We start from the raw sequence: 446,648 nt of genomic DNA, 5'->3' as shown, positions 1-446,648 counted from the left end.
TACTGTTGCAGGCTGCTAAGTACGCCCTTGGATCGATGTTGCCTGGCCCACAAGCTTTGTTTATTCAAAGCCTGGAGGGCTGGGAGAGGGGGCCTTCACCAAACTACTTCCTATGTCCTCTCCCTACCCATCGTCACTCCGTTTCCATGTTTACACTTCAGGTCTGCCACATTAAGCGACATCTAAAACCAACTAGCGGGGAGCGTAAGTGGGTTATGAAACCATGTGCAACGCTGTATTGAGTTCGTCGCGGAAGACACTCCATACAAAAAAGTTCTGTACGACCACCTTAACAAACACAAGCCTCTCAAACTACGATATACACTTAATATTGTCATACAGGAGCTCAGATTTATAGAGGGAGCTCGGAGTAGAGCCGCTGCTCCTTTGCATCCAAAGGGGTCAGTTGAGGTAGTTCGGGCATCTGAGCAGGATCCCTCCTGGGCACCTCCTTTTGGGGGTGTTCCAGGCACGTCCCACTGATAGGAGGCCCCAGGGCAGACCCAGAACACACTGGAGGGATTAGATATCTCATCTGGCCTGGGAACGCCTTGGGGTCGGTCCCCCAATTGTTTGGTCAGGTAGAAGGGGGGTCTGAGGACATGCTTTTCCCCCATTTACAGCAGCTATATACGCTATCTATATTTCAAGCCATTCGAGATAATGGGATGCCTAAACAAGACATCGTCGGCATAAAGTGAGATTTTATGCCGACACTTAAACCACTTACAGTTTAATCCTGCCTTGCAGCCTGAGCTAAAGTTTTCACTGCAAGGGCACAAAGGGCGGGGCTAAGAGGGCAGCCTTGACACATTGAGGGGTGGATGTGGAAACTGTTTGATCTTTAATTATTTGTGATGACTGAAGCCAAGGATTTGTTATTAACATCTAATGAGCTGTCCAATCAGATGAGATGCCAGGAGTTCCACATCATGCCGAGTCTATGGTGGAGGGTGCTTGGCACAAAAGCCTGTGGCTGCCTCACTCCTGTAACCTATTCTATTATGCTTTGAGTCTCCACCAAACAAGTTCTTCTCCTTTTGTTGTCAGGTCTGGCTCACCTGTGAGTCAGCGGAGTCCAGGAGGGCGGGTGGGAAACCCAACCCTGTAACATCACATGCAGGGACATTTTAAGGACATGTTCGGAAGTGTAAACACCTTCTGTTAACTGCAGGGCTTAGTGAGAGCAGCGTCATCGACAGCCAGAGGAATGTCTGTTTTAGGGGACTTTATTTTCTTCCTTTTCTCCAATCCCACCACCTGGTTGGGGGTTGTTGTTCTCCTGCTCGTCCTCTATCTTGTTTCCAGCAGTGTCACCTCCCAGGAGATGCGGAAGGGGCCTCCGGGGCCAAGGCCTCTTCCCCTGCTTGGCAACCTGTTGCAGCTTGATCTCAGCAGACCCTACAAAACCCTCTTTCAGGTAAGTTAAGCACTCCTATGCTAAAATAAGCACATTTTGTAACAGCTACAAGGATTCATTTGAATGTCCGTATACTGTCTCTGACACATTTGACTACTTTTTAATTTTTCTAGCTTTCAAAGAAACATGGGTCGGTGTTTACAGTGTACCTTGGACCCAAAAAAGTGGTGGTCCTGGCAGGTTACAAGACAGTCAAAGAAGCTCTGGTCAGCTACGCAGAAGAGTTTGGAGACAGAGAAATTCTCCCGATTTTTTATGATACAAGTTTTGGTCACGGTAAGACCTACCTTTACTAAATCTTTTGATACACAGTTTGTTTGCATATCAGCACAAAATCATGACCAAGGCACCTGTGTAATATTGTGATTTTTACAAATATTACCAACGAAATAAAATATCTAAACAAGATGTAATCATGCTGAGGGCAACTGGCTCTCAAAAACTTTTTGCAACTATTCGCTCCATTTCTATGGAACCACATGGGTTCTGACTTATAACTGGAAAAGAATCAGTCACATCAGTAGACTTCTATATGTAATTAAATTACTCCAGCAAGTAGGTCTAACCATAGTAACGACCTAGCAACAGACCCTAGTCCCTGTTGAGTCCGCTAACCAACATAAGCTTAAAGGATAACTTTGGCATTTTCAACCTGGACCCTATTTCCCTGTTTAAACTGATCAAAGGGGCAGCTGTGAACAGCAATTTTTTAAACTGATCCAGTATTGAGAGAGCCGGCAGCAACCTGCAGCCACAGAATGAGCTGCAATTGAAGCACACATGGGGCAACTGAACATCGTCACTGTGGTTCTTTTTGACACAGAGTGGCTCAGATTGTTATTATAAGTGCCTGAAGTGTCACTTGATTTGTTACTGCCTCATTAAGTAGAAGTCTTTTTCTGAAACATCAGGAGATGTGTGTGTGAGAGATTTGGAGAGAGTATAATGACCAGAGTAGTTTGTAGAAAATGTATTTCAGTGCTGTCTAAAAGATTTTCAATATCATGAATGTTTATCTGCCTGATTGAAACGTGTCTCCAGCCTTTGAATTCTACCGCTGCCATTATTTGTGATGGAGTACATGCATGAAATGTGGACGAAGAGAGGAAAAAAAGGCAGTGGAGGTTTTTATTTCACTCTTTTTCATATTAAAACTATCCTCTTTACTGCAGTAACACCACAAATGTCCCAACTGTAGGAATATGAGACGATTATCTTATTAGACAAGACCATGTATCGGGGGTCATACAATAACTAACACTACCATTGTCATTCATAGCCAGTATCTCCTTGATGTATGGGAAGAACAAATGTAGGCACAAAATCTAATAAAAATATATTACAGGTTGCGTAGAGTCTTTAAAAAAAAGGTACATTTTAGGCCTCTGAGGGGCAAATGAGGAGAACTTGTTCAGACGCGTCTTCTGGGCAACAACAATAAACCAATGTCCAATTCATCCGGCTGATGAAAATAGGTAATCAGTCTATAGACTTGTTCTAATCAGTGCTGAATCAGTTGATATTGTGCACCTCCTAATGGTTTATTGATTGTTTTTGCTGTTTTCTAGCAATGCTTTCATGCGTAACCCTATGCAATGTGAACATAATAGCATTAGCCTACCTCCTCTCACCTGCAGCAGGTAAATCCACTCTTGGAACCAGTGACAGACTCAGGATGTTTGAAGGGCAGGGGCAAAAAGGAAAAAAGGGTACCTACTGCATGACATGGGGACAAGAGGGCAGCCAAAAGGGCACATCCACTCGTTTTCATTCAATAGGGCACATCGTCTTGTTTTGATCACTCAAGAGGGAAGCCAAAAGGGCACATCCTCTCGTTTATGTTAATCAAGAGGGCAGCCCTGACCTCCCCCTGAGTCCATCAGTGCTCGGAACAGCCCCACTGAGCACCAACTGGAATTTCAACAGTTGATTTCTACTTGAAAACTGGTTGATATTCAGCCTGAACATCTAAGACCTTTTTTCACTTTCTTTTCAACCAGCTAAAATGAGGTCACATCAACAACAAGTCAAAATTACAAGAAAATTTAATTTCAGATCTTTATGTAGAACATGATTTGCGTTTCCTGCTGTAATGCGCATGCACAATTAGTTTGCCGTTACAGCTTGGACAAGTTCAAGTGTACAGACATCTTGCGGCTCACCGGGACTGTCGGACCGAGGAAAAGGAGCTGACGAAATAAAGGCGACTCTTCACGCTACCTTCATACTTTGTAAGTGCCTGTGCTACTGTATTTCAATAAAGCAAAACAGAAATCAGCGTTATTAGTTTTATTTTATGCCTCTCACGATGCGGGCTAGGCTGCTGTTGTGCCAAGCTAGCTTGTTGTTAGCATGCTAGCTAATAGTTGTCATTTTCAATCAATCAATCAATCAATCAATTTTATTTATAAAGCCCAATATCACAAATCACAATTTGCCTCACAGGGCTTTACAGCATACGACATCCCTCTGTCCTTATGACCCTCACAGCGGATAAGGAAAAACTCCCCAAAAAACCCTTTACTGGGGGAAAAAAACGGTAGAAACCTCAGGAAGAGCAACTGAGGAGGGATCCCTCTTCCAGGACGGACAGACGTGCAATAGATGTCGTACAGAACAGATCTACAATTTTGGAGCCTAAGAAATCACATCCATATTTCTCAGTTGAAATGCAAAATTGTAAGTCCTGGTGGTATATGGTCTAAACATAACAGGCCAATTCACGTCTTCAAATAGTCGGTGAAAAAACTTTCACTTTTGCACCATTTCTGAATACCTTCTAAACCTCACAATGCTGACTGTAACGTTAATAAAAAACTGTAAACGTGGTATGTGTATAGCAGCATACAGGTTATATACTTAGTCATATTCACACATTAATAACTTCCACTTAAAAGATAAAGAAGACCATATGACATATACTACAATACATTTGTATTTATTAAGCAACAATTCATGAAAAATGCTTTTTAAATACAATGAAATAGACAAATACATAATTGATGCAGGGTCCCTCTGGTTTGTCCCTCTGGCTGTAGGAAGAAGTTTGATATGGTGGAAACCTGTAATGAAAGAAATGGTATTGTTGTAATAAAGACTGTGTTATAAACAAATATATTTTTACTGAGGCAAGGGCGAATGTCCATCATGGGTTTGATATCTTTGAGCATAACTGTAATTTCTGTAATTGCAGTATGAAATACACGACTAAGGATAAACCATATTACATTTCACAGTACTATTCTCTAAATTGTTTGTATGTTGTATGACAAACATTTGTTTCCACATCACTTTGCTGTAATATTATTTACTCCCTCTCATGTCCAGTCCCCCCTGACAGCTACAGCTACAAGCTAGCATGCTAACACCAAGCTAGCTTGGCACGACGGCAGCATAGCACGCATCGTGAGCGGCATAAAATAAAACAAAATCAAAATAATGCTAATTTCTAATTTGCTTTATTGAAATACAGTAGCACAGGTACTTATTAGTATGTATATGAAGACTCATGTTTATTTTGCCAGCTCCTTCCCTTTGGTCCAAGAGTCCGGTGAGCCCATAGGTGAGCCGCAAAATGTCTGTACATTTGAACTAGTCCAAGCTTGCGCATGTGCATTACAGCAGTAATCACAAATTGTGTTATTTTACATGAATGATGAAGAATTTACAGATCACTGGGAATAACCAGTTTTTAGGTGGCTTTTTGCCAATCAGCTTTTCAGGTCATTTAAATAAAGAAAAAAATATGTTTCAGATATAATAGTTTAAAGAAATGTTGCTTCCAGTATGTGCATATTTACATATAATGCTATCTAGTATTTTCAGGATTGTTTTTTTGTAGATATTAGCCCATATAAATGAATACATATAGAGCATGTGTGTGTCCAGTATGTACGAAAGCAAAAGCAGCAGCAGCCTCATCTTCCTCCAACCATTGAATAAATTCCACCGTATAGACCAAAATTAACAAGAAATCCATCCATTTTCCTTTTGGTTATGTTATGGCATAATTTAACTTAGCAAATCTGAGTACAGTATCAAATATATACAGGACTTGTGCAGGTTAAATTTAACTTGAATGTCACGTTTATTAACAGGAATTCTGTTTGCAAATGGAGAATCATGGAAAGAGATGAGACGCTTTGCCCTCACCACCCTGAGAGACTTTGGGATGGGCAAACGAATGGCTGAACATAAAATCCTGGAGGAATGCCACCATCTGATCCAAATGTTCGAAAAGCATAAAGGTATGTGGTGTTTAAGTGACAACACACGACAGGACATTCTGATTTTTGTAGCCAGCGTACGTCACTTGTTTATTAGTACAAAACTGTATTTGTCATTGTGTACTTTAGTCCTAATGATTTTGTTATTTCTCACTGCCTGTTTACAGGGAAACCATTTAATACAGCATGCCTGGTGAATTATGCAACATCCAATATCATTTGCAATATTGTGTATGGAAGCAGGTTTGAATATGATGATCCTCAATTCACAAACATGGTGACACGAGCCAACGAGAACATACGTGTTGTGGGCTCTGCAGAAATCCAGGTGGGCTTCGTATAAAATTGCTGCTGTTTAAAGATTACACACAATCTGTAGTAACTGACAAATTATCTATGACAAAATTAAGTAGCAGTGTCTAAGATTTTGGGGGATTTAGTGGTATCTAGTGGTGAGGATTGCAGATTGTAACCAGTTGAAACTTCTCCCAGTTAAGCCCCGTTTCCACCAAACACTTTCAATATGGTACCTTTAGAACCAAAGGTAACCCTTCAGACATGGAACCCAGACCCTAGAGTTTCCACCATAAACAGTACTCTTAAATATGGGCGGGGTTGTTGTCACTCACTGCTCTGTCCAGCACTCACTGTATTTCCTCATTACTGGTGACACACATGGAAGTCTGCACCTACTTTCCCACCCACAGAACGAGGCTGCACGCCAACAGAACAAATATGTATAATATAATATATATATATATTAATATATATTTCTAAATGACTGAAAATCCACACATTACTAAAAGTGTATGTCATCCAAGGGAGACAATGAAAACTAGTTGTCATCCTGAAATTTAAGGTGTGTTGATGGATTTACATCGTCAGCTCATGCATTGAGTAACATTACAAGTAGACTTTCCACCTTAAAAGTCTCCGGCAGTCGGGCCAGTGAATTAAGTTATTTTTTCTCAGACTCCAGCTGCTGCGAGAGGCAGCAAAACATCCTTTCATTTTATAGTTACAGTCTAATAAAACTCTCCACGGTATGAACAGTGGTTCCATGAGCCTCAAAACCAGCCACAACTCAGCCCTGAGCAGAGTGACCGTCCTCTATTGACCAATCAACGGACTGCAGTGTTCACAGCTCCACCTTTTAGTACCAGATCTGTGTGCTAGGTACCCCAACAGAGGGGGGACCAAAAATGGGGACGGTAAAGAACGGTTCCATTGGTACCATCCACAACTTTTCACAATGGAAACAGAAAAAAGCATACAGAACTGATTGCACCAAACTGACTGTTTTATTGCAGCTTTACAACATGTTTCCCAGGCTGGTCAGTTGGGTAAAAAGCCGACAGCTGGTATTAAAAAATACTGAGACAACTGTAAGAGAAGTCAACGATTTATTAAAGAGTCTGAAAGAGACACTGAACCCTCACATCTGCAGGGGACTTGTGGACTGTTTTCTGATACGGAAGCAGAAAGAAGAGGTGAGACGACATCCTTTGTGTTTTTCATTTGACAGAAAGAAGAATAAAGTAAAAAATTTTAATGATACATGGGTGTTCTTTCTGTCAGGACTCCTCTGTTACAAACACTCACTACCATGAGAAGAACATGTTGTATACAGTGACTAACCTGTTTGCTGCTGGTACTGATACCACAGCGACGACACTGAGATGGGCTCTGCTGCTTATGGCTAAATATCCACATATACAAGGTAAGGAGGACGGAGATGAGGCTTGTGGATCTTTCCTGTCAGCAATAGCAGTTTAACAAAATATGAAGCTGTGCAGACATTGAGCATGGTGATGGTGGTGATGGTGGTGATGGTGTCTTTTGTAACATTCTAAGTCTTTTTTTACTTTTTATTTCCACAAATTGTTTTTTTTTAGTGACTTTTCATACTCGTTCCAGGATATATAAGACTCAGTTTGTCTGGACTGCAATATATATAGTTTGTTTGAGTTTAAACAAAGCAGAAATGTACAGCTGGTTAATAATCACATAATTTGTCAATTAAAGGGAAACATTTCCAAAAAGACTGAGAGAAAGTCAGTGTAATATAAGGTCCATCCCAATATCCCTCCTCAACTCCTCTATCCTCGATCACTTGACCCAGAATTCAATTGACACCCACCATCTTGAAGGATGTCTCAATTAGTTAAATATACTCGGGGGAGTCAAGAAGTCGTGGAGAGAGGAGGCCTACAGAGGAGAGGGACGTGAGGATACACCAGTGCAGCCTTTGCAGAAGTCTTTTATCAACCGACACACCCCTCTGATTGGATATCAGTTATTGACTGGACAGTGCAGCACTGCAGCTGATCGGACTGATCTGATACATCACAGTATCACCGGAGTTTCAAACCAGAGGGAAGACAGATAAGAGCTTAAACTCAAGTGTATCACTCCCAAGTTTTATATCTCATTTGTTCTCCAATTCACCATCTAGTTAAAAATCCATATTTTGGGTTATTATTTCCTCTACAGCTTCCTTGAGGTTGACATTTGTTTTTTGGAGTGAAATGTCTCAACAACAGTTAGATTGTTATGAATCTTTGTGCACACATTCATTCCCCCCTCAGGATGAATTTTAATTATTTTGATGGTCCCTTAACTTTTGTCCAATACTGTAATTTATAACATTCCCCTCAGCCAAAAGTACAGCTTCACAGAGCTGCTAGCTTGGCTGTACACTCATGTTAAAATGTATCATTTTGTGTCTTCAGACCAGGTCCAGGAGGAGATGGACAGGGTGGTTGGAAGTCGTGTGGTCCAGGTGGACGACCGTAAAAATCTGCCCTACACTGACGCTGTCATCCATGAGACACAGAGACTGGCCAACATCGTCCCCATGTCCCTTCCTCACAAAACCAGCCGAGACGTCACCTTCCAGGGCTACTTTATCAGAGCAGTGAGGCGCTCAGATGTTTCAGCACTTTTCCACAAAGAACAATAATTCATGGAATGTTCATCCATCTCATTAAACTTGAAAAAGTGACTTTATATGATACACCTTGCTCTCCTCTTTTGGCTGCAGGGGACTACTGTGTTTCCTCTTCTTACTTCTGTTCTGTATGATGAGAGCGAATGGGAGACCCCACACACTTTCAACCCTTCTCACTTCCTGGATGCAGAGGGTAAATTTACCAGGAGAGATGCGTTCATGCCCTTTTCTGCAGGTACAACTTTGTCAAGTTCTTGTTGTTCAGGGTATACAGAGATATTTTCACAGCATGATTCACACATACTGCAAATCTCTTCATTCCTGCAGGTCGCAGGGCGTGTCTTGGGGAAAGTCTGGCTAAGATGGAGCTGTTCCTCTTTTTCACCTCCCTCCTTCAGCGCTTTCGTTTCACTCCTGCACCTGGAGTCACAGAGGATGAACTGGATCTGACACCAGCTGTGGGCTTCACCCTCGGCCCTTTACCTCATGAGCTGTGTGCCGTCAGTCGCCAGTGAGGAAGAGAGCTGGAGCATGGCACTATTACTGCCTTTACTCAGCCTCACACGGGGCCTAACATACTGAGCAGCCAGCAGATGTCTCCATCTGTAAGAATACCATGAGGAGACAGTTAACTTCAGTCACCTGAGACAGCACGTTACCTTGAATGACTCTGAGATATGAGATAATGAATGTTGTCATACACGTGGAAACACTGACATGCTTAAATATATGCCCTCTTCTGTGGAGGCTGTCATGTTGTTATCCGGTAGCCTAGAGCAGACAAATCAAACACTGGCTGCAGATCAAGAGACTCTATTTAACTAGAAAATATAGGGCTGGTTTCACAGACAAGGTTTAAGCCTAGTGCCAGACTAAAATGCACACTTTAACGTACAGGGACTTGCACAGATATATCTTAAAATACTTGTAGATTTAGCCGGTTGTGAATTAGACTAAATCGGTTGCAAGAGGGAGGATCAGATCTACTCTAGGACTGAATTTAAGTTTAAATTAATCCTCCAAGGAGACAGGTTCTGCTTAACAATGTTTGTGAGGGAGCATGGACTACTTGGTATATCTAAACAGAGCCAGACAAGCACTTGTTGATAGGACTAATCCACAGAATTACTTTGAGGATGATGCTTTCACATTGCAGCACTTCAGACGGATGAGATGCATATAAATGGAATGTATTTTTGCTTCGATGCTGTTACTTTATGGTGATTAAAATACACTCATGAATATCCAAATAAAACATTTCTTTTTTACACATTGTTCATTGTTGCTGGTATTCACAGTTGTCTCATTACTGTATCTTTTTTGGATCACAACTCTCTCCTCCAACTTCATTTCCAATTTAAGATGTAGAATTCTCATTTTCATTTCATGCTCTTCCTTCACACGTTTCACTTATGCTCATATTAAATCAGTTCTCTAGCTAACTTTTCATGCATGGTCATCTTTGTGGTCCCTGCTGAAAGGTGGTGGCAGCATCTTCATTAATGAATGGTATAACAGATGTGAAGGGGGGTACACACTGACTTGTTCATATTCCTTTTCTCTGGAAAAAAAAAAACACTCTTAAAAGCACAAATAAACTCGTATAGTCCTTAGAATAATAGATACCAAAGGAAATAGCCAATTCAGTTTCTTTAGTGTATTCACTATTTGTGCTTAGGTGTTCATCTGAACTGTCCAGAGGTTGCTGGTACTTTTTCAGAGGCCTACCACCAGTTGTAAATCGCTGTCTTCTCATGTCTGGAACAGCAGGTAGTGGCCTCCATCCATCAGCCCCCTCTCCAGGATCTGGGGGCGACTGAGGAAGGGGAACCCCTGCAATTTCATTTAACTTTTAATTTACTGAACTGAACTTAAAGAGGAAGACACAGTACTCCTGCAGTTTCATTTAACTTTAAATTTACTGAACTGATCTTAAAGAGGAAGACACGATACTCTTTCCTGTATTATTTATCTTGAATATTTTAAATTTTAGTACTACTTATTTTTGTATATATTTTATATTTCTATATACTGTTTGATTACTTGCTGCTATCACAAAAGAATTATTATAGTGTTGTCCCTGCCATGTCTTTTACTTGTTTTGTACCTGCATCACCTAAAAAACAAGTAAAGAAGTGCTACCAAAGACGCTTGGGAGTGTGTGGAATAGGCTATATGATGACAATAACCGATAAATGATCACGCCCAGAGCCGCCAATGTTAACAACATTTTGTAGAGAGGGGTATAAGTGCTGTCCCATTCCTATTTGTAGCATCCGGAGCCCTTTCAGACTCTCACACTCAGTCACTTACAGTTGACGTCAGTTAAGTCAGTGAGGGTTCAGGGCTTGAGTCTTTAGGGACCGGATTGGAATTGGGCCGTAGTTTCACCCATAGACATATGTACATAGACGCCACATCGACTGCCTGAGCGCGTCCTCGCCGGCCGCCATCTTGGATGGGTCTCGCTTCACCTCCACAGTGCATTCACTTCTATTGAGGAAGGAGCTGTATGCACAAGTAAAATAGAATAACTCACTGAATTTTCAACTGATTTTCACGCGGTTTGGTTTGTTACAAACGGCACACATGTAGTTATGATACAGGATGCTTTCGTACATTAAAAATGCGGGATTTCATGCTTTAATACTTTCTGCAGATAGCAACAGCATGTTATTTAGGTCACAACACAGTTATTTTATTCACCTCAACCCCAGAGTGGGATGGATATATATATATATATACTGCTTTAACACAATATACACAATACAAAACATAGTACAGCATATTAATAAATTTATTAATATATTTTAATAAAGAAAAAGCTCTATTGTTGATTGAGTTTATTTCTCACACACACCCACTCTCTTTTATACCCACAGCCATCAGACTTAATAATTCTTTGTTAAATAGATGATCTTACAGACTTCTTTGAAATTTTCTTTTCGGGGATTAGTAAAGTTATTCTTATTACACTGACTGCTGTGATCCATCAAAAGTAGTAAAACATTTTCAGTATTTACATAAACACTGAAATTAATTTTGGTATTGGTATTATAACTATGAAAATAGGACTGTGGTCAAGATAATTTGAAAAAGATACAGAAGGATGAGCAGCAGGGGATATTTGCAGCACAGGTGGAAAAGTGAATATGTGCACAAAGGTGTGCTAGGCAAGGCAAGGCAAGGCAAGGCAAGTTTATTTGTATAGCACAATTCAACACAAGGTAATTCAAAGTGCTTTACAGAGACATTAAAAGCAACAAGACACAATTTAAAACAATAAAAACAGTCGATTGAAAAGGGAAATAGAAATTGAAAATGATAGTGATAATAATAAAATACAGTAACATAAAATAAAAACAGGCTCAATACATTGAACCGTCAGGATAAGAAAAGAAGTAAAATAATAAAAGGCATAAATCAGCAGTGTGTAGTTAAAAAGTATGGGCAATAGAATACAGCAGGTAAGTATTTAATCTAAGAGTACGCTTTAGTAAACAATAGTATTTTTAGCCCTTGTTTTGAGCAAACCTCAGATCTACATATTATGCTATACATAATATGCTATACTGTGTTTTGTATTGTGTATATGGTGTTTATACAGTATGTTTATATAGTATATAAATACTGTATATATATATATATATATATATATATATATATATATACAGTACAGGCCAAAAGTTTGGACACACCTTCTCATTCAATGCGTTTTCTTTATTTTCATGACTATTTACATTGTAGATTCTCACTGAAGGCATCAAAACTATGAATGAACACATGTGGAGTTATGTACTTAACAGAAAAAGGTGAAATAACTGAAAACATGTTTTATATTCTAGTTTCTTCAAAATAGCCACCCTTTGCTCTGATTACTGCTTTGCACACTCTTGGCATTCTCTCCATGAGCTTCAAGAGGTAGTCACCTGAAATGGTTTCCACTTCACAGGTGTGCCTTATCAGGGTTAATTAGTGGAATTTCTTGCTTTATCAATGGGGTTGGGACCATCAGTTGTGTTGTGCAGAAGTCAGGTTAATACACAGCCGACAGCCCTATTGGACAACTGTTAAAATTCATATTATGGCAAGAACCAATCAGCTAACTAAAGAAAAACGAGTGGCCATCATTACTTTAAGAAATGAAGGTCAGTAAGTCCGGAAAATTGCAAAAACTTTAAATGTGTTCCCAAGTGGAGTCGCAAAAACCATCAAGCGCTACAACGAAACTGGCACACATGAGGACCGACCCAGGAAAGGAAGACCAAGAGTCACCTCTGCTTCTGAGGATAAGTTCATCCGAGTCACCAGCCTCAGAAATTGCAAGTTAACAGCAGCTCAGATCAGAGACCAGATGAATGCCACACAGAGTTCTAGCAGCAGACCCATCTCTAGAACAACTGTTAAGAGGAGACTGCGCGAATCAGGCCTTCATGGTCAAATAGCTGCTAGGAAACCACTGCTAAGGAGAGGCAACAAGCAGAAGAGATTTGTTTGGGCCAAGAAACACAAGGAATGGACATTAGACCAGTGAAAATCTGTGCTTTGGTCTGATGAGTCCAAATTCGAGATCTTTGGTTCGAACCGCCGTGTCTTTGTGAGACGCAGAAAAGGTGAACGGATGGATTCCACATGCCTGGTTCCCACTGTGAAGCATGGAGGAGGAGGTGTGATGGTGTGGGGGTGTTTTGCTGGTAACACTGTTGGGGATTTATTCAAAATTGAAGGCACACTGAACCAGCATGGCTACCACAGCATCCTGCAGCGACATGCCATCCCATCCGGTTTGCGTTTAGTTGGACGATCATTTATTTTTCAACAGGACAATGACCCCAAACACACCTCCAGGCTGTGTAAGGGCTATTTGACCAAGAAGGAGAGTGATGGAGTGCTGCAGCAGATGACCTGGCCTCCACAGTCACCGGACCTGAACCCAATCGAGATGGTTTGGGGTGAGCTGCACCGCAGAGTGAAGGCAAAGGGGCCAACAAGTGCTAAACACCTCTGGGAACTCCTTCAAGACTGTTGGAAAACCATTTCAGGTGACTACCTCTTGAAGCTCATGGAGAGAATGCCAAGAGTGTGCAAAGCAGTAATCAGAGCAAAGGGTGGCTATTTTGAAGAAACTAGAATATAAAACATGTTTTCAGTTATTTCACCTTTTTCTGTTAAGTGCATAACTCCACATGTGTTCATTCATAGTTTTGATGCCTTCAGTGAGAATCTACAATGTAAATAGTCATGAAAATAAAGAAAACGCATTGAATGAGAAGGTGTGTCCAAACTTTTGGCCTGTACTGTATATATATATATATATATATATCCCACTCTGAGGTTGAGGTGAATAAAAGCACTGTGTTGTGACCTAAATAACATGCTGTTGCTATCTGCAGAAAGTATTAAAGCATGAAATCCCGCATTTTTAATGTACGAAAGCATCCTGTATCATAACTACATGTGTGCCGTTTGTAACAAACCAAACCGCGTGAAAATCAGTTGAAAATTCAGTGAGTTATTCTATTTTACTTGTGCATACAGCTCCTTCCTCAATAGAAGTGAATGCACTGTGGAGGCGAAGAGAGACCCATCCAAGATGGCGGCCAGCAAGGACGTCGGCTCTGATAGGCGGCGGCAGTCAATGCGGCGTCTATGTATATATGTCTATGGGTTTCACGTTTTCACCACGGTCGACCTACGTCACTGACATCCGCCGTCGCATGATGACGTAGCCCAGCGTAAGTGCGGTCGGATTCTCTCAGCTCCGCGGTTCTCTTTTCCTAAGTCCTTATGGATTCTCCTACTCATCTTTCCTTGACCTCATGACGTTTCCCACCGAGGTCAAGGAATAGTGATTAGGAATAGACAATAGGAGGGACTTTCCGACCGCAGCCTTTGTCCCAAAGCTTGCCACTGTATTTCATTCAGCTGTGATGGTAAGTGGGAGTGGGTCCGGCTTGGGAAAGGACCTCCGACTCTACCCGCGGCTTTTTGTCACCACCTCCTGCTCCCGTCCACTTTCCAGACGAGGCGCTGTTTATCTCCAGCAAACCTGTCTAGTTTGTCTCTGTCTTTGTTTAACCCGTGTTAAAATGTTGGATTAAAATCTGACCAAACAAGTTCTTCTTCTTTTGCTGTCAGGTCAGGTTCATATATGAGGTGCTCTGCCTCATATGTGAGTAAGCAGAGCCTGACAAGGCGGGTGGGAAACCCAACCCTCTAACATCACATGCAGGGACATTTTAAGGACATGTTCGGAAGTGTAAACACCTTCTGTTAACTGCAGGGCTTAGTGAGAGCAGCGTCACCAACAGCCAGAGGAATGTCTGTTTTAGGGGACTTTATTTACTTCCTTTTCTCCAATCCCACCACCTGGTTGGGGGTTGTTGTTCTCCTGCTCGTCCTCTATCTTGTTTCCAGCAGTGTCACCTCCCAGGAGACGCGGAAGGGGCCTCCGGGGCCAAGGCCTCTTCCCCTGCTTGGCAACCTGTTGCAGCTTGATCTCAGCAGACCCTACAAAACCCTCTTTCAGGTAAGTTAAGCACTCCTATGCTAAAATAAGCACATTTTGTAACAGCTGCAAGGATTCATTTGAATGTCCGTATACTGTCTCTGACACATTTGACTACTGTTTACATTTTTCTAGCTGTCAAAGAAACATGGGTCGGTGTTTACAATGTACCTTGGACCCAAAAAAGTGGTGGTCCTGGCAGGTTACAAGACAGTCAAAGAAGCTCTGGTCAACTACGCAGAAGAGTTTGGAGACAGAGAAATCCCCCCGATTTTTTATGATACAAGTTTTGGTCACGGTAAGACCTACCTTTACTAAATCTTTTGATATACAGTTTGTTTGCATATCAGCACAAAACCAAAAAATATAAATGCACAGTTACAGCAAAAGCAAAACAGATACAGGTTAAATTTAACTTGAATGTCACGTTTATTAACAGGAATTCTGTTTGCAAACGGAGAATCATGGAAAGAGATGAGACGCTTTGCCCTCACCACCCTGAGAGACTTTGGGATGGGCAAACGAATGGCTGAACATAAAATCTTGGAGGAATGCCACCATCTGATCCAAATGTTCGAAAAGCATAAAGGTATGTGGTGTGTACGTGACAACACATGACAGGACGTTCTGATATACAAAAAGATAATGTATGCAAAGTGTCATTGTAATGCTGAGTGGCATTTGACCCACATATCAGGACACCTCTCAGTGTGTGTGCGTTGTAATGATTTTATTTCTCACTGCCTGTTTACAGGGAAACCATTTAATACAACATGTCCGGTCAATTACGCAACATCCAATATCATTTGCAATATTGTGTATGGAAGCAGGTTTGAATATGATGATCCCCAATTCACAAACATGGTGACGCGAGCCAACGAGAACATTCGTGTTGTGGGCTCTGCAGAAATCCAGGTGGGCTTCATATTTGCATTTTAAATTGCTGCTGTTTTAAGAGGATTACACACAATTAATAGTAGCTGACACATTTGATCTATGTATGATTTATGACAAAATTCAAGGAGCAGTGTCTAAGGTTTTGGGGGATAGTGGTATCTAGTGGTGAGGATTGCAGATTGCAACTAGTTGAAACTTCTTGTTCAGGAGGTTTTTTCGTTGCAGCTTTACAACATGTTTCCCAGGCTGGTCAGTTGGGTAAAAGGCCGGCACCTGATATTAAATAATATTGAGAAAACCAACAGAGATGTCAAAGATATATTCAAGAGTCTGAAAGAGACACTGAACCCTCACATCTGCAGGGGACTTGTGGACTGTTTTCTGATCGGAAGCAGAAAGAAGAGGTGAGACGACATCCTTTGTGTTTTTCATTTGACATAAAGACCAGTAAAGTTGCATGTCTGTTTTTTAATATGTGGGTGTTCTGTCTGCCAGGACTCCTCTGTTACAAACACTCACTACCATGAGAAGAACATGTTGCATACAGTGACTAACCTGTTTGCTGCTGGTACTGATACCACAGCGACGACACTGAGATGGGCTCTGCTGCTTATGGCTAAATATCCACATATACAAGGTAAGGAGGACGGAGATGAAGCTTGTGGATCTTATGAAAATATGAAGCTGTACAGGCTTTTTTTAACACCTTTTAACTCCTTTTTACTTCTTTATTTTCACAATTTCTTTTGTTATGTCTCAGTTTTCATACTAGTTCCAGTATATATAAGTCTCAGTTTGTCTAGACTGCAGTATAGATTGCTTGTTTGAGTTTAAACAAAGCAGAAATGTATAGCTGGGTAATAATCACACAGACACTGGAGCATCTTGATAGCTGAGTGGTTAAAGTGCATTTCCAGTAACATGAGTTATTGGAAATGCACTTTAACCAATAACATGGGTTCATTGGGACATTTGTTGCGTGCCGTATCCCCTCTCTCTGTCTCAGTTTCTACATTGCCATCTGTCAAAGGCAAAAATTTCAAAAAAAAAAAAAGAAGAAATCAAATAGACTTGATCTAAATATTAAAAATAAATAATTAAACTGTACTTTTTTTTTAGCCATGCTGGCTGTCTGCTCAAATGGTTCACCACCAAATTTTAAGGCTGGTCTCACTGAAAAAACAGCCACATAGGTTGACTTTGTGATCTTATAGTAAACCATTCGTAGGTTTATATTAATGCAGCCCCCTCTAGTGGCCAGAATATATAGTACAGGAGCAGAGGAGGATGTGAGGTGACCTAGTATAAAAAGAAAGAAAATCTGTGTCATAAGAAGTGCCCCAGGGATGACATTTTTCTGTAGGGCGACATTGAAGTTAGCATCTCCCTGGTTTCACTCATAAAAACTTGTAGAATTTTTTCATTGGATTTTGGATTGTTGCAGAAACCAAACTCAGTGGCAAACAAATGTATATGATACTTCAACATTTTGTTCATCTTTGCAAATGAACACCACTTTTATGAATTCTGAAGCCTTACTTTAATCACCAGAAGAACAAAAGAGGAAAAAACTTCAGGCTGTAAACAAACTACACCACAGTTGCAATGTCACCACCGCAAAGAGGCTGTAAAGCCGTGTTTGGCGTGATGACGTTCTGTAGTCTCCTTTAGCAACTTGTTAGCAACCACCTTTATTAAGACACATAAAAGCCTCAAAATTCACTTGTACTGATGTTTTTTTTTTTTTTTTTTCATTGAGCAGAACATGAATGTCTTTTATGCTTGTGTTAACCACAGACCTTATTTCAGGCATCTAATCAAAAATCTCTTCAAAAATCCCATTTACTTCGAGACAAGGGAACTGGGAGTGCAGAAATGCTGTCATTTCCGGGTGTTAGGACTCATTCCAAAAGCAATCTATTGCATGAAGATGGAAGAAGACAGTGTAGGGTGGGCAGCAGGGGTGATGCATGGGTCACACAAGCACAGGACTTTCACACAGGAGACTGGTGTTCGTGGCCTGAAGTCAACAGTGACTTCTTTTAATTACAATGTAGCTTAGTATACTAGTATGTGTAGCATGATACACTATTGATGTACAGTATGTGATGTCTTTGATGTGAAATACATGCAGTTACATTAATAACGAAAGTACTTATCTAAAGCCAAACCACAATGTTTTTGCCGAAACCTAACCACCAAGTTTTATAGCATAATTGCGACTGTTTCATGACGTAAAGAAGGTGTTTAGAACTGCAACCATTAGGGGCCTTACACAAGAAAACGCAAGGTCAGGCATTGGGTGCTACTCTTGTCTTATGGCTTGTGCCAGCTTTCAAGAGTGCAGCAGCAGGTTGCGTCTGAGGTTGCTAAGCAACCTTAACAAGCACCTTATCATTGGCTATTTACCTAAAATCCCAAGTGCATAGTCTTCCTTGCCCAGTTTGTGTAGGCCTATTGTCCATGGAACAGATGGAAAGCTCTGGCAGCCTTGCACTAAAATGAACAACTTTTTCTCCATATATACCACATCATTTATACAGCCCCTCAGGATGGTAATAAATGTAATTTTAGGGAAGGTCTAATGGGCTATGTCAGTTTGGAAGTCAGTGGAAATCGACCTATTTTGTCACTGAGGTATGAGAGAGCTGCTAGCTTGGCTGTACACTCATGTTAATTATTTTGTGTCTTCAGACCAGGTCCAGGAGGAGATGGACAGGGTGGTTGGAAGTCGTGTGGTCCAGGTGGATGACCGTAAAAATCTGCCCTACACCGACGCTGTCATCCATGAGACACAGAGACTGGCCAACATCGTCCCCATGTCCCTTCCTCACAAAACCAGCCGAGACGTCACCTTCCAGGGCTACTTTATCAGAGCGGTGAGGCGCTCAGATGTTTCAGCACTTTTCCACAAAGAACAATAATTCATGGAATGTTCATCCATCTCCTAAAACTTGAAAAAGTGACTTTATATGATACACCTTGCTCTCCTCTTTTGGCTGCAGGGGACTACTGTGTTTCCTCTTCTTACTTCTGTTCTGTATGATGAGAGCGAATGGGAGACCCCACACACTTTCAACCCTTCTCACTTCCTGGATGCAGAGGGTAAATTTACCAGGAGAGACGCCTTCATGCCCTTTTCTGCAGGTACAACTTTGTCAAGTTCTTGTTGTTCAGGGTATACAGAGATATTTTCACAGCATGATCCACACATACTGCAAATCTCTTCATTCCTGCAGGTCGCAGGGTGTGTCTTGGGGAAAGTCTGGCTAAGATGGAGCTGTTCCTCTTCTTCACCTCCCTCCTTCAGCGCTTTCGTTTCACTCCTGCACCTGGAGTCACAGAGGATGAACTGGATCTGACACCAGCTGTGGGTCTCACCCTTGGCCCTTCACCTCATGAGCTGTGTGCCGTCAGTCGCCAGTGAGGAAGAGAGCTGGAGCATGGCACTATTACTGCCTTTACTCAGCCTCACATGGGGCAGCTACACAGTGTGTAGGAATATGAATTTGTACTTAATGACAAAGCTACGTTAGCCTTACTATTCTTGCTCTTAAGCCACTGTTGATTATTCTCACAAAGACATGTACTTTGTAGATTGTAATTTGCATAGAGCAGCAAAGGGCAGAATTTTTTTTGTAATGTATACGTAACCGATACATCATGTACGTCTAAAATTACAATCAGCTACATTTATGTACCAGTATTTTCTTTTGGTAACTGATTTTTTTTCTTCTAGAGAAATACTTAATAAAAACAAAACAAACAAAAAAAAAACCAAATCCTAGACACACCTTTTTTTCAGTGGTTGCTGATGGAAAAGACAAAAAGTTGAGGTACTTCCAAGGATATACTAAAGGGAAATATACATTTTAACTGCTTTTAAATGATATTTTGGTCAGTTGACTGTAACCCTAATTTCTCATCATGCTAAGTTGTATGGATAAGCTGTGTTTTAATACCAACAATCGTAAGGTTGGTGACCCAGTCTATTTAGTCAAGAACTGAAAACAAGGCAATTCTGTTTGCATAAGTAAAATGAGTGTGAGTACTTCCTGTAGAACACATGGGGTAGAATATAGATTGGGTTGGGCAGATGTAAAGAAGCTGACTAACCAGTTTCTTAGATATCTTGGTTGATGGAAACACACCCAGTGGAGATTTAATTTCTTTTCTGCTCTTGAGAAGGTTTTAAAAATCTTAAGAAGGCTTTCCACATGAAAGGTGGATTTGTAACTTAAAACCTGTGAGACTGAGATCAGAATGAAATATTCTCCAAACAAACTACCTTTAAACTTTGGTACAAGCTGATTAACAAATCTTTGCAAGCACACTATCAGTTTAATCCTTTAGGTACAATCCCATATTACTAAATGACAGCACAAAATGCACACTTTGTGGTATCAGAACTGTGTCCTACTTCCCACATGTATTTATGTACGTGCAACTTGGTTTGTCTCCTGAGGACAAAGCAGTCAAACAAGTTTTCAAGTTCTAAGCATTTACTGTATCCCTCAATGGCTCAAAGGCCGTGTCACGAATCGTTTTTCACTGACAGTTTAACTGAGGTGAGATGAGTGTGTTTTATGGCGTCATTGGTGCGACCTTTATAAAAGGCGGTGCAGACGCTTGGTCGATCGCCCCTCCCATTGACTTAGCTGAGGCAACAATCAAATCGGATGAAAGTAGAAGCCCATTCAGCTGTTAAGTGAAATGGTTTCCTAAAAGGAGTTGGATCTAGGTACGATTAGGGGTATGCCATCTTAGGCACCTCACGATTTGATTATTAAACGATTATTACGATTATCACGATTATCAATGCATCTTTTTCCCCATACAGGATTTCTTTTAAACAAGGTATTTTGTCAGTATCCATTAATTGAAGTAAACAACAAAATTTACCTCCATTATCTTTTATTTATATAAGACCAAACGATCCAACACATTTCCCACAACAAAAAGCTGCTCTTATTACATAAAGTGTAATACATAAAGTGCCTTTAGAAATAAGACTTCTTTTAACAAAATCCTCTGCTGTTTTCACAGATTTCTGTACTAGCAAGTTTAATACAAAACAAATAGCTTATTCTGCTTATTCAGAAATAATAAATAAAGACTTCCAAACAAAATCCTTTACAAATAACTTATTTTAACTAAAATCCTCAGCTTTTTGCACAGAGTTCTGTAGGTGTAATACAAAAAACCCCCAAACTATTAGCTTGTTCAGCTTATTCAAAGTCAAAGTCAAAGTTAGCTTTACTGTCAATTTCTCCACATGTACCAGACATGCAGAGGAATCGAGAAGATGTTTCTCTCTATCCCACGGTGACAGGATAAAATGCACAAGCACAACAGTTAAAGACATTTCCTAACACTAAACAGTAAAGTGCACAACAGATAAAGACATTTATTAATACTAAAAGAAACAATGAAAATAAAATATAAAATCTATAAAAACTAAAATCTAAATATGTATAGTAGTGAAGCAGAAGTTTCTGTATAGGCTATGTTAAATAGTGCGAAAACAGTAATAGCAGCAGATGTATTTTACTGTGGTAGTGCAAAAGGACAGTCAATCTGAAGGTCAGGGTTCAGAGTCCAGAGTGTTTTGGGGGGAGGAGCAGAGGGGAGGGAGTGGGAGAGTGGGGAGAGAGCTCAGCATCCTGACAGCCTGGTGTATGAGGCTGTCTGTGAGTCTGGTGGAGCGAGGACGGAGGCTCCGGTACCTTGTCCCTGAGGGCAGGAGGCTGAACAGACTGTGTGCGGGGTGAGGCAGGTGATGTATATGTCTTGTAGGGAGGGGAGTGGGGCACTGATCTAACATAAAGGATACTTTATTCAGTAATAACAGCTACCCTGCATGCTTTCTTCAGTGATTCCAGTACTTCAGAACTGCTTTCCGGGTGAAATATTTAAGGTATTGAAGTTAGCGACGGATGTTGAGATTCGCGGAGAAGTTTTCTCAATCCTTCCTCAATTGTTCGCTGGTTTGTAGCAACAACCGGCGTCTTCTTCTCCTCCTCCTCCTCCTCCTCTGGCTCTAACCCGGCGTGGAAACGCTTGAGGTGCTGTCTCATGTTCGTCGTGTTATCACTGTACTTGATTCTTGTTTTACACGCCGTACACACGGAGTAGCTTTTGTTAATGCTCTTTCTGTCTTAATGTTCATAAAAACCGAAATGCCGCCACACGCTGGATTTTAACCCTGATGAGTGAACCTCGCGCTCAGTGACAGTACCAAAGATACTGGATTACTACAAGATGGTCCACCTACAATATAGCTACCAAAGACGGTGGATAAGTATCTTTGATGTTGGCTAACATGACAGTCTGTTATCTGTCCGGGCGTTGCGAACGAGCCGAGTCTTTGAACCGGCTCTTTGAAGTGAACTAGCCAGTTCCTAATTTCTTTGGCCCTGTCCAAATACCCACACTTGTGCCCTGAGGTCTTCCCTGAAGTGCACTTGCCAAAAGTACAGTTAAGGGCGCAAGTGCGCAAGGGATTGATGCTGTTTAAAAAGGAGAATTGGGACAGTTGCGTACACGTCACTTCCGTTTGGGTCCAGCTGGTCCGTCTCCTAGGAGACGAAACATGGCGTTAGAGGAAATAACATTGTTGCTACTGCAAATGATAAATAGATACAATCAGTGAATGATGAGGAGGATTAGGAGCCGCAGGAGAAGGCGGCATCTACATCAGATCCAAGTATTGATGCTGATGCCCAACCAACAGGTAAATTAAATTAAATTTTACTCTTGAATTTACCTGTTAATAATGTGTATATTAGCTGTAACATCTTTTTTTACTCTACCATTAACGTAGCCTAGATTACCGTTATTACTATTAAAACGTTTTTTGCTTGGATAAATTGTGGTAAATTGTGATATAAAATAAACTATAAAGACATACAGTGATAAAATAATCATAATTAAAGACACAATCAAAACTGTAAAGTGATGTGGACTGTCATACAAACCTCCAGTCAACTGTAAACTGTATATTATTTCATTATTAACGCCCTGTCATGAATTATTAAGTCCACACAGCGTGTTGTTAGACGTTATGTTCCTCTAACGGTTGTTGTCAGTCGGAGTTAACGGCTCGCGGATACGCCAGTTACCGTTTGAAGATGGTGAGTTGTACCGGCCAGCTGTGTAGTGTTACGGCGTCACGACACTACGGAGGATTCTGGGTAAAATCTTTCAGCAAAGTGAGGTCTGATGCGCACTTTCGGAAGGGGTGCATTAAGGGCGCAGGTTTGCACCCCTTGATAACAACAGAAGACAATTGGGACACCCTACGCACTTGCGCCCCTTAGCGGGAGCGCGCAATTAAGGGGCACAAGGGCGCAAGTGCGGGTATTTGGACAGGGCCTTTGTTTGTCTAGTTTGCATGTTACCCAGCATGCAGTTCGGACACGCTGGAACAAGTCTGAATTTAGACTATAAACTTGTTATTGAAAGCATTTTGGGCGTGTTTTGGGATAGGGGGAGGTTGTTGGTTATTCTGGTACAAACGGGACATGTTCTGGACTGTTTTGTGAATGTTTGTGTGCATGACCGTGACACTTTATTCACGTCGTGAATAAAGTGTCACGGTCATGCACACAAACATTCACAAAACAGACCTGACCCTGGTTGTGTTTCTGTGATTTCACCATCATGGAAAATAATCGATTTTTGAACATTTGTTAATCGTTATTGATTGTCACGTGTCGCATCGCAATGCATCTAAGAATCAATGTATTGGCACACCCCTAGGTACGATCATGTTAGAAGATCTCTTCCAGTCCTCCACCTCAGTCTCCCTGTTGGTGGCCATCATGGGCCTGCTGGTCCTCCACCATTTCTACTCCAGCTTCAACTCCCGAGACAATAAGAGAGAGCCTCCAGGACCTAAACCTCTACCGCTGCTTGGTAACTTGCTTCAGTTGGATCTCAAGCGACTCGACAGCTCTCTTGTTGATGTGAGACAAAACAATGTGGTTCTTTCCATTGCTTTGATAGAAGACAAGAAGCTCATTGAACTTGATTTGGTCTAAAAAGGTCTGCTCTCAACTTATTATGCTCCTATTTGTCTAACAGAATCTTTGCTGTTGTTGGATATCTCCCAACTGTTGTTTTCCATTTCATTCATGGCGTCTTTAAGGGTCAGTTTCGGGTCTTTTACTGTTCTCCATCTATATGCTTTACTTGGGTCAAATCATTGGTCAACATAATGTGCAGTACCATTGTTATGCTGATGATGCAAATGCCCAGTTACAATCTACTAATCACAGCAGCCTAACCCAATTTACCATCTGCCTTTGATATCCATTGCTGGACTTCTCAAAACTTTGTCAAGGCGGGGGTGTTGGTGGCTTGGTGGTGGAGCGGGTGCCCCATGTGCGGGGCTGTTGCCGTGGCAGCCCGGGTTTGATTCCGGCCTGTGGCCCTTCGCTGCGTGTCGCTCCCAAGGATTCATTTGAATGTCCGTATACTGTCTCTGACACATTTGACTACTGTTTACATTTTTCTAGCTGTCAAAGAAACATGGGTCGGTGTTTACAGTGTACCTTGGACCCAAAAAAGTGGTGGTCCTGGCAGGTTACAAGACAGTCAAAGAAGCTCTGGTCAACTACGCAGAAGAGTTTGGAGACAGAGAAATCCCCCCGATTTTTTATGATACAAGTTTTGGTCACGGTAAGACCTACCTTTACTAAATCTTTTGATATACAGTTTGTTTGCATATCAGCACAAAACCAAAAAATATAAATGCACAGTTACAGCAAAAGCAAAACAGATACAGGTTAAATTTAACTTGAATGTCACGTTTATTAACAGGAATTCTGTTTGCAAACGGAGAATCATGGAAAGAGATGAGACGCTTTGCCCTCACCACCCTGAGAGACTTTGGGATGGGCAAACGAATGGCTGAACATAAAATCTTGGAGGAATGCCACCATCTGATCCAAATGTTCGAAAAGCATAAAGGTATGTGGTGTGTACGTGACAACACATGACAGGACGTTCTGATATACAAAAAGATAATGTAATGCTGAGTGGCATTTGACCCACATATCAGGACACCTCTCAGTGTGTGTGCGTTGTAATGATTTTATTTCTCACTGCCTGTTTACAGGGAAACCATTTAATACAACATGTCCGGTCAATTACGCAACATCCAATATCATTTGCAATATCGTGTATGGAAGCAGGTTTGAATATGATGATCCCCGATTCACAAACATGGTGACGCGAGCCAACGAGAACATTCGTGTTGTGGGCTCTGCAGAAATCCAGGTGGGCTTCATATTTGCATTTTAAATTGCTGCTGTTTTAAGAGGATTACACACAATTAATAGTAGCTGACACATTTGATCTATGTATGATTTATGACAAAATTCAAGGAGCAGTGTCTAAGGTTTTGGGGGGATTTAGTGGTATCTAGTGGTGAGGATTGCAGATTGCAACTAGTTGAAACTTCTTGTTCAGGAGGTTTTTTCGTTGCAGCTTTACAACATGTTTCCCAGGCTGGTCAGTTGGGTAAAAGGCCGGCACCTGATATTAAATAATATTGAGACAACCAACAGAGATGTCAAAGATATATTCAAGAGTCTGAAAGAGACACTGAACCCTCACATCTGCAGGGGACTTGTGGACTGTTTTCTGATACGGAAGCAGAAAGAAGAGGTGAGACGACATCCTTTGTGTTTTTCATTTGACATAAAGACCAGTAAAGTTGCATGTCTGTTTTTTAATATGTGGGTGTTCTGTCTGCCAGGACTCCTCTGTTACAAACACTCACTACCATGAGAAGAACATGTTGCATACAGTGACTAACCTGTTTGCTGCTGGTACTGATACCACAGCGACGACACTGAGATGGGCTCTGCTGCTTATGGCTAAATATCCACATATACAAGGTAAGGAGGACGGAGATGAAGCTTGTGGATCTTATGAAAATATGAAGCTGTACAGGCTTTTTTTAACACTTAGAGTCCTTTTTACTTCTTTATTTTCACAATTTCTTTTGTTATGTCTCAGTTTTCATACTAGTTCCAGTATATATAAGTCTCAGTTTGTCTAGACTGCAGTATAGATTGCTTGTTTGAGTTTAAACAAAGCAGAAATGTATAGCTGGGTAATAATCACACAGACACTGGAGCATCTTGATAGCTGAGTGGTTAAAGTGCATTTCCAGTAACATGAGTTATTGGAAATGCACTTTAACCAATAACATGGGTTCATTGGGACATTTGTTGCGTCGTATCCCCTCTCTCTGTCTCAGTTTCTACAGTGCCATCTGTCAAATGCAAAAATTTCAAAAAAAAAAAGAAGAAATCAAATAGACTTGATCTAAATATTAAAAATAAATAATTAAACTGTACTTTTTTTTTAGCCATGCTGGCTGTCTGCTCAAATGGTTCACCACCAAATTTTAAGGCTGGTCTCACTGAAAAAACAGCCACATAGGTTGACTTTGTGATCTTATAGTAAACCATTCGTAGGTTTATATTAATGCAGCCCCCTCTAGTGGCCAGAATATATAGTACAGGAGCAGAGGAGGATGTGAGGTGACCTAGTATAAAAAGAAAGAAAATCTGTGTCATAAGAAGTGCCCCAGGGATGACATTTTTCTGTAGGGCGACATTGAAGTTAGCATCTCCCTGGTTTCACTCATAAAAACTTGTAGAATTTTTTCATTGGATTTTGGATTGTTGCAGAAACCAAACTCAGTGGCAAACAAATGTATATGATACTTCAACATTTTGTTCATCTTTGCAAATGAACACCACTTTTATGAATTCTGAAGCCTTACTTTAATCACCAGAAGAACAAAAGAGGAAAAACTTCAGGCTGTAAACAAACTACACCACAGTTGCAATGTCACCACCGCAAAGAGGCTGTAAAGCCGTGTTTGGCGTGATGACGTTCTGTAGTCTCCTTTAGCAACTTGTTAGCAACCACCTTTATTAAGACACATAAAAGCCTCAAAATTCACTTGTACTGATGTTTTGTTGTTTTTTTTTTCATTGAGCAGAACATGAATGTCTTTTATGCTTGTGTTAACCACAGACCTTATTTCAGGCATCTAATCAAAAATCTCTTCAAAAATCCCATTTACTTCGAGACAAGGGAACTGGGAGTGCAGAAATGCTGTCATTTCCGGGTGTTAGGACTCATTCCAAAAGCAATCTATTGCATGAAGATGGAAGAAGACAGTGTAGGGTGGGCAGCAGGGGTGATGCATGGGTCACACAAGCACAGGACTTTCACACAGGAGACTGGTGTTCGTGGCCTGAAGTCAACAGTGACTTCTTTTAATTACAATGTAGCTTAGTATACTAGTATGTGTAGCATGATACACTATTGATGTACAGTATGTGATGTCTTTGATGTGAAATACATGCAGTTACATTAATAACGAAAGTACTTATCTAAAGCCAAACCACAATGTTTTTGCCGAAACCTAACCACCAAGTTTTATAGCATAATTGCGACTGTTTCATGACGTAAAGAAGGTGTTTAGAACTGCAACCATTAGGGTCCTTACACAAGAAAACGCAAGGTCAGGCATTGGGTGCTACTCTTGTCTTATGGCTTGTGCCAGCTTTCAAGAGTGCAGCAGCAGGTTGCGTCTGAGGTTGCTAAGCAACCTTAACAAGCACCTTATCATTGGCTATTTACCTAAAATCCCAAGTGCATAGTCTTCCTTGCCCAGTTTGTGTAGGCCTATTGTCCATGGAACAGATGGAAAGCTCTGGCAGCCTTGCACTAAAATGAACAACTTTTTCTCCATATATACCACATCATTTATACAGCCCTCAGGATGGTAATAAATGTAATTTTAGGGAAGGTCTAATGGGCTATGTCAGTTTGGAAGTCAGTGGAAATCGACCTATTTTGTCACTGAGGTATGAGAGAGCTGCTAGCTTGGCTGTACACTCATGTTAATTATTTTGTGTCTTCAGACCAGGTCCAGGAGGAGATGGACAGGGTGGTTGGAAGTTGTGTGGTCCAGGTGGATGACCGTAAAAATCTGCCCTACACCGACGCTGTCATCCATGAGACACAGAGACTGGCCAACATCGTCCCCATGTCCCTTCCTCACAAAACCAGCCGAGACGTCACCTTCCAGGGCTACTTTATCAGAGCGGTGAGGCGCTCAGATGTTTCAGCACTTTTCCACAAAGAACAATAATTCATGGAATGTTCATCCATCTCCTAAAACTTGAAAAAGTGACTTTATATGATACACCTTGCTCTCCTCTTTTGGCTGCAGGGGACTACTGTGTTTCCTCTTCTTACTTCTGTTCTGTATGATGAGAGCGAATGGGAGACCCCACACACTTTCAACCCTTCTCACTTCCTGGATGCAGAGGGTAAATTTACCAGGAGAGACGCCTTCATGCCCTTTTCTGCAGGTACAACTTTGTCAAGTTCTTGTTGTTCAGGGTATACAGAGATATTTTCACAGCATGATCCACACATACTGCAAATCTCTTCATTCCTGCAGGTCGCAGGGTGTGTCTTGGGGAAAGTCTGGCTAAGATGGAGCTGTTCCTCTTCTTCACCTCCCTCCTTCAGCGCTTTCTTCACTCCTGCACCTGGAGTCACAGAGGATGAACTGGATCTGACACCAGCTGTGGGTCTCACCCTTGGCCCTTCACCTCATGAGCTGTGTGCCGTCAGTCGCCAGTGAGGAAGAGAGCTGGAGCATGGCACTATTACTGCCTTTACTCAGCCTCACATGGGGCAGCTACACAGTGTGTAGGAATATGAATTTGTACTTAATGACAAAGCTACGTTAGCCTTACTATTCTTGCTCTTAAGCCACTGTTGATTATTCTCACAAAGACATGTACTTTGTAGATTGTAATTTGCATAGAGCAGCAAAGGGCAGAATTTTTTTTGTAATGTATACGTAGCCGATACATCATGTATGTCTAAAATTACAATCAGCTACATTTATGTACCAGTATTTTCTTTTGGTAACTGATTTTTTTTCTTCTAGAGAAATACTTAATAAAAACAAAACAAACAAAAAAAACCAAATCCTAGACACACCTTTTTTTCAGTGGTTGCTGATGGAAAAGACAAAAAGTTGAGGTACTTCCAAGGATATACTAAAGGGAAATATACATTTTAACTGCTTTTAAATGATATTTTGGTCAGTTGACTGTAACCCTAATTTCTCATCATGCTAAGTTGTATGGATAAGCTGTGTTTTAATACCAACAATCGTAAGGTTGGTGACCCAGTCTATTTAGTCAAGAACTGAAAACAAGGCAATTCTGTTTGCATAAGTAAAATGAGTGTGAGTACTTCCTGTAGAACACATGGGGGTAGAATATAGATTGGGTTGGGCAGATGTAAAGAAGCTGACTAACCAGTTTCTTAGATATCTTGGTTGATGGAAACACACCCAGTGGAGATTTAATTTCTTTTCTGCTCTTGAGAAGGTTTTAAAAATCTTAAGAAGGCTTTCCACATGAAAGGTGGATTTGTAACTTAAAACCTGTGAGACCTACCTACCTACCTTTAAACTTTGGTACAAGCTGATTAACAAATCTTTGCAAGCACACTATCAGTTTAATCCTTTAGGTACAATCCCATATTACTAAATGACAGCACAAAATGCACACTTTGTGGTATCAGAACTGTGTCCTACTTCCCACATGTATTTATGTACGTGCAACTTGGTTTGTCTCCTGAGGACAAAGCAGTCAAACAAGTTTTCAAGTTCTAAGCATTTACTGTATCCCTCAATGGCTCAAAGGCCATGTCACGAATCGTTTTTCACTGACAGTTTAACTGAGGTGAGATGAGTGTGTTTTATGGCGTCATTGGTGCGGCCTTTATAAAAGGCGGTGCAGACGCTTGGTCGATCGCCCCTCCCATTGACTTAGCTGAGGCAACAATCAAATCGGATGAAAGTAGAAGCCCATTCAGCTGTTAAATGAAATGGTTTCCTAAAAGGAGTTGGATCTAGGTACGATTAGGGGTATGCCATCTTAGGCACCTCACGATTTGATTATTAAACGATTATTACGATTATCACGATTATCGATGCATCTTTTTCCCCATACAGGATTTCTTTTAAACAAGGTATTTTGTCAGTATCCATTAATTGAAGTAAACAACAAAATTTACCTCCATTATCTTTTATTTATATAAGACCAAACGATCCAACACATTTCCCACAACAAAAAGCTGCTCTTATTACATAAAGTGTAATACATAAAGTGCCTTTAGAAATAAGACTTCTTTTAACAAAATCCTCTGCTGTTTTCACAGATTTCTGTACTAGCAAGTTTAATACAAAACAAATAGCTTATTCTGCTTATTCAGAAATAATAAATAAAGACTTCCAAACAAAATCCTTTACAAATAACTTATTTTAACTAAAATCCTCAGCTTTTTGCACAGAGTTCTGTAGGTGTAATACAAAAAACCCCCAAACTATTAGCTTGTTCAGCTTATTCAAAGTCAAAGTCAAAGTTAGCTTTACTGTCAATTTCTCCACATGTACCAGACGACATGCTGAGGAATCGAGAAGATGTTTCTCTCTATCCCACGGTGACAGGATAAAATGCACAAGCACAACAGTTAAAGACATTTCCTAACACTAAACAGTAAAGTGCACAACAGATAAAGACATTTATTAATACTAAAAGAAACAATGAAAATAAAATATAAAATCTATAAAAACTAAAATCTAAATATGTATAGTAGTGAAGCAGAAGTTTCTGTATAGGCTATGTTAAATAGTGCGAAAACAGTAATAGCAGCAGATGTATTTTACTGTAGTAGTGCAAAAGGACAGTCAATCTGAAGGTCAGGGTTCAGAGTCCAGAGTGTTTTGGGGGGAGGAGCAGAGGGGAGGGAGTGGGAGAGTGGGGAGAGAGCTCAGCATCCTGACAGCCTGGTGTATGAGGCTGTCTGTGAGTCTGGTGGAGCGAGGACGGAGGCTCCGGTACTTTGTCCCTGAGGGCAGGAGGCTGAACAGACTGTGTGCGGGGTGAGGCAGGTGATGTATATGTCTTGTAGGGAGGGAGGGCACTGATCTAACATAAAGGATACTTTATTCAGTAATAACAGCTACCCTGCATGCTTTCTTCAGTGATTCCAGTACTTCAGAACTGCTTTCCGGGTGAAATATTTAAGGTATTGAAGTTAGCGACGGATGTTGAGATTCGCGGAGAAGTTTTCTCAATCCTTCCTCAATTGTTCGCTGGTTTGTAGCAACAACCGGCGTCTTCTTCTCCTCCTCCTCCTCCTCCTCCTCCTCTGGCTCTAACCCGGGGTGGAAACGCTTGAGGTGCTGTCTCATGTTCGTCGTGTTATCACTGTACTTGAGTCTTGTTTTACACGCCGTACACACGGAGTAGCTTTTGTTAATGCTCTTTCTGTCTTAATGTTCATAAAAACCGAAATGCCGCCACACGCTGGATTTTAACCCTGATGAGTGAACCTCGCGCTCAGTGACAGTACCAAAGATACTGGATTACTACAAGATGGTCCACCTACAATATAGCTACCAAAGACGGTGGATAAGTATCTTTGATGTTGGCTAACATGACAGTCTGTTATCTGTCCGGGCGTTCGCGAACGAGCCGAGTCTTTGAACCGGCTCTTTAGAGTGAACTAGCCAGTTCCTAATTTCTTTGGCCCTGTCCAAATACCCACACTTGCGCCCTGAGGTCTTCCCTGAAGTGCACTTGCCAAAAGTACAGTTAGGGGCGCAAGTGCGCAAGGGATTGATGCTGTTTAAAAAGGAGAATTGGGACAGTTGCGTACACGTCACTTCCGTTTGGGTCCAGCTGGTCCGTCTCCTAGGAGACGAAACATGGCGTTAGAGGAAATAACGTTGTTTGCAGCACCGCTACTGCAAATGATAAATAGATACAATCAGCGAATGATGAGGAGGATTAGGAGCCGCAGGAGAAGGCGGCATCTACATCAGATCCAAGTATTGATGCTGATGCCCAACCAACAGGTAAATTAAATTAAATTTTACTCTTGAATTTACCTGTTAATAATGTGTATATTAGCTGTAACATCTTTTTTTACTTTACCATTAATGTAGCCTAGATTATCGTTATTACTATTAAAACGTTTTTTGCTTGGATAAATTGTGGTAAATTGTGATATAAAATAAACTATAAAGACATACGGTGATAAAATAATAATTAAATTAATTAATTAATTAAAGACACAATCAAAACTGTAAAGTGATGTGGACTGTCATACAAACCTCCAGTCAACTGTAAACTGTATATTATTTCATTATTAACGCCCTGTCATGAATTATTAAGTCCACACAGCGTGTTGTTAGACGTTATGTTCCTCTAACGGTTGTTGTCAGTCGGAGTTAACGGCTCGCGGATACGCCAGTTACCATTTGAAGATGGTGAGTTGTACCGGCCAGCTGTGTAGTGTTACGGCGTCACGACACTACGGAGGATTCTGGGTAAAATCTTTCAGGAAAGTGAGGTCTGATGCGCACTTTCGGAAGGGGTGCATTAAGGGCGCAGGTTTGCACCCCTTGATAACAACAGAAGACAATTGGGACACCCTACGCACTTGCGCCCCTTAGCGGGAGCGCGCAATTAAGGGGCACAAGGGCGCAAGTGCGGGTATTTGGACAGGGCCTTTGTTTGTCTAGTTTGCATGTTACCCAGCATGCAGTTCGGACACGCTGGAACAAGTCTGAATTTAGACTATAAACTTGTTATTGAAAGCATTTTGGGCGTGTTTTGGGATAGGGGGAGGTTGTTGGTTATTCTGGTACAAACGGGACATGTTCTGGACTGTTTTGTGAATGTTTGGACAGGGCCAAAGAAATTAGGAACTGGCTAGTTCACTCTAAAGAGCCGGTTCACTGACCGTGACACTTTATTCACGTCGTGAATAAAGTGTCACGGTCATGCACACAAACATTCACAAAACAGACCTGACCCTGGTTGTGTTTCTGTGATTTCACCATCATGGAAAATAATCGATTTTTGAACATTTGTTAATCGTTATTGATTGTCACGTGTCGCATCGCAATGCATCTAAGAATCAATGTATTGGCACACCCCTAGGTACGATCATGTTAGAAGATCTCTTCCAGTCCTCCACCTCAGTCTCCCTGTTGGTGGCCATCATGGGCCTGCTGGTCCTCCACCATTTCTACTCCAGCTTCAACTCCCGAGACAATAAGAGAGAGCCTCCAGGACCTAAACCTCTACCGCTGCTTGGTAACTTGCTTCAGTTGGATCTCAAGCGACTCGACAGCTCTCTTGTTGATGTGAGACAAAACAATGTGGTTCTTTCCATTGCTTTGATAGAAGACAAGAAGCTCATTGAACTTGATTTGGTCTAAAAAGGTCTGCTCTCAACTTATTATGCTCCTATTTGTCTAACAGAATCTTTGCTGTTGTTGGATATCTCCCAACTGTTGTTTTCCATTTCATTCATGGCGTCTTTAAGGGTCAGTTTCGGGTCTTTTACTGTTCTCCATCTATATGCTTTACTTGGGTCAAATCATTGGTCAACATAATGTGCAGTACCATTGTTATGCTGATGATGCAAATGCCCAGTTACAATCTACTAATCACAGCAGCCTAACCCAATTTACCATCTGCCTTTGATATCCATTGCTGGACTTCTCAAAACTTTGTCAAGGCGGGGGTGTTGGTGGCTTGGTGGTGGAGCGGGTGCCCCATGTGCGGGGCTGTTGCCGTGGCAGCCCGGGTTTGATTCCGGCCTGTGGCCCTTTGCTGCGTGTCGCTCCCTCTCTCTCTCCCCCTTTCACGCGTGTCTGTCTTGTCCATTAAAGGCTAAAAAATGCCAAAAAAAAATGCCAAAAAAAAAAATATATATATATATATATAAATAAAACTTTGTCAAGCCTAACAATGACAGAACAAAAACGATATTGTTTGCTGAGCTTGGTTTCACTCCTTAGTCATCGAAATCCGACGCCTGGACAGTGACTTGCGGCGTCAGAAACCAATGAAAAAGGACATCCTTTGACGTCAGCATGATATGTGGCTGGTTGCTATAATTTAACTGGGCTTGGCAGCATCAGGGGGGAACACAGCGGGACTAGGACGAAAGTTAATCCAGCGAAAGCCTGATTGGAGCGGTCGGGAGGGGTGGTGGATGGGTTCAACAAACACTGACCTTCACCCAAAAGAATGGTGTTTGCATCCCGTAAGATTCTACAGCCAAACGATGCTCTTATTTCCTAAACCCAACCATGTGTGTTTGTTGTTGAAGGAAACAAATGTCAATTTGCGGTGCTGTACCGATGTAGTGCGTTTATTTTGAAAGAGACTGTATGAAAACGTTAAATTTCCTGTGAAAACTGAAGTGTATTTTGAAAGAAGACAATGCATGCAACAGGCCAGAACGTCAACAACCAACGCAGCCAGGGTACTTTGCACGTTGTATGTGGACGAGGAAAGTCCATGACCAAACGTTGATATGTGATGAGGTCGGAGTGAGAATGTGTTGCTTTGCTACACCCAGTTCTGTCCGTCTACAATCTTGGAGCCCTATCACATAACATAAAGCCAACTTTTGTTTGTCGTGACAACCAACTAAAGAACATTGTTCAGTCATGCTTTTTCCAGCTTAGTTGATTAAAAAAAATTTGATCTCTTTTAACCTTTGACCTTGGCGACCAGGGTGTACTCCACCTCTTGCCCGATGTCAGCTGTAATAGGCTCCAGCCCCCTCGCTACTCTGTACCAGGATAGGTGGTTATGGACACTGAATGAATAAATTAATCATATTATTTATTTATTTTTTTGGTATTTTATCTTGTTGTGAAGGGCTTCATAACATTGTTATAAAGTGTTACATAGATAAATCATTAAGTTTTAAGTTTTTGACTGTCCTCAGTATAAGTCCATCTTTTTAGCTATCCAAAAAATATGGACCAGTGTTCACAGTCTACTTTGGATGGAAGAAGGTGGTGGTCCTGGCAGGATACAGGACTGTCAAAGAGGCTCTGGTCAACCACGCTGAGGAGTTTGGAGACCGAGAGATCACTCCTATATTCTATGATTTCAACAAAGGACATGGTGAGAATGTATTTTGAGAGTGTTTTATTAATAACTTGCTATTGTCCTTGTCCAAACAAGCCCACCTGCTTTTATTCTCCAGGCATACTATTTTCCAATGGTGACTCGTGGAAAGAAATGAGGCGTTTTGCTCTAACCACACTGAGAGATTTTGGGATGGGCAAAAGGATTAGTGAAGGGAAAATCATTGAGGAATGTCGCTACCTGGTTGAAGAATTTGAACAACATGAAGGTAACATTATGTCCTCTAAAACACTGCACAGGTTTTTACAGCACTCCCTAGAATAAGTTACACTTGTCTTATAGTCTTACTCTTCTTCTCCCAGGTAAAGCCTTCAACAACACCCAGGCAGTTAATTATGCAGCTGCAAACATTATCACAGCCATCATGTTTGGAAAGAGGTTTGACTATAGAGATCCTGTCTTGCACATTATCTTTGACAGAGAACACGAGTCTGTCCGTCTGACTGGATCAGCATCCATCCAGGTATGACAGAGTGATTTCAGATTGAGTGATTTTGGATGATTACAAGGACATTTGACAGAGCTGTTGATGTTACCGACTTGTTTGACCTAAGAAGTAAGCGATTAATAATATTGCTGTTGTAGTCCATGAAATATTTGGCAAAACTTAATTTTGCAGCTTCTTAATTTGATTAAACACCTAGTCCCTTTTAATAGCCCGGTGTTGCTACACATTTTGACAAATAAAGGCCCATCTCAATTAGAAGCCTGGTCTGTTTGCCAAGCAGTTCATTTTTATAGAAGTTCTTGTTGGCTACCCACTTGAGCAAATGTTGGTTAGCTGCTATGATCACACATACAAATATAACCAAGCACACCAAAGAAGACCAAAATTTATTATGTCCAAATATGTGTCCATTCCTCCCTTATCCACTAAGTTGTTCATATTCCTTTAGTCCGTAAGGGTCAACCTGGTCTTTAGGCAGTGACCTGTGGCGTCAGACAATGACAAATAAAGGCGTCCTAGCTGTTATAGTATTCAGCGGCATCAGGGGGAAACGCGGTGGGACAAAAGGAAAGTTAAGGCGGCGAAAGTCCGAATAGGGTAGGCAGTAAAGGTGGTGGTGGATGGGTCCAACAAATACTGACTTTCACCCGGGAGAGCGGTGTTTGCGTCCAAAAAAAAAATCATAACTCGTCATAACTCTGTCTATCTGATGCGCTGTCTGTCAGAGTTAGATCAAATTAAAGATCAAATTAATGATTCATATTTAATGTAATTTGAAGCCTAATTTTCATACAAGTAATATTCATACTGGTTTATATTTGATTGTATTTCCCATCTTAGCTGAGCAACAGTCTGTTGAGATCAGTAATTTAAAAGCCCGGGCTATGATCAGTCAAAATAATTTATTTAGAAGGGCACAAACTACCTCCAGTTTATTACATTAAGTTATACCTATACTTACAGTTCGTACCAGTGATGTGTTGTGGAAAATTCTGTTACATTAAAATTTGGAATTTATGATCGCGGAAAATAAAGCATCCCCAAGCATTTATGTCACATTAAATGATAAACAACTGAGTCTAAAACATGGACTGAATGAAACCAGCTGGACTGTAACATCTGTTATTAAATCCTACATAGATAGTTTGTATTGTGCTCCATTACAGATATACAACCTGTTTCCTTGGCTCGGGCCTTGTCTTAAAAACTGGAGGGCTTTGATGAGGAATGGGGAGGACTACAGGAATGACGTAAGACGCTTGATAGCAGAGCTGAAGGAGACTCTGAACCCTGAGATGTGCAGATGCTTTGTTGATGCATTCCTGACCCGTATGATGAATCTGGAGGTGAGGTGTCCGACTCCAGTGAATCCACTGGCTGATATTAGTAACTCAGTAACTCAGTCCCTCTTTTCTGTGTTACAGGAGTCTGAAATCAAGGATTCGTACTATCATGACGACAACCTTCACTACAGTGTGATGAATCTGCTCACAGCTGGGACTGACACTACAGCATATACACTTCAGTGGTGCCTCCTCTTTATGGCGAAGTACCCACATTTTCAAGGTGCTCGTCCCTGGTGAAATTCAGTTAACATTGTTTGCATAAAATTGGGTTAACTTTTCAAATTCATCTCAATTTTATGTGAGTCCAGACCGGGTCCAGGAGGAGCTGGACAGGGTGGTTGGAAGCCGTCAGGTTGGAGTAGAGGACAGGAAGAACCTGCCGTACACTGATGCTGTCATTCATGAGTCACAAAGATTTGCTAACATTGGCCCGTTGGCTATTCCTCACAAAACCAGCCGAGACGTCACCTTCCAGGGCTACTTTATCAAAGAGGTCAGTTGCACTGCACATTTGCTTTTGTTAGATATTTTCTTCTCTGAAAACAATTCTGTGGTTCCAAGATTTTAAACAATACACCTTGGTCTCTGCTTTTGGCTGCAGGGAACTACTGTGTTTCCTTTTCTTACTTCTGTCCTGTATGATGAAAGCGAATGGGAGACCCCACACACTTTCAACCCTTCCCACTTCCTGGATAAGGAGGGTGAATTTATCAGGAGAGACGCCTTCATGCCCTTTTCTGCAGGTACAACAACTGTGCATAGATATATCACAATCCTAAAGACATGATCCAGTTTAACTCGCTGCAACTCTTTGCTCTCACAGGTCGCAGGGTGTGTCTGGGAGAGAGTCTGGCCAGAACGGAGCTGTTCCTCTTCTTCACCTCCCTCCTTCAGCGCTTTCGCTTCACTCCTCCACCTGGAGTCACAGAGGATGAACTGGATCTGACACCAGCTGTTAGCTTCATCCTTAACCCTTTACCTCATGAGCTGTGTGCTGTCAGTCGCCAGTGAGGAAGAGAGCTGGAGCATGTAAAGCATGAGAAGTACCAGCCAATCACAGCAGAGCAGGGTGGGACTAGGTGAAACACTCTCGGGGAAAAATGTGTGGTTATAACTGTTTGTTTCACTGGTGTAAATGTTGTTTTAGTGAGCAAACTGAGCAGCCAGCAGATGTCCCCATGTCCCCATGTTGAACCACCTTGCGTCTTCGAACACAGATAATAGTGGTGGTGGTTTAAGTCTTTCCAGTTGAAATGGGACAACCCTTCAAGACTGATATGTCATCGGTAGTCATCAGAGCTGTCATTTACATAAAAAAAAAAAGTGTCAAGTGTTGCTGGACATTGTAAACATGCTGTGTTCTGCTGTGCTGATTTCTTTTGTAGTACTTGCCAATCTCATGTCTTTATCATCCTGGGAAATACAAATTTGCCTGCCAAACATTTAGCGCTAGCTAGTGATCGCACAATGATTCATGGGTGACAGTTTGCATATCAGTAATATTGTGTGCTGTAAATGAAATGTTTTATTAATAGATAGGCCAAATTATCTTTGCCAATAATATGTTGAAATCTTGTTAAGTATTTTCAGATATATTTAATTAGATATATACATTTAAAAAACAATCATTTTGCAGACATCCTGTAATAACTCTGAAGACTCCCTAGGGGTCACAGCTATACAATATTGGGGGAGACAATCTGATACTTCCTGAGTGTTGAGGGTATCTTGTACCCCCAAAAGTGTATTGTGATTACAGCCCTGCTTCATATTCCTGCTTCTCCGCCACTAATGATTATTTTCATAGATGGATGTACTTGATTTTGTAGATTGTTATTCGTCAGGGCTATAAATCATGTCATATATTACTATAAATAAATTTACATCTGCCTCTTCTTATAGCTGAACTCCATTTCTAAACCAAACTTTTATTCTGGTCCCTGTGTCTTTTTTTCTTCTACATAAATACAACATAATTAAAACCACTGTCTTTTTTTCAGTGTGATCTTAAAAACCAGACAAAAAGTAGAAGTATTTCTATGGATTTAATAAAGGTGAAAATATATTGAAACTACTTTTAACGTATGATTTTGTCTGTTGACCGTTGACCCTCATTCTCCATCTTTCTAACTTGTATTTAGCAAATGGTTCCTTTCAACAGGCTGCAGGCTGCATTACCAACAGCCATTGGAACCCAGCTGATTTTGTCAAAAAACAAAGGAACGACGATTTTTTTACACTAACACAGTCCATGTGTCGGTGCTTGCCAGTGCGTGTGTGGGTATGTGACATTTCAACATGTTGAGCTAATTAACACCCAAGCTGCTGAACCAGTTTCTATAATATTTCTACAGACGCCCGAGGTGGGGATTTAATTTCTGTTATTGTTCTGCTCTTGAGGAGGATGTGAGTATCTAAAAGAAGGCTCTCAGCATAAAAGGTTGATTTGTAACTTAAAACCTGTGAGGTTGAATTCAAAAGAGTGAAAACCACTCAGAGAAAATTTCCTTTTTCTCTGATAACTTCAGATCCAGAGGTTTTTACTGGGAGCTGAATTATCCGCAAAGGTCTGTTCCTCTCAAGAAATAACTAACTAACTAACTAAACTAGTAATTTAAACCTGTAAAAACACTGAATAAGCACTTTCACGTGACAGATCTGTGTTTTTCACTCTTCTCTTGTCGCAGAGGAGCTGCAAAATATGGTAGCAGATGTAAAAATGCAAAAATTTGAAAACATGAATGGCTCTATCTAGAGACAGTTTTTGTTTGTCCATCTTAGGCTACTGTAGAAACATGGCAGTGCAACATGGTGATCTCCGAGGACATGTAGATATCAAGCCCCAACCTCCGGGGGAGACGAGTGAGACCAATGCGGAAGTGCCAAAAACTGCAGTTCACTGACTGTCCACTTGAGGCTGGCTCCGGAAGTGAGTAAATTCCCATAGACCCCCATGTTAAAATGCCCAACTTTACAGCCTGGTACAAAAAATGGTTTTGGGCTCTATAGTTAAGTTCCCCTTTCATGACAACTCTGGGGGGGGAGGGGGGGGTGAATTTTTTTCTAACTCTTCGTTTAAATGTCATTAAGGTTTGAAATTGCGCATAATTAAGGGCGTGGTCACTTTGACTGACAGGTCGCACCATCACGGGTGGCTAACTAGCATGCTAACTAGCCGCTGGCTCTGCTGCAGAGCTGAGCCTCGACTCGGCCGTCTGCTCGGCGTCATCTCAGCCAATTCGTGCCCATGTTCAAGGCATTGAACCTGTACTCTTAGCCGTGCTTGCGCCTTTCGGATAATTTTTCAGGCAGATATTGGAGTAATATGGCTTGCTGTTCGACTAATTATACCAACAGACCGTCCAAGAAGTCTGTGCTCCAGGTTTTTCGGTAAGTGAAATTCTTAAATTCTAGTATTATTTTATTTATGTTTATATGTTAGCACTAATTAGCGGGTATCGGTGTCTGCGGTCACTACGGTCACCACCTAGCTTGTCAGCAGCGTGTATCGGTGTTTGCGGTCACCACCTAGCTTGTCAGCTGATTATTATATTATTAAGTCTTTATTTAATACATGTAAAATCACGTTGATACCGGAGGTCTCATTTTCAAATGCGACCTGTATCACAGCAGCAACATCCACATCAAGTTACAGAGCCACAGACAATACGATACAACACAAGCTTAGCTCGTTAACTAGCTAACCAGCCAGCTAACGGTTAGCCTTCGAGCAAGACGCCAGTCCGGGGATGCATCGAAGTCAGAGCCTGACAGAGAAGTGTTAGGATTTAGGCATTTAGGGAGAGAATATTTTGAACAAAAGGCTGAGGCTGTGTGAGGTTTGAAAATAAAGGTCCACCACGTTAGTTAGCTAACGTGATGCAATGTTAACGTTGTCATATGAGCAGTGTAACATTAACATAACATTAAGGCTATACTTGTGTATGTGAATTAAAAAGTGGCGAACTGTGTGAAATTACAATAAGGTGTGTAACGTAATTGAAAAACCTAATGTGACATTTGACTGTCACATATAAAATATTAAGAAGATTAGTGTATGATATAGGCCTGTGTTTACACAACAATAGATAATGCACAGACAGAATATGAGGACTGTGATGGCCGCCACCTTTTTGTTTTGCTAAAATAAATTGATTATGATCTGTTAAACATTGAAGTAAGTTAAGTTGTATTGTTTGCATGTAATGGAGTCTGTTAAGTAGGTAACCTAACACAAATATTACTTTTAATATCTATTTGTCTGTGTAAAGTTTTCCTCTAGGTGACCCAGACAGACTGGACCAGTGGACACTCAACACGAGGAGACAGAACTGGACTCCAAACAAGACTTCCCATCTGTGCAGTGAACACTTTGAGAGTCATCACTTCAGCACTGACTCCAGGATAAAGATACCTTTTTTCATACAGTACCTCACAAAGAGTCAAGAAACTTATTAGTTTGAAATGATGAATTATTGTCCATAATACATTTAAATGCATTACATAAATTACTAATTGTCATACATTACTAAGTACTCGATTAGGGCACAGCTTGCTCCGTACTATTCCTGATAAGGTGAAAATACTGACACACCAGTGCAGTTTAGTGTTCCCCTGATGCAAAAGGCCAAATGAAGATTTTATTAATCAAGGAACATGACATGTATTTACCAACTCTAACATTTTAGTGCCTTTTATGCAAAGACCCTTTATCAAAGTGAGAATTACTACCTTTTTCCCCACACACAGTCTGTGAAGAACCAATGGAAAAAATATTCTCATAATGAGACAGCCGAACATAGCATGATTCCACAGTGGCAGTGAGCTTTGAGAACAGTTCAGTTTCCTTTTGATAGCAACAATTATTTTAATGTGGATGAATTGCATACTGTACATTCATACTCCAGTTGTCTTGATAGTACAGTTAAATTTAAAATCACATTCAAATATAAAGTTGAATATCTACAGAAAACATAAAACTATTTTATGAATGACAGCCACTTACTCAGCAATAAGATCATTTTGGTGGTGAGTGGGCTGTAGTCAATGTTTTCTACCTGTGTTTTTAACCTATTATCTTTCTCTCATGTAGGACACTTGTGGAAAGTTACAACGCCTCGACCAATGTGATATTTACTCCACAGTAAAGAGGTTGTTTAACAAGAAATTAAGATTTTGCAAATTTTGCAAAATCCATAGGTTTTATAATTACTGTTATAAATCTTTTCATTTATTTCATGTGTACTTTTTGTAACATTTTAAAATGGATGTTTTCATGAATGCAAGCTTTGACTTAATTTTGTTAAACTGTTTGTGAAATGGTTCGAATTTTTGTGATATAAAGTGGATCAGACAAAATTTACTTTAGAGTAAAAGCAATTTTTTTGAAAGCTGTCTTTCATCAGTTTTCTGTGATGATTGGAAATATAGTGGTGATTTAAACCTTTAACAAAATACAATAGTTATTAATGGCATCTTAATGTTTTCATTTATGTCTTAACATTTACCCAAGTTTGCATTTATTTTAGCAGAATGTAAATAAAAAAAAAAATGAAAAGCTGATGTTATGTGCTGGTTTTGTTTGGACATTTCTTTAAGACAAATGAAGAAAATTCACTGAGAAAGTCTCCTCCTTTTGTGAAAAACAAGGAAATATGTGCACACTGAATAGTTAAGTCCCGTAGGAGGTATTATTTATTTGTGACGTTGTGACATATGAGAAGGTTCTGTGGGTATTGCTCGGTATTGAGACTTATATAGTGAGGCTAAAAAAACCAGCAACACATAATTGGCTGATTATCTTTCTGCTTGCCTCACTATAAAAACGTCACAGTACCTTTGCCTGAGGAAGACCCTCTCAGAGTTGGCAACATAGTGAACAAGTGATACCTCCTTGGGGGCTTCAAAACTATTGTGTCCAGCTAATTCTTTGTTTTTCACTTTGAGCCCTTTTATCCAGTCACATTCTTCTGTGTTAAAACTAGACTTCTAACAGAGCAGCAAACAAAGGTTACTCTCCAAAATCTTCTCAGGCTCTGCTGCTGGGTGTAAGGTGCTTAGTTATCTTCAAGTACAAAGTTAAAATAATCAGGCCCACACAGAAATGGACAGCTTAATTTTTTGTCAGTGTCAATGTTAAACATTAATGCTTAATGTTTTGTCTGTAGTATATGATTTGTTTGTCCTTTCAATTGACAGTCAGATTTGATTGTGAAATACAACATTCAGTCAGTAAAAGGAGTGCAAATGTAAATAGAATTTATTGAAATTTTAAACAAGTTATAGATGAATATCAAAAACTCAACATTAGCCATGACAGCCTGGGCTATGATCAGGCCTAACAAAATGTGTCCTAAAGGCCAAATTCAAAAGCAGTAACACTGCCAACTGTAAGCAGTTCACTGCGTTTGGAGGTGGTCTTTAAGACAATTAACTAATTTACTTAAAAACATATAATTTCCCCTAGGTGTGAGATGAATGTGTCTGATGTGAGGGTGCTCAATTATGGCACCATTTAAACTATGAACAAATGTAGCCATAACACACATTTCCTGGCCTTATCAATCTTTGCTGGATTGCCACCAGCCTCCCACCTGCACCTTTGGGCCAATGAAGAAAATATCTTAATGCCAGGATGCTGGAGGTGAAGCTGGTGCAGGTCCTCCTTCATCATGCTGACCAGCTTGACACTGCTGACCTTCCCCATGTCATTGCCGCCACAGCGGATGATGAGGACATCTGGTGCTGCTCTTCCCCGCAGGGAGTGCGAAAAGAAGGAGAGAAGGCCTCCCCACTGCAGTCAGCCAAACCAGCAGACACGGACGCCCGGCATGCTGAGGGTGCTTCCCAAGGTCTCTGCAGCTCTCTGGACACCACGCCGGACATAGCTGTCACCAATGATCCACACTGTGTATATGAAAGTAAAATGAGTGTAATAAATTATTAGCGTTATATATTTAAAAAAAAAGTTGAAGCGTTTTTTTTTAAGATAACAGCTGAATCATTGTTTCAAAGTTTGTTGTATAACGTTAGTTTCAGCTAAACTCAACTTACCTCAAGTTTCGTGAGGGAGCTGGCACCAAGGGAGCAGCCAACACCACAGGGCTAGCCAAAGTAGCGTAGCTTCTTAGCCTCGTAGCTTCTTAGCCTTAGCTAACTTAGCAGCGCCGAGCGAGGTGGGCGTGTTTAGGCAGCCAGGCTTCCTTTGGCCCACCTCTTTGCCCATTTTTGATTGTCCGGGAGTTGGGCGGAGTCAGGCACTGCCAAGATGGCGACGTCCAGAGCGGAGTATTTTGAGCTTCAAATCCACTCTTCAGAAACGGACGGATGACGTCACGGTGACTACGTCCATACAGTCTATGGTATAGACGACTCATTGTAAGGTAACGAAAGCACAGCGATTTTAATTTACAGGTGATTATATGCGACAGAAAATCTCTTAAGGAAGCTCAACTATATTCATAGGAAGGGTAAAACGTATTTCTGTTTATGAACTTTATCATGACGTTCCTGAGTTGGAGAGTTAATTATTTAGTATGACAGCGAATCTAAGAGAAGTTATATCCGGGCCATCGCCTGAATCAATGAATAAAATCTAATGTATTACTTGGAATGTGCATGGTTTACATAATGGGGTAAAAAAACACAAGGTTTTGGCTCATTTAAAGGGTCTTTCCACAGATGTAGCGTTTCTTCAAGAACTTCATTTTAAAAAGGGGGAAATTGAGTATCTAAAGAGAGACTGGGTAGGGGAGGCTTATGATGCCACCTACTGCAGCAACAGCAGGGGGCTGGGCATTCTGATTCACAAAAGGATACCTTTTTCCCTAACAGCAGCCCATAAAGACCAAGAAGGTAGATTTCTGGTGTTGGTTTGTAATTTAAATGGTGAGAGGTTCACATTAATTTCATTATATATACCCCCAGGAGCAAATTTAATTTTTCTGGATAAAATTCAAAATATCCTAGATACCTATGAGACAGGGAGTATAATTGTGGGAGGCAACTTCAATAATACTTTTGATAAGCTTGACCGACAAAGTCATAAAAAGGGGGGCTTCAGAGACCCTCCAAAAAAATTGAAAGACTTTTTATTGACAAATAGATTGGAAGATACATGGAGAATATTATTTCCAACAACAAAGAATTACACATACTATTCCAAGTGTAAAAACAGCTATTCAAGGATTGATTATATTTTTATCTCAAAAGCGGTTTTAGAAAATGTAGTGAGTTCAAAGATTTATAAAATTGTTATCTCAGACCATTCCCCTGTATCCTGTCTAATTGTGCTGACGGAAAATAAAAAGAGTAATCGCATATGGAGAATGAACAGAGCACATTTACTTGATGCAGAGTTTGTGAAATATGTTAATGAAAAAATTGATAGCTTTATCAACACAAATGTAAATAATGGACAACAGGATACACCATCCCCTGATATAATTTGGGATACATTTAAAGCCTACATGAGAGGAATGATAATTTCATTTTCGTCAAAGAAGAAAAATGATTTAGATTCCCAAATTAAAGATAAAGAAAGAGAAATTAAGACATTGGAATCATGTCATAAAAAGGCTTTAGAACTGGGGGACAAATTGGCCAAAGCAAAACAAGAGTATGAACTTTTACTTTCAAAAAGAGCCAATAACTATAGATTTAATTCAAATAAAGCATTTTATTTAATGGCAAATAAATCTGGTAAACATTTAGCATCACTTGTAAAGAGAATACACTCTAGACCAACAATAATTCTCAGAGACAATGAGTCAGATGCACTCATTAGAAACAATAAACTTATCAATAGTACCTTTAAATCGTTCTATGAAATGCTGTACAAATCTGAACAAGGCAATTTAAGCGATCCAAGTTCCTTTTTAGATAGAATCCATTTAAAACAACTCTCAGAGGATAAAAGAGAAATTTTAAGTTCAGAGATTACCGGAGCTGAAATATTACAAACAATTAAAACATTTTCACTAAAAAAAGCACCAGGCATGGATGGTTTTCCAATTGAATTTTATTCTACATTCTGGAGTAAACTGGCTCCAATATTCATTCAAATGACCAGACATATGTCAGAAAACCAGGTACTGCCCAAATCTATGTATCAGGCAATTATCTCAGTTATACTGAAACCAGGAAAATCTGGGGAATCACCCGCTGATTACAGACCTATTAGTTTAATCAACTGTGATAATAAGATATTAACTAAACTCATGAGCAATAGACTTTCAAAGATCCTACCAGACTTGATACATAAAAACCAAACAGGTTTTATTAAAAACAGGCGTCTGCAGACAAATACAAGAACTTGTTTTGGTATCATTCAGCATGTTAAAAAACACAATTTAAATTTGACTGTTATGGCAGTTGACGCTGAAAAAGCGTTTGACCGCCTCGAGTGGCCTTTTCTTTTTAAAGTCTTGGGAAAATTTAATTTCCCAGGGGAATTCCTCAATTTTGTGAGACTTGTGTATAAATTCCCTAAAGCTAGAATTTTTACCAACAGTGTTCTTTCAGAGGAATTTACTTTGGAGAGGGGTACAAGACAAGGTTGTCCTCTGTCCCCACTTCTTTGCTTTAGCAATGGAACCTCTGGCAGAGAGAATTAGACAAGATCAGCAAATCACTGGTATCACTATAGGAGAAGAACAATACAAACTGAATTTATTTGCTGATGATCTTTTGATGTACTTAAATAATTTCGATGAATCTATTCAACCTTTGCTTACAATATTTAATGAATATTCAATGGTTTCAGGCTATAAGATTAATTTAGGAAAAACAGAAGTAATGGCAGTAGGAAAATCCAAAAATACAGTAAATACGCTGCGATAGGCATTTAAATGGACTTCTAAAATTAAGTATTTGGGATGTAATATTAATATTAGTAAGAAACAGATAACTATATTCCATTACTTAACAGCATGCAATCCAAAATGGATAAATGGTCAAATCTTCCGTTAAACATCACTGGAAGAATAAATTTATTTAAAATGATGTGGCTTCCAAAATTTCTTTTTCTTTTTTCTACAGTTCCTGTAGCCCCACCAAAAATTTTCTTTAAAAAAGTATATTCCATTATTTCAGAATTCATCTGGGAAAAGAAAACTCCAAGAATAAAAAGAAAAGTTTTACATATATCAAAAAGTATGGGAGGATTTAATCTTCCAGATTTAGAACTGTATTACCTTGCAAATCAAGCATTATACCGACACCATATTGTTAAACATACAGATGATGAACAATGGATCCAGGTTGAAAATGCTCAGGTCTGTCCTCAAAAGCTGTTTTCCTATTTGTTTTCCAAAACTGAAAAAAATACCTCTGCCAAATTTATGGTTAGAAATTTAGCAGCATCATGGAGAAAGATGAAGAGTCTTTTAAGGGAATCTATAACACTGCCGAAGCAAACTTTATTGTGGAATAACCCTTGGATAACTCTCCAGAATAAAGTGTTAAATTGGTCTACATGGCGGGAAAGAGGTATAGAACCAGTTGAAGATTTAATGAATGGTAACAAATTTATTTCCTGGACTGACTTTAAAAGCAGATATGATCAATCTAATGGGGAATTTTTCAGGTACATGCAGCTGAGGAGCTTATTCCAAAGTTTTGATTTAGAATTTTCAGGACAACATAGTGAACTAGAAAAACTTATATTCAATTCTGAAACATGTCACAGATTGACAGGCAAAGTCTATAAAATTTTGCAGAAGTCATATTTGGTTGATAATTTGTTGAAATCTAGAACTTGTTTATGGAACCAGGATTTAGGAAGGGAGGATATAAATTCCAAGTGGGAACAATGTTGGAATATAACAACAGATATTACAGTCAATGAAAATTTACGTTTGATTCAGTATAAAATAATGTATAGAATATATTGTACCAGGGATAAAATGCATAAGTATGATGGAAAGGTCTCAAATAACTGCTTAAAGTGTGGAACCCCAGACTCTCTGGTTCATGCGTTCTGGGAATGTTATAAAGTTCAGAAGATTTGGATGGAAATAGAGAATTGGCTGAGGCTCTTGGTACGAAGCTTCATTTCCATCCATCGCTTTGTATTTTGCAAGATGTTTCAAATAATAATATGCATTTTCCACAAAAATGGATCATTCTTTTCTCATCTTTGATATTAAAGAAACTTATTCTACAACACTGGAAATTTACATATCCTCCCTCTCTTAGTCACTGGAAAAATGAACTGTCTTTTTATTTGAACATGGAAAAGCTTATAGCCACTGAAAAAAACAAAGTGACTCAATTTGAAAACATATGGGGAAAAGTATTACAAGTGTTGAGTTCATAAAGTTGTATGTTTAACAAATGTGTTTAACTAATATAGTATTCTGGTTCCTCCCACGGTTTGGGTATGAATTATCTGTGCTGATGTTATATTTAATTTATTCAGTAGGACAAATAAATAGCATGGCTTAAAACAAGGGACATCTATTAAACTGTTTAACATGAGTAAATTTAATTCGCTGGATGATAGAGATTAATGTAATGATAAAGGACATGAAATTAGGAGGTTGAGCTTGTTTGTTTTCGCTGTGGGTCTGTTATAAATTTGTGTTGTGTTTTTATTTATTTTTTGTGTAATTGTTTTGTTTGGTTTTGTTTGTGTCTGGGTTTTTGTTTGTTCTTTCATTTGTTTGTTTGTTTTCTCGTTTTGGATGTTTTTATTATAATCGTGTATCGTGTATCAACCGTGAAATTTTTGTTGTTTGAAAAGTGAAAATAAAATAATTATATATACAGTACAGGCCAAAAGTTTGGACACACCTTCTCATTCAATGCGTTTTCTTTATTTTCATGATTATTTACATTGTAGATTCTCACTGAAGGCATCAAAACTATGAATGAACAAATGTGGAGTTATGTCCTTAACAAAAAAAGGTGAAATAACTGAAAACATGTTTTATATTCTAGTTTCTTCAAAATAGCCACCCTTTGCTCTGATTACTGCTTTGCACACTCTTGGCATTCTCTCCATGAGCTTCAAGAGGTAGTCACCTGAAATGGTTTTCCAACAGTCTTGAAGGAGTTCCCAGAGGTGTTTAGCACTTGTTGGCCCCTTTGCCTTCACTCTGCGGTGCAGCTCACCCCAAACCATCTCGATTGGGTTCAGGTCCGGTGACTGTGGAGGCCAGGTCATCTGCCGCAGCACTCCATCACTCTCCTTCTTGGTCAAATAGCCCTTACACAGCCTGGAGGTGTGTTTGGGGTCATTGTCCTGTTGAAAAATAAATGATCGTCCAACTAAACGCAAACCGGATGGGATGGCATGTCGCTGCAGGATGCTGTGGTAGCCATGCTGGTTCAGTGGGCCTTCAATTTTGAATAAATCCCCAACAGTGTCACCAGCAAAACACCCCCACACCATCACACCTCCTCCTCCATGCTTCACAGTGGGAACCAGGCATGTGGAATCCATCCGTTCACCTTTTCTGCGTCTCACAAAGACACGGCAGTTGGAACCAAAGATCTCAAATTTGGACTCATCAGACCAAAGCACAGATTTCCACTGGTCTAATGTCCATTCCTTGTGTTTCTTGGCCCAAACAAATCTCTTCTGCTTGTTGCCTCCTTAGCAGTGGTTTCCTAGCAGCTATTTGACCATGAAGGCCTGATTCGCGCAGTCTCCTCTTAACAGTTGTTCTAGAGATGGGTCTGCTGCTAGAACTCTGTGTGGCATTCATCTGGTCTCTGATCTGAGCTGCTGTTAACTTGCGATTTCTGAGGCTGGTGACTCGGATGAACTTATCCTCAGAAGCAGAGGTGACTCTTGGTCTTCCTTTCCTGGGTCGGTCCTCATGTGTGCCAGTTTCGTTGTAGCACTTGATGGTTTTTGCGACTCCACTTGGGGACACATTTAAAGTTTTTGCAATTTTCCGGACTGACTGACCTTCATTTCTTAAAGTAATGATGGCCACTCGTTTTTCTTTAGTTAGCTGATTGGTTCTTGCCATAATATAAATTTTAACAGTTGTCCAATAGGGCTGTCGGCTGTGTATTAACCTGACTTCTGCACAACACAACTGATGGTCCCAACCCCATTGATAAAGCAAGAAATTCCACTAATTAACCCTGATAAGGCACACCTGTGAAGTGGAAACATTTCAGGTGACTACCTCTTGAAGCTCATGGAGAGAATGCCAAGAGTGTGCAAAGCAGTAATCAGAGCAAAGGGTGGCTATTTTGAAGAAACTAGAATATAAAACATGTTTTCAGTTATTTCACCTTTTTTTGTTATGTACATAACTCCACATGTGTTCATTCATAGTTTTGATGCCTTCAGTGAGAATCTACAATGTAAATAGTCATGAAAATAAAGAAAACGCATTGAATGAGAAGGTGTGTCCAAACTTTTGGCCTGTACTGTATATATAAAAAAAGAAAATCTCTTAAGGCCCATTATATTACGTCTGCCAGTATACCCCCCAAAATCCTACACACTGAGCCTTAAAACAAGGTTTCAGTTTGTGAGCTGTTACATATACTGTGTCCCTCTGTGACAAAAAGTTTTTGTTTCTCACTCTGCTCCTGCCTGTATATTCCACACCTTGCATTTCAGTTGCTTAATCCTGACTGACAGTTTGATTAGAGCTGTGAGTGGCTGGCTGACCTGATCATTCACACCTACTGAAGAGGTGAGATCAGTGTGATTGGTGCAGCCTGTATAAGAGGAGGTGGGGTACTCTTAGCCTACAGCCCCTCCCGGTGAAGTGCCCATGGCAACATAAAAGTTTCAAACAGGTTGAGACTAGAAGTCCCCAACCAGGCATGTTTCTCTTCATTTAAAGGGAGCTGCTCAGTGAAAAGGTTTTCTTAAAGGAGTCAGGTCCAGGTGACAGAGGGATTATGTTTGAAGATCTCTTCCAGTCCTCCACTTCAGTCTCCCTTTTGGTGGCCATCGTGGGCCTGCTGGTCCTCCATCTTTTCTACTCCAGCTTCAGCTCCCAGGACAATAAGAGGGAGCCTCCAGGACCTAAACCTCTTCCCCTGCTCGGCAACTTGCTTCATGTGGATCTCAAGCAACTCGACAGCTCTCTTCTTAATGTGAGAAATGGCTTGTCTTACTATATAATGACGAAAACTCTGTCTGTGGGTGTGTCTGTGTGTCTGTTCCACGTTTTTCTCCTCACTGACTTGGTCAATCCATGTGAAATTTGGCACAGTGGTAGAGGGTCATGGGAGGATGCGAATGAAGCAATATTACATCAATTGGCCAAAGGGGGGCGCTATAGCAACCGATTGAAATTGCAAACTTTGAATGGGCATATTTCATGCCCCGTATGTCGTAGAGACATGAAACTTTTCACACAGATGCCTCTCCTCATGAGGAACACATTTGCCTCAAGAACCCATAACTTCCGGTTATATAGATTTTCCATCATTTTGAATTTTTTTGAAAAACACTTAAAATTGATTTCTTCCTAGGAAGTTTGAGCGATCTGCATGAAACTCAGTGAGCATAATCTAGGGACCAATATCTAACATATAAAAAAATATAAAACTTACTAAAACTGAGCTTCTATAAGGCAATGAATATTGCGGAGGGCGTGGCTCATCACATAAAGGTGTATAACATCTCAAGGGTTTCACCCATCACCACGCAACTTTGTAGGCATATGACCACACATAATCTGAGGGGACCCCTCCATTATTGACCCCATCAAACAAAATGGGGGCGCTAGAGAGCTAATTTCTTATCTAGGCCTAACCGCCATATCGATTTTTACTAAACCTGGTAGATATGTAGAACAGGATGCCTCAAGGTGACTGGAGAAATTTAACTCTAATTGGCAACTGGGTGGCGCTATAACAACAGAAAAATGCCTAAAAATGGCTAAAATGTGACCGATCGCTGTGGCTCCCCCTGTGGACCAATGTTTTGGTTTTTTTTTTTTCCTAATTTTTGGTATGACTAAGTTAGTCTGGGGCCATTTAGTGGCCGTTTTGGTAAGGAACCGGAACCAGGGCGAGAGAGACAGGATCCGGAATTCGATGGATACGCCTTTCTGTCAAAATAAAAGCACCAAGCTAATAAAAATGCAGTGAAACTTTTTAATTTAAAGAATACAATTTACAAGAAAAGCCCCAAGCTGTTAAGTTAACCCTTTTCTTTTATTGTAAATTGATGGTGCGCCAGAATTTAATTCCGGATCTGCTCTCTAGAATCCAGACAAAATTCAGAGTGAATAGATACCAGGCTCTTTGCCTTATGTGAAGAGCCTGGTGACGCGAGGTTATGACTAAGTCATGATTTGGTATGCTGTACATAATCACGGAAACTGTCAATGTGTCATTCTGTCAGTCAGTCAGTCATTCTACCAGTGCGCCCCACTTTTAAGTCAATACAACATGACTTTAACTATCTGCCTTTCAATGTGCTACCTCAACTACTAATGTACAGTTTTAGCCCACTAGCTATCCCACTATTGGCAATGGTACTACTGTACTTTCAATAAAGCAATCGTACTATCCACCTCACAAAAACTCTGTCTGAATACATTGCTCTTCTTGATGGGTTCAGTTGACTATTTAATCTGCAATTTCCTATGACCTGTATCCCAAACACACACCATGTGAAACTGTATGTGGGCAACTGTGCATTCACTGGGTATGGACTAGTTTGTCTTAATTTTACAAATATTTTCAGTAATGTTCAATGAATTCCAGTTGATTACATTTCATTTAAGCTAAAGGACTGTGAGACTCACTTTTACTGGCTCTTTTTAGCTGTCCAAAAAATATGGACCAGTGTTCACAGTCTACTTTGGACGGAAGAAGGTGGTGGTCCTGGCAGGATACAGGACAGTCAAACAGGCTCTGATCAACCACGCTGAGGAGTTTGGAGACCGAGCGGTCACTCCTATATTCTATGATTTCAACAAAGAACATGGTGAGAATGTATTTTGAGAGTGTTTTGCTAATAACTTGCTATTGCCCTTGGCCTAACAAGCCTACCTGCTTTTATTCTCCAGGCATAATATTTTCCAATGGTGACTCGTGGAAAGAAATGAGGCGTTTTGCTCTAACCACAATGAGAGATTTTGGGATGGGCAAAAGGATTAGTGAAGGGAAAATCATTGAGGAATGTCGCTACCTGATTGAAGAATTTGAACAACATGAAGGTAACATTATCGCCTCTAAAGCACTGCACAAGTTTTTAAGTACACCTCTGCTACTCAACTCTTCTTCTCCCAGGTAAAGCCTTCGACAACTCCCACACAATAAACTATGCTGCTTCAAATATTATATCAGCCATCATGTTTGGAAAGAGGTTTGAGTACAAAGATCCTGTCTTCCAAGTTATGTTGAAGAGAGACCACGAGACTATCCGTCTGACTGGATCAGCATCCATCCAGGTAGGCGACTACAGAGTGGCTCTCGCTGACATTTGACAGTGCTGTGCATATCACAGGCTTGTTTGACCTCAGGCTAAAGAGATGAATGAGATTGCTGTTGTGAATACATATCCTCCTGTTGTTCTCGTTCGTGGACATGTTTTTGTGCCATCTAGTGGTAGTAAGAGCACAATACACTGATCTGTGTAAAAACAAGATGGCAGCCATCTCTGCCAGGTTAGTCTGCAGCTGATCCCGAGACAAAAGTGGACAAGGTTCAAAACCTGATCAAATTTAATGGTTGAAACTTGTTTATTTATGATAAATAATGTTTGTAGTTTGATATGACAACAAATTTTTACCAGTTTGAGCAACAGTAACAAGCTAAGATGCTGTAAATTAGGAAGTACTCATTTGAGGACATTGGGACTTTATTATTGTTGACAGTGTTCAGTTTTCATATTTATGAGGTCCTACTGATCCCAAATAGATAGGAGAAATTAAAAATGCATACCTAACAAAAGTTCGAGTCTCAGAAGGATATATGCCTGTAGAAAATGTGTCTTTTTTTTAACATATAAATCAGTTTGAATTATTAATTTAGAGGGTTACCAACTACCTCCATTTTATTACATTAATTATACCTATACTTACAGTTAATATTTGCATGATTGTTTCTGAGAAATGTGGAAAATTATTTGTATTACATCAGTATTTTGAATTTATGAAATTTTTTTTTTATACGTAAATTTAACTGATTAACAACTGAATGCAAAACCAAATTAAAACACAGATTGATTGAAACCACCTGGAACTTAAGATCTGCGGCTGCCATATGTCATAATAAAGATGTATTTTATCTTGACACATAAACATTTGATTACTGTGCTCCATTACAGATATACAATGTGTTTCCTTGGCTTGGCCCTTGTCTTCAAAACTGGAGGGTGTTGATGAAGAATGTGGAAGACAACAAGGAGGAAATAAAAAGCAAAGTAGCTGAGCTGAAGGAGACTCTGAACTCTGAGATGTGCAGATGCTTTGTAGATGCATTTCTCATCCGTAAGATGAATCTGGAGGTGAGGTGTCCGACTCCAGTGAATCCACTACGTGGCTGATATTACTGATCAGTAACTCATTGTGTATAATCCCTCTTTTCTGTGTTACAGGAGTCTGAAATCAAAGATTCGCACTATCATGATGACAACCTTCTCTACAGTGTGATGAATCTGTTTGCAGCTGGGACTGATACGATGGGATATACACTTCAGTGGTGCCTCCTGTTTATGGCAAAGTACCCGCATTTTCAAGGTGCAAAAACATACCTACATGCTTGTGTTATAGTGTATGTGACCCTGACATAAACTTATTATCCTGATGTGACTTCAGCTAAATTATCTGACATCGATTCAGGTCAAATTTGGTTATGCGAGGAGAAGCAGTTGTTCTCAGAGCTGGTCGTCTCAATAACAGGAAATCAATGCTGAAGTGACAGGGAACACCCTTTTAATGAGTAATCTCAATTTTATGTGAGTCCAGACCGGGTCCAGGAGGAGCTGGACAGGGTGGTTGGAAGCCGTCAGGTTGGAGTAGAGGACAGGAAGAACCTGCCGTACACTGATGCTGTCATTCATGAGTCACAAAGACTGGCTAACATCGTCCCGTTGGCTATTCCTCACAAAACCAGCCAAGACATCACCTTCCAGGGCTACTTTATCAAAGAGGTCAGTTGCCTACACACATTTGCCTTTGTTAGATATTTTCTTCTCTGAAAACAATTCTGTGGTTCCAAGATTTTAAACAATACACCTTGGTCTCTGCTTTTGGCTGCAGGGAACTACTGTGTTTCCTCTTCTTACTTCTGTCCTGTATGATGAGAGCGAATGGGAGACCCCACACACTTTCAACCCTTCCCACTTCCTGGATAAGGAGGGTAAATTTATCAGGAGAGACGCCTTCATGCCCTTTTCTGCAGGTACAACAACTGTGCATAGATATATCACAATCCTAAAGACATGATCCAGTTTAACTCGCTGCAACTCTTTGCTCTCTCAGGTCGCAGGGTGTGTCTGGGAGAGAGTCTGGCCAGAATGGAGCTGTTTCTCTTCTTCACCTCTCTCCTTCAGCGCTTTCGCTTCACTCCTCCACCTGGAGTCACAGAGGATGAACTGGATCTCACACCAGTTGTGGGCTTCACCCTCGGCCCTTCACCTCATGAGCTGTGTGCCGTCAGTCGCCAGTGAGGACGAGAGCTGGAACTTGATTATCGTTTCTGTGTATTTATTCCACAAAAGGAGCAGAAACTTTCTCCATGCAACTTGTGGTCACTCCAGCACCCATGATGTGGGATGGGATGTTGTGTAAGAATGTTGTGTCGATATTTCACCAGTTAACAACATGTTGCTATATCGTTTCAAACAGGAGCAGTTTGGAAGTGTTTTGAAATGCATGTCATTTAAATGTGACAAAGGGGTCATAAAAGGTAAGATGAGAAAAACATGAGACCAAAGGAAAAGAGAAATAAATAATAAGACAAAACAGTTGTTGTGGTGTCTGTTACAGAGAGACTACTGTGTATGTTGGTTAGCAATAAAGCCGAATATTAGGGTACAGATCTAAATGTGTTGAGTTGCAGAAATTCAGTCATGCTCCGTTTGCTCTGATGAAGTCCAGTTATGTTGCAGTAAAAGACTGGCCCATTAGAGGGCAGTGTTAGCTCTCTTCTATTACCAGAATATCTACAGCAGTTGTTGTGCAGGCTGTGTTATAGACTTCTAGTATAACCAGGTACTCATTATGCAGTCTGTTTGCTCCTTGGCTTATGTTTATTGTTTGAAGTTATTAATGTCATTTATATATGTAAAGTTTGTAGATTTTTCCTGCCCATATTTGGAGGATTCTGTACACTGCACATCCCTGAGTAAACACCGATGAGGAAATCAATAACTTTTGTCTCTTGGTTTTGTGTCCTGACCAACAAATCGCCTCAGGCTTCTTCCAATATTCACACAACATAAAACGCAACATTTTTGTCCCTGACTTTGTTGAAAGGGTGGCTGTCATGTTGCAGTCCCCCAGTACAGCTACTCTACTGGGCACTGTCATGACCCTACTCATCTTGTATGCATTTTCTTCCCAAACCTTGACCATCAAAGAAGGGAGGCTCCAAAGCCAGACCATATTTGGAGGATTATGTACCCTGAATATACAGTGATATCTAGCAACCACTGTGCTCTAACTTGTCTCGAAGAAAGGAGCCTCCTGGACGCAGGCCGATGCTTGTGTTTGGCAGTTTGCCGCCTCTAAAGTCACCCCACAGTACCCTGTAAGAGGTACATAAAATTATATTTGAAATTTAGCCCGGGTTTCCTCCATTTCTCTTGCTTATCTTTGAGATGTTTCTACACCTTGATTGGATTCCATGTCTTGTAAATTCAATTGACTGGACATAATTTGGAAAGGCACAAACCTGTCTGTGAAAGGTTTCACAGGTGACAATGCATAGCAGAGCAAAAACAAAGCTATTAAGTCGTAGTAACTGCCTACAGGGCTCAGAGAAATGGGTTGTGTTGGGGCACAGATATTGCAAAGGCTACAAAAAAAGTTCTGCTGCACTGAGGGTTCTCAAGAGCACAGTGGCCTCCCTAAGTCTGAAATTAGGAAGTTTGGAGCAACCAGGACGCTTCCCAGAGGGGTGCCACTTTGGCCTGATGATAGACTGTCATACATGATACATACAGTCACAACCACTCGACATCATGGTTTGGCTTAATATTCACACAGAACAAAAGTATAATAATGGAAAAATAAATAAATAAATAAATAAATAAAGGGCCCACACACTGGGTTGGGATAGCTCTGGCTGCCCTTTGTCATGCCACTGCTATAATGTGCTTCTGGCCTCTGCTTTGATGGCTGGGTCTGGTGTTTGCCCTGCTGATTATGTACTTGTCTTCACTCTTTATGTAAATGTCTTATTGCACAATAATAAAAAAATAAATAAAATTCATACAGAAACAAACAGCAGGCTACCGGGTCAAAGTCCAGAGTTTGTTGGACCCATCCACCTCTGTCCTCATCTGCCCCATACAGACTTTACATACATACTGCTGCGGGCTGGTGCATATCCAAACGCTGTGAAGGTACCTCCCTGCGCCGTGTCTGACACCAACGTCCACTGACAAAGCAGGTATTTGATGATTTGGGTTTGTGACATACCTGGTGCCTATCATAACTTGAGAGCTGCCTCTGGTTCCAAAAGAAGAAGAATTAAGTTATTTAAACTTTCATTTTGTCTATGTCCCCCATAGTGTTGCATTACAGGGAAGAATACTGTTGTAACTGTTTTTTTCTCCTAAATAACCTTCATTTTCAATTTTTAACAATTACTGAACCACAACATTATCGCACAGGTTATGCTTACTCTCTGAAATGAATGTACCCGATTCTGAAAGCACAAACCGTTCCTGGCTATTACTCTTGGATTGGGGAGGAGGAGGCATCATATGACTTAAGTAGGGAGACAAAAGCCTCATGTGGCACCTGTGTTTTTTTTTAAACCCCTGCAACCTGTACATCAAAATGAAGCTTAAACCCTGTAGTTTTTAGCTGCATGTGTTTCCTCCACTTAAATGTGTAAGACTGAGGGGAATATATTGGAGGAATTGAAATAGGCAAGGCAAGGCAGCTTTATTTGTATGCACATTTCATACACACAGGTAATTCAAAGTGCTTTATAGAGCAATAAAATCCAAATCACTTTGTTGGTGCAGATATGGAAAATAAAGCCTAAGTACACCTCTGCTATCCAACTCTTCTTCTCCCAGGTAAAGCCTTCGACAACACCCAGACAATTAACTATGCTGCTTCAAATGTTATATCCGCCATCATGTTTGGAAAGAGGTTTGACTAAAGAGATCCTGTCTTCCACGTTATGTTGGAGAGAGACAACGAGTCTATCCGTCTGAGTGGATCAGCATCCATCCAAGTAGGGGAATGGCTCTCACTGCTTACAAGGACATTTGACAGTGCTGTGCATGTTACAGACTTGTTTGACCTCATTACTGTGCTCCATTACAGATATACAATGTGTTTCCTTGGCTTGGTCCTTGTCTTAAAAGCTGGAGGGTTTTGATGAAGAATAAGGAGGACTACAGGAATGACGTGAGACGCTTAATAGCAAAGCTGAAGGAGACTCTGAGCCCTGAGATGTGCAGATGCTTTGTTGATGCATCCCTGACCTGTAAGATGAATCTGGAGGTGAGGTGTCCGACTCCAGTGAATCTACTGCTTGGCTGATATTACTGATCAGTTACTCATTGTGTATAATCCCTCTTTTCTGTGTTACGGGAGTCTGAAATCAAGGATTCGCACTATCATGATGACAACCTTCCCTACAGTGTGATGAATCTGTTTGCAGCTGGGACTGACACTATGGCATATACTCTTAAATGGTGTTTGCTTTTCATTGCTAAGTACCCGCATTTTCAAGGTGCAAAAACATACGCACATGCTCATCTCTGGTGAAATTCTATTTACAGTGTTTGCATAAAATTGGGTTAACTTTTCAAATTCATGTCATTTTTATGTGAGTCCAGACCGGGTCCAGGAGGAGCTGGACAGGGTGGTTGGAAGTCGTCAGGTTGGAGTAGAGGACAGGAAGAACCTGCCGTACACTGATGCTGTCATTCATGAGTCACAAAGATTTGCTAACCTTGTCCCCTTGGCCCTTCCTCACAAAACCAGCCAAGACGTCACCTTCCAGGGCTACTTTATCAAAGAGGTCAGTCGCCCACACACATTTGTATTTATGCCCCAACAACGGCAATAGATGCTTTCTGGAGGCATTTTGTTTTTGAGTACTCCATCCGTCTATCCCATTCTTTTGAACATGACATCTCAAGAACACCTTGAGGAATTTGTTTCAAATTTGGTACAAATGTTCACTGTGACTCAATGATGAAATAATTAGAATTTGGTGGACAAAGGTCACTGTGACCTTGCATCTGTCTCGTTCTCATGAATGCGATATCTCAAGAAGGTCTTGAGGGAGTTTTGAAATTTGGTACAAATATTCACTTGGACTCAAGGACTGGAGGTGCAACTTGACTTGTTTGTGGAGGCATACAGATGCAAAGTGGTAATTCTAGTGTTGTAGTTCAGTCAGGAGGGACTCGTTCTGGGAGACAGAAATAACTATTTATATGTGCACATACAAGTCTTTGGCGATAAAACCCCATTGTGATGTCATGTATAGGAGGGTGGTAAAGATGTAGTAATTTAACAACCCCCCTATGGAGTCTAAACGTGGGTGGTGGTAATGGTGATGAGGAGACGAGACAAGACGAGACAAGATGAGGAGAGGAGCTGGATGACAGCTGACAGGAGCAGAGAGGAGAACAGAGTTAAAATTAGGCGGCAGCAACATGAATGGCTGAAGGAGATTGTGGCAAAGTTTGATTGGCTAACTAGGAGAGGCAACACCCATAGTCAGCTGATCGGTGGAAGTAGTGGAAGTGGGATAGAGAGAGGATTGTGGATGGATATAGCAGAAAGTCCTCCTGATTGAACACTAAGTTTCAATTGGATATTTTCCTCACTGAAAACAATGCTTTTATTCCATGATTAAAAAAAACAACCTGATATTGTCACTTGTGTTATTAATTTTCATCTGGCGCTGTGGCTTAGTTGGTTAAAGCGCCTGTCTAGTAAACAGGAGATCCTGGGTTCAAATCCCAGCAGTGCCTTTTCCACAGAGGCAAATGCAGTGCTTAGTTTGTATATGTGAGATGTTCTCCAGCTACTACAACTATTTAGAATAGTCAATTGCAATAAATGAGAAGTTACCCAGACCTGTGTTAATGGTAGATATCAGTGGGTGGCTGTGGCTCTGAGGTAGAGTGGCGATTCAATCCCCGGCTCCTCCAGTCCCCATGTCGAAGCATTCTTGGGCAAGATACTGGACCCCAATGTGCTCCTGATGGCTGTTCCATCAGTGTGTGAGTGCATATAAATGGTTACTGAGTAGCAGGTGGCATCATGCATGGTAACCTCAGTCACCAGTGTGTTAATGTGTGTGTGAATGGGTGACTGTGTTAAAGCGCTTTAAATGATCAGAGGCCTAGAAAAGCTCTATACAAGTGCAGTCCATTTAGGTCACTGTAGCAAAGCCAACAAGAGCCAAACTAAAAACTGTTCTGTATTATGAAGGTCATCCATTACAATGTCTTTTTAACAGACTCGGATGCTTGCTGAAGGTCTTTTGTTCCAGTGGTCAGATTTTTTAATAAACACTTTAAGATGTGGTCTCAGCTGTTGATTACACCTCAGATGGCTTTTTGTACTGGGAATACACTGGGAATTAATAAAGCTTTCTAATCTAATCTAGCAATACACTTTAGGGGACTACTGTGTTTCCTCTTCTTACTTCTGTCCTGTATGATGAGAGCGAATGTGAGACCCCACACACGTTCAACCCTTGCCACTACCTAGATAAGGAGGGTAAATTTATCAGGAGAGACGCCTTCATGCCCTTTTCTGCAGGTACAACAACTTTGCATAGATACATCACATTTCTAGAGTCGTGATCCAGTTTAACTCGCTGCAACTCTTTGCTCTCACAGGTCGCAGGGCATGTCTTGGGGAAAGTCTGGCCAGAATGGAGCTGTTCCTCTTCTTCACCTCCCTCCTTCAGCGCTTTCGTTTCACTCCTCCACCTGGAGTCACAGAGGATGAACTGGATCTGACACCAGTTGTGGGCTTCACCCTCAGACCTTCACCTCATGAGCTGTGTGCTTTCAGTCGCCAGTGAGGACGAGAGCTGGAACTTGATTATTGTTTTTGTGTATTTACTCCACAACAGGAGCAGGAACTGTCTCCATGCATCCAGTCAACCATGATGTGGGAGGGGATGTTGTGTGAGAATGCTGAATAGATATTTCACCAATTAATAGCATGTATCTTTGTGGCAATTTTGTTTCTTTTTTTTTTTGGTAATTTTGTGTGTCTCTGTGGTTGTTTTACGTCTGCAGTTTGTTTGCATCTTTTTGTGGTCATTATGAGTCTCTTCCTGGTCAATACGTGTTATTTTGAGTGAGATTTTGTCACCTTTGGGCCCCACTTCAGTTATCCATCCATGATTTTATCCATTATAAATAGGCTGTAATGTGTGTATAGCATGACGAACCCCTCTACTAGCAAAAACAACATCACAGTTGGTCTTTGCAAAAATAAATAATGTATGTGTTTATTTGTGCTGAAGCTAATGAGAAAAACTGTAAAGTACTGAAACACCGTCCAATGTATGTTTTCATTGTTGACACATTTAACTGATGTATTAACTACTCTTAATTGTGTCAATCACTTTTTTCATTCAGTTTACAAAACAAACAGGTGTTTGTGGCATAGGAACTCCATTTAAGTAAATAAGTGAAACGCTGACTGAAGCAGAATACACAGAAACCTATAAGACAGATGACAGTTAGGTGAATAAAAAGTCCAAAAATCTAAAACAAAAACAAATACAGGCAGAGGTCAAAATAACCACACAAAGAGCCAGGTCAGGGGCAGGGAGCATCAGGAAGGTAAATGACAAGAATGCTGAAATACTTGGTTCAATGCCAGAGACAATCTGGCATCTTTCAGGTGTACATTATATATTATTTATGTACATGTCATACAATGTCAGCAGACAGAGCAGTACCTGTACCAGTCAGTCAGCTCGATTTGTTTAACATTAATTTTGTTTCACAAGTTCTTATTTTATATTAAGTTTTATACTTACTTGCAAACCTTTGGACTAGGTGTCACAGTGGATTTAATAGTTGTTTATTAACCAAAGGACCAGTATCACAACATATTTTTCACAGAGTCTGACCAAAGTCACGCTCTTCTTCTCCTGCCTTTAGTGCATTTGCTTCACACCTTGATCTGGGATTCAAGAGGATTAAATAGACCTGATGGGGCTTTAATCCAATACTCACACAACATATAACACAAAAATATTGTCTCTGACTTTGTCAAAAGTATGGCTGGTATGGGAAGCTTTTTTCTGGAGTACGCCAGTGCTACCTCTGTACTGGGCACTGTTTTGATTCTACTTGTCTTGTATGTATTTTTCCCCAACTTTGACCATGAAAGAAAGGAGCCTCCAGGACCCAGGCCACTGCCTGTGTTGGGCAATTTGCTGCAGCTGGATCTGAAGTCACCCCACAGTACACTGTTCAAGGTATGTAAATTATACAGGAAACTAAATTGGCAATATACCCTAGTGTTCAAAAGCTGCTTGGAATTCATAGCATGTTAAGTTGACATTCCCTGCTCCAATCCCAAAAAGCTATCGCTAGACTAACCTTCTCTTTCCTTCTGTTAATAGCTTTGCTTAAGCAACACACCTGTTAATTCCAGCTTGTTAAACGCATTAATGTGCATTTGACACTGAAACAGGAACCTGTTCCTTTTAAAAACTGATCAGATAGAAGGGGCCATTTACCTACCATCTGGTGAAAACACTTCCATTGCTTTCAATCTGTGGAATGTGCAGCTGGTCTTTCTTGTGTTATAAAGTTTCAAAAAACTATGGTGTGGTGTATTGAGGAAGAGAAATCATATTGTTTCTTTTGCAAAGGCACTGCCAAGGTGTTGAAACGTGCGCTTGTGTACTACATGCTGAAATAATTGGCCCTCGTCCTGATGAAAACACTGATGGTGTGTGCATAAGCACGTGTAGATAACTTAAGGGACCTGGTTTAAATAATGTCATAATATTCTGTTTTTTTTTTCAAAGTTGCATTGATCAAAACATTATTTCGTGTTTTATAGCTTTCCAAGAAATATGGATCGGTGTTCACGTTGTATTTCGGACCCCAGAAAGTTGTAATCCTGGCGGGATACAAGACACTGAAGGAGGCACTGGTCAACCATGCTGTGGAGTTTGGAGACAGATATGTTGCTCACTCATTCAATGACTTAACTATCACAGAACGTAAGTATACAGATGCAGATTTTAGTCACAATCACTCATAGTATTCATTTATCAAGATGACACATATGCATTTGATTAAGTGATGTTAAATAAGGTTTACAATCTGCAGCCACATTAACTGCCGTGTCAGGCTGTACATAGGCACAGCTGTGCTTTGAGCTAAATACTAACATTAGCATGCTAACAAGCTGATGTTCGTTGTCATCGTCGTATGAAAATGCAAAGCAGCTACAGGCAAACAGGAACCAAGGGCGTGAAAGCAGGTCCTGTGGTCCGGGACAGAAGGCTGAGGTGTTTACTGGGAATCAGATGAAGCAGGCAGGTCAGACACAGGCAGGGTCGGCAACAGGAAATCAGTCCGGAATAATGTGCTTGAGAGCCTTGCATGAGTGGTGAAGAACGATCTGGCAACAAGTGACTGAGAGGCAGAGGTGGGTAGTAACTAGTTACATTTACTCAGTTACATTTACTTGAGTTATATTGTTTTAAAGTAACAATACTCTTACTTGAGTATAATATTTGACTACTCTACCCACCTCTGAGGACATTATATATATATATATATATATATATATATATATATATATATATATATATATATGTATATATATATAGGCCTATAAGAATATATTTGTGTTTCCTGTGCCTTGATTTATGTTATGTTTGTAAAGACTTAGTTAATTTCTGTTTTAGTTAAAGGGGTATTGTTTAAAATACATGAATTTGCAGATTATTACTTTTGATTGATTGATTACATTCATGTTCTTATTTAACAAATAAATCAGACATTACTCAACAGTTACTCAGTATTTGAATAGTTTTTTCACCAAATACTCTTTTACTCTTAAGTAATTATTTGGATGACTACTTTTTACTTTTACTTGAGTAATATTGTTCTAAAGTATCAGTACTCTTACTTGAGTACAATTTTTGGCTACACTACCCACCTCTGCTGAGAGGCTGGGGTATATGTTCTAGCTGGGAGTAATGAGGAACAGGTGAACTGAGTTGACTTCATGAGGTGGGCGTGGTGGAAAGGCAGGAGCGGGAAAAGTATAGACAGGTGATTGGCTGGGAGGTAGGATGAGTGCAGGCTGAGTGACTGGTCATACAGAAAAGAGCAGGTGACTCTATGAAACATTTGTTGTTGTAATATTTCATGCGGCACAAATTATATTTTGACACAATGTACGTATGTACTTGATTTCACTTCAGATAAAGGAATCTTATTTGCCAATGGGGAGTCATGGAAAGAAATGAGGCGTTTTGCTCTGAGCAACCTGAGAGACTATGGGATGGGCAAAAAAACGATAGAGGAGAAAATCATTGAGGAGACTCAGTATCTGTTCAACGTGTTTGAAAAGCATGAAGGTAACTCTTCCTCTCCATTGTATTATGTCTTCAGTAAATACATATTGTTTGTTGTTTTACTCAACTCGTTCAATGTTTCTGTTTTTGTTGCAGGTAAACCCTTCAGTCCCACAGAGCCAATAAATTGTGCAGTTTCCAATATCATCTGTGCAATTGTCTATGGCAACAGATTTGAATACAGTGATACAGAGTTTACACGTATGATAGACCGGGCCAATATGAACCTTCGACTTACAGGCTCTCCGTCAGTGCAGGTACCACTTTGTCTAAACTAACCATAAGATGTACGTTTTGTAGGATGTAACGCAAATTACAAACTCATGGGTCTATTAGCATGGATGTGGACCTTTTATTCTTCTTTCATATTATATACTGAGTTGTTCGTGTATTGAATTTGTCATGGGGACTTTCTAGCTGATTGCCTTTATTTTGCTTGGCCTGGCTCTCTGCCCTTGTCTCCAGCCTCTGCTCAGGCCATATACCATCCTCTTAAGGCTCATTTATACTCCCTTTACGTATGAAAATAGATCCGTCTGTTTAAAATGTTGCAAACTTCATTGCCCTCATACTTCCATTTGTCATTTATATTGGCGTAGATACAACTGATTCAGAGTCAACAGCTTAACACATCAACAAATGAGGTGACGGTTGAGGGGGTTGTAATAATGCGCCTTTTAGTGGAGGCAGCATTGTAGACGGTGGTGGTCTGTGAGGCCAATACATGAGGAAGGAGAATTCTTTTCAGTAGGCCTATGTATTACCGTTTTATTCTGTTCCACCATTATTTAAATTTCTTTGTTGTCTCCTATGGTCATACCTTGCTTGAACTACAGCACACTGCCTCCATGATCTCCAGTGGTACTGCTCTGTTTCGTCCATATCCAGAAGCTTACGGACAGAAACCTCCGTCCGTCACTGTATCTAATGTTGAGTATAAATGAGTTTTAACTTCCCAGACCATCCACTAGTTGCCCTTAGTCACTTAGTCCCTGGTCACCTCACAACCCCTTCAACCAACCCACTTCCTCATCTCATTCCCTCGTCAGCCACCCTCCATATACCAGTCCATTTCCTTTGTTCCATTGTCAGATCATCATAGGCCTATATTTTCTCAGCATTTTGCCCTTTTGTCCACACACAAATTGCATTTTAGGTAACTGATAATGGACCTTCTGTAAAACTTTGTCCAGAGTAAAGATTTTAGAAACTTGGTACTTGGTACTTTGTAGCGTCAAGAGTGCGCTCCGTTACTTTCCTTGTTACGCGTCACTAATGAGGTGGCATTTTCACCACTGCTACAGGTAGCCTTAGGTAATTGCTTTTTTTAAGGCTTCTGAGTGGCCAACATTTTAGTCTTCTTCTTTGCATGCCTTTAGAGTGAGGATTATCTTGCTGCCTGTTAGTTTGGCGTGCTCTTGGCAGCACTTCAATTGTGTTTTGGGGTTTTCATTTAGATTAAGACTTTTTCATAATACTCCTTGTGGGGACTTTTTACAACTGCCCATGTACGTCTGGACAATGCCAAAATGTTGCAACGCTTTGTTTCGTCTGCCTGTTACCTACCCGCCATTTGGACTCTCTGCCTGCAAGCCAATGCCAATTTCACCCTGCTGTCTACAACTGTTTGACCATTGGTCCAGTCCCTGTTGCCATATATTACCAACCATGATGGTATTCTTTGTTCATTCAAATACTTCCAGAAAACAAAACAAACAGGTTGAAAGTGTGTTTAATCCTGCCTTTCTTTTTTTTTTTCAAACAACAGTTGACCAACATGTTCCCCTGGATGACCAAATGGGTGAGCAACAGGGCGCGTCTCAAGAAGAGTGCTGCTGATAATAGAGAACAAATAAGGCGGCTGATCAAACAACTACAAGAAACTTTAAATGTTCAGATGTGCAGAGGATTTGTGGACTCCTACCTGGCCCATAAACAGAAGCTAGAGGTATTTAAATCTAGTGTAATATATTAATACTAGGTTGAAATCTAATAACTTCTATTCACATTTTTATGACTTAATTGATGCTAATATCTGAAAGATGAAAAATGGTCTGAGCTCCTTTACAATTAAAATAAACACATTTAACTTTTTACCTTTTCATAAGGATTCAGGGATTATGGACTCATTCTACAACACAGGCAACCTTGTGTCAAGTACTGCCAACCTTTTTTCGGCTGGTACTGATACTACAGCAACTACACTGAGATGGGCTCTGTTATTCATGACCAAGTATCCTCAAATACAAGGTAAGTAATATGCTTGTATCAGACCTGTTGCACTCAGGTGCAGTCCCCAACAGGGGTGCTTTACATCATAGTTGAAACTGAAATAGTTTTTGCGGTGGAGTGGTAGACCCTAAAAGCAGACAGAAATGGTTTTGAAAAGACTAGGATTTAATATATGGTCTGAAATTTGTTGTGCAGTTGTGCAGACAGGCTTACAGAATAGCTGGGTGGTCACAATGCAGCTTGTTTGCTCCTTGGCTTATATTTATTTTTTTATTGAAGTCATCTAGAAGTTTTATGAGCTGCTGTGACATGTGAAGTTTATCTTATCTTATCTTATCTTATCTTATCTTATCACCTATTTGTTTGACTTAGGTGAGATGCAATCATGCTGGATTTCTATAGTACTTTCCTGCTGCTTTGTTTTTTAGCCATTGTGTCCTCCTGCATTTTCCAGCCAAAGTCCAGGAGGAGCTGAGCAGGGTGATCGGAGGCCGTCAGGTTCGGGCAGAGGACAGGATGAACCTGCCCTACACTGACGCTGTCATCCACGAGATACAGAGACTGGCCAATGTCCTTCCTATCGCTGTCCCTCACCTAACCAGCACAGATGTGACCTTCCAAGGCTATTTTATTAAAAAGGTAAAAAGCGGACTGATTGAAAGAAGTCTTAAAGTTCATGCATGCTGAAACATTATAATTACGAAAGACCTTTTTTTCTCAAGGGGACCATTGTGTTTCCTCTTTTAACGTCTGTTCTGTGGGATGAAAATGAGTGGGAGACCCCTCGCACCTTTAATCCCGCCCATTTCTTGGACAAGAATGGGAGGCTTGTCAAGAGAGATGCCTTCATGCCTTTCTCTGCAGGTTAGCAAGCTCAGCTAAACAAGCCTATCTAACACCTCTAGTTGATGCCAATTGCAGTTTTCAGATCACTCAACTTGTTATCTCACAGGTCGCAGGGCGTGTCTGGGAGAAAGCCTGGCTCGGATGGAGCTCTTCCTCTTCTTCACCTCCCTCCTCCAGCGCTTTCGTTTCACTCCTCCATCTGGAGTCACAGAGGATGAACTGGATCTGACACCAGCTGTGGGCTTCACTCTCAACCCGTTACCTTATGAGCTGTGTGCCGTCAGCAGGGTCAAATAATCCTGTTAAACTGCAGCTCTTCATGAGATGAACTGCACCTTTAGTAAGCTTTAGCTGTACGCATTCGTACAAATAATACGTTAGCCTCTAACACACTGCCTTACACACTGAAATGGGAACTTGCTTTGGATCAATAACATCTGTTTATTGGTTGTTTTTTTTTAATCAGTTAGCATAGAGTTATGAAAACTAACAGTCTGTAATGCCACTCCTAATGATACAAAAATAATAGATACAAAATAACAAACAGGTGTGACAAAAAAATGACAAAGTGCCTGCACATGATCATTTTCTCTAATTTTGTAATGGCCGCCTGTACTAAAGACAAATCATAAACACATTATTACTAAAGCACTGCATCCTATTGCTGTTTGTACTCTGTTAAAATGTAATTAAATTAATTAATTTAAGAAATGTACAGTATATGTTCATTGTAAAAACATGAGTCTCTTAAATAACTACTCTAAAATGACCCTAAAAAAAAGCACATCCGAGCCCTTATGGTCCCAAAACACTGTGTGGCATGTGAAGGCCTTTAAGGTCCTTCCACTTTGATAATATTGATCTGCTGATCCTGTGAAGAATGGTTAGAGTTCATCACCGGCTGTGTGGACACGCTGCAGTCCTGGAGAGTCCTTGCTGAGCAGCTGCTTGGGTAATCTGAAGTTTTACTTTCTGATGCTCTGAAAGTCTGAGAATGTGACTGGCTGTATGTGGGGACATAGGACTGTGTGTAGGGTGGCATGAGTGTTTGACTGTTTTGCTGTGGGTACACCGCTGCATATTGTTGTGTTTGAGGGGGAGTGTGAGTAAGTGTGAGGTTATCAGCGTTGCTACATGGTGGAAACCCGTTCATGCTTGAAGGGCTCAGTCCTGGCAGTTTAAAGGCCTCTACGTTTTCTAAACTCTCTAACGAGTTGTAGCTTGGCTGGGTTTGGCTGCACTGAGTGTATGTGCCTTGACTGAAGTTGAAGGTGTCTTGGCTGAAAGAGGTAGATGCAGACGCCGTTGGCAAACCAGAGGGTGATGGAGTTTTGTTGTGCTGCTGCTGGACAACGCTACAACGTCCCAATTTGGCAGCGAGGCTCTGTAGAGTGCTGAGGATCTGCTTCTGAATGTGTGTCTGCTGCGCCTGCTCCCTCTCAAGGCAGCACTGCTGCTCCACCAGCATCTTCACTGCCTGACCCAAGCTGCGCACTTCAGAGCCCAGGGTCTGAATCTGTTCCTGTAGGCCGCCTCTCCCTCCCGTGTCCTGGACTGCCTGCTGGGGGCTCGGGTTCCCGTCACTACGAGTGGCGCCCTGGCCTCCAGGGGTCTGCAGACGGATGACGGCAACCCCGGGAGCTGAGGATGTTAAAGGTGCCGGTGACCGGTTAGGAAGACGAATGCCGACCCGAGGGGGAGGGTGAAGGGAACGGACAGACAGACCTGGTCTCTGTGTGAGGAAACGCCTGGGGGCACTGCCTCCACCAGACTGGCCTTCCATAACAGTCTGTGCAACAAAACAAAAATATGAAGGAAACAATAAAAAAGTTAGATTACAATCTTAGGGCTCGTACACATGCCACATTTTTTCCACCCTCAAATTAACTGATTTCAATATAGATGCGCAGAAGGCACGAGCAATGCCATCATGGCACGCAAGCGTTCCCAAATGCTTGTTTTTCAGGGCATTTGGACTGCGTCCTGAGATAAAGTTCAACTCCTGGTGCACAGCATTCCATATGAGGAGGAACAACCCTCTTGTTCAAATACGCTCATTCTGGCTCCAAAAAACCAAGATGGCAATGGCCGAAATGCCAAACTTGAGGCCTCAAAACAGGAGTCCATAAACCAATGAGTTTTGTCACAGTAGCTAGGTGCTGGAATACTATCTGGTACCATCAACTGGTGTAAGGGATTCATTATACAAACATAACCTTGGACTCAATCTGCGCGGTGGCCTGATCACCAGAATTAACTGATGTCTGTTATCAAAAAAGGGCTGAGACACAATTTACTCAATGTGAATAAAGGTCAGGATCAGGGTTGCTCTTCTCTCACCTTTTCAGTTGTCAGATCGTAAGTTTCAGGTGGTTGTGGCATCGCACTTCTCACATCAGCACCTTGAACACTAGAGTGATCTCTCCTCAACAATGATGCCACCTGGTGGAACGACTGTTGAAAAACAATGTATGTAAGTTAAGACTGACAGATGATTTGATTCTTATGGTATTCAACATATAACACATTGTTTGCTATTGTAGACGATAATTACAAACCCAAAAATGGGACTGTAACACATGGGACAAATGATTTTACCTTCATCCTGTGTGACAGCGCTTTATCCAAGAGCCTCTTTCGAGCCGCCAGCATTGAATTGATGGCCGGAGAAGGCGTAACTCTCCTCCTCATGGATGCCGCAGAAGCTGTTTGTGTGGAAGACACAGCACTCGCCTCTGCTCTTGTTACAGTGGACTGGGGACCTCTTTGTTGGCTGCTCTGTGCAAGGGAGGTGACACTAACAATCTGGATGTCATTTTCTTCCTTATCTCCCTCCTGCTGCTGTTCCGGCCTGCTGCCTCCACTGCTCTCCCCGGACCCGGATGGCGTTGCCCCAGTATCTGGATTTGTGGACGTCTGTTTGGCAAAATTTGCAGCTGCTGTAAAGCCGGCATGGTGAGATGCCTCCCGCAGAAGATTTTGAAGACGGACGTTACTCCAGCTCTCTTGTATTGGCCCGGCTCGAGGCTGCACCTGTGCAGGTGATGTGCTGCTTCCAGCCTCTATGGGTCTAACCCTCCCTGGCGGCCTCCCTTGAAACTCCCTCAGGAACAGGTAGATGGCCTGGGCAGACACCTTGATGTTCTCCAGCTCCAGCACAGCTTTGATCTTACGGAAACTGAGACCAGCCTTCCGCAGCTCCACCACCTTGTGTTTGGCGGCTTCATCCAGCCGGCCCATGGTCTCTCACTCCACAGGGACTGAGTGAGTTTGGCTGTTAGTCTCTAGAAGAATCATATAATACAAACAGTTAACACTAACACTAACAGCTGGTTCTTTGTGTTTACAACTCTGAAACTTTGTAAGCTTTTCAGTTTTACCCTTGACCTTGGTTTTTATTTTGTCACAGAAAATGCACTGATTTGGAAACAAGAAGGAACACCAAGTCCCTTCAGATTGATTTGACAGAGATTTGAGCCAGCGTAGGGAGTCCTTTATTGATGATGATGATGATGATGATGATGATTCACCAGATATAGAGGCCTTTGACACTTTTAAACCACCCAATTTCCCTGTAAAGCTTTTGTAGCAATTTTGATGATAGCCAGTTTCATGCAAAGACAAGCCCTCTAATGTCAATGGTATCTGGTCACAAATATCCTTCATACGGCATGGCGATGTGGCTGGTTCACAGAGTCTCACATCACGAATACTGTGGTAGATATGATAGCCTCTCGCTGTGCCCTCCCTTGCATAAGTATAGTGAAATGACCATACTCAGCAAGAGTTGGGACATGTAAAATACATGATAGGGATTGAATCTTCCTTTTAGGCACTTCAGCTGTGTTACAGTTTGTGCTTTTTCCCATTGTTAGTAAGTATAGACCTATTCAATCAGCCTGAAAAAAGAGAAAACATTAGCACTAGCTAACTAACTAGCTACCATCACTAGCTAGTCAAGAAAATCCATGCAGACTCCATTTCTGTATGATAAACTGTATAGGAAAATTATATGGAGGCTTGTCCATGACTAAATATCCTAATAAAAGGGTCAAATGCTTACTTTTTTCCAAAAGAGAGAGCAGTGGGAGACAACCATCTTACAGTCGTAAGGTGCAGGCCCACTGTCCCAACCAACGCTAAAGTTGGCAGTTGATGTTCAGTCACCTACAGAATTTGGCCCTTTTCTGTATTTTTCTTTTTGTTTGTCTCTGCCCTCCCTCCCAGAAATAGTCAGTATGGTTTGAAATGTTATTAGTAGGCTAGGCCTACCCATTTTATTGAATTCCTTGAGTCTGAATTGTATAGAAACATGTTTACTTCAAAAGCAAAGCTATTTTCAATTTCTTCAGGTTCAGGATAGTATAAACTGTTAAAAATAACCCCAGGGGACCTTAGCCTATATTTTAGTCTGCTATGTATAATTTTAAAATAGACACTTAAATAGTTAAGGAAAAACAGGTAGTGAAAAAAAATCACTCTATGCGCATGAAAAAAGGAAACTATAGTTGGTAAATGTACATTTTTTGCTGTTTTTGTCCAGAAGTAAAGTTGTCAAATGTCAAAAATAACCATTCCTTGTGTCAGAATTGTATGGGAAAATGTGTCATTTGTCTCTCTGTGTTGTTTACTTCAAAAGCTAAGCTATTTTCAATTTCTTTGGATTCGGTATAGGTGTAATAAACTGTTAAAAATAAACCCCATGGGACATTATTTCAGTCTGCTAGCTAGTATAATCTTAAAATAGACACTTAAATGATTAAAAAAAAAAACAGGTGGTGGATTTTTTTTCACCCTAGGTGCATGAAAAAAGGAAAATAATCATTCCATTGAATTCCTTGGGTCAGAGTTGTATGGAAACGTGTGTTTTTTCGTCTCTGTATGTTGTTAACTTCAAAAGTTACACCCTTTATTGCACCAGGTGCAATAAAGTGTTAAAAATTAGGCTTTGGGAAATTATTTCAGCTTGGTACCTGGCAAAATCCGAAAATAGACACTTGAAGGATTAAGAAAAATCAAGTGCCACAAAAAAATCCGGGGGGTGCGCGTGGACCCCTATTTCCATCTAGGAAACTGGGAGGTTGACCCATTACAAGGTTTATTAGTCAAGACTCTGGTCTTTTAACATGTATTGCCCAGCCTAATTGAAAAATAAAAATAAAAACAACTCTCAAGAATTATTGTTATATCATGTAGCACTCTTGCTATAACACAGTACCGACGTATTTCAGTTAAACAACGAGCTTTTGAGATATTTAGCGTCACTGATCCACGTATCAAAAACTATCGTTACCTAAGATCACAACAGCTGCTTAATTATTCTGTCGTCGAATTTATTTGCTTGATTAATTGCTAACAATGCGAGATGGCTAACGTAACTGGTTGTGACTACATGAATGACACACAAGACCGTGATTAACGTTACGCTTTTCTCCAGATTAAAAAAGTTTTACAGGACTGGTTAAAAATATTTCGCTCAGCGGTGCTAGCTGGGCTAATGTTAGCTAACGGTAACAGCTAGCATAGTAACGGTAACTCATAAAGTGAAACACTCACCTTGTCGACAAGAGGGAAGATTGACTGGTGTTTAAATCATTTCACGTAACATTATTAAATGTTTCAACCTAGCATAGCTATGATGTAGTATTACGACCACACACACGTAAACTCACATTTTTTTTTATCGACAACATAAATAAACAAATGAGTTGGCTCAGGTGAGTACGTCACTTCCGCTTCAGCGTCATCACTAAGCGACGGTTCTTCAGGGCGCAAGTGGTTGAAACGAAATCACCTCGTTTGAAAAACATGTAAGTTTAGCCTTTTATTTGATTGCAGTCAAACTGGTTTTAATTTAACTACATATTTTATCACATACCAAAAACCGTGACTTGTTTTTTTAACCTTATGTGCGCTTAAAAATAGAGCGGTAGTCGATTAAACAGCAGCCCCCGTGGCTACGAGCGCCTTGTTTTGAGGAGTCAGTTGAATGAAAATCAATGGCGGCGAGTTTCTGTCCGCGAGTGCCGTTGTTGGCTGTAAAGTTTAATGGTTTGAGATGGTTCTGTGATAATAGTAACAATGTAAGATCTTTCTCGCATTCATAATACAGTAACATTAAAACCGAGAATTTTAAAATGCAAATACCGGCAGTTCTTGCAACATTGAGGCGGTTTAACCCTGGTTAGGATCTGTGCTTACTCTGAGTGAGACATTTACACTCTTAGTACCTCAGTTTCTTTAGTTACATACTCCCTTTTGGTAGTAAATACTCTGTAATATTTGTTCTCACAGGCACATTGCTTTATCATGTTCATGTGTTGAAGAAGGAGTTACACTTATTTAAATTCTGAGACAATAAACTTTGACAAAAATAATGTGGCCAACAATTTTGATAAGTGATTAATCATCACAGTCATTTATCAGCCAGAAATCTCAATCATTGTTGGTTCCAGCTTCTCAGAAGTTTGTAAAAACTTGTTTTCTGTCATCGTAGTTTAAATACTTGACGGTTTTTGGTCTGTTGATGAGACAAATTTAAATAAAATGAACTGATAAAAATTTGATAAAGTTCAGAGGACAGCTACTAAACTAATTCCAGGTTTGACAGAGATGTTATATGAGGAGATATTAAGATAATTACATCAACTCTAGTCCACAGGAGACACAGAGGGGACATTATGGAGATCAATGAGCTTTTTCACAGAATATATATTTCGTCTAAGCCTGTTACCCAGCCTTGGAATAATATATGTAATTTAAGAGGGAACTTTAGGGAGGGAAAATTATTTCCACTCAGGTGTTTCTCTGAAAAGACACAAACTCTGTCACACTAGTACAGTAAAAGCATGGACCAAGCTTCAAGAGGATGTAGTGCAGGCTCCTTCAGTTAACTTAACAATAGATAGAATACGTTCTGGTCAACAAAGGATATTTTGTATCATTTTAAAGCTGGTTTTATAGCCGTTTGTGTAATTATTGTTATTTTGAACATGTATGTCGTGGTATTATTTTGTTGTATGGTTTGTTTGTTGTGATTGGTGAATCTGGTGTGGAGGATTCATGTCCTGTCTTAGAAAATATTCATTAATTTGAATTAAAATTAATTAAAAAATAGCAATTTCAAGACTAAAATTGGGACTTAAATTGGGCTCTTGGGAGTTCCGTCATGCAGTTTCCATTTTTTTTGTAGTGTACATTAACGTAAATTGTTAGTTACAGCCTCACACTATTCACAACTTTTCTGTTTGCAAAGTAACAGAAGCTTGCCTCTGACTTTAGGGCACCATCACCCACGAAGCGAAAGGAGGAGGAGAAAACAAAAGACAGAGGCAAAGAAAAGACTGGCACCAAGGAAGGAGACAAGGACAGAGGACGGGACAAAGCAAGGAAACGTCGCAGTGCCTCTACTGGCAGTAGCAGCAGCAGGTTTGTTTTCTTAGTTCCCTCTTTATGTGATTATTATTAGTGTTTATATTAGTGACAACACCATTCTTAAAGGGATAGTGCACCCAAAAATGAAAATTCAGCCATTATCTCCTCACCCATATGCCAACGGAGGCCCTGGTGAAGTTTTAGAGTCCTCACATCCCTCGCGGAGATCCAAGGGGGGAGCAGCTAGCACACCTAATGGCAGACGGCGCCCCAGACTAACGTCCAAGAACACAAAATTGAATCCACAAAGTACCTCCATACTGCTCATCCATAGTGATCCAAGTGTGCTGCAGCCGCGACATAAAAAGTTGTTTGGAAAAACATCATATGAACTCTGTTTTTAGCCTCACTGTAGCCTGTAGCTCTGACTGCTTCTCTGAGCTCCGCATTCACATGTGCGTGCCTGCGCGAGACCAGCGAAAGCATGAGCTTTGCTCACCCGTGTTTACATCACGTGACACGTGCACCACACGGGGAGACAACGGTAACCACAGTAGCTAAAAGATAATTTGCACTACGGTCTTTTAGCAAAGGACAGCCCAACATGTCTGAAGACTTTGAAATTGAGGAGGAACAGCATTTCTTTTTTGAGCCCGAGTATACGGATGGAACTCAGGCTCCTGTATGAAGCAGCTGCCACAGCTCATGAGCCTAACCCTCAGCCAGCCGCAGAATACCGGAGTCGAGCACTGGAAACCTGGTGGTGTAGTTGTTTCAAATGCAAAGCAATGTCAACGGATGAGGAAAGTCTTTGCTGCTCAGACTGGGAATTGGCGATGTCTGCACTTGAGAATCTGGACATCAGTACTGAGGAGACTGCTGCTCTTCGGAGATCGCCAATCACCCTGAGTGCGCGCGCACAGAGAAGCAGTCAGAGCTACAGGCTACAGTGAGGCTAAAAACAGAGTTCATATGACGTTTTTTGAAACAACTTTTTATGTCGCGGCTGCAGCACACTTGGATCACTACGGATGAGCAGTTTGGAGATACTTTGTGGATTCAATTCTGTGTTCTTGGACGTTAGTCTGGGGCGCCGTCTACCTTTAGGTGTGCTAGCCACTCCATCCGCCGATCTCCGCAAAGGATGTGAGCACTCCAAAACTTCACCAGGGCCTCTGTCGGCATATGGGTGAGTAGATAATGGCTGAATTTTCATTTTTGGGTGCACTACCCCTTTAAAGGTCCAGTGTGTAGGATTATTAGGATTATATAATAATGTTTCTTTTGTGTATAATTACCCAATATTAAGAACTGTTGTGTTTTCATTTCCTTAGTGCGAGCCATTTTTATCTACAGAGGAGACAGCCATATTTCACAACCATGTTTCTACAGTAGCCCAGAACAGACAAACCAAACACTGGCTCTAGTTGGGACATTCATGTTTTTGTGTCAGCCACCATAGTCAGCAGCCCCTCCACTATAAGGGCGTTGAAAAACACTGTTTTCTTAATGTGAAAAGACTTTATTAAGTGTTTTTATCAGTTTAAAATAAATTATTTTGGAGAGGAGAAGACCTCTGTGGATTTTTTTGGCTCCCAGGAAAAACCTCCTAACAATGAACATCTTGTTGCAATCTGCAATCCTCATCACTAGATGCCACTACATCCCCCTAGAAGTTACACATTGTACCAGTAAATATGTATATTTTGTTACCTAACATGTTTTATTTTGTTTTGTTTTTTTGACCATGACCAGGTCCAGATCGAGCTCTACTTCAAGCAGCAGCTCCGGCTCCAGCTCAGGTTCCTCAAGTGGCTCCAGCTCATCTGGCTCCAGCCGCTCTGGTTCTTCAAGCTCTCGTTCCTCCTCCTCTTCCAGCTCCTCAGGCTCCCCCAGCCCCAGCCGTAGACGCCACGACAACCGCCGCCGTTCCCGCTCAGCGTAAGTCACCAGCTACAAAATTTTTATTCACAGTGATGTCTTGTATTTTTTTCACTTGTTTAAGTCATGATGAAATGAATTGCTGCTTTGTTTGTGATTCTGCAGGTCCAAAACACAGAAGAGAGGAGATGATAAGGAGCGAAGGAAAAGAAGCCCCAGCCCAAAACCAACTAAAGTTCACTTAGGGCGACTGACCAGGAATGTCACCAAGGTCAGCTGAGAAATTGTTGAGCTTTTTATAGGAGAAAACATGATTTAAGGTCATAGCTCTACCTCAGAAACATCACATAAGATAGACAAGGACACCGCATTCATAATCTCTAGGACCAAAACGGAATGGTGGGAAGTGTTCTAATAAGCATACTGTATTTCCTCTTTGCACAGGACCACATCCAGGAGATCTTTTCCACTTATGGAAAAATCAAAATGGTCGAAATGCCGATGGACAGAGTCCACCCACACCTGTCCAGGGGCTACGCTTACGTGGAGTTTGAGAGTCCTGAGGAGGCCCAGAAGGCCCTGAAACACATGGACGGAGGTAGGCCAGCGTGTGTCCTTCACTGCCTCTGTGTCACACCATTACTCTAGGCACACTGGTTGAATAAATCTCTGTGATGACTGTTATTGACAGGTCAGATTGATGGACAAGAAATCACCGCATCTGCCGTGCTAACTCAGCGAGTGCGTCCTCCACCTCGCAGACCTTCTCCCCCTCGCAGAATGCCTCCACCACAACATATGTGGCGTCGCAGTCCACCACGCATGAGGAGAAGGTACGTTGGATGATTTCAATCAGTCCATCTACATTTGACTTTCACACGATCACGTGAACGCATATATATATGTTCTTTGGTACAGAGCATTAAGTCTGCTCATTCCCTCCCCTGTAGGTCCCGCTCTCCAAGAAGGCGATCCCCAGTACGCCGCCGCTCCCGCTCCAGATCTCCTGGTCGCAGGCGTCACCGCTCTCGTTCCAGCTCCAACTCCTCCAGATAGACGAGATTTCCTGCCTCCCGATAAGAAGTGATCTCTTCTCTGACACCAGATCAGCTGGAGATCTAGCTTTCCAGACCTCATGGACTCACCAGAAGTGTAATCATCTGCACTGTAGCCAACGTCAACATCTGCCTGCATGTAGAAAGCGGAAATGTTTTTCTTTTCTCTTTTTTTCTATTTGTGCAAATGTGAGTCTCTTTTCATATTTTGTGTTAGGGTTGATCGTGTTTTGAGCAGAGTTTCTGCTTCACAGAGATCTACAAATATTTCTTTTTAAGTATGACTTCTTTTTACCATGTTTGGAATTTTTAGACATTTTGAAAAATAAAAATGCTGAAACAGGCGTTCCCTGTGTAACAGTCAGTTAATGTTTAATTTGGCTGCCATACTTTCAAATGAATATGAACAAAGAGATATGCAGCAATGTGCTCACAGCTCAGCAGCAACACTGTAATCATACTTGGTCATTAGGTTTCTAATACCTGCTCTGTGGACTAAATTTAATATAAAACTGTGGGATAGAGATATTGAAGTGTTCTGGTTAATAGGCAAAGGAATCAGCTATAGTTTGATATAAGATTTGAAAGTCTGTGTTGAGTGATGGTACCTACTGAACCTAAAGTACAGTAGGAGGCTGCACACTGTTGCCCCACTGCAGCTGTGACAGCACATTCCTCTTCCTAAGCATCATTTACTGGATAAAGAAATGAGATCTAAGGGAAGCGTTTTTTCTAAAGGAAAAATAACTTTTTTTTTTAAATTATTATTGGCAGGTGGCACTACGGGAGCAGTCAGCACATAAACAACAACACCCCTTTAATGTATTCTCAATCAATTATAGAAGGGGAGGCATAAAGCTGGCGGTGTGCATAGAAACAGGAATGTGAAATAGATGCACATAATTTCATACGTCCTTAAATTTCTGTAGCTTCCAGCTTTCTTTTGGCTAATAAGACTATTTTTAAAGGACTGTATGAGCATGTGCAAAGTGTGTATGACTGACATTTCCCTCAGTCTCCTGTGAGTTTCGTTGCACCTGTTAGAGTGGGACAGTTTAACACGTATGGAAGACCAGGGTTGGTGGGCACACTTCTCATTTTCCCCCATACTTTTTGGTATAATTTATTTGAGAATACTCTAACCAGCAGCAAATGAAAGGCTAATGTGTCAGCTATGAATCAATAGGCTTTAATGAAGACACACACACAAAACAAAACAAAAAAAGTCATGTTTTGCATTTGTGCCAACCAGCCCTATCAGGGGGTTTGTGGCACCAATTTTTAAGCAGTCTATCAGTAATCTTTCAAAATAGTTTTAATCTCTTACAGTACACTTACAGTTACAGTTGGTAATTTTACACACTCTAACATAAGTGTGTGAACTAACCCTGCTCACAGTCGACCCAACCTTGTGATGAAATTATGTTAGCCAGCTACCATCACTCATCACACTTTCAAATCTTATATTAAAAATATAGATCCCTAATTACTACTAATTAGAAGTAACACTTCTCCAATATCTCTATCTCAGGGATGGGCAACCTGTGGCTCCGGAGCAACATGCAGCTCTTTTGCCCTTCTCCATTGGCTCCCTGTGTCTCTGGCAATTTTTTTTTTTTTTTTTTTTTTTACAGAAATGAATAATGGCTATTTTTCTTTAACATTTTAATTTTCATTTTTATTGTCACAAGCCTTGAGTGATTCTTACTTTCTTAATTGTGAAAATGTGTAGCCTATACACAGAATTAAAAAAAATGTTTCTTGCATTTCATCAACTAGGGGCAGCTACAGTACCTCTTAAAAGTACAAAGAAAAAGTTTGCAATTCTGAATGCACCCCCTGTGTGCCAACCAACCCAAATATTAGCTCCGCCCACGTTCAATCTGAGCCCAGGTCCAATCAGGTGTGAGTGAAAACACCCGTGTGTCATGTTTTCTTAGATCATTCGTGTGTTTGAGGCAAAAAGAGAGGAATTTAATAACAACTATCTACCTGGCACAAGACCACAAAATACAGAATTTAGTTTTATTTCATTTCTCAGAACATTTTTCTGAATTTGGCTGGTGACATGACAGATTTTGGCTTTTGGATAAATGCCTTTAGTATTTCTAAAATTCTGACAACGTTCATCGTTAAAATATCAGTGACAAAAAAACAAAACAAAACAAAACTTGAGGTACAAGAAAGCATGACTGTGTCTGGGAGTGTCCTGAGCGCGTCTCCAACCATCACAATGACCGCTGGAGGTCTCCCTCCAGAGAAACAGACACAAGACTGAAATGCATTTATTGGTGTATCTAAATGGCTTTTACATCACCTACACTAGACTGACCATGCTCCACTCTTCATCCACCCTCCACCTAAAAATGACAGCCTTCTCATTAGTCGCTTAGGGCGCGCTACTTTTGTTCCAAATCAACCCTGCGCGTCCCGGCGTCAATCTTTACTTTCGATGCGTGAGAGTTTGAGGCGTGCAGCCGCTGAGCAGAGCAGGCATCTGGGCTCCAACATTTACATGATGGCTTCGGATCAAGAGAAGAACAGGCAGCGTTTGAAGCAGCTGCTGGGGAAACCTGGGAATGGAAACTGTGCCGACTGCGGAGCTCCAGGTAGGCTTGGAGAGGAGTCACTGACAGATGGACGGAGGCATTTTAGTGACCCTTTCTTACTTAAATGTGTTTGTATACATTCTGTGACTACTGATTCCCGTGGGACAAGGTCGTTTAGTTTGTCTTGGACAGTCACAATGTAGCCTGGAAATATTTTAAAGCTGATAAAATGATTCTTTCACAGGAACGCAGTGCATTTAAGATCTCTGAAAAAGACTAAATCCGCTTTAATGATCATGTATGTGTGCGCATGCAAGGAATTCACCCACTATAATGTAGACACACAGCTAAAACAAAGTGAACATAACTAAATAATGTTTAATGATATATATATATATATTGTTAACCTAAGTGTCTAAGGCCACAGTGTTGCTTGAAAAGTGCTCTGCAACATATTTATTAACTTCTACTGCTATTTCTATGTGGGCTATCTTTCTCAGATGTGTTTTTGCAGGTTAAAAAAGGTCAAATGTGTGTTCATCTGGTGGTTGATTTCCTTTTGCCTGAGCACATGTAGTCACACACGCTGATGGTCACACCTTGCACTTATCACATCTGCAGTTCAGTACATAGGCATGCAAGAAGGGAGAGAGAAATACAAGCATACGGGTGTGGTTTGTAAGGCTCTACTTTAGCCTGAGAGCAAGAAAGGTCCAGTTTGCTGAGTGAATTATCCCTCACTTGGCATTGCGTCTGGGTCAAAATGTAATATATTCAAGGTGTTGAAACATTGAAGCTCCTCTCTCTCATGTTTAGGATTAGTTTCACAACTGCCTGTCTATGAAATCTTAGAAAATGAGAGAAAAACCCTGCACATAAAATATCCTGGATTCAAACAAAGACATTGTTAGTTTTGACAATGAAAAGCAGCAAATTCTCTTGTAGCTGCAACTGGAGAATATTTGGCTTCCCCCCACCTGAAATTTTCCCTAAAAAAAGACTAAAATGACTTTATTATTATCAAAATAGTTGCAGGATATTTTATCTTTCAATTGATTAATCAGCTATATTGATCTAAAGGTGCTTCATGCATTGATTCATTCTGGACTCTTACATTTTTCTTCCATGCCAAATGTGTTTGTACCCCGTGGCTGCTCGACTGAATATGCATCCTGTTGTCCTGCAGAGTGACTCGGTTGATTGTCTCAACTACAACAGGCCCACATAATGCAGAGACGATGGGGAGTGGCTAGCTACACATGAGCCTCTTGTCTCTTGTGCACAGATGTGTGCAGCTTTGTGATTATGCACAAGGAAGTAATACTTTATTTTTTTGTTCTCATGCTTGTTTGTGCAGCGTGTATTCACTTTCTCTTGATTAGCAATGGTTGAAGGGCTGCAGATAGAGAGCGCTTGACACTGCCCCAGTTCTCAGTTACAACACAACCACCACCACCACGGCAGATGCCATCTCACCTTTCATTGATATGACTAATGATTCTCAAAATTAGATTTTGTAGAGTAGGAGGAGCTGTGTGTGTAGCCATTCACACATTTGCTGCAACTGTTGCCTGTTGTGTGTCTGTCCACAGACCTGATTTTAACTTGATTAGTGTGCTGTGTCTTGCGAAAGCAAAATAATCTGTCTTACTTACTCTTTCGGTTTAAAAATGAAAAAAAAAACAAAAACAAAACACAAACATCCTGTGTTTTTATTGTGAAATTGATAATTGTCATGCTGCACACTCTTTCCGCTCTCGTCACCCTTCAAAGGACTGCGTGAAGTTCTGACCTTCCTTTGAACTTCTTGAGAACATGGCAATATGTCATGAGTGCTGAAACACAAGTATGTCATCTTTTCAGTTTGTTTGCTTTATGTCAGAGGTCTTCCATATTTTGTTTTTTTGGGGCACAGAGGTGTGGGAAGTGGCAGTGACTCATGTAGGCTAAAAAGTGTGAATGGTAGTGTGAATGTGGTGTGAGTGTGAATGGCATGTTGCCCACTGGTAATTATATATGATACACTGTAGACAGGCCTGTGAATTTCCACTATTTATATTAATGTTCAGTAGTTGGAGCTGTAGTTTAAATGCATGCACAGACACATACACCCACCCGCCACCTTATCAGGTACACCTTGCTAGCACCAGGTTGGACCCCTTTTGCCTTCAGAACTGCCTTAATTCTTTGTGGCATAGATTCAACAAGGTGATGGAAACATTCCTCAGAGATTTTGGTCCACATTGACATGATAGCATCACACAGTTGCTGCAGATTTGTCGGCTGCACATCCATGATGAGAATCTCCCGTTCCACCACATCCCAAAGGTGCTCCATTGGACTGAGATCTGGTGACTGTGGAGGCCACTGGAGTACAGTGAACTCATTGTCATGTTGAGATGATTTGAGCTTTGTGACATGGTGCGTTATCCTGCTGGAAGTAGCCATCAGAAGATGGGTACACTGTGGTCATAAAGGGATGGACACGGTCAGCAACAATACTCAGGTAGGCTGTGGTGTTTAAACCATGCTCAGTTGGTACTAAGGGGCCCAAAGTGTGCCAAGAAAATATCCCCCACACCATTACACCACCAGCAGCCTGAACCGTTGATACAAGGCAGGATGGATCCATGCTTTCATGTTGTTTACACCAGATTCTGACCCTGCCATCTGAATGTGGCAACAGAAATCCAGACTCATCAGACCAGGCAACGTTTGTCTAATCTTCTATTGTTCAAGTTTGGTGAGCCTGTATGAACTGTAGCCTCAGTTTCCTGTTCTTAGCTGACAGGAGTGGCACCTGGTGTGGTCTTCTGCTGCTGTAGCCCGTCTGCTTCAAGGTTCAGCGTGTTGTTCGTTTTGGCTATGCATGCAGTATGTATTCCTAAGTATATTCATGTACCAGCCTGTGATAACAGGAAAGAATTTTGAAGATAGTTCATTACCATATCTAATCCAGTGTCTCTGAGTTGCAGTAAAAGTGGGCTGTTTATGTGTAAATACGGCATTAAGGGAGACATTTGGTTGTGTTTGTGTCTGTGGACAGAAATAGCATCTATGAAACACTACCCTGCTGGGTGATTCAAGGTGAGCCATCTACTCTCTCACACACTGACTAAGACAAAGGAAACACCCAGTCTGCCTTCACACGGACCTAAATACAATCCACATCTTGATTGACATACATTTCACCCAAACATTGAACATTTGAGCAACTGGGGGAAGGCTTATAATCACTCTGAGGATGTTGATTGAGTTGTTAAATCTAGATCATTTATACAAGCTCACTGCACTTTGGGTAACCTGCTTTGTGTTTGGGATGAAGTGAACACACTTGGAAAATGTATTATTTTAGATGCAAAGACAAATGGCTCAGTGCTGAGGGATGTTCCTGTAAGTCATCACCCTGTCATACCCTGTGGTCAAATGTAATAAGTACATTTACTCTAGTACTGTACTTAAGTACAGATTTGAGGTACTTGTATTTTGCTTAAGCATTTTCTTTTCATGCAACTTTAAACTTCCACGTCACTACATCCCAGAGGTGAATACTGTACTTTGTGAATACTGTACTTCTCTGCAGGGCCTTGCTTGTAACAACATTTTTACAGTGTGGTATTAATAATTTCTCTCAAGTAAAGACTCTGAGTACTTCCTCAACCACTGGTCCTAACCCTTGTGTCAGATCTCTATCCATAATTCTGTTTTCTTCTTTGGCCAGGCACCAAAACTACATGCAATTATCAGGAATATTAATCCTTGTAAAAAAGACAAATATATATTTAAATAGATACACATGTAAATAGTTAGTTGCTTGTAATGTAGCAACCACTGTTTTGGTTGTATGTTGCTCACTATGCTTAATCTGCTTTAAATGTAGCTGAGTCATCAGTGTCTGTTAGGAGGAAGTTTGGAAATGTTTCAGTGTGTGATCGGTTATTTTGAGGTTAAAGTGGTTTTTGTGCACATCTGTGCTGTGTTGCAGATCCGGAGTGGGCGTCCTATACCCTGGGAGTGTTTGTGTGTCTCAGCTGCTCGGGCCTTCATAGAAACATTGCTCAGATCAGCAAGGTGAAATCCATCCTGTTGGATCCCTGGAGCTCTGCTGAGGTGGAGGTACAGTAAGAACTCTACTTGAAGTGATTTTTTTTTAATTCACACAAATCCTGAACAAATTAGAAAGCCCTGTGTTTTGTAAGAGAAGAGCAACCATTGATTATAGCATGAAACATGGCTTGAGGTAACATCTGCAGCCTGTGGCCTCGCCCTCACCCAGCACATCCTGCTCCACTGTGAGCATGACTCTCCGCCTGCCGCTCTGCCACTGCATCCCTGCTTGGAAGAATAAGACAAGTCATTAGACTCGACTCAGCGTGGCCTGAAAGCCATGAGCCAGCAGCTGGCAGATACAACCACTATCTTTGTGTGGGTGTGTGCTGAATCCTGGGACACTCTAACTCACTGTAAAAACAGGACGATTAATCAAGAATGAGGCGAAAAGAAAAATGTATTTTCATACATGTAGTCCAGTCAGATTATCCGTATCTGCTTTCCACTCTGTGTAAATGTGTGCGTCAAAAGGTTTGTGGTGTGTTTTGTCATTAGCTCTTTCTCTTCATGTCCCCCTTTGTCTGACTTTCTCTTTTGATTTGTGTGTGAATGGATGTGTGATCTGTAGTTTCCTAGCTGTGTGTGCTAATGCATGCTGAGCAGTGTCCTCTCTGTTAAATACAGAGACACACAAGAAGCAGCAGCACAGTCTCCCTCCGGGCATGGAGTCAGCCACACAAACACTGAGCTGCCTGCACCTCATTATATTTGAGTGTGTGTCAGCCAAATACACATACATGCGCTCACGGCCATTATGCCACAGAGCACACACTTATACACACAGATATCACTTACAAGTATCAAATGCTTCTCTTCCTCCCCTCTGCAGTTCATGGACTCTGTGGGTAACAACGCTGCCAAGGCCAAATATGAAAAGATAGTTCCTGCCTTCTTCTACTGTCCTACACACAAAGACTGCATGTAAGTGATGTGTTTTTCTCTGCCCTCTGTAGTGTCTGCTCCAGATGGCACCTTTTAAGATCGCAGTTATTGTTCCATATGCTGTAATACGAGAGTTTGTGAAAAGGAAGTGGGCCCAATAGTGTTTCCTGTATTGTAAAAACAAAAGCCGGCCGAAAAGAAAATTAGGTCGATCCCCAGCTCCTCCAGTCGGCATGCCAAGGTATCCTCTGGCAAGATACTGAACACCAAATTGCTCCATCGGTGTGTACGTGCAAGTGAATGGTTACTGAGTAGCAGGTGGCACCTTGTACTGTAGTGTGAGTCACCAGTGTGTGAATGTGTGTGTGAACGGGTGAATATGACATGTAGTGTTAAAGTGCTTTGAGTGCTCAGAAGAGTAGAAAAAGCTCTATACAAGTTCAGTCCATTTACCATTTATTTTAGGTTGCCAGTTGCAGTTTGAGGTCATTTGTTACCATTGGTCACTATATTGTGTCCTGTGGAAAAAAATGACCAGGCTCGCATTACATCAACCACCAGCGGGAGCGTATATTGGTATGGTGTGGCTCAGTGCATTTTGGTAGTTGTGGGTTTTCTACCTCTTAAAGGGACATTTCGGTTTATTTCAACCTGTCTCCTATCGTCCTAAATTTAATTCAAGTGACTAGTGACATAAAAATAATAGTTAGCATGTTAGCCGTTAGCCTAGATATAGCCGGGGCGCATAGTAGCGTCAGACCTGTTAAAATGTAAGTGAACGGGCAACCTTCATGTGCAAAGTTAGTCCACTAAACAAGCTTTTTTCCCACAAAGACTGCCTCATATCGTTAGGATAAATGTCAGAGAACATATAGAAAACGACACGTAAACGTGTTGTCTTACTTTACTGGTGTGCTGCCATGTTTGTTTACCATCTAGCTCTGCTTTCCAAAGCGCGGCAGAAATACATCTCACCAGCTCTAGATAAAGCCCAGCTGGATACTAACATTACTCCAGGTGGAGGTGTCTTGTCCTCGGTCACATCCAGACCTTGAAAATAAGGCTGCAACCGGTCCCATTCCTTGCAACAGAGGCATTCCTTTCTGTGGGCACTGGGGCACAGCATTCACAGGTACACCACCACTCTCCAGAGCTAAAGCCTTGCAGCAGCCATTCCTCCTCTCTTGTCCTCTACCTGTTGCGCCTCTCTCTCTCCTGCTCCGTTCTTCAATTTCACAAAGCTCTTCGTCAGTGTATTCTGGCTCAAATAAATAAGGGCGGCCATCAAACTCTGCAAAATCAAATTCCTGCTCCACAAAGTCGAAGTCTGGCAAAAAGTCAGTCATTACTCATAAAATAAATGAATGAACTTTTCAGGCTACTGTCCGGTTCTGCCTTCCAGCTGTTGCTGCTTGTTCTCGCAAGAATTCGGGCACGGTATGAGATCGCTGCTTGTTCTCGCGATATTTCAGCCACGCTTTGGAAAGCAGAGCTAAATGGCACCACACCAGTTTACATGTTGTTTTCTATATGTTCTCTGACATTTATCCTAACGATATGAGGCAGTCTTTGTGGGAAAAAAGCTTGTTTAGTGGACTAACTTTGCACTTGAAGGTATGCCCGTTCACTTATGTTTTAACAGGTCTGACGCTATGGCTGTATCTAGGCTAACGGCTAACTATTATTTCTATGTCATTAGACACTTGAAACAAATTTAGGACGATAGGAGACAGGTTGAAATAAACCGAAATTTCCCTTTAAGCAAAAGCAAATGCCACAGCTCCTTTCCTCTGTTTGGTTTTTCTGGTCATTTAGCACCAGTTTCAGAAGTAATTTTTGTCTTCCTACTGCATAGATGGCCCAGTTTTATGAAAAGCCCATCCTTCCTGCGGTGAAATACTTCTCTAATAGGAGCAGCAAGTGGTTTTGGTAGTCAGGTCAACTCCTGAGTGATAAGAGTGCCAAGTTCCTGTAGTTCGAACAGGAAGCAAAAGTTCATTTCAAGAGTTTCTTCTTAACTATCCAGTGATATAAATGACAATAGAACTGTGAAGTTAATTTTCGTATAGACCTGCATTGTGTTTATGAGGGGTTATTGCACAAAGGAATAGATGACTGGATAAAGAAGAGAAGGAGAAAGACAAATCAAAGAGCTGCGCAAGGCTTTTACATTTCATTTTGTGATGCTGATTTGTTGAAGATGACATAGCTGATTAAGCGTGGTGAGTGTGCTGAAATGATGCGGTGTCTTGGTGAGCATACAGCCCATTTGTTTACGCATGATGCTTTGTGAACGTTAAGGTTATTTATTAAGAGGGCAGAAAAACTCCAGCGAAACGAATTTAATCAAGATAGATATGAGATAATAGAAGAGCATGGGCCGTATAATTAGCATCGTGAAAGATCGAGGACGAGGGAGACACAAGTGATATTTACGAGAAGATGAGCTGTGTAATATTCAACTGCTTTTGTTCAGAGTTTGCATGAAATGTGGCTCGGAGTCTCGACACCCATGTAAGTTAATGAGATGATTCCAACAAATCACCTCAAGCATGAAGTAAACATCAACCGGAGGCTGAGCTGAGTGTCTAACACCAACTGTTGTGCAGGCTCCTGCGGGAACAATGGATCCGAGCCAAGTACGAGAGGAAGGAGTTCCAGTGTGTGGAGAGGCAGGAGCCCTACTCAGCAGGTAAGAATGAAATGTGCCTCTGTACAGTTATGCATGCAAACACATTATGCTCCTTGCTTACCCAGGAAAGCAAGTAATTGTGTCTCGCACAGCACCACCTATTCAGCACTAAATGAATACTCAGCAGGGAAACTGCATCATCCATTTATCATTACAAGCATTCTTGGGTGAAAAGTGAAAGCGGAAAGGAAGGGAGGCGGCACCTCATACCCCACTTTGCTGCTGCAGCTTAAAGGAACATTTCAGTATTTTTAGGGAATGAGAAAAATGGTTACAGCATGCATCTACAGCTGAACCTGAAGTAGTTTTTTTTCTGTTTATGTTTAAACAAATGAGTCATACAGGGTTAATAACTAAGCTTTAGAGGGAAACACCACCTCAGGTAAGAGTTCCAATATGGTATCTCCATGGCCCAAGAAAGTTCAATTACCAAGTTGCTGCGCGAAAACTCAACATTTCCTTATTTTGGTGCTTCACAATAAAAGTTTTTACACAACAAAATGACTTTTATTGTGAAGAATCTGCAGGAAATGAAATGTGCTATTACTGAATTAGTGGAACTTTGTCAGCAGTTTCTCTTCAATAATAATGGCAATGATTAAGGCAAGTCTAATAATAACACAGGGAGGAAAGTGAAAGCAGAAACAGTCAGAGTGAGATGTTGATGAAGAGCCGCAAACGACAGGCTTGTACTGTACCTCTGCACGCATCGGTTTAAGTCTATATCTGGAGAACATGACCCTGGGTGCTCTCGGTTTCACCTATGACATCTTTCCCAATTCATCGTCTTTGGAGCAGCCCCAGACTTTATACCCTATGACGTCACATATCTGAGGTTTAGCTGTCTAGTTTTTGGATTTTTGGAGAGTTGTTCATGTTTAATTATATTTTTGGACTGTCTTAGACCAAAGAAATAATATGTATGGATTTTGAAAATAAGCATAGGCAAGCTGTTTCCCTTTACTTCCACTCTTTATGTCATGGTTGGCTAACCATGTCCCAACTCCAGCTTCCTACTTACTAGCACACAAAAAGGAGACTAATATCAGTCTTCTCATCTAAGCCCGCTAGCGAAAATTATTTTATGACCATGTGATGCACTAGTGTACGAATATTTATCTGCAGATAGAGAGACAACATTCTAGGGACAAGGGGTGTTACATTTAAAGCAGTACAAACTGTGGTGATGATCTTGTGAGAAAAGTGTATCGATATCTGTTAGGGGTCAGTGTGTGTGAAGGTGCTATTTAGCCTGCTAATGGCATTACACAGTCAAAGGGTGTAATAATGAATAAGTCATCATGGCCCAGTAGGCACCGTGGCACACCACTCATTTACATGGCCCAGCCCGATTAGCCTGCCAGTCAGACTTAGTGCTCATCGGTAGGTAGACAGATAGATGGCGTGTCAGCATGCCTTATGTTGCAGAGACAACGAGGGCTGGTCATCAAGGGAGGAACGCCGCCCTTTGCTGTCCAACGTCGGCCTCTCCCTTGTTTTTCTTTCCTTATCCACACCCTCCTCTGTTTCTGCCAAGCCACTATTTGTCTCACCCTTTTCTTGTGGTCGTCTGCATCTGATCATTTTGTCATTGGCCTGAGCTTAATTCCTCACTAATGCGTATTGCGTAACCCTTATCTCTGTCTTTTGTGCTGAATCATGTGCCTGGGTGACTGTGTGTGTGTGTGTGTGTGTGTGTGTGTGTCACAGATGACAAATGTCTCTTGGCTAATCGCCTGGCGCAACCTCATTAAAAGAGACGAGGTGGCACCAACCTGACTGCTAATCAGACTCTGCTAATCAATAATGGATGTCCCCTCAAACTGAGTGGCAAAGACTGGGCCATTATGCTCTCATAACATTAGAATCTTATCTGTAGTAATATGTCATAGAAATAAATTACGTTCTATTTCTATGTATTTGCAACAGTGTAGAGGCTGAGATTGGGCCATTATGGTCTTGGCACTGTGTCCATGGTGAAGACAAGGGATTGACCTTTGTCTGCAGTCCATGTAAAGCAAGTTAATGTAGTTGAAATATTACTCAGCTGTAAGAAACAATTGCTATTCTACGTTTTTTTATCTGTCAAGAATAACCTAGGAGATTTGTAAACCATTTACTGAATGTTTTAATACTGCATACAAATGCCAAACACGCAGCTTTAGATCTTTCTCACAGCAAAGTTAAATGGTTAAACACAGATGCAACATTAATCTCATTGAGGGGCCAGTTGCACCAACAGGGCCCAGCCTAGCCTTAAAGGGTCAGTGTGAAGGATTAAAGGGGATATACTGGCAGAAATATTCTATGTTTTAATGAGTGTATAATCACCCGAAATTAGGAATTGTGTTTATACCTTAGGCTGAGCTGTATATCTACATAGGAAGCAGTAGCCCAGAACAGACAAAGCAAACTCTTGACTCTACATAGGGCCTATTGTGTTTTCGTGTTGGCCATTGTAGGGCTCCCACATGCTTTGCATGCGATAGGAGATTCAGTGCTAGATCTTTAAGCTAAGCCGGTCATAACTTAGCGTTCTAAGTCCGACTTGATGGATTTTCTGGTTGCAGCATCTAGGCTCAAGCCTTGTTCTTGCTAAGACCAGGCTGAATTTTAAGCCTTGTTAGGGGCAGGCGTAAAGTCAAAATCTCAGCTGTTGCTATATATCAGCAGCCTGACACACAACATAAGAGCGACAAACTAAACAACAGCCCACATTAGCTTTCCTGCTAAAGTCTCCTTTTTATTTAGCTAATTTACAAACATGAACAAGGTAGCCAAAATGACCTGGCCCAGAATCAGCCCAAACTCGGCATGCTGGATGAAATTAGCCAGACAGCATCTCGTTGCCTGACCAGGCTGAGACTTGGCATGAATGACGCCCCAGAATCAGGCCAAATCAGATGGCCCGAGTCCACCTGCCGACACTGCCACCCCTAGGCCGTTATCAAGAATGACCTGGCCCAGCATCGGCCCAAACTTGGCATGCTGGATGTAATAATCCGGTTGCCTAACACTTGGTATGAATGACGCCCCAGAATCGGGCCAAATGAGCCATCACTGGGATGACTTGTCCTTCAGGGAGCCAGTGAAGCGATTTCAGGATGGGGGTGATGTGATCGTGTTTGCGCACCCTCATCAGGATCCTAGCAGCGCTGTTCTGGATGTACTGCAGTCTCTGTATGCTCTTGCCAGAGATCCCGATGAGGAGTGCATTACAGTAGTCGAGCCTGGAGGAGACAAAGGCGTGGACGAGCTTCTCTGCATCTGCCAGGGTGAGTGTTGGACGGAGTTTGGCGATGTTCCTGAGGTGGTGGAATGAGGTCTTGCAGAGGTGTTTGATGTGGGTGTCAAAGGTGAGTTGAGAGTCCATTTTAACACCCAGGTTGGTGACAGATGTTGTAAGGGGGATGTTTTGGCCAGAGAAAGTGATACTGGTGATGGTGGAAGAACGGAACTGATGTGGTGCGCTGACTAGGATGGCTTCCGTTTTGGGACTGTTTAGCTGTAGAAAGTTGAGCTTCATCCACGCCTCTATCTCCTCCAGGCAGGTGGTCAATGTGGATGTTAGCAGGGGAGCATAGTTACTGGGCATTCACGTTATTGGGCATGGCTAAGCGAGGGCATAGTTAAGACTGGGCTTAAAAGAATACTCCTCCAATACTTGACCAGTTGTTAATCCATTTCACACCATGTGTTACCTTAAATTTGTGAAGGAAATTTTGGTTTTCTCACATGACTCCTCTGTGAACGGAGAATCCAAAAACAGAGAGAATTCCTCATGAATTGAAGTCATAGGGGACCACATTTAAGAACAGCAAAAGTATACTGAAACATTAATTTACAAACTCTCACACAACTCGTGCAGTATAATGCAAGTCTCATTTATCCAGTCGTATGCTCAGTACTTCCTGAACACATGCATTATTGCTAAAACATTACTACTTAAAAACACTTTCACCTACGAGTAGCATGCCTGGACATTCACATGCTTATGACCTGCACTTGAGCAGAGTTCAAATGCATGCACGTGCCCAGGTATGCTGCTTGGCCACGCATGAGGCTGTACTGATGTATTTTAAACTGTTGTGTTACAGCGAATATGCATGTTTGGGAAGTACTGAGCATACGACTGGATAAATGAGACTCTAATCATCTGCAGGAGTTGTGTAAGAGCTTGTAAAAGGATGTTTTGATATAGCTTTGCTGTTATTAAAGGCGGTCTTCTTAGTTAATTTCAAGAAAAATGTTGGCTGTATTTGGATTCTCCATTCACTGTGGAGGCAGGTGAGGAAAATTAAATTTTCTCAACGAATTCAAGATAACCTGGGGTGAGTAAATGTTGTACAAATGGTCATTTTGCAGGTGGAGTGTTCCTTTAAGTCTGGTTGGTGCACCTGATGTTAAGTCCATTCTTAAGACTGGCTTTGCAGTCCAGGCTTTGTAAAGACTAGTCGGTGCTACCTCAGGTGTTAGTTTGAGTAGGTGTCCTGTATTGTGCATGCTTGCTCACCAACATGGCTCACTAAGATGTCCAAATGTAACAGGGCCATCACTAAAGGACAGATCCACTGTTTTTCATTTTATTAAAATGTTATTTTATGTAATGTAATAAATGTAATATCATTTCTAATCATACAGAGTACAACTTCACAGACAGAGTTTTTCTCACTGGCTTTTGCACGGTCTAAGTGGAAAACAGGATGCTGTCAGTAAAGTCAGACATATGTTGCTCCATATGTTCTCCTGATAAAGCTGGTCACCAGCTACGCCTTCTATCAGGTTACATTGCCTGTTTCCCTTTGTGACCTCTGAGCCGGAAACGGGAAGTTGTGCAACATAAAGTCAGTTAACCTGATAGAAGGCATGGTTTGTGGCCATTTTTTGGAAGAGCGTTTGAAACATGTTGCTGTTACTCCACACACACCCCTGCAGAAGTTATGGGTGGGACTTTCCCTTCAGGTTTATAGAGCCACAGTGTCAAGTTAACACACAGATTTAAAGAACACAGCACAGTTCCTTTTAACCAGAGCCACATGCTACGTTCTCACTGGGTTACAGCTGAGCAGCCTCTTGCATTTTCATTAAGTAGTTTTAAGAAGCACCTTCACTGTGAACTGAAAAGCTAAAATATAGCGTTTTAAAAAGGAAAAGGAAAATGTCACTTTAAGGTAGACGAGATAGTACTAGTACTAGTACTAGTACCCAAGTCTCATGACTGTCAAACTCTTCCTCTCTGTGTCTCTCTGTCTCTCCCTCTCTGTCAATGGCCTCTTGTGTTGTGCTGTGCAGAGGTTTAGAAGCATGTGGCTGTGTCTCTGCCACGGAGGAAGAATGGCGTCTTTTGTACACAAGTATTCTATATAACATTGCTGCTAGATTTCAGGCCAGGAGAAACGAGCAGAGATCTGTGGAGGACTTGAAGATAGACAGATGCTGCGGTCGAAAACTTGCTTTGCTCTCCCGAGTGTTTGCAAATCTTTGACACCCCGTTGTAACAGTGAATGAATTCTCTTGTTCTGCTGTGCTGGTGTTATGTTGTGGACAGTCTGACGCTCCTCCTCCTCGCAGCAGTGGAGCAAAACTTTCTTGCTCATGAATAATTGATGAAGCCATTACTTTACCAGAAGTTTACTGCTATGTGCAGCCCACACCAAGACAACTTTATTACTGTACAAAGAAGCAAAGGGAAGGGACGAAGGGATGGTGCAGGCGGACCGGCAGACAAATATTAATTGTTTCAGCTCCATTTCCCCGAGGAAATGGACAATTTTACTGCCGCGTTTTCCTCTCAAAATGTCTCTCGCATGGCACTTTAGCTCATGCAGTACTAGCATTTGAATGACGCACTTTACTTTCAGTCCATATTCTTGTACAGGGGAAGTGGTCTATCAGTTGTTTCTAATGTAGTCTGCTATTTGGAGATTTCCATGTAATCAGAAGAAAACAGTTAAGTGCCATTTATGTGAGCCTGTGAGTTGGCACCACAGGGGATTATTATTAGTACATTTCTCATACTTGTTCTTTTATAAATGCCGCCCTCATTAGTTCTGATCTGTTCTTAATTGTATCCCTGTTTGTCGGTGTCTTTTAAATTGCATCAGTTCACCTGATATTACCTTTTAATTTCTATTTATTGTTGCTGCTTTGGGGTTTTTGTGTATATAAAGCACTTTTCAAACTTTTTTTAAAGATATATAATGATGCTGATCGCCCTGGAAAGCTAACTACAACAAGACTACTATAAAGAAAAGCTGAAACAGTGGCAAATAAAAATAAATATGCAGAACATTGATTACTGCAGTGTCACAGTGCTGTCAGACTGTGAAGAATGTCTAAAAGTAGGATCTGCGGCTGTGAAAACAAGTGCACTCAATTCTGACGACTCTAAATCAAGATCCACTTTATTACTGTATTAGAAATCCAGTTCTGGGATATTTGTAGAGAAATAATTTTCTGTTGCTTATTGCTGATTTGTGCAAGTGTGTGTGTGTGTGTTTGTTTGTGTGTTTTGGCCGGTTGTGCATAAGGCAATGACGATGCATTTCTTCCTGCAGTGCCAGTTCTGTTGGCTCATGCTGAGTATGGGTAGAGAGGCCAGTGTCAGGAACAGACCCAGGAACAGAGCCAGCAAGATGTGGGTGTGTGTGCGCGTGTGTGAAGGGCGTGTTTGATATGGCTTTATATAGAGGAGATTAAAAATGATGGAGCACATATATATTGACTCATTCCCACACTGCTGCCACTGATTAGATAGAAAACTCCAAGTTCTAATAAACTACAAGTTCTGAAGCACAAAGGTGTTTTAGCAGTTGTTAATCAAAAAGTGTGTGTGTGTGTGTTAGAGAGACAGAGTTTATTTCAGTGATGTTCAGGCTTGTAGAGAAAGCCATCAGTTGAAGCTGAATTATTTATGTGTAGTAAAAGCAGAGGTGCTTCCTCTCACCACTGCGAACGCTGCTTAGAACGGTGACCACATAAGCTAAAAGTGCACGCACACACACAGACACACAGACACAGACACACACACACACACACACACACACACACACACACACTCGCCAGTAGTACAGCTCTTCAGTGGTTTCCACCAGCATTGTTTCTGGGTCAGTGTCTTGTGTAACATTACATGCTAAAAGATCTCTCAAGCTCTTGGTGACCACTGTTGCATAGGTAATGAACATAACTCAAAATGTACTCGATGAGTCAGCACGAGGGAAGTTTTATAAAGACCAATATGTAAATGACTATTTGTGTATTTGCAGTTCCCCTCAGCTCTTAAGAACCTTCGAACCTTTCAGTTTGTTGGTGAGCAAGCTCGTCAAACGGCAGACAGACGAAGTTAGCAACTACCTGTTGAACCAACCTGAGCTGCCTCCCAACTCGTCAAATACAGATGCTTGGCCAGTGCCCTTCGGCATCAGTCACTGAGGCACCCTGTAGCAGTAGTATGAGATTCAATGGTCAACTACTGTGGTATAGCTAAAAAGTCTGCAAAGGATGAAGGTGAGGGGAAGTGGATGGGTCAAACAAACTCAAGACTTTGACCGTGGAGACCGCTTTTTGTGTCCTGTGTGACACCAAAAGTTAATGGAGTGTGTTAGCATGTGTAGCATGCTATACTAGTGACATATGTGACGTTATGTCAGGTTAGTAACATATCTATTTTAAGCCAAACCATGATGATTTTTCTAAACCCAACTATGTATTTTGTTGCCCTAATCTAAGGAAGTAAGTTTTTATTTTCTTTATAACCCATGTTCTAAGTTTAAAAGAGACTGTCAGGATTTAACGAGCAGATTTTGCACATTTCCTGTTAAAGACAGGATGCATATGAGGGTAAACTGACAAGCAGTCCTGGAGTGGTCAAAACTGGTGCAGGAGAGGTACCTAGTGCATCCTATTTTGATGTGTAGGACCGCTGACAAAGCTTCTGTATTTGTTGATGGGAGTGAAATTGTCTTGGGTGAACGTAGTGAAATGTTTAGCAACTTATGAGCAAGATATTTTTCTCAGGAGTTTGAGATCAAAACTGAGCTAAAGCACAAGTAATAATTGGACGTACAATCTTTGAGTGGCCAGAAACTTATGGATGTGTATCCGCAACTTGCTGACAGGTTTGCCATCTCAACACAAGGTGATTAAGTGCTCCTTATAATTCTCTTCTGCGTGCATGTTCATCTTAGAGTTTTGAGCTATTGTATATTAAAAGCCTGTTGTCTTCCCTCTGCTCTCTCTCTGTATTCCTGCTCCGTGTCAATGATACTTGACCCATGTGGCTCCCCTCCTGGCAGGCTACAGAGAGGGGTTTCTATGGAAACGAGGCCGAGACAACGGACAGTACCTCAGCCGAAAATTTATTCTGTCCGAACGGGAAGGTGTTTTGAAGTACTTCAACAAACATGATGTGAGTGTTTCCCCCCACTTTCTCTCTTTTTCTTAATCCGTAAATGATGCGATCTCGCTGTTAAAACTGCCTTTGTTTACAAAAAAAAAGGTAAACATCTGCATGTTTTTCTATTATTTATCATCTATCTATCAGCTCTTTCTTTTCCAGGAGAGCTGAGACTATACCTCTCTCCTCTAAAAATGTCTTCCCCTTCTGCAGGCCAGAGAGCCCAAAGCGATAATGAAGATCAATACTGTTAATGCCACTTTCCAGCCGACAAAAATAGGCATCGCCCACGGCCTGCAGGTCACCTATTTGAAGGACAACAGCACTAGGAATATCTTTGTTTACCATGAGGATGGAAAGGTGATGTGCACTGCCTCTACTTGGTGTTGTGGGTGGGGGGACGAGCGCAGGAGTGTGTCTGAGGATGCAGGCAAAGGCACGTGTGTCCCTCTGGTGGAAATGGTTCGCCATTACAAGCTAGTGTGCCACTGAAGTTTACTTGTATAGTCTTTAATAATAGCTAAAGGCTTCACAAGACTTATACAGCATGAGGAATAATATTGTGAGAATATGCTACTTCTTCTAAATGGAGCACATCTCCTGTGGGTTTAGATCTTTTCAAAATGCCATTTAGAAAAGCCATTTAGTCTGGTAATGCGTGCTGTGTGGAGTGCTGGCGCAATTATGGACAATCAGGGCTGATGATGTGTGAGTGTGAGAGGATAATCTTGTAGTAAGAGGCTGTTACTGAACATCCTGATGTCTTGTCCTGAAGGAAATGGTGGACTGGTTCAACGCCATCAGAGCAGCTAGGTTTCATTACCTGCAGGTGGCTTTTCCTGGAGCTTCCAACTCTGATGTGAGTACACACACGCATGCACACACAGTTTATACATACACAGTTTTGCATAATTTCTGTGGGGACACTGCTTCCTACAATTAGTAAAACAAAAAAAGTAGTAGTTATCACACAGGCCTAGTGTATTACTAGCAATATGGAGGCCTTGAAACAGAAACACACACAATCAGTGACAAGTATTTGTCTTTTGTTTGTTTAGTTGATGCCAAAGCTATCGAGGAACTACATAAAGGAGGGTTACATGGAGAAGACTGGTCCAAAGGTAATGTAATTTTCTTTTTTGTTTGTTTTGTTTTTCTGCAACACATTCTCACTCCTAACTCGTAAAGTACCGACGCTTGGTCAGAAAGACAGTGCATCTCAAGCCACCTGGTTCACTGTGTCTCAGCGGTGAGTGAGCCTCAGTCCTCAGGCGTCAGGACTTCACTTGTCTCCCCTCTTTGATGGAGAGGTTGAGGTTAGAGTCCCAGACTGTAGCTGTGCACAGTCTAGGTGACCTCTCACAAGAGTGATCCTGTCGACAATGCCAAGTTGTGGTGGCACTGTCTACTAGACAAAACACAGCGAGTCAGAAACTTGTCTTTCTGTAAGTTTAATTCAGCATCTGCAGATGGACTCGCGACAGTCAAGAATGAGCTGAGTGCAAAGAGTGAGCCCTGAACACAGGAGATGTCAGATACTTACTGAGGTCGGGGATCTTTAGCTAACATTGTCAGAGGGGTGACAAAGCAGTTTGGGTCATCTTATCTAGTTATGTCCTTGGACATCATGTAAAGCACTCACAGCGTGTTACACACTGACAAAGAGTAAATGTTATGTAAGGCACTTGTGCTCATGATATCCTGATAAGACAAAATGCAAGATTACTTCACATTCTTTCTGCTTTGTGGCACACAGTACAGAGGCTGAAAAGTTTCCATTTAGTGTTAAATGTTGCATAGATTTTACATAATTTCTATTAATATTGTTGATTACCTTTTCCATTAGATTCATAATTACCATGATAGACCCTATGCATCAAACTAGGTACCCCACTAGCGTCTTTTTTGGACGCTCAGGGAGGGCATGTCAGTTTCTGCTCATTACATGTGTACAGTCTTTCAAAAATAAACTTCCAATGTAGGCTTACTTCATTTTCAGGTTTAGGCAACAAAAGTACTTGATAAGTTTGAGAATAAAGATCATGGTTTGGGTTAAAATAAGTACATAACGTAATGGATGTCACCTGATATACACCACATATGTCACATGACCTGCTATGTGATCAATCCACCACCCTTCTCTCCCACCCTGCGTGGACTTTTTTGCTCTTTATACTACAGCAGTTGCTCTGATCTAATAATGACGCGACCCAATGCGTCTCATACAGATGCTAAAGGGAGCCTCAGTGCTTCAGTTTCAGACCCCGAAGGCCACTGACCAAACATTGGCATTTGACAAGCTGGGAGTGAGAACCCTGTTTTCTGCAACATTTTTGCTCATAGAATACTTCTACATATTTCCCTAACATATCAATCAGGTTGTGGAAAAGCTGTAACTGCAACCTGCAGAGCACAAACGTTATTTATTTGACATTTGTAGCTCCATGAAATGAGCTGCTGCCACAGTTTCTCTCCTGTTTCTGTCCCACAGCACACAGAGGGCTTCAAGAAGAGATGGTTTACGATGGATGACAGGAGGCTCATGTACTTCAAAGATCCACTGGTATTAAAACTGCACGTTGCGGGGAAGCTGCTGCAGATGTTGCTCTGCCTTTTTCTCTGTTCTGTATTTGTCTCTGGGTCTCAAAAATCGAAAATGTAGATAGTTTGTGTGCATGTTGTTGGGAAATTGGGCTTAGCTCACACTGACAATTTGGTTTATTGTGCTTTACATGCTAAGACAGCAAAAATTGTTTTGAATTACATGATTAGTCACAATCACTTAATTTAGAGGTGTGATTATTAAAATATGTGTTTCTCCCTTTGCCCCCAGGATGCCTATGCACGAGGTGAGGTGTTCATCGGCAGCAGGGAAAACAGCTACACTGTGCTTCCCGGCCTCCCCCCGAACATTCAGGGCTACCACTGGCAGTTTGGCATTACGATAGTGACCCCAGACAGGAAGTTTCTATTTGCGTGCGAGACTGAGGAGGATCAGAAAGACTGGATCGCTGCATTTCAAACAGTAATCAACAGACCAATGCTGCCTCAGGAGTACGCAGGTAAATTTAACACCATATAAGTCAAGTCATGATTTAGCTCTTTCAATTTCTGAGTCTGATTTATATTTGTTTCCATTCTCTCTGCAGTGGAGGCCTATTTTAAGCACAAACCATGACTGTCTTAGTGTTTGAAGGCCTGTTGGTGCAGGATGAGGAGCAGGGGTGGAGCCGGAGAAGAGAAGGACCAGAGATATGTATGTTATCTTATAATGGAAGTCTTTATAAAGACTTAGGCCGGAGGTACACTTGCTTTTAACTATGCATTCATGTGCGTATGATGGCTGCCTCAGGTATCCTGCATCCGTTTGGAGTGTTGGTTGTGCACATCCTCAGAAATTAACGCTACACATCTGCAACATACAATATGCACATGAATGGTAGGGGCAATGTGAGAAACACACCCACCATTGTCCTGACGTGCTTGATTTTAGGGCCTCACATGCCATCTACGAGTTCGCTGCCGTCACTTTTTCTGCCATGTTAATTGTTTACATCATGCAAATCCATTTGTCCTATACAGTACAGTCTGTCTCTGATGTGCCCCCTAGTGGAATCCTCCAGTAACACGCGTAGTATATAGACAGGTACGTCAACAAATCCATCCACGACTCAGCCAGTTGTCTACGCGAACATGTAGTTAAAAAGCAAGTATATCTCCAGCCTCAAGGGTGACAGACAAAAGACCTAAAGGGTGAGACGTTAGCATTCGCACAGTGACTCCTTTACCTGCCATTCTGCTCAACCTCACCTACATTACATGCCAGACCCATTCCTTAAGGAGTCCGAATCACTTCTAAGCTCATGAATGTTAGCCTAACTCACTCATCTGTTACGTGATGTGACTTACATACTTGAAGAGGTCAGTCATCCTGACCCGAATGTGCAGAAGGTGTTTGTATGAATCAGAGTTGTTGCTGCTTAATGTCAGAAATTGTTTTTTTTAATCTGTTATCAGTAGTGTAAGTAGAAATACTTAAATTAACTAGATACAACTGAATTAAACTTGCATTTCAACCAAGTGTAAAAACTGAGCCCCTGGCCAGTTATACGCAGACTAAACATTATGTGACACAGGACTGTAAAAGTCAGTAAGAAGGATGGATACATACATCGTCTGCAGATGCATTTATGTCCATGTATGAGTACAATAATATTTAATTCTCAATGTATTTATTTTTTTAACTGTTTAATTTGCTACAAGCAGCTTGTAACGTTTAAGTGCCGAGCACTGCAGGTGTAAGTTATTTAGTTTTTTTTGTACACATTCAAGCAGCTGAATATAAACTGCTTTGCAATATGTTTATTGTCACATGTAAGGATTGGCTTTCATTCCTTTTCTCTCTTGTTTTTGTGAACTATGGAAATTTAGATCCATATTAGCATTTACTTCTGTGGTATAATGATTTATCCAGCAGAGGGAGACAGAGGAAAGGTTTTAAACTCACTATGACCCCTCCTCCTGACACACACACACACACACACACACACACACTCCAGGGACTCATTAACCTCATCAAACCAGTGACAGGTGTGCACATTGAATAATTTGTGTAAGTGCTGAAGGAAAAGGTGTGAAAAAAGAGCTGCGGTTGAGCAAGCTATGCTTAAGTGTCACTGAATCTCCGCCGCATACTGTTTTGTAACTCGTGCTCTGAACTCACTGTGGAGTCGTGTAAGAGAACCTGCAATATCATCACTATTAAAAGGGTAAAAGCCACATTACCTCCTGCTTTTATTGTTTACTTTAAGTTACAAGAAAGAAGTTGCACATTGAAAAGTAGTAAAAACAAAAACCGATACATTACTCTGAACATCAAGATTGGAAAACGAAAGTGCAGTCAACACTGTACAGAGATAACCAGTTTCTGTGGCTAAGATGAAATCTACCAAAGCAACATATCATATAAAAAGAGGCCTATGCTTCTTCTATAAAGAACAGGTTAAATACTGTCAACTGATTATAAGAAATGTACTAGTCAAATGTTTTTTAAGAAAACATGGCACTATATACCCCATTTATATATTTATGAATGGAAAATAAAAGCATAATAATGTTTGCACGTCTGACTACAAATAAAACATTCAAAACAAAAAGAAATATACACATCTATGTGTCATATACAATACTTTAAGTAACATTGTCGACATACTGTAGGTCTTTACTCCCCCAGTATCCCCCTTAAATCCCACCCATATGCGTATTCGCCATCTAAAGTGCTAATCTCCTCAAAACTTTTTTACATGCAGAAAAAACTCAAGTATATACATTATGCTTTAAATAACAATTTCAAAATCATATATATAATAAGAGGTTGCATTAGAGCTCTCCAAGACTCAACATTGATTCTCTAATATTGGAAAACTCCCCAAAATGTTGAAGTGGTGTGACTCATGCACTGCCATGTTTCTAAAAGTCTGTTTAAACTACTGTATATTTCATGTTTGGATCTAGCATGAATTCTACTAAAACAACTTATTGTGGCTAACGATGCAATTATTTACTTCATATCCTTGTATACAAAATGGCAACATCAATAACTAGAAGTAAGACATATTCCCATATATCCACAGCTGAATCATGGAAATGCTTGGATTGAGTTTATGCTGGTGAGCTAAAGTGGCTCCAGAGAGCCCGCTGATTAAGTGACATGAACACCGAACCCATGGACGAAACACACGCCACTGTACATCTATTATAGGAACATTCATCCACACGGTTGTTAAGAAGAGAACATTCAAATAAAATGGTGACATTTTAAATGGATGTGAGGAATACTGTATATGGCTTTACAAGAAGACCATTAATTCTGCTGTGATAAAATCCTTTCACAATAAAATAACTTGAGGTAATGCAAAGGTAGGTGTCTGATTCAATGCTGGGGTTATGGAAGAAATGTCCATTAATAAGTTACAAGGTAAGTTTAGTATTTTTCACCCTAGACCGTATTGTCTTACGTTTTTGTGTCTAAGTGACTACGGGAACCATTTCTGAAATTGGTCTAGTGTTGAGTGAGAGGGCTGCAGCTGGCAGTGTTGAAACAAGCTGCAGTGTAAACACATGGGGCATGTCCGTACTGTCGATTTACACCCACTCAAAGTGCTGCTTCTGCCACGGACAGGCTCAGATTTTTATTTTAATTGTCTGACAATTTATGGACATAATCCCTACAGAGGTAGACCTTTTTTTTTTAAAAGAGTAAGATCCTTGTTGTTTAATTGGAAACAGCCACGAAATCGCCAGCTGGTGATAGTTTAACAAGTGGAAAGACAAACCAAAGCAGTTTTTGTGAGTTTTATTTTGTTTCAGCTCTGAAAGGAGTGTGTTTGACAATGATAAAATTACTGTTTTTTTAAATGGAGTCTGGTGGGTTTGGTGATCGCCATTTTGGGGCTGTTCCTTATTAAACAAATAGAATGTTTCTCCTTAACACAAAGGTCTGTCTCTGTAGGGATCCTTTATAAGGTGTCAGACACTTAATGGTCCGAACCAGTCAGTGGCAAAAACAAGCATTTTTAGTGAACGTAAATTGACTCAAACATGCCCCAAGTGTTTAAATATCAGCCTATTTAGCCATTGCTGGCTGCAGCAGTCTCGCTTAATACTAGACCAGTGTCATAAATTGCTGTCACTTAAATACAAAAACATCAGAAAAGAGGAGCGAGTTTGAAAAATACCGAACTTACACTTTGATAACTGAGGTGTGTGTAGCATCTAACTTTGTATTCTGCAAACCATATCCTGGGACTACATTAACAGCTGCAGGAGGGGGTGGATGGCGAAAAGCAGGACATACAAAGTAGAGTAGGGCAGTGAGAGTGCAGGACAACAGATGGAGGTCAGGTGGACTGAGACAGAGAGGTGTGAGCGTGAAGAAACAGAAGGACAAAAAGGTTTTATACCTCGCTGGAGCTGACTCCTCATCTCTGATCAGGTTAAATATGAACACATTGGGTATGAATGCGGTACACACACACACACACACACACACACACAAATACACACAAATACACAAACTCTCAGATCCAGGTAACGAGTAGGGCAGGCTTTAAGACCTGCAGCAGCTTGTGCTCTTCATCTCCTTGTTTACATACTCCTGGAGCTTAAACTTCTCGCTGGGATCCTTCATAGACCGGTGCTTCAGCTCCCTGAGACAAAGGAAGAGTATATGATGAGGTTAAATGAAATGGAGCCGCCATTAATTCTACAAATGATCAGTTTACACCTAAAGTTAACTCCTGAACTCATTAACTGATACTGAGATGTTCAAAGTACATGTATTATTTTAGCAAATGAGAATTCACTTAATACTACATGGAAGTTTGACCTCCACTATGTGTGACTGGACACTATGACGTAGGAGACATGCTGGTCCTGTCCTTAAAGTTTTGAAATGAAAAATATTTTTGCATATTGTTAGTAGGGCTGCCCCCCTAATAGTCGACCAGAAAGGGAATTAGTCAGCAAGATTTCATTGGTCGCTTAGTTGCAGAAAACAAACCACAACAAACAAATGTTAAACTCTATTAGGAGCTGCACCTTATCACCTTGCCTTGTACGACTTATTCCACAGGCTAGTTAATAACATGTCGGGCAGGAAATCCAAAGTGTGGGATCATTTTGAGAAGGTGAAGGATGAACCCAAGGTGATATGTAAACTCATCTTCATTGGTCGACTACAAACATGACGTATCATCTGAAACATGGAAGCAGCTACATGCCCATTAGCCCACAGTGTCATTAACAGGCAGCTCGCTCAGTGTGTGACGAGCATACATAATTAAATTAATGTAGTAAACATGGGGGCAACTTGTCGACTAATGGCCTTAAATGACGACTACTGGTTCAACCAGGAAAATTCTTAGACGGGGGCAGCCCTAATTCAAAATTTCTGGATTTTCCAATAAGGGAGAAAGACAAGATGGGGAAAATCAATCTATCAGACACAAATTATTTTTCCTACCTGATTTTTTTTGAGTTTGGATTTGGATGTTTTGTTAAACCATCTCCAAGGTCAAAAACTAACATTTCTTATGTACTTTAATCACAGCAAAGTGTTGTCATACCTTCATCTTAATAGCTGAGTATGTCAGTATTTAGTAGATTAAAAATACATGAGTTATGCTGTGTTCACATGGAATCAGGCAGACAGCAGACAGAAAACACTGTCTGGACAGCACAGGAAAAACAAACAGTCTGACAGAATGGCAGGATAGCCAGTGAAACATACTGTATTGTTTACATAGAATGGTATTAAATAAAATTATTTTGTGTTTATAATTTTGTGTAATCTCCAGATCACCCGGGTTTATTCTTTGTGTGTGGGAGCTACGCAACACCCAGATATAAATTCAATCGTGGAGGATGGCAAAAAGTAAAAATATTCTAAGTTTGATCAGCAATGCCAGCCTCTCCTAATGTTACTGTCCCCCTCTTGTCCACTAAAATAAAATCCAGTGTGCCGTCTCCCTGATTTTACATGAACACAGCATCAATCAGATTGATCCACAACACTTGCAGAGAGGATGATACTCACTTAGCCACAGCGGTGAAAGCCAGCTCTACATTGAGACCTGACCTGGCGCTGGTCTCCATGAAGGGAACTCCAAACTCCTGCAAAGTCAAAGTCAGACGTTCATCATTTTACGCCCAGCAGCCTCAAATAAGTATGATAATTGAACACTTTTCAGACGGCTGCTGCTTCTCTGACAAAGACACACACAAAAAAGTTCACAGCTGAAACTTCCCAGCATAATAGCGAAGTCGTTTGTTTTGGATAAATCCAGTGCAGTTGTGATCAATTTGTCTCCCAGCTTTCCCTCTGCAGGGGAATTTGTCTCAGCCTGCAGTGATGATAACTGATGTGCTTTTTTTCCCTCCCAGACTGAGCCTTAAGTTACTTAGCTGCACTTTATTGCTCCCACTTCTGGGGAGAATCGCTCGGCTGTCTGCTATTTGTTTTGTGTGCCATGCTGTGAGACAACAGTTAGGGAGACTGATCAAAGGAAATGTTTGCTCCTGGTTTCAGTGCTTAGTGGTGCAATTGAAGCAAGCAGGACTGTGAAGCTGATTGTGACTGACGTGGTGAATAAATGTTTTGCAGAAGGTCATAAAACCTTTAGAGATCTGTACAATAAATATTCATTATCAAAGGTCCACAGGAAGGTAATTCATCTGAGGTGTCTGGCCTTTATTTGTCTATCTGTCTATCTTTTTGGTTTGCAGGTGGTACTTTTTCCTCACAGGGCGAAAAAATAAATCTGTGAGCACTGATCTCTAGATAATCCCGCCTTTCTGTAATATTCATAATCTTCTGATCTGCCACAGAAATTCAATCAGCCATACAAATACCTTTGGAAAATTACATGAAAGGAGAAATCTCTCAAGCCCTTGTAAAAGATGTGCTAAGAAAACATTTTGGTTATAGGGTGTAGCATCTGCACAGGGAAAATCATGCCTATATTTTTTGCAAATTCTCAATTATTCACCTTTGCAAGCCTCTCGCCATCTTCTCTCTTCACCACCCGCTCGTGAGTGGCGTCAGCCTGGTGAGACGAGATAAACAAGGTCACACGTGGAACCAGCATCGGTGAGAAAAACCACAACATCCACCCACCGTGCAGATCTGCTCGCTATTTGTCTACAGTTTACATACAAGCCTTTTCCTGGTGTTCAGGTCTGATGGCGGCTAATGAGTCAAGATTGACTCTCAGGATGCTAATTAAGCACCGATATGAAGTGTGGGGGACTGAAACAAGACAGAGCTCCAAGGCAGAGACATCTGTTCTCTGTTCAGAGGAAGGGATGCGAATGGCAGCTCTGGGAAAAAAAAAAAAAAGTGTGACACTGATACTTGCAAATTATCAGGTTGAGTTATTGTCAGATGTTTGTGTGATTGAAATGAACAAGAGTGATTGTACTTTTAGAAATACCATCAGGCGAAGAGTCACCAATGATCGACTGACTGAGCTTTAAGTTGGTTTAAAAAATGTAGTCGTGCTTGAGCATATATAGCTAGCGCTTGATAATCTGCATGTATGTATTAGAGTTGGGTATCATTACTAATGATAATACCTTTAATACCTCACACTGAGGAGCATGAACATTTGCTTTCCCCTTTCTAAATCAATAAAAGGAGCCAAACTTCTTAAACGATAAGCCTGGTTGTTTTCTACATTTCTGTTACTCTGCTAAGTGTTAGTCTATCTCTCAACACTTTCCGACTTCCCTACCATGTATGTGGCACGAAGCCCAAAGACCAAAAGTTCATACTGAAGATGAAAATGTTTTATAAAGTGACAAATAAATACTTTTATTACATTTAAATCAGCTGGGCACTTCAGTTGTTAGATAACGTTCCTCAAACAGGAGTCACCAGTGCATTTGTTGGGGACTTTTTTAGCTGTAGATTAGTAGACATTTGGTGCTCTAGGGCAGTGGTTCCCAACTGGTTGGTCACGGACGTGACCAACCAAACGTGGGTCACTGGCCCATTCTGAATGGACTGAAAGAGTCGTGTCAAGTTCATAAAAAAAACACACTTTGTATGTAAGTACAGTAAATTTCCAGCAGAGTTTTTATTATAAAATGCTTTTTCCTGCTGTACAGTGAGTGACTAACGGACAGCTACTTGACCGAGACAGCAAACTAGCTCAACAAACTGGCCAAGTATGACACTGAATGTATTAAACTGTGTGGACCTTGAACTAATGACTCAGGAGAAATCTGGACCCTGTGGCTAGACCAGTAGGTAACCACTGCTCTCGGGAGTATGTACGGGAGCAGAAGGTGTTCGGCATTGCCTTAAAATAAACTACCACTGTCCACGTTCACTGTAATGAAGGAACCTGTCAATCAGTGTAACAGTGTGGCTCACTATTAGGTTGTCAGCTGTGACTAGCAGCTCTATATCTCATGCTGTCGGTTGGGCGATCCACAAAAATTCCCTGTCCTTTGGCGGCGACAGTACTTGCCATAGGAAGCTGAAATTTGGCATGGTGTGCGTGTGTGTGAGAGAGAGAGAGTGAAGGTGTGTGTTTGTATTCATGCCTATTGGTTAAAAGGGCGTAGTGCCAAAGAGACTGGCCCATTGTAAAAAGGTGCATCACTTCCAAATGGATTCACAGACTTGCCCAAGATTTTGTGGGGAGATGAGTCATGAGCCAAAGGGCGGCTGATTTACAGTTCATGCCAAGTGGCAAAAAGGGGCAAAACATGGATGAATGCACGTACACTGTCGCAGCTATTGTGAATTAGCGCTCGTTAATAATAGACTTGGGACAATGAGGTAGGTCTAAGGCACAAAGTAATAAGCTATATCAGACTTTGAATATACAGACATTGTTGAAATATATAGCCGGACTTATCCCATAAATTCATCACTATTTGACTTTGCCTGAATTTAAAGCTGTAATAAGGAGAACTCTGCCTCATTAAGATATATTTTACAATTAGCAAACTGTTTACTCAAGTCAAGAAATACCTCATCAAAGAATAAGTAAACTGAGAATTAGAAAAAGCATTAAAGGTCCATTGTGTAGGATTTAGTGGGATCTAGCAGTGAGGTTGCAGACAGCAAACAACTGAAACTCCCATGTGTGAAGGGTGTGGGAGAATTCTGGTGGCCGATGCGGAAATGCAAATGGCCCTATTTAGAACCAGTGTTTGGTTTGTTTATTCTAGGCTACTGTAGAGAAACATGCTGGACTCTGTGCAAGAAGACCTTTGAAATATGAAATATGAATTATGAGACTTTTATATACCATTTCCGCCAATGGTTTAATACATAAGCTGGTATCAAAAGTTTTGTAAAGTATTGGAGTTTGATACGCAGCTCTAGTGTGCATACTAGAGTATCTAGAGTACTTTTTTCAGTCTACACACAATGCCTTACCTTGTTTCCAAGCAGCATCAGCACCACATCCTGTTGGGCGTACTCATGGATCTCAGTCAGCCATGCCTGGTAACAATACAGGACAAAGAGACAAGAGAGGGGGGGAAGACAGAGTAGATGTTAGATGAGAGGAAAACCATTATGAGTGTGAAAACCTAAAAAGGAACGACCTGAGATAAGAGACAAGAAATATGTAGTACACATAAAAAAGGGCTCCGGGAAGGGAAAACCTTGTCTGGGACTTGTCAAGGACAAGCCTGAGAATTAAATCTAATAACGTAAATAGAGAGGAAGAGGAGAGTGAAAGCGACTTCGGCATTTAGAGGATGAAAACAGGAAAAAGAAGAAGAAAAACTGAGGCAAGGACAAAGAAATAAAAGGGATCAAAGCAAGAAACTGTGAGAGGGAGTTACTGTAACAAACTCTCATCATCAGTTTAATCAACACTGTCTGCTCCATCCTGCTTTAACTACAGTACGTACACAGGGGAGTGATAAAGCTTTACAGGCGAACAAACAGCACTTCTAACTGTATGGGCTCCGACAGCACCTGCACCATCCATTCACGCTTGGTGAGCATTTAATCAGCTCAGACAGACACCTGCACACCCCTCCTGCTGAAATAATATCCCTCATCTCAGCACAAAGCTTAATTGTACCCATAGTGAATTACTCCACATTGGATTTCTGACTGGCTGGTGATCAATCAGCCTTCCCTATAGTAGTCCTACTCCTGAGCTGTTTCCCCCTCCGGGAGCTCCTCTGTAATTAATTCTGGTGATGACTCGGTGTTTGTAAAGGGATTTCACCGGGGTCACCTCCAGTCAAAGGTCAAGTTAAATAACAGGAGATGAGACAAGCAATGAGTTGACACTGCTGCCTTTGAATAGCGGTGTGATTAAGAAAGACAAATCTCTATTATAAACAATAGATAATGAAACAAAACATTTAAAAAAAATCTAAGAATTTGAACTTCCATTGTCCTGTTTGATGCTCACAAAGCCATCTAGAACTAATCCACACCATCTTTAAAACCGTCTCTCAGGCTATCTAAGTCTTCAGCTGCAGTCAAAACCATCCCACAATCAAACTCTGGTGCTCCAGGCCTTCACCCAGTCAACTCCACATCCAACAGAATGATGCATGGCCCTCTACAGGCTCGTATGATTAGCATTGCATGACCATTGCCCACACACGCAGGTGCTTATAAATAAAAGATCTGCATCTCAGTCAGCTTCTGCCGTGCCATTCTACTGCAAATTGAACCCATGCAGTAAGTCACTCACTTTTGCAGGGGCTGTCAAAAGGCTTATTGCTCATAAGGGACAGGGCTACATTCTAAATCCTTATTTAGCTAAACGGTGTTTAAAGGGAACAAGAAACACGATATAAATGCAGACAGAGGGAGGAAAATGCGTAAATAAAACTTTGCTCTTTCAATCTGGCCTTTAATTTAGGTACTATAAGCTGAACTTTGGTTTACTTTTTTACTAATAACTAATTATACTGTTCTACATACATTGTTCAACTGTACACTTATTTTGTCCTTTAACTAATCCTCTAGCTCAATGGTGTTAAACACACGGCCAATGAGCAAGAACCAGCTGCCAAAGGGTCCAACATGGCCCACTGCACACCTAATACTGATGCACTTGTGAAGGCTAAAGGGTGTCAGGTTTCAGGAGCAAGTCAAACAGCGAGTGGTCTACTTCTGAACATCAATCATCATCATCATTAATCTGTAGGCAAGATTTTGGTATCGGAGGCATTCTGGTGTAGTTGGAAAGGTATTGATCAATCAGGTTTGGGAGGCAGGTTAACTGTACGTGTGGAGAGGCGGAATGCATTGGCCAATAGGCGATCTCGGATCCCATTGGCTATTGTCCAATGTAATTTAGCTTTCTACTGGGGCTAGCGGGATATCAGATTTTAAATACAGGATTATCAAACCCAAAATAATTCACAGTAACAGTATTATCGCGATTTCTATAGGCAGTTTAAAAAAAAAAGCCACTCACAAAAAGTAGCTACCCACTGTGGTAATAAGCTAGCTAGTTAGTTGGAGCTGATGTGGCTTTCTCTGATGCGTACCTGTGTGTGTTGTGTCTCCAAATGTGTGAGTTGTGTACCTGACAATTACATTCATATGTTTTTAGCATTGTATTTCTTTTGTACAGCACTTTGGTCACTTTGAGTTGTTGTTAAATGTGCTTTATAAATAAGTTTGAGTTGAGTTTTTGTAAATGAACATCTTCAGAGTGTACTTATACCTCTTTACACTAAGAGAAAGGTGAAATTTAGAGGTGCTATTTATAGGTTATTATGCAATGGTTTTACTGGTCCAGCCACCTGAGCTCAAATTAGTCTGCATGTGGCCCATGAACTAAAATGAGTTGGACACCTCTGCTCTAGTTTATTGTGTTGCCCTGAAATCAATGCTGAATCTCGTTTGCAACTTGACGTGCTTGCGTTGGATGTAATGAGGTCAAAGAGGTTTGGTGGTTTAAAAGACCAGATGGTGGCCCAGAGGATCTTTAATAAGTCGGTGAGCTCCAACTGTGGGGGGTGGAGGACCCATTGAGAGGAACATTTAGAGACGTTTAGAGAGAGAGTTCCAGCTGAGCCCTGTGCTATTCTGAGATAGCCGAGAGAAGATTGGGTTGACTTGCTTGGAATTTGCATCACCGGTGCTCTTCAACAAAGTGCTGAAGGGGCAAAATGTAACTGAGGAACATTTTCCATATTTATAATTACCTGCTTCATGCATAATTCAACTTCCTGCCAAGGTTTCCCATCATTCACATGTTGCTCAGTAAGGTCGTTGTCTTTAAAAATGGCTCATCTTTAAATTCTGTACAGCCCTTATAAATAATCTGTGTTTATGTGAGGTGACTTGTATCAGTCAAAATAACACATTGCATATTACTGTGCACATTTGACCTTTGTAACAGGAGGTTATTGTTAATCTATCTCCAACCATTGCAAACTTTCATCCTCCTACATACAATCTGACAGCCTGCCTCTGAGTGATTCTCTCCATATGCTGTGATGAACCATAGCTTGTAATTAGATCACTGAGCTGTTTATGGTGCAGGAGATAGATGACATGTGGAATGACTCGACAGCAAAGATGGATCAATGCAGTAAATGTGATTTAGACATTACCATTTGAATAAGAGAGTGGAAATGTTGGTGCAGTTATACTGATTGTGTCGTAGGTGCTGGTGGACCTGGAATGACTTTGGCTCCACCAGTGCAGCCCTCCACAAAATTAATGCAACTGGAAACTAAAAAAATTATCCCAGTTAATAAAGACACTTCCTCAGCAAATGCACATCTACTCGTGAGAAAGAGACTCCAGTTTTGAGAAGGCGATAGCTGACGAGTGAACAAGCTCACATAAATTAGGATACCATGATGAACAGCCTACTATTGAGAGTCATTACATCTCTGTAAAGGCTGAACAAACAGTGACATCCTGTTGTCAGTGTCTCATTCATACAATGCAAACAAGGCTTGAAATATGAGGCTCTGGGGGGCTGTAATGTACAGTGATAAAACCCTGTAGAATCTCTAATATCTAAAGCTGCCTTTATTTTTCCTCGTCTGTCACATTTACTCTTGCACTCTTGTAAATTAGATTCACACATAGCAATGTGGATTAAAGACTGTATGGCACTGAAATCAGTTTATCTCGCAGTGACTTGTTTAAGATGTCAGCTGAGACTCTGCTTTACTTCTGTGTATGTAAATGAATCTGAACAAATGATGATGGCTAGCTTGCTTGCTAACAAAATAAAACATATAAGAAACACTGCTGGTTCTTGTAGTTCTACTAAAATTTCAACTGGAAGTGCAAAAGAAATATTTCACTGCTGGAAAGATGGTCATAAAACTAGGCTGCCTATGACACAGAAAGATGCAAATACTTGTGTAATTGTTGCTAAATGCCCAGAGAAAACAAAGGGAAAGGGCTGCAGAAAAGAAGGGGGGGGGGTCTCTCTCTCAATCCGCTTCTTGATCTGACACTGAGTCGCAATATGCAAAAGTGCACAGACTACCAGTTTTTATTTCACTGTGGAAGGGACAAATGTTAAGCGCACGGATCTGAAGTCTTAAAGGGCTGCTAACTTTGTCATCTTCTTTTTCCATTATACTGTAATAGACAACAAAGTTCCAGCAACATTGTATAATAAAGAGAGACAACCCTATTTTAAGAAATCACCTCTGGGTGTCATTATGCTCCAATTTACAGTTTGTCAGTCCAGGATGAGAAAGGAGGAAAACCACATTAGAAAAAAAAAAGTCATTAGTCAGTTTCCCGAACTAAGATGAGATATGCAGGCTTTCAAGTTTACTGGACATGGCAGGCAAGATGGAGACTTTGTTGTGTCTGAATGGTAACTTGTCGGTGAAGAGTCTCAGTCATCCAGGTCATGGTAATCATAAGTGCTAATATCGTAGACAACTGGACTTGCTTGCATTTCTTGAAGACGTTCGCCTCTCATCCAAGAAGCTTCTTCAGGTCTAAATGACTGGTACAGAGTTGCAGGGCATAAACCCTGTGTGGGTGGGAACCCCTGCAGAGTCGTAGGGGTCACGTGAGCTCTTAGTTTCAGAGTCGTTAAGGTCACAATGTGAGTCGTTGACCCACCTGGCCACCATGTGAGTCGTTAGGTTTCACGTGGGACTAGGGGTGAATGGGTGTGAAGTCGTCTGGGGAGGGATCCTAAGACTCTGCTGTCCACTTACATCTACAGGAGAAGGGACACTCCTTTGAGGACAGCAATGTGCACATCTTGGCCAGTGAGGAAAGATGGTTTGAAAGAGCTTCTACGTCAAGCTGAAACGACAATCATTAAACACAGGGTTCATAGCCTGCAACAGTCATTTAGAACTGAAGAAGCTTCTTGGATGAGAGGCGAAACATCTTCAAGAAACGCACGCAAGTCCAGTTGCCTACAATATTAGCACTTACGATTGTATCTGAATGGTTCTTGATTTTGACTGTGGTGTAGTTGAGGGTACACACAGGTATATGAGATACACTCACCTCTTTTTCTGGCCTTATGCAGTATACCCACCTATCAGCAAAAAAGCCATTGGAAAAAATAGGAGAGTATACCCACTTCCTCCTCAATAACCTGACCATCTACCTAGTAGTTCACTCACCTTGTCAGCTACCTACACCACTGGCTGTGAGTGTTTTCAGCGTTCATCTATCACATCGTCATCATGACAGCTGGTGGTGTGAACTCTGCCATCCACTTGAGTTAGAACATTTTTTAAAACTAGTTATCGTTACAGTCATCGTCTTTGGTGTGGACTGCCCTTTAGTATGGCATCGTGTCTGCCTTTCCGTTAGGTAGCACTGACCGTAAACCTGAATGTATTTAAAACCATAATATTCACGACCCTCCAGTGGCCACAGTGGGAAACTGCAACACTAGATTACATTTGTACAAAGGTTTGAATTACCATAACCATTATTAATATCAAAATGTGCAACCTGTTATTATCATTATTATTACAAAAAACAATGGTAAGTGTCTGGAGCAAGACCAGCTACTGCAGATGTTCATACCGACATCAAGGCAGACACGATAGCATCCTAGCACTTCTAGTAAATACTTCAAAACTATAGACAGAATCAAATAAATGTGTTCATTAGAACAACAGGGCTTCAAGCAGCTAAATACCAGGCTCCAATAAGTCTGATATCTTCAGTGGCTGAAGGAACTAGGCTGGGTTCATCTTTTATTCAAGACTAATATCAGGGTCTCGACCAAAACGCTCAGGGAACCGAATGTCGGTGATGACGTGGCACTTCGGCGGAGGAGGTGATACATTTCTCTGCTCATTGCCCTCAAAATGGCAAGGACCCAAATAGTGTTGCAAATCAGATGCAGCTGGACGTCTGTTTTGTTTGTAGTGGCCAAAAAACCTTTTGTGCACACCACCTATGGTTTCTGTTCTCAGTCGTCTAGAGCTCTGATGAAATGTCAGTGGGAAAGTTTGTACAAAATGTCCAAATGACCCATTCAGTCAATATTAAAATGACAAGCACTGAGTTGCTGTTTGCTTTAAAATATTACATTTCATAAAGTTAAAATGCCAAACGCACGGCTGAAACTCATGCTGCCTGCTCAAGAGTAGAAGTAAGAGATGATAACAAAGCAGAGAGACTGATGTGACGGAGGGAGAGACAAAGGCAGAGATGTGACAGAAAGACAGAGAGGGTGCCAAAAGACAGCGAGACGGACAGAAAGACAGTGACAGTGAAAGGCAAGACAAAGACCAAAGGATCTGTATCAGACAGGAAGGAAGATAAAAGCCCAGGCAGACAGCTGCTGGGGGCTGCATCGTGACATTGGCGAGACAAGTTGTCACTGGCAGAGGTATGTGAGGGTACTTCTGATGTTGCCTGTTTTCCTTTTGTTGTCACTGAGATAAAAAAGCTGAGCTGTGTCCTACTCAAGATACAAGACTAGTCGGGTCGGCTGACGGTGTAGGGATACATTTTTATTTCTTTTTATTTTTTTTCCCAAAGATGCCGTTGTTTTGAGATGTAAAACAGGCAGGGGCGACAGTAACAAGTTACACATTATACTCTTGTGTTGTGACTGTCACAAGACAAGATGTGTCCATAGCACAAAAACTGTCAAGTACTAAAACCATCAGCATTATATCTGCTCAGATCTGTAGTCTTGTTTACTGACTCTTGATCAGAAATCAAAATGTTGCATTTAACCTTAAACATAGAGGAAATCTCGCTTCTCTTTTTACAAGAATAGCTCTGTAGGAAAACATGTCTCTATTTCTCATGACCATAGCCACACGATTGAATTTGCCACATAGCATCAGCTACAGTAGCCGTATACTCAACTCATCTAATGCTAATGATAAGGTAGTGGGTTAACATGACTGACTTGTGGCCGTTTCATTAGAATGAACGGTGAATCAGTGGCCATAAGGTAGTTATGACGGGCCCTAGTGCACACTATCGTGCACATATCGTCTCTTTGCATGATCAGACCTGACACTGGATAACATCAGCACACATATTACCCTGTAATCATCACTGTATATCTGTACATGACAAATAAAACCAAAGAAAATAAGAAATTATTAATTAAACAATTATAATAGTTTCTTTATAGTCATAAAATAAGCATATAATTTTGTTTTAGACGCTAATTACAGTTTGACAAATAAAGTAAAACAAACATGTGAGATGGATTTGCCTTTTTCAAGGGCACCGTTTTTATTTTAATGAGTTTTTAATGAGAGCTCGAAGGTTCCATTCTACACCCAGCGCATTGTTGGAGGGCCCACTAGCACTATGGGCCCCCGGCCTCATGGGTCCCAGTGCAACCACACTGCCTGCACTGTCTATATTTACGCCCTTGATGTGAATAAACATCACTGAACTTCAATACATTCACTTGTCGATAAACATAATTCCTGTTTTAGGTTGTGAGCAAAAACACTTAGTAGATGTTTTGTTAGGAATCCTGCGTCGTATATCTTTCAGATGACTTTTTTTTTTTTAAACTGCAGAAAATTTACAGAGGTGCCATTGCATATTCCATGTGAGCATGGTTATCATGTGCTTATGAAGATGAAATCCAGTAATTACACCATCTTTGTTGCTGTTGCTCCCTCAAAACACCAAAAATATCATTAACATAAATAACATTACCAGGAAAATCTTAATGATTCATCCTTGAATTCATAATGAGTTCTAGTCACTGACAAAAAATGATGCTATCCTCATATATTTTATGCAGAATCTCTTTGCATCCTATTAAAACCCAGGTAATACTTTGCACAGTTCAACACTGAACGTGACTGAAATTTCTCACGGAGCCTCGGAGTGACTTCCCACATGACCCAACTTTCCCTCTGTTGCACTTTTGTCTAAGCAGATTTGCTACGGGTGACAATGCTATTCTTGCCGAGCTTTGATCAGAGTATTACACCAACAGACAGAGTGGAGGAGTCTGCTCCCTACAACAGGGAGAGTCAGGCTGAGTCGACCCAGAGGAGCGCAGTGAAAAAGTAGGACTTCTCCCCTGAGAAGAGGTTTAGGCTGTGCGAGGCAGCTGAGCTAAACGGAGTGGCACAGTGTCACCGTCTGACACACAAGGAAGACACAGAGGAACCCTGTCACACTCGGGGCTGTGTGGATTCACACATTCATTTAGATGCGCAACCAGGCTCGCAGAAATGAATCGATATTTGATTTATTGAAAACCAGGGTTTATGATGCTGGCATTAGCATTTTTTAATCTGCTTGTTGATCTCTGTGGAAGTACTTTAAGCGTGTTTTCTTCAGCAGATTTTATAGGCACACACAGTATCTCTAATAAAAAACACATCAGCGATCAAGTCCCTTCTGTGATATAAAACTTCATCATTAAACAAAAACACTGAAAACAACAGCCTTGTAAGCTAATTTTCGTGGCCTGACAGGGAAGAGACAGGCTTTTATGTTTATTAAAGAGCAGCTGACACGTCTCTCTGCCAACAAACATGGGTGTGAGACACGTCTGGATGACTGATGAGCTCTGAAAAGCTGCAGCCACAGAGTGAGAGGTGCTCGGAGTCTATCCTCGGTCCTCTCCATTCTCTCTGCCAATTTGTTTTTGTGCTGTAGAAGCTGAACAGGAGTGCTGACCCTAAACCTGTGTCTCGCTCAGTCAGAGATAAATTTACACTGTTCAGAGCAAAACACCCGGTAAAGGCTTTACATGTGGATTCAGTGTCTGTTGTTAGAAGTAATAATGTGTGAGTGGGAGTTTGCTTTACATTAAAACAACCCTGTGGTTCAAAGAGCTCCTAACTAAAGGCAAATATTTTACATCTTTTAGTTGTTATTACTAAAAACAACAGTCTGACAAAATAGATGTCAAGTGTGTAAAGTAATTGCTTTGCCTGAAGGAAAACTTTCCCTTGCTCTTCAACTATTTGAGCCCTTTTTAAAAACAGATATTAATGTGATTCAGCTTGGCCCTCTGACCGAACAGCACAAAGACAAAAGAAAAACAAGTACACGTTGCCAGAGGAAGAAATAATACTGATGGGGACATAACAAGGTCAACTCAGAGCATTTGCAGATGAAAGTCTTGTCTTTGGAGAAAAACCAAACCATAAGAAAATGTTACAGCTATGCCTGGGTCTCCAAGTTGCTCTGAAACTATGAGTTGGCATACTCAGTGTGTTCATGTCACTTCAGCCATTTTGTTGCAGCAGTAAAATGTATCTAATGGACTAAAAAGAAATTGATAAAGTTTAATTTGTATTTGTAACATTAATAGTTTATATAATTTAGAAAATTGATACTTGGCGCTGTGTGATAATACGATATTACCACACTAAAATATTGCGATACCATGCTGTAATGATCATTCCAGTATTTCAGTTTTTTGGAGCCCGAAGTGACCATAATTAGACGAGATGGTGGAGCTGTGGAGGAGCAACTGAGGTGACGCCTCTCACTCAAGCGTCCTCGCCCTTCATTATGCGTAACTTTAAGCCTTAAAAAAATGTAAACAGGGGAGTTATATAAAAACTTACTCTCGATATGTTGTTCTAAATGTTGAAATTAGCTATAGAGACCAACACTTTTTTAAATCATGTTTATTTCTCCAGTTAACATGGGCATCTATAGGAATGACTGTCCTCTGGAGCCAGCCTCAAGTGGCCATTAGAGGAACTGCAACTTTCTGCACTTCCGCATTGGCTTCATTTTCGGCCCCAGAGGATGCTGCTTGTTATCTTCATGTACATTCATAAAAATAAATGTCTGCAGTCCTATACTAAACTGTAACAAGCAATAATTTGGTATAGCTCCCCAAGCAAACTCTGAACTTTAAACTCTGATATAATACCTTGAAAAATGTTGATATTCGATACCCGATACTGTTGGGAAACATTGAAGGCATGGAATTTAGATTTTCATTAGAAGACTGACATAAAAAGGCTATAACATGACAACGACAACTTTTCTTATCTTGGTTACTGGCAGATAACTGCAGAATGACTAACATTAACAATGAGAGACAACCAGAAAGCGCAGCTGATGCTGGTGTATCAATACAGCTGAAAATGACTATTGACATGTTTTCCAAATTTATATGTATAAATAAGTCGATATTTTTGACAACAGTACACCCCAGGAAGACACTTTGTGGAGAATACTCTTTATTTAAACATCACTGTGACTCATTCTTTGCACCTTCTGAAGTAATATCTTAGCATATGCCTAATTACCTAAGCCAAGGACGTTATGTTGTCCCTTTGATATGTTTGTTGGTTTGTCTGTTTTTCAGCAGGATTACGGAAAAAAATACTGGCCTGATTTTCATGAAACTTGGTGGACGGTGATCCAAATCACGGACCGGATACACAAATTAGTTTTCACTTTTGTTTACATTGCAAGTAGGACATCTGGCCTTGGCTGCGATTGACACTCTCTGACTGTCCTTCTAGTTGACATGAATATTAAACTTTTGCTGGGAACATAATATTACAGGCTTTTGGAAGTACACAGATAGGGTAAGAATCAGTTATAAAAAATATTGTTTAAGGCATAAATCTTTTTTTCCTTTCCAGTTTCTCATTATTTTAAGACAAAGTATTTCTTGATGATGCATTGATATCAATCAATCAATCAATCAATATATAATTGATGATATAAGCATTTATTATCATGAAGACTGATAAGAATATACTTAGACACATTAAACTTCTGTCTTCTTTTTGTGCCATTTCTTTTCTTTGTGTTACCACTGAGTTGTTTGGGAAGGATACTTTTTCCACTGTGCCTTGTTAGATATTAAAAAATGAGACTTAGATTGTCTACTTCAGTGTACCCTTTGATTTAGTGTGCAAATTCTACCTCCTTTGTGACACATTCGTAGACCTTGTGTGTCAAAACGACACGTATGACAGCGAGAAAAGCTGAGGTGAAAGACCAATTATGTGTTTCATTCGTGGCGAGTCAGGAGGTAAATGAAATCAGTTCACAAACCCTGCAAGGACATCACTCTTATAAATGGATTTCTCCAAATTATGAATGTCTGAATATAAAGGAGGAAATCAATAATTTAAGGCTTTCAATATTCGACTAACTGGAAAGACTGGAGTGGGTAAAATGTCAAATGACAGCAAAATGGAGATTCGGTGTGAGCAGGCTGAAAGGTCTCAAAGCTGCAGACAAAAAGAACAGAAGTCATTAACCTGCAAATGTGTCACTTTGCCACATTTTCATTAAAATAAATTGATCTACACACCACCTCACCTCATGGCAGGAATATAGATGCAGAGCTTCCCCTGTTAGGTGTGTGCCAGGTTTTGAGATTGTGTGCACATACACAGCCCTCATTATCATGATCCTCTGTGGCATGTGTGCCAATTGTTACCAGAGACATGCACTGCGTGTCAGAGGGGGGTGTGGGGCTCGGCGCCTTCCTGTCAGTCAAAGTGATATCTTGTCAGTCCTCGCGTCAATCCTTATAAACACAATTCCTCTCTTTAAAACATGCGTTTCTTGCTCTAAAGGAGCTCCTTTTCCTTGAGTAAGAACTTCATATCGAGTGCATTAATTGTCTTAAAACAAGTGCTATTTTAAATTCCAAAATGACGATAATAAAAAATAAGCCACGATAAAACAAAGGAGAAAACAAGTGTAGGATTGCTCAGAAAACACCTAAAGCCATATATAGACTTTACTGACTTTGAGACATTGATACAGTCACCCTGTGTGGGAAGAGGATGACCTCTGCTGAGATACCTCTACTTTGATCCAGCGTTCGCTTCTTCTTCTGCTTTTATGAACCCAACAACATCTTAGACCCAGCGCTAATGTCTTGACATGCTGCAGGCTTATTAACACTTCTGACACCAAGTGGATTCCACAGCAAGCCGAGCTGTGCAAACACATATTGCAGTGGCAGTAGGCACCAAAATTTTACAGCAGTGATGTACTTAAAATTTCTGGTTCTATCTGGTTATGATTTCTGGCTACTGGCAATTTTCACAGTAAGATTTCAACGAGGTTCCGTCCAAATGACACAGAAAATCTCTCTTTTTTTCATGTCTAGTGTATTTTTTGCCCCTTTTGCTATCTCCCTTCCAACTTATAAGGCATTCATGTTTAGTGAACAAAGTATTAAAGAAGTATTTCACTGCTGGAAAGATGATCTTTCATAAAGCTGGCTATCTATGCAGTAGAAAGACGCAAATACTTTTAAATTGGTGTGACATGACCAGAGAAAAAAGAGAAAAGGGCTGTGGCCTTTGCTGTAGCTCAAGAGGTAGAAAACCTACAGCTGTGAGAATGCATTGCACCTCACCAGACCAATAAATGCTCACACTGGTGGGTGATGTAATGCAAGCTTGTCCGTTTTGACACAGGAAACAATATGGCAGCTGGCTACTAACAACTTATCTATAATTACACTTAAACAGGAAGTCAAAATATAAATATAAATAATTTCTGAAAACATTTTAGGCGAGATAGAAGCAACGCAGTGACAGAATCTTAGTTCATATTTTATCCGCACTGAGTAGTTTTACTGTTTGATCTAACGTTTTTCAGTATGTTTATACAATATAGGAAACAGTATGGCTCCCACTTCTGGTTCACAAATTCTCTTACTACAGCCAAACAGTGCACTAAAATATTTTTTTCTGCAGATATTTTAGGTTGAAAATAGGCAATATGGTAACAGAGTCTTGGTTTATCTTTGATCAGCACTGCCTAGTTTATTCACCGTGACCTCCAGCATGCACTGGGGTGGTTTGCAGCCGAGTATGATGAGAGTCAGCACCTCTAAATCCGAGGCCATGGTTCTCTGCCCAAACCAGTGGTTTGCCCCCTCCCCAGGTTGGGAGTGAGTTACTGCCTCAAGCGAGGGAGTTCAAGTACCTTTGGGTCTTGCTCATGAGTGAGGGTGGAATGGAGCATGAGATGGATCGGTGGTTTGGTGCAGCATCTGCAGTGATGCGGGCGCTGTGCCGGTTCGTCGTGGTGAAGAGGGAGCTGAGCCAAATGGCGAAGCTTTCGATTAACTGGTCCATCTATGTCCCAACCCTCACCTATGATCATGAGCTCTGGGTAGTGACTGAAAGAATGAGGTCACGGACACAAGTCGCTGAAATGAGTTTCCTCCATTGGGTGGCTGGGCTTAGTCTTAGAGATAGGGTAAGGAGGGAGGGGATAGGAGAGGGAGCTCGGAGTAGAGCTGCTGCTCGTTCGTGTCAAAAGGGGTCAGTTGAGTTGGTTTGGGCATCTGATCAGGATGCCTCCTGGGCGCCTCTCATTAGAGGTGTTCAGGGCACATCCCATTGGCAGGAGGCCCAGGGCAGACCCAGAACATGCTGGAGGGATTGCATATCTTATATGACCTAGGAATGGAAGAGAAAATGAAAATGGGGATGGATGCATGCTTGTCTGGTTTTACCATCTGGAGTTTGAGATAAGCTTGAGATGAGCAGATGCCCTAAAAAGCGGTGAGATCCGGGTGCTGGTAAGATGGAGGGAAGTTTACCATATTTCATGCACACACGCTATCCACACTGTTAAGCTGAAAGTCTTGTTGAAGTATGCTTTTAAAAAACGGATTTCATTTGGTAGCTACAAAGTACTCCTGGTGGGGAGCTTGTGAAGGACAGTCTACAGCCATGATAACATTAGATGATTATCACAGAACACAAAGTGCAGCTGAGGCTGATGAGACTGTCATCAGTTCTGCATGTTTTAATTCATAAACAGAAGTACTGGACAATTAAAATTTTGACCTGATGATGTAACCAGATGAAAAGTCAGAGAAAGTGGTTGCAATGTATCATTAGGGCGGCTCTGAAAAACTTAAGAGAGCACCACGCTGTTCCACAAACAACCTCATAATTACTCTGGATAATCCACAGAACATGCTGCGTTAATAGTTTTGGGTTTGCTGTTGTTCACCAAAAATCAATTTGCTGTTGTCATTACACCAAATTAATATAGTTAGCGTTGATGTTCAAATTTGTAAAAGCCACCAACGCTTTTTTAGAGGCCACTTACTATTATGCTCATACATATAATTGAAATCCATTTTCGCACTCTTTCAAACAAGGTCCTTCTGTCTGGATGATAAAAGGATTGCAGAAATGTGATAAAAAGCCAGAGTAACCACAACAACAATGATGACGCCTCTGCATTTACTCATGCCAGTTAGAGATAAAACACTCTGAAAAGACAAAAAAGATAGAGTGTGACAGAAAAACACAGCTTTTGTCTATGCGCTGGATCCTGTGTGAGCGTTTCTGCAAAAGATTAACAATATTTGTCTCTGACCAGCTGTTTAACTTGTGCCAAAGAGCGAAAACAGATCTCTGTGAACACAAAGTACAACTGGGGAGAAAAAGGGAAGCAGTAATATCTGCAAACAGAGGAAAACAAGGAGGTTTACAGAGCCGGGTTATAGAAGGATCACACGTTTTCTCGGAGACTGCAGTGTCAATAGTTGCTGTGACGAACGGGAAAGATGATACAGAAACAGACAAACAGTGTAGACAATGATTGGATGGAGACAGTGCAGGACCCATTGGATCCCAGATTATCTGACAATAAAGCATCACATAAGAAAGGTTGGAGTGGAAATATTGGAGTGACTTAGTGTATAAAGTTATGGGAGAAATTTGTTTAAAAGATTGCAAATGTTTCTCCTGAAGCAGAAGAGACTCTTTATGCAGCATATTTCTTTATAGATCCAGAGCTCTGTACCCAAGGCTATCCTGAAATTCTTTTCTCCTGAGACTGGCGTTATGAATGATTTCTAAACTGCTTAGCCTCGAATATTTCTTCTTTTTAGACACCATCAGTTCATTGAAGTATTTTAGGACAATGGGAGCACAGACATTAAAACTAATACATGCCCATCCATCTTGGATAAATAGACTCGCAGCTCAAAAAGATGCCGGAGCTGTCGAGCACTTTAGTTCATGAAAAAGCTATGTCTGATTTGTCATACTGAAAGAAGAGACAGTTGGCAAATCATATTTCTGCTCTGAGAGCGTCTGAATGACTCTGACCTTCGCCAGCCCCCTCACAGGTACAGAGCTCCCTTCTGCGGAGTTGCAACAAACTCAGAGGAACACAGAAAGCACTTTTCTGTTGAGCAGGCAGAAAAGATGTGTTATGTAACAAAGAACAGTGAGATGATGGAGAGGAGATGGCCGTCCCTATTTTTCAAGCTTGCCACAACAAAGAGAAGCCTTTTTCTTCCCTTAGCTATACAGGTGAAATAAATAACATGCAACAAGGACATTTATTCTGAAGTTATTTCCTGACATGAATCCATCCACTCAGGGTTTCCATTTATATCACTCCTGCTGGGAAATTGAATTGAAACAACAACAACAAAAAGCAGGCATCTTATGGGACATCTTCATTCATCTTGCTGTATTTCAGTGTGTTCTTGTGTGCACATAAATGCCCCATCTGTTTTGTCACTTTGCAGCTGACATCAAAGTAAATGGAAATGTTCACTGAAAGCAGCTGAACACTGACACTTTGCCTCCGCAGGGCTTCGCTCCACTGGCTGCATCATGTGTGACTACGGTCACGGACAGGCAGTAATCTACTGAAGCAACGGAGCTGACACACTATTAATGTTCCACGCAGGAGACCAAATTACAGGTGAAGTATGATTGAGAGGATGAGTGAGGATTACTGCGTGTCACGCCTTCGTTAACTTAAATAGAACCTGTTGGTGCAGAGAAATCCATGTCACGTTTCTTCACACGACTCTTGCTTAAAACGATTCACTTCAAAAACGCCACAGTCTGCGCTGATTATAAATGAATGGTATTTGAATTCATATCACTGCATTATTTACAGACACTTTCTCTCATCACCATCTGGCGCGGTGGTGCCATGACATTTAACTAAACAGCTATGAGGCAGGCAGGCGGCCATTTCATTTGAAGCCAGTCCGTGCCCTGGGGACAGACAGAGAGATGAATGAAAGCACACAGATGAAGGTTTCATCTCTCTCATTGCTTTCACTGGGTTTCTATGACACAGACACGTTAGCATGATCAAGCATTCAGGCATCAGAACGTGCAAAGACGCGCACAGATGTAAGAGCAATTGCGGCTGCAAAGTAATACATCATTTTACAATCAGCATCAAAGGCAGGTTGCTCAATAAGAATGATTGCATTATATTCATACAGAATGTATTCTAATCCAGGTTGGGGTTATTGATCTGCACAGTCAATATGAAACATAGTTTGTGTCTTATGAGACTGCTTGACCTGGATTGCTGCCCGAGCGCTGATCAATTCTATGTTATGAGAACGCTGTGGGGATTTTAAAAGGCTCAGCTACATAACAGCACAACTGGGGATGGTGTCTTGCCCAAGAACACTTCAATAGACCAGCAAGTTCGAGAAAAACTAAATGTTAAAATATGTTGTTGGTCACTGCCTTTAAAAATCATAATGAAATGATTCAGTTTTCTGGTCTGCCAGTGCTATGGTTAAAGCCTCTGTAATCGAATATTTTTACATTTTTACAGTCAATGAATCCAGAAAATCATCATCTGAGACTGTATTCTTCCTTCAGCTCAATGGAGCAATTTAGCATCTTTCAGCTCATTGTTTTGGTTATATGCAACTTTACTGTTCTGATTAAGTCTCACTGTTTTCATCAGTGGTGCTCCAGCTGCAGCGGGCAGACGTTTTCAATAACAAAAAACTCTCAAAAAAACAAAAATAGTGGAGCAGTTAGTAACTTTTGAGCAAGATATTTCCCTCGAGAGAAGGCGATAATATTTGGTTTACAGCTTGTCTTACTGCTCAAAAGTGGCCAAAATATCAGTTAATGCAGGTTAAAAGTTTGGTTAGATTAGGGCACAAATTCTACTTGGTTACAGATATATACACAGCAGGATTTTCCTAAAAAAAAAAACAATGTACAGACTCATACAGAAGTAATCCCTCTCAATCATCACTTTCACCCACTGGAAGTTTGGGGCAGTGTATTTATCTGCAGAGACTCTGCTCTCTGCCTGTATTTTCTTCTTATTCAGGATGAATACACATAGCACACTAGGTAGCAACCAGGTGTAAGACCATGAGCAGCACGTGTCCAAAAAGAAGCTACAAAAATCGCAGACACAGCACCAAAAAACACAAATATGGTGAGGTGAATTGCCAAGCAGACAAATCTGGGGTTGACTTTCACTTTCACTGATGATACGGTTTACAAACAGTAGCTGACGATTCCTGCATAGTGTACATTTAAGGTTAGATAATTGTCACTCAACAAACAGCAGCTCTGCCAACCCATCTGCCATGAGCTAGACCTGTCACGATACCCACTTTTTGTGGGCAATATATTGTTCCAGAAATAACTGCAATAAATGATAATTTTTTTTTACTTTTTAATGATTATATCATAGCCTAATGATGCAAGTACACCTTGCATCATTAGGCTTGGCGATCATAATTCTAAATAAAACAGAAATAAATGTATGTGTGTGGGTGCGTGTGAGTGAAGGAGCTGAGCCCCGCCCAGGGTTAAACTCCAGACACAAAGAGCCAATGTGAAGACAGAAGAAGCATGACCTGAAATGATACCAATAATTTTTTTTAATGTCCATTCGGCTCAGGCGCTATGAAAAAATGCTTAGGAGCTGCGCCCACGTCCTAAAATGGTTGTAAAAACACAGCTGTTTATTGTGGCTTCATGTTGGTTAAAATGTTTGTGACATTCTTACGTAAACAAACGCATATAAACACAGGGGTAATATTGTATGATATATGGACATAACTTTGATTATATCTGCTGACCTCAATAAGTCGCTAATATAATTGTCATGACAGGCCCACCTTGACCTCTTCCCCAAGAGGCAGCATAACAATGTCACGCTACTTTGACCGTTGCTTCTGACAGTTACAATTCTCGCTGCTAAAATATGGTCCTTCTCGTCAGGTCAATGCAAACATAGGTCTTTTCCAGTATCCCTACAAACAACCACTGCTGACGTTTTTCTGGTGAGGACATTTTCTCGCCAACATCGCAGCTCAGCTTCTGATCGTAAAGCGGCCGGACAATCTCTCTCATCAGCAGAGCAGCCTGCTGCCCTTTCTAAATGGTGGGTTTCAGGAACTGCAGGTTAACTGACAGGCGGACGCCACAGAATCGCGCTGGTTTAACAACCTTTCTGATTCCCATCTGCTGCAAATGATCCTAGCTTTGACTGAAAGCAATACAGGAGCCAGGCTGCTTTTTAACAGAGTAACCCAGACAAATGATTTGCAGCAGGGGCCTAAATGGACTCTTATAGTCTCCCTGAAGCACTACTTCTGACAAGAAGACATTCATCATGTTACTAAATGGCTTGTGTATTCCTGCTCCAATGGCTTACACCAACAAATACTTGCCATGGCACATTACATAAACAATAGAGTGATCCATGGCGCTGACCGTAACGGACCACATGAAACACCTGAGTTACTAACAGCCTCTGCTGTGAGCATCAGTGCAAGAAAAAAACCTCACCAGATCTGTTTCATTTAAAAAAATGACACCTTTATCTTCAAACCACTTAAAACACAATTACACTATCCAGATGGCCACACCTAATACTTGAGACCGTTAACCGTTTTGACCGAGTGTCTCTCACCTTAAGTATTAATTCATATGATGGACACCTCGTATGACGTTAATGCTTTGCTTGCCTAAATGTCTCCTAGCTGGGGAGACAATAAACCCCCGCAGAGGGGAGCGGGTCTGAGGGCGGAGGAGGAGAGAATGATTTGCCCCTCTGGTTTCTCTATCTCCTTCAGAGTGGCATTCATCACCATTAGCGTTCATTAACATGAGTTAGTGCTCGTTAGGCTGCGGTGTGCCAGCAGGCATCTGTAGCTCGCCGCCAGCATATCTCCTCGTTGTAATAGACACTGACTGAATGTGGATTTGGAGCTGAGAAGGGAAGCAGTGAAAGCTAAGCAGGGCAGGGAAGGACTTGTCATACAGTGTCTCTGAAGATTATCCCGAATGTATCTCTGGGAGATTAAAAACTGTTTCAAATAACAAACCACAACAGTCTGAGGTGTAACTGTGCCAGTGTAGCAGTGAAAAGTAAGATACAGCAAACAATAAAGATCTTAGGTAAGAAAAGAGACGAGTGTTATGGTAAGTCTTCTGGTATATTAGGGCATGTATAGGAAGAGATCGGCCTGTTCCCCCACCCGGTGTGCCGGTCAGCTGCAGCTGCACCAGAGAGAGTTATGCATAAGAATGGGACTGTGTGCCAACATTGCTCCAGGGTCGAAGGGGATGCAAATGGAAACATCCAACATATACTAACATCATCCATATATGTCGATCATCTGGGTCAAGAAATAACAAACTGGAGGCCAGCTCTTTATCCTCGCTGCTTTTAGGCAGCCTTAGGGCGCAAAAGCAGGATGGGGTACGGTGTGGGTATATGAAAGGAAACACACAGGACATGATAACACACGTGATCAACGGCAGCCTTCTATAAGATAGTGTATCATGACATGACAACACACAACAACCTTCGGAGGATGTTGGCACACTAGTGGAAGTGGAACGGTGTGGATTAGTGTGGATAAATGAAAAATGAAAACACGCTACGACATTGTAAATGTAATAATATCACCCGAAATCCTGTTGGTAACACCTTATATTACCTTGTTACTGCTAAGTAATATATTACTGTAACGTGTGACAAAAGTAACACAAATAGAAATACCTGACTATTCATTCCCTTTTTTCTGTATAGATTTTGAGTGTTTGAGTGGGGTTTGGTGGAATTTTCAAGGTGACAGTGACATTCATGTAATATAGTAAACAAGCCAGGTTAGCCCTCTGTGCTAACTATGCTAATGAAGAATCAGAAACAACATTTCTTGCCGACACTAGCTATCAAACAAATGCCAGAGAATGTATCACACTGAGTTACTGTGAGCTGTAAATTCTGGGCAGAGGGCAGAAGATAATGTTATCTCAGGGCCTGACTGGGCAATGCCTCTCGTCCTCTGGGCAGTAGGGCTGCAACTAATGATTATTTTCATTGTCGACTAATCTGTCGATTATTTCTTCGATTAGTCGACTAATCATTTTATCGAAAAATGTGTTAAAATGCTGAAAAATGTTGGTCTGTCTCTCTGAAACCCCAAAATGATGTCATCTAATGTCTTGTTTCATACTCACGCCAAAGAGTTTTAGTTCACCATCATGAGAGAGTGTGTAAAGCTGCCAATATTTGAACATAAGAAGCTGCAATAAGAGTATTTTGGGGTACTTTTAGAGTACTCTTTTATGAAAAAAGACTCAAACTGATTAGTCGACTACTTAAATAGTCACAGATTATTTTAATAGATGATCAGTCATCGATTGGTCGACTAATCGTTGCAGCCCTACTGGGCAGCTGCCTTTTGTTTGACTTAGACTGAAGTAGTGTAATGATTTTACCCCAGAGAGCAGCGTGAAAGTGATACTATATTAAAGGCATCACAACATGACTTGTTGATTAATCAGTTACTTATTCACCAACCTACTACTTTCATAATTAATCATTTGTAATTAAAACATCTTAAATATATCACTTTTATTTGCAATCTTTGGGTTTTGGATGGTTGGTCTGACAAAACAAGCAGAAGATGCCATCCTCCGCTTTGAGAAACTGCGATGAAGGTTCACCACATTGGGTGACAATATGTAGACAAAAAAAAGAATTAATCATAATATTGTATCGATCTTATGGGTGTAGGTTAATTGATATTAAAATTACTTGCAACCCTACTTGATTGAATATTCCAGGGCACAACAGTGTGAGGGACAGTTTGTGTTAGTCGTCCTTCCTGTTGGCTGAGGCGGAGGATTTTGGACAATAACAGAGCCTGCAGCACTGTGTGTTGGACCATGAAGAGATAAGACAAAGGCTGAGTGTCCTCTGCAGCACCAGCTCACCAGTGCTGGAGACTTTGTTTCAGATGGCTGACAGTTCCTCGTCCTCCCTTTTGTTACTGCCTGCCCACCATATCAGTGTCCTTCCTGTCCACCTTCTGTGTACACACACACACACACACACACACACACACACACACACACACAAAACCCCGGTCTGTCCTTGAGCTGCTGTTCACATCTGGTGTTAAAGAAAAGCCTTTTTCTGTTTTAATGATCTCGCAGGGCAGATGGGCACATCATATTTTTCAGGCAGAGACTGGTGACAAACACTCTCTCCTTCCCTTAACAGCCCCTTTGCTTCTCAGAGAGAAAGAGACATTTTTTTCTGATGGCCAGTGTCAATTAAATTAGTTGAGAACTGCCACCCCTCCTGTTGCAGGATGCGTTTACCACACACAGAGAAACAGCAGGTACGATGACACATAGCCCGTTTCTCTACACATGTGCTGGCCTGGCTTGACTTGTGTGCGTCAGCAAAGAGTGGCAAGGATTTGCATCTCCAATCAACAGGGCTACCTGCTTGAGAGTACTTCCTGAGCTGATGATGTGCTTGTCTTGAGTCGATGACGTCCAAAAGCACCATTTTTAGTGTTGTTTACTACTGCACTGTGCAGCAGTTGCTGGTAGCCTGCTACATACCATCATGGATTTTCAGGCTGTTATGATTTTGATTGGCAACTCTCCGTTATTGCTTGAAAAGCAGAGATGCAATGTCACTGAATTGTCACTGGATGTTGTCAAAGCCCATCTGACATCACTGCCACCTACTTAACGGCAGTCTGGCGTGCTTTAATTTGAATCCAGGGATGGTCCATCGTGGGAGCCCAACTTGGGGCGTTTAAACCATAGGCCGTATAAAAATAATGGACTTAGCCATCGTGATGTCATCCATGGGTATACTGACTTCCATTTTGAAGCCTCAAGTTTGGAATTTTGGCCGTCGCTATCTTAGAATATTTTTGGAGCCAGGGATAACCCAAGGTAAACAGATTTGGATGGGAAGTTGGTGTTGGGGGTGGATCTGACTAAGAGCCTGAGGTGACACCTAGAGGAAAGGCTGTCACTTAAACCAGCCATGCTTTTACTTATGCATAACTTGAAACCTTTATGAATTTTCATACACTTTGTACACTTGTCATAAACTAGGAAATTAGCTATAGTGACCAAAACTGTTTTCTGTAAACATTCCTGCTGTAAAGTTGAGTATTTTAAACATGGGGCTCTGTGTGGACTGACTCATTTCTTGAGCCAGCCTCAAGTGGCCATAAGAGAAACTACAGTTTTGGCACTTCTGCGATGCCTTCAATTTTCAGCCCTGGAGGTCACCGGCTAAACCTGGTGATGGAAACACAGATCAACATGACATGATTTGACTCTACGAAGCTAAAAGTGCCAACGTCAAAGCCCTAACAGTGACACCACAAAGGTAATGGGCAATTAAGATGTTTCTAAAAAGCAGCCATTTTGTGCTCCTAACTGCTGTGAACCTTCACAGGTGTGAGATGTTTTACGGTATACTCATAAAATGGGACAAGTGGTGCGGTTTAGTATTCCTCCCAAAAATGAAAGCTATTTGTTTCCTTGCAATAAAAAAGGACTGAAAAAAGAACACATAATTATTTTCCTTATGTTTGAAATATAAAAATATGTTTGAAATACAAAAGCAACATACACCAAGAATTATAATGCGGTGCTGATCAGTAGACTTGTAGAAAACAAGTGTCGCACACTCTGGCTCCATACACATTTGTCTTATTTTGATGATGTTTCGGCCTTTGGGCCTTCTTCAAGATCAACAAGCATCAGTTCAAACGTTTGTTGATCTTGAAGAAGGCCCAAAGGCCAGAATGTCATCAAAATAAAAGAAATGCACACGGAGCCAGAGTGTGCGACACTTGTTTTCTACAATCGTGAATTATTTGTCTGACTGATTGTAGGGATGTACTCCCAGTTTGACTTCTTCGTATCCTTTGAAAACCTCATCCTGTGTTGCTGTATTTCTTTTTATTTCCTGTCTTCCTTAAAGGCATTATCTGTTTGTTTCTATACTTTCACAACTCGCTTTAGAATTTTTGTGAATAAACAAAACAAAATGAACAAAAACTTTCTACTTGAGGGAGCAATTTCAGTGAACTTACCTTAAAGCAACTTACTTATCTGAATAAAATACAATAATTAAAAGCCATTATAGTGGCCAATGCATACTGCTATGCTCTTTTTTGTCAATATACACATAACTGATATATGACAATGTCAGACTGGCCATCTGTTCACTTTTATTGAATTTTCATTTTCTTGTAACAAGCTGAATCAATAAAGGAATATGTCTGGCTAGCCAATTTGATTTGATTTGTAAACTGCTGTGTTCAGCAGGACAGACTGCAGCAAACAACCTTTTCTTAGTCTTTTTTCTTTTTTTAAAATAACGCTTTATGCTCAGGCACAGGTTTTTATACCAGTGTGTTAACTGCTCAGTTTATAAAGCTGTATATCTATCTGCTCATGTAAAAAATAAAATCATATCCACTGTACTAATGAATGGTTTCTTTTGCATGGGTGCTCAGGTGATTTACCAGTTTCATCCTTCATCATCTAATCTGTTTTCAGTGTTTCTGTTGCCAGAGTGCATACAGCCATAACATTTTGATGTTCGGTGATCTCCGAGGCTTAAAAAATGAAGGCAAAGTAGAAGTGCAAAAAAGTTTCTCAAATGGCCTCTAAAGGCTACCTCCAAAACAGAGTCAGTCTCCATATACCTCCACGTTAAAATGCCTGACTTGAAAGCAGAAATAAATATATTTATAGCATGGTACAAAAAATGGTCTTGGTCTAAGGTAATTTCATGACAACTGTCAGGGTGAATCTTAAATTACCCATTTACATTTTATCAAGGCCTAAAGTTATGCGTAACTAAGGGCGTGGTTTTAAGTGACAGGTAGATGCTGACCGTTGACAAGTCGCTGCCACGACAACAACGCTGCATAGGTAACATTAACCATAGTGTAATCCCCGTTTCACAGGATGTAAGTGTAGCTGTTGCTATTTCAGTATGTTTTCAGATCATCAAAGTTACTTGTAACATTTTGGTCACCTGAGAAAGTCTTGTTTACTGTTGAGTTGTACTAAAAGATCATCTAAGGACTCATTTACATGTATGCTCTATGCTAAATATGGAGACAGAGACAAACGGAGCCTTCCGTCCATACTCTGCTTTCATTTCGTCTGTATCTGCATGTTTTCTGTGAGCTTAAGGATACGGACAAAACAGAGCAGTGCCACCGCAGATCATGGAGACAAGTGTAGTGTAGTTCAAATGAGATAGAAGAAGGTGGAAGAAGAAGAATTCTCCATCCACATGTCAGGATGTATATAATGGCAGCACAGATCTTTGCCATCTATAACGCTGCCTCCATTTAAAGGTACAATATTACAACCTCCTCCACACTGTCTCCTCATTTGTTGGTGTGTGAAACTTTTGACTGTCCTCTAGTGCCCTTTATTGGCTATATCTATGCCATGATAGAGGACGCAGACATATTTATTTCCATGAATAAGGGGAGTATTAATGAGCCTTAAGAAGTCAGATGTTATCATGCACCTAATTTAAAACCGTTCAGAACATTTCGACCAAAGATAAATTGGTTCGGAAACTGAAAGGTTGGTTGCCAATTACAACCAAAAAATAGCAGGTTTTCCTCGATCTGAAGTGCAAACCATGACAACATCAGAGGGCTGAAGAGAGGCAATGGAGTCTTACATGTAACAGTCGTCTATGTCATCAAATGCTATGGACAGAGGTTGCTGTTTGAAGAAATCTGAATGGAGTCGCATCAAGAACCAGAGCTAATCTGTGGAAAAGGTGTCGAAAAGGAGTCGACCTCACCAGGGCCACTTGCATATTCTATCTATGATGGTTTCCTCCCACAATCCAAAGACATACATCTTACTGCTATTGACCATAACACCTGCCTCAGCACTGGAGCCAGTCTCTGGGACTGCTCACTGCTTACTTATGATTGGATAGATCAAATGCAGATGACAAGTGACCCTGCAGGGACTAATAAAATAAAGCTTAACTGAACTAAACTGCTTAATAAAAGCCATTTCTTTTCAGCTTAATATATTTAGAGATAAGGTGCTCTGGGAAAAAGAAAAGCAGAGGAGGTACGGCTTCAGAGAGGGCAGATATAACCCATCATGTATTCTTTGCCTTGCTGTATGCAGTAGAATCCAGTAGAGAGAGAAAGACGGGGAAGGAGACAGATGCTAGAGGACAAACTCGTCCCTGTGGTCCACACAAAGGACAAGTTTTGAATAAAAGCTGACCACGCTGCATCACACTCAGTCTCCCTCTTGTTCCTATTTATTCTGCTGTCTTTCTCTCCCCCTTTTTCTTCAGATTGCTCTCTGCTTGTCCAACCATCTGTCACATGGACTGACTTTGATAAAAACGTGGGTTAAAGATGTTGCCAGAGACGACACAAACAATGCAGCTCAGCATTTCGGCATTACAAAGCCGTAACATCCGATCAGTCAGTGACGTACTAGATGTTACCGAACCCTTTGTGACAATGCTTGTGGCCATGATCTAGCCACTGTCCTTCAATCAATAAAATTAATCTGATGAGAAACTTAATTAATCTAATTACAAATTACCATCTCAGGCGTGACATTTGAAAATGATTATGAAAGAAGAACAATGCAAAAGACTCCAATTGATAGAGGTCTCAGGATATGACACAAAACATTTCTAGGTAGTGCAAAGAGCAACAAAGTGTAACCTACCTGTATGTTGTCAAAGGATGATTTGTTGGTGACATCATACAGCAGAAGCAAAGCTAAAAGAAGCAGAAAAAAAAGTTTAAGTGCGTCGTTTCAAAATTCATTGCCTGCAAATCATTTTCTATTGTAAAATAGTTTGGTAAAAATAATTCTCAGCAAATGTGTAATTCAATCTATCACCTTGATGTCTCAACTCCCTTTCAAATTAAGTCATGAAAGACGTTATTTCCACTCTGAGCCCCCAGACTGATTAATTTCATTTCTCTCTCTTGGCTTGCATCACAATCAAAACAGAGTCAGACAGAGCAGAGTTTAAGACTTTATGTGATGAATTCACTGCACAAAGAATGCTATATGGCAGTGTAAAGACAGGTCACAGTGCAGAACATTGAGGCCAAATGGCTAAGTCGAGGACACTGGTTAAATTTAATAAAACTCAACCTTGAAGACATATTACAAACTGAGCAATGGTTTGCAGATAAAAGAGCTGCTTTCACAGGACTCAAATTTTGACACTCTAAATTACCCTGAGTGGAAGCTGTAACCTGAAAAGCTGATTTATAGTTGTATGTAGGTTCTACACAAAGCCTACGCAGCCTACGCAAGTGGCCTTGGGAGCATTTATACTTGTGTGATCGTGTGCCTGTGTTGCTCTGCAATTACACCTCCAAAACGCTATCTGGCAGTGGAGTTTCTTTGCCAATGAGTTTCTGAGAAGTGCAGTTATGTTTGAGTGATTCAACCAACAGACATGAGACAAATATAAAACATGATGTAACAGCAACATTTGACTACAAGAGAAAGTGACCTATGTAATATGATTCATACACTGTAATGAATTTCATGCATGGTAAAAATATTGTTTTTCCTGGGAACTATTCCTTTTAATGCATGTGTATTGTGTGCATGTATTGCGTGCCGTAGAGTTTGTGGTCTGTGTGTGTGTGTGTCTTTGTGTTTGTTACAGGTGCGTGTTGCAGGCGTGTTCCCTGAATGGTGCCTCGCAGCTGGTGCCAATCAGGTAGAGGATAAAGGGAGAGTGGACCGAGGCAGCCGGCTGTCAGTGGACTGCTAGTGCTCCTGGGAACCGTCTCACCACCACGTGTTTACCTCCTCACATTGTGTTAGTGTAATACCAGTGTGTAGTGATATTCCGTTTAGTGTCTAAGATCCGGTGTTTTCTGAGTTGTATTGATTGTGCATTGTCGTCTCTCCTTTTGAGCACTGCACTACACTAGCTAATGGCGATCCTGCTCAACTCAACTCACAGATAAAACACTTGTCATTTGCTAGACACATTTTCCTCACACATGACATTATTTGCGATATGCTGATGATATTAGCATCAGTCTGTAACATTTTTCATTGCATAAATTAGCTTAGCAGCTAGCAGACTTTTCCTCTACTCATATGAATAGTAAATGGTAAATGGACCTGCATTTGTATAGTGCCTTTCTAATCTTCCAACCACTCAAAGCGCTTTTGGACTGCATGTAAGTTCATCCATTCATGCACACATTTCATACATCGGCCAACACTACCATACAAGGTGCCACCTGCTACTCAGTTTTTAAACATTTATACGCATGAGCAATTTGGGGTTCAGTATTTTGACCATGGGCACCTTACATGCGGACATGAGGAGCCGGGGTTCCAATTAGTGGACGACCCGCTCTACCTCCTGAGCCACAGTTGGCCCCTGTAGGAAGGCAGGGCAAATCTCACACAAAGACTCCCGATGCTATTTTGTTGGGGCTTCATTGTCTTTGCAATTTATTGTTTCTTATCTGTGAAATAAGAGTAACTAAAAAGGTTTGCTTCTACTACTGTGCATCAGGCTACAGCGTACGGTAAGTACGTCCGCAGAGCTGTAGGAATGATGTAGACTCAATCAGAAGTGTAAACCCCGCTTCATTAGCAGAGCAGCAGAGTTCTGACATTCTGTTTGTCCTTCATTTGTACAACTTGTTTACACCACACTGCATTCAGATGTATATATATACATGTACATTCGAAAAGTGCTATAACAAACGGTCCAGCGAGCCACCACAAACAAAGAAATGTGTGGGAAACCCTGGGAGCAGTTCGCCCAGGGAGTGCTGCAGGTATCTAAGAGGTAGCGAGGGACTGTGCAGCTGAGAAAGGAGGCGACCCAGGAGAGATGAGCATGATACAGACTGACAGCTATGTAATAAAGCTGGGTTCTGCAAGATTTGTCCTGGAGGTATTTCTCACGCTTCTTCTCTCAGTTATCACTCAGTTGTTGAAGTCAGAACATAGAAAATCATGAACTGCTGCAACTGTTTCTAATATTGTGTGTGTAGACTCATGCATGTCTTTCTGCCAACTGTATTACAAACTCTTTCTAGAAAGCTGTTTTCTATTAATTACGCTCCAGTATCTGTAAAGGTCAGCCTCAAGTGTTATTTGTGAAAAAATGAGTCAACCAAGTCAGTAGTTTCTGTATGTTTTGGGTATATTTTGTATTAAAGATACAGAAACTGTTTTCTTATGAGCACTAAAAACAATGGACTCAATCAAGAAGTCTCATCATACGCAAGATTTACTGGCAAATGGAACAGTGAAATTGAGGTTTGAAGGAAGAGATGAACAGAGATTGTGAGCAGAGAATAGAGAAGGACATTTTACTCCAGACGCTGGAATAAAAAGCAATATGACAACAAAAGGAGAAATTGGTGAGACACTTAAAAGGTGAAAACAATGACAACAAGGAAGAGGAAAGACAAAAACAAAGATGGAAAAACAACAATTGGAATTGGAGAAAACATTTTGATGAGCATATGTCTGTGTCATTCACTCACTCTCACAAACACTTCATTTTCAGTCTCACAACAGTGGTTTCATTTACATCATTTGAAAAGTTTTAATTTGTTTTTATTTTCATTTTCCCTCATGCATGGATAGCATGAATCTTTGGATAATTTCATATTCAATTTGAGCTTCAGTGCTCTCTAATAAATCATACACTGCACTCTGTAGCAGAATATTCTACAGGGTCAGAACATTATCAAACATTACACTGAAATTAAGCCTTTGTTAGTCAGTTTGGGAAAGGTTTCCAGACATGCAAACAATAGTCAGCCTCAAATAAATACAAATGTGCTGGTTGATAAATAAGAACAGATCATTTATTTCCTTCTAAAACACTAACTCTCTTGCAGTTGTGTGCCTCCACCAACCAGCCAAGTTGCAATTTACATCCGTGTTTGTCCAGACTCATATGTAGCCATAACCGTAGACGATGCTTCAAATGTGGATGTTGCTAAAAAGAAGCTATAGATGCAAAAATGGGATGCTTCACACACATCTTAAACCTGGCAGCACAGAAGAGCTTTACAATCAGCCCAGTTTCAAGGTGGACACACAAGACTAGTGTCAACGATTAAGTATCCGACTAAATGTCCTCTTCTATCCCTGAGTTATGACACTAAATAATTGCCAGGAAAAGTGATTTAGGATGTCAGACTGAAGTTGACCTGTGACCTTTAGGACATAAAATGTTATCATTTTATCATATCAGACATTTGTGTGACATTTTGTCATAATTACTGTATGAATTCTTGAGTTATGGCCAAAAGCATGTTTTGTGCGGTCACAGTGACCTTTGACCACCAAAATCTAATCAGTTCGTCCTGGAGTCCAAGTGGATATTTGTGCCAAATTCGAAGAAACACCCTCAAGGCGTTCTTAACATATCACGTTCACGAGAATGGGGCGAATGCGGGCTCACAGTGACCTTGACCTTTATCTTTGACCACCAAAATCTAATAAGTTCATTCTTACGTCCAGGTGGACATTTGTGTCAAATTTGAAGGAATACCCTCAAGGGGTTTTTGAGATATCACGTTCACGAGAATGGGTGAATGCATGCTCACAATGACCTTGCCCTTTAGATTTTTGTGGTCAAAGATCAATCAGTTCATTGCTGAGTCCAAGTGGACATTTGTGCCAAATTTGAAGAAATACCCTCAAGATGTCTTTGAGATATCACATTCATGAGAATGGGGTGGGTGCAGGCTCACAGTCACCTTGAGCCCTAATCTTTGACCACCAAAATCTAAGCTGTTGATCGTTGAGTCAAAGTGGATGTTTGTGCCAAATTTAAAGAAATATCCTCAAGGTATTCTTAAAGGAGCTATATGTAAGAAATCTAAAGCAAATAGTCATAAAATCCTCCTAATATGTCACAGAGACTAAGGAATAATGTTCATATAACATACTGATCTCACCGACAACAATAGTACAGCCAGAATATTCACATTTAAAAAAATATTTTACAGTCCACAAATCATGTTTATGTTTTGAATTTGTGTTTTGGCCTGTTGCACCACCCACCGCAGTCTACCAGTCACGCAGTCAGTAGAGTCTCAGTATCAGTTACAGTTATGACTGAGCTACAGCAGCATGGCAAGCAGCATTAGCAGTGTCCCCATGCATAGCATTAGCAGTCTCCTCAGCTGTATCCCGGCAGCAGCGTTAGCAGCAGAGAAGCTAGACTTGCTCGAATGGTCCGCTGGAAAACTGAAGATCAAGGACGCAGCCGCCCGTGGGCAAACAAATCAGTCTCCAGCGTGCCGCTGTCCAGCAACCTTGAATCTGTAGGGGAGGGGGGGTGGACACGACTCACAGCAGTATTTTGAATTTGAGTGCAGTAACCGTATTGGCCACATTCTTACATACAGCGCCTTTAAGGTATCACGTTCATGAGAATGGGTGGACGCATGCTCACAATGACCTTGCCCTTTAGATTTTGGTGGTCAAAGATCAATCAGTTCATTGCTGCAGTTCAAGTGGATGTTTGAGCCATATTTGAAGAAATCCCCCCAAGGTGTTTTTGAGATATCACGTTCACAAGAATGGGGCTGAAGCAGACTCACAGTGACCTTGCCCTTTGATCTTGACCACCAAAATCTAATCAGTTCATCCTTATGTCCAAGTGGACGTCTGTGCCAAATTTAAGAAATACTTTCAAGGTATTCTTGAGATACCACATGCATGAGAATGGGATGGATGCAGGGTCACAGTGACCTTGCCCTTTGAGCTTTGCGCCGAATTTCCTAGAGGGCGTTCTTGAGATATTGTGTTTAAGAATGGGACAGATGGACGACGAAGAAGAAAAAAATAATGCCTCTGCAGTTGTCGGCGTGGAGGCATAATAAAGTTGATGATTACCCATTTTACCACTGCCATTAGTATTATCTGTGAGGCTGTGACCATGCATCCCATTAGGGCTTAATGCTGTAGGTGGGCATGATTAATCTGCTCTTTGCTTTTTCAGGCCATTTAAAACATTGTTTGACCAACAGTCATTGGCACAACCAATTCCCGTGAATAATACCTAAGCAAAACGGTGAAATTGATGCATACACCAAAAATCATTTTACAAAAAGTCCAAACTTTAGTGGGGGAGCCTGTCAACTGGATCATCATGTACCTTAAGTTTACAGATGATTTTGGTATTCTAAATAGTTTCTATCCTCACATTTCATCAGTTGCTCCTGCTGGCTGAAGCCTCTTTCAAATCCAGGAGAGGCAAAAAAATAAAGACAAATTTGCATAGCAGGCAGCATCGCTATTAAATTACATTTTAGCAAGAGAAGTAAATCTCCTTTGTGTATAAAGATCACCCATACAGAGAGGCCTCCATCAATCTGGGATGGGACAAATTAATGGTTGTGAAAAATGACTGTGAGAAAGGAGACTTGCAGGCATATTGTGGGAGTATAAACAGTCTACCATCATGTTATTTGCTCTTTAAACCACGAAACCAGATGCAATTGAGGTGAAATGTTTTGCAGGCACTTATTCTATCCTCTCTGCGCGAACCTGTAATTTACCTTTCTTCTTTGTGTTTCGTCTGTTTCTTTTTTATCACATTTTTTTTTCTCACTGTGGTTTCGCTTTTATCACAGTATAAGCTAAACCAAGATATACAAGCTGTAAAAAAAAACAAAAAAACAAAACAAAAAAAAAAAAACATCCTGAAAAGTAGATACTGAATTTTCACACAAAATGAGCTAAGAAAAATATCTGATGGCTGTCTACACCTTTTCTCCCACACAGCTCATACAGTGCATTTTCACCAATATCTAAAATAATCCTCTCCACATGCCTCTCTCTCTCTCTCCCTCTCCCTCTCCCTCTCCCAGAGCCTCTCCTAACTCAGAGTCCCTCCACCCTCCCACACTCATCCTCTCTGGATGCAGCAGTAGCACTTTTGCTCTGGATTTACCTTTGGCTCTGCTCTGGCCCCAAAAAGTTACAGCAGCGACAAGTTACTCAGTTTGTGAAAATTGACCTTGGCTTCACGGAGAGTGTGTCTGCATGTAGAACACTGTGTGTGTAAATGGGTTTCAGGTCATAAAAGTACTTCTACCAAGCTTCTCTGAACAATCTACAAATCCTTCAGTCTCTCATAATGTCACTGTCATTGGCTAAAATGCCAATATTGTTGCAGATATATAAACAGTATTAAATCATAAAACAGTTACTGTAACCTACGGCTATCCCTGGTCTTACTGGGACCCTGAGCAGAATTTGATTTGTGGCTGCTGGCGGTAAACACAGTACAGCTTCCTGGCCTCAAGTCATCATCATTTATTATTAAGAGCTCAAGGTGTTGTCAGACTTTGCAATGTTGTCAAAAACACTGCACTGTGCCATGGTGCTGCCGAGTTTGGCAAATGCAGCTAGACTCTAGTACAGTTCTGCAGGACTGCATGTTCACATTGAGCTATGAGGTTCTCCACGTGTAGCGGATGACAAACCAGCCAATAGATCACTATGATAACAGGTCAGGTGTAGTTACAGAAATTAAGGTGAGAATCAGCTAGATCAACCACTATAGCCCCGTTTCCACCAAACACTTTTGGTATGGTACCTTTGGAACCAAAAGTAACCCTTCAGACATGGTACCTGGACCCTAGCGCTTCCATAGCAAACAGTACTCTTAAATGTGGGCTGGGTTGTCACTCACTGCTCCGTCCAGCACTCACTGTATTTCCTCATTACCGGTGACACAGATGGAAGTCTCAGCCTTGTTTATCGTCCACAGAACGAGGCTTTACACCGACATTTTCAGAACAAAATAAAACAGGCTGCAGTGAGAGTCTCTCTCCGTGGGATATTTAAAAATAGGGAGTTTGCGCATTTAGTCCATCTCAGGCAAGCTCAGGGGTTTAGTGTTGCAAGAGCCCAAAGAATCAATGCTCCACAATGTTTTTTTTTTTTTTTTTGAGTGAGTATTAGAATATATGCAGTTCACATAACCTGGCCGAAATTAATATATATAAACGCCTGAAGAGCCACTCCTTACTAAAAGTGTATGTCATATAAAGTTAGAGATAAAGTTAATGTTCCACCTTAAAAGATGCTGGCAGTGACATGGCAATGTGAATTTGCCATGCACTACTTTTGCTATATTACAATATTATTATTATTATTATTATTATTATGAATAATAATGATGTGAAATCATTAAAAAAACAATAACTTCAATAAAACATCTTAATAAATTGGCCCACCAAAACAAAGTTTTATACCTGTTTTTTTCCCCCCTTGTGTATATAAATATAAGTCACATTTCAGTGTATATACTACGAAAGCAGAGAACGGCCATCCTCACAATTATTTTTTAATGTTTTTATTTCAACATTACGAGTTAATTATTTTATCATCTCAGGAAAACAAGCTGTGAAATAATAATTTAAAAAAATGAAATAATTAAATGTTGAGAAATCAAAAGGTTATTTTATTATGTTACCTTGGAATAATTACAAAACGGTTGTTTCCTCTTAGTAGGCTACTTGTAATGTTTATCAGAGATTATTATTGATCACATTGATCAAGATCAAGGATAAATAAGTTACATCAAAGAACAACAAATCTATGCTGGAGGGATTGCAAACAAGTTGGAGATCATGCACATATTTTCTGGAAATGTCCAAAGTTGAAATCATATTAGGAAAGCATTCATACAGAAATATTATCTATCTTAGGTATTGATTTGCCCCTGGACCCTAGGTTTTATATTATAGGTTTGACTCCGGCGGGGCTGGTGGATAATCAAAATAAATATATGTTGTATACACTCCTAGTGATTGCAAGGAAGATGATCACCTTGTCTTGGCGTAACCCCCTCCTGCCCACAATACAACAGTGGCATAAAAAGACTGTGACTAAATACTCCATGGAAAAAATAACAGCTAAAATACAGTTAAGGTTTGATATTTTTTAAGAAGATGGAAACCAATAATAGATTATTTTAATTTATCAATCTGACCCTTTCCTGCTATATTTATATAGTGGTGGTATGCATTGTTTATATGTTTTGTCTATGGAAAGAAATTTTCTGAAATTATGATATTTTGTTTTTCCTTCCTCTTACCCCCCGTGTGTGAGGGTTGTTTTGTACTCTTCGTTTACTTATATATGCAACTGATGTCAGATGTATGATACCCTAGTAATGTACTATTATGACATTCAGAATTATTCTGATCTGATATTTATGATAATGGAGAATGTTTCTTTTTTTTAATGTTGTGTTGAAGGAAAGACAGGTCATGAATTTTGTGTATTTAGGTCAAACACACTGTTTTTCCTTCATTTATTAATTCATTTATTTAAATTTTTTTAATTTATTTATTATGGTAAATTAATTGCTTTGCTGTAGGGTCAAAGTGAAAAAGGAAGAAAGGAGAAAAAGGAAAGAAAAGAGAAGGGGGGAAGAGGAGAGGAAGAAGAGAAAAAAGGGGGGAAGGGAAAAATAAGGTTGAATATAAAAAATGCCCTCTTTATTTATTTTTTTAATTGTATTTATTTATTTAATTATTTATTTGCTTCATGACCTAATATGGTTTCATGGTTTGAATGATCTGTTGTGAAACTTCAGAAAGGAAAGGAAAAGAAAAAACCTTGTATCGATTATGGTTAATCTTGGTTTACCATTTTGGTTTAACATTGCTTGCCTCACTGTATATAACAACACTTTTGGTGTTGTATTATTTTATAAAAAAAAAAAAAAAAAAGATATGAAAAAAAAAGAAATCAAGTGCTATGGAACATTAGGAACATTTCTTATTATACCTTTAATTTTTCCTGCACACACCTTGGGGTACATGAATTTCACATTCTACAGAAAAAAAGAGCAGCACTACTTTTACCCTTTGCCACACAGTAGTTAAAGATTCATGTACAATTCAAAGCACTGCTTTACCCAAGGTCGGCTGGTGTTTCACAGGGATACTCTGATAAACACAGACGTACAGTGCAGCTTAAAAACAGGCAAAAGTCATCAGGGCTTACCTAAAAAGTGCTTGCGCTAGATGATCAGTTCACTGTGGGGATACAAGGAAGGACAGAAGTGCACTCTGAAACTTGAGTTGGTTTCCAGAGTTCATGGTAAGCTCACAGAGACTGACAGTCTCCAGTTTACACACACGGTGTGAAGGTAAGCAGGCAGATCAAAAGGTACGTGCTTGTATTTGAACAAAATACCGAAAGCTGAGGGAACCAAAGTAGCAGAGCCTTTTGTACAACACTTCAGAGACTTCAAAAGCCCACTGACAGTCTGTTGCTGAAACAGGAGTTTGTTGAGGTTAGACAAAGTTGCAGCGAATCACAGTCAGCAACATTTATAGGCTCGGTACCTACATGGGTGTTCAAGTGATGAGTGGAGCGCTTTTTGAGGTGATACTGCTGCAGGCACACAAGATGTTCGTTTGCACAAGCCTGTCAAGATCTCATAAATTCAACAAGGGCCACCAATAACGTGTGATGTTCAGACACTATCCTAGAAACACCAGAGGCTATTACCAATTATTTTCTCACTCCGGCTCTTGGAACAGACAGGTGAGAAGGTGATCAGCATTTAAAAAGGTCACATCTTTGATAATGTGCAGAGATCCTCGATGTGAACACTGTGTTCTCTGGTGTAGATAGTGCAACTACCTAAACTTATCCTCTGATATGCTGCTTGGCAGTTACGGAAAAGTAATTGAAAATCCTGACACTGAGATGTCTAAGGCTACGTTCCATAGATGTGTGATGTGGTTTTCAGGGGAAGGCAAGTTCAACGGCATCATGCCTGAAACTGGACCTGCTAAAAATCCTCTGGGGTCTCTTTCTTCCAGGAGACAGAGACAAATAAATCCTGCTATAAGTATGCAGGCTGACCGCCAACACATGACATGCATATTGAGGATGATACACAGATAATTTATACACATGCACGCATAATCTGTCACACACAACTTGTCCCTGCTTAAGTTGCGTGAACTTAAATTGATTATACAGACACACACATCCAGACGGTAAAATTTCCCTTTGATCAAACAGGGATCACCAACTGCCCAGAGATTAAAAGACCAAACCAGGCGATGCGTTCTCCATACATATGAGGGGACAAAATGACAAACACATACTGAAACACTAAGTGAATATCAAGTTCCAAAAAAAAAGGAGCAGAGCTGCCATTTTGCCCCCTCAGAGAAAAAGTCAGTCCAGCTGGAGAGCTGCTCTGTGTGTGTAAAGGTAAACTCCCTCAGTTCTTCCAGCACATTTCATCTCAATTCAAGCTGTTACTAACATTTTCTGTTTATGCTATTTAGAAGTACAGCTGCAGAGATTAATCAACTAATTTGATAATCGACTGATTGATCAATTGATTTTCTGGTTTCTTTACTCCACTGTGTCAGTAAACTGAATATCTTTGGGTTGTGGACAAAACAAGACATTTGACGACATCATCTTGGGCTTTGGGAAACAGTGATGGACACTATTTTCTGACATTTTATGGAGCAAAAAAACTAATCGATTAATCAAGGAAATAATGGACACATTATGAAAACAGTCAGTAGTTGCAGCCCTCTTGAGCAGTAATATGTGATCTGGGAAAATTCATTAGGGTTGCATACCAAGACGCAGTGCACACAAGCGATACCTACCGGACCGAATCACACTGCAGATTTTAGTCCCTCAATTTGGTGCCAGACTCTGTGTGTAATGAGTGTGCGGTCGCAAGAGAAAATGAGAGTGCAGGAGTGTGACTGTAGCGTGCCAAGACTGGAGCAGAGAGTATGAAGCACAGTGAGTGAACAGTTTAGTGTATTTTTCAGTTAATAAAGCTACAACTCCTTAAGACTAAATAAAGCGAGTGGGGTTAGCTCCAAAGTTAGCGAGCTAAGCAAGCCTCCCATTTGAATCCGACCAGGCTCACTTAAGGTGGACCAGCTGTTCTCACTGTAGTGACAATCTCAGCCATTCGTAAACAGATAATGGAGAATTTGTCTTGCAGATCAGTCTCTTCTAAGTTAGGGGGACAATTATTGATCCTTTAAGTACTTTAATGCTTAAGCATTAAATTATTGTCGTTAGGTTAGGTGAATTTGTTATGTGCATTTTTAATAACGTTTTCTATTTATTAATTTTTAAGTACACATTAGACTATTAAAATTTAATATATTGTTAAATTTCAAGCTCAATTTGCTTTTGTAATAATAATTTTTTTTTTTTTTTTTTTTTTTTTTTTTAAAAACTATCCTTTAACATTGCCAACCATCATTTTTAAAAAAGTATTGGTTTAGGCACATTTTGGGCACTAGCACCATTTTTAAAGTATAATTTTAGCATCAGTACTGGAATAAAACAACAAACAAAACTATTATTTAGACTCTAGGGTACACCTGGTCTTGTGCAATACCTTCATAGTCCTTGGCTTTTACATTAAAATACCCACTGTTGAAAATAATCACTCCCAGAACGTGGCTGTCCACTGTACATATCTAGACTATTGATAACAGACACTGTATGTGAACTGAACATAATTTTACCTGAATGATTAAAGATAGGTAGGACAGAACTAATCAGACCTTACTATGTATTTTTTTTTGCTCATGGTTTCAGGTTGTATGCCTCATACAGCAGCTTTTGTGGATCAGATTGAAACGATTTACTAAGAGCAGCTCTGTTTGATTGCCAGCTTTGCGAGAAACCAAAGGAGTGTTGCTACTAAGGGCTTTCTAAATGAACTTGCACGGCTAATGACAACATCGTGATTAATAAAACGTAGACACAGACACATGCAGACACACACTCATCAGTGATGACTGATGTACAAATCATCAAAGAGTCCCATCAATCCTGAATGTGTTGTCCTTCCATCCCAGAGGAAGAGTTGTAAAACCTCAGCGCCTGATAATACTGCACAGTGGAAGAAAAACAGTCTCATCTACACCTTGACACTAATCACGGCCGTGACTTATAACTGGTATAAAAACTGTATTTTCATGGCAATACAGCAGGTCTAAACAAGACAGCTCCAAAAACTCTATTTTTATCATACCTTAACGTGCACAGGAAGAGTGTCCAAGGTATACAAATGTATTATAAAGCTTCCTCTCTACCTGCCACAGCATGTAATCTACTCTCCATGCATCAGATGGTTAAAAATAACACACCAAAATGTAATACTTAAACTGCACTCTAATGAGGCCATAACCTGCATAGTAAGCTGCATGTAAAGTACCTGAAGGACAGCAGTAAACAGAGATTGCTCTTTAACTCAGAGGTGAATCCTCTGTTGGATAACAGTCTTATGTGTGAGTGTCTCACCATGGGCGTCACGGTAGTAGGCATGAGTGACACTGCGGAACCGCTCCTGTCCAGCTGTGTCCCAGATCTGCAGAGAGTAGGAGAGGAAGGTAATCACCGTATACAGAAAGAAGTTTCTATCTTTTTAATAAGTCCTGTGTTTGCTCAGCCGTCCCACTGGAGCTCATTGTGAAACCCTCCATTCAATTTACTCCTGTGATACTGGATAAGTCTGGAATATGGAAATGAGATATGCAGGACTATTGCAAAATCCATTGTCTTATGACAATGCACTGAAAAAAAAATCTGTACTTAAAGCTGCGTTAATTGATTTTTTTTATTGGCCACCTGGGGGCAGCGCAGCAAGCTGTAAACATAACGTTATTGACATTAGGGATGTCACTTTCGATTAATTTTGCTTTTATCAGTCTAACACCCATTAACAACAATATGAAAACAATGTGAAAAACAGGAGACCTTTCCTTTTAGTCCTGCACTCCACTGACTCGGCGAGCTTAAGCACTACATTTCAAAGTGCTCTCCATTTAGAGGTGGTGAAATTTTAACGTTGTAGCATGTAAATGTATGACCTTCCATTTTAATTTCTGTTGGCTTTGCTGTCAAACAGCTGGCTAACTGCAATAACATGTGGGGATATAGCACCCATCGCCAATCCTCCAGTCTCCACTGGTTAACTTAGCTAACGTTAGCCTTGACCACTCTGCACTGCGCACCACCCAAGCAGGGTAGGAGCTAGCTAACAGGGCTGTTCATTCACGATTACCTATGGTACCGCCACCGGGACAGCGTTGCTGCAGAAACAGTATGGGCATCCTCCAATTGACCCCTGTAGCTCCAGTGAGAAAATGGCTTCTTTTTAAGCAGTGCTGGGGGTAACATGTTACAAAAGTAATGTTCAGGTATTATCATTATACTTACAATGTCATGCTTTGTTACTACCTGAAATAAAGTACTTATTGTTTTCATTTTTCATTCATCCAAACGGATACACCCTGCAACACTTCCACCAATGCGCCACCAGAAAAAAATTCTACTAAAAAGGTATTTGTGTCTTGTCATGTCATTACAGACATTATAGAAGGCTGCAGGTGGTCGGCACATCTGGGTGATCCTGGACTGTGTGTTAGTATGCTCAGTGTGTTTCCATTCTTATACCTACAACGTAGCCTGTTCTGCTTTGCATACTAAGGCTGCTCGAAAGCAAGAGGGATAAGGAGCCTTTGTTTTTTTTTTCCTAGTCCTAATGACATCTGGGTGCTGCCATCAAATGTGCATTAATATGTTGGATGTTTTTCATTCACATCCCTTCAAATGCAGAGCAACGCCTGCACACCGACCTGTTGCTATGCATAACTCTCTCCTGGGCTGTTGGAGCTGACCAACAAAACAGGAAACCAGCAGGTGTGTCTTCCAGCTCCGGTGAATTAATTTGCACATAGTGACTTAGTGGCACACCATTCCTAGGGTGGGCACGATGTTTCTGCAGCAATGATGTTGGGTCAGGGTGGCACTACTAGTGGTAATCGTAGAATGAAAGGCGCCGCTACCTGGATCCCACCAGAACCAGGTAGGGCACAGTACAGTAAAAAGAAGAGTAACAATTTTAACCAAAGACGATTTGCCTCTTAGCAAATGGTTATGTACATACGCATTGGCAAAGGCAGAGCAGATGTAGCCTTAATTAGAGGACATGTTTGATTAGACCTGATTGAAGTCCAATATTTTCCTGCCATTTGGTGCTGGGCATATTAGAATACAGTGGATTTAGCAAAGCTTTTGTTTTTGTTGCTGAAAATAGCTCCTGCGGCTGAAAACAGAGTTGATCAGAGAGATGAGAGTGAACCAAAACACTTAAGTTAAGGGCTGTATAATCAAAACAATGCATTACAAGATGCTGGAGTACTCTGTACTGCTGAGGTAACCAGGATCAGGTGAATCATTCCGACAAGCAGCTCCTTGCACATTACACACACAGTAATTGATCCATTGTTGGAACAACAGATTAGTGCAGATTTAAGGTCACAGCCATAGATCATAGACACTGTGACAGTGGCTGTGATCCACTGGTTTTTGGACTCCTGTTACTGAAGCCTCGAGCTCAGCATTTTGGCCCTCATCATTTTGTTGTGAGGGTGGAGCTGTGGCGAGGTAAGGGGTGGATCTTGCTCATAGAACTCTCTCAGTTGTCATTAACAGGGAAATTAGCTATGGACCATTATTTGTACCAGGCTGTACATGTGTTTCTGTCTGAAGTCTAAAGTTCTCTAAAGTTGTGCATTTTAACACAGGGGTCTATGGGGACTGATTACAGTTTCTGGCACTTCCGCATTGGTTTAATTGTCCAGCCCCGGAAGTTGACCCTTGGTCACGGCATGTACAATATCGTATGCATTTCTATCATTCGTAACCTTTAGCACAGTCTGGATCATGATATTGAATATTAATCAGCCGTGGTTGAAACCATTTGTCTCATTGTCCAGCCACAGTGGAATAAGGCTAATTAAGTCTGTCTTTTTCCCATCAGGCAACACAGTCTCTCATCACAATTTGGCTCCTATGACAATTACATTTGTTTCTCCCTTGAGCAGACCTGTGCAGGTTGACTGCACACCTCACTTTTGTGGATTTTCTAAGCAGTTTTTTTCTGGACCCTCTTTCTCCTTCTCTTTCTCTTTAAGACTTGTCAGCGTTGATTCTGAGTCTGCCTCCTGATTGCCTCCCGAGGCAACCGTTCCCCACAGGATCCAAGTGGCGGTAATGAAGAACGTCAATTACTGGAGGAAAAATAACTCTGTGTGTAGGCCACAGGGTGCTCTGCAAATGGACTTTGAGCCAATTAACCTCAACTGAATACAATGCAGAACAAAGGCTCACTCCACCAGCCTCCGTTAACCCCTAATTAAGCTCATTAGTGATGATTCACATAATTACTTGCTCTGTGAGACACATCAAACACACAACAACGCTGAGTTGCTCTCAGTGTGGGTGCCAGTTCTCAAAGTAGTGGAGGAAGTGTGGAGTATAGAAGGAAACTCAAAGCCTAATGGAAAGTATTCATGGAGATGGATAAACTCGAAATATCTTTTAGGGCCTGTTTCTATAAAGATCATTGATTTCCTCACAAAACAAGGCCACAGACAGATCTGAACCTCATCTTGTGCGATTAGGTACATGCATCAGCCAGCTTGAAGTATAGCCGGCAGTGCTAATGCTAAAATGTTTTTTTTTCTTGGAGACAAGGTTGGAAACAGGATCTGACAGGTGGCTACGACGCCACAGGGCCTGATTCTTATTTGGTTGACGCCTTTCTCTTGGCGACAACTCTTACAAAAATTGTGTAGAAGCAGTTGTTGGATGATTGTCAGGATAAATTTAAAAATTTAAATTTAGCTTCTTACCTGGAGCTTCACCTTGACTCCATCAATGTTCAGGACTTTATTCTGGAAATAAAAACAAGAAATCATAAGTGACAGCACCGAAATTAAAACACGTTTTCCAACCTCCTTAGTGAGTGGAGAAACATCCTCAGGTGTGCGCGCATCAGTTTGTGGTCAGACACCTGGCTGAAACGTCTCTTCCTCTTATCTACTGGCCACACTCCTCTCCTCCTTCCATCAATATTGCATGCCTCCACCTCACTTTGGCCCCTTTTGATGAAGCCTCGCCTCTTTCCTCGAGAGGATTAACCCCCTTTGCTCTCTTCCGTCTCCTGATCTTGGCTTCGATCTGCTCTACCACACAGCAGAGTGAGGCTCAGCCAAATGGACGTGCAGTTTCCCAGGTCAGAGGGTGACTCTGCCTTGAGAGCTAGGTGCACAAAGTTTGAGCAACCTGCCATCAAATTAAATTCATTTTAAATGATGGCAGGAGTGGGTTCAAGTTAAAAACAACTTCACTAAAAGTAGAGCTGCACTTAGATGTACAAAATAATGTGCCTTATGCCAGTTGGGCTCAGTGAAGATTCAAATCTAAATCATATTGTGGCAGACTTTGTGATACCAGCAAAAATCGCATTAATTATCCAGCTAATCAATATAATATTGTACTGTGATGAATTTATTGATTTACATTCTTGCTATTTACATTACAGTACACATTGGGCCCACTTGTCCCTATAACCCATTTGCCAACCTGGCCTCTGAGCAGAGATGACTCAGACAGATAAATCAGCTCTGAGGTGTGAACCTTCTTTCTGTCCTCTGCCCTTCGTCTTATTGATCAACATCACTACTGTTCCAACAACTGGAGGATCATTACATCTTATTGATCTACACTGTAAGAATGCTACGCTTCTACAGCTTCCTGTTTGTAGAGGACATTTGGGATACAACTGATAATCATTTTCATTATCAATCAACCTGCAGATTATTTTCTTGATCGACTGATTCATTATTTTGTTTATAGACTATCAGAAAATACTAGAAGACACAAGACTATTTTAATTTTCATTAACCTTCTGTGGTACTTTCTGGTACTATGAATGAATGAACACCTTAGATGCGAGCAAAACAAAACATAAAAACAAAACTTCAACAGACATGCTCGAAAAGGAGTAGGAAGAAGTGTACACTTATATAATCCTACCCGCTTCTCACTATTCGTGTCTCATTAAAAAAAGAAAATTGTCAACAGCTGTCCAAAACTAATTTACAACCATTAATATAGATAAATAACAACAGTTTTTGATATTAAATACACAAACTCTATCTCAACCAAGCCCAGATAAAAAAAATAAACCAACCTATCAGCATCACCCCTCTTCATCTGCAAACCTGTGTCTGTACATCTTTTTAAAGTGCTCTATAGCTGTGCTTCCCTTTAACTCCTCATCTAACCCATTCAATAAATCCACCCCACACACTGAAATACACATACTTTTCATGATTGTACAAGCACAATATTTTTTAGATTATTTTGATTAGTTCTTGCTTTGGACATTATTTGTACTGTTTCTAAATTCAGTATCACATTACAGTTACTAATCAAAATATTGTGTTGTTACTTGCATTACCTAAGCTCTTCAATTATCTGCAACAATTTGTGCAACAATTGCCTGAGCAAATTCAACACAGAGATGCCATCTAGTGCGCCCGCAGAGAGCCTGTGCAGTCATGGCCATCCTGATGGAAAAGTTAATGCCTCTACCAAATGTTATAGCAATCAAATTGTTGTTGTTTTTCACGAAAGACCAGAGATAATAACCTCGAGGCACTGCTAGAGGAAAAGTCAGGGATCATTAAAGTCAGTGGAATTCATCCTCTGGGGACCAAGGCATGTAAAAGATTTTATTTGTGCAAACATTTAATGGCATTTTATCAAATAGTTGTTGGGACCAACCAACAGATGAACAATGCCATCTACTTCCATGGCTTAACACAACTGGCAAGATAAATGGATGGTCAAATAGTTAATTTTCTGTCAATGCACTAAAGGATTAGTTTGAGTTCTAGAGGAAATGCTTATAAAATAAATGACCGTCCTGGACATTCACATCATCGCATCTATTTCACCGCATGCACTCCCATTTTCCGTGAGCTGGTGACTGCTGTGGAAAATAAGAGGTCAAGATGTTTTTCCGTGACCCGCTTAAAGGCCTCCCAGTATGCCATTGTGGACTGCATCACCTGGTGCCACGGTAACGCTCAAGCCCCCCCCCTTCATCACCCCCTCTAAGCTGCTCCCGAGAGCCGCTGCTGACCTTCTAAATCCTCGATCCCTGAGGAGAAACAGAAGATATGCAACCCTGACAAGATGCTGCTAATCTGCCAGCAGAGCACTTAGAAATAGATACGGTCTTTGTTGACGTGTTCGGCTGATTTACCTCCCTGAAAGTCGCAAAGGAGTGATCTCATACATATTCATGCTCAAGTCGAGCAGTAGTTTGTAAGTGTGCTCTGATAGGAATCAGAGTCTCAAAAGACTTCCTCCCTGTTGTTGTTGTCACTAAAAACAACCCACATTGTGCTTGCAGGGCTTCATAAATATTTAGTGACCCAGAAAAAGAGGCTCATGATCGCACCGTGGCGAGGATTTGGGGTGGTTAGTCGGGCTTGATTGCACTGATAATTATGTTGGATTTGTTAAGAGGAATTACTTAAAATCAGCCAGAACAGGACATAATAAGACAGATTTAATGAGCACCCAGAGTGTGGACTGAGCAGGATAAGAAAGTATCTGAGCAGCTTACTGTGGTAAGACGCAAGGACTTAAGGTATTGTAGATTACAGACTGTCAATCATACTTCTAGCAACACTCTCAAAACTTCTTCAAGCTTCAACATCTTACAAGCTGACACGTCTCAGCTCCGCGTTAGTTACAATTTACAGCGTGGCGGCTGAGAAGCTTGCACCACTTTCAGGTCAGTTTCATTTCCTGAGCAAAACGGCCGACACCCTCCAAACTCAACACATCATCAAATACATAGTGCTCTACTTACTAGACACTGGATGTTAGCCATTTAATCTCTTTCTCTCCCAAAAGGTACATGAGTGAGAAGGTACAGTCAGTACAGAATGACTCTAACAGCACTTCACAGGGATCATAAATTACAAATGCACGAGGAGCTTTCACAGGGGCCCGTGAAGTGTGAGCCGATGAAACATTAATGGCAGCAGCGTGAGGCAGAGAACGGGAGCATGATGGCCACAAAAAGGTTGTGTACCAGACAAATTCACTGTACTGATAAAAAATAACGAGGAAGAGGATATATGCTCCTCGTGTCTTTTCTGTCGCTGTGAGAGCTCAATGGTGCATACGGCTGCCTGGCCTCAACACACACACATCAGAAATCAAAGCAATGGGGGAAATAAGTTAAAGAGCTGAGGGCAGGGAGGTGCACAGAGGCAGGGCTCTATTCTGCAGTCAACGCAACTCCCAGCTGTCAAGTTTTCTAAGTCATGCTGACACAGACATAAGCACACACTTGCGCATACTGTACTCACAAACACATTCACCTTTGCCCTCCCTGCCTACAGAAGGGCACTCATTTTCACAGCAGGGTTTGATGATGATTATGAAGAAAGGTGTCCCCCTTCACAAAATATTTGTCATTTTATACTGCAATATCAATATAATATGTACATTTTCTCCAAAACAGCATCACATGAATGCCTATTTTTGCTGATCCAGCGGATTAAATACCTGATAAATCAAGACAATGTCTTCACATTGCTGCAAAAATCCTCTCAATCCAAATTTCTGTTGTCGAGCAGCATGTTGTGCAAATCTATTTCACAACCCTAACCCTTCCTCCAGGGCGTCTACAGGTATCAGACAGCTAAATTCAATGCTTTTCAAGACCCGTTGAAGACACCTTTTAACCAAATTTTGAGCAGATTTCTGGACAAATCATGTTTTACTTATTTAAGCATTGCAGGCATGCAGTATGTGGTCTTGTGCAGAGGTATGTGTTAATATGGTTATTAAAATGAGTTAAGTCAATCTACATTTTGCCAGCAATTACAAGTATGAAGTAAAATGACATTTTTTTTTTTTTAACATAGAAAGGCTTCACTCATTTTCACAAAGAGAAATTAAAAAATGGATAAATGCAATTAGATAAAATGTTTGTAGGAGTTTAGACCTAACAAATTCAAATGTAAGACTATGTAATTGCTTTTTAAGCCTTATTGTTGTAGCACTGAATTTAAGACATTTTAAGACTTTTTAAAGAACTGTAGGTCACCTGTCCTCTCCATCTTCCTTTTTTTAGCACACAATTTTATGTTAAAGTAAAGTCTGTGTCTATTTTATGCAAGACAGAATCACTTTTTTCCCTGCACATGAGCCACTCAAGATGGTCTTTGCTTCCACAATCTTAAGCCAACATTCAGATCATGATTGTTAATTGGAATCTTTACAATGTGACGGCAACATGCAAATTAAGCAGACACTTCCACCTGAGGACCTTTCCTGGAAGATGAGCAGGGAGCTATGGGAAGCCAATAACCGTTCATCTGCACAAAATGCCTACACTATAGTGACACAAAGCTAGTTGAACATCGGCAAAGTATCCCTTTTATGAACGTAAATTTTATGGTGCAGGTTTCATTTTTTGTGTTTCTTTTATTGAGCAAAACTAATAAAACCACGGAAAATGAAATGCTGCAGTCAATTTGTGAGAGCCTGAGCTTCAGTCATGGTATTATGATAGTCTCACACTCACACACACACACTCACTCACTCCCCTCACAGTGATGCATACGACAATTCAAGAAGCAAAATATTAAGTGGTGTAAGTAGCAACTAGAGCCTGATCACTGTATGCAACTTAAGCAATATAAATGTTGACTTTTCTAATAAGGAAACCAATTAGTTAATTTAAGAGACCTGTCTTATGTTCTCTTTTGTATATTTATTATTGCTCTTTAATAAAGAAAAGTATTTCCTTAGAGATTACTCGATTAATTGATGAATTGATACATAACTGTCCAAATCTCCTCTCCTCTCCTCTCCTCTCCTCTCCTCTCCTCTCCTCATACAGCATCGTCAGCATTTTCAAACCACAAGACACTCTTTTACAAATACTTTCAATTAAGATGCACCGGGTATTCTCCTGGAGACACAGACAGTACAATAAATCACATTACACCAGACACACACACGCACACACAATGCCACCTATAGACACCCAGGGGTTCATTCATTGACTGGATATACTTGCTGACCTGAGCACTTTTGGAAACAATGATTTCAGGTGGTGATAACTGCCTGTGTGCTCAATTTGTTGGAAAGCAGGGAAACAATTACAATAAATGAATGATTTTGTTTGTATTGTTTGTTTTATTTGTCATTATTTTGTTTTTATGATGTAAATTTTGGTACATTTATATAAGAAAATCTCCTGTTTCTGCATGTGTTTTAGAATAGAGGCTATATTAGCTTATATTATTATACCACTACGGTTTATTATTAATTGATAAACCTCATTCTAGGACATTCTGTGAGGATGTGAAGGGCTAAGAAGAGAGGGTTTGTGCTCATCAGTCTCAGCTCTGACTGACAAAAGCTAAGTCCGCTGCCACATAGCACTTCATTCTGTGCTGGCTGTGTAATAGCCAGAACCTTCCTGCTATTGACTTTTTCACTTGGATGACCCGGTGAAGTTGAAAAAAGAGCCTAATTGAAAGAGCAGCGGGCCTTAGGGGCCCTTCACAATGGCAACTGCACTGGGAGAGCCGGAGTGCTGCTGCCAAAAACAAAACAAAAACTCGCTTTTATCCTGCTCTTTTTACATCCGTCCATGTTTCAGGTTCAAGCTGCTTCTTGGAAAAAGCCGCTGGTTTGCATTTGATCTTTTACCTGTAACCTGCAGAAACACACTGTGATCCAAACGCACCCTTAGGCAGTAACAACACACTCACACAGCATGCTCTGATGCCATATTACAGATCCATTATTCAGCTGAATGCCATAAGGAGGAGGCCCTGACCTCTCTGAAGCTCTTCCACCAGCATCTTCTCACACACTGGCATGATACAAATCAAACAGCAAAACAACAGTGAACAGTATGGTTGTGTGTTTGCTGCAACCACGTGCAGCGCTGAATAATCTTGTGCTGCTGAGTCACAGGACAAAGCAGGTTGTGGGGCAAGCTGTTGGCTGGCACTCCAATATTTCTTGTCTGTCTTTTTCATGAGATCTCTTTTCTCCCCAGATGTGACTATATGAACACACATGAAATATACAGCACAATTCACACTGTAAACACACTGACACACAGTGCATGAAAACACGCCTCATCCTCTCTCTTCTCTGCCCTCCCTCTCATTTTTCTCAGAGAAGCACTTTTATTTATTTCGGTCCAGTATCATCACAGCCTTCTCCAAAGAATATCTGCCATCACATATGTTGCTCAGATTTATTACAGTGTTTCTCAAATGCTGAGACACATGTCCTGAAATAACCACTTTCTCAAAACTATAAATACACAAAAACTACCACACTGACCTGTATGAAGTTAACGCTAAAACTAAATCAAGGGTTGTCCTTGGATGGCACACAAAAAACATAGAAATCCATCCCTGGATAGACTCCACTGAAATGTCCCTACGTGCACATTACAACTAGAGGATTGAGTGTTAATTGTGTTCAGGTTGTGATCATCACAGTGAGTTTTTGACCACTAGCAGCGCTATGGAGCAACTTTTTCTTTTTCTTGTATACAAGCACAATTAACAACTGAATGTAAACTTCTGCCCATAGTATACAAAAACAAAAGAAAATCCTAAAATCCTATTCTATATTAGGGCTTGGGGATATGACCTCAAATCAATATCACAAATAACTGAACATTTTAACATGATTATACATTCATTTTGTTGTTAGCCCTCATAGTTCACTGACAAGTTTTGTACTGTAAATATTTGAAAGCTAAGATTTTAAAATAACTGAAGGAAACACACACAGATGAACTATTTTCTTGAATCTTTTTCATACTGTATAGCTTTTGTAAATGCTTGTGTTATCGAGAACTGCTTTGGAGAGGCACTTGTGGCTGGGTGCTTGTCAGTCTTTTTTTGAGCCATACACTGGTCATATGGTCACAGAAACAGTTTTCCCACAGTGTTTACATTTTATTTCTTTCTGTTCAGTGTCGTCTTAATGAAAGTCAAAATGTGTCCAAACATCGGACACAGCATTTCTGTTTGGTAGGCTACAAGCTGCTGGAGTTGCTCAGTTGGCTGGGTGTTTAAGTTCAGACAGAGTCATGTGACTACACACGCAGTAGTACTTTTTTAAGGGGACAGTACATGAACACACAGTGGGGACGGTATTAACAGAATAAAAAACAAAACAAAATAAACAACCTGGGCAAGATTACGTCGGTTAGAGGCTCTGAATATCTGTTTCGATTAATTCTCGATTAACTGCCCAGCCCTATTCTATATTAAAGGTATAATATGTAGTTTTTCCACATAAAAATGTCTAAAAACGACTAAACCAATATTATATATTTTGTTTAGTTGTGTGCTTTGATTATCAGAAATGTTTCCAACAATTTTTCAAACCCAGATAAATATAAAATATTAATAAAAATTATGGACCGTGTCATTAGGTCGCGTGTCATTAGGTCGCATGTCAATGGCGACGTAACTCCAGTTACCATAGCCATTAAATGAAGGAGGAGAAGAAGAAGAAGCAGACCGGATGAGACGTCAGAGAATGAACGTTACTGTTGCTAGGCTAAGCTAACTCATCATGGATCATGATTATGCAATGACGGTTGCTGCACTGGTAAACAAGCCGGTAAAACGGAAACGTACAGGTCAACCGAGCGATTCCAGAAGAATTTGGGATAAGAAGAGAGCTAAATCAAGGATAAATATTAGCAGATTGCTAACTGCTCAGCTAAAGTAAGTAGCTGGCTCCGCCAAAAAAACTGCCACGGTCGGTTTCGGTTTCATGGAGTGAGGAACGTCAGATCTGTATCTGTTATATGACTACAACTCCCATGATCCCACGCTATTTCGTGACATCATCCAACTCTGTCTTCTGTTATTGTTTTGGTTTGAGACCCCTAGCGGCAGAAAATTACATATTGTACGTTTAATGTCTTGATTTTTGCATTTCTTGTTTTTATTTTTGAATTTCATATTCTCCTACTTAGTGTTGTGCTCAAATAAACCAAAGCAAATTTCTTGTCCTATGTGAAATCTTACTTGTTAGAACATGGCACTCTTAAATACTTGATTCTGATTGGTCAATCAACAAAATTCTGCGGTGTTTATTTCTTGAGGTATCACCGCTGCCCTGCTGCTCCGTTGCTCCGTTGCTAGGGACGCCATAGCAACGGCCTTAGACTGAGGAGCATCAAAATCAGTTAACCACACAGGCCAAATAGGATCGGAGTGGAAACGGAAACGTAGCCTACCTACTGAATGTATACACATGCTGCTTTTGCTTTTTAATGATTATAACAGTGAAAAAAGACCGACCCTGCTGTACAGGAACCAGTGAAGGGAAGCAGGGAAACTTTGCTCATATTCAACCAGCTGTGTGTCATCACATTGTGCGCAGATGAACCTTGTTTGACTTCTTCCGCAGCCCCCCCGACAGCCCAGCTGCCAGTCTGGGTGCTGGGAGCGCCATGGGGGTGAAGCTAAACACACTGTGTTACCTTGATTTCGTTGCTGTGTCAGTCTGGCATCCTGAATATATCCATCAAATGCATATTGTAGAAATTTGAGAGTATTTCTCCTGGGAGTGCAGTTAGCGACAGTGGGAGCGCCATGCCAGTCTAGCTCCGAAACCGAAAGTTTGTCGGACTTAGCAACATTAACTAAGGGGGGCGGGCCTTAGCGAAGGGTGAATTCAATATTAATTATCATTAGGCTGCCTTTGCCATGCATACAGACAGACACACATTTCTTTTTGCAAATTTTGAATCAATAAAACGTGCTTTAATCATTGTGTGTCACATCACTGAATGTTTTAGCAGTAAGCCATGTTCTAAGCGTAAATAACTGGATTCTTATTGTATAAACTGATTTGCACTGTATGTGATAATGGGTACATTTTGTTTCTGGTTTGGGGAAATGTGTATTTTTGGGTAGCTGATTACATGCTTGAGAGTTTTTGTTTCTATAATTCAATGTACGAAATATAACTTCTCCTTGTTTTCATCTGCTTGTTTAATTATTTACTATTATTGCTCACTTAGTTATCATTATTAATACCTTTTACAGGTGCAGCTATGAAATGGGTTTGTGAGATGATAAATTAACTTTTTTTTATATATAAAGGAAATTCAATGCAGCAAATTTAAAATGGCACACATTATCTGCTTCATAAGATCAGGTAGGTCTCTAACACAGGGGTGTCAAACATATGGCCCAGGGGCCAGAACCAGCCCGCCAAAGGGTCAAATCCAGCCCACTAGATGACTTACACAACTAATGTTGATGCACATGTGAAGGCTGAGAGGTTTCAGGAGCAATTTAAATAACAATAAGTATTTTCTGTTGTCATATTAAAAGATATTAAACACTGTGCAAAATATTGTCAGCCAGCAGCTTCAGCACAAATTATTCTGTATCAGACTCCTATCTTGAAACAATATGGGTGGAACCCTGCTGCTGAGGCACTGACAAAACTTCACCTGCTTCTTCAACAGCTTCCACTTTAGTGAAAAATTATGAAAAGTAAGCACATGCAATGAAAGTGAGTAGTTGACTGACTGAATGTGGAAAACCATACTGACATACTGTTGAATTTGCACATATTTTTCTTAAGATATCGCAGTCTGTTCATCATCTGTTTTACAAATGGATAAATGTTTTTAGAATGTACTTATTAACACCAAAAAAAGGGAACCATTTGAAGGGGTTGTCATCTATAGGTTATTATGCAGTGGTTTTACTGGTTCTGCCCACTTGAAATTGTGCTGTATACTAAAATGGGTTTGACACCCATGCTCTATCTTTACTTGATAAAAGAAAGTGTCCAAATCTATTGACTATTTGCTTCAGTCACCCTGACCTGACCCTGTTTCTCTGCACAGTTATTTCTGTTAAACAACATTCGTCTCCTCTAGCTCTATGTTTCTTTACCATTTCTAACTCCCATCAGCTTCACCCAGCGATGCTCCCATACTCCAACACATCACTTCCCACCTCTTTCATGCCATGGTTAAATATTCATGGTGCTCCTCAGGACTCGCCTCTCTAGGTCCCAGTGACATTAGGGCAGCAGGTGGCAAAGCTGCTTTTCATTAATTACAAACATCTCCCTAGGCTGAACTGAACCCCTGCCGCCACACAACGCACACACGTTTAAACACGTTTGTGCATGTACACACGTATACACTCACTTGGACAAACAGTCGAGAAGCTGAATGCTTGGAAACTTTTCATAATGGTTGGGGCAGCTCATATTTAATTATAGAGTGAGACACACAAACACAATTACAAATGGTTTCAAGTTAAGGTCACAAATACACACACGTGTATAAAGTGCCTGTTTTTGTGTTTCTAACGTTGCCTCTGGCTCTTATCATGGCTCTAACTTCATCTTAATTCATTTTTCAAGAAAAAAATAGCAATAAAAAAATAATCATTACTGCCACTTGATGGCATGATGAAGCTTGGCACTTTAATTGCACCCACTCAGAGAAGGCAGGCATGCAGACAGGCTGGCAGGCGGGAGGGAGAGTGAATAATGGAGAAATCACTCAGCCATCAACTATACAAACTATAACTACGAAAAAAAATGTATAGAAACTGGGAGCAAGTGAAAGACAGACACATAAAGACAGTCACGTGTGGGGCGGAAGACAAGTCAGTGACAAGCACAGTGACAGACGAAATATCAAAGAGGAGCGGAAGCTTTCAGAGGAAGATGTAATCATCGAGTCAGAGCTTGATTTTTATTATGGGTCCCTTATCGTCCTCTCACATGCCAGAGCTGCCTCTCTCCCTGCTGTCTTGTTTTCCATCTCCTTTCAGGACTCGCTCTCTGAAATGTGCATCGCAGACACTTACAGATTCATATGATGGTATCTGAAGGTTTTATCTTTTCTCCCTCAAACCAAACTTGAAGACTCGACATGCAGGGTGTAAGTCATGGTTAGACATGGATAATGTATGTTTTATAAAGTATGTAGGATTTAGGGGGATATACCGGCAGGAATAGAATATAATATAAGTAGGCTATGTTTAGTGGATAATCACCTATAAATAAGGATCGCTGTGTTTTTGTTACCTTAGAATGAGCCATTTATATCTTCATAAGGAGCTGGTGCTTGTCCACAGAGCCCACCATGTTGCCCCACCATGTATCTACAGCAGCCAGAATGGACAAACCAAACACTAGCTATATATTTATCCATTAGTGTTTTTAGATCAGCCATCGTAGTTAGCAGCCCCTTTGTGACAAGAACGTCGGAAAAACATTTATTTTTTCAACATGGACCTGATTTTAATCACTGGGTCAATTTGTTTGGATTTTGGATTTGACCTTCCGCTAAGCCCTGCCCCTTTGTGATGGAACTCCACTGCCGGACGGGCACAGATCTCCAGCGGAAGTCAAACAACATTCATCTGCACACACTGTGATGACACACAGCTGGTTGAATATCAGTAAAGTTTCCCTGCTTCCCTTCACTGGTTCCTGTACAGCAGGGTCGGTCTTTGATTCACTGTTATAATCATTAAAAAGCAAAAGCAGCATGTGTATACATTCAGTAGGTTATATCTTCAGTAGCTAGCTAGCTAACCCTACACTTTTCAGGGTTTGATTTTGGAACAGAGAAGAAACGTATATCTTTCCAACCTCTCCAGGTAACGAGTATAATTAATACATGACGTGCCCCAGGCACAACATTTAGCTCCAAATCCACAACACCAGCCTGAAAATGAGTCAATGGAGCACAGCTATGTTGTAGTTGGACCCCAATCTGGAAATCCATTAGTAAAAAAAAACCCAAAACAAACAAAAAAAAACAACAACTTTTTTTTTATTTTTCCTTCCTTTACCTCTGGAGGCACAGCCCGGAGTTTTTCGACTAATGGAAGTGCAGGGGCCTCGGTGATCGCTCACGCCCTTCACTTCCGGCAGTGCCCCCAGGGAATCACTGTGTTGTTTACAAATACTTCAGGTAGAAAACCAGCAGAGTTTAGCTATATATCACATTTTTTCCACGTCACTATATAGCCGTGTAGACTAATCTGATGTTTGTTAAGTCTATAAACACAATAATTGAACAAATGTTACTATTTCTGTATGCACGTTTTGTAATTAATAACATGGTTATCGTAGATTAGCTGGGCTAACCACTAGCTGTTAACGTTAGACGTTAGCAGTGTCTGTAATAACCATAGACTGTATAAAAATAAGGTAATAACTCAATAAATGGTCCGTGAATAAAATATTTTTTCCAGCGGATATCTTAGTTACAACATGATTGAGCTAGCAAAGCAGTTTTGTGTTGCTATGTGTGGTATTTATTCAGTTATGGGAAATCACAATGTCTAGAAAGCATCAGTGGCTGCAGCTGACAGGGACAGTTAGCAAAGCTAACATCAGTTAAAAGCCTCCCGTTGTCGGATACGACGTGAAATTACTCTAGTTAGCTCAATCATGTTGTAACTCAGACATCCGCTGGGAAAAAAAAAAAAAAAATTCACGTTGACGAGACGGTGTTTTGGGTGGAGCGATTGCTATGGACGCGGAGCTTGCTGTTTCTGTAGGTACACATTTCCTGGGGACACCTGCACGTCTCGGCCACGCACCCTCCATTGTGATTGGCTAAAGCGCAGCATCGTTCAAACTCAAAGCCTCCCCAGTCGTCTTTCACACAGGGCTGCCGACAGATTCTACAATGTAAATATTGTGTATTATGATTGGCCAGTCTGTGTCCGGGGGCGGGATTTAGCTAAGGGTCAATTCAGGTCCTGGTAAAAACCTCCTAAAGATCTAGTTCTTAAGTTATCAGAGAAAAAAGGTAGCCATATAGTAGGTGCTGGGTTATTGGCCGATCTCCAACAGGTCGAATGGCGTCAGAGAAACATGGATTTATAATACGAAACTGCTTTACTCAGTATTTTTACTGGTTTTAGTCATCTGGTCCATTAGTTTCTAAGAGGGAGGTAGAGCTTAGATCGGGCCCAAAAAATCCAGCCCGATCCCACCCGAGCCCGTGCATGTTCTGTCTGAGCCCGGCCCGGCCCTTTAACTGTAATTATGAACCAGAGCCCGGTTTAAACCCAACATTTTTTTTAAGGATACAAATGTGGACATTGAAGGCTGAGTCTCGTCTTTCTTTCCATGGCAAACCTTCGTCATGTGCCTCTTAAGTGTCGAAGTCCCTGTCTTTTTGTTGTCATATACCAGCATTGCTCTGCACTTGGTACACTCAACGAAGCTGACACACTGTCAACAACTCACTCACCACGAGATGCCACTAAATCCCCCTAAGTCTAACACACTGCTCTTGAGGACATTCAGTTCTCAAAAGCGCTAAAATGTACAGAAAGACTACAGGCACTATACGTATGTGCAAGCAGAGACACATTCAGTCACACCTCATTTGTGTCCTCAGCATCAGAAAAATTCACATCTAATGTAACTGCAGTGATGGATCACTGGACAAGACTTCTTTCAATAGTTGAGGGACTCTCGCACACACAACTCCATCAGCATCCCTCAACCTGGCAGAGCAACAACCTCCACCTCTTTGCTTCTGCCATCAGCTTGATTTTGTCTCCTGCTGATCTACAGCATGAACATGGAAAATAACCCAATCACCCTATTTCTTTTTGCACAAAAGGAAAATCAACCACTGGGTGATTAAAATCCAAAGTATGCACACACACTTGAGCCAAAGTGCATGTAGTTTTCTAACTGAGTTACAGCAATTACGCGATGACTAACATCCACTTGTTGCGTGAGTCACACTCTCAAAAAACATGCTGTCTGAAGACAATGACCTCATGTTCATCTGAACAAAGAGATTTTAAGCCGCTGATCACACTTCAAAATGCATTGTATAATAACATACTGTAAAAAGCCTCAAACATCACACGTAGCACACAATGCAAAAAGCAACCTACGGTGAGTGTTTGGGGGTGTATAATGCACACGCGCGCACACACACACACACACACACACACACACACGCACACACACACACACACACACACACACACACACACACACACAGTCTTTTCCAGTCAGAGATGAACGCAAAGGGAAAGTGATTCATATCACGCTTGTCCTAATTTAATCTATTTCAGAGTGCCACTGCTCAGGATGGACTGGCTCATGAGTCAATGGTGCAAAGGATGATGGCTCACTCAGCCTGCATGAGCGCGTCCATGTATGTATGTGTTTGGTGAGTTCCACACTAGTGCTGCAGCTAACAATTATTTCTATTATTGATTAATCTGATGATTATTTTCTCAGTGAAAAATGCTGACCACAATATCCTACAGCAAAAGGTGATGTCATCAAATTGTCTAATGGTTTATTTAGTTAAAAACCCCCAAAATATTCCATTGACAAGAGGTGGAAGAAGTATTCAGATTGCTTACCTAAAGCTACAGTTGGTTTGCTAAACCTGTCGCTACATCCACATAGTAGTGCATAAGACAGACTCCCATAGTACTTCAAATGGCATTATCTAGAACTGACAGTGGCTGAAGGAAAACAACCAATCAGAGCTGAGGAGTCTCTTATGGAGCTATCAATTATGTCAATCACTGCTTCTAAAATGCTGTATTTTTTAAGCCTTTTATCTCACTGTAAGCATTGGAGCAAATAACTTTTGAGCTATACAGAGAAACAGCCTGCATTCGTCAAAATCGCCTGCATCCCAAAAAATTGGTGACTAGTCAACAGACAATGCCAGTTTTCACCGACATTATTTGCCAACACTGACGTAAGACAGACAGCTAACAATGTCTCGCTACAGTCAGAAGAGAGAGACAGATGCATAACAAGAGCTGCCTGCTTGGATCTCCCCTGCTTCATTAACAGTTGCCACATCTGTTGAGCATTGTTATCAGTTTGAGTTTGTATATCGTGTGCGCATATGTGCTGTGTGTGTCACTGACAGCCACTGAATGTGTCACCCAATGTGTGACCGCGTGGAACTGAGCGGAAACCACACCAGAATCTCACTTCATGATTTCACACAATTGAGACAGAGAGCCATCCGCCATCAATAATCTATTGATGGAGAGATTCATATTTTATAGAGGATTTTTAATGTTTAATGTCTTCACCTAGCAAATATACTTTCACACACACAGAATCTCTTGAGCCACAGTCGATGCCTTCTTTAAAACTTTGTGTTTTTTCCAATAACCCCATCAGCTCCCTAGAGAGGTAATCAAAATGAGATAACCTCCCTTCCTCGTCCTCATCCTCGCTCATCTAAGATCACTGAATTGACTATCTAACATTTTCAGCCCATAAAGCCACTAAGCTGTTTTCAATGAAACTGACCACACAATGAGGGCTCAGACTTCCAGAGTAACTATGAAATGCTGCTCATCAGAGGTTGACCAGATAATGCAGTCTTTGTGATGAATCATGTGTCGAGGTGGGATGATTGGCTCGGCATTATGGGGGTCAGAAGTCAGGCAAGAAATCAATGTTTACAGCTTCAATCTCAGGTGGTTTGACAAAGAACATCAATAGTGTTGGAGCAATGTGAAGATACAGCTTCCAACAGACATTTGTTGCCTCCTTCAACATCAGATGAGCTTTCATGTATTGAAGCCTCACCACACACCTGAACCTGTTTCAAACACATAAAATAACATTTTGATAATGATGGGTAATTAAAGAGTTGTGACCAACATACATACCGAGTGGGAAATTTGTACCAATAACATAACAAACACACAAAAAATAAAACAGTTGAAGGTTCTATATATGTGATTTTGAACATTAATTTAGCAGCAAACAACTATTTGATATGTAAAGACATAGTGGAGTAATGGTGTCCTGAGCAAAGAATGAAGTCATGCTCCCTCTGTGTGTGTGTGATCTGAGCTTCTCAGTTTTTCGTTGTGGTAGCCACACGTCCATGTAAGTGCAACCCTTCATGTCTCGTTGGCTAGCTAATCACTGCCGCTCTGGAGCACAGTCTCACTCTGAAGTCGTTGAAAAGCAGCGCTTGGGCAGTGACTTGGAGCGTCAGAAACAAACGAAAAAAGGCACCCTTTAACATTGGCATGATACGCTGCTGGTTGCTGTTATAGTTAAACAGCGCCCCGCGCTATCGGGGGAAACACAGCGGGGCAAGGACGAAAGTTAAGGCCAACAAACCAGGACTTTCACCCAAGAGAGTGGTGTTCACGTCCAGTAAGATTCTAAAGTCAAACCCTGTTCTTTTTCCCTAAACCTAACCACGTGTTTTTGGTGCCTAAACCCAACCATGTGCATCCATTGTTGAAGGAAAAAAAATTGCGGTGTTTTACTGACGTAGTGCATTTATTTTGAAAGAGACTGTATGTAAATGGTGAATTTCCTGTGAAAAACTGAAGTGTATTTTGAAAGATGACAATGCATGTAACAGGCAGAACTTGACACAGTGTCCCAGAACATCAACAACAAAGGCACCCAGGGCATCCTGCACGTTGTATGTGGACGTGGAAAGTCCATGAACAAAACGTCAATATGTGACAAGGTCGGAGTGAGAATGTGTTGTGCTCTACATTGCGTTTATACAGCGGTTAACGCTGATAATGACCTCCCGACTGAGGTGGTGGGACGTGGTTACGCTTCTGCATGATGCTTGGTCACTAAAGTTATTGTCTAAATGAGAGCAGTCACTCACCAATGACAGGTTTGCCTTTAAGTCCCAATATATGCTGAAATCTGGCAATAACAGTGGCCCTGCTCACAAATCAATCACTGTACTGAGTATGTACATTGTAGGTTGAATTATTGGTGTCTAACATCAGCTGCAGACCTTTATTTACATCAAGAGTTGAAAATTCACACTCACTCCAAGGTGCATTTAGATGAGGGAGTGTACATATCAATCTACCTCCACTGATGTGATAGATCCAATTAAAATCTCATGTAAATAAGATATATGTAAAGGAGCCTGCTACCTTCTTCCATATATATCATATATCCTTAAGCACAATATATGCAAATATATTTGGACACCATCAACTCTTAACTGCAAGATGTGGAGCATGTGAGGTAAGTGTGTCCTGGTGAGTGTCTCCTTCTCTGGTTATTAGATTGTGTGATTTACAGCTGATTCGGCCTCTCTGTGACTCCATTAACCCTTCCTGCCACCTCTCTGCTGCTGCCTCTGGGTCATCTCCTTTCTCTCTGCTCTGGCAGGTAAAACACACCCCTCCTCACTGCCACTGTAATGCACACAAACATGAAGACAAGCTTAAGCCTTGCATGCACAATGAGACTAGACTTTAATAATTCAACAGTCTATGCTGCTAATAAATCAGTTGTTGCTGATGGCTGATGAAACAAACTGCACTGGTCAGCTCAACCAATACAATGGAGGTCCTTGGGCACATGCGACTACAATGCTTCTGTAGCTGCTTCATGCCTCCTTAATGTCCAAAAATACATGAGTAAATTCAGAGCAGGTGCCCTGTTTTTGGAAAAGGAAATCCTCCTATCAGCGTTATTTAGCTTTGATCCTCGAAGTCAGGATGAGAGTAATGTTGTCTTACCCAGGGAATCAGAGGCTGAAGGTTGAAGATTTCGACACTTATTTCTAATGCCTCTTTCAGGCTGTAATGTTCTTAAACGCAGGAGCAGGGCACCAAAATGAATCCCCGCTTCAAGTTTTCTTAAAATCAGACAAGTGAAATGTTGAGTGAACATTTTGCAGTCGCTTGATTCCTAACCCCCACCCCCACATACATACTAATTACACCCAAAAATAACATCAGAGCAAAGTGAAATCTGAATCAATGGGGCTGTCTGTTATGTGTGAAACTCTCCTGCTGTGCTTAAAAAGGGAAACTTGGTTTTACAGGATTCAACTCCCGAGTGTGAAACTTCTAGTCCAACTTGTGACACACGGGAGTCAGAGTGTCATGAGTGTAAATGGGGAGGTGACTCCTCTGGGAAAACAGAGAGGATAGTGGAGGAGGTTAATGCAGGATATTGAAGAGTAAGTGCTGATGTGGATATGTACATATAAAAACATATAAACAGCACATTTTGTGAGGACATTAAAAATTAATTCAAACTCACATTTACCAGACTGACTTTATATTCTGTGGCTTACTGTCTGAATGTGTTCAATCGTCTGTTATGTGTTCCCTTTCAAGCACTTTGTAACTAGTTTTTGCAGTGTTATAACAATGACGGTATTATCCATATCATGGTTATTTTTCAGTTAATGCAAAGAGTTTGAAAAAGCACGCACATCCGAAAGTATTTAATGAAATTACCACTGAGGTGACATTCCAAGTTACACGCCCCTCATCAGTCTGATTTTGGTAATTTAAGTAAATATTAATGGGAGCATAGTCTAGTGTGTGTCTCTCGTACTTTTCAGTTAAAAAAAAATGAAAATTAAATAAAATTTAGCTTTCCTTTGGCTCATTGGAAACAAACGACCGAGTCTGTGAGGCACAGTGGTGCTTTGAACTCAGTTCCAACATCAGCATGCTAACATGCTAATCTAGACAATGCTTGCGTGGTTATGTCATGATGACGCAGTATAATGTTTACCGTTATTACGGTCTTAGTTTAGCATATTAGCATGCTATTTTTTGCTGATTAGCAGGTTGAGGGGAATGCCATTCGTATTGGAAGTATTTGGTCATAAAACCAGCAAAACTAGAGACCATCTTGCTTGGGATTACTCCAGCCGCGATACAACAATCTGCCACTTAAAATGAATGCAGGCCAAGAGCAACAAGTGGAACCTTCCCTACTTCCATTGATTCCTAGGGTTGAACTGAATACTTGGATGTAACGAGTATCCGATACAGATAATGTGCTTTTTACAAGTATGGGTATAATCCAAGTAAAATGTGTCACTATCTGTACTCCTAGTGAAGGAAAATCACCTTTTGGGTGAGTTTAATGTCTAACTCTTGTGATCAAAAATGATCTCAAGCTCAATCCTGAGGCTGTAAAAAATGTTCTAATAAGTAATAAATAAAGCAACTTCTAGTCTACCCATATCGATTCCAGGATTCCAAAAACATTTCTAATTAGGTCCAACTTATTTCTGATTTAAACCCCGCCCATTCCGAGCACAGATACAGATAATTTAGCTGACTGAATGGATGAAAATACAGATACAGGTGACGGTGTACTCGCTCATCCCTATTAACTACACTTCTGTAAAATTTCGTGACTGCATCTTGTATGGGTGTGACGCTATCATGTTGAAATCTTTCTAAGACAGACAGACACCTGGCAAAATACTAAAAACTGCCTCTGGGGTAGTTCCCGCTACAATGGGTGCCACCATGACCACATTTTGCCATTATGACACATACACACACAGACTCACAAAGTGAAAACAATACCAGCAGTGTGGTTACGGCTGGTAAAAAGTCCTGATGGAGATGCGAGATCACCACATACACCTATCACACCACTATAGTTCAAAGGAGGGGGGGCATGGTTGTGTGGACCACATTTAATGGCAATCCATCCAGTAGTTTTTGTGCAAAACCACAAATGCCAACCTCATGGTGGCCCTAGAGGAAAAGTCAGAGGTCCACAGAGTCATGACGATTCATCCTCTGGGAACCACGAATGTTTGTACAAAAGTTGAGTCTGTGCACAAGTGGTGCACCTACATTGCCATCTCCTGAGCAATGCTGCTAATATCCTCACCCCAGCCTGAATCTAACATGTGAAGCACAGCTCCCAGATTTTTCTCCTGCACCTATTAGTCAGTGATGAACTCCAGCCCATCCATTGTAACTGATGTAGCGCTGCAAGGGTAAATCATTAAGGTATTATGCACTACAAACAGGGTGAGATGAATTAGTATGCCAAGTGAGACCCATGTCTCTTAAACCTGTCAGGGACACTTTATGGACCACTCTTAGATAGAGTGCTCGGAGTAAATCGTTGGAGAAGGGAGGCGGTGTTGTGCTGTCTCATACAGTAAGTCCTGGGCTGCAGAGCGCGGTCTGTGATAACTGATTTCTTCCCCAGAAATAAGATATCTGTCAAAATGACTAACTCATTGGGAAAATTTTAATATTGTGGCGCACATCACCTGCCAATATAAGCTGAGATATTGCACATCTGTTCACACATCAGGCAGGAGCAGAGGAGGGACTGTCACTGAGGTCAAGGCTGGTCATGCATCTCTATCAGAGCAGGTGTCACGTAAATTCACATTATGGGCAAGCACTGAAGCTCCAGAATGACAAAAAGAGATAAAAGAAAAGCTGCTTTTCTGCTGGAAGTGACAATAATAAGAAGGCTGAGTAGTAAACATCACCTGAGACAGTCATAGTGACAGACTCTTGAGAATCTTGGGTAGTAGCCAAGAGCATAGAAATTATTGCGACAATAAACAACTTGAGTGAGCCGAAATAAATGAAACACGATGCAAACAGTCAAACAGACAAACCACAGATGTCAACCTCACAGTGGCACTACAGGAAGAGTCAGGGTCATCATCTGGGAGCCATGAACACAGCCCTATGACAAGACTTTGCTCTGCTCAGCCTGTGTCTGTCTCTCACTTTAATGTCTGTAAGTTTGATCATGGGGACGCAAGTCATGGCTAGCTTGACTGCAGTCTTCTACTCTGTCAGGCAAGCTAGATCAAAGCCTGTTTTCTGGTACTTCTTGTGTCGTCTCAAGGCAGTATCTGATGTTTCTACATCAAGCATGATACTCTCATATCTGTGGTCAAAATGGCAGCTGCTGCTAAAGTTGTAGTGCCTCCCCTAATGTGACAAGTACATGCATTGTAAGAGCCCAGGATACACAAATGAGTACGTTCGCTTTTCAAAATAAGGTGTTAATATATTGTACATACCTATATGGAAGATTTATTGGATTATATTCGCAGGAAGTATAAAACATGTTACCTGCATCCCTTATAATTTAAGAAATCCCACTAATCTTACTATATAATGACGAAAACTCCTTCTGTGGGTGTGTGGGTGTGTCTGTGTGTCTGTTCCACGTTTTTCTCCTCACTGACTTGGTCAATCCATGTGAAATTTGGCACAGTGGTAGAGGGTCATGGGAGGATGCGAATGAAGCAATATTACAGAGATGCCTCTCCTCATGAGGAACAAATTTGCCTCAAGAACCCATAACTTCCGGTTATATAGATTTTCCGCCATTTTGAATTTTTTGAAAAACACTTAAAATCGATCTCTCCCTAGGTAGTTTGACCGATCTGCATGAAACTCAGTGAGCATAATCTAGGGACCAATATCTAAAGTTCCCTCTTGGCAAAAGTTGGAAAACTTACTAAAACTGAGCTTCTATAAGGCAATGAATATTGCGGAGGGCGTGGCTCATCACATAAAGGTGTATAACATCTCAAGGGTTTCACCGATCACCACGCAACTTTGTAGGCATATGACCACACATAATCTGAGGGGACCCCTCTATTATTGACCCCATCAAACAAAATGGGGGTGCTAGAGAGCTAATTTCTTATCTAGGCCTAACCGCCATATCGATTTTTACTAAACTTGGTAGATATGTAGAACAGGACGCCTCAAGGTGACTGGAGAAATTTAACTCTAATTGGCAACTGGGTGGCGCTATAACAACAGAAAAATGCCTAAAAATGGCTAAAATGTGACCGATCGCTGTGGCTCCCCCTGTGGACCAATGTTTTGGGGTTTTTTTCTAATTTTTGGTATGACTAAGTCATGGTATGGTATGCTGTACATAATCACGGAAACTGTCAGTGTGTCATTCTGTCAGTCAGTCATTCTGTCTGTCCCACGTTTTTCTCCTCACTGATGTGGTCAATCTATGTGAAACTGCACATAGGCATTGAGGATTGCATAGGTAGAAGGTGACAAAGCTACCAATGGGTATGAACTAGTTTGATTATGAAATTATTGAAAATAGTGCAGAAATAGTGCAATGCTGTTTTACAAATTCACTGATATTCATTAAATTTTGAATATTTCCCTAGAGAATTGTTGAAATTTTAATCATCCACCACATGATTACATACTCTCTTTGATTACAAAATGTGCTTAAACTAAACACAGAATTCAGAAAAACAGAGTCTGGGAAATATTAAAATTGATTTTATAGGGCCCTACATGAATGTTTGGTAGGGTTGCAAAGGTATTAGATTTTCACATTATGATAACCGTCACAGAAAATATCACGGTTTCACAGCATCACACCATTAAAGACTTTCTTATTATCAGTCAGAATGACCCTTAAAGGACTGAAAACGAAAGGGTTATTGTTGGTTGAATGAACGTTTTATGTCTATCATTGCAACTTGAAACCATTTTGTTAATGGAAGTATGTGTAAAAAGTCTCCCCTTAAAAAATAACTGAAATAAAGGTGAGAGTCAATGTCCAGTTGCATCTTTTTTCAATAATGTAGATAAGCAAATGGTATGATAACTGTCAACTTATATATCATGGTATGCCTTGCAAGCGGTCTATCGCTGCATCCCTAATGTCTGGACAAAATTTTGTGCCAATTCAGAGAAACACAGTCAATACACTGATTCCTCCAGGGACCATGAATCTCTATACAAAGTGCCTTGACGTTCCATCCAATAGCTGCTGAGATATTTCAATCTGGAGCAAAAAGGGTTGGACCAGCCAACAGACCAAAACTGCCACCCACAGAGCCTTAAAAACCCAAAGTTTGATGATTCACCCTCACAGCTATCATCCAAGAATCCGTCTTCCCAAGTCAAACAAGACATATTCTTAAGGGTGCACAGAGGTGAAATCTTTGGTTGCATAAGAGGTCTGTCACTCGGGGCGCAAAGCACATAACTGACAGCTGGGAGCAGCTCCGTTGTCTCTCAGCAGAGGTGAGAAGTGCTGCTCTTCCCCCCTTCACTGCATTTACGTCAACCGAGGGATTGAAGGATTACTCCTCTCCAGTGTCATGGGGCGAGGTAGATTGTGAGGAGGAAAAGAGGAAGTGAGCTTGTTTATCCGCCACATCGGAAATGAGAGGAAAGCTTGTTGGAGTGATATTGTTAATTGGATCTTTCATTTCTGCTGCTCCCCCGTTTGATTTCCTTCTTTCTCTTTTTCTCTCCCTTTTAATAGTCCTCTGTTTGACTCTCAGAGATATTGTTTTTCAAGCTGTGTTTCTAAATGAAGACATCGTGACCTTAGTAATGGAGAAAGAGTCCTCTCTGAAGCTGACGAAATTGTTTCCAGTATACAACATTTGGGACTCATTGTGTTTACAGCTAAGATAAATTCATCACCCTCCCTGTCGCTCATTGTAACTGTGGGATTTAGCTGAAAGTGAGAAAAAGATGTTTACCTTCAGGCTACAGCGCTTAAAAGAATAAACAGCACATCACACAGTAGTTCTTGCTAAATGCCAAGCAGCATACTGGAGAGGAAAATGACAAAATAAAAGGAAGGAAGCTGAAAATATGATGGATGTAGTCATTTATAACATGGGGAACAGATTTTGGTCCCTCAGTGTGAGAAAATCTGAAAAGTGTTTGGTCACAGGCTGGTAGAATTGACCTTTGGCCAAGCCCCGCCCCTTTATGATGGTCTGACAAGCTGTCGGAGTAAGCATGGAGCCCACACTGTAACTAACTGCACTCCCTGAAGAAATATTATCATATTTTTGGAAAAAGTAAACAGTGATTGCAGAGAGAAGCAGACAGAGGGGTCTACAGTCTGTGTTTGAAGGATATATCCAGGATGTCAAACTGACTCAGCAGCAACAACAGGTTAAAAAGACAAAGATAGTTAGAAGCTAAAGCCGAACTATAGGCTACAGATCACAGTGTAAAAGTGAACCACCACATCACTGCTGATCGCCACACAAGACAATGAATATAAAGGGAAACTTTGCTGATACTGAACCATCGCAGTGTGTGCAGATGAACAGCGTTTGGCTTGGCCCCAGTTCCCGGACCTCGGCCGCTGGACGGGCAGGGACCTCCGGGGAAAGTCAAACAACGTTCATCTGCACACAATGCGATGACACACAGCTGGTTGAATATGAGCAAAGTTTCCCTGCTTTCCTTCACTGGTTCCTGTACAGCAGGGTCGGCCTTTTTTTTCACTGTTATAATCATTAAAACGCAAAAGCAGCATGTGTATACATTCAGTAGGCTATATCTTCAGTAGCTAGCTAGCTAACCCTACACTTTTCAGGGTTTGATTTTGGTTTTGGAACAGGCAAGAAACGTATATCTTTTCCAACCTCTCCAGGTAACGAGTATCATTAATACACGACGTGCCCCAGGCACAACATTTAACTCCAAATCCACAAAACCAGCCTGAAAATGCGGAAATGCCTAAAATGCGGTATCAGCGCGTACAGCCTATGACCAATCCGATACCACGTAATGCCTCGCATCATTACGCATACACACGCTACAGGCAAAAGAGTTTAAAAAGCATTCTACTGTAGCCTTTAAAATGTCTTTTTTTACCAAATTGTGTGGCTGCACTTTAACCTGTGTCTTGATCTGTGTCAACACTGGATAATAATAATAAAAAAAGTTTTATGGCATTCATTCTACTATTATGTATTATTTCTTAATATTTTACATAGAGTTTTAGGAGTTGAGACATACAACAATTCATATCCCATCCATTGTTACTTTACGCGCTGGTATCGGATCGGTACTTGATATCGGCAGATACCTAAGGTTCAGGAATCGGGATCGGTATCGGGAAGGAAAAAGCGGTATCGGTACATCTCTACATTAGAGTCAATGGAGCACAGCTGTGTTGTTGTCAGACCCTGGTCTGAGCCGGCCCAAAGCTACGTTATGATTGGCCAGTCTGTGTATGGGGGCAGGACTTGGTGAAGGGTCAATTGGCAGCTTTGTGCGCTATACATAGATTTCGTTGAACCCCGCTGGAGAAGGAATTCAGCACCGTGGACAGTTCCGACCATAGACTGTAGCTCTTTTCCCATGAATTTTTTTTTCCAGAAATGGTGGAGCAACAGCCCAAACCCCAATACAAATGTGAAGTTCACACATATACCACCTTGCCAAAAGAGTAGGTCTTGCTCTATATTCTCTTTTTGGTCAACAAATCCTACCGAAAAATCAAAACCAACAATGAAAAGATCCCACTAAGAATTCTCTGTGTAGCCACAGCCTGATATGGCTGCAGCACAGAGCTCCAGTAAAACACATCAGTGAGCCAAACACATTAAGACGAACATGGGCACTGTGGTTTATTTTGAGTCTATCTGAAACACATCTTAATGCAGCTGTGAATACTCACTTGACCACCAAGCGTGTATTAACCCACTGTTGAAAATAGTCCCCAACAGCATGAATCAATGGGTTTGAGCCTGAGTGCCAGAGACTGGGTGGGTGGGGAAGTTTGAAAGTATTGAGTGAATGACTAATGCATTGTTGCTTGTAGTCTTTTCATGGGATTTTGTGGCGGTAGGAAAAATATTGAATAACAAACACAATGCGTCCTAATAAGGATTATAGACCCACCAACGCGTGATGTCAACTTTAATTTAAAAACAGCTTTAAATTCCATCCTTGTGTAAGACTTATGGGAAAAGTAATGGATCTAAAGCAGCTGTGTCTGATTACTGTCTGATACCAACACAAAGCTCAGGCATAATATATTTCAATATGTACGAAAAAGTGTTAAACTGTTTAATGTTTGCAAGCTCTGCATCTCCTGTTGTTCGCGTTTAACATATAAATGTCTAATTCAATTCTAAATCATACTGCTTTACTGATTTTAATGATTTTAATATCTCTAATTAACTACAAAATTAAATTCAATAACGAAGTCTCTTTTTAGCTGAAGCTCTGCAGAGCCAGACCTTGATGAAAAAAAAGACAGGCTTGGAGGAGACTTCTAATACAAAGTCCTGCAGAGATGCTCCTGATTAATCTCGTAAAAGAGACCACAGTTGTCTTCCACTGACAGGGCACGGACCTACAAGTGACATACGGTGATTAGATGTCTTAAGGGGGGGAAAAAAACGGAGACACTGTTCCCAGGACATTCAAGTGTCCCTTAATTTTTATGCTCACATCACATCAGAGGCCCTTTACACCCAGAGAGCAAAAAGCAGCACACAGCACCTGATGCCTTCCACATACTGCTTATGACCTCTGATTGAAGGGAGAAAAAAAAGAGGAAGTAAAGCTGAGAACTTTATGAGCGGCACAATCAAGAACAAAGGCATGCTCTGCCCTGTGGTCGATCCCAGTCACCTTGCCTGGTGGTTAGCACCTGCATTGCCATGGCAACTGATGACCTGGACAAGCTGCACAGTAGCTTATGAAAGCACTGCATTCTCTAGTGAAATTCGGTTTTTATGCAAAATGGATTTTTCTTTGCTGTTAAAGGGACACTACTGATTTTCAACCAGCTTTGTGTCACAACAATGTGGGTAGTGTGTGAAAATGAACTGTGGTATATTTTAATTCATCTTACCAGTGCACAGATCTGGTAAACGCACCCTTCTTGTCTTCTAACCACTCAAACTGTCTGCTCACCCATTCCCGATCCCGTTATCACATCACCCCTGATTCTGCATTGGCTTCCTGTTCCACAACGCATCCAATTCAAAGTCCCTCTCCTCACTTACAAAGCCCTCCATAACCAGGCCCCCTCCTACCTCACTACCTCCTTCCCACAGCCTCCGCTCCCCTGATGCCGACCTCCTGACTCCACCACTCAGGACCAAGCACTGAATCTGGGGCGACAGGGCCTTCTCTATAGCTGCCCCCTCCCTCTGGAACACTCTCTCCAAACACATTCAAGAGTGCACCGACCTCTCCCAGCTCAAATCACTACTCATAACACATCTTTTCAAACACCTTTTAATGTGTCAATGAATGTGTATTTTATTGTAGTCTGTTGTGTGATTGTTTTTAATGTAAAGCGTCTCTGAGTACATTGAAAAGTGCTCTATAAATAAAATGTATTATTATTATGTCACATTCACCCATTCACACACACATTCACACACTGGTGGTCGAGGCCAACAATCAAGGTGCCACCTGTTACTCACCTTAAACACACTCACACACCAATGGGACAGTCATTGGGAGCAATTTGGGGTTCACTATCTTGCATGGATACTTTCGATATGCGGACTGATGTAGATGACCCGCTCTACTTCCTGAGCAACAGCCACCTTCCTCAGCATGCTTATCCAACTGATTTCCTGCCGGCTCTAGGACTGTTGCTCAAACTACAGATTGTACTTCCACATTTTCGTATGGCTGCCACCATGAACACAGAGGTTATAGAAGCGGATCAAAAGACAGACCTGCTCTCTCTGTCTCTCAAACTCGCACCAAACTCCAATCAAACTGTAAAACTAAGCAGTGCTGATCAAATATAAACCAAGATTTGGTGGCCGTCAAATTGTTCCCTGTGGAAATACTGCTAAGCTCACATTACCTCACCCACCAGCAGGAGTGTTTATTGGTCCGTTGTGGCGCAGTGCATTCTGGTAGTTGGAGGTTTTCTACCTCTTGAGCAAAAGTGAATACCACAGTCCTTTTCCTCTCTTTTCTCTGGTCCTGAAGCACCAATTCCAAAAGCACTTGAGTCTTTCTACTGCACAGACGGCCCAGTGTGATGACAAGAAGTGAAATAATTTCTGTTAAGCGGTGATAATAAAAAGATTAAAAAAAAAAAGGTGCCTCTGAGAAAATTGACCTTAACTTTTAAAGAGGTTCACATTTTAGCTGCAGGTTTGAATAATCCTCAACACAGTCAGATTTATTAGGATGATAACAGCACACAATCTCTGGGAAGTCATAATAATAATTGTAGTAAAAGCAATACTTCTATGTTTGATTAAGCTGTAGAGGTGAAATGACATCCAAATAACGTGATTTAGTTTTAACGTCACTGCCATAAATGTGCCACAGAGCCGCATAGAATCAGTTCTTTTTACTATTTATGTTAAATGGTGATTACAAATCAGAATTAGATCAGAAACAGATTGTCTTGCTGTCTTGTGATTAATTCTTGTCTATGAATTTATTGCTTAATAATCCTTTTAAGAGAAGATCTTATAATCAAACGCAATTCGTGCGGAGCTATATTTCTTACTCTGACTCCATGTATTTTAAGCCTAACAAGGCACCAGTGCAGCTCTGTAATCCTTAGAACACGCTGAGGCTTATACAAAATGAGACTACAATAAACAAGAGAGGGAAGGAAAACACAGCATTTCGCTGCAGCTTTGAAGTGGGAACCAGATCAAATCCCCATATGAAGTAAATTGCCTGTCTTTCCCACCAACTAAAAAGGGATCAAAACTGTCTTCTGCTAAAAATAACAATCACGGCCTGTCTCTCTTTCTCTGTGCATCTTCCACGGGAAGACAAACACAGAGGACCTTCATGTTCTCCTGCTCAACATCCTGGTCTCTCAACTTCTAAGGCAGATCAGTGCAGTCACGTAAAAGGTAACTTCACATGTACGCATTCATTTGTGTGAACACTGTGAATATAAGTAAGGTAAAATCAAGATAAAAATATGCATGTTAGGAGGGATCCTCATGTTTCACTTGCACTGAAAAACCGAACCATTCAAGAACCCATGCAGAAGAGAACGGGATAATGATAAAATTATTTATGCCATACAGCTCTGTGCCACACTGCAATTAAATAAGTCAATGTGACAAAAATGCAGACTAAGCACCAAACTTTATGAGTTTTGTGCTTCCTCCTCAATTATCAGTACATGCAGCGGGCAGAGATAACTGATAAAGGCCTCTGCTTTACTTTGATAGGCCCAAATGTACATCGGGACTACAGACAGAGTGTTATAAGAGACGTTACATAAGTAAATAAATCAACTGCTCATCCACCCACGATCTCATCCAACCCACACACAGGGCTATACAATGGTTGGTTACTTTAGTTTAAACACACACAGTGGCAGTCCGTGCGAGCATGTCTCCCAAGAGTATAAAGGATCTTATGTTGCACTGACACTTTATGTAATGGTGAGTTAATTTACCGTGATGGGTGGAGGTGCAAGTCAAGACAAACTTACATGGAGAGTTTCCACTTAGCTCAGACAGAGTGGCGGAGGAACAAGTCAGCAGCTGACAGGCACTAACTAAAAGTGATGAGGGAGGGGAAGCAGTAAAATGCATCTCTTTAATGATCAATAATTTAAACTGCAAATGAGTCAGTTTTATGTTGACCACTCACATCAACATCAAAATCTGAGATCTCTGAGAAGTCAAAAACCACAAACTGAGGCACTCAGAAATGACCACACAGGTTAGTTAAAGGGGAACTGAATCACTTTTACACATTGAAGTTTGTTACAGGTCTTGGGGAGTACTACTGCATGAGTGAAAAAAGTTTTATAAAATCTTTTGTGGCTAGAGGGAGCTGCTTAACATCTATCTAAAGTGATGTCACTCGCGTCAGAAGACTGCAAGACTATAAGTCTGAAAATGAAAACAATCTGTGAGTTTGGAGCAGAGCTTGTGTTCAACTTTCTTGTTGTCCGTTATTTTGATGGACAGGGTCGTAGAAATTCCATCATAATCAGTGTAACCCGCTCATCCTTCATTCTCCACTGCACCAATCCCTCTTTTTACTCATTTTTTGGATTCCAGAGTTTTAGTAACATTAGTAATCAACAGCAAATGTGTGATGCTTCGGTTGTGCGGGTGTTGCTGAACATGACCTCTCTAATTTTTCACTATTTAAAATGGGTATAATCTTATTTCAATGCAAAGCTGCAAGCAGCCTATTGATACACTTGGCACATCCTTGCCCTGCTCTTACTTTGTTTGTCATGAGACTCCTGGAAGTGTATGAGCTCCGTGACCAGAGGCAGTTTGTTAGCCCACCCGCACACACACACAGTTACAGGTCAAACTTCTAGCATCACACAGCTAAAGTTACCAAACGGTTATGAACAGATTTAACAGAGTCAAGCCTTATATGTGCTGATGTGAGTTTGTCGGGATATTTAATAGCTCTGTGACGGATGTTAGCCGCTGCAGCTGTGTTAACTCATGCAAACCAGGCAGCCCTACTTGTTCAAATTTGTACATCAGTGCCATCACAATTATTGGGCTTTTTAAGTTTCCGACACTCAGCTGCCGGGACATTTTGCATTTGCACATTTGCAGACTTGTACTCTTCAGCCCCAACTGGGACTGACTCGAGTGACATCAAGGAGAAGGTACCAGAGCCTTTGTGCCTGCTCCACCAGGCTCACGAACGGCTTCAACCACCAAGCTGTCAGGAAACTGAACTCTCTCGCCCAGCCCCCAGTAAACTGAGGCACTGCAGCCTGACACACAATAAACACACACACACACAACACAGCCCTGACCCCCTACCCCACCCACCCCCATAAACTCTGGTTACCTATACTAACCATATTACCCAAAAGGCACCAGCCACTTCACCATATACTGTTCTTGTCTGGTATGCAAGCTGCTATTCAAACTGTTGAAAATGTGCACATTTGAATTGACTGCAGTTATTTCTTTGGACTTCTTGATTGCTCTTATTTATTAATTTTTTTTGTATTATTATTATTATTATTATTTGTATTAGTTTCTATGCTATAATATCCTTCTGCACTGTCTGCATCGCGGGTCAATTCAGAGTGAGACGTTGTTCCGATTCTCTGTATGCCTGTACATAACTGCAGAATTGACAATAAAGCCTCTTGAATCTTGAATCTTGAATTTTGCAATGCCTACCACTGCAATGGCTCAAACAAAGGGGTAACCTCTTTGGCTGAGGCCAGCGAGACGACATGATCATGTATGTGAGCTCAAAGACATGAGCAGACAACAGCTCATTAATATGTACACGCCACCAACTGGACAGGGGTGTGGATTACTTAAAGTTACAGTAGATCTCTCAGTGTTTCCAATCTGTCAAAATGATGGACGGCCTCCAGATTTTTCCGTCAATGTCATATACAAATAATTGGTAACACGACCCCTGCTGTTAAGTTTGGCTCTGGTTTCAAGTTGAAAATAAGTGCGCTTACCAGACCTCTACAGCCCGCTGCTCATCTCTGATTGAGGCTGGCGGCTTGAGGCTACATCATTAGCTACCAGCATAACAAACCCAAACCTTTGACCTAAGGTCGGCACTCGAGTTGCACTACAGATGGAGCTATTACTATTATATCCAGTGTTGTGTGTAACGCGTTAACTACTACTTAACTACTTTTATTGGATAAAAAGTAGTGTAACATGTTACTACTGAAAATATGGTAACGGAACGTAGTTACTTTGTCAGTTGGGCACAACGTTACTTTTCCCGGGGACAGATTTGACGGTGACACTGCCTGTCTGCCTCAGCTGCGCACTAGGCAGGAACTGTGACAGCTGCCATGTCAACAGTACAGACAGGAGCGCCAAAATCAAGAATCGTATGAGGAGTATGGAAGATACACACGCCTCCTCGGATTATTTTAACGGTTTGTCAACCGAAGACAGGTTAGCTTAATGTAATAAGCTAACAATTAGCAACGGGTCAGTGGGTCACCGACCCAACGAAATGGCCTAAGCTACAGTGGCTGGACATTTTTTTATATCTTGTGGAGAAACCCAGCGTTTATACGCATGATGAAAAACTCAAGGCATATAAATCCCTTGATGTGTATAATTTTGTACTTTGCGGTCATGTCCAAGATATTGAATACCGGGATTTATCTGATGGTTTTTGTGCTCTACGGACCGAAGTACCGCCGAGCCAGCGACAAGGACACAAAACAGTAACGTTAACTAATGTACAAGACCTGGGCGATTCTGAACAAGTCGACCAACTATATACTGACAGCGAACTGCACTTGTATGGCTGGGTAAGTGTTGTTTAATGTAACGTTAACCTCGCTAGTCAGACCTCAGACATGGGCAACATACGACCCCGGAACCTCAAAGGAAATCAAAACAACCGCCAAAACATCAATAAAATGCAGCATTGTGTTAACAGAAAACAGAACAATCATAACCTGCCTACCTTCCTGGCGCTGTGTGAACGGTAGCCTGTTGCAGCAGCTCCTATTTTGTGTATTTTAAATTGCTGCTGTGACATTGAAATTTGCCCCGAGGGGTTAATAAAGTACCTACCATACCATACCAGAAGAGAAAATGAATTAATTTATTCTGCAGGTCTGTAGCTTACTGCAAAGTATGAGTCTGTTACACAAACACAGTCTCACAGTTACACACGTAATAACAGAACAGAAAATGATTTATTCATGAATATGACACTATTTGTTCAAAGATAGTGTCTGTGAATATTAATATTTTCCTCATTCAGTGATGCAGCAGGTCTGGCAAATAGGCTATTAGTAGTAGTAATCTGTCATGTAACAAATTCATGTAGCCTAGTTAACACAAATTAACTCTCACTCTTTAATCTTTATTTTATCACCAAAGTCGTAAATACCAGTGGGAAACTCGGATTTTTTCACATTTAGGAAATGAGATGGGGTTCTACCCAAAGTCAAGCACCATAAAAGAAACGTAAAAGTAACGAGTAACGTAAAAAGTTACTTTTCACAGAGGGTAACTAAGTAAAGTAAGGGATTACTTTTTTAAGAAGTAACGAGTAATGAGCAAACACTACTTTTTAAAAGTAACTTCCCCAACACTGATTATATCAATACTGTGATGAGACTAGACATCATAGTCTTAGATTTTTGATGTTGCAGTATTGTAAGTGTCGTCTTGTCCTGGTTTGTAATTTTCTGAACCTACCAGACTGTTCTGGCTGTTCTATTATTTGCTCTTACTGACCAAAAATGTCAATAGTCAACCCTACAGTATCATCGCAATGTCGATATTGAGGTATCTGGTGAAAAAAAAAAATTATTTGATTTTCTCTATATCGTCCAACCCTAATGTGGGTGTGCAGTCACCAGGTTTTAACAAGGAAGATGAATGCACGGAGTGTTTCTGGCTCTGCCGCATTGATTTCGATCGAGTCTGACAACAGCACAGGAGTACGATGCTAGATCAGCATGAAACTACTACATGAAACTGTCCAGAAAAAGTACAGTGATTAAAAGCACTAGTTCAGTGAACACCCAGGGCTGTTACTGTACTGTCGCTGACTCTGTGCATGAGGTCACTGTAGAGCTGGAGGGAGGCAACTGTCTCCTTTTGCCGCCCTGGGTCAGAGTGTTACTCAGAGCGGTCGCCTGTCTCTGCGTCCTGGACACCTGAGTGTGATCATTAGAAAAGATGGACACGTTCCTTCCCGGCTGCCCATGTGGGACCGCAAAACTGGCACACGAGAGACACACTTATCAACCAGGGAGACTAAAAAACTAAAGCATGTCAAACTAATTTAAGAAATCAATATCCTATCTTGTCAGACGTCTAACACAGGAAATACTCATAGCTCTGGGGCATTAAAGACACTGAATAGCTTTGAAAAAAATCTCATTAGTACATATGGCCCCATTTTTATTAAAGGTACTAAACCTGACGGTGTGTTTGCATGCATGTGGGTGATTTGTCAGTTTTTGCTTGTTTGACTTTGGTTGCATTGATTTCAACTCACCCTAAAGTCGATGCCCACGGTGGAGATGAAGCTGCCAGCCAGGAAAGCGCCGTCTTTAAAACGCACCAGTAGACATGTTTTCCCCACACCTGAGTCTCCAACCAGCATCACCTGCAAAGGAATACAGGAGGGAAAAACTCAGCCAGGAATAACTGGAGGGCTGAACAAAGAAATACACACACACACACACACACAAAAATGTGCAAACAGAGGTGCGAGGGATAAAACTTCAGACTGTCTGACTAATCGATAAAGGTAAATGTCAAAAAAAAAGTGAAGAAACGAGCATAAAAAAAGACATGTAGGAGCATGAAGAAGAGGGAGCTTTTGCTCATATGTTTAATTTTATATCAGTGTCTGGTTGTTTGTCCTCAGGAAGAAAAAAACAGGACATTTGAATCATTCAGCTAAATTAATCCTGGTATTTTGGTGTGTGGCCAGTGAAGAGGGTGGATGTGAATGAGTGTGTGACTGCTCATTATGGCCACCCAGTGGATGCCCTTTCTGTAAGTGTGTGTGAATGTACACAACCGTCTTCAATGCACATCTCATGCATGTGTGCAGACACACAAAACAGACACACTCTGGCTTTGCTGCTGCTCTTTTTATTCCAAGCTGTGATGAAGTTAAAGGTTTGATGTGGTTACTGTTATCGGGTTAGCTGAGAGACTGTGATGCCCTAGACCCCGGAAATCAAAAGCGCCTCTTGGGTGCTCAGAGGAGATGAAAGCCAGGAGGAAGAATGAAGGGATGTAACAGGGTCAGATACAAAATACAGCAGGGTAATATGCATGAAGATCTCGCCCTCTGTATTTCAACTCTTTCTTTTTCGTCTCTGTGTCTGTTGTTCTTCCTCTCTCTCATGACTTCACCATGAAACAGCTTGACATGTGCTTAATGTTTGCAGGGGTGTGCAGGAGGAGGCACCTGGTCTCTCCCTGCCCTTAGGTTTTTATAAATAAATGCAATCAATTTCCTCTCTGACTCAATGCAGAATAGCGATCAGAGGGAACGGTAAACGCTGAAACGTGGCACAGTGAAATCAGGGGGAGGTCCACTCTTAAGGTAAGAGCTACAGGTGGGATCTTTTGATCCAACGCAACATCAATATGAGCATTATGGCAAGAGCTCTAGAAAGAATTAGGACACAAATTGGAGTGAATATTGTTGGATTTCTGCCTGAACATGCTGCTACTTGTCATATCACATAACCCAATGTATTTACAGGAGTATATCTTGCTTCAGCTCAGGCTGAAACTGCAAAAAGTGGCTTTTTTTTTTGCAGTTGATAATTTATTGGCTGTAAGGATGCTGTGTACTGTAGAGATGGGAGCCCCTGCAGCCAACAAATAATTAATCTAATAAAGATATCTGCAGCTCACATGGAGCAATCAATCCAATTTCCCTGCAGAAAGAGCACCACAAAGACATCATGCGCTCGCATCAAACAGCTGCTTCAAAAACACGGAGTAGGTGGCACAAGTCCCTTGAAGCTATGTTGGGAGTACACACTGCGAATCTGTGGGTGTGAAACTGTGTTTGTGTTGTGTTGTGGTGAGGTGACAGTTCTCTACTCGCAAACCACACTGAAATCGCTCACTGTAAATGCAAAAGCCAGTCATATGTGCAGCAGGGACAACACATGCATTCAACCAGTGGCACACAATGATTTGTTTGCTGGCTGTTGCACGGCAGAGTGCACCTCTCTGGGTTATCGATCGACTATTGACACAGCTGGTGTCAGCAGCCCGCTGCTGTTTAATGAATAAAGGTGGTTGTAAAACGGAAGATAATGAAAGATGGACAGGAGGAAGACACTGAGGAAGAACATAGTAGACAACAAACACATGTACTGTGTGTGTTTTTCTTCTTTAACTGGTATATTTTCATCCTACAGGAAGACAAAAGCCAAAAAAAAGTGTCCATATGATCATTTACTCTCTGCATTGTTTGTAATTTCTGTTATTTTGGGGCGTTAAATGTCAGAAATCAAAGCCCACTTTAATGTGAGTTGCAGTTTGTTATCATGCATTTGCTAAACAACAACATCCTACCTTGAAAGCGATGTCATAAAACTCGCTGCTGTTGCTGATGGAGGGTCTGCTGGGATGGACCACGCCGTTCATCTGAACAATCCCCGGGCTGCTCCTCGCTGCCTTCCCGGCGGTGGTGGTCCCTTTCCCGGTGGGGCTGCCCGCAGACGGGCTGCTGCTCCCGGCTTTGCCTTTGGAAGTCTTCTTGCGAGACATTTCAAGGTTTCAAAAGCAAACAACAACAACAACAACAACACAAAAACAAAAATCTTCCGAGGGCTTAAAAGTTGCTGCAGCGAGGAACTTGAATCAGCAGACTTGTTTTCACCTGCGCGTTGAACGCATGTTCCTCGACACCTCTACTCAAAGTGAGGAGCGAGAATTGTCCCGAAATGTGGAAAAAACAAAACGCGCTCGCTTCCGTTGTTGGTGTTGGTGTTGTTGAGCCGCTTCCTGCTGCTGGCAGCTTGCTCTTTTCAGGACAACAGCCTCGGCACTGCGCGTTAGAGCGGCAGCGATGTGATGTGATGTGGCACAAAACTCCACCTTGAGCGCAAAACAGCCAGGACGCAGAGGCGCTGCACTTTGAGCTGAGAGGCGCCTCAGCCCTTCATCCTCACACTATAAACTCACTGTGCTCCTCAGGGATAAATATTGTGGGTTTGTTGTGGAGACTGTGGTAACTTTGACCACGTGACTTATCTGTTGACAAGGTAACTGTACGGCCTGTATGACACAGATGTATTATCACTGATGATTATGAAGGGAACACAGGACACTGCTCATGGTGCTGCATTTACATCATGATGTGACACTGATGTTAGTCAAAATCAGTTTATGTCTCATAAGGTTAGAAATATTTTTCTCAGTGGATATTTTCTTGCAATAATCTGCTTTTTAGAATTAAGACAGTGTGTCCCTGACCTTCAAAATAAGATGCATATACCATATTTGGAGCATATGTGCCAATATATGTATGTTTCATGTGTGTATTGGGCAAACTTCCGGCCTACCTCTGCACCCTTAAGTGTGTCAGCTCAGGTAGTTACCAGCTACCCTCCCCCAGGTGGTTGCTTTTTTTTAATGTACCCCAGGTTTTAACAGATCTATGGAAAACTGCATTCTCCTGCTCTGCACCTTGGACATGGAGCAGTCTTAAAAACGATCCACATTTAGAAACACTATTATCCTTTGGTGAATTTAAGGGCATCATAAAGAATGTGGTGACAGAGGCATGTGCTTGTTTTTCTTGAGAGACCACTATGTTGGAATAGTTGTTGTTTTATGTGTGTATTATAAGTTGTATTTGTTGCATTAAGTGTGTCTCTTGTAAAACAGGTTTTCAATCTCAATAGGACTTCCTGCTTAATTAAAGGTTAAATAAAAATGTATGCATGTTCATGATGTGTGTGTGCCTGTGTATGAATTAGTGCGTGCTTAAATATTTTTGATGCGGATTCTTAAGATTAGCCAATGAGCTGAAAGTGATCCAATTAAAAATCAATGGCTTTCACGCCTTAGATGATGTCATGCAGGTATGAGGTGCTTTAAATATAATAACAGGTGTCGTCCATTCAGTTAGTGATTCAATAAGGAGCCAAGAAATTGCCTAATGTAAGCAACCAAAGTAATCTGTCTACATCAGCATGACTGTTATTTATATAATGTGGAGGACAACCAGCAGCCACCTGTAGAGCGCGCTGGAGATGTGATTTCAATAATGCACCACAAGAGGGCGACATAAGAACACAAGATAGAAAGTCAGATGCAACAGGGTTTAATAACAAGTAGAGATGACAACAGTCTCTCTGTAGATTATAGCTACCCATCAGAATAAATAAAACTAAAATGCTGTATCACATAACAAATGTAAGCTTTACATCAACCTGTCTTCTTCATATTATATTTACAGAGGCAACACAGACACAGATATCCAGACAACCTCATTCCTATATGCAATCACCCATATTTTTAACCAGACACTTTTATGTCAGTTGGGTAGACATAGGGAGGTTATAAAAATACAAACACGTCAGTCAGTTGTTATTGTATCACCACTATACATGTACTTCTCCACATTCAGAGACACATCTGTATTCATGTATTCAGTTGCATGTAGACAGTATTGATCAAACTCCTCCTCTCCACTGGGGTTATGGAGAAGTTGTGTCCTTAGTCAGTCTCAGCAACTACAGTAGTACTGGTGTCCTCAATCTCTCCCTCCATTGTTGGACAGTTGGTGGCTTTACATTCCTCCCGTGATCATTTTTCTGCAGTCAAGCAGATATATTTTCAATTTATGTATTTAAAAAGGGACAGTGCATATTAATGAACATATACACGTAAATATGCCAGATTATAGCCGTAGGCTAGTTTCCATCTGTAGTCCCTTGGCAGGTTGATATTACATCAGATAAAATAGAAAAAAAGAAAAGAAACAGAACATACACAATACAAGTACACGGATCATTCAAGACATATACATACAAGTACACAGAACAGAGTAGAGAGGCCAGTCGAGCTAGTGTGCAAAAAAGGAAAGTGCTTACCATAAAGTGCTGGTGCATGTAAATAAAGTGCTGTTGCATAGATAACATATGGATTGCACAGATTTAAATAATACAAATCTAAACTGCACAATGCTCTTATAAAGTGCCAGTGCATAACAGAAAATTGACCAGTACTAAATGAAGATTGCACACTGTCCTGCTACATATTACTAACAAACCTGTTGTACACTGCTCTGTTACATCAAGTTCATTGAGGTGATTACACATGGTCACAGATCTGGTTGGTCCTAATCCACACCTTCAGAAGCCTCTTGAATGTTATGAAGCTGGATGATTCTCTGACTGAGAGTGGTAGGCTATTCCAGAGCTTGCTGCCTTCATACAACATAACATTTTGTCCAACTGCAGTCCGCCTAAAAGGCAGACTTGAGTCACAAATTTGATGACTTTAGACTTCACAGGATCAAAAGTCCTGCAACTCCACTTGGACTTAAACACCAGTGACTCGTGATTTCACTTGGACTTGAGGCTTTTGACTGAGACTCTCAAACCCAAAGATTAAAAGGTATGTCATTTCAAATGTTAATGCCATTTACTCCCAGTCGGCACTTAATTCCCCAGATCCACTTTGTTGGAACCTATCTGACAGCATCTCAAGTTGCGGGAGAGAACCATCAAGAATGAACTGTAAATGTTATTGAGCAGCAGTTGGAAAAAAAATACACCAAAGATAATTTCATTCACATATAAAATCTTTGCTGTGGTCAACAAAAAATGCGCAGGTCGAAAATGACAGACGTCGCTCAAGATTTAAAGTTGCACAACGAACAGTAGGTTGAGGACTTGGGACTTGGACTTGAGTACAGACACTTGCAAATCAATGACTTGGTTCCACCTCTGTGTGTGCAGCAGTTTTACGCATGATCAAAAGCCGTTGCTCGCCTGCTTATGTCACTGTACGCATCGAAAGTGGACAACTACACTGTAATATTAGCGTTAGTTTGGGGGGTGGGGGGCAGTTCAGCTTCCTCCAGCTGCCATCAACAAGCTGGTTGTGATCAGCGCAGAACAAGACGGTCACTGGCCTCTCTGTGACTCTAACCCACACCCGTTATAATTCACAACACAATTCAAACGTCTCTCTGTGACATGGAGGATGTCACTCCGTAGCGGGGGCCACATATTGTCTCCATTTGCAACAAAGAACAGCAGCATATTCTGGTCAGTCCCCGATCCCTCTGTGGTCAGTAATGAGATGCTGTTGTTTCCCCCTCCTCTGTAATCTAGTTTGTTATGCAATGTGAAATTTGTGTATGATATAACTGCCTTTCTGATCAGGTGCCAGGCTGTCCAGGCTCATTAGAATACACTCAAAGATCACAGCCCAGAGACCTTGTTTGCTCCCCACGGTGGGAGACTGAAGTGAGCTTGTATTACCTTTGACCTTTACAGTGTGTAGCCTGAATAACACCAGGCAAGTTCAGCTGATTAAAAGCTAAATCAGGAAAAAAAACACCAGAGCAATAAACAGCTTGTGAGTCATATTTAAAGCAGTTTCTGAGCAGCGAATAAAATTTGACAGTTTGTTCACCTCTCACTGGATTTGGCGACAGATCCTTTTGTGGTAAATGTTCATTGTGGTAAACTTTTGATGTAAAAATAAAACTTAATCTAACATCAAAGCGCCAAGCATATGCTAGTCCTCTTTTATTTCCCAACTGCCAAACATTGCAGCTTGCACAGCGAAGCGCGCAAGACGAAATTACACTACATAGACTTTTCGGGGACGTCACTTGTTTGACCCCGGAGTTTCTGAGCAGCTCTGGTTGTAAACACACAGACAGCTGTAGCCTCTGGTTTCTGTCTCTAAATCTGCTATCTGTCAGCATTTTTCCACACTCCACCCAACTCAGCGCAGAGCAGGGAGTGGAGCGTCATTGGTTTGAAGGAACACAAACCCCAAAATCCACCAACCCCCTTGCACAACTCCCCTCGACAGCTGAGATTCGTTCTACCCGTGAAGCAGCTGTCTACCGCGGCAACAGCTGGGCATTTTGGAGGGAAGAGGGGACGTGGATGGACAGAGTGGTTGGAATCCGGCCCTGGTTTCAGAGAAATTAACAGCCTTGTCAAGATGAGTTAAATATGCCCGATGAGTGTACTGTGCATTGCAAGGCTATAATGTGTACGTGTGTGCCATATGCTTGTGTGTGTCTCTGCTAACAAGCAGCACCAGCACATAAAAAGCTCACTGAATACAAACTGTGGAGGCAGTTAAGAGAAGCAAATGTGCCTTTTTCTTTGCTAACACTAACAAGGCAGTGATCAAATTAAATCATTTTGTTTTCCAGTGTCGTGCACTGTAAATCAACTGTGTGATTCAGCTGTGGAGAATGCATCAAATCACATCGTTTCAACACGTTAATTAGGAGCAAATTATAGCCCTCTTTCCTGGGTGCAAGCATCATTAGAGCTGTTCCATCTCCATGACAATAAGTCAAACAGCCCGACAAGTGTGGGTGAGCGTAAGCGCAATGTACTCTGTCAGGTGCTTGAATAAACATTGTGAGCGGGAACATGGCTATAAGTGTGTGTGCCCAATGCAGTGAGGTCATAACGCCCTCAGGGTCACGTCAATCTGCAGGCGCACCCAAAGGCCAGGCATTTGTCAGTTTACTCAGGGTCGGGTGCCCCGAACTTGGGCTGGGTGGCGTGCAGCAGCCTGGCCAGTCGCTCAACCAAAGTCACAGCAACTGTTGATCTGTTGGCCGCTCTCTCTCTCAGCTGCCTGTGACCCGAGTGCCGCGAGGAGGGGCGGGGAGGGCGTCCTGCCAGCCGGCATCCCTGTTTGTCAGGCCTTGGCGAGAGCAGCCATCAGTGGACTGGTACTGCCTGGCACTTATTCGCTCCCCGAGGCATCTTAAATGAGAGAAACAGAGTGTGTGTTTGAGGGAGAGGAAAATGGGTGGCATGAGTGCTGCTTGTTTGTAGTGTGCAATGTGAAAAATAAGTTACAGAGGACATGTTTTGATTCATTCTTTAATGTATAGGTACAATATAACTGGCGATCTTGACCTATAATACTTATCATTCATTCAGTTAGAGATATCTATTACTTTAACTTCAGTTCCAACCTACTCTATTGTCTCGTACCACTGTTAATGGCCTTACCATACGTGAATGAAAACAACAAATTAAAGCCAAAGAGTGTTAAGCATAGCTATCAGTTGTGTCAGTCACTACTCATGAACTGTGGTCAAACTAGGCAGCACTGATCAAATATGAATCAAGATTCTGTTGATGCCTTGTCTACTTCTTACCTTACATGTTTTCATTAACAAAACAAAGTTTGCTCTGGCTGGTGGGCGGTGCTTGGTACTTTGCTGGGCTGTTTCCAACATGGCAGCCGGGTCACAAACTGTCTCATTTCACAGCTAAACAGTACACTAAAATATGTTTCTGAAAACATGTGAGGTGAGAAATTGGCAATGCAGTAACAGAGTCTTCATCATATTTCATCGGTGCTGCCTAGTTTGACAGTTTACACAAGCAGTGATGGACATGCCGCGTTAGAGATTCCTCGGCTCGGATTGGTTGTGTATTTATGTGAGAAAGGCCAAGCGCTACAAGGCACTAGAATAGGCAGAGGAATATGATTTTTTTTTCATCTGTTTAATGTGGATATAGTGACGGTTTCAGCAATTATGACATAAAGTTGTTTTTTTTTAAGTTACAAACTACAGCTTTAGAGCGGCTGTAAATTATATTTTTGTAGAAAAACACAACATGAAATGTCGTCTTTCCTTTGGACATCGCTTGCTATAATCGTATTTCAACTGGGACAAATCGTAGGTCACATATCACATATCAATTCTCGCCTCCCTCCATTGGCTGCCAGTTAACTTCATAATTGATTTTAAGATTCTTTTAACAAAGCTCAACATGGTTTAGTGCTGAGTTATATAGCTGAGCTTCGTACTACCTATGCTCCAAGTTGTGACCTGAGATCCTCAGTTCTACCCTCACTAGTCGTCCCTAGATCAAGGCTGGTAACTAAAGGTGACCAGGCTTTTGCCGTCAGGGATTCGGCTGTCTAGTACATGACTCGTTTTTAAATCATGGCTTAAAACAAATTATTTTCTTTCCCTTTTAATGCCTGATTTGTACTTTTGTGACTTGTAACCTTTCTATTTTATTTCCTTTGTATTTTTTTGTTGTCTTATTTCTATGCATTTCTTTGTAACCTTGTTTAGATAAGTGCTGTACAAATAAAAAATGTTGTGTTGGGAAGGTTACTTCGGAAATGTAAAGGGTTTTTAGATCACTAGTTCCCCTGTTAAAAATATAATAAGTAATGCAACTGTTTCCAATACGTTATGTTTTGATTACTTGACTAACAAATGTTTTAAACTGGGCAATAAAAGCGACAGAATGAATGTTAAATTCTACAAACTTTTTTTTTTTTTTTTTTTTACCAAAAACACCACATTTGGATGTAACCCTTCTATAATCACCAACATTTTGATTAGTAACTGTAATTTAATTACACATCTTTTTCCTCAGTAACTGTAACTGATTACAGTTACATCATTTTGTAATTTAATTACATGTAACTCCTCAGCACTGGCTATAATACACCAAAATGAAACAAAGTCAGTCACTAAATGGTGAGGGGGAATGAGATTAGAGGACATCCAGTTTTAATCAGGCATATTTGATATAAAGAACCTTTATAATCTGTAAACTATTGTCATTACCGTCTGTCCTGCATCTCTCTCTCTCTCTCTCTCTCTCTCTCTCTCTCTCTCTCTCTTTGTGTCATACGGATTACTGTTAATTTATTATGCTGATCTGTTCTGTACGACATCTACTGCACGTCTGTCCGTCCTGGAAGAGGGATCCCTCCTCAGTTGCTCTTCCTGAGGTTTCTACTGTTTATTTTTCCCCGTTAAAGGGTTTTCTTTGGGGAGTTTTTCCTTATCGGCTGTGAGGGTCCTAAGGACAGAGGGATGTTGTATGCTGTAAAGCCCTGTGAGGCAAATTGTGATTTGTGATATTGGGCTTTATAAATAAAATTGATTGATCGATTGATTGATTGATATATTAGTTACATTTTTAGTGCAGTTTCATTGCTGTGGCTGCAACTTAAACTTGGGATTGCCTTTTAATTTGAGATGACTTGTTAACTTTTCTCTGCTCCTGAGTTCCCTCCTGGGAGACAAAAGGTGATGCATAAATGATCAAAGTAAAAGGCTTTATGTCCTCACTGTACTGTGTGTGCAATTCCTTGATACCTCTATATGCTGTAGCGAACATGACTGGAGAGAAATGAACCTTTGCACAAACAATGTGTTCTGGTGGCTTGAAATTGCCTTGGCGTGATCGTTCGCTCAATCTTGCCATGCTTTAATGTGCTAAACCAGTGAAGCCAAGGCCTGACTTCAAATCTGTCATCATACAAAATTTTTTAATTCTCTTTCCTCTACGTCGTAAAAAAGGTGACACCGTTAATTATTACCTTTCCAAAGACGTCATCACAGCATCTCTGTGTCACACTCGCAATTTCCACCTCTGCTTTAACACTGTTTTCACAGTCACTGCTCTTTTTTTTTTCCCTTCATTTTTTAATTTTGCTGTAACCCAGCAGGGGGTCTGTATTAGTAAGGCCTCAGAGAGCCGTAGCAGGGTTTAATCTGAAGTGTTGAAAATAATACATGCCCAACCCTCCCCGGACCCTTTAAAAGATCCAGACATGAGAGTCTGAGCCAGGGTACCAGGATGGAAAAACTCTACGAGGGTAATAATCACTACCAGGGGCCCAATTTTCCCCAATATCTGCTCCTTATTTCACTCCCCTTATTTATTTGGATATAGGCCCTTTAAGTTAAATTTAATTTGAAACTGCTCCGCATTTCTACGGATTGATTTAAGGTGCAAGACACTTTTGTTTCCACTTGCAAAGATGCCAGTCTGTCATCTGAAGAAAAAGGGTACTGGGTGCATTTGATGGGTGTGTTATCCAAGGCCCGACCATAAATCCTTGCTAATCCAGGGTGCTTCCTGCAAGCGTCAGTGTCACTGTCTGTTTCTGTGGTGATCAGATTTATGACCTCACACATGGTGTCAAACAGGAAGCATTTGGCGTGGAGTGCACTGACACACCGAAACATGCAGAGTAAGCACAGGAGTCCTTTCACACACTGATCATGAGATTCATTGGCCTCATGTTGAGTTGGATCGAGCTGGAGCAAAAAAGTAAAGGGGCGTAAACCGGAGAAAAAGCAGAGATTCACTACAAGGCGTGCCTAAATTGCTCACTGCCATTTCAATCCTCTCTCTGCTCTCAGACGCAGAACAGATTGAGTTTTAGGTGGCTGTAATTTTTCACAGCTTAGCGGAGGCCAGGATAAAACATGACTCACTGTCCACTTTCTCCCTCATGCTGGAGGAGCAGAGGTGGGCACTACATGTCTGAGCTCAGGTGGAGCCGCGGCAATAAAAGGAGATGACACACGCATAATATACACATAAACACACACACACACACACACATTACATACAAGCTGCGGCAGAGAGTGGGCACATAAGCACCAACTGGAGAGAGCCATGGTGAGCGGGAAAAGGTGTGAGCAGGAAAAGTGGTGTGTGTGGGTGAGTGTGAATATGCGAGAGTGTGCGTGTGTATTTGTAGAGTTTTTGCAGTTGTGACAGCTGGGATGAAGGAGTGGAGGCGGCGTGTGTGATTGGAGGAGGTGCCAACAGAGCAAGTGTCTCTTTATTTTCATCACACACAAGTGTGTCTGTGTGTGGATATATGTTCATGAACGCTATGTACATCTGTGTTTGTGCCTGTGAATCTAGCCTGTATGTACAGAACAGTCTGATCTTGTTTGATATGAGTGCAATATGGAGCCGTCATACGATGTATGTAAATTAGCCTCGTGTTTACATGATACATCCATGTTTTGATGCAATTGCTAATGCCTGTGCAGTTAAAGGGTCAATGCAGCCAAATCACTAAGAGAAAAAAAACCTCACTGTGCATTGTAGTTTTGGTTTTGTTTGCAATAAATAAATGTCAAAATTTGACAACTTTGCAGAACACCAGGTCACATCCACTGCAAACAATTTTAAAATGCAGTCTCAACCCAATCTCAAGAATAAATGTTGTGCTGTGGTTAATAAGTGGTTACATTTAGGCACAAAAACATTGGTTATGGTCAGGAAAAGATCAGAAAAAGATGTTTTGGCTTAAAATACCCGACTCTGTTGGTACATTTGCATCTGGAAATGCAGCTGATGTCTCACTTAAAAACAACCACTTTTGGTGCCACAATTGCAGCTGGATGCAGACAATGTCTCACTAAGAAAATGCCAAGAAACAGATAGTTTTGGTGCTGGAAATGCCACCAATGTCTTGCTAAAAATCAGCCGACTTTGGTGGCGCAATCTTGGCTGGAAATGCTGCAGATGACTGACTAAAAAACAATCAATTTTGGTTGGAAATGCTACAGATGTCTCGCTAAAAACAGCTCATTTTTGTGGCACAATTGTGACAGGAAATGCCGCTGTTGTCTTGTGAACAAAAAAAAATGCCAAGGAGCAGCCAGTATTGGTGGCTTCATCGCCGTTGGAAATGCAACCAGTGTTGCTAAAAACAGCTGATTTCGGTGGCATAATCATGGCTGAAAATGCCGCTGATGTCTAGCTAAAAACAGCCGATTTTGATTGCAAAACTATCGCTGGAAATGAACTTGAGCTGTTGCTATGAAAATCATATTTGTGCATGCCCCTCCACCACAACCAACGTTGGCCTTGGACGTAAATCATGATGTGCAGAATCCTCTTACATGTATATAATTCCTAGGGACAGATGGCAGCCCACCTACAGCCAGGCTCTGTTAAAGTTTCTGCCTGTTCAAAAGCATCCCCACATGTACTTGTTCATGCAGGGACTGCTACATCTCTGTACATTAAAGAGCAGGTTCTAGACCTTCTCTATATGACTTGACTGGATTTGTTTTGGGATATCCAGCTCTGCAACTTTCCCTAAAACCCCTATACAGCTGAGGTGTAATTGCATTTTCATTATAAAAGCATTGAAAATTAAATAGCAACATGTCTCTCCAGAAATAATGCCCTGGGTACTTTGAACAATCAACAGACCTCGCTATGGACAGTTTCCACTGGGGCAATTTCTTTTATTAAAAGTATTTCCAAACAAAACTGCCCACAGCACGGTCTGTGAATTATCCAGGCACACACGCTGCTCTTAAAGCTAAAAAATAATTTTTTTCAATGCTGTGAGCAGCACAACAGAATTCTTGTGACCGCCTTTGTATGGGTGGAGGTGAACTCACTAACTAGCAGAACTGAAAGTATCTACAGAGCCTGATGCAACTAAATGTCTTCCTGCAGTTCGGGTGAACCTATCCTTTAGGATTTTGCATGTTTTGGTCAATGTGCCAGTGTATCTGCTTACTTTGCATGTGATTGTGTATGTATGTGTGTGTGTGTGTGTGTGTGTGTGTGTGTGTGTGTGTGCTGTGTAGGTGAGGTCACTCCGGTGCTGCTGCAGTAACAAGCCATGGCAGCAGCTGCAGGGAGGCAGGCAGGCAATGATGAGGTCATTCAGCAGGCAGGATTAAGGCCGTGACAACTGGCTCTGCGGCCAGTGCCAGTGCTGACCGGGGCAGTTGTGCAGTGGGCATGGTGCTCCAGTCCCAGCTCTGCACCAGCATTACCCCACTGTTGTTTTTTCATTAGCTTGGTACTGGCCCAGGGTGCTGCGCAGCTTGCCAGGCACACAGCGTGAACCCACAGTTGTTGCAGGGCTTTAGAGCCCTCTCACTCCGTCCCTCTCTCCATTCGTCTCTGTCTGTGGTCGCACACTGTGACCGCTGCCCTCACAGGGAATAAAGGATCAGGTTACGTCCCAAACACACTCGTTAACTCAATTATGCAAGCCTTTAACGCTTTGATGTGTCGCGATAAGGCCAGGATTATTGAAAGGACAGATGCCATCTGACCACAGCAGAGCTTTGTTGCCACATGCCTCAGCTACAGTTGATGAGAGATGGACAAAATGGACTGGGTAGGGTCAGGAGAAGGGCCACTTATAACCTGAAAGGGCTGAAAGACAGGGACAGGCATGGAAGATATCAAAGTGGATAAAAGCTTTTTCACGATCTTAAAATGTCAGCTTGACATTTAAGGTGCGAAAACCTAAAATAGTTTGTAATGGATGAAACAGTTCCAAATTCACTTTACCTCACATCTGTTTAAAACATGAAGGAGTAACAGGATGTGCTATGTGTGGCTCTAAATTAGGTGATTTCGGGATCCATTTTCAATTTTCCGCACTTTAAATTCTCCTCGTTCGCTTGCAAAATGATGAAAATGCATAAAACACAGCAGCTAGTCCTTCATTGGGTCCCACTTATTTTTCAGTGGAGCTTGGACATAAACCTAAAACCATTAGCCGCACCACTGAGACCAATTAGCAAAACGTGGCCAAACAAACCTTCCCCTGCTTTTACAACTTGTTCTCTCTTCTTACTCTCCCTCCACTTTTTCTCTCACTTCTTTTGTGGCAGACTGAGACACAGTTTCTCAGTCTCTCGGCCTGTGCTGATAAGTGATTTATTTAATATGAGCATTCTTGCTTTGCAACTGTAGGGATGCTCTCTTACGGCCCAAAGGCCTGACATATTGATGTCTATCTCCCACATAAGCTCCAGATGTGAACTCACTGGCTTTATGTTTGGTTCTGATGTTTTTTAGGGGGGAATGGATGGATTAGCTCAGCTGGAAAACTTTGCAGCCGCAGACCAACAGTCTGACCTGAAATAGCCAATGAACAAAGAGATGATGGTGACAGGCACCCTACAGTTATTCTGGGCTCAGTTATACATTTATCCCTTTACTTCAGAGATGCTGCCTAAGCTTTTATAGACCATACTTCTGTTCACTGATAATACATTCAGTTCAACCACAACAGTCTGAGCACAGTAAACATTTCCCCACTAGGTGGCAATGCAGTTGCAGACTCATCGCAGAGGGGAGATAAACACCTGTGGGATCACAACATCTCACTTCATGCCTTCTCCCTGCTGTCCTCTTGTGTGTCCCAAGTCTTTTAGAACATGTTATATTATCATTTGCTAAACAATTAAAGAGAAACCATTGAATTTCTCTGTTTAAGACGCAAGAGAAATGATAAAGAAGAGGGGCTTTAAATCTAATTTTGTTGATGTACTTTGCAAAATGTATGCAAGTGAATCTGCAAAAACAGTGTTGTGCTATTTACAGATCACAATTTTTTGTCATTATATTTAATTAAGATGTTAGATTTGATGATTTTTGTTTCATGGAGAGTATCACAGACTATTTAAATTTGATTGAATCCTATTTGAATGTGTCATTACGTCTGACAGTCCAAAATTGGATTAAAGGATTATTCATTTATTGTTTGCAAAAAAATAAACACTTTGCATTTTGCCCAATACAATTACATTATAATACCTGATATAACAATTAGGAAATGGTTCAGAAACAAGTGACAAGAGGACTGCTCATATCCTGTTTGCTTCATTGTGCATTAAGTAATGTTATATATGGTGTGCATATAACATTACATACACACAAACTTATATTTTCCCCTCATATGAACTTCGTAATTTCCAAAAGAACATGAATATGAGGAATCAAACTTCTTTTTTTCCCTACGCGATTTTAAATTCTTCCCATAACTTTTGTTACAAAGCTGCATTGTGCTATGTAAATACAGCGGTGCAGTCTAGCACCTGCAGCTGAGTGACACTCATGACTACAGAGAATAACAAAATGTGGATGATGATGTCCCCATATACCGCTGCAACACTGACTAGGACCAACAAACCACCTGCTCGGCCTGCGTCATTAGATCCAACATAGTGTCACCGTGTTCACGATGTTACATGCTCACGTTACCGAGACAGAAAACACAGATAAGCACTGAAACCTCGGGGGAGGTTAAGTCTTTTCACTCGTACACGGCGCCAGTATCAGTGAGGCTGAGCAGTTAGCAAAGCAGTTAGCTCCATGACCTTCTCACCTTTCTTCGGGGTTGAGTTCCTGTTCTTAAACTACAGCCAGAACAACAACAAAAACAGCGTTTGATGTTGTTAGTGAGGTCTCTTTCTCTGTCTGCCTGGAAGTCCCCTTCTCTCTTCCTAACTACCACCAAATGGTGTCCTGTAATTCACAACGTGCATGCACATCATTTGAGAGCAGACTAAACCCAGAAGCCTGACTTTGGGATTTCTCCGCCACATAAAATGACTGCCATATTTAACGTAAGCAAATGGCCAATAAAACAACAATAACACAAATAAACAAGTCAGTATCAGAAATGAATAAAATGAAGACAATAAATCAGGGGTCTTGTTAGCCCCTGGAGTGTATTCGGGGACGCTGCGGTTTGCCAATGTCTGCAGTGTTTACTTATATCTCACAGGGGCACAGAAAAGACCATGAAGGAAGAAAGGGATGATGTCAAAATAGGATGAAGTGGGTGCTGAAAAGAGAGAGAAGACGATGGAAAAGACAAAAAGGAGAATAAAAAAAGTGAGCATGAGGGGAGACAAGCCTGGAATCAATAATCTAGTCTCTCCAGTCGGGCTGTGGAGGGGAGAGCGAGTAAGCGGCGCCTGAGGACAACAGACCGCATCCTTCCTTCCTGCGAGGCAACATGGGGACAGGAAGAGCCACCAGGGGAGGTCACTTGGCCAGCGATTCACTTCCTGTCAGGGTCGCCGGGGAACAGGGGGTAAGTACATCCGGGTCGCAGGAGAAGCCACCTGAGTGTGATCTGCCGCTGAGTTCAACCGCCCTGGATGTTGACCTCAATAGCAGCCAGGTGGGGAAGAGATGCAAGGAGAGGGGGTTGGAGGTGGGAGCAGGAGGGAGTCGAGGCCTGAGGGGCGAGGTGGCATCGTTCTGTGCCTTCTCTTCACCAGCTGGGAGTCCAGAGTGTGAAGTAGACAAATGAGTCTGGGGGTGAGGTACAAAGACTGGCAACAATTTCACTTGTCCATCTGACAAAAAGGGGAAAAAATGGTACCATCCTGCTCATTTCAACAAAGACAGATCAGTTGTTCTCTAAGAAAATGGCAAACTGACAGCCCTGTGAATGTGTGTGTGTGTGGCTGTACAGTATTTGTATATTAGAATCTAAACAGCTTGCTGTTTTGGTGGCCTCCATCCCCTCTTCTTACAGTGATCCCGCAATCTTTAAAATTGTTTTCTAAATGGCCACCCTCTCTTTGAAAGTCTGATTTCCGAAAGCTGACAGAGCACTTTTTAGCGCTGACTCCTGGAAGGCATTTTCAACAAGTTAGGGCCCGCCTGGTAACAAAATTATCATTCAAACATGCCTTAGGATGCATATAGGGGGTTTCCAGAGTGGGACTACATTGTTAAGACAAAGGGACTATACATGAAAATAATGTGCGCTAGACGGAAACATGCACCGAAGATTGTGCCACCGAGGGCTACAACAGTGGACAAACTTTGCCACTGTGATGGTGAGAAGGGGGGGGGGGGGTACTCAAGCCAGCTGAGGAGATGCATGTGTGTGTACGTGTGTGAGTGTTTGTGTGAGAGTGTGTTTGAGAGTGTGCCAAGCCGACCAGAGAGCGCTGGCAATTTCCTTGAGATGCAGAGCTTCACCGCACTCCCCAGGGGGAGGCCAAATAAACCTCAGATGTGCAGCAGGATCTGTCCCCCCCCCCCCACTGCCGCTCTCCCTCCACCTCCAAAGACTACAGAAACACATGGGAGTGAAGATGAAGAAGAAGGGATAAGAGGACAGGGAAGGGGCGAGGGAGGTAGAGAGGAAAGGGGAGATTTCTGCTGTTTCATTTTTTAAAACTCCTTCGCTGTAAGTTGTCATCGTAGTCAGCTCTGGGGAGGTTTGCAGATGTTTATCATGTACAAGGGGGAAGAAAAAAAGGAATCATAAATTGTTCCACGATGCATTCAAGGTCACAAGTTCAGACTCATAAAGTACACGAATAACCCTGCAGAAGGTAATTATAGAAGTCGACCTCCATGTCGCAGGCCGCGGGATTTAACCTCACAAACCTGTCTAAATCATTTTGGGACAGAGGCTGGAGATGGTTGTGTCATATACAGAACAGGCATAAGCACACATACACACACACACACACACACGGTCAGGCCAAAGCAGTCACCTGGCTATACTGAGTAAATTGTGCCTAAAATCATTTGTGGAACAAACATGCCGTCCCAACCAATACTGCTCTGTGTAATCTCATTCATGTGGTCAAAGTCTTGCCTCTGCATCAGCCTCTAATTTGACTACCTGGAACAGATCTGTGAAAACCATCTGATCAACACAACCTATTTTAATTTATTTGATCTAGAAATGATGTTATTTTGAGCACATAAAGAGAAAAGTGTGATGCAATCTCTCCTAAATCACCTGTAGTTATCAGTAAAAGCCGTGCCAGCAGTTAAGGGTCATTTTCATTATATTAGTAAGGGGCCTCTGTCACACCCAGTTGTGTGCTCTTTAATGAGCCTGGAAATCCATTGCACCACACACACATACACACACACACACACACACACACACACACACGCATACACACACCTCTAACACCCCACCCAGTGCTCAGAGTCCCTTGGTAATATGTATGTGTCAACACACACTGGCGGGTAAACAAATACAAGCGCCACTGGGCGTTCACCTGTTTACCCACTGCCCATCGCCCCACCCCCTGTCTGACTGCATTGCTTCACAGCAGAAAGATTTTTCATCCCTATACTGAAATTAATATCAATTTTCAGAATTCATATACTTTATTCCTATGGTCTACGACACTCAGAAACATTGCTAACCCAAAACCTAGAGTGCTAAATCTTAAATTTGTGACGTCATAGGGTATAAAGTCTGGAGCTGCTTCACTGACAATGTACTGGGAAAGATGTTCTATATGACACTTAGTGCACTCAGGGGAATGTTCTGGGTATTTTGGCACATAAAGAACTGAGAACAATACAAAAGTATAAAGTCTATTTGGGTATTAAAAAAGAAAACAAACATTTTGTGGGTCCACAAAATCCGGCTCCCATTCATTGTCTATGGAGCAGCTCCAGACTTTATACCCCATGACATCAAGTGTTTGAGACTTTCTTCTGTGGTTTCTGGCTTTGAGAGAGAGTAGCTCATGTTCACAAATATTGATTGAACTTTCCTTGACCATGGAAATAACATATTGGAATTCTTAACTGAGGTGGAGTCCCTCTTTAATGTAAGCATTGAAATTAAATGGAAAAATATGCCTACGATGCTGGTAATTGTTCACATACTTGCCTATTTACTACAGGTGTTACTGGAGGATTCCACTAGAGGGCACACCAGAGAACTCAGATTGTCGTCACAATTCACAATGTCCATACAGTTGTAAAGTATTTCTGATTCTGATTAAAGATAGAATTTCCATCTTTGTGTTACGCAAACAATAAACATAGCAACACTCAAAGAAGTTGCTATGTTGTTAATTCTGAACAGCGGCGCCATCGCTAATGGTACGTAAGGCCCCTAAATCAAGCACAATGTGACAGGGGTGAATGTGTATGTTACACTGCCACCTACTGTTCATGAGCATATTGCATCTTGCACATGCGTAGCATTAAATTCTGAGGACGTGCACAGTCAGTGCCCTAAATGGATGCAGGATACATGAGAGAGCCATGCGCACATGAATACACAGTTAAAAGCAAGTATATCTCCGGCCTAATAATATTCAAATTTTTAAAATAAACTTCATGAAAATATCAATATATGCAAAATATAACAATAAAGGAGATAAATTATGTGTAACTAAAGAAGCAAATGGCAATATACTGCATAAACTGTGTGTCACTTAAGTGTCATGAGGTGCACACCAAAGCTATAAATATTGTTTCAAGATGGAGGAAATCATTCCAAGACAGAAAATACACAGTATGCACAGAAAAATGGCAGTGTGGGATACACATATGGATTATCATCTGTTCACAATGTTGCTATATTATCAGAACACGCAGGAGGAAATCTGTCATATGTGCCGTCACATGTCCAGAGACTGCACAGAGATGCAGAGCAGTTTCATACATGCTATCCAGACTGGTTGTAATGAATTATCAGACTTAATCGTGAATTGAATTATGTTGCTGAAATAATTTGGAGGTGTGGGCAGCGATTCAAAGGGCTGGATTCAGACTAACTGTGTCCTCATGTCTTTGCACCTTTATGGTTGTTTGAATACAAAGAACTAGACCATACCCATTGAGTACAGCATACCATACCATGACTTAGTCATACCAAAAATGAGGAAAAAAAAACAACAACATTGGTCCACAGGGGGAGCCACAGCGATCGGTTGCATTTTAGCCATTTTTAAGCATTTTTCTGTTGTTATAGCGCCACCCAGTTGCCAATTAAAGTTAAATTTCTCCAGTCACCTTGAGGCGTCCTGTTCTACATATCTACCAAGTTTAGTAAAAATCGATATGGTGGTTAGGCCTAGATAAGAAATTAGCTCTCTAGAGCCCCCATTTTGTTTCCCCCAAAGTTGCGTGGTGATGGGTGAAACCCTTGAGATGTTATACAGCTTTACGTGATGAGCCATGCCCTCTGCAATATTCATTGCCTTATAGAAGCTCAGTTTTAGTAAGTTTTCCAACTTTTGCCAAGAGGGAACTTTAGATATTGGTCCCTAGATTATGTTCACTGAGTTTCATGCAGATCGATCAAACTTCCTAGGAAGAGATCGATTTTAAGTGTTTTTCAAAAAATTCAAAATGGTGGAAAATCTATATAACCGGAAGTTATGGGTTCTTGAGGCAAATTTGTTCCTCGCGAGGAGAGGCAGCTCTGTGCAAAGTTGCATGTCTCTACGACATACGGGGCATGAGATATGCCCATTCAAAGTTTGCAATTTCAATCGGTTGCTATAGCGCCCCCCTTTGACAAATTGATGTAATATTGCTTCATTCGCATCCTCCCATGACCCTCTACCACTGTGCCAAATTTCACATGGATTGACCAAGTCAGTGAGGAGAAAAACGTGGAACAGACACACAGACACACCCACAGACAGATCATTATATAGTAAGATATAGTAAGATGTAGCCTACAGCATGGCTCTAGGCACAAAAAGCATGCATAAAAAAAGCAGGGGGCGATGCAGTGAATGAAGATGCTCAGTGGCTGCAGAAACTATAACTATAGCTGCCATTTCTAACTTCCTTTCATGCTTTTGGGCCTTTAAGAAGACGTCATCAATGTCCATTTTTTTCCCAAGGCATCAGTTTGTAGTGTAGGCTCTGCTGCCACCTCCATGGTTTCCAAGCTCAGCCCTCCAATACTGCCAACCCTTTTCTGCAATTTGATCATGCCTCTGCATTCCCAGCTTTTGTCCAACACTGACTGATATACTGTAAGAACTGGGCTCCCTCATTATACTCCCTTGCATCCAAGCCCAGAAAGTCCAGCATTTTATTGACGTGATTATTAAATGTCACTCCTGTAAACATCACACACTAGCCCGAGCTACAGGAGACTAAACAGGCTCCCTACAGATCCCAAAACCAACTTACAAAACCAAAGCAACACCGGCGCTACCTTTATTTTCCCTTTTGACTTTTTTTTTCCTGCTTTCGCAATCATCATTTAACAAGTTTGGTAAGCTGCAGCAACAGCCAGGCTTGTGGCTAGATATGGGCTTGTGATGGACATGAGGTTACTCTTGCCATACCCAGACTACTGGGCTCACAGTGGGGAAGTATCCGTTTACCCCGGGTCTCCCCAGCTCATTCTGCCTCTGGATGGATGCCTGTAAAGCCAAAGGGAGGGCGGGGGAGGGAGGGGGAGTGTATGTGTTTCCATTACGACTATTGCGCCCCTTGAAACACTAGAAGTCTCATTTTGGGGATCCAATTTTATTAAATCAACTGTGTGACAAGGTTGGACTGTTTCCACAACATGAGCAGGTACGGTGGGTGTGAGGTGTGCAGACAAAGTGCTCTTTGAGTGCTGTGGTCAGGCGCTTTGCCAGACACCTTTCCACACCTAGCACTCGGGGAGCCTAATTGAGAGTATGGGCTGAGCCTGTCGTTGCCGTTACCATTATTGCTCTCAACACATGGCCAAGAGGCTCTGATAGCTGTAACACTGTCGCTACCAAGGGCTCATTTCGAGTGTGTGTGTGTGTTTATAGGTAGCCTGGTTGAATGTTTTTGCTTCTGTCGGTGCCGGTGGACCCTGCTGCTGCATAAATGTTCTGACAATCATCTTACACTATTTAAGCCCCGCTGCATTTACTTCATGATGAAATATCCAGACTGAAATATAAATGGAAAAAAGAAGTGACAGGTGTGTGTCTGAAAATCAGCAGTGACGTGCGTGCACGTGTATAAAGAAAGCAAAGTGTGACGAGAGAGCGAGAAAGTCCTCTTACCCAGATAGAATAATTGAGAGGCTGCAAATCATAATGAGAGCCTAAGTAAATAAATAAAGGAGAGATTATTTATTTGATTTCGGGGAAGCCGGAGCTATAACTCATGTCTCATTGGAGTTGGCGCCGTTGGTGCTGTGGTTTCCAACATGCTGGGAGCCTCCTCCCTTCCAAGCTTTGCTCTGCTCAGACTCAAGACTCAGCTTACAACAAAACATACAACAGCTAACACCCTGTAAAGCGCAGCAAGGGAGAGGGCAGGCATACAGAGAGATAGGTCTGGGTCTCAGTGTTAATGTAAGCACTCGCAGGCTGGGGTCGTAGCAGTTGGTAAACCAAACGCGTGACAATTTTTTTTACGTGATGTTAAGGCTGAGATACAGTAAAGAGGATTTAAACAGTACAGATGGTTTTGTTTCAACAGAAATGCAGGGAAATGATTCACGTTTTATCACAAAGTACAATGCATCAGAGGATAATGATGAGAAATAGTGCGATGGTTCAGTTAAGCCTCTTCACACTCCTCTCCTCACGTTTCTACATGCTGTCTCTCTGCAACAGGAGGTCTGGGAGAAAATCACTCTTACTTTTGCTCAGATTCCAGTCCCATCCCTCCTTCTCTGGCTGTTGCTTTGCCAGCTGAACAGTATACAGGGCGGCTGCCATTTTGGCAGGGCGAGTCTTTTCCCCTTACATAGTTATTAAAGGCTGATTTTCCCCTCGGCCCAAGTCTCCTGAAACAAGGTGTGCTCCCTGACTGGGTAGGCCCTTCACAATCTGGGCCCAATTTCAAGTGGAGTCAAAGAGGAATGGATTTGCCGGGATGTATGAAAGAGAGCAGGCCGGAAATCAGTGTCATGTCACAGCCAGATATGATTATGGTAATCTTTATTAATTTGACCACAAGTACATAAATACAAATTAGGACAAGCCGTCTCTGGTGAACGCACCCACCCACCCACACATGTATGCATTACATACTCGGGGCCGTGCAGAGAGGCCAACATATGGAAATACCTTTAGAGGCAACGGTGATGATATGTGATAGAAGACAACAAGTTTACAAATTAGCTTGTGACAAGTTTCACATCCTCATGTGGTGGGTGTCACGCTGCGTCACATCACATGCTAGATGGAAATGAACAACCAAAAAGAGCAGTTGCCTTGGTGATACATCTGCGCGGACACACATTAACACATACATGCGCACATTCACAGAAAGACAGACACATGGACACCCAAGAAAACACTCTTGGCTGCAAGCATAGTCCAAATGGCGATACTTCCCCGGGTGAGACAGCACCCTCTGGCCTGTGGGGCTAACAATAGGATCCATTCTGCACTGTCCCCTGTGCGCTGCTCACAATCCTCCCTCCCTCCCCCCTCCGTGCTTATGACTAATGACCTCGGGGCAGGGGTAAGTTAGGGGTGAAGGTGGGGGCAGGGGGGGAATGATGCTGTCACTGAAGACGCCAAGACAACAACATCATCACAGGATTTGAACTCAGCCTCTGTCACAGCCACAACAACATCTTAAAAAGACATAACTCACAAAAATGAAAGCTAAGAGTCAAGCCAAATTGGACCTAAACTACTTTGCACATGTTGTGTCAGTCACCGTCTCTAAGTGATGCTTTCATCTGCCAGCATCAATGATGTCTCTTATCTGATGTCTATCCGTGAGGAAGTTACAAAGAAAAGTCGCGTCATAGACAGATTCGCCGGGCAGCATTTGCTGCTTCAGTAAGCATGTGAGAAAACGCTTTGAACATGTGTCACGGTGAAAAGACATTCCACATTAGAGCCATTAGAAGTGCTGCTCGGCAGTTGCCACATCTCCCCTCTCGATGAAAAAAAAAAAAAAAAAAAAAATACATTTCAAATAAAACCCACCATATCACATTCCCTTTAGGAATACTTTAAATAGGCAACAGGACTGTATGGCTGTCTGAGGTTAGCGCATGTATCACTCAGCTGGAGGACTAAGGGAGGGTGGCACGAGGCCAAGCCCAGTTGAGGGGAACGTGTGCGGGGTGTGGGGGCCGGAGCAAAAGGCTTGAGCTGGAGCACACAGATGTGGAGGCACTGACGGATGTTTCTGGGACAGATGCTAGCTTTGCTCAAGCATGTGCAGCTGTGTGGACGAGCACACGTGTGTCTTAGTGCTCGACAGTGTCTATGTGTGTATGTCGTTTTCTTTACAGTTTGTTAGTCTGTGCAGAGATTATCTTTTGTGCGTGTGCTTAAGGCTAGCTATAATGAGCTCAGGCCTCAGCCTACACCTTTTCTGTCCATCTTTTTTGTTTTACTTTTGATTTATTTTCTTTATATTTTAATGTCTTGTTGTTATCTATTCTTTATTATGTGCATTCCTTTTCGAAGTTTGTTAACAAGAACTTGTTACTGCTACTAATAAATTAATATTACCACTGTCTTCCTCGAATGTAATGGAACTAGATGGCACTCAGCTTGTGGTACTCAAAACAACAAAAAACAAAACAAAAAACAAACTAAACCGTATTAAAAAAACTCAAAAGCAATGTCTTTTTCCGTAAATCATGAGCCGGTTACTCAAGATAATCCACAGACCTTGTTTTGAGTTCATGTAGGAACTATTTTCTTTCTACCAAACTACACCCGACAGCCCTATCACCATGCAGAAAGAAGCATACGACTACTCATGGATGCCCGTGAGAGCATGAGATGTAAACAGTGTTGGGCTTGTTACTCTAAAAATGTAATATATTACTTGTTACTCTTTACTCTTTTCAAAAGTAATACTATTACTTCCGTTAAGCTGCTCCTTATATTACTTTTCCGCTACATGCCATGACATTGGTAACTGCGAATCTCCCCAAAATTTAGATGTGCTTCTATGTGAATGTCAAGGTAATCGCTGTTAAGTGTAGCTAAGGCTAGGTAGCTTCTGTTTACCTGGGCTTTTCGGTTGCCTGTAAATGGTATCTTCCCAAGGCTCTGCCCGAAAGATGGAGAGTCACTCATTTCATCCACCTGCCACATATCCAGCCTCAAGCTTCATTACTTCTTTGTAGCTGCAGCTGTCCAAAATTAAAATCCAGTTTTGGATGTTTAGCTGGTGCAGGGCTACAGCCGACCTCTGCAGACGAGGAGGGCTCACCTTTGGTAGGGTGTATTTCCTGGAGCGTCACGTTGTTGTGTTGTCGGTCATAGTAGTGGAGGTGTTTCAGACCGGAGGTTTGAGGATGTGTTTTCTGCAGGGGAAAAAGTTTTAGTCCAACTACATGCAACCACAGTGTTCTTGTCATCTTTTCTCCTGACAAAATCAAAGCGATGGGAGTATTTCCAGCCACTAAGGGAAGCGTTTCCAGCTAGCTTGCAGCTTTGTGACGGGCTTGCGCAATGCTTCGTTTACTAAAATCCTCTGAGTCCGCTGATGTGAAGTTGTATTTCAAGTCAGCAGTGACGTGATAACAAAAGTAACGTAACGAGTTGTTTTGTTTTGGAGTAACTGTAATACTGTTACTGAAATTTTATTGGCAATTAGTTACACTACTCATTACTGGAAAAAGTAATTTCATTACTGTAACACATTACTGCCCAACACTGGATGTAAACATTAATGGCGTCCTTCTAAGCTGAGCTGTAACACTAGCTCGTTCAGTGGCGGTGGGTGAGCTAACAGTTGATGCCCGCTTGCTTCTGCGTGGTGATAGGGTTGGCAGGTGTAGTTCGGTAGAAAGAAAGTAGTTCCTATATAAAAGCTGCTAAGAACAAAGTTGGATGTGTGTGTTCTTGGAGTCATGATTTCTGGGAAGAGACACTGCTGTTGATTTTTTCAAACGTATTTTTTGGCGCTTTGAGCACCACAAGCCGAGTGCCATCTAGTTCCATTATATTCGGGAGAAGACATATGTCTACGGATGATATCTCCAACACTTGGCAACTCACATCAAAACAATCTAGACTGATAAATAGCACTAAATGTAATAGGTAAAATATGCGTTTTTGATTTTGGGCTGAACTGTCCCTTTAATATAGGCTACACAACTGTTTCTTGAATCTGTAAGCATTTATTTGCTTGTTTTTATTTCCTTTTAATGCTTTTTTCCCCAATTTATTCATTGACTGTCTTTTAAATACAAATTTTATGCTTTCTTAATCTATTACATTCAGTATAATTCTACTCCCCTTGTTAAGCACTTTAAATTGCCTTGTGCCTAAATGCTGTGATAGCTATAAAAATCTTGTCTTGCCTTCACTCCTGCCTTCCTGACTATTCATTTGTTTCTTCATTAACAGTAGCAGATGACAAACTGGCCCAAAATTTCAAGAATGATGCACCCAAGTGGCAGAGTCACAAAAGGGAGCTAAGCCAAAGGATTCACAGGTATCACTGCCTCGACAGCTCAGTGCCTTTGGCTGCAGCCAGGGAAAAGCTTCACATGGCACAGAAGGACAACAAAGCTACCGAGTGAATCAGACTGTGAGCAGTATCTGCGCCCCGCTGAGTACGTGTGCGCATGTGTGATTGCTGTAACTGTAATCACAGTTTGTGTGGGTTCATGCGCACACGTTGGAGAGACGCTCGCTTGCATCCATGTGTGGTTGGAGATGACGCAAGCCTAGCCGGTGCAAGCTGGTGCGGCGGTCAGTTAGGCCCTAATTGAACCGCCTGCTTCAGCTGCCTGATTGCAAACAGACCCAGGTGAGTGTGTGACAGCGCCCTCCTCCTCCTTTCCTTCTCTTCCTCCTTCACTTGCTCCCGACTCAAGCTAACTCACTCTAATGAGTTTCCAGAGCCGTGTCATGCACGTTGCTCACTACAGTGCTAATGATTACAATTTGTCCAGCCATCTGATTAAGGAAGTGGCTATTAGAGCACCGTGCCACACTTAAAATCCTTCCCCACTGGCTCGGCACAGAGTTTTATGGGCGCAGGCGATGGAGTGTCACTGAGGAATAGCCTTGCACCATCAAAGCTCTAATGATCCTTAATAGCATATGCATGTATTTTACAACTGCACTGCTCACAGAAAAAACATAATTATATGTAATATCATTCACAAGGTGTAGTAAAACATACATTTTAGAGGGCGGAGCTTAGATTGTGGTGTTCGGCACCCAGACAGGAAACAAAACTGATTTTTACAGGGCTAGGGCACCCGAAAGTAATTACTTATAACATAGGTTGAGGCCTGTAATAAACAATTACTTGGATTACACCAGCGTAGTGCCTCGTAAACACCGGGGTCCTAAACTACACCTGAGTTTTCAGCCTGTCTGCTGGCTGGGCCAACGCACTACCTCACTGGAGAACCATGTGTGACAGCTTGGCGACTCTCCAACTGAGCAAGCACAGGTTTTCACACAACGCTCTCATCACGTTATATTGAGATTATCAAAATGGGAATAAGGCGCTAAAATAAGTAAAGCATGGGCTAGATATTGGTAACAGACTGCGGCGCAGACTGATCCTGAGAGTAAGGAGAAGTGACAGGTTGGGGCAAAAACAAATGCACCAGCAGACTGGTGTGACAGTAAGAGACAGAGATCTGTGACTCATGATGCTCTTTCAAAGAGTTGAAGATCATCCACAAATAAACTACAGACCATGTGGTTCCCCGTATCCAGCACAAATGTTCTGTTCCTTTTCTCCCCAAAGGCCAATAAAACAAACAGCATGGACTCCACAACACACTAACCCCCCTCTGAAGAGATCACACTGAGGGACTGAGTCCATCACTCTTTTCCTCCTTGTCTTTTTCACTCCTGCATATTCCTGGCTGCTCTGCTCTAAATCTTTCCTCTCTTCTGATCTGAAGCCTTCTACGTCTGTAGATAAAGGACAAGGCAGCAGATAAAGAAAGGAAGAGAAGTGATTGAAAGTGTTTGATAAGAAATCAGCACCTTTGTCACAATTCTTCCTTTCCTCTATCCTTCCCTCTTTCCCTTCTCTGGCCTGCTTCCCGGCCTCTGCTAGTAGGCGTAATACTGGAACGTTCTGTTTGCCTGTTAGCCCTGAGCCCAGCCCGGCAGCTAAACAGGCCGGCACCCCGAGACAGAGCCAGGAGGAGTGAGATTAACATGAGCCCGGAGTCATTACACTGTTCATGAGCCGTGTCCAAAGCAACAACTTTTATAGCACCTGTAACACACCAGCTAATCTGTCTGACACCCCTGACCAAATAAACACAGCCAACGCCGCTGCAAACACACACACACACACACACACACACACACACACCAGACCAATGCTGGCTTTGCACATAAAGGCGTAAAAGCAAGGTGCCTTCAGTGTTTGTTGTGTTTTTAAAATGCTGCTGCTGAAGATGAAGTGAGGCTTTAAGAGTTTACTGACCTTTGACTTTCAGTATGGTTTCGATAGCATGCACACACATTACGCCAGACCCCTTTCTGTCTCCACCAGCACACCACCACCTCTGTCCTACCCATCAGTCAATGCCAGGGCTAATCAGTCAAAATAAATCCAATAAACCAAAACGCAGACCCCTACATTTAATTACAGGAATTGGGCTCTTGGAGGAGAGCGCACTCTGCCAACACACATACTGGCCCCTTTATCAACAAGCATACTGCACTAATTGCAGTCTCTGTGATTATATAATTTAACTGTATTTAACCACATTAGTAGAATAGTGTGCACTACCGGGAGTGGACATAATCCTCGGGAAGAGGAGATGTAGATAATTGAATAATTTTGATTCACGGGCTGATAAGGGCCAGAGTAAAGACAGCTAACCTCTCCATGTTGGTTGCAATACCGTACCATAGTCTTCTCATTAGGCGTAGTCAAAGAAAGCCTTGTGGTGAGGTTGCCCTGGGCCGGTGACTACTGCTCTGTGAGTGAGAGGACAGGAATGATGGTGTTCTCAGGGAAGCTGGGGGTTAAAAGGTCACCAGTGATTCAGGTACTCATGGTGGATTGTGTACATTCTTGTATTTGAAACGGCTGCGCAGAGTCAGAAAACTGGCAAACAAAATGTGAGTAACAGTCAAGTCAAACTGAAATTTAAATTCAAGAAACTAGTTTCTCCTTGGGTTTGTTTTGACTCGTGTATTTGGTCAAAAGTGTTTGGTCAAATAATGGAGTTAGTGGAACTAAGAATGCACTGAGCATGTGTTGAAATGACATGGAGAAAAAGTCATGCCTTCTGGTAATACAGCTAAGATTAGCAAGCTAGGCTAACACACTTTCACTGCAAAGTCCCATGCTACCTTGTGCTTTTAGGGGCTGTGTCCACCAAAGCAGTTTTTTCCTGAAGCCGGTGAATTTTTCTCAATTCTTTGCAACGGAAGCACCACTTATCTACACTCTAAAGCACTCCCAGCTGGGAGCGCTGGCGTTTTCAGCTGGTAAAGAAACGCTTTGGTGGACATGGGGCCTTAGTTGTTTTGTTTTTTTTTCAGTTATCTATGATGTTTGTAGTGGTTGGAGTACTTGTCTTCCATGCGGAAGGTCTAGGGTTAAAGTCCTGCTGGGGTCAGTGTCAGCAAAGGCATGCGGTAGCAAGAGGTGCCCATCGCCGAAACAAAATGGAATTACATTAATCTGAGGTAAGTCCTCAACGAGGGCACGCCTCAAGCTCGTCATAAACAAGAGGTTCCAGACGTAAAAGTGGATTCATCTATGATGTTTTTTGAACTCATAAAGCAGACATTTATGATACGGGTATATTCATAAATAGCCACTCCGAACACTAGAGTGCACTCGGGCAAAAACTGGACCATTTGTAAATTTGGGCGCTGTTAGAAGCACCACACTATCTGGGCAGCAGAACGCCAAGTACAGTAAAAGTGACACTTTTGTCACTTTTGGCCAGTTGTTAATTCATTCACTATGCAGCTATTGCAGATACTACAAGCGTACTTTTAATAATTTTCAGCCATTCACTCCTTTTTTTTTTTAAAGATATTTTTTCGGGCATTTTTAAGCCTTTAATCGATAGGGCAGATGAGCGTGAAGAGGGGAGAGAGAGAGGGAGTGACATGCAGCAAAGGGCCACAGGCTGGAGTTGAACCCGGGCCACCTTGTACACGGGGCGCCTGCTCTACCACTAAGCCACCGACACCCCCACCCATTCACTCTTTATCCATTTATTTGTTTGTCTTATTGTCGCTCCTTGCAGAGAAGCCAATTAAAGTTTCACTGTACTTTGTATCATTACATTAAAGCCTATTCTTATTCCCATTCTGATTCTGAGCACTCTTACCACACTGGTGAGAAACTGACTCAATTCAAACTCTGTGTATATTGAGCAATTACGGCCCAGCCTGAGCTCTGAGGGTCAGGTTGGGCCGTATCAGGTTCAGGCAAAGAAATCTCCAGGAAAAACCCCACCTTGGATCAGTGTTTGTACGCTATATGACCCAGTTAGTAGTGCACCATGGAAGCTGACTGTGTCTTGTAGCAATGCAGACCTTTAAATAATAGTTTACATATTTAAAAAAATCCATTTTGAAAAAATAAAAATTTGGGCTAAATGTTCTTACAGAAAAAGTAAAAAAAAAAAACATATTTCAGTTCAACTTTAAGAGCAATTTGTCCACTGAGCAAAACTGCACTTTGATAGTATGATGATAAGCTGTAGTAATGCAGTCTCACCTACACTTTGTTGGTGCATAGAAACCAGGGTCGAAGTCTGTTCAGAAGAAATGTGTTGGTTCACACTCACAAATATAAATCCTTTAGACTTGACTGTGATTTTTTTTTAATCCCTGTTTTAGAACAGAAATAGTCAGGTGCAAACATTTTGGCTCGCACCTTCTCTGGTGTGCTCCTGTACTTAGGAAAAAAAGGAATTTAAAAGACAACCTAATATAAACTGTGCAACAATGCAAACACAAATTATCATGATGATGACGATGAGTTTTATGTTGCAACATGACAGTGCTGATGAGCCGGGAGATTTCTCAGGCCCAGGGAGAGAAGAGGAGAGGCCCCTCAGGCGGAAGTGTGGGTGATCAGCCGACAGACCAGGACATGTGGTCAGGGTCGAGGGTCATCTCACCCCCATCTCTGCTCCCCCGCACCGCTGCACACAGGAAGTCCAAATCGACGCACACACAAACATAGAGAAGCAAGTGTGCACATACATGTAGAGACGTGCACAGGCGCACACAGCAAGGAAAGAATTCCTGGTCGCTGCTCCGGGGCTGACCCAGAAACAGTCCCCCTGCAGCAGCCGTGTTCTCAGCACAGTGATGACCTGCTCCTGGAGCTCGTAAACACAGGCCACCCAGAGAGAGAGAGAGGTAGGCGGGGGGTGGAGGGGACTTACACTAGCCTAGAGGCTGCTCTCCACTGGCCAACTGTCATGTCCTGTGACCTGACCTGCTGGACCTCGAGCTGTAAAAACACACACACATACACAGCTCACACACAAACAATATGGGAGACAGTCCAGTCCAGGAAGTCAGATTCTGTTTCTGATAGGGTAATAGTTTGGAAAAGGTGTTTTTCTGGGGACAAATCATAGAAACATGATATCAAGGGTTTCTAATGAGGCAGTTCTGGCTCACAGGTTAATGAGGAAGAGATGTAGCTTCAAACATGCCACAAACGTCGCTGAGGGATCAGTATGACAGGTGGCACAGACTCTGCTTCCTCCTTAGATGCTCATGCAAATATCCTGTCAGGTGAAGGAGGAAGTGAAACCTGTTAACTGCTTAACCCCTTGCCTGCATTTGCACACTGTGCCTCTGCTTGCCAGTAGGGTAAACCAAGCCCAATGATCTCACTGCTGGTGTCTTTGCCAGTGCTGGAGTACTGACACTAACTTACATAATTTATTTGCATAGCTTAGTGCATAGCTGGACTGCAGGTTTTTTTTCCTTCCTTGTGCTCAAATGTCCTATATTCTAGTTTGCAGCTAAACTGGGTTCAACAGCAAGCTGCATACTGAAGCACAACTGCAACTGCAGGGTGGCACCGTGTTTCAGAAGTTACCAAATGAATAACAAATGTTCTTTTAGCTTACAAAAACGTCCATAAATGGATCCTTTCAACCAAACTTTTTTTTGCTTGTCCAGAGTTAGCAAACAGAGGTTGCTGTGGGACAGAGCATTGATTATGTGCAGGATGTGTTTGGTACTGAAAGATGTTGGGGGGGGGGGGGTGTTAGATGAAAAAACAGTGTGATGACTGTTCAGAATCCCGCCCCAGACACAGACTTTCATTAATGACTAGAGGTCTGGTCATGAACTTGTGGCCTGGTCAAATAATGAGCGCGTTTGTGGCCCCGCAAAGAAAGTAACTTCTCTCACTTCTCAAAGTAGCAACTGAAGGCAATTTGTTATGTTCCTGCTGATTTTGGTAGTGTATTCCTTTGAGGCACATCTCAATTTAAAATGATCAGTGCCTCAGCAGATGTGTGTGTGTTTGGATGTGCAAAGCGCCAGATGTGTTAGGCACCTGTAGCGTGCTGTCAACGCTGAAGAGAGGACCCGGCGGCAAGCAGGACAGTGGAGCTTGTCCGGGGCAGACACAGATGCACAGGGTCACACAGGGCGACCATTGTGCTACCAACATTTATGCACAGACACACACACATACACACACTTACACACACACACACCTGGGATGAGAGGCAGCAGCAAAGTGCCACTGTGTTGAACCGAATCAGAGAGCCAGCTGCTGTCTTGCTGTTACTGGGATCCACCAGTATACCAGTCTGCACCGGCTGTGACACAGCGGTTCAGGCAGAGGCTGACTGGCTGACTGGTCACCCCACGTGTCCCCCACACCAGAATCTGAATATGATAGATAATTGGCTTGTCACAGTTATTCAAGGATGATAATGCAGTCCAATGGGAAAGGACATGAAATAAAAAGGAGGCATTGCTGCATCTCCCAAAACAAACCAAACGACTTGTGTCCTTACATTTACAAATATCAGGGTTGTAGACTCAAGTCACATGACCTGGACTTGAGCCAAATCTGGTGACTTAAAGGTATACTATGTAGAAACTGTTTCACTTTCGCCAGTGAAAGTGAAACCCAACCCCAGCTTTGCCTGCTTGGTGTTTCACATCGCTATATTTGCATTTCTCTGGCGCTGTGTTGCCGATTTTTGTAGCTTCATCTTGGATCAACCCAGTTGCCAGGGAAAATGTTGAAACTTGGTGCTTGGTACCACTGCCAACGGGTAACCCCAAAACACCCATGTTTGTAGCCCAAAAAGCCAATGGAATACAAGAATAGCTCGCTACAAAACATCCCCGACTGGAGCCTTAGAAGCTGATGGAAACACAGTAATGACTCTCTAAAAGACAACTAGTTTTGTTGTTGGTCTCGAACAGTAGTCTACAAAAGTCTGCAGCTTGGCAGCCTCTGGCCCATGTGACACACCATCCACCATCCCCTCCAGCTAAGGATGTCAGCTCATACATTACACCACTTTGGAAACATTGATATGATACGTACGGAACGTGCAAATGTACAGTAACATATTCGTGGTTTGCAGAAACCACGTGCCAGAGTGCCAACATTTTCTTTTGGCATCTGGGCTGCTTAGATGTGTGATACTTGCAGTCTGGCACCTGGCCATTATCTTTTTATTAAGTCCTGACTTTACCTTTGCGCTGTGCACATAAACATCCTAAAGACACACAATAAGAAGGAAAACAGGGGTCGACAGATAATCGGCCTGGCCCGTTATCGGGGCCGATATTATGAATTTTTAGGGTTATCGGTATTGGTGATTTTTTTCACAGATATGCCGATATACACTTTTAGTTTTCCTTAGCTGCACTAGTACTGCATGTACCACTCCAGGCTCTTAAAAGCAAACTCAAGACCTACCTTTTTAGCCTGACTTTTAAATGAGCTCACCTTTATTTTATTTTGTTATTATTTATTTATTTTTTGTTTTTCATTCTATTTTTTACATTTTTTTATTTCTGATTATTGGTATTTATTTTTTTATTTTTTTTTTATCTGTTTTTATTTAGCTGGCACATTCTTCAACTTTGTTACTTATTTATTTATTTTTAACTTATTTATTTTCCTATTTATTGAAAGATCTAAAATTTCGTTCTTTATTCTGAGTTTTAATCCTGTTTGCTTTTATTGTGTAGTGATTTGTCAGTGTTTATTTTTTTAATTCTGTGTCAACTATGATTTTTACAGCAGACATACATCGGTTGTAAATATCGGCTATCGGTATCTCTGTCTCATAATAATCGGTATCGGCATCGGCTCTGAAAAAACCATATCGGTCGATTTTACACTGCTTTTTGAGAAAATCCTGCAAAGTATACCTTTAACTACCTTTAAGTATACCTTGACTCGACCTTTAGGTTAGCATAAATGACTCACCGCATCACTTACATTATGTGTCCTTCCAAATGTATACACTGTTACAAATTAGACAAAGTGCATGTGGGCACAAGGACAACTGACTTCAAAAAGCAAACTGTCCACACTTGATCCTTTGATCATACGATAGGAATGTCCCATTTTATTGAGGTTAAATTGTGGCAGTTCATTGGCAATGATTTTATTAGCAGGATTTTCAAGGAATGAATCAAAGTCTGGTCCATTTATTTGAATGCTTTGATGAAGACCATCTATTTTTGTTTGAAGCACTAATATGTAAACCGAATTTACTGTATAGCCCACCTAAACTGAATTATGATACATCAATGACAAGTGCTGTTTGAAGAAAATTTGAAAATCCCTCAATCAAATAAACAGAATTAGAGATGCGTGTGCGTCACTGTAACAGCTTGATATGGAATCAAAAATAGCAGCAATCCAGGGAGACACACGCGATTGATCATTAGACTGATGGACATAAAACGTTAGCGTGTGCATGTCAGCTCTTATCAGGTTTTTTCGCAATAAACTTAGAATCAATTCCATTATTTTACATATCCTAGGTATTGACAGGCATGACAAAAACAAGAAGTGCTATAATACAACTTGATGATCAGCAGAGATATTTATACACGTGAGGGATGACTGATCAGAGGTCAAATCACGCTATAATTCAATGCAAAATTCTTCACCACTGAAGCAACTGAGGGTGGATGATAACAACATTCCTCCAGAACTCAATGTCCAGTTTAAAATGCAGATGTCAGATAGCCCCCCGTCCCCTCCATCCCCTCCTCTCCTCCACTCTTGATCTCTCCTTTGATTTATTCATTTTCTATGTTGGTGAGCCAGACAGGACAATGGCGTCTTTCATAACTGAGGCCATGTTCCCACTACCAGCACCCTGCAGTCCCCCAGAGTCCCTCATCCACCAGGCCAGTGTGATGTGACTTGGCCATGGAGAACTGGTTCTTCATGGGAGGGCAACACAGAAAGGGAAATTCAAATGCAGGAGATACTGCATATATTACACCACAGAAGAGTCACCATAACTGAAACGTTGTTGTAGGATCAATTCATGCTGCACTTTTGGCTCTAGTCTCGGTTAGCTTTTCTTGTGAAATGAAAGTCAAATAAGCTAATTATTAACACTAAACCAAACAGTCCAGAAAACAAATCTAAAAAACAACTTTCAGATGATTAAATGCAGCTTGTACAACAAAGTATGAGGCCCTTTCAACACAAGTTTGAAAGCAACATTAGAGGTCCCCCATGCCATATAAACAGAAGCCAGAATGTGTGTAGTCATGTTTCTACCTCAAAGAAAAAGATATAAAACCAGAATGGAAAAAGAGGCTACATTTTCATATTCAACAAGCACCGGAAGCACTTCAATGTTTTCTGTAAGTTTCAGTTTGCATCAGATAAGGCGATTCGGTGTGGGAGTAAAATATGGAATGAGAAAAGAGGGTCAAGAGCTGGAGGGAATGAAGGAGGAGAGAGGAGTGCAGTCAAATGGGGAGGGGGGGTTGGAGCAAGGGTCATGTTGCCTCCCCCTGTACTTGCTCTCTGAGGTGCAGGGAGGCTGACTGCATAGCCAAGGCTCCTGCTTAGAAAGACAGCCTTTCTTTTCTCCAGGCCCTCGCTAATGCAATTGAGAGAAATTAGTATAATTATGCTCCATATTGCAGATTGAGGAGGCAATGTGGCCCGTGGGACGAGGATGGGGAGGGCAAGCTAGCGTGGGTATTTGCTGACGGGAATAACTAATTCATCAGCTACTTTTGCCATTTATCAGAGTACATTCTTGCATTTATGACATTACAACTAATCAAATAAAGAGGTCCTGGAATGCTGCATCTTTCTCAAAATGTGATTCTGCTAATGTGAAAACGACTCCTCCTCTCTCCGGCCCCGCGGCCCTCCTAGCGACCACACTCCAGCTGCTTTGCCCGCTCGGTCGCGACCATGTTGGGCAGAAGAATCCGTCCGAGCACCATCATCCCCTGATGTCAACACCAACTCTAGTGCCATTGTATTTCGTTCACTAACAGCTGCACATACGCCGAAACACATGTGAGTGCGCTGCGAAGGACAGATCCATCAGATGAGTCCGCTCCGAGACAGATGTCCCCGACTCTGACACGTTTATGGAAGAAAAATGTTTAAAAGAAACGGTGCAAAACAAATCCATGTTAATAATGGATTTCCGTACTTGACGTTGGCTTGGGACTTCTGAGAAAAGGCACAGTAGGGGTGCTTCCAAGCCTGAACCAGAAGTATGCCTTTTTTACCGCAGTTTGGCTGAACATGGTTTCAGGGCCCTGATCCACCATTTATATATGCAACTGTGACAGTAATTAAAGAGTGCTGTATCCAGGGGTCAAAATGAGGCGCAGGATGATGGAGAAAGATGATTTAAGTATAAGGGCCGTGATTCTGCTTTAAAACAACATCAATATAGAGAAAATGTGGATTCTACTCAATTATCAGAGACATATAAATGATGTGGAGATGTAATGACATCCAGATGATCCACAGGAAGTGATGAGGATGCAGCACGTGTGATGATGTGACCTTGAAACACACTTGAGGAAGACCTCCTCTTCCTCAGGCTGTCCGTCCGGGCCCCACCCTGCAGAGATGGAGGGAGCAGTGGGGGGTGGAAGAACACCATTTGATCCCTGCTCCAGAGAGCACCAGGCCTACACATCATCTATATCCTGTTTGGGGAAAGCAGCCTTTTGAAACCCATCTGCTCATCGCTCCCAATGGCATCATCAAAGCCACGTATGAGACAAGAGCATGCAACGAGAAGAGTCCGGAAACCAGCGACTGCTTTTCATGATCAGAGATTCAGCATTTGTAATTAAGGACCTCAAGAACAAAGTTTTAAAGCGGATGAAAAGCTGCGTTTTACATAAATATCTGCACTAAAAAAAGAAAGTAAATAAATGAAGGGAAGTTCTCAGCAGCCACAGAGCTGATGTCCACCCACTCAGACGTCCACTGATCATATATTCAGTTTTCCATTAGGGAGTTAACAGGTCAAAAACCAGATGATGCCTGGGTTTAGTCTGTTACATTATATGCTTACATCATGTGTGTTGCATGTACGCGACAAAATCCCACGCATGGATTCGCACACGGAGAGGGAGAAGACAACATTAAATCTGTTAAAACTAATGGGTTTCAACAAGTGGTTTTCAAGCTAGAAAATAATTAAATTCAGAAAAGCAAGATAAAAAGCCCTGTGAGAGAAATAAGCGACAAACCTGATTACAACCAGAGAACGACTTCTATTGAATCTGAATGACCCAGATTTGTTTGTGAAACAAGAAACATACACAGTGCGCTAATATTTATGGGAAATATGAAAACTCTGCAAACAAAGAAATCACGACAAAGAATATTAATATCAGATCTCATTTTCTTAGATTCAATTGATTCAATTTCTCAGATTCACATGAGACACATTCTCTATGAATCTGACGCAGTCATACATCAAAGTTGAAAAAGGATACAGTACGAATGACAAACTGACAGAGTGTATGAGAGTTCATTCTTCATGTGGAAGAAATATTTGTTTAAGCAATCTGAATATATCAGATATATATTACACATGCTGCAAAGCTGAAACAGATGACTAAGACAATAATGTAGTAAACCATACCAGTAAGCAACTATTAAAAACACTTTATATAGAAAAATCATTAAATCATATTAATAAACATTAATTACTGAAAAAAAGGCCCAGAATGCTTTAACTGCTTCACAGTGAAAAATTGGTTTGAGGGGAGATTTACACTGGAGATTTGTGGCAGTGCAGGGTAATAAAAAGTTTTGTGACCAAAAAGGAAAAAAAAAAAAAAGATTGTCAAGGTTGTCGAGACACATAATGTGGGCTGTTAATCAGTCACGGAGCGGAGGGAGGCGGCTCCCTCAGGAAGCAATTAGCTGTGTTGGACCAGTTGCTAATAAAACACTTGGGTTACAAGCTACCCACAGCCCAGCCAGGCCAGGGGACCCACGGTACTGTGTGTGTGTGTGTGTGTCTGTCTGTGATTGTGTGTGTGTGTGTGTGTGTGTGTGTTGAGGCCTAACAGGTAGACAGAGAAAGCCACAGTAGCAGCAACTGGTGCAGCAGCACTGTTTGTCAGTTTCAGTCACTGTTAAAGTGATACTTCATCCTACAATCTATCTTTGGAGCATCAACACTCAGCCTCTGTGGGCTTCAAATGGCTGTAAAAAGTCCGGCCTGCTTAAATGATGTCAGAGTGAAACTAGATAAACTAGATTTACAACCTCGCAGTTCTATGCCTCCGCCAACCAGTCAAGTTGCATTTTGCAACCAAGTCTGTAGAGACTCAGGTGTAGGCATGACAGTCGCATTGCTTAAAGTGTGGATGTTGCTGCAAAGAAGCTACAAATTCCAACACATGGATGCTTCACACACATCTTCAACTTGACAGCACAGAAGATCTCAAGGTGGACATCCAAGATTAGTGTCACCAATTCAGTATCTGACTAAATGTCTGTCTGTTTGCTCCTGAGATACGGCACTGAATAAAAACAGAAAACATTATGAAGTCACAGTGAAGTTGTCCTTTAACCTGTTGGATATACAATGTCACCACTCCATCATTTTATCCTATTAGACATTTGTGTGAAATTCTGACATAATTAGTGTACGAATTCTTGAGTTCCGGCCAAAAATGTGTTTTGTAAGAAAACAGTGAGCTTGACCTTTGACCACCAAAGTCACCAAATGGACGTTTGTGCCAAAATTAGAAGAAATTCTCTCAAGGCGTTCCTGAGATATCATGTACATGAGAATGGGACAGAAGGACAACACAAAAAGTAATGCCTCTGGCCACTGCTGTTGCTGGTGCAGAGGTATAAAAAGTAAAACAAAAAAGACATCTGCAGAAATTTCTTAAGCCACTTTCCATCATGATGCTCAGTATGTTCCAAATAGCCATAGTTTGCATAGTTAGTGTATGCGTGTGCTCAGGGTAGTGATGGCTTGTGCGTCCATGGGTATGTGGGTCTTAAATGAAGTGTAGTCAGGCGCAATGTTGGTGAGTTATCTTTTGGCAGCATAAAGTGATTGTGCCACTGACCAACAACAATCTGGTTGGAATTTAAGCGTGCATTATTCAGATACTGAGATATGCCTACACAGGCGGGTTCACAACGTGTGTATATGCTGCTTGTTACACACAGGAAGTTATTAATTTCATTCTGTAAAATGTGAACATAGCAGAGAGCAGAGAGGAGCTACTGTCCTAGTCACCATTATGAGAGACACTAAGTGCATTTACACACGAGGAGCAGTGTAACTTCAGTGATTATTTCAAAAGCTAAAAGTTTAGTTCTGGTTCCTCCAACAACTTTGCTGATTAAATGTTCCACAATATTTGCTGCACTGGCATCACTGCTTTTACTCTCAGCAAAAACAAAAAAGCTCACTTTACCAATTCACTGAACCCGCCATGTAAAAAGCAAAGGCTCAGGTACCTGGCTTTTAAAGGGGATGGAAGATGACACACATTCATACACAAACACACCATTAATGACTTACTTTGTGCCCAAATTATCTGCTGTTCAACGAGCAAAAGTGGTTGGACACACCCTAAATGCACTTGTGGTGTTTACAACATGCACTCGAGATTGCTTTAATAGGACCAACAAACTCTGAACAGCCACCTTTAATGAATGTATAAACTGAATTTCATGCAAGTGACTACACCTCTACAATATGTCATATATCATTATGCTACAAAATTAAATTAAATTCTGCACAAATTGCAAATGGAATGTTTAGAAGATGTAAATTAATGTTAGTTTTTATCCACTTATTCAGTCGGGTGCCATCAAACCAATGCAGACGTAGACAGTGCCGCAGGATAATTAAAAAAGCACCAGTAAAACCTCATGCTCATGACAACAAGATTAAAATATGACAAATATGTGTGTTTCACATATAATTTCTGGAAGGTTGTAGTCATCTCATTGGTCGAATGGATGTCAGTGGATGCTTAAGTCACATGCTTTATGGATGACACAATCTTTTACTTCATCTGTTTCCATTGGACTTTGACATGCTTAGTTTGTGTTGATGTGCTGACTTTTCTATCACAGCCAAGTGTAAAAAACTTCTTGTGATATTTTGATCTTTTTTCCCCTTTCCAGCAGGTGGATGCACGTAATATTTATAGTATATACATAAATGTTACAGTGCTACAGTGCAACATTTAAAACCCTTGAAAACTTGGTTTCATATCTGCAGCATATAATGACTACTGACAAAATTAGCCAAAGTGATCCCCGTAGTTTGGAAATAAACATTGTTGGTTATTTTATTAAGAGCTCAACACTCAAAAACTCAACCAGTTCTGATTCATGTAGCTCCTATATCCTGATTGGTACCTTGAAATACGTGACATTACTTTTCCCAACTGAGCCCCGCCCACTTCAAACCACTAAGAAGAGCTCAGACAAAAATGTTATGACATTGCTTATGTAAAATGACAAAAAAAAAAAGAAAAAAGTTTTAATTCTGTTGATATAAAAACCCAACACTCACAGTAAGAAGCGTATTGAGGCCTTTAAAGCCTGCAGGGTGTGTGTGTTTAGAGTATATAATAAGAGTATATTTGAGGAACAGTTAAACCAAAAAGGGGTAGTGGAAGGCAACAAACCATTATCCCACAATGGGAAGCCATTGCCCTCAGTTGGGAACCTCTAGAGTCCAGAATAAAGCGGCCAGCAGCCACTAAGAGGATTGCAAAAAACCACCTCTTGCGGTGTGGCGAGCGCACTGTTAGATTAGGTTTCAGCTCAGCATCCAGGCCCTGCCAAAGCCCAGACACTAGACACAACAAAACCAGCCCCTTTAGGAAACAAAGCCCAAGAAACGCCACTTCAAACTCTTCCCCTCGGGGAGAGAGACAGGGTGAGAAGAGATAGAGGAGAGGAGAGGGGAGAAAGACAAGAGAGAAAGAAGGAGGAGAAGGAGGAGGAGGTGGTGGTGGAGATAAGTGGAAGCACATTGACAAGCTGTAGACAGCAGGCACTTCTCTGCATGTTTAATGTCCAGTGCAGCTTCCAATGTTTAGGAGGAATCTGTTGAAAAGATTGGTTACCGACTGCACACTTGGGACCCAAAACTCCACTTGATGGCTTTTTGTGAGGGATTAGTCTCAACAAAGGCTCCCATTTTTCAGAACTTGAGGAAGGTGTTAACTTGTGAGCATCATAAACAAAAAGCCCATTTGGCTGGCAACTAAGAGACACTGCAGATCTGAGAGGGTTCAATATTTATGGTGTGTAATACATGTTATAAAATATTATTCGACGACATATCTTGGTCTCATTATCACTTTAATCATTTTAGCAGCTCCATTACACTTGAAGCAACGCATGCTTGAAGAGAAAGGAGATCTGAAGTGAAAGTGTTGTTAATTGCTCTCAGATTGTGTCATGGGGAATTCGTTTAAGCTGTGATCTTATCTCAAAGCATAGAACAACAAAGATGGCCCGGCACTTTCTTATGAAGTTGGCTTGAAATACTGGAGATTTTACCTTTATTATAAATCTTTATTCTAGTATGTAAGATTATTTATTTGCCATGTAGCAGAAATTAGTCTGAAGACCACTCTGAAGGAAATGAAGGATGTGGAAATGTTAGATGCATTAGTGCAACAAAATTGAGCGTTTGACTTCTTGAGGAATGTCATGGTGGTCAAAGCAAATGATTACAGACAAACACGAAGTGTTTGGATGTGCTGGCCAAATGCAATTAGTCATAGAAGACACACGCAAAGGCAGATTTACAAAATCAAATCTGAGCCTGACCGGCCAAAGTAATATACATTTGGAGCCTTTCGGGATTTAACATTAAATCAAAAAAGATGTACAGCTGAAACGAACAGGCATTCAAACGCAGGTACACTTTCGACATCCACATGTGACGCTAATTGAAAACTTTCCTCGGACTTGGCAGGCTGAGAGAGCGACATACTAATGCTGCCGAGCTCCAGACAAATCTTCTGTTTGCTCTTAGTTGTTTAGACTGCACCACTGCCGACCATATTTAATGATTACCTGTTTCCAGAGCTATGCACAAACACGACTAAGCCCGAGTAATTCCTGCAACAAAGCGAGGACGGCCGTGCATCTCTAAACTGTGGTGTGAAGTCATTTGTTGTGGGAAAACATGTATGTATGTTTTATTGCGCATGGAAACCGAGGTGTGTCAGCGGGGCCAGATTTTCGCACGCTGTGTGGTCCTGCCTCCAGAGGTGAAGAGAAGAAGAACCTCACCCTTCGTCAACAGAACCGGAGAGTGTATTCTCTAGAATCTCGGCGGAGTGCTGATTTGCTTTTTCCCAGAGAATGACTCAACATAGAGAGGAAGAGAGAGAGAGAGCAGAGAAATAGCCTGTACGTTATCAGACTCGAGGGAGCCAATGGCAGGGCAGATATTCCCAGGAAGGCGGTTTTACAGAAGAGATGAGTCAGCATATATGAGCAAGGATGCAATCACCCTGTCAAAAGCCGGATGATTTAACAAGGAAAACAGAGAAAATGCTCTGATGTCCGAAGATGAGGAGTGTGAGGTAAAGGGGAAGACCCGAGGAGCGGTGAAAGCAGAGGGAAGGTGGGGGAATGATCTTGGGAATTCTCCCTCCACATCCTTCTTTTTTTTTTTTTTTGTTGAAACAATTTGGGTCAGGCGTGCCCTCCCCTCCTCCCCTCCTCCCCTCCTGGCCTGAGGGTCTCCCCAGCACACATGTTCACTCTGCGGCCAGCTTACAGTGATTAGCCAGGCCTTCCTCTCTGACAGGTGCACCGTCACGCTCTTACAAGCCGGGTGAAGCCCTCCCCCCCCCCCCCACCCCCCCCCTGCTCCACCACAACAGATACACTCAGTGCATCCCACTGCCAAGTTCATCTCTCTGTGAGGACAAACCAGCAGCACAGACAGTCAGTCACATGTAGCCAGTACTTTAGGTGGAAGGATAATTAGGCAATATGTAGATGATTTAGAGTAGATATTACTGTCTGTTTCATTCCAGATGATGCCTTCCTATATTAGTATTGATATGAAAGCCCAGTATATCTTCCGCAGTTTATAATCTTTGGGTTAACCACAGCCAGTGGCATTTCCTCCAGAGGAATCACACACAGCCAATATAAATTACTGAGTTGAACGTTAAAACATTCAAATAAAACAGATATTAGACAGACCACATTATGTTTCTTGAGTTCTGCGAAAACTAAATAGCCTGCTGCTTTGCCTTTTTCTCCAATTTAAATGGCCTGTAATTACTTTCAGTCTCAGGGAATCAACTTTGGTTTTTACAGTTGTAAGCACTTAAGGAAAATTATATTCTTGGCACCTGAATTCCACTGTGGCACAGCTCTGCTTCCCAGGTCCACACCGGTCTGATCGAAAAAACACCACCAGCAGCAGCAGCAGCAGCAGTGTTGTGGCAGCCTCAGTGCTTGGCAGGCAACACAATGCAGCAAATGCAGAGAAGCCATAAGAATCGTTATAAAAAAAATAGAAGGGAAAAAAAAAAATCCAGACATGCCGTCTGTCTGCTTTCCTATTTGCATTCTACATGTACAGTATAGTGTGTCACTGCTTACCGGAGAGGTGGGTGTAAAATAGGAGTTTTATGGTTACGAAATTAAAGTGAGGAAAAATCAATAATAGTGATTGTAACCAGAAGGGATTAAGAAAGTACAAAACAGAAAACAGAGATGCCATCCCACTCTGGTGTTCAGTGAGCATGCGATACACTTTGAGATGGACAGCATTATAAATAGAGAGGAGGAGATTTAGTTGTGAAGACAAGCTCCTTCATATTATAGGTTCCTGACAGTTTCGTGCAAGTCATCAGGCTACTTAATGTTCATTTTCTACATGAACACCAACCAATAAAGTGCATCTTTTATTAGTCATTAAAGTCAACAACTTGCTCTGCTTCATCATTGCTCAATTTCCAAAAGTAATAATGCTCACAAGGATTTTTAAAGGAACAGTGTGTAAGATTTTAGTGGATTTAGCGGCATCTAGTGCTGAGGATTGCAGATTGCAACCAGCTGAAACTTCTCCCGGTTGGAATTCCTTCAGTGTTCATTGTTCAGGAGGTTTTTACTAGGAGCCGAATTATCTGCAGAGGTCTCTTTCTCTCCACAACAAACTGACCGGGTGATTAAAACCACTACAAAGACAGAATAAAGCAGTTTCGTGTTACAAATAAGCATTTCTCATATGCTGTTTGGCTGCAAGCCCAGCACCTGCTAATGAGTGCTCACCTATTTTCTCTGATAAATTAATGTGTGCTTACCTTATTTCTGATCCAGACATCCAGAAAGGATTGGAGCCGAATTATCTGCAGAGGTCTCCGCATCTTCAAAACAATTAAAGTCCAGTGATTTAAACCATTAAAAACACTAAATTTCACATTATAAATCAGTGTTTCTCTTATGCTGTTTGGCATGTCAGAGACAGGCTGCTGCTCACCCTTTTTCTCTCTGGTAACTCCAGATCTGGATGATTAGGAGGTTTTTTACCAGGAGCTGAATTATCCGCAGAGGCCTCTTCCTCTTCAAAACAAACAGACCTGGTGATATAAAATGATAAAAAAACACCACATAAAGCAGTTTCACACACACACAAAAAAGTGTTTCTGGCGCTCAAATTGCGGAGGGGCTGCGAATCATGAAATCTCAAATACTCCTATCTAGACCCAGTGTTTGGTTTGTCCATTCTGGGCTACTGTAGAGACAAGGCAGTGCAGAAGTTGATCTCCATAAATGACCCGCTCCCTATGTCGATATAAAAGGCTATAGATGATTATACACTAAAGAAAACATAGTTGCACATTTTATTCCATTTCTGCCAACATCCTCCTAAATCTAACACACTGGACTTTTTAAACTGGACATATCTACAGAGGGAATATTTGGCTGAGTTGACAGGCCAGTTTTACAGCCGTGTTCCTCTTCCACTCACAGCCTGCCTCAGTGAGGACATGCTTCACTTGCTCAAAATTGCTCAGAACAGTTAGTTGGACACAAGCACTTTAAATAGCCAAACGCCCTGCGTTAAAGAGTGTCCCGGTGAGCTTTGGTGCCTCTGCTGACCTCAGTTGAAACTGTCCTCTAAATGCAAATTTTCACTTTTGCATCTTATTTTGCATTCAAAACTTCAGAGTCTGCTGCCGCAGCTGGAAAACATGCTGCATGTGTATGGTGATGCGGGCTTAGAAAAGAGAGAGTGGCAGCTTTGAATAACCAAATAAGTTCGGTTCAGCTCTGCACATTTTTCATAAGGCCCAGGCCTTTTTAGATGCAAAGTGTCCCACTTGGAGCGATGCCTATCGTTACACATGTTACTGCTGAGAAATAGGGAAATGAATGGTGCAGATATGACAGTTAGCTGGCACTGGCTTACATGGTTTACTTCCCTGTTCTGCTGGAGTTCAGTTTGGTTGTTTGCATGTTTTTTTCCCCCCCTCACACGACACTTAAGTACACAAGGTGACAAAAAAGATGAACAAGAATTAAGTAACCATTTCCTGTAAATATGATAGGAACATAACATTATGTAAAAGGTTGTACACTTTCTGTCTCTCTCACACATGCATGCACACACACAGAAAATAATATTCTGCCTTGTTTGTGCTGTTGTCTAAACACAAAATCCTTGCGGACCCCCTCCCTGAGCTCCTAACCCCAACCCCCCAGCTGTGTCCCAGGGAGGTGAAACCCAAACCAGAGCGCAGAGAGCTCTCTCAACTCCTCAACCTCTCAACACATCCTCAGCACTACCCTTTGAAAATAAACCACGCCGGCAAGCCCCCGTCTCAAACTCTCGCCTCATATGTGAGCACACATGCCCCACACTCCGCTGGGAGCTCTTTGGAGACTTCCCCGCCGCTGTTCCAGGAAGCAGATGTGAGAATGGCGGCAATCAGGCATGACGCTTCGCTAGGCAATGTGGAGGCCATTACTCGCACAGTCGAAGATACAGAGGAGAGGTGAGATGTGGGCGCATCTTCTGCAGTCGCCCAGAGTTGCTTGAGATGACATAGCGCTGAGCGGAAAACATGTGATCAGTGCCATATCAGCAGCATATGGCTTCATTTTGTCGAACTTCAGAATCGTGGGTTGGACGCAGATTGTGGGGCTTAGACAAATTTAACATGACAAATGAATTGATGTAAATTAATGTGAATGACAGTGATGGAGGAGTAAGTGGCCACAGGAAAAAAAAAAAAAAAAGGAAAACCACTCAAACAATAACACACCCACGGACGAGCACAGAGTTGATGAAATATTTAGTGATTTTAGACCATTGACACTTTCTTACAGCTTCCCACACTCCAAAACATGTGGAGAGATGGAGCTCCAGATGGCTGGAAGTCTGCATTTTTCTGAGTTCCACCTTCTAATGATGATCTCTCTCACACTTCCACACAAACTGTAATGTGAGCAAGTGAGGAGCCCAGAATGTGTTGTTTCTACTGTATCAGATGAACCAGGGTGACTGATAAGAAAATGAACAATAACCTGGAGCACCGCATGAAGAGTGGGAGCCGTGTTTTCCCAACTGGTGCGAGAAGCTTTCGAGTCTGTCTGAGAGAAGCCCCGCGGGGTGCGAGTGACAGCGCTGTGATGGAACTGATATCAAGTCACTGAACTCAGTGTCTCAACAAAGCTGCAGCCACATGAATGGTGGAAGACTAGTGACCCATGAAAAGAATTGAAGTCATTCAGAAATGATGGAAGAAATGACAACTGGATGATATATTGCCAGTGGAAGTACATTTTTTTTTACTGAAACACAGAAGAATCAGCCTGATGGAAAAGCTGCACAGGGAAAACGAACATATGCTATGCCATCAAAGGGCAACAGGCAAGATAGAGATGAATTCTGAAGCTGACTGCCTTCAGAGAGAGAAAAACAGCACACACATACACATACACACAAAGAAATATCAGAGGAATCATGAGTGAATGTTCCCGGTGAAAGAGAAAGAGAGAACACATACTGTACGACTCAGCGATTGCTGGTCAGCCTGCTGCCTGCAGGACTTTTAACTGGTGATAGGGATGTCTGCAAGTATCTCAAGGCAGGAATACTAAGTGTGTGGGACAGTGGGCTCTTTCAGGGTACAGCCCTGTGGGGCACTGTGTGTATGAAATGACATTCAAGCATTTTCAAGGCAGGACAGAAGGACTTATTATCAATGCGGCTGATTTACTGCTCACATGATGGGGGGATGGGCGCACTGAGGTGTGGGGGTGGGAGCGATGTGCGTCAAAACTTTCATTAAGGATACAGAGGGGCTTCAGGGACAGATACATATTTTACGACGCCAAAAGAATAGTTCACAAAGCCCACAGCTTTCCGTACCGTCCAACTCCTTCGCATACCATTAGCATATTGCTTTTATGATTATCAAAAAGCTTGTTTATGAAACATGACGGCAGAGAGAAAACATATGCAAAGCTAATACAAAAATTCATCCATAGTTTGGTCGGTGTTTCCACAGAGAATGCATGTGTGCAAAAAAAAAAGAAGAAAAAAAGCAGCTTGTCTGGAGCTGGAGATGATTATGGGTGAAGATGGAGACGATAAAGCAAAGTGGGAACATCATTTTTCATTTTTTAACTTAAGTACTACTTCAGTGTGTCTACACTTGCACAGCATCTTCCAGTTTTTGCGGATTGGAAGAAAAATCTGTGCATTTTATGTCACCTTGTTACTTTATGGCGTATGTCCCCCGCAGAGAGCATGGCGTGACATCTGAGCCGCCCCAACAAGAACAAGAACGCTCGCCTGCAGGACTTCCTCTCCTCTCTTTCATTCGTTTTTCTCTCTCCATCTCCTACCACCTCCGTTTGAGCTGCGTAAAGCCGGATGAGGGTCATCTTACCAATGTCCCCATTGCGATGCAGAAATCCAACATTTTGGCAGCACCCTGACCTGTTAACATCTCAACTTCACAGAGCTGACAGGATCTTCCTCTGCTTTCCGCAACACTTTTGCTGCCCTCGTTACAACTGCTGTTAATGCGATCACAAAAAAGCCACGTTAGTATCGGCATAAGGCCTTAGTGAGGCAGCACTTAGGGCTATGTTTGTGTGTTGTTGTAATTATTTGTGTTGCTTTTCTAACTTTCTGCCAACATTCTCCCACCGTATGAATGATTCCAGTGATGCACACTTGTTTGAGTGGGCAGTATTTCCACTGAGGCAGTCCTTTGACATGTGCATATTGCTGTATTGCTGTTTTGTGGGTGTTACTGTGTTTGTATTTTGACATGGTATAATGTTTGTTTGTGTGTGTGCTGGGGTGGGGTAGGGGTGCTCTGAGGATGTGTGTGCATGTGTGTGTGTGTGTGGGTGGGGGAGGGAGGGAGGCACAGCTCTGCAGCCTGATATTCTGGGAACGGCAGGGTGGCGTTGTTGACCCACCTGCTCCCTTCTCTCTTCAGCTGGATCTAGTCGAATTTCAGCAGCTGCATCCCCTCACAAAGCACCTCTTTGTAATCTTCCCAAGGCGCACAAATACAACTGCAACCAGGAGAGGAGAGAGGAAGGAGGAGGGAAGATGGACAGTGGAGACAGAGAGAGGAAAAGGGCGGTAACTGTTCTGCTTGGTGTACACCAGTGTCATCATACTGTATCTTTAAGTAAAATTAAATACGGTAGCAGGCACCCTTATAATGGAGTCATACTTTGCTGCCAAGAAAAAATACGAAATTCCCTTAGAGACACACATAAATGACATGATCATACACTCACACCTGTGCACATGCATGCATGCAAAAGTCGCCAGCATGCTTTGACAACTCAGTATCATTTAAATAAGCAGTTTAAAAAAGGTGTATGCAAAGCATCTTTGCAAATTAATGCCCTAAAAAAGAAAAAAGCAGCCTCACAGATAGAAAGTGACAAGAGCTGAGAAGTGTGGCCCATTTGTTTCCCATTAGGGAAATTTCCCCTGCCACTCTCACTTGCAATGCATCCCACACCTCTGGGATATGCCATGTCACATACATGTCATTTTGCACCACACAGAAAAAGCAAGGCCCGGTCTCATGCCACCCTCTCGGCCGCAAACCCAGTTCAATTTAAGCCCTGCTCCCCTCAATTTGCATCCCCAAAACAAGGCCCCGTTTCCCCCCGTCCTGTCTCCAATGCTCGGTCCCTGTGGCCCGAACCCAGACTCACTGGTGGCAGAGGAAAGGAGACGTCATTAGGAGATTAACTACAGCGGCCCACTTTACTGCCATCATAAATATATGTACCTGAGTTTGAGGCCATAAACGCACCCATGAAGCAAAAACCGGGCTGTCGGGTGGGGGGGCCGAGGTCATTGGTTCTGATTAAGTTTGGTACCAATTTATCCAAACGCACATGTGGACAACTCATGGGCTACTCAAATGGTCTGTGCTGCAGACACCAACACAAACATGCATGTGCACACACACATATAAACGCAGTATATAAACAATTTCTCCAATTAAGAGGATTCTGCTGTTTTACTGTTCGATGCATAGTCTGGCTGTAGAGAGTCATATCATTGTCAAATTAGAGATGATGAATTAATCCCCCAAAACCAAACAGGGGAGCTCAGAGCTCTAAAGTATAAACGCAAGAATCAATCAAATAAATGACATATTCTTCACATAATCCATAAAAGAAAGTTGTGCACAGCACCATAAAGCAGCATCTTGTTAAATGAGGGACCCTATAGCTCAGCAGATTTATAGTGTATGTTACATGTAGCTAAAGCTGTCCCAGGGGCTGCCATTAGTAGACACAAGAGGTAGGTGGAGCAGGGGGTGGGGCTGCTTTATATTCCTTCAATTTGGCTAAAATAAGCAGAAAAAGTTGAATTGAAATATTTGGTGAAAATAAAAACATTGAAATTAGAAGAATCTTTGACGGTGGAAGTGATGGGAGCGACACAGACACAGAGACACACTCACACAGACACAGAGAGGTAATCCAAGGTGAGTGTGCTGAGTGGAATCGAATGCTGTTGATTTGACCATCTTCAGCAGATATGTAATTTCATCTACGCACTGATAGTCCTCAGAGCTGAACACAGTCACCAGTCAGAACACTCTGAACTTCACCAAAGGTGATCCAGCGTCCAAAAACTGATCTGAGTCTGTTTACGCAACACTGGATTCTCTACTAAAGTGTCAGTTACTTAACAGTAACAACACAAACAGCACATCTGGGCAATAAAACTGTGCAGGATTCGTGTGAATATACAGCAGAAGGTGGAGGAGAATGCTACATTTCCAAAGCAAGCTACTTTTAGGGAAAGTTAAATTCCTCTGTGAATGAAAAGGTCAGAGTCGGTGGTCCACTGAAAAGACTCTTTATATCCTTCGTGCTACAGAAGTACTTCCGTGGTCTCTTTTGTCCGCAGCTAGAGCTCTGCACCTCTTTAAAGGGAACAGGAAGTGACCCTGGTGACCTCGGACTCCCACACTATGTGACCTGTAGCCGTGCACCACCATGCAGTCATGGCCAGAACTCCCCACAACAACCCAATAAACTCAACACAAATAACCTGCTTTGTAGTTTCAATGTTCATCCACGGTCAAGAGCTAGTTTACCCACGGGTGCTGTGAGCGTTGGGTTTTTGGTTTGTCTTTGTGTGAAGCACCTGAAAGCTACAGTACCAGACTTTGTTGCTTTGCATGTCTGCAACAGTCAGGAAAAATGTAAACAGTTGGAAATAGTGAAGTGGCTACCAGGAAATACCCTTTTACCTACAAACAGTGGAAACGGTTAAAAAGTGCTTCCTTATTTTCCTGCCTGGGGCAAGTGATGTCTGTGTGACAGTTGGTAGGGAAACCATACAACATGTTATGGATTATGACTTAAGAGGAGACACTACAGGTGAATACAGCAGAACTTTTAACAAAAGGATATCACCATGGAACTCCTACAGTTGATTACATACATTGAGACGAAGTTTCCTGAAATTTTCTGTTTTAATATGCAAATGAGGCATTCTCTAATTAAATATGCACTTTTTGCATAAACTTCCAGATCAAATACCTGAAAACAAATACACACCTAATGTGTATTTTGGATATTTTTTCCCCCACTAGTCTGAAAGAACATGTTACGGAAGCAAGATAGCCCAAACTCTCAAAATTGACCAGTGCATAAAAAAACCTTTCACATGTAGTGTCTCTTAGTCTTCTCATAAAACTATACTATCCCTCAAGTAAAACGATGCAAATACGTTTGAAATTGTTGCTACGTGACCGGAGAAAACAAAAGAAAAAGGGCTGTGGCATTTTCTTTTGCTCAACAGGTAGCAAACCTACAACTTCTGCCTAGTTTTTCAGGTGCGTTCAGACCTAGAGTTGCCTTGCTTTGGTCTGAATCAGGCACTAATTTGGTTACAAAGTTGTGTAATTGCCTAGAGTTGGTTACATTTACAAGCGGTCCAGATAAAATGCCTTGCACGAGGAAGCTGCTCTTGACTGGTCAGAATTTCCATGCAGTAAAAATTCCAGGAAGTAAACACAACATTACGGAAGAGTGCAAGATAAATGCAACACTTTCTAATGTCACAATGGAGGGACATTGGTCATCGTGGACTATATTGCTTGCACTGATCATTTTAGTCGAACCATACAGTTTGAAAACGAGGCGCAGCTCCAACTAGATACAATATTTTGATGCACTGGATGCACCAAATGTGCAACCGAGAGGCAGCACAGGAGGAGGCGCACATTAATAATCTTGCGGGACTGTAACATGCTCATGCTTGTTGAACCCAAACAATGTGAAATGCAACGTGTTCTCACCACAAAAGAACAGCACCATTGTTCGTTTGTAACTGGGCCGAGACCACCTCATCAAGAAGGTCTCGGTCCGGTTGTTTTGGTGCACACCAGAGTGCGACTGCTGTGTTCAGACCTGCCCAAACGAACCGCACTTAGGTGGCAAACAACCTTGAGCTCGACTGAACCGAACCAAACAGGGCAGGTGTGAAAGCACCCTCAGTTTAATCTGAGTCTGGTCAGAATTACAATCTGCAGTTTGAGCAACAGCTCTAGAGCCAGCGAAAATCTGCCGGATGACGCAAAGTGTGTCATCCCGCAAATATTAGCTGGGAGATGAGCATGGAGATCCAGGCGCGGATGTAAGGTGGAGGGAAATTTACCACAGTTCATTTACACATACTAGCCACCTTGTTACGATACAAAGCAGGTTAAAAGGTTGAGAATCAGCAAAGCATCCCTTTAAAGAGGAGAATGAAAGATCCAGTTGTGACAGATTACAGAACAAGAAAAACATCCACAGCTCAAAAACTGGTCACATTCACATTCTGGCTACATTCTTGACACAGCCAGTTTTGGGTAAGTTACTTAAAGTGTAAAATATTAGAATGGCCAGTTGAGAAAGTGCAATGCTAAGCTACATTACGATGACATGTCAGGCTGCATGATTTCATTTGAGCCTTTTTGACAGCAGATCTGAGGCTATGTGCTGTGGCTGACCGTGCCTGTGCATGGTGTTAATCTCTGGATAATGTTGCAATGCTGCTTTCTCTGTTCAGTAATATGGACTCTGATGGGTGTTTATAGGGGTACAAGGATACGCGTTGACAAAAGACAGCATGCTATGGAGGAGGACGGGGAGTTTAATGTATTCTGCAGCTTCCTTCAACTTCCCACCCATAAATGCATAATGAATATATAATGTATGACAGAGAAGCTGTAAATTTGGATCTACGTATGCAATATGTACAAAAGTGTAAAAAAATTTGAAGTGATATTTTTTACAGCTACCCTGTAGGGAAACCACCTTTGATCAAATGCTGAAGCACTAACTAGTTTTCAAGTGTGCAGTAAATTAACCAACCAAGCCACAGCAATTATTTTACAACATCATATAATATATTACGACATGGATTCAGATGATCACCACACAGTGAGCCTCTTCATGCAGTTAGCAGCAGGTGTGCTGATGTGTTTCTCAGTGTAGCGTTTCTATTAGAGGTTACAGACAGGCTGGAGACAGACAGACTAACTGCTGCTCATAAACATCGAGAGTCTTGGCTGCCACACTGAGAGCCTAATTGGAGAATTTGATCCACTTCAACAATTATCATTTTCATAGCTTATAAATTACCCTGCAATGTATGAATTGTACACAAGAGATTTAGGTTTCATACTGTGCTGCTCTGTGTGCACTGCGCTCACTTGCTACACACACTGTCTCTGTGTAAACATTTGTATGCACGTGCACATTTTCTCAGTCTTGTGCTCATAAAAAAAAGGGGGGACATAAAAATGAGCAGTGCAAATAGCTTTTTATCCTTGTTTTAATTATCTGTAAATAAAAACAATCCACCACAGTTATCTTAGCACTGTGAGGCAAAGTCCCCGCAGGCAGACAAGTCCTCTAAATAGTCCTGCTTTTGTGGAGCGGCCTCCCATTTCCCGTAAAGTCAAGGGGTGGGCTCTCTGTTCTCTCGCCGCCCCGTCCTAAATGTCTACATGTCGCGCACCATCTAATTCACAGGCAAATTAGGGAGATGATTTATGAGAATCAAGGATCAAAAAAGGAGACAATGTGGAAGACTGAGCACACCGCAAGTTTTATTCAGAACATATGCTGAGAAGATGAGAGGGAAGAGAGACAGAAAGAGGGGGTTGTAGATCAGAAAGTGTAAAGAAAAAAAAAAGGAACACATATACACCCACGCTTCTCTTGGGACAACTCTGGGACAAGATACACCATGGGAAGTGTCATCCCTGCTGAACATTGGAGCATTTAAGCTGTCATGTCAGGGGAAAATAACCAGGGATGGACATTTCCCCTGCACACCGAAGACTCTACAGCATTACTATTTTTCCGTATCTTCATCATCATGGATCATATGCAAAATTATTGATGTTGGATTTATGCATGAAGGTGATTCATCAACAATCTACTTCATGCAGACTCCTCTGGCCAGCGCCATCTTAGTGTGGCGGCACAATATTATAAAATTCCCTCACTTTAATTTAAAGATCAGAGAAAAACAAACTCTCCTATCGTCCCCCTCAGTCTGAGGCAAATCGCCACTATCAGTTTGGTACTTCGCATACAAAAAATGCCATGAAAAGAAGGAAGCTTCCAGATTTAATGCTCATATATTTGTATGTTTACACGCTCATTTGCTATTTGCCCTGTCCCAGCTGGCATTTTAATGTTTACTCACTGATGAATCAGTGCCATACACCATGGCTGTTTTGACTTTGAAAGATGAATCAACGTTAATTTCGCAATGTATTATTGTTACTTCATAAATTTTAAACGCTGTTTCAAAATGGTTTCTTTCTGAAATTTCAATGCTGATTTATGAGGGTTTTGTTAACCTTTTTACAACCATCACAATTAAATATTATTCCAATGTTGTTTTAAAGCTGAAACAACAACTGACATAATTTCAACCATATTTCAAAGTTGAAGGTCGGTCTTGTGCCAGCTGGGATTGTGTCTTATTTGTGCCGATAAACTCTAGAATTTAGTACATCACTCTGGATCGACAGGAAGGCATCCAGGCACTTTGAGTATATAGAAACAACAAGGAAGGAGCTATTAAAAGAGCCTTTATTGTAGTGGCTAAATTATAAATTGAAAGCGCAAACATGTTTCCACCACTGCAGGTCTTCGTCAGGGCTTTAAAATCCTACAATACAGGTCTGGCCCCACCTATATAATCGCGGGAACCAATCAGAGGCCATCACATGACCCATATAATGGCATGACAGGTGAAACAAACAGACACTAACAAAACGATAGCATGTTAATAAAAACACAAAGTGACGTGAGATACACCCAGACATCCCAAAAAGATTTAGATACATACACACCTATCTTAAGGCTGTAAGAAAAATGACGACGCTTGTAGAGAATAATGACAGATATATCCTTATAGGGTCATGTGATGGCCTCTGATTGGCTCCTGCGATTGTATGTTTTGAAAGCCCTGACGAAGACCTGCAGTGGTCGAAACATGTTGGCTCTGTCATGATCTAGCCACTACATTAAAGGCTTTTTTAATACTTCCCTCCTCGTTTTTATATTTTGAAAAAAAAAAAAAAAAAACGTGCCTGGATTGCCTTCCTGTCAGTCCCGTTGTTTCCCGTTCTCCACAAACACAAGATTCTGATCTACGTTTGTATCTACAGAGCAACCACTCGTCTTTCCCTTTTTACAGCACATCACTCTGCAGAGTATTCGTGTCCTGCTTTAGCTGGACCTGTTGTATCATACTGTCATGTTTGGTTTTGATATCCCCTTTAAAAAAAAAGAAAGAAAAAGAAAAAGAAAAACAGAGCTCAGCTCAAACTGCTGATCTGTTCTCTGATAATCAACCTTGAGCTTTTCCTTCAGGCGACGTTCAAAACAGAAGCTCTGTGTTAACAGCTAAAACCATTATGCACTTCACAAACGTACACATAAAGTGTTCTCGCACGTCATGGGAGTCCCTACACAACTAAGATACCTGCTGACAGTTTGCAGATCAAAGATTTACAGGAAAGCCTTGAGGAAACGCTTTAACGTGCTCCTTCCTGACCTGCTACTACAACGGCTTCCAAAACCTCTCTGTTCATAATCTGTAGCAAATATGAACACGCCGAACTATCACGAGCGATACTGCTGCCTCGCAAAACAGTTACGTGTCAGGGAGAAAACACATACAATCAACACGGCAAGTAATCTGGAAACACTTGTGCTCTTTTTATACTCCTGACATTAAGAACGAGTGTGGCTGAAGGCCAAACACACCCTGAGACGTTTTGGACTAATTGTTTCCTTCAGTCACAAACACTCCCCCTTCAATCTCCTCAAAACTCCCTTCCTTCCCTCTTCACGGCGCAAACCCTCCCCTCCACCTCTCTGCGTCTACTAATAGGTTTAAATAAAACCTGCAATTGGTCCAGTAAACCCCTCATTATGGTGTTTTAATAGAATGAATTTAGGATAGTGCGGGGTCAGGGGTCAATGGGAGGTCCTAACATGCAGCAGCTGTCATGGGGGTTGGACTGTGATTAGAACCAGTGGAGTCAAACATCCCCGGGGTCCTCGACCTCACTAAGTAGAAGACCTGGAAAATAGATTTGGCCGCCGACCAAAATGGAAAACATCCACCATGTAACTTCCAGAGGGGTTGGGATGAGTAGAGATGGAACAGAGAGGAGGAGTAGGTACATCCATCACCGAGAGTTCGCTTTTATGTGTGTGTGTGAACCTGGATGGAAAATTCTCTGAATGGTTTCACCTAAAAGATGTAACAATATTACATCGCATAGCTTCACCGGGGCTGTAAAATAAAGTTCGAGGAATTTGCTGTCGAAGCTACACGTAGATCGTTGACATTCAGTTGCGTCTGCTGCAACTGTAAATTCTGCACTAATTACCTTCTTTCTAAAAGTGTGAAACCAAAGATAGAAGTGGTCTGGTTGATGTGGCGCGTGGGTGAAATATGGCTTGTTAGCAGCCCAGGAGCTTGTTCCACATGTGGTTAGGCAGCGGTTGGGATCGTCTGGGTGAGAGGCAGGGCATGCCAGTCTCCCCAGTTCAGCAAGTTTACACTGACTCAGAGTGCAATCAGTGAGATTATTTAACAGAATGAAGGCCTGCTGTTTGGGTTAGGGTTGGAGCGCTGTGGTGGCTGCAGAGACGCGGGTTTCCACTGTTGCTCCTCATGTGGAAAAGTTTTCAAAGTTCTATCGGGATTCTTGTGTTGCAGCGTTTATACATCATACACAAACATATGGATTTAAACACAGAATATACGTTTCACATGCAATAGTTTGTTGGTTGCACGGCAAACATTTATCCAACTCCTGTGAACTTCGTGAACTTTATGGACTCCTCATCCGGTTCACATCATCCTAACACATCTAAAAACTCTTTTCTATACTGCACAATGCCGTGGCAATTTATGCCAATTTAACTGCTCGACATACTACGTCCAATAACTTGGCTGGAGTGAAGAAATGTGCCAAAGTGCATTAAAACACAGAAGCAGAGACCAAAGGGGGCAAGATTCCTGCGGGTGACTGTGTAATTTAATTTTGTATGCACATTAGAAGCCAGAGAGTATAATTTACATGTGGGGTAGAAGTGACTAGGGCCCAGGAGAAATGGGCTAACATGCTCTGCTAAAGCCTGGAAGAAAAGAAAAAAATCTGAAAATCTTTACTCTGGTCTTTCCTTTGAGATGCATCCTGCAAAAAAATAGGAAAATTAAAACCTTCCTTCATTCTTTGGGACACTTAAGGTTCATGCGCGGTTACCTCTCCTCTGTTGCTCCTTCCTTTTCTAATCAAGAGCCCAGAGCCCACAAACTTTGGCCAGAGTTTCTCCCCACAATACAGGGAGGCATGGAGGGGGGACGGCTGGAGTCTGTTTAAATCTGTCTCCTTCTCTTTACGCAGAAACCAAGACTGTCTCATTGCTTAGCAGCTTGGCAGCAGCTGTCACTCAAATTGGGCTCATCCTGATCCGCCTTGTACCTGAGATGTGGTGACTGGTGAGGATTTCGCTCTTCTCTTATGGCTGACTTTGTTTTCCTTGACCTCATGATCAACCCACAGCTATTAAAATCATGTTCAAATATAATGCTTTTTATTTTCATACGATAAATTCAAACCAAATGAGGTACTATTTTTGAACTACCACATACTGGTTTGATTAATATTGATCCGTTTGTTTGTCAGTCTGTCTGTCGGCAGGATGCATCAACCCTGACGGAAGGTTTTCCATTTAATTCCGTGGTGAGACGGGAGTTGAGCCAGGGACAGTTGATTCAGTTTCGATGGTGATTGGGAACAGGGATTTGCAACGTTACATGTGACACAAACAAAGATTTAATTGCAAATCCAAAAGGCAGTGTTAAAAGGATCAGGCAATCAATTTAATTTATGTGGAAGTGACAGAACTCATGTCTCGTGTGTTGCAGCAAATTGATTAATTATTGGGGAAGCTTTGACTCACTGAGTGCTCTCGAGTTCATTATCCAAATTGACACTGGCCTCATGTCGGAAAAATTATATGTAACATGCTCACATGACACATGTTTGAGTCTACAATGAGTCTTCTCTGCAGACACGTGCACGCACACACACACGGTAAATACTTTTCCATGTGGAGAGCGGGACGAGAGTGAAGCCAGAGTCATTCATGTTTGACAACTCGCCGCTGTCCTGACTGTCTGTTCACACACACATGCACACACACACTTCACACACACCCACATGCACTGAACTTGACCCAACCAAGCGCTTTGACAGCAGCTGTTAGAAAGACAGTCTGCTCTGGACTGAGCAAAGGAGCACTGCATTTTATATTTGGTGGAAAATTTTCATTATTTTGCATTACATTTTATACAAAGGCACGTGATACTTCGACAGACACCAAATACAATATATCAAACTCACCAGCAGCCAAACAATTTAAAACTTCTTACCTTGCTGCACAAGCCGTTACCTTCCTCGCAGCAAACTCTTCATGCAAAAGCCACAGTTTCTATTATTTCCACACTACAACCTCTCCTTTTCCCTCAGCCACCTGCAGTGTGCATCGAGCAAAGCAAACTGCCGTCCAGCACAAACACACCTTGTCTTTTCACAGTGAGGCCAGTGATAAAAATCATCCCACAATACATGGACACAAAGACACCTTTAACAAAGGCAGTGATTCAATCTCTAACCCTCTTATCTCCTCCGCTCTTTATATCTTCAGTGTCATAAAAAAAGCTGGCTTCACTGGTAGTGAGAAGTGACTTACGGATCGCAAAACAGACTGCTGGGACAAATTAACTTCCTCTTCTAAATTTAGGATGTTTATCGTAGCTATAATTGAGCTCACACTGGCCTGTGAACACACGTTTCAGTGAGAAGTCAGATCAGGAGACATTTTCTTTCAGAGTCATGATCACTTGTTTGGTTTTAGACACACAGACATTAAAGGCTTAATATCACACAGTGAATTAGTCTAAAAAAACTGATGAATTATTGTTAAGAGCATTTATTTAATATAGTCAAAGAAAGAGAGGCAGCCATCACTTCTAACTAGTGAGAAGGAGGATCATCCTGCCTCTCTGACAATGAGATCTCTCAGATCTGACACTCATTATATATATGTGCTTTAATTTTCAACCCTGCTGCAAATTAATTTGTCACAAGCTCTGACACATTTGCTCGGCGTTTAACCAAATTAAAAGCCTATAATTTTTGAGACTGTTCTGTTATGTGAGAGAATAAAACCTGAATATTAATTTCCATTTTACTCTCTGAATGATAGAACTTTCTCTGACGGTAGAGTCTTCTTTAGAGTGTGTTAAACCTCAACCTTCATCTCAGTAAGACACGATTAGAATTGCACTTTTGGCATTTGACATATTTATTAAAAATAACGCGTTCATTTGCTGCCATCCTAAATGTGTTTAAAAATAAAAATATTTTGTAAGGAAATTAAATCATGTGTGTCAGGAGGAAAATGACAATATACAGACATTATCAGCCTGTATTGCAATAATTATGTGACTTGTTTTATTGTTAACTTATTTGTTGATTTATACACACATGTAAAGATTGAAGATGTTTACATTTACTGTATAACTCCTAAAAAAATAATAATAAATACCAAAAATTATTTTTAAAGTATTCAGTATTGGTGTAATTTCTGAGCTCACTGCATCTCCTGACAGCATTATAGAATTGCTTGTCACACAATGTGTGTAACTTTAGTAAAAACAGATCTGTGTCAGCAATGAAAAAAATAAAATCATTATAATAATGAAGCCCACATAAAAGCCTGAACCAATGGAGGGAACGTGGTGATTTGTTCCAGCCAATCCCAGGCGGAGGGTGGAGTGACGATTTTAAAACTCCAACTCAAGTTGCTGTAACGTGCAGCTCCTCAGCTCACATTGTGGACCACAACTTTCACGACTGCACCTCCCATGACAGCAAAGGAAAACAAGACTAACGAAGACAAACAAACAGGGAAGCAGAAGGAAAACAACGGACTTGTGTTGACTGAAATTGTTGGAGGAATTTAACTGTGGCGCACCGTGCGTAAAAGGCGCACGGGCCACTTTGCTGCGCGCTTCAGCTCAGTGGTAACATTTGATTTTTTTTTTTTTTTGCTTTTAATTGATTTCGGATTTTCATCCCCAAGGGGCTGAGCGAATAATGTTAAAAATGACAGAGGAACATGACAAGTGTGGCGGGGACCAGCCGTGCAGTCCATCGGGCACAAACAGCTCCATGTCCCAGGACGAGTCCGACTCCGATGCTCCGTCCTCACCGACAGGCTCCGACGGCCAAGGATCCCTGCTCGCCGGTTTGGGAAAGAAGCTGGACTCGGAGGATGATGACCGGTTCCCTGCTTGCATACGGGACGCCGTCTCTCAGGTCCTGAAAGGATACGACTGGTCCTTGGTGCCAATGCCCGTGAGAGGGAACGGCTCTCTGAAGAATAAACCTCACGTCAAGAGACCCATGAATGCGTTCATGGTTTGGGCGCAAGCGGCCCGCAGAAAGCTGGCGGATCAGTATCCACACCTGCACAACGCCGAACTGAGCAAGACTCTGGGGAAACTGTGGCGGTAAGAAACATTTGATTTTCTGAAGATAAATACAGGGATGAAGAGGGTGTAACTGAATATTAAAAATGAATATAACTATAAGCACATCCAGAGGTCTTGGCTGTAGATTTGGACATGTAGACAATTATTTCATAAATAATAGTTTACATTAACAGCTTTGTCAATTACAGAAAAATATAGATTAAATAGAGTAAATTAAAAAAAAGTTTTAATTTCAAAGGTAAATCCTTTAAAAGAAAAATAAAAAAAAAACACTTAACTATTAAAAAAAGGCTCTAAATTACATAAATTTTATCTTTTAATATGTGTTTACTTTGGCTGCATTCACTTTATTATTTTATCCTTTTTTCCCCCTGTCATAGTTTGCTCTCAGAAAGTGAGAAGAGGCCGTTTGTAGATGAAGCAGAGAGGCTCCGGGTTCAGCACAAGAAAGATCATCCAGACTACAAGTACCAGCCGCGGCGACGGAAGAACATGAAACCAGGCCAGAGCGACTCAGACTCAGGAGCAGAGCTGGCACATCACATGTATAAAGCTGAACCAGGGATGGGAGGACTGGCAGGGATGACTGATGGACACCACCACCCTGAGCACGCAGGTATGTTGTCGAAATTGATAGAAGAAGAGAAAATGTATCAAACAGTTAGTGTGTGAGGTATATTTTAAGAATTAAAATGTTTTGGGTTGCTGTAAATTGTTTAAATCATTTTGTATTTGGAGTGATGAAGCCTCACGCGCTTTTATTTTTCCAGGGCAGCCCCACGGTCCCCCGACACCACCCACTACTCCCAAAACAGACCTGCACCATGGGATGAAGCAGGATCTGAAACACGAAGGCCGTCGTCTTGTTGACAGCAACAGGCAAAACATAGATTTCAGCAACGTCGACATCTCTGAGCTCAGCACTGATGTCATCAGCAACATGGAGACCTTCGACGTGCACGAGTTTGATCAGTACCTCCCGCTCAACGGCCACGCCTCAGGCTCCTCCGCCCTGCCTTCAGACCACAGCCACGGGCAGGCTCCCGCGCCTGGCGGCTCTTACACTTCCTCATACAGCCACGCGGGCGCCAACGGGTCAGCGTGGAGCCGCAAGAGCACCATGTCCTCCTCCACTCCCTCTGCCAGTGAGGTGGGCCAGCACCGGCTCCATATTAAAACAGAGCAACTGAGCCCCAGCCACTACAGCGAGCACTCCCACGGGTCACCCTCACACTCCGATTACAGCTCCTACAGTAGCCAGGCCTGTGTCACCTCGGCCACATCGGCTGCCTCGGCTGCAGCCTCTTTCTCCAGCTCCCAGTGTGACTATACTGACCTCCAGAGCTCCAACTATTACAACCCTTATTCTGGCTACCCCTCTAGCCTCTACCAGTACCCCTATTTCCACTCATCCAGGCGGCCCTATGGCAGCCCGATCCTCAACAGTCTGTCCATGGCTCCTGCCCACAGCCCCACCGCTTCCAGCTGGGACCAGCCCGTCTACACCACGCTGTCTCGACCTTGAGGGGACAAGAAACAGTCAGTTCGCACCAGAGACTCATTCAGATCGATGCACTACTAATGAAGGAAGTAAGGAGCAGGTGGAGAAGTGTGTGTAGTAGGCTACCTGTGACCATTTGAACGTGAAACAAACAAAAAGAAAAAAGTGCCTGCTGATTTTATACAAAGTTATATCGTTGCGATGAAAACACAGACTTTTTACACAAAGACAAAATGTGTTGTTGGTGAGCCAAAACTCCTCCATGAGGACATGTCGCCTACGCCTACATCCTGTACATCCCCCATCTTTTTCCCAGTTTAAGAATGCACGTGTGTGCGCACACTCGAGGTAAAGCAAAGGCCTGCCACCGAGTTGTGTAGGAGAGAAACGGCTTGGCTCAATTCTGTTGCGGAGCAGATGGAGAAGCAGATACATTGGAGAACGTACACGGGACCAATTATGTGAATTTGCAGTGAAAATTTACATTAATGGCCAGAGCTATATCGCAGCCATTCGCATCAGTCGATCAGTCTTAACTAAATGGCTCATATGAATCTTATAATGTCATTTTGGCAAAAAAGTCTTATATGTATTTATGTTCATGCATTATTGTTTTTATTTTTTGTTCTTAAGTAGATAAAACACATGTAACGTGGGTTTGGTTATTTACCGTACTGTCTGGCTTTTAATGAAAACATGGTAAATGAAGTGAAGGACGATACAAGTACAAATAATTTCGATATCATTCCAGTGAAGACCAATTTCCAGTAACATCTCCATTCCAAGTTGCAAGCAAACAGAGCCGGACCAACAGACTCGCGCAGGACAGAACAGGTGTCTGAGAGCTATGCTTGGCAAATTGCGATTAGTCATGATCTAGGGTTAAAGGAAATGGGGTAAAATAACACCACACACTCTGAGTGACATGTCAGCTGGACCTCCTGTATATGTAGATGGACAGCACACGGATATGTGTACGTACGTGCATCTGTGTGTGTGTGTGTGTGTGTCAGGGAGATGTAGTGCTCCTGTATGTGTGAGCAACTTCCTTGGGAAACAGATACATATCCCATGACATAATACACACCAAATGATACTTAAACAGCTCTTCACTGATATTATCTTTGAATTCATCCTTTACTCGAAGACGAGTGTTTAGGGTTTAAGGAGGAAATTAAGAGTGTGTGTCCATATTTATCTCATCAGCCATCAAGTGCCAACTCACTGCTGCAGTCTCGCGCAAAACGTCTTTTGTGCCTTCTAATGCTTATTGTCAGTATTTCAATATGAAATTGAATTATTAACAAACGTCAGGCAGCACACAATCAGTAATCAACACCAGAGGTTCCTACAGTTAACCTGCTCCTGATTATATCCTTGATTTGATATCATTCCTTACAGCCTTGGTTTGTACTGTTCTGTGAGATGCTGTATGAGAAACGCGGGGAGCAGCGTGCTCCGAGACTTGTCCACAGAACTGTGTTTTGTATATTATTCTGGTGTATAATTCTGAGACAGGCTGTGAAAATTATTGTTGTTCTATTAACTAGAGTTTCATTCACACATGCACAGCTAACCCATTTGCTGGCCTTTTTTTTTTTTTTTTTAAATAAAAAGATACTTTTTCTTGATATTTGTCTTTGTCGTTCTTATTCGCACTTCATGTTTCGTTTCGACCTGCTCGTGAATGTATTTGGGGACAAATTGTTGAATAAATAAACAGAATTCACGGGTTTGCTTTTGCGCTGGATACCAGCTTGTCTAACATCTGTACTGTGAGCTACAGCTGTGAGGGGAGACCAGTGAGACCTTGAGGGAATTATTCTCAGCTCTCGTCCTTCTGAGCATTTTTTTTGTGTGTGTAATCAAACTTTCACGTTAAATTAAATTGCTCAAATCAAGTTATTGACTTCTGCAAAATACATGTTAAAGTCGTCTTTTGCTTTAAAGCTCATACGCTTTTCATCTCGTCTTTTTTAAAGATATACAGATATACATGTTGCAGCAAACAGCTCCCTTATAACCTTCTGACCTTACAGGCCCTCAAGCTGACACTTTATATGTTGCTATAGATGCATCTACAAAAATATTACACATTTTTTCATCATTTCATTTTCATTAAACCACCAACAAGAGAGGAATGAGGAGAGAGATCCCATCTCCTCTGGTCCAGCGGGTAGAATGCTCAAGTTGGCCCTGGCATGCATGCCAAGCAGCCGTCCCTAACCAGCCCAGGGAGAAGCCAAGTGCCAGGGCCGCGCTGCTGAATTTTAATGATTCATTATGCTGTGGAGGGGCCCCATTGTGTCCCTTTATCCGGAGAGCTAGAAAGGAATTAATTGGACAGAAAATGGAAGGGCAAGGGGAACTGACAAGCCATTAAGAGGGTGCTGAATGGACGATTAGATGCACATGGGGGAGGATTTTTTGCCCCCCACCCCCTCCATCTCGCTGTCTCATATCACAGAGCTCCACAAACAAAAAAACAACAAGAACAACCACAATGACCACCAGACCAAACTGTAGAAATCATATCAGCGCACATAATCTGTAGATAATAAAAGAAGATAATACCACAGCAGATGGGGTGTGGGTGGCTCAAGAACGACTTGTTGTTTTTCTTCCCTCAAAGTCTTTTTTTTTCACCAGTGTTTGCCAAATACTTTCAGGAGGAACTCTTGAGAAAGAACAGGAGTGAATAAAAGTGAGGCAAAAAGGCTCTTCAGGGTGCTTGGGTCCTGTTTCCCTGGAACTTGTCCACAGTTTCTGATTGGGCCTCTTGAAAGCCCTACTGTAAATAGCTTAAAAAAATGAACTGGAATTAGGGGGGCTTTGCTGAGTTACATCAGCACAGTATACTGAATGAAGGAATGAATGAATGAATGAACATTTTTGCAGCAGCTACAACTTCGCCTGAGAAGAACTGCACATTTATGGACATCAACTCACATCGGGTGAACCATAGTGCACCATATAGCAGACGCTTTACACACGCACTACACATTCACATCTACGCAGAAATTGGAAATGAAATGTAATTTACAGTAATTTTAACACCGCCGCACTGAGGCTGCACTACATTCCAGCTGTCACAGTTATTGTTTATGGAGGAAGGGCGTTATTGGCCGCAGAGGGAGTCGCGGTCTCGGACCCAGAGGACATGTGGGGGAAGGCGAGATGAACCCAGTGAAACTGGTGCTTCAACCACCTGACCACATCCCATTGTTGGGAGCAGGATAACTCGCCTGGTAATAGTCTCATCCTGTTTAATGAGCCTGGCTGACTCAGGGCATGTTTCGGGGAAAAAGAGGGAGCTGGGAACTGTGAAAACTCTGAGAATGCGAGGCTGATTTGCAAGGGAAATGAAGTGGACATAAAGCATGGTTATTGCCTGCCACTGAATCCGCCCAGCCCACTTGATGCACCGAGTCTCTTTTAACTTCTCAGGGACATAACAGCTAATGTCTCATCACTGATGGCTTTTCATTTTGTCTGTGAAAATAAGAAAATATGATACGTGAACTACAGTATATAAACATGAAGCTACGCTGATGTGCTTACAATACAGCTGAAATGTGTTCATCATTCTCTACATTCAGGTGATGCTTTGAGCCATTCTACTTTCAGTGTGAAAACCACAACACTTGCACTTGATAACATTATGACTAAGATGTCTGCATCCAGCACTTCAACAGCGTATGGATCAAGTGAAAATGGCGTACAGTAGATCCTTTTAAATAAAATGATCTGACCCACTTGTTTGCTACAGTATCTCACGTTGCTTCCAAAGCAAACACGTTCGACTAAATCCTAGCCGCTCCGCCCAACTAAATGACTTCCTGAGGCTTATTTTGCCTTGTCTCCCTGTTCTTCGTACTAAATAAAGGAGTCTGTTTTATTATTGGTGTCTCCTGTGTTTGCTGGCATGACCAGGCCAAGCAAAACAGGGTGGCAGACAGAACCAACATTGACTTCCCCAATTCCTCACGGATGGGCCCGCATAGAGAAGAAGGGAGGGAAGCACAGTGCCAAAACTCCAGCTCTTGAAATGCCACTAAATTGATGCTGGCTCCTTCGAGGAAGCCCACGATTGGCCAGCAATACTTACATCAACCAGTTCCGGTGAGGACTTGACGCTAACTTCAATCAGTGTAGCTATTTAAACAGAAAGCAAAATGTCTGAGAAGAAAAAAAAGCTTCTATTAAAGTGTCTGGAGACCATATCAGTTTTGCTTTAAATGTCTGTAAAGTTGTGGTTTGTTTGTGCTTTAAGGATTGGAATATTTCTCGGCAAATCAAGAAGGATCAATAAATAAAGCTCTTTGAAAACTTTGTAATCAGAAAATCTAAAATCTGGTGCTTCAATCAGGCATGGAAAACAAATTCCATTTTGAAGTAAATCTGTCCCGGTGGAGCGCTGATTATGGTTGTTTACTGAAAAGATAATCAGACCTGGGTCTAAAACTATTGCAAATAATTCTCAGTGTCTGTTTCAACCTGCTCTGAGTGCCAGATGGAGAGGGATTACTGCACCATGGAAAGTCACAGAGTGTCAGTTTACTTTTACTACTTTTCTGATTAATCAAACTTTCTGGTTCTCATTATAAAATTCACATTTGGTAAAAATCACACATACTCATAAAAGTATAAAAACAAAAGGTTGGATATCATTTTAAAATAAATAAATAAATATTATCTTAAGTGGGGTTTAACAGCACTGCAAAATGGTGATAGTGATGGTGTTGAAAAAAACAGCCACCACAGGTGGAGTGTTGCTAATTTATTTTTTTAAAGGGAGGAAAGAAATAAAGAAAATTGAAAAAAAAATACAGCAACAATTTGACATCTGGTCATGTTCTGTTCTCTGAACAGTTGTCCACAGTCTTTCACTATCTTTTTTCATTTGTTCTCTCCTTTTCACTTTTTCTTGGCACATCTCAATTGTGAATGGGGTGGCAGCATAGCTGCTCATCTTCTTTCCACAGCTTTAAGACTTGTTGATTAGTAACTATGGCTGTGTTTTCATTGTCACAGCTTTCTGCTTTTGTTGAACTGTGGCACGCTTCCATCGTCATGTACTTTCTCCATCTTTACTTGAAGTTGTCTCATCTCAACCTTTTTCCCTTCACACTTCCTGTCTCCCTACTCATCAGAGAGTGAGTTTGCTGTCCTGTGTTTTAGTCACACTGGAGAGACATTTGATGATTGACAGTTGTTAACATAATATTTCTTTGTCCCCTTTGAAAATTAAAATGCAAAGGAGTGGAGCTTTTTAAAAAGACAGATTATCTAGCTCTGCATGTGCGTGAGTATCTGCTGGTCACTGTAAATAAGAAGTCAACAAGGATCTTAATATGGCTGTTATTTACATCTTACTGTAATTTAAAGTGACATAAGTGGGTGTTTGGGAGTTATTGACACCCACAGTCATTAATTCAGAATTCTTATGTCTTTGAGGGAATCTCTCTTCTGGCCAGTGTAATTAAGGATGATGAATTAGCATATTACTGCCCCCCTCCCCCCCCTGCACACACACACTCACATTGTTACCCTGCCCCACGTCCCCCAGCACCCACACAAGTTGCACTCCTCTGTCACCGATGACACAGAGTAGAGAGAGAGACTGAGCCACCAGCATGTGGGATCCTGTAAGACCCTGGAATGTGGAGTGTGGGAGGAACATTTGCCACAAATTTTTCATGCTACTGATGCACAGAGGTAGTAGAGGTGGAGACAAAGCGAGAGAAGCGAATGGAAGGAGGGGAAAGAAGCCAACAGAGTATGATGAAGAGAGAGGGAAAGGGAGAGGAGGATGAGGAGGAAACAGACAGAAGGCTGGAAAGTCTCAGGTAGAAAGAAAAGAACAGAGAAATATCCTTCCCTTTTTCCTCTCGATTTGCGGAGCAGCTTGGCAGAAAGCGCGGCGGGGACAGCAGGACCAGAGTTTTAAATGTAGCTCAGTGTTGGCAGAGCCGTGTGTGAGCGCACTCTGTGGGAGCACCAAATCTTGTCGCCCAGCGCAACATGGCGATTCAGACAAAACAGCAGAGCCCATCAAAACCCATTTACCCTGCTTGTGCATATATACCCCACAAGCCTGCGGTCGGATTTTCTATACTCACTGGCTGAATTCTCACAAGCCTATATGCTGTAGTGCCATGAGGAATGCATTTTAAAACCATGTCTGGGATGCCACACTTTCTCTGGTTTCTAGGCCGTACTAAAAAGGACAGTACACCGCAACATATTAGGTGACCATTGTAATATTTGTTTAATACGCATATGATCAGCAACACATGTCCATCCTCTCACACTTGATATCTTTCGTGGTATGACAAAGAGCAGGGGAAAGGGGGAGAGGGTGGGGGAAATAGAAGAGTTTGTTCTCCTATGTGGTTTTGGCCCGTTCTGGCTTGGAGCAACGCCAGTCTATCCCTGGTCCAGCCTTTGATATGGATGGGGTTCATTATGTAACTGAATCTATTGTCAAAGAATAAAACAATATGGGGCCAGCAGGAGAGGTGTGTTGTGTGTATGTGTGTGTTTTTTTATGTGGGCCACAGAGGACCTAAAAAGCAAGTGGCTGAAAGGGCAATTTACACAACCCTCTCTCACCTTATCACAGTCCAGACACTGTGAAACACTCCTGCGCCCTACTTTGGCTTTGAAATGAGCTGCACTGTATCAACAGACAATGATTTACTAACAGGTTTCTCACTTTGCAGTTGTAGTGAAATGTGTTACAGCATTTAGCCACGAATCTTTCAAGAATTCATTCACTTGTTTTTTTTTTCTGTTCTCACTCTTTTTTTTCCTCTTTTTTTTTTGCATTAACACAACTGCAAAGAATATAAAGCTTGAGATGAATTATAGCAGTAATTACCACCTCCCAAAATGTGTAGCATCAAACAGATTTGAACCTGTTTGCCTCCTCCCTGCTGTTTCCTCTTTAGCAACACAAAACGATCAACATTTTAGACTTAACACAAACAGTGGCGAACATAGAGTCTGTGGGGGCCCCAAGCCAAGGCCCCCCCAACACTCTCTGGTGTCATGCTTTATCATCTTCGTTTTATTCTTTTGTTTCGGTGACCAGTTCACAGTTACACCTAATGCATGTAGGAGAGTTAAAGGTATCTATTGGACTGTCCTAACTACCAGTATCCAGCCATCATAATGTAGGTGGGTGGGGGGGTGGGGGGGCCTTTCCCACTGCACAAATTTACTCCCGTATTTATCGGCCCCAGCTCTGATCTGCCTTGATGAGAATTTTTAGCCCCTTTACCATCGAGATACAATGGCACACCACCAAAAACTACCATCCATCTTTGCCCAAGCAGTGCTCAAAGAGCCTTCCCAATTAGTCTACCCTGAGTTCGAGGGACCGAATAAGTAAGAGACACGTTAAAAGAAGTTACCACTGTAACATTTGTACTGGCCTCCATTCTGCTTTCTACTGTTTACTAACCTGTAATCTGTTTTCTGGCCTGTTCACGATGTCGAAAAACACACAAAAAAACGTAAAGGCATGGTCGTCTACTGCAGAGCCGTGTACACATCTCTAGTCTACTGGCAATAAAGGGAAGGAAAGGTGTCTAAAGCCTATTTTTGGCATGTTTTCCCACCTGTGTACACGTGCTAGTTGTGGTGGAAAAGGGGTGTATGAGAGGTTTATAGTTGTCATTGCAAAATTTGCCAATATGGGTAGCCATCAGGGGCCTCTATTCTGAAATAATTAGAGGTCCTCAAACATTTGTCTGGTTTGCCTCTGCTGACGATGGACCCCTGAACACCAAACCCAAGAACTTGAGCTGTTGCATTCAGCCAATATCCAATCTTGAGAGTACCGCAACAAACACAAACAGGAGGTAGAGCAGCCATTACACTGACTTTCACCCTCATTCTCTGTCTTGTCCTCCTCCTGCTACAGCCAGACCCCCTTGACTGCGGCCTCAGAGAGGCTGGGGAGCTGGGACTGAGTACGGGTAGTAAGAGGAAGCTTTAGCCTTTTAGTGGTCTGCTCTGACTTCATTACAGCTGAGCTCTGGTGAGAGCAGCAAACCTCAGCGTGGTTGCCGGGGTCACCCACTGCACAATGCTCTGGCGCCTCCAACCCGACACTGGGTCCCTGACCGTCGCTTGCTCTCACAGACAAGGAGACAGAAGGGGATGTATATGCCCGGAACTGCGGCTTTAGGATGTTGGAACGGTGTTAACTGCAGCGGCTAAACGCTGCTCTATGCAAAATGGGTGCGGCAAGTTATATTTGGACCAGTAGAGGCTGATGATGATTTGAATGAATGAAAATGAGAGCAGCGTGTTTTCTGTGTGCGGTCAAGATATTAGAGGGTGAAAGATAAAGCACATATAAACTTTACGGCCGTGCTAGCTCATTGCCAGTGTGCCACTCCAAAGTTGGTGTTCTGAGATGTGAATGACGCGAGACAGAAGGGATGACTCAGTGTAGGTTAATGGTCAAAAGGTGGGGTGTATGTCTGGGAGGGTCAACCTTTACCACAAACAGCCAGTAATACAAGACTGGAGTGACATTGGAGTCTGTGGTTTCCAATCCTCCTTTCTCTACTCCGTATTCCTTAAGGTAATGTTTGGCTTGGTCATGCTCCATTATATTTTTCCCACGTCGAGAATCAACTTGACAACAGTCAGTGCTCAGCGACAATTATATTCATGATATTTCATAGAGAGGCATCAACGATGTTTGACAGCCCTATGTTGACTTTTTCAGGAATGCCAGGAATAAGCATTATGCTCAGCACTCAGTAAGGACACCCACAACCAGAACCCCAAAAAGTAAACGGCCTGGTGTGGGTTCAAAATCAACAAAAACCTGAGATCAAATTTCTGCTTGTTCAAATAGTCATTAAGCAGCTTACTGGTTGTGTATTCATAAAAAAAAAACACTTGACAAAAAAAATATCAATAAAACAATTCAGATCTCCAGTGTGTTGTGTTACATGCTGGATGCTTTAATTCCCTCATGACCACAGATAAAAGTCCCCCTTACAAGCCTCAGTTCTTCAGCCAAGAGTCAAAAGACGGGATCCAAAGCTCCGTTGTCCAGTCACATGTTGCAACCCGGCAAGCTGCATCACTAGCTGAAAAATTACCATTTGTCTTAGTGACAGTCATGATGTCACGTGGTTATGAAGTAATGCCAGTGTCAAATTTTAAAGGTCTGAGACAAACACATCAGAGAGAGAAGGACAGAGAGAAGACCGAGCTGCTGGGCTGCAGGAAGGGTGACGTAGTGAACTCTCGCCTGTGCCAGAAAGACAAACTATTCACTGTAGCAGCTAATGAGCTTGAACTTTGACCCTTTGGCAAGGAAGCAGGCCTGGTGCTAGACTGCCCTTGGTACTGCCTGACTGTTTTTATGGTTTCGCAGGAGGAGTGGGCCGGAGGGGAATTGGTAAAGCTTTCCACAGAGCAAGAGAGAATATATATTACCACAGACATGGATTTCATACTCTTATTGCAGACATGTAGCAGGAAATCATCTGACAACAGCTATTTCTCCGTTATCTGTAAGTGATCTGCTTATAAAGAAAGTTTACATCTCTTTTTATAGAGTTGGAAAAGCTATCATTATCTCTCCTCTGCTACGTTAAACCACAAAAAGATTATATGCAATGGTATGCAACGGAAATACACACACAAATGCACACAGCTAGCCAGGTAGCTAGCATTTCACTTCCTGGCAGTGCTGAAGTGGGGTAGGATGATGGTGCAGGGATTATATGATCGAATGTGAAAAGTGATCTGTAGTTTGGGGAGGACGGCTCTTTTAATAAAACAGACCTTTCACTGCTTCGCGGTGTGATATCCCTGAGAAGAGGTGCTCTCGCTGCTGCAGGAGAGGGAGACGAGAGACAGCGCAGGGCAACCACATGGGCCGGCTAACTGGTGAAGGTTACTGGAGGTCAGAAATCAGCAAAATAAAATGAAATCACTGGAGAGGGTAAATCATTTCAAAGTACTTCTACATAAAGTGTCAGTTTTTTTGGCACTCTAATTATCTGCATTGTTTTGTTAGCGGGAGAAATAAGGGTTATTATAACAACATCTCATCCACAGTAATCTAATGAGTCAAGCTGGGGTGGTTCTTTCCAGTCTCACAGGCAGATGTGGTGGTGTGAATGGTTAAACTAGATGAATCAAAGATGCTTCCACTTTGATCTCTGTCTCTGGGTCCCTGTGATGTGTTTAATGGCACGCGTAAATGGAACAAACCCATAATTTATGCAATTAGTTACATCAGCGCTTCTTGCTATGACGAGTCAAATTATCTGCCCTGAGAAAGGATCTTAGGGGAAACACATCAGGGAGCAGGGTTGCCTCAAGTCTACAGTATAGTGTGAAGCATGGCTGGTTTTTCAAATCTAGGCAAGGTGAGCTACTCTAAAATGTCAGGCCTGCAAAATGTCACTCAAATGAACTTGTACCAACTGGGAAAACACTCAAAAACACCACCAAGAGATGCAAAAGAACTGCAAAGTGACACAATATAATTACAAAAATGGGCTAAACAACCTCAAAGAGACACAAAACAACCAAAAAAGGCACAACATTTACTTTAAAAGACACAAAAAGACTCAAGATCAAGTCGAAGAGTTGCAAAACAACCACAAGGAGACACAAATGATCATACCCAAAATAAAATCTGTAAATCTTGCTTTTATGTTGCAGAGGTGGTGGGGCCCTCTGTATGTCTGTGCCCAGGGACCCACGTCTCATAATCCGCCCATGCTCTTTAGAATTAAAATCTTATTAACACAATCATTTTTTTTCTTGATTTTTTATCACACATAATATACTGGGCCACATGCATCAGCGTTCTCTTAAACGTCTCCTATATTTTCTCTTAGTTTTGTGTTAAGAGACAAAAATAAGTGAAGTCAATTTCCAGACACGCCATTTAAATCTGCACATATCCAGGTGTGCTCAATGATAAATCCCACTTGACGATGAGTAACCTATTAACGTGAGTAATCCCCACCCCACCCGCAAACACTGTATAAGCGCAAGTGTTGTGCCGTGCGCAAAGACTCTGGCACATGCCCAAGAACTGGAGAGATGCCACCATAAAAGGCTGTAAGAGGAGGAAAAACTCCTGTGGTGTTGTTAAATAAAACTGACATAAAAGATGGTATTCCATAGTGTCATTACTGATGTTACAGGAAAATTAAAAACCCAGCAATGGCAAAACATCTGTGATGCTGTGAATACTGTGTCAGCATCAGTGGTGGAGGAAGTTCAGATCCTTTACTGAACTAAAAGTACTAAAAAACACTGTAAAAATACTGTGTTACAAGTCCTGCACTGAAAATGTTACTTAGGTAAAAGTATGTAAGAACAATAAGGGAAATTAATTTAAGTATTAAAAGTGAAGTACTTGATCACAGTTTTAAATCATTTTAATAATAATTAAGAGGAAAAGTAGCAAGTCCTCATATTTAGGAAGCTGGGATCATTAAATGTCTTTGCATGAAAAATGACTTCAACAATTATAACTTCAGCTGCACCCATAAATGGTGATACGGTTGGTGCACAAAAATCTTAATTTGTACAGTAACTACCTGCTGAAGTTATCAAATAACTGTAGTGGAGTAAAAAGTACTTCCCTCTGAAGTATTGTAAAGTAGAAGTACAAAGTGGCATGGAATCAAAATACTTAAGTAAAGAACAAGTACCTCAAATTTGTACTCAAGTACAGAACTCAAGCAAATGTACTTAGTTACATTCCACCACTGCTCAGCAGAGGGATGCCCAGTAACTGAAAAGTACAGTGACTGGGATCAATGGACCAAGTATAGTAGTGATTATCTCATGATTATAATAGTCCAATCAATATAATTACTGTAAATCAAGATTATCTAAATTTGATTATGTGAGATTTATGTTCCTCAAATTTAAAATCTGTTTCCTTGCTCTGGAAAAACAATTTGTAAACTCTGAAAACAAGATGTTTATCTCTTATCTTGGTAAAAGTGTTCTCGACCACTTAAACAATTTTCTCCTACCTGAGAGAAGAACAAAAACATTTGTGAATCATAGAAATCAGAGGGTACAAAATAATAACAAATCATGGATACAAAATAAGATTGAATATGTTTTTATATCACTTCCTGCTTGAGGCCCATCGTGTCTACTGTTCTTTAATTGTTCAAACTAAGACTAATTTACAGCTGATTCCTCAACCCTGCATACTTCACTCCACTACAACCGGGTAGCTGACTTTATTTATGCTGCTGGTTGTGGTTACTCAGGAATTCAATGTTTCTTATTCCTCATTTTCCCATCAGTCTTGACACTTCTCTTTCTCAGCTTTGCTTTCCTTCCTCCTCTCCAATTATAGGGTTCATATGCATGTAAAGCTAGTGTGTGTGTGTGTGTGTGTGTGTGTGTGTGTGTGTGTGTGTGTATGTGTGTGTGTGTACATGCCTGCCTGGACACATGTAAATGTAGCTGCTCTCCCAGGATGGGACTAATCCCAGGGTGGCAGGAGTGCAGGGGGAGCCAGCACATGTGCAAATCTTTCAACTGCGGTTTGCGATGTTTAGTCTTGCTTCGTCAGCACTTCTTGAACCGGGTCCAGAAAAGCTTTCAATCGGCCATAATTCTAGACTCCCTCTGCATCCCAAAGCCCAATCGCCCTCTCTGCCCAAAGGACTTCCCCGACACAAGATGAAAAAACAACAAAATGAATATAACAAAATCATCATTAAAATGTGCATGTTGATTTCCTCAGGAGGTTAAAGGGGGAGCGCCTATGGTCTCTCAGGTTTTTGCCCTGCAGGGACTTTCCAAATATCACTCATGATCTTTCATCACAAGACAGGTTGGCACTGCCATACCAGACTATGGTATCTTTTGCTTTTCATCCCCAATCCTCTCCCGCCTCCCACTCTCTTGTCCCAAGTTCTCCTCTGAAACATCTCCAGGGCAGCTGATTTGACTCGTAAAACAAGCCACATTCTGGCACGCAGGTTGAGGGGGTTTCCCCCTAAATTTTTGGGCTGCAGTTCATGTCTGGCGTCCCTGTCAAAATACAACCCACAGTCATGTAATAACATCAAATAGCATCTGAGAGGACGGGAAGGTGCACGCATGTCACATGCCTGTTTAATTTAGCTTGGCAAGACCAGTCTAATGTCAGTGTACATTATTCTGTTGTCTTGTTTGCTGCATATACTCTTCATTATATTTCATTTTAGACACAAGCAGCACAAAGTCTGTCTTTGTTGTCTGTGTTTGCATATGCACATGTATGGACAGACATCTCTCCCTCACTTTCATTGCCAGCCCTGCACCTTCAGCTATAATAACACTCAGTTGCAAAACACACGACAACTGCTCAGCACAGTAATAACCTTGCATCTGTCGACCAACAGATGCAAAGCCGTGCGGTCACCCAGGTCCTCAGTTCATAACAACAGCTGAGGCTCAACCACTTTACTTGCAGCAACCTTCATGTCATGAGCGGCAACATAATCTCAAACACAATCCCTCCAAAGCTCTCCTCAGACGTGCTCCTTTTAACTTTTTATTCTCCCTATAAAAATAATTCTAACTACACTTCCACCTAAAATAATTCTAACATCCATTAAACAAACAAGAATCAGACATGCTGAAGCCCCACGTGCTTCACTGCAATTCACAGATTCCTCAACCCATTCACTCGAGCAATACAAGAAAGTAGAAGCCAGGCTTATTGTAACAGCTTAACATACAACACTCAGTGTATCTCTCCCACCTCCCACTTTCTCTCCGCACAGGGTGCAAGTGGAATCAAACAGATGAAATGATCAACTTACAGGTCAGAGGGAGGAATGTGTGTGTCATCTTCACTTTCTCCTGGAAAATATAAGACCCACAGGTGGTTAGAGCTCCTCTGGAAAACAGTAAATTTCCCCCAAAGAAGAGGCCACCTGTTCTCCCAGTTACCACAGAAACCAGTCACAGCTGAGTAACATGACTCTCTTAAACATATGAAGCGGAGCTGTAAATGCTTTTAAAATTGTGGTCTTAACACTGACAAAAATATGTGTAGGCTACTTATGGAAGTATGTGGTGTAATATAGATGATTAAAGTATTTTCATACAGGCGTTGTGTCACTCAAAAGGCCTGGGGACTGAGTGTGGCGACACATTGAGGAGTTCACCACAAGATGGCACTGCAGCACTTTAAATCAATTCAGCTTTGATAGTGGTGTCTGTTGCTCCATCAAGTGTTCGGAAGAAGACATTACACACAACTTCTTAATTCCATCCATTAACTCAAATAAATAAATGACACTTGGCAATTAAATGCACAAATCCTGAGGAATGACATATATCTCATGAATGAGCATGGATAGTGTTTTTAAATTAACAAAAATATAATTTAAAATGCATTAAACCTGATTCATTTTTACGGTATAATCTGCAAAAACTTTCAAACCGCTCTCTAAACATGGCAGAGAATGGTAAATCAGGTTTGCCTCAACACAGAATGAAGATATGTCTGTTGTGTCAGTACATTGCAACAGAGAAATCCCAAACAGTCTAATGCACAATTTAGCTCTTCATTATCCAAATCTTTACTATAGCCAAACAAAAACGACATCCATTAATTTCCTGGGCTCTGTAAATTACATCAGCAGTGATAAATGATGCCTCATTAAACTCTTATCTTACCCAACTGCCTCCACAATGAGCCACTGTGGAACCTGGCAACCTATCTTGTTTGCACATGGCTATTTACCTCAGCAACACGTGGAACATTTTATTCCAAAAGGCAATCCAAGTTAGCTGCGATTAATTTGATTATCATGCATGGTTAGTAAATTCCTTGTAAGTGGGGGAATAAAAATATTAAAGTCCCCAGTGTTGTAGCTACCATGTGGCAACAGAGCACATTGCAAATATTGATAATGCATTTCTTTATGTGTCTAAAGTGGTGTGCATGCAATGAATATTAGTTTTCTAGTTCACAGACAAAGTGGCATTATTATCCTTCCAATAGCCCTGGACCCAGCTGTTGTCAACAAAAAGCTCTCATAAAACCACCAGGGGTGAAGTCAGCCGTTGTAAACATTCAGGGCTCAGCCCAAACCTACGGGGTCCAGGAGCATGCTCCGCTGGGGAGATGTAGTGCAGCATATGCACTATTATTCAAGCTATATGAGATAAAAGAATTCCTAAAAACCTGTACATCATTTTGGAAAAACTTGATAGTTGCAAACGCCAATTCCAGCCTGGCCATGGAATGGTGGAGCAGCTTTTTACCCTTGCGGGGCTGCTGGAGCGGTCGTGGGAGTTTGCCAATTCAGTCTACGTGTGTTTTGTGGACTTGGAGAAGGCTTACGACCAAGTCCCTTGCTGAGTCTTGTGGGGGGGTACTGCGTGATTACGGGGTACCAGGGTCTTTGAGACGAGCCATCCGGTCCCAATATGACCAAAGTGAGAGCTAGCTATGTGCTATAAAGTCAAACTTGTTCTCGGTGGGTGTTGTCTCTTGTCACCGATCCTGTTTGTGATATTCACGGACAGGATCTTGAGGTGTAGCTGGGGGGAGGAAGTGGTCAGATTTGGGAACCTCAGAATAGCATCTCTGCTTTTTGCAGATGATGCGGTTCTGTTGGCTTCATCACACCGTGACCTCCAGCATGCACTGGGGCGGTTTGCAGCCGTGTGTCAAGTGGTCAGGATGAGAGTCAGCACTTCCAAATCTGAGATCACGGTTCTCTGCCAGAAACCGGTGAATTGCCCTCTCTGGGTTGGGAGTGAGTTACTGCCTCAAGCGAGGGAGTTCAAGTATCTCGGGGTCTTGTTCACAAGTGAGGGTAGCGATGCGGGCGCCTAGCCAGACCGTCGTGGTGAAGAGGGAGCTGAGTCAGAGAGCGAAACTTTCAATTTACTGGTCCATCTACGTCCCAACCCTCACCTATGGTCATGAGATCTGGATAGGGACCGAAAGAATGAGATCACGGATACAAGTGGCCAAAATGAGTTTCCTCCATGGGGTGGCTGGCCTCAGCCTTAGAGGTAGGGTGAGGAGCTCAGACATCCAGAGGGGCCTTGGACCAGAGCCGCTGCTCCTTCGCATCAAAAGAGGCCATGTGAGGTGGCTTAGGCATCTGACCAGGATGCCTCCTGGGCACCTCCTGACAGAGGTGTTCCAAACACATCCCACTGGCAGGAGGCCCCACAGTAGACTCAGAACACACTGGAGGGATTACATATCTCATCTGACCTGGGAACGCTTTGGTGTCCCCCAGGAGGAGCTGGAAAGCGTTGCTGTGGAGAGAGACGTCAGGGGTGCTTTGCTTGGCCTGCTGCCCCCACGAAGCAGATCCAGATAAGCAGATGAAAATGGAATGGAACGATAGTTGCCAAAGAAAAAACATCCAGTAAAGCCCACATCCAATTTTGTATCTAGCTGCTCTCCAACTCTTCTCATGTCATTAAGGACAACTTATTTTCACCTCTGCCACCTAAAAAGAGGTAGAAATTGTCACACAAGATAGGGTAATGTGTATCGCAATTGCATAGCTACTAATCTTGAAATCATTTTTTATCATGCTATGTTGGAGTAAAATTCACAGAGGGAATGTTTAGCTGACAAATCTTGACATCTGAATCCATGCCATAATAATCTGGGCTGCTCTAACTGCAAATAAAGGACTAACAATGCAAAGTAAATGTAGACTTCAATACTCTGAATTAAACATTAGGCCAACAGACGAACATTTACTCATAATAGCAGATTTCTTTAGGCAATAATAGACCATACTGTGGGATATATTATCTTCTGAACGAGGCAAAGTTAAAAGGTTTTTCAAAAATGTTAAAGATTCAGGGCTTTTGAGAAGAAAAGGCCAACACCACCCTTCTCACTCCACCTCTGAAACCCACTGCACTCAGCACCAAACAGATGAAAGACAAAGTTTGTGATTACCAAACAAAAGTGGAGCATTTAGCAGCTAAAAACAGATATTTCCTTTAGGAGAAAAGAACAGAGCTGAAGAAGAGTGACTATTGGACTTACATTTATCACGTGGCAAGAAACAGGACTCCATCCAACTGGGCGCTAATGTAGCTCCATGTCTGCAGCATATGTAGGGCGAGCTAAATGAGTAACTGTCTGCTAACATGTTAGTCAACTCAACTTAAAGCTTGTTGTGCTGCCCCCCCAAAAATCACTGTAGCTTTAACTTAAATAAAGCAAGCTCAGCAGTATACTATAATCACTTGGTGAATCTTGCTGCAGCAGAACACCTGTGCTATTGGATCATGTGACCTCACCAAAGAACTCTGGGAACTGTAGTCTCAAGATCAAGATGACTTCTTTTCTAAAGAGGAGAATGTGGACATTATTTCAAAATGATGGCACAAGTGACATGACTTTATAAAGATTTAAATAATATTTTTAAGAGACCAAACACTGTTTCTGTTTTGTAACTGAAACAGTTCAGAAAACATTGTATGGCTTATAAGTCGTCTCAAATTTTTGGAAAGAGTGAAAGCAACCTTCTGGTTGACACTTTACCAAATTAGTTACTTTTAAAATTTAATTTTGGCAAAATTATTTCTAAAAAATGTAAAAAATCTGTTGAACATATTGACCACATTGCTGTTTTTATATCACATTTTTAATCCTTTTGCTTCTCCCACTACTGTGGTTAAATTAGGACAATTAAAATGGCAAGTTGGCAAGCTTAATGAACCGTTCTCATAACTATTCAACAGTTATGTGTCTGAGCCCTGGCGTTAGGCTGTTAGGCAGCCATTTGCACGTGCAGAGGCTCTGTTCCCACTAGGTAATACAGGACCATGGTGGAAATCCACTTTCATAATCATAAAATGCTGATGGCTGCCGGCTCATTCATTTGACTTCCTTTGTCACCGTGGTTGTATATTGCCTCTGCATTTGGAAAAGTGGGTTAATTTGATACAAGTGTGATTGTGCGAATGGAGAGATGTCAGTCTGTGTGGATACGAGATTCATGGGCCAGTGGGAATGCACCAGATGTCATAGTCGTCAACAGTAAACAAGTGAGGTAATTGTGTTAATTTTCTACTTTTACAACAGTGTTTTTTTACGCAAGTGGTCCTAAATGAGAATAAAATCTATTATACTATGTGGAAAAACATCCCCCATGGCCTTGGTTAATATTTAAACAAGGCAGGGTTGCTTATAGTATACATCCACTTTAATGTAATAAGGATTTCTTCTTCCCCTCTGCTTCTGATTTTACTTTTATAGTCAGCAATCAGTCGTGAAGCATGCATAAATATTAATGTGGGCCAAATATAGACATGAATCCAAATAAAACAATTAGACATGCCCATTACCCTCATAAGTAAACAGAGATTTCATTTCCGAATTGGTGGACATATTTTATTAACGCCATTTCAGGCGAGGAAATGAATGAAGCCAGATCAGTTTGCCATGGAGAGATTGGCTTGTGAGCTGAGTCACAAGTGCGACCGTTAATGTGGTTGCTCCATAATAATGGGCTGGCGATGTGGAGCAGATGGCTGTTATTACAGTAGGCAGCGGGCTCAGTTAATTTTGTGAAAATTAACTGAGAATGAACAAGTTTCTGTATGCATATACCCACGTGCCTCTATTTCATTTGTTCCCTTTTTTACATTCATTTATATGCAGTGTAAGTTAAGTCAGTGGGGTTTGCTGCATCGATCTCCACACTGCACTGTACTGCCTGTGTGCTGCTCTCAAATGCAAACATTAAGCTGGTGTTGTGAATATATGAACAGCGGCTTAATTACTGTGCGTTCCCTGTTTGTACAGGATGTGTTCTGAGTTTCATTGTCAGAGAAGAAGAGCTCAGTAGGGAGGAAGAAGGTAAGAAGAGGAGGCAGGCGGACCAAGAGGGAGAAAAAAAAGCAGGGGGGGACAGAGTGGGTTTCATTCAGCACTTAGGCCACTGTACACTGAAAGGGGTGTTTAGAAACAGCTTCCATCCGAGTCCCTGTTGTCATAGAGACAAGATGCAAGATGCAGAAATGTGCATTTACCAGAAATCTGAATCCAAAGTCAACATTTGCAAAGCTACCAAGAGTCAAGGAATGCAAATTTTCTCATGTTGCTGTTATATAAAACCATAAAAAACACATTTTCCACTTTTCAAGTGTCAATTTTGTAAGAAATAACAAACAACCAACACATTTTGGTCCATGTGTTCTTTAATGTCAGTTTATCGAGCATATCCAGCCAACCAGGACTTAATTTCCATGGATGGGTGGAAATTAATTGGACTGAACTGTTTTTCTGCACACATGTGACGTGCATACTGGTGATGAGAGACAGGAACATATTTATGAGCCAAAACAATTTGTGTATTTGTGTAATTCTTGTGCATGATAATAGAAAAATATGAGTTCAAATTATGATCTGGAATAAGTAAGATATTCAGAGGAAAACACAAGTACTGTAAGAGAGGAATTTGTGGAAGGTGAGTTTGACCATCACTATTAGACAGACAAACCAAGAGCCATCTGACTTCAGTGCAAACTCAAACATTCCTACACACATTAAATGTTATGCTTTTGCCATTTATTAGTTGTTTTTTTCCCCCAGTTACTTTTGGATGCTAAAAATGCTATTTTCAACATGCACATATCTCTCCTAGAAGCCTATAATATCTTATGTTTGCATACATACTGTATTGCGTTGTGTTGCACATAGACTAATGACACCTGTATAATCTGATTAGATGCCTCCTAGGCGCTTCCCACTGGATGTGTTCCGGACACGACCCACTGGTAGGAGGCCCCGCTGTAGACCCAGAACACGCTGGAGGGATTCCATATCTCATCCAGCCTCCTCAGGAGGAGCTGGAAAGCTTTGCTGGGGAGAGGGTCGTTTAGGGTGCTTTGCTCGGCCTGCTGACCCCGTGACCCAGCCCTGGGTAAGTAGATGAAAATATATGGATATCCATGTTATTCATTTATTCTCGTTACTCTCTGTGTCACCTACCAGCTGATTGGGGGTGTTTACCATTTTAGTTAAAGCAACCAGGTTCAACCATAATCTCTATCAGCCAGTCATACCCTTGCTGTCAACATATTCTCCAATCTGTTGTTGTCAGCTGGTTATTTTAGTATGAACTGTCACAGTTCTCCTTATCTCCAATCATCCCCGCTTTTGGCTCAGATTAATCTGCTGATTCGGCGGTGATTCGGCTAAACTACACTAGGGAGGCCTCATAACTCCATAAAGGAGTATCTGACACTACTCACAGCCTCTCTACTGTCTTTAAAATTTATGATGATGTCACGATGGAGTCAAATCACCAAAGATTTTCTCATTTTTATCAATTTCATGCATGTGTCAATAAGTAATTGTTCATTCAATGAAGTCTGTGCTGATTGAATTCTAACTGCTCAACCGCTCAATCTTCCTGCAGCTACCAAACGTCATGATAATCGCAAAAAACAATCAATGACGTGTGGAAATTGCAATATGAAAAATGCAAATACAAAATGACACTCTTACATACCTCAGGTCTGCAAAGGCCTTACAGTATAAACTTCACAAAAAAATAATGGAATGATTTTAACTAGTTTTACATTGTGACACCAGTGTCTATTCAGACCCGAGCTGCGAGAGTTGCTGTCGCCACAGTAAAGCTGAGAACATAACCAACACTGAAACGTGATGCACTTATCCAGAATTTGCAGCATGTGCTTGGTGTGGGTGACTCACAAGTCACAGTTATAATTGCCTGCCATACCTTCAGTTTGCCACTTTCTGAGTTGAAAGTGGTGGTTTCAGGACAAGGAAACCAGATGACTCTTATATAATAATGCAGTTATGTCAGAGTTCACAGGGCAACACACTGCACGTACTCCAGGTGAAAGCAAACGACACTTCTGTGCTGCAGCAGCTGACTGGGTGTTCACAGCCAGAAGTGTTGTTTCCTTTCACCTAGTGCAGTGTGTTGCAGTGTGAGCTCTGACATAACTGCAAAATTATATTTTACCTGCTCTTATTAACATGCTAATATGTTGTTGTGTGTTGTGTGCTAGCAAACAAACATGTAAAACACTCAGTAGGTTTAGCATGGTTTACTGTTCTGATCATTTTATTCTGAGAGTTAAAAAGAAGAGCAAATACTGAGGAAAATCAAAAAGGGACTAAGGTTTTAAAGTGTTTATTCTGTTTATCATTTAAATATAAAATTGATATGGATCTGTTCTCAGAATGTCAGCTGACCTTTCTTTAAAAGTCCTTTGTCCATCTTCCCTGTTGCTGCCCTTTGGGGCATCACTGAAGATGCCCAATTTACCACTTTCTGCTTTTGTCAAAAAGATCTTGAATGAGGCAGAACATGAGGGGCCCACACATAAATGTCAAGAGAATCCAAGATGCTCAAAAACTGTTAATCAACATGTGACTGCAGCCTCCTGCGGTGTGGGCACATGCACACACACGCACAAACACACCCCCACAGTCACTCCTGTTGAAACCACAGCTGCCCTCTGAGAATACTTAAAAGCTCTTAAGATCTTACAAAGTCAAGCCTTATGGAGTCACCACAGCACTCCTGGTACATTAGATTAATTCTAGCCAGCATGAATCTACAGCCTGTCCCAAAGATGTAAAAATAATAAAGGGTTAAGTAATCCAACACTGAAATATAGAAATTAATAAAGAAATGGTGGCATTTAAGTGGATAGGAAACTGTTAACATTAGTTACTCACTCAGGGAAGTGTAACTGGTTTGGTACTGACAAAGAAATCTATTGTGAAATCACTTACATGAAATTAGGGTGTCTCTAATATTGTGTAAGTGCAATTAGATAGTAAAAGTTCAGTTCTAAATTATTTAATTTATAAAATGACATATTTGTACCCAGAAAAAAGGATCATGTTTGATAACTAATAAGTCATTGATCACCATTCATCAGCTGACATTCCCTTAAAGCCTATCATGCTCTAGATGCCACTAGATGGCATATCAGTACAAAGATGCTGAGCAATTAGTTCTTTGTCTTATCTGATGAAGGAACCTCAAAACACAGCTGAATGCAATAAATTACAAATTCTGTTAGAAAACAAAATGTTTGATTTGAGGTTGCTATTCTTCTACTACTAGTAGGTTCAGAAGGCTATTATCAGCACATTGAAGGGCTGTTTTTAGTTGTCATTGTGACCAGCCTTGTTTGGGTTCACTTTTAGTTTTGTTAAGATCAAGAAAAAGATCAAGGTTCTAATTTAATAATGATATTAATAGTATATTGGACTTATATAGGGCTCATCTGAGATGTTTTACATGGAGTAGGATGTAAGTAAGGGCAGTAAAATTCTGTACATACTGGAGTTTATAGAGGACGGTGTTTGGGTTGGGTCAAATATATATCCAAGATGAACATGGAGCCATTGATACTGAGTGAGAAATCCTTGATGGGATGGAAAAGGGAGTCTTGGCCAATGATTAAGATTTCAGACTTATTGCAGCTGAGTTTTAGAAAGTTGCTTTACATCCATTTTTAATGTCAGTGAGGCAGGTGGTGAAGGTGGAGTGAGTGGCAGCAGTGATGGTCTTGGAGTAGAGGTAGAGTTGAGTGTCATCTGCGTAACAGTGAAACTGTAGGCCGTGATGGCGGAGGATCTGTCCAAGTGGGAGCATGTAAAGGATGAAAAGAAGGGGACCAAGTACCGCACCCTGGGGGACACCTTGAGTGACAGGGACTATGGACGATTTCCACTTACTGATAATGATGAATTGATGTCTATAGGAGAGGTAGGGGTAGGGTTTAGGGTTTAGGGTTCACGATTAGGGTTAGGTTAAGTATGTTTGTGACATGACGTAATGTAACATGAAGAACTAATTAAAATAAGTCACTTGGACTCTTAGTTTCACACATGACACAAACAGCAGCCTTCTGAGTGAAAGTCCTGTGTTTGTTTGACCAAGACACTTCTCAATATGGTCTTTCTTCCTCTTTATACAACATCACCTGATTTTCTCATTTACTCCCACAACAATAAACACAGCCATTTAATAGGCTGAAAATGGCCCTCTGGACCTTCTAGTAGGTGTCACCCCTTCTAACCCATATCTATGAGGCTAATAATGCCCATTCAATCAAGTGATAGCATTGTAGCAGGTAAGAAAAGGTCTCAGAGAAGGTTAGTGACTACAAAGCTGCAGTTTCTCTAATAATAAAGCTAAATTGTTGGATAATGTAAGAGTTTTACAGAAAATGCATGAGAATACCAATCTTAACATGTTTTCCTCTGTAAAAAAAGATGTTTGTTGATGCAATACATAGGTTTGCCACCAGAATAATATATCAGATATGATGTTTGTTATTCATGTTATGTATACTCAATATTACCCTTGATGCAAAAGCAGAAGACATGAATTATGTTATCTGTTTTGTGTGAAAGTGTAAACTAAAATTAATATATGGACTGTCCCGACAGTCTGAAGATTATTTGCGAGGGCTGAACTAATGCACTGCGCACAAGTCTGCAACAGAGAAAAACACATGGTGAGCATTTGTTTTTTTGTCCCGAATGTAACATTGTGCCCTTATACACCTCAGCTAAAATCTCTGATGCATCATTTTTGCCCTTTCCTGTTTCATTTTCTCAGGCGGGGGTCACTTATTAGCGAACAATGAGTCAGTCAGAATGTTTTTTTCTTTTCCAAGCACAGGAAGAAGACATCAGGAGTTCTACTCCAGCAGTTTAATATGTCCTGGTTGAGCTTTGAACAAAGAGAGTCGTGGTGATTGACAGATGCCTGACGCTCAGAGGACTAACCGGTGAAACAACAAGCAGCTGATATCATTTCAATTTCATTTTCTGAATAAATAAGTTCTACTGAATGGGCATGTGAGGTGCGACAAAGGCAGCATAATTAATAAGGTACTGGACTTTTAATTATAAAGAGCATGGATTAAATCAGTCTGTCTACACGTTTCAGTTTTGCATGTTATATTTAGTTCACAATAATCATTTTAGCCTCAAGTTTAGTTTCTGTAGTTCAAATGTGCCTCTTTTTTTCTATTATTGAGTATCTTACTTTGTTTTAAGTACTTCAAATTGCCTGAATATTTCAAGGTTATCTATGGTTTCATTTGAGTATTACATATTTTCAGTGGTTGGTCTTGAATAACAAACAAGTTCTGTTATTGTAGTCGTGACAGTCATTTCCTTGAATAGGACACGTATGAAATGTATGGCATTTACCTACAGGAATACTTTAAAGGTCATTGTTATTTCAGCCTTGCTCCGACGCAAGTTCATTTAATGCACTGTCAATCATGTGTTAAAGTTGTAGATTACTTTTAGAAACTATGTTACAGTGGCAACAACTAACACACTAACATAATATTTGCTCTTAATACTGTTACTACATTATGTAGCTGGACTATATCTCTCCACTTATAGTGTAAAGCCCCTTATTCATAAATGTGGATTTCACTTGAGCAGAGCCAGCCTCAGCTAGCTGAGACAAAGGGTTTGTTTTTCCTCATATGCTCCTTATCTTTTGTCACCACATTTCCAATGTTCTATTTTCACTCTGTGGAGCTGTTTTTAATTTAATTACACTCTCCACAAAATAGCCTATAGCACTACCTGTGACCCACTAGCTGTAGCTGCGAGTCAAAAACAAGAGCGTATGGAGAATTAGCTTTCATTAAGAGTGACACAAACACAATCTGAGTGACAGTATAGCTCCTCTGGTGCCTATTGAGAATTTTCAATTTCAAGATTGACAATGTACTTTTGCAATAAATGCATCAGATGTCTAATGGTGCATGGGACGACACTGTTTTGTTGATTCAAATTAGCAGAAAAGGGTGAAGGAAAACAATATATATTTCAAAAATCTCTTGCTTAATGTGGGAATGAAGATTAAAGAGACATAAATGTTTGTCGGGATGTTTTGTTTTGTCAGTAATCAAAATCCAGAGCACCTGTCTCCTCTACTTGTTTTTCATTTTATTTAGAAGCTAATGCAGACTAACATATTTGTATGACATAATGAGGGCTCGATACCTGTAACATTTCTGGGATTAAAAACCCTCAGTCAACGTAAGAGCTGCTGTTTTCGTTTTTAGTGTCTTAGTGCTGCCTCATGGCATCTTATGAAGGACGCAGACAGCACACAGGCCTCTTATGAATGAGACTGAGTCAATAGTTGCATTACAGTTGTGCACTTGACTGATCTCGAGAGGGAAAAGAAAAGCCCGAAGGATAGTTGCATGTTTTCTGGGCTGAGGAGTAATTCATTTCCTTTTAATGCCGCAGCAAAACAACCACAATGAGGTGTTTTGAATTTGCGAGTTCTGCCAGACACAAACAAGTGCCAGTGGAAGGCAGTGGGAGCAGTGTGATGGGGCAGGAAGAAAAATACTCATGGCTTTACGTGCGTAATGGAGGGTAGGGCGAACAATGTGGCTTTATGTCTCGGCCAGTAAAGAATCCACCTGCTAACATCAAATGGAAACATAAGGAGCTTTAACAGTAGCCCACATTTAAATAGTTTGCAACTGCCTGACTGAATAAAACTGGAATAAACTGGAATGGTAACTACTTGGTCCAACCAACTTCAACTTAGTGAACTCCCAGCCCCATCAGGTCATCTACCAGAAGCCTGGGAGTTTGAGGGTTCTGTGCAGTATCTTAGCTGTTCCTAGGACTGCGCTCTTCTGGGCAGAGACCTCAGATGTTGTACCTGGAATCTTCTGGAGCCAGTTTGGGGGTCACAGCCCCCAGTGCTCCGATTACCACTGGCACCACCATTGCCTTTACTCCCCACATCTTTTCTAGCTCCTCTTTCAGCCCTTGGTATTTTCTGAGCATCTCGTGTTCCTTCCTATCACCACTGCCTTCTTCTGTTGTTTCTCAATCAATGCAATGTCCGATTGGTTAGCCATCACCAGTTTTTCAGTCTTGATCTGGAAGTCCCACAGGATCTTAGCTCAGTCATTCTCAACCACCTTAGGAGGTGTCTTCCATTCTGACCTTGGGATCTCCAGCCCATACTCAGTGCAGATGTTCCTGTGTGCCAGCCATTTGATTACAGCATCACATATATGCTGGTCCTGCCTGCATCTTACTCCCTGCTATTATGTGCTGAACTGTCTCAGGAGCATCTTTGCACAGCCTGCACCTGGGGTCCTGTCTGGCGTGGTAGACGCCTGCTTCTATTGATCTTGTACTAAGTGCCTGTTCGTGTGCAGCCATGATAAGAGCTTCTGTGCTGTCTTTCAGTCAAACCTTTCCGACCATGGTAGGATTTCTAGTTTGATGTCGGCCTCCTCTTTAATCGGTCGATGGTACATGCCGTGCAGGGCCTTGTCCTTCCATGGTGGTTCATCCTCCTCTTCTGCATTCTCAGGTTTCTGCTGCCTGAGATATTCTCTTAGCAGCTCATCTCTGGGGGCCATCCTCCTGATGGATAAAGTATAGAGGTATAAAGACTAAAACGATGTCAGTATGGAGAGTCAAGGAAAAGGGAATTGTATACTGATATGCTTTGGTTTTTAATATTAAAAATGTATGAAATTTGTATTAATATTTATTATTTATTCGTTTATTTCTGCATGCTTAAATACTATCTGCCCTTTGGCTGCAGGGTTCTCAAGAAAATCTCTGTGCTAAATGGTTGGGTGTGTTTTCTCGATTTTCATGCCACTGTGAAATCAAACAAAGCCAGTACATGCCATCTGAAAGTAAGTAAATAAATCCTCATGTCCACTTTAAAGAAATCAATGCAAGAAGTGTTAAGTATACTGTTTCCAGTTATTGGTCTAAAACATGCAGAAGCAATGGTGTGTTCCTTTAAGCCAAACTCTTACTTCCTCTATCCCCAATGTTCTCTCTTTGGCACGTGAAGCCTTTAAAATGGTATGCACATGTATTAGTGGCTTCCTTGCACGTGGAAATCTGATTAGGACTTCCATTATTTACAACCAACCACATCATTGATCTCTTTCTCTCCTGCTGCCCGGACTGCTGTCATTTATCAGTGAAGCTGAAACAGACAGCTTTTGTCAACGGACTGAAAGGCAAACTCCATTTAACCTATTGTTCAGCAAGTCCCAGTCTGAAGCTTACCATTAAAAGAGCACCCTTACTCATCATATGATTCATTGTGTGTTTTCATGAGTTTGATGTCATGGCAAGGTTTGTCCCATAGACTCTTTTGACCACACTGTAATATTCAGATGCACAGTATACAGAAAGATGCAGGGACACAAGCAAGAACAAAAGCTCACCCTTACTGCAATTATGTGATATGAATGAGAGTGTGAGAGTGGGTTATACTCATGCATTTGAATATAGTGTATATGTTTGCATGTACACACACCTCCCCCTTCACTCCTCTGATGACCACCAGCTCTGCACGTGTCCTAGCAGCTGTACCTGTTGTTTAGTGACTGCCTGAGCTAGTGACTTGACCCACCTGGGTCCACCGATTTGCACTCTTGCATTTGTGTGTATGTGTGTGTGTCAGTGAATGCAGGCAATTGCTCACGCCTGCACGTGTTAATGAGTTCTGACTGTACAGTACTGAGAGTGTCTTTGAGAGGGATCTTTGAGTGAAGTTGTATTAGTATGTCACTGAGATCAGCAGACCCACGTGCCTGTAATGAATAGGACAGTACCTGCAGCAGCTGTATGTTAACCTGGCGCTCTGCATACAAATATTATCTAAGATGATAAAAGGAATCATTTGTGCCAGGTCTTAAAATGGCCAAGTTCATTATGCAACATGCAACATAAAGTTAGAGAGAAAAAAATTGTAGTCTGACAAAATGAAATTGATTTTGTCATTATTTATTATTTTTTAAAATAACGAAATGGTCAAGACTGGTGATGTTTGACTTGCTTGGCGCCCAGAAGAATCAGCAAGCTCATGTGTTTTTGCTCTAAGAGATGCGTCTGGTCTTCCACTTTGGACAGAATTCCACTGGCCTGAGATGTGCTGGGCCAGTCTCAGCTGTTTTTCTAATATGTGGCGTGTTTGAGACAAAGACTGTATAGACGTGTACTGTTGAGACATTTTACAAAACAACCAAGATGGCTGTAGAACTTTCTGTTGAAGCCGTTATAGCACCAGCGTTACATGAACTGGACAGCATACGTTTGCTAAAGGAAGTGCAATCAACTGCACTCAAAGCTTCTCTTGAGTAGAAAGAAGTGTTTGCCGTATTTCCGACAGGATTTGGCAAAAGTTTCATTTATACTGGGCCATGTCTGCACGCTGTAGTCCGTTGCTCAGCCATTATTTGTGATATACCCACGTTGCACCAAATCCCGCCCTACTGGGCTGCGATTAGCCATCTACAGTGGGTGGGCCTGGTCACAATTCATTGATAATATTCCTTGGAAAAGACTAAGAGTTCTACTTGCAATTTAGTAGGCTGTGTCAGGCTACTGTTAGAAACCCATGTTTGTCACACTGGGGCATAGGTGTAGATTTCTGGGAGGATGCAGGAGACACGTCCATTCATTTTCTAACCGCTTATCCTCTTGAGGGTCGTGGGGAGGCTGGAGCCTATCCCAGCTGACATTGGGCGAGAGGGAGGGTACACCCTGGACAGATCGCCAGACTATTGCAGGGCTGACATGTAGAGACAGACAACCATTCCCACTCACATTCACACCTCACATTCACATTCACATTCACACCTACGGACAATTTAGAGTCACCAATTAACCTATCCCCAATCTGCATGTCTTTGGACTGTGGGAGGAAGCCAGAGTACCTGGAGAAAACCCATGCTGACAGGGGGAGAACATGCAAACTCCACACAGAAGGGCTCCCACATCCGGGATCGAACCAGGAGCCCTCTTGCTGTGAGGCGACAGTGCTAACCACCGCACCACCGTGCCGCCGGAGACAAATCCATTATTTATTAAAATATTGAAAGTAGCAGAGGACTTATATTTTGAACAAGTATTTTGCAGAAAATGCACAAACTGGTGCATAAAAAAAATCACAGGAATAAAGGAAAATGAGTGTCTGATGCTCAAAATGTTCTGGTTGAGGACACCCAACCCCCATGTTTCATATTTATTTTATATACTTTATTAATCCCCCTGAGGGGAAATTCAGTCTTTCACTACGTTGTAATTAACACACAGGTCCGAAAGACACACACACGCATAAACAGGACCTATAACTACATGCACAAAGTGGAGAGATGTGTGGAAACATGACCCACCCCAATCCCTATGGTGATGTCCAAAGTACAAGGCCTCATCTCCTTTAAAAATCCTGATTTAGGAGCTTGTTGTTTTCACATAGAATAGATTAAGCTGCTGCTAATTATCTAAGGAACAATCAAAGCCAAGATCATACTGAAGTAAACATATAATTTAGGGCTATCAGCAATTTTAATCTGCGCTTGTTATTAAGGTTAAAGTTCATAAGTGCTGTATCGTAGGCAACTGGACTTGCTTGCGTTTCTTGAAGACGTTTCGCCTCTCATCCAAGAAGCTTCTTCAGTTCTACCTTCTTGGATGAGAGGCAAAATGTCTTCAAGAAGCGCAAGCAAGTCCAGTTGCCTACGATATAGCATTTATGATTACCATGACCTGGATGACTGAGAATTTTCACCGATAAGGTTAGAGTTGTTGTCATTCTGTGTATTCTGTTTCTGTCTGGTTGAATAACTTCCTTAAAACTAAAAATATAATTTGTAGTTATATTGACGTTAATTATACTGGAGGCCTCATCCTCAACTTCTAGAGAGATTATCAACTAATAGTCATTGCTCCTGTGCTTTTCCTTTACCCTAAATGTTCACCTTTATTTCCTGGCCTCAACTGATGAGACAGAGCTGTCACAAGCTGTTTCTAGATCTGGACTAATGCCCTTTCCCCGCTGTCATCTTTGACATCTGATTGAACAGACAAAGTGATGAGACTTGAGAGGATGGCAACTTCCCATCACAGCTGTAGTGCTGTATTTTTTTTCCACTGTTCCAGCCGCTGGATTTAAAGCCTGCTTGTTTCCTGCAGAAGAGATTCAAAGTGGCCGATCATCCAGGGAGCCTGAGAATTATGATTACAATAAACTGCTGCTTAATTGGGTCCTCAGGTCTTCAGCGCAAAAGCCCATTGGGACTACTAGCTGTAATTGTTTTTGTTGGGGATTAAGGTGATATAACTGAAATGAGATGAGATGACCTAATTAACAAGCTTATCAAAAACAGACTGACAGAAAAAAGGAAGACCTGGCATCCTCTTTCAGTAAACAACGTAGGCTGTGATGCGATGAAATGAAACAACGAGGTAAGACAAGATGAGATAAACTAGATAAAACGAGATGACACTGAACGAAACAGGTGAGTTAAAAAACATGAAACAAGACAAGACGGAAAGAAACGAGATGAGATGAAAAGAAGAGGTGAGACAACACGTGATGAGATGGGACGAGGTGAGATGAGATGATGAGATGACCATGTTAACGGTTTGAGCCGCACTTTAAAATCTGAATATTTTCCAAAACTACCCAAATACTAAGACCACGTGCCTCATCTAGTGAACACATTTGAAACAGTTGTAGAATCATGCTCAGTTTTAGTAGATGCAAATCTCCCTCTGTAGTGTATTAAGTCCCTCTGCAGTGTTTTAATGATCTATTTAAATTCAACCATGGCAACATGCAGTGCTGCTGTATAAATAGCCTAAAACTTACTTGCTAATGAGCAAAGGTGCAAGTCCACTGCATGAGCAAGTGTGACTGAAGTCATTTGTTCCGTGACAGCAGGCTAGATTTCTCAGATCTATCTCCAGGTCTGCGTGTTCTCCTCCTGTCGAGGTGTCTAATTAGTTCGTCTTTATATCGGCTTCTCTCTGACCGACAGACACAGTTAGAAACAGATGTTGAGTATGGATCCAGGAGTAGAAGCACATAGTACAAAAGTTTAAAAGAAAATGACCTTTTTCAGGTATCAGTGTGGCAGGAGGAAGGTTGTTTAATAAAACCTTCTATGTGAACTTTCAGTGATAGTATCGATGTCTGTTATAAAGCAGCATGTCAAAGTCAACAGAAGGAAGAAGAAGATGAAGAAGACGAAGAGAAAATAAAGTGAGTCACAACAATACTTACTAATTGCCACTAACCAGACATCTCCTGATAATACTAATGCTACAGGGAGAGGTATTATGCCTCATTATCAGCTCTTATTCCTTAAAGATGATGCATGAGTGTCTGTCTCTCAGTGCTGGTGCACATAGGTGGCGTTAAATGATAATACAGCGGACCAGAACACTGGAGGTTTCTGACTTTATATCAGAGGGTAAAATTAGAAAATTAAAAACAACATCATTATTGTTGGGGAGCATGCTCTTTTTACTTGGGGGCATTGGTTTGTCCACGTTCTGTCTTTCTTTTATGAGGTTCATGGTAATAAAAAACGCAATTTGTAAAGCATCACTAAGACCGGCAAGGAGGTAGTGTACTGGGATCAAATCCAAATTGACATGTTCTCAATGGCCATATGGCAGTATTGAAACCAGCACACCCCCCTCAAAAACAACAACAAAAACAATGTCGTTTCCGATTTATCTTTTTATATCATTTTCACCTTGCCTACATGAACCAGTTGTGACATCTCGATAATTCATTCCACCGTAGTCTGTTGTCCGTGTGGATCTGAATTCACCCCAAAAACGAATCACTTTAGCCTTTTGCTGTGGCTTTACTGTCCACCAAGTTTCATACGAGTCTGTTTTGTTTTTGAGGTGTCCTGCTAATTAATAAGAAAAACCTGCAGTTCACATAGTCCAGACACAATCGTTTGGGTCTGAAAATGCCCTGTCATCACTCTCATCCCTTAAATAGAAGGGCACACAGAGAGCAGAGCATAGAGGTCTTCACAGATCCAAAAAGATGGACAAGTACCCTAACGGACCCGTGAAATCCGTTCCAAGATCCGACTGGACCTGGTAATTTTTAAAAAATATATTCATGTGACCCATTTTTGCCCGAGATATTATAGACCTGACCGAGTTCATATCTGAAAGGAAAGAGGCCCGAGACCTGGGACAAAAAAAGCTGCTCTATTGCTAATTTTCTTGTCGGATAAAAGGTCAAGGTCAAATTTAATATATTTAAACAAGTGTGTGGATGTGTAAAAGCTCACATAAGTAAGGAGGTGCTGTGCCATTAAAACCTTAAAAACAAGCAATAAAATCTTAAAATCGATCCTGACGCGGACAGGAAGCCAGTGAAGTGAGATCAAGAATGGAGTGGTGTGCTCATGTTTTCTTGTTTACAACATACTGTTCTTACCCATCTTACCAAACATGATATTTAATACTATTTCAGGTGCCTATGATTTGTTCTATTGTTACTTTTGTTGTTGTTCTGGTTGTGATGTGCTTTAACACTCTCCAGCGACCAGTTTAGAGTAGTTGTAAGTGCTTACCAATATAAATGTTTAAACTTTTGTCAACAGGGGTGTGCTACGCATGGTTAGCTTGGATGGATTCTCCACAATTTAATCATAGACCACGAGCACCAATGTATAATTCATTCACATTTACTAGTATGGTCGACAAGAGAGACAAAAAAAAAGTGGTGCTCCTACCTATGAAGTGGTCATAAAGTCTCACTGTGTGTCTGTTCCTCAATATTTTCAATTCCTTTAGTGCATAAAGTTCGACGTAGCTACCGTGACGTAACCCACTGGTTTGTGCAGTCCCCTTTTGATGTCTTGAGTTTGGCATTTCGGCTGTCGCCTACTTTGTTTTTTTTTTGGAGCCAGAAGTGACCATATTTGGGTGAGAGGTTGGCACTGTGAAGGCAGCCAGGGGTGGATCTGAGTGAGAAGCTGAGGACAAAATCAGCAACCTCCCTGTCCCTCAAAGCAGCCCGCCCTTCAGTATGTGTAGGGGGAAATGGGGGTGGGGGGAATTAGCTACAAAGGCCAAAACCGTTTTTTTTTTTGTACCAGGCTGTAAACATGTTTATGTCTGCCTTTTTTCCTCTACTCCGCCTCCAACTACTGACACTGCTGCTTCATGTTATTTTACCTTACTGTCAGTCTTGTAATCTGATCCTAATTCCGTCTAATCATCAATCAAGTTACACACAGCACTTTTGCATTTCCCTTGAGATCAGTGCTGATTACAGGTCTTCTCGGATCCACTAGACCTAGGATACAAGTAATAGAATGGGATCTGACCTGGGCCTGATTGACCATGATAAAACATGGACCTAAGCCCGTACAGGTCCCTTGTCAGGTCTAAGATGCCAGGGTCTCGGCAGACGTGTGAGAACCTCTAGCGTAGACTGCCCCCAGGCCAATAGTCCAGTCCTCTATGATATGCAAATCTGCAAGCACAGCCACTATAGGCAGTTCACGTTTTCATAGTCACACGTTAGTTTGAGAAAAAAGTATTATAATTGTGGTAGTGTTATAATTGTACCAATTATCCCACCACACTGCTGCCCCCGAATGCTCCATAATGACAACTTTCTGAATGAAGTCTGAGCAGCATCTTATGTAGGCTACCCCAGAGGATTACTGGCACCCTTGAATGCAAGGGGACAATAAACAGAAATATTTCTCAAGAGCAATTTTTGTGGTGGACCAACAAAGTTGCAGTCAAATTTACTGTTGTAACACATAGAAATGGAAGCAGCATGGTCAAATGTATTTAACAATTAAAATTAAAAGTAATAGTAATGTTTAGAACAGCATCCCTTATCGATAGAGTAGCCCCTATATAAAGGTTTCTAAGGTGATATGAGATAAACCTGCATTACCAAGAATGACCAGTGAGTGGCAATGTACATCAAATATGGGTTTTTCTTTATGACAAAGACTGAAAATCTCAATAAAGATAGTTTCAGTTTCAATTTATTTTGTCATCATATATTTATGTGGTCATTCAACAAGTGTCACTCATTTTATCTCTGCTAGAATGCCATGCTATTTATAGTAGAAGGAAAAAATCTGCTTTACGGCAAGAAACACGTCATGTATTGCGGAACTGGTCGGTCAGCCAATCAGGGACTGGACCGAGTCCTTATGAGGAGTTGGGCATGAGATAGTTGAGTCATGAGCACAATGGCAGATGGACGAAGTTTGGAAAAAAGTGAAAAACGGCCTAGCGAAAGAAAACAAGCTCATCTGTCTGAGGAGGCAAAGAAGAGCAAAAAGGCGAGTGATAAAAGCAGAGGAAACACAAGAGTAAACCTCAGTCAGGCGTTCATGAGATGGAGGGAGCGCCGTGACCAAAGAGGCTTCAAAACCGATGTCCAGCTAGCTTTCTTTCTAATGGATCAGTAAGTAACACGACTAAATGTTAGCTAGACGAGAGAGGGCTGTACTGTACTGGCTGCTAGTTAATTCCTAGCTGGCCAGCATTGCAAATCGCAGCAACCAGGGACCGGGTAGCGAGTGTTGGTCGGCTGACATCCTCGTTGCCATTCTACGGCAGCCCTTGGACAGTGATACTCCCTCCATCCAGGCAGCCATTGACGGACATCGCCCAGCTAAGTTACGCCCAGCTAAGTGAACACTGAACTCTGTTTCCCATTAAATTTGAGCTTCAACCAGCTGCATTGTTTCCATACGGTACCTTTTATTCTAGAATCATGACTGTTTACATGTGCATATTGGTATAATTCCACTGTGTCTACTGTTGTTTGTACTGATACTGTGCATGTTGGTATAATTTACTGTGAGCTGTTTGTACTGGTACTGTGCATTCTGGTATAATTATTTGCATTACTATTTGTTTTTCCTTCAGATAAATGTGATAATTGTTGCTCAGTCTCTTTACTCATTTATTTAGTATAGTGTCCACACACCTTCTCATTCTACACATACATAGAGGTATACTGGTGGCTTTACAGCCTACATTTTATTGATTATCTCTGATCCCCACAGTCAGTTTGGCTACTTTGCTTTTGCAAAGTAGTTACCTACCAGAGCTCAGTTTCACCTCCTCTGATCTACAGTCAGTCCGCTCCAAAATGTGTGGGTTCTGCTTTCGTCTATGCTAAACACTACCACCAAGTTTCGTTTGGGATAGTAATTTTTTTCGTAAGCCTATTGAAAAACAGACAAACAAACTACACCTTCAACATAACCCCCTCAGCAGAGGTAATGTTGAGCAAATGTTGCTCCTTAGCTTCCACATGCCTGATGCTTAAACTCACTTTTTTCAAGACACGTGTCGGTCGACTCTTCAGAAAGCGTTTTCTCTCACTCTGGCTCTTAAGGAGAGAGGGAGAGATTTTGAGTGTGATCCATTCATCATAAAAAGCAGCCACGTGTCTTGTGATTTCGCACAATCCACTCCCTGCAAACTCCAGAAATCATCTTGATGATTTGACATTTATTCCAAAAAGATTAACTGATGAAGAGACGATGGCTGATCATGATGTCTCTATTTGTGCCTTTAAATCACTAAGCTGCTACTTCATGTCAGCGATTGTGTTTTTGAGTGCATTTGTGTGTCTAGTGACCATAACCAATGAGTGTGTGTCTGTGTGTCAGTGTGTTTTAAGTGTATCTTCAAGTGGATGTCACAATGTGTACTGAGCACGTGTCCCTGTGTGTGAGCTGGAGAACAGAATCAACGTCAGCAGCTCAGTGGGCTGGTTACAAAGCTTTCATGTGCTCAACAGTATGTTTTGCTCTGTGCGTGCGTGTGTGCGTGTGTGTGTGTGTGTGTGTGTGTGTGTGTGTGTGTGTGTGAAACATGGAGCACCCAGACTGCTACAGGGTCTGCGCTCCTGGTTTCGTACTCCCCCACCTCGGGGTGATGATGATTCACCAGCAATACTACTACTCTGACTAAAACCACCTGCTGTTGAGGCTACAGGGTTAAGTGATTACATCAGCAGAGGATACATTTACATATATGATCAATAAATAGTTTGTTTTCATCCAGCCTGGGGGGTTGAGCTACAACATGTGAGATAAAAGCATGCTAGTATACTTCTAAAGTATAAATCAGTTTAAATCAGTACTATCATGCCATTAACAAATATTTTGAAAAGCACCAGCTTCCTGGAAACATATTAGCACTGTCTGACACTAATATAATGATAAACTGATGTACCAGGAAACTCTTCCCCTGTGATATTTCTCAAGACAGACAGCCTGTCTTCAGTCATTATGTTAAATTATGTTAAACTAAGCATAACAGGTCAGCAGCAGCAGCACAAGGTGTTTCAAAATGTGCAATACTAATGACGAGACCTGATGATTGAATCAGCATAATAGCTACACTAGTGTCTTAACCTGGCTGACAATATTCAGCATTGCTCATGAATAAAGGCACAAGTGAATCAGTTTGCCCTTGTTTCTTATAAGCATTTGAAAATTTACTTATTAACCACTAAATATATTCTTAAGAAGTTCTTTGCTGAATAACCCAACTATCGTTTGAAGGACTTCCCATTTTACCACACCCCCAAAAACCAGACAGCTTCATATTGTTCACATGTTTCCACAGAGCATGATAAATCAATCCCAGCACTGTGAAAACTTCTGAGCCCATAATGGACAAACTGTCCTTGGAGCGCGGGGTTCTCAGAAATGGGCTGAAGTCTGATGAAAATGCACTTATAGGAACAGCTCACGGTTGTAAATTAATGTAATTTATAGATTGTCACATCACTGAGAGTTCATCTATTTAAAGAATCTCTCTTGCAGTGTTCTGAAAAATGTCAAGATCCCCGCCTCCAAAGCCTCATCTGTGGCTCGATATGTGAGCGACCTCTCATTTTGCTTCAGCTGTATTGTAGATATGGCACATGCACAGGCAGAACCCAACTCCCTTTGCTCTGTCAACCAGAAATCTTAATGGAATAATGCATTTAACATGTTGCACAACAGATACATAAATCAATAGCCATGCATAATTTTTCCTTTTTTCTTACATGACCTGAATGCCAGCACATCCAGACCCATGGCAAATACTGTCATCATGCAATCAAGAAAGGCCCAGTCCTGTTTTTTCCAGGAAAGCTGTTACTCAATAAATAGCCAACTCCCAGTTTCCAGGGTAAACCCCAGCACATGGCCTTGTTGACATTCCAACACATCATCATACAAGATACTCTCACCCCCAACTCGTCAAATACAGACACTTGGCCAGTGGCCCTGAAAGTCAATCTAAAGCCCTTTTTAAACAGGAATTGTGCAAATTTGCAGGAAAGCCCAGTCAGTCTTCTTTCAGCATTGGCAGTATAAAAACAAAATCAGGGAGTGCTGCAAAATTCCGCCTGCCTACTTTTGTTTATACAGAATGCGCCTTTTTCAGGGCAATGGGGGGCGTGAGCAAGTAACAAAACGTGTAGCTCAGTGTGTGACGTAAACAGTTACGTGGGAGGGAAGCCGCGGTTAGTCAGTCCTTCAGCGAATCTCTCATAAGTCGGCCCGTTCATCACTGTTCCTCTCATCTGACGGTTAATGGCCTCTTTGTTTGCGAGGACAAGGAGGGTGCACAATTCCTTGTCTCCCCAGTTGGTCATCTTTACAGTTTCTGTCAGGTTTGCGTTTCCCTCTTGCTACTAGCTGCTCACTAATTCCTGCTATCAGCTGTTTCCTGTTTATCCACCGCCAGTGGGTCGCACGTGCGGCATCATTAACAGCCCTTCCCATTGCGGAAGGCCGCCTCTGTCTTTTTAAACTAAAAGGGTTCTGCCAATATCACTGCCCTACGAGGCGGAAAATGGGGCACCTCAGATCAACTCGCCAATCCGGCTCTGTGTGTCTAAACGCTCGCAGCTTGCCGGCAAAACGGCCCAGCATTCACGGAAAATCTGGCAGTGCAAAAGGGGCTTATGATGCTGTAGGTGCCCCTTGGATGTTGGTTTTGGATTTTCAGGAACTGCATGTCAATTTGCACTCATTACACGCTTTGTGTCTTTTCAAAATAAACTCCCATTTTCACAGGAAATGCACAGTTTTCACTCATTAGATCCAGGCAGTTTCTTTTCAAAATAAATTTAAATGTTGGCAGAACACTTTATGTTTAGGTTTACTTCCTTAGATTTAAGCAACAAAAGCACGCGCTTAGGTTTAGTTTTGCTTAGGGTTGAAATAAGTACATCACAGATACATCACTTAACATGTCATACTCATACTAAGCACACTATGTTATTATTGAAATAACTCGATTTAGTTTTGGTTTGGTTTGGATTTTTGAAGTGAGGTTGTGTGAGTTGCTTAAAGATGGTGGTCAGTTTGGAGAAGAAGGCAGGAGTACTGTCACAGAAGCAAAGCAACATGCAGTGCTTTGCGTTGTGCTTATTTGTAGGAATACAGAGTTCTACCATTGGGGAAATGTAGCGCCAGTCTGACAGCGAGGTAAAGCGCTGAAATTATTCCCATCATAGTGTACACTTTAACTGATATTGATTTTTATTAGGTGGCTAAAATATGTTTTGCTGCTGCCCCTGCTCAGCTTCTGTGGCAGTACTCCTATCTGCTTCTCCAAACAGGGGGCATATCAACCGCCATCTACTATAGGTAACACACTGACTATGCATAAGTGCCTAATACAACCCCACTTCATACAACCACAAACTTTGTCGCTCTTTATACTGTGTCACCTGACTTAATCATAATAAGCTGTGTGCATGGATGACCTATACGTGCATTTTTTGAGGTGAGAGCAGGCCGTGACATTCTGTATTTGGACATTTGATATTTCTGAAACAGATAACAAAGGTCGCAGCTAAATAGGCATGAAAATAGACAAGCAAACAAACTAAGATGTGTCTTTACATTTTAGAAATGAGTGGCTAATAAATGATGATATTTTCTGTGTGGACTTGCAGTGTGCTGTGTTGCAGTATAATCTTGTGAGAGTCGATTTCTTCAGTCAAACCTTGTTTTGGTCTCACTAAGGGAAATAATTTCTCTTGCTTGTTATACTGTCATGTTTGTCAATTAATAGTAAACAACAGTCAGCGCATGTTGGTGATAATTAGTCACAAACCAAAGGAAGATTGAATCCAAATACTGCTGTTCTTTTCCTCTGAACACATTTCTGTAATTTGTCTGGGGATTTAAACCAAAAACCTTCCAGCAGATTTCCATTTCGTTACACAGCCAGTTTGAGAAATTAGTGTCTGAGTCTGTCAGAGGTTCTGAACGACTCCCCACTTCTTGTCACCGGCTGCAGCCAGACAAACATGTTGTCCTCGGTTCTAACCCTGTGGTAATTGATTTTCTGTGACTGTGCGCTGGGAAAGTAAAACTTGTCGAAGAAGTTGTCACGAGGATTTGCTGCATGTTTATTTTCTCCATTGTTAACACCTTGACTCAGCAACTTTAACTCAATGTTAAAAATCTCTTTGAGAGAGCACACACAGGTCGACAGGACCTAAGACAGGAGTCTGGACACAAACTTGAAGTTCTGGTGTCAAGGTCTTGCACTTTGTACGCCTGCCATTCTCTAAATCCTATGCAATACATGAATGCAGTGTGTGTCACCTGAAATAAAAATTGTCCCTGAATATAATCCAGGCAATGTTACGTTGCCACAACAGCGTAATTAAGAAAGCAGTTTGGTAAAATACAGACATAATTTTTAGGAGCCTTAGTTTAACCCTTTGAAACCTGGAATGACATCTCTTTTCTTGTGCTACTTTCAGACGCTTTACGCAAGTATTTGAACCTCTGTACCCTGAGCAAATTGGTACAATTTCTTTCATAAAGATGGGGGAAAAGGCAATAAGCAACCTGATAAGAAATGTCTCACAAATTGCAAAAAAATTAATAGAATTGTTTGCCACTGTTTGTCTGTGTTTTTATTGTATGCAGTGCATATGAGTCCAAGACAAATTTCCCTATCGTATCGTATAGAATTGAAAATTATTTTTAAAAACTGGGAAAAAAGCTAAAGGAAAACTAGATTTATAATGTAATTACACTTTAAAATTATGTTACAGAATAATAATTTTTAGGCACCTTTTAGGACATTTCATTGTTTGTTTGTTTGTTTGTTTGTTTTTAACTTTCTTTTCTTTCTTTCTTTTTTTTTTACTAATATTCTTGTTTTTAATTTTCTCTTTTTACTAATTTCTTGCTAATTTTTTTGGGTCATTTCTTCTTTCGTTTCTCACTGCCTTCTTCCCATGTATTTCAAATAGATCAAGCCAATTTGCTCAGGTTTCAAAGGGTTAAATCAGATTTATTTTTCAGGGTGGTGATAAAGGGTAAGATTAAAAACAACTTTGGACAAAAAGAAAAAAATGTGTTGAAATATTCAGGCTGTTCTCGTGCACTGTTCATACATTTTCGTACAAAAAGTAATGCACCACAATTTGTACGTATCCCACGTAATCACAAGCCAGTAATTCTTGCATAGACTATATATGTTTGAAGGCTGCAATCACATGAACAATGCCCCGATAGGAGTAAGAACAACTGTGTTTCTTTTCCTAAACATAACTTCCATATTTTTATGTTAATTACATAACTGTTTGGGTTTCGCTTTGCCTTTCCCTTTTGTTTGCTGTTCCCCCCTCCTACTGTCTCATGCTTGTTTTCAGTCTGTGTCTGTGTGTTTGCTGGGCGTGGCCTCCTGGTTCCCTCCTGAGTGCCAGCAGCTGCTGAATCTGCACACCTGAACCTCATCTACAATCAAGCCACTGCAGTAATAAATCAGACTCAGCCAGATCGTTCAGTCACCTCTGCGGCACTGACGTCAAGACCAACTTATATGTTTGTGACACTTTGGCTTTTTGTACTTTTTGGACCTGAGTTCACACTCTGTTGTGTGTCTCAGGTCCACCATGTCCAGCCTTGTTCTTGTCTTCTGGCTCTGAATTTGGACAGCTCTGTGTTCTGCCTCTCTGCCTGCCCACCTCAGCCACTCCACTCAAACCTTCAGCTTCCCATCTTCAATGCCATAAACTGTTTTCAGCCATTCCCCATTTCCTGGTTGTGTTTAGGTCCCTTTAACTACCCATTCCAGTGTGACTGAGATCAGTGTAGTACATGTTTTGACTATAGAAGGGAAGAAACAACTCCTTTTAACGGATGTGTAACAAAACTAACATGAAGCTGTAGTTATTATTGTTAAGAGGAACATGAATTGACTGATGCCTGAAGCGCAAGGCCGATGCTTATTCTGCCTGCAGGACGCTCAATGAATGAGCACAATTTAAAAAATATATAGGCCTATATAACAAAAGAAGCCCAACTGTGAGATGAACAAAGACTGTGTTTTCCAAAATGAGCTGTTTTTCTATTCAGTGCCACCCGCCAATAATTCATCTACACTTCAGCAGGATTAGCCAGTGTGTCCGACACTGATGCAGAGGAATAGCATGATCTCATACACAGGCGTACGGTTTTCATAATCTGTTCCATCAAACTCTCTTCCTTTCCCTAATGTGAATGACAGAAACAACATTGTTCAAGCTGCTGCCTGTCCTTGCATATTATTACTGATGGGGATTAAAGGAAAGCTGACTGTGCAGTCTGAGGAGGTGGGTGTCCTAAGCGGGAGAGATCACAGTTTTCCTTTTTGTTGAAATAATGGAAAAGGGATTCTGCCTGCGCTAAATGCAAACAAGAACAGTATGTGTATGGTGTGTGTGTGTGTGTGTGTGTGTGTGTGTGTGTGTGTGTGTGTGTGTGTGTGTGTGTGGCTCAGCTGTTCTGATAGGGAGATACAAGAGGGGGGAAAAAAGTCAGTTGGAAACAGGAATCAGCAAGGTGTAAAGATGTGCACAACAAGAGTGCATGCACACACAGGTCAGGATGTGTTTGACTGCTGAGACAGGAGAGAGAACAGCCTGTCCAGTGTGTGTGTGTGTGTGTGTGTGTGTGTGTGTGTGTGTGTGTTAGCGAGCCAGATCTAGCCGTCCTCTCCTCCTAACCTTTTCCACTACAGGCTCTACTTTTGGTGCAGGCCGTGCTAAGCGCCTCGGATAATGTTCTGCTCTTTTAATTGTGCTTTGACTGCGATGGCCTTATCATGAAGGTCTTGTGATGCCGCCACCATGCTTATGAAAGTCAGCACTTTACTCATCTGTTCATGTCTTTCTGCGCTTGATTCCGCGTCCTCTTGTGAGAACAGAGCGTTATGGTCAAGGTGACTTTTCATTTGGATTTCTCCACTAGCTATTAAAAGAGATTCATTACAAGAGTGTGCTTCGAACTGTTTCATCCTGTGAGCGTGGTAAATAACATGCTGAATAATGAGACAGAGTGAGAACAATCTGTTCCTGATTGATCTGGATAAACAGTTTAACGTGCACACAAAGCAGCCATTCATGCATAAGGGGAGTTAAACTTCGCCTCTTCACACTTCTGTTCATCTTTGACAGACACATGCAAGCAGTCACACAGATACACTGCGCACTAATAGTGCATTTCTCCTTCTGTCCTGTTTATATTGGAATAGAGAGCTCATGTTAAGTGATATGAGTAAATCAAGCCTGCCGTTAGCAGCCGAGGTAAACATTCTCACAGCTGTTGTGACGAAGAGGTGAAATATAGTGTACATAACATTTCTGGCTTCAATTAAGACTTAAGTGATTTGTTCTTTATGCAGTTGTTATGGGTCACTGTGTCCAACAAAAACAAATACACCAATGGAGGTCTATATGAGGGCAGGTGTGTCCTTGTCTCTGGCTGTACTGTGGGAGTACACGTCTTGGATGAACGCCCTCCCACCCAGCTGCTTGCTGTTCGGAGCTGAGACTCCATGTTCAGGGCTATCTGCCTCTTGCGCATGTTCCAGTCGCTGAATAGTCTGTTTAGTCCTTGTTAATTTTAATAACAACACCAAATTTTTGTGTTCTTGCTTGTAATAACAGCTTGGATGGACTTACAGTGTCAGTGGGGACAAAATGAGAACCCAGGACAGAAACAGATTTGTCAAAAACAGACTGATTTAGTTTTGGTTTTTTTTTGTGATATATGGTCTGTGCATTAAGGAAAAAAAACTAAATTTCTGTTTAGACACAGGATATGGAAAGTCTAAAACATGTTACTTCCAAATCTATACCCTTTTTCTCACAATACTCACTTAATCTCAGAATACACTTCACAAAAAAATATTTTTTTGTACCAACAGAAGATGAATCTATGTTGTCATTGTTTCTGTGTTACGAAAAATATCAAGTCACAATCAGCAAAGCTCTGACATTTTTCCACATTCTTCACAAATATTCCAGGAATATTATCATCATCACATCCAAATTAATACAAAGCGATGAATTAAATGCTCACATGATCTGCAGATGTGCTAAAGACACAGTTTGCAGGTGGGGAGTGACAATGCATGTCATTACGATGATTAAAACCACATCTCATTGCATATATAGTGCATAATTACAGCTCATTATGAACACAGGCTGTTGATTGTGAAGGTACATCCCGTACGTACAGAAAATAACATTGTAAATTTGTCACGTACACCCGATACGGGCTGTAGGTAGATGGGCGACTGATTGTTCTGCTCTGTACATGAATACTATGAATATGAATGGAGTGTATGTGCAGCATGTGTGTTACTTTAAAAATCAGATATTGAAACAAAATTCAAATGGAAATAAAAATATCTTTAAATAAATAAAGCAAGAAGTTTGATAACCTCTTCACGCGGTTGCTTAATACTGAGGGGGGAACACTGAGTTCAACTATTATTATGTATCTTCCGAACCACTTCTGGTTTTATTTGTTCAAAGGAGGAAAAAAGAGAGTGCAGAATGTCATGGCCAAAAAAATAGAAAGTAAAGATGATGAAGTCTGCCTGTAGTGATGAATACCTGAAGTATAATCTTAGGTCTTCAATCAAAGGTCTTAATGAAATAATTGTTTAGTGGAAGAATAGTTTGCTCAATACTCTCATTTGTTATATGGTTGTTATTATTGTTATTTGATGGCCTAATATTTTATAGCCATTTAGATTCATTGCATTTGATATCTCTGGAGTTTTGTGCTTTTCAGTCAGTAGATATGAACACAAACAACCAGGTTTTAATATGACACATAAATGTGTAGCAACACAGGTATGCAACATAGCAACATTAGGTATGTGCGCAAAATATATTACCTCCAAAGTACACACACAGACACACCAAAAACAAGCCCGTCCTCCCAAGTAAAAAATACGCCTGTGTTGTTTTACAGGAGAGGGGCAAACAATGTATTTTACTGATTCATTTTAAAGTACTTGTAACAAAAACAATGAGTCATCATGCAACATCTCTAATGATATCTTATGAAAATGCACACACAGTGGTTTGTGTAATAACAAAAGGAAATAGTGCCCCATGAATGATGTTAGGAACTTAACCTGAAGTTGCATGCTTAAAGTTACATAGGTTAGGTTTAAACAAGTAAAGTTAACTTAGTTGGATTTAGGAAAAGAAATTTGGTTGGATGCCTTTAGGTTACGCAGGATAGGTTTAAGGAAAGAAACATGGTGCCAACATACCTTAAAACAACTTGAGATTTACTCAAAGTTCCCAGGGTTTCGAGCACTGGTATCCTGGGGAAAAGTTCTGTGTTTTGTGACCCATCCACAGGGCCGCCCCTTCCTAAACACAGAACACGCGCTGTGCGTTGGGCCTCATCTTCTATGGGGGCCAGATTTTGCGCGAGGGGACGCATTTGCCCATATGCGCAATGGATGCGCACATGCGCTACCGTGAGGCGCGCGTAGAATCAGCGCGAGGAAGGAGAGAAGAGACCTGACCGCCCATGCGTCGCTGCAATGATTGACAGCACTCGACATCTGAACAATAAGAGGGGTGTGCTGGCAGGCACTTGCAGAGCTGCAGCAGGTGAAGAGTTGTCCACATGTCGTCCAAAAGAGCCTCAGGAGTGTGTTCTGGGACGGGACGGTGGGCGGACTCCACGGAGGGGGAGACCCGAGCCTCGGGGTATGTGCGGAGCCGGGAGGTTGGATGCTCCCAGAGAGGGGAGAGGGAGAAATATAGCTAAATAAGATGAAAATAGAAAAGAATGTCTTTGTATTTTATTTCTGTTTTCAGTGTTTAATTAAGGTGGGAGAGGCGGAGTGCTGAGGGAGATCGGACGCCTCCAGAGAGGGGAGAGGGAGAAATATAACAAAATAAGATTAAATAGGAAAAACTTGTCTCCCTCTTTTATTTTATTTTCAGTGTTTAATCAAGGGTGGGGGATTGAGGTGGTGGAAGTTACTTTCTTTTGATGAGTAATTGATGTCTATTTGTGACTCAGATTTGTTTATTTATTTATTTCAGTTTGAAGTTATTTTTATTTAATATTTATTTCAGGTTGAATTTTTTATTTTATTTGACTCATACAGCCAAACGACTGTATCTACAGTACATTTGTTATTGCCAGTAAAGGTTGTCAAGTTAAATGGCAAGTTGTTGTACGGTCATTTTGTACCTATGATACATTTGGGATGGGGGCCTCCAAATAAAATTTCGCTTAAGGCCCCAATTTGGTCAGGGGCAGCCCTGCCCATCCACCACCCCATTGTGTGTGCATTACTTTTTGTAGGGAAACATACCAAGAGTCTGTTGCTGTACTTCTCATTGCCTGCAGGTGGCAAAGGTGTTACTTTCTTTGCCTATAGGTGGCGACATACTCATCTGTAAGTCTAAACTGCAAAACTGAATCAAAATATCCGGACCTCACTTTGCAGGCACATTCACAGGAAGTCCGGGAGTGCTGAGGGCTGTCCAAACTGATTTTGTACACTGATTTTATAACCCACAATTCATTGCAATACAGATGTGATGTTGTGGGTTTTTCAAATGCTGAAAAAGTCTTATGAATGTGTAAAATAGTTATTTATATTTTGGTCTATTAAAATGTTACTTGAATTGTATAGGCCCGAAAAAATATTCAACCACATCATGATGTAAAGAGATGTAGTCTAGGCTGTAGAGGGGCTGAAAATGCTTTTTATTATTGCCTCCTACCAGGCTGTGCAGTGAACTAGGAAAAAAATGGCTGCAAAACAGCAAAAGAAGGTCTTTTAATAAAGTAAATGCCCAGTTTATCGAGTTACAGACCTGTCCTTATTTACAAACTTTTCTGTTTTTGAACACATTAAGCTTATATGTTATATAGACTTGTATTATTAGTCTACATTTTTGTTCAGTCACAAAAAAGGCTGTACATCTTGTTGTCTGCAGGAACAGATGAGTAGGCACTGTTCATCAGCGTATATGACATAAATGAATGTGACCTCAGCGATAGTTGAATGTTTCCATGGCAATGAGTAAAACAATCTCGAGGGCTGTCTATCAGCCGCTTGCAGTCTCTGCCCTCGCAGACCTTACATGATGATGGTAAATACGTCACACAACATACAACTGAAGTCCACGAGGGCTTAGGGTGCAAGTCCAGAGGGTGGACATTTGGATTCGGCCCCACTCTTATAAATCAGTTCAGGGAGGACTCAAATGCAGAGCAGCAGGCAGTTTTAAGGATTAACACAAGGCGAACTTTAATAAAGCTGATAAAAAACATCTAGAACAGGCAGGTAACCAAATGTCAAAATGAAAGAAGAGCCAAAACTAAACTGAAAACCAAACAGGGAAGCACGGTGAACATAAGGAAGAACTTGGGGAAGAAATCCAAAATGGAACACGAGAGACCAGGAAGAAACAACACCTTGAAGACTGGGATGAACACAGGAAGAGTGCTGAATGAATTGACAAGGAACAAAGGTATATACACAGAAAACTAATGACAAGTATGAGACACAGCAGGAGTAGGAGGACACGACACGATTGGCTCACAACAAGGGTGTGGAGGGGAACACTAGGGTGGAGGAAAGACTCTGGGAACAGGGAAGGACTAACGAGACAGGTGTGACAGAAACGCACAAAGACAGGAAGTAAAACTAGACACGACACATGAAGAGGGAATCTACAAAATAAAACAGGAAGCAGATTAAACATGAATGAATAACATGAAACAAGGAACACAAACAGAAAACTCCTTAATTGTTGTCAGTTTCACAGCTGTCATGTAGAACTGGTCAAACAATGACAAATCCCCCTCTTGGTCCACCTTGGGAAGTTAGAAGCCAGTTTCAGGTGACTTGCATTTTGAAAAACTAAAAAAAAAAACAAAACAGAAAAATAGTCCAGGGCCTTTTAAAATCCAAGTCCGAACTCTGCTCGGCAGTATACCGACAGTCCTTGGAAACAGTTTTCACTCAGGGTCAGAGCAACAAGCTGTTATGACTGAGAGCCAGCTACCAGGGACACATACAGTAATATAGGATAGTGTGTGTTGATACTTTTGCTGCAAGACTCTGTGGGTAGAGTAGGTACACAAGCATGCACATGCTCACCACACGACAGAAATATTAACACACACACACCAGCAAAGATAAAAGTAAGAATGGTTTCCTCATGTGTGTGTTGAAAGTGCTATTTAACTTTGTAGTGTAATACAGTATTAGGGGCTGTTCATGTACATGATAGTTAAATACTATATGCAATCTTCTTCTCACTGTATCACTAAATAACAGATAAACAAAGTGTCATAGACTCAGCTCTTCTTTGATCTTCAAAGGCTACGAGAAAATCTCTAAAAATATGAAAACATATAGATGGAGGCGAGACACAGCTAGTATGAATGAACCATGACAGGATAGCCAAGCTTATCCCATTTAGGTGTAACATCAAACACACTCTCCTCTCTGTCGCTGTCTCTTCATTGCTGCATCTAATCCACTAAAATGCCTCTCCTGTGTTACTAAGCAACACAAACCAACTGTTGCCACTGTAACACAAAATTGCTGAATGTAGCTCCTGCCACCTCCTCTCCAGTCTGATTACATAACACCTGGCACGTTATAAGTGGGCTGACAGATGTCATTAAAACATTAAAATTGTGAGCATGTTCCAGACTGACTGTGGGAGGCCAGATCTCTTCTATATACATAAGTGCTCCTGTCCATTCATGTCATACATACTCTACATAATCTTAACCATAATATCAACCATATGACCATGTGTGCATACTGCATGTAGGAGTGTCAACAAGGTGGCCACACTCAAGGGAGGGAACACTGGATTATTCAAAATCCACCATCTGCCTTCCTGCTGTTGCTGCCTGCATCCGGTGGGCATGTGACAAAAGGCAAATGTTGGGTAATTTCTCGAAACATAAGGTGGGAAAAAGTTTTGCTTGAAAAAGATCATTTCACTGTAATAAATGTCCAAGTTTCAAAAGTAGGGCATGGAAATTAAGTGAGAGATTCTCTAAAGTGAAAAAGAAAACACATGAAAAAGAACTTCATTGACTTGTGACGTACGTTGTATAAGTACTTCAGATGTTCATCTAAGTTGCAGATTTATGTAGGTGTTTCAAAAGTGATAGTCTTGTTCCGAGGAAGGTCACCTTAGCGGGAATTAGCATCGCAAGCAATGTGCTCTGATTCTGTGAGTTGTATAACTTCTATTTAACAACCCAGAGGATGCAAAATGATAGTGTCTGACAGTGGTCACTTTCTGCTATAGGCCCTTATAGTGCCGCTGAGAAAGTGAATCATTATTATGACCTGTGCACCCAAAGAAATATTAACTTCAGGGAATCTGCTCAGTGAAACAAGTGGCCACCATGGTCATTTGATATCTTACTTCATAAAAACTGTCCTCCACTTGACACCAGAAGGGTGGTCTAAGGGCTCATTTATACTCCCTTTGCATACGACAACAGATATGTCCATTCCAGAGGTTGTAAACGTCACCGCCCTCATCCTTCCATGCGTCACTAATGAGAGCATAGATACAGCCAAGTGATGGCAGTAGAGGGCAGAGTCGAAGGTTTCACATTACAGCAAACAAGGCAGAGTTATAGACGGTAGTGGCCTGTGAGGCCATTAAATACGTTGCAACATGTGGATGGAGAATTATTTTCACTACATTACCGATTTGTTCCGTTCTGCCATATTTAAAATGTTTCCATCGTCTCCTATGGTTGCGTCTCGCTTGAACTACGTTACACTGCCCCCATGATCTCTGGTAGTACTGCTCTGTTTTGCCCGTATCTGTAGGCGTTCAGAAAATGTGCACAAGTATAGATAAAATCAACACATAAAAACCAGAAACCACAGAGGAAACCTGGTGCCGAACAGTGAAGAGAGAGAACTAAAAGCCGTAAAGCAGACCCCTAGAGGTCTTGTGTCCATGCCTTGAAAGGTCAGAGCTAAGCCCAATCCACAGTGGGGCCTCTGACCTGTCGAGGCATGGATCTGGGACTTCTGGAGGTGTCTTGCAGTGTCTAGCGGGAGGGCATTGGCAGCGGATCCTTTGAGTCATGTAGATTGTGAGGTGGGATATCGTCACGTCCCACAGATGCTCTATTGGATTTTGATCTGGGGAATACAGAGGCCAGGTTTATGCCTTGAGGTCTTTCTCGCGTTCCTCCGCATTGTCATACATCCATGTAGGAATGCCGTCACCATCCATGAACAGGTGTACTCGGTCTGTGTTTGGGTGGGTGGTGTGTGTCAAGTGGCATCCACATGAATGCCTGGACCCAAGGATTCCCAACAGAACATTGCATTGTAACGGCATGACAACTGCTATCCACTTCACCTGTCAGTGGTTGTAACGTTGTGGCTCATCAGTGTACATGTGTGTGTTTTTATTGAAGGACAGATGTATTATTTTTTCTTCCATTTTGCTTTTCTTTAAAAAAACATCCCTTCATAAGGCTGAGGAAATCATGACTACTCTTTGTACTCCATCTGTTTTCATTGTCCGTTTCTTCTCCAGACAGTGAAACTGAAGTCTACGAATTAAAGTATACAACCAGAGTCAGTGTAAACAAAACAGGTATTAGTAAGTAATTGCTTTAGGTAATTGCTTTTTGTTCTTGTTTTATTCCTATCCCCACAATGTTTACAATTTGCTGTGGTCATAGCAACTTTGGAAACCAGCTTGGTTGAGAAACCCTGGTTTAATCGATCCCTGAAACTCACTTTATTTTTCTAAGAAATTAACTCCACTTGGCAGCAACAGCGAGGTATTCCCAGGTAATACACAGTGTAGTAGGATACACACCGGTACACTTTGTACTTAGTAAGGCTTAAGTAGCCAGGTTTCCCGAGGTCAGAGAAACACTGGGTGCACAGGGTTGTTCATCAGAGATGTTGATCTCTATCAGGCTCCATAAACATAGTTGGCCAAATTAAGATATGACGGATGGTCCGAACACAAAAGCTGCCATGACGCAGAGCGAACTTAGATGGGTTCAGGTGAGAGCTCAGGTAAGAGAGTGCACCGGGGTTCAGTATTTGCATGTGTGTATGAGTTTCTATGGATCTATACAGGCTTGTGTATGTGTGTTATGTACACTGGCTGTATATGCTTGCACCTGTTCAACTCTTCATCCGTTCTCACATTACAGAACACTAGTCCCTCCATAAGGTTCATCCCCAGAGTCATGGTGGACTAATGTACACCGGGCTGCTAGGACCAATTATACATAATTAGGTTGGTGCAGCAGCTAGGCTAACACGCAGCCCTGTATTGACCCAATCTGTCATTTAGTCAGCTCTCTGTGTGCTCCTGCTGTTGGTAATGACTGTTTGGAACCCAAGAGTTCCAGTCAGGTGGTCACACACAGATTGTAGGGCACGGCCTTATGTTCTCTCATCTCCGATAACCTAAAGACATTATCACCGGCCACATTTAGCAACAGGAACATGACAGAAAATTCTATTTTGGTCATTTCCACTTGAATTATTGGGATAATTTTGACTCTTCACACCCCCGCAGCTTTCCAAGAACCTGTACTCTGACTGCAATCCCTCCCTGTTTCTCTCTAAATGTGCCTTGATGCGTGCTCTGGTGGCATTTACATTGAGTTGTCCTTCCAGTTGTCAGCACACTGATTTAAGTTGGTGCCAGTGGAAGGGCAGCAAGTCAGACAGGCAGAGATGGCCTTGTCTTCTTTACATGTAACTCAAGCCTTCAACTCTCTGTTAGTGTAATGTGCTGCTATTTTGGACAAAATACCAGTAGTTGAAGCTTTGAAATGAACTTGCCCACAAGCTGCCAAACTGAACTAAATCCTCAAATTGCAGTCATTTATCTAAACAGTAAAAACTATTAAAAGTGGACCTGTGTTTCTATGAAAAATGGTCAAATCTTTCTCCTGTATAATTGCACTGTATTTACATGCAACCGCAACCACTGAGATTTTTTTTTTTATCTGAACTTACCCAGACAGACTATTTCTTGGAAACAGTAGCCCATCCTATTTTCATACTCTGTGAGCTGTTTCTGAAAATGTCTCTTGTACTCATTCTACCTCTGATTAGGTGATAAAGTACAGCGGATCATAGATGCAACCTGTACAACACAGACACAATAGATCATTTATTCCTATTATGTCCACCCATGAACAGCTTGTCTTTTTATTTTCTTAATCATACTGAGAGTGTGTAAGAACACTTCATTTAGCCCAGACTGAGCCTTTCCTTTGTTCTTCACGTCCTTGCACACAAGCTTTAACTCGTACACCTGACATTTTGAAATCAGGGTTGTATGTGCGGGCTGGCTTTACATAGAACCTATGAATCAAGGTCAAAATCAAGATTTTCAAAAGTTGATCTATATTGTCAGATAGACAGCACTGGCCTTTTTCACACAAGACTTCTTGACATGTGCCAGTTAAGGTGTAAATGATAAAACGAATGTTTCATTTGGCTGCCTCAGGCAAAAATAACCAGCCTCCAAGGTATGCAGGCCTAGGCTATACCCTCTCACAAAGCCCAGTCTCACTCTAAGTCGTTGAAATCTGGCATTTGGGCAGTGACTTGTGGCGTCAGAAACCAACGAAAAAAGGCATTCTGTAACATCAGCATGGTAAATAGCCAGTTGCTGTTATAGTTTAACGACGCCCGGCGGCGTCAGGGGGAAACGGGGCAGGAGAAGGACGTAATTTAAGACAGCAAAAGTGCGAGTGGGATGGTATATGGGTCCAACAAACAGAGTTTCACCTGAGAGAGTGATGTTCGCGTCTTGTAAGATTCTAAAGTCAAACCCTGTTCTTTTGTTGCCTAAACCCACACATGCTTTTTTGTTGTCTAAACTCAACCGTGTGTTTGGAAAAATAATATCATTTTGCAGTGTTGTCCTGACGTAGTGCATTTAAGACACTATATTTAAACGTTAAATCTCCTGTGAAAACAGAAGTGTATCTTGAAAGAAACAATGCATGTAACAGGCAGAACTTGACACGGTGTGTCCCAGAATGTCAACAACCAATGCACCCATGCTACCTTGCACGTGGTAGTGGACGTGGAAAGTCCATGCATGTCAAAACTGTGATGAGGTTGGAGTGAGAATGTGTTGTTTCACAACCCTAAAACAAATAGACTGTCCTATCCTATATCAGCAGAAAGCATCAGAGCAGAGCTGCACCACACATTTCCTTTTCATCTTCTATCACATTTCTTTTCGTTATTTTCGCTAATTACATTAACGAAAAACTGAAGACTGATGGAAACTCATCAAATGACTGAGTCAGATTCCAACTAGAGCAAGGATCAGGGGCTTCTTGTACATCCCGTCAATATTAAAGTATTAGCCCAGTCAGACAGGCAGCTTCCGCTCTGTGCTGTCTGCAGCTGCAAGGGCCAGACTTGCCAACGTATGGCTGAGGACCATTCAGTAACCACTGACATCATAAATGTAAAAATAAAAACTCTATGACCACTGACTGGTTCAGCTTGGAATGGAACAGCCGTTCAGGGGTCTCCCTGAACTTCCTGATGACTAGTCGGCCCCTGTTGATATTCCAAAAATAAATGTTATCGTACTATCTGTTATGGTTCCTCCTTTGCTGTGTCCCTGTCCCCCCCCCCAGTAAATGATGTCTGCCATTTACTCACCTGACCATTAGCTGTCTCTCTGCACAGCTGTTCTTGGTGTACCCATTAGCTCACTAAGAATAGAAACTGTTCACCCTCCTTGTTCTTCAGATTGTTCATGCTGATGAAGGAGGGTTGCCCTTTTTGTTCCAGTACAGCATCTCTCAACCTCACCTCTCTTGTCAGTGACATAAAAAATGTTCTTGTTCCTGCGTGTCTTCACCTACGTCATAACGTTTATGGAAAGTGACATTACCACAATTCAATTTACACAGCACAATTGGGGCCAGGTAATTAAGAGCAGTAGTTGCCCCCTCGCATTTAGGCAAAACATAGCTGAGGTCCACCATGTGCACTGTGCTTGATCGAAATTCGGTACATACACTTATGTTTTCAGCTGTGGAGTGTGACTAAGTACATTTACTCAAGTACTTAAGTTCAGTTTTGAGGCACACTTCATACTTTACTTGAGTAATTTTATTTTGAGCAACTTTCTGCTTCTACTTTACCACATTTTGGAGGCAAATATTGTACTATTTACTCCTTACTAGTACAAAATATAAAATCATATTAAATTGTAATAATACATAATAATAAATCATGCTAGGCTATTATTACGGGTTAAGCCACTCAGCTGTATGTAAAGTAATTCAAATTACTACTATACTTGCTGCAACATTACAGTGATGTACACGCTGATGTATCAAGAACTATAATCCAGTAATATTATATTCTGTAAAGTTTCAATTAAAAACCTAGTCCCAATTAAACGCCCAGTTCCTTTTAATAGCCTGTTGTGGCTACACATTTTAACAAAAAAGAGCTTGTCTTAATTAGAGGCCTGGTCTGGTTGCCAAGCAGTTCATTTCAATAGAGGGTCTTTGGATGTATAAAAGCGAGTTGTTTTCCTGCGTACTTGAGCTAACGTTAGTAAGCTGCTTCGATCACACATACCAATATTATCAAATAATCAATCAATCAATTTTATTTATAAAGCCCAACATCACAAATCACAATTTGCCTCACAGGGCTTTACAGCACACGACATCCCTCTGTCCTTTGGACCCTCACAGTGGATAAAGAAAAACTCCCCCCAAAAAAGCCCTTTAACGGGGGGACAAAAATGGTAGAAACCTCAGGTAGAGCAACTGAGGAGGGATCCCTCTTCCAGGACGGACAGACGTGCAATACATGTCTTAGAGAACAGATCAGCATAATAAATGAACAGTAATGCGTATGACACAATGAGACAGAAGGAGAGACAAAGACAGAGAGAGATGCAGGACAGACGGTAATGACAGGTAATGACAGCAGCAGACGGCAGACTAGGCCTAAGTCAGCCTAACTAGGGGCTGGTCCAAAACAAGCCTGAGCCAGCCCTAACTATAAGCTGTATCAAAAAGGAAAGTCTTAAGTCTAGTCTTAAATGTGGAGACGGTGTCCCAGGCTAGTAATTGAAGTGTTACGGTAGTTGATTCTGAAGTAGATCACCCTGCACAATCAATACATTAACATTTGGTACTTTAAGTATATTTTAATGTAATATTTTTGTATGTAATATGTAAGTTTTAAATACATTTCTACACTGTGGTATTATTAGTTTTACTTAAGTGAAGAAAAAGTGCTTCTTCCTCCAATGTGTATTTTCAGATCACGCAGGGAAAAAAAACAAGACAAAGAAAGAACCGTATGGTGTCTTAAAATGGAATACAAAAGGAGCCCAAATGATTAACCTTAGGACCTCTTGCATTATAGTGAAGTAGAGCACAAGATGGGCAGACCGATGGAGCAGCTGCACTCACACAGGTGAAAAAGTGAGTGGGCTGGTGAATTTCAATCCAAACCATTATTTACTCTGTTCTCTAAAAATGAAAATAAGGCCTATTCTCCTTGAGAGAAAATATGAGATAGCATACGCAGCAACTGAAGTTTAACTTAGTTGATGTGAGAATTACAAACAAGGGGCAGAAAAAGAATGAACACGAAATGATTTCATGAATGACATTTGGCTGAAACCCCAATACTGGCTGGGGTAAAGACCAAATCGGATAAGGAAGCAATACTGCCTTCCACTGCCGGTGGTACAAAGCAAGGTACAAAGGTGAAGAGTCTGGCTGTGAACAGCAGGAGACCCGCTTTTCTCGCTGTGGACTAATTACCTGGCGAGCAGCTGAGAGCTGTGTCTTCTGTCAGCATCAGCAGCAGGCGCTGAAAGTCTTCAACAGTGAAAATGCAATGATCTGGTGGTTTACTGATAGTGTTAGTGCATTTCTTGAGGAAATAAAGGTGTTTTAGTTGCAAGAATGGCTTCAGTGTTCTAAAAGCTTTAATAATAGATGTTGAAAGGTAATTTTTATTTGGACATAAGCACGTGTGTGCTGAATAATTGTCAAAAGTACCTTGAATTATTGTTGGCTCTTCTTCATGTGGTCTTGAGTAGTTCTCAAGCATAAAACCTGTGATCCATACTCCACATTAGCTATTAAAAATAATGTCTCCTCATGTAAAAAAGCATAAAAGCCTCTGGTACCAGCACTGAGTGCCCTGAGTAATTTACTATTTAATAGCTTATACATGACATGATTTTGATATAGACCGCCATTATAAGAGTGTCTTGTCATCACAGTAACCACAGTAACCAGGATGATTTTTTTTTATACCAATCACATAAGCAGTGGGATACATGGTACGTGACAGTAAAACGACCTGAGACTGTGCACCCATCAGCTTTAGGCCACTCCAAACCTCCTGAAGGGGCTCAAGAAATCAAGCTAATATCCAGTAGCTTTCACAATCCAGTATTATTAATAGTTCAGAAGCAGCTTTTCAAGCAGTTTCCATGACGCAGTATTTTTTTTTTTTTTTTTTTTTTTTAACAGATTGGCCATTTGACTAAAATAAGTCAATCAAAATGGACTAAAAACACCTCCAGGTTGTTTTTCCTAATATTTGGCAAAGGTCACAGTGTTGTTTTTATCGCACTTCTAACACTGTGGCTTTCGGACCCAGCTCTCCACTGCACTTTCTCTGACCTTCTGAACCTTTTGAAGGTTGCTACATGTACAGTTGCTGTCAGTTAACAATTCAAGCGCCGTAATGTGAAGTAAGAAAACATTCAATGCAGACGTGCATGTGTGTGTGTGTGTGTGTGTGTGTGTGTGTGTAATCCATGTGATAGCTTCCTGTTTACATCTCTGCTCATACTTTAAAAAAAGGACAAAAACTGTCAAAGCAAATCAGCACACACACACACACACACACACACACACACACACACACACACACACACACACACACCCCCTGATCAGACTTCATTAAGAGAGCTATCATGTGTCCAACTTGAAGCCCACTGTATTGGTGCAGTAAGCATGCCTGTGCATGCTGCCTGTGTAATTATTCGAGAGGAACGTGCATATATGCCTTATTAGCCTAACAGTAGGAATGTCCGTGCTGGCGCTGAGCACTAACCCTCCCAGCGGTTGGTGGGATTGGCATCACACTGAGTCAGAACCGGTGCTGGTTACACAGCTAGATGTAAACAAAAACAGAGGAAATGGGCAGTGGAGGCCATGTGTGTTTGCATGTGATTTACTGGGGTCCATCTTGTGTTATGAAATCCTGCTTTGCTGATACGAGTTGCAGCACCTGGAGAGATATTCTCTCATACAAGGACTGAATGTTAAAGGGGACCTCTTATGCTGAAAGGTTCATACTTGGCTTCTACTAGGACATGTTTACATGCTTTATTGTTCAAAAACCACTCACTCGATTGATCCTGACAAAGGCCACCTATATCCCATGATCTATTCATGCTAATGCGTACGTGTAACCATGGTAACACATATGCACGTCAGTGAAGGTATTTTCTCTGATTAAAAAGGTGTTAAAACTGTGATTGTTTACAACTCTGTGTGTCAGTTATGTGTCCATTAAAATGTGTGTGACAGCGATCTCACAGTATGAAGCCCTGAATCATTACTGCACAAGACACCTTCCTTTCATCCTGTCTGTTAATCATTATTCATAACATGCAAGTGATTTGAAGTCTAATAATAGCCTACAAATAATGCTTACAATCAGTTATTTCTCTATGAGCCTATAAACACTCTAGAAGCATTAAAGTGGTGCTGCATAAACTTCTGTCAGTCACTGGAATTTCAACAAGGATGCAGGATAACACCAAAACTGTCCAGTCAATGAGTCACCAGTCATTCGGTAGAACTTCATGTATACTCCTCTTGGTTTGTTTGCAAAAAGTCAGTGTGAACTAAACCAAACCAAAACTAAAATGCAACAATGCATCCTTTATTCCCTCCGGTGTGGACCAAATCAACCTAACCACAGGTGTGAAAGCAGCCTGTAGCTCCCCTCCCAAAAAACCCAGTCTGCTCTGATTGGACAGTGTCTCCGCATCGTCTGTATCTCTGTGTTTCTGCAACCGAACACTTGCAGTAGCGTGCCGTGGGCAGATGACCATACAAAAACATGTGTCACAAGCTGACGTGAACTTGTTTGAAAGTAGAAAAAAAAAATCCCATTGAAACAGTATTCAGAACAGTCTGAAGCGTGAGGTTTTTCCTCAAAGGGATCACTTTAACATACTTTTACCTCTTTCACACTTTGGCGATGTTTAGCATCCAACCTTGTAACAGTACAGACAGTAAGAAAGAGCGCCTCCTTTAAATTAAAAAAAAGCTCTCTAATAATAATGGATAATAAACTTCTCTTGATATGAAAAAATGCTTGTCAGATACTTTGAGCAATGAGAAGGCTTTTAGCCAGATTAGTCAAGACAAGGTGTGCGTTAGACTGTGTGAGATAGCCCTGACACACAACCTTTGCAGACCTGCTATCGGCTGGTGCAGAGTTAAAGGGAGAACACTTTGGGTGTCACTACAGCCCTGTTTCCACCAGACACTTTCGGTATGGTACCTTTGGTACTAAAAGTAACCCTTCAGACATCGTACCTAGACCCTAGCGTTGCCAGCGCAAACAGTACTGTCACTCACTGCTCCGTCCAGCACTCACTGTATTTCCTCCTTAATCAGTCTGCACCTTGTTTATCATCTACAAAACGGGGTTGCACGCCAACATTTTTAAAACAAAATAAAACAGGCTGCAGTGAGAGTCTCTCTCCATGGGATGTTTAGAAATAGCGGGTTTGTGCATTTAGTCCTTCTAAGGCAAGCTCGGGGGTTTAGTGTTGCTGGAGCCCACAGGAACGACACTCCACGACGCTTTTTTTTCCCTCTGAATGAGGAATAGAATACATGCAGCTCACATAATCACTCATTACTAAAAGTGTATGTCATATGAAAACTACAATAATGGTAAATGTTGTCATATGGGGGCGTCAGTGGCTTGGCGGTAGAGCAGGCGCCCCATGTACAAGGCTGTTGGCGCAGCGGCCTGGGTTCGACTCCAGCCTGTGTCCCTTTGCTGCATGTCTCTCCCTCTCTCTCTCCCCCTTTCACACTTCGTTGTCCTATCAATTAAAGGCAAAAAATGCCCTAAAAACATCTTTAAAAAAGTTGTCATATGGTATATTTAAGGTGTGTTGATTGATTCACGTCATCACCTCATGCATTGAGTAACATTACAAGTTAACATTCCACCTTAAAATCTTCAGCAGTTGGCCCAGTGAATTAAGTTGCTTTCATTTTATAGTTACAGTCTGCTAACTCTCCACGGTATGAACAGTGGTTACACGAGCCTCAAAACCTGCCACAACTCAGCCCTGAGCAGAGTGACTGTCCGCTGTTGACCAATCAACAGACTGCAGTGTTCACAGCTCCACCTTTTAGTACCAGATCTGTGTGCTAGGTACCCCAACAGAGGGGGGACCAAAAATGGGGACGGTACGGAACGGTTCCACTGGTACCATCCACAACTTTTCACAGTGGAAACAGAAAAAAAGCTGTCATTGGTGTCATACTTGAGTCATTGCTTAATACAGTTTTACTCACAGCCCAGGTCGAATGTTTCATGTGCCAGCTCAGGTAACAGGTAGGGAGTTTATGTAATATTTGTTGGAGGGTGGGAGAGGGGGGGGATTTCAAACGTTTACATAACTGCCTGGAGGGAAGTTCAACCGATGTTATTAATATTTGATATTAAGAGTGTGTGCGTAAGTGTGTGTTTGTGTGTGTGTGAGGTGGAATTAAATCAATCAATCCTCGCCAAAGACTTGCTACCTTTCCTTGTTGCCTTTCTTCCCCCTCCCTGCCTTTTTTGTCTCAGCGTGAAGCTATTAGTGTTACGTAAACAGTGCAGCAAAGGGCAGCAGCTCACTGACGTCTGAGGTTAAGCATTTATAAGATCACTCAGTGGTAGTCACATTTACCAACTACACGGCACCGTGAAGTAACACAGGTTCGGAATCGACCATTACCTCAGATTTGAGTCTGCAGAATGCCTCATGGAAACAGTTAAGCACCTACAGCCAATTTTCCAAAGGTGTTCTTCACTGAGCTCCTTTGTCTGCAGACTCACAAAGAAACAAATAATCTTATGTTACACAGGCTGGATGCCCACCTTAAAACAACATTTAATGTGTGTTACTCAGGTAGTCTTATTTCAACCTCCCTTTTTTAAAATAGTTTTAGTCGGATCACTGCCACCAATGCCTGGGAGTTTAAACTGAGGTCTAATTTGGGGACAAACTGTTGTGTTCAGTTTACAGCTGTACATATTTTGTTCTTTTTCACTAGGTACAGTTCCTATGATTTGAAGATTTTGTATTTTCTGACATGTTTTAGAACAAGGATCAGCAGCCAATATTATCCGTGGCCCTCGTTGCCGCGATGTGGCCCGCACCATTGGCCCTCGTCGGCACTAGTTGGCTTTAAATCAGCATCGGCGACTGCCCACTCTAACTGGTCGTTCAGGTCAGTGCACGAGAAGAGAAACAGAAGCGAGGAAACTAAACCAAAGAGAGGGAGTGAGAGCAAAACCAACTTGTCACATAAGGATATGTTTCCTTAGCCATTGAGCTCTTAAGCACAAACGTTTCATGATGGTTTGTGTTATTGTCCATAATCAGTTTTGTTCTTTCCACACTGGATTTTGAGGGTTTATAATCGTGGTCTATGCAGAAAATGCTTTTTGGGCTGCAGCAGGATTTTATCACTGCAATACTGCAAATGGCCACTGAGCAAAATTAGAAGCAAGGCTGATCGACGTTACTGGGAGCCTGCTTACTGCCTTAGAAAGCTGATATGGCAAATGAGTTTAACCCCTTTAAACATGAATCAAGATCAGTTTTCTTGTTCTTCATCACTCCAAAGCACTTAAAGGATAACTTCGGTATTTTTCAACCTGGGCCCTATTTCCCCATGTGTATGTGTGCGTATGATTCATAGGTACCACTCGTTCTAAAATTGGTTCAGTATTGAGCTGCGAAACGAGCTAAAACAGTAACGGGGGCAAATGCGTCCCATATAAGTTTGCGCATATGTATATTTATTTTCTGTCACGTAATTTAAAAAAATAATTAAATAATAACTGATAATTTTCTAATAATGCTAATTGCCTTTTTTCCTGTGTTTTATAGAGTTCAAACAAATTTCTTCAGGTTTGGATGGTTTGAATGCTTGTGAAAGGCATTTGAATGCAGCACAAGAAAAAGGATGTCGACTCAGCTTTAAAAGGGTTAAAGTCTTTTTGCTTAGCTGAGTTTGCCAGCTGTAGCTTCATATTTAATGTACAGACATGAGAGTGGTATTAATCCTCATCTTACTTAGCAAGAAAGCAAATAACTGTATTTCCCAAGAACATATCCTCTATGGCTGACCTGCAGATGATGCCAAGTATCACTGCTCTTTGTGCTTGGATGCTGGGGATTAACCCGTCCGTCTGTTTGTTTCATGAAGCGAGCATGTATATTGATCTGATTGACATCCCTCCAACTTAGTAAGGTGAGTTCAGGTCTCCAGGTCTGTATAATCGAGATGTTTGTCTGTGCATTCGCTGCTCTTCAGTCCATTAGCAAAATAACCACCTGTTCAGAAAAATCACAGGTCAGACGGGTCAGCTGAGGAGAACCCTCTAAACCACCGTCTGTTCAGTGCATGTGAGGCTATCAACCAATGGCAAATCATGATAACTCACACAAAGAGGCTGGGAATCTGAAAATACACAGATGATAGTTCTAACAACCTGTTAACAACAAAAGACTTCCACCACCTTCATTTCGCAAAATGCTAAAATTACATTGACAGATCTAACACCAGCATTTTCTGCTTCCGTCTCCCTCAGTGAGTGAAATGAAACTGGTACCCAACACACTCTTATAAACAGGTCAGGGACATAAAATACTATAGAGTGTCACCCACCTTGTGCATGTCTGCCTTAAAATCACACAGAGCGGTGTTTTGCTTCACATGTAGTACGTCATGCACGGAGTCCGACATGAGGTTGCGTGTCACGGACAATAACACAGTTGACAGATTGTCAGTTTATCAAAACATACAGGTGGTTGGCCTGAACTTGGGGCAGAGTTCTAATTGGCTCTGAAACCTGAAGCCTTTGTAATGGAAACGGTACGCTCATACTTCATTCAACAGCTTCTCTACAAGATTGGCCCAGCCTGACACGCAACGGCCCTGAGCCTCACGCCATGTAAACACAGCATGACCCCTCCTTCCCTCGGCATACAAGATCAGATGGCCCCTCATGCACCAGGGAAGCTGAATTAATCAAGGTTTATGTCAATGCGGCCAGATTTTATCTTGTGTTTCTATAGAGAGAATAATTAGTTTGAGCAAATTATCTATCTGTGGGACATAAAAATTTATTTTTAAGAATTTGTTCCAATAAAAACAGCTGAGTAGACTTGTAGATTCCTCATCATTACATAAGGCTAACTCAATTATATTTTTGTAGTTAGATAGTACCAAGCAAACTGGGCATGTCAGCAAATAACTATATAAATAAATAATAGTAATGATAATAACTTAATTTGTAGATCACTTGTCAAACTGAAAGCACAAAGTGATTTCCAAGGTGAAGAAAATACAGAACAAAAGTGATACTAATAAAACATAAGCATATGCATATGCCTACACCAGCATTATATTATACACTTAAACACATATATACCTGTGAGCATGCATACATAAACACATGGCTGCAAATACATACACTTCCATACACACAATAAGTCTATCAACTGTCAGGAAAGACCAATCTGTACAAGTAAGTTTTCAGATGAGATTTAAAGGCGAGGAGCAAGAACTGAAAAGGCTCGGTCACCTTTTGTCTTTAACCTGGACTCTTAGAAGACCCAGACTAGCAGGTCTGAGGGGCCTGTTTGGGGCACAGTATGAGAAGCTCAGTTGGGAGCTTTGTATGTGATTAAAATAACTTTAAAAATGGATTCTAATTTCTAAAGGCCAAAATAGGTGTGATGTGTGAGGATCGTTTTGTTTTGGTCCAAAGTCCAGCTGAGCTTTGAATGACTTGGAGATGATGTACAGTACAGTGCGATTGTTTAGGCACACTGCTCATTTATTGGAGTTTTGTTATCCTGTCTGGTCAGAGATTTGAGTTGGAGGCCCAAAACAAATCCATAACGAACTTACTCTTTGTCACAGTTTACCTTAGTGTTTATACCAAGCAAGGGTGTAGGTTTTGTTTGAACATTAGAAATGTAACTACACGCTGCAGTGTCGCAGACCTCCTGTCTATTTTTGTAAGCTGAAACCATTTCCCTCAGTGGAAACTAAAAACTTTTATTTACTTTCATTTCAAAGATAAGAAACAATAAATCGGGAAGACTGTAAAGCCTCCACTAAAATAGCACTTTAAGTTTAGGGTGTGATTTATCCAGGTTTCATATGAGCAGAGGAAATCTCAGCTTGTCTCTAGGCTAATTTATACAATGTAAAATGCCATAGGCTTGTGCTAACAACGTTAGCATGTTGTATTTGTGTGGAAACATGTTTAGTATAAGACAGTTGTTTTGTTGGTGAATCTTGTGAGTTGTAATGGAGCAGAATTTTGCAAGGTTACCCTTGTCAAACATTGCTGTTTTCCTGGTTTTATATGAGAAGAGTAAAATATCGCTGGCCACTAGGCTAATTTATACAATGTAAAATGCCATAGGCTTGTGCTAATAATGTTAGCATGTTGTATTTGTTTGGAAAACGGGTTTCAAAAAAAGACAGTTTTGAATCAACTAAACTTTACAGCACTTCACAGAAACCTCCGCTGCCAACTAGTGTTTTGGAGGTGTAACTGCAGAGTGACACAGACACACCACCACACAAGTATAAATGCTCACAACGGCATAGGCAATGTGTGTAGGCTACGGTGTAGGGTCGGGAACTGCCCATTGGTCCGACAGCCCATTATTCCGACAACCCATTGGTCCAACGACATCCCATTGTTCTGACCATATTAAAGCCATGGTTCCGAAGTCCCGTTGTTCCGAAATCATCATGATGCCCTGTGGTTAAGGTCTGGTTAGGTTTAGGCTCAAAAACCACTTGGTTAGGGTTAGGAAAAGATCAAAAGAAAGTGGCAATCACATATCGGACCAATGGGCTGTCGGACCAATGACATGGACCCGTAGGGTCTACCGCACTACTATAAATCCTGCTTGCAATGGGCGAGTTGGGCATCCTCTGCCAGAACATTCTGAGCATCAAACACACTCACACTTACTTTCCTGCAATTTATTCATCAAAGTGTGTCATTACTGCATCATTCTGTCGTTGATTTTGTCAAATAACCATCCTCTGCTACTAAATATTGAGGGGGATGTGTCCCCTTTGCCCCACGCCCCCCAGCTTCTACACTCATGATACCAAGGAAGAGCACATTCTGGCGTAGGAAGTACTCAGGAAGCACAAACCTCTCCCAAGGATGCACAAACCTATATGTCATATTTAGAACAATGGTACCAAGAAAAATGCACATGTAAGCTGTTTATTTGTGTCAGCATGTATGCATCTGATGTAATCCAGGCTTTTTCCATGGTCCACACCTGTGCTGAATCAGGTGAAGTCTATGTTTAGTTTTGCTAATGCACCTGGTAGAATAATGGGACGTGCGTCAACAACTTTGTGGAAATATACTGTTAGAAAAATCTGCATCATGGTCTCAATCTGCATCATAGTTTACACAGCGATATATGGGATTGTCACTCTGATATTTTCATAGACATCCAAAAGGTTGTTTCTAGGACTTTTTTTGGCTTTGTACAAAGTTTAATTGTGCAAAGCATCATGATAAGTGTATTATGTCTATTATAATTGATTATGTTTCAGTAGCACCACAAATACCATCAGTTTTTGCAGTTTTTCCAAGTCTACCTGAAAAATGTGTATGATAACATGTGAATTATTCAAATTTGTAGTTAATTAGTTTTGCAGAAAAGAAACTTTTTTTTACAACAAGACAAAAATGTAAAAGTTTGTGTTATGTGGGAGATGTTTTAGGAGCATATAAAGTTTCTCTTGCCTCACAGTCACATTGCCTGTTCATGTATTGTAAAAATTTATTCTGAAAAATGAGTAAACCCAGCAGACTGTCTTGGCCTCGCCGTATGGGAACGCTAGTTTAGATATGCAGACATTTTGGTCCATGTTGCCTCCGTGACACGAGCCAAAAAGAACCCCAGAAGCCTAACCATGCACATCAACATGGATCAGCTCATACACACACTATCATACACACACAGACACATGTGTGTGCACACGTGCATTGTGTTCTTTAAAATTAGACTTCTCACTAACTGATAATGTGTCACGCACACAATTACGCACACGGGGCTGTTCATGTGTGATATGCCATCACAAGGAGCAGAGGTGATGACATGACGCCAGAAATGTTACTGTTCTGTCTGCAATCAGATTTCTAACATATGTGCTTTCATACCAGATACACGTCACTGCTGTGTGTGAAATCAGCGTGTTTCCTCTGCTGTTTTTGTGCTTCAGACACGAAATGTTTGATTCATAGAATTGCAAATAAGGTCAAACCACAAAGCACAATAAATTTCTGTGGCTCCCATACAGCCAAAAGAGTGTGTGACTCTTTTGGCTGTATGGGAGAAAGAGTGTGTGACTGCTTCTCCAGGCTGCAGCAACTGAATGTTCAGCCTTTATGGTATTTTCAATAATCAGGAGACAAAGCGTGGTCCTATTATATCTTTTTTTTTCTTTACAGGAAAACGTGGTTTTGATTTGCCTATACTGAAAATTACTTTAAAAAAATGCGATCCTGTTTTCCCATCAGCTGCAAGGCGCTGCGTCCTCACAGTCTTTTCCAGTCTTGTCTGTCCTCTTTTCTAACTGATGAAGGCAAACATTGCTGCGAAGGAAATTAGTCTAATGTGTATGATTGGCCGTGGCCAGAGTGGGCTGCAGCTGGTGTGCTTACTCTGCTTGAGGGCCACGTTGCCAGGATAGTGCATGTGTCGAGGTCCAGCTATGTAACAGAACAGGCTGCTAACAGGGGCCAGGACACAAACACATGGTTCAAGACTGAAGACAAGAATCAGGATGCACACTGACAAAGAGATTGTGACTAACAGACACTACTGTTCTGTGTGTGTTTGTGTCTTCTTGGACTGACCCTGAGCTTGCTGTCAGGTCAGCAGCCAGGGTTTGTGTATTCGCTGTTGAGGTTCAAGACAACTCGTAGTGAAAATGTTTATGTTTCTCTGAATAAGCAAATAAAGGAGCTCTGCCAGCTAAGCTCTCACCATGACCTGTTCAATGTCAGCTGTTACCAAGAAGAAAAAACATGCTTTATCAGTAATATATTTTTTGCAGCAACTTGTGAGATATTTTTAAATTCACTGTATAACCTCTCTGGACATGTGCCAGATGCAAAGTTGCTTAAATGTGTTTTGCAGGTCAGTGCATAAGGTAAAAATATCCAATGTACAACAACTATCTAAAAATGCACAGAGATAGGTAAGGATGTGTTTCCCTATGGATGATATTCCCTCCATTGTGTTTTTGTGCAGGCAGTGTCTTGCTGAGTAGGCCCTTATGCACGTGTCCTATTATACATATCACTGGGAACACACTGGCTTAATTACTGACCAATAGAGAAAGGTGTAGCACTGGTTCTCTCCACCCTGGTTATACAAACCCATTGCTCAAGCCTTGAACAGCCGGGCTTAAGTACACCTATCTGATTTCATCCCCAATACCCTACAGAGGGCTGAAAAAAAAGGTCATCAGTGTTGGCGAGTTTAGGTTCCACATGAAATCAAGGTAAATAAAGACTTATGATTACACTTTTCTTAGAACTGTCGTGGATATTGTGCAAAATATGATTATCTATTTCAGTTTAAGTATATAGAGGAAGATGGAGAGGAGCAGTTAGTGATTTAAATGGCAACCTTTTAAACATTGCTGCTCACTTTAACATAATCCAGTGATAATGTGGTTTTGTAAACTCTTGACACACTGACACCAATCAAGCATCAACTGCTGTCTGTCCTTAGAATAATCTATTATGACTTGTGATCATAATAGCCCCTCCAAAGTGTTTAATAACTGTGTGGTTCGTCTAAGGTTCTTTTCCCTTTAAAGGTCCAGTGTGGAGTAATCAAAGGCGTCAATTGACAGAGATGGTACGTAATATTCACAACATTGTTTTCACAAGAATATAATCACCATAAAGTAACAGCACGAGTAACACATGAGTCACTCAGCAGACTGTCTCCTTCGGAAGTAATTTTCTCCCTCTACACTGATTCACAGGTGAGAAGATCAGTAAAAGGTGAAAAGTGGCTAAGGTGGTAAAGTGGATGAGCAGAGTTTGAGTCACAAGGTGGGCTCTATCTTTAGACGGCCGGTGGGGTACTTTGATTAACACTTACGAGAAAGTCGATACAAATTGGACTGGATGGCTCCCAGAACCCGCTACACCCAGCTGTTACTCTGGTGTAGGTTAATTTTTTCTGCCATTGTGACGTTTGTACGTATGCTGCCTCCATTTATGATGATGTGAGATAGAGGAGACAAGCTCTTGTTTTTAGAAGATGAATATATCCATACAAATATGTAAGGATCTGGACAGTAGCAGTGCCACTGCTTCTAAATGTAATTATTTATATACCTCATGCCTGTTCATTCATCTTAACTATTTTCTTTGTCATAGCCTGATTATGTGGTTTTATTACGTTTGTTGTTGTAACAATGCTTTTATGCTGCATTTTGGCGGTTACTCTAAAATGGATTTGAATCCAAATTACAGTTTTTTCCTTAAATAAAGGAAAATGTAATTTACTTGCATACATCCTATGCTTTTTTTTTTTTTACTACTGAGGACTGTGACATTAAGTGTAATATTTAAGTATAATTAATTTATATATTTTTTATTATTATTATTATATAAATATATATATTGTGTGTGTGTGTGTGTGTGTGTGTGTGTGTGTGTGTGTGAAAAACAAAAGATAATTTTAAAGATAATTATATCAACAATAAACAATATAAATAAATGAATGAATAAGTAAATACACAAATAAAATAAAACAAGGGTACAAACATACAGAGGAATTAAAAGTAGGCCTATAATAAGTCAGAGGATTTGGGGAAGAAAAATTCCCAAAAGCCTGTCACTTTTCCGTCCTTCTTCAATATGTATAATTCAAATTTTATTGGTTTGAAAGGCTCAGTACATGGCATACATATATTATTTTCCAGGCATACAAGAATACAAGGCACATATTTTTCATAGTATGGAGGTGGACTCCAGTTCATAAAGAAAAATTAACAAATAAGTCCAGAAGGAAAAATGTCACACATAATAAACTGAATTATCTGAGAGTCTTTAATTCTAGGAGGAAAAAAATGAAAACATTAGGAAGTAATTTGGGATATTTCTGTTTGCAAATAACAAATTTGGCATTTAATAATTATCAGAGTAACCTTATTTTATTTCTAATTATTTACACAGAACCTACAGGTTGGGGCATTTGAAAGTGTTTCAGAGATGAACAGTAAAACAACTTGAGACTAACGCACACGAGAAATAAGAATGAATAATAAAACCAGTTAAATCGATTAAAAACCAGTAACAAATCTATCAACAGCATATCAACCTTTAATTACGGTTATACAGCATTTTAAAAGGCTGACACTTTCGGTCATGCATGTGGGAAACATTCTGGCAGCATGAAATTCGTAAGAGCAAAAACATAACACTCCGTGTGTGTGTTTGTGTGTACCGCTGCGCCCCCTGTGTTCCCCTCACCTCACATACTCCAGCTGCTTTCTCCTGCTGACTTATTAGCAGGTGAAGCTGCTGTTCGCAAGCCATGTGAGTGACTGCTGCTTAATGTGCCTGCTTCTACCTTAAAAAAAAAAGCTGTTGAGGTGCATGCACATCACCTACACAACAGGTTAGTGTAAGATCGTGCATGCCTTTGTCTGATGCATTAAAACTCTTTGGTTTATATCATGCATACACTACAAGGAACTGTGTGCACACTGTGCCTGTAAACAACTGTTGTGAATCAATAACTGTCAAATGACATTATGGTAATTACGCAGAAATGTACTGAAATGTTTCAACAGAAAGGCACTCTGTTTGAAAACTGTTTTCCCTGTTATTCTGTTGATGAGGGGTGGACAGGGCTGACGCACAAAAACATCCATAGTAATATTATAATATCGGGTCTTGCTCCAGCTCCCCAAGCTGGAGCGTGACGCATGACGCACTCGGGAGGCGCGGCAAACTTCCCCCATAAATCCCCAGCCTGCTCTCCTCCGGCTTCAGAGACACAGCGAGGTTAGACCCCTCACATCACCGAAAGGGACTTGAAACTATCTCTTGTTACAGCACCGCAGACCTCCGGGTGCATCTGCTGCGAGCATGATTAAGAAAATGTCGCCAGCCGAGAATGAGTTTGACATACCGGCCAAGAACTGCCACAGGATGGTGATCCTGGGCTCCACTAAAGTTGGGAAGACAGCCATCATCTCCCGGTTTCTGAACGAGAGGGTCGATGACCAGTACACACCTACTATTGAGGACTTTCATAGGAAACTCTACAGCATCCGTGGAGATGTTTATCAGCTGGACATTTTGGACACATCTGGAAATCATCCCTTCCCTGCAATGAGGAGGCTTTCAATACTTACCGGTGAGTTGAGCTATAAAACTAAAATCCCACAGCATGCTGCAGAGTTTATTAGCTGCTATTGAAATGTTTTTATTATGTGTCACTAAAACTGTCTTCCCTTGTGTTTTCCAGGTGATGTGTTCATCTTGGTATTCAGCCTGGATAACAGAGACTCCTTCCAGGAGGTGCAGCGCCTGAAGCGTCAGATTTACGAGACCAAGTCCTGCCTGCGAAACAAAACCAAGGAGAACGCGAGCGTCCCGCTGGTCATCTGCGGCAACAAGTGTGACAGAGACTTTTACCGTGAGGTGCAGGAGGACGAGATCGAGCAGCTGGTCGGCGGAGAGGAGCACTGCGCATACTTTGAAATCTCAGCAAAGAAAAACACCAACGTGGACCAAATGTTTCAGACTCTCTTTACCATGGCCAAGCTGCCCAACGAAATGAGCCCCGACAGGCACTGCAAAGTTTCCGTGCAGTACAGCGAGATGCTCCACAGAAAGTCCTTCAGAAACAAGAAGTGCAAAGACGGGATCGCGTATGGGATTGTGGCGCCGTTTGCACGGAGACCCAGCGTGCACAGTGACTTGATGTACATAAAGGAGAAAGCTATAGGAGGCAGCCAGGCCAAAGAGAAAGGTTGCGTCATATGCTGACATTTTCTAAGCCTGTGCAAAAGACTTTCTGTGAGACTTTCCAGAACTGCAGCGAGCCATTCTGCATACAGGGGCACACAAGCCCCAAAAACTGTAGACTTGAGTCCCTGAGGCCACAGTAACACACTGTAATCCAAAATGTGATGAGACAAACGGGGCAAGTGGCTCAGGTCATAGACCTGTCCCTAGTGTAGTGATGCAGTAGATGCCATGAAAATGCTGTAAAATCTGCCTCTGCATTAGTTTACTGAGAGAGATACCTGAGAAAAATAATGTTTACATTTTCCTATTTTTTTTTCCAAACATGGTGGAACTTGCATTATTTGTTGCATTATGAACAAACCTGAATGTGTATTTATTATGTCTGCGTCTACTTTTTGGATAAAAGATAAAATAAAACCACTTGTTACTTTCATAGTCTGTGTTCCTCTTCTCTTACCTTTCAAGCAAAACACAGTGAAGTTACATGAAACACTGCACACTCTTCTGCACATTTCATGCATCAGTTTCCCATTTATACATATACATCATATGTTGACTTAAAGTTCATTCTTTCACTTCTCACACAAGCAAACTGCAACAATCTAAAAGGAGGGTCCAATAGAGACTCTTTCACGCAGATTTACTTATAAATGTGGATATTATATTTTCCCTATCGCATCCTTGGATTCAGTATATCCCTAAATCCCTTTCAAGTTGAAAAGCAGCACAAAAAAGTAGCTTAATTGTGCCCAAAAGATGCTCAGTGAATGATGGGTAGGATTAGTAAGGTAATTAAAAAGGCTGTAGTTCTTAATCAACTCATGTTTATTACAAAGTATGAACACTGCAAGATATTAAATTATAAGAAATGCTGCACTAAAAAACTACCTTTGATACAAATATTAAATAATTTGCATTCTTACAACAAAAAAGGGAAAAAAGACAATGTGTGACGTTCAAAAACACCAATGCAACTGAGGTAAGTCCACGCTCATTTGAACGTCCATCTCTTGAATCCTCCAGAAACCTGCCCCAAAGGTGAGGATGAAACCAAAACGTCCTTCTGCAGCTGTACGGTCTGTGAGCTCACTCCAGTCAGCGCAGTAATCCAGTCTCCGGGTTCAAGATGCTTTAGGCACGTCAAACATGCACAGGCTTTTGTATTTTTGCAGCAGCTGGTTCTTGGTGCGGACCTGCTCCCGCAGCGTAGCCAGCTGCTGCTGCTGCTCCTGCGGACTACTGTCCACCCCGGGCATGTTGGAGATCTGCTCCCGAGCCTCCTGGATCTTTGTCTTCAGCTTGGCCAGCTCTTGGTGGACGTCCTGGTTGTCTTTGTCCATGCTAGAAGATAGTAAGGTGGATAAGGGGCACATGTTATTTCCGAGCTGTTGTATTGTTTTGGATATTTAGCTTTTGTAGTTAGCTTAGCTGTGATAGCAGGCGTTAGCTTTAGCTTAACAGCTCCACCGAAACGGCAGTTTACAACTAACAAATATGGTTCCACAGAGCCGTGAATAAACATATAACACACATGGACGTGACGGTATTCTTACCATTTGATAATATCATGAACTAAAGGCAGCAATGAGCAGTCATCGCCCTCTTTCCCTGGCTTCGCTTGAGACACCGCCATCGCTCACCGTCCTCCCCGGCGCAGGTTGTCGACGTCATGCGTCGTGTGATGACGTCAGCCTAATAGAAACTACATTTTGAATGGCTACCGATTTCCAAGGCTTCTGGAACGTTTCTTAATTTTAATCAATGAGAATTGTTACCTTATAAAAACTGTAAACAACAAACAATACACAACATACACGTTAATACAAAGGTTTAATACCTGGGGAGGCATCTAACCAAAAATCTGGCTGACAGAAATTCATTGACAGGAATGTGACAGGAAAATAGACCAAATGTAAAACTATTTTTAAACTCTTGGTTACAGAGAGACCTCACTGTATTTGGGCACATTTATCTCAGCAAAATTGAGAGTACTTAGCTCTACACCCAGCATTCTCTCAGGCATTTGTCAAAGCCTTTTAAAAATCTGTAAATCAAATTAATCTGACTTTAGGCTATATGCAACAACCACAAAGGTGGGGGGTTAAAAGTCAATGGTATAATAAAACCAAAGTAGCTCATTTGAGTCATCTGAAAATATTCTTAGTGAAAACAGGGTCAAAAGTAGGCTACTGCTCATATATGTGCCATCTATTACATATGTCTAATCAGGCATATTAGATATAATAGCTTCATCAGTAACAGGGTTGACAAATCTATCAAAACTTAAAGGAGAAAAACAGTCATAAAAGATGAAATTCCACAGCCTGAGATGGTACAGTACAATTTCTTGTAACTTTAAACTGTCTTTAACACGTGTCTACTTAAAAATAGCAATTAAATTTAGTTAAAATTTTAATTTTTCAAAGTTGAAAAGGCAATGACCCAAATTCTTTTTAAAATCTCCAGAGAATAGATAGCACATCTTTCCAAAAAAAACAAACAAACAAAAAAAAACATACTTAAATCTATTGGTGGCTTATCACCAACAGGTCAAAATCCATACAATCAGTTTGATTTAATGAGTCTGCTTGCCAAATCTCATATACAGAAATCTAAATTTTCCTAATATAAACCTTCCTTTTTCACTAAAAACATGGAATCAAACAGCACATTACGTCAAGTCTATATTCTAAAAAATAAGAAAGCTATTAAGTCCCTTAATGTATGTGCACTATATAACATTTTATGAGCTGATTTATGATTTCTGTTAGTGCTCCCAATCCCTGGCATTATCTGTTTATGTATGTTTTCATAGTGTAAAGTAGTGTAAAATATGAATACAAAATGGTACTGCTCCAAATAGGCTTCATTAGCTCAGTTAGGAGCTCATAAAACACTTGGGGAATGGCCTTCTGTAGACTGTAGTGCTCAATATGACAGAATGTCAACTATTGCAAAAATTAATGTTCCACATAAATATATGAACTTCTTCTTCAGGTGACCTCACTTCAGAAGGTTATGCTGCTATTTACATAAGACTGTTACACAAATGGATTCTCCTTTGAATGAACCCCCTGATAGCCTATATTTCCACTGAAATAGGCCACAGACAATCCATTACTACACAGAGCAATAAACTTGACCTGCGATGGCCGGGAATAATGCCACATGCTGCTACCTAGCAACCTTAAGCATCTATACCTAAATTCAACCTCCTATGTCTACAAGTGTGCTGCGACACGTTGTGTGCGTTTAGAGTGAAACGTGGCAACCAGTGTAAACATGAATGTGCATGATGGGTTCGAATATACGCTCTAATGGGCACCAGTGATAAGTCAAAGAGGTGATACTGGGGATGACCATACGTGGTGTTAATTATGGTTGGTTATCGTCTGTCTGCGTCTGTCTGCAATTGGAGACACCCATGATGAACAGCATCACAGCATCAGAGATTATATATTGTGTTTATGATTTTGTTAATCTGTAAAATTACTAAAGTACATAAAGTAGCAGAGTTCGTGTGTCTTTGTATCAACTAAGCTTGCTGTTGAAATTGTGAGGTCTTTTAAGGGGTTGGATTTTATCTCTTGATCTTCAAAACCTTGCTGACCTATATGTTTTCACAGCTATATGTTCTCATCAAAGGAAAGATCCAGCAGTTAATCCTTTCTGCTTCCTACTGCTACCTGGTACACACCATGGGGACAAATTCTCATTAGCCGTCACTGCAGAGAGACCACCGCCGTGACGCAGTTGCTGAAGACCTAATTAAGTATAGCTTCAATGAGAGCTGACCTCCCATTTAGACCTGACGCTTACTGAACATTTACTTTGGTCATGCCTCCAGGTGAGTGCTGTTGATCTTACCAGACACTTAAACAATCATTCAGTGCTCACGCTTATTTCCAGTGAGACGTTATATGCTGATGAAACTCAGCAGAGTTGGTATACATGACCCAGATTTGACTTAGTAGGGCATCATGTTAACCAAGTGCTCTACCATTTGGGTCACGGGGAAAGCTTTGACACATCACATTTATGAGAAAACTGGGCCATTTCTTGACCCCAGAACTACCATCCCACACACACAATTATTTAATTGAACACATCCCACTAGAATAACATGCACATTGTTATTGCAGTTATAAAGATATCATCATAAAATCTGTGTCATGGTGTAAAATGATGTGCATTGCAAAGGTAAAGGTAGTCAGATATCCAGCTCAGGTAGGATAAGTATCACATTAGTATGTGCAGATAAGAGTTTGTTTCATTCAACATTTTTTTCATGACTTTCATGACTTTTGTTTCATGCTGAGTCACTTTGACCTATTTCCAGCTGGTGAATCGGCTACGAGACAGGAAGAAGCTTGTTAAGTCACTGTCATGTCTGTCAGAATCACTGATATCTCTGTGACTGATTTACTGTGTGTTGTTTATTTGATCCTTTTAAAGGGAAATTAGCCATCAAAGTATTTCACAAATAAAGAGAATTAAAAAAAATATTATCTGATCACTTATAGAGGATTAAATGTGATGCTATTGTTTGTATTTATCCACATTTGCAACTTATATCAGGATCACAAGCAGTAGCAGTATTAATGTTTTAGCTGTAGAGCCATGACGCTTCTTTAATGTATGTATTTATCTATAAAGGCATATTTTACTGCTATATATAGTCCAATCTAGTCTAGTCAGTCTAATCATGGCAGCACAAGAACAGGCACTTAGTGCAAAATCAACAGAAGTAGTGGTCTACCACGCCAGACAGGACCCCAGGTGCAGGCTGTGCAGAGATGCTCCTGAGACAGATGAGCACATAATAGCAGGGTGTAAAATGCAGGCAGGAACAGCATACATATGACACCATAACCAAGTGGCTGGCATACAGGAAAATCTGCACTGAGTATGGGCTGAAAGTCTCAAGGTCAGAATGGAAGACACCCCCTAAGGTGGAGAATGACCGAGCTAAGGACCTGTGGGACTTCCAGATCCAGACTGACAAACTGGTGATGGCTGAAAGAGGAGCTAGAGAAGATATGGGGAGTAAAGGCAACAGTGGTGCCGGTGGTAATCGGAGCCCTGGGCCCTGGGGGCTGTGACCTAGAAACTGGGAGAGTGGCTCCAGCAGATTCCAGGTATAACATCTGAGGTCTCTGTCCAGAAGAGTGCAGTCCTAGGAACAGCTAAGACACTGCGTCGGCCTCAAGAGGACCTGAGCTTGAGGTCTGACAAAGAGTAAATATCCAGTGAGCGGCAGTTCTCTGGGCGAAAATGCCTTGTTGGTGCCAGAGATCAGAGGAGAATGGCCGGACTGGTTCAAGATGATAGAAAGGCAACAGTAACTCAAATAACCACTAACCAAGGTCTGCAGAAGACCATCTCTGAACCAACAACACGTCCAACCTTGAAGCAGATGGGCTACAGCAGCAGAAGGCCACACTATCGGCTAAGAACAGGACACTGAGGCTACAATTCGGACAGACTCACCAAAATTGGACAAACGAAGATTGGAAAAACATTGCCTAGTCTGATGAGTCTCAATTCCTGCTGCCACATTCAGATGGCAGGGTCAGAATTTGGTGTAAACAACATGAAAGCATGGATCCATCCTGCCTTGTATCAACGGTTCAGACTGCTGCTGGTGGTGTAATGGTGTGGGGGATATTTTCTTGGCACACTTCGGGCCCCTTAGTACCAACTGAGCATGGTTTAAACACCACAGCCTACCTGAGTATTGTTGCTGACCGTGTCCATCCCTTTATGACCACAGTGTACCCATCTTCTGATGGCTACTTCCAGCAGGATAGCGCACCATGTCACAAAGCTCAAATCATCTCAAACTGGTTTCTTGAACATGACAATGAGTTCACTGTACTCCAATGGCCTCCACAGTCACCAGATCTCAATGTGCAGCCGACAAATCTGCAGCAACTGTGTGATGCTATCATGTCAGTATGGACCAAAATCACACAGGTATACCTAATAAAGTGGCCAGTGTGTGTGTGTTTCTGTGTATGAGGCCTGTATACCTCCTACACAGTGTCTGCAGATTATTATCACTTTTAACAATTCTCTCTAGAAATGGGAACAGTAGGTCTCTGTTGCTATTATAGAAATCTATAATGAAACAAATTTACATTCAGTCAGCACACACCATCTATTCAGTCCTCAAACCCCTTGTCTCAGCAACAAAAGGTGGAGGAATAAGGCAAAAATAATTATTTCTGTGTATATTTTACTAAAGCTTAATGTTCCATTCATGATCAAGCACCATTGAATTAATTATAAATTCATTCATATTTATTTCCCCTTATTGCAATGGTAAGCCATTCAGAAACATGTGCAAGGTAGATTAGTATTCTTAATTTTGACTCAATGAAAACCTATTATGTAATAAATGTCTCAGTTTTTATCATACTCCTTATTAAAAAAAAAAGTCATTAAAAGTGGAGATTGCCTAACATGAAACTGGTGGCAAACAGGCGTAAAATCAGTGAGAAAGGCTGAAGTTATTATGGTTTGTATGAACTCTGGCTCCGAACATAAATTCCCATGTATACGATCCAGAGCTGAGCATCTTTCTGGAAAAGAGTTTATCTGCAGTTTGACTAAACTTGTGCTTTACGACTATCAAGGGAACTTAGGGTGACTGTTTGGCCTGGGGAACTTCAAGCCGCTTCGAGTTGAACCCATCCATAGCACTCCCCAAGTGGCTTGCCTTGCCCCACCCAGACTCTGTGATGACGTGCATGGGCCGCTGACAGCTTCCAACAGCTGTGTCACCTCCCAGCATCTCAGGCGGAGAGCTGGCAGGATGCAGATGTCCTGTTTACTCATCTGTGGTCTAATATTAGCATGCTTCTTCATATGAATGACACAGATAATTTAATATTTTTCTAATGTTTTTCTTGTTAAATACTTAAATACTGAGGACATTAAGGTCAGATTGCATGTGCAAAACAACCGTTTCATTTAACAGGAAATGTTTTCCCATCATCTGAGTCCAGAGAAGTTTCTTTTGAAAACAACCCTCATCAACTGTCTGTTGATCAACTGCAAGTTGCCAGTCAGACGCTGATCATTATTCACTTCAAAGTAACATTTAATTTGATCAACAGTGTTTCCTAGTCATGCACATTTGGTGTCGTATGGTCATGAAATCCTATGCATGTGGAAAATGGTTTAAGAGTCTTAACAGAGTCCAAAATGACCTTAAATAAATAAATCAGTGGAATTAATCAGTGCAAAACTGAATGCCTGCATATACATTGCATTTTAAGCAGAACTAGTGGTAACACTTTACTTGAAGGTATCTACATAAGAGTGACATGACATTGTCATAACTATGACATGACACGGTCATGAACCTGTCATAAACATTATGTACATGTCATAAACATTTATGACTGCTGTCATTAAGTGTCATTCGGTTTTTGTAATGACAAGCTGACATTGTTTGGGTCGTCCTGATTATGACAACTTGACATTAATCAAAGTGACATTACCAGAAGTCGTCTTTGTCATGACAAGTTGACATTAAATTTGTTTGGTATGTCCTTATTATGACAAGTTGACATTAACCAGGATGACATCACCAGAAGATGTCTTTATGTCAATGTCAAGTTGTCATTATAAGGACATCCAAACTTACTTGATACCCACCCTCCAAACCCAAAGATTAAAAAAGTATGCTATTTAAAAAGTGTGCCACAAATCAGTTCATTTCCTGAATTAACTAACATTAATGCTATTCATTGCCAGCAAGTCAGCGCTTAGTTCCCAAGATCCTCTCTGTTTGAGCCAATATGACAGTGTCCAATCAAGTTGCAGGAGAGAACCATGAAGAAAAAATGCTACTGAGGGCCAGTTTGAAAAAAAAAAGGCAATTCTGTTTATGTACAAAAACTATGCGATGGTCAACAAAAAAATGATCCGTAACATGCAAAACGTGTGAGTTGAAACAGTGACAGTGATGCAACAACTTCCAACAAACTTGTCTTAACAAGTCATGATTATTGTGTATTTAATATATTATGATGTTAGGACTTGTCAGTCTTGACATGCGACTTGGCTCATGACTTGGATGTCAACACTTATTAATTACTTGTGAACTGCAAACAGTGACTTGATCCCACGTGTTATTCCCACAGAACTGGCTCATACTCATCAGTGCCTGTAAGGGGAGTCAGATTCCCTGGAAAGCAGCGACTCGCTTCCATGGAGCTTTGGTAATCTGGTCTTTAGCACGTCTCTTTGAGGCTGTCACTGCATTACAGCTGCTGTCATTGACACGAAGGAGGCATGCAAGCTTTGAACAAACAGTGAAGTTACTGCCCATTTGTATCAATCAATTAAGCAGTGCGGACAGAAGCCTATGACTGTTTGTAGGATAAGCACTTAACTTTATTCTAGATGAGGGACGCTAGTATGATTGTTAAATGCAGTAAATCTTTGATGCATGAAACGCAGATATGGCAATCATTCAGTTTACGTCAGGCTCCATTAGTGCTGAAGACTCAAGATAAAAAGCTCAATGACCCCAATACATCCCTCTAGTACACGGTAGTGCTTATAGGGCTCAGACCTCTGATGGGTTCCCCTTAATCCAGCTAAAACACTTGAATGACACCTGAACTCTTTCTCTGTACACTTAAGCTTAAATAAGTCTTTACACTATCACTCTCTTCATTTTTATCCCCTCCTTCATACAAAGTTAAGCCAGCACTGCAGCCATTTTTCCAGCAATGCTCTCCAGCTCCCAGCTATACATGAATCAATTACGTTCAGCCTTCCAGCTTTTGTTTTGCAGTTTAGCTCCAGCAGTGCAGCTCAGTGCCAGCGTTTCAGCAGCCAGCAATCCCACTGCTATTCTCTCTAGAAATAACCCTATTCAGTTTATATCAAATGAACCTCTAAAATCTATGTTTTTAATTATCCCTGCATACCTCAGACGAGTAAAAAATAGTTTGAAGTCATTGAAAAGATTTTCCTGAATAATGTTGATCAATTGTTGAAATGTGAACACGCTGTTCTCTTCGCTGGGAGGATTGTTTGTGAGATATCCACCAATATGCTGAAGGCCTGTCCCTAAAACCTCTCCAACTGTCTGAGACAAGAACATGTGTTGTTTTTCCGTGATAAACTGAATAATCAGAGACACAGTAATTCTTCTGTTGAAGAGGCAGCTGACTGAAGCTTAAAACTTGGAGACATAGTCTGTTGTGCCAGTCTCTCTAGTGTTGGTCAGTTAGCAGTGGGAGTCTCTACTCTTGTTAATCTATTATACACAGTAACATATGCACTGAGTTTCCCTATACTCACAGTCCTAAATAAGACTTCATTTGTCTCTCTGTAATACCAGACACCCAATGTCAATGCACCCACACTCTGACTACATCACTAGAAGCAGAATACTCGGCCTTCGTTTATTTGCACAGAAAAAAAAAGGAAATTAAAATAATAATGGAAAAGAAAACAGTCTTTGCAGGAGAGGACAGAAAACTCATATACAACTCTTTATTTTAAGATGTAGAATGACATATATTCTTATTCAGAAGGGTCCCAATGAAGATACAAATGATTTACTGCTGCTACTCTTAGAGGTATTGTCATTAATAGCAGAAGTTTACCTTGATTTAACTGAGAATAAATAGACCTGCACTGCCCCCCAGTGAACAATGGAGGGACTTGACACCTCTGTTCACAATGTTATAAACAAAGCCAAATTGCCTTCCTTAATTGAAAGCAAAATTAGGGCTGTAAATCATGCCAGATAAACCCAGATACTTGGAAGCCAGCCTGAAGTTTATAATATGTAATGGTGGTAATTAGTGTGAAGCTGTGATAGAGTCGGTGTACGCCTTAACTCAGGCCAGCTGCTTGTTCCAGGTCGTCTTCCTCTCAGGTGCACATCTAGTTCATTACAACTATCTCCACCACCCCTGGGAACAGTGCTACATGTCTTATATATTCTGACCTGTTATAACTAGTTCAAATCCACCCAAAGCAAAAGCAAAATGACGTAGTTTAACATTCCCACGTGAATGCACAGTCTATTGACCACAGACAAAGTCAGTAATTGTACACATCTGTGCATCTTCATTGGAGTGTTACTTTCCATCAGAACTTTTATTCATTTGTTTCTTCTTTTGTGAAAAATACATATTAAAAAACTCTTTAAATGAGTAAAGTTTTTGCCAAATCTCAACTTTCATTAGTCAGGGCTTTGGGCCTGTGTCATCTTAAACTGTTGATGTGAGCTTTTTGGCATTTACAGCAGCATCAGCATTATTTTTCTCGCACATCCTGCGCAAAACTGTATCTTTTGTCATATTTTTATTGCAATGTTTCTACTCAGTATTCATGTTCTTGAGCATTGCAATACTTTGCTTTATTTCAATTCCTCTCAATATGATCTTTTTTGTATATACGGGTGGCACAGTGGTACAGTGGTTAGCATTGTCACCTCATGGCAAAAGTGTTCTTTGCTCGAATCTGGGTTTTCTCTGTCTTCCTCGCACAGTCCTAAACCAAACTCAAATTTATTTATAAAGCACATTTAAAAACAACTCAAAGTAACCGAAGTGCTGTACAAAAGGAATAGAATGCTAAAAACTTATACATAAGAGGCGACATAATTGTCAGGTGCACAGCTCACACATTAGAGATACAACACACAGGCACGCTTCAGGGAAGACCAAATCAGGGGGATTCAAACGCTAATGAATAAAAGTAGGTATTGAACCTGGACTTAAATGAGTCAGTAGTGGAGGCAGATGGGGGGATGCTGTTCCACAGTTTAGGGGCAGACACAGCAAAGGCACGATCTCCCCTGAGCTTAAATCTGGAGTGTGGGACAGCCAGGAGCCCCTGGTCAGCTGACCTGAGGGACCTGAGAGTAGAATAGGGGGTTAGAAGGTCTGCGATGTAGGATGGGGCCACACCATTAAAGGGCTTTGTACACAAATAGATGAACCTTAAAGTCAGTTCTTAACTTCACTGGCAGCCAGTGGAGAGAGGCCAAAACAGGCATCTCCTCCAGGTTCCTGTGAGGAGTCCGTAGTGTTCTAAAAGACATGCAGGCTAGGTTAATTGGTGACTCTATATTGCCCATAGGTGTGAATGTGAGCATGAATGGTTGTCTCTCTCTATATGTGTTAGCCCTGCAATAATCTGATGACCTGATGGCCTGCCCAGCCCCCCCGCGTCCCCCAACAGGATAAACAGTTATGGAAAATGAATGAATGTTTAATGTATGCACCGAAAAACCCGACATGTCCCAGGATTTTGCCTCCCTGTCAATCGAAGCTGAGGCCCCAGAAGAAGGATGTGAGGCCCATATGGTCAGAGAAGCCCGCATGGGCCCCCAGCATGCTTCATGGAACAAGGCTGACGCTGAAGCTGAGTCTTGCAGTCATATGGATTACTGCAAATTTAGTATGTTGATTTGTCATATACAACATCTATTGCACATCTGTCCGTCCTGGAAGGGGGGTCCCTCCTCAGTTGCTCTTCCTAAGGTTTCTACCATTTTTTTTCCCTGTTAAAGAATTTTTCCTTATCCGCTGTGAGGGTTGTTGTAAGCTGTAAAATCCTCTGAGGCAAATTGTGATTTGTGATATTGGGCTATATAAATAAAATTTAATTTAATTGAATTTACCGACTACATACAACAGATAACCACTAGGTGGCAGGCTTTCATTGATTATATTTACAGGGTTGTCCGTTTTCTGATTATACCTTCAAATAAGACAGATAGATATCTTCTTTCTTTCTGTCATTTTTTTTGCTGATGTTAAAATTAAAATATTTATTTCACAGTCTTTAGATGTTACATTCAAGTACGTGTTGAGAGAGTGGGTACTTACATCCATGAGATCCCTGAGACAGAGAAGGCATCTGTCAAACATAGCAATCAACATTATGATAACAATGGCTGACCTAAAGTAGGAGTAATAACAGCTGGGTGTATGTTTCAGAGGAAGCACAGCTTTTCACCATTCAGAATAACACTGTTGTAAATTTTGGGATCGGTCACAGACTCCACACTACTCTGAATGGGAGTTTTTTTTTGTTAAGGCAACGTCATCGATGCATCCTATAGTTGAAATCCACAATTCACTCCTACGGCACACGCCGGGGTCCAAACCAAGCGCGCCCGACGTGCTCTTAAGCCAACGTGATGACGTCACGTCTTTGTATTGGCAAATCACGGTGTACGCTGGGCGGGCATTGTGAAGCTGTAGTTGAGTGTTAGCAGGCTAACTAGAGAAAGAAAGCTAACTAATCGTGAGAGTGGAAGTGGAGCTAACGTTAAAGGAAAAGGCAACTGTCAAAACAGCAAGGGGAGCATAGATTTTAGTGAAGTGATAATTCCGTTAGATGACTACATGAACTGATGTGTAGCTAAGTGAATCAAAGACCGTGTTTGTCAGATGCCCGAGGAGCATTTTGGATACTAACATCGATTGTCCCATTTCCAAACGGAAACCATTTCTGGACAGACAGTTTCGTGCTAGCTAGCTAGCTAAGTGAATCAACCAGGAGACTTTTTATTGTCACCTAAAAACCCAAACCGAATGTTTTGTCTGTCATGAGTCCGGCCGGGTGCTCCCATGTGAACGGTTATAAGGTGGATAATTGGAAACAAAACCTTCGAGTCATATACCAATGCTTTGTTTGGAGTGGTACTGCTGAGACCAGGAGACGCAAGGTAAAAACACAGGAACTGCAACGTTAGCTTCAGAAACAAAAGTGAAATAATTTGAATGTGGCACAGACAGACACAGGACTGGTGTGCAAATGATGTCCCACATGAAGCACAAGCACTGAACGGGGTGGAACAAAATTACGGTCTTGGGAAAACTGTGCTCTTGCAGCAGCAATGTTGCTAGCACCAGGGTTAGCTAGCTAGGTTATCACCGGTAAGTTAGCTAGCAAGAGTCTTGATTGGTGAGCTGCGGAGACTGTTGGCTTCTTCGCTGTCTTTACTGCAACGTTTAATTCCTCTTTATTACATCCAGCAGTGCGTATTCAACACTTGTCTTGAGTCAGTGGGCTAGGTTAGCTTAGCGGTGCTGTTTGGGGAATGCCGAGCAGTTAGCTGCATGGCTAAACTTGGGTTTGGGGAGAGTTGTGGCCATGGGCTAACATTACCTCACCAAATGTACCCATTGTGTGTCTCCACACGCACACATTGGGTCCACAGATTAGCGGTTCGCTCCTGGGCATCCCAGGACAGTGTTTTTTTCTGCACTGGTCATTCACTCACGAGTTGGGATGCTGGGGGACGTCAGCTGATTACTTCATTGCCAATTTCTTTTTGGGCTTATCCCACACCTGCTCGGCCTACACAGCTCCGAATAGCTCTCAATATGATGTCATCACTGGACTGTGTTGCAGTTTCTTTGACTTTCCCACCCTTTCTTGTCCTTTTTTTGTCAACTTAAACTTGATTTTTGTATGTTTTTATGACATGATGTTCATTCGTCAGCTATAGTTTGACTGTAAATTAATTAAAATATTTGTAGGTTGCTTGACTGTTGGACAAAAATCAATGCTTCTCTTATACATGTCAAACATTTTTATGTCGTTGTGATAAAATAGGTGCTTCAGAGTGATGCAGGATGGACAGAGCTGGTGAGTTGATGCTTATCCTCCCCACTTCTTCACTGACATACTGTAGTACAGATGAAAACGAGCTGGCTTGCCTTTCTCTCCTCTTGCTCACCTATCTGTGTGCCTCAGTGCCTTTTCATTTAATGGACTGAATATTAGATGTAAACCTATGGTAGCGGAAGAATTCCGCCCCATCCCTGTATCTGCTGTGATGCACAGTTACAGCAAGTGAGATTACTGGGTGGGAGGGTGGACGGTGAGCGGAACAACCAAAAGCATAGTTCAGTTACATTGCAGGCATGTCAAAGCAAATAGCTAGTGCGAAATGGTCAATGACCCTGGTGTTTATACAGTGCTCCAGCGGTCACATGTTTTGGTTTGAGCACATTGTTCACATTGTCTTTAATGATGCCTTTTACACCCTGATGTGCATTGGAATTATAAAGTGCTAGAGAGCATCTGAAAATGTACGAGACAGTCCTAAAAGGATATCAGGCAGTGCTGTGAGTGACACTGCAACAATTTTACCAGCATTTGATGAATGTTAATATAGCCTGTGTAGTTTCTTTCTCACACTCTACCTGACAGGAATACAATTAATGGAGGCTCAGTCAGTCCGTCATGGAAATAAGACTGGTCACAGTTGCTTGCAATGTTCTGCCCAACGCTGTAGGCGTGTTTAACTGTTACAGACCTGGCCTGTTGCTTACCTTTGGAAGAATCGTATCAGTCTTGGAAACCTCACTGTCTCAGCACCATCACCGCTACCCTATTTTGCCAAGATGACCAACACCACAGCTAGTGCTTCAGCAGCATCTACCACTTTTCACCTCAGACTTACCTCTGACAGAAACTGCCATTTTGATAGAAACACTGATAGTATTTGAAGGGTATTTGGTGAAATATCTCTTCACTGTCTTTCTATCATGCCCAGTACGTGGTGGCAGGCTGCATGAATAGCAGCCCTCCAGGTTTGAAGCCTGCAAGCTGTCACAGCCCTCAAGGTTAGATGGCAAGCAAAGACAATTTTGCATTGAAAGGTTGAGCTGTCGTGAGCAGGTTTTCTATTCACTTTAAAGCTGTCATTGGTCGTTTTCAGACTGAACTGCTTTGTATTTTGTACGCTCTGTCCTCCATCAGTCTATGTCATCTGTCAGTGCGGGGTTTTTTTGTTTTGTTTTTTATCCTGGCTTAAAAATGAGCACCACAGAGTTTCTCTCACGTGCCACTGCGTTGCAGTACACCTGTGGCCTTAGAATCTTGAATTAATCTTACATAACTGTTGCTGACAATAGGCCTTGCTATCTCTCTGTCACTGAAACACTGCTGTAAAACCAGCACTGTATCTAACAGGGAAATATAATATTATAGTGGAAATAAAAGAGCTGCATATATTTTCTCCATCTTCTGTGTTTGAAAGATTGTGCCTTGAAAGTGGTCATGCTCTTGCATTACTGAATACAGTTGTTTACCATTAAAGTTGATTAACAAATAGCATTTAAAGTCAGTTTTGTTTACGGGAGCCATCCTTTTAGCTTTGCGTTATGATTCTGTTGTTTAACAGCTGTCTAACATCTGTTACAGTGTGTACCCAGTGGTTCTGCTCTGCCCATCTGGGCCTAGACACTGATGGTACAGGTGATTGATACACAGAGAAAGGAGAGCAGCTCCTCAATGAAGTGTTCTCTCCCCTGCCTAATTGCACTCGAGGATGGCTAAGGGAGTGTAAGTCTTGTGTCTCACGCTCCCTTCACAGAGGTTCTTTACCACCTAACTACTCCGACATGCAGAGCAGGTGTAGTGCTGCTTTAGTGGTACAGAGGCGGCGCATTCTCCTGAGGTGAGGCAGTATTTGATTTTGTTCAGCTCTGAGTTATGAGCTAAAAGACTAGATGCCATCACATCCTGACATTATGGAGTAAAAATACATGTACAAATCCGACATCTGTCCTCGCTCTGTCGAAATGGTTATTTGAATAGATGACAGTGGCATTGAGGGGTACTCTGAATGTTAGCGTGGCTGATAAAACAAGAGCTTATCACCACACTGCTCACCGCGTATTCGTTTTACAATTGCACAATAATGGTAACTACATAGCAACCACTGTAGTAGTAGAGGCACCCTCCGCATAGGGGGAGGTTTAAAGAGTGATTGATAGAAAAGATGTGTTTTGACATCGTATTTGAACTAGGTTTCATTAGCGGGTGGCTTTTATCCTGAATTGCTGTTTTTCACCTCCGCTTTCTTTCCTTGTTTCGTTTTTCCTTTTCCTGTAGTCTGTCCTCAGCAGCCTCCCTGCAAGCTGTCATCCTCTCTACCTCAAGCTAAAATCAATTCCCAGGCAATGCGCGGGGACTTTAGTGGAAAATCTGTCACCTGCTCTGCATGCACAATCTAAAACCCACACGGGTAACAAACGGCAGAATGAGTGCCAGAGGTAGGAGTTTGCAGAGATGACATCACAGCCCAGTGCGGCTTGGGATCTGCTATCCTTAATTAGGAAACATTAATTAATAATAATTCCTTGGCATGTTGGTGCTGGATGAAATGCCCCATTAGCTTTGGATGTGCACGTGGGCTTACACTGACACAGTGCATGAGAGCGTGCACTCTGGAACTGGCACAGCAGTGTTAGCCATAAATTATGGATTTAACTTAGTGACAAATTTGACATTGTTGTCGACTCCTTCAGGCCTTGAGTCTGATGTCCTTTTGGGTAAATGTGCCTTAATTGTCCCATGTGCACAAACACTATCTATTCCTAAATCATCTTATAATTGCATATGACACAAATGCTCCGTGGAGAGAAGAATTAAATGCAGATTGAGCAGTGTATTAAAGATGTCCCGCTGAGGGATATGACAAGAATAAACAAGAGTGTTTTTCTGTGTTGTGTAAATGGACATAAAATCCTGCACGATTTTCTTTTGTGCATCTGTGCTTCATTATATTCTGTTCTGGTCGAGGTGTGCTACATGCCATATAGCCAGAGGGGCTACACCCACCGTAGACTGTCAGCTTGTGTCATGTAACAAAAATCGGCTCCATTTTCAGATTGCAGAGGAGGAACTATTGTTCTGATGCACTTCCCTTTATGTCTTCCTGGGTCCTTACTTTGATTCCCGTCCCTTAATCTATTATTACTGCGTTGTTGTGAGTGTATGTTTAATGAATCTAGTGAGCATTGTACGAGCCTTGGTGTGCCTTTGTCTGCACAGATTTCTTATGTTTCCTCTCTTAATTGAGATTCATGTTACACCAGATTGCCGTGTGCCTTTTTAAGCAGACGTGCACAGACGGATGTCAGCGCAGCTCAAAGACAGCAACCTGCCCTTGCTTTTAAAAGTTAAATTTGTTCTCCTTAGGCCCAACTCCAGTCATATTCATAATTTATAGTTTGTCAATGGCTATGGTGGTGGAGGGATTGTGTGAATATTCATGAAGGTCATGGTTATTTATTTTGTGCGCCGCTCCATCCGGTAGGATAGACTCCATTTACTATAAGAGGAGGTTCCATGTCTACTAAAACATTGCTGCCATGAAGGAATCTGCCATGCAGTTAAACCACCAGAGCTATTATCTTAGGTTGAGTGGAAATTTGATGAGATGAAAGCAGGGTGGGTGGGGTTGGTGGAATTTTACAGCCATAACTGCTTTGAAGAACTCGCTGTCACTTTGATTAAAGGGGTAAGGGTCGTGATTAGAGAGCTGACTGATGTCAACTTGTTTTTAATCTTTTACTTTTGATAAATCATATATGATCAGAGGAACCATAACCCTCCCCCCTACCCTTTTCCCACAAGTGCAACCCCCTTTTCTGCTCGGGATGAGGGAAGATGAGAGAGAGATCGTTTGCTAGATGTTGCCGGGAAATTCAGAGGCAGGAAAATGGATATATTTTCAAGGATGACACATTTACTTCCTTCTGTCACTCTTTTCTCCCTCCTGTTCTTTCCCTTCACATACACAAACACACACACACACACACACACACACACACACACACACACACACACACACAAACTGCACTGAGGCGCAGCCAATCCCAGAGAGCGGCTGATTCCTGTGCTGTGAGCAGATCTCTTTGTCAGATCAGTCTCCATCACATCACAGGCCTGCTCCCTGACTCATCAGCATACGTTTGTAGCATCAGGATCTATTCCTCCAGCCTCTTCATAGCCCTTGCTTGTTCCTCTTCTGCGCTCACTCCCACGCTTTCTCTTCCTCTTTTTCCTTGCTGCTTGCTTTCGCTTTTTTTTTCTATTTGCAAACCTAGTTCAGCCCACGATTCTCATTTGCCTCTTGATTATCCCATTAAATTTTGTGCAAAAGAAATGCTTGTATTGTTTATCTTTTGATAATTATAATGCTGTAGTTACAATTTTAAGATTACACAAAATATACACAGCATTGGTAAACTGCCATACTAATTCACAGAGGTTTATATGTGAATTTTTGGATTCTGTGAAATTCATAGCAAAGCCTCTAATCCTCTCATTTCCCCCACTTCCCATCCCGTCCTTTTTCCTTCATCCCTCTGCCTCATAGACAACACTCAGTGGGTTTGGTGATGTCAGACATTAGTTTCTGGCCCCCTTCCAGTCCTATTTCTTCCAAGTCTGTGTGCTCTCTGTCACTCCCAGGTCTTGTCTAATGTGGCTTTCGGTCTGTCAGTCACTGTGGCTGTGGCTCAGTGACTCAGACCAAACAAATGGCACAAGGTCTGTAACCTCCTCCCATAGTAATGGGCCTGGTGTCACCTTGTGGTGTCCCTTTCGCATGCTATAGCTGCCCAGTTTTTCAGCTTCGAAGAATCTAGCCTTCCATATTGACAGTGTGAGACTGTTGTAATGTACTGGAAGTCTTTGTCATTGTACTGACTGTGCTGGATGTGCTCTGCCACAGTGCTTTCATCCTCGCTGTTTATTTTAGATCAGAGATGCAAAAGGAGTCTGCCACTGACTTACTATGCTCAAGCAGTCTTCCACTAGGGAGCAATCCTGGTCAAGAAGATGCAATGCTGACAGAGGCACAAAAGTGAAAGTAGTTAAAGGAGGTGGGTGGGGTGCTGGGGTGCTGCATGCATGTGTTAAACTCCAGAGCAGCAATGGAGAGAAGTCTCATGAAAAATATATTGACACGGCAAACAAAAGAGCAGCATTTTTGATGTTGTGACGCCTTGATATAATTTGTGCAATTGCCATGTAAGCTAATAAGGATTAGTCTTAAATTTGAAAATGTTTGTGTCCGAGGACGACCGTGACTTTGCGTTTTGATTAAGCTCCTCTCTGTGTAAGCTGCGTCCAGCTCTCCTCTCGGCCCCTCCTCGCCAGACGAGTTCACTTTGACTGATTTTCTCCTCCATCTCTCCCTCCGACCATTTCTCTTCTTTGCCCTCCCTTCAACCAGAGACGACGCTTCTCATTTGACTGGCCAACAGGCTCTGGAAAGACACTGCTGCTACAAAACATGCTGGTCATGGCCTAAGCTAGCCAATGAGGCTGCTGTCCAGCCCTCCCTTAGTACCACCATCTGGCTAATGAGCTGTCAATCACTCCCCAGGGGCCGGCCAAGCCCAAAACCAAGAGGCAATCAATCTCCTCTAGTGTGGACACTCAATTATTCCCTATTGTTAAAACCTTGGGCCCAAGTGACAGCTTTTCTTGGGACTCGGCTTTTCGTCTGGAAATGGCTCTCTGTCCTTGTGAAAAAGGTGAAGATTGTGGCATTAGACCCATGCAAGATAATTTATGACTTGGGTCTGCTCGATATATACTCCCTTTTAAAGACTCTGCAGTGCACTAATAGCCCCACTGTGCCTCTATTCTGTAGGTAGTGTTCATAGATTTTCCTGGAGGTAATGTTCAATGCTCTTCGGATCCTGATTGGTGCCATTAGGATAAAGAAGAAAGCAGCTTGTGATCTGATGAGATTTGTGTCCAAGGCGAACATGCAAAAGCTCCGTACTGTGGGTGTCAGACACACTCTTGGACGTGTGTGTGTATGCTTTCTGTCGGCGGAGCAGGGTGGTTGTGGGCATCTGGTAGCTGCAGGGTTTGACAACTGATCACGCACCCTTTTGTTAAGCTGGAGCGAGACTGTTAACCATCTGTGCAGACAAACACAAACACACTGCTGTCTGTGTGATCCTCCCTCTTGCCTACATGTTTGTCAATGTTTTTACTGATTTCTTTGCAGCATGGGTCAGTCTACACACGGGTGAATTGGATAGATGTTGGCTTTTTGCTCTTGTGTGAGGGGCTTTTTTGTGGCTCCTTTATGAGGCCATATTGCAGCTTTTATTCTATGCATGTTTGGTGTGTGTGTGTGTGCGTGAACATTTGTGTAAGGACACAGGTAGTCTTGGACCAAATGGTTGTGTCACACCATAATACTAGTACAACACCAAAGTCTAGCATAAACCATGATTTTTCACTGCACATTTGGGAGTGGCAACCCTTCTGCTGTCTCCTCTTTTTTGTCCTTCACCCTCTGATCTCTGCAAATCAAGGGGGAAGCGCAGCCTATCTCTCCCTAATTGAGTGATCTTAATCAGATTCACATATGCACGCCTATGTAGATCAATCCCATGTGCTAACCCTGCTTCATCACACCAACCTACATAACTTGCACAAGCCCCAGAGAAGCACTGGACTACATTTTTCATCAAGGCATCAAAGCTACTCCACCGTGAGTATCTCAGCTTAGTTCCACTCCATCCACATTTTATTCAATTTTATTTCTTTTTCCTGGAGATGCCAAGAAGCTAGACTCCATAGGCTTGGGCTTGGGGTTTAGCTGTAATGTCCTTATAGCAGTGTGTGACAGTATGAGGCCAAACTACACACTCCAACAATTCCTCATCTCTCCCGCAGCTCGGATTCATTTGGATGAGGTGGGAATACATTCTCACGCAAAGACCATACTGCATGTCATTGTCAACGGAGGTTACAATGAGCTGGTGGAGGACGGAAGTGAAAAGAGAATAGAGTAAGATTCTTATTGTGTGCGTCCCCAGGGCTGCTTACAGAGACTGCATTTTGCAGGGCAGGCATTGTCATGTGGGGATAGTGGGAAGTCGGCGGAGATGGGGGGGGGGGGGGGGTTACAACATCATCCTGCCAAGGCACTGACAGGCTGCAGCCCCACGGGGTCAGTCGGCAGCACGGTTCTGGAGCATCACCATCAGTCTCCCTCCCCAGCCTCCCTCAGCTTGTTCATATTAGTTGTAGAATCAGAAAGACTCTGTGTGTGTAAGCTTGTGGAGAGATTCTGCGCATCTTGTTATGCATATTTATAGCGTGCAGTGCGCATGTCAGCCATTGTTAATTTTGTTGATGTATGAACATGTGTGTGTAGAGAAGCATGCACAGTCGTATGAGTGTAAGGCAGCTTGGTGAGTCACTGCTCCCATATAGCCGTGCTCTCCACCCCGTATTGACTCTCTCACTCCCCTCCCCGGTCCGTTCTTTGCAGCAGCAGGAGCGTGCTCAGTAGAGCCAGACCTTTGTCCACATCATAATCGTTGTCGTCATTTTCTCCTCCTCAGTTACAGCTCATCACATTACTGCCTGTGTTTGAATATATGAATGCATTATCTAAATGCTGAGGTAGCAATAATGCATGTGAATTCAACGAATGCCAGAGGAGATGCAGAAGCTGAGAATGGATGTTACTTTATTAAGATTTGCATGTTGACAGCTAGATCTAGAACATCGGACGATTCACTCTGTAGTTGTTGGACTTCGGTCATTGTTAGCTGACGGCCATTCAGCGGACCCACAAAGCATGTAATGCTATCTCATCCTCATGTTAAAGATGTATTGGAGATCTATTCATCCAGCTAATGCCTCTCTGCATCTGTTCTTCCATCAATCAGCAGCTTTGTACATTAGTGGGTCATTCCCCCGGACACGGTGCTCAGCCTAACTTGCTTCAAAGAGCGCGTCCCAGATGGGAGATGCAGCCTAGCGCAGCACGAACGCGAGCTTGCTACCTGTCCAACACTTGTACCAGTCATCTGAGCCAGCGGCTGATCAATAGCTGATCTAATAGAACATTAAAAGCCCTGGGCGCAGAGAAAAGGCAGGACTGCTGACACTAAGGAGTAGACAGCCTGTGAACCACGGTGAGAAGATGAGAGCACAGAGAAGCCGGGGGGCAGGGGCTGGAGTTGAGATAGATTTTATTTCCACCAAAGGGGTGTTGAGGCAGGGGAGGGCGAGGGCAAGGCGTGGCGTTGGCAGGGTTACTCGTTTTTGACTCAGAGTCTTGGTGCAATGGAGGTGGATTGGGGACTAACAACATCATTGCTTAGGTGGCAACTAGGCATTTTTCTTATGTGAACTCCGGACAATGTCCATAGAATCAGGTTTGGAAATTGTCCCCTTTCACACATGTTGCACACAGCAAGAGATTGTCCATGTCAGACAGGTTCTCACCTTCTGAAAATACTTCGTTTGGTTTAGGCGAGGGGTGGCACCTTGGTAGAGCGTGCAGGAGGCAGGACATGACGTTGTGGAAATCATAGTGTTTTGTTTACGTAGCCAGTTCACAATTTGGTAAGAAACAACCAAATTTCCTGCAGTTCCTTGAAATTTTTTGCATATCTTGGTGACGACTCTGACCGACAGAAGTTTTTAAATCTCATCATCTCCCCAGTTAGACATTTTCAATGGCATGCTTGTGTAAATGACCCCTCTACTACAACCAGTGATGTTTGCATTCTTACGCTTTTGCGCCAGTCACATGATAGAAATATCACCAACACCTTCCCTCACCTGCTGTAAATTCTCTGGACAATTACCTGCTCTGTTCACGCATGGGCTCAGCATCATATGGACTTTTTGCTATGGAGCTGGCAGGGTGAAGTCTGTTAAATGTCCGGTCCAACTGATTCAGACATTTGCATTCTCACATACAGCTCCTCCAGGTATTGTCTACATAATTTCAAGGTGTGACAGAGGCTTAAAAAACAATTGTTTGGCGTGTCTTTATATCTTTTGTTAGAGCTTGTAGGATTTCATTTAGATCCTGAAAACACAAGTCCTGCTACACACGCTACCCCTCTTTTTTCATAGATTGTCAATGACACAAGCTCTACCCTAAAAGATAAAAGAGAGTGCCATAGATGTGGTTGGTTTTAGTGACAGTCGACACTTTGTTCCTTCCCCTCTTTCACCATACATCCCTCTTGGAAAAGCACCCCCTCGCTTATTTGATTCTGCCCCTTCTCTTACACACCCATTCAGAGCTGGCCGGCTAACACACCAATATGAATAAAAACAGAGCTTAGTGTCTGCGACCCTGAATATCCCCTCTACTGCAATGTCATCACAATCCAGCCCACGCCTACTAATGCTCAGCCAAAACATAGACCTGACTGTGAGTTTTGCAGCCTATCTCTGTCGCAGTGCATAGTAGCATATGTCTGGTATTTCATGTAGCACCCATATCCCTAGCATACCATGATGTGAGCAAATTAAGATTCAATTACTTCCGGTACCCTTTGTCAGCTCCTCCATACAAAATAGAGATTTGCACAGGACTGTTATTTCAATCTTGCACCCACCTGCTGCTCATGCACAATTTTCAACCATTTCCGCCCACTCCCACAGATGAGCTATCCCAGTTTTGAAATTCAGATCTCTGCCATTGCAGCTATTTTCTTTTGAAAACCTGTGTCTTATCACAAAGGGAAAATAAGACAAAGGTAGAACAGATACATTTTGTCTGATTTAAAGGAATACACATTGAGTTACTCAACAGTTTACTAAGCCACCTTAGAAGAGCTTTAGTAAGTAAGTTAAAATAAAATACCTTCGGCCTCAGGTAGTAGAAACCAATTGTGGCTAAGGCCCTGTTGAAACAACGACAATTTCTCCAAAAATAGAAAAGTCTATCCTTTGCATTTTAAAAAACTTCTGCGTTTATATGACGACGTTATTGAAACGATCCCCATTCACACGGAGCCGCAAAATCTACTGGAAACGCTGTAGTATGCACGCCAGGCCAATGGGTGGCAGTGTAAATTTGCAAAGCAACACCACGGCATGACGCCATGCGCCTGCGCTGAAGCACCTTCCTCTACAATGCGATGATTACAAACCAAAACAAAGAAGACACAATGGCGAAAGCATGCACAGATAACTTTGTCTGGATGAACGATGAGGTGGAGTTGCAACAGTAACAGATCTACACTTTACTTCAAATCAACAGGATGAGCAGCACAAACAGAGCTCGGCATTGTTGTTGTGACGGTTGACTTTCTTGCGCATGCCTAGTGACTGGAACCGTAATGCGCATGTGCGAAAAGTCTCCGTTTTCAGAGGAACTGCATATTGCAAGTTTACATGACCGTTTCCATAAAATTGCTCTGGAACCCGTTTTCAAAACGCTGCATTTCCAGGCACCCAAAACGCCGCTGTCGTGTAAACGATTGGCCAAAACGCAACTAAAGTTTGCGGTTTTCAGTTGAAATCATTGTCTTATAAACAGGACCTAAAGCATCGAAGATTGTCTATATTGTTGTTGTGTCAAATAGCAAGCTATGCCACATGTTGTACCATCAAGATTCGGAGCGGCAATATTGCTGTTATTGTTTACTATGTTATTGGGAAATTTGTTTAGTAATTTGACTTGTGAACAGAAATGTACATCTAGACGCGAGAACGAGAGTGCAGATTGAAACAGACCTTCTTTTGGCAATGCATTTGGATGCACAGAGTTCAGTGGAACACCAAGCATTTGTGCAAAGTCAAGACCAATATCCTTGTGTTGGCCTCAGTGTACTGACTGCCCACTTGCAACCATATTAGGCTATATACTGCAAATTCTTTGTTTGCAACATTTGTACCTGTAAGAGCTTCATGTTGAACTTAATATTCAATGTTGTGGCCTTGGATGCTGAGATTTTGAGTCATCTCGTGAGTTATTTTGTGACATATTAGTCATTGCTTTATTTAACCACACAAGCGGTATTACTTTGACTTGTGAAGTCATTGGATTACACAGCCTCACCATTCTGTATTATGTGCCATCCAGAGAGAAGGAAGTGAAACCGACTGGCAAAAGCTCTTTTATTCCTTTTAACAATACGCTTTAATGTTGTTCATATGGTGTCAGGTTATACTATTGTACTGCTGGTCAAAAGATAGCAATAGGCAGACAATACTGCACAGGGCCCTTGAGTTCATGTCCAATAGCTTAAACAAGGTGTGTAGGAGTGTGTGAGTCTCTCCTCTGAGCTAGTTTCACACAGTGTACCAGAAACTGAAAACTGGTAGGCTAAATCTTTCTCGCCAATAGTTTCTTTATCATTTTGTTTCTCTTCACCTTTGCTTCACACCTACTTTCCCTCTGTCTTCTCTTTATGAGTGGGCGACTCATTGCGACATGGTCTGCACCCTGAAAGGCTTTGATTAGATCTTTCCTCTCTTATTCAATTTTTCCCTCTCAGGTTCGCACACCACATTTTGCTGTGTTTTCACTCACATTACCAGTAGTACTGTACAAAGAAAGTGTTAAGTTTAAAGTAGTTTGCATAGTACTGACACACTAAAAGTGGCCCACCCAGGTTGCGGCATTTTAGTATACAGTATGCATGTTATACATTTTTTAGAGCGTAGGCATGGGGTGATTTGAAAATTCATCAAAATCGTGATTCACAATGTTATTATCCTGATGATCATCAAAATATACTTAAAACTCTTAAAGTGGCACCAAAACCTACTGGAGAAATATGACTTTTATTATTTGGTTCAAAGTATGCTATGCAGGATCGTAGGTTACTGTTTGTACACACACACTGGCTAGCAAAAGTGAAAGTGAAAGCCAACCCCAGATTCACTCTCGTTTGGCGTTTTTGTCACTATACTTGTGTTTTTATCGGCGCTGTGTCTCTTGGATGCCTGCTGTTAAATGTCCTGAACACAGAAAATAACAAGAAAATAAGAAAAGGACTGAGTCTCTGGAGAAAAATACACCACCACGCACTTCTAGTGGGTCATAAGTGATGATTGAGAGGGGTTATTTCTGTATTCTGTTGGAATCTACATTGTTCTTTAGGGAAATCCTGCAGTATAGATCTCTGAGGATGTTTTCACATATAGTCCTTTTTAAGCAAACCGATCTCAGTCCTCTTAAAGGGCACCAAAAAGTGGATCAACAGAAACAAGATTCAGTTCTTTTTGTGTTCGCATTGTCAGTTCATTTGAAAGGGGACTCGGTTCTCTTTCTGGTCAGCTTCAGGGTGTTTTCACATTTAGTCCTTTGTAAGTGAACCCAACTCAGTCCTCTTAAAGTGGACCAAAAAGTGGACCAACAGAAACGAGACTCAGTTCCTTTCTTTTCACATTGTCAGTTCATTTGACAGAGGACTCAGTTCTCAGCTCTGATGGGGCCTCAGTCCTCTTTCTGTTCACACTGTAGCCTGTGTATAATATTGATATAATTTTGTTTTTACTTTGACGTGGCATTGCAGTGCCATTATGAAGCCCCTCGCTTTCAGATGAACTTAGAATTGGAGGAAAACCTTACAGTTTCTGTGTGCTGTAGACTGTTAGCGTTGATGTGTTCTACATTCCACATCTGGAGACACGCAGTATCTTCCGTGGACCAAACTACTTGTTGTCTTGCGTCCTTGCAATTGTTACAGGCCGACGTGGTACAGTGGCAAGGAGCAAAGCGAACCTGGCGTGCTTTGTGTTCACAGTACACAGGTTAAGTGAACCGCACCGTGGACTGGAAGCAGTCCGAAAACTCAGACCACCTTGGTTTGCTTTAGAGGGGTCTGAGTTCTCTTGGTGCCTTCACATACACGCAAACATGCTGAGTCACAGCTCTGAGTCTGTTCATCGGGCTGAAAAGGACCAAGTGTGAAAAACACCCTAAGAAGCATTTTATTGCATCACAGATAGTATACATATCCTCTTTAACTTTTACTTTGAGTGGGTTTTTATTATCATGATCTGCGGTAATCTCATATATCGTCCTATCCCTAGTATAGTGTCAGAAGTGAAATCACAAATCACATCTTCAAATGCTCACCAAGACAGCGTCAGGCAGCTCCACAACATTTAAGGCTCCAAGCTCACCAGCCTGTGCACAGGCATGCAGCCATTTAGTCAAGTACAGTCTGTTAGTGAGGCCTTTGTTGCTGTGTTCATTAGCGCGAGAGTTATTGGATGCTTTTACAGTGAAGACTGTTCTCAAGGAGTTGGGGTTGTGTGTAACAGCTTTGGTCTCAAGGCTTTTAGAATGTAGTTAATGTGTCTCCAACTTGTGTACATGTGCGCCTGTGCTAACATTTCTGCCCAGAATTTGTGACTGTCTTCACCATGTCCACACTTGTCTACCACTCTTTGTTCAGTTCATCTTTTCTCTCCCTTTTCTTCCAACGTTAACCCTACTCAGAGTGGGTCATGGAACACCAACAAACCTTTGGGTTTTCCTTTCTCATGGTTGTTGTAAAACTTTTACACGTCTACAGCGTAAGCACCAGATGTATCTGAATTGTGCATGAGGAGCCCTCCGTATGCCTGTGCTCCTGTGCAGGCGGCGAAGCTCATTTTTGCAGGTTTGCAGAAGATGTCAGGCATTCTAATATTCAGTTTCTTCGGTTACCTCTGGGTGCTGTAGTCAAACCAATTACACACACTCCAGCTGCTGTTAGTGTGTGCCTCAGACAAATTCTGCTTGCCTTCTCCAGTGTGCCTGCCAAGCATTAAATCCCATCATGCCCCGCATGTGTTAGAGAGCGAGAGATTCAGTGTGGAAATATGTTGTTATTCAACTGCATTGAATTTGTCAACAGGCCCAGCAATCTTTAGTCTGTCTTCATATCAGGTCTATTCAAGCATCGTGTCCTCAGAAGTGTTTGTGTGACTGACTGGGAGATAGAAATCTGATTCAGCTGGCAGGGAGTTCCACTCCGCCTGCCTATGCCACTCTACTGTATAGCTCAGGGCTGCAGAGGATTTTCTCATCCCACTGACTGTCCTCTCCTTTTTTTTGCTCTCAATTCCTTCCCCCCTCTGACCTCCCCCAACCCCTTCTTTCCTTCGGGTCTTTCTTTCCAGGCCAAGTCGTGTATCTGTCACATGTGTGGCGCCCACCTGAACCGACTCCACTCTTGTCTCTACTGTGTCTTTTTTGGCTGTTTTACGAAGAAACACATCCACGAGCACGCAAAAAACAAGAGACACAATCTAGGTAAGCCACACACTCACCCAAGACAACGGTCTGGGGCAAATCTGAATTGCTTGTGTATCATTTTCATTGAAAAGAAATCCCACAACAGAGCTAAAATGATTTGATAGAATATCATCTCAACATATAGCTCCTCCCTGTGTCCAAGGCTTAGTCCCATCACGTCAGTCCTCGCATTCACATGCACCCCTGTGGCCCACTGCAGCATCAGCTATTATCAGCAAAGGATTACAGCATTACTTTGGGCAACTTCCTCCTCTGAGCAGACAGGGAGCTGAACCTCACTCTAACCGCAGCACATTACCATTCTGGTGGGAGTGCCTTATCCAGTCAAATGTCATGGGTTTAAGTTGGTTCTCTCCCTTTCATACAGCGGCAAGGGAGGGGTAGACATTGCTAATCCACAGCTACCAGAAAGCCCGGCTTCAACCTTACACGCTAATTATGCTAAATAAGATAATGACACTAATAAGCAAGATTTTGATGTTACCCTGACGAGGACAGCTAAATATGGAAACCTGGGAGACCGTGGGATGGCTTGATAGTTGTCTGAATGGCTTTAATTGATTTAATGCATTTTAACAGTTAGGATACACACACACACACACACACACACACACACATACATACCCCAAGTGCATGGCCACAGTGTTAATTACCTTTGAGCTTTCCACAGGAGCCTCTCCTCCTCTTCTCCACCTCTAATCAAATTAATTCAAACTCCCTGTCTGCTAGAGTGCTATATAGCAAGCTCCCTCATCAGGACTCCTTTTTTAAAACATTTTTTTTCTGTGTCTCCTTTTCCTAACAACCTCACTCCTCAGGTCTCCATTCACATCTACCTCTCCTATTCTTCCACCTCCCCATCCTTAAATTCTTTGCTCCAGAGTTACATGAATTCCTTCCTGTATTTTACGAATACTCTTCTTCCTCTCGCTGCCATGTGTCTTGTTTTTTGTTTTATTTTTCTCTCTTAATTCATTGCATGGTTTATTTCTTTATATGTTTATCTTATCTCAGACACCAAGAAAAGCACACGCACGAAAAACATAGCACTGCGATGACAATATAACATACACTAGTCAGGTTCTGTACATGATGTGTTAGCTCACTTTCTCAGTGTGGGTAGCACCAAAAACAGAAAAATGTCCAGTTAAGCTAAAAATAGGTTGTCACGGCAACAGAGCCGAGGTATTGTTGCCGTGGAGTTTTTGAATGGTAGAGGATGGTGTGTTAGTTGAAAGCCCAGGTGGGGGTGGGGGACAAATACACCTATTCCATCACTCTTCCCCCCCCCTCCCATATCTCTTATAATTGTTAGGGCAGGCAATGAGATGGGAACACATTGCAGTGAGTGGTGGAGAAAGCACTTGTCTCGAGGCTGGCTGTGCCAGCGAGGTTGGACAGTAAAATAAAACCCAATGTGTGCTACTGTGGTGGAAAAATCTATTTGTAATTATGGTGCGATCTCTCTTTCTCCCCCTCGCTTCCCCTCCTCCCTGCTTCCAGCGATAGACTTATTATACGGTGGAATATATTGTTTTGTGTGTCAAGACTACATTTACGACAAAGACATGGAGCAGATTGCCAAAGAGGAACAGAGGAAAGCCTGGAAATTGCAAGGTAGAGCATTTTGTGTTCCGTCAGAGAACTTGATGCAGCTTTTTAGAAACCAGATCATCACCTCAGTTTTATCACACATGTGTACCTTTGTATCCACAGGAATAGGGGAGAAATACACAACATGGGAGCCGACCAAGAGGGAGCTAGAATTATTACGACACAATCCAAAGCGGAGGAAAATCACTACGAATTGTACCATAGGTAAGCAGTAGACTACACTGTTCAGTCTTTTCATCTCTGGACAGTGTGTGCGCTACTCTGGGGATTTCTTAAACCTGCATGTGTGTCTCCCCATGTGCCCATGGCATAAGTGTACTAAGGGTCACTTTGTGTTTAAGTGTGATACCAAAGGTCAACCAGACAGGACAGCCCCACAGGCAGTGCTCTGTGAGAGGCAGGACACAGCGTTCTCTCGCTGATACTGGAGATGCTCACCACAGTGGGCCTGAATTTGTGTCTGTGTCTCCCCAGAACATGTTCTCTCTCTGAACTGTTTTCTCAGTGATCTGTCGCTTTGTTTTACTCCTGCTGTCTCTATTGTCTATTTGATTTTGTACATGTACTGTCCCTCTGCCCACTGGTTCCTGCCATCCTTTATCCCCTTGTATCTTTAAAGAGCTTGGTTGGTAGCCCTGATTGAGCAGTAGACTGTGTGTGCGTTTGTGTGTGTGTGTGTGTGTGTGTGTGTGTGTGTGTGTGTGTGTGTGTGTGTGTGTGTGTGTGCGCGCGCGTGCGCATGCGCATGCGCACCAGGACCAGTCTGAAGTATTAAAGCTGTCGCTGAGCGCTCTCTTCCAGAACCAAACCTTGCTCAATTGGAAGAGACCCAAGACCTCACTGTGTCTCACCTGTTCTACTGGCCATCAGTGGAAGACTGGAGCTTTACTTTCCCAGTCTAAATGAATTCATTCACAGCTTTGGGGTCTGCTCCAGGATACACACAGTGTTGCTGGCAGACCTGACCCCTAACAACTACAACCAAAAAAAAAAAAAGAATTTAAAAGTGCCAGTGGCTTTTATGCATAACACATACATATGCATATTGAGATGTGCGCACTACAGGGTGTGTCAGTGGTTCCTCATGGGGTTGCCACTACATGATATTTACGCCATCGATTAAAGGGACACCCCAAATGATCATTTGTATATTAATTACTCAACTTGTGTTACGTTGAACTTGTCAAGAAAATGTGTTTTTCTTGCATGCCTCCAGTGAATTGGATGAAGCCAAAAATCCAAAAACTGAGAAAATTCTTGAAGAATTGAAGTTGACCGTGTTTAACAAAAGCAAAACTTCTGTTTACAAACTCACATGCAACTTGTGCAGTATAATAAAGAATCATATATCCAGTCGTACACTCAGTAATTCTCAAACACGTATATATTTCCCCATAAACCTTAGTTTTTAAAGCAGAACTCAAAGTAAAACTTAACAATGCTCTCTTCAATGACAACAGTAATTTCACCTTGCTGGTCTACCACTGCCTCCATCGGTAGTGTTATTGTGTGACTTTGGTGAATCTGAACCAACCCTTTAAAACACCAAAGTCACAGATACAAACGCAAACAGTCTAACTGATCAAGGCAGTTGTAGCACCCACGTTCAGTGGGGTAAAATTACCTTTTTGTCTGGCTTTAGAAAGAGCATGAGTTTAGAAAGTTTTACTTTCAGCTCAGTTTTAAATTGTACGTTTTTAGCAACAATGCATGTGTTTGTAAACTGATATTCTTACTTTTACTTAAATTTATCATGACTTTTCTCTGTTTTTTCAGATACTTCTTTAATCATAGGCATGAAAGAAAAACAAAGTTTCCTTTACGAATTCAACGTCACACAGGTTATTGGTTTACAAATTATCATTTTGGGGATGAAGCACTCTTCTAAGCATCCACATATTTTTTTAGTTTAGTTGATTAAAAGTTTGGCTAATAAAATGTCAGAAAACAGTACATTGAAACCTAAGGTGATGTCATCATATGCTTGTTTTGTCTGAATCAATGAGCAAAAGATAATCAGTCCACTATCACACGAGACAATGAAAAGTGGCAAATTCTCACAAGTAGTAGGTTGTAATTTTTTCTTGATAATTGACGGACATGTTTAATTAGCAATTAAAAATGATAAGTGTTTAGTAGTATCATATAAATAAATGCTATGTGTGTTGTTCTTTTGGCTGCCAATTCAGTCATGTACTCTAATTTTTAAAGTTTCTAATAGTGCTTTTAAACATAACAAACTCATGTTCATTTACCTGGTTAGTACAGTTCTTTTGGGCTGTTGTGAAACCTGTCAATCGATCCCCAGTGGGATCCAAAGAACGGACCCAAGATCACTTGAAAAGATGATTGTGTCTGACTCCATGTACTTTGTCAGTTCATTAAGTCCATTGAAAAGCGTGAGACACTGATCCCACAGTATTGAGCCTTGAATCATCACAGCTGAAGAGGCCTCCTTTTAGTCCTCTTCCTACGTTTGACATTATTCATAACATGCAATTGATTCGCAGTCTAACAATAGCCTACTAATGACGCTTAGTTATTTCTCCATGAGCTCTTTGTGACGCCAGAGAATGTAAATACACACATCAGAAGCATTAAAGCACTGTGTTAACTTCTGTCAGTCACTTTGATTTCCTCATGTGGGTGCTCATGATTGAGGATGACAATTGCAGGAACTGTTCAATCACTGAGTTGCCGGTCAGTCTGTAAAACTTCATGTTTACTCCTGTTGGTTAGTGTTTAAAAAGTCAGTGTGAACACGAACTGGACCAGAATGAAAAAGCAACAATACCAACCAAATGAACTGGACTACGGGTGTGGAAGCACCCTGATAAGCAAGTTGACCACAGTTTTAATTTAGGCAGCCCCGAGCAACAGAGATGAGGTCCTTAGTGGTGATTCAAATTCCCTCCGTTGCCAGCAGTGTGAATCACAAGCACAGTCATGTATAATCTCTGTTGTTCTGCTGCCCTCACACTTTTCTTTGTCTCTTCTTGTCCCGCAGGTTTACGAGGGTTAATAAACCTGGGCAACACGTGTTTCATGAACTGTATCGTCCAGGCCCTTACACACACACCGCTGCTGCGAGACTTCTTTCTCTCCGACAGACACAAGTGCGAGATGCAATCAAACTCCTGTCTGGTGTGTGAGATGTCGCAGCTCTTTCAGGAGGTATGATGCGCACGTTGCGTGTGTGAACTTGTCACATAGGTTTGTTTCATCCCACAAAGAAAAAGAGGAACATTTGATTTTGGTTAAAACGGAGCCATAATTTCAGAGAATCATATAATACAGAATGTTCTCTCACAGCGTAACCCACTGCAGAGGGCTGAGTCACTGTTGAGCTCTTTTGTCGAGTCCAAAGAGGGAGGCAGGGAGGAGGGAGAAATCCTGCCTGAAAGGAATGTACAGAGCCACATGCAAATGAATAAGCAGAATGCTGTAATTACACTTTTATTGAACCTGGTCAGTCGATGCAAATTATGTTGCGCAGCCCATTTATAGCCTCTTAATTCCCGTTCTTTGATAGAAAAGTTTGGCATTTTACATCTGACAAACTCATCGGCCCTGGTCGTTATGTAATATCTGCCTGGTCTGCTCCCACACTGCCTCGCTTTTTTCTTACACCCTCTCACTTCCCAGTATATATGGGCCCACAGATGGCAAGTGGTGCTATAATGAGTTGAGTCATCACCGACCCCCCCCCCCCCATGAAACGCACACACACACACACAGAGCCCTGCCCTGTCTCAGTTGGCTGATCTCTTCGGCTACATAACACATAAAGGAGGTAATCGCTCACCTCTGTCACCCAGGGAGGCAGACATTGATTGAGCATTCAGCTCTGTGTGAGACAGAGAATTCAGGGTCAGTCATACAAGAAAAATTAATCTATTCAAACACTCCCTGCACAGTATCCCAAGTGTTTCTACCTCCACGCCTTGTCCCTAACTCTCTAATCCCACTGCTTACCTCCTCCCCCACCCTCACTCTTTTTCAACCCACCTCCACATTGTCATCAAAAGCCGTCTTCTGACTCTGCAGACACACACACACAGAGCCTTTTTAGATATGAAGGTGAGAGGCGCGGCCTGCTTTGATCAGCCACTCTCTCTCCTCTCTCTTCCTCTCTCCCCCGTTTTCCTCCTCTTCTTGTAGCGTCTTTCGTTTGTCAACCACCTTCAAACTGCCGAAAAGGAGCGGAGTTTGTAAGATTCAAAAGACACGTCAGCGTGGCATGTCGTCCCCCCCCCCCCCCAACAGCTCAATCAGACAGAGCTGTGGAGAATAAAGCGAGGCGTGTGCGACATCTACGTGTCGAGAAATGAGAGCCCTCTCTGGCATTAATGAGCTCGGGTTGGAACTTCATTGTGTTGTTTGCACCGCGCCGACTCCAGCTCTGTTACTTTCTTCCCCACATCTCCTGACCCTGACCTGGATTGTCACTCAGTCGAACTCCCATGGCAACACAGAGACTCCGCAACACTTTGCAGATGGATGTTTTTGCTCCTAACGCTCCTGCTCTCCAACCACTTTGTCTCCTCTGTCCTGCGCATCACGCCTCACCTCTCTGTGGCAGTGCTGTCATTAGAGCTGCTGCTGTTAGGCGACATGTGGTGGAATTCATTCATATCTAAAGAGGCCTGTAGAAAGTGGCTTCACCTTGACTGACAGGACATTTATGTTACGGTTCAGCCATGAATTATAGATGACAGTGAGCAATGTAGCTGTAAGATTGGCGAAGAGGTGATAAAATATAATTCACACAGTAACACCTGGAGAAATAGGCTAACCACCCTCTCCTCCTCGCCCCCACCACCTCTCCCATCTTTCTTCCTTGCTCGCAGTTCTACTCGGGCCACCGTTCGCCCCACATTCCCTTCCGGCTGCTGCACCTGGTGTGGACTCATGCACGTCACCTCGCAGGCTACGAGCAGCAAGACGCCCACGAGTTCCTCATCGCAGCGTTGGATGTACTACACAGGCACTGCAAAGGGGACACGATCAGTAAGATATAGACCCAATTAATATGTCATTCCCTGTGTGTATACGACATTTAGAATAAAAAAACCACCAGTGTGTTGTCTTTAAATGCAGTAAGACTGAAGGGTTTACTCTAGATATATATATATATATATATATTTTTTTTTTATTTTATTTTTTTTTTTTTGCATGTGCATTCTTGAATATTTTCTGTCAGGCCAGGATTGCGGCTCTGGAAACACAGCAAAGCAGTTGATATTGAGAGGAGTGTGTCTGGGCCACCTACTGCCTCTGATCCGGCATGTGGAGTTATACCTTAGATCTACCCGCAGAGCACAGTGCCTTACTTCACTGGAAGCATACTGAAGGAGACTGGCGATGGTGTGTACCAAAGGGACAGGGAGCAAGCAGTGTGAGGAATGTCAATAGGCCCTGCTGCAGTGCAATGACAGGCTGACTCACCCACAGACCCCGCAGTAAGGCTCGCTTCGATTAGCTAGAACTCAGGGAGTTGTGAAGTGGCGGCGCGGCTCCGCTGCAGGGGATTGGTAAAGTGAGAAAGAGGGCCAGACAGAGTCCTTCAGAAGTGCTAAACAGGTGCTTGTTGGTGTTATCTGTGTGTGTGTGTGTGTGTGTGTATTTACACTTCCTGCTCTTTTGTGGTCCACAGGAGATGACAATGGGAAGAAGGCCAACAATCCAAACCACTGTAACTGCATCATTGACCAAATCTTCACTGGGGGCCTGCAATCAGATGTTACCTGTCAAGTTTGCCAGTAAGTTTGTGTGTCTAGTGTGTGTGTCTGCGACTTAAAAAGGAAATAAAGTTCAACCTGAGATAATGTTGGTTTATTCATCTTGGTGAAACATCGCCCCATCACTTCGTTCCCCACCTCCCTCTTTTCCTACATTTACTCATTCATCCATTTACGCTTGTTGTCCTGTGATTCCGGAGTCGCCTCTCACTTCTGGGCTGATCGGTGTGGACACCACCTGTCCTCCCAGAGTGGGTGAACCACTGGTTATGTCCTTTCCACTGCTCTTATTTAAAAGGCCCGGTCCCTGCAGAGCTGCTGTAAGCGGGGGGGGGGGGTTGTCTAGACAGCAGCACAACCCAAGCGTTGCCTGCCTGCCCCCTAGAGCTGTCCTGTCACATTAACACAAGCACGCTGCACTGAACTGCAAAGCACCTCGCCCAGAGTAGCCTAGCCCAGCTCAGTGCCATGATACCTGCCTCCACAGTGAAGAGAGAGACTGCTGACGCAAGTGATGCTGTCTTAAGTGTTATTCTGCCATATAGTGAACCCCTCTGTAATCACTGAACGACTCTCCCGTTGACTACAGGTTACTTATGGGGAAGGCCAAAAGCAACAGACAAACATCCCCCGAGGCTTTTTCAACAAAAACGGAACCATATTGGTGCCGTATTACTGCAGGGCTGCTCTCTCACCCATCATAAATGTACGCCCACTTGCCTTAATAGCCACCTGCTGGTACCACTGGATGTTACAGCACCATGACTCATCTAATCAACAGTGATAATGTGTGGCAACCCATCCCCTGTGTGTACATATTTGTGTATACTGCGCGCATTGTACACTGAAAGCCTCTATTTTGCCCGAGCTGCAGTCCATCACAGTCACTGGGCTGTAATAATACAAATTCCTTATGTAAAGCCAATTTTCTCTGATGTAACACTTCATTGAATTGCAAATGGGCCCGGAAGAACAGTGCGTATATTATGCACATGCACACACTCAATCTTTCAGCGGGCTTAAACAAAAACATGATCAGAATCTACAGAGGCTGTGTGGATTTAAGAGTTGCCATCTATGTCATCATCCTTTCATCATGACCTGTGATAAATGACACTATTTATTCAGCCTCATAATCAAACTTCCCTCTTTCTTTTCTTTTTTTTTTTCTAGTGGGGTTTCCACGACGATAGATCCATTCTGGGACATCAGTCTGGACCTTCCCGGCTCATCCACGCCTTTCTGGCCCCTCAGCCCTGGTGGGGATGGCAGCACAGTCAACGGAGAGAGCCACCTGTCAGGGTCCACCACTCTCACAGACTGCTTACGCAGGTACAGCTTCAGTCTCGGCTGACAGCGGACAAGTTGTCTTTTTTCTGCCTGCCAGGTTTTCCTTTCTCTTTCTCTCTCTCTCTCTGTTTTTACATCCATCTAAGCTAAACTAAATTCTCAGTTGGCAAAGTTGTAGAATTTTCAATAGTGCTAGATCAAAGGGGCTTCTTTCAAACACAGACGGTCAGACACCTTTGATGTACAGCACTACTACCATTACTACTAGCTGCTGATGCGTAGCAACACTATAAGTATTAAAACTTTGTCAGATTAAAAATGAATCATGCTCACAACATTCAGAAAGGAAAGAAGGTGCTGCAACTTTTCACTTATTTTCCTGCTTCCCCTCTGCCACCCCTCCAAATTCATGTGTATCAATTTTCTCCACTTGAAATAAATTTCATTCACCCCTCCACTTGTACGAGGGGTCACATATTGCGTCTGCTCAGCCACAACAACCCTGTTATCCCCGGATCTCATCTCCCGCCATCAGCAGGTTGGCGGAGCAGGTGTGACTCCTCATATCTCCTCTGCTGCCTCTTCATTCTTGCAATTTCTTTTCCTCCTCTCCTTATCTTATTTCATTCCCTCCCCTCTCCACCTAATTCCTTTTCCCCCGTGCCCTCACTCTCTACCTCGTCTCATCCTCCCCCTCTCTTTCTCTCGCCTCCTCTCCTCCTGACTTTTTTTTTTTTTTTTTTTTTTTTACTGCAGCACCTCACACACCCCTAGCTGCTGCAGCAAGTCTCTTAAAGGTACAGAACTGGTTGGTGCTGTTGCCGTGGTGATAGAGGCGTTGGCATTACCAGCAGGGCTCTGGGCTGGGTGGGCTGACATACAGAGTGGCTGCACCAAAACTCTGCAGGCAAACTCGATGCACATACATCCTCAGAATAACCTCCGCTCTTACGAGCTGTAACACGGTGTTGCGGGGCGCGTTAGGCGTGATCAAAGGGTTTATGTAACACAACCAAATAAAATGCAACCGTAATAGTTTTCTTCCTCTAACTCACAGCTCTCACTTCCTGTCTCTTGTTTGCCCACATGTTCTCCGCTCGCTCACACCCTCTCTTGTTCTCTCTTTTTTTTTTAAATTCCAAACCCTCCCTCTGCAGGTTTACACGGCCTGAGCATCTAGGAAGCAGTGCCAAAATCAAGTGCGGCGGTTGCCATAGTTACCAGGAGTCCACCAAACAGCTGACAATGAAGAAACTCCCCATCGTAGCATGTTTCCATCTCAAAGTGAGTCAGCCAGTGACAACGTGCTGCCAATTATCACTTGTTAGATTACCCGTCACTGTCTGACAATCTGATTATTTAAGGGTACATCCAGCTTTTATTATTCACACGTCTAATTCTGTCATTACTCCAAAACAGCAGCAACAGCAGTGTCTTGTAAATAAGGCTGTGTGATGTGGCTTTAATGATCAGCCAAGTGTAGCTGCTTTATTTCTTTTTATGATTTTATCCTGTTCAGTTTTGATATTTATTTTGCATCCTGACACACTGGAATGTATAAGTATGTTTATTTGCTGTAGTGTATGATGTATTTTGCCCTGTGTGTATGCAGCCTCACATCTGATGGAGGCAAAGTTCAGATTTTGCAGTGACTTAGCTGTCTGGTACATTGTTTATGCGTAGGTGTGTTCATAATTCGATTCTGTTGTTGGTGCATTACCTCCTACTGTGTAGCCCTTTCACACAGTGTCCCAGGACACCTATGACTTTTATGACTTGTACAGTCCACTGCTGTACATGTTTTATTTATCATAACAGTATCGGGGTGGGGATGGGGGGTGTAATGTATTTATGATATTCATAGGAACAGGCTGTAAGAAGACTGTCTAAGATCAGTCCGAGCCTGTTATTATCTTGTTGGGAGAGCGTAAATGTGTGACAGCCAGGGTGGAAAACATGCATTTTCACTTCTCACTAGCCGTGTCGTATTTTGTACGTCGTAATGATGATGCCTGTTATTTCTAAATATATGTTGTCCCCCCCACCCACCCCCACTCCATCTTTCTCTCTTGCCATGTTTCTACCCCCCCTTCCCCCCATCTCTGTTGCCTCATCCTCCCTCGCTGGCCATCTCCAGCGGTTTGAGCACTCTGCGAAACTGCGGAGGAAGATCACTACGTATGTTTCCTTCCCCCTAGAGTTGGACATGACGCCCTTCATGGCATCCAGGTAAGCCTCCGCCTAGCTTCTCTACCCATGTGGCGAATCCTGTCCCTGGCAGTCTTCACATCATGATAGAAATAAACAGATTTTTCCAAACACCCTGGAGCAGCTTATTTAAATGGTGTATTCCATTTTAATGTTTGTACATTTACATACTGTGTGACACACTGAACATACTGTGTACTCACAGTAATTGCACACATCTGCATCTGTGCCAAAAACATCATTATTAAATGCTCCCTATGAATACTTATTGATGTCAGTAAAGCATGCAGTAGCAGTGTTGCCCCACCCCTGGATGTAGCATCCATTCAGCTCTGTTCAGAGACAGAAAGATCATTAGAGGCACCAGCGGGGAAGACGTCTACTTTCATAGATAGGATAATTCTGCCACCTAGAGGACATATGTGCCAGTGTAGCGTGTTTACACACACACACATGCAGCTTTAGAAATGCTTGTTTTGCTAATCTTTTTCCGTCTCCCACAGTAAAGAGAGCAGAATGAACGGGCAGTATCAACAGACAGTTGATGTATTAAACAACGACAATAAGTGAGTACCTTGGAAAACATGTTCTACAGCTGATTTATTAACACTCTGCTGCTTCACAGGGTTACTGACATCATAGTCGAAATTCCTCCTCCAGCACAGCAGTACATGCTAATGACCCGGAGCATCCGGCTGTGACTTCCCCAAATTAAATCAATTTGAAGCCTATTAAAAGCTGCTTAGTTTTCCTCATCCATGACAGTTACAATGGCTTTCATTTTCCACGACATTTACGGGGAATTTACTGTCTTAATACCACTGACAGGTTGCTTGTAGCAGAGAGGAAAGTCAGTATGCAAGGCCTGTAATGCTCAGGAAATACCTGACAGTATGGGGTTTAAGACAAACGAAGGCAGCCATGTGTGTCGAGGATAATGGGGCTTTATGAGATAGTTGTGTTAAAGTGAAGTCAGACGACAGAACAAAGACGAATTCACGCCTGTTTGTCTTTTAATTCCAGGTATTCCTTGTTTGCGGTGGTCAACCACCAAGGCACATTAGAGAGCGGCCACTACACCAGCTTCATCCGCCAGCACAAAGACCAGTGGTTCAAATGCGATGACGCTATAATCACCAAGGCCAGCATTAAGGATGTACTCGATAGTGAAGGGTAAGAATGGAAACAAAACATTAGCAGCACTCCAGAAATGTTACACGGTGTTATATCAGATCTCTTTTTTTTTTTTTGCCCCCTCAGGTATCTCTTATTCTACCATAAACAGTTCCTTGAATACGAGTAGTCTTTGTGACCACTGACCATGAAGAACCACTGCTTCTAACGAGAGAGTCAAGGGACTGGGGACAGGATGAGACACAAACACACAAACCTACCTGAAACTCTTTGACTACCAGTCTGCTCCTTCAGCTCTGGAGGACAAACATACAAAAAAAAGACGTGTGAAATCATGCAACCTTTCAAAATAAAAAAAATAAATAAAAACAAGCACTGAGCTACTTCTTGGCATCTACTTGACGAAACTGAATGAAGAGGAGAGAAAGGAGGAGGAAGAAGTCGGGCGTCGTCAGTTCCAGGCTTGGGCAGAGGGGAAGAAGAGGCCCCACACCCCTCACCCTCTCTCCCTTCTCCTACCTGCTGCAGGGGCAGAGTCTGAGCGTGACTGACCGTCATGTCAATTGGGCACATCTGGATTTTTTTTCTTACAGTATTCTGACCTCCCCCTCCTCCACTCACCCCCTTACACACGCCCTCCATTTCTCTCCCATGGTGCTCTTGTTTCAACTGACCAAGCATTTAACTTGATGGAAGACAGTTTGTTGTCATATGCATACGGGACTGAACGCAAAAAAAACAAACAAAAAACCCAGAAAAAAAGACTAGAATCAACGTATTATGAACTTTGCAAGAACATTTTTAAAGGTATGGTTATGATTCTTATCATTTGTGAATTTAGTTATGAAATACTGTATGAATCTAGTATACATCTATTTTTTAAGAGCAAAACAAAAGAAGAAGAAAACATGGGAGAGCTTAGAGACGCTGCCTTTGCCATTTGCTGGGGAAGTGCTGCCATGGAAACTAAGCAGATTTGGACCTGAGTGTGCTCATGTTCCATTATTTACTGTGTTGATTGTTTTATTTTTAAGTCTGGTTGAGGGCAGGGAATATCTATTTTTTTTAGCAACTCATTGAAATTTTTGTTTACTGTTCTTTTCAATGTCTTTTTTTTTTTTTTTTTTTAATTTTCAGTACAGTCATATGTCCCTCGCTGTCCTGGTACTGGAAATGTTTTTGGACGTATTATACTTTCATTCTTGTGGAATTGTTGGTATAATGATGGTGATGGTTAAATTGGCTCACCCTTTGCTGTTTATGAATTGTATGTTGAATGTGAGCTTTGGGTTTCGTACGGCATTCTGAAGAGAAGACTCAATACATGAACTCCAGATGAGGTCCTATGATATGTGAGAATGCTGTGGTCTCTTGTCATTCAACACCTTGAATGCTCTGTGCAAAGAAAAAAAAAAAAAAGAAGCCCGTTTAACAACACTGCATGCGACTGGGCTTTCATGATCTTATAGTATGTGAAAAATTGCCCTCGGTAACGCCTCAAGGCCTGCTGCCCATCATGATTTTTGTTCTGTAGTCTGGGGACGGGAGGGACGATCATGTGAGATACATAGAGGGTAAAAACACATTGCACGTATATGGGCACTGTGCGACCACAGCCTGGCTCTGAATCCATCAGTGTTAATCTTCTCCATGGCAACTGTGTGGCTGGTGTAGACCGGTGTGGTTCGTGGTGTGTCTTGCCTCTGCAGTGCAGTAAACCCAGTGCTCTATTCAATCAGTATGCTGTCAAGTCAGACTTTAGATAATGCACATACACATCAGGGTGTTGTGGTCTGTTTTGTTTGAATATCACTGATTGTGTATGTATAAAAGAAAAATACAGAATAATGAAAAAAAAAATTCACTCATGTATAAGATGAGGGCCCTAACCTATCACAGTAATTCCACATTTAAAAAAAAAAAAAAAACACCACAACCCCTGGTTGTTTAGCTGCTCTGTAATTGAAAACAAACATGCATATCCTTTGGTCTGCTGCAGAACCTCAGCTAGAGGGCATCGGCGGGTTTTTCCGAAACAGTAAAATTAAAGACTTGTGAAACGGTCGCACTTTGGTTTTGATGTATCATGGAGCAGTTAAGGCCACCCAAGGACATTCAGGGACGCAGCTGAAACGAAAAGGAAGAGGAGAGCTTCATTATACGTTTCAGTGATTAAACTCAGAACAAAACTGGAATGTGTACCTGTCTTTTGTCTCATTTCTTCCATTCATTAGCACTATGTGTGTCCCAGAGTTAAAGTGCTGTACTGTACAGGACACTATGGTAAAGAAAACAGGAATTTAATTTATTTATTAGAGTATTTTATTTTGAAAATCAAGAAATGATGAGCTGAGTATGGTGCAACACTTGCAAACATGCACTCTCACCTTCAGTGTTTGTAGTCTGATAGCAGCTCTATTTATGTGTTTGATTATGGCGCCACTTTGTGGTCAAACCAAGAAGCTCAGAGGAAGTCTGGAAGAAAAAAATTCAAACCTGCAGTCAGCATTGAATACAATGCAGGTATGCAAAAAAAAAAAGCTGTTTTCATATTTCATACTTCATAATAATACGTAGCAATAAAAATAATCATATAATTAAATGTAAATGTACAGGATTTTACAATTTTTATTTAAATACTTGGCATTTTTAGCCTTCTTATCATGAAAATTGCACAAATAATTAAAGGAACACTTGCTTACTATGCTACGTACTTTATTTAGTTTCAACACAACTATACACAATCCATGTTTGCTCCATCAAACTAGGCGTTTCATTATCATTTAACGGAACAGAAACTGGAAGAACATACATTCATTTAAACTTTCTACAGAAACAGTAAAACCTGGAACAACTGTGGTGAGATTTTCCAAAGCTCATGAGACATTCGAGCAACAAAATGAGGCTCATCGTAGAAATAAAACACTAAACTGAAACCAATGCTGTAGAAAATCTGCAGTATAGTCTACGAAATGCAGATATTCAAAAAAAAAAAAAAAAAAAAAAAAAGCTGAACCCATAAGCATAGCTGTAAGAAAAGTCTGCCAGAATCATAATTACTACAACATCTCTGCAACAGCTGGATGATTTACTACAACACAAAGTGTTCAGTTTTTATTTCTATACACTTTAATCAGGTTTTATGGAACTAAGATGTTTGGTTTCACAGCTGCCTTTTTTTCTCAGCCATCTGAGCAATGTCAACATTCATAATTCATGTCCAGAGACATCTTTCTCTATTATTATTATTATGCTAATTAGTGTAACCATGGGACTAACACTCTTGGTCACTGTTGCTATGGAAATATACGACACTAGAGGTGTGTCATGTCTTTCAGTGGTAATAAGATGTTACAGACCTGCAGACAAATTCTGCATTACTGCAGAGAGTGAGAGAGATTGGATATGGAATTTGATTAGTCATGGCTCGGGGCTCACAACGTGTGTGTGTGTGTGTGTGCGCCTCTGTGTGACATGTGAAGATGAAAACCTGCTTTGAGTTGTATGTATGTGTTGTATATATATTTTTATCATACACATTTTACCTAACCTTTTTGCTGGAGACTGGCCGCCTGGTGAGTTTAGATCAATGCAACACACACACACACACGCTTAGGATTCTTTGCACATTAATCATAATCTGTCGCTGGCTTTGGTGTGTATGAAGGAATCTGCACATGTAGCGTAAAGGTTTAACAACTTAAATATAAAGTAATCTGACTACAGCAACAGACAGGGAGTCACAGGATGAAGTGTGGCACTCCTGGAGCAGCACAGTGATGACGATAAAGGAACACCAGAGCCTCTCGAGGAATAAGTGTTCTAGCCCTTCACAAATTCACGTCACTCGGACACCCCGAGACAGAAACAGAGGATGGGTGTTTAGGAGTAACTTGCAACGGCTGGCAGCACGGCAGCTCGTATTTGCGAAGTCAAAGAAAATAGAGAAACAGAGAAGACAACACAATAAAACAACTTGAAATTAAACACCAGTATGTTATAAATCCAGTTTAAATCCCAGTGACCCATCCACTTTTACTGGGGAGTAGAATAACCCTTTGCAAAATCTAATCTGAGCAGGTTTCATGCTCTCAGATGACATCAAAAACATGAAGCAGAGCCACTACTCAATATTCATATTGAATAATTTAGAATCATGCAGTCTGGCATTTTTGACAAAAGCAGCCACTGTAACATCTGCAAACAATGACAGCAACACTATAACATGATATATATAAATAATAATAAATGAGCCATGACACAGAACGGCTCAGTCCGGTAGAAACAGGCATACAGTGGCATTACTTTACATAATACTATACAACATTGTCGTCTATACATCTTAGCAGCACTTTGGTTAGAGACTGGCGTTGGTATATTGAGCCAGGACCATTAATATAATATAAATTATGCATGTATACAGAAGCAGCAAGTGACACAGGACGGAATATTTGCCTGCAGACTGAACACTGTTATTCACATTTGCACTTGATACATTTCTGCACAAGTAAAATTGGTCCCACGTATTATAAAACACAAGAATCAATGGCACTGACATTCATTATGCTCCGCGTCTGAAAAATATACTTATTCACAAGTCAGATTTAGAGTTTCAAAACTGACACTGAATATAAAATCATCTGTCTTTTCAGTCTCTGCACATATTCTGTTATTTACAGTCAGACGGGACAAAATTCCAGGAGTGATAGGGTTGCCGGGTTTAATAACAGCATGTCGTGGTATGTATTTTACAGCATATGAGCACACTGTTATGTAATTGTACACAATACAGCACTGTGGAAACTTGGCACAGACCCTCCTCTGTAAACTCTCTGTATATAATCCTGGGTCTCCAGGGAAAATTCATGCCACCCAGGGGAGCATTTGCAAGTGGGTGTTAGCGTCCATTCTACCTCGCCCCAGAGTCAATACACACTAAGAACAAACAGTCAGATTTTATTGTCATTTACACCACAGAGCAAATCTTTGTGTGAACTTCTAATTGTGTTATAATGGATTTGTTTACAGCCAGGGAAATCCAATGTGTCACACTGCAGTTCGACATTCTGCTGGTGCTTAGTCCTCCTTAGCAACGGACAAGTTCCTCTGTGAACACCTTGTTTAATATTTAATAATGTCCTCTCCTACCCTCTGATGTGACCTTAGAGATGTTGTGTTATTTGTTTCAGATATATGGCTGTCTGAATGAGTGTGTGTGTGTATCTGAGTCAGGTCGTCTTCCTCTCAGATGCTGGTCTGCAGGTCCCCATTCAGCAGGGTGCTCTGGGTCTCCGTGGGATCGTTCACCATGCGAGACTTATCCTGCCGGCTATCGCTGCGATCGACCTCATCCAGCCCACCCACCTTCTTAAGACACAGAACATTCTGGAAACTCTTCTTGAAGTTCTCCGACAGGAAGGCGTAGAGGATGGGGTTGGCGCAGCTGTTGGCGTATCCCAGAACCACCACAAAAGCAAAGGTGCTCCTCAGGATGGGAGTGGTGCTGATGGTTCCCGTCACCGAGGTGACGTTGAAGACGTAGAAAGGCAGCCAGCAGAAGACGAACACCGCCACCACGATGGACACCATCCGAGTCACCTTCCTCTCTGAGCGCTTCCTCTTGGAGGAGCCCACACGGATGCCTGAGGACTTCACCTTAAAGATGATGAACAAGTAGCAAAGGCAGATGACCATGAGGGGCAGGAAGAAGCCCAGGATGAAGGTGTAGAACATAAACGCTGTGTAGTAGGCCTCTTGAGGCTCAGGCCACACGATGGTGCAGAAGCAGCCGTCGTGCTTTGTGATGACTCCGCTGTAGATAACGATGGGCAGGTTAACCATCAGCGACACCCCCCACACTGCCAAGTTGATCGTCTTGGCCATGCGTGGTTTGCGCCACTTTGTGGACTTAATGGGATGCACCACAGCCAGGTAGCGGTCAATGCTCATGACCATCAGGCAGAAGATGGATGTGAACTGGTTCAGGGAATCGACGGTCATCACTACCCTGCAGAGCACGGGGCCGAACGGCCAGTGGACCAGCGCCAGCTGGATGGCGATGAACGGCAGGCCCAGCATGAAGAGCACATCAGCCACTGCTAGATTGAGGATGTAGATGTTGGTAACTGTCTTCATCTTGGCGTAGCGCAGGATGACGTAGATGACGAGGGCATTTCCGCAGAGCCCCACGGTGCAAACCAGAAAGTACATGCAGGTGATGACCACCGTGCTGGTTTTGTTGAAGCTGTGGTACGTGTGGTTCCCATGGAAGTCGGACTCATTGCCCTGCATGAAGCTGTCATACATGAGGTGCTCTGACAGGTTCGGAGGGGACGATGGGAAGATCCAGGAGTCCATGTTACCTCACTGTCTCGCAAGGATTATGGCATCACACCTGCACACATAAAGACTTATCTCAGTCACAGTGTAAAACACTTTACCTTTTTATTATGAATGATTTTGCCTTACAATCCTGACAGTCATGGTCAAGGTGATAGAGAATACCACAATCATTTCACCTGATGTGGATTTTGATATTGATTTTATGCTTTCCAGAAGAGATCCATAGTCATCATCTTTACCACATACTGAACGTGATCACTCTCCCTCTCCCTCTGTGGAGCCAAAGTAAGGAGCAGCTATGACTGTGAGTGATCTCTGTGACTTCATAAATCCATATTTTCAGTCAGAATAAAATGTTTTTTTGATGTTACAGTGCGTTTACTTGTGCCCTTTTTGAAAATACAAATGTCCACTCTCATGGACAGCAGAGCCTAAGGGGATTTTATAGATTCAGTATCTGAATCCCTCTTGGGAACAGACCTGATTGATAGCATGTGTAAAGAAGAGCAGCTCAGGATGTTTGGCAGTGCTTTTTACCTGAGGCCAGACATTTCCTGTGTGTTTATTCGGTCAGGCACTGCTACCCAGGGAAATCACTCTGCATACCCTGCAGTCATAAGCTCTCCCTGGGGAAATGCGTGCCCTTCACATGTTGCTTAATGATCAGCTACGGCAGGGGGTTACACTGAAATCTTTGCTGACACTTTTTTTTTGTTGTTATTTATTAGGGGGTGGGCATGGATGTAAATTAATCCCATCCTGAGTAATTGAATGAGGGGAATCACAGTACTGCCAATTGCCTCGCTGCAGTCTGATTGAAGTGCTTGTCACTGCCAATGCACAGGAGGCAAACATGGTCTGACAACTTAGTTTGGTGCCAATAACATAAGAGGTTTCATGATGCCAGTTCATCATTTTCACCATGGCAGCAGAACAGGGTGGACACTGCACAGAGTCTTGGTTCTGGCGAACAGGTGACTTTCTGCAGAATTTCAGCAAAGGGGATGCTTGAGCTCAGTGAGCCTGGTTGTGTTTAAAAATGTGTGTTGTCTGAGTCAGGTGGATGGACATGTAACAGCCGGAAACTATATTTTGTTTGTGCTGCATAAGATAAAAAGCATATGACAGTTAATCAAACAGAAGCAACACCACAGAGCACCAAAATAAAATATGCTGCCCCCTTGAAGCATTATAGCTCTGTTGCTGAGGCCATAATCTATCACAAATCACTGATCACTGTTGGTATGACTGATATTTTGTCACCTGTATGAAATATCATTTTGTGAACTGAGGTACTGTTCATGCTGTGCAACAGGTATTCTTTCCATAAAAACCTGCCCACAGCCAAAAGAGAGACAAAAACGTGGTTTGCCATCAGAACAACTGGTGAAATAAAAATGCAATCAAGTGTCTGCTCTCAGTTCTCAGTTATTTCATGTGGTGTTTTTCTTCTTCACTGCTCATGATTAATTCTGGTCTGACCTTTGCTTTTAGTGGCTAACAGGTAGAATATAAGAAGATGAATATTCAGCTTAATGTATGATTACATGCTCATAGTTAATCATGCAAATCCAGCTTATGGAAAATACTAGCTCTGCACAGACCCAGCTGAGGGTTTGTGGCACCAGACCTCGTTTATTTGAAGTCACATGTGAGAAAAGCAGCATTTTACCACATAAATTACAGTTAAATGACAGTACAATTGCATGCTGGGACACAATGAGACACTGCAGCAAATACTGGAGTGAGTTTTGGAGTGAGATTTGCATTCAACTTAATTTGAATGCAATAATCAAATTAAACTGATATTGTAATATTTTGCACGTGTATTTATCTCTAACAATTCAAGTATCATCTTACCTGCAACTGGATTTAATCTCACTATCCACAAAATGCGCCACTTCTGTGCGGACCAAAGTATTTCAGCGTCTAAGGCAGATTCATCTTCTTCATCTCCAAATATTCCTCAAGTTTGCCTCACTGGCATCGAAGTGGCAAAGCTCTCTGCGATGTGAATTTTCATTGCAATAATCCCATAATATTGCCTGCATCACACACGAGGAGAAAAGGGACAAAAAAAGGGTCGGACAGGTAAATAAAATACAAACGTGCTCTACACACAAAGCTCCGATGCGCTCGCGTTGTGATGCGCGCTGTGACTGCCTTCAGCCGGAGAGCGCAGATATGTTAAAGGACGCGCACGAGAAGCGCCGAGGAGGTGCTGAAGAGACTCACCTCTGAACGAGAGGCTGTCTCCTGTGATACAAACACACTGAGTCCTGCATACAGGTGGAGCTACGTGAAATGGAGCATTTATCTGAATGGCATCTTGATGAAATTCATTGATGCATACTGATAAGTTAATTAAATGGTCACCAGAATTTAGAGAGATGCCAATTCAATTTGACAAAACAACAGAGTAGGTCCTTCAGGGTGTGTTGGCCAGGATCAAAAGGCTTAATATAACTTTTCTATCCAATAATTCAGCCAAATGCTTGTTCGGTGCTTTGGCAAAATTCTGACTTGTGTTTCACAAGAAAGTCAGCAGTAATGGTCGAATAAAATTGACAGTGTTATGCTCTCAAGAGTTATTTTCCCTTCTACCAAATGGGCTCTCCAAACTGTAGGCTATCAAGCTTGGAAGTTATGACCCAAAGAAACACCATTTTTACGCACGCCTCCGGGTACATACCAAATGAGATGAGATTCCAATATTGACCCTGCAGTTATCAGCCTTCTATATGTGGTACTCTTTGATCCAGAACATCTATAATATGCCACTGGTGTCCAGAAGCTATACATCTTGAGTTCAGCTCCCAGCCATCAGAGGCAGCACTGAGCGCAAAGCAGCACCCAAATTACGCACCGCTACACCGGATCAAGTTTGTAAATGTTTGTCTCGTCACTAAGAAAAAACAAGTTAGAATAAAATAACTTAAAATAAGTTATCTATGGAAGGACAGTCGCAGTTTGCTCTCTCCACATTAGCTGCACCTAACCAACCAGGCCTTGGATTTTTCTCCAAATTGGTTATGATAGCGAGTGACAAACCCAAACCCAGTCTACAAACATCCCTTCTGCAGCGTGTGGGTGATGATACAGAGGCCATGTCTGTGTTTTGCAACACTTCAGCCCTTCACCCTGCTGCTTTGAGTCCAATCTGCTGTACAGGTAAAGTAAATTTAATCATCCTTCCAACTGGTATAGCTGTATTAAGGTTGTTGATACTGTTATGCAAACACAATCTGGGTGAAACAGTTCTGACAGTAAGGAACAAATTGTGATGTAGCTTGTTGTTTCTCTCTATAGGGACTGTCATGTTGTGTTGCACAATGTGCCATTTGCTGTGAGTGAATGTGAGTGTGTATGTGTGTGTGTTTGAGCAGGAGGTTGTTAAATGTAGTCCTTTTTTTGTTGCAGAGTTTTATTGTTAAGCCCTTGGCTGCATCTGTCAACTAAGTGGTACTCTTGTGGCAATCTGCTGGTAAAAAACAAATAATATGCTGCAAGCAAGAGACTGCCAGGGAAATATTTTGGATGTTTGTCAATAGGATGGCATAAGATTGGAGTGCTGCAAGTTTCTTTAAGGCTTCTTGGAGATGGATGTGTTGCTACATAGCTGTGAGCACTGAGACATACTGCTTTGTGGTTAACTGGTTATTTGTAAAATCTTCCATAGTTCAGGGCCTGTGATATTATATGAACTAAACATGTCAGGTATCATCTTCTATAACCCAAAAGTATGGCTTCAATTTCTGGACTGGTTGGCCTCTAGTTTCACAAGTCCAGTGGCGCTCCCAATGGGGGACCAGAGGGGGCCATGGCCACCCTGATACAATTGATATGTAATAATTGGAGGCTGACGTTCCTGCCTTTAAGAGACTGTAGCATGCCCATTTTTTAAGATAGCACAAAGGTCGTGATATCTAGTGAAACCAGGCAATTAAGGCATGGATTGGTATCAACCATGTTGGTCTGGCTTGTCAGGAAGGGGGATAAATAGTGCTAGAAATTTAGGCTACATTTTCGCGAGGGAACATCTGGCAGGGGCATTTTCAAAGGGGTCCCTTAAACTCTCACTTCAAGCTATCTGAATGAAAATGATTTCTATGGGTACCCATGAGTAAAACTGCGGGCGCTCTGGTTGCTCTGACTCACACTGCCAGCTCCAGCAGGCGCTTGCAGCTGTGGGGCCGGGCGCTGCAGATGTGTCCATCTAGGCTGACCAAATATACTATCATTTAGGGCTGGGTGGTATGACAAAATTTTCATATCACGGTTTTAAGAAAAAAAAGTGTGCCTGTGGTGTGCAGCGGTGAAATGGGTCCCCGCTGAAACACTTTCCCGCCGTGCACGTTCCGGACACTGTTTGGGCTATTCACCGGTATTATGAAAAATTCATATCATAACGAAAATAAATACCGGTTTTCGGTACAAACCGGTATACCGCCCAGCCCTACTATCATTTATGTCTTCACTATATAATATTCATGACTTTCATTACACAATTAAAATAACGCTAATAAACACAGTCATGTAGCCTTTATGAGTCTTTTATTATTAGGATTTTACCCTCCTGTTGTAGGACCATTGAGAAATGTAATTGGTGGTAAATAAGTGGGAGCTTATTTGGAGGGAAAAAAGCGTAGCCTATATATATATAGCATGCACATCTTTGGTTTCCTTTTTCACCATGGATCGCACTTTCGGAAGCCTCCTTTGTATTGCATCAGCGTATTTGCTGAGGAAACGCAGGGCCCGGAGCCGTTGGTCCGTCTGGGTCCACAGAGTCCTGCAAGCCCGGCCAGCGTGCATTGAAAATGAATGGCTGCCGGCTGCTTATGATGCTCATGAAGCTTTTGGTGGGGAAAAAGGAAAAAGACTACCAACATATTTGACAGACAATGAATCATCGCCATGTAGAGATACATCACACATTGAAATAGGATTGCTGCGGAACTCAAAATACAAAACCAAAGTATATCCGTACATAATTCCTTAACTCTCACAATGACACAGTTTCAAACTAGCCTATATGCTACAACAGCTTAAGTGCATCCCTGAAATGCAGTTTCATGGATTCAGATTTTCAGAGGCCCCATCCATGACTGTAGATTTTCAGTTCTGCAATCTGAGAATGACTCATCTGTAAGTTGAGCTAAACACTGGTAAAATAAACAGTGCGGTGCATTTCTGCTCAGATCTCATCGATACACAACAGCTCAGATCACGACATCTGCAGTGACTTTCTCACACCATCTAATGACAAAATGTCAAACCATTCAAGCTGGAAGTGTCACCTGGCTGTCACCGCAAACTCCTCGGCAACATCAGAAGTGAAAAGGTCCTTCGCAGACAACTCATAACCTCAGTGGAGATGCTGAAGTTACAAAATGTGGAGGGAAAGTTTGGTTTTTAAGTGCCTCCCAGAAGCCTCCATCACTCCAGTAACCACATCTTTGGCAGGGGGTGATGTTGTGTAGAGAAGTGAGCTTTTATGTAAATCAGCAGACAAAAGAGTCAGCCGCATTTGAAGGGTTTTAAGTCTTTTGACAAGCGGTGTCTGTTTTATTATCTCTGACTGGGCTCCTTCAGTTCAGTCAAGTGATAGAATGTGTTGATTAGCAGGCATTGGTTTGATGCACTGGTTTAATGATGGTAATTAGCTCAATGTTGATGTATGCCACATATTTGCAGTGTCTCAGCCCTGCTGTGGAGTTATGGTTATTCAAGGAAATGTGGAAAAAAGGGTTGGTTGCATCACACCAATGTGTCTGGTCAGCAAAGCATTTTTTAAATTGGGCATTAAGGCACTAGAGTTCTGCGTTGCCAGTAGATACTTGTTACCTCTCTGTCTTTAAAATTCACTTGAGCCCACTAAACGCAGAGCGATTCCACATTATTCTTTGGCCAAAAAGTAATTAAATGAGAACTGGAAAATTAGCACGTCTTAACTGTTATAGAGAGACAGTATGATGGGAGTCAGCGGTAGTTTCTCTCACTCTCCGTGAGGGGGTTTGGTGTTAAAATGAACCATGCATGGTGCAGGAGGAAAGGTCACAGGGGAAATGAAACAGATTAAGATGGGAAAGCAGTAATTTATTAGAATTTATCTCGCCACCAGGAACAATCAATGACCCATTAACTTGATTTAATGTTAAATACAGTATGGCTAATCTAAAGCAATATAAAAATGATGCTGTGACATTTAAACATTGGTATTTAACTAGAATTGTGTTGTCATTTACCTTCTTAAGATGTTGGGGCATTTAAAGATAAAAAAGGCTTATTAATGACCCTTCAGGTTCTAAGAGTGTTGATCAGTATTCTCTCAGACTGACACGAGCATGCTGATACATATTGACACTGAATGAAGTCCCACATTGAAATCCCCATGGCTCCCTGAGTCGCTCTCCTCTGTGATACTTTAACTGATGGTGGTGATATAATGCGGGAGAGTGCTTGAAGCTCAGGTCTGTATTTGCGTCTCTAATTACTGAGGCATGACCAAGCACCTCTCCTGCTCAGGCCTTGAATTGAAAGCATTGATTATACATCCTGCCATTGTAAATTGACAAACAATTAGAAGCCAGAGGCAGCTGCGAAATATTCAATGGATACTGCTGATGCTTTCGGCGTTTTTGTAATGATTCTGCTATGAGAGGAGCACATTAAGCAGGTGTTCTGTAAGGTATTGCTGCAATGTGTTAGCACAGAACAAAGGGAGTATGTTCCTCAGTGGCTTTAAGCAAACATTTTCTCATTTTCAGATTCATTAAGAAAGGAATAAGACTTGGAGTTGTTGGATTCAGATTTGGACGAATCAAAGCCCCACAATTGTAGAAATAAGTGATAACTAGAAACACTAGCTATGTTTCCATCCAAAAGTGATTCGAATCATTGGGAAATGTGCATTAAAAGAAATACGAATCCTGTGTGTTTCCATTAAATGTACAGACTTTGGAAAAACTACAAACTTGCGCGAGTTTTACCTGTTCAGAACATTTTGACCAAAAGTAAATTGGTTCAGAACCTAAACATTTGGTTCTCAGCTGGAACCAAAAAATACCATGTTTTCCTTGACCTTCAGCATTCTCCGTTGATGACACATCCTTGATTACAATGGTTCTGATCAAACCTGGTGGAAACTGGGGCGCTAGATAGCACCATGGTTCCAAAAATCCTGAATGGGACTGGTTTAAGAACCAAAGCTAATTTGGTGGATAAGGGGTATTAGAGGGCTCTACCTAGAACCTAACGTAAAGGGTTGGGGTGCATGATATTGGATTTTTTGCTGATATGCTGATATGTAACAACTCATTTGACTGATAACTGACATCGACATATATTCACTTTTTTCACACCTAATTTTAGTGAATGTCAAGACTCCTCTCTGGTGGAATTAACATCATAACATGCATTCATATTCTTATCGTGATGGCCCTCCAGCAGATGGAGACATGAACTAGAATTCTTTTATTCATTGCTTGTGCAAAATTAGAAAAAGCATTTTGGCCAATTCTAATTCCACTACTGATGATGTGCCAATATTATCGTGCATCCCTAACAAAGGCTTTTACCTAGAACCATCTGTGAAAGGTTCAGAGGTAGTTCTGGGTCTGTTCTGCTGTCATCGATGTAGTGGTTGTCCATCTTTTGCTATATGCTCATATTTTTCTCAATGGCTTGCAAATCAGTGAACTTCCATCCACTTCATGTGATAACATTTTCCAATGAGTCACTTTGTCAGTTTTCTTTGTCCAATTTATCGTAATGACACCTGCCCCTTTGGGGCTAAATAGTCATCAAAATGTTAATTAATGCCGTTTCTTCCCCTGTTGTCTTTTTTTTCAGGGTGTAACACCATTGATGCTATGGCCCCTTATAGTTTAAGAGCTAAAGGTCATGGATTGAATTCAATTCTCTTTTTCCATCTATTATTTTGTATTATTATTATTATTGTTATTATTACCATGCTGGTAAACGTGCTCATATAGCAATGGTCAATCAAATTATCATCTAAATGGAAAATACTGATTACCCATGTTACTACCTGCAAACAAGAATAGAATCGCCAGCCATTTAATGTGTAAATGATTATATATGGAGGCCTAGTGTAAAAAAAGGACAAAGCAACGCATTGTTTGCTGTGCCGTAGGGCTGCAACTAATTATTATTTTAATAATTGATTAATCTGCTGATTATTGTGCCTTGATTAACTGGCTCGTAAAATGTCAAATAATAGTGAAAAATGGTCATTAAAATTCCCCAGGGCAAAAGATAACGTGTTTGAATAGCTTGTTTTTTCTCACCAACGGTTCAAAACCAGAAAATATGTTGCTGGCTATTATATGTGATACAGAGCAGTATCTTAAATGGCCACTTTACACAGAGAAGAGGCAGTCTGTTCATCTTTGTGAAGCATCTGTGTTGTTGCTCTGTTTACCTGCAGGTAAATGTACAGTTGCATCATTACAACAGTCCTGCAGTAAATCAGCAACAACTGAAGGTTTTGTTGTATAGGTTTGAAGGTGTTCCTCTGTGGCCACGGTATAAAAACAACGATCAACAATTTCTCTTCTCTTTCATTGTGACTCTTATCAAAGGCAGCAGTCTCAGTGATAAGCCTCAGCCAACGTGTACAGTCTGCTGTGTGTACTCTTTACACATTGCTGTTTATTTACATATCATGAGTCTGGCTGCTGTGATAAAACTCCAGCTCCTAGGAGACACTGTTGTGGCAACTGGGTGATTCTGGAGGATGTTGATCTGTCCGCTACTGATGTTTTTCCAGTTGGTCGGTTAAAAAAGAGAGCTTGCGTGTTACCAGACAGAATTGTCAACTTGTTTCAGTCCATTTCCATCAACTCGGTGGAGTGGGCAGATTCAGATGTCTGGGCCCAGGCAAAAACTGAGCACGAAGAGAGGCAGAAATGTGCCTCATGGTAGTCTTACTGTATGTTAAAGGGAAATTTTGGTTTATTTCCACCCGTCTTCTATCGTCCTAAATTTGTTTCAAGTGACTAGTGACATAAAAATAATAGTTAGCATGTTAGCCGTTAGCTGTTAGCCTAGATACAGCCGGGGTGCATAGTAGCGTCAGACCTGTTAAAACGTAAGTGAACGGGCAACCTTCAAGTTCAGTGTTAGTCCACTAAACAAGCTTTTTTCCACAAAGACCGCCTCATATCGTTAGGATACATGTCAGAGAACATACAGAAAACGACATGTAAATGTGTTGTCTTACCTTACCGGTGTGGTGCCATGTTAGCTCTGCTTTCCAAAGCGCGGCCGAAATATATCTCTGGATAAAGCCCAGCTGGATACTAACATTACTCCAGGTGGAGGTGTCTTGTCCTCGGTCACATCCAGACCTTGAAAATAAGGCTGCAACCGGTCCCATTCCTTGCAACAGAGGCATTCCTCTTCTGTGGGCACTGGGGCACAGCATTCACAGGTACACCACCAATCTCCAGAGATAAAGCCTTGCAGCAGCCATTCCTCCTCTCTCGTCCTCTACCTGTTGTGCCTCTCTATCTCTCCTCTTCCGTTCTTCAATTTCACGTAGCTCAAGGTCTGGATGTGACCAAGGACGAGACACCTCCACCTGGAGTAACGTTAGTATCCAGCTGGGCTTTATCTAGAGCTGGCGAGATATATTTCGGCCGCGCTTTGGAAAGCAGAGCAAACATGGCAGCACACCGGTAAGGTAAGACAACACGTTTACATGTCGTTTTCTATGTTCTCTGACATTTATCCTAATGATATGAGGCGGTCTTTGTGGAAAAAAAAGCTTGTTTAGTGGACTAACTTTGCACTTGAAGGTTGCCTGTTCACTTATGTTTTAACAGGTCTCACGCAACTATGCGCCCCGGCTTCTATCTTGGCTAACGGCTAACATGCTAACTATGACTATTTTTATGTCACTAGTCACTTGAAACAAATTTAGGATGATAGGAGACAGGTTGAAATAAACCGAAATTTCCCTTTAACTGAATTTGTTCCACTTTATACAGAATTTTTGCCTTGCCCGTCTTAGATTTTGACATAAGATACTCCATAAATACCAGATCTGTGAAACTCATGATGTACAATTTTTGTCAAGGTTGCATTACACTGTTATTTTTAATTTTGTCGACAATTTTGAGATACTTAATGTTTCTTTCATTGGCCACATGACTCATAATTTATAGTTTAGTATACAGAGTATTCTACTTTCCATGTATTTTTGCTGACTAGAGTGTGACCTTAGAATTTGGGGAAAATAATCTTAACACAAAGTCCTCTTACTTGCTTTTTCTGAAGCTTTCAACTGTATCTCACAGTCTTAATAAGCATTTACTACATTAACATTTGATGTCAAACACAGATGGCAGTTACAATCTCACCCTCATACAACCACTATCCATACTTGAGTCACATTTCCATACTTAGGTAATGTGATAACAACTGAGCCATCTCCATGATACCTTCACAAACCTCAGCTCTGGAAAGGCTGGTAACTGGACCTTGTATTAACCTGTTCAGATCCACCGTCCATTCCAATGGACCAACACATTCTCACTCCGACCTCGTCACATATTGATATTTTGGTCATGGACTTTCCACGACCACATATGACGAGCCCTGGGGGTGCATTGGTTGTTGACATTCTGGGACACTGTGTCAAGTTCTGCCTGTATTCATGCATTGTCTTCTTTCAAAGTACACTTCCGTATTCACAGGAAATAAATGCACTACATCTGTACAACACCATGAACTTACCTTTGTTTTCCTTCAACAACAAACACAAATGGTTGGGTGTAGGCAACAAAAGCATGTGGTTAGGTTTTGGACAAAAGAACTGGGTTTGGCTTTAGAATGTTTCACACCACTCTCTCAGGTGTAAGTCAATGTTTGTTGGACCCATCCACCCCGCTCGGACTTTCGTGCCTTAAATTTCGTCCTTGTCCCACGGCGTTTCCTCCTGACGCCGCTGGACGCTGTTAAACTATAACTGCAACCGGCCACGTATCGTGCCAACGAACAGTGTTCCACATGATCTAAAGTGGAGTGCAGTAGAGCCATGCCCCATTTTTTAAACAAGCATGGCCGACAGTGAGGCAAGTAGGAGGCGCAAGGCTTGTTTTAGTCCATTAACCACATTATTACAGTACATGATTTTGTTTAAACAGCTTTTAAAATGAACATGAGATGTTATATCACTTATATATGTCGAAAAATCAGATTTATAGCTTTTACTCAGGATCTACTCAAAATATCATATCTGTGTGTCACTGTAAAATAAATAGAGAAATACTATTTGAATTTTACTTTCTAAAGCTATAATGAATTTATACAGCATCCTATTGATTACGTTCACAGAATATTAATCTCAAGAGGTTTTCAACATACTGGTTTCAAGGGATACTTCAGAAATTGTGGATGTTTTTAGTCATGATAACAAATACAGTACAAAATATATATATGCATTGTGTTTTAAAGCAACACTTTATTCATTAATGTGATTTAACCATTCATAAATATATAATAAATTCATGTTTTTTGTTGATAAAAGGCCTGTTAAGAGTAATTATTGTCATTTTACTATTATTTCTGTGAAATTCTTAGTCCATTGGAGTGAACAGAAAAAATAATCTAAACAGTCGCTCAAAAAACATATAAATTTAAACAGTAGATGTAGTGACTCTCCCACTGCAGTTTAAAGATGGCATAAACTTTCTATCCATATATATAGTTTTTTATTTATTTATTTTTTGTTGGCTGTTGTTTTGCACAGCCCTATAGATGTGATGTGTTGGGATCTTGAGCAGTGGTGATCCTTGAAGGAAATGGAGTTCAAATGAAAAGGTCCCTGTCTGCGGGTTTGACATATTTAAGACAGGCCCTCAAGCTTTCATAAACCACAGATGTGAGACTGATTCCTTTTTCTAGCATGTACAGATGTGAAACTGCAGGTGATAACCAAACTGGGACCCAATAGTCTGACTCTTTGCTCTCAACTGAGCCGCAGCATCTGAATAATGATGAAGAATCCGTTTAGATTTCCTGCAGATCAGGGGGGCTTAATAGAGAATATAAATACTAACTCATTCCACATTTCCCACAATAGATGTGCCCGTGACATTTGACAAATCTGCATGTAAAATCCAAATTAATTACACATTAATCTGTATGGTTGTGCTGCTGCATCTAAAATTGGATCATGAATGAGTTTGTGATTGAATTTGTGGGTAAAGTTTAGATGAGGATTGTGACAATGGTGTTGGAGGAAATACGAATGTATACTCGTATGTATTCTGTGTTGTGAAAACTCGTAAGTAGCTGGTTAGCGATGATAATGTTACCTGAGGTCTGTTGGATTAATCAAACATTTACACGTCGTGAATTCTTATATTATTTTCCAGATATGGCATTGCAACTACAGAAATTATATTACAGCTATGTGTTTACAATACATTAACATTTAATCACAGCAGCAGCTCTGGTGATATGAACATGTTTTGTTAGAGTAGAAACACTTAGTATTGAGAAGAGATGAATTTTGCAGCACATCCACACAGCTGCTGTTTGTGTACAGTTCTGAGTTCTTACAGCTTGAGGCGAGTTAGATTTAAGACTTTTTAATACTTTTGTAGTACCACTTGGAATGAAATTTAAGATCAGTTTTACAATCCAAATGAAATGACATCAGTGACTTAGGGTTACAGACAATTTTGCCCAAAAGTTTATTGTAAAATATAACTTTTTTGTCTTTTTTGTCTCATGGCAGTGACAAGGAAAGAACAGAAAAGTGGGAAATACCTGGCATTTGTTGAAGGGTTTTCTTTGCAATTTTTACTCTGAATATCGGATTCCACTGTCTTCATTCCCATTGCTCCAAGTTTGAATTTTTTTTTGTATAAAATACACCAAGTCACAAATGCATTGCCTTGTACTAGTTTTAGCCATGCTGCAAAATCTGCATGGCGTTAATGCGAGAGGAATTCAGTGAATTATTACCAAAAAAATAGATGTTACCAATTATTTTGAGATTGTGCAAGGTAATGTAATGTTAGAAATAAAGATTCATAAAATCATACTTCCCATGTCTTTGCCTTAAAATTCTGAAATTTGATTCAAGGCATTTTATCACCAATTAAGAAATTCAGTGCCTTTTAAGACTTTTTAAGGATCCATGTGAACCCTGTAGCTGACAGCTGAGGCTGTTACTAAGAAGCAGGATTTGGTATTTGAGAGGGAACTTCAGGGTTAACTCTGGGTTACAAATGAAGCTGGTTTACTTTTTACTAGAAATAAGCACCGTGCTAACTTATGCTGAGCAGGTAACCTGCTCCAAAGCTGGGTAACTTTAGAGGATCACATCTGAACCTGTCAACACCTCAACCACTGACCAGTGAGATCGCTAGAAAAACAATTATCCCAATGTGGACAACAGTCCTGACTGAAGGTAAAAAAAGGAGTATATATTTTATTGTAACAGGCTTTATGTCTCCACTCTGGTTTTAAAACAGAGCTTTAAACAAATGAAGAGATCATTTATGAAACTAAACTCCAATTTTAACTGCATTTTAGTTGTGCAAAGTTTATTTTATCCCTGGATTGATAGTTGACAATGTGGCTAATTCTAGAGTCTGATTCCATCACTGCAGCCCAGGATACAACTTTATGGTCAGATAGACCTCAGTCAGCAACTGCTTTTCCAGTTGTCAGTAGCAGAGATGGTTTTAGGTGACATATTCACAGCAGTGTCTTCATCAACCAATTTAATAGCAAAATCCATCCATCCACCCATCCATTTTCAACTGCTTATCCGGGGCTGGGCCGTGGGGGCAGCAGGCCAAGCATAGCACCCCAGACGTTCCTCTCCCCAGCAACACATTCCAGCTCCTCCTGGGGGACCCCAAGGCATTACCAGACCAGATGAGATATGTAATCCCTCCAGTGTGTTCTGAGTCTGCCCCAGGGCCTCCTACCAGTGGGACACCTTGAACACCTCCAGCGGAAGGTGCCCAGGAGGCATCCTGATCAGATGCCCGAACCACCTCAACTGACCACTTTCGACCTTACCCTATCACTAAGGCTGAGCCCAGCCACACCACAGAGGAAACTCATTTTGGCTGCTTGTATGTGCGATCTCATTCTTTCCGTCACTACTAGCTCATGACCATAGGTGAGGGTTGGGGCATAGATGGACCAGTAAATCGAAAGCTTTGCCTTCTGGCTCAACCCCCCTTTTCACCACGATGGTCCGGCACAGAGCCCGCATCACTGCAGATGCTGCACAAAACTGCCAATCCATCTCAGGCTCCATTCTACCCTTACTCGTGAACGAGACCTCGAGATACTTGAACTCCCTCGCTTGAGGCAGTGATTCTCCCAACCCGGAGGGGGCAGTCCATTGGTTTCCGAAAGAGAACCATGGCCTGAGCTCTATTATATGGAAATAATTTCTAGCATTTCTACATCTTCTTATTCAGTCACTTATATTTAAAGGCTATTATTTACATTTCACTCCAATAAGAATAACTTTTTTTCTCTTCCTAAAACAGAACATTCCTGCAGGGTTAGTATCACCGTTTCGTCACATATCACATGACGAACTTAGTTCATGTTTCTGATGATGTCGCTTGTAATTAACAATCCTGCATCTTTCACATGAAGGTGCTTGTGGCTGGATAGGAAAACTCAGAGTTGAGTGAGACACCTGTTATCCTAATGGAAAATGTCAGGGTTGGTGAAGCCACCAATACATACTGGGTATGCTGAGCCTGCTTTGTAGTACAGGCCTCTGGTCAATGTGTGTAGCCGTGCTCTCAGAGCCTCAGAGGCTTGTTGCAACCTGTTATCTGGCATACAGAGCAGCCGCTGCTCACTTTCTGTTGTTTATGATAAGAACTGCTCCTTTCGAGGCTGTTAAGTGTAATTGATTGTGTTTGCTGCAGACCGTGCCACAAGACCTCTTAAGACTCCCAGGCTCAATCCAAAATCTCTCTTTAATTCCCCTTTTGTAAAAATGGCAGGCAGTCAATTTCTTTCATCACATTCACTTTCAAAGAATAAAGATCAAACTGAAAACATATACTTTATGAGTAAGACAACACATTAGACACACAAGACATGACTTGAAATTAATGTTTATTGACTGTTTGGTGCCTTGTGGGCTTCTTTTTCTATTCTGGGTGGCACTTTGTGTTTTCCCTTTTCAGTTCTTTGTTAATTTAATTTTCCTTTTGGTTACACATTTCATTTCCCGTTGAATATACTAATTAAAATGTAAATGAAGTCTTTGAATACGCAATACTATTTTCAGGCTTTAAGATCAGGGCCATGTCTGAGCTTAGCAGCCAGCTCACAACCTTTAGATGTTTATGTGGGTTGGCATTTCAAAGTGTTTATTGCTGCATGTCTTCAGGCTTAGCGACAGTATGGAGTACTGCATGTCAGTGCATAATCGGAATCCAAAGACTAAACTTTTTTTTTCTTCTTAGTATAGATTCAAAGGGCCTTGAAATTGTTTTTATCCACTTGTCATGCCAGCCTTCAGAGAGTTTTATGGATTTCTTACTCATAGTTGTGGTGTTGTCTGACATGCATTGCCTTTCAGGGATTACTAGCTGGTTGTAGCTGAGACCTCTTAGGTGATGTGAATTTGTCCCTGAAAAAATAACACACATAAATCTGTGGAAGATTGAAACCAGTGGAATTAATCATTAACATGGCCAGAATTATATTTAAAAATGACCAAAGAGTGTAATTTAAGATTTCAGTCTTTCTCATTTTTTCTCTCTGGGGTTTAATTTAACTTGCAATATAGTTTGCAATAGTCTTCAAGACAAAAGCAGTAATGTAACTTACTCACTCAAGTAACTAACTCAAGTACTGTACTTCAGGGTTTCCTCGGTCATGGAAAATTTGGAAGAGTCATGGAATTGACCCTGGGCTAAGTCCCACCCCTTGACACAGACTGGCCAATCCTAATGTAGCATCGGCCGGCTCAGACCAGGGTCCAACAACAACACAGCTGTGCTCCATTGACTCTAAAATTTCAGATTTCCTTCATTTTCAGGCTGGTTTGTGGATTTGGAGTTAAATGTTGTGCCTGGGGCACGTCATGTATTAATGATACTCGTTACCTGGAGAGGTTGGAAAAAGATATACGTTTCCTCCCTGTTCCAAAACCAAAATCAAACCCTGAAAAGTGTAGGGTTAGCTAGCTAGCTACTGAAGATATAGCCTACTGAATGTAAACACATGCTACTCTACCCTACTTCCTCTGGAGATCCCTGTCTGTCCGGTGGCGAAGGTCCGGGAGCTGGCAGCGGCATGGGGTGATGTGGTGGTTCACTTTTACACTGTGATCTGTAGCCTATAGTTCGGCTTTAGCTTTTAACTATCTTTGTCTTTTTAACCTGTTGTTGCTGCTGTCTGTTCCTGTTGTCTCTGGAATCACTAGTTCATTTTTCCAAAAATATGATAATATTTCTTCAGGGAGTGCAGTTAGTTACAGTGTGGGCTCCATCCTTACTCTGACAGTTTGTTGGACCATCACATCCCAATTTTTTTTTGAAATTTTGTCTATGATAATATGTGAAACCCTGGTACTTGAATACATTCCAGTACTCTACTTTCCATCATGCTACATCTACCCCATTACAGTTCATAGTGAAATACTGTACTTTTTACGCAGTTGCATTTATTAGACAACTTTAGCTACTGTTTACTTTACAAGATTTTATATATTATATTTTATATTTTTAGCTGCTCCAACAGTAGTGGCAAACTTCAACTTTGCTTAAAAAAAAAAAAAGATTTTGAAATAAGTAACATCAGCTAAGTAAACACTATTTAGCTAACGTGGGCTAATGTAAGTGTGCTAATGCTACTGTCTAGGGGCTGCGATGCTTCCACAGAATGAATTAACTCAATAAACTAACTGTGGCATCTTGTGAAATGTAACTTTAGTTGCTTTAACTAGGGCAATGACCATAAAGCAAACATCACTCAGTCGGCATCACAAACAGAACACAAAGCCTACAATGTTGTCTTGTGTTGGTTCAGTGTGTGTATGTTAAAGCTAGTCTTACCTTTCTTGCATTTCACACAGCACTTAGAAAAAATGTGAACATCCACAACTCCTGCCTCCGTCCAAAGTCCCATCCCCCTTCCCCTGCAACTCCACCTCCCTCCAAAGGCCTTCTCCTCCCTCCTCCATTACATCCTCATTATATCTAAGGTAGGCGTTGGCAAGGTAACGTTAAATACACGAAAGAGGAGAGCGAGTGTAACGTTCACAACAAAGACACTCAAACGCAACCCCAGAGTTTTAAAACTCAACCGGAGTCAGTGATGACTGATGAGTTTTAGAATAAGGTTACAGTGCTAACGTTAGATAGTAGTGTTAACGTTACCAGTAAGTGGAAACACACAAGGAAGATAACGTTAATGTTTCAGAGGCTACGCTACAGTAGGCTAACGTTAGCCATTAGCAACTGGATGCTGTGTCGTCATATAACATTATATGTTATATTAGAAGCTAACTAAACATAACATTACCTGTCCTGCACAGTCAAATGCAACCCCGGAGTTTTGAAACTTACGCAATCAGTTACGTCAGTCGGAGGCCTTCGCGTGGGGAAGACCGACAGGATGAAATGCAATGATTGCTCGGAGTTTTCTTAGAACCATATGAGAATGGTACAATTATAAGTTTGTATCTCTGGTAGAATTCACTTACATTTTAGTGTGCCATCAGCTTATTAATAGCATTTTAACGTAAACAAAGAAAAGCGTAAAATTTCCAGAAATGGCAAGTGTCGCTTTAACTGGTGACTCTGAATGTTGAATGTGCTGAATGTGTCGTGGTTGCTCATCATATTGAACTGTTGAAGACACAAACTAACATGTAGGTGTGCTCATGAAAGCCTTTAGTTTTTCTTAAGTCAGTATTAAATAGTTTCTCATTTGTTTATAATCTTCGCCAACTCTTTATTTAAATTACTACGAGCAACCATGCACACATTCGACTAAAGGTCACCAGTAAACACACTTGCTCATTAAACCAAAACACCAGCAGCACTGTGTTTAATTGGAGAAATGTTTTTTAACCATGGGAAATATAACTATTAATTTGGAAGATAGTGAATAATGTCAACATTTAATGCCAAAGTTTGTCATTAATTAGCTCAGGTAATTTAGAAAATCACCAACCTTTGCTGCTGTCACTGTCAGCAGGCAACAGCAGCCACTGCGACTAGCCACTGTGGTAATGGCAGCGGCACAAGATGAGGGAACACACAGCGGACGCCAGATTTGTGTATAGGTGATGTTTTTTTTCCTTCTCAAGAGAACACTCACAGCCACACTTTCAGTTCAGTTTTTCAATTGCACGTGAGTGTCCAAGCTCGGTAGTGGAGCTCCCGGCCATTGTGTGTGGCTTTCTAATCTCATGAAGCCAGAATTGGTTTCCATTCTTCTTTTCAGAGCCTGGAGATGATAGATAATATTGCTCATGGAGGGAGGCAGGCGTCAGCTCGGATTTCTCAGGTTGGCTCTGCCTGAATGAGCTGTCAATGGCACAGACCACCTTGCTTGGCCGTCTCTGACTCACCGGGTGGTGTCTGGCTGCACCCCCCTCCTCTCAGGAGTTATAATCTTAGAATCAACACTCATTGCAACATATTTTATACAGTGGCTCTGTTTTTATTTTACTTGTCATTTTAGATCTCTGGCTCCACTGAATCCAAACATCACTTGATGTGGTGAGCAGAACTTCTTTCAAGGGAAAATTGCCGCTGCACTTTCATACACACACTTACCAGTCTCCCTCAACTATTAAATGCCTATTATTTTGCAACTGTGGCATGCAGTGAATGTTGAAAAGTTACTTACACTCTGTCACGTCAAATGCCAGTAATTTATCTTGCTGTCACATCAGCAGGAACTCCTCTTCACGCTGATGCCATTCGCTAATTGTCTTACAATTTGAACATTTTTCCTCCGATACCTGCTGGGCTCTTTACAAAGTTCAGCGATGTGATGAGTTTGTTTGAAAATATGCCTGTTGCTGCTGGGCTGAAAATTAGGATGGATGATTGTGAGCAGATTTTTATCTCCAAATTGCCTTGGGATTGTAGGAAAATTAATGGAGTCAATAACACAATACTAACAACTGCAGCTCTGTTCCTGCTTCTGCGACAAATGAAAACTTGGTGCATAAGTGCTACATATTACCAATGCAACAAACTGATGATAAAGTACCAGACGGCTAATGGTGTGCACAGCATGATGATCTGACCGTAAACTTATCTCCCTTCTACGACCTTCTACCTCCCTTCTCCTCCTCAATAGATGAAGCATTAGCAGAACAAGGTTGTTGTCGTACTGCTGCTTCAAGAATATAAGCAAAACAAGCCCAAAAAAGGCACTAAGAATGGCGTCGTCAAGCATCTTGTTATCTGGAACGAGGAATGCAGTGTTTTCTTCCAGTAAACATAAACACGTAACATCCGCCCCGCCCCCTATCCAATCAGAAACCTTCCCTGCCCCAAACCTTGCGCGGACCCAAATACAGGCGATTAAAAGGCGATTAAACTGATCTCCAGTGTAAACCCTCATTCGGAATGAATATTTACCTGGAAAAACTTTAATTCCGAATGAGAAGCCATCATGTAACCACACCCACTGATGACAATAAGTGTTAGTTTCAGCTATAAAAGGCAGGTGATGTAATGACATGGTTTCATACAAACCATGTAGAGGTATAAAGTGTAATTAACCTAATCCTAAAAAAGGTAAAATTGCAAACCCACAGCAGATGATTGTCAGAGGGCTCAGAGATATTTGTAAAGAGAAGAGGCAGTTTTTTCACTACACTTTATTTTGTGAATTATATTCTTCAGAGGGCCATCTGCATTGGTATATGTGTGTGTGTGTGTGTGTGTGTGTGTGTGTGTGTGTGTGTGTGTGAAGGAAGCTGCGGTACACTTAATATATTAGCATTCAGACTGGGACAGATCTGGCTGCGGCGCAGTTCCCAAGAAGAGGTGTAAACAGAATGCACAGCCATCTGCACAGCACAGACCTCTCATCCACCAACTACAACTAAAACACCTGCCACCGTTCAGATCACTTGTAAAAGTAAATTAGAACTTATAGTGGAGTTTACTCTGATTTTACAACATGAATCTCCTCGGCGCTTTTGATCTTTATTTATTTATTTAACATGTTTGGTGAAGATATGTTTGCATTTAGAAGAAGCTAATGGCAACTTGCCTAAATAAATACAAGCCTCACTTTCTCTCAGTTATCTTAACTTGACATATATACATATGTTTGAACTGTTTGCCATAGAATATCTCAGTCAGCTTTGTTTTTTTGTTGTTTTTTTTTTATTGTGTTAAAAGGTTAAAGCATACCTTCGGGGAACAAATGAATAAATTCAGGTTTTTCTGCCAATAGCAGAGTGGCATTTTTTTCCCTTCATGTTTCAGTTGTATGCAACTAAAACCTTCCAAACTCATATTGTAGCCTCTCTGGAGATACAGTGCGCAGAGCTGATTCAATTATAAAGAAAATAAGTTGTCCTTTATATTTGAAATCAACATCTATGTTCAGACACCATGAACAGGTACACGAATGAAAGGAGAGAAAAAAACAATTGGTGTAGAAAACAATATTAGCTTATGTAGAGGCTTATGCTAGCGGGTTTGGCAAATGACTGTTTGATGTGTTTGCAGGTCTATGAAAAATATCATATGTGTAATTGTATGTTCAGCCTGTGTTTTTATTTCCTGAATGGAACTATGATGCACAATGGATTTCAGTGTATTTCAGTATTGTATCGTATCCAGGGGCGGTTGCTCTGAGACAACAAGGGAGGCTGAACTTCCCCTTAAAATTTCATAGAAGAAATGGTCAAATATGCACTATTGAATTTACATTAAAATAAGAATTTACATTGCATTTAACGTGCGCTAGGATGCGTTTCACATCATGACTATGATGTTCAAATGCAACTTCCCTGTCATATATTCTCGTGTCAGCACGGTGGACATGGAACCTCCAAGCATTCCTATGAGACAGCGCTGTGCAGGTTTTTTTCATGCAGCAAGCGAGACAGTTATTGGATAAATGCGACAAAATCGTCACTTCCAGGGAGCCTCAGCTTCCTTGGGACCTAATGGAGCGGTAGGCGGGAGAGGAAGCTCGGTGTATGCATGATGATTGGAGGAATTGTCTAAAAGGTGGAACCCCTTTGTGATTGACAGTGCTTCACATTTCGAGCTCAGTCCTATGCGGATATTTGCGAGTGGATTCTTCTGACAGAGTGCCGTCCGGAGTTCTTTATTTCCATAAGCGATATAGCTCATTTTCACCGTTTGTACAGTACAGTTCAGGTGTTTAAACCCATCTGAAAATCTTTGAGGTGTGTTTTGCTGTGGTTCTATGGCATGAGTGTGGTTGAAAAACAGCTTCAATTAAATGTTAGTTGTGTGAAGTAAAAGTTATTGCCTCGCTACAATATGACAAATTTTATGATGTAAACTTAAAGTGAGCTTCCCCTGTTTCAAAGATCAGCAGCCACCACTGACTGTATAGTATTGTATCGTATCATACTGCATCGCATCACACCGTATCGTATCGCGACGTATCGTACTGAATCGTATTGTACCGCATCGTACCTCATCGCATCGTATCGTATCGCGACATAGCGTACTGCATCGTATCGTACCGCATCGCATCGTACCGCATCGCATCGCATCGTATCGTATTGCATCGCATCAGATCGCATTTTATTGCAAGCCCTTGTGCTTTTTTTACTGCTCCTTGATGTGGTCCTTGGAATTCTGAGGACCATGTTTTGAGGGGAACAGCTCAGTTTTCATGAGCTGGTAACAACATCACGTACTAAGTAGATCAAGAGTGTCTGAAGCACCTGCGAGTATCAAATTAAACTTCCTGCCCTCGTCTTTCTTCTGTCGTTGAGTGGATACAGGACCTTTTTCACTTGTTGTGCAACCTGCCTATTGACAAAAAAAATCATGATTGAGTAACCTGGCTTTGAGCATGAAACATCTATTTATACACAACATTAGCATGCTGGCTTTATAAAGTGAGCCAGGTGCCAGAGCCGTACATACTGTACATTTATGTAGTTTTGTTCACAGTGGCAGAAACTCTTTATTTTATCGTTTTATAGCCAAAGAACGGCAAAGCGTATGGCCAGTATTTGAATACAGAACACAGTTAAGACGGTAGGATAAGTGATGGTAAGAAAGGAACCTTTCATCTTCAGTGTATTCTGAAAGTCTTTATTTTCCCAATTAAATAAACCTTTTTCCCAACTGCTGCTGAGCGTTTCTCTGTCTTCACTGCAAATATAAAGACCTTTATCTAACTGGTTATTCAGTCCACTCCTTGTGAAGCCTTTTATGTGCAGTCTGTGGTTTGAACTCAACAGGTGTTCAACACATTGACAAGGACAAAAGCTCTCTTTAAACCTAATTGGAAGTTATCAGGATGAAACTCTACCACTGACAGTGTTTCAAAGCCTTGTCTGTATGTTTTATTAGTGTCTGTCAACTGGCAAATGGTCTGTTGAAACTACCAGCACATCACAGATGTAATGGATGCTCACAATAGCTCGTCTTTCACATACCCATAAGCAGCATAGGAGAAGAAGTTGATGAGCAAAGGCTTATTTGAATGTCCAGATAGATAAATGTTAGCGGGGGTTCATCCACCTGCCTGTCTGTCTCTGGTTGTCTGGGATGAGTTGTTTTCAGCTCTGGCTTTACTCCTGCTCACAATCTGCACCCTGTTGGCCCTGTGAGGATTTTCTCCGGTGCCATGGATGTGCATATTTATTCTGCTTAAATGCCACTGCCTTTAGTCTCTCAAACACACACACACACACACACACACACACACACACACACACACACACCTTACAACATGAGTAATGTGGATTTCTGTCACTAAAGCATCCAAACTCTGTTGTGATTTTGTTGATAACTCTATATTAAAGTTGTCACCTTCACAGATAAATGTGTTTAATATCGTGATATGAGAGCAGATATGTTGTCTTTTCCAGGTTCTTAAGGCTACAACACAGACACACACTGGTGCATACTCTGTTTAATACATTTATTTTTAAGGCGACACCATCACTAATACTATACTATTTGAATATTAGTACATATGTTCAGATTCAAATTCAAATTCAGTTGTGCTTGGCGCTGATGGCTCCACTCTTAACATGCTCCCTGGATCAGCCAAGCAGCATGCTAAACCAATACAGGAAGCTCAATGCAGAAAACCCCCCAAGGGTGTACAAGAGTGGGGCCCAAAGCAAGACACAAAATACGCCTTCACCTTTAAGCTATGTTAGAACTCTGAATTAGGAAGGTGGAGGCTGGGGTGGAGGAGGCAAAGCTTTAAAGGCCCTGACACACCAAGCCGACGGTCGGCTGTCGACCAAAGTCGGGCCGTCGGTGAGCATCTGTCGGCCTAGTTTTTGCGGTGTGTCCCTTTGGCTTTGGCAGCTTTTCGGCCAATTGAGCATGTTCAATCAGCAGCTGCCGGACAGACCCGCTGCTTCTCCCGCTTTAACCTGAATAACAAACGGGAGCATGACTGGAGGGAAGCACAGCCATTAAGCCTCCGCTAGCTTCCCAGCTAGCCCCGGCTATCCGTTTGAATCCAAAGCAGCTAGCGCAGCATGACGGAGGGAAGCACAGCCAGTTAGCCTCTGCTAGCTCTCCAGCTAGCCCCGACTCTCCATTTAGCCTCCGCTAGCTTCCCAGTTAGCCCCGGCTCTCCATTTAGATCCAGCCGGAGCACCAAGCCCTGGTTTGTTATTCAGGTTAAAGTGGGAAGAAGCAGCGGGTTTGTTAGGCAGCTGAGTGAAGTGGAGCCTGCGGAGGAAACACCGGGACCGTCTGAATGTAATAGCCAGTGGAGGTGCTGTGGTGCTTGGCTGCACAGATAGGTAACACCTCGGCTGTTAGGATGTACCACTCTGTCACTACGCTCTCTCTCATGCAGACGCAGAATGTACGCGCCACTTGGCCGTCGGATGTAGTCCGTGTAGTGTGTTCAAATGCAACTGACACAGGGCGACGTGAGACAACATAGACGACGCAACAGTTGGCTTTTGTCGCCGCTAGTTCTTTGATGTCAGTTTGGTGTGTCCACACCTTAAAGCTGCCAGAAGATGCAGTGGTGTGTGGCAGCATTAATGTAGCAGGTATCAGTGAGTAGGAGGCCATATTTAAATGGACCACCTTGTTGTGAGAATGGGCTGTGATTGGCGGTGACCGATTAGAAGCAATGATCCAATCAGCTGGCTGTCAGCTGTCAAAGCTTCATTTTGAATATGATGACTCAAATATTTTTGAGAATCCTGTTGTCTTTAGTTTGTTAATAAGGAACTAAGTGTTAATTTCCCAGTAAAAAAATCAGTGATGACAAATTAATGAGGGACTCTTTTATAACTGATGCACCACTTTACTATAGGGGGCGCAAAAAGGCAAACTAATGAGTGAGTAATCAGTAATGGATGAATTGTTACTGGTTTTGTGGCGCTCAGTGGCTGAATCAGGAATGACTCATGAAGAAAGTGATTGTTATTCATACTTACAGATACTTATGATCTAATTATCACCTTATTTATTCTTTAATATTAATTATTTATTTATTATTTATTATTTATTTTTTATTTATTAATCCGTTTTCTAGAGACTCATTATTTACCGTACAGTTCTTAGGTCAGAGTCAGGAGCTTTTCATTATAATGTTGTTCAGTGAGGTTATTTTTCTGAAGGTTTTACACGAGAGAATTCTGCTTTTGTTAAAAATGTCCTTGTTTTTTAATCAAGCTTGTTAGCATTCAGTCTTACTGCTCCAACGCTGCTCTTAAGGTATTTTCTCTTCATTTTAATGTTTGCAACATCACTCCTTGTCTGTTTTGGGATGTGTGCATATACTGCAGCCAGATTGGTGTAATTTTTTATATCAGCCTTGTGGACGTGCACTGGCTGTCAGCTTCCTATCAGAGGTGTTCTTATGTTGTTTTTTTCCTTACATAACTTAATAATAAGTGTACCTATTGCCTTGTGCGTACTATGTACTGGTTGGAGTGTGATTGCATGTATTTTTTATGAGCTGCGGCTTGATCAAAAAGTCAGGAAACAGGAAATAGGAAGTATGGCATTTACTTATTTATTTACTTTTCATGACTTGTTTATTTGTGTTCCCTGAGAAGAGGAAGCACTAATTTGTTTATTTACATAATGCCCAGCAAGCAACAGCTTAGGCTTTAGGCTTTGAAAGCTGTATCAATGAGGCCTGTGTAGTGTTTGCTCAGCAGCACAGATTACAAAACACACAGGGCGAGGGACAGATGGCTGTGTAAGGAGATACAGAAACCCGACAAGTGACAAACAGAGAGAGAGGGAGAGCGAGAAAACGAGACGGTTGCTTTCCCTGTTGCAGCTGAGGCGTGCTGTCGTATAGGAGACAGAGACGCGGTGACAGAGATAGAGAGCTCGGCTGCCTCTGGCTGCAGCAGCAAACCTCGTTCCAATAAAGCTTCACCCGCCGCTTAATGAATCTTTAATATTGAACAAAGCAAGGACATTGTTGCTGCTGGAACCTGCCGTGTGTTTTGAGCTGTGTAATTGAGGAGGAGATTTGTAAATGGCGCGGTATAATGAAATATAAATAACCTGGAATCATATTAAAACAGATTGCAAACAGTGAGCCATTGTAGCTAATAGTCTTTTCCACTATCACATAAATTATGGCTCATTTAAATATAATAGTGCATTGCAATCATTGTTGTAGTATGATACTCTGTATAAATGTGAGCAAATGGTGATGAATCAACACAGGAAACTGAGATATATAGCGTTGTGAGTGCTTTGTGGCTCACACCGTCTTAAAACAATCCCTGAGAGAATGGTCTGCCCACTCATTTCTTCACACCACATGTTACCCAATAAGCATCATTTCAAATCACTGTCACATTACGCTCGCAGAGAGCAAAAATCCACAGCTCGTTGCTTATGTTCACATAACTCCCGGTGACAGCCCTCTGACACACGCTACCTGCCACTGTTGAGGTGAGCTGATGTGGACTGATGGGCCTTAAGAAGGGTAAATTGAGAGAAGAAAACAACAGACGTGACTCTGTTACATTCATTAGGTCTGCCACGACGCAGAGGACGTTTGTGTCTCCGGAATAAACTGTGTCTATTAGTGTCAGTCAGGAGTTATACGTTCACACACAATGTGGGTATTTAGCTTGAGGAGGGGATGTCATTCTCTGTTATTCTGTTTGAAGCGCTGCGTCACAGAAATGCAGGTCAGAAACTATTACTGTTTTTAAAAAGGCCTACCATGCAGGATTTGTGGCTTCCTGTTTTTACACAATACATTCAAACGTGGGCCCTCTTCCTCCTCTTAATGAGACTGAGAGTGGTCAAGCGAGATAGAGAGTGAATTTCCCAGTGCAGGGAAGTAAAATGTTACTATGCCTCTGCTGGCGATAACCCTGGCCAGTAGCAGTATGTTTTCAGGGTGTCCGTCCGACTGTTCCATTCTTGTGAACACGATATCTCAAGAGCGCCTTGAGGGTGTTTCTTCAAATTCGGCACAAATGTTCTCTTAGACTCTAAGATGAACTGATTAGATTTTGGTGGCCAGTGGTTGAGGTCTCTGTGACCTTGTGTCTGTTTCATTCTCATTAGCTCAATATGTTAAGAGGGCCTTGAGGGAGTTTATTCAAATTTAGCACAAACATCCACTTGGACTTTCACATGAATCTAATGCTGGAAAATGATTAATTCTTTTTATTTATTTAAGCTATTAGTCTTATTTATGCATTTATTTTTTAAACCCATCTGTCGCTTGCATCCAGGCGCTGTCTTCATGTCGCAAAATAGACTACAACTACCAAGAGGAACAGCGATGCGCTATGATCCACCTCTCACACAAACTAGCAACGCAGCACTGGATTACATGTGTGTTACTGTGGTAATTTCACTCATCTCACAGACTAGCCCTTTTTAAACAGGAATTGTGCAAATTTGCAGGAAAGCCCAATCGGTCTTCTTTCAGCATTGGCAGTATAAAACCAAAATCGGGGAGTGCTGCAAAATGCCGCCTACCTACTTTTGTTAATACAGAATGCGCCTTTTTCAGGGCAATGGGGGGCGTGAGCAAGTAACAAAACGTGTTGCTCACTGTGTGACGTAAACAGTGATGTGGGAGGGAAGCTGCGGCTGGTCAGTCCTTCGGCAGTTCTCTCATAAGTCAGCCTGTTCCTCACCGTCCCCGTCATCTGCCGGTTAATGGTCTCTTCGTTTGCGAGGACAAGGAGGGCACGCAATTCCTTGTCTCCCCAGTTGCTCATCTTTACAGTGTCTGTCAGGTATGCGTTTCCCTCTTGCTACTAGCTGCTCGCTAATTCCTGCTATCAGCTGTTTCCTGTTTATCCACCGCCAGTGGCTGGCACGTGTGGCGTCATCAACAGCCCTTTCTGTGGCGGAAGGCTGCCTCGGTCTTTTTAAACTAAAAAGGTTCCGCCAATGTGTCTACCCTACGAGGCGGAAAATTGGGCACCTCGGACCAACTGGCCAATCTGGCTCTGTGTGTCTAAATGCTCGCAGCTTGCTGACAAAACAGCCCAACATTCGCGGAAAATCTGGCAGTGTAAAAGGGGCTACTGATTTAGCGTAGCACATGCAACATATCGACTGATGTCACGCTGTAGACTAATAACAGTGTTGCTGGAGAACTTGTGAGTGGGGCGGAGCTGTGCGAAGAGTGTGAGAGAAGAGAGATGAACACTGGTACGTGTTACGTAAGGCAACTTGACCCTATATCGATATAAATGTTGTTGCCTAAATTTGTATCTTGCTTGAAAATATATCAATATATTGCCCAGCCCTACTGTGACCTCACAAAACATGTTTTCTGCCAAAACTCATCCTGTCTGCTTGGCTTCTCTGCTCTGTGTGTGTGTGTGTGTCTGTGTGTGTGTGTGTGTGTGCATACTTGCCAATTCTCCCGATTCACGCGGGAGACTCCCGATTTTTAACCCTATCTCCCGCGATGCTCCAGGTCAGTAATTTTTCCCGCTAATCTCCTGATTTGAAGGAAACAAGTAATATTGTGGGGGATATTTGTCGCAGTATCTGGCAACCCTGGCCTGCCTGCGCGTATGAGGCAAGCCAGTGACGTGACTCAGTCACTCGCTGGAGGCAGTGATCGCCAAGTAGCATTGATACTGCCGGAAAAGAAGAAGAAGAAGAAGAAGAAGAAGAAGAAGAAGAAGAAGAAGAAGTCACTCACTGGTTTCTGTCTTCTGCTCAGTTCAGCGCCCAGACAGAGATGGATAGAGAAAGAGAGATACCTGACACTCCTCCGAAGAAAAGAAAAATTGAAAAAGAAAAAAAGAAATATGCTTCCAGATTCAACACAGCGTGGGCCAAGACCTTCCCCTGGGTTAGAGCCAGCCGGTGTAGTACCCACCATGTGTTTTGCAAGGCTTGCAGTGTTGATTTGCACAGTCAGTGGCACACACTTTTTAATTTGATGTGCAATAAATACTGCATACTAAATGCACTGCAGTGTAACCGCCTTACAATTTAGCCTTCTGGTACTCATTTCAACAATTAAAACTGCTAATTTTTTCATTGTCCTCAATGGTAAACAGAATCATTTATTGAATATCAAAGAAACAACATTTTCAGAACAAGTTTCCTTCATCAGGTTTAAAATACAAGGCAAGAAATTACGACAATTATACGCACACCTGGCGAAGGAACCTTGTTCCTTGGGCCGATACACCGATGAAAAAAGTCTCCCTATTTTTCATAACCCAGTGCTGGCAAGTATGGTGTGTGTGTGGCTCAACCTCTCACTTGATCAAACAGACACACAGACCTGCAGCTTGCATCCAAAGAGCAGAGGAGAGAGACGGAGACAGCAGTGTAACTTGGTTGCTATGGTTTTAATGAGTCCCAACCTCGGCTGGGGGCTACACTCTACTACCCAAAAACGTCCAGAACAAACCAAAATAAGAAGAAAATTAGAAAGTACAGGCAGAGGGCAGGTTCTCTGCAGATACAGATGCTGCCATACACTGCTAGTGGGACAAAGGAGATGATTACTTTTGTGTGATTCTATATTGGGTTTTTTTTTTTTTAGGGAAAATCCTACATAGTATGTCTTTAAACCAAGAAAATCCAAACAGGCAATACAAGCTTTATAATGTCCTGCATTTCCTCCTAATATATTCTTCTGGATTACAGTTGGGGTCACCTTAACATGGACCTGTGTCATCTCCATGCCCTTTGGTTAATCCTTTGTATGATTGCTTACTGTAATTGTGTATGGATTACATGTTACCTGAACATAAAGCAGCTCAAATCTTTGGATTACACCATAATGAGAGGGGATTGATATCCAGGTCCCAACAATCTTAATGTCATGGTTTTTTGCATGCAACTATTTCGATCTTTTCAGTTTGCATTTAATCATTTTGAGAGTCACAGCTGTCCTCTGCCTCTGTAACCAGCCCCCATGCAAACATCATACGATTTTAAAGAGGGTTCATGTGAGAGGAATGACTGGGGTGGAGAAGTGGAACATTTAACTGTGTCAGCGTGGACCTGACATCAATGCAGAAAACTACTGTGCCGTGACCTAGCTAATCACAGCAGGTGTCAAGAGTCATTTGGGACTTAGTGTACCAAGCGCACACACACACAAGCACATCCCAACCCAACCTTGTCATTTTTCCAAGCATCCCGACTTTTGGCGAAGCCGCGGTGCATATGTGATTATAAATGGCTGGAAGCAGGTCTGAAGCCGCTGAGCAGAGGGTGGAATCTCATTTAAATGAGATGCGTAAAGCTGTGACACGGAGATGAGCGACTGCAGCCGTCAAAAGCCATATGGCTGTGTGAAACAAAAACAAAGCGAACTCAAATCTCTCAGATTTGTGTCTTAGCAGCAGAAATGACGGGGCAAGCTGTGTGTAGGATTGATAAATCTGCTGAGAAGAAAACATATATTGGTGTTTCGATAGGTTGTAGAAGTCACAGCAGGTGTAACTTCCTCCCCCACTATTTCGAGGTGGAATAAACTGCTTCATTGCCAAGAGAGTTGGAGGTCGGTGACGGTTTGAAAGGTCTGTGGCTTCAGTGGGCTGTTTAGATGGACTCTGTTAAAGGCTTAGAGAGATTAAAGGTAGCATGATGAGATGAATCGGTCCTGAGACTCAGATGTGATACAAAACAGGACCTATGGCTTCTTTCTGCATGCAGCATGATTGAATTCTTCTTCATGCCCAACACAGTAAAAATGAATTTTACTAATTAAATGTAGTTACACCCTCCGCTCGTAATGACAGGTATTATTCTTCAAATTGATTTGGGTACAGTTTTGGTGAAAGCGCAGTCACTGTAAACTGAACCTCCAACAAATTAATTTCATACTTTATGCAGCTATTTTTCAATATTCTAAATATTTTTGGTGGAAAAACACTTTCACTTAGATTTCATCACTAACATTTCTTGAATATTATCTTTCAAAGTGATGTTTCTCAAGTGATCAGGCCCTGACTGGAGGCAGTGTTATGAGTTTGCAAAAGCTCAGCACCATGGGGGGTGGTGATGAATTGTGGATGATAATCGGCACAGATGGCTCATCATTAAGGTCACAAGTGTAATCAAATATAGCCAGGGGGGCATTAAAGGCTGTGCTCGCTCCGAGTGATAACTTACAGGGGCTCTAGTCATGTACAATGATAAGTTTCCACATTAGAAAGCAAATATATAAGAGTTCACAGAAGCTTCCAAAACAGTTCTTGCAGCATTATTTGTTTCGCTAACATCCATCCATATGCTGACCGTCTTCCACACAAACAAATACAGCTAAATGTGCTGTGTCTGTGACTAACGAAGAGCTTCTTGCTCCTACTTCTTTTTCATTGGCTGAAAACTGATTTTTTTTTTATCTATAAGGCACCCACATGGTTTGTGTGACTTTTAACTTTAATACTGGTTGGTAAATCACTGACTTATGCTTAAGAAGAGGAAAGAGTTTTGGGGTCTGTTCATCCTAAAGCCTGGTAAACACTGTGCGGTTTTGGGCTCCTCCAATCGAAAGATGATCAACGTGAAAGAAACGCGGCGATATCTACGACCTATGTCTACTAACCAACCATTAGAAATGCATTATGAAATGGCGCACTGGTGCTTAATCCAAACAAACAGATGGATAGCAGCTCGCCATGGAGGCAAAACGTGCTCAAAGAAATCTCTGGGATTCCAGCAAAGAGGAAAACCTTGCCTGTATGATGTGTCCTCCAGTGGACGAAGCATGGAAGGAAATAGCGGCGAAGTTTCAGCTGCCAGGTGAGCAACCTAGCAGCTAACAAACTCACACCGCAGTAGTGCCCACAAAACTTTAGGCTATTTAGTAATGTAACGCATGCAGCATCTTTTCACACTCAGTATGGGAAGCTATTTCATCGTACGTCGTAGCCTGCAATTCAGTAGGCGTTGTCCTCGTACAGTCCTCATACATCAAACATGATGTCATACCCAAGTTTATTACATCCATGTAGCACAGTGTAGCTGCACTTACAACGTAAAAGACTGCTAAAATCTCACAGTCTGTAGGAGGCTTAAATATAAGCAATGATAACCACATTTGATTTTAAACCAAAGAATTCACCATTAAGTATTAATGCAACAAAAATAAACACTGTACTGTGATGTTTACTGTTGCTTAGGAAAAAAAAAACTGCAGGTGGCTAGACGCATTACCTGAGAAATTTACTCATCTAAACTAGGAGCGAGTGTGTGCAGATTTAGGGAAGGCTCATTCACTGGACCTTTTCAGGAGCCCAGCCATTTCTGTGGGTGGGTCTAGTTATGAGGCAAAAAACCAAATATTCATCACCAAAATCACTGAACTGAACTGAACTGAACTGAACTGAACGTAACAACTTAACTTCTTAACTTAAACACTTCTTAACTTAACTTAACTTCTTAACATAATGTCTTGTTAACATTTGTAAGTGTAGACTTGATGGCTTACGAAAAAGGTGAGAAACTCCTGAACATTTATTCATGAATTACCTAAATTTATAACTGTTTTATTAGCAAATAGAAAGAGTAAACATCTCCCAATAACCTGACAATCCAAAATCTGTTTTAAAACATGTAAATTATTTATTAACCAGTAATAAAGCCTTTAGTTAGAACTAAGACATTTATGCATAGTTTCTCATAGGGCTGCAATTAACAATTATTTTTATAATAAATAATTCTTTTCTTGATCTATCATTTGGTCTATAAAATCTCAGAAAATGGTAAAAAAAAAAAAGTCTTATTTTGTCCACAACCCAAAGATATCCAGTTTACTGTCAGAGGAGTAAAGAAACCAGAAAATATTCACATTTACAAAACTAGAATCAGAAGTTTTGACTGAGAGACTTGAATACTTGAAGCTTTCTTGAAAGAATTACTCAAACCGAGTCATCGATTGTCAAATGAGTAGATGCTAATCAGTCATTTAATTACTTGTTGCAGCTCTGCTGTGTTTAATTAGAAAGTTGTTTCATAAAATGAGACTGTATCATTGTGGAACCTTCATTCGTTTGCCTTCCAGCTGCTGTTCTTTGTGTTGGACAATAGACACGCTTGATATATTAAGTATTTACTGTAAATAGATAATGCATGCAGTGCGCTATTCAACAAAGTATAAAGCTAATGTGTCAACTAATATCACAGATAGATGCAGCCAACACACCAAGCACATACACACAAATATAATTTAACATGACTAGTTCAGATCATTTTCTGTCTCTAAACCAGTTTCACTTGCTTTCCCACTGCAGAATGTTCTGGTAATCAAGCTCGCCTCCAGGAATCCTCTGATTATATGATGCTACATCACCTCTGGTCCCAAGTGCCTCTCAATAACAACTCAATTTATGCTTTTATCCATTCAGGAGAAATTGTGCTGCACCTCAATTGTAGCACTCAGAGAGAATCTGCCTCCCTCAGGTCCAGGATTCATTTACAGTTGTCGGTCTCTTCAACAAGGATCCAAACACTGAGATTTTTATATTAACCCAGTGACCCATTCAGATGCAGCTGAGAAGAATAGAGACATGCCTTCACCTCTCTTTGCAAACAGAATACTAAAGTAGTCCCAGATCTCTGAGAGCTGGGGTGGGAAAAGCCACAGTAAATTCTTTAAATGTCAACTGGCATTTTGATTTTTTGTCAGGCAGGAAAAGAGACGTTAAATGTCAGGTTAAGGATTAGTATTTTTAAGTACTGCTCCTAAACAAAAGCATGATCAAATCCTTTAGGAACTTTCTCCCCCGTAACTTGTTATGTGCTTCGAGGGTTAAAAAGACTCCAGGCGGCTGCTCTACTTTTCTCCTGTCCATGCAGAATAAGAAACTCAGTGAGTGACCTCTTTGGTGGCATGTCCTGACAACTCTCAAACATGTTATTACCAATTAGGTTGCCCCTGCTGGGAGGAAAATCTCACTGGGGCGTCCTATTTATATATGCGTGTGTGCTTGTGTCCATGTTTGTGTGTTAGTGTTAAAGTTTATTAAGGTGTCAGAAGAAATAGGCCCAGGCTCAGGGGAGGGAAACCCATGTTTGGCTTCATCAATCGTGCCCAGGAAGCAGAGTAAAGGCCAGACTTGGTCCAGGAAATAATAAACCACAGAAGTAAAATATATAATAAAATATATATATATATAAAAAAATATATAAAATATAAACCACATATAAAATGGTATTGATTGATATGGCAAATAATAAAGGTTGAAGTGGACATCCTTGGCGAGTTTCTCCGAAAAGAAGAAAGGTCTCAGAGACTGCATAATTTATTAATTCATCATCCCTAGTCTTTTTTTCTCTGCTTCTTTTTTGGGAGGATCATTTCTACATTTTATGGCTCATTACAGCTTGATGCAGCTGGCAGAAATGTCACCGTGTTGCCATGTCATTCCCTCACCCATGTGGCACCTAGTGGACGAACACTCCACACATATTGTGTACATATATTTTGATTAGGCTTTGGTGGTATCTATTTTTCATGCCTTCATGCCTTCCTGACATTTCACCAGGGTGAATGGTTTGATCAACAACAGAAAACTTTAAATGTGAGCCACTGGTGATAGAAGTCATTGTAGCATGTATGTCATTTTCTAGCCTACCGTGCTGTGTTTCTCTTAGACAGGTTGTGCTTTGTTTAAATAATTATTGCCCATAGAATAATGAACTGATAAGCTCCCTCCTTGGTTATGGACCTGATGATTCAACCTCACTTATTGCTGCAGCGAATACCGACACATCAATGAGCCGGACGGAGATGATGTGTAGAATAAAATCATTCTAATAAACTGCTTTTGTAGCTGGAGGAAGTCACCCCCCAGAGGAAAGTTATATGTGGCAATACCCTGGAACAGGGGCAGAGACATTTTTCTTTTTTTTATTAGTCCTGTGAAGATATCTCCACCACTAGCAGCTGCCATCTTTCTCAGCTCAGCTGCCTGTAGCTCAGTCCACAGTCCCTGTATACAGACCAAGTATGGAGCGAGGGCTGGTAGCTGGAGAGGTGCCAGTTTGCCTCCTGGGCACTGCAGAGGTATCCTTGAGCAAGGCACTGGACCCCAAAACTGCTTGGGGAGCCTGTCGCTGACATCTCTCCATTCTTGTTCTACTTCCTCTTGTTCTTCTTGTTCTTGTTATTGTTCTTCTTCCTCCAGTAGACACCAACCTAATGTGGCACATCCTACATAATCTCCGTATCTGTTTAATAGATAGAGGAGCTTCTGTATTTTTTTTACGGTACTGAAAGTCTGTCCTGGTGAGCACGTTTAATGACAGTAACCAACTGTCCTGCATACTATACCTTTTTAAAGGCTCTCTAAGTCTGCCTAAGCTTGAAAAGGTTTTGTCACATACAGCATCTCCTCACGATCCGCTAGCTACATGTCCTCTGAATATGCTGTGAAAAAGTCCGCTCTCTGTAGGCAGCCCAGGCTCCGCAAATGGCAACAAAAACATTTTGGTCCAGGCTGCACCAATCAGCCAGCGCGAGCCCAGCGAAAGCAAGCACACACACGTGAACGCGGTGCCCAGAGAGGCAGTTAGAGCTACAGGCTACAATGAGGCTAAAAGGCGAGCTAGCTCCGTTGTGTTTGATAACATTGTTGAACGTAAACTGAAGTGAAGTGTTTTTGTTGCCATTTGCGGAGCCTGGGCTGCCTACAGAGACCGGACTTTTTCCACAGCATATTCAGAGGACATGTAGCTAGCGGATTGTGAAGAGATGCTATATGTGACAAACACTTTTCAAGCTTAGGAAGACTTAGAGAGCCTTTAAGTAGCCTTCATTTTTATTGAGTCACATTTTGCAGGCTGTTCTCATTTGCTATTTGTTATTTATACCTACAAAAAGTAATGCACTAAAAGAGTAGAACCCAGGTGGTTGTGAGCCAGGAGGCTGTGATCACATGACCGATATTATGCAGGCTGTCGGGAGCAAAGGAGGAAATAGGTGACAAAGTCTGAAGAGCAATTAAATCTGCTCAGAGAGGAGGTCAGGCTCCTTTGACCCACGAGATCAGTGTTTGTTTGCAGTATGAAACCAAAAGTCAACAAGTTAATTTTAAGGAGCGGTGTGTAGGATTAAATGGCATTTAGAAATGTAGATTGCAGACTGCAACCAGTTGAAACTTCAGGAGATAGGTCTCTTGCTCTCCAAAACAAATGGATATTGTAATCAAAACCAGTGACAATGCAGAATAAAGCAGTTTCATATTACAAATCAGTGTTTCTCCAATGTTGTTCGGATCCCACAGAGGAGCTGCTAACTACAGTGGCTGACATTAAAACGCAAATGGCCCTGTTAAGAGCCAGTGTTTGGTTTGCCCATTCTGGGCTACTGTAGGAACATGGTGGTGTAGTCTCATGGATGAGGACCTTCTCCTTATGTAGATATAAACGCCTTATTCTAAGTCTGATCTAATGTAAACATGACCCTAACCGCTTATCTTAGCACAGGGTCATGAGGGCGCTGGAGTCTATCCCAGCTGACATAAACAGTGGGAGGAAGCTGCAGAACCAGGAGAAAACCCATGCTGACACAGGGAGAACATGCAAACTCCATACAGAAGGGCCCCAGCTGGTCAGTGGGTTCGAACCTGGAACAATCTTGCTGTTAAAGAAAATGTCCTTATAATATTACACTCCATTTCTGCCAATATATCCCCCTAAATCCTATACACTGATCCTTTAAATTAGGTATGTTCGTCACGTCGCCCAACTATGATTCTGTTCCTAAACCTGACTTAAGTGGTAGAGACGCTAATTCATAATTTCAACTTCCTCATTCACAGTAGAAGAGTAGACATGCAGCATTTCAATACAACTAAATGTAATACAGCCACAGTTTAAACAGCTCTCTGGTGACTCTACACTCTAACTGCAGTAAAGTTTTTCTCTTTTGAGAAGCCCAGTTCCAGACACAAATGTGCTGTCTTCACCACACTCCATTATAACTCACATTACCATCTTTGTAATGGCCCGATAAATTATATATCCCATGCAGATATTTTTCATGCAGTGCTCTGTGTGACCAAACACAATATCTCTGGATGCCCCAGGAGTAATTTAGTTTAGAATGAGCGCCAGAGGGTTTATCCACAATGTACCTGTTGAGAGGGATTGAAATCATTAGATCCTAAATGGGACATTTGTGTAGTGGTCAGGGGGTTTTATTGCTTTCCGGCCCATTGATATATCAGGTGGAAACCATGGAGAATGACATGAGACGTTCACCACTGCTGGACTTATGTGTACAGGGTAAATCTCGCCATTACTGTTTCATTTCGTCTCGTCCACTGGGGTTTAACTGTCCATACACAAATCAATAATTCATCGCAACGGTATATGATTTACTTGATTGATGGGAGGAAATCAACTTTTCAAAACACCAATAACATGCTTGTTTCTCACGTTTCCATTCACAGCCGACACAGATATCAGCATGAGGTTAAAAAAAGAAGAGAGGAAAAAAGCGGGTTGTCGATGAAAACATTCCTCACCGCACTTTGAGAGGGATTAACGGAAGAAAAGGTGCTGCTCAATATGTCAGTGTGATAAGTTGGGGACAGCAGAATGAGTTTTCTTTGCTCTCCTTAATGGTTTTCTGGTGCTTTCCAGTCCACAAAGCTTTAGGGGATTAGCAATAATGCTTTCACATTGAACTGAGATATAACAGCAGAGCTTCCTAATAGGTATGTGCGCCATGCTGGCAGTTTGTGCCTCTTACATCCTTTTTTTTTTTTTTTTTTTTTTTTTTTTGTTTTGAGATTTCACAGCTCAGAGAGTAATTGATTTTATGTGATTCTATCGGCAAGATCAAAGTTTGTCTTTGGTTTTTGCTTTCCGTTTTAAACCACTGAAGCCTTCGCACATCCTTAGAGTCCTAGTTAGTTTCAAAAATAGCTCAGCTGTCACATCCACAGCACATACTGGAGTGTATTCAGGATGAATTAGATGATAAGCTCATAATTCTGTGTCCTTGCTTATCAATCTTTTTTGTTACAACATGTGAGAACATCTGTAACTCATATTAGTGCACATAACAGGGCATCCAATATTGAAGTTTCTACATTGTTGATTTATCCTTGGTGATAAGTGCTATCAGCAGAAGCATGTTGTTCCCTCTGGTTGCTCTCCTGTTGGCTTTCTGCTTGTCAGAGATTACCATCTGTGTTTGGCTGAGCTACAGCAACGCCCGAGCATTCGAAAGCACAGACACCTGATGTCTTATCGCACATCAAAGATCATAGAACATAAGGAAAAGGATATTGCTCAGACCTGAGCAGCAGTCACCCTCCGTCTAACGCGGGCGCTGAATGGCAGAGATTGACCGACAAAGACGGGCTTTGTGCGCGAGAGAAATGGCGGCTGCTTCCTTTTTCTCGGTCTGAAAGGTTAAGGGTTAACGCTTTCCTTACAATTGTTATGAGAGCAGATAGAAGGCTTGATGAGAACCACTTTCATTATGGCTTCCAGTCAGCTGTGTCCCCCACAATCAGTATATGAGCAGCTGATCTCAGAAATAGACAATCATGTCCGTGGCAAACAGTGTAACAATGGGCTTTGATTTGCGGGCTGCAGAAGATAAGGGATTCTGAGAGTGGCGATGATAGCATTGTGTCATTTTTATTTTTTCATTTTTCATGCGAATTGTTTTCTCTTTCAGATTGATAAATGGTGTGTCAGCAGCATAGCAAAGAGGTGTTGTTTCAACAGTGTATATAAAGACATTTTTATCCTTCTTTTTGTCTGTATCAATAATATGGATGTAGTTGTTAGTAGGCAGATCAAAGATAGGCGGATTTCCTACTCATTGTAGGTATTAAGCCCACACTTTATCCACAGGATCATGCACACCTCGTGTCACATAAAAGATACACACATGTCCAAGGATCTAACTCTAATGGTTTATACTAACTGCTTAGCAACTGCAACCCAAAACACTGTTATTAGATACAATGGAGTCACTACTTCACCCACTGCCCCCCAATGAAAGCACAACTGTTAAAGCCTCAGTGTGTAAAAATGGTGAGTAACAGAGACATCAGCGGTCAAATTCTAGATTGCAGTGCTCACTCGCTCACCCCTCCCGTCGGGTAAGTGACGGTGGCCTTGTAGGAGAGAAACCCTTGCGCACACAGAGATGGCATCATCCACGAGTTTTTCAAGTTTTTCAGGAGTAGGCCTATCTAGCGATGAGGTGAATATTTATTTAGGAATCTAAACCATGTTACGATATTGTAGCGACCCTGCAGTAAATGTTCTGTTATAATGTCAATGTTCTGTGAGTTAATGTCATGTTTGGGATTGAATGAGTATAGGTAGGGGGGCGGGGTGCGAGTGTGACGGGGATGAGAGCTGTGTGAGTGCGCGGGCTGGTGTGTGTATGAGCGAGCTAGAGGAGAAAGTTGGAGTTACAGCTAAGTTCTTGTTTGTTGGTTGTTATGGCGTGGTTACGGCCAACAGTAACCTGTACTGTTAAGTAAAAAAAAGGTAGTTTGCCGAATATCTGCATCATCGTTTCCACACGTCCTGGCGGATGCTACAATATGTTATAGCTTACCAGTGAGATGTAGGTTATCTGTGAGATATAACGTTATGTTAGGTGTGTTTTATCTCTAATTGCTTTGGTAACACGAGCAAACATTAGCACAGTAATGCTAAAATAACACGTTTTATGTGATGCGGCAAATATAGGTTGGTACGATTATAATATATGCGTCTCCAGAGTGTTTTTCCACAGGAGTTCTTTCCACCTGGAATAAGCAACGCCGATATTCACTCGCATTTTGTCCCGTCCTCGCTTATCTGATCTTTTTCTTTTATTTGGTGGCGTGGTTTCCCTCTTGCGGGGCAAAACATATGTGTGGTCCTCCATTTAAACTGCGACAGAATCATAAAAGTACAAAGCAGGTTCACGCAGAAGCGCCTCGGATTGAGCTTCACCTTCTCTGTCTCCAGTGACGGCAAGTTCTAGGTAAACACGAAAGGCAAAGCGCGCGTATCCCTTTCGGCCACTGTATTCAAATATGGCGACGCAAGAGGGCAGCCTCCAGCAGACTGCTCCCTGCCTGTGTGTATATATAGAGAAATCATTCTAAGCCTACGAGAAAGCTTCCATTTGTATGTGAATTGCATTACACTTTAGTAAATATATATTTATGAAAGCAATAGTTGATATTTGCTAATAAACAACCACATAAATTACACATTGTAACTTTAATATACAATTTAATTAGTTCAGTGTCTTTTAAATGTGAGATTATGCAGAAATGAATATTTTATGAAATTAATGACCTCCTCTCAGGTTTTAAGTGCACTTACTAAATCACAAGATGCGCCCATTATTTTCATTATCATGTAATTGCTCAAATTAGAAAGTGTTTATCAGCTGTTAGTAGTAGGAGGTTTTGCTGCCGTGGATATGAAAAGCACTTATGTTCAGAGCATCTGCGGGATGTACTTTCTCGGCTCAGACTATTTACTTTGGTGGCAGGATGTGTTCTGTCTCGCACAGAGATAACCACTGTTTAGAAACGGAGCAGACGAGCTCTTCATTACCCAACTGTTTGCTGCTCAGTCGTATAGAATCAGCTTGAGATCACACTGATTCCAAATTGTCTTCTAGGTGCCAAACGATTGCACTGCGCTTAGCGGATAGGCAGCTGCAGATGAAGTGACACTCAAGCCTTGCTTTCAATCATACACTGATCTGACAGTGGCATCACCCTCTTTTGCAGTAAATACCTATTTTGAAGTACAGCTTAGATCTGCAGGATTTTAATCAGGGATTGAATGGATATATTAAGCAACATAAGCTCCTACCACTCTGGTTCCAGATGCTGGTCCTTGATGCTGCTTGTGGCATTGGTTTTTCAGAGCCAGAAGTGGCCATATTTGGACAAGATGGTGGGGCTGTGAAGAAGCGAGTGGTTGATCTGACTGTGAAGCCAAGGAAACTATGCTAAGTAGCAACTTGTCAGTCACAACTGCGCCTAGAGGATACCCTGCTTTATTGTCTATTTTACTCTAAATGGGGCCATAATTTACAAAATGAACGTAATGCTGTTTTAAAGAAGACATGAAACTAACAACTGAGACCATGAAGTCATTAGGAAAATGTTTGCTGAGGTAATAAATCGAATGAGAAGTAGGGTCAAGTTGGCATAGACCTGTACAATCAGACTTCTTTTTGGAAGCAGTGGAGTCGCCCTCTGCTGGCTATTAGAAATGATGCGGGTTTAAGGCACTTCATGTACAGCACCCCAGGAATGAGTCTTAAAACCCAGAAATGAAGTAGCTCACGGTTCCCTTGTCTCAAAGTTAATAGGTTTTTGATTGGGTGTTTGGTTAGATGCCTGAAATAAGGTCTGTGGATAGGACAATGTTAAGAGAAGTTAACATTTTGTTCTCTGACATTAAATGTCAGTAAATCCCCCACTTGTGAACTCTGAAGCTTTTGTGTGTCCTAAAAAAGGTGGTTGCCAACAAGTGGTTAAATGAGACGTCATCAGCGGGTAAAGCTGCAGTGAACACAGCTTTACAGTCTTGTCATGGTGGTGACGACCATGGTGTAGTTTGTATATAGCCTAACATGAAGTGATGGCCTCATGAAGCCTCATGAAGTATTTTATTTATTTTCTGAGCCCACTAGATGGTGCTTTTTGTTCAAGGAAAGGTTTAAAACACACTGAATTGCCATTCTTTGAGCCTCTCTCTTTAAACCAAGAGTGCCATATAGTCGGCTCAGAAAATAAAGAAAATGCTTCATGAGGCTTCATGAGACCATCACTACCATCTGTGGATAGGACAATGTTAAGAGAAGTTAACATTTTGTTCTCTGACATTAAATGTCAGTAAATCCCCCACTTGTGAACTCTGAAGCTTTTGTGTGTCCTAAAAAAGGTGGTTGCCAACAAGTGGTTAAATGAGACGTCATCAGCGGGTAAAGCTGCAGTGAACACAGCTTTACAGCCTTGTCATGGTGGTGACGACCATGGTGTAGTTTGTATATAGCCTAACATGAAGTGATGGCCTCATGAAGCCTCATGAAGTATTTTATTTATTTTCTGAGCCCACTAGATGGTGCTTTTTGTTCAAGGAAAGGTTTAAAACACACTGAATTGCCATTCTTTGAGTCTCTCTCTTTAAACCAAGAGTGCCATATAGTCGGCTCAGAAAATAAAGAAAATGCTTCATGAGGCTTCATGAGACCATCACTACTAATATGAGCTCTGTACTTCTGGCAATTGCATTTAGGCTTCAGTAATCATGAAAGTGGTGTTCGTTTGTGACTGTTATCTTGCTGAACAAAATGTGTGAGTATCCTAAACGTTTGTTTCCTACAGAGCCTATGTTCGGCAATTATCCAAAAACCAATAGTTAAATCCCATAGGCTTTTTGACAAGGGAACCAGTGCAATGCTAAAAGCCATGTGGGCTTACAGAAAGACGTCATTCGTGGAGCACTTTATTGGCTTCACTTCTCATACCCAGAGACAACCCCTTGGGTGGACAGGTGGTGGTTCGATGTTGAGCCTGAAGCAGCAGACCACAGGTGCAGCCATTTGGACTGTAAATGAGATTAGTGATCAATGATTGGCTCCTTTGTGGGTGAGTCAGAAGCATGCTAGGTATACATAACTTGTTGAGATGCAACAGGATCATACCTTCCCCTCAGTATTGTTGTTATGTTTTGGAACTGGCATTAGTGAGAGTGAACCCTTGAGTGTTTTTATACACTCTCTTTTATGTGTACAATATTACTGATGACATACGTACATTACTGAGGTCCCTGATGAAGACTCTCTTGTCGAAATGTGTTGGTTTATCCATTTATTAATAATAGAGAGTGCCTCAGATGCATTTGTGGACTGCCTGCCTGTACGATGGACTCTTACACTGAGTGAGCTGGCCAGACATTGTTTTTTATGTTTATGTGACCATTTGCACCATCCTCGAAGAACACCTGATTTTCTTTTATAGCTAACTACATAGTGCTTTAACCCAGTGCAGCACTCCCTATTTTTCCCCCAATGCAACAGGAGGATGTTGGATGATGGGATGGGAAGTAAGCAAATAACTGAATCGATACAAGGCAAGTGGCATGGTGAGAGAGAGTGATAAATCAGTAGTCGAGGGTCTCTAATTGCTTCGTAAAATGATCTTGATGACTCAAGAATTGTGCCTCTTTAAACAAGCTCCTGATATTTAGTTTGGTTTGAAAAGTAATACCAGTTCACACAAATGAGAAAAAGATCCATTTCTACAGTTAAAAGCCAGAATGGGCTTTTTAATCACAACATTTTCTTATTCCTATTTTCCTATTCATCGAAATTACTCTCTCAAGGGGTTTTTTGGTCTAGGTTTTTTTTTTTTTTTTGGTAATACACCAGCAGTACCATTCACAAATTTTCGCAGCTGACTATTTGTAGATTGATGATAATAATTTTCAGATCCCATTTGCACATTAAATCACAATAAAGCCAGAACCTGGTGAGAGAAGTTGTGTCATCATTTGAGCCAAATATGATATTCAAGGGGGAAAAAAGTCATCACACGCGCGCACACACACACACACTCTGCTGTTGTGGGTGTCTGTGTCCTCTCAGCAGATGTTACACCTTCACCCTCTATTTCACACATATTGTATGATCGGCTGACACTAGCAGCTAAGTCATAGCTGGGGGGCATCTCTTCTTCAGTGGAAATACACCTCGCTCTTCGGAATGCAATTATCACATTAGGACGATTCCTACAAATCCATTTTAGCGGTTTGCAGAATTGGTCAATCCTATTGCTCCTTAGAGATACAAAGCGCGCAGTGACTGCACCGCAGTTGTGCTTCAGATCAGCTAAATGAAAGATTAAAGAATGTGTGTGGAGAAAGTCAGAGGTAGGCTTGACATTGGTTTGCAATTTCCTGGTAATATCCTGTGATATTAAGTTTTGTGCTTTGTGCTCAGGCAAACTGAAATTATATTATATGGCTGACACCATGCAGGTGATCTACCTATATTCTCCTCATAACGTATGTATATGTCAGTATGAATATTTTTACATTATTGCCTCAAATATGCATAAATGTAATTTTACAGCATACACTTTATGGACTATGATCAGTTCATAGGACTTACTATGTGTACAGATTAAGACAGCAATATTCTATAACCTGAACTCATAATACAGTAATAATATTCTTGTTTGCATGTTGGAGACGTAGGATGAATGAGATGTGAAGTAAGTGGCAACTCTGGAGCTGATGTAACACTGCATTTTATTAAGGCCAAAGTTACGCATATTTAAGGGTGGGGCCAGTGACAGGTTGTCACCACAATCTATGAGTCAGATCCACCTCTCGCTCCCCCACAGCTCCAAAAACACAAGATGGTGATGGCCAAAATGCTGAACTTGAGGCTTCAAAAACTGACTCCATAGACCAGTGGGTGACATCACTAGCTAGTTATGTCCATTATTTTTACAGTCTGTGATGTTAAGGCAATTAATGACTTCCTCTCAGATGATATGGCTCTTGCATGTAATGCAGGAGAATAATAAAATATAATGGTTGTTAAATATTTAAAAGGGGGGAATCAAAGCATGGGAACTTATTGGATAGATTGCCATTTTTTATTTAGTGCCTATCTTAGAATTATTAGCTTAGATCAAAGTCATGTAATAATATAAAAATTCATGGTTGAGTAGACTTGCTTAGTAGGTGTGTGCTAAGCTCTTGCTATGCTAAAGGAAACCAATTCATTCTCTTTTTTTAAGGTTTTAGTGTATTTATTGTGGTCATTTTCCAAGTTATACAACTTAAATACACACAAGTAAAAAAAAAACTACAAAACAAAACAAAAATAAGTCGTTACTTTTGAAAAGGTGACAAACCAAAGAAAGGTGAAGGCAGAAGCCTTAGCTTATTGCACCCACCCTTTTTACATTAGACTGTGTTTTGTACTGTTGTCTTTAAAGTTATACAATGAAAATGAAAGAAACAAGACAAAACAAAATATATGTATATTATACATATCCAAAAGTTCCAGACAAAAATTGATATCAGTCATAACTCAGTTTTATTATGGAAGCGTATTGCTGCCACATCAGAAAAAATAATAATGTATCAGTATTACATTATAACGTGAAAAGTTTAGTGTTCTCACAAGAAGTTTTTCACGTTATAACAATATATTTTCATGTTATAACAATTTAGTTTCATGTTATCTGTGTTTTGGACCATGTTGATGCCTGTTCACTGCAAATAGCACCTCCTCCCAAGACCAAATATCACATTATAATGTGGAACTTTTAATGTCTTTACATTATAAGTTATCACGTTTTAACGTGAAAAACTTCTTGTTAGAACAATAAACTTTTCACATGATATTTTTTTGCTGATGTGACAGCAATATGCTTCCATAGTTTTATATATGTTAATCATCTTTTTGTTATATTGTTATATATACAGCTTATTTGCGGTATGGTTTACAGTTCATTACAAAGGAATAAATATATAAAGAATAAAGAAAAATATAAAAGAGAAAAACAACCCATACATTCACAGTAAATTAATAACAGAAAAAAGGGAAAAAATAATAACTAAACATTTGAAGAGATGTGGGCTAACTAATTGTAGAAGATAATAGCTAATAAGTTCTAGTAGCTCAAACACTAATCCTTTTTTTTTTTAAATGTATTGAGTATATTACACAATTACAGATCCTTTTCGAAACTGTTCCACAAATTAATTCCTTTGACTGTTACAATTTTTTGCATTTGTTCCTCTTACTGACACACTATAACATGGAACAACTTGTGGGTGTAGTCTGGAGGCATCTTATTTGTTACTTCATACATTATTTATATACATTAATTATAATTCTATTGCATTTTTCTGTAGGTGTGGTGGCTCAGTCATAGTTCCTCGTGGTGCAGCCCCATCTCTGTTATAAAACCAGTCTCAGTGACCCATCTGTCATTCTCCCTTTGTGGCAAATACCTCCTCAGCCACCGGTTCTTACAAAGCATTTCTCAGCAGTCACCCTGACTGAAAGACAGCTTGACAGCAAGTGAGCCATCCCATCAGAGCGCAGAGAAAAAAATCACTATTTTCAAAGAGTGAGTCACATTTCTTTATTTGGAGTCGGTCAGCTTTGTAATGAAACAAATTCTGCTTTGCGCTTTTCTCTTTCTTCTTTGATTACCAGAACAAATGAAACTTTCACAAGGTCAGGGTATGCCAGTTCCAACACAATATCTGGCACTATGAACGCATCATTAGAGTTAAATTCTTTGGATGGCTGTGTTATAAAGTACAGTGCACGCAGCAGAAACAGAGCAGGCATTGTCATGAAAAACAGCTGCAGAGTTTGTGTCTTAATCAGCTGAGCCACCAGGATGCACCATTGTACTCCTCAAACTCCGCTGTTAGCCTTCACGCAGTGTGAGTGCAGATCTCTGCTGGGCTCTAACGTGTGCCAAGTCCCTAGGAGACTGTTGAAATCCCTGCAACAGCCTCCTGACATCGCTGGGTCATCACCATGGTTACTCCATGTCATTCGTGACATTCAGCGACTCAATCTTACTTGGATTCTTGTAGAGGGACATCAGACCAGTTGGTGAGCGACAGAAACTTCTCACCTCCCTCTCTCCCTGTGGAGCCAGCTGCCTCTCGGGGTAGACATACTGTCCTGTGCTCTGTTACCCAAGGCTGCCATGTACTGCATGAAGCAATTAATGTGTGTAGCTGCGTAGCTGTGTACTCCAACTATTCCTTCACACCAATAAGTTGTTTTTAATGCCATCTAATTGTTGAATTTATTATAATATCCCTGTTGACTGTCTTCTCTCTTCCAATTAGATTCAGCTGCTCTTCACATGTTCTTTTCAAACCGTTCAAAAGAGTAGTACATGAGGATTCGCCTATTACCTGATGTGAATGTGGACAGTCTGTATTACAAATAGAAGCAAACAATAGAAAGAATAACATTAGTATTTCAGCCCGCTGTGTCTCCATGTCCATTAATATCACTCCAATCCTCTTTTTTCCAAAGAAAGCAACAGTCAAAAAGCTTTTCTTGATTATCGCTCTTCTGTCAGGTGGCTCTAGCTCGTCTCTTCTCTGTTCTTATTGATTTGAATTTGCAGACAATGGACCAAGAGTGTTTTGTATGTTTGCACTGGCTGACTTTTTTTCCTAGTGTGATCAATGACTCACTTTTCAACACGAGCACTCTGGCATTCTGCTCAGACTGACTGCCACCTCGGGAGCAGCTATATGAATGCTCAGGTGTTGCTTAATGAATGTTTGGCTCTGCTTTAGTACCATCTTCACACTGACTTCACTTACCGTCCTCCCTCACCGGTGTTGGAGTTATTAGCTTTATGTTTTTCAAAGCCCTGAGCAGTCATACAATTCTGATGTCCAAGCAGGAAAAAGAAATGCTTGCTGACTTGATGGAATTAACGCAACATTTGCAACAAGAAGGTTCTGCATGAATGCTCATTAGACTATGAGTGCTCATGCACGGTGAACAGTCATGTCTCACTTTAGCTTGACGTCTCTTGACATACGATAGCGCCTGCGCCAGTGGACAGAATATCAATATGTAGCATTTACATGAATGACTTCTAAGATCTTTCATTACTCAAACAGCCGCCATTCTTTCACATCTAGATTTTGATGCTGATTCTTTACAGAAATGTTCCATGTGACTCTTTTAGCCATGTTACAACATTGACTCTAGGGATGTCAGCAGGACCACCACTTTCATCCAGATTGAAAAAGTTTAACAACTGTTAGTAGGGTTAAGGGTTCAAGTTATTCACATTATTTCAATTGGGGCCAAATTTTTGTAACCTGAAGCTGAGAAGCTGGCTACGGAGGTTGGTCAGCTTACCAGTGAGTCGAATAGTTTCAGTCTATCTGGTCTGCTTTCTTTTCTGTTTTATTTTAGAACTAGCCCAGTATCACTGCTGTTTGTGATTGCTTATTTTAAAGATGCATTTTAGTTGTGTCTAAATAGAGAGTGAGAGAGCTGAGTAGGCACACTGCACACAAACACACTCATACACACATGCTAACAGATAGAAAAAAAACAATCTATGTGTGATTAGAAAAGAGCTGAGTAGCAAAATTGCTTATTGACTGCAGCTTGTTCTAAATTACATTTTTGTTATTAGCCTACAGAAAGGCTAAGGTATCGAAAAAAAGGTACCACTGAGCACTGGTATCAAATTCGAAGTATGGGCAACGGTACCAGTATCGGTTCAAATGTGAGCAATACTCAACTCTAATTATGCTCAAAACACAAGAAATTTGTGCTCTAGAGAAAGGATCAGCACTCAGTGAATAACCTCCTAAGCCCTATGATATGCTATTATGGCAAGGCTTAATTATACAGAGCAGTGATAACTAACATGTCTTTGGGGTCATCAGGTGGCAACCTCCTTTCACCAGTGTTTCGTATAGTTGGTCCCACAACACCTCCAGGAAGCTAGACAGTGATCTCTGGCGTCCAAGAGACACTTCCCTAATGGCAGCTCTCACTGTTCCCCGCACCGACCCAACAACCTCCTTTACCTTACTTACACATGGCTTTCTCAGCCCAAACAGCACTGCCACCCTCAACAAACCCAGGCTCCGTTTATGCGAGCTCCAGGTAGTGACCGTGTCGACACTACCTTTCCTAGCACATTCACCATACTCTGTTTCACACGCTACATAGCATAACTCCAATATAAGGAACTGAAATGGATTGCCAGAGAATGAATTCGTATGATTTTGGTGATCCCCTGACCCTTTTTGTGCATCATGAGGTGCCATAGCTCAACAACTATTGGATGTAGCACCACAGACATTCATGTCCCTCTTGGGAGGAATTGTAAGAACTTTGCGAATCCCCTGACTTTTCATTTAGTACAATGATAAAGTTGGAATTTGTGGTATTGGTGAAATATCTCAATAATCTCTGATGTGATTGCTATACAGTTTGGTTCAGACATTCATTCCCCTTCAAGGTTGAATCGCGATCACTTTGGCGATCTCCAGACTTTTCGTGTAATGCTATCATCAGGTCAGAATTTTAGTGTAGGTGTCAAAGAATTGGTCAAATACCTGCATGCCAACATGCTAATCTAAGGTGACCATGGCTGGCTGTGCGTCATGAGGTAGAGCCAGTTGTTGAGTAGTTGCAGGGTTTTATCCCTGTCTCTTCCCGTCCATATGTCACAGTGTTCTTTGGAAAGATACTCAACATCGAATTACCCCCAGTGATTGATAAACAAAACCATGCAAACTTTATACGTATGAAAAAAATCAGATCAAGTGCAGGTGCAGCCAGCTGCTGTGCTGGATTGATTTTCTTTATTTATTTTTTGTATATTAAGGGAAGAAAACAGCCTAGCCATCCACCACAGGCTCAAATTTAAGATTATTACATCCAGCAGAGGATCATCCAAACAGACAGCTTGCCACTGTGCTTGTTGACCTGTTTGGGTGCCTTTAAACATGCATTTCCCCTCTATCACCTGAGTGGGGCTTACCTTTACTTCCACAACCTAATGAATGTTGGAATTTTATTGCCTAAAGTAGAGTCAAAATGACCAGCAGAGATATTGGCAACCAAGAGCTAAAGCAATAGTGGAGGAAAATTTAATCAACAAGATGAATTCATCGTATTTGACAACGACAATGCAGAAAGTGTCACTGGAGGCACAGCTTTGGATTTGACAAACGTTGTTTGTCCCGAATTTGAAACCCTTCCCTGCATATTGTAGATAAAGTGCCCTCAGCTAAAAGTTATAGGTTGTTTCCTGGTGTAAATGCCAAGGTACATCCTGATTTACAGCCCTGATTTGTCATCGTTAGAGTCACAACAGTTCCTCTACTCAGAATCTTCTGGGTATCACTAGCTTTAGAGCAATAGCAAATTATATTTTGTAAACCTGTACCTGCAATGAACATCTTAGCAAGAGGGATAGCAGTTTCAGTGGGGGCAGGGATGTAATGAATTCAACAGGTCAAAGTTGAACCACAAAGTCACCTTGCAAAATCCAGATTTCCCCTCAGATAAACCTCAGCACATCTCCTGTCTGGCCCAGGGATCTCCAGCCAGCCAATGATATCCTCACCTACTCATGGTATAACATTTGTTTGCCACCTTTTCTAATAATTACTTGGTGATGAAACAAGTGGGCAGGAGATGGAGGAGGAGGTGAAGGGGAGCTCAGTGCTTGTTTCCTGTGATGTATCGGTGCATGGATGTATTTTGTTGCAAACACTCTGCACCCTGTGTGGTAGTAATCTCGACAATCGAGCACAATGCAAAACACAAGGTTAATACATACAGTGATCAGCTAAATATTTCAATTATTCTAAAATGACAATTGTTCAATCAACTACACATCAGTCTTAGATTATGGTGATATTTTGTGGACCCATGCAGCCCCATCTACACTTAATTCACCAGATACAGTTCACCACAGTTCCCTACGTTTCATTACTGGGAACTGTTTTTAGAGCTCACCGCTGTGAACTATATCAGAATATGGGGTGGTCTTCTCTCACTGATAGAAGGGAGAGACACTGGGTGTTTTTCAGTTTCAAGGAAGGATCTTAAATGGCTTAATTTCAAGGATGCTATGTCATCAAATCCAGACTGTTCCAATGTCAAGTATTCTTCAAATTCTATCGAGGACGGAGACGTTCTTCAGAGAATTTTCAAGGATGCATGTGTGTATCCTCCACAGGTGTAAAGTACCCACAATTCTTTGCACACAATTTGCTGGAATTGAAGGCAGGGCCTCTTGTGTGTTCACTGGATGCTAGGTAGGACTCTTGCCTTGCCTCTACAGGATCCTTCTTTGGAAGCACCCATCCTTGACTTTGAGAAACACCAACTGCCTCCTTTTTGTTTATAAGGCATTGCTAGGCAAGTTAACCTTTTACCTCACTTCTCTTCTCAAGTCAACAGGAATTTCTATCCCTTGAAACTCCTCGGATCAGCACTGAGCTACAGGAGGTATTGACATTAGAGAGGTGCGTGTCTTTAGATGATGTGGTTGTACAGTGTTTCTGCTTTCGTTAATTCAGTCATAATTTATTGTTTTTATTTTCTACATTTTCTTGTTGTAATTTTTTTCCGTAAATTTTATAGTTTTTACTGCTGTTTGTCGCTCTTGACAGACATCTCTGCTAGTTATTCATTTTTATGGACTTTTTCATACTTTTATTGCTGTTATCATATAATATGTATCCTTCTAGCTCATATGAATGTGAATTCAGGGCATTGCTGTAAAAGAGCTGAATGCTCAGTCAAATTTCCCTTAATAAGCGATGATTGATTATGTTATATTGCACCACTTTTTCTTTCTTTTTCATTTTGAGCTTTTCCAGTGTTTGTGTGATAACTGCAAAGGGCACACACCATAAGTATGATTTATTAGAGCATTTGGTGCAACTATTTGTGACGACAAAAACTAAAAGGTTAGGAATAACAGAACAGGCCTGAGTTGTTGTTTTTTTTCAAGGTATAAATGAAATATTGGTGGGAAACTGCTACAGAAGCTGCATATTTCTGCGATATCAATCAGTCATTTATTTGTTACATCGAGTCATATAAAGTGCAACTCCAGTGAAAGGTGACTTTGTCAACTCCTTAACTATCCATGATCTTATAGGCTGCTGCTTTATAATTGTCCACGTTCCGGGATGGTTCTAGTCTCTGGTTGTGGATTGATTTAACTGCAGTTTTGGGTACAGTTGCTTCTGTTGTTTTACAACTTAAATCCACCACAGTCTCAGTGAATTCACTGATGTCAATGGTGGTGTCCTGGAATGTACTCTAGGCTCTGATTGGTTCCATCTTTTGCATCACTGGGGCCGTGCTTCATGCTTTGTTCACATATCTTTGCAAGATGGCCGCATGGTCGCTCTCTGTTCTGTCAGATTAGCATATAGAAAAAGAGTCACCTGGTTGAGTGGTGTTCAGGACATAGCTAAGTTTCAGTGAAACGAAGGATGTTACAGGAAACTGACATCTGGTTGGAAACTGATGCAAGCACTGAGGTCATCCAGTTTGTTATCCAGAGTTTGCACAATGGCTATTAGGATGCAAGTTCAGCAGAGAGATCCATGCAATTGGGGTTGCAGCTGGTGTTGGATTTCTCCATGCTCACCCCTGAGGTAGATATGGATGCAAAGATGGATGCAGAGATGGTCTTGCTTGTCCATGTGGTCAGGTAGCTGACGCCCATCTTCTCCATCCTTTCCCAAATGTTTTCTGATGTTTACATTTGAAAACCACGAACTGGCCAGCTAGCAGAGTAGCAGGAGAAGAGAGTTTACAGACTGTTGAGTTGATTTTCCCCATCTCAATGAGCGACCTCCAGCACCGTCCAACACCAACCACAAAGAGCACCACTGATACTTGCAAAATAGACATACCTGTCCTGCCTACCTGTCCACTTTATATCCAGGTATGAGGTCCAGTTTCAGTTGTGCCAAAGGGGCACAGCATCACATACCACTGACCTTGGATACAGTTTAACATTTCCCTCTGTACTTACTCAAAGAAGTACTTTGAAACTTCACTGAAGAAAAACATATCTGTCAGACACTAGACGCTGTCCTTTCTGTATCCTTTGCAGATAATGACTCTTTTTAATGAGACCTTTAAAATATGCACTTCCTTTTTTCCCCTAACTGTTGCTGAAGTCAAGCTGTTATAAGCACTAAAAGAAGAGAGGAGAAGCTTCTATGCTGAGCTGCAATTAAATATTATCAATGTCACGCTCAAATGGGAAACCTGTTCATTACAGGAGGGGGCTTGTGTGTGTCGAAGAGAAAGAACAGGGAAGTCATTTTACCTGCATTCAGTGTATAACGCAGACTGCCTCGACTGAATGAACATTGTTTTGGGGCTCATGCTGATCACATTTAGTTTTACTGCGCTGCACGTCTCTCTGCCATGATATGAACAAATTAATTCCCTTCAGATACATTCCCGTGGGACTTAACCTTTCTGCTCATTCAGGTGCTTTTTAATACATTGTGAGTATTCCATTATGAAAGACAAAAGGAAAGACTGTGACTACCAGCTATTCTTATGACAATGTGTGCTGTGTCTGTGGATATGTGACAGCTTTGTAATTACCTGGTTGACTATAAACTAAAATGCCAGGCCAGAAGGGAGGCTATTTCAAGGCAGGTCATTAAATCGAAACACAGCTCATTAGCCTCTGTTGAATACCACAGGTCTGACCTGTTGCTCTGTCGTCTTCCTGAGGATGATAAACAACACAAAGAGTCTGGGGCCATATGGCTCTGTGAGTCTGCACTCAGGCACAGTGGTGCTGTGAGCTACATGCTAACATTAGCATGATAAAACATGCAAAGTGACAATGCTAACATGTCGATGTTAGGCAGCAGGCGCCATCTTAGTTTAGCATGTTAGTATAACATTTGCAAATTAGCATTAAAGGCAAAGTACAGCTAAGGCTAAATTAAAAACTTGACCCCATAATGGTGCTATCGTCATAAGGATAAGGATACATTATCCTGGAACTATGAATGGCTGTACATAGAGCTGGAGCCTATCCCAGCATGCATTGTGTTGGAGGTAGGTAACACCCACCCTGCGTTTCAAATCGCATACTTCTATTATATACTTTTAGTATATACTGCAGCTGCCCTTAAAAAGTATGTAGTGTAGTATGCAGTATGCATGCTATTGAGACACACTACAGCCGCTCCCTGAACTCCGACCCTCTTGCTCACTTCCACTGCCGTCCGTAGCACCACATTTGAATATTTTGTGTTGTTGTACTTTGGAGATGCAGCGAATCTCCTCTCGTTGAGCATGCCACAGTTGTGCATACCGTCGGAGGTGCTGGAGAGCTCTGTTGCTGTTATGTCGTAATGTATGTTGCTGTTTCTAATAAACTGATGCGTTCACGTAAACAGTTCCAAGCCTATTATTAGTGACCTGTCTATTGAACTAGTCACCAGTAGGCATATTAACCCCCTTCACACGTAGCTCTCTGTTGCTGGCAGATGTTTGATGTTAAATAGATTTACAGCTATGCAGCTGCTGGCACTATATTCTGTCTGTCTTTATTTGTAGTGTAACATACTTGCACATTCTTACTACATTACTTAATATGTATTTGACTTTTACTATTTATATATTTACTAGTCTATACTGCTCATACCTGGCCCATAGTGTATTCATATTTAGTCATATTCATTCATTATTTATACCACACTTACACCACTGCCTATACTGGTAGAATCTTCTATATTGTAGTCATAGTTGAACCCTAACATTGATTATACTATAATCGCAATAAAGTTGTCTGTGTTGTCTGTGTCGTGTTGTCTTCTGTGCGATATGTGGGTGTTGGTTGTACACGCAGCTCAGTCAGTGCGACATAACTTCCGCTGTGCAAAGGATTGTGGGTCAGAATAGGCCAAAGAAGCATGCTGACATGCATACTGCGAAATGTGACCGGATGTAGTAGAACATCCTGGTGCTTTTGGCATACTGCATCTGACATACTATGTATTGGGACACACTAATTCTTTTTCTGGCATGCTCCCAGAAAAGCAGCTCAGCCTTGCTTCCAATTTTTCCTGGTGGCCACTCGCAGTAATGCAGCACAAAAAATCCCCTGTGGCTCAAAAAGCAATTTCCTTATAAAAGAGACGTCTGTAACACTGTTGACAGAACATCTCGAACTGCAATGATGGTCAGTTATGACTCTTTAATCATGAATTTTTGATCCATGGAGGTTTAAATTTTGTAAAACTTTCTAGGGCAGAGAAAAGTCATTTTAAAATCAGTGTGTGTAAAGTCTGTAAGCCCAGAGGAAACTCGCAGGCGGAGCCAGCAGGAGAAACTCTATTGCACATTATTCAGTTACTACTGCTTCTAAGATTGTGTAGGCGCTATCTTGGAAATAGTTGGAAGTCCATTATCTGGGTGTTATTATACATCTATGGCTACACTGTGCGGTTGCCAGCATATTTGGTAACCTTGAAGATTTTTAAAGAATTAAAATAACAAAATAATAAGTAAGTACTGGGATCATGGTGGGTCAGAGGAGGGAGGGAGGCCAGGCTGTGGGCTTCGCCTGTGCCAGGGACCCACAGTTGTCCACACACCCCTGGGACCTGGAAGCCCAAGCGAGGCATAACGGGATGCTCACAGTCTATGGAAGACAGTTGGGTACCCTGCCGTGGTGGAAGAGGGCAAGCTGGTCCCTCACCCAACCCTTGAGGGCCCCTTCAAACCCATGCTAGAGAGTCTGATCCAAATTGCGCACGTGTAATGTGGTCAGCATGGAGGTGCGGTGTCCTTGTGGGCCCAAAGGTTGCCCCTCTCTGGAGGGTCAGAGAATGAGGAAGAGAGGGGGAAGCAGCAACAGACAGGAAACAGTACACTTTTCGTTTAGAGTTTAGGGTTCATACATGCTGTGCAGTGCCAGAATAACTGAAAGGAAAAAAAGGCGTGAACATTGTCAAAAATCGAAAGAAATGCAAGAGAATTTAATCCCAGGAAGTAAACAAAGAGAAGGCAATGAAAAACATGAGTCTCCCAGGGAAACACGCGATACCTGGGAGTATGTTGCCAGGCTATCACAGCGCTAATGTACACTGACAACTAAGTTCACACTTAGATTCGCACCTATGAGCAGTTCCCCCTGCCTTGTTTGAACATATAAAAATGCCAACTCAGTGTAGGAACATCCCATACGGCCAGAAGAGACCCTCCTGCTGTGGAGTTAGTGAAGTTTTGTGGGTGCCTTGCTGTTTCTTGAAACCTTGTCTCCACTGACTGCAACGCTTAGCTTTTGTGTTTCATTGAACGCTGTGATTGAAGTACCAAAAAAATGAACAAAGAACTACAGAACAATTGGAAAGAACTGACTGCTAGAAAATCAGCATAACTCTCTTGGTGTTCCAGGCTTTATTGTTAAAATCAATGCAACAAATGAGAGACAGGAATTCGAAGGGGGTCGGCGATGGTGGTTTTATGCCTGCGGGATAGTTACTTTGATCAATCCTTAGAGGACTGTAAAGGCTGTAATGGCACAAGCTTGCATCAATTACAGCTTCTTGTCGAAGTGTGCTCCTTTGGAATTGTTTCCTCTCTTTCAATCGAGTGCATTGAATGTGGATCGTGATTTGTAAGTGAACATTGAGACTGTTGCTGAACAAACGCAGCTATCTCGCACATAATTTGCCTCGTGTAATCAGAAGTGTTTACGTGGAAGTTGATCTTGTGAAGATCAGAATTTGCTGAGTTCAGTGCGTCACTGGGAAGCTGACAGACAAGGACTCTCCCCGGCCCTCCTCGTTTTCTCTTCGCACTTGTGTTGAGGAGTGCACTTTGGTGATGTCAGAAAATGATGGGCCATCACTGTGGTTTGGCTGCACATGCAGAGATGTGTGACTAGCGCCCACACAACAACAACACTTCCATCAAAATGCCACTATCTGCATTTACTCTGCCATCTACCATCCAGTCTGTCGATAAACCAGCAAATAAATGGTTATGACACAAGAAACGTTCCCTGGATGCTGCCTCTGTTAGCTGGAGTAACTCATGATGAGAACAGCAATAACCCCGAGTCATGTTTAGATATCACCGTATTGATTCCAGGAATAAAAGGTTTAAAAGTAACACTTCTCAGCCCATTTCGGCAGTGTAGTATTTATTTCAAGCAGACACTTCTGAGAGCCCTGTGGATCTATTGAGGAGATTTGTTCAGTGTGGGAGCTCAGATCTTATAGTGCCAGAAGATTTACAAGATATCAGCAAACTGGCCCCCCTCTATTTCTTAAACTCTGGTACTGTATCAGTGGAGAGTAGGGTGTTTTTGCAAAGCTAGATGGATGCCTGTGATCTCCTGCTGATCTGGTGAAGCCCTATGAACGTGGGATGATCTTTCACACATCTACCTCACTCCGCAGCCTGCAGGAGGTCTCGGTCTAAACCCTTTCTCATGCAACCAAAAGGAGGTTTTAGATTTAATGATTTAGACACCCTTCCCACATTCGTTCTGAAGTCACATTCTGTCTCCGAGCGGGGACCGCACAAATATGCAGTGAGAAACTTATGGAGCGATTTGATGATTTGTTGGCAGGCGAGTCTGAAGCAAAGAGGCACAGATGGCCTCAGTGCAGAGGTGGGGTGTTACTGCAGAACAAGGTAGGGTTTTGTGATGTGAAGATGAATACAGAGCTGTCCCTACACATTAAACTAAATAAGCACTTGCTCAAGGCCCCCCCCCAGAAAGAAATTCTTTTTTAATAAATTAATTACAAGACAATAAAAAAATATATATATATTAAACTTCCAAAACATACACTGATAACATTTTGGGGCTTTTTTTGCCAACAAATACTGACAAAACATAAGCCTGAAGACTGGTAAAATGTATGTAGGCTAAGAACAGTAAGTGATGTACTGTAATTCCTCACAAAATAAAACCTCCCAGGATTCAGTGGAAAAAACAACAACACATTTTGCACTTGTATTAGATATGATCAACAGAATAATCAACACAAAATAGGATAGAGATCTCCACCAGCTAATCATGGACAGTTTGCCAGCACTGCAGGATGTGATTTAAGATGAAAAAAATACATTTGGAGGCTGGGTGAAGAAAGTTTTTTGATTCTTTTCACATTACAACAGTCATATATTTTATCCTTACATGCTTGCTGGTGGATGTCTCAACCAGTTTGGAATTTACTGTCATTACAAATGATAATATTTATAAGTTCCTCATAAGAAATCATAAAGAATAACACAAACGTTCTTTAAACCCTCAGATAAAGGTCGCTGTATTTGATTAAAATAAGACTTAACTAGTGCTCCAAACTAACTTCATTTTCTGTATTCGTTCCTCTTTTGGGCAATTTTATGTAAGCATGTTATTTAAACAGTGCTCCCTTTGTCTTTCTCATGAGGACACTTTAGCAGATATTGCACAATATTATAAAATATTTGTAATAAATATATGCTTTTTACCATATTGTTGCCTTGTGCATCATATCTTTACGGTCACATCACATCCTTTTTACATTGGGACATCATACACATGAACCCAGGTGAGATTCAGCTCTTTCCACTGATGACATAGAACTAAAATATGCTTCAAATGTGAACCACAGCAAAAGACCTGCAGAAAGGACCATTCATAGGGTTAGGCCGTAATAAATAAATACTGTATTTACTGTAGTCTATTTGCTGTTGTAGTGTCTTATCTTAACATGCTTATTTGTAGCTACATTATGTGTGCTTAAACTAGTGGTTGGCCGATTCATTGGCGCCGATGGGACTTTATATAAACTATCATTAATAAGGGAACGGGGCTCCGATACTGGCCAATATCTGTTACCTCCACTTGTCACATGGGTAAGGCCATAGGACTTTTGCACACAGTGCCCCACATTCAAATACAAGGTAATGTGTGCTATAGATAATTTGTGTGATTAAAGTGAAAGTTAACTAACGTAGGACAGCTTTACTTCTTTATTAGGGGCATAATAAGGTTGCTGTTTATAGAACAGCATTATGTGCTTTGTCTGTTTTGCTAGCAAGCATGGCCGTTATAATTTCACTAGAATTAAGTAGCAAGCCACTGGCAATGTGTGTGAAATAATTTCTGATGATGAAATGATTATTAACTCATTATTACTTTAAGACCAGGAGGGGCCGGCACTCAGTGTGCTCCAGCTGTAAATGCACAACAAACTTTCAGTCTCATTTTTCACCGTACATCAGATATAATTTTCTCAGAAAGTAATAATTCACGCATATTTCTGGTGATATAGAGTTTGTCCTGGGAACAGCTGGTTTTACCACAAGGCTGTTTAGTGGCATTTAGTGGGCAGGTATTATTTGTCTGTCGTTATTATATCAGCCATTAAGATCCAGCATCGGTCGACCTGTAGCTTAAACTAATATTTACAGTACACAGGTTTGTTCAGTATCATGTGAAGTGGCAACACCTTACAATAATGGGGCTCCCAAAAGTCTAGGGCTGGCCCTCAGTTAACAGTGGCGGGTTTTATGTGGGATATTTTAGTTTAGAGGGATTTATTTATTAAGGCGAGACATGGCAGGCAAAAACATTGATTTTTCATGCAGTGGTCCATTTGGAGATTTTGGGCTAGTTTACTCCTTGAATATGTATTCTTTCAAACTGCCATACAGAAAACATTCAAATTATACATTTAGATGTTTATTTTATTACATTTTGTCTACTTGTTTAATGTTATTATGATATTATGAGTGCCGTTATCTCAAAATGAGTTTTTTGTCATACTCCAAGTCGAACATCTCAGCCTCTGTAGCACCTATGTACACCAAACTTTCCAGTTAATAAACCTAGCTATATTCTGACAATATTTACAAAGCGATTTGTTAATAAATCATTTCTAGCCTGATTTATGTGACATTTTATTCCCAAAAATATGGTGAAAATCTTTTTTTTTTTTTAGGCTATGGACAGTATATTTTGATTTTCTAGGCAATAAAAGCAGATATCCTTATCCTTCATCTTATATATAAACAAAATGAAAAAAGAATTTAGCACCTGGCTTTATCAGATGGTCAGATTTATATTCCTAAATATGCAAATTCTAGCATAATGAGATAATGCCTAATTTGCATATTTAAATATTAAAATTTTAAAAACTTGTAATACATTTTTTTTTTCGCATACTATTGTAAGTAATCAACTGAGGACATTTCATGATGATATCTATTATTTTAAAATTTTACCCTATTCACCTGTATTGTCTCCCCTTAATCATTTGTTGATCTAACAGTGATATTTATATAAAGTACACTCACTTTTGTTAGAGAGAGGTTGGAAATTTCACTGTTGCTGCTGAAATGCTGTAAAATGTCAACAAGTATAGAAGTGTAATGAAGCTAAATGGACAGTTGCAATAAAAGCAAATGTGAAAAAATGAGCTCGTGCTGAAGAACTACATTTTCATCAGAAGATTACAGCAGGGGGCAGTACAGACAGTTTCTATTCAATCAGGCCCTCCTTTATAGTCCAGACTACATGTATGACTGAGATCAGAGCTTCTATCTTTCCGAAGCATCTCCTACCTGCAGATATAAGCAGTGGTGTTTCTCATAAACAGTTACTGTGTCTTTCAGATGAACTGTGTTGTTATAAAGAATGGTCTGGGAGCGGTAATTGCTCATGAATGAAGCAGGATGCTGGCAGGGGCTTCGAGAGCTCACACAGCCAGGGGGGTAATTCATCAGAGTACAATGGCACGGTGACTTTGATGACACAGAACTGGAGAAAATAATCAGAGCACCATCCAAGAGGGGGATGGAAGTCGTATGATGGAGGAGGCATAGATGAATACACCTGAGAGAGAGAGAGAGAGAGAGAGAGAGAGAGAGAGAGAGAGAGAGAGAGAGAGAGAGAGAGAGAGAGAGAGTGCAGGCAAAGTGACAGGCCACGGTGATAGTGGTGGATGTTTTTACACTCAACTCTGTGGCAGCTGAAACGTTTGATTATCAAAGACTTAAATAACCCTGTGCAGTGATTCAAATTAGGGGTAATTTTACAGCCGTGATTTAGTGTCATTCTTGCTGCTTGCAACCAGTAATAGCTGTCAAGTCGTAATGTGATCCCAGATAAAGACAGTTCCACTGATGCTTAAATGCTGTGTATAAGAATCACAGGCAGTTCCTCAAACACTCAACATGTATCATTTCTATATGGCCATGCATTTGAAAAACCCTTCTCAGTCTGTGTGTGTGTGTGTGTGTGTGAGCACCCCTCTGCTGTGTGGTGATGCCACCTACTGGTCAAACCTTGGTTGCACGCTATTTTCTGATCCAATATGAAACTCAGTGGTGCATGTGTCTCTTATCAACAAGACTCCTCATGCACGTCTCGGTTGTTCAGCCTCAGAGGTCCACGGTGTGTTTGCTCAAGATGGGTCGTCTCTTGTGCACCGGACAAAGCATTTCTTTGTTGTAGTGATTTACAGCACTTTCCCATCTGTGGCTGCCTCTGTGGACTCATGATAAAGACGCAATAACCTGCAGACAACACGCCCTGTAGGATGGGATTCAGTCATATATCTTTTGTATTTATGATGCTAGAATTTACTTGCACACAAACTGGATTTCACTGAGATATTTTGACTCAACAGGTGCCGGGTATCAGTCTCAAAGCTGTACACCTGTCCTTGACTCAAATTCCTAATGAATCTCACCCCGTGTAGTTCACATGTGCATGTGTCCGTTCTTGGCTATCCCGTGTTTTTAAGAAGGAAAACTAAACATCGGGGGAACAAAGGGCCCACTGTGTCTGCTGGGAGATATTCGTCACCTGTGGTAACACTATGATGTAGTGGAGCTGGGATTACACGGGTTTAGGAATGTGAAGGGTGACAGTTTGGACAAGATGGCTATTGTTGAGAGTAACACCTGAACTGGTAGCAGGGGTGAAAACTGATCAGAAGGAGATGGGAAATGGCTCATCTCCGGCCAAGGAACAATTCTGGCACAAGTCCATAAGCATGTGATGTTACAGTCTGGAATGGGCAGCGGAAGAAAACTGTCCAGGGCTGATGATATTACAGTTACAGCAGGTCATAGTGATATTCAGGCAAAATAAGGCCTCAAAAATCCGTTAAGGAATCAAATATGAAGTGTTTATTCATGTAAGTACTGTATTTTAGTGTTGAGTTCTAAGTTTTAACTTCCATACAAAACTGAAGTTGTGTTCTCTTTATGGTCAAAAACAGATGAAGACAGAGATACACTTATTTCTGTTACTAGTAAGTCAGTGGTTTTCAAAGTATGGTCTGGGGACCCACAGGGGTCTGTGTAAAGATTTCACATTCATCAAATTATCATGAAAACGCAACATTTGTTCAGCCATCTATTTATTTTACAAAACGTTTCATAGTTCACTGAATATTTCAGTTTTTAAATCTAAAAAATTCATAGAAAATTCATAACTAAAGTCCTATTTGACCTCATGTTATTTAATAAACGCAGAGGCTGTCTTTGATCTTAATCCCACGTGAATCTGCCATGCTCGCAATTTGTCAAGTAAAAATTCCACCGCAACTTGCCTACCCCTTGGGTACAGACAAGGACTCCCCCCGGCCCTCCTCGTTTTCTCTTCGCACTTGTGTTGAGGAGTGCACTTTGGTGATGTCAGAAAATGATGGGCCATCACTGTGGTTTGGCTGCACATGCAGAGATGTGTGACTAGCGCCCACACAACAACAACACTTCCATCAAAATGCCACTATCTGCATTTACTCTGCCATCTACCATCCGGTCTGTCGATAAACCAGCAAATAAATGGTTATGACACAAGAAACGTTCCCTGGATGCTGCCTCTGTTAGCTGGAGTAACTCATGATGAGAACAGCAATAACCCCGAGTCATGTTTAGATATCACCGTATTGATTCCAGGAATAAAAGGTTTAAAAGTAACACTTCTCAGCCCATTTCGGCAGTGTAGTATTTATTTCAAGCAGACACTTCTGAGAGCCCTGTGGATCTATTGAGGAGATTTGTTCAGTGTGGGAGCTCAGATCTTATAGTGCCAGAAGATTTACAAGATATCAGCAAACTGGCCCCCCTCTATTTCTTAAACTCTGGTACTGTATCAGTGGAGAGTAGGGTGTTTTTGCAAAGCTAGATGGATGCCTGTGATCTCCTGCTGATCTGGTGAAGCCCTATGAACGTGGGATGATCTTTCACACATCTACCTCACTCCGCAGCCTGCAGGAGGTCTCGGTCTAAACCCTTTCTCATGCAACCAAAAGGAGGTTTTAGATTTAATGATTTAGACACCCTTCCCACATTCGTTCTGAAGTCACATTCTGTCTCCGAGCGGGGACCGCACAAATATGCAGTGAGAAACTTATGGAGCGATTTGATGATTTGTTGGCAGGCGAGTCTGAAGCAAAGAGGCACAGATGGCCTCAGTGCAGAGGTGGGGTGTTACTGCAGAACAAGGTAGGGTTTTGTGATGTGAAGATGAATACAGAGCTGTCCCTACACATTAAACTAAATAAGCACTTGCTCAAGGCCCCCTCCAGAAAGAAATTCTTTTTTAATAAATTAATTACAAGACAATAAAAAAATATATATATATTAAACTTCCAAAACATACACTGATAACATTTTGGGGCTTTTTTTGCCAACAAATACTGACAAAACATAAGCTTGAAGACTGGTAAAATGTATGTAGGCTAAGAACAGTAAGTGATGTACTGTAATTCCTCACAAAATAAAACCTCCCAGGATTCAGTGGAAAAAACAACAACACATTTTGCACTTGTATTAGATATGATCAACAGAATAATCAACACAAAATAGGATAGAGATCTCCACCAGCTAATCTCTGACAGTTTGCCAGCACTGCAGGACGTGATTTAAGATGAAAAAAATACATTTGGAGGCTGGGTGAAGAAAGTTTTTTGATTCTTTTCACATTACAACAGTCATATATTTTATCCTTACATGCTTGCTGGTGGATGTCTCAACCAGTTTGGAATTTACTGTCATTACAAATGATAATATTTATAAGTTCCTCATAAGAAATCATAAAGAATAACACAAACGTTCTTTAAACCCTCAGATAAAGGTCGCTGTATTTGATTAAAATAAGACTTAACTAGTGCTCCAAACTAACTTCATTTGCTGTATTTGTTCCTCTTTTGGGCAATTTTATGTAAACATGTTATTTAAACAGTGCTCCCTTTGTCTTTCTCATGAGGACACTTTAGCAGATATTGCACAATATTATAAAATATTTGTAATAAATATATGCTTTTTACCATATTGTTGCCTTGTGCATCATATCTTTACGGTCACATCACATCCTTTTTACATTGGGACATCATACACATGAACCCAGGTGAGATTCAGCTCTTTCCACTGATGACATAGAACTAAAATATGCTTCAAATGTGAACCACAGCAAAAGACCTGCAGAAAGGACCATTCATAGGGATAGGCCGTAATAAATAAATACTGTATTTACTGTAGTCTATTTGCTGTTGTAGTGTCTTATCTTAACATGCTTATTTGTAGCTACATTATGTGTGCTTAAACTAGTGGTTGGCCGATTCATTGGCACCGATGGGACTTTATATAAACTATCATTAATAAGGGAACGGGGCTCCGATACTGGCCGATATCTGTTACCTCCACTTGTCACATGGGTAAGGCCATAGGACTTTTGCACACAGTGCCCCACATTCAAATACAAGGTAATGTGTGCTATAGATAATTTGTGTGATTAAAGTGAAAGTTAACTAACATAGGACAGCTTTACTACTTTATTAGGGGCATAATAAGGTTGCTGTTTATAGAACAGCATTATGTGCTTTGTCTGTTTTGCTAGCAAGCATGGCCGTTATAATTTCACTAGAATTAAGTAGCAAGCCACTGGCAATGTGTGTGAAATAATTTCTGATGATGAAATGATTATTAACTCATTATTACTTTAAGACCAGGAGGGCCGGCACTCAGTGTGCTCCAGCTGTAAATGCACAACAAACTTTCAGTCTCATTTTTCACCGTACATCAGATATAATTTTCTCAGAAAGTAATAATTCACGCATATTTCTGGTGATATAGAGTTTGTCCTGGGAACAGCTGGTTTTACCACAAGGCTGTTTAGTGGCATTTAGTGGGCAGGTATTATTTGTCTGTCGTTATTATATCAGCCATTAAGATCCAGCATCGGTCGACCTGTAGCTTAAACTAATATTTACAGTACACAGGTTTGTTCAGTATCATGTGAAGTGGCAACACCTTACAATAATGGGGCTCCCAAAAGTCTAGGGCTGGCCCTCAGTTAACAGTGGCGGGTTTTATGTGGGATATTTTAGTTTAGAGGGATTTATTTATTAAGGCGAGACATGGCAGGCAAAAACATTGATTTTTCATGCAGTGGTCCATTTGGAGATTTTGGGCTAGTTTACTCCTTGAATATGTATTCTTTCAAACTGCCATACAGAAAACATTCAAATTATACATTTAGATGTTTATTTTATTACATTTTGTCTACTTGTTTAATGTTATTATGATATTATGTAAATCTTTGAGTGCCGTTATCTCAAAATGAGTTTTTTGTCATACTCCAAGTCGAACATCTCAGCCTCTGTAGCACCTATGTACACCAAACTTTCCAGTTAATAAACCTAGCTATATTCTGACAATATTTACAAAGCGATTTGTTAATAAATCATTCCTAGCCTGATTTATGTGACATTTTATTCCCAAAAATATGGTGAAAATCTATTTCTTTTTTAGGCTATGGACAGTATATTTTGATTTTCTAGGCAATAAAAGCAGATATCCTTATCCTTCATCTTATATATAAACAAAATGAAAAAAGAATTTAGCACCTGGCTTTATCAGATGGTCAGATTTATCTTCCTAAATATGCAAATTCTAGCATAATGAGATAATGCCTAATTTGCATATTTAAACATTAAAATTTTAAAAACTTGTAATACATTTTTTTTTCATACTATTGTAAGTAATCAACTGAGGACATTTCATGATGATATCTATTATTTTAAAATTTTACCCTATTCACCTGTATTGTCTCCCCTTAATCATTTGTTGATCTAACAGTGATATTTATATAAAGTACACTCACTTTGTGTTAGAGAGAGGTTGGAAATTTCACTGTTGCTGCTGAAATGCTGTAAAATGTCAACAAGTATAGAAGTGTAATGAAGCTAAATGGACAGTTGCAATAAAAGCAAATGTGAAAAAATGAGCTCGTGCTGAAGAACTACATTTTCATCAGAAGATTACAGCAGGGGGCAGTACAGACAGTTTTTATTCAATCAGGCCCTCCTTTATAGTCCAGACTACATGTATGACTGAGATCAGAGCCTCTATCTTTCTGAAGCATCTCCTACCTGCAGATATAAGCAGTGGTGTTTCTCATAAACAGTTACTGTGTCTTTCAGATGAACTGTGTTGTTATAAAGAATGGTCTGGGAGCGGTAATTGCTCATGAATGAAGCAGGATGCTGGCAGGGGGCTTCGGAGCTCACACAGCCAGGGGGGTAATTCATCAGAGTACAATGGCACGGTGACTTTGATGACACAGAACTGGAGAAAATAATCAGAGCACCATCCAAGAGGGGGATGGAAGTCGTATGATGGAGGAGGCATAGATGAATACACCTGAGAGAGAGAGAGAGAGAGAGAGAGAGAGAGAGAGAGAGAGAGAGAGAGAGAGAGAGAGAGCAGGCAAAGTGACAGGCCACGGTGATAGTGGTGGATGTTTTTACACTTGACTCTGTGGCAGCTGAAACGTTTGATTATCAAAGACTTAAATAACCCTGTGCAGTGATTCAAATTAGGGGTAATTTTACAGCCGTGATTTAGTGTCATTCTTGCTGCTTGCAACCAGTAATAGCTGTCAAGTCGTAATGTGATCCCAGATAAAGACAGTTCCACTGATGCTTAAATGCTGTGTATAAGAATCACAGGCAGTTCCTCAAACACTCAACATGTATCATTTCTATATGGCCATGCATTTGAAAAACCCTTCTCAGTCTGTGTGTGTGTGTGTGTGTGTGTGTGTGTGTGTGTGAGCACCCCTCTGCTGTGTGGTGATGCCACCTACTGGTCAAACCTTGGTTGCACGCTATTTTCTGATCCAATATGAAACTCAGTGGTGCATGTGTCTCTTATCAACAAGACTCCTCATGCACGTCTCGGTTGTTCAGCCTCAGAGGTCCACGGTGTGTTTGCTCAAGATGGGTCGTCTCTTGTGCACCGGACAAAGCATTTCTTTGTTGTAGTGATTTACAGCACTTTCCCATCTGTGGCTGCCTCTGTGGACTCATGATAAAGACGCAATAACCTGCAGACAACACGCCCTGTAGGATGGGATTCAGTCATATATCTTTTGTATTTATGATGCTAGAATTTACTTGCACACAAACTGGATTTCACTGAGATATTTTGACTCAACAGGTGCCGGGTATCAGTCTCAAAGCTGTACACCTGTCCTTGACTCAAATTCTAATGAATCTCACCCGTGTAGTTCACATGTGCATGTGTCCGTTCTTGGCTATCCCGTGTTTTTAAGAAGGAAAACTAAACATCGGGGGAACAAAGGGCCCACTGTGTCTGCTGGGAGATATTCGTCACCTGTGGTAACACTATGATGTAGTGGAGCTGGGATTACACGGGTTTAGGAATGTGAAGGGTGACAGTTTGGACAAGATGGCTATTGTTGAGAGTAACACCTGAACTGGTAGCAGGGGTGAAAACTGATCAGAAGGAGATGGGAAATGGCTCATCTCCGGCCAAGGAACAATTCTGGCACAAGTCCATAAGCATGTGATGTTACAGTCTGGAATGGGCAGCGGAAGAAAACTGTCCAGGGCTGATGATATTACAGTTACAGCAGGTCATAGTGATATTCAGGCAAAATAAGGCCTCAAAAATCCGTTAAGGAATCAAATATGAAGTGTTTATTCATGTAAGTACTGTATTTTAGTGTTGAGTTCTAAGTTTTAACTTCCATACAAAACTGAAGTTGTGTTCTCTTTATGGTCAAAAACAGATGAAGACAGAGATACACTTATTTCTGTTACTAGTAAGTCAGTGGTTTTCAAAGTATGGTCTGGGGACCCACAGGGGTCTGTGTAAAGATTTCACATTCATCAAATTATCATGAAAACGCAACATTTGTTCAGCCATCTATTTATTTTACAAAACGTTTCATAGTTCACTGAATATTTCAGTTTTTAAATCTAAAAAATTCATAGAAAATTCATAACTAAAGTCCTATTTGACCTCATGTTATTTAATAAACGCAGAGGCTGTCTTTGATCTTAATCCCACGTGAATCTGCCATGCTCGCAATTTGTCAAGTAAAAATTCCACCGCAACTTGCCTACCCCTTGGGTACGAAAAGCTCATGTCACTCAAGCGGCAACCTCCTAGGCTGAGAAATGAAGCCAATGCGGAAGTAGCAAAACCTGCAGTTCCTCGAATGACTGCTTGAGGCTGAGTCAATCCCCATAGACTCCCATGTTAAAATGCCCAACTTGACAACAGAAATAAACCTGTTTACAGCCTGGAACAAAAACGGGTTTAGTCTCTTTAGCTAATTTCAACATTCATGACAACTGTACAGGGCGTGAATGTTTTATGTAACTTCCATTTTTACATTTTGTAAGGCCCAAAGTTACACATATTCAAGGGCGGGGCCATTTGAATGACAGCCTGTCTGTGAGGCCTCACGGCAGTCTGTGAGTCAGATCCACCCCTCGCTCCTCTACAGCTCTCGTCCAAATATGGTCACTTCTGGCTCCAAAAAACCAAGATGGCGACGGCTAAAACTTGAGACTTCAAAACAGCAGTCCACAAACTACTAGTCAATGATCTCCCTACATAGCATGGAGACCCATTTGCAGAGAGACCAAGCTCAAATCCGTGAGAAGAGCGAAATGTCAAAAGATGATGAGGTGGTTAACAATGTGTTGCTGAATCGGTTCTGTTTGTTACAGAAAAAAGGGAGGTTAACTCTGTACATCGCCGCTGTAGTGGTGCTGTGTAGTGTTTCTGGGTTGTGTAGTTACAAATGATTATGCTTTTCCCATGCCAAAGGGGAGCACGAAACACCAAGTGGTCTTAATGTCTAAATTGCATAAGGTCCCCTGGTGATACTGGTATTGTGCGAATAAGGGTGGCATGGTGGTCCAGTGGTTAGCATTGTGGCCTCAGAACAATAATTCAAATCCAGGGTGGGGGAGCCTTTCTGTGTGGAGTTGTCCAAGTGTCTCCAGGTTCTCCGGCTTCCTCCCACAGTCCAAAGACATCAATTGGTAACTCTAAATCGGCCGTAGGTGTGAATGTGAGTGTGAATGGTTGTCTGTCTCTATGTGTCAGCCCTGTGATAGTCTGGCGTCCTGTCTAGGGTGTACCCTGCCTCTCGTCCAATGTCAGCTGGGATAGACTCCAGGCAAATTGTGATTTGTGATTTTGGGCTTTACAAATAAAACTGAATAGAACTGAAATTGAACAGAAGTGTAATAATAGGCTATGTCAAATTATTCCAAAGGACATACATGGGGTAAACCCTATCTTGTAAGGGGTCCTTGGCTAAAAAAAGATCAAGCACTTCTGTTGTAATCTGTTCAACAACAAAATCATCTTTGTTTTAAGCTTCCTCCACAGTGCCATCTGAGGCAAAGACAGTTAACAGTTTAATCTCATTTTCTTGCCTTTTAAGTTTGAGTCTTGCCTGGGGAAAATTCATGAAAGCTCAAAGACTACTGCTTTCAGAAGTATGGTGGTGGCTGCAAACTTTCACAGACTTCCAGAAGAACAAAGATGTCACAGAGTTTCAACATGTTCAGATCTGAGAGCTTCTGTGAACAGAGCCCTGTTTTCCAGAGCACTTCACAGTCATATTTTTCAAATAAGAAACTCTTTAAAACTTCTGGAAGCCCCGAGGCCATCACAGCTGCTCTGCTAGAATCAGCTGCAACAGATCCAGGTAGGAACTTTATGAAGAGTGAAAAGCATTACTCTATTTCCAGTCCAGATGGGATGCATTAGGGTGTAGGCCTGATCGAGTACACCCGACGATTTTAGCCTCCTTATAGCGGCGCAGCGCCCTGTGCATTAGGTGGCCAGCTGCTCAGAGTTTCAAATCTTTCTTTTTAAAAACAGGGCAAAACATGGAAAAACATTGGGAGGGCTGGGAACTTTTTTCACACATATGTAAGGTGCATGTCACGCAGGGCAGTAAGGGGAGGTGAATAGAGCGATTGAGAGGCGTGGGACCCTGCGGAATGCACCGGAAACCACTGTCCAGATGTGGAGTGCACAAGACAGGGTCGGGGATATGGGATAGTGGTATGGGGTGGGCGTGGTAGTAGTAGTGGTGGTGGGTGGGGGACTTGAGTGTGCCATGTAGAAATGGTATGTTACATATGTGCAACAAAAAAGTGACGGATATTTGACGATACAATAAGTACAGTCCACACACTGAGTTATGTGAATGGCATGACGTTGTTAACCAGTCGGGTGGCTCCACTGTCCAGTGTATGAGAACAATCATGTCCAGTGTGCATCATGTGTTTCATTACTAGTGGCCTGTCCGTATGTGATTCATTATGTCTGCCTCAAGGTCCCACATTTCTGTCCATCCACATGAAAGGGACCTGCTTTTCTTTTAAAATGACCCTGGGAGGAAAGTGTTGAGAGAGGAAAGTGTTTTTATGGACCAGTGTGCACACAGGAATCCATTTGACTAAGTGACACTCACAGCTCTGGAGTGACAGACGACATCAATCGGCTGCTTTTAAGAAGTGATGAGGTGTGACGACTTGTTTCTGTATTATGTGGATTGATTTCCCCAGCAGTCTCAGACGTTCTTAAGATGAAATGCCTCTTACTGAAATATTTATCAAACCATCCTGTGTTTCGATTGCATCCTAAAGGTATTGTCAGCTCTACATACAGAAAAGGTGTATTTCCATCGAACACTAAGAGTGTGTTCCTTGTGTGCGTGCACGGTTGTATTGGCATGTCGGTGTGTATCCGTATTTTCTATAACAAGTGGTTGCTTGTGTGTGGCTCCACAGCGTATTGTAGTTATTAAAGTCAGTAAGAAAGGAGTCTTTGTCACGGCCATCATCTAAACCCAGTCACACGGGCCATCTTGTGCCAAAGAGCCCAACTCATTTTTACCACCGCATTCCTGGGCTGTTTGGTAAGCCCATAGGGGTCCTTTCCCTTCTCTCCTCCTCCCTCGCTCCCTCCACCTCCTCTCGTCTGGATTCCTCATTCCATCTTCATTTGGGTCCTAATGGGAACATTAATCTCGCACACACACACGCACACACACACACCAAGACACATGCAAATACTTTTTTTAACTGCTGTGTTGTATCTCCTACATTTATGCACAAAGTCTAATTTTATGATGCCTGTAATGTTTACTTTTTTATTGACCCTGTTATAAAGATGCTTATTAAATTCTATGTTTCAGCATTGAGCTCATAGTTAGTGTTGGTTCCATCAGACATTATAGTAAGAGTCTTCTAATTTTTTTTTTTTTGACAGTGAGCTTTGTAGATAATGGAAGATAATGGTGTGCTGTTGTACTGCACTGAATTAGATTCCACAGGTATACCTAACAAAGTGGCCACTGAGGGTACATCTATTATTTTATCCAATAAAACATACAAAATAAAATATATAACATAATTTTTTAACCAGGTGGCAAAGTGGTGGGGTGGTTAGCATTGTTGCCTCACAGCAGGAGGGTTCCTGGTTCAAACCCTGGGGTCGGGGAGCCCTTCTGTACAGAGTTTGCATGTTCTCCCCGTGTCAGGGTGGGTTTTCTCCAGGTTAGTGTTGTGTCGTTTGCGAACGAATCGTTCAAAAGAATTAATCTGTTGAGTGATTGTACTGAAATGAATCACTTCTGGAACTGAATTTGTTCATTTCTCAGTTCAGTTGAGCTCAGCAGCGAGCGTGCTGGCCGGGAGTGGAACTGCCGATTCGGTCCGTGCGAACGATGAATCACTTGCGAGGCAGCCAGGGTGCAGGGAGGGACTGTCTACCGCGGGACGAATGACTCGGTGAACAAATCACGCGGTGAACAACATAACCCCAATCCCTGAGTGATTCAAATCATTTCTTCTTGGTAATACACTTTCATAGGGACTATTTTCCTCCAAACTAACGGCTAATGTAGCCAATAGTCAAGCCACATAAACACAATCACACATCTCCCCATTGTTTTAACAGACTGAAAACGTTAGGCTGGCCAGTAATGAGCCTCACCAGTGCAGGGCAGACGCAGCAGCAGCTCAGCCGTGTATCAGTTCAGTGAGTCAGACTACACAGTACACAGTCAGGGCTCCTCCCGCCAAGCACTGAACTATTCAGTGAAATTTTTTTTTGAACGAATCCTTTTAATGAACTGATTCTAGTGATTCAGTAACATCTAAAGAACTGTTTTGCCCATCACTACTCCAGGTACTCCAGCTTCCTCCCACAGTCCAAAGACATGCAGGTTAATTGGAGACTCTAGGTGTGAATGGTTGTCTGTCTCTATGTGTCAGCCCTGTGATAATCTGGTGACCTGTCCAGGGTGTACCCCGCCTCTCGTCCAATGTCAGCTGGGAGAGGCTCCAACCCCCCCGCGACCCCTAACAGGATAAGCGGTTACAGAAGATTAATTAACATAATATATTGACCATGAACTTGAAATTGTCAAAACATGATTTGTATTTAACCCCACCTTCAAAAAAAAGAAAGAGGAAAAAAAGTAAGCCTTACATAAGTCTGCAAGTTTAAATATGCATTGTGCCATACTGCATGATTTTCTTTCCAAACTGAGGTTGTGTAATGGTGGGAGGAAGGCCAGGTGAAACACAAACAAGAGCTATTGACTAATAGTACGGAAGCACAATTCAATTCAGGGGGGAAAATTTCTTTTTTTATTTTTTTCTGTATTCATGAGATCATTACCTCAGAATTAAGAGTAAACGTTTCATGAAAAAAAATCTGCCCTTCCTTCTCATTAATTCAGAAAAACAGGGCAAATATTTTTCCCCATTAATATTCTTTTCCTCAGAATTCTGAAATCATGATCATGTTAATTCAGAAAAACTGAGCAGATTCGTTTTTCTCACTTGGATGCATCATGTCTCCACAGAATAGTTTATTGGATCATATTGCATAATTGCAATGGGAGGAGGTCCACATTAAAAGTAACAGGAAAGGAATAAGTCCCCTTAACCCATTTTAATGATCTTTTCAGACTGTCCCTCGCTTTAGCTGTTTACTGTCAAGTCAAGTGTTGTGCCAGGTGAAAATAGCACCTTTTGAACGTCAAGCATTACCTTGCATTGCATAGATTACTGCAATAAAAGAATGTAGATGTCATTTTTATCTGGTCGTATTTAAATGATGTGAACTATTGATGGGTTTTGAAGAAGTAAGGACTTGCCTATACTATATGTCCTCACTTTCCAAAAATGTCTGCACTCACATGGTCTAAGATTCTAACTGACCCTTGCAGAGAGTGTTGTATAAGAGCACACACACACACACACACACACACACACACACACACACACACACACACACACACACACACACACACACACAGTCCCTAAAGGCAGCCACTTTCCCGAGCAGCCTTGATTACCTCACTGAGCCCCGGGCTCTGCTGCTAGCCCTGGTCAGTGGGTTTTGGAAGCAGGAGGTGACAGAGAGCTTCCTCTTATTCTCTGCAGCCTGTTCACTCTTCTACCTTTTTTATTCTTCTAGCTCCTCTCCCTTTGTTTCAATAACAGAGACGACACATAAAGTGACACATTCAACATCAATACGACCACTTAGTTTGTCAGCAGCTGTGTTCCGCAGTGTGCTGTAAGCCCAGCGGGAGCAGTTAAACTGATGGGTTTTGCAGTAATCACTTGCCCCTTTCTTATCCGCATTAAGCTTTGGGTTTTTACTGTCTCTGTAAATGTCTCGTGCGTCGCTCCCCGCATCGTTTCAGAGGCTGACAAACAAACAATCCATTCATGGGATAGCCAGACTTCCCAAGAAACTCAACCGTATGTTTATACATTCTTTCAGTGAAAGAGCCTATTTGCGGTCGAGCTATTCTAGTTTCCCATGTTTCACTCTCTCCTGTTGTCTCTCTCAAACATTTTCCAGACTTTCTTCCTCCTTCCTTCTCTCGCTCTCTTCCCTAACTTGAGTTTGCCTTCTTGTCTCCACAGCTCCTCTGTTCTCACGGGTATAAGATAGTATGGATAGAGAACATGTTCCTCAACATTTGTTCTGTTAAAAACTTGATATGCAGTCTATTTAACACAGTTTATGTGCGGATGACATCACCTGAGGTTTACTGGTGGAGTGAAATAAGGTTACTGACCACACAGGAAACCAAGGTGATGGTGGTACCCTAAATTGTCTTACTTAAATACTTAAATATACTTAAATAACATACTTAAAATAAAAGACAAATGCTTTAGAATTTGGGATAAAACTAAAAGTAAAAAAAACAAACCCTCCAACAGCTGCACAAAAGCAGGAATATAACTTTAAATCTAACATGGATAGATTGCATTAAATGTTATTTTAATGCACCAGCGAAGTGTGCAGTAAAAGTACAGTTGCAACTCAATAAATGAACAATGGAAGTAGTGTCGTCTCTGACCTTAACCCTCCTAAACTAATTCCATGCACAGTCACTGCCTAAATAATTCTTGCTTTACATTTTTCTCTTTCTGATTCCAGCGTCAGTCATTGTCTGTATGAACATGGGTGCGCACAATCGGTACTTTATTCTCATGTTTGTTGAGTAATACACAGTCAGTGGTGCCATGGTTACCATGCTGTCTTTGTTTGATAGGTTGGATGTTTTACTTTCACTCGGGCAAATATACAGTGTGTGTGTTGAGACTGGGACAAATGGTGTCATAAACCATGCAGCTTGATTTGTTGGATGATGATAGTGATGATTATTATTTATTATCACCACCCCAGTCAGATTACATTTACTCAAGTGGTTTTAGGTGGCCGTTTCTGGGACATTTTAGAGGCAAATGTCATCATTTTTCCTCCATTTCATCCATTTATAAGACAGCCTAGCTATTGCTTACCTTACTGCATAATGTCTGAATATAAACCTGTTTGAATAGTTGTTGTTTTATTGTGGATTTTTGTACTAAATGTTGTATTTGTTGCATTTTAATGTGTTTTGATTGGCTGCTAACTTGGCCTGGTCTCTCTTGTGAAAATAGATTTTCAATCTCAATGGGACTTCCTGGTTAAATAAAGGTTAAATAAAAAAGAAATTAAAACACTGAGTTGTTAGATCAAACTGAACAACATAATATAATTTTTGAAAGGCAATACTTATGATCACTTTTAATTTTTCATACTTTACTGCTGACATCACTTTTACTTAAAGGAGCAGTGTGTAAGATTTAACAAGATTTAGTGCCATCTAGTGGTGAGGATTGCAGATTGCAACCAGCTGAAACTTCTCCCGATTAGAATTCTCTCTGTGTTCATTGTTCAGGAGGTTTTTACCAGGAGCTAATTTATCCAAAGACGTCTCTTCCTCTCCAAAACAAATCGACCTGGCGGTTAAAACCGGCAAAAACAATGAATAAAGCAGTTTCATGTTACAAATCAGTGTTTCTTCTATGTTGTTTGGCATGTAGCAGATAGGCCTCTTGTCCTGCTATCTGCTGTGTGCTCACCTTATTTCTGATCCAGACAATTGAGAGGTGTTTACTATGTGCCAAATTATCCGCAGAGGTCTCTTCCTCTCCAAACAAATAGACCCAGTGATTTAAATTGCTAAAAACACAGAATAAAGCAGTTTCACGTTGCAAATCAGTGTTTTCCCTTTTTTCTCTGACAACTTAAGATCCAGATGTTAAGAAGGTTTTTACTGGGAGCTGTATTATCTGTCGAGGTCTCTTCCTCTCCAAAGCAAATGGAACCAGTTAAATTGGTAAAAACACAGCATAAATCACTTTCACGCTATGACGCAAAAACGCTAATGGCCCTATCTGGAGCCAGTGTTTGGTTTGTCCATTCTGGGCTACTGTAGAAACATGGCAATTTCCATAGACAAGGACCCGCTCCCCGTGTAGATATAAATGGCTCATTCTAAGGTAACGAAAACACAATGATTCTTGTTTCCAGGTGATTATACACTAGAAGAAAACATAGGCTACTTATTGTTTTACTTTACATTTCTGCCAATATATCCCTCTGAATCCTACACACTGGACCTTTAACTACATATATGAATCCAGGATTTTAATTTCCTTATTACATGAAGAAACCTTTTATGTTGTTGTTGTATTGCTTTTTTTACTTGAATAATGATCTGAACATTTTTTCCACCTCTGTCTATTCCTTTGAAATTTAACCAGACAATGACTCAACCCAACAGGCTGACTCACTGTACTTGTTTTATTATTCACACACAGCCTGCAAATAGTATTTGCTTACTTTGACCTTTCATTTTACCTGATATTCATCTTCATGTACCTTATGTTTAGATGGTGGTGTTAGTCACATGCAGTGTGATTTTCCACAGGGTCATTCTTAGGATTTTTGTGCTGTCATGAAGGCCCAAGTCTTCTTTGTAGCAGGTCTTATACAATATTAATGAGCTCTTGAATAGCAATACCATACTGCTCACATGTGAGATGGGACTGTGGAAGGGTCATGCTGAGTTATATGGTTGTTTATCCCTAAAGAATATAATGTATGTAATGATTTTTATCTATAAACAATTTGAATTCACCATTCATATCCCACTTTCTGGAATTCAGTCTGACAGTCTTAATTAGTTTTGTCTCCTTTACAGCCAGACCTAATCAGCGGATTTATCTTAATCTATGGGGTTTAACTCCTGCCTCAGCACGCCAATGTTTTGGTCAGGCCTGGGCATATATGGCAGACAGCCTTGTGACTTCCCGACTCTCCTCTGTGTTTGTCTTGGCAGAGTGTTCCTCTCTGTATGATCTGTTTTGCCACCCTGCTCCTCCCTTTATACACGTCAGCATACCCAGCTGCCCAAAACTTATATCCTACACATGCTGGAAATGCTAAACAAAAACCACAAAGACAGAGCAGTCCTGCCTTTCTGCGTGACAGGCTTTTGCTTCTCTGACCACACTACCTTTTGTTCAGTGTGATCTGTCATTACAATTAAGTGGTCTGACTGCATGCATAATAATATTGCTTTCAAACATAATGAGTATGTTTGACCTGAGTTATTACCTCCTTTCGTTGGTTCCCTTTTCCCTCATTAGAGCTTTTCTCAACTTGAATGGTTGGAGTGGGTACGACTGGAGGTCAGACAAAGGGGTTAACCTCTGATACTGGCTTTTGATTAAGAACTGAATATAGTGATTATGAGAAAATTATTGACATAAAAGCAACCAAATTGATGAAAGGACTACAAACAATAAGGCTACAAATGAGAACTACAAGTAAAAATATCACCCTTTTAACAATTCATATTAATCAAATTTGAGCGAGAACAGCTCCTTCATTTGGTTTCTGCTGGAATATTTATTTGCACATTACTACATAGTAGTGGGGGGAAAATTGACACAGAAATATATATATATATATATATATATATATATATATATATATATATATATATATATATTTTATTTTTTTATTTTTTATTTTATTTTTTTTTGCTTTCTTGCCTTTATTGACAGGACATTTTCAAATTTTAATTCAATAGAAGTTCAATAACCCCAAAGGAAATTCTTGTGCCAGAGAATGCCTTACAGAAACACAAATTACAGTTACAACAATTACAATCACAAACCAGTAACAATGGACAGAATGGACTGCAAGTGACTCACACACTTGTCAAGTTTGAAAGAAACACCCTTTATTTTTAAGTACAGTGAATTTCTGGCACAGAGCTTTTACACTGAAGTGCTGTTTCCTGCTCTGGAGTGAGTCACTAACGGACAGCTCCTTGACAGAGACAGCAAACTAGTTCAACGACGTGACCAAATGCAAGTATGACTCTAAACTGTGTGGACCTTGAACTAATGACAAGCAGAAATCTGGAGTCTTTGGTTGGACCAGTTGGGAACCACTGGAATAGAGCATTACGTATCAGTCAAAGTATTCAAAATATTCAAGATATAAAGTGTTTAAGGCACAAAAAGCAAAAACCAGTGCCTAATAGAGTAACAATATAAGTAGGATAAGTACAAGAGTTACTAAACATGAAATAAGATGGTGAAGATTGTAGCTGATAATCAACGATATATAGTATATAACATATATCAGACAGGAGAGGGGGCAGAGAGAGGAGACCACATGCAGGACAGTGCGGCGGGATGGAATCAAACCCAAGCCACTGCAGTCAGGACTCAGCCTTTAATGCTCTACCAGGTGAGCTGTATACTCTGCCTGGTTATGTATCGACACATGGATGCCAAGTATCATTTTTAAAAATTAGATTAATTATTAATATTGCAAATACAAATTCAACTTTTGGTAGCCATCTAGAATAAAAAAATGAAATGCTTTTTTCTTTCACTAGAAACATTTTGCTGCAATAAAATGATTTAAAGGGTTGCAGGGGGAGCTGGAGCTTCTCCCAGCTGACATTGGGCACAGGGGTCACAAAGAAGCACACATTCACACCTACAGCCAATTTAGAGTCACCATTGACCAATCCTGCATGCCTTGGACTGTGGGAGGAAGCTGGAGTACCCTGGGAAACCCAACCCTGACACAGGGAGATCATGCATACTCCACACAGAGGGGCTCCCTCACCCTGGGTTTGAACCAGGAACCCTCTGGCTGTGAGGCAACAATGCTAACCACTGCACCACAGTACCGCCAAAACCTAATTTTATTTAAAAAAAACAACAAAAAAAAACAGATGTTGATTAAGTGTCTTTTGGGGACATAATTTGCTCTAATTGTAATAAATCTCAATATATGTTATTGCAACACTCAGCAAATCACAATAGCATTGTATCGTGACTTAAACATTGACAGTGACATTTATCCAGCTGTATACTCAGTACCTCCCAAACAAAAAACTTCACATTTAAAACTTACCTGAAACGTAACTCTGCTCGTGGCTGGTTAATGTACCAATTGTAATCTTGTGGGTGAAGTATTCCTATAAATCATGATAGTATTATATCATGATGCCTCTGGTAATTCCCACCCCTATATAATCAATTGATTTTACTTTTCCTTGTCGTAGGTGTAACATTCCTTTCCAAGGACGGGTGGGTAAAATCTGTGTATTTTAAATCACTTCCAATAATATGAGGCCTGGCTTTTACAGCTGACAAAAAGAGAAGTTCCTTCCTTCCTCTCCCTTCCAGCTGACAAAGCTTGTTCACAGAGACCGCAGAGCAAAACCTTTCCTCCCTGGGTACCCATAGCATATTACTTCCTTAATTCTTCTGTGGAAACATCTCGACAAACCTGGCTCCAAAACTGCCAAGGCACATTCTGTACTACAACAAGTAATGCGTTGTGCCCTGTTTGACTTCGGAGCCGTGGAAACACAGAGTGGCTCAGTTCCCTCGACTCTGCAGGTGCTGGGAGCACATTTCATAAACACCTGCTGGGAGTTTAGAGTGTTTGGAGCTCTGAATCCTGGCTGATCGACACTGGGCTGAGATTGTCTGCGTTACAGTTGGTGATAGATAGTCGGAACAGTCATCTGTTAGTTGAGTCACCACAAGGTCAAGACTTGTACTGATATTGGATTTGAAAGCATTTGGCATGGCTAGTGTTATGGAAATTATCACAATTCTTAAATATTTTCATGACATATTCAACATTTCCTTGTCTGTATTAGTCAAGGGGTGCTTGACGTTTCTCTGGGTGCTCGCTTTATCCGCCAGAGTTCCTGGATCGAAGACTGCAGCCTCAGCTCTGGCCCTTACTCCAGCCACAGTCCTCCCTAAGCCCCAGCCCTAACCTCAGCATCAACCCTGCAACAGTTTAGAGAGCAGGAGGACTGAGCGAGCTGACCCAAACTTCCCAGGATGAGAAAACTTTAAATCTAAATGTTATTCTTCTGGGTCCTCAAAGGATACATTGTGTGGGGATCCAGAAGGACATACCAGGCTGTGAAAGAGGCTCTTTCTTGTTTTCTGCCCATTGGCCCCCTCCCAGTCTCTCCGGGGCGGCCTGTCTCTCTCTGACAACAGCTGCTTGCTGCCTGTGGAGGCCGGGGGTGAGCGGCGCAGCTCCAGACATCTGTAGGCCCTGAGCCTGGGCCGCCTAGCTCTCTCTTTCTTTTTTGCACACACTCACACACTCACACACACACACACACACACACATACATTGGAGCCCACAGTCTGCCCAGCACAAAGGACTACATTCATCCCCCTCATACAGTCTCTACTGGTGAAGAGGTCGTCTGAAGCTCCCAAGCTCTCACTCTTTTCTGCCTCCTCTCCCTCCTTCTCCATCTCCTGTCATTCTCACAGATATTCCCTCGCTTCTCAAACTCCGTCAATCTCCGCCTCACTCTTCATTGCAATGAGCGTTCCTACATTCAGGTCCATAAGACTCGCATAATCGCTAAACAGTATGAGCTGCGGTTAACCAAAATGACAACAAGGGCCACATGTCTCAATTAGAGGAGACATATTGTCCATTTTTGGAAGCGCAGTGACCTGTCTCTGGCTTTTGGTTTAGTCCAAATGTGGGTGTCTTTGAAAAATATGTGGGAAAGTGTACGTGTTTGTGTGTCCCTCTGTGTGCGTTTTACCTCCTAACCCTGAGAACAGGCATTCCAGTGCAGAGGACTTGCCGACTAAGTTCACAAAGGGATACTGAGAGAGGCCAGAGCGAACAGAGATCCTTTGTACAGAGTGAATGTGGCCATGAGAAGTTTGGGAACGGCATGGTTTGAGAAACATCACAAAGTTGCTTTTAGAAAGCGCCATTGGTAGGAAACCATCTACTTTCAACACTGGAGCTTGAGGTTGGCCAGGTGTCCGTTACCTCGCCTTTGACAGGCAGAGCCAGTCACTCCACGCCGCAACTGCATAGTGTGTGGAACCTCAACTGAAAAATGCACTTTGTGGATGAATGTCTTTAAGACAGCTGCACTGTCCTTCAGCTGGACCACCTTTGTTCACACCCTGTGTCTTCATGCAGTCATAGGTGTTGATTTGGGGGGGGGGCAGAGGACATATCCCCCTCAATATTTAACATGTGCATTGGGATGGGCTTGGACAGAACATGCAGGGGTTCGAGTGGCAGCTGGATTTTTGGGCCGAATCTATACTCTACCGTGACTCCATCCTCGGCTATTCCCGTGTTTTCTTTTTCTTGGCAGTTGCTACCTGGTGAGGGTTGATGTTGTTGTTGTCTTCTTCTTCCTTCTTCCTGTGTCCAGCTGGCGCACCTCGCTTACGTATTTCCATCTACAGAGTTGTTGCATGTAGATTGGAGACGCATTTGCATTTACACTTGTGTTCCATGTGGTCACAATGCGTCCCTGACCACCTTCAGAAGTGGTTTGGCAGATCGGATAACAATCTGTCGTCAGTGCCTTTCGAGTGTATTTACACCTGTACTTTAATGTGGACAAGAGCAATCTGATTGCAAGAAAAAATAGCAGAGGACTATTATTTTGATGACATTTCCACCATAGATTGAAGCATTAAAATCACCAGAATGCAGGAAATTAGGTGTTTGACACTGAGAACTTCCTGGGAGGACCCCAGTGTGTCCACCCCAACGTTAAAACAAAACCTACACCCTTGCAAGCAGCTGCCCTACTGAAGTATCGTAGCACATTGACTTTTAGCATTAACACTAGAGCTCCAAACAGGTTGCTTGCAGGTCAGTGTGTGTTGCAGCCACTCCAACTTTTGTAAATGCATCCCATGGGACCTATTAATAGACTTTTTCATTGAACACTTTTCTTGGACCTGTTTTATTGCACTTCTTTGTTGGATTTTTTTTCTTTTGCATTAGTATTGGACTTGCTGGAATATAGACCCCTTGTGTTTTCAGTTTATACTAGCTGTTACAACTTTATTCATTTTACACACGTATTTCTCTTTAAATTGCTTCCTCAAGAGATGTCTTTGACTTTATTCTTCCTTATGTGCTTTATTTAATTGTATTCAGTGGAACTAGTGACTTTGTGGGCGTTGCTAATAATAACAAGAGATAAAAGGTACACGTGTTGCACTGTGTTGTTTATACAGTTCACCACCCAGCTAATTCATAGTGCCGAGTCTACTCTCAAACCACCTCCATACTTGTTCCATGAGAAAAGGGTTGTTCCTAATGTGACCTATGGGTGGCACATGGCTGTATTTCTTCCACTCTGTCAGTGCTGCAGCTCAACTGTAGATATTTGTGCTGGATGATTCCAGAGAATATCACTTGGCACATACATATACTGTGCGATCACTGTTGCTTACTTTTTATTCAGACTCAGTCATTACTTCACAATTCACACATTTAAAACTCTATAAAGTTTGAATATGGATTGTTATGTGAAACAAAATAATGAAGACATGCAGAAATCACTTACGCCTAAAGTTGTGAGTAATTTGCTGACAGTGGTCATAAAATGTGATGCAGACCAGAGTGCATGTTTTACATCAGCGTGTTCTGATCTCTACATAAACCATGTTTTTAACCCCAGTCATGTTCCATAGCTCAGCAGTAAAACCCATCTAAGCTCTACACACGCTCACATGCACACATACATGCAGTCACTCACACACACACACAGTCCGCGCAACTTGTCTGCTCATCTGCTTCTGATTAGTGACGACATGAGCGATGCCAAATGGGAGATATGGATCTCATTCCTCTGCAGACAAAGCCTCATTCATTGGCAGAAAGCTCAGATGTGGGAAGACGATTCCTGTGACTTGGACCTGAGCCGCTCCGCTCCTTCTGGGTCTGATGTTGTCCTGCGAACAGGGGGTTGTACCACATGTGTTTGGACGGATTGAGGGATGTTGGATTGGACAGTGGGAAGGTGCACATTTACACAGTATACTGTATTCCTGTCTGAGGAGTGTAGACGGTGGGTAGTTTCCACAAGACGCATAAAGCCAAAGTTCATTTGACTTCTGACAAAGAAAGAGACACATTTTCCAGGAGGGACCAGACAAAGCAGATCCATCAATCTCAACAATATATGTTACAAGGGGCAATTAGCTGCCTACATTATCTGCTCATGTACTTACAATGAATCTTTTCTATTAGCGTGTCAAACAGATGTGTGTGTTTTGGATCACTTACAGGATCCCGCTAACCTTTTTATTCATCCTCCTGTTTGCTGATGTTGTGTTTGGCCAGTGGATATGTTCCATCCTCAAGCCAGGAGTCAGTGGCCTGCAGACAAATACCTGACAGCTCTAAAGGTGATGGCACACCTTGAGAGGACAAGCAACCTTTTGATGGCAGCTGTACCCACGAGCCCTCTTAACTGCTCTGTGTGACTCACTGTTGAGGAAAAAAACAGACCGGTGCCAAAGTTTGGGTGAAACTTCACCTTTGAGCTGCAATAAATATGACTAATACTCAAAACATTCAGAAAAAATCAAACACTGTCCTTCAAAAGCACACGTGTAGATACCAGAAGTGGGACCAAGTCATTGTTTTGCAACTCCCAAGTACGTCAAGTCTTTGCACTCCAGTCCCAAGTCCTAAACTTTGAGTTACAAGTCCTGAACAAGTCATAATGTGCTCTTAACCAAATGTCATGCCATTTTAACAACAGAATAATGATATATTCAATTAACAAATGTCATGAAAGCTTTTAGAAATTAGTATTTATGTGTTAAAACAAGTTTGTTGGAAGCTGTGCCGCCATCTTTAACATTTGACCCAGGAACGTAATGTTAGTTCCTCATGGTTCTCTCCTGTAACTTGATTGGATGCTGTAGGGTTGGTCCAAACAGTGTCGACAGTAATAATGTTAGTTGACTCAGGAAATGAAGGGATATGAATTGATTTGTGGCACATTTTTAAACAACATACTTTGTAATCTTTGGGCTTGGGAGAAGGAAGTATTTTCAAGTCAAAAGACTTTAGACAAAGTAAAGTCATGAGTCATTGGTGTTAAAGTCCAAGTCGAGTTGCAGGTCGTTTTTTTTACTTTGTCAAGTGGAGTCTAAAGGGCCTGTCCCATTTCTACCCCTTAAATCTTCTACTTGGTATTGAGTGCCCTCGTTTGCGAGATAACCCTTGATGAGGGAAGTGAGAAATATTAGGGTAGAGATCTTTCCCTAAGAAATGGGACACCACTTCATGCAAATTGGTGTGACCGACGTGTAGGCATATGCCACACATAGTAGCGACGCAAGATTCCGGTAGTCGTTCAGGTTTGAAAATGCCGGCTCCAACGCTTATGTTGCGGCATGTGCTATTTTCATTCTTCTCCGTCTGATGAATCAACGGAGAAGAAATGCTGGAAACAGTTCTGATCGATTTTGTTCGGGTAAGTCGATTTGTTTAAATATTTTGACGCTGTGTTCAACCGAGTTGCTGATGAGTTGACGCTAGTCCAACCATCTGTTGTTTGTATAGCCTACATTCTGATTGTACAGTAACAAATTGTTTTCCAAAACTTGCAGAAGTTGCTGACTTCGCAAGGTGTACCGGGAAATTTCATCTTCCACTTCATTGAAAGTGTGGGTCGGGGCTCCCTTGGAATCTAAGGCGGTTTTTCAGTGTTGGAAACCACTTCCACTACCTCAATTCTGTTTTGGGACACCACTAGCCTAAACGTGAACACGCACAATCAAGTGCAAGTAGGTATTTCTGGGGAAGTGTGGGTATTGGGACAGGCCCAAAGTCAGCAAAATTTTGACTCGAGTCCAAATCATGTTTCTTGAGTTCGCACCTCTGTTTGATACAAACGTGCAGTCTTTGTCCCTCATGGAATGATGTCACACATGAAGTCCACAGGGTGAGAAATGCAAACCAACACCCCAACACATTCCAGTGCAATGAAGTCCAATAAAGATCATATTCTGGAGTTTAAACAATGTTT

The 446,648-nt window shown here is 41.5% G+C and overlaps 13 protein-coding genes, 2 long non-coding RNA genes, 1 other non-coding gene and 2 pseudogenes across 19 annotated transcripts; 12 read left to right on the top strand and 6 right to left on the bottom strand.

Moving 5' to 3' along the window:
* Positions 1-1,039: 1,039 nt before the first annotated feature.
* LOC125879009 (cytochrome P450 2K1-like) lies at positions 1,040-9,871 on the top strand. The gene is made up of 9 exons (XM_049560583.1): positions 1,040-1,420; positions 1,534-1,696; positions 5,518-5,667; positions 5,814-5,974; positions 6,957-7,136; positions 7,225-7,366; positions 8,379-8,563; positions 8,690-8,831; positions 8,924-9,871. Exons 1-9 carry the CDS (start codon positions 1,211-1,213, stop codon positions 9,109-9,111), a joined length of 1,521 nt encoding a protein of 506 aa, XP_049416540.1. The 5' UTR covers positions 1,040-1,210; the 3' UTR covers positions 9,112-9,871.
* A 4,433-nt stretch (positions 9,872-14,304) lies between these two features.
* LOC125879008 (cytochrome P450 2K1-like) lies at positions 14,305-19,783 on the top strand (annotated as a pseudogene).
* Positions 19,784-23,694: 3,911 nt separating this feature from the next.
* LOC125879012 (cytochrome P450 2K1-like) lies at positions 23,695-38,846 on the top strand. Its single transcript, XM_049560585.1, has 14 exons — positions 23,695-23,968; positions 24,521-24,683; positions 24,825-24,974; positions 25,123-25,283; positions 25,494-25,673; positions 33,103-33,279; positions 34,900-35,062; positions 35,145-35,294; positions 35,389-35,549; positions 36,701-36,880; positions 36,959-37,100; positions 37,189-37,373; positions 37,482-37,623; positions 37,704-38,846. The coding sequence occupies exons 1-14, from the start codon at positions 23,771-23,773 to the stop codon at positions 37,889-37,891; spliced, it is 2,340 nt and encodes a 779-aa protein (XP_049416542.1). The 5' UTR covers positions 23,695-23,770; the 3' UTR covers positions 37,892-38,846.
* A 4,275-nt stretch (positions 38,847-43,121) lies between these two features.
* Positions 43,122-44,048, bottom strand: LOC125879022 (uncharacterized). The gene is made up of 2 exons (XR_007447825.1): positions 43,934-44,048; positions 43,122-43,786 (listed from the first exon to the last, which is right to left on the bottom strand). It is a non-coding gene; the product is annotated as an uncharacterized LOC125879022 (long non-coding RNA).
* A 69-nt stretch (positions 44,049-44,117) lies between these two features.
* On the top strand, positions 44,118-56,173 carry LOC125879010 (cytochrome P450 2K1-like). The gene is made up of 10 exons (XM_049560584.1): positions 44,118-44,262; positions 50,695-50,950; positions 52,634-52,796; positions 52,879-53,028; positions 53,102-53,262; positions 54,141-54,320; positions 54,411-54,552; positions 54,781-54,965; positions 55,075-55,216; positions 55,297-56,173. The coding sequence occupies exons 2-10, from the start codon at positions 50,753-50,755 to the stop codon at positions 55,482-55,484; spliced, it is 1,509 nt and encodes a 502-aa protein (XP_049416541.1). The 5' UTR covers positions 44,118-44,262; positions 50,695-50,752; the 3' UTR covers positions 55,485-56,173.
* LOC125879578 (cytochrome P450 2K1-like) lies at positions 55,583-61,051 on the top strand (annotated as a pseudogene).
* On the top strand, positions 59,914-59,987 carry trnat-agu (transfer RNA threonine (anticodon AGU)). The gene has a single exon. It is a non-coding gene; the product is annotated as a tRNA-Thr (tRNA).
* Positions 61,052-62,109: 1,058 nt separating the features above from the next.
* LOC125879007 (cytochrome P450 2K1-like) lies at positions 62,110-68,168 on the top strand. The gene is made up of 9 exons (XM_049560582.1): positions 62,110-62,467; positions 63,061-63,223; positions 64,439-64,594; positions 64,688-64,848; positions 66,360-66,539; positions 66,700-66,841; positions 67,278-67,462; positions 67,546-67,687; positions 67,776-68,168. Exons 1-9 carry the CDS (start codon positions 62,267-62,269, stop codon positions 67,964-67,966), a joined length of 1,521 nt encoding a protein of 506 aa, XP_049416539.1. The 5' UTR covers positions 62,110-62,266; the 3' UTR covers positions 67,967-68,168.
* A 150-nt stretch (positions 68,169-68,318) lies between these two features.
* On the bottom strand, positions 68,319-73,385 carry LOC125879006 (uncharacterized). Its single transcript, XM_049560581.1, has 4 exons — positions 73,226-73,385; positions 70,268-70,953; positions 70,010-70,123; positions 68,319-69,458 (listed from the first exon to the last, which is right to left on the bottom strand). The coding sequence occupies exons 2-4, from the start codon at positions 70,907-70,909 to the stop codon at positions 68,502-68,504; spliced, it is 1,713 nt and encodes a 570-aa protein (XP_049416538.1). The 5' UTR covers positions 70,910-70,953; positions 73,226-73,385; the 3' UTR covers positions 68,319-68,501.
* A 31-nt stretch (positions 73,386-73,416) lies between these two features.
* LOC125879001 (RNA-binding protein with serine-rich domain 1-like) lies at positions 73,417-78,323 on the top strand. Its single transcript, XM_049560570.1, has 7 exons — positions 73,417-73,479; positions 74,951-75,097; positions 76,799-76,984; positions 77,090-77,195; positions 77,369-77,522; positions 77,616-77,757; positions 77,875-78,323. Coding segments are annotated over exons 1-7 (843 nt in total). The 5' UTR covers positions 73,417-73,477; the 3' UTR covers positions 77,981-78,323.
* Positions 78,324-80,047: 1,724 nt separating this feature from the next.
* On the top strand, positions 80,048-101,726 carry LOC125879408 (arf-GAP with dual PH domain-containing protein 1-like). The gene is made up of 11 exons (XM_049561273.1): positions 80,048-80,588; positions 84,514-84,644; positions 85,468-85,559; positions 88,130-88,212; positions 96,507-96,619; positions 96,821-96,967; positions 97,383-97,466; positions 97,666-97,728; positions 99,099-99,170; positions 99,441-99,669; positions 99,757-101,726. The coding sequence occupies exons 1-11, from the start codon at positions 80,432-80,434 to the stop codon at positions 99,783-99,785; spliced, it is 1,200 nt and encodes a 399-aa protein (XP_049417230.1). The 5' UTR covers positions 80,048-80,431; the 3' UTR covers positions 99,786-101,726.
* A 144-nt stretch (positions 101,727-101,870) lies between these two features.
* On the bottom strand, positions 101,871-186,778 carry LOC125879409 (ras-related protein Rab-26-like). Its single transcript, XM_049561274.1, has 9 exons — positions 186,165-186,778; positions 184,111-184,221; positions 150,370-150,411; positions 146,972-147,038; positions 134,345-134,397; positions 108,561-108,626; positions 106,156-106,212; positions 105,204-105,280; positions 101,871-103,815 (listed from the first exon to the last, which is right to left on the bottom strand). The coding sequence occupies exons 1-9, from the start codon at positions 186,357-186,359 to the stop codon at positions 103,716-103,718; spliced, it is 768 nt and encodes a 255-aa protein (XP_049417231.1). The 5' UTR covers positions 186,360-186,778; the 3' UTR covers positions 101,871-103,715.
* A 1,197-nt stretch (positions 186,779-187,975) lies between these two features.
* LOC125879465 (uncharacterized) lies at positions 187,976-243,133 on the bottom strand. The gene is made up of 5 exons (XR_007447941.1): positions 243,018-243,133; positions 232,982-233,080; positions 229,020-229,119; positions 228,844-228,906; positions 187,976-191,572 (listed from the first exon to the last, which is right to left on the bottom strand). It is a non-coding gene; the product is annotated as an uncharacterized LOC125879465 (long non-coding RNA).
* A 1,329-nt stretch (positions 243,134-244,462) lies between these two features.
* On the top strand, positions 244,463-248,251 carry LOC125879464 (transcription factor Sox-8). The gene is made up of 3 exons (XM_049561364.1): positions 244,463-245,162; positions 245,525-245,760; positions 245,915-248,251. The coding sequence occupies exons 1-3, from the start codon at positions 244,747-244,749 to the stop codon at positions 246,667-246,669; spliced, it is 1,407 nt and encodes a 468-aa protein (XP_049417321.1). The 5' UTR covers positions 244,463-244,746; the 3' UTR covers positions 246,670-248,251.
* A 66,955-nt stretch (positions 248,252-315,206) lies between these two features.
* On the top strand, positions 315,207-316,646 carry LOC125880035 (dexamethasone-induced Ras-related protein 1-like). The gene is made up of 2 exons (XM_049562244.1): positions 315,207-315,596; positions 315,708-316,646. The coding sequence occupies exons 1-2, from the start codon at positions 315,326-315,328 to the stop codon at positions 316,229-316,231; spliced, it is 795 nt and encodes a 264-aa protein (XP_049418201.1). The 5' UTR covers positions 315,207-315,325; the 3' UTR covers positions 316,232-316,646.
* A 374-nt stretch (positions 316,647-317,020) lies between these two features.
* med9 (mediator complex subunit 9) lies at positions 317,021-317,879 on the bottom strand. Its single transcript, XM_049562245.1, has 2 exons — positions 317,767-317,879; positions 317,021-317,554 (listed from the first exon to the last, which is right to left on the bottom strand). Exons 1-2 carry the CDS (start codon positions 317,844-317,846, stop codon positions 317,335-317,337), a joined length of 300 nt encoding a protein of 99 aa, XP_049418202.1. The 5' UTR covers positions 317,847-317,879; the 3' UTR covers positions 317,021-317,334.
* Positions 317,880-328,466: 10,587 nt separating this feature from the next.
* LOC125879723 (ubiquitin carboxyl-terminal hydrolase 22-like) lies at positions 328,467-358,219 on the top strand. 3 transcript variants are annotated; one of them, XM_049561745.1, is made up of 14 exons: positions 328,467-328,928; positions 329,822-329,854; positions 343,913-344,045; positions 345,552-345,665; positions 345,765-345,866; positions 348,670-348,836; positions 350,513-350,672; positions 351,319-351,424; positions 352,577-352,735; positions 353,851-353,977; positions 354,831-354,922; positions 355,405-355,467; positions 355,925-356,074; positions 356,162-358,219. In XM_049561745.1, the coding sequence occupies exons 1-14, from the start codon at positions 328,809-328,811 to the stop codon at positions 356,202-356,204; spliced, it is 1,569 nt and encodes a 522-aa protein (XP_049417702.1). In that variant the 5' UTR covers positions 328,467-328,808; the 3' UTR covers positions 356,205-358,219. The 3 variants fall into 3 exon arrangements, with proteins under 3 accessions (XP_049417702.1, XP_049417703.1, XP_049417701.1); XM_049561746.1 differs by lacking the exon at positions 329,822-329,854; XM_049561744.1 differs by lacking the exon at positions 329,822-329,854 and having other exon boundaries at positions 345,552-345,866.
* Positions 358,220-358,745: 526 nt separating this feature from the next.
* LOC125880078 (somatostatin receptor type 2-like) lies at positions 358,746-365,185 on the bottom strand. 2 transcript variants are annotated; one of them, XM_049562327.1, is made up of 3 exons: positions 365,070-365,183; positions 364,238-364,422; positions 358,746-362,429 (listed from the first exon to the last, which is right to left on the bottom strand). In XM_049562327.1, exon 3 carries the CDS (start codon positions 362,390-362,392, stop codon positions 361,280-361,282), a length of 1,113 nt encoding a protein of 370 aa, XP_049418284.1. In that variant the 5' UTR covers positions 362,393-362,429; positions 364,238-364,422; positions 365,070-365,183; the 3' UTR covers positions 358,746-361,279. The 2 variants fall into 2 exon arrangements, with proteins under 2 accessions (XP_049418284.1, XP_049418286.1); XM_049562329.1 differs by lacking the exon at positions 364,238-364,422 and having other exon boundaries at positions 365,070-365,185.
* Positions 365,186-446,648: the final 81,463 nt, after the last annotated feature.

The sequence above is a fragment of the Epinephelus fuscoguttatus genome, linkage group LG19 (genome assembly GCF_011397635.1).
Source record: "Epinephelus fuscoguttatus linkage group LG19, E.fuscoguttatus.final_Chr_v1".
In the NCBI taxonomy this organism is placed as follows: Eukaryota; Metazoa; Chordata; class Actinopteri; order Perciformes; family Serranidae; genus Epinephelus; species Epinephelus fuscoguttatus.
This window is presented reverse-complemented; position numbering and strand designations above follow the sequence as displayed.

Bases quoted from the DNA above. Each gene is read 5' to 3' on its own strand.
- LOC125879009 (XM_049560583.1), top strand. From the start codon at position 1,211: ATGTCTGTTTTAGGGGACTTTATTTTCTTCCTTTTCTCCAATCCCACC. The intron at 1,421-1,533 runs GTAAGTTAAGCA...TAATTTTTCTAG, and splicing joins CCTACAAAACCCTCTTTCAG to CTTTCAAAGAAACATGGGTC. The intron at 5,668-5,813 runs GTATGTGGTGTT...GCCTGTTTACAG, and splicing joins AATGTTCGAAAAGCATAAAG to GGAAACCATTTAATACAGCA.
- LOC125879012 (XM_049560585.1), top strand. From the start codon at position 23,771: ATGTTAGAAGATCTCTTCCAGTCCTCCACCTCAGTCTCCCTGTTGGTG. The intron at 24,684-24,824 runs GTAAGACCTACC...GTTTATTAACAG, and splicing joins TGATACAAGTTTTGGTCACG to GAATTCTGTTTGCAAACGGA. The intron at 25,674-33,102 runs GTGAGACGACAT...GATCTCTTCCAG, and splicing joins TACGGAAGCAGAAAGAAGAG to TCCTCCACCTCAGTCTCCCT.
- LOC125879010 (XM_049560584.1), top strand. From the start codon at position 50,753: ATGTTTGAAGATCTCTTCCAGTCCTCCACTTCAGTCTCCCTTTTGGTG. The intron at 54,321-54,410 runs GTGAGGTGTCCG...TCTGTGTTACAG, and splicing joins TCCGTAAGATGAATCTGGAG to GAGTCTGAAATCAAAGATTC. The intron at 54,966-55,074 runs GTCAGTTGCCTA...TTTTGGCTGCAG, and splicing joins AGGGCTACTTTATCAAAGAG to GGAACTACTGTGTTTCCTCT.
- LOC125879007 (XM_049560582.1), top strand. From the start codon at position 62,267: ATGGCTGGTATGGGAAGCTTTTTTCTGGAGTACGCCAGTGCTACCTCT. The intron at 66,842-67,277 runs GTAAGTAATATG...TGCATTTTCCAG, and splicing joins CAAGTATCCTCAAATACAAG to CCAAAGTCCAGGAGGAGCTG. The intron at 67,463-67,545 runs GTAAAAAGCGGA...TTTTTTCTCAAG, and splicing joins AAGGCTATTTTATTAAAAAG to GGGACCATTGTGTTTCCTCT.
- LOC125879006 (XM_049560581.1), bottom strand. From the start codon at position 70,909: ATGGGCCGGCTGGATGAAGCCGCCAAACACAAGGTGGTGGAGCTGCGG. The intron at 70,124-70,267 runs GTAAAATCATTT...GTTTTTCAACAG, and splicing joins CGCTGTCACACAGGATGAAG to TCGTTCCACCAGGTGGCATC. The intron at 69,459-70,009 runs GTGAGAGAAGAG...TTTGTTGCACAG, and splicing joins ACGATCTGACAACTGAAAAG to ACTGTTATGGAAGGCCAGTC.
- LOC125879001 (XM_049560570.1), top strand. The intron at 75,098-76,798 runs GTTTGTTTTCTT...GACCATGACCAG, and splicing joins ACTGGCAGTAGCAGCAGCAG to GTCCAGATCGAGCTCTACTT. The intron at 77,523-77,615 runs GTAGGCCAGCGT...TGTTATTGACAG, and splicing joins CCTGAAACACATGGACGGAG to GTCAGATTGATGGACAAGAA.
- LOC125879408 (XM_049561273.1), top strand. From the start codon at position 80,432: ATGCGTGAGAGTTTGAGGCGTGCAGCCGCTGAGCAGAGCAGGCATCTG. The intron at 80,589-84,513 runs GTAGGCTTGGAG...GCTGTGTTGCAG, and splicing joins TGCCGACTGCGGAGCTCCAG to ATCCGGAGTGGGCGTCCTAT. The intron at 85,560-88,129 runs GTAAGTGATGTG...ACTGTTGTGCAG, and splicing joins CCTACACACAAAGACTGCAT to GCTCCTGCGGGAACAATGGA.
- LOC125879409 (XM_049561274.1), bottom strand. From the start codon at position 186,359: ATGTCTCGCAAGAAGACTTCCAAAGGCAAAGCCGGGAGCAGCAGCCCG. The intron at 184,222-186,164 runs GTAGGATGTTGT...ATTCCTTTGCAG, and splicing joins TTTATGACATCGCTTTCAAG to GTGATGCTGGTTGGAGACTC. The intron at 105,281-106,155 runs GTGAATAATTGA...TTGACTTTGCAG, and splicing joins ATGGCGAGAGGCTTGCAAAG to GAGTTTGGAGTTCCCTTCAT.
- LOC125879464 (XM_049561364.1), top strand. From the start codon at position 244,747: ATGTTAAAAATGACAGAGGAACATGACAAGTGTGGCGGGGACCAGCCG. The intron at 245,163-245,524 runs GTAAGAAACATT...CCCCTGTCATAG, and splicing joins ACTCTGGGGAAACTGTGGCG to TTTGCTCTCAGAAAGTGAGA. The intron at 245,761-245,914 runs GTATGTTGTCGA...TTATTTTTCCAG, and splicing joins CCACCACCCTGAGCACGCAG to GGCAGCCCCACGGTCCCCCG.
- LOC125880035 (XM_049562244.1), top strand. From the start codon at position 315,326: ATGATTAAGAAAATGTCGCCAGCCGAGAATGAGTTTGACATACCGGCC. The intron at 315,597-315,707 runs GTGAGTTGAGCT...TGTGTTTTCCAG, and splicing joins GAGGCTTTCAATACTTACCG to GTGATGTGTTCATCTTGGTA.
- med9 (XM_049562245.1), bottom strand. From the start codon at position 317,846: ATGGCGGTGTCTCAAGCGAAGCCAGGGAAAGAGGGCGATGACTGCTCA. The intron at 317,555-317,766 runs GTAAGAATACCG...ACTATCTTCTAG, and splicing joins GTTCATGATATTATCAAATG to CATGGACAAAGACAACCAGG.
- LOC125879723 (XM_049561744.1), top strand. From the start codon at position 328,809: ATGAGTCCGGCCGGGTGCTCCCATGTGAACGGTTATAAGGTGGATAAT. The intron at 348,837-350,512 runs GTATGATGCGCA...CCTTGCTCGCAG, and splicing joins TGTCGCAGCTCTTTCAGGAG to TTCTACTCGGGCCACCGTTC. The intron at 351,425-352,576 runs GTAAGTTTGTGT...TTTTTTTTCTAG, and splicing joins GTTACCTGTCAAGTTTGCCA to TGGGGTTTCCACGACGATAG.
- LOC125880078 (XM_049562329.1), bottom strand. From the start codon at position 362,392: ATGGACTCCTGGATCTTCCCATCGTCCCCTCCGAACCTGTCAGAGCAC.